Source organism: Bubalus kerabau, chromosome 10 (assembly GCF_029407905.1).
Source record: "Bubalus kerabau isolate K-KA32 ecotype Philippines breed swamp buffalo chromosome 10, PCC_UOA_SB_1v2, whole genome shotgun sequence".
Taxonomy (NCBI): domain Eukaryota; kingdom Metazoa; phylum Chordata; class Mammalia; order Artiodactyla; family Bovidae; genus Bubalus; species Bubalus kerabau.
In genome coordinates, this window is record NC_073633.1 from 89,096,524 (window position 1) to 89,634,406 (window position 537,883).

The 537,883-nt window shown below is 44.8% G+C and overlaps 5 protein-coding genes, 2 long non-coding RNA genes, 1 other non-coding gene and 2 pseudogenes across 23 annotated transcripts; 7 read left to right on the forward strand and 3 right to left on the reverse strand.

The window, feature by feature from the left end:
- The first annotated feature begins 1,660 nt into the window (after positions 1-1,660).
- On the forward strand, positions 1,661-14,024 carry LOC129620660 (uncharacterized). Its single transcript, XR_008698644.1, has 4 exons — positions 1,661-1,675; positions 7,100-7,335; positions 8,621-8,688; positions 13,987-14,024. It is a non-coding gene; the product is annotated as an uncharacterized LOC129620660 (long non-coding RNA).
- Positions 14,025-17,754: 3,730 nt separating this feature from the next.
- Positions 17,755-25,229, reverse strand: LOC129620661 (uncharacterized). 2 transcript variants are annotated; one of them, XR_008698646.1, is made up of 3 exons: positions 25,132-25,229; positions 20,873-20,997; positions 17,755-18,937 (listed from the first exon to the last, which is right to left on the reverse strand). It is a non-coding gene; the product is annotated as an uncharacterized LOC129620661 (long non-coding RNA). The 2 variants fall into 2 exon arrangements; XR_008698645.1 differs by lacking the exon at positions 25,132-25,229 and adding an exon at positions 22,280-22,387.
- A 7,603-nt stretch (positions 25,230-32,832) lies between these two features.
- DPF3 (double PHD fingers 3) lies at positions 32,833-324,750 on the reverse strand. 5 transcript variants are annotated; one of them, XM_055538553.1, is made up of 11 exons: positions 323,723-324,750; positions 207,687-207,847; positions 187,478-187,585; positions 167,807-167,934; positions 160,843-160,938; positions 150,881-150,959; positions 125,268-125,405; positions 103,842-103,970; positions 52,630-52,742; positions 44,128-44,209; positions 32,833-43,596 (listed from the first exon to the last, which is right to left on the reverse strand). In XM_055538553.1, exons 1-11 carry the CDS (start codon positions 323,752-323,754, stop codon positions 43,526-43,528), a joined length of 1,137 nt encoding a protein of 378 aa, XP_055394528.1. In that variant the 5' UTR covers positions 323,755-324,750; the 3' UTR covers positions 32,833-43,525. The 5 variants fall into 5 exon arrangements, 2 of the variants coding, with proteins under 2 accessions (XP_055394528.1, XP_055394529.1); XM_055538554.1 differs by lacking the exon at positions 323,723-324,750 and adding an exon at positions 228,465-229,141; XR_008699677.1 differs by lacking the exons at positions 32,833-43,596; positions 44,128-44,209 and adding an exon at positions 99,584-99,694 and having other exon boundaries at positions 323,723-324,746.
- On the forward strand, positions 221,466-221,886 carry LOC129621763 (40S ribosomal protein S15a-like). The gene has a single exon (XM_055538556.1). The coding sequence runs from the start codon at positions 221,469-221,471 to the stop codon at positions 221,859-221,861; it is 393 nt and encodes a 130-aa protein (XP_055394531.1). The 5' UTR covers positions 221,466-221,468; the 3' UTR covers positions 221,862-221,886.
- Positions 324,751-363,095: 38,345 nt separating the features above from the next.
- On the forward strand, positions 363,096-370,992 carry LOC129622133 (CBY1-interacting BAR domain-containing protein 1-like; annotated as a pseudogene).
- On the forward strand, positions 364,158-398,459 carry DCAF4 (DDB1 and CUL4 associated factor 4). Of its 6 annotated transcripts, none has more exons than XM_055538563.1 (14): positions 364,158-364,404; positions 382,045-382,145; positions 384,270-384,363; positions 384,803-384,960; positions 385,680-385,762; positions 386,873-386,975; positions 388,998-389,141; positions 389,837-389,886; positions 393,669-393,748; positions 394,744-394,842; positions 394,956-395,053; positions 395,912-396,085; positions 396,418-396,532; positions 398,072-398,459. In XM_055538563.1, exons 2-14 carry the CDS (start codon positions 382,053-382,055, stop codon positions 398,263-398,265), a joined length of 1,485 nt encoding a protein of 494 aa, XP_055394538.1. In that variant the 5' UTR covers positions 364,158-364,404; positions 382,045-382,052; the 3' UTR covers positions 398,266-398,459. The 6 variants fall into 6 exon arrangements, with proteins under 6 accessions (XP_055394538.1, XP_055394539.1, XP_055394542.1 ...); XM_055538564.1 differs by having other exon boundaries at positions 394,747-394,842; XM_055538567.1 differs by having other exon boundaries at positions 382,045-384,363; positions 384,788-384,960.
- Positions 398,460-398,599: 140 nt separating this feature from the next.
- On the forward strand, positions 398,600-404,263 carry LOC129621766 (uncharacterized; annotated as a pseudogene).
- Positions 404,264-405,797: 1,534 nt separating this feature from the next.
- On the reverse strand, positions 405,798-449,178 carry ZFYVE1 (zinc finger FYVE-type containing 1). 6 transcript variants are annotated; one of them, XM_055538557.1, is made up of 12 exons: positions 448,975-449,171; positions 446,696-447,636; positions 427,300-427,804; positions 422,819-423,033; positions 413,820-413,926; positions 411,407-411,515; positions 410,759-410,856; positions 410,555-410,672; positions 409,003-409,173; positions 408,079-408,259; positions 407,487-407,600; positions 405,798-406,035 (listed from the first exon to the last, which is right to left on the reverse strand). In XM_055538557.1, the coding sequence occupies exons 2-12, from the start codon at positions 447,176-447,178 to the stop codon at positions 405,803-405,805; spliced, it is 2,334 nt and encodes a 777-aa protein (XP_055394532.1). In that variant the 5' UTR covers positions 447,179-447,636; positions 448,975-449,171; the 3' UTR covers positions 405,798-405,802. The 6 variants fall into 6 exon arrangements, with proteins under 6 accessions (XP_055394532.1, XP_055394533.1, XP_055394535.1 ...); XM_055538558.1 differs by lacking the exon at positions 407,487-407,600 and having other exon boundaries at positions 448,975-449,178; XM_055538560.1 differs by lacking the exons at positions 422,819-423,033; positions 427,300-427,804; positions 446,696-447,636; positions 448,975-449,171 and adding exons at positions 414,036-414,427; positions 415,444-415,732.
- Positions 449,179-466,482: 17,304 nt separating this feature from the next.
- TRNAE-UUC (transfer RNA glutamic acid (anticodon UUC)) lies at positions 466,483-466,554 on the forward strand. The gene has a single exon. It is a non-coding gene; the product is annotated as a tRNA-Glu (tRNA).
- Positions 466,555-481,117: 14,563 nt separating this feature from the next.
- On the forward strand, positions 481,118-527,702 carry RBM25 (RNA binding motif protein 25). Its single transcript, XM_055538570.1, has 19 exons — positions 481,118-481,414; positions 488,001-488,121; positions 491,313-491,362; positions 493,579-493,746; positions 498,205-498,262; positions 501,048-501,208; positions 507,067-507,252; positions 508,594-508,647; positions 508,900-508,983; positions 512,458-512,744; positions 514,486-514,708; positions 514,820-514,909; positions 517,675-517,748; positions 519,060-519,210; positions 521,487-521,811; positions 522,191-522,465; positions 523,020-523,118; positions 524,177-524,224; positions 527,266-527,702. Exons 2-19 carry the CDS (start codon positions 488,016-488,018, stop codon positions 527,356-527,358), a joined length of 2,532 nt encoding a protein of 843 aa, XP_055394545.1. The 5' UTR covers positions 481,118-481,414; positions 488,001-488,015; the 3' UTR covers positions 527,359-527,702.
- Positions 527,703-537,883: the final 10,181 nt, after the last annotated feature.

Sequence of the window (537,883 nt, forward strand, 5' to 3'; positions counted from 1 at the left end):
CCCTGTGTAGCCCCTACAGGAGAAAGCATTTCCTCATGTCACTGAGCTGCTCCTGCTAGGTCTGAAGGACACAAGAGCAGCTCAGATTAGTGGCGATCTAACTCCAGGCCATCGGCCCCAGTCACAGAGAGATGTTGCTTTCAAACCCCCAATCATATCTTGATTGAATTAGAAGTTGGAGTGGGTCACCTTCAAGCCAAGCATGGAGGCTCAGTGAGTGATCTGGGAATTGGCACAGGGTAAAAGCCACTCCCCTGCCTCCAGGGGCCAGAACTCTTGACCCTCAACCGCTTGTCCTTTACAGCAAGTGGCTGAAATTAGCTAACTCCCTTCACACCTGGATTCTGACTTATGGCTGGTCTACTCCTTTCTCGGAGCCAATCTACTGCTCTGACCATTAGAATTTAATTTCCCTCATTTGGAAGACACTCATTTTACTCCTTTGGAAAGGAAAGAGCTCTTTGAATTGTTCTTTGGTTTGGGAGGACCTTTGCTATCTTCTGGGACACACCCACGTCCTCCTGTTCTCATAGGAAATGCCTTGATGACACCCACAGACCCCACTTCCTAGCACCTGGGAGTCATCCTCTGGTGCCCCCTCTCCTTCAGCCTTCACACCCCATCTGATATCCTATCCTGAGAATTCTGCTTCATTCTTTTCTCCCCTGAGGTCCAGAATGAGGCTAGTTGCAGTCACATTTCTGTCTCAGACAGAAGACTTCCAGCAGTATCCAAATATATTCATTTCCTGCTTCAAACACCTTGATGGCTCCCAATGGGCATCAGAATTCACTCAGTTCAATTCTGCAAATGTGTATCTTGTACTCACAACGTGTCAGCCTAGTGCTTAGGATAAAAAGGCACACTAAGCAGGTCCGTGCCCTGAAAGGATTTGCAGCAGTCTGCCAGTGGGATGGGCACTTACAAGAATGCGGCTTCATGTGAAAAGCACTCAAGTGAAAGGAATCATAAAACATCTTGGAATTCTGGGAGTAAGGGATTAGGAGAAACTACAGAAGACTGGGACATTTGAGCTGAGGCTCAGGGGGTAAATAGGCATTTGTCGGGGGAACATTGATGAAAGGCATGCTGAGGGATCTTTCAGGAAAAAGAAATGACTTGGGCAAAGCCATCGAATTATGGAAGCCCGAATGGTTCAGGACCTCTGAATGAGCAGTCATTGTCCCTGGCCACCACTGACACAAGTCACATGTCCCATTTTTAGCAGAAAACCATCAAGATTAAGACAGAGTACAGCACTCTCCCAGCTGCCACACCAGGTGGGAAGCCAGTCATTCAAACAACAAACCCAGTGCAGAACGCTAAAGGGTCCCTACAGACCATCCAAGGGGCTATGGAAGAGCAGAAAGAGGAGGAAATGTCTGGCCCTGATTCTCAGAGACACTGAAGAGAAACCCATGGATCAGTCTCTGGTGGCATCTCTCTTGGGATGAGGCACTCCTATGGCCCTCAGAGAGTGATATCCAGTGACAATGACCACTGATGCCCTGGAGACTCTTCCCTTAGAATGCTCTGCTCAGCATCAAGCAAGTGCCACAAGAGACCCGTGATGGACAGAATCGGGCCTTGGCCCTGAGCGCAGGATACTCACAATCTCAGTGCAAAGATGAGGCCCATGCAGCGCACCGAGTGGGAAGGAGCGTATGAGGACGAAGTGAGTATGTGACAAGGGCAGCCCACTGCAGTAACCGACTCTTCGAATAGTCACCGGTGTGGGCTGGCGTCATTGGGGTGGGCCCAAGGAGCAGTTGAGTGGGGGTACAGACTGAACCAGGGAGGCTGAGTGGGAGAGGGGCAGGAAGAAAGAAAGGTGAAGAGCAACCTGAGGGAACACCGTTAGCTAATGCACGAACCTGGACCCAAAGCCCCTCAGAACAGGAAGACTTCCTGATGCCCAGCCATCCAAATTCTCGGCCATCACAAAACCCCCCTGCAGAACCCTGACCATCCAGGCTGCTGTCAGGGCACAACAAAGAGAAATTGAATGGAGAGACCAGGCAGCCAACCCGTATCTCCCTGTGCTGCCTCTCCTGATAGAGTTTCCTCCAAGGGGCCAGCATCCTAAATCTCAAAACATCTTGCTTTGGGACTCAAGAGACAACCCTTCCCCCCAACCCTCTATCTTAGCAAAATTCCAATCCCCACCCCCAACCAGGGTGACAGCTTTGCCCTGCAGGACAGAGGCAATCAGCCTCACCCTCGGCATCCATATTCATGGGAATCACTCAGGCTCTGACCTGTAAAACCCTATGTGGGCTGTCAGCCGGGGAGCCGGGGCTGATGGTCCCCAGAAGTGCACTTCAGGAATGAGCCCACAGCCATCTGCCTCTCCTCCAAGTAACTCAGGCCCTGGGAGGAATAAACAGCTGTTGTCACTGCCATCCCAGAGAAGCAGGAAATAGGGCAAGGAGGCAGGGGGCGGCACCTTTCAGAGCCCACACAGCTCCTGAGAGTGTTGGAAGGTTATTAGTGTGGCTATAATCAGGCCGTTAGCCAAATGCAGGTGGAGAATGAAGTGGCTCTGAAATTGCTTTCCAGAGAAAGCGGAGCCTGCATTGGTATTAATATAATCTATGCATACGATCTCTTTCAAGTAGTTCTTCAGCTTCCTACACAACCAAGAAGCTAGGAGTCGGGTTCCCAGCTAATCTAGGGTAAGAACTGTGTGTTTCTCTGAACTTCAGAAGGAATCAGGGCTTGCCAGCCAAAGCCCCACCCTCTGTCTCTTCCACCTGCCCCATGAGAGCCAGTCCGAGCCATGAGATCCTTCTCATATGCCCAGTCCGGGGCCAGAGACCCTAGGGGCTCATTCACAGGCAGGTGGTCTCATTCTGTGGGCAGTGTGCTGTGCCCAGTCTGGCCAGCCCGGCCCCTGCAGGCTTCCCAAAGGGACTCAACAGCAGCCTCCTTTCAGGGGACAGCATGCTGATGAGAAGAGGGGGTCCTTAGCATCCCCTGTAGACAAAGCCTCCTGGAGCCCAGGGCCTCTTCTTCTGAGCCTGCAAAAAGAGGACAGAGTGTCCCCACCTGCTCCTACTTGAGGGTCCTTGTTTTCACTCATGGCACCCCCAGCCATCCATGTCTCCAAGTCTTAAGATTGAGTCTCATTCTCTCCGTCATCCTCCTCCACAGCCAATCAGATACAAATTCTATCCGTGTATCAGTCCCAACCACCCTCCTCCTCCCCGCTTGCCCTCCAGTTGCTTCTGGTTCCCACCCGCAGCCTACCTGGGCCCTCTGCATGCAGTTCCATCTCTCTCCAAGCCATTTTTCATACTGTAGCCATGATCATCTCCCAGACATTTCAGGGCTGATCCTCCAATACTGCTGATCAATCTTCCATAGCTCTTGTCTTTAGGACGTTGTCCAAATGCTTTATGTGACTCTTTCTCTCTCCATGAGCCTGTGCTGAGTCCGCCTTGAAAGTGATCATGGTGCCCCAAAAGCTCTGCTTTTGCTCACCAGCAGGCTGTGCACATGGCTCCACCTCTGCCCGGAATGCTTTCCTTCCTCCTCCCTTCTAGACTAAATCCTCTTCTTCCTTCAGAGCTTGGCTCAGGTGTCCCTTCCCCCGACTTCAAAGCCTTCTCTGATCCCTCCTCCCCCCAAGTTTGGGATAGTTCAGTTCAGTTCAGTCGCTCAGTCGTGTCCGACTCTTTGCAACCCCATGAATCACAGCACACCAGGCCTCCCTGTCCATCACCAACTCCTGGAGTTCACTCAAACTCATGTCCATCGAGTCGGTGATGTCATCCAGCCATCTCATTCTCTGTCGTCCCCTTCTCCTCCTGCCCTCAATCCCTCCCAGCATCAGGGTCTTTTCCAATGAGTTAACTCTTTGCATGAGGTGGCCAAAGTATTGGAGTTTCAGCTTCAGCATCATTCCTTCCAAAGAACACCCAGGACTGATTTCCTTTAGGATGGACTGGTTGGATCTCCTTGCAGTCCAAGGGACCCTCAAGAGTCTTCTCCAACACCACAGTTCAAAAGCATCAATTCTTCGGCGCTCAGCTTTCTTCACAGTCCAACTCTCACATCCATACATGACCACTGGAAAAACCATAGCCTTGACTAGACGGACCTTTGTTGGCAAAGGAATAGCTCTGCTTTTCAATATGCTATCTAGGTTGGTCATAACTTCCTTCCAAGGAGTAAGCATCTTTTAATTTCATGGCTGCAATCACCATCTGCAGTGATTTTGGAGCCCCAAAAAATGAAGTCTGACACTGTTTCCACTCTTACCCCATCTATTAAGGACTTGTTGCAGTGGATGACAGGTACACCTCTCTCCCCTGCCTGTCTCTGGGCTCCTTTAGGGCAAGGATGCTCTTGTAGGCAATTTTGTCTCCCTTATGGCTATTCTAGCACACAGCACTTAAGAAGCATTTCAAAACCATCAAATGGTGGAATTCATAAAATAAAATACTGGAAGAGGCTGAAAAATTATTCAGGGACCCAAAGGGCCAATCCCTTGGAATGAATGTAGCTGGAGATTAAGATGGGAGAATCGGGGACTTCCCTGGTGGTCCAGTGGCTAAGACTCCGCATTCCCAGCACAGGGGGCCCAGGCTTGCTCCCTGGTCAGGGAACCAGATCCCACATGCCACAGCTAAGAGTTCACAAGCTGCAACCAAATATCCTGCATGGCACACGAGGCCCAAGAGCCCACAACTAAGACCCAGCACAGCCAGATAAATAAATAAATATTTTTTAAAAGATGAGAGAATTACACATGCAAACCACACATGCAGAACTAAGAAACGTTTTCAGATGGGGGACCTTCAGCTTCAACTCAAACTTTCCCCTACACTTTTGATGGATGTATCCCCCTGGTGTGTGTGCTCAGTCGCCCAGTCGCTCTGACTTTTTGCAACCCTTTGGACTGTGGCCTTCTAGGTGCCTCTGTCCACAGGATTTTTCAGACAAGAATACTGGAGTGAGTTACCATTTCTTCCCCCAGGGGACCTTCCTGACCCAGGAACTGAACTTGCATCTCCTGCATTGCAGGCAGATTCTCAGGGAAGCCCTCTAGTCCCATTCAGTCTAAAGTGCTGACTCTTGGTTCTGTGAGTCCTATCACTGACCAAAGATGAACCTTCCGTAATTAGCACATAGGTGTAGCCTGACTAGTGTTGGATGAATGACTTGGCTATGATGCCAGGACTAGGATCATAACCATAGCCTCCAGCCCACATAGTCCCCTTACCACATCATATCTAATGTGCTGGGATGTGTTTTTCAACCCTGGGTTGGGTAAAATGACCTTTGACATAGTCACTGTATCCCAAGTAGTCTGATGGAAGTGAACTAAGAAGACAGTCTTCTGAGCCTGTATTTTCTGGTTTCAAGGACAAGTGGAGGCAATTGAATTATACCCTGACTCACAACAGTAGAAACTACTCCGTCTAGCTCAGCCTTTTTCTTGGGCCAGTTTTTCTGTCAATCCACTTTAGTGCCCCCAGGTCTCCCCAGGTCTCTTTCACAAGCTGGCAGATGTTTTCAATACAATGCTGGCAAAATGGCATACAGATGGTCACCCATATGGTGCCAGTTTGGATCTGACTCCTGGAGAAAATTCTGGAAGCCCACTCAGCTATGAAGGACACCCACCAGCTTCCTGCACTGCGTCCAAAGCTGACTGCTCACAGGGACACAGGTGGGAAGCAGGTGTTTCACATGAATGGACCACCCTCTGCTAATCACCACCAATCAAGCTAGTGGTGCAGGAGAGAACAAAATGAGACAGAATCATCATCCACGAGATGAAATGAACTGGCGGCCAAAGCATGGGGGCATCTGAAGTCCCAGAACATAAATGGTCATATTTCAGGCAGGTTTTACTTCCGAGACTTCAGGTTTTGCCAGAAACTTGGAGACAGAGTGTGAGGGTCTTCAGATTTAATTCCAGTTGATGCAATTTCTAGGGGTGTTCAATCAATTACATTCCATCTAGCCAGCATCCGCAACTGCCAAAAACAGACTCAGTCAGCCAATCGTTCAATGTTTACTGAGCTTCCGATATGTGCCAGGCACTTACAAGACACCTACCATGTACTAGGCACTATGCTGGGTCTGGAGACAGAGTGGTAAACAATTTCCATGAAGGTCATCCTTTTTAGAGACGTACATTGCTGTCAAGGGAAGACAGAGCGACAAGCAAACAAATGAGAAAGTGTTAGATAAGTAATAAGGATGATGTGATAGAGGATAACTGGTGGCTACTTTAGACTGGGTGACTAAGGGGGTCGGTCCTCTGTGAAAAGCTGACACTAGAAACTCTAATCTGAATGACAAAGAGGAACAAACTAGGCACACACACATCAAAGGAATAGTGCAAAGGCTCAAGGTGAGACAGGTTGATGCCCAAAGATAGTTGGAACAGCAGTATCCTGACAATGAGTGGGGCTGCAGAGTAAAATCCTGCTTGACAGTGGGAAGGTCCAGAAAATGATACAGACATGGAGCGAAAGCAGCACCACGTTCAGCCAAGAGAGTCTGGAGAAGGCAGGGATTGACAGGGACTAGCTCAACAATATTTACCATTGAGATACTCAGAATTCTAACAGGGATTCACACCAAGAGTAGGCTGGGCATTGGATCACGGGGACAGGGAGAAAAGCCAGGTCTTGGGGCATTGGGTCAAGGCTAAAGTGAAGTGGACAAGTATAGGAGAGACTGGAGCTGAGGCTTGAAGGATGGGGTTGAACCAAGCCCAGGGTCAGAATCTAAGGGAGCAGGGCTGACAGCCAGAATAACTCGATGGATCAGGAATTCAGGATGCAGTCAGGACCCAGACATTAAGCCAAATGGGAAGAAACCCAAAGATCATGGCACTTTCATTTCCAGGAAATTTGGTATATGCCCCCTGTTGGGAAAGGCATCAATTCAAGACTTCAGCTAATCTCAGAACACTACTGGTTCCCAAATCTATACTTGCAATGTACACATTTCTTTTGAAATGTAGTCTGAACTTTCCAAAAGTCTCAGGAAGTTCAAGCTCAACGTTTCCAAGTTTAAACAACCTCCTATGCCCTTCGAATCACCTCCTCTTTCTGAATTCCACTCTGCTCACAACCAGGGAGTGTGACATCATCCACTACAGGTTTGCATTTTCCATGAAGCAGCCTCTTAGATGACGGTTGGCATAAGGAGACGTACCAGAAAGTGCCTTGGGATCTCCACCTGTGGAAGGGAAGGTTGAAAAACAGGGTTGAGAAAAGAAGATGTTGAACTCCAGTGAAGCCTCAACCATGGTTTCATAGCCCACCTCTCAGGGGGCTCTGATGCTGGCAAGGCCCTCAGAGTTGTCTCAAGGTGGGTCTGAGATGTTGCTTCTATACCCTAACGTTGTTGTTGGACACAAGCTATCTAGGAAAGAGATGTGGATGGTCCAAGAGAACTTGGACAAGGTAACTATTTTCAGCTGAGGGCAATTCTCCCCGCAGTCAGAGGACTAAGTCCTTCAGCCCTAGAGTTCCAGGTGGTACATCAAAGCATCTACTTCTTTTTGCCTCACTCCTACCAACCCATCAGGGATGAGATGTGCCCAGGAGGTCTACCTTCCATACATGGCTCCCACCCATCCTCATCCTCTTCTCCCCTTCCACCTTGCCACTAGTTCAAGACTCACAGTTTCTCAGCTGGGCTAGGTCTTTATCCTGCTGTCCCTGGTCCTCTCTCATCTATACTCCACATGGCTGCCACATGGCTGTCGTATGTTTCCAAGACAAATCTAAGCCCATTACTCTACAGTGTGAAACTCCTCGGCAGTTATCTTCAGAATACAATCCGAGTTCTCTACAGGATTAAATCTGAATTTCAGATCACGGAATTGCAGATCCTTCATGACCTGGCCCCATTGACATCTGTGTCCTCCTTTCTCCACACCCCCACCCCTGGACTCTACCTTCAGTCTTTCTTCATGACTCAGAGTTCCCTAAATGTTCCTTTGGACACGTGGCTCTTTGGGCCAGAAAGGCCTTTCCAGTCTCCACCTCTCTGACTTGTAGGACTCACTGTAGGGCTCACTCTGTCCTGAAACGATAGAGCCATCGTGATCCATCCACAGCTCCCCCTGACCCCCAGGTCACCTTGGTCTTCCCTCTACCCCAATACTCACAGCTCTCTCATAATGCTCTGATGCCTTGTGCCGCTTGCCTGTGATACACTGAGATTCTGAAGAACAAAGACTGTATCATAGTCTTCCTTCCATCCCCTAACCCTGTCACAGTACATGGCACATAATAGGCACTCAGTACACATCTGATAAATGAATCAAGTGGTCAACCAAGGAGAATAAGAGAATAAATTAGTAATGTTATCTATTTAATATCAAAACAAGATGCCTTAAGGACACAGTAGAGACACAGTAGCCACAAGAAGGGACAGAATGAATCGTCATTCCAGGGCAACAGCTCCCAGAGGGTGTTGGACTGTGTGCAGCCGTGAAGACCCGTCATCCCTGAGCGTGGGTTTAACCTAAACAGAGGGTCAGCAGTGTCTGTGTGTTTCTGAGAAGCTGGGTCTATGTCTGTGAGAGGCCTACTGCAAACCACCTAATACTCATGCCAAACCCCTTCTTGCACTTCCTGCCCTGCAGAGACTGAAAACCACACCATTTCTAGACCCCACGTGACCTACTTTCCACCAAATAATCAGAAAATGGAAGTGAGTAATATGAGGCGGCAGCCATGCGCTGGGAGGTCAGAACGGGTGGCAGAGATGCTGGGTATTTGGGAAAAACTGTAGTGGAAGTTCTACTGTCTGGTCCCTACCTCAGAGAGAGGAGGAAAAAAGTGGGTGTAGGTGGACCCAGCATGGGTTTGTGCTCCAACAGTCACTGGGTGTTTTTCCTGGGTGGTTTCCTTACTCTTCAGTAAAACTGATACCACATCTTGTAATAAACCCCTTAACTGAACAATACAACCAGTTAAGAGCAAGCCTGCAGATTTTCCTTGGGAAGGGGTTCATCCTGGGGGGAGAAGCAGTGATGTGATAAACTTAGCCCAACGAGAAAACCTCTGTCATCAGAAGGCTAATTGTGTCCTTTGGATGTGTCTCTGGCCCAGCCCACCAAGACTCCTATCTGAATCCCAGTAAGAACAGAACTGTCAGTAAAAATAGAAAGAACTGTCGACAAACACCATATAACCCACTGGCACAGCCAGCCCAGCTTGGCTACCCTCCAACAGAGGAGAAAAATGGATGCTACCCCTCTTGGCTTCAAATGATTCTGCAGCTCTGCCATCCCAAAGGCTCCAAAGGCTTCCACTAGAGGAGGGCATCATCCCCCACCAAGGGATGGCAGTGACTTCATCCAATGTCCAGTGGGAGGCACTAGAGCTCAGGGAGCCCAGATTAGGAGCAGCGGCCACATTGATGAGGGGAGGTCTTGTTTGTGAACTCAGGAGCAACTCTCTGGGGGGAACTCCCAGGAATACCTGGGCAGGGGAACTTGCTAGGTACAGAGGTGAGACACCACTTGGGGACCACCATAATACTGGGGCACTCTTATCTGCAAGATGCTGTGGGAACTTCCCCTGGGAGTTCCCAGAGATACTTGGGGAAGATTTGTTTGTGAACTGATATACGGGGTTCCCCGGGGGTTCTTATAAATGCTGTCAAGGGGTCTCTCATCTGCAAGCACACGCGGGGTGCCCTTGGGATTCCCAGAAAGACCTGTCAGTCATGAGCTCCTGGAACCCATCCCTGGGGACTCCCACATCTACATGAGAAACTATTGTGAGAATTAAGTGAGCCACTCCTGGGCTCCCAACATTCAGGGGGCCCTTCGCGGGGCTTAAGACATCCTGCATGATCAGTTTGAGGCAGGATCCAGTGAAATCTGAGGATTACGACCCATGGGACCTTTTTACCCACAGGCCCAGGTGCATTTTGACATCCATTTTGATACTGAAAACAGCACCCCTCCCCCTACCCTATGGGGACAAACTTATTATTGAGGCCTGGCAATTCTTTTGTTGAGGTTACTATCAAAACTTGCTGGCCTGGGGGCCATTGTAACCCTGTCTGGTGACCTGCCTATCACAGTTGTGCTCCATTAGGCAGAAAGTTACGATTTAAACCTCAGAAGGCAAGCTTTTGTCCCTCCTTTAGGGGACTATGTTACCCTCTTACTATTTACAGAAATAAAGGCCAGCTTTCACAAAGTGGTTGGCCTGTGTGAAGGAAGGAGTGTGCAGGGTCCCCCGGGGTCCAGGGTGCCCCACGGAGCCAGCACCCCGCTCTCTGGTCAGCTGCTGGCACGTTTCTCTCCTCCCCTGATTCTAACACTGAACACTCGTCCACTGCAAGATCTCTGCAGAGTTGGGAAATGTGACTCAGAAACCCATTTGAAAACAAAAGAGATGAATAAACAATTCACAGAAGAGGAAAGACAAATGACTACCAAACACTTGGAAAGGTATCCAACCACACTAAAAATCTGAGAAATGCAGCTTAAAATCAGCCACCATTATCACCTATTAAGTTAGTAAAAAAAATATTAAAAAAAACGTTTTCAAGTAAGGATATTCAGAGCCGGCAGCAGTGGCATAAAGTGTGATTTTCACCTGCCACTGGTGACACTTTAAATTGGTTCAAACTTTTGGGAAGAAATTTGGCAGTAGATAACAAAAGCCTTTAATATGCACTAACTTTTGAACTTGTTACTCAGCTTCCAGGAATCTATCCTAAGGAGAAACCAGCTTTCTGTAAAAGAATACATATTAGAATAATCACAAAATAAAAGTTGAAATAGAAATGTCCAATAAAAAGAGAATGATTTAATAAATAAAGACACATTTGTATGGCAGAATATTAACAAATAATAAATATGTTTTCAAACAAAGTAGTTGCATGAAAAACTGCTCACAATACAATATTAAGTTGGGAAAACACAAGGTTCAAAAACACATGGGACTATCTCACGAAAGACTTGACTCCAAAAAAACAAAATTAGAACCAAATAAGACGATAACCCAGTTAAAAAGTGGGCAAAAGATTTGATGACACTTCACAAAGGAAGTTATGCAAATGGCCAATAAGCACATGAAAAAATGCTCAACATCAGTAATCATCAGAGAAATGCAAACTAAAACAATGAGATACCATCACACACCAACCAGAATGTCTGACATTGAAAAGATGTATAATACTAAGTATCTTGCAAAGACATGGAGCAACTGAAAACCTCATTTATGAATGATAGGAATTAAACATAGTCCAGCTTTGGAGAGCAGTTTGTCAGATTCTCATAAAGTTAAGCATACTCTTACCACAAAACCTAGCAAGTCCACTCCTCAGTATTTAACCAAGAGAAATAAAAGTATATGTCTACAAAAAAGTACTTGACTATGAACACTCATTATCACTTCATCAAAGCTGACAACAACCCAAATGTTCACCAGTAGATGCATGGATGAACAATTGTGGCATTTACTTATAATGGAATCATCATTTAGTCACTAAGTTGTGTCCGACTCTTGAGACCCCATGGACTGTGGCCTGCCAGGTTCCTCTCTCCGTGGGATTCTCCAGGCAAGAATACTGGAGATTCCTTTGCCATTTCCTTCTCCAGGGGAATCTTCCTGACCCAGGAATGGAACCCAGGTCTCCTGCATTACAGGCAGATTCTTCACTGACTGAGCTATGAGGGAAGCCCCATAATGGAATATTAATCGGCCATAAAAATAACACAGTATTGATATGTACAACAACCTGTAAGAATTTCATAAACATGACATCAAGAAAGCGAAGCCAGACACCAAAGTTTACATACAATATGTAAATTACCCTGAACCTAGAATTCTGTACTTGACACAATAATCAATCTACTGTTATGGTGGAAGAGCCAAGGACTCAAAAAATGTACTTGCCTTCACACCAAGTTTTTGGAAGTTACTTGATGTATTGCAACCAAACAGAAACTTAAAAAAAGGAAAGCAGGCAATCTGTGAAAAAGAGGAAGCGTGTCAGGAAGAGTTTGAGGTTCTCAGCTGGGGCCATGCAGCAGGCTCAGGGGTGGTCAGTCTAGATAGGAGCAGGACAGAAGACCCTGGAGGAGAAAGAGCCTACAGAACAACAAACAACAAACCTCCAAGACAACAAACTGTGGATACTGGTTGGATGGAAAAGTTAGGATGAAATAGGGAATTTGGTAAAGACAGATGAAATAGACAACAAAAATCTAAGCAAACAGAGCTGTTCAAGCAGCAAATGTACCCCAGGAGCGCGGCATGGCTCTGCAGAGAACTCCAGTGACACGGCGCCAACGACATACACACAGTTTACTGAGTTCTACTCTTCCAGATGAATTTATAGGAAAGATGGAAAATGTTATTGTCGTGGACCACCATGCACATGGATGGTATGGGTGGTTTAGTTGCTGAGTCGTGTCTGACTCTTGCCACCCCATGGACTTGTAGCCCGCCAGTCTCCTCTGTCCATGGGATTTCCCAGTCAAGAACACTGGAGTGGGTTGCCATTTCCTTCTCCAGCAGATCTTCCCGACCCGGAGATCACACCCACATCTCCAGCATTGTAGGAGGTTCCCTGCATTGCAGGTGGATTCTTTACCAACTGAGCACCACCATGTACATGTCAACACGGAAAAAGGCAAAGTACTGTAGACAGAAGTTAATCTATGGAATATAGAGAAGAGAGCTGATAAAGGGTGTGTGTGTGTGTGTGTGTTTGGGGGGAGGGGTGTTAATACCCTCCCTGTAGAAAATGAAGGGTCAAAATAACTGTATACAGTTAATAAACCAAGATTAAAAAGATGTAAGTTTGATGCTTACAGTAAAAAGTAACCAACAGAGGAATTCCCACCATGGAGGAGACGAGGCTGGAGATGCCACACTGTGAGAGCAGGAAGTTTAGCAGATAAAATCTAACACTGATAAGCAGGAAATAGCAGTAGACCCTTGTCAACTGGAGATATGCGCTGACATAACCACCAGAAGAAAATACCACAAGGACTAAAGGCAGCTGCCTCTGAGGATCGGAACTGGGGACAGACTTTTCCTCCTAAGCAATTCTATACTTGCCATTTTTATTTAACCATGTGAACAATTAAAAAAGAAGTATTTAAAATAAGCTACACGTAACATAGGCTTTCCTGATGGCTCAGTGGTAAAGAATGGGTTGGCAATGCAGGAGACGCAGGTTCGGTCTCTGGGTCGGAAAGATCTTCTGGAGAAGGAAATGGCAACCCACGCCAGTATTCTTGTCTGAAAAATCCTATTGCAAAGGAGCCTGGCGGGCTACAGCCCATGGAGTCAAAAGAGTCAGACACAACTTAGCAACTGAAAACCAACAACACATAGCATACGATTGCCAATACTGTCAGTGCATATAAATACATTCATGGAAAAAAGACTGGAAGGAAGTACAGTAGCTAAGTCTGGGTAAAAGATTTATGATATTATTTTGCCTGTTGTTTAAACTTTTCCATTTTTTACATTTTCTGTAAGCATCCGTTATTTTTATAAACATAAGAAACATTATAGAAAGAATCAAAATGACTTTAGGGACAACTTTTAAATGATATTGGAAATGAAGTAAAGGGAACAGATTTGCACATAAAATGAGTATGATTATTTAACAATATACATAAAAGTAGAAATATTTAAGAAAATATTACAGTAAATATCTCAGTGGTGAAATATGGGTGATTTTTTTTGTCTTATCTTTCCTTTTTCCCCCACCCAATATGGTTTCTTCATAATAAGCATATTAAACCAGGTTTGACTGAAGAACTAAATTTGATCTCTCCATTGGCTTCAGACCAGAATAACTATGTAATACCTCTGGGGTGGTGCTGACACTTTGAAAGCCCTCACACTTGTGGCATTAATGGAACTAAATGCAAATGGGGTTCTCTGGTGACTGCTTCCAATTGAGCCTATTGGCTTCCGTCACCCACTCAGCATTCATCCAGTGCCTACTGTGTCCTTTGACTTGCAGGAGGGGCTGCGTGGTTGTTGCAAACGGGAGGTGCTGGCAGACTCTGGTCTTATGTGGCAGCGGATCTTCCCGACCCAGGAATCAAAGCGGGGTCTCCTGCATTGCAGGTGGATTCTTTACCAACTGAGCTATGAAAGAAGCAAGTGAGTGAAGTGAAGTCTCTCAGTCTTGTCCGACACTTTGCGACCCCATGGACTGTAGCCTACCAGGCTCCTCCATCCATGGGATTTTAACCAGGCAAGAGTACTGGAATGGGATGCCATTTCCTTCTCCAGGGGATCTTCCTGACCTAGGAATTGAACCCAGATCTCCCACATTGCAGGCAGACGCTTTACCGTCTGAGCCACAAGGGAAGTTCCCCTATGAAAGAAGCAAAGTAAATATAAAAAGATGTTAAGTTGAAAGTTTTGCCAGAAGCACCATGATACAATAGACATGACATCACAATTTGGTGCCAAAAGAAGAAGCACATTTTTAAGGGAAGATCTAAAAATTTATTATGGAACTCAAACTTCTCACCTACACCCACATTGAGGGCATAAAATACTCTGGCTTTTAGAGATTGAAGGAGAGAATTTGTAGAGAAGATTAATTTAGGGGGAAAAAAAAAAGCATTGATGTACTGTGAACTTCATCCCTACCAGGAGGGACAGTGAGAAGTTCCCATGTCTCTTCTCAAATACAGTGAAGGGGACTTCAGGGGAAAAGCTTGGTAAGCATCCTTTGTGATTCAGGGGACAGAGTGAACCCATGTTGGATTCCTGCCTGGAAAGCTAAAAGGCAGGGAGAGATGGGCTGGCTGGCTGCTCCCACCATGGCTGGAAGGAGGTATTTCTGCAGCTTTGGGACTCACCCACAAACTCCCAGAGTGGGTCTGGGCAGGGACACCTGGGTGTCTCCCTTGGACCAGATGTGAGCCACTGGTACAAAAGAGAGTTGGTGTGGTCACCTTGGACCAATCCAAGAGAAGCCTTCCCAAGAGGTGAACAGTCCTCAGCAAGGAGAAGCTGAAATGATCACCAGGTCCTGTGAGCTATGGGAAGATTTCTGTGATGAGCTAGAGGAGACTGACTGCCCTGGACAAGAGAGCTGCAGCAGACAGTCCTGGTGATGGAGAGCCTCCCAAGGACCAATCATGAGAGAACATCAGTCTTCCCTATGGCCAGTCAAGCAAGAGCCTCCCTGCCCCTCTCCTCTCTTCTCCCCTGCCTGCTCCATTTCAGGACCTTAATTCTACCTGGGGGACTAGAGGAGGAGGAACCAAGAAAGGAAGAAGAAACTCTCTGTTCCCACACTTCAATCACCCACAGGCTTCCCACCTGTAGTGGCCCTGGCTATTGAGTGGTGGGGTTTGGGTAATTGCATGGGTCTCAGCATTCTAATTTCTGGGTTGAGACACTATCCGATAACTTAGCATGACTTCAGGAATTTTTATTATCAAAGAGGGTGCAAAAAAGTCATGGAACTGCATGAGTTCTTGTCTAGGGTAAGGAAAAAATTTTCCTCCATGAGTGCATTTGAAAAGGACAATAGAAATAAAAATAATGTTGCTTTATACTTACATCTCAAGATTCTTGCTCTTTCAAAGTCCATATCACCCATTCTGCCATGGAATCTATGACTTCTCCAAATCCAAAGAGGTCCCTGCCTTACAGCTGAATTCAATTAGAGTCCTTTATGTAGAGATATAGGCTAACTACTAAAAATGTTCCAAGGGACAGAAGAGGAGAATGTGAGGAGGACTGTGAATGTGGGAAATCCTACAAAGGAAGATATGAGGCCGTTCAAGCAGCCATTACTGTTCTCAGGATCTGGATATTCTGCAGTACCGAGACAGGAGGTCCAGAAAGTTCTACCACCTCTACCAGCAGCACCAAAAGGAAACAACCATAGATAGAATTACAATAACAGGGTGGGGGGAAGAAGGAAAGAATGAATCTAGGGTTTTGGTGAGCACTTTACACATACCAGTAACTTTTATAGTCATCTCATTTAATTTTTGGCACTGTCATGAAAAGTAATACATTTATCCCCATTTTGCAGAGGAGATGCTGGGACTCCAGAAGTTAAGTGACTTGCTCTTGATCATTGTCTGTCTGTACAGCCCATCTCCCTTCCACCATTTCAGGGTACCTCTCATATTGTTATATATTTAGATAGTGACTCTAATGGGCAATGTAATGCAAGGGGCTATGGAATACTTGGCTAATGGCTCTATGAGTGATGCCAGAAAACCAATACAGAAAGATAGCCCCTGCTAAAGGACTCCTTCCCACAGTATTTTGCTGAGAGAAGCAGATCCTGGACTACCTGACCTTCATCCCCAGCTACTGTGTGGATTGGCCTAAGGGTCAGAGGCCTAGGAAGGAACGTTGTATTAGTCAGGGTTCTCCAGAGAGAGAGAACAAATAGGAGATTAGATACAGCTATATGCATTTCAGGCAGATTCTTTACCAAATGAGCTCTCAGGGAAGCCCATATATATATAGAGAGAGATTTATTATAAGAAATTGCCTCATGTGATTATGGAGGCCAAGAAACCCCAAAATCTGCAGTCATTAAGCTGGAGACCCAGGAGACCCGTTGTGAGATTAATCCAGTCCATTCATTATCAGAATTTTACAGGTAAGGAAACAAAGACTTGGAAAGCTTGTTGCTGTTGTTCAGTTGCTAAGTCGTGTTCGACTCTTTGTGACCCATGGACTGAAGCATGCCAGGCTTCCCTGTCCATCACCAACTCCCGGAACTTGCTCAGACTCATGTCTATCAAGCTGGTGATGCCAATCCAACCATTTTATCCTCTGTCATCCACTTCTCTTCCAGGGTTTATTTCCTTTAGGACTGACAGGTTTGATCTCCTTGCTGTCCAGGGGACTCTCAAGAGTCTTTTCCAGAACCAGTTTAAAAGCATCAGTTCTTCTGTGCTCAGACTTCTTCATGGTCCAACTCTCACATCCATACATGACTACTGGATAAACCATAGCTTTGACTACATGGACCTGTGTTGGCAAAGTAATGTCTCTGCTTTTTAATATGCTGTCTAGGTTTGTCATAGCTTTTCTTCCAAGGAGCAAGCATCTTTTAATTTCATGGCTGTAGTCACCAACTGCAGTGATTTGGGAACCCAGGAGAATAAAATATGTCACTGTTTCCACTTTTTCCTCAACTATTTGCCATGAAGTAATGGAACCAGATGCCATGATCTTAGCGTTTTGAATGTTGAGTTTTAAGCCAGATTTTTCACTCTCTTCTATCACCTTCATCAAGAGGTTCTTTAGCTCCTCTTTGCTTTCTGCCATTAAAGTGGCATCATCTGCCTATGTGAAGTTGTTGATATTTCTTCTGACAATCTTGATTCCAGCTTGTGCTTCATCCAGCCTGGTATTTTGCAAGATGTACTCTGCATATAAGTTAAACAAGCAGAGTGACAATATTCAGCCTTGATGTGTTTCTTGTCCTGCATACAGGTTTCTCAGGAGACAGGTAAGGTGGCTTAGTATTCTCATCTCTTTAAGAATTTTCCATAGTTTGTTGTGATCCACACAGTCAAAGGCTTTAGCATAGTCAACAAAGCAGAAGTAGACTTTTTTTTTTTTAATTCTCTTGCTACTTCTATGATCCAACAGATGTTGGCAATTTGATCTCTGGTTCCTCTGCCTCTTCTAAATCCAGCTTCTACATCTCGAAGTTCTCAGTTCACACAGTTGAAGCCTAGCTTGAAGGATTTTGAGTATTAACTTGCTAGCATGTGAAATGGGCGCAATTGTATGGTAATTTGAACATTCTTTGGCATTGCTCTTCTTTGGGATTGAAGTCAAAACTGACCTTTTCCAGTCCTGTGGCCACTGCTGAGTTTTCCAAATTTGCTGGCATATTGAGTGCAGCACTTTCACAGCATCATCTTTCAGGATTTGGAATAACTCAACTGGAATTCCATCACCTCCACTAGTTTTGTTCATAGTAATGCTTCCTAAGGCCCACTTGACTTCACTCTCCAGGTTGTCGGCTCTAGGTAAGTGACCACACCATTGTGGTTATCCAGGTCATTAAGACTTTTTTGTACAGTTCTTCTGTGTATTCTTGCCACCTCTTCTTAATCCCTTTTGCTTCTGTTAGGTCCCTACCATTTCTGTCCTTTATTGAGCCCATCTTTGCATGAATTGTTCCCTTGGTATCTCCAATTTTCGTGAAGAGATCTCTAGTCTTTCCCATTCTGGTGTTTTCCTCTATGTCTTTACATTTACATTGTTCACTTAAAAAGGCTTCCTTATCTCTCCTTGCTATTCTCTGGAATTCTGCATTCAGGTGGGTATATCTTTCCCTTTCTCCTTTGCCTTTCACTTCTCTTCTTTTCTCAGTTATTTGTAAGGCCTCCTCAGACAAGCACTTTGCTTTCTTGCATTTCTTTTTCTTGGGGATGTTCATTAAGTCCAGCTTGTTCCTAAGTCCAACAAAGTTAGCCTAGGTACCCAACTAACACAATCGACTCTAAGGTACTGTACTGTAATAGGTTTATATACTCCTCACACAAATAGTACACGAAAACAAACACAAGAATAGAGAAAACATTTTTAATCTTACATTGCAGTACCTTGAAAAGGACAGTGGCACAGTACAACAGCTTGCATACAAGGGCTGACATTGAGTGAACAGAGAAGAAGAGTTACCGACTAGAGGAGGGAGGGGAGGTGAGAGATGGTAGCGTTGAAAGATCAGCGGCAATAGGAGAGGAAGGGCAAATTGCCATTTCCCTCACGCCTGACACTGGCGGAACACGTGTTCTCATCTTTGAAAATTCGCAGCTTGAAGGTTCACATGTAGGAGATTTACTGTGGAGCAAAGATTCAAAGCGGGGTCATCCTGCCCCAAGTGCAGCCCTCCTCTTCCTCATCCTCTTCCTTTTCCTCCATACTACCTCTCCAACAGGAGGTCCGCTGTGATTCAAACACACCTGGAAAAAGTAAATGCATTTCCTCTTAGTTATCGACTGTGAAGGAAACAAAAAGCCTAGGTCCAACTGTGCCCTTGGGCAAACTCCTGACAGTTCTTCAGTTAGCTGATTGCTTTCCCCAGCCTTCTAGAAAGATCTTAACAAGTTCTATTTATAGCTGACCCAGAGAGCACGGATTCTCTCCTTCTTTGGGCTCCCGAGGCCCCTATCATTAGGCTATCACAGTTCTGATAGTCTGAGTGTGGGCAGAGTGAGGATTAAAAAAACTTTCTGCTGGTTACCCAAAAGCCTTGATAACATCACACCATCTTTCACTGGGTGTGCTAAGAGGAAACCACTTCCTCCCTCTCCGGAGCTGCTTGCATATTTACAAATTAATTGTCCAAACCTCAGTGATGTTGAATTAACTGCTTTTTTCATCTGGCCTCTCCTCCTCTGGCCTAGAGTAGGAATATGGAAGAAAGTAAGGCAAAGGACCCCTTCTTATGTGAGGGACCCTCACAGTGTGGGTACCACAACAGGGTGACTCCTGAAAGCCAGCTCCCTCGGGCTCATTCTCCGCCCGCACATTTTCCCTTCCACACTAAATCTTTCCAGCGCGTGCAGGCCCATTTCTGTGGTCAGTAGTCATGCTTGAAAGCCATCCAGAAATAGTGACTGAGTTGCCCTTACCAGCCATATTTTCATCGGCTTTGCTAAGCACGGTGTCTTCCATAAATGATTCATGGAAGAACTCTAAGTGCATTTTATTTTCTAATAACCATCTCTCTCTGCCAGTCCATTATAGATGAACTAAGATACGGAAGAGTAGTGAACCCTTATGAAAGATTATGAAAGATTACACCCTGCGTACCCAAAATGACCAGGCTGACCTTAGCAATATTAATCCCTGGCCCAGTTTTGCTGAATATGTCATACACATCATCAGGTCACTGGAACTATGGTTCAGTGTGTACTAAGCAACTTGTGTATAAGGTTTAATCATGAGTGTGAATGTGCAGGCTGAAATCACAATATTTGATCCTAGAATTAAAAGGTGACATATACTATCCAAGGAGGAGGGCATGGCAACTCTGGTATTCTTGCCCGGAGAATCCCAAGGACAGAGGAGCCTGGTGGGCTATGGTCCATAATGTCACAAAGTGTCAGACATGACTAGAGTGACTTAGTACGCACACACACATACTGTCCACGCATGCATACTATCCAAAGATCATCTAATCCATCCTTTGCATCTCCAAATGTATTGCATAAATCATTCCAGACAAAGTCCTATGCAACCTCTAGTTTAAATAAAAAATTTAACCCTGGGAAAAATATGTCCAACCTTTTTCTGTAATCTGTTGTAATCTTTTCAAAATCTGTTTCTGTTTTGTTGCTTATTGGGGCTCATGAAGGTCCTTACACCATTGTGATGGATTTCTTCCTGTCTTTAGTCAGATGGAGAACGGCCCACTGAATGAATAGGCTGATTTACCATCAGTAAATTATGAGATGATGCCTATGTTTACACTTCTATTCCCCATCAAGGCATCTGTTTATTTAATTGATGGCCTCCGGCCTTCTTTAAAGGTTACTCTGATATTTAGCAGGGTGCTGGGAGAGGCTGAGGAGTGATAAATTACACCTGCATTTACTCTTCTCCATCATCACCGCCATCATACAATCACCAACCTTTGCAGTCTAGACTCCATCCATCCGTCTGTGCTACTTAGATAGCTTGAAAAGTGAAAGTGAAAGTCACTCAGTCATGTCTGACTCTTTGCCACCCCATGGACTATACAGTCCATGGAATTCTCCAGGCCAGAATACTGGAGTGGGTAGCTCTTCCCTTCTCCAGGGGATCTTCCCAACCCAGGGATGGAACCCAGGTCTCTCACATTACAGGAGGATTCTTTACCAACTGAGCCACCAGGGAAGCCTTAGGTAGCTTACCTCTTATGGAAAGTCACCACTGAACCAATAACTGCTAAACTTAACAGTCTCTTCTTGGTTCTGATATGGCTTGAACTCTAAAATGTTCACGTGAGATGCACTTAAAGGAACCAGGGTTGTACAGCCTAGAGGAGAAGACAGGGGAACAAAATGCTGGATTCAAAGATCTGATTTCCTTGGAATGCCCCTGTATTAGCTTTTCTATTCACTATTTCTACTTTCTGTTCTATTTCTATTAGTTTTTCTATAGCTATGACAAACACAATGCCTTATATATGGAATCTAGGAAAACAGTACTGAAGAATTTATTTACAGGGCAGCAGTGGAGAAACAGACATAGAGAACAGACTTATGGACATGGGGAGAGGGGAGAAGAGGGTGAGATTATGGAACAAGTAACATGGAAACTTACATTACCGTATGTAAAACAGATAGCCAACGGGAATTTGCTGTATGGCTCAGGAAACTCAAACAGGGGCTCTGAATCAATCTAGAGGGGTGGGATGGGGCAGGAGATGGGAGGGAGGTTCAAAAGGGAGGGGATATATGTATACTTATGGCTGATTCATGTTGAGGTTTGACAGAAAACAACAAAATTCTGTAAAGCAATTATCCTTCAATAAAATTTAAAAAAAAAAAAAAACACATAGATGTATTATCTTTCAGTTCTTAGGGTCAGTGGTCCTAAAATCAAGGTCTCAAGGGCTGCATTCCTTTCCAGAGGTTTTACAGAATCCACTGTCTTGCCTTTTCCAATTTCTAGAGGCTGCCCACAGTCCTTGACTCACAGCCCCTTCTGTCTTCAAAGCCAAGAATGTCCGATTGAGTCTTTCTGACATCATGTCACTTTGAAGCTGACTCTTCCGCCTCCTTCTTCTATCCATAAGGACCTGTGTGGTTATATTAAACCCATCTCTATTTTAAGGTCAACTGATTCCTTCTTCAGTTCCCCTTTGTCATGTAACATAACAGATTCTGAGACTAGGACGTGAACATCTTTGAGTCATGATTCTGCCTACCATAGCCCCTAACTGATAGAGCTAGGGCCAGTAGATAAAAGTTACTGAGAGTTCAGTTTCATTCTAGTCCAAAAGCTCAGGAAATAAAGAACTTTTTAATAGTCAGGACTGCCTACAGGTAGAATTACCTGCTATTGAAGTTACTGAATCCCCAGTCCCTACAGGACTTCAAGCACTGGCCAAAGAGCCACTTCACCCTAAATAAGTGGTTACTACATGCCAGGCACTCCACCAACCACTGGTCATACCTTACATCACTAATCTTCACAATAGTCCTACTGAATAGAAGTTACTGTTTTAGAGAAGAAATATCTGATGCTCAGAGAGACTCAGGTGAGAATCTCAGCTGTATAAGCTGCATGACCTTAGGCAAATTATTTAACCTCACCAATCCTCAGGCTCCCCATCTGTAAAATGGGTTGTTGTTGTTCAACCACTAAGTTGTGTCTGACCCTTTGAGTCCCCATGGGCTGCAGCACACCAGGCTTCTCTGTCCTCCACTCTCTCCCAGAGTTTGCTTAAATTCATGTCCGTTGAGTAGGTGATGCTATCCAACCATCTCATCCTCTTCCCTCCCTTCTCCTTTTGTCTTCAATCTTTCCCAGCATCAGGGTCTTTTCCAATGAGTCAGCTCTTCCCATCAGGTGGCCAAAGTATTGGAGCTTCAGCTTCAGCATCAGTCTTTCCAATGAATATTCAGGGTTGATTTCCTTTAGAATTGACTGGTTTGACCTCTATACAGTCCAAGGGACTCTCAAGAGTCTTCTCTAGCACCACAATTTGACAGCATCAATTCTTCAGTGCTCAGCCTTACTTATGGTCCAACTCTCACATCCATACATGACTACTGGAAAAACCATAACTTTGACTATATGGACCTTTGTTGGCAAAGTGATGTCTCTGCTTTTTAATACATTGCCTAGGTTTGTCATAGCTTTCCTTCCAAGGAGTAAGTAAAATGGGCAGAATAATGAAACCCACTTGCAAGGATAGCTGTAAGGACTAAATGTGATAATAACAACTAATTTACTGGTTTGTTGAACCTTGTAGGAAATGTTTAGCCCAGTGTCTGTCCTATTGTAAAGACTCAGTAGCTCTCACCGTAATTCAGCACCTTATACTTAGTAGGATGTGGTAGACTTCTTTTGTGTCTGCCCAGCCCCTGGAAACCTTCCCTCAGAGTCCGACTATGGGCCTCAGGCAGCCATGTGTTTCCTCCATGTCCCTGGCCTCCTGGCTAATTGGACCAGTGGGATCACCTGACTCAAGCCAGACCATTAGTTGCTCTCTTCTAGGAACCTGGAATCAGATGCCTGATAGCCATTTGACTCAGTCTCTGTGAGTTACTCTCCCTGGACTTGGTATTGAGGGATATTCATTTTCATTGAGGAACAAAGAATAATCAGTCTCAAGAAACACAATTAAAGCCGTTGCCCAGAAGAGAGCTAAAAGAAGAGATGGGGGGAACAGACAGTTCTCCCTACCCTGCTTCCCCTCCCCTTCTGAACCCGTCATTGCCAGTCCTGTGTACTTGAGACACCCGCATGTCCTCCTAATATGTCACTCTATTTCAGCTCAGTGGCCTTGTGTTGCTATGTGTGTTATTTACAACCAGACACCCTTAATGCACAGATGTTCACAAACATTTGCAGACTGTTGGAGCTGAAAAGGGCCTTCAGTCCCTCTCTTTGTTTACTCATCGGTGCACTTTGGCGCAGAGAGGTTAGGAGGCTGACCTCAGGTAACCCGGAACCAGCGGCAGAACGGGGATCAGCACCTAGAACCTCCTGGCTGCCCAGGTTGAACTCTACCCTCTAATCTTGGTTATCTCCAAATCTGTTTCTTCAGCTCTGATTCCTAGGCTTTGAGAAGCTAACACAACTGGAATGGGATAGAGCCGGGGCCTGAGGACTGAGAAAGGTACCAGGGACTTAGGAGTTCAAAGGAAATTTCACGTTGGAAGACCAAACGATACCCTATTCAAGAGGCTTATTTTGATGCGGAATCTGAGGCTCTTCCAACAGCACCTGGGTCTGCCTGGATAACGCTGGAAAAGAGAGGAGCCAGGCATCATTTGCATATATGCAAATGAGGCCATCAGCAGCTGCCCAGAAGCCACCTCTGCTTGGAGCACTGGCTCAGCGGCTGGGGCTGCTTTCATCTGTCTACTCAGCCTTGGAAGATAGAGAGACAGGCTTGTCAGAGCGTCCCACAGGCTGACAAGGACACAGAGTCATCCCAACACCCCTGGGTTGGAGGAGCAAAGAGTCTAAACCTCCAGAAGATGAAACTGAAGGTCTCCCTTCCACCCCTGCCCTTTGTCCCCCAACCCTGTTTCCCTGCTGAGCAGGAGCAGAAGGACCCAGGATTCTAGCAGCGGGGCAACGGAGAGAATTTCCCCAGGCTTTGCTGGCAAGAGAGCTGCACTCCTGGCGCTCAGACATCATCCTTTCCCTGGCTTCCAAAACCACCCAGGTCCATCACTTCTCCTCTGCAATGCCTTTCCGGCCTTCAGAAGCCAGGGAGAAGGAAGAGATCAGACAATTGGTCTGAGGTTGGGAGGCCTGACCTGAGAACCAGCCCAGATTCCCTGTCACCTGCAGCAAGTCTAAACCTTGGTTTCCCTTTCTATAAGGTGTGTGGTGGGGGCGGTGGGGGGAGAAGAAGCTTAGAATTCGTGTTTTTTTAGCCAAGGAGCTCCTTCCCCCGACAAAAATGCAGACGGGAGGCCAATCAGGCACAAGTGTGCTTGCTCCAGCCGCACACCTGTTCATCTCGGGGAGCCCCGTGAGGTCTGTCAGAGCTCCACTTTGAAAACCACTGGGCCGGTCCCTCAGGTCCCTCCCTGCTGCCAGAGTCTGCGATTTCAGAGCCAGCAACCGCTGCCCCGTGAGTGTGGGAAAGAAGAGGTGGTGGGACTGAGGGGAGTGAAGAGAATACGAACAGCAAGACCCAGGTTCCAGCCAGCAAGCCCTCGAGTTCGTGTTTGTGGAGAATCCTGGTGGTGGAGGCCCTCAGCCTCCCTTCACATCTGTCAGGCCCCAAGGCCCTGGGCAGCAGCAGAGGAGGGTCGCCCACGTCCTGTGCCCCTGGGGCACCCGTCTTTTCCTCCCCTACTCCGCACACTCTCCCCTTGTTGCTGTCTTTGATCTCTCTCCCTTCCCTCCCCCCTCTGCCCCACCCCCATTCACCCAGCCCAGCCCAGCCCAGTCCATCCCTGGGAAAAAACTTGAACAATACCTGGAGGAGGGGATCAGGTGTCCTGGGGGGACTGGCCCCCACAAAATACACAGATGGTTAATCCCTGGGCAGTTCTGGGCTTTCCTTTCTTCCCTCTCCCCTCTCTCTCTCCTCGCTCTTCCCACCCCTGGGTCAGCTCCCAGCACCACGGCTCTCCCGGCTCTCCCAACACACACCCTTTGCAGAAGAAATGGCAAGTGGCCTTGGCTGGCAGTTAACCAGCTGTGGGACCCAGCGAGTCAGGCTCCCTCTCCAGGCCGAAGTTTCCTCATCTGCTTGGACAAGGGTGCCTCCGCTCTGGGGGGGGCTGCAGATCCCGTTGAGAACCTGAGGAAACCAGGCAGACAGACACACACATGACTTTACAGCCAAGTTTTGGAAGCCCATCCATGGACTAGAGAAGGGTTATCCAAGGGTCGGATGCGGGGCCCAGCTCCCTGACACCATGAGAGCTACGCCTCTCGTGACCTGGGCTGCAGACCCCAAAGGACACACAGGAGGGCGAGGCCAGGCCAACGGGACACACCCTGGCCATCCCAGCTCCCTAGCCTCTCCTGTTCCCTTCCCAATCCCAGCAGGGTCTCTGCCCCTGTGTTCCTGGTAGTTTCCAGCCCTCCCCCAGCCTTCAGCAGCTCCAAGAAAGAGAAAGAGAGGAAAGGAAGGGAGGAAGAGGCGTAGACAGGGCAGAGAGCAAAGGGGCTGCAGCCTCTGGCCCTCCTTCTCAACCCAAACCCCCTGGCTTGGGCACTCCCACCCATACAACCTTGGCATATGGCCTTTGCCCAGGAAGTCTGTCCTCCTGTGGTCACCAGCAGGCTCCGACTGACAGGGCCCTGGTCGGAGAACCAGGGGTCTCCCTCATTCCCACCTCAAATGCAGAGCAGTTCACAAATCACAGGGGCAGTTTACACTAATGCCTCATACTCAGGGACCTTTAACAGCTCTCCATCAAAGCTCCCTGCTCCATCCCCTCACTGAAGGCTTTCCAGGTCAGACTCCAGCCCCAGGCTTCCCTGCCTCAGGTCTTAAAACTCCTTACACACTGGTCAGCCTGGACTGCCAACCACATTTTCTTGTCTCCTCACACATGCCTGGAATGATCTCCCTCTTCTTCCTCCTCCCATCACCTGATGTGTTGAAATGCCACCTCCTCTCTGAAGCCTTCATGGCTTTCTCTCCAGTTGGAAGTCCTCTTCCCCTGAACTCTCGTAGCACATCGTCTGACAGCTCTGTGACATTTGCCACATTCCCCTCATTTCAGTGAGTAATCTTAACCATATGGGACCACATAACTATTTCGTAGGCACCTAGCCAGTGCCAGGTACAGACCCAAGATCTCTACCTGAGTAGTCTCATTTCATCTTCTACAGATGCAATATACAAGGTGGAGGTAATTATCTCCATTGAGAAACAAAGGCAAAGCCACCTGTCTCAGACTCCCCAGCCACATATTTTCCTTGGCCCTCTTGTACCTCCTAAGTTTCTTAAGGGACAAAATCTTATTTACCTTTCCTCCTGGATGGAAGCGATTGTCACATCTGTCATTAAAGTGTGAGAGAGTGGGTGGCAGGACAAGAGAGAAGAAGGACCCTGTGCACCAGGCACTATACACACGTCACTGTCTTCAACCTTCATAGCAACTCAGAAAGTGGGTGTCATTATACCCATTTTACAGGTAATGCAACTGAGGCTCTCGGAGGTAATGTAACATTCCTGCCAACAGTTACTTCAAGTGGCAATGCCAGCCTTCCTTTCAAGCATTCTCAGGCCCCAAAGCCCCTCCACCAGCAGTTTTGAGTTTCATAGTGTCCACTGAGACAGCCATGAACTTTCCTGGTGTCGCCTTCCAGTCCACAAATGGGCCTCCAAGTGTTAGAGTCCAGTGACTTTTGTAACTGAAATGTATCTTCTCACTGACTTCCATTAGGTAATTGGGACTGTATCCCCAGGGATAATAGTTTTGGCCTCAAGACATAATTAAAAGCATATGGTTCTGAGAACAATGTATATTTTAAATGGCATAGCTAGAGGAAAGCTAATGATTTTATGACACAACAAAAGCACAAGGAAAAGATCACCCCAGAAGGTGCATCCACCCCCTCTCCAATGTAAGTTCTAGTTGGAGGAAGATCGAGTCCTTTAAAATCAAAGGGTAGTTATAAACCACCAGTTTTAAACCTTGTACATTTAGGTGTTCTTTATCAATGATTTGAGTTTGTGCTTAGATTAGAGGGACTAATCTAACCATCTATTTTTTTTCCCGGGTCCTTTATGAGCTCTTTAAAGAGAAAGCTGGTCTTTTTTACCCCAGAGAAGCATGGAGATCGTTTTCATAATTTATTATTTCTTTTTTTTTCTCATAATTTATTATTTCTTTAAGTGCAAGTGGATTTCCTTTAAGAGGAACACAGGGTGGCCCACTTAATATAGATCCTGTTAATAATGCAGTGGGACTCGAAGGATTCAGGTTTTAAGTGTGCTGCAGGCACCCAGCAGAGAGAGATGAGTAAACACTCAGCCACTCAGTCCTTCCCACCCAATAGAGCCGCCTTCTCCCAAGAAGGGCAAGTGCCCATGGCAAATCTGCAGCTAATTTTGCCAAGGCCTTTCCCCAGAAGGAAAAATACCTATATCTCTGAAGCCAACTATGCTCCACACCCCTCTACACACACACTTTATTTCCTCTGGTTTGCTCATTCACTCACTTAAGTATCCATCCATCTAACCATCCATGTATCCATTCATTCATTCACTGAACATGTACCAGGGTAGCTGGGATTAAACCATGAATAAGACACAGCCTTTGCCCTTAAAAAGCTCAGCCTGATGGGGGAGTCCAGCAAGAAACCTCACAAACGGGGCAGGGTGTGCCAGGCACTGTAAGAGAGGTGTGTACCAATCATAGTTGGGATTCTAAGAAAGGCATGGCTGCTCCCTGGGCAAGTCAGAAAAGGTTCCATGAGGACAGAAGGCTGAGTGGAGCCTTTAAAGTGTCTGAAGGTGGACAGAGTATGAGTACAAAAGGGCGGGGTGTGGAAAACCCGGGGAGTGGCATTCTAGATAGAACCAATTCAGACACATTGACCAAAGACAGAATGGAAGGGTGGAGAAGCTCTGAGTAGCTGTGGGAAATGAAGATTGGAAGGCACTAAGGATGCGCACTAAGGTTTGAAGACCTGGGCACAGTAAAAGGAGCTGTCCTTAGGGCAGATGCCTAGAGGGAGGGGAGAGGACGTACAAGTTACAGGATCCCAGCCCACACGTCAGACGAAATGACAGGAGAGTTGCTGGAAGACCTCAGACTTATCTCTCACAGATTAAGGACTCAGAGCCTCCAACGCCAGCTCTCAGCCTCTGTGTGGTCTTGACAGCAACTAGGACTCCATGGAAGAGTTTGCCCTAGATCGGAGAGGCAGCCTGGGTCCCAGGACCTATGATACAGGTCTCAGGCCAAACTAAAGTTCCTAGAATAAAGCAGCGGGGGTTGGGGGGTCTTTGTTCCCATCGTCCTCTCCACTTGGAAGGCCCATGGCTGAATTCCAGATCACTGTTGTCATAGTCCTGAGCATCCCTCCTGGTTCTGCTCCAATGCCCCCAACCCTTCTGGACCTGTTCTCCCTTACTGCGTACGCTCAGGACCACCATCCCTCGTTCCATCCTGAATTAGACCCATTTGTGTACACACTGTCCCCACAGCTGGCGGGCGGTTCCCATGGGGAACCTCTACTGTTGACACCGAGCTCTAGATGACCTCACCCCCAGGCTGCAGCCCACAGTAGACATTGACGTTATATTAATCAGATTGGCTGAGATGACCGCCTCTGAGCATCTCCATGAACACAGAGCACTCAGAGGTGTGAGGAGAGCAGAAAGGAGAAATGACCGAAGGGTCTGGAACCCCTGCCAGGCCCTCCTCAGATCCCTCAGCCCCCCAGGGAGACTCTCTGGAATTGTGTTTTCCCTCTGTTTTGGGGCTGAGCCTCTGTTTAGTCCCTGGAGAGGGCTGGCATTATTTTCCTCAAGGTTTCAAGGGGGTTGAGGAACGTTTCATGTTTCTCTGTTTGGCAAATAGTCCGTCCCCTGCCTCAGCTTCCAGCAATCAGGAATCCCAGACACGGAAGCCAGAGGGACTCAGGTTTCTTCCTGAGGAGGGGCCGCCCCAGCAGATGCCAGTCGAGAGAGCCTGGAACTCCCGCCAGGAGGTGGGGGGTGCAGGTGGCTGGGTGTGCATAGGGCCTTGGCTTTTCTCTGAAGGGGTGGGAAGGGAAGAAAGGAACCGCTCTGGATAAAAAGCTCCAGGACGCAGGCAGAAGGCAGGCTCAGGCCTCCTGCTCCCACGAAGACCTCTTTCTTTCTGAGCTGGTCTGGGGTTCACAAGGGCCAGTGGCAGCCATTCTGCTCCCTCCTGAGGGCACGTTTCTCTTTGGATGGAAGAGACTCCGAGCTTGCTGGGCTGGAGAGGGGGGCAGGAGGGGCGAATCCCAGCTGAGAGCGGCGGGCCGGCCCAGATGCCGGCAGACTCGGCTTCTGAGAAGAGGCTGGGAGCTGGCAGGCGGGCGCGGGTGTGAGGAGCAGCGCTGACACCTGAATCTCTGCTCGCCTCCCCCTGGAGAGCACTTTAATGAGGCTCACAGCTGTAATATCACAGAACGAGCATTAACAATGCTAATTACCTCAAGTTTAGCCCAAACTGGTTCTCAACCCACCCGTCTTGGGAACACACTGTTGTTCTGGCCCCGCTGGAGCATGGCAGGGGCTGCGGCTTGTGACAGGAGGTGACAGGGGAGCAGCCGTCTGAGCCAGGTTGGGGAGGGGTGTGCTGCAGGGACCCCCAGCAGAGGAGGAAGTGAAAGCCCTGGTGGTGAAGGATGTTGCTCCGGCTGTTTAAGACAAACCCAGGGGAGGAGCGTCCAGCGGCAGGCCTCCTTTGGAGAAAGCTGGGACCAAAAGTGGTGTCCACTCATGTCTGGGCAGAGGGTGGTGGGCCCACAATGGCCTCCTGAAGCCTCAAAGGCTCCTCCTATCATGAAAACCCAAAGATATTTTTACACGGGTGTGTGTGTGTTTAAAGCAGCAAACAGCAATATATGAAACGGATTAAATCAGAACTGTGTGCTAGTGACAGCGTATTAAAAAGCAGAGACATTACTTTGCCAACAAAGGTCCGTCTAGTCAAGGCTATGGGTTTTCCAGTGGTCATGTATGGATGTGCGAGTTGGACTATAAACAAAGCTGAGGGCCAAAAAATTGATGCTTTTGAACTGTGGTGTTGGAGAAGACTTTTGAGAGTCCCTTGGACTGCAAGGAGATCCAACCAGTCCATCCTAAAGGAGATCAGTCCTGGGTGTTTATTGGAAGGACTGATGTTGAAGCTGAAACTCCAATACTTTGGCCACCTGATGAGAAGAGCTGACTCATTTGAAAAGACCTCGATGTTGGGAAAGATTGAAGGCGGGAGAAGGGGATGATAGAGGATGAGATGGTTAGATGGCATCACCAACTCAATGGACACGAGTTTGAGTAAACTCCAGGAGTTGGTGATGGACAGGGAGGCCTGTGTGCTGCAGTCCATGGGGTCACAGAGTCAGACACGACTGAGCGACTGAACTGAACTGTGTGCTAGTCATCATTTGCTTCAAGTTCGGGGCTTAGGAGCCTTTTCTCCACCCCTGCCCCACGAGGCCTCTGGACATCTCCAAAGTCCCTTCTAGAAGCCTAGGCCCCTGTACTTGAAAAACCAGTGTTGTAGAATGACCCAGCCTTCCAGCTTCCTGGTGTCTGGCATGAAATCATGTCCTTCCCAGGGCTGCCTGGAGTCAGGCATTACAGGACATCCCAGAGCCTCTGACCCAAGCCAGGAGAAGGACAGGCACAAGTCCTCCACATGGGTACTGCCCTGATCTGTTGGCTCCTTCCCCAAGCCTGCCTAAGCTTGGGGCTGGCTTTGTATCAGTCTTGGCTATATCTACAAGTCTAAGGTCACCCAGCAAGATAACATGAGACTGAGACCTTCTGACTCCTTTCTGCTCCACCAAGAAGGAGAAGTCACACCATCTCTGTCACCAGCCCACCCCCTTCAACTCTCCAACACCAGGGGTTATCCCACCTCTCCCTTCTCCTTAGCCCCTCCTCCCCATGCTTTCCCCTCTGACCAGGAATAGAACAAAGGAAACCTGTTCTGCTCTGAGTTTGCTTAAGCATAATGTGGGTCCCTCCAGCTTTCCCCTCCCTCCTTCATCCCTGCCACCCTCTGGAGCAACATCAGTATCTGATCTGTATATTAGGTCACTTTCCTGGGCCCTAAGACCCATTGCCTCCCTGGAAGCCCTCTCTCAAGAAATGGTGGATTGAATCTGAGATGCAAAGCTGGTTCCCCGGGCTCAGAGCAGAAACATCACATTCCCCTACATGCAGATCCCCTGTGTTTATGCCATCTTTTCCTGCCTGAACTTGGTTACGAACCTGAGTCTCCCAGTGCTGGAATGAGCAGCTCAGCACTACCGGCCCAGCTCCCACCTGAGACCATCCTGGGTGAAGGCCTGGCCTTTCCGCTCAACAGCCTGTGTCTGCAACCATGATCAACGTCCCCTCTGCTAGAAAGAACTGCCCCATACTCCGCTTCTGAAAGGAAAGGCTGAAGGTGCGTGATGACATTGCAGGACAGTGGAACATTTAATCATCAGACCCCGTCTTTCCCTGCTGCATGTCCTTCTGTGTCTTCCAAAAAACACAATAGACTCCAACTAAAAGCACAGTGACTGAGACCAGAAGTCCCTGCTTGTGGTCGGGCTCCCCAGACGTCCCCTGGACTGCGTCCCTCTTATGTCGTATTATTACCTATGTGGTTTGTAAGCTCCATGGGTGTGGGGTCTTGATTCTCTGCTGTATCCCAAGTGCCTAGCACATAGTAGAAGTTTTATTTACTTATTTACCTTGAATGTGTTTAGACTGACACCCAAGTTGTAGCCTCCGGAAATCACTTCCACGTTGTTCAGATCCTTCACCCAGAGGCTGTGCCTTTAAGGAGGTTGCTAAGCAGGCTGGGGACTCTGGGCAGACTTGTCTCCTGTGAACTTCCTGCCCTCACCCAGGGCAGCCATCTCACTGCCTACAGGCGACGACCTGACAGGGGAGGAGCAGTGATTCATTTGGTTTCTAGATTGGTCCTGAGCCTGAGGTCTCTCTTTCCCCCACTGCTACAACCACCTCAGCTGTGAGTCATCTCTGAATCATCGGCCTCACCTCCCCCGGAAACTTCAGGGGCTTCTTCTCTTCAGGATGTCCTGCCATCTTCTCAGAGGACTCATGAGATGGCGCTCATGGTGGAGCTGCCTGCTGTGCCCACGAAAGCTACCATGACTGTGGCTTCACTGGAGCTTGTGTGTGATGGGGTCAGAATTCCATCCGCAAGAGCAACTGGGACCCAGAAGACTCCTCGCCTCTGGAGTCTCCTTCCAACCTGGAAGCTCCAGCATTTCCCTGGAGCCTAGCACACATGCACAGGCATGTAGTCCCACTGGACACCCCAGAACGAAAGGGGTCTACTCACACAGGCTCTATACATTTGCAAATGGTTTTTAAAGATGGGGGGCAGCAGGGGGCGTGGGAAGGTGGGTGGGGAGAGAAGAACCAAAAATTGCCAAGAGTTTTAAAACCTTTTATTTGTTTACACATTCTCTAAATTGCAGACAAAAAGATTCACTACATAGATCATCAACACTGCTAACCAACCACAGAACAAGATACAACCACAGCAAGTAAGGGACACGGCCTGTGACTCAGTCTTTGTGGAGGTTCAAGGGCTCCATGGAGGGGCTGGGATGTCCAGGGGTCCTCAAGATAAAGGCTGCTCGATGTCCACTTCCCATTGGCTACGGGACTTGACCTCTCCTTGGCGCCTCTCCCAGAAGCCAGGTCAGGACAGGAGGAAGGCAAGGGGAGAGGGCGGCATCCTGGCTCACAGGCAGCCCTCCCATCAGCCCTCTTCTGAAAGAAGCAGTGGACCTGGCTTTCAGACAAGTCCTTTCCAGTGGATCCAATTCCAGGTGTGGGGTGCTTCCCACCTGGAGATCCTCCTGGATGCTCACAGTACACCCGCTCTCTGGGGAGTCACAGAACCCACGTGTCCTCTTAGGACGCTGGGAGATGTAGCACAGCCTCATCTCCAATACTGAAACACTGAGAGACGTTGTAATATCCCTCAGACAGGGCAGAAACGTCACAGCCCTGTTCACAGCAGGAGCCACGAGAGTGGGAACTTAACACACAGGAGAAAGGAGCACCCCCAGAAGACAGAGGAGCAGAGTGGGGCACACACCTACGGCTGAGACGACAATCACATCACACCTGAAAGAGGCTGTGGGGTGGGAGAACGGGGGCTTTTGTCTGTCTGTTGCTGTGGTGGCTTTTTAGAGGAGCCAACGGAGATCTCCTCAGGCCATTACAACTTCCTAAGTCTGGAGCCCTTCTCTCTAACCTCATGAAAGCTGTGTCTACCTCAATCCTGGACATTGTCTGAGGTACTCGAGTGGCTCAGGGCTGGACCACTCTAAGTTCTCCTGTCAGCAGGAGGTAATGGGTGTTGGATCCCAAGGTCCAATGAGGAGGGAGTTCAAGGGAGCATAAAAGGAAGACCTTTGTTAGCAGGCATTCCTGTTGCTGGAGATCAACTCTCTTGGCCATTCATTTATGACTAAGAGTTTTACAAAGAGTTGAGGCAGGGCGAATAGAAGAGTAGGGCTTCCCAGATGGCTCTAGAGGTAAAGAACCCACCTAACAACTCAGGAGATGTAAGAGATGCGGGTAGAAGAGACTAGAAGGCATTTTGGAATAATGGGCATACACTGTGAAAATGGCCTCCTCTCTTGTGACCACACCTGAAGAAGTGACACCCAGCTTGCCTCTTATCTGTGGGTCTAGAGGTACAAATGGACCCTCGGCAATTGGAGATCATTGGAACATCTCCAGGGGCCACCTTTCCAACCACAGCCCAAAGCAATCCGAGGATGGTAAATTCCTGAAGCTGTGAGGCACAAGAGTCTCTTCTCCAGCTGGGTCAGGCAGTGTGAAAGCTCAAGGAACCCCTTCCCAGGCTTCTCATGCTCTCTCCTCAACCAGAGCCTGCACAGGCCTGAGCCTCCTCCCACGACACTGGGGCCAGTGTCCCCTCCTGTGGGACCCCCTTCAGCCTTCCTACCCCTGGGGCCACAGCTTATCCAGAGGAATCCCAGGAAGACATCAAAGCTGCCACAATCAGCCTCTCTCTGAGGAGAAGCACAGTGGGACTTCAGGCAGCTAGAAGAAAATCAATTTATCTTCGTTTCCTGGCAGAGATATTCCATTTCTTGGCTCTCAAAGGGGAATGTCATCAAAACTGGGCTTTACAACTGCCCTCGGTCTAAACACATTTGGAAAGCGAGATGCAGACCCAATTGAGGACTTGTTGTGACTCTTGATCCAGTAGACTGTGTGATGTGGATGGGACGGTCCCTCCCCCAGACTTCCACTTCCTAATTGGTCCAGTGGGTCACCCTCAGGCTGAAAAGGGGTCTGAGCAGACTGTATTCTCAGCCTGCTCAGAGTAGACTTGAGTAGAAGAGGAGGGAAGACCATCTCGGGGCTCAGCTCACTGGGCCAGCAGCGTCCACCCTTCATGGAGCTGGGGGTAGGGGAGAGGGTTGGTTGTGGGCTCAGGGTCTGAGGCTGGCTGCCTGGGGGAGGTGCTGCCAGTCTGGCCTAGATGGGATCCAAGTCAGATGGCCTTCCTCTCTCTCCTCCTGCCAGCACAAGAGACTGCTGAAACTGGGTCAGTCAGAAGAGCCTTGCCCAAAGGCTTTCAAACAGATGGGTAGATCAAACCCCAGAATGCACTTCGGGTTCTCAAGCACTTTAAAACCAGACCCCCAGCCAAGCATCATGAAAGCCTCATGTCCCTGACTCTCCACAGAGATCACCAAAACCACCTTCTGGGACCCATTGCTATCCAGGGAAGAGCATTTCCCAGAACCTGCCCAGCGGAGGAGGTGAAGGCTGCTTTAGGCCAACTCTGAGCTGACACCAACCCAGGGGCAGATGCGAGCCTTCCCCTTAGCCCAGGTGCTCAGCCTGAAAGCCAGTTTGGGGCAGCTTCTTCAGGGAGTAGCTAAAACCTGGAACCTGGCTGTGACGTGTGTAGAGGAAGGGCAAGCTGGAGCAAATAGCCAATTTCTGATGCTGTCAGACAGTGGGAGTCTAGTGGAGCATGAAGCTCAGATCTGACGAGCACCTGGCCAAAGGAGGACAGAGAAGGTTTACTGAAAACACCTTTGACATGCCCTCCCCACCACCTCTAAGTCAGAAACGCTGTGCAACTGGGACAGCCTGGCTGGGGTCTCTGTGGGAGTCCACCCAACCCACGCATGAGGCCTGTGTCCCACCAATCTTCATCTCTGCTTCCTCCAGTGGGGACTGGACAAGGCCATTGTGAGGGTCCCTTTCGACCTCTGATCAGGCCCTGCCAGTTGCACCTGCCTGCCCATCACCCAGTGGCCCAAAGGCAGCTTCTGGAGGCCCAGGTTCTGAGTCCCTCCAGCTGGTGACACACTCCAGCCCAGGTGCCTTCATCATCTCACTCCCGTTCCTGTTAAGGATGCTCATCTTCCCAGGGCAGCCAGTGCTTGGGAGACTTAAAAGCAACCGGGCTGATGTCAACTGCGCTCCTCTCCCCCAGCCCCAGAGGGTGAGAATAACAGGATGCCTAGGCCTGCTCATCTTCTACTGACCAACATATGTCCTAAACAGAGAGACCAAACACACGCATACCTTCCCTGATGGCACGCCATCTGACATGTGATCAGAGTGCCTTGAGGGGGTGGAATTTTAAGGCTGAAAAGCAACTGAAAGGTTGGGCCGGGATGTACTTTATTCCTCCAGACCCTGTGGTATCTAGCATACTGCCCGGCCTGTAGTACATGCCCCACCAAGTGTTTGGGCTGGTACCAGCCTGCCCAGCAGTCCTTCATGGCAGGCAGGAAATGTGTTCATGCCCCTCTGGAGGAGAGATGCCCAGAGTGGGCAAATGGAGCAGATGAGTGGTGGGCACAAGGATAGACACGTTCCATTCCCTGGTCCAGGGCACGAATGTCCCCTAAACATCTGAGCATCTCTTGCCAAAGTGTGACTCTCTGCCTTCCCAAATGCCACAGGGGCCAGATGCATCGATGAGCCAGGACCCTGCCTCCCTACCCTGCCTCTCTCCAGCCACCTGCCCCCACCGCCTCTGCTCGGGGATAACTGTTCTATGTTTTCATGCTCTCACTCACATATTTGTGTTTTCCTTTTTTTCTTCTAGTACCTAATTTAGGCCTTCAACTACATGGTGAAAATGTGCAGGGAGAAAGTGTTTTCCTTTTCTTTGGGGCTACTGTTTCTTTCCACTACCACTCCATCCTGCAGCATCCAGCCTGGCAGGAGGGAAGGGAGGGATGGTGTGAGAAGGGAGAAGGCTGGGTAAGGAAGAGGAGAACCTATGTCTCGGTGGGGAATGATCATAAAAGGGCAAAGTCAACAAAACCACAACCCCAGTGTTACCCAGAAAATCTTTGCATCCTTTCAACAGAAAGCAGAATCAAGACTTTTTTCCAGGTCCCCAACTATTGCCAAACATCTCCCCCAAGGAAGCAGAGGAGAGGGATGAGAGAGTCCTCACTGCCAATGACTTTCCAAGTGCAGGGATTCCTTTTCCAACTCCCTGTGATTGTGCAGGGGCTGGAAGCTGGGGGAGCTGGCCTGGCAGGAACCTCAGGGAAAGAAAGCATCTGGTCTGGTGGCTTCTGGTTACCAGCAGGTTCTCCTTCTCATTCTGGAGCAACATAAAGGTTTGCTTTGGTTCCCTAAGCCACAGGTGTGTGTGTGTATGTGCATCTGTGTTCTCATCATCCATACTAATAACATTGATAGGAATTATAGAGATGCAGAGAGACAAGCAAACAGGATGCAGTCTATATGAATACAACCTGAAGGCTTGAGGGGTGTTGCTGAGGGAGAACAGAGATCTTAGGGGCTCACACCCCCGCCCCTCATTTCCTACGATGACTGCTTACCCTCTCTCTTCCCCAGCACAGCAGCATTTTTTTTTTTTTTTTTGCCATACTGGGTTGGTGCCGTCCTGAATGGCCGCTTTGCTCGCTGCCTGGGCTAGAGGTCATGATTAGTCATTATATCTCTGTCGAAGAGGGTTCTGGCTGCCGGCCAGTCCCGGTCCCTGCCTTCCTCTGGCCTGCCTGGGAAATGTCACCATCAGCACAAATGCTTCCTTCTCTTGGTGGGGCCAAAGAGGGGGAAGGCCTGCAATGCCTCTCTTTCAAAGCACTGGGGTGAAGAGAGGGAGGCAGTTGGGAACAGATACTGTGACCAAGGGTGTTCCTGGGCCCTCTGACCCCTGTTCTGCGCCCCCTCAAAGCCTCCCACCCAGGACCCTGGGGAGTTACCTCAGGTCTCAGTCATCTGAGGGACATGGGCAGGGCCCCCTGAGAGCCCAGAGGGAGCCTCCTCTCGGAACCCGCCCCCTTCCAAAGCTTTCCCAGCACACAGGGGGCCTCTGTTCCTTCTGGGAAACCACGACCCTCCCCCTGACAGTTTCCTGGAGGTGCTTCCTGTGGCCTCTCCTCCCAGCAGCCTGGGGAGGGCGCCCTGCAGCCACGCCCTGCCCCGAGCAGCTGCTGAGATGCTCAAAGGCCGGCTAGCCCTGCTCCCGCAGCCAGGGCACCCGGGCGGGCGGCACCCAAGGACAGCTTCCTGTCCCTTTGGCCTCCCTCCCAGAACAATTACCTCAGCTGTCCCGCCTCCCTAGAAAGGACCCAGCTCCCCACGGTCAAAGCCCCCTCAAGCTCCCTGGAAGGCCCTGAACTAACCCACCTGCTCTGCTCTTTCTACACCCGGGGCTGGTGGCTGTGGAGAATCGAGACCAGATCCCCAAGCCCTGGGAATGTTCAGGAACTGGGGGAGGGGGGAAGGGGGGAGTCATAACCCCGCTGATAGCTGCAGAGCCCTGCCTCTGACCACTAACCAGTTAGACCTAGGGAAACCCACAGGGCCATGGGGCTGGGTGGGGAGACCTGAAGGCCTGAGGCAAATGAAAGCATCTGTGCTTCCACCCTCTTCCCGACTCACCTGGTGTCCAGGGGAAACTGGGCTAACTGGGAAACCAAAAACGTGCTTTTGGGGATGGGAGTAAGATCCTCAAAAGGGGAAGCAGACAACAGGAAGAAGAGGAACCCCATCCAGCTTGCTGGGCGGTGGGGAGGACTGGTCAGGTCCCCCCCTTTCTTTGGGTCCCAGCTACTGGCCAGCTGGGCTTGGGGACCGGGTCAGGGAGGGCCTCCTGGGCCTGACGCCTCTGGAGGCCACACCTGGCAGTCCTCCACTCCCAGGGTGGCAGGCAGTGACCCAGCCTGGCCTTTGCTACCACCGCTTTCTCCACCACGCCCCACCTTCCATCCAGACCAGGAGGACCTCAGCAGCTCATCTCACTAACGAGTGTCAAAGGATGCTTTTTCTATGGGGTTGGGAAAATTCACGGAGATCAACCAGGAGACCCACTGTACCTCCCACCTCCAGCTGGGTGAAGGGCATCACTCCTGCCTGCTTTGGTCTCTGAAGCGCCCCACCCCCAACCCAGGGGTCCAGAGGCCAGGGGGTCTCAAAAAAGGTAGAGTCGGCTTGGTGTCCAGAACTGACAGAGGTTGGGCCTTTGGGAAATAAACAAACAAAAAAACATGTTACCAGAATCTTAGGCCTTTAGGGAGAAAACAATGAGTTATAACAACTCTTTCTTCTCATGCCTTCTAGTTATTTGGGTGCAGGATTTCTTCCTAAGGGGAAGCCAGGTTTCTGGCCCCCTCCTCAAAGGCCTTCCCCCAGCCCCAATTCTCTTCATTTTACTTTGCCTAAAGTGAAAATCTTTGACCCTTTCCACTCCTTCCTCAGGGCCGCCTCTTCCTCCCTCTCCAGGGATGTGAGCCTGCTCTAGGTGACACCAGCGTCCAGCTCGGAAAAGGAGGCAAGCAGGGCCTCCATCAGGAGTGTGAACTCAGCTCTGACCCAGGAAGCCATGTCTCCCGAAGGTTGGGACACGGGCACACCCTGAGCAGGGGCCCACAGTGGGTGGCAGGGGAGAGCCTGGGGGTTCAGGGAGTGAGAGAGGAAGGGGGCTGTGGTCCCAGAACCTGCATTTGGACTGAAAACCTCCTAGGGGGCAGAGAAGGGGGTCCTTAGGGCTCCCCCCTCACCTCCTACACAAGGACTCAAAGATACCAGAGGCCCCTCTTCTCTGAGTCTGGAAGCCTAAAGGTGCCCATAATTTTTCTTCAAGAGCATAGATCTATCTCTTAAATTTGCCCCTATAGGAAGAGTAATAATAATCATCTCATTTTTCTTCCTTAAAATATCTGAACTTTTAAAGGGAAGGGCATAAAGGAATCATGCTGTGTTCAAAGCACAAAGACTCAAATGCAGCATGAGCGTAAACTCTCCAGGGTATCATGAAACCATCACTGTGAAAGCCAAACCCTCCCCCAACCTTAAACCTGCTCTCCTCCCCAGCTCCGAAGGAATCTGGCCTCCCTCCCACGGGCTTGCTATCCTGGTTGCTGACAGACTGAGCCAAGTCCAGGGAAGCAGCTGCCCCCGAGGCCTGTGCAGGCCTCCTACCTGACTCCGGGGCAATGACAGGAACAGGGGCGCCTTTGGACCGGCTGGCTCCTGCCTCAGGGGCTCTGAGTCAGTGTGGGGTTGAGAAAGAAAGTCAGAAGGTGAACATCCCACCAGGGGCCTTGTCTCTCTATTTCCTCACTCTGGTGCCTGCACTGGACTGGCTGCAGGCCCCAAAGGCAGTGTTTCGAAAATACCTACAGGAAACAGAGGGTTTCAACTTCCAGCTTGGACCCCGCAGCTGCACCTCCTCTCTGGCTAGCGGGAGCCACAGCATCGGGGGGAAGCTGAACCAGGGCACCCTGGCTGTGCCCGGGGTTTGAGCTGAGAGGCAGCAGCATCCTTACCTCCACATGGTGGCCTCTGCAATGACAGGTGCTACCACGGTGCTGGGGAGGCCCCCCCCTGCACCCCCACCAAGGAACCCAGGCCCCGTGCCAGGATCTTCAGCAACATTGCCTCTAGTCCCAGAAAGAACCCTGCTGGATAGGCCAGATCCCCCTCCTCAGATGTGGAACATGAGGCCCAGAGAGGTTAAGCCATCTCCCCAAGTCATTTCTGCTAGAAACTAGCAGAGCTGGGCTTTAAAAACCAAAGTTTTTAAGCAACTGTTACACTGAACTGAATGACAGCCCTCCCCAGAGGTCAGAGCCCTCTTCTAGGCTGCTCTGACGTTATAGAAGGGAGTATCTTCATTCCGAAATCCCCAGCCCCAGCATCCTCACCTTCCACCACAGATCCATGCTCAGTCACAATATTCTTGTCACAGGTTGACCTAGTGACCCTGACCACAGGCAGCCTGTTCCTTAAAACATAAACCCCCTTTGGTCAAAATGGCGATTTCAAGAAGGCATCTAACCTTGGTTAACTCACACGAGAAAGTGGGTGTGAAAATCATTTTGGGGGTCCCTACCTGACAAGCCCAGCTTTCCAGTGATGACTTATATAACATTATGCCTTTTAAGACTCCTGATATCACTGTGGAACAGGCAGGACACGTATTATCTCCATTTCACAGAAGGGCAAACTGAGGTTCAGAGACATTAAGTGCTTTGCCCAAGGTCAAACAGCTACTCAATGGCAGGGGTAAAACAAAAACCCTGAGCATCCATATGCACCCACGATTTCAGCTCATTTTCTGGGGCTCAAAAAAAGAGCAGTTGTTGACCAACACCTTCCTTTTTTCAATACACAAAGTGATCAGTGTGACCATGATTTTTGCTTGCAGTATCCTGCAAGTGCCATCTCACCAGCTGGCTTTGCCATCCCCATTTTCCAGATGGGGGAAACTGAGGTCCCCAAAGAAGGGATTGGGCCCATCCTGCAGGCAGTGAAACTGAAAAGGGAATTCTGGGCCTTCCTGATGTTCAGTGCAGAGTCCTGGCCACCCTCACCCCTGTGGAAGGTTCCAGCACCTTCCTTGCTCTGCAAGACTCAATCACACCTTCATAGCTTCTGTGGCAGCCAGCGTGTCTGGAGAAAGAACACAGTCCCCTCCCTCCCTACCCATCAACTGTGTTGAGGTGGGGAACACTCTCCAAAGAGGGTCTGTCACATGCAGGGTCACTGTTTTGGTTTCAGATTTGCTTTTTTAAGCTTTTAAGCCATTTGTGACTTTTGCGAACAGCTTGACGACTTTTTTCCTAAAATTAAATCAAAGTGACTTTTCAAAACCAATAACCAGCCTTTGAGGATGCCCACTTTGGGTTTTGTGGGAGGACAGAGAGCCAGGGCAATCAGGGGAAGAAATCTGGCCCTCCGATGTGACCCTCTCGGGTAAACGGATGATGGTGTGACCACACGGCAGCTTCCCAAACCCTCCCTGGGCCTCCAGAATCCAAAACGGGTGCACCAACCAACAGGGGAAGGAAATCCCTCCAGAGGAAGATGGAGATCCAATCTGGTCAGCCCTTTAAACGAGATCATTATGTACCCATGGAACTCCCTCCAAGGCCGCGGGCCCCTGCAGGAGACTGACCTCCGCCTCTGGCCACAGGTCACCCTGCAAAGGACCCCGGGAGAGACCCACACAGCTTGGCTCCCCGCCAGGCTGCCCCGGGTCCACTGGCCAAGAGCAATTAGCCAGGAAGGAGGGCTCTTGCCAAGTCCTGGCGAGAAGGCCGCAGCCGGGCAGAGGTGGCCCAAGTGGCTGGAGCCTCTAGGCCTCTGGAGGGCTTTTTTCAGGAGCTGAAGGTCTAAAAATAACCTGGGCCTTTGTTGTAAGCAGCCAGACCACAGAAATGGAGCTGATTTCAAGGAAGCTGAGCACACGTGAGGCTCCGGCTCACCGAGACCTGCCCTTTGGGCAAATGATTTTTCCAGAAATGTGTCAGTTATTGTGTGCTGCTGCTGTGGCCACTGCTGCGGAGATTCAAAGGTGGCCGGGCCTGCTCCAGCCCACGGGGCTGACTTCCAACACAGACTTCTCAGCATCTGAGCGCCTCCCCACCTCTTTCTTCTCGACACATTTTTTTTTCAAAGGGAGAATCCAGCATGGACTGGGGACTTTGGAGGCAAGAGCAGCCCTCAAGCTGAAGGTTCTGCGTGATGGTCACCCTGGTCATAAATAATCATATCATCCCAGTTATTTGTTTAGGGAATCATCATTTCTTCCCCCATCCTAAAACTCCCAGTCAGGTCTCAGCAGACAATGGCAAACGTACATGATGCAGAAGGAAGGAGTTACTCGGGAAAAGGGATCCGTGGTGCCACATCAATACTGAAGGGTTTCTCAGAGCTGCAGTCCTCAGGACCAACATTCAGATTCTTGATCTGGCAGCCTTCACTCACCTTCCCGGGTTCTTGGTCCACCAGGGAAAGCTCCAGACCCAGACCAAGTGGAAGGCAGAGTCTTGACCTCTTCAGAGCTCCGCTGTGGCCTGTCTCTCCTCAAGGATGCCCCAGCTCTGACAATCTGGTCCCGGGCAAAGCCATTCCTGATGGACAGCAAATACTGACCGGCTGTGACAGGGCCTCAGAAGTACCTTCATGTGTTTGCACCCACCTCTCATGTCCTCCCCCTCCTTCCCCAGCACCATCTAGAGACCCCCCCGGCTGTCACTGATATCACTGGATATCTGCTGGGGGTGCAGAAAGCAGCAAAAAGTTCTTCTTCAAAGAGACGGGGGTACCAGGAGGGATTTCAGGGCTTCATCATCTAGATGGCCTCCAGGTCCCGAGTCTAGAAATTTCCAGGGAGGCTTGTAATAAATAAAAACTTCTCCGCAGCCCTTTGTTACTCTGCTGAGTTCGGGATGGAAAGATGAAGCTGAGGGCAGGGAGGCTGTGCGAAGGGTTCTTGGAACACGATAGATATTATGAAACACCAAACCACACAGGAGTGACGGGATGGGTGGTCACAAAATGGGACCTTAAAATGGGGAGCCAGTGAAAGGGCCCGGTGCTAGGATAAATGTGAGGGAGGGTCCACAGGACTGTGGCTGGGGTCATTCTTCAAGAATTTACCATCTTTCTGGCAGAAACAAGGGGTGGGGGCTGGCTGAAGAACGGAAACCTGCACGTAGGAGGTAAGCAGACACCTCGCCCCTTGATGCCCTGTGTCCGTATGCTCTGTGGTTACTGATTGGCGTTCCTCCTTCCAGTTGGTCTGTCTGGATATATGGGAGTAGGGGCTTGATCGGGTTTGAATTGGGCTCTGCTTCAGCCTCTCCAATGGCAAGTCACCTTATATGTGTGACCGGGGACCCTAGGCCTGGCAGCCGAAGGCTGAGGCTTTTTCTTTGAGCAGCTCCCAGCATAAGTGGCAGCTCCAGCTCCCTACAAGAAACGAGATGGCATTACAAGCAGCCTCTCCCCAAGCTTCAAGCCCCGCCCCTTGGCCCTAAACTTTTTATCAGCCCCATTTTATTTTGATTTTCATGATCCAGAGACCTAGTCCCAGTTCCAAAAACATGCTGAAGTCTGTCCCTCAGCAGAACAATGCTGCTCAGAAAATAGTGCACAGAGATTGGCCGAACAGCAGTGAAGACCCTGCTTCCTCGGTTGTGCCTCTTAACCAGCATCACCAGGTCTGAACCAGTTTCCCCTAGAAACTCACACCTCTTCCACCATCTCAGTCATAAGCCAGGGAAACATCTCCTTGGCCTTCAAGCTGGAATTTCAGCTGGTTGAACTGGGCCTCAGTTGCATGATCTGTAAAATGGGAGTGGTCATACCTACCTCGAAAGGATATGACAATTAAATGAGACAAGATATGTGAAGCCCTCAGCACAAGGCCTGCACTTTAGTGAGGGCTCAGGAAGTGGTAGAAGTAGCTGTTATTGTTATTGGTGACCTCATCATTATTACCTTCTGGGGGCTCAGCCACGGGGGGATTTAAACAGTACATGTGGTAGCCACGGTCACAGTCATCGCAGAAGAGTAGCTGGTCCTGGTGGAACACAGAGTAGAAGGAGAGGAAGAAATATGGAATTATTTAGGTTAATTATTTTTCTGGCCCCCAGTGGCCTATGCCACCAGCTTATTTCCATTAATCAAGCTCCCTGGATACCCATTTCCCAGCCCCATTTGGAGTCCTCGCTTCCCTCTGAACAGCCACGTGCTTTGCCCACACCTGGAATTCCTCCATCTGTCTTCTGAACTATGCAAACCCTACTCCCACGTAAGTGTTCTCTTCAAATCATTCCTTCTCCAAGAAGCCCTCCTAGCCCACCATCTCACATCCAAGCCCAAAGGGATTCTTTATGCTTCTGAACTCACATCACCAACAATTCTGCCTCCATAAGGATAGAAAATTAATTTAATGTATTTCTGTATTCCTCAGGATATTTGCCTAGTGAATAGACAGTACTTTAAATGTTTGTAAATCTTAATTGCTCTGGACCTCACTCTTTCCATTTATGAAATGGGCAGCATACTTGCTTGTAACATCCGTAACACCTCAGAACCTTTTCAGGGTTTCATTACCAGAGAAATGCAAGTGATATTATGCCACCTGTCAGCTCCTAAAATCCTCCTTGGAGGCTGGAGGTTGGAGACCAGATGAGAATAGGCCTTTCCGGCATAGTGGTTAACTTCCAAGGACACAGTTGACATCTTTGCTCATGTAGTTCTCTCTGTTTGAAGGCTCTCCCAGTCCCTGGCCCCTTCTCTTCTGGACTATTCCCTAACCACCCTTCAAGTCTTCAAACACTTCTCTGCTACAAAAACTTCACTAATCTACTCAAATGGAAGTTCTCTGACCCCTCTTGCATCCTCATGTACTTTAGCTTTCTTATGACATTTAATTGCACTTTATGCTGCCAAGCCTGGCATGTGGTAGACGTCTGCACACAGTCTGTTTGGAACATGGCTCTTTTGTCCATGCCTGTACAGGTTGCACAGCCCTGGGGGCAGACCTTGTCTTACTCATCTCCACATCTCCTTCAGAACTTCCGTGCATAGGAGCTACTCAGTAGGCGTTTGTGACCTGGTCCCCATCCTCCAGGTTCAGCCCTGTTCTATTCAGTTATCTTTGGGTCTGCTTTGATGGCTTATAAGATGTCTGCAAAGTTTTGTATCAAATCTCACCTTGGCTTTCACCAGTTTAGAGATCCTGGAAAAAGTAGATATAGAAGTTGGAAACCCCTGTGAGCAAGCAGTGAGGCAGGAGAGACCATGAAAGATCTCTTTTTTTATCACGCTAAGACCTTTCAATAGGACACAATGGGAAGCTTTCAAAGGGTTAGCAACAGAGGAGTGACATGGTTAGACTTGCAATTTAGAAAGATCTCACTAGTTGCTGTATCTCATTGTATCAGAATAGATGCCCAGGTGGAGACAGACTGGTTCTTGAGGCCGGAAGACCACTTAGGAGGCTACTGTAGTCATCGGGTAAGAGAGAACGTATGATGATGGTCTGAACTAGGGTTGTGGGTTGGGGGAGAGAAAAGGGGCCTGCTTCCATTTGAGAGTCATTGATTAGCTGTAGAGAGTGAAAAGGAAGAAACCAAGGGTGTCTCCTAGGTTGTGGTCTTGGTCAACAAGCCAGATGAGGTAGCCATCCATTAAGCCATGAGCAGAGGAGCAGACCTGTGGGAGGCAGAAGGCAACCTCAGCTATAAACATGTTCTGTAGATCTACAGATCACCTGGTGAGGGTGCCCTGAAGGCAGCTGGAGATCGGGAGAGAGGCCTGAGCACAAGATATGGGTTAGGGAGTCTTTGGTGATGAGATGGCAATGAAGGTCCTGGGAGAGGAAGCCCAGAGTATGTGAAAGCAGATGTTTTTGAACTTGTGCTCATGGAGAGGTATCCATGAACTCCTTGAAATTAAATGCACAATTTTGCATGTAAGTCCAAATGTAGATTTTTCTAAGGAAAAAGTAAATCCATGGCTTTCATTGAATTTTCTGAAAAACCAAGAACTCAAAAAAGTTACTGAGGAGAAGATCAAGAATAGAGGCTTGGGGAACACCGAAGTTAAGGACAGGCAGACAAAAAAAGAGGCTAGGAAGCAGCAGTCAGAAATGCAGGATGAAAATGAGAATCTATTCCAAGGGTTACACCATTATTGTCAGAACTCAAGTAAGCTAAATTGCAATATGATTTAGGGATGATATGAGGGAAAACAAGTTAGAACAGGGACAAGAAACAGGGAGAGACATGAGAAACAATATTACTAATATCTGAAATACATTGACAACTACTTTTATAAGAAGACAGGATATCCTGGTTTAGACTTTCTCAAAGGGAAACCAAGGTATCTGCGGGTTTAAATGTATCATTTATAGGTTGATAATTATCTAGCACCATAATCTCTTCTTTTCTATTTGCTTCTCAGATAACTGCCTGCCAATATTACCAAAAAAGAGCCAAACAAAAAAAAAACCCAACCCACGCTATCCCCCATGAGAAACACACTTTAAGGGTTCCTTGCTCCTAAATATTTAAGAACCTGAATTCACATATGGCTACAGTTCTAAGTATTTAAGAACAAGAATTCATGTATGGCTACAGTTCCAGTAGAATGGGAATCCTTTTCTGGAATGTACATTCCCACCCACTCTGACAATAACCAGTCACTAGTTTCTTTATCCTTCTTCTATTTCTCTTACACAATTAAAAAGATATATGTATATTTTCTTATGCCTTTCTTACAAAAATGGCCATGTGCCATAGATAATATTTTTACTTTGCTTTTTTATTTTACAATATATCCTGGAAATCACTCCATATTAATTCATAAAGATGCTCTTGTGTTGTTGTTGCTTTACAGTACTTCATTGTGCCATCCTTTATCCACCCATGCTGTGTATGAGCATTTAGGTCATTTCCAATATTTTACAAATATAAGCAATGTGGTCATGAAGAACCTTATGATATGTATTTTCACAGCGTTATGGGTATATCTTTAGGATGGGATAGGTGAGACAGCCCAGTCAAAAGGTAAGTGCATGGTGGTTGTGTTTGGTACTGGTAGAACAGAGGGTTGTACCACTTTGTTTTCCGGCTGACAATGCATAAGGGTGCCAGCTTTCCCACAACTTCATCACAGAATACACTGTCATACTTTTTTCCCCTAATTTTATGGGTAAGAAAGGATATCTCAATTTTGTTTACAGTTAAATTTCTTTAATTATGAATGTGTTCAAACCATTTTTCCCCACATGTATAAGGGTCATTTTTATATCTTTTGTGAACTATCTTTCACATTTTTCCCATTTTCTATCAAGTTTATGATCCTTTGCCCTTCAAACATTAAGGGTTCTTTATATATAATACGTTGCCTCCTTTATCTGTAGTATATGCTGCAAATATTTTCTCCCAGTTTGTCAGTTATCTATTTATGTTATTGTGTTTTTTAGTATGCAGATGTTTATGTGGTCAGATTTGTCAACATTCTCTTTTATTCCTAGCGAATTCTGAATCACAGAAAATCTCACCTTATATTTAGATTAGAGAAGAATTCATCCATGTTTTCTTCTGATACTAATATGGTTTTACTTTTTATATGTATATCCCCAGTTCACATGAAGACTGCTATTCTGTATTACACAAGATATGGACCTAATTTTATCTTTTCCCAAATGGTCACCCTGTTGTCCCAGTACCATTCATGAAAATGTCTATCTTTGATCCAATAATTTTAGATACAACCTTTGTGTGTGTGTGTGTTAGTGTGTTAGCTGCTCAGTTGTGTCCAACTCTTTGTAACCCCATGGACGGTAGCTCAGCGAGCTCCTCTGTCCATGGGATTCTCCAGGCAAGAATACTGCAGTGGGTTGCCATTCCCTTCTCCAGCAGGTATTCCCAACCCAGGGATCAAACCTGAATCTCCCACATTGCAGGCAGATTCTTTACCATCTGAGCCACTGGGAAGACCAGACTTTTATCTTACACTAAATGTCCATATGTAATTGGGTTGATTTGTGGGTTTTCTATTCCATTCCACTGGTCTTTTTGTCCATACTGTTTTAATCTCAGAGGCATTATAGTGTGTTTTAATGTCTGGTAGGAGTCGACTCCCTTCATAATTTGTTGTCTTTCAGTGTTTTGTTGGCTAATCTTGCATTTTTTCCATATGAATTTTAGAATCAACTTGTCTAGTTCCATTAAAAAGCATGTTGATGAATTTATTGGGTTTAAATCAAATTTATAAGTTAACTTAGGAAGAACTGAAATCTTTACAATTTGAGGCTTCATTCTATCCAAGATCATAAGGTAAGTTAAGTCACTTCAGTCGTGTCTGACTCTGTGTGATCCCATAGACGGCAGCCCACCAGGCTCCCCTGTCCCTGGGATTCTCCAGGCAAGAACACTGGAGTGGATTGCCATTTCCTTCTCCAATGCATGAAAGTGAAAAGTGAAAGTGAAGTCGCTCAGTCATGTCCGACTCTTTGCGACCCCATGGACTGCAGCCTTCCAGACTCCTCCGTCCATGGGATTTTCTAGGCAAGAGTCCTGGAGTGGGGTGCCATTGCCTTCTCCGAGATCATACCACGTCTTCATTTGTTCAAATCTATTTCTATGTCTTTTCAAAAGCATTTAAAATTTTTCTTTATTTAGGTCTTATGTACTTACAGCTAAGTTTATTTCTAAATATTTCTCCTTTTTTGCTATTGTAAGTGGAGCTTCTCTACCATAATGTCTTCCAACACAAATAATGTTATTATTTGTGCATATAAGGGCTATTAATTTCTGTATGATAATTTTATATATTGCTACCTTTAATGTTTGAGTTAGCTTTATTGTTGATTCTCTAGAGCTTCCCAGATATACTATCATGAAATAGAGAAAAACTTTCTAATTTGTTACCATTCTTATTGTTACTTATTGTTATCTCAAGTACTTATTGTACTTATTTTTATCTCTTACCTAGTTGCATTAGCTAATATCTCTAGAGTAATGAGTAGTAATAGCATTAGTGGGCATCCTTACCTGGTTCCTGATCTTAGAAATGCCTCTAGCATTTCTCTATTAAATAAGATAATGGCTTTAGTTTATAATGTTAAGAAAGTATCCCACAATTTCTATTTTCTTGAGTGTTGTGATCATGAATAGGTGTTGAATCCACTCCCTTATTTTGAAAACTGATGAAGGAAAAGACTCAAGTGTTTATCCTGCTTTTTCTAAATAATCTATAGCTGAGGGTAACCAAATACAAGGCTTGGAAGTTTCTCTTTTTAGAATTACTCCAGCTATTAAACAAAGAAGAAGAAATCATAGATTAAGAATATCACTATTTACAATCCTTAATAAAATGGCTGTCTGGGGAGGCCTTACAAATAGCTGTGAAAAGAAGAGAAGCGAAAAGCAAAGGAGAGAAGAAAAGATAAAAGCATCTGAATGCAGAGTTCCAAAGAATAGTAAGGAGAGATAAGAAACCCTTCCTCAGCGATTAATGCAAAGAAATAGAGGTAAACAACAGAATGGGCAAGACTAGAGATCTCTTCAAGAAAATTAGAGATACCAAGGGAACATTTCATGCAAAGATGGGCTCAATAAAGGACAGAAATGGTATGGACCTAACAGAAGCAGAAGATATTAAGAAGAGGTGGCAAGAATACACAGAAGAACTATACAAAAAGGATCTTCATGACCCAAATAACCACGATGCTGTGATCACTCACCTAGAGCCAATCATCCTGGAATGTGAAGTCCAGTGGGCCTTAGAAAGCATCACTACGAACAAAGCTAGTGGAGGTGATGGAATTCCAGTTGAGCTATTTCAAATCCTAAAAGATGATGCTGTGAAAGTGCTGAACTCAATATGCCAGCAAATTTGGAAAACTCAGCAGTGGCCATAGTACTGGAAAAGGTCAGTTTTCATTCCAATCCCAAAGAAAGGCAATGCCAAAGAATGCTCAAACTACCGCACAATTGCACTCATCTCACACGCTAGTAAAGTAATGCTCAAAATTCTCCAAGCCAGGCTTCAGCAATACATGAACCGTGAACTTCCAGATGTTCAAGCTGGTTTTAGAAAAGGCAGAGGAACCAGAGATCAAATTGCCAACATCTGCTGGATCATGGAAAAAGGAAGAGAGTTCCAGAAAAACATCTATTTCTGCTTTATTGACTATGCCAAAGCCTTTGACCGTGTGGATTACAATAAACTGTGGAAAATTCTGAAAGAGATGGGAATACCAGACCACCTGACCTGCCTCTTGAGAAACCTATATGCAGATCAGGAAGCAACAGTTAGAACTGGACATGGAACAACAGACTGGTTCCAAATAGGAAAAGGAGTACATCAAGGCTGTATATTGTCACCCTGCTTATTTAACTTATATGCAGAGTACATCATGAGAAATGCTGGGCTGGATGAAGCACCAGCTGGAATCAAGATTGCCAGGAGAAATATCAATAACCTCAGATACGCAGATGACACCACCCTTATGGCAGAAAGTGAAGAGGAACTAAAAATCCTCTTGATGAAAGTGAAAGAGGAGAGTGAAAAAGTTGGCTTAAAGCTCAACATTCAGAAAACGAAGATCATGGCATCTGGTCCCATCGCTTCATGGCAAATAGATGGGGAAACAGTGTCAGACTTTATATTTTTGGGCTCCAAAATCACTGCAGATGATGACTGCAGCCATGAAATTAAGACACTTACTCCTTGCAAGGAAAGTTATGACCAGCCTAGATAGCAGATTCAAAAGCAGAGACATTACTTTGCCAACAAAGGTTCATCTAGTCAAGGCTATGGTTTTTCCAGTGGTCATGTATGGATGTGAAAGTTGGACTGTGAAGAAAGCTGAGCACTGAAGAATTGATGCTTTTGAACTGTGGTGTTGGAGAAGACTCTTGAGAGTCCCTTGGACTGCAAGGAGATCCAACCAGTCCATTCTGAAGGAGATTAGTCCTGGGTGTTCTTTGGAAGGACTGATGCTAAAGCTGAAACTCCAATACTTTGGCCACCTCATGCGAAGAGTTGACTCATTGGAAAAGACTCTGATGCTGAAAGGGATTGAGGGCAGGAGGAGAAGGGGACGACAGAGGATAAGGTGGCTGGATGGCATCACCAATTCGATGGACATGAGCTTGGGTGAACTCCAGGAGTTGGTGATAGACAGGGAGGCCTGGCGTGCTACAATTCATGGGGTCACAAAGAGTCGGACACGACGGAGTGACTGAACTGAACTGAACTGAATAAAATAGTCAATGTTTGAAGATCACCAACAGTTGCTACCTTCACAAAAAGAGAGATACCAGGTATTACGTACCTCATGATGAAAGTATACACCACTGTTTATTAAGTAGTCTTACTATTTTTATATACTAAAGAGGCAGAGAAAAAGAGAGAACCTGGATGTGATGAAGCCTCCAGCTCTAAGCACCATCGTACAAGAAATAAAAGAGACAGAAGAAAATGTCAGACACCACCATAGGGATACAGTCAGTAAAATAAAATCACGGGAAACTCTATTGAACAAGGAAACTGATTTATTTAACAAAAAAATCAAAGGGGGAAAAAAGAGCAAAATGAAGGGAAACCCTATGTATTAAAAGAAACTTTAAAGACATACCAATTAACTGGCAATGCATGGGCCTTATTTAAATCCCAATTCAAATAAACCATAATAAAAACATTTAGAAACAATTTAAGATAATTAAGACAATGTTTAAGACAATCAAGGCAATAGAAATATTGACTGGATGTTTGATTATATTAATTATTGATTTCTTAAATCTATGCTAATATTTTGGTTATTTTTGTTAAAAAGTAAATCCTTATATGTTTTCAACTTGTAAAATTTATATTCACAATCTTTTAAAAAGTAGTCTTTATCTTTTTGAGATATGTATGGAATATTGTCAGGGGAAATGATATTATGACTAGCATTATAATTTCATGCAAAAGAGGTGGCAACATTTACAATATAAGAGTGGACATGTACTGATCATTGTTGAAGCTGGTGATGGGGTACACAAGTCTCATTATCTTTTCTATCTTTGTATATGTTTGAAATTTTCCATAAAAAAGTGTTTTTTTTTTAATTCTGCATTTATTATGCTTAATATTTAGACCAAATGACACGACACATTCCAGAACGTGGTGTAAAAACCCAAGCACATTCCAACAGTAAGCGATGGGCACCATTGTCTATCACTGACCCCTTGAGGGTAAAGGCCAGCAAGGCAGTCTCTGGCCATTACCTCCTGCACCTGTTTCTAAAGGCACAAAGAGTAGCCAAGGTCATTGTCGCACAAGGGTCCCAAGGGTCCTCAAGGCAAAAGTCAAGGGGGAAAGGGTCCTGATGGATATTTTCCCCAGGAGCCCAGGGATGAGAATCCCACCTTCCTCTCCATCCTCAAAGGACTCCCAGCTCCTTGGATTTCCCCTCCCATGTGGGAAACCCACACTCACATCATTCTCCGAGGTCCCACAGAGGATGCAGGACTTGCATTCTATGCACTGCCACTTGTAGGTCTTGACAGCCTCGGTCATGTTCAGGGTGAACTGCAGGCAGGTGGGGTGACCTGGAGGAAGCAGAAATGGCAGCATTAAGGCCAGGGGTTCTGACCTGTCACCCCCTCAACACAACATTATGCCTCACTTGGAGGGAGGGTGGGGTAGCATGTGTTGGAATCAAGAGAATCAAGAATCAAGAGAAGCAAACTGGGGGCCTGGATGGGGCCCTACCTGCCCTCTTCACCACCACCCACAGTTACAGTAGATCAATGCCCAAAGAGAGGAGTGAGGAGTAACCCTTTGCTGGGGGGAGATGTCACCCAAGTCCTCTTGCCCCTAAGAGCCACGTCCCCCCAGAGGTGTAACCAGTTGATGAGGACAGAAAGTGGTGATCATAGAGAATGAGAAAGGAAATCACACAGCACAAGGCGATGCTATGAGAGTCAGCAACATCATCTCCCCAGCATCAGCTATGGTGGGAGCAACATAAGAGCTATTTGGAGTTGATCCTTCTGACCTGCAAAGTTGTTCATGCTGCCTCAGGGCACAGGGGAAGAAACCAGAGAGAGCATGTAAGCCTCCCAGGGACAGAGCTCAGGGGCACTGCCACCTAAAGTGTCCCTCCATGCCCATGACCAGGGGACCAGCAGAAGTCCACACCCTGCACAGGAACAGCAGGGAGGCTGGAAAAGTAGAGCATCATTGCAAGGATGTCCAGGTCTGTCCTGAACTCTTCACTTCATCCCAAATATCATGTTAGCCAAGCCAATAGCAAGAGCAGGGAGGGACATTAATGTGACCTTAGAGCACCCAGCCCCAGTGGTCCAACACCAGAGGTTTGGCCTGCAGGGCTGAGCTCTATCCTCAGTTACAGCTCATCCAAAAGACAGAGGCCAGCAGCGAGAGAACAACTGTGAGCCACAGAATGTGAAGCCTTTGACCTTCTGTTTGACAGGGACAGGAAAACTGGACGAGGTCCCCAGGTCACTCAGGGTTGTGAATCAGAAGGCAGAGCACTCAGGGTGAAGCCTGTTATGGACACTGTCACAAAAGAATGGACAGTTTGCCTATTTCTGGGGGTTCACCCTTCTCCAGAGCTTCCAACTCTGCCAAATCCACCATATCATGCATTGCTTGGCCTCTATCCCATGAAGGATTGTAAGCTTCCAAGGAGAAGAGTATAGATGGGCCTCCAGTTAGAGGCAGTTCTACCAACCCAGTGTCCCCCACAGAGAATCAAGATCCACATGGTAACACCACTCCTTGGCAAAGTCACAACTCAGCAGGAGACCCCCATTTCCCCTTTTCCATATCCTCACAAAGCTGGTTCCATCATGGTCCTTTGGGGGACATTCAGTCCATTCAGTCAACAGACAAACCCTTCAGATCTGCGGGCCCAGCAACACACACCACACCGAGCTATCTCTGAGAGCAAGAGTGGGGACTCGTGTTGAGGGGAGCTGGGGACACTTCGCAAACAGCAGGTGAGAACATTGAGGTGGGGAGGAGCCTAAAAGCTTTTCTAGGACTTCTCAGAGGCCATCCAAGGTAGAAACCCCCAAGGCTCTGAACCGATAACTTGCTCAAAGCAACACCGTGACCCAGGGGAGAGAGACCTTACATTAAAAGCTTGGATGAACATCCAGCTGATATCTGATGGCTTCTCAAATATCTAAGGATGCTGGCCAGGGTTGTTCCCTACCCCGCTCTCTCACACAGAGTACTGGGATGGGAATAGGAGAGAATACACCAGCTTGAGATTCTGAGTGGTGTGTGTCAGAGATGCCCATGTTTGGACACCCAGGAAGTTTGATGATTAATTCATGGAGCAGATACCTGGATTAGCAGGTTGTCATTGCCCAGTTCCACAGCCTCAGTGCACACCCAGCCACACCCAGCCAGCTTCATGAACAAGGATTTATTGGACATCTGCTAGAGCACTCATGGTCCCAGACAGAAAAGATACACTGGTGAGCAAGACCACACACATCCCTACCTCCAGATCCCTCTAGCCTGGTCAGAGAGAACTCAAATTAATAAACTACACACATACCTATTTACTTACAGCTGTGTGATAAGTGCCATGAAGGAAAATCATAATTGGCAATGAAAAATCACAGGAGGTTCATATCTAGTCTGAGATGTCAAGGAAACCTTCTCTGAGAAAGATCTTGGAGTTGACACCTGGCAGATGAGATTAGCTGGATAGGTGAGGGAGAGGATTCCGTGTGTGGAGGATGGTGCATGGAGGGGCAGGGCACTGAGCCGTGGAGGAACTGGGCAAACTCAAAGGAAGGGAAAAGCCAGTAGGCAGAGGCTCGCAAGCAAAGCAGGAGGGGAGGTGGGTGAGAAGCACCCGGAGACGAGCTAGAGTCAGACTACCCGGGCACGTTGTGCCCCTCATTAAGGATCTGGGGCTTTAAGATCATTTAAGCCTTTTGGGCAAGGCAGTGACTAGATTACTCTGTGTGTTTTTCTAAGATTATTAGATTTTTCATTTTTTTTTTAAGTTTTATTGGAGTATTGTTGTTTTACAGTGTTGTGTTAGTTTCTGCTGTACAGTAAAGTGAATCAGCTATATGTTTACATATATCCCCTCTTTTTTGGATCTAAAAGAGCATTCCTTCAGCAAGAGGGAAACTTTGGATGCTGAAGCAATTCTGAACCTTGATTGCAGTGGTAATTATGTATGTGATAAGACTGCATAGAACAATACACATACATGCATAAACACGTGTGTGAGTATAAAACCAGTAACACAAATAAGGAGGTCTGTGATTGCATGGCTGTCAATCGCCTGGTTTATAGTGTACTGTGGAGCAGAGTGTACTACGGTTCATAGTGTACCTGGTTCATAGTGTACTTACATACCTACAAAAGTACTATGGGTATGTAAGATGTTACCATCGGGGGAAATGAGCAAAGCATGCATGGGACCTCTCAGTAATGTATTTTATAACTTTCCATGTAGTTACAATTATTTCAAAGTAAAAAGTTGAAAAGATCTTTTTAAATAAGGAAAACACACAAAAAAAAATTGTCATCAAAAAGGAAGGAAGAAAAGGGAGGGAGGGAGAAAGGAAAGAGTTGCTGTCAAAGGAAAGAACTAGGGGTGGAGGCAAAGGGAATATAAAGATGTAAGAATTGTTACCAGGAAACTAGTTTGAAGACAGACGCTGCTGGCAGGAGAAAGGCAAGCATGATGGAGGTGAAGATTTGAGAAGTATTAAAGAAATCATTGGCAGGACCTGGCCATGATTTGAAGTTTCAGAGTGTGGGAAAGAGAGAGGATGAGAAGTAGTCTCAAGATTTTGACTTAAGAAAAGAGGTGGGATGCAGTGAAACTTACACAGATGAGGAAGAGTACGGAAAGCACAGAGGGACCAAATGGAAGAGAGAAGCACTCTGTTTTGAGCAGGTTGAATTTGGGAAGTCTGTGATATTTAGGGTGAAAACATCAAGTAGATGAGGTCAAATACAGGGGTTTAGAGCTCAAAAGAGAAGTACAGACCAGACATATAAATTTAGGAGTTTTTGCTAAATGGATGTGTTAATCGCTCAGTTGTGTCCAACTCTTTGCGACCCCATGGACTGTAACCCACCAGGCTCCTCTATCCATGGGATTCTGCAGGCAAGAATACTGGAATGGATAGCCATTCCCTTCTCCAGGGGATCTTCCCAACTCAGGGATCAAACCCAGGTCCCCTGCATTGCAGGCAGATTCTTTATCATCTAAGCCACCAGGGAAGTTTTGCTAAATAGGCAGTCATTGAAACCATGAGAATTAATGAAATTATCTAAGAAAAGAGAAAAGAAGAGGAAAGAAGAGAGGAAAAGATCTAGGACTGAGCTTTAAAGAACTGTTTGAAGATCAAAAGAAAGAACCAACAGAGGAAATTGGAAGGATGGTCAGAGAGAGGTAAGACCAGCAAGTATGGGTCACAGTGGTCCAGAGGAGGAGAGGGTGGTCGGTCGGCTGTGTGGACTGCCAAGGTTCGTGGGTTTGTCGTTGTTCAGTAAGGACCCTGAGTGAGGGCATGTTGCCAGAGCAGAGCAGAAGCTGCGCTACTAATAATAACACCCTAAGTGGTGCTGCCTTCCCTGGGAAGGAAAGTCAGCACATTCCAGAGCGTGACCTGGAGCCCCACAGCCTGCTGGACGCCCCTGAGGGTGGGTGGTGGCGTGGGGGGGTGCAAGCTTCAGGCAGCCAACTGCACTTCACAAGTATCTACTGAACTCCAACTCTGTTCAAGACCTCTGCAACCGGTGTGCTGAGCTCTGAAGACATTTTCTAGAAGAGCTTTGGACCAGTGAGCAGTAGCAAGTGGGCTTGAGAAACTCCTGTTGGAAGTCCACCCTCCCCCCTGAAAAAAAAAATCCCATGGGCTTTCTCTGTGTTCCTGTCTTGAGACAGTCACTAGCCTCCTCGCTAAGACTTTAAACCCAAAGAATGGGAATGGAGCTCACACAGCCTCCACCCCAGGTAAAATGCGAGGCTCTGAGTCTGCTGGTCCATGGGGTTGCAAAGATTCGGACACAACTGAGCGACTCACACTTTCTCACTTTCAGAGTCGCTTCAGCTCTGCCTATAGAGCTCCTTCACTCAGAACTCAGACTCGAGTGGGAGAGGAAAGACAATGATGCAACTTCTCAGCCCGGGAGGGTGAGACGCAAAGAGGTAAGTCACCCAAGCTGCCGTTAGCAGGAGCAAACGCTACACCCAGAACTAGGTTCTGCTTTCTGTGCCACCAGAAGAGTTACCTGTCTGTGCCTGTCTCTACAAACTGGCGAAGGTGTCTCCTTGATAAAACTGCAAGGATAAGGCTTCTTATCTACCATGGAAATGACTGGAATAATGCACACTGTTGGACAAAACAAGAAGTTTCGAGGAAAACTACCAGAAGCCCAAACCTAAGTTTGACTACTAGAATTCCTTATTTAGGTCAGGACAAATTCCTAAAATCTTTAGAAGTGGGTAATGGTCTTTCCAATTCAAAGCGATAGTCGCTCAGTTGTGTCTGACTCTTTGTGACCCCACGGACTATGGAATTCTCCAGGCCAGAATACTGGAGTGGGTAGCCTTTCCCTTCTCCAGGGGATCTTCCCGATCCAGGGATCGAACCCAGGTCTCCCACATTGCAGGTGGATTCTTTACCAGCTGAGCCACAAGGGAAGCCCTCAGTTGTGTCCAACTCCTTGTGACCCAATGGAATGTAGCCCACCAGGCTCCTCTGTCCGTGGAATTCTCCATGCCAGAATACTAGAGTGGGTAGCCGTACCCTTCTCCAGGGGATCTTCCCAACCCAGGGATCGAACCTGGGTCTCCTGCATCACAGGCGGATTCTTTACCAGCTGAGCCACCAGGGAAGCCCTTCCAATTCAAAGGTGGCACAAAATAGAGGCACACTCGCAATAAAGCAATTTATGGTCACTCACTACTTAGGGATTTCCGTCCTTATCTCTTTTGTAAAGTTAACAATCATTCTTTAATGTGCTTGCTTGGAAATCTGAGTTTTCCATATTTCCAGTTTTCTTAAAGCAAGGAATACCTGCATTGCTATTTGAATATCCTAGTGGAGTGAACTCGCAAAGAGTCAGACATGACTGAACATGCATGCACGCCTAGTGGAGTGAAGGGGTAACATCCCTTCCCAGGTCCCCCGGGTGAGATGATTCAACAGGACATTTATAAGATTCCAATTACCAAAATGGATTTAGAAAGTGGGATGGTATGCATGAATCATCTTAGCCAGATCATTAAAAACAAGGCCCTTCCTAGTGTTCCTCCAAAGTGGTTCTATCAGGAGGCTTCAATAAATCTGCCCACTTGTTTACTTGGTCCAGTGGTGAAGTTCGCATAAAGAGACATTCTAAATCCAGCCCTGTGCTGTGCAGGTCACTTCAGTCATGTCCAACTCTTTGTGACTCCATGGACTGTAGCTGGTCAGGCTCCTCTGTCCATGGGATTCTCCAGGCAAGAATACTCGAGTGGGTTGCCATGCCCTCCTCCAGGGGATCTTCCTGACCCAAGGATCAAACCTGCATTTCTTATGTCTCCTGCATTGGCAGGTGGCTTCTTTACCACTAGTGCCACCTGGGAAACCCTACCACCTTCCAAAATGGACCTCAATCTTCCCTACAAGCTGAAACAGAAAATGTAACCCCGGACCACCATGTCCAGAGACCTAGCTTCTGGACAGGGGTTTCAGACAACAGAGATTTGGCTTCAGGGTGCTATTTCAGCAGCTGGGTAGAAAACGGAAACCAGTGCGGTGTGAGCAGCTTCTCAGAAAGAAGACTGTTCATGAGTTGGTATGTACGAAATTACAGTCTCCCTAACTCAGGGGAAAAAAGAAGGCAGGAGAGACTATCACACAAAGTGAAGTAAGTCAGAAAGAGAAAAACAAATATCGTATACTAACGCTATATGTGGAATCTAAGAAAAAAGATATAGATTATCTTATTTGCAAAACAGAAATAGATACACAAACATAGAGAACAAATTTATGGAAACAAAGAGGGAAAAGAAGAGGTGGGATGAATTGGGAGATTGGGATTGACTTACATACACTATTGATACTATGTATAAAACAGATAATTAATGAGAACCAACAGTATAGCTCAGGGAACTCTATTCAGTGCTCTGTGGTGACCTAAATGGGAAGGAAATCCAAAAAAGAGGGGATGTATGTATATGTTTAGGTGATTCACTTTGCTGTAGAAACTAATGGAACATTGTAAAGTGACTGTACTCCAATAAAAAGTAATTTTTAAAAAGAAAGAGAGAAGGCAGGCATCTGAAAACAGGAAATGCCCCCTTGCCCCCTGAAGGACACGTCTCATGTCTTTCCAGAGCCCACGTGCATAGACGCGGAGAATGTTCCAGGGACAGTGAACAGGAGTTGTGGTATTTGAGTGGGAAGGCACACAGATAAATGTCCAGGCCAAACCAGTGTCAGTTTTAGGTTCACAGCTGCCTACTTCCACACATGCTCATACACAGCTACCCACACATATGGATATTTGCAACATTCTAGGGGTAAAATATCTAAATATACCTTGTTGATTGAGTTCATATTACAATTGTGACTTAGACGCTTCCAGAAGTTACCAGTCGGTATCACTCTGCAGGTACTCAGCACAGGGAGAGAAACACAGTTCATTTTCAACAAACCCTGGGCAAAAAGAAATCTACAAACTACTATGACATGTGTCTCTTACATTATGATCCTTATTAAAAGAGTTTTTTATTTCATTATTGCCAATATTTAATTTGGACTAGGCTAAGCCACATCACTGATTAAATTAGAGCTCCAGGAAAAAAAATTATCTCTCTAGGTATTTGCTGAAAACATAAATAAAACAGATACAAATAACTGTGGAAGTAGCATGGTCTATTATTTATTCATTGTGAAATTATAAACATCCAATTATATTTTATTACCTTATTTATCAATGTTGAACTCTTAAAAACTAATTTCTCAGGAAAGGAAAACCTAAATATCCCTGGTTCTCAGGCAAGTAACTGCAAAATTCAAATTTGTGCTCCTCTGTCTCATGCCTGGTTTATAGAAATCATATTATGTAAAATATGTAGGATCAATTCCAACCTGAAATAGCACCAAAAACAAGTCTCCATAAGCCTTCATTAGAAAATACTTTGGCTCAAATTTCTAGCAGTTCTCTATATTCATACACACATACAAGTTCTAATATTTACATATTGCAAAAATACATAAGAAGCTTCAGCTATAAAGAATTCATGCACAGTGCAATCAAATCTGAATCATACATGCTAAAGAGTAATTTGAGGAGAAAAAAATACTACTACCCCACCTGGGGAAACCATCTCACTCCATCAGACCCATTCATTTTCCCTTATTCTCTCTCTCCTTCCCTGTCTCTCTCTCTCTATTTCTCCCTTTCTCTCTTTCTCTCTTTCTCTTTCAATCCCCCTCCACTTTGAGACCCAGTTTGTCAAGAGGAGGGAATGAGGCTCTGAGTCTTTATACTTAGTCTGTAAAGGGAGATGGAGACCAATTCTGAGCAGGCAAGAATTCAAACTTTGTGTACCTCTATTGTGACAAGCTTTTACTCAGGCACTGCTTCCCCATACTGATTACTTCTCCAGGCCTTCTTTGCAAACCTTCTGCAATGGTCTCAGGCTCACCTCTCATCTGCCCCAGATATTACTTCTAACACTAGGACATGTACAAATCTATGACCACAATGGAATTCCAGAGATATCTGCATGGCTCCCTTTTTCTCATCATTTTGATGTCCTTCAACAAGGATGAAGAGGAGAAAGAGAGTAGAAAGGATAAGACCAAAGTAACAAAAACACACTCAAAATAAATGATGGTGAATGCCATGGCTACCTTTTGCTGGGCTAGAACACTACCATCAGCAAGTTCCACCCCTCTTAGAGGTCTGCTTATCCTCTCTCAAAGCTGTCAAACTCAAGGCGCACAGGTGCCACACAGGAGGCAAGCCACAGGGATTGTAACTTCAATCATTGTCATCAATAATCATAGAAAACACATTCATGCAAGAACATTGAAAAGTGAAAATGAAGTTGCTCAGTCGTGTCCGATTCTTTGTGATCCCATGGACTATAGCCTACGAGGCTCCTCCATCCATGGAATTTTCCAGGCAAGAGTACTGGAGCGGATTGCCATTTATTAGGAGTGCTTTTAGTGGGCTAAACCATTAAGGGCTTCATATGGTGCCATTCTCAAATGGCCCTAGAAATTCCCCCAAGTTTTCATTGTCAAGTGTGGTCTGAGTAGTCTCATCTATAAACCTGCAGTCAGTCTTTGTAAAGCAAAACCAGGGGGTGGGTCAGCCTTGACCTGGTTTAATATAGCTTACCTGACTGGCCCAGGTTGGGACCAAGGCACCAGAAAGATGTCAATGACCACAGTAATGATCCCGGGGCCTCTAATTAGTCACTGCAACTGATGACCAAAGATAATTTATTCATGTGCTCATTCCCTCAACAGTATTTGTTGACTAAATAATTGTGGCAGGCACTCTTCTAGGCACTGGGGATACAGCAGTGGGAAAATCAAAACCTGCCCTCATGGAGCAAGTACCACAATTTGAGATATGATGCAGCATCTGAGTCCCTGAGACAAGTCACTTTGCCTCTAGCACATTAGTTTTCCAACATATTAATGAAAGGATAGGACTCTACTACCCAGGAAGCTGTGACTCTGCCTATGCCACTCATCAACACTATTTTTAGAGATATTCTTGATCCAAATTTCGTCCATCTGGTTGGACAAAACAAGCCTTCTAAAGTTTGCCAGCTGATACTCAGAGTAAAAGAAACTAAGAAGGAAATGTAAATAATCAGTTCTGCTAGAATTTCTGGCAACTCTTCCACTGAAATAGCCCACTCCTAGACCAATACCGTGACAAAAAGCACAAGAAATCTAGACACTGAAAGTGCTCAACTTTTCATTAATTATACCACCCAACTGATGCAATAAGTCGGGCCTGTACAAATGGACTGCCAGTGAATCTGCAGGCATCAGAGGCCTTGGAAAAGGTTTCACCCATGAGCAATACTAGATTCAGGTTGAGCTGGCTGTGTAGTGGTGGGCAGATATGCAGGAAATGGAAGAAGAGAGTCACCAACATGAGCAACTCAGGTTGACTCTCCTAAATCTTTAACTGGAACTGTAGACTGTAGGTAATTATCTGCCAAAGTGATGCTTGTCCCATAGCAGTGCACGGAGGCCAGCCTGAATCATCCTCCAGAGCCCAACATCAGTTTCCACTGTGAGTCTCTGACATTGGCTATGCAGTTCAGACCTCTCTGGACATCATGAGCATCCAGCCACGGGCCCTGGCTAAAGACTCTGAATTTTCTTTGGAAAAGTAAACCTGTAGAAGAAATCGTTGTACAGAGTGGAGATCCTAAAGTCTTCCTGGAGGATTTTATGGCCTCACTGATGGTAGTAGCAGAAAAGAGCAGTGATTAATCAACACTTGATTATCTGTGATCCTCCAACTGCTGATCTTCCATGAATCAGAAGATGGATTCACGGGTGGTCTAAGTTTTTGAGTTATCTAAGGAAATTTGAGATGGCATTCCATTTCTTTCTTTCAAAAATATTTCAAATCTGTACCAAGTCTAAAGAAAAATGATGCTTTCTTGCTTTTCTGGCCTTTTCTATGTGAGACTGGCAAGCAATCATAGACATGCCTAGAAATAGAAGACTTAGAGTGTGTCCATGACACTTAAACACTTTGTCTTACATTTTATTTTTTTAAACATTTTTCAGTCTAACTTTGAGAGTTCTTCTGATTTAGCAATTCACTTCATTGTGATGAGGTTTGTACAGAAAAATAGTTCTACTGAATTTGACCTAATTCACTGAGTACTTACACCTTCCAGGAACTGTACTAAGTGCTGAAATTTCAAACATGAATGAGGCATGGAGCCTGCCTTGAGGAGCTCAGGTTAGGGAGGCATGACAAGCAGCCTCTGAGATGACTATCAGTGATCTCACTTTCCTGCTCTTCATAAGCATATGTAATTCTCTCTCCTTGAGGGTGGGTTGGACTTACTGATTCACCTCTAGCAAGTATGATATGACCAAAGTGATAGGATATCACTCCTAATATTAAGTTTCATCTTTGACACTCTGTCTTGTGCTTTCTCACTCATTTGCTCTTAGGGAAGTCAGCTGCAGTGTTGTGAGACATCCTTGAAGAGGTTTCAGTCCAATAACCTGGGAGGAAATGAATCCTGCCAAAAACAATGTGAGAGAGCTTAGAATTGGATCCTCTCCCAGTTAATCCTTCAGATGAGACCATAGCCCTGGATGACAATTTGACTGCAGCTTCGCAAGAGACCTTTATCCAAAGGCACTCAGCTTAAACCACACCTAGACTTCTAACCCAGACTAACTATGAGATAATAAATATTTATGTTTTCAGCTGTTACATTTTGGAGTAATTTGTTATACAGCACCAGATAACTATTATAAGTTACACACACACACACACACACACACATATAAATGGCTATGTGCTATTCTGTGCTAAGTCACTTCAGTTGTGTCCAACTCTTTGTGACCTTATGGATCATAGCCTGCCAGGCTCCTCTGTCCATGGGATTCCAAAGGCAAGTATACCAGAGTGGGTTGCCTTGCCCTCCTCCAGGGGATCTTCCCAACCCAGGGATCAAACCTGTGTCTCTTAAGTCTCCTGAATTGGCAGGCAGGTTCTTTACTGCTAGTGCCACCTGGGAAGCCCATTAATGACTATCATACAATTCAATAAGTACTATAATAGGGGAAGAAATAAAGTGCTTACAGATGGAGTAGCAGTAAATAATAGGGAGCTTGGGGAGTGTCACTGAGAGGAGGTAGCATTTAAGCTGGGCCTTGAAGGATGAATAGGAGCTTTCTAAGGAAAAAAAATAAAGAGAATTACAGGGAGAGGAAATTGCAGGAAATTTAAAGGGCATGGTTCGTCTAGGCAAAGCAGAGTAGCTCAAGAGGAGCAGGGGAAAAGGGAAATGGCAAAAGATGATGTTAGAGAGGTAAGAGGAAAGATGTATAGGGCCTCTTATACAGATACACAGATCTGAATGTGACCCTGTAAGCAGTGAGAAATCCTCAGGGTTTTTTAAGGAGGGACCTGATTTGCTTGTACCCATGCTTTAGAGAAGCCACGGGCTTCCCAGGTGGCATTAGTGGTAAAGAACAAGCCTGCAGGAAACATAAGAGACATGGGTTCAATACCTGGGTCGGGAAGATCCCCTGGAGAAGGAAATGGCAACCTAGCCCAGTATTCTTGCCTGGAGAATCCCATAGACTGAAGCGACTTAGTGCACATGCTTTAGAGAGATGATTCTGGTGGCAGGACAGAGGGTGGATATAGTGGAGACAGCTCCAGGTACAATATCCATTTATTCAAAAAGTTTTTATTGAATACTTACAATGTGCCAGGCACTGTGAGAGGTGCCAAGCAGTGAGCAGCACAAACAAAAGCTCCTACTCCTATGCAGCTTATGTTCTAATGGGGGCACTAGCCAGGACCAGCCTAGAAACATTCCTAGATAAATGTAGGAAACATTTGAGAGGTAGGATTAATCAATGGGACAGGATACCTGCCTAGACATGGGTGTGAGGAAAAGGGAGAAGTAAAAAGTGACACTGAGATTCTTAGGTTGGGACACAGAGTAAATGATAACCCTGTTAGCTGAGAAGGAGACAGCAGGCTTGCAGAGAGTAACAATAGATTCAATGTTGGCATATTGCATTTGTTGTAATGAGATATTCAGTGGAGTTGTCCATGGGTAGGTGAGAAAATACAGGGCTACTCAGGAGAGAGGACCAAGCTGGAGATATAGATTGAGGAATCATCAGATGTGGGTGGTAGACAAAGCCTTGGCACTTAGTGAGATACACAGGGAGAGATTGTGCTGTGCTCAGTCACGTAGTCAGGTCCAACTCTGTGACCCCATGGACTATCGTCCACCAGGCTCCTATGTCCATGGGGATTCTCCAGGCAAGAATACTAGAGTGGGTTGCCATGCCCTCCTCCAGAGGATCTTCCCAACCCAGGGATCAAACCCAAGTCTCCTGCATTGCAAGTGGATTCTTTACCATCTGAGTTACCAGTGAAGCCCAAGAATACTGGAGTGGGTAGCCTATCCCTTCTCCAGGGGATCTTCCAGACCCAGGAATCGAACCAGGGTCTCCTACATTGCAGGCGGATTCTTTAGCAGCTAAGCTACCAGGGAAGCCCCAGGGAGAGACTACAGAGTGAAAAATTAAAAGTGGGGAATGGTGGAGAAGGTAACCATTGGAACTGAAGGCATGAAAGGGCATCAGGAAGAGAACTCAGTGAGAAAGACTGAGACAATGGAGTCACAAAATGAGGAGAACCTGGAGAGAGACCTTCATGGCATCCAAGGAAGAGGATGGGATGGCCACCAACATGAAGGGAGAGGTTCAGCAAGAAAAGAACTGAGTATTACACTGTGAGTCAGTGCTGAATAGAACCAGGTAAAGTGATCCCCAGAAGCAGTGGACCCTCATCCCTCTCTGGATGACTGGGTGGTTTCAGCATTGCAGAGAGAAGAATTCACCAGTAGATAACCTCACAACATGCTTCTCCTTCCACAGGCTTTGTCCATCAGGCTAAGTTTATAGTGTTTATATGCAAACACCATATAAAACTGTCTTAGGAGTATTGCCTTTATCTGATGCCATTCATTGATAGCAGGGGTCATTTTTTGATGTAGATTCCATGGCCAAAGTGAGGCCCTGCTAGAATCACTTTCCATCCATGCCCTAGGAGCTGCATCCAGTCTCTGGAAGCCAGTTCATTCCTCCTGACCTTGGATTGAAGCTCTTCAGTCTCGGGTGTCAGAGCCCCACCTGCAAGGCTGGGGCAGATCCTGGCGGAGTCTTCAGAATCTGGTCACGTGGCCGTGCGTGTTCTCTAAGAATGGTCAGATCCAAGAGGGTTGTTGGCACCACAGGCAGGAGAGCGACTCTGCAAGTCAGACTGAGCAGTGGGGAGGAAGGAAATGATCGCCAGGCAGTAATGTTGGTGACTATGGTGCTTTTTAAAAATACCCTCGAGTTTGTCAATCCTCCTCTTTTCAAGAGATGAAGGCTATTCCCCAATCGCTGAACGTGGGCTGACTTGTTTGAACAGATACAGTAAAAAAGAAGTGACAATACGCAACTTTGGAGGCTAAATAATAAAAAAGGCACCCCCCTCCTCCTTCCCTCTGTCCCTCTCTCCCTCTCCCTCCTTGGGAAAAAAGTCAGCTGCTATGTTATGAGCAGCCCTATGGAAAGATCCACATGACAAGGAATTGAGAGCAGCCTCTGGCCATCAGCCAGTAAGGAACTGAGGCCCCCAGTCCAACAGCCTGAGATGAGCTGAACCCTACCAACATCATGTGAGCGGGCCTGTAGCAACATTTCAACCCCAGTGCAGCCCGGAGATGACCACAGCCCCATCCAACATCGTGACCGCCACCTCCTGAGAGAACACACACTTACCGCCCAGCTGAGCCATCCCCAGATTCCTGGTCCTCACAAGCTGTGACATGAGAAATGTTTGTTGTTCTAAGCTACTGCATTGCAGGGGGATTACACAGGTCACAGATAACTAAAGCAGTGACAAAGGAGAAACAGTAAGAGGTCTGCGGGAAAGCTCTAGAAAACCAGGTACTTGACAGGACTCCCACTTAGGCAAGTCCCCGCCACAGAAGGACCAGTGCTGGCCTGAACAAGGAAGGGCAGAAGTGGGGTCTGGGGTCTTATCTCACTTCTCCTCCATGTAGGGCTGTTACTTTTTAAATGAATCGTCTTTGAAAGAGCTGATACTAAAAATTAAGACAGTTTATGCAACAATGTGAGGGTGACTAAAAAAAGAAGTAAATAGGTGTGAAACCTCACTGGGCAACAAGAGCATGTCTGCAGCTTCCTGGGCCCAACGTGTCTGCTCGGTGTGGGCCGGAGGGGGACTCTCCACCAGAGAGGCTGCCACCTTGGCCTCTGGGCTTGACCTCTAGTCCCATCTCACCCTCAACCGGCTCCACCCTCCTTCCACCTTCCTGAGCCCCTCTCTCACCTCCAACAAGTTTTCCATGTAGGTTCCTTGGAACAAGGACTCCCCTGCCCTTACTCCCCACCATATTAGAAAGCCAGAGACTCCCCAGAAGTTCCACAAACTGATACGAGCAGAACAGCCACCTATAGCCAGTGTGTGGGCTAAAGAAAGCAATGCTTAGACCTCTTAATGGTAATTCTCATAACGTTTTCAAGTAAACACCTTTCTACTCACTGGTCTCCTTGGATTCCCCTTGCTGATCATGTGAGGCAGGCAGGACAGATACAAATACACCTGATTTACAGGTGAGGAAACTGAAGCTCAGAATGGCTCAGGCAGACAGCAAGTTGTGGAGCCAGGGCTAGAAGCCATGTCCTCACAGGCTTGTCCTTTGGACTCTTTCCTTCCCACCTTCACCCCACGCCATGGTCACCCAACACAGTCAACACAAGTGTGGTGGCCCAGCTTGAGCTCACCTCCGTACTTGAAGCTGTTAAATCTGACAGCACATCCCCCTTTTACTCACAAGAAGTTGCCTAAGGCACTGTCAGGTAGGTCACTGAGTTCCTCTTTGCCTCAGTCTCCTCAGTTGATACCACACAAAGGTGACTATTTGTTCCCGAAGACCTTTCTGGGCCTCAGTGTTCCATGCCTCATGCGAAATCCCTCAGGAAGCCAGGCTTGCCCACACAAGGCCAGGCATTGAGTCCTCACCATCTGGCAGTGACTAATCCTGGAAAACCCTGGGGAAGACTTGCTGTGGAGTGAGCCAGTCCAGCCCACGCCAAGAGGGCCTGGAGGCTGCAGGAAACCTGTGGACATTACTGGGCTTCAGCACCCGAGAATCTCCACAGAGGTCCCCTGACCTCACTGGCCACAGCTCCTCTGCCAGAGGCTGAGGTGAGGAGGTGTCCTTCCCCTCTCCTCAGCGCACCGTCCCATACAGCCTTGCTGGGCCAGCTGTCAGTGGATAGGAATGCTCCTTACTCACCTTATTAGAAGAACAAAAGAGCAGAAAAGGCCCCCCTTTCGCATTCACCAGACTGCATCACAGTCAAGACACCTACAATCCTACCTCCCCACTCTGAAGCCGCAGCAAGTGTTCACCAACTCATCATTTTCTCTCTTCACCCCCCATTTCCTCCATGTCACTAATATGCTTTCCAAGTCGTGATGGCAGGAGAATGAAAAATGAGGGTGATAGTGGTAAGAACCAGGTTCCCTGAAGCCTCTCGCCCAGGCTCCTTGAAAGTCCCTGAGGTCCCTGATATCCTTCAACATCCTCAACAAGAAGAAAACAAAAATAATGCAGAACTAACCCTACTTAATGGAGACACATCCTTAGGTTCCATGGGAGTACGGCAAAATCCGGCACCATCTGTCTGGCCTTGAATTAGCTCAGCTAATGCAACCTCCAACACAAAGGCAGCATCAGCTCTGTACTCATCCTGCATCTTTGGGGGGCACTCAGTCCAACTCATAGATCATTTTCCAGCAGCCAAATTCTCATCTTAAGATTAATCTGACTTTTCCTTACAATCAAACAACTATTTATCCAACAAACTCATGAATGAGAATTGATCTTGCTGTTTATTTAGAAAGCTAGAGGGGTTGGATTTACATGGGCTTTATTTTTTTCCTCTGGATAAATTAAGGAGTTGTGCTAGAACAAAAGGAAGCAAATCAATGGCTATTTCCAGTGACCAGCATCTGTCTTCAGATTTAATAGAAATGATGCCCTAAGACACATAGTTTATTCAGTATAAAAACACCCATCGATATTCAGTTAGTCAGTCAGTTCAGTCACTCAGTCATGTCCGACTCTTTGCGACCCTATGAATCGCAGCACGCCAGGCCTCCCTGTCCATCACCAACTCCCAGAGTTTATCCAAACTCATCTCCATTGAGTTGGTGATGCCATCCAGCCATCTCATCCTCTGTCATCCCCTTCTCCTCCTGCCCCCAATCCCTCCTAGCATCAGGGTCTTTTCCAATGAGTCAACTCTTCGCATGAGGTAGCCAAAGTATTGGACTTTCAGCTTCAGCATCAGTCCTTCCAGTGAACACCCAGGACTGATCTCCTTTAGGATGGACTGGTTGGATCTCCTTGCAGTCCAAGGGACTCTCAAGAGTCTTCTCCAACACCACAGTTCAAAAGCATCAATTCTTCGGTGCTCAGCTTTCTTCACAGTCCAACTCTCACATCCATACATGACTACTGGAAAAACCATAGCCTTGACTAGAAGGACCTTTGTTGGCAAAGTAATGTCTCTGCTTTTTAATATCAATATTAGAGTAATGCAAAAGAAGAGCCCTTCCTGGTACTTTGCAAATGTAGACAAGAGCCTCACAAGTATTTGAAGATTCACAAAGTTCTTCTGATTAGATGGCGATCAACACCATTCCACAACCAGGGGAATTAAGGACTGAGTATCTCTAAAATGGCTCTGGTTCACCTGAGGAATAGGTATGAGGGGATATTCATCACCAGAAATCTGACCTCCCTTCTGAGGGAGCTAAATAGGGAGCACCATTCCATCCCATGCTGACAGAAGACATCATTAATCATGCAACATTCTCTTCACCACACTGACAGCAGACATCATTAATCAATGCAACATTCTCTTTACTCTTCACACCGAGACCCTGGCTCCTTCTCCAGTCCACCATGACCAGCCTGTGAATTCTCATGCAAGAAGAAACCGAGCTGCTACCTCTGAGCGGGAAGCTATTAAGCTTAATAGGTTAAAAGTCTCATGTGAAAATTAACGATTTGAACCTTCAGGAAGTCACCAGCTATTTAACTCCAGTTTCCCTTTCTGTGAGTCAGAGACCCTAATCAAAACCACTAAGACCGCAAACCAGATGGTGGCCTTGTTCTGTGGTTGGACTAACAGACAGTATTCCTACTGTCGCATACTTCTGTGTGCACAGAAAATCATCACAAAGACCCTTTCTAAACAGAAAAAGTTTTAAAAGTAGTTCATATTTTTTTTTCTACTTCATCAGTTATGAGGTACCAACCCACCCCTCCTTAAATAATTCCAGCCTCTCTCATTGCTCACAGTGGGAAGTAAGCTCCTTAGTGTTACAAGCCTCTTTGCTGCCTGGTCACAACTGCCCTTTTAAGACTCGTTTTCTTTCCTGACCACTGACTCGACCTCGTCTACACCCTCTGCAACAGTCTCACACGGAAAAGTACTTGCAGTCACCCTCCCTCTCCCCACCCCCATCCCCCAAACTCCCTTTTCTCTTTGCATTTCGCACTTGTGCACACAAAGGTCTCTCTGACCCATCTCTCAACTCCCATTCACAGCCAAACCTGTCAAGCAAGTAGTCTATACTCTGGTTACATGAAGTGTAGGCACATGAACCAGGGGTATGAGAATCACCTGGGGGCTTGTTAGAAACACCCACCCTAGACCTATGAACTTAAAAGCTGCATTTTCACAAGATGCTAACAAGACACGCTGTCCTAAACTCACTCCCTCCTTTCCTGGGAAACCCCACCCAATCTTCTTTCTCTCTACTCTGACTTCCCTCCCTACCTCTCCATCAACAAGACTCTCACCAAATGAGTGGCTCCACCCAGTCACATATGAATAAAAGGATCCATGAAATATGACTTCCCCTTGTGCCCACCCTAGGAACTTCTATTCAGCCTTCAAGTCCAGCCCAAATAGTCTACTTCTGGGAAGACATTTCTGCTCTCCAATGCAGACAAGGAAACCAAAGGGCTGAGAGGAGGCTGGGCAAACTGTCCAATCACAGCCAGTGTACCTGCTATGTGCCACCTTTAAGAATGACAGCAGAAAGAATGCTCACAGCCTCCCCACAAGCACCCCGTGGCCACTGTCAAGGGCAGAACTCCGTGGCTGAGATGGAGATGGCAAGTCAAAAGTTGCTTTGTGGATGAGGCCCCAAGCAGGCTGATCTAAACCAGGTTACCTTGTTCGGGTTCTTACCCACCGAGGTGCCCTCTACCCAGTCTCTCAGTCTCCTTGAAGATCATAGTCTGCTCCCTTTCTTCAACACACATTCCGAGAATACACCTCTTTCACTCTCCTGTCCTCAGGGGGAATTTTTCCTTTTTCTTTGGAGAACAAAGAACGCAGAGAGGACATATTAGTTTCTGCTGCTGCTGCTGCTCCAGCTGCTAAGTCTCTTCAGTCGTGTCCCTATAGAAGTGTCCCCAATAGAAGTTCCTAGGGTGGACTCTTCGCGACCCCATGGACTGGCCCGCCCAATTCCTCAGGCCACCGCAAGGCCATTCCGCTGACCCAGCGGCTCTCCAGCTCCAGAGTACCCTGGAGAGGGCTTAAACATGCAGACCCTGATGCCAGGTCCTTGGGCTACACTAAATGACCCTCTGCTTTCTAGATTCTCCTTGAGTCTCCCGCACAGGGCAAGCTATGCCATGAGGCAGGTATGCAGGACCACAGATAAGTTGACCGGCTATTCTGACCTTGAATCCATCTTGGTCAAATGAGGGCTCCAAAATCTTTCTGCCCACCTCATCTTTCTATTGTGAGGATAGGGTATGTGCTCCTGCTTTACTAAAATGGAAAACATTCTTCCCCAAGGCAAGGTTTTCCCACTCTTTGGCTTTGTCTTGGCACTAACAAATAAACCTCTATTCCCATTCCCAGAAACTCTGTATTTCTCTCAACCTCAGAGCCTACTGTCAACATACTCTTAAGTGTTTCAGGCAGTCCTGTGATTGTTGGATACAAAGGACATCAATTCATACTGGCCAGTGTCCAGACATAAGCTGTCTTCCTGAGAGCATTTCTGTTTGCCACCGACCTGGGGGTCTTGTGCATAGACAGGAGGCCTTAGCCTCCTCCCAGCAGCCAGAAAAAGACAACACACACTCCATCTCCAAGATAAGGCCTTTCAGGCAGCAACACACTTAGAATATCTCCTTTGTGTTAATGAGAACAAACACAAGTGCCCATCCCAGTGTTTGTGGGACTGATCTGACTGGGGTAGAAAAGACGTAAGATGTCATTTCCACTGTGTCATCATGAATCATTGAGAATCTTTGCAGCCTAATTAAACTGGACTTTTTGAAAGATGAGTGAATCCAACAGCCCTAGAACAAGCATTGCTTTTCACCATTTACTATTTTAGTGTTTATTCAATTATTTTTAAGAGAGATATACCTGAGCTAAAATCAAAAGAGCACAACTAGTAATAACCAGCTTGGTTCTAACTTACTGAGGATGCCATCAATTCATGGGTCAAGGGTGCCAACACATTGACTTCACACTTCGTACCGCTTATCATCCTCTCGGTCACCACCTCTCATAAGCCCATAGCCATCGACCCCATATCCATCCCTGAAATCACACCCTTGCATCTACCTGCTCACTTCTTTCTCCCTCTTTCCTACTCACCCTAACTCCAGATAAGCCCAACCCTCCATGGGCTCCATGACGAACCCAGGTATAGAAAATCACACCACTGAGCTAACCAGTCTACACTGAGTGGTGACCACAAAACTTGGCAAACCATTCTCCCACATTGTTCCAGCTTCTCAAATCTCCCAGACCTCATGACCCTTCCTCACACTCTTCTTGTTGACTTAGACATATAAAAAAATACTTAAGTGATAAGAATAAAACTTTCTCATCTTCTCCACGTGCTTCCACCCACCTCCTCACCCCTGTGCCCCTATACTTGTCTCCTTCTTGATGCCAGGAGCAACTCTCCCAGGTCCTACTTGTGCCTGGAGCCCGACTTCTCACATCTTCCTGGGAACTTTGTTCCTTCTATAATTCCCTCTTGAAACATCAATTTCTTTCTTTCTAGTCAATCGTTCTGCCAGCATACAAATATGCTGGAAGAATGGGGCCAGGGCAGTGGGTGGGAGAAAGAAAGTACAGTCTGTTTATAGGACATATAATAAGTTAACCTTAAAAATGCATTCCAGTGAAAAATTGAAAGCATTTCTCCTAAAGTCAGGAACAAGACAAGGGTGCCCACTTTCACCATTACTATTCAACATAGTGTTGGAAGTTTTGGCCACAGCAATCAGAGCAGAAAAAGAAATAAAAGGAATCCAAATTGGAAATGAAGAAGTAAAACTCTCACTGTTTGCAGATGACATGATCCTCTACATAGAAAACCCTAAAGACTCCACCAGAAAATTACTAGAACTAATCAATGAATATAGTAAAGTTGCAGGATATAAAATCAACACACAGAAATCCCTTGCATTCCTCTACACGAATAATGAGAAAATAGAAAGAGAAATTAAGGAAACAATTCCATTCACCATTGCAACGAAAAGAATATAATACTTAGGAATATATCTACCTAAAGAAACTAAAGACCTATATATAGAAAACTATAAAACACTGGTGAAAGAAATCAAAGAAGACACTAATAGATGGAGAAATATACCATGTTTATGGATTGGAAGAATCAATATAGTGAAAATGAGTATACTACCCAAAGCAATTTATAGATTCAATGCAATCCCTATCAAGCTACCAACAGTATTCTTCACAGAGCTAGAACAAATAATTTCACAATTTGTATGGAAATACAAAAAACCTCGAATAGCCAAAGCAATCTTGAGAAAGAAGAATGGAACTGGAAGAATCAACCTGCCTGGCTTCAGGCTCTACTACAAAGCCACAGTCATCAAGACAGTATGGTACTGGCACAAAGACAGAAATACAGATCAGTGGAACAAAATAGAAAGCCCAGAGATAAATCCACACACCTATGGACACCTTATCTTTGACAAAGGAGGCAAGAATATACATTGGATTAAAGACAATCTCTTTAACAAGTGGTGCTGGGATATCTGGTCAACCACTTGTAAAAGAATGAAACTAGAACACTTTCTAACACCATACAGAAAAATAAACTCAAAATGGATTAAAGATCTAAACATAAGACCAGAAACTATAAAACTCCTAGAGAAGAACATAGGCAAAACACTCTCCGACATACATCACAGCAGGATCCTCTATGACCCACCTCCCAGAATATTGGAAATAAAAGCAAAAATAAACAAATGGGACCTAATTAAACTTAAAAGCTTCTGCACAACAAAGGAAACTATAAGCAAGGTGAAAAGACAGCCTTCAGAATGGGAGAAAATAATAGCAAATGAAGCAACTGACAAACAACTAATCTCGAGAATATACAAGCAACTCCTACAGCTCAATTCCGGAAAAATAAATGACCCAATCAAAAAATGGGCCAAAGAATTAAATAGACATTTCTCCAAAGAAGACATACATATGGCTAACAAAAACATGAAAAATGCTCAACGTCACTCATTATCAGAGAAATGCAAATCAAAACCCCTATGAGGTACCATTTCACGCCAGTCAGAATGGCTGCGATCCAAAAGTCTACAAGCAATAAATGCTGGAGAGGGTGTGGAGAAAAGGGAACCCTCTTACCCTGTTGGTGGGAATGCAAACTAGTACAGCCACTATGGAGAACAGTGTGGAGATTCCTTAAAAAACTGGAAACAGAACTGCCGTATGACCCAGCAATCCCACTGCTGGGCATACACACTGAGGAAACCAGAATTGAAAGAGACACATGTACCCCAATGTTCATCGCAGCACTGTTTATAATAGCCAGGACATGGAAGCAACCTAGATGTCCATCAGCAGATGAATGGATAAGAAAGCTGTTGTACATATACACAATGGAGTATTACTCAGCCATTAAAAAGAATACATTTGAATCAGTTCTAGTGAGGTGGATGAAACTGGAGCCTATTATACAGAGTGAAGTAAGCCAGAAAGAAAAACACCAATACAGTATACTAACACATATATACGGAATTTAGAAAGATGGTTAACAATAACCCTGTATACGAGACAGCAAAAGAGACACTGATGTATAGAACAGTCTTTTGGACTCTGAGGGAGAGGGAGAGGGAGAGAGTGGGATGATTTGGGAGAATGGCATTGAAACATGTATAATATCATATATGAAACGAGTCACCAGTCCAGGTTCGATGCACAGTACTGGATGCTTGGGGCTGGTGCACTGGGATGACCCAGAGGGATGGTACGGGGAGGGAGGAGGGCTTAGGATGGGGAACATGTGTATACCTGTGGTGGATTCATGTTGATATATGGCAAAACCAATACAATATTGTAAAGTTAAAAAATAAAATAAAATTTAAAAAAATTAAAAATTAAAAAAATATACAAAATTTAAAAAATTTTAAAAAATGCATTCCAATATACATTGCATACATGCCTGCTCGGTTACTTCAGTTGAGTCCAACTCTTTGGGACCCCATGGACTGTCGCCTGCCAGACTCCTCTGTCCGTGGGATTCTCCAGGCAAGAATACTGGAGTGGGTTGCCGTGCCCTCTTCCAGGAGATCTTCCCAACTCAGGGACTGAACCTGGGTCTCCCACATTGCAGGCAGATTCTTTACCATCTGAGCCACCAGGGAAGCACCAATATCCATGAGGTGCAGGCAAAAACTGTTCGACACCACTTATACCAGATACCTAGACTAGTCAAACTCCTGGAGTCAGAAAGTACACTGGTAGATGCCAGGGGCCAGAGGGTGGAGGCACTGGGGTGGGGGGGAGCGGTTTGGGGACTTAGTGTTTAATGGGGACAGGGTTTCAGGTTAGGAAGGGGAAAAATTCAGGAGACAGATGGTGAAAGTTGCACAACAATGTGGATACACTTAGTGCACTGAACTGTATGCTTAAATATGGCTAAAATAGTATGTTTTATGTGACTTTTACCACAATAAAAAAAAAATCTAAAAAATCCAAATATGCTAGAAGAGCACCCATCTCCCAAGAAGACCCTGACCGAGCATCTGCCTCCATCAAGGGCCCAGGTCCTGCTCCTCTTTTTAGCACAGCTCCTCCGCAGGGCCTGTGCTTCCACCTTCCTGGACACTCTCTCCTCAGTACACTCATCTGCCTTCCTCCCGTCTCCCCGCTGCCCTTTCTCAGTCTCCTTTGCTGGATCCTCCTCTTTACTCCAGACTCTTCTCTTTATCTAGTTTGACTCAATTCCCTCAAATATCATCTCACACTTGTCATTCCCAAATTGATATCTGCAGCACAGACCTCTCCGCTGAGTCACAGACTCACAAGTCCACTGCCCTGGTGGTGGGGAACCCGAAGAATAGAAAGTAAGTAAGAACCAAGATGGCAAAGGACCACTGTGGGAAAATTCTCATCTCCAGGGGGTGGCACAGACCCTGCAGCCAGGAGGGGAGCCCACAGCCAGGGGGCTGCAGTGTCTTCCTGGGGGTGAGAGGTGGAACTCACAGCGAGCAGAAAGGCTGATGGCACCAGCTTTCAGAACTGCCAGGATGCATTTCAGCTCATGAATAAGAAAAGAAGTCATCATGGTTCCAGCATCATGAGAACAGAGAGGAGAAAGAGAGACTGAGAAGTGAAAGAATTAGTCCATGCTGGGGCAAGGACCAGGGAAGGAAGAAAGACACAGAAAGAGGTGAGAGACAATGAAGAAGGGAGGTAGAAGGAACGCATAAGAGAATGAAAATAAGAACCTAGAAAAGATTTGGGTCCTTGCTTATTCAGGAGACACAACCAGAATTCTAGCTGAATTTTTAACAAGATGCAGAAACTCAATTCTCTGAGTCTTCCCTAGAGGGATATTAGTATGATTACTACTAATGGCTACCATTTATCAACGTGCTTCCTGGGTGCTAGGCACTCTGAACACAGGTCCTCATTTAATTCTTAAAACGACCTGCGACTCGGGTGTCACTGTCCCCATTTGATGGAAACTAAAGCTCAGAGCAATGAGGTCATTTATTCAGGACCACCAGAGGCGAGATGCCGATCACATCTTACCCCAACCTCCCCTCGGGCCAAAAGAAACAGGAGTGGGAGAGACCTTCTCCTGACACACAGTCAGGGGGTGGGGGTGCGATGAGCAGCCCTCCAGGGTGCACTGACCATCCAGCAGCTCCCCAGGTCGGAGGCTGCCCACCTGTGCCGAAGTCCTGCTTCCCTCTCCACCACAGGCTGTCCCCTGTCCACTCTGCAGGCTGCTTGGCGAGGGGGGGCCGGGGTGACGGGGTGTAGAGAACCTGAGGGCTCTGCAGGGTGGTGTGAGGATCTGGGGGGATGGCTTGTCCCAGCCTGGTAGCTAATCTAGGATGTGGGATTAAAAGCAGTCCTGAATTATCCTAGGGCAAAACCAGGTCAGGCCCCCTCCAAACCCCACCTTCACAGAATTAAAGGTGAGGAACTGGAAGGGCTTAAAAGGCAAAGGAGTTAATTAGCTCCCTGAAACCAAAAGGGGGAGAAAACCAAGCCTAAAGAAAGGGACAGCTGGAGGCGGGGGAGAGAGTGCTCAACTGGGAGTCCAGAGCCTCATGCCCACTGCCCCCCCACCCCCACCCCCGGAGCTCTGAGGTCTCTGCAATGACTCTCCCGTGTCTCAACTTCCTCCTCTTTTGGATCAGGTCTGAGGCCTCTGCACCCGACAGCCCAAGACAGGGCGACGTTGGGGACCAACACAACTTCGTCTGAAACAGGCCCAGAGGGTGGGACAGCGGGGCCTGACTCTGGAAGTCAGAGCTGGGAAAACAGCAACAATTCTCAAATCTCGGCAGGTGTGCATTCCGCAGGCGCCCAGACCCACCGGGAAGATGCTTGTCTACCTCTGACCCAGCCGGGTCTCCATCTGCCTCTTCAGCCAGGGATGAGGTGGATGGAGCGGAGGGGCCGGGGGAGTCACGGGGGCGAGTGGACAGAGAGGATGGAGGAGGCGTCTACACCTCCATGATTAGTGGTCATGCTGGGGAGTAGTTGAGAGGGCAGGGATATAAATTGCCACCTCCCCTCCACTGACCCCTGTAACTGTGCCTGAAACTTCCACCACCGAAGCGACCCCAGGGGCTTAAAAACCTGACCTCCAAAAGGCCGCAGTTAAAATGCAAACCAATCTCTCAGACAGGAGAGGCTGATGTCACATTTCTGACTTGCTCCACCCAAGCCTCTGACTGTCAGCACCAGAGTGAACCTTGGACCACCTGGTCCAACCCCTTCTTTAAAAAATACAAGGAAACTGAGGCCCAAATTGTGAAACAATGGGCCCTGGGTCTCAGGGCATGGTGGCAGCAAGGCTGGGACCCTCACCCAGGCCTACTAAGTCTTTTCACAGCAAGGATGGGCCCCTGGGAGCATCCCCCTGAGGGGGGCTGGTGTCCTGCTTCCTGTTGCCCCTCTCTCATTCATTCACTGCTGCAAACAAGAGCCCCTGGGACCTCACCAGCTGACTCCTCCCAGACTCTGCCTTCCGGAAGGATGAATGCACATTGGAACCTCGCGGCCAAAATATTCCTGGGTACCACCCACTCTGCGTCCAGCTCCCTTTTCAACAGACTCCTGAAAGGTAGAAGTTTCCAGAAGGGATAGCTCTAAGGCTTTCACAGATGGGGTACTCGACAATGGGAATAAGGCAGGAAGACAGGGGTATGGAGGAAAAATGTAATTTTTTTTAAGGTCACATTCTCACTAAAATGGCACCCTGGAATTTTCAAGATCCTCTGACCAATACCAGGTTGGATTCCTTAGTTAATAAAGATGGAAATTGAGTTTCTTTGGAAGCAGGTCAACCAAATGGGGCCCGGGGGTTTAAAAAGAAGTAATGAAAGAGAAAGAAGTCCCAGGAAAGGAGAAGTTCCCTGCCTAGAAGAGAGAGCGAACTCTCTGCTCCCTTCCCGACAGGCTCACAGCCACCTAAAATGGTCCTACGGAGCTGCCCGGCATGAGGAGCCTGACCAGGGCAGCTGGCTTTTTGCAACTGCCAGTCTGTCCTTTACTGGGAAACCTGCATTCATTAGCATATGCCTAAACCCGCAGAGCTGGCCAGCCAATGGGTAACAGGACTCCCAGAGAGGATGGATTCGCCCTGGAGCCAATGAGACTCTGGTTTCTACAGAAAAAAGTCAGGTTCCCGGAGGAGGCTGGGGAGAGGAAAAAAGAATGAACAGAAGCCGAAGGAGAGAGGAGGAAGATGCGGGAGGGTCTCCCTCCCTGGGCAATGGTTAAAAAGGAAAGAAAGAAAGAAAAATGGCAAGAAAGAGCACAGCCTTTGAAATCAAATAGACAAATGCCTTTGCCGAGTTTGGAGCAAATTAGTATTTAACTTTTCTCCACTTCAGTTCCCTCAGGTTGTAAAATGGGCCCAATGTCACAGGTCATTAAAGGAGGTAAGGAAATTAGAGAACCAGGTGGCTCTAATGGTAAGGACTCATCCTGCCATTGCAGGAAATGTGAATTCAATCCTCGGTCAGGTAGATCCGGAAATGGCAACCCACTCCAGTATGCTTGCCTGGAGAATCCCATGGATGGAGGAGCCTGGCAGGCTGCAGTCCATGGAGTCGCAAAGGGTCAGACACGACTGAGCGCGCACACACAATGACGTGTTGGTGCTCGGTGAGCCTGGTCTCCCTTCTCTCCTTAGCATCCAAAGCCAGCCCCACCTGATCCCGGGAAAAGCACAAGGGGAGATTCTTGCCCAGTGAGCCCTGGACTAGGCACAGGGGCCTTCCGGGGACGAGAGTGACAGTCCCAGTGGCGACGGGCTGACACATTTGGCCAACCATCCTTCACTTCCTTCTCTTCACATTCTGGGAGCCCTGGAGCGCTCTTCCCCCAAATGAGGCATGCAGCAGAAATGAGCTGTGATTAGCACAGCAGAGAGACCAGGACATTGAGGAAGAAGGGGGGAGCAGCTGCAGACTTTACTGGAATTAATGGAGAGGGAGCAGGGAGGGCAAGTTGCCGTCTCTGATGCTCTGTCTCCCTGCGTCAATCACCAGGCAGAGAGACTTCTCCAGAAGCCAACCTTCTCAGCCTCTGCAGGGCCAAACCCGCTCTCGGCCCTGCCTGTGATAGACCTCACTCACCATTAGAGGCAGTCCTGGGGTGTTCTCTGCGAGGCATACAGCGAAATTTCAAGCCTGTTTGTAGGTTCTATAGGTGGATGCATGAAACTCCCGGAACATCACACTAGAGGCAGTTAAAACTCAGCCCCGGAACACTGGCTACAACAGATTCCTGGCAGTGTTACAGTCTGAAGGCAGAAGAAGGGGAGAGCAATTTTGAGAGTTTGGTGAGACGGTGTTGTAAGAGGCCCAGGTGCTACATCAACGTTGGGGAATGGGAGGGGAAGGGGTAGATCCAGAGGCTGCCATCCAATCATTTTTTCCAGGGAAGGTGGATATTCTTCTATTATGGGTTTCAATTCTGTGCTGTCAGATAAACGGTTTTTACTTTTTCTTCCCCCCACTGTGTGGCATATGGGCTCTTAGTTCCCTGACCAGGGATCAAACCTGAGACCCCTGCAGTGGAAGCACAGAGTCTTAACCACTTTACCACCAGAGAAGTCCCAAGATTACACACTTTTTTTTGGTTTTGACCACACTGCACAACTTGTGTGATCTTAGTTCCCCAAACAGAGATCAAACCTGGACCCTTGGCAGTGGGAGAGCAGAGCCCTAACCACTGAACTGCCAGAGAATTCCCCAAACCACCTTTTCAGTCCAGGGCTCTTCCACCTTTAGCTGTGCCTAAAGCCAAGGCAATTGTCACTGGACAGTACAGGTGAGTGACAAGCATGCAAATGCACTCATGGAAATATCAGAAAGAAGACCTGGAAGCTCAATCTGGGCCCTCCTACCTCTGTGTAGATTTGGCAAAGTCATTTAACCCTTCTGAGTTTTGGTCTCTCATCTGCTAAGTGGTCCAGGGCTAACCCTGTCCAGGTTGATAGGAAGATACCATGGAGGATGTAATGGCTGTGGCTTAGGAAGAGCCAGCCATCCTTGGCCACTGTGGCCCATGGTCTTTGGACTCATAATCCATATTCCTCACACCTGGCTACAACTCTTCCGGCCTTGGGAGCCAGTGAGGAGACCATCAACAAGATGAAGTGTGGAGTACGAGCCTGGGATAGAGACATGGAAGTGGGGACAGGAGATTGCAGCCTCACAACTTCTTGATCCTCCAACATGTAAATCAGCTAAGGGTATCCAGACAATGGTACCGAAAGGAGCTTCTACACCCAAACAAAGGCCGTGGCCGGAATCTAAGCCTGAGTTCCTTGATTTTCCTCACTGACCTTTCAGTCTAAAGGGTACCTATGCAAATAAACCCTTTCTCTAACTTGACTAGCAAGACAATTATAGATTTTGATCCCAAATTTCAACTGGTCTGTAGATACAAAGCTCTCTTGAGCCAACCCGCCTCTCGGGATATCCCACACTCCTCTCCAAATGCATTGCAAAGCAGTCAGTAGTACAAGAGCAAGTTCTCTGGTTTCAGGATATACTTAGTGGAAAATGCCCACAGAACCATTTGATACCAAGCAAGATGAACCTTTCATCAGCTGGACAGTGTCACACAGAAAACAAGATATACTGGGGTTCTGTTACAAGTCCTTTTGAAGGAATTCTGATTGCCTCTTTTCCCCATAAGCGTTAGGATCCTACAATTAGGACAGGGTCAGAGGCAGTCTAGTGGGAAGCGTGTACAAACCCAAACTTCTTGACATGCGTAGGGGGGGCTCTGCTCCCATAACCATCTTAAACATCACATTCTGCTGCTCAAGAACTCAAAACACCCATGACTTTCTCCCATTCCTGATTTTCATTTGCTGTGGATCAGGCCCCACCACAATGCGGATGCTACTTATATTACTAAGTCTTCTCACTACAGCCCAGGACCTCCCCCATGCCCTTCAGGCTCATCTTTATGGGCTTCAAACCTAGTGTCACTGGCACCTCTGAACTTTTGTTCTGGCATTCCCCACTATTGCCGTCAGCTGCCCGCCTTCTCTTTGCCCACCTGACTCTACTCATCTTTCCGTGAAGACTTACTTCAGCCGGCACTCTGCTGATACTTAGATTTTGCACCAACTTGGCACAAAATTAGGTGGTCTTGTCTTAAATAATATACTAACCACCTGTCTCGCCTCCTCATGAGCAGAAAAGATGTCTTATACAGTGAAGAGAGTCTCAGGGCCAGAAAATCCTCGGTTAGAAATAGCAGACGCTACCAGTTGTGACTGTTATATCAATTCCATCTCCCTGAGCTCCAATTTCCATCTCTGTGAAATAGGAATAATAATCTTAAGTTGAAAAGACTAAACATGGCCTTCACAAGCTAACATCTATAAGAAGCCCACTGATGACTAGCCCACTGTTAGTCATTCAGGTGTGTCTGACTCTTTGTGACCCCATGGACTATATAGCTCACCAGGCTCCCCTGTCCATGGAATTCTCCAGGCAAGAATACTGAAGTGCCATGCCCTTCTCCAGGGGATCTTCCCAATCCAGGGGTTGAACCCAGGTCTCCCGCATTGCAGGCAGATTCTTTACCATCTGAACCACCAGGGAAGCCCTTACAGCACATAGAAAGTATCCCCCAAAGTTTGTTTCAATTCCCCTTTGCTCATCTTCTATGTCCTGCAAAACCTAGCACAGTATTGCCACACAGAAGGCATTTGATAAATGTTTGATTAATTGATCGGTAGCATAAAACAAGCCAATAACTAGAGGGTCATTATGCAAAGTAACAGTATGTGGTCAAAATGCATTGATCTATTTTTCAATTATAGATGAAATGTTGATGTCTAGGGAGGGAAAACAATCTATTTTAACTAAAGAACTTTTCAAGATTTCAAACCACCAGCCAAGTAGAAGTTTCAGCATAAGTGTTAATGCTAGCAATTCATCACGCCCCTCCTCCACCCCTTCTTACACAAGTCACCTCTGTTTCCAACCTCTTTTATACTTCTGGACCACAGAAAGTTGACTTCACACACTAAATGCAGTGAACAATCCTTGCTACTTCTTTAAATCAAATACCAAACAAAACTAATCTATAGGCATTCTTTTCTAAGTTTAGAAAGCATCCTGATCACCCCCTCTCCCAAACAGAATTTTTATATAATACATACAGTTATAAAATTAACCTTGTCTTCTAATAAGACCTTTCTTTCCCCACCAAGCTGGGGAGAAGACAGTACACAACCAGGAATGTCAGCGAGGTCATTCAACCAAAATCCAGCTGAGAATAATTTCCAGACCCCATGAGCAACAATGAAGTCCATGTGCCAAGGGTGACACTGGGCATGGTGGGGTCCAACCACATGAGAAATGGGAATTCAGATGGAGTTTCGGCAGAACCGTTTTTACTTAGTGGCCTTTTGGCTTTACTATCCCTTTCTGCTGCTTTTTACTTCCTTTTACCCATACTGGGTATTTCTCTGAAGGAAAATGTCTCTTGCCACCACGTTCACTCTTCCAGCTGGTGTCTCACACTATCCAAACCAGAAGAGTCCCCATACAGGCTTGGGACATTGCTCCAGGGTGCATAGGAGCAAGCTTAGAAGTGTATTTTAGTTAGTAATCATAATATGCATTCATGAGACTAATTTTTCCCTTGTCTCCCACTCCATGGTGGTGAGTCAGGCACTCTTTCAGGTTGCCCAGCTGCATTTCAAAGCACTGCAGACCCAGGTTGGCCCCCAAGAGGTAATCTGGTCCATGCCCCTAATTCTACGCAGGAGAAATGCTTGACTAGCAGTGAGTTCTATTTCAGCCTCAATTGTCAAAAACCCTTGATGGCAAAAGAAGTTCGTCAATTTGTTCGAAGGCCCAAGGTGTTCCTCTTGTCATCTCTAGATGACAACTGGTCAGTCTCTTTTTTCTCAATGATACAAATAATGATGATTATTAAATGACCCATTAATCTCTTCCTCAAGTTAAACGAGCCCAAATCCTTTAACCCTTCCTTAAAGGATTTATTTTCCACCCCTTTAAACATGTTGTTAATAATCTTTATTGCATCTTTTGATTTTTCCACAGTTCAGTTCAGTCACTCAGTCATGTCCGACTCTTTGTGACCCCATGAACCGCAGCACACCAGGCCTGCCTGTCCATCACCAACTCCCAGAGTCCACCCAAACCCATGTCAATAGAGTCGATGCCATCCAGCCATCTCATCCTCTGTCATCCCCTTCTCCTCCTGCCCTCAATCTTTCCCAGCATCAGGGTCTTTTCCAATGAGTCAGCTCTTTGCATCAGGTGGCCAAAGTATTGGAGTTTTAGCTTCAACATCACTCCTTCCAATGAACACCCAGGACTGATCTCCTTTAGGATGGACTGGTTGGATCTCCTTGCAGTCCAAGGGACTCTCAAGAGCCTTCTCCAACACCACAGTTCAAAAGCATCAATTCTTCGGCCCTCAGCTTTCTTTATAGTCCAACTCTCACATCCATACATGACCCCTGGAAAAACCATAGCCTTAACTAGACGGACCTTTACACAGTTATTTTCAGCTAATTTGAACATGGTGGTATCAAATATTAAACAGGGGTGGAAAAGTACTTCCCAGCCCTTGCACAGTATTCCCAATATAACACATCCTGGTATCATGCTTACTTAAAAATAAACAACACAACACTCCTTCAGCTAATGTTCTACTAGGACTTCCAGATCCATCTCAGCTATGATTATGCCTTGCCAGGTGATCACTAACAGCACAGTCAACATAATTGTTACCAGTTAGATTGGTGCTAAACCATTGATGACCACTGTTCTCACCTCTCAGCAAGTATTTTCTACTCTGGTATAAGGAAATACCTGGTGGAAGCACAAAAGAGAGGGTGCTGCTCACACCATGTTTATGTAAAACATAAACAGGATTTTCTTTTATTTATTTATTTTTAATTGGAGGATAACTGCTTTACAATATTGTGCTGGTTTCTGCCATACATTAACATGAGTCATAATAGGATTTTCTAACTTTTGGTCTGAAGACTCTTTCTCCTTCCAGTCTATGCCCCAAAACTGACAAGTGGGTGAACTCAGATGTGCTCACAGGGCAGAGCTTACAGCAAATGGAGCAAATATACAACCTGTCCAACTCAACCCCTGTCTCTTTTAAGGAAACTTGCAAATGAGTAGGGGAATTTAGCAGTAAGCACCACTAAAAGTTATCCTGAGATCTGAAAGTTATGTATGTTTCCAAACAATTGAGCTTCTTCTAGCAAGGGCTAAAGAGGACATCATGGATAAATTTGACATGGATGCTGCCACTTAGCATGACTAGCTCATAGGCTACCCTTCAGGATAATCTCCTATTCAATTTGTAAGGTTTTAATTCAATAGGATGCCTAGCATCAGGAATCTTCTCCACCATCCAAGGAGGGAAATGATGTCTTATCAGTTCTTAGGGGATGTGAAGTTAAGAAGGTGGGGGAAGTCTCCTGATTCTGAATGACCACACAGGAGTCTGAGTTCTTAGGAATAAAGGTATCACAGTAACATCCTCAATACCCCCACGATTAACAATTTCAGAGAGCCACACAATCACAGAAGAATCAGTAGTCACCAGAGAGAGACCATTTCTCTAACTACAGCCGCTCCACGCCTTCCGTGTCAGGTTCCACGAAATGCCCTTTATCATTTATCTGATACAGATGACACAGTGCTGCCTACGTTCCCCAGGCCTGTAGGCACCATCCGCACAAATCTAACTATTCTAAAGTTGGCCTTTTTCCTACTTAAGTTACCAGAGATGAACCATATTACTCATCATGTCCCCAGAGTCACTATTATATATGACTAGGACACAGGCTGGTTGGATTATTGACAGATTCTTTGGGTAAACTCTGCACTGTTGTAGTTTGTATTCGGCACTCAAACTGGAAATTCCGGTTGACAGCTCTCTAAAATCTTGTGATGGAATTTTTGGCTCTGAAACATTTCTTCACATAGATCTCAATACAGCAGACGTTGCTGACCCTGGAATGCACTCCTAGCCCTTCACCTGATGATTTGAAATTCTTCTTTCCTCAGTCCTGAGACCTGGAAAATACCATAAAATTATCACCACCCAACTTAACAGTATAATAGTTGCTTTCTAAATCAGGATCAGCAAACAATGGCCCCTGAGCCAAATCTGGTCAGCTGCCTATTATTGTAAATAAAGTTTTATTGGAACACAACCATGTCCATTCATTTACATACTAACTCAGGCAGCTTTCATGCTACAACTCCAGAGCTGAGTAGTTGCAACAGATGTCTGAACTACAAAGTCTGAAATATTCACTGTCTGGGTCTTGATAGAAAAAGTTTTCAAACCCTCCATTATAAACCACAAGGGAAACAAATTGCTTATTTGGAATAACCTTTCCACCCTGACAAAACAAAACCAAAAAACAACTGTGACCCAAGTGACTAGTTTTTGCATACTGCTTTGCATAAAATGGGCTTCCCTATGGCTCAGACGGTAAAGAATCTGCCTGCAATGTGGGAGACCTGGGTTTGATCCCTAGGTAAGGAAGATGCCCTGGAGAAGGGATTGGCAACCCGCTCTAGTATTTTTGCCTGGAGAATCCTATGGACAGGGGAGCCTGGTGAACTAGACAGTCCATGGGGTCGCAAAGCGTGGGATACAACTGAGCAACTAACACAGTTTATTCACTTTCACTTTGCATAAAATCTGGTTTGACTCTCTTACAAAGTGTCCTCTGAAATAAGATACATAAAAGATATAAAATTCAAGAGAAATCTAAATAAAAATTCTAGAATGATAATAATAATATATAAAATACACTTAATATGTTGTTGTTGATTTTCAGTCTCTGAGTTGGATGCAACTCTTTGCGACCCCATGAACTGCAGCATGCCAGGCTCCTCTGTTCTCTACTATCTCCTGGAATTTGCTCAAATTCATGTCCATTGAGTCGGTGATGCTATCTAACCATCTCATCTTCTGCTGCCCCCTTCATATAAATATAATGTAGTATCAATATACATTATATAATAAAATATAATTATACATAATATATATATCCCTCTAGAATTTTTGTTATTTAAAAGTATTTTACATCTCATGATATATGATATGAAGTCATTTCAGTCATGTCCAACTCTTTGCAACCCCATAGACTACTGTAGCCTGCCAGGCTCTTCCATCCATGGGATTTTCCAGGCAAGAATACTGGAGTGGGCTGCCATTTCCTTCTCCAGGGGATCTTTCCAACCCAGGGATCGAACCTGGGTCTCCACATTGCAGGCAAAGTCTTTACTGTCTGAGCCACCACAGAATCGCATATGTAACTTATTTCAGAAGACATTTTGTAAGATATCATATATGTATAAATATGTTTTATTTAAATCAAAAGAAGTTGTGAATTTAAACTTGGGGGTTTGGGGATACAATAAAGTGAATTCAGTTCTAATCATATGGAATAATTTGAAGTTCTTAGAAAAAAAAGGATAAAAGGAATGTGATATAACAGATAACTCATCATCAATAATAATGTGAAATAAAAAACATATCTTTAAACTTACAACTGTGCCCAGAGTTTTAAACAGGAGATCTTTCAGAGGGTTGGATGGGGGAACATTTTTTCCTGGAACCACATCCTGAATTCCTAACACATGATGAATAATGACCTAGCTCCATCCAGAGGGCCACCAAAGGACCATTCCCAGCATGAAACAGGTCTAAGTCAGGATACCACCAGACGCACTCACAGGCTAAGTCAAGGATCTGCTGTCATGATGGAGTTTGGTCCGGGCAACCTAACCTCAACTTCTTCAACTCTCACCACCTGGAAGCCCTTGGCAAGCTGCCCCAAAGCCTTCAAAGGGTATCTGCTACATGCTCACATTTGATTTCGTCCACACAAAGTGGTTCTTCAGTGTTTTTAATTTACATTAAACATTTTAAAATAGGGAGATCTCCCAAATATTTAAAAATTTTGGCCCCTCTTGAAAAACCAGAGGACATGGGTACCCTGGGATCACGTTCTTGCAGGCAACACCACCTCGAGCTGTGGGAGCTGCCTCATTCAGGGCACAGGTGCTCGCAGGAGCTTTCTGGCTCTCCATACCCACTGCCAACCCTCTCTGTTATCCCCCAAAGCTGAGCATAAAGGCTGCTCCCTGTCTCCCTGGCACTGTTCATGTTCTCATCCCTGGCCTGTTTTACTCATTAATGATACCTGCCCTGTAGGCATCTGAATTCAAACCCAGAGCTAACTCTTCATACAAATTAATATAGTGCATTGGCAAAAATGCTTGTTCAACTTTTTCCAAAACATCTTACAGAAAAACCCCAACAAATTTTTAGGTCAACTCAATATTTCCAAATGGATGAGAAGAAATGACTTCTTTTTCTCATTCTCTGGCTCACATGTACACGTTCCCCCACCCTCCTGGTCAGTGACCACCAACAGACCGAAAGCATAAGCGTACTTTGCCAATAACAAACCGTCAGACATTTAGAAAAGGCAATCTCTGACTCATGACTTGCCATTAGAGACATTAGATTCTGCGGGGTCTCCTCTGTCCTTATTTACAGCTCCATGCTAGACATCTTGTCCCTACAAGCATCCCAAAGACAGTTTCTACAGAGAAAGCCTTAGTCATGAAGTAAAACACACTTTATACGGGCTTCCCAGGTGGGGCTAGCGGTAAAGAACCTGCCTGCCCATGCAGGAGACAAGAGAGACGTAGGTTTGATCTCTGGGTTAGGAAGATCCCCTGGAGAAGGAAATGGCAACCCACTCCAGTAATCTTGCCTGGAGAATCCCATGGACAGAGAAACCTGGCGGGCTAAAGTCTGAGGGCTCACAAAGAGTAGGACATGGCTGAAGCGATTTAGCACTAACACAAAACACACTTTAGGTAGAAAGTATTTGCCCTTCGGAGGCAAAGTACCCTCTTCCAGGGTACAAAGTAGAAGAATTTCAGGTGCAATCACTTCCTTCCTAAGAAGATATTTAAATCCCTAGGTAACCTCTGAATTTAGGCATCTCAAATCTGAGTCACTGTAGGAAGTGGGTGGGCTTCCCAGGAGCACTAATGGGAAAGAACCTGCCTGCCAATGCAGGAGACATAAGAGATGCAGGTTCGATCACTGGGTTGGGAAGATCCCCTGGAGAGGGCATGGCAACCCACTCCAGTATTCTTGCCTGGAGAATACCATGGGCAGGGGAGCCCAGCGGGCTACAGTCCATGGGGTCTCAAAGAGTCGAACACAACTGAAGGGACTTAGCATGCACACACAGGAAGTGGGTAGTGTGTAATAAATGATCAAAACTTCTACTTCAAGTATCTATAAACAGATGAACAGATAAAGAAAATGTAATATATACATGCAATGGAATGGTATTCAATCTGAAAAAAGGAATGAATTGTGACATGTTACAACATGAATGAACTTTGAAGATATGCTAAGAGAAACAAGTCTGGCAAAAAGGACAAATACTGTATGATTGTACTTAGATGAAGTACCTCAAATAATCGAATTCATAGAGACAGAAAGTAGAATGGTGATTGCCAGGAGCTAGGGAGGGGGAAATGGACAGTGTTTAATGGATATAGAGCTTCAGTTGAAAAAGACAAAAAAGTTCTGGAGATGGATGGTGGGGATGGTTGCACAACAATGTGAGTGTAGTTAATGCTACTGACCATACACTTCAAAAAGTTAAAATGGTAAATATCATGTATATTTCACCCACAGTAAAAAGAAGAAAACCCTAAGGAGGGTATATCAGGGGGAATATCCTTTTTACTGCTAGAGAAATGTATAAATCCATAATGTCTAAAGGAAGATGGAACATGCTAGCGGCACCGTCATAGTGTCCTGTTCCATCTCCATCTGGCCTGTGTGTGAGCTGGCAACACTCAGGGGGCAAACCTGGCCTGAGAGGCTGGCCTGCTTCACTCTGACCTAGAGGACCCATCAGAGAAGTGTCCACCTTCACACTCAAGAAGATACTTATCTTGGGGCGGGGGGCAGGCTTACAGCTGTGCCAACTGGCAGCTTGGGGAGCCTACACCACTACCTTCCAAAAAGTGGAAGCATTAACCTCTCAGCTTTTCCCAAGCACACACTACATCGTGCATTATTGTGCAAAACTATCTTAGCACAGGGTGTGACAGCAACATTGGATGGGTATCTTAAGTCAGTACACATAACCAAGCTCTCCACAGCTCCATTTTGGCCATGGAGAGGGTGGCAGTGGCTGTGGTGATGGTGGGTGGGCAACAGCAACTCTGGACTCAAAGCTCGGATGCTGGTACCAACCCTGGACATCGTGCACTTTCCAAGTCACCACCTGTCAGCCAAGCCAGTGGCAGCCTCTGTTCTGGACTATGCTTCTAAACAAAACAATGGGGCTCAACAGATCCTGGGCATGAGAATGGGCAGAATCCTTTCAGGAGCCCCTACTATAGGCCAGTGTGAAAGTTGAACTCATGGAGGATGAGGATGGAAAAGCAACATTTACAGAGATGCTATAGGAGCATTGGAAACAGACTTTTATTTTAACCGAAACTTACACAAACTTGATACAAACCCTACATTATGCAAAACTTTATCACAATTCTACGCATGTTATAACTTGTGGGAGATGGTTGGAGAGTGGATTATTATTATAATTCTCATTTTGATAAAGGACACTTTCTATCAGAAAATGTCACAGAAAGAACAAAATGATAAAAAAAAAAAAAAAAGGAAAAAGATACTCTTGGTGATCTCCCCCAGGGACTGGCCTTGAACAGACTGGCAAGAATTCTGTGCCCCTCCAACTCCCCTCGCTAAGGTAAAAGAGATATTCTCGGGCTTGGAACCATCCCACTAACACTGTCACCCAAGACTTTTCCTGAGAGGAATATCCAGTGTTAGATGGTACATTGATTATTATGACTCTGCTTAGCAGTGAGGGAAACTCAAGAGACCGGGAGCAAAGCCCAGTGGCCCAGCCAGTCACCCCAGCTCCTTCCCTAGGCTGCAGACACAATGTTGAATGTATTTCATAGGTCACATTCACGTCCACTAACATGGCCATAAAAGGACCGTTCACCTGCCTTTTTCCCCATCAGCAACTGAACGTGTGAGCTTTCCATCCGTCAGGCTGGCCTTCCTCACCCCTGGGGACATCTAGAAGCCAGATCAGCAGAAGGCTCCCTTTGCAAGTCTCCTCTAGGAGTTGTCAGGGAATGGACTCAGTATCATCCCAGCAAATGCTTATTTTTTGTTCTCTTTTTTTCCTCCTCTTTCTCTTTCTTCACTGGGTTATTTTAAACAAAGCTGTCTGTGTTTAAATCTGTTGAACTTGCAGAGATATATTTAATCGCTAGATGGAATTCCTTTCAGAACTAGGCCTCATCAGACACGATAACCAGGAGGCAGGCTGCTTCTTGACATCAGATAAATGGGGCTTGCCTGGGGTGAGGGGAGAGTTTGTTTGTTTGACTGTTTTAGAGGGGAGCAGAGAGACTGCTGATAGCCCTTGTGGCTAATTTATTTCAGTCAAGTCTTAACACATAATCAAACACTTTCAATAGACTTTTGAAGAAGGAAAAAAAAAAAAAACTGATCACTCCTCACTTACCACTTCCAACTTGCAGAAATAAAAATACCTAAAGAACATACATGAATGGCTTTTTAAAAAGCCTGAGAGAGCAGAGTTGATCTTTATTCTCTTATTAAAAATGCGGGGTATTTTTCCTTAGAGTTAATATGCAGTCTTTATTTTACAGTAAGTCCTCTATTGATTTTCATGTCTTCACAAAAATTGCTTTTAACTTTTAAAGTTGAAGGTACTTTAAACAAAAATACTGTGCCAGATCAGCACCTTTTCTTTTAAATATTGAAATAAATAAAATAGTTAACTCTTTTTTTTTTCCCTGTAAGTCTGTTTGTGTTCAGTTATTTCTACGGTAGAGCGATTCCAGTCTGACCTGGATATTTTCTCACAGACACTTAAAAAAAAAAAAGTAATGGAGAATTAAAAAAAAAAAGTCTTCTTATTGCACAAAGTGAGGCCATTCCCGAGACTTCTCTGAGCCGAGCTGAGTTGCGCTGGAGGCTTGTCCACAATCCAGGCTCCTGTGTTGGCGGAAACGCATGCGCAGGAGGGGGCCAGGCAAGGGAAGAGGAGAAGGAGGAGGAGGAAGAGGAAGAGGAGGTGCTGATTCTCGTAGCTTCTCTCCACCTTCTTCAGATACGGCTTGCTTGAAGGATGCCGGAGTCTCCAGGTCAGAGCGTTGACTGCAGAGGGAAAGGCAATGAGAGATAAAACAAAAAACAACAGCATAGGACAACTGCCTAAAAAAGAAAGATTTCAATTTAAGGAAGTGGTGGAAATGAAATGAATCGGGGGAAAAAAAAAAAACGGAAACAACTAACAATTTGCCACACGAATGAGGCCACGCTATGCACAACGAGCACCAGACTAGCTGTCTCTCGTGCCTTCATTCAACATCAGCAGCTCAACATCAGCCAGGAATAGGAGAGATCAGCTGCTCCTGGACAACAGAATGACACGAGAAACAGAGGGCGTGGCTGGGTTTTTAATTCCTAGGTGGCTGTAGCAGGCAAAACTGGGTATTAGCAAAATGTGGCTCAGACAGTAAAGCGTCTGCCTGCAATGCGGGAGACCCGGGTTCGATACCTGGGTCGGGAAGATCCCTGGAGAAGGAAATGGCAACCCACTCCTGTATCCTTGCCTGGAGAATCCCATGGACAGAGAAGCCTGGTAGGCTACAGTCCACGGGGTTGCAAAGAGTTGGACACTACTGAGCGACTTCACTTTCACTTTACTTTTTTCTCCTCTACTTAGAAATGAAACAATCTTTTCCCTGTTGAAATACTCCAGAAGGACCATTATGATAGAATCTGTCACCTGTCACTTAAATGGAAATGAGTAGTATCTATGCTACGGGACCAGTAGTAGTCACAGCAAAGCCCAACGGGTGCCCCATTTGGTCTAAGGCGAAAAGGACACTGCTTCATGTGCACGCTCTCATCCCTCCATCCTGCCCCAGGGTGTCAGAATTACTCAGAGAGAAAATCAAGCCAAGATATCTGTTCCAGTCCTCAACTAGCCCAGTGATCCCAGAGTCAGCCTTGGAACGTGGTGGCAGTTCAAACCAGGTGGGTCCCTTTAGCCTGGATGGGAACCAGCCGGGCAAGGATTTTGCTTCTAGCTGAAATGAAGTCTGCGAGGTTATTCTGGTCTTTGGAATGGAATAGTCGGCACAAAGGAATAAGCAATAAAACCAAGGACTATCACATTTCACCCCAAGAAGCAGTTCCTGAGGGCAGAGATGGGTCTCCCCATGGTGTCCAGCTCACTCTGACTGGTGAGAGGAGGAGAGGGGAGGGTTCAACTGTAAAGCGGCCAAGCTGGCAGGGAACAAAGTTCAAAATCTAATGAGCTAAAAAAAAAAACCCCAAAAAACCAAATGAGCTGCTCAGCCTCTTCCAAGTTGCACCTCCCCTTCCCATCCCCCATCGCTTCTGGTACCCAAGGCATCACTGGTCAGGGGTACAGGACTGGATTTGATGCACTTCCAAAGCCAGGACTCTATCTATCCACCGATGCTTTTAAAGGGAGACTGAGAAGGGCCTCATTTCCACCTGCCGCCAAGCCCTCCCTACACCCCTGTTCCTGAATCTTTCCTCTGCATCCCATCCCATCCCCCTGTCCCCTTCTCAGATCTGCTTCTGTGCTGTCCCTTCCCAGGCTCCCCTCCTCACCCTCCCCTGTGCTCATCTCTTCACTGTTCCATCTCCTCCAGCCCCTTCACTCCAGCAACAGAACCAGCTGGCCTCTCTCCAGAGCCCCCAGAGAGCACTTGCCAAGTTGGGCATCCATCAGACTTTCACCCTCTGCCAGGAGTCTTCCAGTCCCTCCCCCAGTGGCCCAGATCCCCACCCACCCGGCCTCGTTTCATTGCTTGCTTGGTGAGTCTGTCTCATAACCATACCCCACATCCTTTCCATTTCCTCAAATTTCTACCTTTGACCCCCCAACACACACACACAAACACACTCACATATACATTCTTCTTCTACCCTAATTAAGCCACCTAGAAAGTAGCTGGTTGCTTCTCAACTTTTTGCTCCTACATCTATTTATTTTTTCTGGGCCAAGTGTGGGCCACTGGGAATGTCCTCTTACATCTCAGTCTTCTGTTCTCAGCCGCCTTAAGGAGGCTTACTTTCCATCACTCCACAGATCTCCTACTTGCCCCTCACCCCATCTTCATGTCCTCATTCTCTCTCCTTCCCCCCACCCCACTGCCTCTGGGTTTCATTTACCTCCTTCACTTGACCTTAATACTGTGTCCAGCTATGGCTTCAACTTTTCTACCGAGAAAATTTCTTGAGCATCCACTCTGCATAGAAGGAGACGCTAAATCCTTCCACTAATTAGCTCAGAAACGTTGCTCAGTTCTGTTTATCTCAACAAACAATTATGGCACAATGGTGTCGGGTACTGTCCGAGGGACATACATGACATCATTTTACCTTCAAGGAAACACACCATCTGTTTGATGAGAAAGACTACCAAAAAATCACAATATGTTTTGATAAGCACTAATGCTATGGACATGGACAAAATGCTAAAGAACAATACTTAAGCACTTTTAAAAAATACTGTGATTTTTGCCATTTTACATTTCAGGCTGTGATTCCCAGTTTTGCTTTTTATTCAGCACTATCTTCATTCTCTCTCACAATAGACACCCTTGCCTACAGATTAAATAGCAATAGTCAAACTACAGCTCTTTGTTGATCTGGATGACTTCCTCCAAGAAAATCTCCCTGATTACTGGTGATCCACAGCAAAAATACTCACATACCATCCCATGAAACTCTTATATGTTTTTAACTACTTACTAATATCTAGTTTGCCCAGCTAGATTCCAAATAAATCCACTGACCCTGTGTTTAATTTCATCCTATCCTTCACAAGGCTGAGCTGCTATTACTCAGTCCCTAGCCACTAAATGAATGAAAATATTATACTCTACAAACATACTAGCTTAAACCTCAGCTTAAAGGCAAAATTTCTGAGTCACTCATAATGGAGTAAATCAATCATGAATAGAGTCTGTGGATTGTAGTACTGCATCAATGTGAATTCCTTGGTTATGATCATTGTACTGCAGTTAATTGAAGAATCTGGGTGAAGAGTATATAGAAAATCTTTGTATAATTTGTGCAAGTTTGTAAGTATGAAAACTATTTCAAAACTTAAAAAAAAATTTAAGTCAGTTATTGGCGAAGGGCCAGTGTTAAAACACTTTGAAAACCTAATTGCAAATGCTTTTTAGCCAATAATTTCATTCTGACAAGGATCTTCTGTCATTCTCAGCTGTTTTATAAATCAATCAAGTTGAACGATTTTCCCTATACGGTTTTTCCTATTTTGAGTAAATGGTCAGAAATCACTTTTATTAAGCACAACAGAATCATATAATTCAGTGTTTCAGTGTTAGAAGTACTTGGGTATGTGACCAAAACAGAGTCTGAGGTCTTCACTCCCTGCCACCTCACCCCTCCACCTACCCCACTCCAATGTCACCACCAGCAATCACACTGACCATCAGTCAACCTCAGTTCTTTGGGGAAGTTCATGAAAACTTAGACACTGCCACCTCTCAACAGGATTCTAAGGGGATAATAGGCTGGGATTTAGAAGTTCGGTTTGGGTTGGGTTAGGTTGATTTGGTTTGTTTTTTACAGCATCAGATGCCTCTTTTCAATCCAGCGAGGTCTTGAGTGAAAGACCTTAAAGCCCTTGACTGATCGTACTCAAGAGAGACCCAGACACCACCTACTGACCCTGGAACTTCAGACCAGTCATTTAACCTGATCAAACCTTAGTTTCCTCATCAGCAAAATGGGTATAAAGAAAATCTATTTTATCTCACGAGGTTGTCTGAAGAATCATGGTTAGGTAATGTTGATTATGTATTGTGATAGGGTAAGGAATGTCCAGGGCTTCCACGGTGGCTCAGATGGTAAAGAATCTGTCCGCAACGCGGGAGACTTGGATTCGATCCCTGGGTTTGGAAGATCCCCTGGAGAAGGGAATGGCTACCCACTCCAGTATTTCTGCCTGGAGAATACTCCAGTATTCATTCCTGGTGAATTCCATGGATAGAGGAGCCTGGCAGGCTACAGTCCGTGGGATTGCAAAGAGTCAGACACGACTGAGCAAGTAACGCACACAAGGAATGTCCATATTCTAGGGATAGAGAAACCATGGCAGAGATTCATGGAAACAAACTCACAAAGGGATTAAGTTCAGACTTTTCTACTCTAGGCTTCTACTCAAAAAATGCCTCACTCAGAAAATACATGGCACAAGTAACTTCACTTCCAGAAGAGTCAACAAAATCCCCCATAGAAAAATTCCTAACACATGAGTCTGCTCAAACTTTAAGTACAAGTTCAAGATGATATTCATCAGACATAACAGGAGGCATATTGGGATAATATTAATTAATTTTATTCCACCATGAAGTGAGAACCTCCAAACAGCCTTTAGTTCTCTCCCTGAGTAATAATCTTGTGTTCCCTCAAGTGCTATATAAAGGCAATACCAGGCTGCAGCCTATTAGGTGCAAAGAGAGATGCAAGGTAAGCAGGAAGACTTAAAAGGATACTATTGATGTGAACATCATGTTTTTATTAAATCTTTCTCTCTAAAATACCAGTAGCAAATCGCATTAGTGACTTTAAAGTACCTTTAAAAAAATTAAATGCAAATTTCTCACTCCCAGTGTTAATAGTGATTAGAGGGTCTGCTCTCTACATAGTCTCAGTAACAGATGTAAAGGATTAGACTGTCCTAGGTAGGAAAAAACAACAGGTAGACAACAACGATAATCACCTTTACAGAAAGAGTTCCCCCCAGGGGTTTTGTATGTTGCAACAAATTTAGAAGGTTCTACTATCTTTGATTCTCCTATCTTTGGGCTAGGATTCAGAAAATTAGGTGACATTTCTGAAGGATTTGGGGTGGCACTTTACTGAGCTGAGGACAGAGAAAACTAATCAGACCATTTTCATCCTGTTGATTCTAATTTATTTTGTACTAATATTTGAGTATCGATACTTAACAAAAGCAACAACAAAACAACAGATATGCTGACTACTCACACAACTCTTGCAGTTTTCTGAGGTTGCAAGAAAGTAGATCTTTGTCCCTAATAGGCATCAGGAGGGAATGTCTAGAAATGGTAGTTTAGAAGATGAGCTCTTTATAAAGCTGCGCACAGAATTTTAATTGGAATTACCTTTGGGGGATCTAACTGCTTACTCTTCAGTTTTGAAATTCCTTTTAATAAGACTGATTACCTTTTAAAGTTCTCAGGTGGACCTGAGAAAAAGGAAGAGAGATATATCTATATATACCTATAGTCCATATATGGAACATGCAAGGAGCAATGCAGAACAATATTAAAAGTAAATAGTATAAGTGCTGGAGTCAGGTTGCCAAGGATCAAAATCTGGCTCCTTATTAGCTCTGGGACTTCAAGTACATTCCTTAATTACTAACGTTCAGTTTCCTCATCTGTAAACTGTGGGTAATACAAGCACCTACCTTACAGATAGTCAAGAAGATTAAATGAACAGTTCCAGGGAAAACAGAACAAGGCCTGGCATATAAATGGTTTGCCATTGCTATATAAAGAAAGGAGGATAAACTATAACATCGACCATCAAGGCACTTGGAAAGCCAGGACAGCCAGCTTCCTCCTCCTAAGCTCCCTTTTAGAGTTTTCTTCATTCCCCTTAAGACATCTGCCTCCAAGCAATGTCCATTTCCTTCTCTTGAATGTAACTCAGTCTCTCTGGGTTGATCTTTCCCAGTGAAAAGTGAAGGACTTGAACCTGATCATCTTCAAAGTCCCTTCCAGTTCTTTTCCTGTGTTGTTTTTTTTTAAAGATTGTAGATTCTGATACTATAAGCAAGATAAGGTACTCAAGTAATGCTAAAAGGCTTGATTACATTCACCTTTGCTACACCAACTAAGAAAGATGAGAACATCTACCACCCTAAACAAGAGACACTGAAGATCAAGTTATGCCAGTAAAACTAAAATAGGTGAGCAATAGCCATCCTCATAAATCTTTGCATGGGAGTTTGTTTAGACAATTCATTCGTGGTTCCCCTTCAGAACCCCAAGCTAGACTCTGAAATTAGATGAACTTTCATAATTTGCTTTGATTATATGCATTTTTTTAATTTCAAGTTCAAAGTCAAGCTGTCACTGAGAATTTCAGGACTACAAGCAACTACAAGATTCCAAATGACCATATAGATTGGTTGGATACATTTTTATTAGTGTATAGAAGCTCCCATTTTACCAGTGGGAGCAAGTTATAAGTCTATGAATCCAATGCCCGAGTCAAAGTAACAGAACAGATGAAGTAAAGGGGTAAAGAAAGACAGCAAGAGCAGGTTGCAAGCCCCTCAGCAGAAATCAATGGTAACCAGCTACATTGGCTTTTTCCCATGTGAGCATGCAGGAATATTACAATGTTGGAGGTTTATGCCGTATTTTCTAAGAACAGGGCCACATACAGATCAGGCAGACCATCTCCCAAGTGGGTGAGATAGTTACCCTCATTCTCTCACAACTGAGCACAAATGCCCAGGAAAGCACTTACATATTTAAAGCAGGAGAAAAGTGGAAGCCCTTTCTGTCTCACGCTACCAGAAAGGGAAGCATAAAGAGTCCATTTGTGGGTTTCTTTGCTTGGTCCTTGCTTCTGTTGGGTTGGTATATTAGTTTAATGAGAGGTCTAATTCATGAGGCTCTGCAAAGGCTGGATTGTCAAAGCAGATCCTTCCAGACACTTACAGCCTATTGCCTGGGTGGCCTCTTAGGTCTCCCAACCCAAGCCAAGGGGCAGTGCCTATGTCTCTGCACCTATACTCTCATGAAGGCTGGAGACCCTGACCACGCTTAGTGGGGAATTCAGAATCTTCACATCAACTGGGTTAAATGTTGTACCTAATCAGAGATCTTCTTTTAATTGGCACCTAGAGCAAAGAATTCCACCCTAGACAGGCAGTCCCCTCACTCCTACCCCAGGACAGCAGCCAACTCCAACTTCAATTCCCTGGGTTCTGCTTCCAGGCGTAGCCAAAGGAGGCAGTTAGCTAAGCACTCCCCCAGCCGTTTCTCTTGCAGTTGAAACCCCCCATTCTCCACACGGAGCCCCCTAGGGTCCAAGCAAGACTCATATCCCACACCTGGGCCTTGGCCCACATAAGTATCCATGCACACACATAGACAGTAGATGGCTGGGTAGAAAGATGCTCCAGGGGCCACTCCCGCATGAGTAAGGGGGTCCAAACCCAGAAAAACAAAAGACAAGTTAGAAGAGGGGAAAGGAAAAAAAGAAAGAAGGAAAAAACATAAAGAAAACAAAACAACTAGGATGGTATTCCCTCATTATAAGACAAGTCAGTCAGGACATACCTTTGGACAAGGACCGCATAGCCGTTATCCTTGGGACTGGCAACGAAGTGGATGGTCTTCATCACCCCAGGGGCCTTGAGCAAGTGTTGCTTTGGTTTATTTCAGGAGGTGCTATTGGAAACATAAAACAAAGTGCCTGGAGGGCACTATAAAAAACAGAAGAAATATGGGAGACTCGATCATCCAATGGGTATTTATATGTTTTTAGACAGGGGCGAGGGGAGAGGGAACTCTACGGTGAGGTAACATTCTTTCTTCCATGAGCACAGCCTCAGGTGGTTTTGTCACTGCTGAGTCCATGACTTTCTGCTCAGAGTCCATTCCTGAGTTTGGGAATCGCTCTTTGCCAGGAGGAAGGCGAGGAAAAAACCAGCAACAACAAAACAGCAGCTCTGCTGATGGAGGAAGAGGATCCCGCAGGCGCCGCTGGTTGGGGCCCAGGCACTGGATGGAGGCCACATATGGGCGGCCCGGCTTCCCGGGAGCTGCTGACACGTTCTTGCAAGCAGGGAGGAAGATGGGAAGGTCGAGGAGGAGAAGTAGGGAGGGGTCTGCTGTGGGGAGCCGCCGACTCCATGGGGTACAGATGGCGCCACCCTCTCCGATCGAGGACCTCCTCCTGATGGGGTCGCCTTGGATCAATCCTCCCCCACGGAGGCTTTCTTCTACATGGAATATTACTTTCATTTATTTGATTTCCCTTCTCTCTCCCTCTCTGTCTCAAAAAAAGGAGGTCTACTAATATTAGCTAGAATATATAAATAATCATTTTTTTTAACATTATTGGTTCTTTGTTTCCAAACCCAATGTTCCTCCTCTCTTCATTTTGCCAATAAATAGGGAAACTGAGGAAATCAACTCTGCTCATGTCAAAAAGATTCCCCCCGCCAAAAAAAGAGCTAATCCACCTAACTTCCCATATCTATGGAAAATAAATAGTACATCACAATGCCATCTCTCTGAAGGACTGTTAATTCTGCTCTTTGTTCTGCTTCCTTTCAGTAGTTTGTGCTTCTGCTGTGCGTACCCTAAATAGAGGGAAAGGAGGGGAGGAACGTGTGGAAGGTGAAAGGAAAAAGCCAGGATGAAGGGAAAACCTAAACTGTCTTTCACTTAAAAAAAAATACATCAGAACCAGAACAATGACCAAAGTCACAGGGTGATGGTTAATTGCCCAGAGAGTCTGTCCCGTGCGTTTAGCAACTGCCCTTTTTATCAGCTGTGGGCGAACCCCGGCCACTGCGGCGTCCTCGGCAGGAGCGAGGCTCTTCCAAATCGTCCTCGTCAAAGCCGTGGAAAGTCGAGGTGTCACTTTCTGACGTGGAACCGAATAAGTCCTCCGTGGTGCGTGCTGCGGCCGCTGCCTCCTTCTCCTTCCTGCCTTCTCCTCCCAAATGAGCTGACATGTATGATGAATATATCAGCACATGGGTTAAGCAACAGACAGCATTATTAATATTCTTATTACATTATTACAGTGTTATTCTTAATAGCAAGATCATACATCATTCCACACCAAAGGGATTAACTGGGTGCGTCACCTGGTGACAGGGGTTTGGGGTAAGAGGACAAAGCCAACATTTCCAAGGAAAAGGGTTCTCCCCTCCCCAGACAGGCATCGTCTCTACTACAATATATTTGTCCGCAGCTCTGACAGCGCCAGATTCAACCACGATCTTTTTCTTTCTTCTCTTCGGAAGGCACACATTCACATGCACGCTCGCTCCACCCGCCCCAGACAATGAGTTTTCTTGGTGGTTTTTAAGCCTGGTTGGTATTTCTTTGTTGTTTTCAGCTGGCGGTTCTTTGCACAATGTTTGTCCTTCATTTTGACAGTCAGCTTTACAAAGGTATTACTGTCAGATAACCCGGTCAAGGTGGTTAAGCCTCCATCCGTTTTATTTTTATTTTCACCCGTTTCTAATCCCATTCTTCCCAAACCCTTTCAATTCTGCCCTTACAACATGTAGTTCATTTGCACTGAAAGCAAAAAGAAGTTGGAAAGTCTGATAAGTGGTAGGTATTCAAAGAGCCTCTTGTTTTGTTTACCCCTGAGGACACATCTGTGTGTTGCACCCACACACATGCACACTCACAATCACACGTGTGTGCACACAGACATGCAGGCACGTGAACGCACGCTCCAGGTCTTAAACACACCCAGGTCTAAGTTACTCCAGAAAGTCTGGGGTTGTTCAGTCTAACTCAGAGCACTCAGAAAGTGGGAACTAGGGGTGGCAAAGCCGAATACAAGACAGTATCCTGAAATCTATAAAACTTGGGTACAAACTCTTTCACATTCTAAATGGGCCCCAGGACTGCCCCCCATTGAGGTCACAAGGCTCCACTTACAGTGTCAGTTTCAGGAATCTCATTTTTTCTCCCAGGAGAAGTAGGTAGTGGAGTAGATGGGAAGGAAAAGACAGCTTTCCCAAGCTCCACACTCTTCCTTGGAAGGACTCCAGGGAGGCCCTAGAGAAGTATTCACCCACCTGCCTTCACAAAGCATATCCCATGGGCTAATGCCACCTGTTTATTCCCCAGATGTCAACTATTTCAGGAACATCAGAGTCAGACCTAGACTAAATTATCCACCAAAACTAATCCTTGGTGAATGCAATGAGAACACCTAGGCTGGTATAAAACGACCCCCTGGGTCACATAGCAGACAGATCCTGGGAAGAATAAGCTGAGTTAAGGCTGTGGGAGAGAGAGGCTTTGGATAGGAAAAACCAGCTCCCCACTTCTGGTCCCCCACGGATCACATTCAAGTACCCCATCTTTTGTAGGAAAGGAAGAGGGGACATCTCAGCAGTTTTCACTGAGAATTCTGAAGCTGCCCTCTCTAACCCATCTTCAACCCACAGCAGTCCATACAATTCTGACTAGAATACCTTGCCGCCAAGTAACTCTGCTTCTGGTGGTAGAGATTTTGTCTGATTGCTTTCTCTTTAAAAATGCTGAACTGAATTTCATTTGCTTCGTTTTCTTTCTGAGTTTGCTTCGTTTTCGAGTGTCTAAATCCCAGAGTCCACTATCACATGGGCCCCCTCGTCTAAGCTGGCACCAGTAGAATAAAAAGTTCAACATTAGGTATCACATTTGGCAAGTAAAGGAACTGACAGAATTGCGCAGATGGGCCACCCTGTCAGGGTCCTTAAGCATTAAATGTGGGGGGTTGTGTGCAGTAGAAACCACAATGCTTTTCCAGTTACTGATTTGCCATCTTAAACCGTAAACAATCCAAAACCAAATATTAAAGGACTAAAAGCTAAAGTCTGTGGACAGAGCCAGGGAAGAATTGAGCTGCTATAGTAAAGCCAGGTGTGGTCATCCCAGGCCCTCTCTCAGGACTAGGAGTTGAACATGCTGGGTAGAAAGGTAGGAAGGAGCCATGACTCCCAGCTGCTGGAACCAACCATCCAGCAGAACTGAATTTCACCTACTAGTCAGCGGATGATGAGACTAAAGATGAGTCTGAAGCTTTCCTCCCTGCCTTGCGCTTGAGCCTCACTACAACACAAAACAATATGAAAAGCCAACCATGATCCAACATGAAAAAGCAAAACAAAAGCCTGAAGACTGAACTCATTTTAAGGACGAAAGAACAATACCAGGTTTAGTCTTTGAATAGATTAAAGATGAAAATTCAAAACATCCCAAGCCTACTCCAGAAGAGTCCTAAGAACACCTGCCCTTTTGCCTCCTTGATCTTCCAGGCTCTCTTTGGTTTTCCACATGAGAAAATGGGATGAGTGGCCAATGGAGGTGGTATTTATGCTGCTACCCAGAAGCCTAGGGGTCTCTGACTCCCCCACAACTCTAGGTGTGGCAGCTCTCTCAACATTCATGTCTCCACATTCTTCCGGTTTGCCCCGGGCACTTCCACAGAACAAACACGTCTTTTTGTGACGTGCACATCACCCGATACAAGGAAGCACACTGCCTCTGTCTCCGGCTGTTTCCACACTGTCTCACCGTCGTCCATAACAACACACACCAAGAAATATCCACCTCATGGAAAGGCCGAACAGACACAAGCCCACACCTTCTTCTTTCCCTTTTCCCTGGATCCCAGAGCATAGATTTTAGTTCTTAAGACTCAAGAAGGAAAAAAAATCCCCCTTGCACTCGAAAAATCACCACCATCACTTCTGGACCCACCCTTCAGTCCCTGTCCCCAATAAGATGGCAGAGGAATGAGAGTGGAAGAGGTCCTGGTCTACGGGCACACGATGAGAGAAGGGGCCACACTCACCAGAGCGTCCACAGTCTGCACAGGATACCAGCTCCTCTGGCCTCCCACTCTTCTTGTTCATATTGGAGCCCCCCAGGCAGAAGTCACAGTAGTTATTGGGAATGACTGTCCCATCCGGTCCTTTCTGGGCTGTGGAAATATTTAAAAAAAAACCCAGTGTTAGGCTAAAGTGAGTCTCCACTGGCCCCTCTTCTCCTGCTGGTGTGGCTGAATCTGCTCCAGAAAGAATATGAGGTTTAGAATCTGAGGTTTGGTTACAACCAGGCTGTTTTCTTGGGCCAAGTTTTATGATTCTCCTCAGTTCAATGGTACTAATGTCTTGAAAGCCATTCAGAGCTAAGTTTGATTTTTGCAATATTTGTTAGTTCTGTGTTGGTAGAGAAATAACCCTGCTCCTCTGATTGCATCCCTGGATCACTGAAGCATCCAGAGAGCCTACGAGTCAAGTGAACTTCTCTCATCCCTGAACAACTGGCCCTCAGGGTCCAAACATCAGATGACAACCCTCAGTGGTGCTGTGACTACAGGGAAGGAGAAAGACCGCTACCTGGGCCTTGCCCTACCTAGGGAAAGAGGCTCCGGTTTAGGAAATAGTCCTTCTGTCTCTGAAAAGGAAAACAAAGAAGCAAGGATGAGGGAATCATCCCAGGAAGGACCCTGAAGATGCTCTTGGGGACTCTGATACACATGTTGGCGGGTACATAGGTGTCCACTCTTGTTCAGCCCATCCATCTCCCTAAAGTCCAGACTCATTGGTTATGGAAAGCACCCAGGACTAGTTAATCAGCAGATCCCTAGAATCAGAACTGGACACTTGGCCCAGTCTCATACTGGACATCAACCCTGAATGGAAGCACTGTTGCTAAAGTTGAAGCTCCAATACTTTGGCCACCTGAGGCAAAGACTCAGTACAGTAGAAAAGACTCTGATGGTGGGAAAGACCAAAGGCAAAAAGAGGGCAGCAGAGGATGAGATGGTTGGACAGTGTCACCAACTCAATGGACATGAACTGGAGCAAACTCTGGGAGATAGTGGAGGACAGGGAAACCTGGTGTGCTGCAATCCACAGGGTCGCTAAGAGTCAGACATGACTTAGCAACTGAACAACAACACACCAGACATGGAGTGAATGGTGAGTTAATGAGCATATCTTGAGGCTTAAGATTTTCACAAGGCACCCTTGCCGAAAGGCCTTACACAAAAGCAAAGGAATATCCTGGGACATGATTTTTCAAAACAAAGCTTGTGAAAACAGCACATGTCCTCGAGCACTGAAATCTCAGTTTCTAAGGGCTGGTTTAAAAGCTTTGGACAGGTTCTTTGTATGAGGAGAAATGCTTTCATTTTCCTTGTTTTTCGATCCCTATTGTGGACACTTCTTTGTCATATTAACACTCTCTGTCTGTGACAAAGAAGAAAAGTCTCTCTGTTTATGGGATCAGCCTAAACCACAAGGGTACCTTCCTCCTCCCCAATTCCAACGTCTGCCACTATCTTTCATTATTCACTGGCTAACATTAATCAGGGTCCCGTAGGGTACAAATCTGTAAAAGGAAGCAGATATGTGAGCAGAAATACCATCCAGACAGTAAGTGATAAACGGATTCACCCTCTTTAATATGATTCCCCCTGGCCTCTGCTTCCTCCATGCCTCTTCTTTGCCTCCAGGAATAGAAAAACTTACCTGGGGAAGGCGGAAGACAAAAGCTCGCAGAATTACATTATAGAGGGTTAATCCATTTATCAGTTGCTATTTGGATTGTTTAATCAGTTTCTAAGTCATTGATTTTCATCTTCAGGGAGGCAGACAATTCTCTGCAAGAAAAGTGGGGGCTGACTGGGGTAAACAGAGAAGGGGGCCACACCCTGTAGCCTCCGAGAATGTGAGTTTTTCTTCATCAGTCACTGCATCTCAAAGACAAATGTGCATCATACAGAATAGTTCTGCAAATAATCTCCAAAAAGCAGGATGTCCGCAAAAAGTTTACTCTGCCTGTAAAATTCATTGCCCAAATCCAGAAGGAAGTCCCTTTCTTCTTATTCTTCACTCAATGGCCATCTTAACCATTTTTAGAACTCTCTCAAGGAAATCCAAGTATGTTTATGAAACAAACAAACTCAGGGTTTCTTCATTAAGCAACTATCATGGAAATCAGTCAAAAGATGAACAGAAAGAAGTGGGTTATTTCAAATGGAGGGGTTGAGTGTCAACCAAAGCTAAGTTTCATGACTGGTATGAACTAGATATAAAATGTGGAAATGCCAATCACAACTTAGGTAGCTTTCTGCATGGCGAGAGATCAAAGAACTCCATGTACATCTTCACACCGAACCTCTCAGGAGGCCCAGTCTCATCACCCTTTTCTTTCCTGCTCTCCTAGGGACTCCTTTTTATGTCAGACTTCTCCCCTTTCACAAAATCTGTAAGCAACCAAAGGATCTAGTTTTTCTCCGACATACCGTATCCCTTGTGATTTATCAAAATGAAGACATAGAATATAGAGTATAAGAATGCCCAGAAAGGGACTTCCCTGGTCGTCCAGTGATTAAAGAATCTGCCTTCCAATGCAGCAGGTGTGGGTTCAGTCCCTGGTTGGAAGCTAAGATCCCACATGCCACAGGGCAACTAAGCCCATACACCTCAACTAGACAGCCTGTGTACCACAAACTACAGAGCCCACGTGCTCCAGAGCCCATGAATCACAATTAGAGAGAAGCCTCTGAGCACAACAACTAAGACCCTATGCAGCAAAAAACAAAAGAGAAAGCCCAGATAATTCTTTACAGTTTTTAACCACCAACAGACCATTGGTAGAACACCATATTAAACTAGGGATTTGAACCTGGCAAGAAATAAAAAATTCAGAAACAGTCTAGTAGAGCATAGCAGACAGTGGTGGAGAAATCGAACCTACAGGGAAAGACCAAAGAGGAGAATTGAATTCATCTGACGAAGCAAAGCTTCCGAGGAAACTGAACCAGAGCAGGGTCTCCACGTATATTTGTGGACTGAGTGACTTCCCTTTCACTTTTCACTTTCATGCATTGGAGAAGGAAATGGTAACCCACTCCAGTGTTCTTGCCTGGAGAATCCCAAGGACAGGGGAGCCTGGTGGGCTCCGTCTATGGGGTCGCACAGAGTCGGACACGACTGAAGCGACTTAGCAGCAGCAGCAGCAGCAGCAGCATACCGGAGAAGGCAATGGCACCCCACTCCAGTACTCTTGCCTGGAAAATCCCATGGATGGAGGAGCCTGGTAGGCTGCAGTCCATGGGGTCGCTGAGGGTCAGACACAACTGAGCGACTTCACTTTCACTTTTCACTTTCATACATAGTAGAAGGAAATGGCAACCCACTCCAGTGTTCTTGCCTGGAGAATCCCAGGGACGGCGGAGCCTGGTGGGCTGCCGTCTATGGGGTCGCACAGTGTCAGACACGACTGAAGCAACTTAGCAGCAGCAGCATACAAATTCCCAGCCAAAGGGATGAATAAGGTGATAAACTTCTAACTGCAGGCCCTGGTGTGTACAGCTGTGACAGGCCAGGTGGGTGGGTACAGTTTTATCCCAGTGAGGGCCCAGTGTAGCAAGTGATATTCAGCAGTTAGACTTCATTTTCCAGTGAAATCCTTTCTACTTCAATTCCTACTCTCCTCTCATGACAGTGAGCTCAAGCTTCCATCCATCTTGGTAAAATGGCATGGGATGGACTAACCAACAGCTTTCTCATCTGGTTCTCTTCTTACTCTTTGGGGGTTTTTAGGATTAGTTTTACAATGAGGGTTCTCCCATGGAGTGCTCCCAATTCTCTAGCCAGAAATGACCTATCAGGCCTTGGGGAGAGCATGCTGTTGAAGTCACTTCTAGGACCTTCCCCCCGTCTATACATGTGTACACTTGCCTCATCCCCCCATAGTGAATGATTTACTCCTTCCAATAGGGGAGTATACACATCCAACTCATTGTTAGAAAACCAACGTGTCCTGCACACAGGAAATGGTTAACAATGATATGTGAGATGAACAGCTTAGGAAAGGATGGCAGAGAGGTAGGTAAGCAACCCAGGGATGCCTCGGGAGCCCCTCCTAGGGGGACAGAGGCAGAGTTACCAGTCACTCTGAATAGCCCTCTCTGCCTAGGTTATTTCCCTAATCCCCAGAGAGAAGAGCTGGTCGTGTCCAAATGGATTGATCGGTCATCTGGTCTGGGTCATGTCTAGCTAGCTCCAAGAGTACACAAGAGTGGGTAGTCAAGGGCCCTGGGTTGCTGGAAGAGTAACACTAGACTATACCCCTATTACGGAGAAGGCAACGGCACCCCACTCCAGTACTCTTGCCTGGAAAATCCCATGGACGGAGGAGCCTGGTGGGCTGCAGTCCATGGGGTCGCTAAGAGTGGAACACGACTGAGCGACTTCACTTTTACTTTTCACTTTCATGCACTGGAGAAGGAAATGGCAACCCACTCCAGTGTTCTTGCCTGGAGAATCCCAGGGACTGGGGAGCCTGGTGGGCTGCTGTATATGGGGTCACACAGAATTGGACATGACTGAAGCAACCTAGCAGCAGCAGCAGTATACCCCTATTACAGTAGGTACAACGTTGTCCTATACACAGACACACAAGGAAAGTAAAGACTAGGATTGTCTCATGAGAAGGGAACAACAGGTTGTGCCTACCCACTTAGCCCCCTGTTCAACCACTTTTTGAGAAGATAAAGAAGCAGACATATATGACAACTACAAGATGGTAACATGTCTTACCCTGATGCTTTTCATATACTATTTCATTGATTCTCACAACATTTTTGTGAAGTAGGGAGCATCTGACAGATGAGGTAACTGAAGCCCAAAGAGATGAAGGGGCTGGCTTCAGGGCCTAGTTAAGATGTGGAGGAAGCGGGATTCACCCCCTGGGTTGTCAGTATTCCCAGAGACTCTGTCTCTAATCACACTTCTCTGCCTCCAGGAAGTCCAGAGCCAATTCTGCATATAAAATATTTCATAAATCTCTTTAAAGTCAATGTGATTCACCCATTACTTTACTTGGGAAGCCCAAAGCAATAAAAAGTATTGAGATTGGCCTGATAAAAGCGGAAATTTCCTTTGAACTTACATTTAATGTCTCTACCACAGTAATCCATCCTGGTGGCCCTGTTTATTGTCATAGACTCCATGAAAACACTTCTCCAGAGGATTCCAGAGGCTCATGAAGGAATTTTTTAAAGTAAAGCTCACACCATGGCTTTATTGGCCTTTGGCCTGACCCATCCGTGAGCAATTTCCTGGCACCATCTATGAGGTCATTATAAAAAGGATTTTACTATAAATAGGAAGCTTGCCCAGACCTTGCCAGTAGTATTTAAATAGACATTCCGCTTCTGCTTATGGGAAATTGAGTCCCGCTTCACAGAACAGGATGACGGGGAGGCCTACGACCCGAGTGGCATGTCGATGGCAGCGTCTGCGATGATGGATTTGGTTTTCTGTTGATTAATGTTCATGGGCTGAGATCATATAAGTGAGACAAAGAAGCTGCTGAGAAAATAAAGTGAGCTTTGAGAGAGCTTCCTTCATGGCTCAGATGGTAAAGAACCCACCTGCAATGTAGGAGACCCAAGTTCGATCCCTGGGTTGGGACGATCCCCTAGAGGAGGGCATGGCTACCCACTCCAGTATGCTTGCCTGTAGCATTCCATAGACAGAGGAACCTGGTGGGCTACAGTCCATGGGGTTGCAAAAAGTCAGACATGAGAGCGACTAACACTTTCTAACACTTTGAGAGTTCAGGGGTTCACCTAGGGGGTGAGGGGGGGTAGCTTTAAAAAGTTCAAAGGGAAAAAAATGGAAATCAAGAACAAAGTTCATGAAAAAATGCCAAACAATAATAATAACAAAAGGTGGGAGGGAGTATTCGGATAAATCAAGAGAAAGGAAAAGCCAAGTCCCAAACAATCCCACCAGCACCCTGGGGAAAGGGTGAGCCAGCCTTCAGGAAAAGTGTCAGAGCACACGAGCACATCACAGGACTTCTGACTTCAGCCAGGACACATGGCAAGGGCAAGCAAGGCCCCGAACCTTCCACCGATCTACTACCAGGACAGGGCTGTCTGGCCCCTCTCGTGGTCTGATTGCTGCAGTGACTTGCCTGCCATTCAGGAGAAGAACGCATGGAGACCACAGGCTGGCCACCAGCAACAACACTTCACCTGCTTCCGCCGAGACCAGAGCCTCCTCCCTAGGGTCCTAGGGAAGGAGGAAGCCAGCTGGAAGTTCAGGCTCCTCCATGGCACATCCACAAAAGCATGACTTCATGTCCCGAGCAGATGCTCTGACCGCCTGCCAGGGTGCACAGCCTCGGGCCGTGTTCCGTGCCCACCACCCAGCCCCACCCGAGCCCAGGCCTGCAGCTGTCCAGCCAGGGCCGGCTAGCAAGACGGTACAGCTGCTCAAGGAACCCAGGGCAGGCAGGGAGAAGAGCCCTCCAGGAGGCGCTGTGCCTCTCCGCGCCCCCCCCAACCCCTCCCTCGTTCCCCCACCACCCTCCACGGCTGACAGTTCCCGTCCCTCCACAGGTCTGACATGTTGCCATGGCAACCGGAATCCTGGGCTCCGGCAGCCTCTGGTCTTGCCACCTGTTATTACTTCATCTCTCAAGTGTAAAGCATCCTAGCCTGGTGCCATGTGGCTGCACAGAGCACATCTTCAGAGGACGGAGTTAAAGAGAAGCGAGAGGCAAAGAGGGAGAAGGTGGAAGGCAGCCCCAGGCTGGCCACACAGGGCACACCGGACAGGCTGGGCTGGCGGAGGAAGCTGCAGAGACGGGGTGGGAGGTGTGGGGGGAGCCAACGTGCCTTCCCTTCAGAATCAGCGAGCAGGCCTCAGCTGGAGGCCGCCGCTGCCTGCTCCCTTCCACCCAGCCTTTAATGAGGGACCTGGGGAGGGAGGGGGAGGCAGCGGAAGGCTGGGGCTGGGAAGAGATCGGTGCTGGGCCCAAGTGGAGCAGAGTCACGAGAGGGTTAAAGTGATGAGATAAAGACTGTGGGGAAGGCTGGACCAGAGGGCACACAGAGCCTCCAAGCCTGGATAAATGGCCTTAATTCTCATGCTCCTGCTCACCCTACTCCTTACGTGTTTACTCATATAAATTATCCCCAAGGCCTGACACCTTTTTTTCATTGCTTCCCTAGAACTGATGAAAAAATAAATCCCACAGATCCCAGGAATAAAAATGTTGGGATTCCATTCAGGCTGGTTCTTCTTGGCCACCTAATAGCAACTCCGGCCCCACCCCGGGACTCCAGAGGGAAGACGAACGATGCCCTCCTCCATGAATGTGGAAGACGGGGCAGCTGGGGAGCCCAGGGGAAAACAGACACCCGGATCCACTCAGCACGTGACCGCCAGGCCTCCTGCTCCATCTTGCCACCTGGCATTGAACACAGTGCAAGTGCGTGACAGGGACTTGGGAGAGGTGCTGCTAAGGCAGAATGACTCCAGGCCCCCAGATGAGTCCTTCTGGAGACGAGAAGGCCGAGGGCTGATTTAATAAGTCTTTGGGGTTATGGATAGGCCTAAGTCGCCAGACTCCATATTGTCCAGGACAACGGGAGACAGAGGCTGAAGCGGCAGCACGCTGCTGTCAGAAAGCTGGACACGAGCGCGGCTCAACAGGTGAAGGCCTGGGTGGGGGAGCAGGCTTCTCGGGAGAGGCCTCTGCACCTGGGAAGATGTCCGTGGCCGAGGTTTGTTTGAATGTGTGCCCATCTAGAGGCAAGAGAATATACGAGATGTCATCGTAAGGCCCCCTTTAGGCCTATTATCTGAGGATTATAATAGGGGGAAAGAAGAGACAGAAAAGCGAAGTTTTCCAAACCCCGAGGAACTCAGCCTTTCATCCCTGCTTCACGTTTGTGTACGCGTCTCTCTCCACGTAAGCCGTGAGCTCCCTGAGGGCAGGAGCGGTGTCTTTAATCTCTGAATCCCCAGCACCTGACACAGTGATTGACACAGAGCTGACAATAAATACTTAATGAAAGGATGGGCAGATCTTCACAGAGGCTTTTGGGAGGGGAAGAAAACCAACTGCCGGGAAAAGGGAAGTCAAAGATCAGGAACTCAGGGGATGCAAAGTGTCTCCTGAGCACTGACTGACCGTCCTAAGGCACTTCCAGCATCAGTCCTGGCTGTAACGGGGGACGTAAAGACTGGGGGTGGGGGCATCAGACAGAATAAAGCAGTGGTGGAGAAGTCGACAGGTCTGCCCTCCTGCAGGAAGCCTCCCCCTTAGGCATTTCTTGGAAAGCCAAGATGGAAGGAGTTAAGAACTCCCAGTCTCAGTTGGCCCCCAGGGCCCCTTAAACCCCATGTTTGCTGTCTTGCCAGGCGCCCTGAAGTAGCCAGTGAGAATATTAGGCCCTGACTTACTATGTGCTCTGGTGGCTGTAGAATCTTCCTGAAAATGTTAAGTGTATGCCAGTCATCCCAGCCTTCTTTATATCTGTCTTCTTCCCTCTGTCTTTATAAAACACAAGATTCAAACCGTTAGACACAGACCTTGCAAATATTTACTCCAAGACACTGTGCTGTAGAATCAGAAAGCACATGTCTGTTCACACTGATGTCTCCCTCTTAATGGATGTGTTTGGTTAGAGTTGCCATTTGCCAGGAGTTTGGACCCCACATCCCCAGTTCTGGGACTGGACGGTCACGTGACCCGACAGTAATGTCCTTTGTGCTCCAGCCTTAGGCCAGCAACCGGGGGTCTGTCACTGAGGCTTCGGAAGAGTGAGAAAAAGATGAAGCAAAGCGGATTACTTTTCTTGGTGCTGATTAAGGAAAAGCACAAGGAGATGTTTTCATTTTCCAGCGGCAGGTCATGTGGGTCAGTTCATGCCCTGGCGTAGCAACTTGTTATTGCCACCAAATGAGTCAGCTGAGGGGAAGAACGTTTCACTTGAGAGGAACAACGTCAGAAAGGCTGTGAATGAAGTGGCGTCGTTCCCCTGAGAGAATGGCAGGCCATCCCGGTGCTGTCGAGCAGGAGAAGCCTGGTCCGCTTCACTCGTCAGGATATTATTATCGTGATGGCAGAACTTGGCAAGCCCTCTTCCTCTCTGCCTTGCCTCTCTCCACCCCTCCTCGCCACCACCTCCATGGGACTCAGGCCTGTCAACCCCATTGGTCTGCCAAGGACCAGCATTTTCTGTGTCTTTCAGACTGAAAAACAGTACTCAGGAAAAAGAAAAGGATGAGCCCCAAGCATCAGACCTGAGGAGGAGGAGAGAGTCAAGGACCATGGAGCTGATGGGCAGGCCAGCCCTGGGGTAAGGGCCCAGACAAGGACCACACCCAGAAAGCAAGCCAGGAAGCGGGTGCTGGGAGCCACACAGACATTGCCTTCGGTAGGACAGAGTCCTAGGAAAAGGATCAAAACCAAGTTCCCCCTAGATTTAACAGTGCCACATTATTCCTGGTTATGTGACTCAGTACCTCCAAAAGAAAAAAGAATTAAAGGCAAACACTGATTGCTTAGCGGTTTTTGAAAGCTCTACCTCTCTAAGGCAGTGGTTCACACAGGGACTTCTTAAAAATGCTAATTCTAGGCCTCCACCCCAGACCTACCTAATCCAAAATTCTGGGATGGGATCCAGCAGTGTGTGTGTTTAAGGAACAGGTGTTCCTGACGCGCTCAGGCTGGAGGACCACAGCTCTAACGAGACATGTCACAGACATATCCCACTGTGTCATACACATCTGTCAGTGCTGTACTATATACTAATTCACTTATTTCACCATTACATAACCCTGTGGTGGGGATGCATTAGGGCTTCCCTGGTGCCTCAGTGGTAAAGAATCTGCCTGCAATGCAGGAGATGAAGGAGACTCAGGTTCAATCCCTGGATTGGGAAGATTCCCTGGAGGAGGGCCTGGCAACCCACTCCAGTATTCTTGCCTGGAGAATCCCATGGACAGAGGAACCTGGCGTGCTACAGTCCACGGGGTTGCAGAGTCGGCTAGGACTGAAGCAATTGAGCACAAATAGATGCATAAATGTTCTCATTTCAGACAGGTGATAAGGCAAAAGGAAGCTTGTCTAAGGTCAAGCTACATGGGCCTTGAGCCCAGGCAGTGGGGCTCTTAGCTGGCCCACCTGATACTACCTTGCCACAGGCACACACAACCACATACCCGAGGGAAGTCAAGTCAGAGTGGCTGGCAGTCCCTGGAGGCTAGGGCTTCTCAAATTTGAACACGGTGCAAGCAAACCACTTAGGGATCGCATTAAAATTCAGATTAGGATTAATAGGCTCAGGAAGGGCCTGAGAACCCACGTTTCTTATAAGCTCCCCCTCAGGGTAGCCAAGTATCCAGGTGTGCCTGCCACTGAAGTGTTTTCAGGGCACAGAACTTTCAGTCTAAAACTGGGAATGTCCTCGGCCAACCTGGACAAGCTGGTCACCTGAGTCCCAGGCGATGCTGAAACTGCTGACCACACTTTGAGAAGCAAAAATGTGGGCCCTCAAGGTGAAGAGTTTGGATTGTATTCAAGTATGATGAAAGTTTTGAGAGCATGGCATGGCATAATCTACCTTATACTTTTAAAAGACCACTTTGGCTACTCCATGGAGAAGAGACTATGAGAGATAAGAATAAAGACAGAGAGACCAATAAAGAAGTTGCAATGATCCAAGCAGGAGCTGAAGCTGGTGGTGTTGGAGATGGAGAAAGGGAGCCAATATGGGTAGTAAGCCAATATGGGTGGTGAAGGAAAACAGCGCCAAGGATGAGTCCTAGGGTTTTCACTTCAGGTACAGCATTACCTTTTTAAAGAACAAGGCCAGAAAGAGATAAAAAGAACTTGGAAAGACTGAGCCATAGAATGAGAGAGAAAGACGCAGGAAAATGGTTGAACAGAGAGATGTGTGATTTTTTTTTTCCATAGCAAAACTCATTTACAAGTCTCAAGCAGAATTTGTAAAGGAGGTTCCACATAATGTCATAAATAGCTGAAATTTGTTCTGAAGATTAAATATGCCTGCTATGGTCTAGTCAAGGCTATGGTTTTTCCTGTGGTCATGTATGGATGTGAGAGTTGGACTGTGAAGAAGGCTGAGCGCCGAAGAATTGATGCTTTTGAACTGTGGTGTTGGAGAAGACTCTTGAGAGTCCCTTGGACTGCAAGGAGATCCAACCAGTCCATTCTGAAGGAGATCAGCCCTGGGATTTCTTTGGAAGGAATGATGCTAAAGCTGAAACTCCAGTACTTTGGCCACCTCATGCGAAGAGTTGACTCATTGGAAAAGACTCTGATGCTGGGAGGGATTGGGGGCAAGAGGAGAAGGGGACGACAGAGGATGAGATGGCTGGATGGCATCACTGACTCGATGTACATGAGTCTCGGTGAACTCGGGAGTTGGTGATGGACAGGGAGGCCTGGCGTGCTGCGATTCATGGGGTCACAAAGAGTCGGACACGACTGAGCGACTGATCTGATCTGATGGTCTGAATTGTTTCTCCCCTAAAATGCACATATTAAAGTCTTCACCCTTAGTGTGATGGCATCGAGAGATGAGGCCCTCGTGGTGGGGATGAGTGTCCTTATAAGAAGAGACACCAGAGAGTTTGCTTCTCTCTACCTACTTGTGGGGCTTTCCAGGTGGTGCCAGTGGTAAAGAATCCACCTGCCAAAGGCAGGAGATATAAGAGACACAGGTTCGATCCCTGGGTCAGGAAGATCCCCTGGAGGAGGGCATGGCAACCCACTCCAGTATTCTTGCCTGGAGAATCCCATGGACAGAGGAGCCTGGTGGGCTGCAGTCCACCAGAGTCACAAAGAGTCAGACACGACTGAAGGGACTTAGCTCACCTGGCCCTGCAGCAACATGTACCAAGAAAAGGCCATGTGAGGATATAGCAAAGAGATAGCCATCTCCAACCCAAGGAGAGAGTCCCCCACAAGACACTGACCATCTAAGAGACACTTTTAGAACTGTGAGAAATAAATTCCTATTGTTTAAGCTACCAGTCTATAGTATTTTGTTATATAGCCCAGGCTGACTTTGATATTGCCCATTAATACATTCATTTCTTTTGAAAAGTCACTATGCAATGTGATGCACTTGATAATTGACCTATAGGGGAACATTAAGGGTCATCAGTAAGACCACAACAAACATCCCAGGTTGAGACTGGGATTCATCACTTGAGGTTCCAGTGTCCTGACATAACTGAATGGTGTCCAAATTAAGCACATTCACATGTCAGCTTCTCATCTTGCTGTGTGACCTGGAGCAAGTTCCTAAACCTTTCTGAGCCTCCGTTTCCTCATCCGTAAAAATCAGAGGGAAGCATGTGCCTCATGGACTTGCAGACATCACATGAGATGATGCGTATAAAGTGCCTGGCACCATTAGGTATTCCACCATGTCTTTCTCACTCTCTTTTCCTCTGTAAAACAATTTTATTTCTGAAAAGGCAGGAAAAATAGATCACAGTAATAAATAAGTAAGCTTTCCCAAGAAGTGACACATGACTGAAGAATTCACATTCATGCTCCATGTCCAAGGGCACATCCCTCAGTCTCTGGGTGCCTTGGTGTCCTCTAGGAGACATGGCACCTACCTTATAAGGTTACTGTGAGGAATGAATGAGATAAACCTGGCACGCCTAGCACAGTGTCTGACACATTCAAGGAATGTCAGCAAGTATTATCGTCCTTGTCACTGATCAAGACCATGGGACTCTTCAATCCTGAACATTCTAGGTAATTAGGCCAAAAATGTGAGGGAAATAAGAGGCTCACAGAAAGACAAGTGGTGGGTAGATGCCCGATCCTGGGGAAACAGGACGGGAAATTCAGGGCCAGACACCGGCTAGATTCCACCCCACAGCTTCCTCCTACCCGGTGTCTCATATCCGTCTCATTTCCTGGGGCCAACACTACGTGTTCTCTTTTAGGAGCCCCAGTTACACGTGGCCCCATGAGGGCGTATGCCCAGTAAGTGCTCAATAAACACTCACGTTTAGCTTATGTGTATATATCTAAGAGTTAGCAAAGGTTGTGCCAGGACTGAGTCAGGCTCTGATAGTTTCGCCTGAGGCCAGTGAGACCCCCATAGACAGTCAGCTTCTCAGCATCGCATAGCCACAGACAGGCCATGACTCAGATCGTCCATCTGTGGTCTGCACATGCTCTGCTGGCCCAAAGTGCATGGAGGCGGGATGTAGGCACTCTCGTCAAGAGGGCCAGGTGCCAGACACCCGCATCGCCTAGAGACTCATAACAACCCCACAGGGGCAGCAAGATGGTTCTCTCTGTTTCATGGATGAGGCAACAAAGGAGCAGAGAAGTGTAACTGACCCACATCCACACACAGAAGATGGCAAGGTGGCCAGGTCATGATTCGCACACAGGCCGGGCCAACTCCAGTGCCATTTTCTCAGCCACAGGGTCCAGAGTGTGGATGATCCACCGGTTTGGAGAGCTGACTCCAAGTATACCTTCGAGGTCAGAGCAACCCCTCAGATTCTTCTTTGCTTTGGAATCTATAAACTGTTCAGTGAAATAATAATTCACCTAAGGAATACCCGTGTTCCAAATTTGCTCTTTAGGGAGTGGGCAGCTCACTTTTTCAGACAGAGCCCTGGATCAAAGCCTGAACTTCCTGTGTCAAAGTTGGGTAAGTGGTGGGGTGGGTTGTGTGGGTTATAAAGCTTCTCAGGCACCTTTCAGAGTGATCCAAAATTCTTAAGCTCATGCAAAACATAACTTTCACTCTCTCTCTTGAAGCTGTATCTGCTGCCCCTGGGCCATATGCTAGAGGACAGAGATGTCAGAAGACTAACATCTGTTCCATCTTCCCCATCAGTGTGGCAATGACATCATATGCTTCTTTTAGATAATTTGCACATTATCAGACTAATTTTCAGATTATCTAATCAGCCAACATTACCCTTAATCAACTCAGCTCTCCTCTTTCAGTTCTGCAGAGTACAGCGTGCCCTCCACAGGCACACTGGGGTGGGGACTTTTCTTCTCTTGACAGATATTGAGAGCCTAGCTATATGCCAGGCCACCGCTATTAAACAGAAGACTGAGCCCTCTTGGGACTGAGGGCAACCCGACTTCCATGCCAGGAACCTGAGACATAGGCTTGGAATGAATTTTATAGATCCATATATTAAAACACATTTCCTTCATAGAAGCTCCAAGTATGTTGTAGAGAGCATTCTACAATCATTTATGCTATTAAATAAGAAAGAGATGCCATACCACCATTAATAATGTGTGTTTATGTGTGTGCACATGCGTGCATACTGTCATGTCCAACTCTTTGCAACCCCATGGACTGTAGCCTGCCAGCCTCCTCTGTCCATGAAATTTTCTAGGCAAGACTGCTGGAGTGGGTTGCCATTTCCTTCTCCAGGAGATCTTTGCAACCCAGGGATTGAACCCCCATCTCTTGTGTCTCCTACATTGGCAGGCAGGTTCTTTACCAGCTGAGCCACCAGGGAAGCCCAACAGTTAATAATATGCCACATATATTTCTCTATAAATCATTTATTCTTACTTCTAGTGATGACTCTCCTTTTCCTTTGTTGTTTAGTCACTAAGTTATGTCCAGCTCTTTACGACCCTAGACTGCAGCAGGCCAGGCTCCTCTGTCCTCCACTGTCTCCTGGAGTTTGCTCAAATTCATGTCCACTGAGTCGGTGATGCTATCTAACCACCTCATCCTCTGCCACCCCCTTCTCCTTTTGCCTTCAATCCTCCCCAGCATCTGAATCTTTTCCAATGAGTCAGCTCTTCACATCAGGTGGCCTACTTCAGCATCAGTCCTTCCAATGAATATTCGGGGTTGATTTCCTTTAGAATTGGCTGGTTTGATCTCCTTGCAGTCCAAAGGACTCTCAAGAGTTTTCCCCAGCACCACATTTCAAAAGCATCAATTCTTCAGCCCATAGCATTCTTTATGGTCCAACTCTCACATCCGTACATGACTACTGGAAAAACCAGAGATTTGACTATACAGACCTTTGCTGGCAAAGTGATGTCTCTGCTTTTTAATACGATGTCTAGGTTTGTTATAGCTTTCCTTCCAAGAAGCAAGCATCTTTTAATTTCATGGCTGCAGTCACCATGCACAGTGATTTTGGAGCCCAAGAAAATAAAGTCTCCTTTTCCTATAGGATGACAACTACCCAGCCTGGCAGAGAAGATACTTAAAGCTGTGGCCCTTGCCCATGTTTCCACCATTTCTCCAATGCCACTGTCAAACCCAACTACTACTAATTGTCTGAACGCAACATGCTACTTCACACCTCTGCCCCTGTGCACACAGTTCCCTGTGCTTGGGAAGCTCTCTCCCACCCAGTCAATTTCTCCTTGTTCTTCAAGGGCTAACTTGAAGGCCACCTCCTCAGGGAAGCCTTTGCAAATCCCCTCATGTTTTTTCAATGTTCTCATGTTCTGAAGCTTTCATTGCCCTGCAGGACTTTTTAAAACCCAGATTGCTGGGGCTTCACTGGTAGCTCAGTGGTGAAGAATCTGCTTGCCAATGCAGGAGACATGGGTTCGATCCCTGATCCGGGAAGAGCTCACGTGCTGTGGAGCAACTAAGGCCGCATGTGCCACAACTGTTGAACCAGTGCTCCAGAGCCCGGGAGCTACAACTACTGAGCCCACACACACCCTAGAGGCTGTGGTCTGCAGCAAGAGAAGCCACCAGCAATGAGAAGCCTGCGGCCCCCAACTAGCAAGTAGCCCCTGCTCGTCGCAACTAGAGAAAGCCCACGTGCACCAACAAAGACCTAGCACAGCCAAAAAACAAATTAAATAAATAAATAAAATTATTAAAACACACACACACAGATTGCTGACCAGCACCCTCAGAGTCTGTTTCTGAAGGTCTGGTGGAGCCAGAAAACTGCATTCCCAGCAAGTTCCCGGGTGATGCTGAAGCCACACTTAGAGCACTGCTGCCCTTGGAGTAGAAAGCGTGCCATGCTCTTGAGCCCTTGGCTTCCTTCATCAGACTCTGTACAAACCCTATTACACATTCCTACTCACGACTGTGTGCTCTCCAAGGTCGGGGACCAAGACAGTATTTGATACATGATCGTTAAACCAACAGATGGATGGATGGATGGATAGATGGATGGACGGACTGATTAATATACTAGACTGAATTTATTCATATTTTCATACAGGTCCATGACCTCAGAAATGCCCATACTCACACCACCTGCAAAGAAAGATACCTTGAAAACATCGTCTATAATAGATTACCACTGTGCAAAGAAGATAAAAAGAAATTCAAGAAGAGCTTTGACATTGTGAGCCTGTGTCAAAGGAGTTTTGAATTGTAACCCAGTGCTGTTTACCAATGGAGAAGGCGATGGCACCCACTCCAGTACTCTTGCCTGGAAAATCCCAGGGACGGGGGAGCCTGGTGGGCTGCAGTCCATTGGCTCGCTAAGAGTCAGACACGACTGAGCGACTTCACTTTCCCTTTTCACTTTCATGCATTGGAGAAGGAAATGGCAACCCACTCCAGTGTTCTTGCCTGGAGAATCCCAGGGACAGCGGAGCCTGGTGGGCTGCCATCTATGGGGTCACACAGAGTCGGACACGACTGAAGCGACTTAGCAGCAGCAGCAGCTGTTTACCAAGGTGGCATTGACGGAGTCACAACAGGACGCCCCTGAGTGGCAGCTGTCAGAGCCCAAACCTGCCCAAATCTTCCCTCCATCTATTCACATAAATACAGTCTGTGCATGTGTGTGTGTGTGTGTGTGTGTCTGTCTGTCTGTCTGTATGCATATAGGCACACGTGTGCACATGTGGTGATTGGCATTTGTAGAAAGTAGATGAAAGGGTCTAATGGTGGTCTAGTGGCTAAGATGTCTTGCTCCCAAGGCAGGAGGCATAAGTTCGATTCCTGGTCAGGGAACTAGATCCCACATCAACTAAAGATCATGCCACAGTGAAGATCAAAGATCCTATGTGCCAAAACTAAGACCCAGAGCAGCCAGATAAATAAATAAAATATTTCTTAAAAAAGAAGAAGAAAGTAGATGAAGGTGGGCAGAGAAATATTAATAGAAGAAGTAGGAAGAATCCAGCCTCCTACAGGGAGGAGAAGGGTGGCAGCTCAGGCAGGGAGGACCCCATCAGAAAAGTCCTGTCTGTCAAGGAGGGGTGTCTGAGCTCCACACAGCCCTGCACTGCCTGGAGTTGAGGCAGAGAGGGAAGGGCACATAGCAAAGGGGACAGATGTGCGGGGAGGCAAGCAGCATATATCCAGGAGAAAATGCGGGCCCAGGAGAGGAACAAAGGCAGCAGAGCTGGGAGGCAGCGGAGGCTGGAGGAGCACAGTACAGGGCAGCAGGAGGCGGGGGGGCAGGGGCAGTCAGAGCCGGTTCCGGCACTCCACTCTGCCCTTTCAGCAGCGGCAGGAGCAGGGACGAGCAATGGGCTTTGCTGGAGATGCAGCTGGGGGGATGCACAAGGGACAGCAGGAGGACCAAAGTCAAAAGGTCTCTGCAGCTGCAGGTGGTGCAAAGGCAGATGCCCGTGACATCTCCAGCGTCTGTAAGGGCGGCTTTTCCCACAGGCCTGTGCTCACAAGCAGCTGGGGTCCCCCTGCAGCTCTGCTCAAAGGGGAAAAAGTCAGCATTCCCACCTCGCTGGCATCCAGAACCTTTCCTGGCGGGGAACTGGAGATGAACCTCCCGGATGGAGCGCTCCTGCCTCCCTCCCCCACTCCAAAAGCCTTGCCAAGGGAGGATCACAGGCTGAGACCTCAGAATGCTGCCGAAGCTTGTCACCTTCGATTCCCCGCACAGCCCCTGTAGCATTTAGGGGCAGGATGGGTGTCCCACCCCCAAACAGCGGGGGCAGCTAATGACTGGGTATTGATGATGCTGGCAATTAGAGCGCATGGGAACATGGTGAGGGGGCCGCTCACCAGGGATGTGTGGGAGGGAGCAGGGCACACACTCGGAGTGGCAAACAGTCGGTGTTTGTGTGCAGGGGGCCCAGGAAGAGAGCTGCTGTCTCTTGGATTCATCCAGAGAAATTGGGGAAGAGGGGAGGGAGGGCTCTGTGGACACTGAGGGTATCTCTGTTGCAGCCCATCTCCCCCATCCCTGCTAGTAAAATTAGAGTTAATCACAGACTTCTCAGAGGCCTTGGGAGGAGATGTTGTCAAAATGGTGCTTGTGAGGGTTCTAGAACCTTCCTCATATGAGAAGGCCCTGGATGAGCCCAGCAACAGCTGTTGTTTTTCTATGTAGTTTAAACCCCTCCAGTGGTTGCATGATCCTTTATGAAGAACCCAATTTCTCATGACCAGGATGAGAGGAGGGGGATGGAGCAGGGCTGGAACAAGAGTGCTTGCTGGCAAACCCCCTGAGAGAGGGGAACACATGGCTGGATACTCAGGGATTCGTCTCTATCCAGGAGAAAAGATGCAGCTTCCTCCCTAAGCAAGGCTGCCCAGCCTCACGATGAGGACATAAGGACAATGACCCACAAGACTGCGTGAGGAGATCTCGGTGGACAGAGAATAACAGGGGCCAGTGCCCACCTTGGAAGTCAACAGACAGCTGGGAGGGGCCCGCAGGAACGGCTAAGAAGGAGTCCACTTGGGGCCCATGGTATACCTGGAGGTCACAAGGAGCCCTCCTCTGTGGCTGCCATCACCATGCACACACACAAAAAGATCCAGACCAAAGAGAGGCACGCCTAACCCTGTGGCGTGGGGAACAAAACGGCCTGTCATTTGAGAAGAGATTTAAAGGAGATACCCAGGTGGCTCAGTTGGTAAAGAATCTGCCTGCAATGCAGGAGACCTGGGTTCTATCCCTGGATCAGGGAGATCCCCTAGAGAAGGAAATGGCAACCCACTCCCGTATTCTTGCCTGGCAAATCCCATGAACAGAGGAGCCTGGAGGGCTACAGGCCATGAGATCGCAAAGAGTCAGACACGACTTAGCAACTAAACCATCACTACCATAAAGGAGATAAAGTGTCAGTCACTCAGTTGTGTCCAACTCTTTGTGACCCCATGGACTGTAGCCCACCAGGCTCCTCTGTCCTTGGAATTCTCCAGGCAAGAATACTGGAGTGGGTTGCCATTTCTTTCTGCAGGGGATCTTCCCAACCCAGGGATTGAACCCAGGTCTCCCACATTGCAGGCAAACTCTTTACCAACTGAGCCACCAGGGAAGCCCTTAAAGGGGAGATAAGCCAGCACCAGTTGCTGTTGTTTAGTCACTAAGTCATGTCCAGCTCTTTGTGACCCCATGGACTGTAGCCGCCAGGCTCCTCTGCCCATGAGATTTTCCAGGCAAGAATACTGGAGTGGGTTGTCATTTCCTTCTCCAGGGGATCTTCCCGACCCAGGGATTAAACTCCTGTCTCCTGCTTTGGCCGGTGGATTCTTTACCACTGAGCCACCAAGGAAGCCCACAAGCCAGCATTGGGGGGAGTGGGAAATAACACCAGGCTGATAAATAGTTTAGAGAGAGCAACCTTTGCTAATCAACGCCTTCCAGATAGCAACCTAAATCAAAGGAAAGCACTCATGGCCTCCTCGAGGCAGGAAACAATAGCTATGCCTTGGCCACTTAGATCAGAGACAGGAGGAGAGGAGAGATGGCAGAATGCAAAACCCAGCTGATTGTACAGGTCAATGTATATTCCTTTCTGGAAGATAAGGGTGATGAGACCAAGGGAACCTCTCCCCAGGGAGCAGGCAGAGACCTCAGCGTTGTGACTCCTCAGAAGCTGACATGCGGAGGAGGGCACCTCCTGCCTGCTTTCAGGTTCTGTCCAGATAACAACAGTTGGTGAGAAAATAAACGGTCGGGCTTGCACCAGAAGAGAGGTTCACGAAGGGCTTGAATTCTTAAAGAGACTGAGAATTAAAGAAGGTGCTATGGTCTGAATCATGTCCCCCCCAAACTCATATGTTGAACCCTAACCCCCAGGATATGACTATATTTGGATCTAGGACCTTTAAAGAGATGATGAAAAAGCACAAGTTAGAATGAGACTTGTTAGGATGGGCCCTAATCCAAGCTAACTGGTATCCTTATAAAAAGAGGAAATCTGGACACACACATAACCTCAGAAGTATATGTGCACAACGGGATGACCATACGAGAGGCAGCAGGAGGGCGGCCACCTGCAAACCAAGGAGAGGGGCCTCCAAGGAGACCCACCCTGATGACACCTTGATGTGGGGCTTCCAGCTCCAGAACTATGAGAAAACAAATCACTGGTAAGCCAGTCAGCCTTTGGTACTTTGTTGGGGCAATCAGAGGAACTAAGACAGAAGGCAATGCTACAAAGGGAAAGTGGGTTGGGGGTTAAGGGAGAACCCAGACTAATCCAAAGAAAGGTTTTGGCCAGCATGTGTTCATTGTCTCAAACACTGGCTGAAGGCAGTCAATTCACATCAGTTGACTGAGTTGACTGACTGACATGCACAGGAGTCACACTCAAACTCCAGAATCTGAATATTTTTAAAGGTCTGATCCCTTGTATTACATTGACTTGTTCGCTATAGGAACCCCTACCACAAAATCTTCTGAACAAAATAAAAAACATATGGCATGTCCACAATTATTCCTCACCCCATCATCCTAGAATGACCCACATTTCGAAGCAAGCCCTAAAGATCCCATCATCCCATCCCATCCTGAGTTTGGGGTGGGTCCAGAAACCATAAAGAATGTCATAGAGGGAAGTCACGTGGTGAATGCTAAGCCCTTTGCGACTCTCTAATTCATAACCGGAAGCTGAAGAAGGAAAGAAAGACTAGAAATGGAAACACAAATTCCAGGATCACTTTGGCTCTCCAGAGCCCAGCATCCCCAGTGACAAGCACACCCAGGTCATGTTTGCTGATCAAGGGCTCAGGGACGAGCATGGAAACTCTAGGGTAGTATTTTTTTACCCAAATTGTGGCCTTACAAGGGCCAAGACGATGGATCAAGAATATCCTGTGTCTCTTATGGCCAAGGAGACATTTGGAAGGTCTGTCTGAACTGACACACCCCAGGGCTTTGCCCAACTCAGATTAGCAGCTGTGAATGGATCCTCTGGAGCTGGGGAAAAAGACTGCCAGGTCTGGCATTTGACGATAGCCAGGTAAAGAGGTTTCCCTTGGCCTTAACACTTACCTTCTGTCCTCTGGGAACAGAGCTGGGTGTGCCACCCCTGCTCAGCCCACTCTAAGCCTGGGGCTCTGCTGACCTGCAGGGGTATTTGGGAGGCTGAAATAGCCAACTCATCACAAATCATTGAGACCAATCCACAGGTGCCAGCAGACAATCCCACAGGTGAACAGAAAGGAAAGCTTGTAGCCCTGCCCATCCACCTTACCACTCACCCAACCCAGCACCTGGGAACTCACGTCTGTGGTTCTCGTTTCTGTGGTTGGGTGGGGACCGGGTCTCCTGGTCTTGGGCCTCATCCCCCTCCTCGCTGGCCAGATGAGTGTGAGCGTAGTGGTAGCTGAGTCCCGGCCGGTTCTTGTAGCGCTTGCCGCAGACTAGAGAAGAAAAGAAGAAAGGAAAACAAAAATGTCAGCAACGTCTGCAGCCACTGCCATCAATCTCCCAGGCAGTGGCTCATCCATCCACCCCAGAGCTAGTTTCCTTGAAAAAGTGTCTCCCACTCCCAACACCCCTCACCCACTGGACAGCGCTATAACAGCATGGACCCAGGTAAAGAAAAACCCCAGAAGTTGAACTGAGTAAGAGCACCATCATTTCCTAGCTGTGAGACCCTGGGAAAGTCACTTGCCCTCTCTGCCTCAGGTTTCTTCAGAGGAAAAATGAGAATCACAATAGTACTTCACTCTTGAGTTGTTATGATGAGTTAATCTCTGTGCAAAGCACTTTAGAACAGAGCTGGGCACATGGGAAGGGTGATCGTTATTATAACTTTGAAGTTAAAAGGTATTAGGAGTCTATTTTGGCTTCCCAAGTGGCGTTAGTGGTGAAGAACTGCCTGCCAATGCAAGAGATGTAGGAGGAGCAAGTTCAATCCCTGGGTCAGGAAGATCGACTGGAGAAGGGCATGGCAACCCACTTCGGTATTCTTGCCTGGAGAATCCCATGGACAGAGGATCCTAGCAGGCTATAGTCCATAGGGTCACATGACTGAAGCGACTTAGTACACACAGACTGGAGTCTATTTAATTTAATCCAATGTCCCGTATATGGATGAGGCAAGTGAGGCCCAGCAAGGTTAAGCGATGTGCCTGGGAACACACAGCCAGTTATGGATGAGCCAGCCACCAGAACCCAGGTCTCCTGGACTCCTGTGCAGTTCTCCTTCTGCCACCCTCTGGTTGACTCTGTATGAAGTACAAAAGCTTTATGTGGATCATATTTTTGATGTGATTTTTGTGCCAGAAAAACACATTCCATTTCCACCATGCAAACCATAAATCCAAGGCATCCTTGGTAAATGTGCTAGCCAGGAACTTGTGTCCTTGATGGCCCCAGGAGTCTCTGATACCCCAAATCTCTAAAAAATATGTCCCGGCAGGCCCTACCACTCAAGTGGACAGTCGGAGACAAGGGCAACAAGCAACACAAATATGGTTTCTTGGGGCCAAAAAGATGAAAGGGGCAGCTCCCTTGGTTGTCTGCTCAGCACATAAATGGCTAAGACTAGACCACTGTCACCCCCCTGCCTACCACAAAGCCCAACATCCCAGCCCCTGGAGGGATGGCACTTCTGGTGGCAGAAGTCTTGAGGGTCTTCACGTAAAAATCCTGTGCTGACTCTCTCATCTTGCCCCCACCTCTCCCCAGCAGAGCAAACCCCAGCCAATCTGCTGGACCAGCTGAAATTGGCAGCTTTAAGAGACTCTCCCTTCACATGCCTGGGTTATAGCTGTGAGAGTAAACACTTCACAAGGTGGAAAGAGCACAGACTTCATCATCAGACATGGGTTCAAATCCCACTTCCAGGGGCCAAAGTTGACCAGCTGCATGACCTCCACAGTATAGAGAAGAGCTGTGACTCAATGCTCTTACCAGCCTCCCTTATTATTTCTGGTGGGGTTTCCTTTCTTTCCTCATGGCTTAGACAGTAAAGAATCTGCCTGCAATGCAGGAGACCTGGGTTTGATCCCTGAGTCAGGAAGATCCCCTGGAGAAGGGAATGGCTACTGTCTCCAGTGTTCTTGCCTGGAGAGTTCCATGGACAGAAGAGCTTCACAGAGTACAGTCCACGGGATCTCAGAGTGGGACATAACCGAGTAACTTTTTTTTCCCTTTCTTACTAGATTCTCTTGGGTTTTTCAAGTATTATAACCTTCAGCAAAAATAGATAATGTCATCTCTTCTTTCTCATATTTATACAAACTATTTTATCTTCTTAGCTTAATTCATTTGTAAGAATCACCAAGACCATATTCTAAGACAGCAGAAGTAAGTTTTTCCTATTGTAGTGAAATTGCATTTAGTGATTCGCTATTTAGGATTCACTGTAAGTGACTAGGCTGTATTCTCTATCAAGTTTAAGTAGTTCGTCTTATTCCTGAGTTAGTTTTATTACAGGAGAATTTTCCCAGCTGGCCTTTCAGCGTCTACTAATATATGACGCTACTTTAGTTTGTTGATATGGTGAATTATGTTGATTTCCTAATGCTTCCGACTATTGAGCCATTCTTGCATTCCTAGAATGTACCCCCTTTGATTGGAGCGTATTATCTTTTTGATATGCTACTGCATTCTATTTTCTAATTTTACATCTACACTCAGACTTGAGATAGGTCTGTAATTTTTCACCTATCTTTTATCTTGCTTTTCAATCACATAGTTATGTTGACTTCCAAAAATGAATTGAGTTCTCTGTGAAATTGAATAAGACACATAATCCCTATGTGACTTTTTTAAAAATCTGAAAACGACAATAGTACTACCTACCTTGAAGGACTATAAGTAACATTTGTAAAGTATCTCGTTCAGTACCCATCACCTAATAGATGCTCAAGAAACAGTAGTGAGGGGTGAGGGGCTTCAGTGTGGTCTACCACACGAGGCCGCAGGAGGCACTGGACCCTCCTGAAAGACGGACTTTCACCTTTACCTCTACTACGGAATCTGGCAATTGTCTGGACTATCTCAACAAGGTGAGAGTCTGAAATTCAAGTGTTGATCAAGTTGTTGACCTAGTAACTATAAATTCAAGTCCTGCAATTGGCTTCCCTCTCTCTCTCTCCTCTTCACGGGCACACATAAATATTGCAAAAAAAAAATAATAACATGGCACTACACATCTCAATTCCATTTCACTCAGGAAATGGGCCCTAAGGAGACCTCTGAGGCACGCTGTGGGCCTGCCTGTGGCTTTTTCTATTTAACCTTTTAAATGATCTAAGAGCAATAAACAGCAAATTACGGGGTCACTGGACATAAATTCATTTTATTACCAAGCACATTACTGGTGAGGAGTAAATGTGTTTATTAAAATAAGGACAATAACTTCAGTACTGATACGGGGACACCTCAGCCGCCTCTGCAGCTCTCCCACCACACACGCCTCCGCATTTTATTTGAGTAGTTTTGTTGTGGTTACAGCTTGTTGTTGTTGTTTTAGTCACTAAGTTGTATCTGACTCTTTTGTGACCCATGGACTGTAGCCCACCAGGCCCCTCTATCCGGGGGATTTCCCAGGCAAGAATACTGCAGTGGGTTGCCGTTTCCTTCTCCAGGGGATCTTCCCAACCCAGGGATCAAACCTGGGTCTCCTGCATTGATAGGCGGATTATTATTTTTTTAGTGTATTTATTTATTTTAATTGGAGGCTAATTACTTTACACTATTATGGTGGTTTTTGCCTTACATCAATATGAATCAGCCACGGGTATACATGTGTCCCCCCATCGTGACCCCCCCGCCTCCCTCCCCACCCCATCCCTCTGGGTTTTCCCAGAGCACCAGGTTTGAGTGCCCAGGCAGGCGGATTCTCTACCACTGAGCCACCACACTGTCTTCCTTAATCACAGAATCCCAGGATCTTAAGAGTCATGTGGTCTAACTAGCTATCCAATTGTTTTATTCCCACGAACACTCTAGATGCCTTTCTGGAACAACTCCACTGATGGGGAACTCACTACCCACCCGAGCGGACATTTCTTCTTTGATTTCCTTAAATTATGGCCAGGACTGCACTGGAGGGCCTCGCCTAGGACCATTTCATATCAATTTCATCTTGATGGCAACGACTCTACCTCTCATGCTGCCAAACACATTTTACACCTTCAAAACATACCCACTGAATAGCTGATGAGTGAACCCAGCAACACTTTGTAGAAAACCAGGTGATGGGGGAGGACGTAGGTGTGCAGAACCGGCTCCATCTATCCACATTAATCTCACACTGCTAATGCTAATGCTAAGTCACTTCAGTCGTGTCCGACTCTATGCGACCCCATAGACGGCAGCTCACCAGGCTCCCCAGTCCCTGGGATTCTCCAGGCAAGAACACTGGAGTGGGTTGCCATTTCCTTCTCCAATGCAGGAAAGTGAAAAGTGAAAGTGAAGTCGCTCAGTCATGTCCAACTTTTAGCGACCCCATGGACTGCAGTCTACCAGGCTCCTCCGTCCATGGGATTTTCAAGGCAAGAGTACTGGAGTGGGGTGCATTGCCTTCTCCTAATCTCACACTAATAGTTCTTGAAACCTACAAAACCAAATCCAAGCAAAAAGCTTCCCTTATCTCCTTCCCCAACATCACAGAGAGTAACTGTCTTAGAGCAGATCCTTTTGCTAGAAGAGAGATTCTCAAAGAGTAATCCCCAGACCAGCACCTTCAGCAGCACCTGGGAAGCTGTTAGAGATGCAGATTCTTGGGTTCTGCCCCAGGCCTACCGGACCAGAAAGTCTGGGGTAGAGCCTGGCAATCTGTGTGTTAACAGGCCCTGTAGGTAACTTTGAATACACACTACAGTTTGAGAACCACTGTTAGAAGATTGAATATTTTGAGGCTTGACTCCCACCCTGTGTCTGCCTGCCCTTCTGGATGGATGGTGGTGGCAGGCAGGGGCAGTGGGAGGCAGCCCTGAGATCTGTGTTCCATTATTAGAAGTAACAGAACCAGACGGCACATGGAGGTCCTGGAAGCCAGACCCCTTAACCACGATCCCTACATGCAGAGCTTTCCAGGTGGAGCTTCATTTTTTACCACCTGCTTATACAATGTCATCCCTTTGTCACCAGGTCTTCAAGAAAACATTTATTAAACACCTAGTGTGTGCCCAGTCTTGAGGTACCAGAAGACAAAGATGAATGAGCCCCAGTCTCCTCCCTCCAGGAGTCCGCAGTCTAGCAGAGGGGATACACACATCAGCTAGCAAGGAGGGAGGTGGGACCCATGCACCACTGTGAGCCTGTGCATGGCAAAGAGGAGGACCCAGTGCCTGGGCTTGAGGCAGGGATTGGGGGATAGCTTCCCGGGGGAGGTGGATGAGCTATGGCATGTGAGATAGCAGGACATCACCAGGAAGACAGAGGAGGAGGGCCTGTGGGCACCAAAGCACATTCCACCAGCACCTCTGGGACCTGCAGGATGTTTAGTAAAGCCGGTGGGAAGCAGGCTTCGGGTTGGGTGTGAGGAGACTAAGGAGAGGAAGGTGGGCAGGACTTCATTCCAACAGTGGGAGGCCAGGGGAGGACTGTGTGTATCCGGAGGACCTACTTAATCAGATTTATATTTTAGAGATACCGCTTAAGACTCTAATGCAAAAGATGGATTTGGAGATGGCAGGAGGCTATTTTAGGGCTTCCCTGATGTCTAAGATGGTCAAGAATCTGCCTGCAATGCAGGAGACCCAGGTTCCATCCCTGGATGGGAAGATTTTGTGGAGAAGGGAATGGCAACCCATTCCAGTATTTGATGTAACTATAAAGACATACTGAAATCACCTAAATCTAATGTTAAATTGAGTCGGACACGACTGAGCAACAACAACAACAGAGGCTACTCTAATTTTTAATGTGTGAACAAAGAGGACTTCAGGATAGGAAGGAGGTTAAAGAGAGAGAATCTGGTAGAAGTGGGAGCAGGTGGGAGGAAGCAGCAAGGAGGAGCCTAAAAAGACTTCGGCCAACTTGGCTTCCTGGCCACGCACCATCCAGCACCCGTCCACCTCCCCAGCCTCACCTGGAGCCACATTCCGCCTCCTTCTTGGATTTCCTGCCCACTGACCTTTCATTTCTTAAACAGTTTTCTTTCCACCACAGAGCCTTTGCACAAGCCTCTTCCCAGAATGTCCCCCAGCCCCAGTTTGCCTGATTAACTTCAGTTAATGATCCTTCATGATCCTTCAGTTCTCCAGTATTTCCAATCACAATTAGGACCCTGGTGTGTTATCTTCCCAGGATGAGTCATGTATCAGTACTTGTCTCTCCCACTAGCAGCAAGCATGGCAGGCCCTGAGTGTCTGGACACTGATGCAGCCCCAGTGCTCAGCTCGGGGCCTACACTTGATGTCAGCTAAGGGAAGCAAATGAAGATCATGGCATCCAGTCCCATCACTTCATGGGAAATAGATGGGGAAACAGTGGAAACAGTGTCAGGCTTTATTTTTAGGGGCTCCCAAATCACTGCAGTTGGTGACTGCAGCCATGAAATTAAAAGACGCTTACTCCTTGGAAGGAAAGTTATGACCAACCTAGATAGCATATTCAAAAGCAGAGACATTACTTTGCCAACAAAGGTCCATCTAGTCAAGGCTATGGTTTTTCCAGTGGTCATGTATGGATGTGAGAGTTGGACTGTGAAGAAAGCTGAGTGCCCAAGAATTGATGCTTTTGAACTGTGGTGTTGGAGAAGACTCTTGAGAGCCCCTTGGACTGCAAGGAGATCCAACCAGTCCATTCTGAAGGAGAACAGCCCTGGGATTTCTTTGGAAGGAATGATGCTAAAGCTGAAACTCCAGTACTTTGGTCACCTCATGCGAAGAGTTGACTCATTGGAAAAGACTCTGATGCTGGGAGGGATTGGGGGCAGGAGGAGAAGGGGACGACAGAGGATGAGATGGCTGGATGGCATCACTGACTCGATGGACATGAGTCTCAGTGAACTCCGGGAGTTGGTGATGGACAGGAAGGCCTGGCGTGCTGCGATTCATGGGGTTGCAAAGAGTCGGACACAACTGAGCGACTGATCTGAACTGAACTGAAGGGAAGCAATAAAAACACCCAGGCTTCTGATTTGGGCAGTGGGGTAGAAGCATGTAGCAGGAAACTGAGATTTAAAGAAGGAAGGGAATGAGTTCAGTCTGGGGTGGAGATCTTGGATTAAGTTATTCCAAACCGCCACCCTCACCGTGGAAGAGCTACCATAGTTAAAGCAGGATTCCCCAGTCTGTGGCTGGCTTATATACCTGGAGTTTTAGGAAGGAGATGCGGATGTTGGAGCTGGCAGGGTGGCAGTGGAACTTACGGATCAAGAAAGAATGAGGAGAGGAAGAAAAAAGGTGTGGACACAGGACAGAACTCAGAAAACACCAGTATCTTAAGAGTCTGGTGGAGAAAGAGAAACCAACATAAAATTTTTGTTAAGAAAAAGTTATACCCACCAGACTTCCCTGGTGATCCAGTGGCTAAGACTCCATCTTTAAATGCAGGCAGAGGGGTTTGATTTCTGGGTGGGGAACTAAGATCCCACATGCCAAAACTAAGAGTTCACACGCCCAAACTAAAGATCCACATGCTGCAACAAAGACGGAAGAGCCCGCGTGCTGCAACTAAGACCAGGGACAGCCAAATAAATAAAAATAAATAAAGAAGAAGAAAGAAAGACTCACACAGGAGTGAGTAACCTAGGACAGAGGAGCAGGGTTTCCAGGTGACATTAGAGATGACACCACCAGTCTCGGTTCCTGCTAACAGCTACTGATTGTGTACCACGTGCCAGGCCTGATCTGGGGCTTCGAGGACATTTGCTCACAGCCACACACATCCTCATTTTCTAGAGGCAGAGCCTGGATAAGGTCAGATGCCCCAGAGGGCCAAGAAGGATGGGGCCTGAGAAGAGACCACCGGGCTCGGCAATTAGGAGGTCACCTAGTGAGCACGGAACCCACAGACTCCCAGAGGACAAGGTAAGGCTGCAGGGAGCTAGGATGCTTCTGGGAATGAAGAAGTGGTGATGGGGCTGACAGACCATTCCTTCCAGCATGGCTGCAGAAGAGGAAGGAGTCAGCTGGTGGATAGATGGGACTGTGGAGTCCACAGAGACCGATCAGGGTTTGTCCTTTAACAGAATAGATCCTGAGCAGGCTCGGAGGCTAAGGGGAAAGAGGCAGGAGGGAGAGGGGAGTTTGAAAGGCAGGGTTAGGAGAGACTGGAGTTCATGGAGCAAGATGTGCTGTGTGCACTTAGTCACTCAGTCATGTCTGACTCTTTGCAACCCCCTGGACTGTAGCCCGCCAGGCTCCTCTGTCCATGGGGATTCTCCAGGCCAGAATAGTGGAGTGGGTTGCCATTTCCTCCTCCAGGGGATCTTCCCAACCCAGGGATGGAACCCAGGTCTCCCGCATTGCAGGCAGATTCTTTACCATCTGAGCCACCAGGGAAGCCCATTGAACAAGATGCCTGACCCCAAAACAAAGCTGCTGACCCAAGTCCCAGTCCTTCAGATGACTTCATCCTAGGGCCAAGAGATTCCTAAGATTTATTTTGGCTGAAGTGCATTCTAGATCAGACTGCTGCATCAAGATGAAAAGAAATGCCTTGGAAATCCTGCTTTGACTGGTTTGGAAGAGAAGGAACATCCAGCACCGTTTCACTTTCTATATGGATTTCATCACATCTTCCTGCCACTCTGAACACTTGTGAAACAGTTTTGTAAACGGGAGACCAGTGCATTCAGATAGGGTCCCGGGGTCAGGAGGGCCCCACACTTAATTTAATGTTTTGCTGTCATTAAATGTAAATGTTTGCTGTCACCTTGAAATTTTTAATACTATGAAACAAAGGGCCCCTCATTTGCATTTTGTCCTGAGCCCTGCAAATTATGCATCTGGTGGACTTCCCCGGTGGTCCAGTGGTTAAGATGCCACCTTTCAATGCAGGGATCATGGGTTCAATCCTATATGCTGCATGATGTGACAGATAAAAAAAAAAAAGCATCTGGTCCTGGAAACCTATGGAAGCAGGGGGTGGAGATCTGGGACTAAGTCATTCCAAACAGCCACCCTGGCTGCCACAGTGAATGCAGGACCCAGCCAGCTCTAGTCAGGAGTAAAGTTCCCCTCTGAGGTAACTATTAATAGGAAACCTGGCCAGAGTGGTTAGTCACTCAACAGTGGGCATTTTAGTGCCAGGGACAGCTCTGGCCCTGCTTCTAGGGCAACCCTTCCTTCAGAGAGACAAGATCTGTCTTGGAATGTGTGTAAGCTGATCTGAACTGCCTGGGTTCAAATCCAAGCTCTGCTGCTGACTGACTGTGTGATCTTGGGCGAGTGGCTAAATCTCTCTGTGCCTTAGCATCCTCTCGGGAAAACAGGACGATCGCGGCAGCCCACCTACCGCACAGCTGGGAGGCTACGTGAGAGCAGTGCACGGCTCGCAGTAAGCCTCAGCCGCTGTCAGCCATCGTCCACACTGCGGATCCACAAAGGGAATAAACCCTAAAGGCGCAGTGGGGGGGGGGGGGGGGGGAGGAACTAGCAGTTTCTCCTCTGAAGTCTGGGGTGATGGAGTTGCAAGAAAATAGAATGTTGGGGAAGATACATTCTGAAAATAAAGTATTAGAACCATCTGCCATCCTTTTATCACGTCAGCAATCTCACTCTGGAATTATCTGTCGTGCAGAATCAGACGGAGCCCCAAGATGGCTGAAGCATTCAGAGAGGGCTTCGCCCCCTCCTCCGGCTCCCATCTCCCTCCCCAGGGCAGGCTCCTTGGCCAGGCGCCTCTGAAGCCAGCACCCCGGGACCAGTCAACCTTGCCTGTGCACAACCTAAGGTCCTTCTTTTCACCTTGGCAGCTCGCACCTGGATCATGTGTTCCCAGCACGGCGCACATGGAGAGGGCCGGTTGTGACAACGAGGAAGGTCCAGCTTGCCTCCCTCTCTCTCCTTCCCCTGGGGCAAATCCATCTGTCAAGCTGCAAAATGAGAGCTTGCCCACTTCCCTACCAGAGCTGGAGTCTCCAGGCAGGACCTCCTGTCTGGAGTTATGAATACCTTTAGGGCTGCCCCAGAATATTTACAGCACGATGCCACCACCACCTCCCCCCCAACAGCACTTCAACCCTACATCCCTCACTCCTTCTGAGGATGAGGGAGGATGGGGAGGCAGGGGAGGAGGGAGGAAGAGGAGGAGGAGGAGGAACAATCAAGGGCAGTGTGCGTGAACAAAGCCGGCTGCAGAGACAGCAGAATCCTTCCTGCCGGGGAGAAGCGGCCGCCTTCCCCACTGATAACTTAATGACTCTGGCACATTTTCATCAGCCCAACTTGGAGCACGCAGTGGGTATCTGAGCCAGTGGTTTCCAAGAGCCTGAAAGCAGCGACTGAAAGCAATTACGGGATGAGTGTCCAAGAGACAAAGCCTGGGCCTTGGGAGTCACCAGGCTGCATCTCTTTCCCAGCTCTGCCCCCTGGCACTTCCATACAGCCCTCAGGATGCCACTTCCCTTGCTCTGCAGCTCGACTTCCCTTTCTGTAAAAATTGACCCAGCGGGGCCTGTCACCTGCCAATGCCTCCAAGGCAGCCTGCTTACAGATTATCGGGCAGGCACACATTCTTACACGGAGCCTCACAATAGCTCAGGAGGTAGGGACTGTCACCCCATCTCACGGAGGAGGAAACTGAGTCTGGGGGCACTGAGACCACTCACTGAATGGCAGAGGTGGGATTTGAACTCAGGCCTGTTGAAGCACACGGACCCAAAGATGCACTACTCAGTCTCCATGCACCGCCCCTCCCAGTGCCCGGAGCTGACCTCTATGGCCTTGTGCCCTCTGCTTCCGGTGGACTTTGGTCATTGGGAAGGATGGAGGGTGAGGAGAGAGGCATTGGGGATCTTCTCCATGCCTGTCCCTGCTCAGGCAGCACCCCGGGAGCAGGGTGACCCTCCCCCCAGATCCAGTCTCCCCTGTGAGCCAATGTCCTCCCTGCTCCTTGGGATTCAGGATGGGGAGGGTTCCCCCTCCCTTGCTGGTACCTTTATCCTGCCCACACCTCCACAGTCACACCATCATCAAATTCTCTGCCATTCAGCCCTTCTAAGGTTGAACTCTATGGCCAGCTGGGGCCAGGACATAAAAAAACAGGGGCCATCTAGACAGGGGACTCATACCAGTAGGACCAGGCTGATCCAGCTGTTTGGGGACCCCCACACCGTCCTGACTTCCCTAGTGGTTCAGATGGTGAAGAATCTGCCTGCAATGCAGGAGACCTGGGTTTGATTCCTGGGTCGGGAAGGAATCATCCCCTGGAGAAGGGAATGGCAACCTATTCCAGTATTCTTGCCTGGAGAATTCCATGGACAGAGGAGCCTGGTGGGCTACAATCCATAGAGTCACAAAGAGTCAGACACAACTGAGCAACCAACACTGACACCTCCCTGACAACCATCAGTGTTCTCTCTGGAGAACCATCAGGGGGTGGTGCAGGAATGTCTACATCAATCCTCCCCCCCTCCGCCCAGAGTGAGGAGAAGCACCAAGTGAGAAAAGCCCTGCTGTGAGTGAGCTTGGGACTAAACCCAGGGGACTGCAAAAAGCCATTAGCTCAGACTTGTGTATGCAGGGTGGAGTGTTAATCCCTACGACTAAGTTAAACACCCAGTCTTTTCTCAAGAGTCAATAATGGCTGTATAGAACTCAAGCAATGAAAGTGATGGCTTCACCAATGAATGGCCCAGGTCCTGCAACATTCAGGCACCAAGAAGGTCCTCTTGGGCAAGCCCAGGTGGGCTTCCCTCCCCCATCCTCTCGAGGCAGAGGCTGGCAGTGCGGGTGGCCCTCTGCACACCTGGGGTCTGGCCTTGGTGATGACACTAACCCATCAGGTACCCTTACACAAAAAAAACCTTTCTGGGCTTGGTTTCCCTATTTGTAAAACATGGCGGTTGCCTCTGACCATCTCTGAGTCTTCCCATTCTAACACTGCACATCTCTTAGTTTCTCTGTGTCCTCTGGGTCCTCCTGCAGCAATGACTCCCTCAACTGTGACAAAAAAACGACGTAGGTTCCCAGCCACAGGATCCACCCAGCAGCTGCCTCCGCCCCTCCCCACCCCATCAAGCCAGGTCGGCAGAGGCCTCTCTGTGGCCTCATGTTTCTTTCAGGCCACCCTTGGCACTTACTTTAAGCTGAACTCTTCTGGACAGAAACACAAGGGTCTGGAGGAGGGGTAGGGTGTAACATCCGGATTTTTCAGAGCCATATTCCCCAGGGCCTGCACTGACCCACGTATTAGGAGAGAGCCCAGAGCCAGGATCTACCAAATGCCAGTCAGTGATCCACAAGTCCTGTGTCTGCATCAAGGGAGAACGTTCTGCATATTTGAGGAATTTACTGTATGTGAATGTGGCTACAGGTTTAACAAAATAAAACACAAGAAGAACGGAGATAAGCAACAGGGCTTCCATTTCAAAATACTCTATAACCTGATTCTGTATCCCCAGCAGAGAAATGCAGAAACTCCCCACACCAAAGCATTTAATGTGTTGGTGGAACTCTTTATTGCACCATTGAGAAGCAGGGTAACATAATTCTTGTGAACTCTGAGGTTAGTCGTCCTATGCCAGTTAATTGGCTGTATGACCTTGCTGCTAAGTCACTTCAGTCGTGTCTGACTCTGTGCGACCCCATAGAGGGCAGCCCACCAGGCTCCCCCGTCCCTGGGATTCTCCAGGCAAGAACACTGGAGTGGGTTGCCATTTCCTTCTCCAATGCATGAAAGTGAAAAGTGAAAGTGAAGTCACTCAGTCATGTCCGACTCAGCGACCCCATGGACTGCAGCCTACCAGGCTCCTCCATCCATGGGATTTTCCAGGCAAGAGTACTGGAGTGGGGTGCCATTGCCTTCTCCGGTATGACTTTGGGCAAGTTACTTAATCTCTCCAAACCTCAGTTTGTTTGGCTGTAAAACAGGGATAATAATAGTTTTATACCTCATATGGATATTGTCAGAATTGAATGAAAGTGAAAGAAAGTGAAAGTCGCTCAGTTGTGTCCGACCCTTTGTGACCCAATGGACTATACAGTCCATGTAATTCTCCAGGCCAGAATACTGGAGTGGGTAGCGGCTGTTCCCTTCTCCAGGGGATCTACCCAACCCAGGTCTCCCGCATTGCAGGCGGATCCTTTACCAGAACTGAATGAGTCCGTCCTTTAAAGTACTTAGCACACTGCCTGGCACACAGCAAATGTTCACTAAACACTAGCCATTTCTGATCATGAATTTAGCTCTATCAGAATGCTTCCCTGGTCCCTCACAACTCCAGCAGCCAGAGCACAGAACACAACTGGGGACTCAGCCTAAGTGTGAAATAAGTACCCTTTCTTGACCTAGTACAAAAAATAAATATTTATTGAGCGTATTTATGAACCAGGCAGTGAACTAATGGTTTTCACACAGAACAGTCTCATTTTACCCTCTTGAAAACACTCTAAAGTCAATCTTATTGTCCTCACTTGACAGAAAAAGAAACCCAGGCACAGAGTGGTTTTCATGATTTGCCCAAGGTCATGGCTAGGTTATGTCGTAGTAAAGATGCAAATCCTGGGCTTCTGATTCAAGAGCCATCTTCTTAGGACCTTATAGAGATGCTGCCTTCGATTCTTCATTCTAGTGAATCATACATTAGCCCATCCTTAGCTTCCGTGGTGCTCAGTGGTAAAGAATCTGCCTGCAATGCAGGAAACACGATTTCACTCCCCGGGTTGGGACGATCCCCTGGAGAAGGGCATGGCTACCCACTCTAGTATCCTGGCCTGGAGAATCCCATGGACAGAGGAGCCTTGTGGGCTACCATTCGTAGGGTCGCAAAAGAGTCGAACACAAGTTAGCAACTAAACAGCAACAACAATTAACTTAAAGAGTAAAATATTCTTTTCTTAATCTTCATTGAAAATATTTCAATAATAAATATAACTGTCCACAGTTCTGAGGAAGATAAACATAGAAAGGTTAAAAAAAAAAATGAGATGCAATATCTTAAAGTGTGGCAGCCCCCAAACATTTGGGAATCTGGCCAGTGTCCTCTCTTATGGGATATCTGGGTGAATATCTGACCTAAATGCTCCCTCAGATGCTTTATTTGTGAGACCCAGCCTACCGAGTATGTCTCAATGAACCTTACCTGAAGCAGGCCCCCATCCACCCATGACATCAGTATAAGTCCCTCACTAACTCTGGGGGAACACCTGTACATTAGCATCTGTGAGACATCCCTGCCTGGATATCCTGCCACGTTACCTCCTCCTCCTCTAGAATATTGCAGTTAAGCCTCCCTCGTGTCTCCACTACTCAGGCTCAAGACTTCAAGAGTTATTCCTGCCACCTCCCTCTCTCTCGCACCCTACACCCTGTCTGTCCTCTGCCAAGTTCTGCGAGTTTCTTTTTCATTAAGGCTCGCCTGTCTGCCCTATCCATTTTCTTCCTGTCGTCACCACCATCCAGACTTCATGTCTTCTCCTTCCCAGAAGAGGCTCCTGTTAGCCACAGGCTTCGGGCTCTCTTCCCTGAACACCTAACCCTAGAGATGAACCGTTCCAGAGATGTCTCCAGGACCATCTACGACTCGCCGTGGACTATACAGGCCAAACTCTAAGCACTTCAGCCTTGTGTTTCAAGCATCCTTATCCAACCCTGTACCTCCCAATCTCCCTCCCCAAACACTCTGTGCCAGCCACGCTGGTCTATCTCCTATCCTGGTGTGTGCAACCCACATTCATCAACATTTTGGGAGCAACCACTGGGCTGGGTCTGGGATGCAAGTTGAATATGACACAGCCCCTGCCCTCAGAGGCTCACCGTCCAGCTGGAAGAATGGACAAATAGACAAACTGTTATCATGCGATGTGAGAGGCAGCCTATGCAGAGGTATATATAAGGCAAGGCAGACTCTAGGAGGAGGTGAGTGGCCAGTGGGGGATAGCGAGATTGCAGAGGAGAGAGAGACTGCCCACTGGGATCAAATCTTGGCTCTGCCGGTTACTCACTGTGTAACCTCAGGAAAGTTAAAAAAAACCCTCTCCTCCTCAGAATCCTTATCTGTAGGATGGAGATGATCACACCATCTATCTCCTAGTACTTTATCAAGGATTAAAGAATTAATATAGATGGGACTTCCCTGGGGGTCCAGGGGTTAAGAATCCACCTGCCAATGCAGGTGACGCGGGTTTGATTCCTGATTCGGGAACTAAGATCCCACATGCTGCAGAGCAGCTAAGCCCATGCATCATGCACCCTGAAGTCGCCCTCTAGAACCTGTGAGCCAAAACTACTGAAGCTGTGCCATCGAGAGCCTGTGCTCTGCAACAAGAGAAGTCACCGCAACGAGAAGCCCGTGCACCGCAGCCAGTGGCCCCGGCTTGCTGCAACTAGAGAAAGCTCTCGCATAGCAACAAAAAGTAAAAAATATTTTTTAAATATTTTATTTAAATATGAAAAAAAAGAATTAGGATAGATGAAACCGATGGAACATTCCAGGCCCATAATATAAATCAGCAGACTTTTGCCATTACTATTACTACCTCCCTGCTGACTCCCACATACCCCTCCATCCCTGGAGACCTCAGTCAGTTCAGCATACCCTCACCAAGGACCTGTGTGGCATCCTAGGGAAGCACCCTCTGCCACCTCAGTCCCTGGCCCTGGCCATGCCCTCCCCTGGATTCCTATGGTGCTCACTACCTTTCTACTCAAAGAAAACTGCCTGTGTTCTCTCCTCCTGTGACAGCAGCCTTCTCTTGCCAACAACACTGGAGACAGAGGAAATGAGGAAAAGGCAAAGGTGGAAGAAACAGTCATTAAGCACATACCATGCATGTGCAAGCATTTTTATAGACATTATCACAGGCAGCTTTCTCAACCGCATCCATCCCCGGTTCACACCTCGGGACAATGGACACTCCCAGCAGCAAGATGATTTTCTTGAAAAATTCTGGATAACAAGCTAACAAGCGGCAGGACCACAGTCTGACCTCAGGCTTCACACACCAAAGTCAGCACACCTCCTTCGTGCAGCTCTTGCTAACCCACTTCCCTGAGCCCCAACCAGGACTTGAAATAAGAGAAATCAAAAGGCTGTGCACCAAGCCCTTTGACCCCACAGTTCTGCTTCTGGGAAAAATAAAAGCATTATGCAAAGATAGAGCTGCAAGACTGTTTTTAATCACGGACAAGTTTTGGTCCAAACATCCAATAAGTGAAACAATGATTGGGCAAACTGGGACATGGCCATATCATGGAACACCATATAGCCCTGAAATGTTGTCATAAAAGTGTCCCTATTGACATGGAAGGATGGTCCATGTGTGTTGTTGAGTGGGGGATGGGTTAACGTGGTACATATTATTTATAGGGGGGAGAGAGGGTATAGTAGATGGAGACCATAAAGAGAACCCTAAAACAGGATACAACGAAATAAAATTCAAGTTATCTCTGAAGAGTAAGATTATGGGTGATTTTTAGTTTTCCCTTTATGCTTATTTGTAACTTTTGATTTTTCCACAATAAACGTATGCTATTTCTAACTGGATGACAAAGTAATACAAGAGGGCTTGCATATAGGTATAAAACAAACTTAAGGTTACCAAAGGGGAAGAGGGGAGGGATAAATTAGGAGTACAGGATTAACAGATGCACAGTACCATATACAAAATAGATAAAACAGCAGGATTCACTATTTAGCACAGGTAACTATTGGGCTTCCCAGGTGGCGCTCGTGGTAAAGAACCCACTTGCCAATTTAGGAGACATAAGAGACGGGGGTTCAACCCCTGAGTCAGGAAGATCCCCTAGAGGAGGGCATGGCAACTCACTCCAGTATTCTTGCCTGGAGAACCCCATGGACAGAGGAGCCTGGCGAGCTACAGCCCATAGCGTCCCAAAGAGTAGAACACAACTGAAGCGACTTAGCGTGCATGCACAGGGAACTATATTCAATATCTTGTAATAACCTATAATGAAAACAACTGAAAAGAGAATATATATAATACATAAATATATAAAATATATGTATATATAATCGAGTCACTTTGCGGTACATTTGAAACTAACACAATACTGTACTGTAAATCAACTATACTTCAATAAAATAAAAAGAGGGTGTGGGTTACAGGCAAGGCAACCGTAGGTTTGGTGATCAAGGACACGGTTCTTGAGAGAGTGAGAAGGTCTGAGGGCATGAATGAGAAACTTCGATCACTCCCCAGCCCTGTCTCTGACCAGCCCTGCTGTGACAACCTGCAACCTGCGTCCATGATGCGAGAACACTTAAATATTTAAACAGTCCCAGCTTTGCAGGAGCAAATGCACTGGGTCTCTAGGGATCAATCCCATGCCACGGGCCCTGCTTCACAAATCATGTTTCTGGGGCATGGAGCCTGTCCCACCCCTCCCCGCTGCACCCCACACAAGGACCCTCGAGATAATATCCACAACAACTGAGTGATGAGCCCGGCTTCCCTCCAGCGACAAGGGCAGCCAGCCTGAAGCCCACATTATTGGCTTTTCTGCTGCAGCTCGAAGCTAGAAGCATGTGAGCCTTAGAGAATGTGGGGCCTTAATGCCCTCAGAAAATTTTTAATAAGACTGCAGTGGTCATCTGATTCTTAATGTGCACTCAGGTACAAGGGGAAACGGCAGTGATTTTTAAGGAGGCTGAGGTCAAGCGGCCCTGGAGGAGCACACGGCAAGCCACTCCAGTATTCTTGCCTAGAGAATCCCATGGACAAAGGAGCCTGGCTGGCTGTGGTCCATAGGGTCACAAAGAGTCGGACACAACTGAAGCGACTGAGCACGCACGCACACACGCACAAAGTCAAGTAGAGTTTCTGAAACACTGTGGGAGCAGCTGGGGCTGCTCTAGGCCCCTGCATGTCGGTCTCCTAATGTCCTATACCCCAACATACTATGTCCCAGGGAAAGAGCCTCTCTGTTAAGCCTGGGAAGAAAGGAGCCCATGATGGGGGAAAAGCATCTGACTAAGGAGGTCTAGAGACTCAAGAAAGGAGCTGGGGCTTCTGCAGTGGTTCAGTGCTTAAGATTCTGCATTTCCAATGCACGGGGCCCAGGTCTGATCCCTGGTCAGGGAACTAGATCACACATGCCACAACTAAGATCCAGCGCAGACAGTTTTTTTTACAAAAGGAGCTCCCAGGGCTTCCCTGGTGGCTGCGTAGTGAAGAATCATCCTGCCAACTCAGGAGGTACAGGTTCAATCCCTGATTCAGGAAAATCCCACATGCCACAGAGCAATGAAACCTGTGCACCACAACTATTAAGTCTGTGCTCTGGAGCCTGGGAGCCACAACTACAGAAGCCTGAGCACCCTAAACCCCCTGCTCCACAGCAAGAGAAGCCACTTCGATGAGAAGCCTGGGCACCATAGCCCCTGCTCGCTGCAACTAGAGAATGCCCGTGCACAGTAATGAAGACCCAGTACAGCAAAAGTGAATAAATAAAATTTTCAAAAGAAAAAAAAAAGGAGCTCCCCATCATTGACAAATGAGAAAAGTGGTGTCATAGCCACTTGAGGGGTGGAATCAAGGTAGATCAAGGGGGTCTACCCCCAGATCCTGCTTTTTGTCCCAAACATGCTCCCTGGGGTCTATCACCCGGAAGACCCAGGCCCTATTCTGACACTGGCCGAACTGGACAGAGTTACAAGCCCACCAGGTTTCTAGAAGGGAGGCAACACAGTGAAGTCATGGGCCACACAATCAAAACTACACATCAGTGGGGTGAGGGCGGTAGGGGACAAAGTTCTTGCTCATATGGAGACCGAGTTGAGACTGACAGGACTCAGAGGTGAGTCAAGTTCCCAGGAGGGCTTCCATCACATCTGTGTGCCTTCTGTCACTAATCTATCCTAATAACCCAGTTAGGGGTGGGAGGTAGAATGATTTTAATAGATTTAAATTGAAAAGGCTCAAAATTATGTAAACTATTCCATTCCACTTCAGCTATAATTACTACCTGATTCCAGCTTGCCAACCTGACACCGGGAAGCCAGCTGTCAACAGTGGACGGGGCCTCACCTCATAAATAAAATGTGCTTCTCATTCATTTATCGTCAAAGCATGTTGTTTCCTCAGCTTTCAGGAGAACCAAAGTCTCTTTCGGTGTGCAGCAGGACATATTTGTTATTGCTGTTGTGTAGTCATTAAGTAATGTCCAAATCTTTGCCACCCCATGGAACGCAGCATGCCAAGGCTCCCCTGTCCTTCACCATCTCCTGGAGCTTGCTCAAATTCATGCCCATTGAGTTGATGAAGCTGTCTAGCCATCTCATCCTCTGCTGCCCCTGTCTTCTTTTGCCTTCAATCTTCCCCAGCATCAGGGTCTTTTCCAATGAGTCAGTTCTTCACATCAGGTGGCCAAAGTATTGGAGCTTCAGCCTCAGTTCTGCCTATGAATATTCAGGATTGGTTTCCTTTAGGATTGACTGGTTTGATCTCTTGCACTTCAAACGACTCTTAAGAATCTTCTCCAGCACCACAATTTGAAAGCATCAATTCTTCAGCGTTCAGCCTTCTTTATGGTTCAACTCTCACATCCATACCTGACTACTGGAAAAAACCTAGCTTTGACTATACAAACTTTAGTCGGCAAAGTGATGTTTCTGCTTTTTAATACACTGTCTAGATTTGTCATAGCTCTCCTTCCAAGGAGCAAGCGCCTTTTAATTTCATAACTGCAGTCACTGTCTGCAGTGATTTTTGGAGCCTAGGAAAATAGGAAAATAAAGTCTGTCACTGTTTCCATTTTTTTCCCCCATCTATTTGCCATGAAGTGCTGGGACTGGATGCCATGATCTTCATTTTTTGAATGTTGAGTTTCAAACCAGCTTTTTCACTCTCATCAAGGGGCTCTTTAGTTCCTCTTTGCTGTCCGCCTGTATAGTAGTAACATCTGTATATCTGAGGTTGTTGATATTTCTCCCTGCAATCTTGATTCCAGCTTGTGCTTCATCCAGCCTGGCATTTTGCATGATGTACCCTGCATATAAGTTAAATATGCAGGGTGAAAATATACAGCCTTGACATACTCCTTTCCCAATTTGGAATCAGTCTGTTGTTCCATGTCTGGTTATAACTGTTGCTTCTTGTCCTACATACAGGCTTCTCAGGAGACAGGTGCAGTGGTCTGGTATTCCCACCTCTTTAAGAATTTTCCACAGTTTGCCGTGAGCCACACAGAACCAAATTCTCTATCAGTGTGGATGAGGGCATATTAGCCAGCAGTCTGTGCGAAGATGTCTTGGGGTGTGTCCGTTCTGGAGCTGGAGAAACAGGATTCACACCCCAGGTTTAGCATTAACTAGCTGTGTGACCTTGGATAAGTCCCCTCACCTCTCTGAGCCTGTTTCTTTTCGGTAAAGTGAGCTCAATTGTCCCTGTCTCTCAAGGTTGGCGCTGGGATTTATAGAAGCAATGTATATAAAATGCTTAGCACCGTGCTCTGCACACATAAGCACCCATTAGCAGACGCTATCACCATAATCAGAAAAGGCTGGGAGCAAAAGACAAGTGTTGGCGAGAATGTGGGGAAGTCGGAGCCCTTGTGCACTGTTGGTGGGAATGCCAAATGGTGCAGCTGCTGTGGAAAACAGTACAGAGATTCCTTAAAAAATTAAAAGTAGAACTACCATATGATCCAGCTGTCCCACATCTGGGTATTTATCCAAGAGTTGAAATCAATATCTCAAAGAGATATTAGTACTCTTAGGTTTGCAGCATTTTTCTCAATAGCCAATATATGGAAGCAACCTAAATGTCCATCAGTGAATGAATGGATACAGAAATGTGGCACACACACACAATGGAACACTAGTCATCCTTTAGAAGGAATACTGCATTATTCAATATACAATAACATAGATGAACCTTAAGAACACTGTGCTAAACAAAATAAGCCAGTTCTAGAGAGACAAATGGGCTTCCCTGATGGCTCAGATGGTAAAGAATCTGCTCACAATGTGGGAGACCTGGGTTCCATCCCTGGGTCGGGAAGATCCCCTGGAGGAGGGCATGGCAACCCACTCCAGTATTCTTGCCTGAAGAATCCCCACGGACAGTGGAGCCTGGCAGGCTACAGTCCATTGGGTCACAAAGAGTCGGATGTGACTGAGCGATTAAGCACAGCACCACACAGAAAGACAGATATGGCATGATTCTATCTATATGAGTTATCGAAAGTAGTCAAATCCATAGCATCAAAGACTGGAATGGTAGTGCCAGGGGCTGGTGGGGAATGGGTGATAGGAAATAGCTAATTAATGAGTATAAAGTCTCCATCAAGCAAGACAAGCAAGCTCTAAAGACCTGCTGTACAACGATGTGCCCCTATTCAACAACCTATAATGTTCACTTAAAAATTTAAGAGGGTAGGTCTCAGGCTAAGTGTTTTTCCTACAATGTAATTAAATTTAAATTAACTTTTTTTTTAATTTTTTTAAAAACAGAGAAAGAAAATAATAACTTCACAAATCACTTCTATTGTGCCCCACAGAAGGGCAAATGGGTGCATTGTGCCTCCCTAAATGACTGAAACTTAGAGACAAATATTCTCCCTCTTCCTAAAAATCATCCCACCACCACCATCTTCTTTCCCATGATGCTCCTTGAACATGTGAAAGTGAAAGTCGCTCAGTTGTGTTCAACTCTTTGTGACCCATGGACTATACAGTCCATGCAATTCTCCAGGCCAGAAGACTGGAGTGGGTAGCCTTTCCCTTCTCCAGGGGCTCTTCCCAACCCAGGGATCAAACCCAGGTCTTGCGCATTGCAGACGGATTCTTTTCCAGCTGAGCCATGAAGGAAGCCCAAGAATACTGGAGTGGGTAGCCTATCCCTTTCTCCAGGGGATCTTCCCAACCCAGAATCGAACCAAGGTCTCCTGCATTGCAGGCAGATTCTTTATCAACTGAGCCATCAGGGAAGCCTGAGAAAATGGAAAAGTGAGTCTCTCAGCAGGAGTCTGCTGTAGTCATGAAAAGAGAAAATCCAGAGCTGGGAACAGTTAGGAAGCAAAGTGGCAAATGCCTGAAATGATCTTTAAAATACTCTAGTGGCTCAAACCCAAGGATTTCTCACACAGGTCTATCCTGTCATCATCCCACCTATAAAAGGGAGTAAATTATATTACTGGGATTTAAAGCTATTGAGTAAATTAAAGTCAACTGCTGGGTTGCTGAATTTTATATTAGACTACTGAGTTTTATAACAATGTTGAAAGAAGAGGAAAGATTCTAAAGAGAACAACTAAAACAGAAATGCAAGCCAGTGACACTCTGCCTAGAGAATTCTTGGAGCCTCCAGAACGTTCAGATGTGAAAAGCAGGGAATAATAAAAGGGCTGATCAGTCACAGGCCAGAAGCCTTCGGATTTGAATGAAGTAGAAGAATCATTCCCAGTATTCCTAAGTATCCCCTGAGAAGCTCTCAAAAGATGCAGGTTTAATAACATCTCAGATATCTTTGCACAGGTCGTCCAGGCCCACACTCTGACCAACACCGATAGCCTTTCCTATAAAGTCTTATGCAGGTTCTTTACTTGAAGAGATTGAACACTCTCTCCCCTTCAGCAAGAGATTAAAAGGGAAGAAACAGAGCTTTAATCCTCAAGCTGGGTAGACTTTCAGGATAATTAATAGAGATTGGTTACTTGCTGGAAAATGAAGGATTGGGTAAAAAATAAATTATGTTTAGATGATTGAATATTTCCCTGAGATGGAATAAATTCAAGGACTGAGTGAAAGGTAACAAGTAAACTATCCATCACCTAAGTTAGCAGGTAAGATAATATTTCAACCACTCATCTTGAAAGGGAACCTTGGACTGAGAACAGAGCAGGATGACTGTATAGGAATAGATACCAGGAAGGGTTAAATACAATCACACCTGAAAAAAACTAGCTACAAGGACTCCACAGAAACCTGAGAAGAGGTGGTGGGGTCCAAGGTGGCCTAATATTTTCATAAATAACTCAAAATATGCAGTGGGGATTATGCAAATCAAACCACACACAATACAAAAATGGCAGGGATTGCGAATCTGTGAAGAATGAAATTTAACTACTGGGCACTGTCTTTAAATTTGCCTTTATTGAATCTTGTATATTGAAGTCACATATTATTGTATCTCTTTATGGAAACTCAATAGGGCTGAATGCAGAGTGATTTATGGAAGCAGGAATAATCAAATGCATAAGTAGAAAAGAGCACACACCTGGAGAGGCATTAGCCCGGGGGTCAGGACAGGCACCAAGTGGGAAGTGGTTGAGATGGTGCACAGTGTGAGAGGGTGGCCAATTACTTCTGCTCTCTACAGATGCAGGTGGTGGTAAGAGCCAATGCGTAAAATAAACAAGGAAATGTGTCTGTTACTCTTTGAACCACTTGGCCTTGGTACTACTTTCAGTGAGAGTACTGAGTTTAAATTAAACCTGGAAGGGGATTCAGAGCAGGCCAGCATAGAAATTATGTGATGTATTCCTAGGTAAACCAAGAATACAAGGAGATGTGAAGAGGGCCTCCAGCACAGATGAAATGCTGAATGTGCCTATTGGTTGGGAAAAGATGCACAAAGCTAAGCGGGCCTGTAGGAAAGAAAAATTTCAGTTCCTATTAAGGGAAAAAAACAATCATTCAAAGCACAGTTGGAATCATGGAAGAAAGGGCAGCTTATGGTAACACCATCCCTGGGGACATTCGAGGAGTTGACCAGACACCTCTCTACTTAGGATGCATTAGAGATTATTAAAAGCATTCCCTGCTCAGATCGGGGGTGGGAGGTGGGCCTTGCGACCTCTCCAAAGGTCATTCCTATCCCAAAGGATCACATGTCTGAAGGGCACCAGATAAAAATAAAGTCTATTAATCACTGAGCTGCCACAGTTTCCTAAGAGAGCCAGACTAGAGAAGGGCATTTCATGGCGGACCTTGTTCCATCGAGGGAGGAAAAGGGAGCCCTGTGTAGGCAGAACCAACTGCAGAGACTTCCAGAAAGCCTGTAATCAGGCCTCCCAAGCACCACAGGGAACACAGGAGGAGGACAAGACCCCACGGGGAGGGGAAGGAGAACCCACAAATGGCAATGAGAGCCCCTAAACAAAGCCACAGGAGCTGGGGGAGAGGGTGTGAGCCAGGCCAAGTGGGGACACCCACAAAGGGCACGTCCTGGATTTAACGCTAGGGAGGCAGACCTCCGAGACAAAGGAGCAAAGACAGGAACCGAGGGGAGGATGGAAAGAGGTGCACGGGTGTGTCTGGGATTATTATAGGCTGGGAACCTGATGAGAGCTGGAGAGACAGAGCAAAAGGTAATCCCACTGTCTGTGGGGGCAGAAAATCACCTAAGAAAATGCAGGCTTTTAAAAGAGCTGCATTGCCCCGGCTCCTAAGCAGCTCTTGGCATTCTTGATAGCTGGGCTGCTCCGGCCAGACACAGCGGGAAAGCCTGCTGCCGGGGCGTCTGAAGCACCCTTCCCAGCCCTGAACCAGTCTCCCGAGGGGCTAGCATGCTTGGGCTTTTATGTGTCAGAACAAAACTGAACACCTTCCAGGAAGCAAGACCCAGGAGGAAGCAAGCACTTCCTGGCACTGCCAAGAGACATCAGACCCCCATGCCCTGCTCCCTCCTCATCCTGAACCTGGGTCACCTGGGCATGGAGACTTGTTACCTGCAGGACTCATCTCAGGACTGTCATCTGCACGGTGTGCTAAACAGTCAAATGGGGGTCATGGAGTTTGAGTTCTTCTAGCAAAATGTTCTCCAACCAGCTGTCACCCCAGCAGGCACAGAACAACTTGTGGAAATCAAGAGGCCAGCGAAGGGGGAGGAAACACATGCAGCACCCCCGATGCACTGCCTGTGCCCCGCAGGGTGGGAGGGGCACCCGAGGGACCACCGTGCCCAGCCCAGCCTCAGTGGTCCCACCGCAGCCCCTTCTCACCCATGGCAGAGCTCTGCGTCCTCAGAGAGAAGGCAGGAAGGGAAGATGGTCAGGGAGGGCAGTTTCAAGGGCCACCCCTGCCATGGAGTGAGCAGATGGCACCCGATCTGGGGAGGAGATAACTAGGGCAAGGATCTAAGCCCACCGCCCAGTGCTCTGGTGGGTGAGAAAGACAAAGCTCTCTCAGGCTGAAGCAGTCCCTCCAAAAGCTGCAGGTCTCCAAGGTCCACCTGCTGCCACTGTTCCCACAGCTCTGCCCTCCTCAGTCCCTCCCCAGCTCTGTCTGCGGACCCTAAACCCCGGATCCAGGGAGTCACTTGTCCAGAGATGTTCCTGAAGCCAGTGAGGAAGGCGGGAGATGGATCGCAGGCCATTTATTAAACTAAGTCATCGTCAGAGAAAGATTCATGCCTTACCTAGGACAGGAGAGAGAGAGAGAGAAAGGAGAGAGAGGAGATTAAAGGGAAACAAATGAAAAGCCGCCGGAGCCAAGCACCTCTGTTGGAGGATTTTGAGTTATGTTTTTGTTTGTAATTCTCTGAAACAGAAAAAGAAATAGAGGATGAGCCTTACAGAGACAGAAAGAGTGAAAGAGAGGGAGCCAGAGGAAAGCCACGAAGGAGGCCACTTCAGGGAAAGGAGCACAGGGCAGGGGGGCCTCCCAGGCTGGCTTCTCCCTCCTGCAGCAACACCAGGCCTGGGGGAGCGGCCAGAGGAGGTCAGGTGTGACTGCAGTGAGGTGGCAGCCAGCAGGCAAGCTGAGGTCCGGGCCCGAGAGGAGGAGCCAGCAAGCTCCGGGCTGGAGCAGCTCAGGGAAGGGCGGGGGCCCCGGCAGGAAGGTGGCATCTGCTGTACTTACTGTCACAGACGTAGGGCTTGTCATGGTCTTCCTGCGAGGCGGCGTCATGCCTCCTCCTGCCACCTGCGGAGCCACGGGCCTGGGGAGACACGGGAATATCGGGGTGCTTGTTATGATGGCAATCACTGTGGTTCCCCAGCGTGTGTTCTGTGAGGCCCTGAGCGCTTCACCTGGATCTCCTCATTCAACCTTATACTCCACTCGTACCTATACCAACCCCACTTTACAGGCCAGGAAACTGAGGCCCAGAGAGGCTAGGTAACTTGCCCAGATGACTCAGCAACTCACTTGTATCACTTCACTAAATCCTCACACCTCCAAAAAGCAGTGCTTTTTGGAGTTATCTCCATTTTGCAGATGAGAAGACTGAGGCAACAGAGAGGTGAAGTAGCTCACCCAAAGTCACTTGGTCACTAAGTGCTGAGCCAGGACGTAAACTCAAGACAGTCTGACTCCAGAGCCTTGGGCAGTCCGAATTCCCATCCTCTACTGTTGCCCCCAGGACCTCTTCCTCCAACTCCTCAGCCCCTAGGTTTGCTGACACCACACGCAGATGCCAAACCCACTCCTCTCGGCAGCCAAGATGGAAGAAAATGAGAGCAAGTAGCATGAGCGTGCAGCTATCACCCCAGACTCCTGTGTTCACACCCCCTCCAGCTCAAGTCTCTCAAGAGCAAGCCAAGTCCAGAATTGGGGCAGGAGCCCAGGCCCGTGGGGCACTCCCCTCCCACTTGCTCAGCCTACTCCACGGGGTGGGCATCTGCTGAGGCCTCCCTGTGTGGTCTGCCTCTGGTCTCCAGCCAGTGGCCAAGACCTTGACACCTCAAAGTCTCCTGGGGCTGGACTCTTGACACCCCCACCGTGTGTGCATCTCCCAGAAAGGGCCAGCATCATCTGGGGGTTGGGGGGCGGCATGGAGGGGTGGGCTCCACCTCCAAGGATTGACAAGAGCAGCCAGAGAGGAAGCTGGCAGCTTGGCAGCCCTGGGACAGTGGCTATGAGAACATGGCAGGGTTTATTTTTAGACCTTTGTGAGTCCTACAGTGGTCACGTGGGTAGCACCCTAGCCTCCTCCGGGTTATTCTCTGGTAATGAGTAGCACTAAACTCCCAAGCAGGGAAAGGGCCTGCTGGGGTCTTTGGGGACAGAGACAGGAAGGCTCAGTGGAAGAGAAATAAAACATGGCAGCACCTGGTGTGCAGGGCAAACGGGACCTGGCCTGGAAAAGTGGTCCCGGGGGGCTTCACAGTCAAAAGGCCTGAGGTGCTCTCTCTCTCTCTCTCTCTCTCACACACACACACACACACACACACACACACACACACACACTTTCCCTGGGGACATCATAGCGGAAAGGCCTGTACCCCAGTCGCATGATGTACACCCTCTCCCCAAACACACACAGTTCACAATCAACAACCACCTGCCAAGCTACGGCGGCCACCACCTCCTCGGTTGTCTCTCTCCAAAACAAATTACAAAATGCCCCCTCCCTCCTCCCCCCCTCCTCCCCTCCCCTCCAGGGTGCTTTCCCGCCTGGCCTCTGCCCGCCCCACCATCCCTGCACACCCCGCCAGCTAGCAGCCCCCTCCCCTCGCCCTCATTACGCAGAGTTGACCCCAAGAGGGAGCTGTGTGGCCCTGGCAGCCGCCCTCCCCCAGGCACTGACAGGCCTCCCTCCCTGCCCACATTGAGGGTGGTCACCCTCAGCTGCCCGCGCCCACCCCCCAACAACGTCCCCTCGGAGAAGCCGGGGACAGCTTGACGTGTGCAGCCCGCAGCCCTGTCACAGCCGCCTCGGAGCAGGTGAAAGCAAGTCAAGCAGAATGACAGAGGCAAAGGCAGACTCGGGGAGGGGGCTCGGGAGACTAAAAATACTTCCCGCCTGCCAGGGAGGAGAGGAGGGGAGCCAGAACTGGGAGCAGCCCGAGAGGGAGGGGGGCCCCCGACGAGAGCCAGGGCTTGATAACGCTCCCACTCTCTCCCTGCACCTCGGTTTTCTCAACTGCAGACAGGGATCGTGGCTCCAGGGCATGGGGGACACAGGCCAGGGATGCCTCCAGTGGCTGGTATGTATGTATGTGACAGTCGCTCAGTTGTGTCCGACTCTTTGCCACCCCATGGACTATAGAGTCCATGGGATTCTCCAGGCCAGAATACTGGAGTGGGTAGCCTTTCCCTTCTCCAGAGGATCTTCCCAACCCAGGGATCAAACCCAGGTCTCCCACATTGCAGGCGGATTTTTTACCAGCTGAGCCACCAGGGCAGCCCAAGAATACTGGAGTGGGTAGCCTATCCTTTCTCCAGATCTTCCCAACCCTGGAATTGAACCAGGTCTCCTGCATTGCAGGCAGATTCTCTACTAACTGAGCTATCAGGGAAGCACTCTTCCAGTCTCCTGCAACATCTCAAGCCTGGAAACTCAGAATCCTACTTGTCTTGCTCACATGTCACCTCCTCAGAGAAGCCCTCCTGACCAATGTATGTTCACGCATGCCTTCCATCCTGCTTCATGTCACAGCACTTGGCATTATCTGGCATTATGCTGGGCTTCCCTGGTGGCTCAGATGGTAAAGAATCCACCTGCAATGCAGGAGATCCAGGTTCGATCCCTGGGCCAGGAAGATCCCCTGGATGAAGGGAATGACTACCAGTATTCTTAAGGGCTTCCCTGGTAGCTCAGTTAGTAAAGAATCCGCCTGCAACACAGGAGACCCCAGTTCAATTCCTGCATTGGGAAAATTTGCTGAAGAAGGGATAGGCTACCCACTCCAGTATTCTAGCCTGTAGAATTCCATGGACTATATTGTCCATGGGGTCACAAAAGGTCGGACACGAATGAGCGACTTTCACTTTCACTTTACTTTTCACCAGTATTCTTGCCTGGAGAATCACATGGACAGAGAAGCCTGGCAGGTTACAGTCCAAGGGCTCACAAAGAGGTGGACACAACTGAGCAACCGAGCACGCACGTACAATGCTATACTATCTATTTGTTGGTGTACTTGCTGGTTTTCTGTTTCCCCCGCGTAAGTGTGGAAAATGCACTATTTGGACCACCATTATACTTGGAAACTGGCACAGGGCCAACCACCTAAACAGCACTTAATAAATGTTTGCTGAATAAATGAATCAGTCCACCAGTCAGTCAGTAAGTTAATTGTCTTTGGTTCTTCTCCTTCATTCTCTGTATCCACCTGGTATTGTCTTCCTTCAGAGGACATCTTAGGCTTTGCATTCCCCTTTTACTCCATATCTTAATCCAGGGGCATCAATTAACCCTTGAGCTGCTCAAAGAACTCACCAGCTATGGTTCCGCCTCTGCGTTGCCCTACCCAATGCATCCTGCATGATACTCAGACTCATGAGACAAAAGGAGTAAAGGACAGGAGCCCATGGTCATCCATTCAATCACATACTCAGTCACAGCCATCCAAAGCCTACTGATTTATCCAAGGATATCCTAATACCAACCCCACCACGATCACCTCATGCTCATGCTACATCCCAGTCTTTGTTTTGATTGATCCTTGTCATGGATCAGCCTCTACTCTGCCCAGCCATATCTGGTCCACGCTTTAGCCTTGTTAACATGCCACTCCTCCAAGAATCTCCCCCTTGCCACACTAAGGAGTAAAGCATCAGTTTTAAAGTCAGACGGACATATCTTTAAACACTAGCATGTGTTTTTGGACAAGTTACTTGTCTAAGTGTCAGTTTTCTCAGCTGTAAAATGGGCTGACCAGCATCTTTATTGCAGAGTTGTTGCAGCGCTAATAAGGGGGTGTGAAACCACAGGGGACAATACTAAGTCTACAGGAAGTACTCAATAAATTATTTCCCGTCCTTGCCCAGTTGATTTCTCTTTCCTCTGAACTCTTATTGCATTTGGTAAGTGCACAGTCAGAAGCCTGCTGCTTTCTAATTGTATCATGACTATTAGCATTTTCTCCTCAATTTAATTCCAAGGTCCCAGAGAGCAAAGATGACACTCCATATTTTATTATAACCCCTGACACTTAGTACTATGCAGGGCACACAGCAACCAAAGTTCTTTCTTATATATTACCTCAGTTAATTCCTACAATACCATCTGAGTTTAACCGACTAGTATCATTCCCATTTGGTACTTGAAGAAACAGGTTCAGAAAAGGCTCATGACTTGCCCATAGTCACAGAGCCTATGTGGAAGACGGAGGCCCAGGTTTCCAGAATCTGTTACAGAAGACTTTGAGACTGATGTCCAAAAAAACCACCCTCCCCCCTCTGAGAACTGCCCATCTCACTCCACTCCTCCCCACTCCACCTCCCATTCACACACTGGTGGGCCATGGCAGCCATGATTGCACCACAGGGCCCTGCCCCACTGGCTACTGTTGATTGGCTGACTCAGAAGTAGACACATGACCCAAGCTGGGCCAATCAGATTCTACCTCCAACAGACTTCAAATTAGAAAATAGTGACTCTAGTCAGTACAGGTCACTTGAACTAGGGACCCATAAATTCAGGAACTATGGGGCCACATGCACAGAGAAGCAGAAGAGGCAATCTTGTAAGAGAAGAATAAAGAGGAAGGAATAAAGACCAGAAACTGCCTGGGTTCCTTACTTTTTCCTGCCCTAAATCCCTGCCACTTTCCAGTCCTTCCTGAATCTTCCAAAATTGCTCAAATTTCGGGCAATAGCTCAGCAGCTTTTCAAATACTTCCCGTTTTTGCTTAACCTGTTGAGTTTTCTACAACTAAAAGATTCTCAACTAGGATAGACTCAGTCCCAAGCAGAGAGTTAGTTGCTCTATACCAGTTGTTCTCAAATAGTGGTCCAAGGATCCTTGGGAGTCGCTGAGACCCTTTCAGGGAGTCTCTGATGTCAAAACTATTCTTGTAATAGTACCAAAGTGTTATTTGAAAGTTTTCACTCTCATCCTCCCACAAGTGCACAGTGGCGTTTTCCAGGGGCTACACCGCACAGTGATGTCATCAGTCTATGCGCTTGCACAATGATGTCATCAGTCTATGCGCTTGCACAATGATGTCATCAGTCTATGCGCTTGCACAATGATGTCATCAGTCTATGCGCTTGCACAATGATGTCATCAGTCTATGCGCTTGCACAATGATGTCATCAGTCTATGCGCTTGCACAATGATGTCATCAGTCTATGCGCTGTGTACTCTTAAGTTTAACATTTTTCTGTTTGTTTCTAACATGGGACGTATCACTGGCTATGAGCCACCAGAACAACAGCTTTGGGGGCTCTCAGTAATTTTTGAGTAAAGAATCCCTGAGACCAAATAAATATTGAGAACTACTGTTCTACACTCTTGCTATTTAAAGTGCAGTGCTCAGGCCAGCAGCACTGACATCATCTGGGATACTGCTAATCGAGCAAGATCTCAGTCGCCACCCACCAGACCTACTGCATCAGAATTTACGCTTGAACAATATCACCAGGTGCTTTATATGCACATTAAAGTTTGAGAAGCACTGGACTACACCATTCTGCATCATAAACACTTACTGATTGATCAACTGATTGATAACACTCACGTGGATGACTCACAGGAATTTCATGAATTTTAAAGAGCTTTGATTGTTGGGCTAAAGTTACCATAGACTTATAGTAGGGCTTATTGTTGCATTAAAGCTACCAAAGACTAGGGCCAATTATTAATTGTTGGGTCTAAATTTCCCTCACCTCTCAGGGAATCTCCATTGTCAAAATCAGAGAGCTATTCCCTTTGCTTTTCCTCTCCTAATAATATATCACCTTTATTAAGCACTCAAAATCAGTTGTGAATTACTAACTCAATTTTAATGATGAAGACACTGAGATCCACAGTACTTACATTATTTGGTCAAGGTCACAGGGGTTACATAATTGACCCAAACTCTAGTAAGTGGTAAAGCTAGGATTTGAACTCAGAGTTCAGACAAGGTAGAGACTGTTCTTGCCATCACTACGTTAGCCCTGACTTCTATGAACACACAGAGCATCTGGGGGTCTTGTTAGAGTGCAGACTCCAATTCAGCCCAATGGGGTGGAGTCTGGCATCTGCATTTCTAATGAGCTCCCAGGTGACACTGATGCTGAAGCCCAGGGACCACACACTGAGACAGCCTCAGACTGCGTCTCAGTCCTGACAGCAGAAACGGGAGTGACTGTCCTCCAGGCTCCAGCAGCAGCTTGAATACATATTAAAGGGTAGCTGCATTGAGGTTGTGCATGAAGCAGTCTCCACTCCTTATTCCAGCACAGGCAGGCTCACCTGTAACTTTTAGGTCCTTCCATGGTTCCCACCATGGGTGACATGTCCACCATGTTACTGCACAATGTAGAGCCATTTGACTGCCCCTCAGCCAGCATGGATGGGCCCAGAACTAGCCTAGGCCCCATCTAGCTCCCTTGCTGTGTTCAGGCCTTTTCTCACCTCCCAGAAAGCTCAAATAAGACTTTTTGTTCTTTTCCTATCATTAAACCATTCATTCAACAAACTGGCCAATGGCCACACGCTGGGCACTGGGCCATGCATGACCCAGTGGAAAAGTACAGACCTGTGTTCAAATCCTCACGTCTTCCTTACTGGGTTGGACAACCTTGAACAAGTTCTTAATCTCTCCAGAAGTAATAATACCAACTTATAGGAAAGAAAGAAGCAGTGCTGACCAAGAGAAATACAATGGGGGTCACATGCCATTTTAAATTTTCCAATGGCCAAATTTTTGAAAAGAGTGAAAAAGAAAAAGATGAAATTAATTTTAGTAGTATATTTTATTTAACCCAATCTATCCAAAATATCTTTATTTCAGTATGTAATCAATATAAAATCATTAATGAAATGGTCACTGTTCTTTTTATACTATGTCTTCGAAATCTATGGCTTCCCTGGTAGCTCAATCGGTGAAGTATCTACCTGCAGTGCAGGAGACTCAGGTTTGATCCTTGGTCAGACATATCCCTTGGAGAAGGGAATGGCAACCCACTCCAGTATTCTTGCCTGGGAAATCCCATGGACAGAGGAGCCTGGCAGGCTACAGTCCATGGGGTCGCAAGAGTTGGACACGATCAAGTGACTAAACTACCACCTTTGAAATCTGGTGAATATTTTACATCTACAGCGTATTTCAATTTGCATGAGCAACATGTCAAGTGTTTGGTAGCCACAAGTGGCCAGTGGACAGTGAATACAGAATGCAGCATAAAGGACCTACCATCACTCTCAGTAACGTAGTTCTTATTGTGAAGAGCCTTGTCATTGCCTGATGTATAGGAAGTATACAATCAGTACAGATGACTGTTGCTGCTGCTTCTGATGGTGTTCTTACAGAGAAGACACCCAATTCATATTTGCTGACTGCAAGTTCAATGCCTAGATTTCAGGGAGTAGAGATATTAAAACAACCATTGTCTACGATCTACTAGAGTAAGTTTGGTTTGGGCTAAGAGAAGGGATGGAAACTGGCCTACAGGCATACAGCAACTGGCGTTCACAAAAGGCCCAGAAAGCCCACATTATAAAGTCTTCTTTAACAATAGAACTAGATCATGCATTACTTTGTAACCCTCAGTGAAGGCATGGGTCCAGGCAAATTTATCAGTGGCCACTAAGAAGACTAGGTAAAAACACGATGAGGCACTTTTCTAAGGAGAGCTCTGGCTGACAACATCCAAATTCACTGATCAGTTTTACCACCACTGAAATCAGAACCAGTGGACAGCATACGCCTCCAGATGTGAAGCAATAAGAAACACACATCACTCCTAGGAAAGAATCTAGCCCCACCAAAAAGGTATTTACGTATACACACACACGAATATCCACAATCTAATTGTCTCTCATCAAAACACTAGTTTTCAGGAAATAAAGAGGATCCAGGGACATATTAGATACCACCAGTCTGCCAAATCTAGAATATGAAAAATTCTACAAGACCAACCACCCAAGTTCTTCAACAAATAAATGGCATGGAGGTGAAAAAAAGTATGTATGTGACAGGGAATAGGAAGGAAGAAGTATGTTACAGAATGCAAAAGACAAGTTTCAAACTGCCAAAGCCAATTTTGAGAAAATCAGGGGGAAATGATCAGGGACTGGATACCAGAATGGCGGTGGTTTAGTCACTAAGTCATGTCTGACTCTTGTGATCCCATGGTCTGTAGCCTACCAGGCTCCTCTGTGCATGGAATTCTCCAGGCAAGAATACTGGAGTGGGTAGCCATTCCCTTCTCCAGGGGATCTTCCTGACCAGGAGTCAAACTCAGGTCTCTTGCATTGCAGGAAGATTCTTTACCGACTGAGCCACCAGGGAAGGTGGAGGATATTAGAATAGTTATTTTTATTAGGTATGATAATGATGCCTGTTAGAGATATACATTAAGATATGGCACAGGTTAAATGAAAAAAAAAAAAAAAGTCTAGGACTTGCATTGAAATAGCCCACATTCAAAAAAAAAAAAAAACTACACAGAAAAAAAACAAATAAACTTACAAACCAGCCGAAAGTGGGAGCAAAGAAAAGATTAAACAAGAATGTCCAAGCACTGATCATGGAGGAAGCTGAGCTGTGGCATCAGGCGGCCCTGTCCAGACTGAGAAATTCCAGCTCCTGTCCAGGTCAGAGCACCGTAGCTCAGAGTGGGCACTGCTGGGCCACCGGCACCAGTCACCCAGGAACCTGCTTACAATACAGCCTTCCAGGCCCGACCCCGCACCTCCTAAATCACAACTTCTGGGAGTGGGTCCTGCAAATTTGCATTTCGATAGGCTCTCGTGATGATTCTGATGTATGCTCAGACTCAAGAGCCACGGGGAATAGACAGCCTTGCCATAATCACCACTTGACCCAAGCCCAGAGGACATCTAGGACCAGCCTCTCATCCGGGGAAGGAGTAACCATCCATCCAGAGCCCGAAGGACCCAGACCGGCCCCAGAGCACTAATTCTCCAGACGGCAAGTGGCAGCTCATCCCCGCAACGCCCGCTCCACCGGGTTATTTTCAGATACTCCTGCAGACCCCTGAAGGTGACCACAGACAACCCCTTGGGCCTTGAGCGTGAGGACTCTGGAGGACCACCCCAAATGCCTGAGAGCGCCACTCACATTTGGCTCCCTCCCCGCAAGGGTCAGCCTCATATTTTTATTCCGTCCACCATGGATTTCCCATCTGCTATTCCTCAGGCTTCTGGCCTTTTCTTGCTGCATTCCAGGCCCACGCACCCCCAAAACTTACCACAGCTGCCATCAGCTATGGCCCCGCCATGCTTCCCCAGTATGCTTCTGCTCTCTGCCTGGTGAAAGGTATGCCAAAGCAGTACCTGTGAGACCGGGGCAGCCCTAGGGACAGGACACTTTCAGCCTTCTTCTATGACTGAGGAATGGGGCCAGCAGTCACATTCTCCTCATCTTCTACCTTCGCCCACACCTCACTCTCATCCTCCCCATCCCCTCGCTGTGCCCTCTGCCACTTCTCTCCCTCTGCTGCAGCTGCTGCTAAGTCGCTTCAGTCGTGTCCAACTCTGTGTGACCCCAGAGACGGCAGCCCACCAGGCTCCCCCATCCCTGGGATTCTCCAGGCAAGAACACTGGAGTGAGTTGCCATTTCCTTCTCCAATGCATGAAAGTGAAAAGTGAAAGTGAAGTCACTCAGTCATGTCCGACTCTTCGCGACCCCATGGACTGCAGCCCACCAGGATCCTCCATCCATGGGATTTTCCAGGCAAGAGTACTGGAGTGGGGTGCCATTGCCTTCTCCGTCTCTCCCTCTAGCCAGCTCTAAACTCTGGCAGGTTACCACCTGGGACCAGAGCTCTTCTGGCAGTTTCCTCTCTGGGTGTTCTGCAAGGAAGACCATGGATACACTCCCTATCCAGCTGCAGTGGGGTTCTGAATCTGGGGTCCAGTTGTCTGGCAGGCCCCCCACCTCTCTTATCTCTTCCCTCCCTCCTGGCATCCCCAGCTTACCCGTCCTCTGGTCCGATTCTTCCGCTTGGGAATATCCTCTTCTAAATCCTCTTCTTCATTTCCTTCTTCTACATTTTCATCATTTTCTAAAACCCTCTGAAATAAGAAGAAAATAGAAGCATTGAGAAATAAAGCACAAAGGAGAAAATCCTCAGAGGGTAACGTGGAGGGGGTTGTGTTTGTTGTTATTTTTTAGCACAGTGAAGATGCTGCTGTGGCTTGGCCTCCAAAACGCTGGCCAGGAGTTGGAGCTCCTGGCTATACCGACTCTCTCTCCCAAGACCCTTCCAGCCAAGTCCTCCCAGAATACCAACCTTTTCAACACTTTTTGCCCCCAAAGTGTTTTCTAAAAAGAGAATACTCTAGTAAGGGTACTCTTCTATGTAGGCCCAAGATGTCTGGTCAAAACTTCAGTTCAGTTCAGTCACTCAGTCGTGTCCAACTCTTTGCGACCCCATGGACTGTAGCACTCCAGGCCTCCCTGTCCATCACCAACTCCTGGAGCTTGCTCAAACTCATGTCCATTGAGTTGGTAATGCCATCCAACCATCTCATCCTCTGTCCTCTCCTTCTCCTCCTGCCTTCAATCTTTCCCAGCATCAGGGTCTTTTCCAAAGCTTACTTTTATGTAATTTTCCTTTTGTCCCTCAAGGGCCACCTCAAAGATACGAAAATACACCTCTCCTTTCCCTGACATTCTGGAATGCTGCCTAGTTTGATGAAAACAAGTAACTTCCTATCCATCTGACCAGAATTTGACATGCATGTGTTATTCCTCATCTCCCATTGTTATTTCTTTTAAGAGAAATGGATTGTAATAGAGCTTCAATTTAATTCTCTCTCTCCAACAGCCCTGCAAGTCATACTGCAGCAGAGAAGCCAACTTCCATCTTACAGGTAAACAAACTGAGGCTGAAAACAGTTTCGACTGCTCAAGATTATGTAGCAGAATCCACAACCAAAGCAAGGTCAGGTTCATCAGCTCAGTGTTTCCATTTCTCTCCTAGCTCTTGTGTCTGAGAATTCCAAGGCATACTATGATACTTCTTAGAGGACCAGAGCACCTCCCTCACTTGGTGGGAGGCAAGAAAATGGAAACCTGTATCTCCAGGTTTAAGGGAGGGATAAGAGACTATGGCAGAGGACCAGCCTCCCCTCCCCCAGGGTAGAAGTGGGATAAGGGGAAGGGGAGCCCATGGATTCCATGTCAGGGGTCCTAGGAGCTTCTTTGTAAGCTGATTGTGTGACCCTGGGAGAGTCATCATTGCTTCATGCCTCAGTTTCCCCAGTTACAAAATAGGAACTCATTCATTCAGTCAATCAACAAACATTTATCTAGGGCTGACTGCATGATAGGAGCTGTCCTAGATCAGCCACAGTGTGGCTACAGACCTGGCCCCAGTGGACTCTCCAGCCTAATGCAGGGAAAACAGATTCAAACAGCATACATAACCATATAATTATAACTGCTATGAAAACAGCGGCAAACAAGTTCAAGGCGCTGTGAGAGGCTGTTAGAAAGAAACTTTACCTTATCTGAGGTCAGGTAGGGCTCACCTGGGGAAGTGAACAAAGGGTGTTGAGACGTAAAGGATGAACAGGGACTAACCTTGGGAACAAGGACTGAGGGGAGAAGAGGAGGGAAAGTATTCCAGGCAGAGGCATCAGCACGAGCAAACACCCAGAAGCAGGGAGGTGAGCACAGCTTGTCCAGGGAGCACGAGGAGGCCAGTGTGGCCAGCGCTCAGCAGCTCGGGGAGACTGGCAGAAGACGATGCTGGAAAGGTGGGCGGCGCCAAGGTATACAGGACACCAGCATCCACCCATCCTGTGGGGATGGTGCGACAATCACACAAGCTATGAAAAGGCTTAGAAGGCAGCATGCACGGTACTGATTTCTAGTGTCACCCTCACTGTTCAGGTGGCCTCCTGGGCCATGCCCTTGGCTTGCCCTCAATGCAGGAAGCCCAGGGGTGAGTTTCCAGTGACCTTCTCCCACTGCCTTCTTGTCAGAGCGTTCCATTCCCATCACTGTGGTCAGGATATTGTTAATTAACCAAATTCTCCCAAAGAACGCAAAACAGGTATAGTAAATCCTTCTCTGGCTTCTCTACCAGGTTCATATGGGAAACCATCAGCTGAGAGCACTGAGGCTCTCTGAGCCAACCTTAGACACCTACAGAGCGGCAGCAGCAGCAACTGGACACAATCTGTGGCCCGCGGCTCGGGGATGCTGGTCTCGGCCCAGCGCAAGCAGCCCAGCCTCTCTGCGCCTTGGCTTCCTGAACCATCAGGGGGAAGACCGGTGGGACAGTGACAAGTCAGGTGCTCTGCAGCCTTCAGTGAAAAGATGTGGCATAAATACAAGATGTGCTCTTGCTGTTTGTAGAGCCACCTTGCAAACTTTCTGGGTGTTGAAAGTCATTTAATCATGGTAAGTTCTGAGTGTCTTGACTTTAAAGGTCATTGCCTCTGGCATCTCAGTGCAATTCTGACTCCATTCGAATTTGTTTTATTATGAAGGCGTTTATTACCCACCATATAGACTCTGCGTTAGAAGGCAAAAGCTGGGGAGGGCCGTTGCACTTGTCCCCAGACACACTGCACAGTCTCAACGTCTGGGAGGAAACTGACTTCTCCCTCCCTCTTCCCATCAGCCTCCCTGCATCTCTAGAATCTCTGGTCTGAGCTTCGGGCCTCACATGTGACAGCGGCGTTTCCCATGCTTCTGCATTTCCTGCAACATGGCCCTGACACCAGAAAGCACAGAAGGAGCCAGGAGCTCCTCACAAACAGAACTCGTATTCAGAGCTCAGGAAGCAGAGGGGCATCCTGTACCAGGAGAGCAGGGCAGTTGTGTCCAGCTAGGGATGCAGCTCACCCCCCCGTGACATACCTACATTCCCTGGCCAAGGGTATTACTTGGAAAACAAACACATTTTCAAATAACTTTTCTCCCTGAGACTCTAAACAATGTTTACAGTGATGGTAATGATCATTTGTGATTGTGCTTTTTGGCTTTTTTTAAAAAGGAGGAATTTTTTTTTTTTTTTTTGCATTTCAAAGGAATTCTTCTTTAAAGACTCCAGTATCACTGGTTGGAACAGTGCAAAATTCTCCTAGCTGATTCCCCTCCTTCCACTGCAGGCCCTGCATCCAGTCTCCTTTCCACACAGCAGCCAGACAGGTCTTCAGGAAACACAAATTCACTGCCCTGGTTAAAACCCCTCGAACGGATTGCTTTTTCATGTCCCATGAAATCATGAGTCTCTTCCAGGTCTGGCCCTGCCCGCCTCTCCAATCCCATCCTGGGCCCTCCCCTCCCTGGCACGCTGCACCAGCCTCTGTTCTTTCAATGCAATGAGCTCAGATCTATCATGAGAACTTCAAGAGCACCATTCCTCCTCCCAGAAAGCCCTTCCACAGGTCCCTCGCTTTGCTGACACCTCCTCCTCCCACAGGACTGGGGGAGAGCCCTTGTCTGCCTTAGGACACCACCTAGAATCTGTCCCTCCTTTAGACGGAGCCTTGGCGCTCTGTTCTTTTCATGACGCTTATCCTGAAAGGCAGCTGTTTGACTCGTTTACTTGCTTTCCATCTATACGTCACACTAGAACACAAGCACAAGAGGTGGGGACAGGTCTCTCCTTGGTTTCCCTGTTTGCCCAGAACCCAGCACAATGCCTGCTCAGAGGAGGCCCTCAATAAATTTTGGTGGAATGAATGAATGAAAGGAAAATGAACAAAAAGGTTCCTTTGCCACATGCATACTTTATTTTAACAATCAAAGTCAATAAAAACATGTACACTCATCTGGCTTTTGGTCCTGGTTTTGGCTTCTAGCACAGCGGATGGCAGCCCCATACTCTGCACACAGTAGGCTTTCAGTTTACATCAGGGATGAGGGCGATGGTGATGATTCAACAATGACAAGCTGCACACTGGCCTGATGCTGCCCGAGAAGGACTCAAACTCATCTCCAGCCCAAAAAAGAAGGGGCTGCCTATCACTGGAGCAACAGGACTTCTGGGCAATGGCTCTGTCCCTTCACTGACTTGGTCAAATTACACTAACTGTGCAAAAATACTCTTAACCGGCGTTACAGATGGACAGACGGTGACTTCAAAGACCTAAAAGTCCAAAAAATGGGGTATAATACATGAAGAGTAAAAAAAGCAGAGGAAGAAAAAGAAAATACTAGGTGCTCTAAATGCCAGGGGTAAAAAGAGAACTAGGGGGTGGGTGTGATCAAGAAAGGCTTCACGGGGAAGGTGCTATTGGGGCCGAGCCTAATAGATGGGAGGAATTTGTACACGTGGCGATGGAAGAAAAGGCTCGCCAGATAAAGGGCACAGCATGACCAGAGGCACCGAGGGAAGAAGGCTGGAGAACAGAAGGAGTAAAGGAATCGTGGGAAATAAGCCTGAAAACTAGGTTAGGAGCCAAGAGAGGAGGCCCAAGAAGATCACACTCATCATTTTGCATTTATTTAGCAGGAAACAAAAGCGTGTTAGGCCGAGTTTTTTAAACAAGGGTGTGGTACAAGCAGAGTTGCATTTGGGGATGAAAGGTCAGCTATTAAAGCAGGACATGGAGAGGGGATGGACGGGGGATGGCAACTCACAGGAATCTGTTCACTCGTGCATCCACGCAATGAATATTTATTGTGCGTCTACTGCAGTCCATGGGGTCACAGAGAGTCAGACATGACTGAGCGGCTGAACTGAACGGAATTGAACTACTATGCGCCAGACACTGTTTAGGCTTTGAGATACAAAAGAGGTGCAAACAAGATAGACAAGAGATTTCTGCCCTCGAAGAGTTTACATTCTGCTGGAAACAAAAACAGAAAACAAACAATAGGATAATGAATTAGTAAATTGTAAGTTATGTTAGATGATAAACCCTTTGGGGGAAAAGAAAAGGAAAGCAGAGTAAGAGAATGGGGACTGCTGGGGGCTGGGGAGGACACACGATGTGGTATTACATTCAGCAGTCAGGGGAAGCTTCACAGAGCAGAAGAGACAGGGGCTGAACTTGAAGAAGGTGAGGGTGAGAGCCGAGCAGACGTCTGGGGAGGGGACTTTGCAGGCAAAGGAAGCAGCTAGAGCACGGCCAGAGGTGCAGCGTGCCTGGTGTAAGAGTGAGTAGCGCAAAACTAATACAATTATGTAAAGTTTAAAAATAAAATAAACTTAAAAAAAAAAAAAAGAGTGAGTAGCGAAAGATTGGGGTGCCTGGAGCCCAGTGAGCCTGCACGAGGAAGCAGCTAGTCAGAGGGAGGGGACAGGACATGACTTTTACTCGGGAGAACAGGGTCCAGTGCAGGGCTCTGCACACAGGGAAGGCCCCCGTCAGTCATCAGCAGGGGACACTCAGAAACCAACAGCAACAGTTCAGATGGGAGATGCGAGAGCCTGGACCAGGGTAGCAGCAGAACATATGGGGAGAAGAGCTACACTCTGGACTTGCGTTAAGGGAGCAGTGGACAGGACACCTGATGCACGCATACTGGGTATGGGAGAAAGACAGGGCTGAAGATGACTCCAAGGTGTGTCAGACAAATAAAGGTTTGCATCAATAAGGATCTTTAGTAGGTCTGTAACTCTGAGAAGCCATGCTGTGACGACCAAACAGAAGAGACTCGACCATCCAGTATTCTTGCCTGGAGAATTCAACGGACAGAGGAGCCTGGTGATTAATTGCTCAGGCTCTAGATAGAACAGAGCCTGTTCTCTTTTGGGGCTTCCCAGGTGGCGCTAGTGGTAAAGAACCGGTCTGCCACTGCAGAAGACTTAAGACACGGATTTGATTCCTGAGGCTGGAAGATCCCCTGGAGAAGGAAATGGCAGTTCACTCCAGTATTCTTGCCTGGAGAATCCCATGGACAGACGAGCCTGGCAGGCCACAGTCCATGGGGTCTGCAAAGAGTCGGACACAACTGAAGCGACTTAGCACATATTTATCTGAAGGCAGGAATTGCAGAGGAGGCCACGTTCATGGACTCATTCAATGCCTTTATTGCAACCTAACTCTGCTGGACTCATGCAAGGCCCCAAGGGTACAATGGTGAACACGAAGGCCCAGTCCCCAATTGGACAGAATCCGCATGCTGGCGGTCCTTACAAAGCAAACCAAACATGTAACTGGTAGTCATTTAATTACCATGCTAATAAATTAATACATAAATATTAAATTGAATGCAAAATTAATAATAAAGATGTAATTTTATAGCCATATACATGTACAACATAAAATATAAAATTTTAATGCAAAGTATAAACGTGATTTAATTTTAATAATCTCATTATGCTTAATTATTAAACACTGGTATTTCATATTTGTATTAATATTATTACAATTTGCTGTGCCAACAATGGAGACTCAAGAAACATAAAGAAGAAACAGAGTGCACCATTATAAGGCTGCCTGGTGACCCTGCCTGGTGACAGCCTTAGCTGGGTTGTGCACAGAGGGTGGTGGACACACGAGGACAGGAGCCACCAACCCTGCCAGGCAGGGGGTGGCGTGACTTCTACACTGGCCTTGAAGGAGGAGTGGCGGGCCGGGGAAGGACAAGGAGGCCAGTGAACTAGAGCGGAGGAGGATGGGGCGTGAGGCAGGGGTTTCGGGGGAGCTCCCTGGGAGGCTGGCTGCCGTCCACCCAAGTTTTCTGCTGCTGGCGCCCTGCCAGGGAGAGGACTCGGTCAGTCTTCTTCACCACTGTGTCCCCAGGGCATAGCACAGTGCCTGGCACACACAGGCTCCCAAACTCCATTTTGAGTGGATGAACGGGGAGACAGAGGCCAGCTTCCCAGCCACGGTGCCTCGGAGCAGTGGAGACGCAGTCCTGGCCCTGGAGAGGAGGCCCCAACTTGGGACTGCAGTTCTGGAGGCAGGGCAGTGATGCTCGGGGTCACCCCCTTCCCAGCTGGCCCCCACTACCCCACAAGCACAGAAATACCTGTATTTCCTGGATGTTCTCCTCCTCCCTGGCGTCCACCTTCTTCTCCACCCCCTCACCGCGGAGCAGGGCTTCCAGGGTGGTGCTTTCTGAGGTGAACCCATCCTTCTTCAGGGGCAGCTCCACTTCTGAAAAATAGAAAAGCAGCGTCAGCCCACTCAGGACAGGAGGGACAGGAGGGGGGCAAGCAGGAGCCGCAGCATCTGAGAAGGACTTGAGGCATCCTGCGTGCTCTCCTCCTGGTCGAACACAAACACTGAAGTTGGGTCCGGCTTTTCCATCTCCAGTTCCCAGTCTCCTAGCCAGAGCCCAGCCCTGCCTGCTCCCTCAGAGACAGCGGAGGCTGGGTAGGAGGGGCACCTGATGGACACAGGGTCAGACGGGCAGTGTCTCTGTCCTGCTTCCGCCACTCTCTGACCCTGTGACTTTGGGCAAGGCTCTCAAGGACCACCCCCAGCCCTTTTTTGCACACCTACAAAGTGAGGTTGACAATGCCCAGCCCCCCCACCAGGCCATTTTGTGGAGCATAAATGTGTTCCTTCACACTGAAGCACTTTGAAAACTCTAAAGCGGTGCACCAATGTTGGCCTCAAGCCTTATTATCCTCTCCCTCCATGCCAACTCTCATCTGTCAACTCCATGACCTCCCCGCGGCCATGCTGGCTGCCCAGCTCCAGTCTGCTCCGTGAAAAGCTATTTCAACCTCAGAGAGGCTGTTCTAATCAACTCACCGGGGAAGTAAAGGCCTCTGAAGCCCAGGGAAGAAACAGAATGAAAGAGCGGATGCCTAACAGGCCCCCAATCAGCAGCCAGGAGCTGCAGTGCCTGCAAGTCGGGCCGTGTGTTCTGAAGACATCAGAGTTTGATTGGCTTCCTGGGGCTGGAGGTCATGGGGTCACCTGAGCAGTGGCAACCAGAGCCAGCCCTGCCCATGAGAGAAACCAGAGAGAGACACTGAACCCCCTTTCTCGAGAAGTCCTCCCATCTCCTACCCAGAGGATGGGTGGAGGTCTTCTGGTCAGTTTTGTTGTCGTTGTTGTTTCATTAAAAACAGAAACCTCAGGAACAGGTGATCGCACTCAGATTAACTACAAAATATCCTTCCAACCCTCTCTTTGGACCCTGTACCTCATACCCCCAGACCCTGCAATTAGACGCATGGTCCCAACCTTCTATCAGGAAAGATGGTGCAAGACCACAAGGGTGAGGTGCCCCAGCAAATGGCCGGGGGAACGAATGGCCCATCTGTATGAAGTCCAGTGTGGGGACTATTCACAGAAAAGCAGACAGGAACAAGGGGACAGGAATGGGGAAGCACCCAGGGGAGTTAACAGTAGGGAGTTATGAGCATTGCTATTCCTGGAGAGACAGAGAGAGCATGTTTGCAAGACCTGGAGAGAGCCTGGGCAAGCTCTCATGTAGGAGTTCTGTGAGCCTGTGGGCCAGAGAACCCAGGCACACACGCCCAACCGCTCTCTCCTTCCCTGGTCTTCCTGCTCCGTCCTTCCATTGGCCAACCTCAACCGGAAGCCAGAGGTCAAGGGAACTTCACTGAGAAAGCCACTGAGGTCAACTTCCGGGGGCACAGGTCAGTGCAAAGAAGGACAAAAAGCAGATCTGGGGGAGCAAATGGAAAGAGTCAACACAACCAAGCCATGTTCCACTGGGCTTTGTATGGGTGTGCTCAGTCACTCAGCCATGTCCAACTCTCTGTGACCCCGATGGACTGTAACCCGCCAGGCTCCTCTGTCCATGGGGATTCTCCAGGCAAGAATACTGGAGTGGGTTGCCATGCCCTCCTCCAGGGGATCTTCCCAACCCAGGGATGGAACCCACGTCTCCCGAACTGCAGGCAGATTCTGTACCATCTGAGCCACCAGGGAAGCCCTCGGGCTTTATTCTCCCTCAAATGAAACCCCACGTACCCCTTCTGTCTCTTCCACTAGAACCAGATGCAGGCTGACCAGCCTACAAGGAAGGGCACTCGGCAGCCCATCAAAACTGAAGAAACTCACACGCACGTGTGATCAGACCCCAGGAGATGATGATGGGAAGGAGAAACAGTATCTAACATTCTGGAAAGGTAAGGTCTTTGGAATTTTTCTTACCAAAAAAGGCAAGCAGAGGGTTCACTTCTATCAAGAAGCACTACCGCCAAGCCAACCGCCCCTGAAACTCATTCACCCATCTATTCATTCTGCAAACATTTACTGAGCACCTGCTATGTGAGAACCACTGTGCTAGAACAGGTACACAGGCGATGAGCCAAATAATGACCAATCCAGCTTTTACATGGTTTAATCTAAAAGGACAGACATTAAGTGCTAAACGAAGTGAAGTGAAGTAGCTTAGTCGTGTCTGACCCTTTGCAACCGCATGGACTGTAGCCTACCAGGCTCCTCGGTCTATGGGATTTTCCAGGCAAGAGTACTGGAGTGGGTTGCCATTTCCTTCTCCAGGGATTCTTTCCGACCCAGGGATCGAACCCAGGTCTCCTGCATTGTAGGCAGATGCGTTACCGTCTGAGCTACCAGGAAAGTACAAAATAAATGTGCAAAGTGTCATGAGTGCTATGGAGGAAAACAACACGGTGAACTGTGAAGGAAGAATATGGTGCTGGGGGCCGTGGAGGGTGGGGTATCTATTTAAGATCAAGGCTTCAGGGAAGGACTGTGTGATGAAGTTACGTCTCAGTGTCAGAAAAATAGCCAACCGTCTGCCTTGATGAGTTCAAAGTGTGCAGCTCTAGAGCCTGCTCCAGTGATACATTAGTCTTTCTCCCAAGTCTTCCAAATGTCTAATCTCAAACGATTAAAATGTGTTGCCTCATGCCCTGTCCTCAGCCAAAAGAGAACAGCTGTTCACCATCCTTCAAACTTATAAGAATCATATATATATATATTTATATATATATGAAGTCCATATTTTAGTATCCCCCTCAGCCTTCTCAACACTAAATAAATTCTATTTCCAGAACCGCACAGTATTTTACAGTTGAGAAGGCCTTACAGATCATCTGCTTTAATTATCTCATTTTATAAACGAGTCACCCGAGGCTCAGAAAAGTTAAGTAACTTCACCAGGAGCCACTCAGCAGGACAAGAATGCAGCCAAATGATCTTTCCTAGACGCAGTAAAGATGGTGATGAGAGCCCCACTCATTGTATTAGCAGTAGTTTGCAGTCTCAGCCCCAACAAGCACTGATGTGTTTGTGCACACGCAGAATGCCCGGTGGTTGCGGTTTAGTCGCTAAGTCGTGTCCGACTCTTGCGACCCCATGGACTGTAGCCTGCCGGGCTCCTCTGTCCGTGGGATTCTCCAGGCAAGAATACTCGAGTGGGTTGCCATTTCCTTCTCCAGGGGATCTTCCTGACCCAGGGATTGAACCAGGGGCTCCTGCATTGCAGGCAGACTCTTTACCGACTGAACTACAAGGGAAGATAAACACAATCTACATGTGGCAGAATGCCTGGTAGGTAGTAAACACTCATACTGTGTCAGCTATTACTGCCGTGTATCACTTAATCCCCACCACCCGAGAGGTGAGTACAGTTATCATCCCATTTCAAGATAAGGATGCTGCAGCTTAGGGAGACTTAGAACTTGCCCAGTATCAGAAAGCTGGTCAGGGGCAAAATCCCGCCTTATCCCCAGTCTGCCTCAGAACCCATTCTTCTAATTGCTAGTCTGTATGAACTTCACCTTGCCTCTATCTGGTCCTTCCATGAAAAGTCTTTTTCCAAACCTTCGTGCATGTTCACTGCATTCCTAGACCCTCTCCACAGTTTTCATATTTCAAGATAAAAGGCAGACCTTTGCTGAGGCCGAGGGCAGGTCTGTGTCAAGGTCTTTGACTGTATTCTATGTGAACATCTCTATGGGGTGTTCACTCAGCACAACAGTACTGAACTCACAGAATTCTCCATCGCTAGGAAATTTTCTCTTCCTCCTCCCCCTGCTCCTTCTTCCTCCCCCGCTATTCCTCCATCCTGCTTTCTGATCATTCAATCCACCCTCTTGGTCTTCTGGTCCTGGCCCTCCGAGATGGGCACAAGGTCAGAAGCAAGAGGGAGAAGAGAAGCAAAATGGGAAGAGTTGAATGGGCTCTCCTACATTTGAAGAGCTAGAAGCATCCCCCCAACAGCATCCAGAGTCCAATCACTTCATGAGAAATGTGGGGCCCAGAAAGACATAGAGACTTTCCCAGGGTCACAGAGAAATTTTCCAAAGTATTTAATCGGCTCATAGATGTTCTGCTCTCAGAAACCCCTGATGTCAATCCCTGGCCCTGTCATGTTTTAGCCAAAGGACCACAGGCTGGTTACTTCAACCTCTAAGTCTCTGTCTCCTTATATGTTAAATGGGAATTATCGTAGTATCTATTTCATAGTGTTAGCATGAGAATTAAATGTGGTAATATACCCCATAAAGAAACTCTGAAAAGATCCCCACAAAAACTAGTGTGTGAAACAGTGGGGAAAAGAGGCTATCAATTTTTTTCCTCACCCTTTTTCCTATTTAAAACTTAAGATTCAAAATTAGATCATATATGTAAAGAGCCCGGGTGTTCTAAGTGTCTTACAAATGCTATTTGTTATTATCATTGAAGTTTGAATGATTCTGACTTAATGGCACAGTAACACTGTCAAACAGAAATATAATGCAAGCCATTCATGTAATTTTAAATTTTCTAGTAGCCACATTTATAAAAGCAAAGAGCAACAGGTACAATTAGTCTTAACATACATTTTATCTAACCCAATATATCCAAAACATTATCACTTCAACATGTAATCCATATTTTATATTACCATGATATTTTACATTATTTCATTCACATTAAATCTTGGAAATCTAGTGTGCATTTTACAGTTTCAGCACAACTCAATGCAGATTAGCCACGTTTCAAGTGTCCCATGGCCACACGTGACTGGTGGTTACCCTATGAAACACTACAGGTGTATAGCATTAAAAGCAACATTTGCTAAAATTTTGCTTCTCAAAACCGGGAGGACATTTTAAATACAGTTCTTAGCGTTGTCTACCTGATACCCATCTGAGAGCCATTCCCAAACAGCATTCTAGCTGACCCCTGGCAAACCTGGTTTCAAAGCACTATGGGTAAGGCCTGCAAGGTCAGAGTGACAGGCTAGACGGTGCCCTCCCCATAAGGTAGCAGAGGGTACACTCCCTGCCTCTGGACCACAGGAGGTCCCAGCATGAAGGCAAAATAAAGTAACAGGTCCAAGCTCTTGCACAATGCATGTCCTAGACACGCTCCCTACGCAGCCCGTAGGGACATCATTGATTCAGTTTTATTCTAATATGGTTCATCTGGATATAGGGTTTAATAATTTTTTAAAAGCGTATTCATTTTGATCCTCAAGCAAATTTGGGGACCACATAACCTGACAGGAGCCATCAAACACCTAACATTAAAAGAAAATGGTCTAAAACACACACACATAATTCATCTTTAAATTAGCCTGATTTTATACACATGGACATAAACCCACGGATCGTTACTCTCTGCAGAGCGGCAGCAGCTGTCACCCAAGCCAGCCGCCTCTCCGGGCCCCCATAGGCAGCTTTGCCTCCACTTCTAATTGGGAACAGAGATACTCCTTGGGTGACTTCCAGCACGATCCATCACACCAGAGACAGCTTCTGTGCAAACCGAAGCAAATCGGTTTCCAAATAAGAAAAAACCTCTTAGACAAACAAGGATTGAAGCATAGAAGTCTTTTTAAAAAAGAAAAAGAAAGAAAAGCACAAATAAAAGCAAAACAAAACAAAAAAAATCACCAGTGAAGAGCAATGACTTCTCTCCAGGGCTGTGGACGGAGCAGCCATCCTCTCGGGTAAAGATCAAAGCCACAGACTTTTGACATAGGTGCCCCAAGCCTGCCACCCAACGCACCAAATGCAAGGCTTCCACTGAGCTGTTGGAGCCACTGAGCTCATTAACAGGATGCAGGCAAGACGAACCCAAAAGTGCAACATGGGAGCACGGTGAGTAATTAAATCCCAGGTCATTTAAAAATGCTAACGCTCGGATGTCACGGACTCATGGAGCCTCTGACTCCTCGTGCATTTTTTTTTTGGCTCGGAATGGAGGACTGGGAACCTGCAAGTCATATATGGATTATAATAAAATATGCCATATAAAAAACAGATTAAGACAGTTCTTCTTTGGGGAAATATACAAAGAGGGGAGCTGTCTGTTAGCTGTCGAGTTTGCAAGAGATACCATCTTTGGGGAGGCTGTGCTCTGCCGACAGACAGGCTGCCCCAAGGGAAATCGTGGTGAAACACCCCGACAAGCCACATCCATCCGTCCATCCATCACGGGCTCTCTCTGACGCAGGAGCCTGGAGATAGAGCCATGGTGCAAAGGAGGGAGAAATCCCACAGACAATGGCAGACAGTCCTCCTGCTGCATCATGAGTGCTCAGATTTTTTTTTCCCCACCTGACTCTAGTTTCTTTAAAAAATACAAACGTGCAGTCTTCTATTCTGGTTGCTTATTATTTTGAGGAGTTAAGCTCATCACATTTCCTTGGATTTATACAAGGAACAAAATGCTTAAGAATCATTATTTCATTTATGCCCACCAGACTCTCAGGCTCACGGGGAAGGAGGAGGAGGGGATTGCTATCACTCACCCCACGGGGGAGGAGACTGGAAGGGACTGAAGCCCTGATTTCCTGAGATGGTGGCGGGCCCCCGGAGTCCATCTGCTCATTCCTTAGGGGTGCCATTTTCTTGGCTGCATTTGACTCCCTGCTTTGTGATTCATAAAGCTCAAAATAGATGAGGTTCACAATGAGGACCCATCACCCAGGCTGCACCCTGCAGGTCCTTGTTACCACTTGTTTTAGAAGCCCAGGATATCCACACCACAGGAGGACTGATCATGCCCCCCAGAAGGCCTGTGGCCCCCACCCTCTGCTCTGCCAACCCCCTCACCCCTTGCCAACATGCAAGGATGAGCCCCTGGAAGCAGGACCCAGAGGTTGGCACCACAGATAAGCAATCTCCCACCTCTGAGACACAGGAAAACACCCACACTGCTGAAGGAAGCTCACCACTCTGCTGGTTAGTGGACCAACCAAGTTGATAGAACTTAGCGGGAAGGTGCAGAGAAGGCAATGGCACCCCACTCCAGTGCTCTTGCCTGGAAAATCCCACGGACAGAGGAGCCTGGTGGGCTGCAGTCCATGGGGTCGCTGAGTCGGGCACGACTGAGCGACTTCACTTTCAATTTTCATTTTCATGCATTGGAGAAGGCAATGGCACCCCACTCCAGTGCTCTTGCCTGGACAATCCCATGGACAGAGGAGCTTGGCGGGCTGCAGTCCATGGGGTCGCTGAGTCGGGCACGACTGAGCAACTTCACTTTCACCTTTCACTTTCATGCATTGGAGAAGGAAATGGCTACCCACTCCAGTATTCTTGGCCTGGAGAATCCCAGGGACGGGGAGCCTGATGGGCTGCCATATATGGGGTCGCATAGAGTCGGACACAACTGAAGTGACTTAGCAGCAGCAGCGGGAAGGTGAGGGGGGGAAGGACAGCGGGACTGGATGGAGTGATGAAATGGTTCAAGGGAATACGGATCACTGGAAGGTGCAAGAATACCGATCACTGTCTGGGGTGAAATCTCGTACCCTCACAGCACACTTGGCCTTGGTCTCCTCATCTGCAGAACACAGTCCACTTCCCAGTGTTGTTATGGGGCCAGATGAGATCACAGACATAGAGGGGCTGCACAGGGAGATGCTCGGTTCATGAGAGCCCCTCTTTTTCACCTCCTAAAGTCTCCCTCTCCTTGCACTTCTAAGCAAAACTCCCCTTCTAATACACTCAGACCATCAGATGTGGTGAGACACAGCTCCCCCATCCTGGACATGGGCCCGGGGGAGTGGAAGCAAAGAAGCCAAGTATGGAGCAGAAGACAGAGGAGGCTGAGGGTGGGACTCGGCTCGGAGCTGAGATGCTGCTCCAATTTGGGGGATGGGGGTGCAAAAGGGGGATGCATCCAGAAGATTTGGAGGTCATAGCAGAACCACATGGAAGAGCCCATGCTTTATTCTTTCACTTGACAAGTAATTATTGAGCATTTACTGTATACCAGGCTCTGTTCTAAGTGCTGAGGACACAGCTATGAACAAGAGACAGAAATTCTTGCCCTTGTAGAAGTTATATTCTAGTGGCATAGAAACAAGACAGAAAATAAACAAGCAAGACCCATAGAATGGCAGATAGTAATCATCGTTTTGGAGATAAACAAAGAGGGGGTGGGGGGACAGCGATAGGGGAATCTGGAACATCAGGAGTGATGGGAGGGTGGGTCCACATGTAAAATATCATGTATGAAATGAGTTGCCAGTCCAGGTTCGATGCACGATACTGGATGCTTGGGGCTGGTGCACTGGGACGACCCAGAGGGATGGAATGGGGAGGGAGGAGGGAGGAGGGTTCAGGATGGGGAACACATGTATACCTGTGGCGGATTCATTTTGATATTTGGCAAAACTAATACAGTTATGTAAAGTTTAAAAATAAAATAAAATTAAAAAAAAAAAAAAAACATTGAATCATCCCAAAAAAAAATAAATAAATAAAATAAATATGGTCTGGAAAGCACTAACCTGAGGAGCAGGGAGGGGGCCACACTGCTCATCGGGAAACGATGTTCTAGGCAAAGGAGCTAGCACATAAAGGCTCTGAAGCTGGGGTCTGTCTGCCCAGAGCACAGTGAGCCGGGGGGGAAAGCAAGAGCCCAGTTCAGAGAGTGCTGGGGCCTTGAAGGGCTGTGTAGGCCTCTGCAAGAATGCTTACTCCCTTGGACTGCAAGGGGATCAAACCAATCAATCCTAAAGGAAATCAACCCTGACTATTCATTGGAAGGACTGACGCTGAAGCGCCAGTATTTTGGCCACCTGATGCGAAGAGCTGACTCATTGGAAATGACTCTGATGCTGGGAAAGATTGAGGGCAGAAAGAGAAGGGGACGACAGAGGATGAGATGGTTGGATGGCATCACTGAGTCAATGGACATGAGTTTGAGCAAACTCCAGGAGAGAGTGAAAGACATGGAAGCCTGGCATGCTGCAGTCCATGGCATCACAAAGAGTCAGACACGACTGAGCAGAACAACAACAGCTTCTGAAGACACCAGCAGTTTCGAGCAAAGGGTGACAATATGATGTATATATCTCAATAGGATCATTCTGAAATTAACTGAAGGAAGGTAGACGTGAGGGGACCACCAATGAGCCAGTGCTTAGGAAAGGGCCCTGTCCTCATGATGCCTATGTCTTGGTGGCTAGATACATCCAGAGGGCAGTCCCCTGACCCCTGAGCAGGGAACATCCCCACACAGTGAATCAGGATAGAGGCCAGGTGTGGAGAATGGGTGCCCAGTGCCAAGGAGCAAAGGAATGAAGCCACACCAAGGCGAGTCCACAGAGGAGAGGTTCTCGGAGAAGGCAGATCAGCCTAGGCCAAGGGCAGGAGAAAAGACCCAGCCAGGCAGGCCCAGCCTAGCACCATGGGATGACAGGTGTTCATAAAACATAGAGGAAGCCTTCCAAGTTTTTCTTTGTGCTCCCTGCAGCGGATGCCAGAGGACCGAGTCCTGGGACACAGGGGTGAACTTGGGCAAGCTGTGGTTCTGGGAAAGGCAGATCCCATAGCCAGATGCCAGGTCTTCTCAGGACAGAAGGTGCTAGCCTTGGGCTTTTAAAGACTGTAAGGCAGAATGTGTTCCCATTCTGGCCACACGGCATACACTCTGCCAGCTGGGCGGTGAGCTGCCTGCAGCGAGCACACACTGGGGACAGGAACAGCATCAGCTGAGGTCCCCTCAGCCCACCCAGCAGCGCTATGTGGGGGTGGCATCAGCGGTGCCTCTTCACATCTGCCAAACCCTGCAGCCCCACCTTCCAGCGGGACTCTCGGAAAAATCAAACAAGCAGAGCAGCTGCCATGATACACATTTCACAGATGGAGAATCAAGGCCAGAGTGGTAGGTGACGGCTCAAAATCACACAGCCAGGGGTGGAAGGGTCGGGACTTGAATGCTGGTCTTGTGATTCCTGTTGGAGGCCTTTTCTCCTGCAGAGCACAGGTGTTCAACATACTGAAGGCCCCCCTGTGAGCTCAAACCAAAGACAGGCAAGATGGTAAAGCCGGGACAGAACCCCCCCACCACTGCCCAGGCCAGTCTGGGCAGTGGACGGGAAGGCCAGGTCAGCTCTAAAGGCTCCCCTTCGCCCGCTCGAGCTCCCTCCTCTGTGCAAGGGGCATGATGAGAACCAAGCCACATTCTTCAAGCTCGAGATGAGAGACCAGGAGGCCCTTTTCTTTCCTTCATCCTTTTAATAAATCTTTGCTGTCCACCTACTATGTGCCAAGTCAGGTACTGGGTGTTGGGGATACAGATGAAGTATTGAATGGGCCTCTGAACTCAAACTGTGCACCTTCCAGGAGGGAGAGATACAAGGGCACAGGCCCTGGTATAACAGGGAGACAGTCTCACAAGCTATGTTCTAAACGTGGCTCCGCCAAGCCCAACTGCAAAACCAGTCGTGCAATCCCTGCAGTCACTAGGCACACAGCCCGGCCGACTCCCAGCAGCTGCCCAATTCCTGGGCCAGCCCCGGCTCCCAGAGCCCCACAGGTCAGTGCCAGAGTCCCAGGCCCCTTTCCCCAGACCCAGCGCCTGTCCCCAGGCTACCAGGAGGGCACAAAGCGGGGGCTGGAGGGGCCTGCCCACCTCTCTCTGGCTCACGAGGCCAACAAGAGCTGAAGAAGCTGCTGTTGCCGGCCTCCAGAATGGATGGCTGCAGCTCTTGACACTGCAGGAAAGAGATAAATGACTGGTCATTTCCCCCGATGCACTTGAAGGCATCCATGCTCTCAGCCGTACCACGCTCAGGCAACCCCCCGCACAGGGACAGATAAGCACTGACAGATGGGGTGGGGAGCCCAGCGTCCTTCCTCCCGCAGAAGGGCACAGCCGGACCCCTCTGCAGACCGGGAGAAGGTCACGCTGTCCATTGGCTCACACCTGGCTGGGGGCTCTACGGGTCCTTCCCCTGCGTGCCCCCATCTCGCCCACCGCCCCCCCACCCTCCACTAGCTCATCCCTGTGAGGAGGAGAGGGGGAGGCGGGTGTGGGGTGGGGGGCCAGAGGGAGCCAGCTGACAGGCTCATCAATCTCAGGCTACATGCTTGGCACATCGGCGTTCCGTAAGTTGTTCCCGGGCTGGGAGGGTGCCGGAGGAGTCGGAGGGACTGTCTCGAGGAGAAGAGAAATCGAGCTGAACATCAGAGAGCAAATGGTGGAAGAAGCCCGGAGACTATTAAAATGTGGGCCATGTACAAAAGCAGTAGGGAACTAATTAAGATGCAGGATTTTCAAAAGCTGGGGAAGTTGGCCGCGGCCCGCTCCCATCTGTAGAGTTCTGGCAGTTCGGTGCGGCAGGGACAGCACCCTAGGCGGGCGAAGCAGGCCGCTCCATCACTGCCCCTGCAGGCAGGACTCAGGCCTGGACTGTCCCCTTAGGAGGCACCCCCACGAGGGTCCCTGAGACTTGCTTGGTGGCTGGCTGTGGCACGCTCTGCTTTGAGCCGTAACTTCAACTACCATCCCCCAAGGGTTTCTGCCCGACCATTCATGTTCCCTCAATAACATGTGGGGGAGGTGGTGATTATCCTGGTCAATCATGCCCAGTCATTGAACAGCAGCCAAAAAAAAAACACGCAAGAGAAAGAACCAGAACCCTATTCCTGGCTGCCTTCCTTCCCATCACCCCTGGAATCTGCAAGAGATATGCTGGTCCCCAAGGGTCCTGGAGCAGAAGGAGACTGGCAAGGCCTCAGGTACATTCCAGGAGCCCTACTGAGACCCCAGGGTGGATGTGCCTGTTGAGTCCCAGAGCAACATGGCGCCAGTTCCAACAGGTTTCCCCACAGGTTCCTTTCCTTGGCTTCACCACAGGTGCCCCTCGGGAAATTCACTGCCTAATTCCTTGCCACAGTGTCCCAACTTCTAAAACAAAGCCTGTCCTAGACCACGAGGACCTAAAGGTCTGGAACGAGAAGATGCTAAACTGATCTAAGCAAACTATCTGAACATTTAACCCAGAAGGACACAAGTTTGCTCCCAGCCCTTTTTCCTTATTCAAAAAAAACAGTGAAGTTAAAAGGCTCTTTCTCAATCAGCTGGCTTTTGCCCAACATCTGCCCCACTCTTCAGGGCCTTCTGATGGATATTTACTATCCACCTTTCTCTCTTGCCAGCTCAGCTTCCCCTTCGCAAGGACAGAGCTCCATTCCTGGGGGCAATGGTCCAGGGGAGGCCCCTCCCTGGCACCAGGCCCCTGCCTGTCTTCACGTTGCCTGAACCGCGATGGCTGCGCCATGAAACACCTTGCATTTGCCCCTGCAGCCAAACGCAAGATGCAGAGAACACTGAGCTCCATTGTCAGTCAGCGGAGAGAAATAACGCTGTGTGTGTTGTCCTTCAGACGCCCAGGCAAGTAGGAGGTTGCAAGATGTTTATTCAAGACTGATTGGAGGGATGATGCTAGGCGTGAGAAACACATAGGTCCAGGGACGCTGAGAATGCTTTCAAATTCCAAAGAGTTCACCCCAGCTCTCAGCCTCATTCCACCCCCACACAGACACATTTTTATTTTCAGCAAGTAGTAAAGAAACATGGGCAGGATGGCATATTCACAGTGAGGGAGATGGGAAGAGGACAGCAGGCCTGGGGAGTACTCCATCAGTGTATAATTTAGCCCAAGAACAAATGACTTCACAGCAGGCACCATCGGCTCCCCACTCCCCGCCCTGCGATGTCACGGATGAGCTTTGGGCTGTGTAGGGCTGAACCAGAAGTGGATGGTTCTGCAACCCTGGCTGAGATCAGCTCCAAAGTCCCTCAAATTTCCTGAGTGGATCCCCCGCCCCTTACCCTGACCTGGTTTCCTGACAAAACTCTCAGCTCTGAAGACCTGGGGTCAAGGACAACTCTAAGCCACATTCCACCGTGGCCTTTTTTTTTTTAGCTGAAAGCTGCCCACCACTGGCTGGACTCAGGCAGGATCACAAAGGAAGACAGGAGGGGCAATCCGGGTGTTGGCATGACAAATTGCTTGTGGCAGCTCTTTATCAGGCATGGAAAGGTCTGAGATGGAAGGAAACTCATGCTTTGAGACAATTCCGCTCCAGGCCAATGCCCCATCTCTCACAAATCAGGGGAACTCTTTGTCTCTCTCTCCCCAGAGGACTCGACTGGCTGATGGTGGAGCCCAAGGGAGGCTCCAAGAATCACAGACATAACTGCATCCCTAGAGCCTGTCGAGCGGAACTCAGGAGAACCCACACCAGGAGGCTGGGAGGGAAGACAGAGGAAAGGATTGGCAGCCATGGGGACTGGGTGGTGGAAGGGTGCCAAGGGTGGTTGGGTCACTCATTTGTTTTTTTCCAACATAAACTCAATCTTCCAGTTTCCATAAATTTAAAGAGATTCAGCCCAGGATGGACAAATTGATTATCAGTTTTCACCAAGGTTTGCCCAAAGAGGACTATACATAATGTTGGGCAATTTGCTTTTGTCTTTCCACTAAACAATATAGCTTGGATGTCTTTCCATTTTTTTCTCCTACTCATTCTTTTAAAGGACAAAATACTATTCTATTTTACGAATGTATTCTATGGTTAACTAGTCCCCTGCCAAAAGACCTACTGGTTGCTTCTATTCTCTGTTTGCTGCTGCTGTTACAAACAATGCCACAATGGACAACCTTACCCACTGGGAGTCCATATTTATTTATAGGATAAAATTCTCTAGCCACAGAATTGGTAGGTCAAAGGGCAGGTGATTTTTAAATACTGACAGGCACTGCGCATGAACCTTCAGACAGGTTAGACCCAGCTCCACTTCCGCGTGTAAAAGAGAGCAGATCCCTAGCTCCTCATCTGTTCCCTTCAGCTGCCCCCCAATTCCCAGGGAGGTCTGCCTCCATCCACCCAGTTGACTGCCTCCACCTACTAGAAATTTGCAGCAAATTCCCCCAGGAACTCTGGGTTCAGTGGTTCTACCCTGAGTCACACTCGAAAATATGGATCAAAAACAAAAAAAAAACAAAAAAAACCAGCCCTCTTTGAGACCAAATCAAATGGAATAAAAATAAGAAAGAGTCATTTTGAAATATTGTCCAAGTCGATTCTGTGCTTTGGGAGGACATTCCCCCCACCCCGCCGCCATAAAAGGGGAGAGGTCCTCTCAGCTGAGGACTGTGTATTTTATAAATGATGATGGTAGAGCCTCTCAGAGGTGGCATGTGTTACCTACGCAGGGACACCTGCCAAGGGGACAGAAGAGAGCTGAGATCCAGAATGTGCCTCGTAACCCACCAGAAGGGGCATCATTTATAAATGTCTGCCCAGCCAGGGGATCTTTTTCTACTTTTACACAAAGGTGCCATATGGGTGAGCTGAGGCTCTGGGTGAAGGACCTTTTCTGAAATGTTGGCTTGTGTGAAAAATTCAAAGGCAAACATGTGAAGCCTCCAGGAAGAGGGTGGTACATTTTTTTTTTTGGTCATGCTGCTTCATGTTCTCTGGATAGGCCCTGACGCTTTGAGGTTCAAGCCTGAGGCTCCTTATCTCTGACTCTCAGATGCTCCCCTGGCATCTTTACTCACAACCTATAGCCGCAGGCTGGTGAGGTGGTACACATCCTGAGAGCCAGGCCTGCCCCGGTGGTACACACTCAGAACAGGATACAGAAATGACTGACATTTGGCCCAAGGCCTTGGGGGTTTTATTTTTGTTTTTAGCAGGCTTAAGAGTAGGTCTGATTACCCAGAGAGGGAACAAATTCACCTGAGATGGATCTCTTGTCATTTGCAAAGTTGTTTATTCCAGCCCTGGATTGTTGAGTTTCTCAACACTTAGGTGCAGGTATGGGGGAGCCATTCTGCCTTGGGCGGGCCTGACTTGCCTGGGGTCTTCTGCCACCTGAGGATATGATTACACCTCTGAGGGCCCATCCTCAACCAGGCTGGCGCTCATCCTTACAGAGAGGGTCCTCCCCCGGGACCCTGGCCGTCTCTGAGGCTGGGCCTTCACCAGAGGAGCAGCCACCTTGGCGTCTACTCCAAGCGTGAGGACTGAGCCCCAGGAAACCTCTCAAAGATCACAGATACGGACATGGTACTGCTGGGCACGTGGCTACAGGACACCGCCCTAGGGGCCTTCCTTTTCCTTTCCCTAGACCCAAGGATGGGCAAGTCCAAAGTCAGTTGTGACCCCAGCTGCTCTACGTTCAGCTTCCTGGAAACCCACGTGCCTGAGTACATGTCTGTAGCCAGAAGGACCAGACACTGGTAACGTAGCTTCTTGCCTCAGTCCCACCAACAATGAGATTCTAAGTCCTCAGATACATGAGCAGCACAGTAGATGCTCCTTGGCTTTGCCAGAAACCTGACTTCCCTGACTTATAAAATGGGCTTATAACACTTTTACCTCTCCCTTGCCTCTCTCCCTCCAGGGCTATGGTTAAAGACCAAAGGAAGTGGCAAATGATAAATGAAAACGTTTTGTGTGTGTGGGTGCTAGTCGCCCAGTTGTGTCTGACTCTTTGCTACCCGATGAACTTTAACCCACCAGGCTTCTCTGTCCATGGAATCCTCCAGGCAAGGATACTGGAGTGGGTTGCCATTTCCTTCTCCAGGGGATCTTCCCAACCCAGGGATCAAACCCGGGCCTCCTGTATCGGCAGGCAGACTCTTTACCATCTGAGCCAACAGTGTATTGTTCAGATACTGGCTACAATGATGATTCGACCAGAGCGCTCCATCCGCCGGTGGCTCTGATGGGTGGAGTGAACATGAACCCAGTCAGCTAATCAGTCCTTCCAGGGATTTCTCCAACACAGATATTGAAGGAGACTGCCTTTCTGCCAGCTGTGTTGAGTGCTGAGTCTGGGCTGCTAGTGACTACCTTGCATTCCCCATGAGGAGAAGACAGTGTTAGAGGTGGAAAGAGACACACAGAGCCCCCACTACAACATCTGAGCCCCTGGATGAAGCTGTGCCTGAAACCCAAATCCACTTTGGGATTCACTGTTATGTCAACCACTTCCCATTTTTTGCTTACGCAGATTCAACTTGAATGTCTGGTGTTTATGACTGAAGGAATTACAGCTATCTCTTGGATGCATTTTAATAATTAATATATTAGTTTTCTAATCATAAAATAAAGTTTTTAAGGGAAAAACCTTGATAACTTTTAAGTTAGTACACCTATCAGCAACATGAGGAAGCAGAAGGAGCACTGAACAGAGAAATCAAGCAACCTGGATTCTCTGCTGGTTCCCATGGGAATTGCTGTGTAAGTTTGAGCAAATCTCCCAACTTGTCTGAAAGTGAAAGTCACTCATTCATGCCAGCTTTTTGCAGCCCTATGGACTATACAGTCCATGGAATTCTCCAGGCCAGAATACTGGAGTGCGTAGCCTTTCCCTTCTCTAGGGGAGCTCCCCAACCCAGGGATGGAACCCAGGTCTCCCGTATTGCAGGTGGATTCTTTACCAGCTGAGCCACAAGGGAAGCCCAAAAATACTGGAGTGTCTGGACCTTAATAAAATAAAGGATTGGAGTTAATGATGTCTGACATGTTTACAGTGCTAAACATTTTTGATTCTATAAAAGATAATCCAATTAGTCTGATATAAAGTATTCTTAATAAAGGTTTTTTAAATAAACATTAAGAAGAAAGACTTTAAAAAAGAATAAAGACAATTTAAAATTGATGTCAAGCATTTATAATAAAATCCTTTAACAAATTACATATGAGATGCCCTTATATAGTCTGTGGGATTGCAAAGAGCCAGGACAGGACTGAGCAGCTAATACTTTCACTTTCACTGTATACGTGTGAAATATTCATTGCATCACTGCTTAAATTGGAAAAATATCCCTGGTGGCTCAGACAGTGAAGAATCCGCCTGCAGCGTGGGAGAACTGGGTTTGATCTCTGGGTTGGGAAGATCCCCTGGAGGAAGGCAAGGCAACTCACTCCAGTATTCTTGCCTGGAGAATCCCCAAGGACAGAGGACCCTGGCAAGCTATAGTCCACAGGGTCACAAAGAGTTGGACATGACTGAATGACTAAGCACCTGAGAAATGAAAATTGGGAACAGTTTGGGTAGACTCCAGGAGTTGGTGATGGACAGGGAGGCCTGGCATGCTGCCATGGGGTCGCAAAGAGTCGGATACGACTGAGCGACTGAACTGAACTGAACTGGTTAAATAAGTTGTAGTGCATTCATACAATGGAATATCGTGTAACTGTGGGAAAGAAATGAAGAAATTCTTTACATATTGACATGGCCAGTGCCTGAGGCACATTTTTAAGGCAAAGGGCAAAATGCAAGGTGGTTGTGCTGCATGAAAAGAGGAAGGGAAAGTCATACAGATGTAATTCCTGTGTGTGCATAACCTGTGTCTTGAAGAATCCCCAAAGACTGGTACCATTGATGCCTCTTTGGAGCCTGGGTCTTATTTTTCACTATAAAATATATCCTTTTATATTTTTGGGATGTGACTGCATGACCTACTCAGTTTTTTTAAATTTTTAATTGAAAGGGTAAGAAATGGCAAATACTATTACATATTGCTTGTTTGATCCTCATGAGGAAGCTGCAAGGCTGGCTAGGAATCCCAAGTACCACCGTGCTATTTACAGATGCAGAAATACACCCAGAGGGTTCACATACCCCAACACAGAGACACATCCAACCAGCGACAGACACCCGAATAGTCCCCTCACTCAAGTCTACACAGCCAACGGGCGTGGGCTCACCCTCTCACTATAGCACCTACTGCAAACTCTGCTTAGGGTGGAATTAAAATGGGTCCAGGTAAGGCTCAAGTCAGGGATTACCTCTTCACTCATCAGACCACTTCCAGATCTGGAACAAGGGAGGAGGGAGCCAACACCTCCAAAATAAATTGTTCATATTGATAATTGTTTAATAAAGGCATGTAGATGGTGTGGATTCATGCCATCCTGACTTGTGGTCCAACCACCTGTAAATCTTCAAACCTCAACATGTGTTCTGAGGACGCAGTCCTTGGGATTGGATAAAATGCAAATTCTAACTCAGCAGGTCTGGGGTGAGGACCAAAGGCTCCCAAGTGATGCCTATCCTGATAATCAAGACCACACTTGGAATGTAATTCTAGAACCATACCAGCTGACATGGTCACCACTAGCCACGTGTGGCAGTCTAGCTCTGAATGCAGCCAGCTTACAATGAAATGTGTTAAAAGCTTAAGATACACACTGGAATTAAAAAACTATACCAAAAAAAGAAAAATATCTCATTCATAATTTTTATCCTGATAATATGCTGAAATAATATTATTAAGTTAAACAGAATCTATTGTTTAAAATTACTGTCACCAGGTTTCTTTTTCTTTTTTTTTAATGTGGCTACTAGAAAATGCAAAAAGATACATGTGGCTCATAATCCTGCTCCAGGAGACTTGGTTCTCCTATAACCTGCATCTCAGGGAGTTTGGGACCACCTCAGTCATCACCCTGGAGTGTCTGCAAGGGTCTGTAAATGAGGCAAGGCCATTTGAGAACTTGGGTGGAGTACCTACCCCTAACAAATAAAACTTTTTCACAAGTGAAATCTGGGTTAGAGTGAGCAGTTGAAGCATGCTTATCAATGGAACTGTAAGAAAGCATCCGAACAACTGGTTTAGCAGAGATTTTGCAGGAAAAAAAACACAGCCTCGGGAGCCAGTGTGGAAAGGCAGGCATGAGGTAACATTGCCAGACAACCATCCCTGCCAGGTCTGTGCTGTTTGGGGACAGTGGAAGGGGGCAAGTCAGCTCTGCCTTTATTCCATTTAACAGCATTCCTGAGTCACATCCCAGCTCCGGCATCCCCCAAAGCAGAGGTTCCCTTAAAGCTAAGGACCCAGGGCCATCACTTGGCCTTGCTGCAGCCCACAAGGTCTGAAGACAGCCATCTGTTCAGAAGTGTAATAATAGACCAGTAAAGAAACTAACCAACTCTTTCTGCAGGGCCACAAAGCCATCAGGGACACCTAGAAGCAAATCCTGAACTCAAACTCTTTTATTTCTATGTCCCAGATGGGTTCCATTTTTAGTGACTGGCCCTTCTTGTGTAAGATGATCCATTAGTTCATTCCCAATGAGGTGGGAGAAGGTGCACAGGGCACTGTTCTCCTTAGATCACAGTCTGGGACTAGGTTTCTTTACTTGAAACCCCGCGAAGGTATCACCCAGCCCCAGATAGCTGCAACTCCTTCAGCTCTGCTGGAAAGTCGTTCATCCTGGGCCTGTTCCCGCCCTGCACCTGCTTGCTCTCCTCTCCTGGGGCAGCAAGAGAAAGACAAAAGGAAGGGGAAGGCCTGAGACCCACCCCCCAGAGGGCGAGAAGTTTGGGGGTGTTGGGGGGGGGAGGGTAGGTGAATGTGTTTATTTCCTGAAAGTGCCTTGTGGGCACATGCACTCTCTCAGAAAACTCCGCAGAGCAACTTCGTCCTTGGCCAGCCCATCACTCCCTGCCTCTCCTGTCTCGGCCCAGCCAAGTTCCACCGGGCACTCACCAGGTTTTATTTCTAGCAGCCGCAGTTTCGGATCCTCAGGCGGGTGCAATCGTCTCTTCTTACGCCAGCAGCGGGCAGGGTATGTGTACAGCTGGCCCGGGGCAAGGCCTGTGGACAGAGAAGACATAAAGGTTAAAGGCTCCAGGCTGGATGGAGCCTTGGAAACCACCCTGTCTGACCTTCTCAATCACAGTAAGAATGAGGCCCAGAGAAGTGAAGGGGTGTGTGAAGGTCACACACCTGGTAAATGGTGGAGCCCAGGCAAAATCTAGGCCCCCTGAGCCCAGGACCCTGGGGCTCTGACTGCTCTCCATTGCTGTCTCAGTAGGCACATCCCAAAAGTGAGTCTTCATTGTTACCAAAATCAGTTCTGCTTTCTTAGCCTAGAGAAAAGATCAGCAAGACCTCAAACACAGGAGGGACTTTTCCAGATTTATCCCCATCGTGGGGTTTCCAAGGCCGTGTATGTCCAGCTACTTTCCATCAACTGCCCCTCTGCCCAGGCCAAGCAGGTGCCCTTCAAGGTGGGCGTCAGGCGTCATTCTGTCTACCTGCAGACAGCCTGGATAGGGAAACAGCTCAAGGAAACAGAGTCAGGCTGCCAGACCTCCTACCCGCTGGCTTCTTCCACCCACTGACAGCTGCTGGCAGCTCGCTGAAGCCGAAGGGAGTCCCTGGCAACCTCCTTCAGAATATAAGCCTTTCCTGGGAGCAGGCTCCATGCCTGCACAGCGGGCATATCTGTACATCCCTGTCTGAAGTGAAGTGAAAGTCGCTCAGTGGTGTCCGACTCTTTGCGACCCCCTGGACTATACAGTCCATGGAATTCTCCAGGCCAGAATACTGGAGCATTTCCCTTCTCCAGGGGATCTTCCCAATCCCCTGGGATCGAACCCAGGTCTCCCACATTGCAGGAGGATTCCTTACCAGCTAAGCCACAAGGGAAGCCCACATCCCTGCCTGGGCTTTACCAAAAAGAAACAGGCCGGAGTCCAGTGCTGGGCTTATGGATCACACGGTGTCCCAACAAGAGCCTCCACTTGGATTTGGCCTTTGACATGAAAGCGCCACACCTGTGTAGTGTCTCAGGCCAAGCACCCCATGAGGAGCCTTCCTGCTCATCAGCCAACACTCTTGTGGCTCACGTGGCACACAGTGTGGCATCCAGAGGCCTTGGAAGAACACGGACTTCCCACACTAGACCCTGGTCTGTTCCCAGAGAAGAGGGCAGGGGATGGAGGCTAAGGGCAGAGGAAGAGGGCTGAAAACTGGTTAGGTGATCTGCAGATTCAAAAGCCTGCCCGATGCACCCCCAAATAAACCAGCAAGTCAACTGACCCACCCCCACCATTAGAGAGAAAAGCCTGACATCAGAATCCCCAGAACTGGAACCGTGGCTGACACAGAGAAGAATCAAATGAAACACTTGCCGAGTGAGTGAGGGAAAGAATATGTTCCAGTTCACGGAAGTCACAACTCCGTCTTCTGTAGATGAACATGGCACGTAACAACCGTTAGAGACAGGCAGCCCCCCTCCCCAACAAAAGGGGCCCTTCCTAGACCTCGGACCATGGGTGCAAAACATCAGGACCCTTTTCCCGTGTTCTGTCTTCCATTTGGGGGCTTTTAAAGTTAAGAGAGGGCCTTCCCTGCAGTCCAGTGGTTAGATTTCACTTTCCAATGGCAGGGCTTGCGGGTTCAATCCCTGGTCAGGGAACTAAGGTTTCACATGCCTCAAAGTCAAAAAACCAAAACATGAAACAAAAATAATATGGTAACAAAGTCAATGAAGATTTTTTAAATGGTCCACATCAAAAAGTCTTTTAAAAATTAAAAACAATAAAAGCTAAGAGAAAAAATGTCTTCATTTTTGCATTTTTTACAGAAAAACCTGCAGAAGTTTCACTGTTATACCTGCATTCATTCATTTTTCAGGTGTGTTGTCATCTCTACCCATACACTGGTTTGGGTCCAGAGCAGAGGCAACTACTCCAGCATTAAAGGAGACAAAATTTTGTTTTGTTTGAACAGTGAATGAATTTATGATTCCTATAAATGGGTACATTGAGTTGGAGTCCCTTCCAGATGTTTTGGCCACCGCTGGGGCCGGTGTTCCCCAGGATCCCAGAGAAGGCCAAGTATAAGGGCTGACCTGCTGCTCCATATCCCAGAACTTGTCCCTTAAAATGCCCCCTCATCTTGGATGAGCAATTCTTAATCCAGGCTGAAGCCAAAAATCACCTGGAGAACTTACTAACACCAATGCCCCAAACCATGCCAGAGCTACCCCGTCCACATGGAGGTGTGGGGGGAACTGAACACCTCTTTGTTTTAATGCACGTTATAGACTGTCATACTATCTGACAAAGAAACTCTGGATGTCTAAGCACCAAAGAGTTACTACTTGGATATTCCCTCTGATGTACCAAGACCAGTCTAATCATTATTCCAGTAGGTTCACAAGGTTTCCTGTAGCTTTCCCAAGCCATTGTCATTAACTGCTTGCTTACTAGATTGTCATCCCCACTGGTTTAATAAGATGCAAGGTGGCAGGAGTCATGTCCATCTCAAGTATCCCCAAACCTTAGCACAGTGCCTGGCATTCTCAACCAGAATGGTTGAGTTTCAGAAACACAGAAGTGGATGACCCTTGGCTCCTGCTGTTTCTGACTCCAGGAGACTCCTCCACCCGCCTCCAAACCATCCAAGAGGGACCTGTTGCACTGAACACAGAACCCACCCAACCCACCCCAAGAAGGGAGTCTCTGTGCTGTAGGCTCCTTCTTGCCCCATAAGCTGCTTTCATGGTATTTCCACTCTGACCAAAAACAGGTCCATGAAAAGGAACTGGTCCTGACCAGCACACTCACAAAGGCCTAAGTGACCGGAGGTTGAAATCATTAGCCCTTGTCCCAGTCATCCACCCTCCTTGAGGCTGCCATCACCACACTGCCTGGTCAGCTGCCTCGGGCCACTCAGCTACAGGTCCATTCTCCCGAGGGAGTCCATTTTAGGAAGTACTTTGAATGCCCAGAAGAAGGGACTGTCTTTATTTCCTTCTGTAACTTTCTCTGGTGGATGGAGGAGCCCCATGGTGCAGAGGATGAGCACGAGTCCTCATACCCCCATTCGAGTCGCCTTGGGAATTTCACCATACCTCTCTGAGCCTGTCTCCTTGCCTTAGGATAAAGGTGATAATAATACCTACCTTACAAGGACTGTTGGCGGATTAGCTTATATTCAAGAAGAAGCTCTTTATAGCCATGAAGTCTCATACAGACATCAGTTCTTAATTATCAGGAGTTAGCTGACTTGAACAAGCCTGGACTCTTTGCCCATGTGGCCCCCATCTGGCATGACATGACTGCTCTTTGCTCCTCTAGCCACAAGGGGGGCAACGGGCTCCCCTTTGATGCCTGCTTCAACTCCTATCAACAAGCAAATGCCCCCAAGAGCTCTCTCAGGGCTCCTGCCCCCTTCCTTGCCCTCCTCCCTGGGCTGACAAGCACCAGGGTGCCTTTATAGGGCCAACACATTCAGCCCTGGAGTTCCACTTACACAGGGATGAGCAGAGCCCCGTGAGAGTTATGTTGTTTATCTCATTAGAACAGGAGGCACATAACTCAAAGCCCATGTGTCTGTGTGGTAGATGGAGGAGGGGGTGGCGAAGAGGGAGGCACAGCTGCAGCTGGGGAAATTAACCTGAAGGAGGAAGTCTGGGGATGGGGGAAATGAGATGGATATAGAGGAGAGGAAGGCAGGAGACAAGAGTGGGTGACCAGCCTTCCCAGTAACCAAGACCACAGCAATCCCTCCATTCACACACCCCACTGAGCAAACTGCTTTGCTATTACTTTGAGCTGCAACTCCAGGTACACTTATATACGAGTGTGAGCATGGCAGACACACACACACACATACACACACACACCCACTCAGGAACTCACCCACTGGCTGCGGGAAGAACTGGCTCCATAGGAAAATTCAGCAGGATGAGCTGGGTGCCTGCACATGTAAATTGCTTGTCACATGCATGGCCCACGTTCAGCAGGTGGATCCTGAGTGTTATGAGCCTCTCTGACAGACACAGCATGAGCCATTAAGAATTCAGAAGATGAAATGGGATGGGAACAGATTTGAAAAGAAGAATCAGAATATCTTCCTCTTCCCCAGAACAGAGCTGAGCAGTGGCAGTTCAAGCCCACCCAGAGAAGGGCTCTGCCCACAGCAGCTCAGAGAGCGGCCCGAGGTACCCTACTCATTGCTTCACAGGACACATTGCCCCACTGTCGGTCACTGTCGATGTGACAGTTTCACCTCATCCTTATTTGAAATCAAAATCTACCTTCCTGTTGCTTACCTATGCCAGTTTGTCGACCCTTGATCCCAAGAGTGGACAGGTGTCATCTGCATCCCGAACGCCCATCCCACCCACCTGCTTGGGTTGGGAGGAGAGCCAGCTGAGAGAACGAAGAACTAGAGGGCAATAAGAGTAGAGGAAAAAGGCGGTGACTACATCTGCCCAAGAGCCTGGGACTCTCCAGCAAGACAGGGCGTCCAAACTACAGAAGTCGGTATTGAAAAGGGGTCCAGCCCAATCCTTCCAAGCCAGAATAGCAGAGATTCACCAAGGCAGCTGTAGTTTGAAAACCTCCCACATAAGGAACTTGGCACTAGATCAGATCTTACTCGTATTTATTTCCCCAGGGCCCACAGATGATAGGTGCACTGTTTGTGGCTGAAGATGACAATTTGGACCAAGTCTGCAGAGCTGGAAGGATGAGTAATAAGCCCCAGGTAGGGCTTGAGGGGCAGGGAAGATGTATTTCCCAAGCACTTACAGCTGCGTCACTTCTTGGTGCTCTGTCCTCCTCTCTTCTCTTGGCTTATTTAAGAGCTGCCCGGATCGTATGGACTATCTCTTCAGTAAAGCACTCCTGAACCATCCCAGACCACAGTGCCTTTTCTCTTCCCTGAAAGTCTGGAGTCCTGGGTACCTGGCAGCTCAGCCAGCAGCCAGCATGGCTCTCTATCTGGCTAGCCAAACATCCCCTTCCAGCCTCCCCTCCTATTCTTCTTGGGAGCTCCTCTCTAACATTCAAGTGCAGTGTCCCATGTGACAGGACTGCCCAGGCAAGATAGACCTCAAATCCAGAATGTTGCCTGCTTCTTCTGGCCCAGAGACCTCCCCGAAGTCCCTCACTGGTCCCATCACACTCAAAACCAGACACAGCGGAACTTGCCTTGTGCTCCAGTGGTTACAGCTTTGCCTTCCAGTGCAGGGGTGCAGGCTCACTGCCTGGTTGGGGAGCTAAAATCCCACCCCCATGCCTTGTGGCCAAAAAGCCAAAACATAAAACAGAAGCAAAATTGTAACAAAATCAACAAAGTCTTTAAACATGGTCCAGGTCAAAAAAAAAAAAAAACCTGCCACAGGACAGTCGCTAACATTCAGTGAGCTCTTCGTCTGTTCCAGGGTAGCGCCTCACGGTCCCTGCTCTCTCACTGTGAGGACAGCCATTCCATCGCCGGCCCACACGCAGCAGGCTTGAAACACAGAGTCCCCCTTGCCAAAACGCTCAGGAAAAGAACTCTGGCCCTCCTGCCCACCCTCCTCAAGCCACTTCTTGTGGAATTTATTTCTCCTTTCCTATCACATCACCAACTAAAAGTGCTCATGGGGAAATGCATCTTGGTAATACAAAAACATTATAGTAGAGTATATAAAATGTGTGGAGAATCAGATACTGACTGGGACATTCTTTCTAAATTTGTCAGAAATGTTTACAGTATCAACATTATAACATGGAACGGGAGCTTAGAAGTTATTGAATCTGATTCTTACCAGACACAAGAATTGCCTCTACACTATCCCTGACTTGAGTCTCCACTCTGGCCTCTGTTTCAATAATTCTAGTCCTTACCCTTCCATGAAGCAGTCTCCTATGCTGCTGAAATATTTTATTGTTAGAAATATGTCTACCAATCTCATCCACCACTGGTGAGAATGCAAAAGGGCTCAACCCTGTGTCTGAGTTTCTGGTGCCTCAGATAGTAAATAATCCACTTGCAACACAGGAGACCCACATTTACTCCCTGAGTGGGGAAGATCCCCTGGAGAAAGAAATGGTTACCCACTCCAGTATTCTTGCCTGGAGACTTCCATGGATAGAATATCCTGGAAGGCTACAGCCCATGGAGTCGCAAACAGTAGGACATGATTGAGCAACTAACACTATGAAAGAGAATTTGGCATATCTAACAAAACTGCATATATGTTGACCTTTGACCCAGCAATTCCACTTCCAGGAATCTCTATCACAGATTCACACACAAAAATACAAAAATATGCATTCATTGTGGTATATTCAATACTAGAAAAAAGGTGAAAGCAATCCAATGTCCATTATAGGGACACGGTTGAATAAATAATAGTACAGCCTCATAATGGACTATAATGAAGTTATGGAAAGAAGTGGGGGGAGGAGATAGTGGGGGCAGGGGAGTGTACACTGCAATGGAATATATCATTAAGTGAAAAATGTAAGGTAGAGAATAGTGTGCATATTATATTATCATTTCTTTAACAAATGGGGATATACATACACAGATGCATACATACTGTGTTTTTACATGTTTTTTTTTAATGGAAAGATAAACCAAAAACTATTTTTTAAAGTTACTTACAGATAGAACAAAAATAATAATAATAATAATAGTAACAAGAAGAAAAGAAAGTTGTCTTTTCTTAGAAAAGGAAAAGAAAATAGAAAGAGGAAAGGAACAGGATAAAAGAACAGAGATAGAAGAGGGCTAAACTCTCTCTCTGAATATACCATGCTTTGTAGATCTGACTTTAAACCCAGTAAATATTTGATATTATTACAAAGGAAAATTAAAATATAAAAGCAAACTAAGATCATGGGATCTAGTCACATCACTTCATGGCAAATAGGGGAAATATGGAAACAGTGGCAGATTTTATTTTCTTGGGCTCCAAAATCACTGAAGACAGTGACTACAGTTATGAAATTAAAAGACTCTTGCTTTCTGGAAGAAAACTATGACAAACCTAGACAGTATATTAAAAAGCAGAGACATCATTTGGCTGACAAAGGTTCATATAGTCAAAGCTATGATTTTTCCAGTAGTCACATATGGATGTAAGAATTGGATCATAAAAGGGCTGAGCACCAAAGAATTGATGCTTCTTACTGTGGTGTTAGAGAAGACTCTTGAGAGTCCCTTGGACTGCAAGGAGATCCAACCAGCCAATCCTAAAGCAAATCAACCCTGAATATTCATTAGAAGGACTGATGCTGAAGCTGAAGCTCCAATCCTTTGGCCATCTGATGCGAAGCACCTCCTCACTGGAAAAGACCCTGATGCTGGGAAAGATTGAGGGCAGGAGAAGTGGGTGACAGAGGATGAAATGGTTGGATGGCATCAATGTACACGAATTTGAGCAAACTCTGGGAGATAGTGAAGGACAGGGAGGGAAGCCTGGTGTGCTGCAGTCCATGGGGTCACAAAGAGCAGGACACACCTTAGTGATTGAACAAGAAAAGCAAACATCTGCCTCTGGCTAAGATGCATATCAAGGGCCAGCTTTACCTTCCCACCTGAAGCCAAGATAGAAAAAAAATGAAACAAGAGTTTTCAAGACACTGGACATCAGGCGATGAAGAACAGTGATCCTTTAGATACTGAAAATGAGCAAGGTGAGCCCTGTGATTGCCCTAGCTTACTTGCTTGAGAGTTTCCAGAGTGCAGCACATGGAGGAGGAACACAGGTAGAACTCAGCTGACTTCTTGAGTTGAAGAGAAAGAGCTGAGAGTCTGGGAAGACCAAGGTGACTAGAATTCAAGGAGAAGAATAGTAAACAGGGATTTCCCTGGTGGTCCAGTGGTTAAGAACTTGCCTTCCAATGCAGAGCATGTGAATTCAATCCCTGGTTGGGGAACTAAGATTCCACATGCCGAAGAGCAACTAAGTCCATGTGGCACAGCAAAAGAAAGCCCATGTGCCACAACGCAGAGCCCATGTGCTGCCACAAAGACCTCGTGCAGCCAAAATTTAAATAAATAAATAAACACTTTAAAAATAATTAAAAAAAAAAAAAAAAGCAAACACAAGAAAGCTGCTCAGAGAAAGAACTGTGGAGATACACAAAGGGTCTCCTTCAAGTATTCAGCTCAGTATTGATCACAGCATGCTTGTGAGGAACCTACTAAATGCCAAGAGAAGAACCACCTGAAAGAACATAGGTGTGCCTGGTGTGCCCTAGGGGCTGGGAACAGTCTGTTCCCACCAGCACTTTGGAAAAGCCTCATGATTCATGGAGCACTGGGTAGGGTACAGAGAATGGTCTTGCCTTGCTAATGGGGAATTAGCCCTAGATTAAGCACTGTTCAAGTTAAAAGTAAGACAAGAAAAGATCAAACTGTTTCTAAGTAACTTGACAGTGACCCAAAACAAAGTTCCAGAATATCTATAGGAATAAAAAATATATACAGTACCCAGCAAGGTAAAATTCACAATGTTGGGCATCCAATTCAAAATTACAAGGCATGTAAAGAAGCTACACAATGGCCTACGATGAGAGGAGGGAAAAAAACAATTAAAACCAATCCAGAATTAACACTGATGTTAGAATTAGCAGAAAGACACTAAAACAGTTATTATTTATATTCCACATGTTTAAAAGCTTAAAGCAGTGTTTTAAAAGACTCAAATTTAACTTATAAAAATGAAAACTACCATGTGTGAGATTAAAAACATACCAGATGGAATTAAGGTCAGATTAGACATTAGAGAAGAAAAGATTAGAACACTTAAAAACATAGCAATTAAAAACTATCTAAAATAAAAATCCATGAGAAAATGAGAATTAAAAAAAAAAAAGCAGAACAGCATAGTGAGACAACTTCAAACAACCTACTATGTGTCTGATTAGCATCCCTAAAGAGAAGAGAGGGAAGAAAAAATATTTGTAGAAACAGGGCTGGATATTTTAAGTCTGATGAAAACTATAAACCTGCTGCTCCAACAGAACTAAGTATAAGAAGCATGAAAAAAACTGTAGCAATGTACATCATAGTCAAAATTGCTCAAAAACAGTGATAAAGAGAAAATATTAAAAGCAGCCAGAGAAAAGAGCTGTATTACAAATAAAGGAACAAAGATAAGGATGATTTCTCATCAGAAACTCTGCAAGCAAGAAAATAGTAGTTCAATCATTGTAATACTGAAAGGGAAAAAAGAAATGTGTCAATTTAGAGACTATACCCAGCAAAAATAACTTTTAAAAAACTAAAGCAAGCTAAAGATATTTTCAGATACACAAAAGTTGAAAGAATTAATCATCAACAGGCCTAGACTACAAGAAATGTTAAAAGAAAACTTTAGGCAGAAGAAAATTGATACTAGATCTAATTAAGGATCTACACAAAGAAATAAAGAACATTAGAAATGGCTTTTAGTATATCAGTAATCATATAAGAAGAACTAAAAAGCCTCTTGATGAAAGTGAAAGAGGAGAATGAAAAAGTTGGCTTAAAGCTCAACATTCAGAAAACAAAGATCATGGCATCTGGTCCCATCACTTCATGGGAAATAGATGGGGAAACAGTGGAAACAGTGTCAGACTTTATTTTGGGGGACTCCAAAATCACTGCAGATGGTGATTGCAGCCATGAAATTAAAAGACGCTTACTCCTTGGAAGGCAAGTTATGACCAACCTAGATAGTATATTCAAAAGCAGAGACATTACTTTGCCAACAAAGGTCCGTCTAGTCAAGGCTATGGTTTTTCCTGTGGTCATGTATGGATGTGAGAGTTGGACTGTGAAGAAAGCTGAGTGCCGAAGAATTGATGCTTTTGAACTGTGGTGTTGGAGAAGACTCTTGAGAGTCCCTTGGACTGCAAGGAGATCCAACCAGTCCATTCTGAAGGAGATCAGCCCTGGGATTTCTTTGGAAGGAATGATGCTAAAGCTGAAACTCCAGTACTTTGGCCACCTCATGCGAAGAGTTGACTCATTGGAAAAGTCTCTGATGCTGGGAGGGACTGGGGGCAGGAGGAGAAGGGGACAATAGAGGATGAGATGGCTGGATGGCATCACCGACTCGATGGACATGAGTTTGAGTGAACTCCAGGAGTTGGTGATGGACAGGGAGGCCTGGCGTGCTGCGATTCATGGGGTTGCAAAGAGTCGGACACGACTGAGCGACTGAACTGAACTGAACTGAATCATATAAGAAGTTTTTCTTATTATTCAAAATTCTTTAAAAGATGTGGACTAAACAAAATAATGACAATGCACTATGAGGTTTACACCATATATAAAAATAAAATGAATGACAGCAGTTGCACAAAGGTCAGTAGTCAATGCTTTTATGTTCAAGTACACTTGTATTAGTCTCCAAAGGCTGCTGCTGTAAAGAATCACCACAGAGAGTCTTAAAACAATATGAATTTATTATTTTACAATTCCAGAGGTCAGAATTCCAAAATTAGTCTTACTGAATGAGCTAACATCATGGTGTGAGCAGAACTGCATCCCTCCTGGAGACTCTGAGGGAGAACCTACTTCCTTGCCTTTTCAGACTTCTAGATGCCACCTACACACTTTGGATGGTAGCCCCTGCCTCTGTTGCATCGCTTCAACTTCTGCTTCTGCTGTCACATCTCCTACTCTGATTCGGACCATCCTGCCCCCTCTTTTAAAGACCCTTATGATTACATGGGGCCCATTTGAATAATCTAGGATAAGCTCTCTATATCAAGTCCATTAACTTAATCACATTAACAAAGTCCTTTTTGCCATGTAAAATAACATGTTCACAGGTTCCAGGGATTAAGCTATGTGCATCTTTGGGGTAGGATAGTATTATTCTGTTTACCACCATACTATTGTAGAGTCCTTACACTATTCACCAGGCAGTATAATATCACTTAAAGGTAAACTATAATTAGTTAAACACGCATACTATAAACACCAAGCAAACATTAGAATAACAAAAGAAAGAGTTTTAGTTAATAAGCCAAAAAATGAGAGAAAATGGAGTCAAAAAATTTAATTAATCCCTGAAAGAAAATGAGAAAAAAAAACAAACAGATGGATACATAGGAAACAAATAGCAAAATGATATTTTTATAGTTAGGACTTAAACCTAACTATAAAAATAATCACATTAAATTTAAATGGTCTAAATATCCAAATTAACAAAACAAAGATCGTCAAATTACATTTAAAAAGCAAGATATAGCCAAATACTACCTGTTAAAAAATCTGCTTTTAACATAAATTCTCAAATAAGTTAAAAGTAAAAGATGAAAAAAATATACCATATTAATGCTAATCAAAGTAGAACTGGAATGGCTATATTAATATTAGAGAAAGCAAATTTCAGAATAAAGAATATTAACATATTTCAAGGGTCATTACAAAATGACAAAGCAATCAATTTATCAAGAGAATATAATAATCCTAAATGTTTATGTATCTAATAATAGAGCTTCAAAATATATGGAGCAAAAACTAAAAGAATCACCAGACGAAATAGTAAAACTCACAATTACAGTCAGAAATTTCAATTTACTCTCTTGATAATTTACAGAACAAATATAAAAATTGGTAAGAATGTAGAAAATTTGAACAGTACTATCAATAACTTGATTTAATTGATATTTATAGGACATTCCAACTAACAACAGGAAAATACACATTATTTTCCAGATTAAAGAGAACATTTATCCAAGACAGGCCATATTCTGGGCCATAAAACAAGTCTCCATAAATTTAAAAGGATCCAAGTCATACACAGCATTCTCTGACCATATGGTATTAAAGTAGAAATAAATAAAAGGCATATCTCTGGAAAATCTCCCAACTGTTCGGAAACTAAATAACATACTTCTAAATAATTTATGGACAAAAGGAGAAATAAAATGGGAAATTAGAAAACATTTCAATTGAATAAAATGAAAACAATACCAAAATTTATGAAACAAGGCTAAAGAATGAGCTAAACCCTCATTCTTAGGGAGAAATTATATCACAAAAGAAGAAAGACTGCAAATCATTGACTTCAGTTTCTACTTTGAGAAATAAGCAGAAGAGCAAATTAAATCCAAAGTAAAATAGAAGAAAGGAAAACTAAAGATCAGAACAGAAACTACAAAATATAAAACAGAAAAATTTGAGAAAATCACTCACACCAAAAGCTATTTCTTTCAAAAAAAATCAATAAAATCGACAAACTTCTAATCAGACTGATCAGGTGAAAGAAAAAATTCAAATTTACCAATATAAGGAATAACAGAAGATACACCACAACAGATTCTACACATAGTAAAAAGATAATACAACAACAGTATGAACAATCTTATGCAACTCATTTTGCATAACTTAGATGACGTGGACATGTCCCTTTAAGTCACAAACTACCAAGGCTCACTGAAGATAAAATAGCCTGAATAGCCCTATATATCTATTAAAGAAATTAAATTTAGCACTTCTCTAGTGGCACAGTGGGTAAGAATCCACCTGCCAGTGCAGGGGAGACAGGTTCTATCCCTGGTCTGGGAAAATTCCACATGCTGCCAAGCAACTAAGCCCATGTGCTACAAATACTCAGCCCAAGTGCCACAACTATTAAGGGCCATGCGCTCTGGGGCCTGCAAGCCACAGCTACAGAGCCTGCATGCTGCAGCTACTAATACCAATTCTACATATAAACTCTTCCAGAAAAATGAAAAGGAGAGAATATCTCCCAACTCATTAAACGAAGCCAACACCATCCAAATACCTAAACCAGACAGAGACACAAGGAGAAGAAAAAAAAAAAACAAAAAAACTATAGACCAATATCTGTCATAAAGATAGATGCAAAAGTTCTACTTAAACTTTAGCAAAGTGAATCTGACAATATATAAAAAGGATAACATGTCATGACAAAGTAGGGTTTATCCTAGGAATGCAATGTTAGTTTAGCATTCAAAAACCAATCGGTATAACTCATCATATTAACAATTAACAAAAGCAAAATCACATGATCATCTCAATAGACTCAGCAAAATCAATTGACAAAACCAATACCAAATACTGATTTAAATAACTGTCAAACTAGAGATAGGAGCATCCTCAATTTGATAAAGAGCAGCTATAAAGAACCTACAGCTGGGACTTTCCTGGCAGTCCAGTGGTTAAGACTCCATGCTTTCAGTGCAAGGGGCCAGGGTTAGATCCATGGTTGGGGAGCTAAGATCCTGCGTGCCGTGTGGTGCAGCAAAAAAAACAAACAGAGCTACAGCTAGCATCTTGCTTAAAAATAAAAGAATGAATACTCTCACCTTAGGATCAGGAACCACAAAAGGATGTTCACTCTTAACACGTTTACTTAATATTGTCCTGGACATTCCTGTACAATACTTGTTATTTTACATAGATAGTACTTGTCATTTTACATAGACAATATGTCACTTTACATAGACAAGTAAAATAAATAAAACACATCTATATCAAAAAGCTTTGTTCATTCACTAGTATAATCAACTATAGAGAAAATGCTATGCAATCTATAGAAAGCTACTAGAACTAATAAATGAGTATAGCAAAATTGTAGGACACAAGTGAATACACAAAAATAGTTGCATTTCTGTACACTAGCAAAGAAAAATCAGAAAATTTAAATTAAAAAAAATCTATTTATAATATCATCAAAAATATTAAGTATATCGAGATAAAGCTGACAAAAATGTGAAAGACCTGTACACTGAAAACTAAAAGTGATTGATCAGAAAAATGAAAAAGAATAATAATAAATGGGGAGATACATTATATCCATGGGTTGGAAGATTCAACATTAAGAAATGTCAGTTTCCCCCAAGTTGATCTATAGACTCCACACAATCTCAATCAAAATTCCACCATGTTTTTTGTAGAAATTGACAAATTGATTATAAAATTCATATGGAAGCACAAAGAACCTAGAGTAGCCAAAACAACTTCAAAAAAGAAGGACAAATTTGGAGAGGTCTTGAATCTAATATATATAAAGAACTATCTATTTTCATTAATAAGAAAACCAACAAACAACCCAATTTTAAAATGGTCCAAAGGTTTGAACATTTTACCAAAGGATGGTAAAATAAGCACATATAAAGATCTTCAACATCATTAATTAGGGAAATACAAAGTAAAACCACAACGAGATACCACTGTATAAAAATAAAAATAGCTAAAACTTTAAAAAGCTGACCATACCAAGTGTTAGTAAGAATATGAAGGAACTGGAACTCTTGTACATTGTTGGGGTGGATATAAAATGATACAACCACTTTGAAAAACAGCCTGACAGTTTCTTAAAATGTAAAATACAGACCTTCCTTATAGCCAGTACACTCCTAGGTACTTTACCAAGGAGAAATGAAAATATATGTCCATGTAAAGACCTACACACAAATGTTCACAGCAGCTCTATTTATAACAGCCAAAAACTAAAAACAAATCAAAATGTCCACCAACAGATGAATAAACTGTGATGTAGCCATATAATAGAATATTACTCAGCATAAACAACAAATAAATCAATGATACATGCTAGAGCATGGGTGATTTCAAAATAATTATGCTGAGTGAAAGAAGTCAGGACCTTATCCACCAGTCACCAAAAAAAGAAGTACATACTGTATGATTCCAGTATAGAACGCATGACTAGGGTTTGGGAGAGGTGACAGGTAGAGGGAGGAGGAAGAAAAGGGGGGATTACAAGTGACACAGGGAAGCTTTGGGGAGTCAGGGATATGTGCATTATATTGATTGTGGTGAGGGTTTCACAGGTATACACATGTCAAAACTTGTCAAATTGCACATGTTAAATATGTGCAGATTGCTGTATGTCAGTCATAATTCAATAAAGTTGTTAACTTTTTTTTTTTTTTTATAAAAAAAGCAACCCAGGGACTTCTGCTTCTGGAAAGATAGAGTAGATATACTCTCCCATATTCCTCCCACTAAGCCCAACTAAAACTCCTAGACATTGTTTATACAACAAAAGTAAGACACTGAAAGGTAAAGAGAATGACCAGCTAGGGACTTTCAGACCCAAGAAACGACAGGGCGGCAAGTTTCGGGCATTTTTTTGTTTTGTTTTATACACGCCAGATTGAGTTGTATAAAAGCTGATTATCCAGAAACACCAACAAATGTAGACCTAAAAAAGCCCCAAGAAAATCCTGCTCTCTCTAGCTGAAGGACCAGGGAAGAGCCAGTCCAGCAGGGCATCCTAATATCCTTGCTGGTTTAGTGTCAGAGGAGGGCAAGTGACACCCCATGGCATCAGTGGAGGCTGTATAGGGACCAGTAATAAGGCATGCTTCCTCCTCCCAACTAGGGAGGCACTGGTGAAGGCTTAGTGGGGAGTCTGAACTCCCACCTCCACCCAGCAATAATGAGGTACTCCTCCCGCTCTGGGGTATCAACAGAGACTGAATGGGGAACCTGGACTTCCACATCCATCCGACAGTAACAAGGGGCACCTCTCTTCCCCTGTCGGCACAGTGTCAGAGGAGGTGTGTGAAAATAGATTTAAATAACATCTGGAGTCTCACAACATTACAGCCAAAATGTCCAGGATTCAATCAAAATCACTCCTATGAAGAACCAAGAAAATCTCAACTTGCGTGAGAAAAGATGACAGACATCAACACGGAAACACCACCACATGTTAGAATCGTCTGACAAGATTTTTAAAGTCACCATCATAAGAATGTTTCAAACAAATAATTGTTAATGACCGAGACAAATGAAAAACTACAAAGTCCCACAAAGAAATACAAGATACAAAGAAGAACCAAATGGAAATTTTAGAACTGAAAAACACGATAACGAAAACAAAACAAACCCTCAGTGAAAGGGCTTAAGAGCAGAATGAAGAGAATAGATAAAAGACGTAATGAACCAGAAGAGAATAAATAGAGGTGACCCAATAGACTCGGAAAAAAGGAAGGAAGGAAGAGAGGGAGAAGGAGGATGAAGAGAGAAAAAGGGAGCCTGGGGGACTTCTGCATCTATAACAAAAAATTTAACATTTTGAAGTCCCAGAATTTTCTTTCCCAGTGGAATCCCAGAAGAAGAAGGGGAAAAGAGTGAGGCTAAAACTTATAATCAAAGAAATAATGGTTGAAATTTTTCCAAATTTGACACACACACAAATATATATATATATACCTACAGATTCAAGAAGCTGAGCAAATTCCGAAAAGGATAAACTCAAAGAAATCTACACCAAGACATATCAAAATCAAATTTCTGAAAACTAAAAACAAAAACTTTCAAAATCAATGAGAGAAAAATGACATCTCACTTTCAAGAGAAAATGATTTGAATGACAGCAGATTTCTCATCACAAACTACTGAGGCTGAAAGGAAGAAGCAAGACATTTTTTAAGTGTTAAAAGGACTATCATCCCAGAATTTTATATCCAACAACAGAATAAATATCCTTCAGGGAATGAAGGGTGAAACTCCCTGGTGGCCCAGTGGTTGGGACTCTGTGCGTCACTGCAGGGGCACAGGTTTGATCCCGTGTCAGGGAACTAAGATCTCATATGTTGTGTGGGCATGGCCAAAAACAAAGACAAAAAAAAAAAAAAGGAATAACAGGAAAATCAGGACACTGTCAGAAGAAGGAAAACTGAGTTGTTACTATCACACCTACTTTAAAAGAATGGTTAAAGAAAACACTTAATCAGAAAGGAATTATAAAAGCAGGCATCTTGGGACATCAGAAAGGAAGACACAAGAACAAAAGAGCAAAGATATGAGGAAATACAATAGACACTTGTCTTAAGTTTTCTAAATTATGTTTGACAGTTGAAGCAAAAAGTAGAAGTCTGTCTGACATGGTTTTGAGTGTATGTAGAGGAAATGTTTAAGATGCTATATTACAAATGCAAGAGGGTGAAAGGACTTAAATGAAGAGAGAAGAGGTGGGTGTGACTATGAAGGGCAGGACGAGGAAGACCTTTGTGGTGATGGAATAGTTTTGTGTCTCAGCTGTGGTGGTGGTTCCATAAATCTATCCATGTGATAAAATGGCATCGAACTACACACACACACGTCACCAGTCTCACTTTTCTGGGTTTGATATTCTGCTATAATTCACAAGATATATCCCTTAGGGGAAACTGGGTGAAGGGCACAAGGGGCTCTCTCTGTACTATGTTTACAACTTCCTGTCTGTCTACAGTTATTTCAAGATAAAAAGTTAATTTAAAAAAGACAAGGTAATTACATAAAATTAAAAAAAAAAAACAGTAAAACCTAATAAGTGAAAGCAAAAATAAACAAATAAATCCAACTGTGTGTTGAGTTAGTACTACAAACACACTGAGGAGCTATTTCAAGCGACCTTAAAACACAGTAATTTGACTCTACATCCTTAATAGGAATATGCTAAAGACAACAAAAAACTGCAAAGAAAGAAATAAAAACTTAAACCATTTCAGTCACCTTATTGCTGGTAGTCTCATTTTATTCTGATATTGTTGTGGGTCTATTGCAGAATAAAGCAAAAAAACTATGCTGGCATCATAAAGAGCCAGTATTCTTTTCAGTGTGGGAGAGAGGAGATAGAGAATGAAGATAGTTAAGTTAAAACTGGGTAAAACTGAATTGAATGGGCTATATCAGTAAATTTAACAATGTGTTTTCTCTTAAAAAGAGAAACAAGAAAAAAGAAACAAGAAATCATATTTCTTAGTTCTGCTCACTGAAAAGTCCTAGAATCAACAACCAGCCCAGGAGCAACAGGTGCCACCAGACTGTAGTCTCCAAATAATAGTCTTTCAAAGAGGAAATGGGGCTTCTTAAAGAAACGGCTGATTCAGGGTCTGGGGCAGGATGTGCGTAAGATGAGCCTGAAACATCTGTCCCAGTATTAAGACAGCAAGAATGCTACAGAAACTACTAGGCTGTTTCAGCACACTAGCACTGGACATAAACCCTACTGTCCAAAGTGAAAGTGAAAGTCGCTCAGTCCTGTCCGACTCTTTGTGACCCCATGGACTATACATGGCCCATGGAATTCTCCAGGCCAGAATACTGGAGTGAGTAGCTTTTCCCTTCTCCAGGGGATCTTCCCAATCCAGGGATCGAACCCAGGTCTCCCACATTGCAGGCAGATTCTTTACCAGCTGAGTCACAAGGGAAGCCTAAGAATACTGGAGTGGGTAGCCTATCCCTTCTCCAGCAGATCTTCCCCACCCAGGAATCAAACTGGGGTCTCCTGCATTGCAGGTAGATTCTTTACCAACTGAGCTGTCCAAAGATGGGAGCAATTTAAGCATTGATAAGAATAATAGCTGCAATGGATTAAAATTATCCAATATGTTTAAGTCTGTGGATTCATGATGGTACTCAAGATAATCATAATAACTTTATTGATCATCTTTGGAGAATACAAGGGAACCAGCTCATTATTTTGAAAACTGATAACTAAAGGGGGGAAATCATTTATCCGTACTTTCATATGTGCACTATATCCCACAATAACCAAAATTTTAATAAGGAGATGCTTCTCTTTATAAATGATGTAGACCCAATAAATGAAGAAATAATGATAGCCTCAAATTGAATGTCACCCTTAATAAAGTAAAGCATCTAAGCAATTTTCATCAAGGGCTGCTAACATCAATAAAAGAGAAATACCCAGAACCCATGAGGCTCCTGATGAAAGCACATATCTCCACTTAGGAACTGTTCTTGCCCCAAAACTGAACCTGAATCTGTTTTTACCAATTCACAGGAATAACACCATGGGGATGCAATCACAAAATCCAGATGCTGGGAAACCCTACAGTGCAAACAACCCAGTTTCTTCCACAAGTAACAAGTGAGAGAGAGAGACCTACAGATTTAAAGCGACTTAAGAGACACATGAGCCAAGTTTAATGTAGAGGTCCTATTTGGATCCTGATTTCAATTACACAGAGAAATAAATGTTGAACAAATACTTGATGCTATTAATGTCTCATTTTTAACTTTGAGTTTTGATAGATAAGGCTGGTATGTTTATGTTCTTACCATTTAGAGATACAGACTGAAAAATTTACAGACGAAATAATATTGCTGTCTTGATTTGCTTCAAAATAACCTGGGTTCAAGGAGGAAAGTGGAAGGTGAGTATAAGTGAAATGAATGGCTATGAGTTGATCACTGTTGGGGCTGGGTGAACAATGCACAGAAATTCATTTTACCCTTCTCTCCACTTTTGCATGGCTTTGAAACCTTTTATAATACATTTTTTTTAATATACCAATATAGAGCCAGAAAACTGTGTTAAATTACCTCCCTGATCTCCACCCAGTGGTCTTTATTCTGTTCTCTGAAGCCTAGAAGACTAGTGTCACGGTAATAACAATAATAATAATAATAACATCAACAATAACAGGCAGCATTTTTGGAAAACACACTTTGTTGTTTTGGTCACTTAATCACTAAGTTGTATCCAACTCTTTGGGGACCCCTGGACTGTGGCTCACCAGACTCCTCTGTCCATGAGATTTCCCAGGCAAGAATACTGGAGTAGATAGCCATTTTCTTCTTCAGGGGATCTTCCCAACCCAGGGATCGAACCCGCATCTCCTGCATTAGCAGGCAAATTCTTTACCACTGAGCCACCAGGGAAGCCTTAGTACATACTATGTGCCCAACACAGGTTATGAGTTGTTTATGAAGATTTTCATTTAATCCTGACAAAGTCCTAAAGTAGGTACTGTTAGTATCCCCATTTTACAGATGAAGAACCTGAGGGCAAGACGTTTGATGACAAAGCTCAGCCTCAAACCAAAATCTGACTTCAGATTTCCAGCTCAGAGCCACTAAGCTACACCAACACACAGAGCGAAAGGTGAAGCAGGCTGTCATGGCCTTAGTCTTCCCTTTTAGGGATTAAACATCCTGAATTCTTTCTCTCTGCCCCTTCCCGCCAGTGTGGCTTCAATGTCCCGCATCATCCTCGGGGCACGTGCCAAGAGTTACAGAAGCAGTTGAGTTTCTTGAAAGTATTCCAGGCTCCCTGTACAGCCTGTCCCACCTCCACGCCCACCCAGGCTACAGGGATTCCTGGACAATCTCAGATCAGCCTGCATCCAGGCTGGGAGCCCGAACGTGAGCACATCCCTGGGGTGGCATGGCTCACCTGGGCCTCGATGCCTCTTCTCCATCCAGATGTAGCAGTTGTTCTGGGCCACCCCGGTCTGCGAGTCCAGGAATGGGAGGCGCACGCTGCGCTCTGCGCACAGGCGGGAGTTGTAACTCCGGCAGTGTTCAATGGCTTCCTTGTAGAACTGGTCCCCAAGCCTGCAGGGAGACAGAGTGCAGGGGAGGCAATGAGGCCAGGGAAAACCAGAACACACTCAGAAGGAAACTGAAGTCACCCACCCACCTGCCAGGGAAGATTTTGCAATTATGAAGACCAAGACAATGGGGATCAAGAGCTTTGGCAAGCAGCAGAATCCAACTCAGCTTCAGGTCTCCAACAGGTCCTATTTCCTGTACCAAATCCACCAGGTAACTTAGAGACCCCATTAACGGAGAAATTAGGACCCTGAAAATAAACCACCAGTAAAAGTAATATGGGGCTTCCCAGGTGGTGCCAGTGGTAAAGAACCTGCCTGTCAGTGCAAGAGACATAAGAGACTCAGGCTTGATCCCTGGGTCATGAAGATCCCCCAGAGGAGGGCAACCCACTCCAGTATTCTTGCCTGGAGAATCTCATGGACAGAGGAGCCTGATGGGCTACAGTCCATGGGGCTGCAAAGAGTCGAACACAACTGAAGTGACTTAGCACACACACAAGAGTAACATGTCCCTGTCCCAGGAAGCATGAGGTCCCCCTCCAGAAAGGAGGTAGCTCTGGTACAACTTTCTGCATGGGGTCTGCTAGGACATCCAGCTTCCAGAGGCCCCTGCCCCTTAACATGCCCCATTAGCCACACTTATTCCTCAGTGGTAACCAGCAAAGACACTCCAGATTGGACTGAAACCACCAGTATGGATACAAAGACTTCCATTACAATAGAAGAGAAACACCCCATAGAAAAGACTAGAGGGTCAGAGGAAACACCCTGTAAACACAGAGCTATTATAGGGGCGAGGAAATGAAGAAGGACATGTACCAACCTTTTAAAGCCACACACTTGAAGAAGAATAACTTTCTGACAGAAAACAAATGAAAGAAGCATTTAACAGCTGAATTTAGGGACTCAAAATAATTTGATTCCCAGAGTTTAATCCACAAATAGAAAGACCTTTCAGGTTTACTGGAGTGGTGATCTGATTAAGCCCAGTGAATTTTAGGTTCCTGAATCTTTGGTATCTTTGGGTGATGCTACTAATTTTTAAGATACTGTCCTTTTCAAAGACCAAAAATATAACATTGATATAATCGATCAAATGTAATAAAACACAAACATAATCAATAAGATCAAATACCTAACAAACCATAGGTACTTGACAGAGGTGAATAAATGGTCCCAGGAATTTGCAACTGTAATAACATAATGTCTACCAGGTAAAAGAGAGATTCGTAGAGAAGAGGAGGAGGAAAAGACAGAAGGAGGAGAGCCACAGGACTTGCAGAGCCAAAAGGGAGAATCAGATAGCTCATTTTGAAGGGACATTATGAATGCCCCTTTGTTTTGGTCTCTGGAGACACAAAGACATTAAAATGGGGGTTGGGGGGTGGGGAGGTCTAAGTTTAAAATATTTCTTAACCAAAATATTTAGAGGAGCAAAAAAAAAAAAAAGGAAAAATTTAAATGGATTCTTCTGTCCTCTTTTATATTGAAGTGTCGTTGATGTACAATATTTTATGTTACAGGTGTGCAATATAGTGATTCACAATTTTTAAAGGTTATATTCCACTTATAAAATATTGGCTACACTCCCTGTATTGTACAGTATAAATCTGCAGTTTATTTTATATATAAAAGTTTATGCCTCTTAATTCCCTACCCCTGTCTTGCCCCTCTCTCCTTCCCTCTCCCCTCTGGTAACCACTAACTTGTTCCCTTTATGTGTGAGTCTGCTGCTTTTTTTGTTCCATTCACTAGTTTGTTGTAGTTTTTAGATTCCACATATAGGTAGTTATCACATAGTATTTGTCCTCTTACTCTTTTTTAAAAGTCAAAGTGTCAGATTCTACCAAAAAGTTTAAAGCAAATTCCTTATTCTGAGAGGATACAATCACTGAAGCTTCTGAGGCATCTTTTGGAAGCTACTCGTGGACAAACCTCCTTTTCTACCTCTGGGCATCTTCCCTCTCACAAGAACGGCAGAACAGCTCAGAAAGCATCTAGCAGTTGCAAAACCTAACTGTAATCAAATTATAATAGTCACCCAGCTGACAATGAATTGGGAGGGGGAATGAAAGCCCATCAGAATGCCGTAAAACAGAAATGCGCATAAGCTGATGTAATCAAAGTTAGTAACAAGGACCATGAGATTGATCAAAAATGAACAACTGTTTCCTGGGAAGCATTTGCGACTGTGTCCCTCCAGCTTAACTGCCTCCCTCTGCTAAGGCGATGCAGCTCTGTGTCACAGAACTGTTGAGGGCAGCTCGGACACACAGCCTGTCCAGGGTGTCCTGGGGGCTCCAGCTTCCCTCCACGGAACAGAGACCAGCCACATCACATGGGTGAGAATTGACAAGACCGCACGACCGAGAGCCATCCTAAGCAAGGAGCCGCTATCTGGCTTCCCACGATCCTCTGACAGGCTGCCAAAAATGTTAACTCTTCCAACTTCAGAAATTCTGCTGAAAGAGAACCCATGGAAGGAAGGAAGAGAAAGAAAGGGAGAAAGAAAAAAAAAACTGTACACTAAAACTCATCGACTGGAGAGAAGAGGGTTTCCATTTAGAAAAACAAACTTCTGGAAGCCAATACAAAAGAAATGTACAATACAATCCCAGATGAGACCTCTCGATGTGCCCGGAACTCATTTCTAACAGCGTCAATCCCAAAAAAGAGAAACAAGGAGGTGAACTTGCTGACAAAGAGAAGTGCATTTGGCCAAGTCCATGCCCCATACCAAATGGAACGAAAAAGTCAAACAAAGTGGCTCGCTGGGTGAAAATTAATTTCATCTTAAATACTTTCCACTTTCATAACATGCAATGTTATTAGTAACAGGCATGCTGAGGGGGAATGTGTATTTTTAAATGTAATCTTTGTGTGAATGATACCTCTTTTATGTAAACAGAAGAGATTTTCTGAGGACTGGAACAACTGTATTGAAGATTGAAGTTACAAAAATATGACAACCATCACCCTTTGCCATCGTCTCCAGGGAAGTCATTTTTAAACAGGCCAGGCATTGGCAGAGATTCGGAAACAAAAGTTTAAAGCCTTTTTTAAGACACTGGAGGGGAAAAGAGACTTCACCCTTTGATAAATTCAAGCGGCACTTCTCCAAAAGTTAATTAGCCAAATCTGCACAGGGCTTGCTCTGTTCTCTAGAAGAAAATCAATGGCCAGTTCTCCCTAACCTGTGAAAAGCAAGTTAAACAGGAGAAGGGGAAAATGTCCTTTTCAGCATGGTATTTCTTTTTGTTATTGAAGTCCCAGGTGGCACTACTGGTAAAGAACCCACCTGCCAATGCAGGAGACCTAAAGGACGCAGGTTCAATCCCTGGGTTGGGAAGATCCCCTGCAGGAGGCCATGGCAACCTACTCCAGTATTCTTGCCTGGAAATCCCATGGCAGAGGAGCTTGGTGGGTTACAGTCCATGAGGTCGCGTAAGAGTCAGATACAACTGAAACAACTTAGCACTCACAGTTTACGATGTTGTTTACAATGTTGTATTAGTTTTAAATGTACAGCAAAGTGATTCAGTTATACAGATACATATATATATATCATAAATATACGTTATATATTTATATATATTCTTCTCCAGATTCTTTTCCATTATAGGTTGTTATAAGATACTGAGTGTAGTTCCCTGTGCTATACAGAAGCTCCTTGTTGTTTACCTCTTTTAAATGTAGTTGTATGTATATGTTACTCTCAGACACCTAATTTATCTCTTTCCCCACCCATATAGCATTTCTTTTTAGGGAAAAAAACTCCTACTTGATAGGATGCCAGGGGTGGGTGACATTTGCATGAAAGCCGCACGGGGCAGAGGGAGCAGGGAAAGGCTGACAGTGAATGATTCACTTTGTGGAGTGGTGACCGGCGCACCCCGGGGTGGGTCAGGCATGGCCCAGCCTCAGCCATCACCTGTCTGCCCCAGACCGAGGGGCTAGACTTTCCCCCGGATGATAGATGTCTTGGGCTTGAAGAAGCTGGCACAAGGCACAGGAGAAGGATATTCTCATCAACACTGACTTTGGGCCACTCAAGGCTTCAATCAGATGCAGGGAAGGCAGGGGGACAAATTGCCAGGCCCCCAGCCAGAGCAGGAACCCCCCGGCCTGAGGATTGGAGCTGAGCTGGCTGCAGTTCCCGGCCTTCGTGAGGGGCTCTGTGGGATCCTGAGCCACCCCTTCTGGAGAGGGAGAGCCATCCTACCTCTGAGAGCTTTCCAGGCGCCCTCCTTGAGCATATCTGTGGAGAAATGGATTCCAGGCACCAAAGAGGATTCAGAGTGGAAAAAATAAGACTTCTCCAAAATGACTGCCGACGAGGCTCCATGTGTGATTTGCAGAGCCTGCCAGACCCCCTCTAAGACAGCGGCTCCTCATCCTCACGGTTCCACCTCCCTCTCTCAAAAACCACGCCTGCTCTCTCTCTCTCTTTTTTTTTTTGGCCATCCTCACGGGCAGATGGGATCTTAGTCCTCCGCGCCCCTGCCCCAACCCCGCTCCAGGGATTGAACCTGTGCCCCCTGCATCAAAAGCACAGAGTCTTAACCACCAGACCACCAGGGTAGTCCCCAGTGTGTGCTCTTAGATTCCACATCCACTGTCCTGAATGGACTCAGCTCCGACCCTCCAACACAGACCCCTGAGGCCCCCTCCCTCTTCAGGGTGCCCCCCTGTTCCCGTGTGCTGACCCGGGGATGGGTGTCCGGCCCTACCTCATGCCTGTGTCCAAAAGCGAAGTCCTCACGTCGGACCAGAGCCTTGCTCCCTCCCCGGTCTCCAGGCTTTGAGGGGTGGCAGCGGGGACCTGAGGGAGCCCAGCCCTGCTTCTCCCAGGCCCGGTGTCCTTGGCTGTCCCCTGCCCTTGCTCGCAGCCAGCCCCGAATTCTTTCATGTCTCCAGCAGCTCCCCTGTCCTCTCTCCTTCCCTGCTCCATGGCCACGGGTCCCTTCTGGCTGTAAAAATCAGGACCTTGGCCCATCACAGCTATTTGTGCTCAGAAACAGAGATAAGCTGAGATAAGGAGGAGCCCGGGCCATGGCAGGATCGCCGGCACCTGGCCTTTTCCTGCGGGCTCACTCAGCGGCCCACACATCCACAGCCGCCCCCCGCACACACACCCAGTAAAACTCAGCTCTGCCAACTCGATGCCTTCCTCCTGTTTGCACTGAGACGTGTTTCACTCTGATGGTGGCGTGGAAACCGTCTCCCGTTTGTGTCGTGTTTTGTAAGAACTAGCAAGCAGGGGGCAATCTTTGGCAAGGTGTGGGGGGGAGCCTCTTCATTTTCCTCACAGTTAACTGTTCCTAAAGCTGCCCTTGAAAGAAAACCAAGTTTAGTGCTTGCTGTGGACTGAACCACGTCCCCCTGTCTCTGAAATTCAGGTGTTGACGCCACAATGGATGGGATTTGGAGATGGGACTTTGGGGAGGTAATTAGGTCATGAGAGTAGAGCACCCACGATGGGATTCATGCCCTTATAAGAAGAGATACGAGAGCGCTCACTTCCTCTCTCTCTCTCTCTCCCCTCTCTCTCCCCTCTCTCTACTTTCTCTCATCTCTCTCTCTCCCCCACCCTCTCTCTCCTCTCTCTCTCTCCCCTCTCTGTCTCTCTCTCTCTCCTCTCTCTCCCTCTATGTCTCTCTCTGTCTCTCCTCTCTCTTACCTCTCTCTCTCCCCTCTCTCTCACTCTCTTACCTCTCTGTCTCTCTCTCTCCTCTCTCTCCCTTCTCTCCCTCTCGTCTCTCTCTCCTTTCTCTCTCTTCCCTCTCTCCTCTCTCTCCTCTCTCTCTCTCCTCCTCTCTGTCTTTCTCCCCTCTTTCTCTCTGTCTCTCTCTCTCTCCGCTCTCTGTCTCTCTCTCTCTCCCCTCTCTCTCCCTCTCTGTCTCTCTCTGTCTCTCCTCTCTCTTATGTCTCTCTCTCCCCTCTCTCTCACTCTCTTACCTCTCTGTCTCTCTCTCTCCACTCTCTCTCCCTTCTCTCCCTCTCGTCTCTCTCTCCTCTCTCTCTCTCCCCTCTCTCCTCTCTCTCCTCTCTCTCTCCCCCTCTCTGTCTTTCTCCCCTCTCTTTCTCCCTCTCTCTCTCTGTCTCTCTCTCTCCCCTCTCTCTCCCCCCGCTCCTCTCTCTCTCCATCTCTCCTCTCCCCCAACCCTCCTGTCTCTCTCTGTCCTCTCTCTCTCTCCTCTCTCTCTCTCCCTCTGTGTGTGTGTCTCTCTCTCTGTCTCTGCCATGTGAAGACACAGCATGAAACCAATTATCTGCAGCCTGAAAAGAGGGCCCTCACCAGACCTCACCTAGACCATGCTGCCACCCTGATCTCAGACTTTGCTGCCACCGAGCTGTGAGAAATAAATGTCTGTTGTTTAAGCCACCTACTCCATGGGCATTTTGCTATAGCAGCCCCAGTTAAGACAGAGTTTCTTATATAAAACAAAGACTCAGGACTTCCCTGGTGGTGCAGTGGTTAAGAATACACCTTGCAATGGAGGCTCTGGGAATGGGCTAGAAGGTAAAGCGTCTGCCTGCAGGGCAGGAGACCCGGGTTCAATCCCTGGGTCAGCAAGATCCCCTGGAGAAGGGAATGGCAACCCACTCCAGTATTCTTGCCTGGGAAATCCCTTGTACCCAGAAGCTTGGCAGGCTACAGTCCATGGGAGTCACAAACAGTCAGACACGACTGAGTGACTTTTACTTTCACTTTCACTTTTCAGTGGAGGGGACGTGGGTTCCCTCCCCGGTCAGGGAACTAAAATCCCACATGCCACAGGGCAACTAAGCCAGTGCTCCGCAACTACTGAGACCCTGAGCTAAAAGTACTGAGCCTGAGTGCCACAACTAGAGAGAATCCACAAAGCGCAACAAAGATCCCACGTGCTGCAACTAAGACCCAATGCAGCCAAATGAAATAAATAAATATTTTAGAATAAATAAATTAAATAGGAAGGGCTATAGAGTTGGATACAACTGAGCACACACTCACACAGAGAGAGAATGAGTAAGACAGAGAATCAGTCCCCTTCCTCCTCATTCTGTCTTCTTCCAACAAAAATAATAATACTATTAATAATGTCCCTTTCAACTCAACTCAGTGTTTAATATTTGTCTCCCCTACTAGACTATAAACTCCATGAGGGCAGGGCCACTACACACAGCCACTTAGTTTTTGCACTAAACCACACGAGGGGATGTGTTTCATATTAAACTTCAGTGTGAATGGCACTCCCCGGAGCCCCGCATAGCTGGCCTTTTCACCGATTCACTTCCAACATCTGACATGGAGCCCAGCACACAGTAGGTGCCCAAAACTTCTTTGTCGAATTGCTTTCAACAACTCATGTATCACTCACTTATGATAGATGAGAGCAGTAAAGCATAGGTTGGTGATTGAGATTATACAACTGTCTACTGGCAACCTTGAAAACTTAAAACAATGTCTGCAGGCACTTTCACTCAGTCCTCAGCATGACCCCCTGGTTATTTCAGCAGTCTACTGAATGCAGTCACTCCAACACTTCTCCTCCCCAGCTGACAAAAAGAAATCTCCCTCATTCTCAGTCTTCAGTTTTGTACTCAGTACAGAAGCCACGTTGATGCCCAAAGGTCCTAAGTTGCTCCACTGAGCTGTCAAGGCCCTTGGAGGGTCTTGATATTGGGGTAGATCAGAGACTTGGAATCAGGCAGGGCTGAGTCCAGCGCCACTGCCCACTGGCTTCACAGCCCTGGGGTAAGTTACTTACCCTCCCTGAGCCTAAATTCTCCTTCCCACAATAAGCTCCTACTTCAGGTCTGAAATGATTATTAATAGATGAGATAGAACCTCTAACTCAGAGGTAACCAATGGTGATTCCTGATCCTTCCATCCAAGGGCAGTGTTCCCTGCCACTCTGTTCGCCTCTGCCTGAGCCCGCTGACTGCACTCCACGTGACACACATGCACACAACAGTCACCACCGCAGTGTCTCTGAGGCTGGCAGGCGCCCAGCCAAACCTCCATCCCAAGACATCTGGCAGCAGGGTGGCGAGGCCAGCCTCCAGCATCAAGGAGAGCAGAGTAGACCGCACAAGGATCGCAGGGATCAAAGCCTGCCCCCAGGGCAGACACCACACCTGGCTCTGTCCCCAAGCCCAGCACAGAGCTTGCTGTGTTGGGTTGATGACGGAGGAATGAGTAAACGGGTGAATGAATAAATCCTTATCTGACCTTCCTGTGTATATGAAGCAGACAGGCCTTCCCTCAGTTCACTTCAGTCACTCAGTCGTGTCTGACTCTTTGAGACCCCATGAACCACAGCACACCAGGCCTCCCTGTCCATCACCAACTCCCGGAGTCCACCCAAACCCATGTCCATTGAGTTAGTGATGCCATCCAACCATCTCATCCTCTGTCGTCCCCTTCTCCTCCCGCCTTCAATCTCTCCCAGCATCAGGGTCTTTTCAAATGAGTCAGCTCTTCGCATCAGGTGGCCAAAGTATTGGAGTTTCAGCTTCAACATCAGTCCTTCCAATGAATATTCAGGACTGATTTCCTATAAGATGGACTGGTTGGATCTCCTTGCAGTCCAAGGGACTCTCAAGAGTCTTCTCCAACACCACAGTTCAAAAGCATCAATTCTTCAGCACTCAGCTTTCTTTATAGTCCAACTCTCACATCCTATACATGATTGGAAACACCATAGCCTTGACTAGATGGACCTTTGTTGGCAAAGTAATGTCTCTGCTTTTTAATATGTTGTCTTTTTTAATATGCTGGTCATAACTTTCCTTACTTCCTTCCAATAACTAAGCATCTTTTAATTTCATGGCTGCAGTCACCATCTGTAGTGATTTTGGAGCCCAGAAAAATAAAGTTTGACACTGTTTTTGCTATTTCTCTATTTGCCATGAAGTGATGGGACCAGATGCCATGATCTTCGTTTTCTGAATGTTGAGTTTTAAGCCAAGTTTTTCACTCTCCTCTTTCACTTTCATCAACAGGCTCTTTAGTTCTTCTTCACTTTCTGCTATAAGGGTGGCATCATCTGCATATCTGAGGTTATTGATATTTCTCCCAGCAATCTTGATTCCAGCTTGTGCTTCATCCAGCCCAGAATTTCTCATGATATACTCTGCATATAAGTTGAATAAGCAGGGTGACAGTATATAGCCTTGACGTACTCCTCTTCCTATTTGGAACCAGTCTGTTGTTCCATGTCCAGTTCTAACTGCTGCTTCCTGACCTGCATACAGATTTCTCAAGAGGCAGGTCAGGTGGTCAGGTCAGGCCTTCCCTGGACTCCAACAAAATACTTTACTCAGAACCCTCCCTCCCCACCTATCTGGAATTTTCTTGCCTCTTGTCCTCAGCCTGGCTGATCTCACCCTGTTCAAGGGCTGGCTGAAGCCCTGTGTCTTCCAGGAAGCTTCCCCAGTTATTCTAGCCAGTGGTTCTTGCTCTCTGCCTCTCTGATCTCCTTAATTGTCTCATTCATGTTTGGCCAGTCTCTACCACTGTCCTTCTTTCTCCCCACCCATCTTGAAGACAGGGACTAAGAGGTCTATACTTCTGTGCTATCCCCACCAAGCACTGTGCTGAGAACGTAGAAGCTTGTGATAACTATGGATTGCTTGATGGAAACGCCATGCCATCCTCAGCAAGCTCATCAAGTGTCACAGCTGAGGGATGCGAGGGGGCCCTCTTTCTCCATATGAAAATGAGGTGAGCCTGAAGTTATGTGGCTTCTCCAGGGCACAGGATTAGGCATCTGAAAACAGAGATCCTGTAAGTTCAAATCCTACTGAATTCTCTTCATCCTCTTTAAAAAGGTCACTTCAGCTCTTGAGATTGTATTTCTCCATCTACAGCATTCACGCCAAGATGCAGAACTAACCCTCCTCTTCTCTGAACTTCCTGAGTAGCTCGCTGAATGCCGTGCTGTGCTATCATCAGACCACCCCCAGGAAGACTTACTCTGGTGATGCGGGAAACACCCCTTCTGTGTTTATCAAGAACGCCATCACCCCGCCTTCCAGAAGAATGATCTAGGGCAGTGGTTCTCAAACTTTGGTTCTGTGTCAGAATCAACACAGGCGGGAGGGTGGGTGGCAGTGTGAAATGTTGATGCCAGAGCGTGCACGTAATCCAGACATCTGGATATTTGACAGATCCCCCAGCGATTCAGTGAACAATGAAAATCGAGTTTTGGGTTTTTTTAATTAAGTACATTTATACTGTTTCTGTTTGTTTTTTTAATTATGTATTTATTTGGCTGCATTGGGTCTTAGTGCGGCACGCAGGATTTCTGTTGGAGGCGCACGGACTCTCCAGTTGCGGTGCACGAGCTTAGTTGCTCCACAGCACGTGGGATCTTAGTTCCCTGACCAGAGATCGAACTCGAGTCCCCTACCTTGCAAGGCAGATTCTTAACCACTGGACCACCAGGGGAGGTCCCAAGACTCGGGGATTTAAGTACAGCTTCCCTAACCTGCAAAGCAAGGGCACGAACAAGGGAGCCCTGTGATACCCTTCAGCCATGTTTTAATAGCAGAGTGCGAAACCCTGGTTAACTGACTTTAACTCAGCTTGTTTTGTTCCTGTGGGAGATGTTTTCAGGCAACAGGCATGGATTAACCTGGCAGCACTCAACTGCAGCCAACGAGTCCCACAGAAGTCCTCATCTCTCACAGAGCACCCATGAGACCTGGTTGAGGCAATTGTACAGAGATCCTGACTTCCTTAGAGTGGTCCCTCTGGAGGTGACCCTGACCTTCCTAACATCACAGGAAAGGTGTCTGGGGGCCGAGGGTATCGCCTTACAAAAGCCAAGTCAGACGAAGAATCTGAACCCTAAAACGCCCATCGTGGCCTGAAACGCCACTCAGTCTTGACGTTCAGGCCTGCTAGACCTAATAAATCGCTTTTCCGGCATCTACTCTGGTGAAGACTTTTCAGGGACTTATTATGCAAAGCTGCCTAAGCAAGACGGAATTTATATTGAACCTGGCCATGATTTCTGAGCTGCCACTGGGTGTTCTGATGACATACACAACTCAGGGTGGAAGTCAAGGGGCTGCCAAGGACAGGAGACTGGAGGCAGGAGGAAAACAGAGTGATTCCTTCCAGTAAATAATGGGAGGGTGGGGGCGGGGAGTCGGAAGAGGAGGATGCTCTGGGGAGGAAGAAAACCGCCGCTTTTCTGGTGTCCAAGGTTTGCCTTTTAAATGGCATCCAGACGTGACAAAATAAATCTCTCCTCTGGAGCCTAAAGAATGTGTAGAATGCAACCAACTTTCAAAAGTGGGGGAGGGGGGATGCTTTATTTAGGGTGAAACATACTTAGAAAACACACACCCATCACAGAAACTTTATTGATTGAGCAAGTATCTTTAGTTTCTCTGGTTCATAGACTGAGTCCTCTCTGAAACCCCAGCTGTGTGCTGGGCACCAGCATGCTGTCTCCCGAGTGTGACTGCCAAGAGAAGCCGACCATGGATTAGAGTCAAGTCTTGGGCAAATACATCCTCAGACCCCATCTTTCCCGCTGGAGTAGAAGAGCCTCAGCGCTGCTCTCCCCAGTAAAAGGAATATTCGTCTGGCATTTAAAATACAGCCACAAAGAACACGTGCTCTGTAGTCAATTCTCAGTGCAGCAGACCAAGTGATCTTTTTAAAATGAAATCTGATCATGACATTCTCCTCCTTAAATCCCTCCAATGGCCTCAGTGCACTTAGAATATAATGTGAACAACTTCCTGTGGCTATGGGGCTGTGCCCAACTTTCCTCCTTCATCTTGTCTCCTGCCCCCTCATCCCTGCTGGCCTCCTCACTGCACTTCTTCTGTCTCTCTAATAAACCAAAATCACCTCACCTCAGGACCTTTGCACATGCTTTTTCCTGTTTCTGGTATATGTTTCTCCCAGATCTCATGGCTGGCTTCTCTTTTATTTAAACTAGGGTAGCCCAACCTACTCCCCTCTTGTGCTAACCCTTACTATCTCATATTCTTTTTTTTTTTTTTTTTCAAACTATCTACCACTCTCAAAAAAAGTCTCTCTGTTTTCTCTTGGCCTGCTGATCATTGCCACATAACAAAACTGTGAACCCTGGATGAGCAAGGTCTTTATCTCACTGCCTACAGCTGGATCCCCTACACATAACACAGGATTGGCACATAGGAAATGCTCATCAGATAACGCTGAACAAATACAGAAAGATCCAGGCCAACCTGCAGCAGAGAGTTCGCAGGGTGTGGAAGCCCAGCCTTCTGGGGGACAAGAAGGTCAGTGCTAGGGAGAGGCTCCCAGCAATGCAAGAATCACACCAGCATCTTCTCACTTGTGATCTTCCCAACAGACTCAGCGGGTTAGACAGTGGGGGAGTCTACTATCCATGCCCAAATCCTGCTCATGACCCCACAATGCCACCTACACAACCCAAAGCCTGAAGAGAAGTGGGGCCAAGCGGATAAGTGCTGCCATTCATGCCATCAGCCACTCCTTTCTATGCCCGAAAAAGGACATTCCAGGACTGATATCGGCACTGTAAAGCAGCGGTGGCCAGAACACGGTCTCCAGAGTAATTTGCTCCAGTTCCCTGAAAGGGCCTCTCTCTGAATTAACCTCCTCTGCATGTTCTTTCTTACAGAGCAGATCCGTGTCCTCGGCCAGAGCCGAGCCCACGGGTGGTGGCCGGGGCAGGATCAGCATGGGGGTGGGGAAGCACCACTGGATGGGAAATCAATGGGAACCTGAAGGTCATCTGGAGGGCTCTGTCTCCCCATCATGCACCTGCTGGGATGGGATTTGTGGTCCTGACCCCGCTTGGGGGCCTCTGCCCTCCTGTCAGAGTTGGTTAAAATCAGCCTGCAGAAGCAAACGCCCTGCAGACCGAGTGATCTCTGGGCTGTCCTTCTAAGGGACATCAAGCCGAACAAAGGAGAACTGAGTCTCATTTAACCTGCCGCAAGGTTGAGAGTCACCCCAATTTCTCTTGGCAACCCCCTGGGAAAACTGTCTCAGGTCTGCTGTTTTTGGAGGCACAAAGCTGTAAACCTTTTAATAAGGACAGAACGAAGCCAGGCTAATATGACCAGCCTGTCCTGAAATTTAAATTCTCTGGTGGAAGAGGTAGAAATATCTTGAAAACTCAAAACCAAACTGAAAGGTGAGTGCACTCTAGAAATACCTAAATACCTCATGACCTCTACATCCCAGGATAATGACAAAGGACATCCAAACCTCCATTCTGCTTGAAGGAGGTCTGTTTTTCTTCCCATCCCTACAAGTATCAGGAAACATGAATGCATTTAGAACCTGATTCTCCTTTCCTCATGGACCTATTTTCCCAAGTCCTCTCCCTTCCTTCCCTCCTCGCTACCTCCCTTCCTTCCTTCATTCCTTTTTCTCTCCCTTCCTCTCCTCCCATGCCTTTCCCCATTTTCTTCCCTCAGTCTTTCTACCTCATCAAGAGTCACTTAACATATAGGATGGGAGAAAAGCATTCAGGCCACATCCATAACCCAAAAGTTGAAGATGAGTCTGGTATAAAAATGAGAATGAGGGACTCCCCTGGCAGTCCAGTGGTTAAGAATCCAAGCTTCTGCTCTTTCCGCCATCTTTCCGTGCCGCCAGAATGGTGCGCGTGAATGTCCTGGCTGATACTCTCAAGAGTATCATCAATGCCGAAAAGAGAGGCAAACGCCAGGTCCTTATTAGGCTGTTCTCCAAAGTCATCGTCAGGTTTCTAACAGTGATGATGAAGCATGGTTACATTGGCAAATTTGAAATCATTGATGATCACAGGGCTGGGAAAATTGTTGTGAACCTCAAAGGCAGGCTAAATAAGTGTGGAGTGATCAGCCCTAGATTTGATGTGCAACTCAAAGATCTAGGAAAATGGCAGAATAACCTGCTCCCATCCCGTCAGTTTGGTTTCATTGTACTGACAACCTCAGCTGGCATCATGGACCATGAAGAAGCAAGACGAAAACATACAGGAGGGGAAATCCTTGGATTCTTTTTCTAGGGATGTAATAGATACAAATAAAATGCCTCAGGGAGGGGGGTGGGGAAGAATCCAAGCTTCCACTGCAGAGGGCAATTGGTTTGGTTCCTAGTCAGAGAACTAAGATCCTGCATGCCACACACAGTATGGCCAAAAAATAAAAATAAAAACTCTGAGCTTCTAAGATATCCTTCAAAAAATAAAATAAAATTTTTAAATGAAAAAAAAAAAAATGAGGAAGAGACACCCTCTACATATTTACAGAGGAATGACAACATGATAATGATCATAGAAATAATAGAGGCAAGGTTTCCATTTACTGGGCACTTACTATGTATGCCAGGCACTGTTCTAAGCACTTCATATGCATAATCTCATTTCATCCTCGCAACAACCCCATCTTAATATTTCCTCTTATTCCACAGGTTAGAAAACTGAGGCACAGAGAGTTTTAAGTGATGTGCCTAGGGTTTTAAGTGGCGCTGTGAAGACAGAAGCCCGGGAAATTTCCGTGCAGAAAACCTCGCTCTTGGCCACTACGCTATCGGCTCCAATGGGACACTGCTACCGCTTGGCAGAGAGTAGAGCCTCCAGAACTAGAATGACTTGAGCAACACTTCCTTTTTTGGAGGCATCTGCTTTCTCTAACATCATCACCGATTTGCTGGGTAATCTTAGTTGTTTCTCTTTGGGATCCTCTGCCAAATAGTCCAGAGGTAGACTTTCCTGTAACAGAGTCACCCTCAGTAACTCAAGAAGTAAGGCAGGGGGCTTTCCTGGTGGCTCAGTGGTGAAGAATCTGCAGGAGACATGGGTTTGAGCCATCTTCCTAAGTCAGGAAGATCCCACATGCCATGGAACAACTAAGCCCACACGCCTCAATTACCGACCAAGCCCCCGAGAGGCCCATGCTCCACAACAAGAGAAGGCACCGCAGTGAGAAGCCCGATCAAAATATTACATATGTGGTCTTCCCGGGTGGTGCGGTAGTAGAGAATCTGACTGTAATGCAGAAGACTTGCGTTCAGTCCCTAGATCAGGAAGATCCCCTGGAGAAGGAAACAGCAACCCACTCCAGTATTCTTGCCTGGGAAATCCCATGGACAGAGGAGCCTGATGGGCTACACAAGAGTGTAGCTCCCCCGCCCCCTACAATGGGGTCACAAGAGTCAGACATGACTTAGCAACTAAACCACCATCACCACCACTGTGTGGTTTAGAAACCAAATGCATCCCAAAGGTAGACAAGTGGTTATGGCCTCTGAGAGGCCCTCTGGTTCTGAACATCCACTGCAGGGAGGAAAAGAAAGATGCCAGGTTATCATAAGCTTGAGTCGGATTTAATACTCAGAGTGTTAGAGATCATCTCGTCTGATACCTTTGTTCTATTGCAAGGAAAATCAACCACCAGAGAAGTGAGGTGACTTCCTCCAGCCACACATCAGCAGGGCTGAGATTCAATCCTCAGTCTTCAGGCTCCTAGTTTAGGAATTTCTCCTCTGTTTACAGCAGGGGCCTGAAAACTATAGTCCCTGGGCCAAATCTGGCCCATCATGAATTTCTGTAAATAAAGTTTTATTGGAAGACAGTCACACCCATTCGGTCATGCATTGTCTGTGGCCACTTTCACACTATAGTCGTAGAACTGAGGGGTTCCAGTGGAGACCACACAGCCTGCGAAGCCTGAAACAATTACCCTCTGGATCTTTACAGAAGAAGTGTGCCGACTCCTGGTTTATAGCATAAGCCTTGAATAACGAAAAGACTCCATCTTTGAAATGAAAGAAAATAGAATGGGAACCCTTAGAGTCTTAAGCAGATAGTTTTACAATTATCTCAGCTGGGCACAACTTAATAAAAACCCATAAATACAGTTAATAATAAGGAAAACATGCACTAGCTCACCCTACCTATTTAATAATTATCGTTAACCACAGTGAGCAAACCTCATCGCTTAAAACTTTTTTTTCCAAGCCTTCCTCAAAAGCCCCTTTTCACTTATGAAGCACTCTGAGTCGAAGGGCAAAATGATGCTTCGTACTGTTGCACAGACCTCATTTCCTCCTGGTGAGCTAAAGACTGTTGCTGAGACAGCAGAGGGATTGGGAGCAGTGCCCCTGCCTGGGGTGCTCTCTGTCAAGGAGGAGGCGTCAAAACTCACTCGTCCCCCGTCACTCCAAATAAAATTGCAGGAACAACCAGGCACAACAGAGACTCTCACTCCTGCCTCTTCTGCCTCTCGTGCCTCCCTGCCTCACTCATCCATCTCTCTCCTTCTCCAGAAAGTGATCAGGATCAGCACAAGGCTGACAGAAGCATCCCAGCTCTTGGCCGTTTTGATGAGGATGTTCCATCCCATGGAACAGAGAGGGAGGGGACTTGGCCCCTGATGCCTGAGGTGGGAATCAAGGCTGGAACCTCGGTTCCAGGTCAGAGATGGAACTTAGGCCCTGTGGGTAGGCAAGTCTCTCAGCCTGGCTGGGCCCCCATGTCCCATCTGTAAAATGGAGAGACTCACCCTCGCATATTGTAAAGGATGGATGACGGGCAGAACCAAATTAGGGATAAGGCAGGCCAGCCAGGCAGCACCACCACCTCCCACCCCCATCACCCCTGTCCAATCTCTAAGTCATACTAAAACACCACCAGGACTGTAGAAAGTTGGAGAGGCTTTTATTTACCAGCATCATCTTAGGCAAAGAACTTCAAGAAGTAGGACCCAGTTTATATGGAACAGTCCCGGTTCACACCGAGGTCTTTGCGTAAAAGTTAATACCTGCTTTCCCTCTCAAAAGTGCCTTTGCCTTGCTGACAGATGATCAGGTCACCCTATGGATAAGCTGTGTAGAGTCAGAGAACGATAAGGTCCCCCCATTCAGAACTTGTCCGTGATGGCAGTAAGTGGGCTTCTAAGCCAGACAGGTCCAGTTTGGTCAAGAGTCGGGGTGCAGGTCTGGGGCTAGAACCGAATTGTTTGGGACAAGAAAGGAGAGACTCCCCCAGCGACCCTGCTTCTCTGGCGGCCCCTTACCCAGCCCTTTGCCTCTTCTTATATTTGTTACATAAATGTTTACAGAATAGCAGCCAAAGCCTGGGAGGCCCTGGAGAGAAGAGAGGGCTTCAGAAAGTACTGTAAGAGCAGAGATGTGCCAACGGGTATCTACAACCTGCCTACACTGCTAAGACCTGAGCTGCAATCCCCAGGATCAGGTCCAGTCCTGGCCCTGACCCTGACTCGTTCTGGGGACCCTGGCCCAAGTGAAGCTAGAGCCTCCTTCCCATCTTAGAAACTCCTCCTCACAGGGCTGCCCCTCCTCCACCAACCCTGCTGAAGCCACAAGTATTCACGTGGCCACACGGTCTTCCAGGAACTCCGCCATTAAGAGAGCTGAGAGGCAGGCAAAAAGAAAGCTCCAGAAGAGGCTGAGGTCTGCAGGGAGGAGGGATGGGCAGGGCAGCTGATTAGAGGAAAGGTAACGAAGGAGGAGGTCCTGAATATTCACTGGAGGGACTGATGCTGAAGCTGAAGCTCCAATACTCTGGCCACCTGATGCGAAGAGCCGACTCATTGGAAAAGACCCTGATGCTGGCAAAGACTGAGGGCGGGAGGAGAAGGGGACGACAGAGCATGATGAGATGGTTGGATGACATCACCAACTCAATGGACATGAGTTTGAGTGAACTCCAGGAGTTGGTGATGGACAGGGAGGCCTGGCGTGCTGTGGTTCATGGGGTCACAAAGAGTCGGACATGACTGAGCAACTGAACTGAACTGAACGAAGGAGAAAGAGGAGAGGGAGGAGGAGGTGGGACAGGAGTCAATATCGCAGAGGGAGCAGCCTGCAGTGCAGGCCTGCCCCAGGGCCATCAATATCTCTTCTGAGGACAGGTTATCTGGGGAATTTATGCTCTCTAATAATTACCTTGTAGAGGGTTCCACTTATCTTACCAGAAGAATCTGCCAGTTGCCAGACAACACAGGGTTCTGGCTAATTCCACCCACACTGCCCTCCACCTCCACCCTGGCCCTCCCAGCTTCCCAGCTCCTGTCCTCTGACCTCTAACCTTTCCTTCTCTCTCTGGCCTGAGGGAAGTTGAAAGTAGAAGAGTCTCACAGCGTCCAGCAGGTTGAAGGAGGTTGTGTGTGTCCGGGTGGAGGAGGGTGAGCGAGGGTGGGGGGAGGGAGGGGGGCGGGGCAGTGAGCTGGGCCCTTTTGATAGACACGAGAGGGAGGTTGAGGCAGGGCCTGGGGAAGCTGGCAAAGGGCTGCACAGGAAAAGCAAGAGCAGTGCTCTGGGGCAGACCAATTGGACTATTTTTGTCTTCACCTGACTGATGCCATCAGATCTGGACAGCATTTTTTAAAAAGAAATTTTTGTTGTTGTTGTTATCTTCCCATCTCTCCTCAAAGCCTTTTTGTCCACACCCCCCTGCCCCGCCCCCCAGCCCTCCGATGACACCTCGTCCAGTAATGGTCTGGCCATTCATGCAGTAACCATCATACACTGCCTTGAGGGGCTAGGGTCTCTTTTTTTCCCTTTGGCCTCAGCTTGTGGGATCCTAGTTCCCCAACCAGGGATTGAACCCCCGGCCACAGAGTGAGAGCATGATATTCTAACCTAGCCGAGCCAGGGTGCAAGCAGGCAAGTCTGTCTCAGAACTGTGCTCTTCAAACGCTCCACTCGCGCTGCCTTGATAGTAAACATTTGCTAATCCATGGGAACGTTTTACATTGTACCCACTGGACTGCAAGGAGATCCAACCAGTCAATCCTAAAGGAAAGCAGTCCTGAATATTCATTGGAAGGACTGATGCTGAAGCTGAAGCTCCAATACTTTGGCCACCTGATGCGAAGAACTGACTTATTGGAAAAGACCCTGATGCTGGGAAAGATTGAGGGCAGGAGGAGAAGGGGACGACAGAGGAAGAGATGGTTGAATGGCATCACCGACTCGATGGGTACGAGTTTGAGTAAGGTCCAGGAGTTGGTGAAGGACAGGGAGGCCTGGCGTGCTGCAGTCCATGGGGTCACAAAGTCGGACACAACTGAGTGACTGAACTGAACTGAATCTACTTACACCACCCTTTTCTAAAATAATAATATGTATTAAATAATAAGAAAACCAGCTAATGGTCACTGCGCATGTGTAGACGCCAGTCCTCCCCCTCACCCTAGATGGTGACGCCATGATCCAACCAGTGCCCAGCTCCCCGCAGCCTGTCTGCCTCCAGACGCCATCCTCCTCCTGGGTGGGGGCCTGCAGCCCCCTCTACAGGCACCCTGTGGTTGTTACAGGGCTGGCTGCTTCTGCTCCTCCCACTCTGCTCAGCCCACCCCCTCAGAGAGCACCCATTCTTCACCCATCACTCTGGTTTATGGCCTTTTCAGCATCTTGCCAACTATTAAAACTTATTTTATTTATATTTACTTACTACCTATCTTCCCCCCGCTTAGATACGTCAGCTCCTTGGAGGAAAGACTGGTCTGGCTTGTTCACGCCTGTATTCCCAGTGCCTAAGGCTGGGTACCTGGCAGAGGAGGCACTCAGTAAGTATCATGCGGGCACTGGATAAATGATACCCCCTAGGCCTTACACAATACATGGCAGCTGCTCAGCTGGACACTTTCATGTGAACCCAGCTGATCTGTTTGATCTTCATTTACAGTACACAAGGAACCTTGCTGAGTACTTAGTATTTCATTGTACCCCAATGCGGCAGAGACTGTCTTTACCTTTCCCATTTTACAGATGAGGAAGCTGAGGCTTGGAGAGCTTACACACTCCACCAAGACCACACAGAAGTACACTGAATTCAGCCCCCATCCTGTCTGCCTCCCCGAATCTCTTCCATTGGCCCTTCCCGGTTCTCCCTCTGCCATGCTTCTCCCTGCCAAGTCGCCCCAGGAGTCCTGCACGGTCAGCCACTTGCTCCCTCCCCTCTGCCTCTGGTGGCCTGGGCCAGCCACAGGTGCCAGGGGCAGATCAGAGAGAAGGAAAAGAGTGAGATGGGGTCTGAATACCCTCAGCCACCTCCTCGCTGGGTCACTGTTGGGTGGCTGCAGCTTCTACTAAAGGTCCCAGCTCCTGTCGGGCAACCTCTCCACACACAGCCACCCTCTGCCATCCCAGGGACTGTCCCCTCTCCCCTTGACCTCATCCTGGGGCGCTGCCATCTCCTTGTACTTTCCCCTGTCTACACTTTCATAAATAGCCATCTCCAGGTGAAGCAGCAGCTTTCCGCTGGAACCCCGAGTCTCCAACACGCAAACTCCGCCCAGCCTCTGCACCTCCTCCAGACCCCCCACCACAATCACTGCCCCCTTGGCTGCCCCTGCTCCCTGCAGCTGCCTCCGCCAGGCCCTTCCCCACAGCCTTGGGGCTGTCTCCCTCCAAGACCTATAAATAAATGGTGACTCGCTGGCTGAAGGTTTTCCTGGCAGACTCTGCCCTTTGCCAACCACAGAGGGGGAGAGGGCGGCCCTGCAGGGACCACAGCCTCTGCCCAGGACTGGAATGGGAAAGCACAGGTGATCGTATCCAGGGCAGGGGTGTCCTTTGCTGGACTGAGGCTCCTTGGCAGCAGCCTGCTGGGGACCCCTCGGATGGTGCACCAGTAACTCACACAAAGCCGGTGGCCCCTCAGCCTCAGCGATCACACTTGTAATCCGTAAGTGTGGCAGGTATGGGACTCAGCTGCCACGTGTGGACATCCTCCCTGAAACCGACAGATAAGGAGGTTGCAGCTCAAAGAGGACAGGGAACTTAACCAAAGCCACAAAGCTACTAAGTGGCCGAGGAGGGAGATCAAAGTACATATCAGTCCATATCCTCAGACTTTAATTTCCCACCAGTCCAGGCGACCTCACAGGCCAGCCCCTTAACTCGGCAAGAAGGTCACAGACTCAAACCCAGTCCAGGGAGGCAGTCCAGAGTCACCGGCCACCCAGGGGCATCAGGGAGTCAGGTGGAGTGGAGGTATGGGCCAGGGAAGGGAGTGGAGGGCTCCAGGCTGCCTGGAATGACATGCCCCCACCACTCCTTTCTGCAGAGCCGTCAGGGAGCCGTGTGCTCATCCTGGGGCACACACCAGCATTTCAACAAACCCACCCGCAGGCTCGGACCCTCCATGTCCATGCTCCAGAGAGTCTCGAGGAAACTCAAGAGGAGGGCAGAGGGACCAAGTGGCAACAAAAAGGGAGAAAGACTTCCTGCTGTGGGACCTAATATTCCCCATTAACACAATTCAAAGACTAAAGACTTGTTTTCTTTTTTGGAAGGCAATGGTGGAAAAAACACACATTTTTAGTCTTGGGAGTGATTTTTGGAGGATATAGACTCATAATGATGCACACACACACACACACACCAACTCTGCCACCACACAGCCCAAAATAGTCCAGACTTCAGTCCTGGCTCCTGGGCTCCTGGAGAACCCAGCTCAGCACAGTCTCCTGACCTCGGTCCACATGACTGCTGGCCGGCTTGTTCCCCAGAGTAACAAAGCACTCCCAGGACCCACAGCAGTGACACCTGCGCAGCCAGACCATCCCACCCCCACCAGACCCTGTCTGATGTGTCCTGACAGGACGAGGTCCAATTAGCTGAGGACGTTTCCAGTGACCCAGCATGAGATGGGCCCCAAATCTCCAGGGCCTTCCTGAACCTTCTCTCCCCTAGTCCCTCTAAATCTTAAATCACTGATGTGACGTCTCTAGGTGAATGGCTCCCACAGCATTTTACAGACTGTTTGGAAAACATCCAGAACAGAAAATATTCTTTAAAAAAAAAAAAAAAAAGACCATGTTGAAACACACAGAACTCAGTTTTAAATCTGTGCACTACTGGAATTTGAATACTTTCACTCTAATCAAAAATATTCCCTGCCCAGGACTTCCCTGGCAGTCCAGTGGTTAAAAGTCTGTGCTCTCAATGTAGGGGGCACAGGTTTGATCCCTGGCCAGGGAACTAAGATCCTGCATGCCACATGGTGCTGCCAAAACAAAAAGATTCCCTGATCTTCCCTTTAAATACCAACAATTTAATCTTCCCTAAAGATAGGAGAGGGAGAAGGCAATGGCACCCCACTCCAGTACTGGGTGCCTGGAAAATCCCATGGATGGAGGAGCCTGGTAGGCTGCAGCCCATGGGGTCGCTAAGAGTCGGACATGACTGAGCAACTTCACTTTCACTTTCCACTGTCATGCATTGGAGAAGGAAATGGCAACCCACTCCAGTGTCCTTGCCTGGAGAATCCCATGGACGGAGAAGCCTGGTGGGAGAAGCTGCAGTCCATGGGGTCACACAGAGTCAGCCACGACTGAAGTGACACAGCAGCAAAGATAGGAGAGGGCTTCCCTGGTGGCTCAGCGGTAAAGAATCCACCTACGAATGCAGGAGATTTGGGGTCAATCCCTGGGTCAGAAAGATCGTCTGGAGGAAATGGCAACCCACTCCATTATGTGTGCCTGGGAAATCCCATGGGCAGAGGAGTCTGGTGGGCTACAGTCCATGGGGTCGCAAAGAGTCAGACACAACTTAGCAACTAAACAACAACAGCAAAAGAGCAAAGAGTCAGACGTGACTTAGTGACTGAACAACACAAAAGATAGGAGAATGGCAAACATGATTAGATGGAGTTAATATTCAGAGAAACCGAGAACAAAAGAAGGAAAATCAACATCTTTGCCTTGCTCTGCCCAATGTTGCACGTAGAGTAATAAGTTGTGGGGGACCTGGAGAGGAAGGAAATCAAAACTGTCAGACAGCAGTCATGAGGCAATTTAATGAAGCAGCATCGTCCCAGACAAACTGGCTGGGCAAAGACGACCACTAGGGCTGACAAGACGTTCCTGGGGATGGCATAGGGCAGAGACAGCTGGGGTCACTTGCCTTCTATTCATTATTTGGCGTGAGGCTCATCAGTGGTAAATTCTCTCTCACAAAAGCAAGATATAAAAGAAACCAAAAGGGAGGAAGCAGCCACACAAGCTGCCAATTTATTAGGGACGTGGGTAATTTCTAAGCACGTGAAGGCACGTGGGCTCCCCTCCAGCCTGCAGCTTCACACTAAGTTTAACTCCATCCTCACTCTTTCCTCCCATCTCCCTTCCATACTCGAGAAGGAACAAAGGAAATTAACAAACCCACACTCAACTCCCACCCTAGCTGGGCCATTTGGAGCACCTAAAGACGGGTGAGGGAAGCCCTGGGAAAATAGAGACCTTGAGGGATCGCCACCCCCATTTCCTGCTTGGCGCCTGACATCAGCAAACTCAAGAATTTAGTCAGGTCCACCCGCAAGCCCAGGTACAAGATGCTAAGCGAGACAGCCAGCTCCATGCTGTCTGTGCACCTGCAGGAGTAAATTCCTCGCTGTCCAGCTGGGCTTCCTGGCAGCCCCTCAGTCTACTCTGAATCCCTGGATGGGGATTCACAAAGCTGCCCCTGGTTTGCCTGAGTGACGGCCATCCAATCATTGAGCTAGTAGGCAGGAGTGCCTGCTCCGGGCATGCCACACCACGGGAGGGGCAGCAAAGCACTTCAGTAAAGGGCTGGGCGCTGGCATTAGGAGGCCAGGTTTGAGTCCTAGCTTCTCATTTATTTGTTGTGTGACCTGTTGACCAGTCTGAGCTTCACTTTCCTCATCTGTAAAATGGGATAATATGACCATCATCATAGGCCTCTCTGAACAGATGAAATAGCCTCACTCTGAGTGATCAATCCATATTAGCTGTCATTACTATGATGTGGAGGCCCACCCCCACTTGCTTCTACCACCAGTGGCAGAAAAGACAGCTGGGGGTCATTCCCAGACAGTACTGTCTGTTCCACAGGCCTCCCCGTCCACAAGGATGAAGAGCAGCAGAATATATTAAAAAATAAAATAGCTCAATGGCTCAGCTAGCACCCCTACCACCAGTCAGCTATCTAGCCAATAGGGTCCATGCTCAGAAGCACAACCATATGTGAATGATTCCATGCAAACTAGCCACGCCAGCAGGAACCTAACTCATGGCACAGACCTTCCCTAGGGGTGGGTCAAGGGCTGCTAGCCCCTTTCTGAAAGGGCACTTGGTCACAAAGGAGGGAAAGCCTGAGCAGGCTGGAACTTCAGAATATTCAACAGGACACGTGGAAAAGTGGTGTAGTGGTTTCCCTCTGCTGCTCTAACAAGTGGCCACAAACTTAGTGCCATAAGACAACGCAGAATCTGACAGTCCTGGAGGGCAGTAGTCCAGAATGAGTCCCAGAGGGTTAAAATCAAGGTGTCAGCCAGGTCGCATTCCCTCTGGAGGCCTTAAGGGAGAACTTGTTTCCTTGCTTTTTTCACCTTCTAGGGTGGCCCACATTCCTTGACTTGTGACCCCTTCCTCCATTGCATCACTCCGATTTCTGTTTCCACTGTCACATCCCCGTGAGAGTCTGAGCCTCCCACCTCCCTCTACCAGGACCCCCGAGATTACATCGAGCCCAGCCACATAATCCAGGATAACCTCCCCTTCTCAAAGTCCTTCATTTAATCACATCCACCAACTCCCTTTCTCCATATTCAAAGTTCCAGGGGTTAGGGTGTGGACATCTTCAAGGAGCCCCTATTCTGTCTGCCAAAGGTGGGTTCTGCAGCGAAGAGCACTGGAAAACTCTTACAGCAATGGTGAGATTCTGAGGAGTAAGGTTCTGTCCTAAACTAGAGAATATTGAAGGTGTACATTGAAACGTACATACTATTGTACAGCAACTCTACTTCAATTTTTTAATAAATTTGAAGCAAAAATCTAATTCAGGTGGCAGGTGTACAGTGCCTACATGCACAGGACATCCACCTCCCACTCCATGACCTAGTGTCTGCATCAGCTTCTATCCCCAGCTAGAAGCACGTACTAACTTTCCACTTATAGCATAAGGAATAAAAAATGAAACACACCCTTCTCTCTATGCTGGGTTCACAATAAATGTTTAGTCAGTGGTAACCAGTGAGCTGCCCACTAGTCCACTGGTCAGTTACACTGCTCTGATCAGGTCCAGTCACTAAATAAACCAGTTTGATATGAACTACTTGACTATCCGCAAACACCAGCAGGCCCAGTCAGGCCCCAGGAAGCAGAAGGGCCACTCAGCCCAATGCAGACTGATGCTATGAGGCCAGAGGGACCCAACAGAGACACCCAAAGACTTAAGATTCGTGCTCAGAATTTCCTAGTTGGGATACAGTCCACGAACAGGAAGCTCAGTTTACTTTCTGAAGAAAGAATACATGCACAAAGCCCAAGCACTCTTCTCCACAAACTCATACTCCATTCCCCTATGTGTGTTTCTCTTACAGATAATTGAGTATTATTTTAATTTGTATTGCGATTAATCTGGGCTGCAGGTTATAGTCAACAGTCCCCATCATGAATCTTTCTACCTTCCCATTTTGTGGATGAGCAAACTGAGGCAGGGACCAAAGGAAAAAGGATTTTATCTTACAGCCTCATCCTGGGTTATTTCATTCCATCACTGAAGTATCTCAAGTGAGGTTAAAAGAGGTTTAGAATTTGAATTTCAGAACTCCTGCTAAATTAGCTATGTGATTTCTAGGAAATCATATAACTTATGTGAGCATCACTTTCCTCATCTGTAAAGGAGACAGGAAAACTTGCCTCTCACATGGTTTACTGGTTAAATATCATGTAACACCCTTGGCATGTTGAATTCATAGGGACTTTACCATGTTTTAGACACTATGCAAGGCATTGTGCATATTAATTCATTTAATCCTTAGAACAACTCTATGAGGTAGGCTTTATTATTTCCATTTTCCTAGAAAGTAGACCTCTTTGTGCATGCATGGTAAGTCACTTCATTCATGTCTGACTCTTTGCGACCCTATGGACCACAGCCTGCCAGGCTCCTCTGTCCATGGGATTCTCCAAGCATGAATAGTAGAGTGGGTTGCCATGCCCCCCTCCAGGGGATCTTCCTGACCCAGGAATCGAACTGGCACCTCTTATGTCTCCTGCACTGGTAGGCAGGTTCTTTACAAATATTACCACCTGGGAAGGGTGGGGATACTTTTAGCATCTTTAGCCCCTAATTCAAATACCTTGTGAGTGGTAAATGCAATAAGTATTGTTGCCAATAAAAGAAACTGAGAGGTCAGTTGACTCTAGAATCACCTCCAGAAGGTTTTATGAAGGTAGAATCTGAAAGGTAGGTAGGATTAGGGAGAAGGAAAAAAGGAGAGAGGATGGGTCTTCCCAATGGGGTAGGATGAGGTGTGGAGAAGTGACAAGAGAAGCAAGACAGTGGACTAAGCATAGCACCTGGAGAGGAGACTGAGTATTGTGTTGGCCCCAAAGTTCATCTCTGGTGGCTCAGAGAGTAAAGAATTTGCCAGGAGTGCAGGAGACACAGGTTCAATCCCAGGGTCGGGAAGATCTTCTAGAGAAGGGAATGACTACCCACTCCAGTATGCTTGCCAGGAGAATTCCATGGGCAGAGAAGCCTGGTGGGCTACAGTTCATGGGGTCACAAAGAGTCGGACATGACTGAGCAACTAACAAAAGTTCATCTAGTTTCTTCGATGAGATGGTACAGAAAAACCCAAATGAGCTTTTTGACCAAGCCAATATAATAAAACTGTAGTTGAAGAGTCTGCTAGGATAACCTCATTGACTTGCTTTGACCAGTGGACTACAGTGGAAGCTAGGTTGTGCCGGTTCCAAGCCCAGGCTGCAAGAGGCTTTTCGAGCTTCCACTCTGCTCTCCTGAAAACCTGCCTAGTTGCTTGGCATGTGAACAAGCATGGACTAGCCTGCTGGGTGAATATAGAGGAGAAGCAGAGATAAGCTGTCCTGGCTGAGGCTATTCTAGTCCAACCAGCCCATAACCTACCCAGCAGCTGACCAGAGACACAGAAGTGAGCCCAGCCCAGATCAGAAGAACCACCCAGCTGAGCCCAGATCAAACTGATAACCCACAGAACAGTAAGCAAGATAAATGGTTGCTCTTTGAAGTCACTAAGCCTTGGGGCATTTTGTTAAGAAGCAAAACTAGTAGGAATCAGTGTCTCTTTCATCCTTACGTCCTCAACAGCCAATAAAAGGCCTGGTGTATAATAGTTACACAGTAACTGCTTCATGAATAAAGTACTGAATCAATGAATCAATAAAACTTGGAATTAATGAATGCCATGCTGGAAAGTTGAACTATGTTGGATTGCATAATTCTATTGAGATGCTATGGTTAAACCATTTTAATATTTTTCAGATTTTTTTCAGAATATTTTCATATTTAGTTATGTGATACCTAATAAAAGACTCACTTTCTTTAATATTCTCAGTCAGCATTCTTTTTTTGGAAAGTTTATAGTAAAGTGAAAAAGAAAGTTTCACATGAACTTATAATGTGGTGGTGATGGTTTAGTCACTAAGTCATGTCCAACTCGTGTTACCCCATGGACTGTAGCCCACCAGGCTCCCCTGTCTCTGGGATTCTCCAGGCAAGAATACTGAAGTGGGTTGTCATTTCCTCCTCCAGGGGACCTTCCCGACCCAGGGATTGAATCCAGGTCTCCTGCTGGCAGGCGGATTCTTTACGGACTGAGCCATCAGAGAAGGGTATGGTGATTTAAAAAATAGATTAGTTGTTTAGAGATTTAAGTTCTAGACTCAACTCTTCAAATACCTGCAAGACTTTGTTAATTTTCTTAATCACCATTTCTACCTCTGTAAAGTGATATTAAAAAGAAAACGACCTTTCCCTGTCATTCCCTCACTGGGTTGTTGTAGCAAACAAGATTGAGTGTCAAGTCTCTTGAGTGCTTTCCGCTATCGATAATTCTACTTCTTAACAGAGTTTTACCTATTGACAGTTTCAAGTGCTTTTATAAATATATCCTTCTATGAGGTCTATTTACCCTTTATCTATCTGCCTTCTCACATTCCACTGTCTGGTCACCATATTTTCAACAACAACAAAAACAAGGTAGGAAACAGTTAAAATTATCCTTGATGGCGAGGAGAAAACTGTTGCTCAATCCAAGAGGTGGTATTTCTGGCACTGAGGATTCCATGTTACTAAGGTTGGACCCAACATCTGCCTGACTTACTCTCTGGGACCAAAGTCCCAATGGAGAACTCTGGGTCCTCTCTAGGCTGCACCAGGGGCTGCCATCTGCTAAGGATACAGCCTGGTCCTGCTCCTCTTCCAGCAGCTTCTGCCCAGGATGGAACCAAAGTCTCCATATTCCTAAGAATGACTCTTCCAACAGCCACAGTTCCTGCCTTGGGCCAAGTCATGGGATCAGCCTAGCCAAGTTCTGAGCCCAAATCAAGCACTGCTGAAACCAGTCTCAGCAACTCCTCCTACAACAGCAGGACCAGGTTGGAAGATTACAGAGTGCTCTGAGCACTTTGGGACCCTCTTGGATTACTGCCCTCTTCCAAACTCCAAAACCTTTGGAAGTCATAATTCTGAGGTGAGTACCAGGTTTCCCTGGGCTTCCCAGGTGGCGCAGTGGTAAAGAATCTGCCTGCCAATGCGGGATATGTGGGTTGGATCCCTGGTCTGGGAAGATCCCCTGGAGAAGGAAATGGCAACCCACTCCAGTATTCTTTGGAAAATCCAATGGACAGAGGAGCCTGGAGGGCTACAGTCCATGGGGGTCACAAAAAGTCAGACACAACTGAGCACACACGCACACACACACACACACACACAGACGTATCAGGTTCCCTTAGAGCCAAGAGTCTCAGAGCAGAGGGGAGGCAGAGTAGGAGAGCTGCTGCCCACGAAGCCCAGGGCTACCCTCATCCTGCGCCTGATGAGGGCAGGACAGAGGGGAGCGGTGGCTGCTACTGAAACCAGGGGGCTAGAGCTGAAGGGGCGAGCAGCTCTGGTCCTGCTCAGTGTCCTGAGTCTTGCTTACAGTAAGGGCCCAGTCTGTGCATCAGCCCATCCTCCCTGTCTATGGTGGCCATGGGTTATCTGTTGAGCTGCCATGCCACCTCCTTCCAGTAACAACACCTCAATTTTCCTCCAGTGAACCAGCTCTCCCCACCATCAATTGAGTAAAATCAACTCATTTCCATCCCTCAGCTTTAGGGAGAGGGTTGTGACCCAGCCCTGGCCAATGAGAAAACCACCTCCCCAAGCCTTAGTGGTTGCATCAAAAGTAAATGAACATGTGCTGCAAGGCAGGCAAATTCAAATCGGTCTTGGAATTTCTGAGGGAATGAGGCACTTTCTCTTGGTATGAAAAAGCTAATAAAAATGTGTATCTGATGCTGCTGGGAGACTCCACAGAGCAGGCCTCTCGCAAAGGAAGTCAGTGTAGAAGAAAGCAGAATTAAGAGAGAAAGGAGAGGTGGAGGGAATCCAGATGACCTTGTTGAGCCCCTAGATTCAGTCCCAAGTGAAGCAGATATACTCCTGAACGTTAGGTACATGCGCCCATACATTCCTCTTTATGCTTAAGCAGTTTGAGTTGAGTTTCTTGCCATTTGCAGCATTTAAAAGCCCTGACTAGTGCACATTCCAGGGTTTGGTTTTACCGAAAGACCCTGCACAAGGCTGAGGAAGAAGCCTGGCGCCCCATCCAAACAGATCTAGGCGGGCAACCTAAGTGCCTGTGAAATGAAGGTGGCTCACTGTAACCGTCAGTGTTGCCGTACATCAAACCTGAGAGGAGGTCAGAGTCAGGGAATGCTGTATACGGCCGCTCAGTAAACTGCACTCTCCAGCTTACCACAGTCCCCACCACTCCCTTCTGTATCTAACAAGCCCATTTTCCTCATTTTACTTTACCTTTCTGGTCCCATAAGTTTACCATCCATCACTGGATGGGTGGGCAGATGGATGCATGGACAGATGGATGCATGGATGGATCAGTTAATCAACCAATGGATCAATTAATGGATGGATGAGTGGATGGGGCCGACAGGCAAGTGGCTGCATGTGTAAGTCGCTTCAGTCATGTCCACCTCTGTGCAAGCCCATGGACCGTAGCCCACCATGCTTCTCTGTCCACGGGATTCTCCAGGCATGAATACTGGAGTGGGTGGCCATGCCCTCCTCCAGGGGATCTTCCTGACCCGGGGATCGAACCCACCTCTTTTACATCTTCTGCATTAGCAGTCAAGTTCTTTACCACTAGCGCCACCTGGGAAGCCCTGGCAAGTGGTTATGTGTTTGCAAATTGAGCCTACATACAAACAGGCATGAGACAAATAATACCCTCACGCCACTGCAGTCAGGGATCACTTGATAACACAGGAAAGAAAATAGCCATGGACTTACTTCCATGTGGCTCTGGTCTTTGGAACACTGGGGGACAAGACATTCTGGGTAGCACTCACCCCGTAGTTATTCTCCTCTCTGGCCCCCAAGCCAGAGTAGTTAACATAATCCCACCAATACTGCTGTACAAGAAGAAACCATTCCTAGCATTCACAGGCACTACGTCACATGAAAAAACCGGCCCAAGGCTGTAACTTCTTTCTATTCTCAGCATCCACTGAGATCTGGGCAGCAGCCACAGAGTTACTGAGGATGCGGGCACTGTGCTCTCATGACTGGATCTGGAATCACTGCAGGCAGATGTCCACAAACGTATCTATGGGGCTCTGGCCTTGAAACAAGGATATGAGGAGTCCAGATGGCCATGGAGGGACACTAAGTGGCTCGAAGAACTGAGAAATAGAAACAAAGAGATAGCAGCAAGGGAGAGGATGCTCAGAGCAAGGACAAGGCCTGTTCCTCTGCCACCGGGCTGATGGCATCACCACGACCTCGGGGAGGTAACTGGTGGTTCACACAGAACCACACCGTGAACTATTCACCGTGTTGTGCATGCTCACACTTCAGGCAATCACTTTAAGAAACCATATACCATTCACCCCACTACGAATCATGGTCCCCCTCTCACGGTCTTTGTGAAGTCACCACAAAGTTCTGAGCAGAAGGACCTTTCCGGGGATTACTGAGGGGTGATCCCATAACCAGGCAGGTTCAGCTGTCTCTTTGCTCGGGATGCAGGTGCTCAGTGGGGACGACCAGGAAACCAGCACCCAAACTCAGCACATTTGGACAAGACTAGGTTGGCTGCCACAAAGATGAGGCACTAACCCAAAACGTGAGGCTCTACATCCCATCTCTCCTTACAGCTGGGAAATGACTGCTTACAAGAGAGAGGGAAGATAGAGGTGCACACAGAACCACTCCAAGAATGGAAAAGAGGGGTACTTACTGGGGGTAAGAAGTACTAGCTTCCTCGGGAATAACCCCGATGGTAGACACCATCCCCACCCAGCTTCTGCCCTCAGGATGACTCAGAGCCAGAGCATGGGAACCACAAACATCGGATGAGCCATGGACAAGAAACACCCGCAGAGGAGGAAAGGGGATGGCACCCATGAACGGCAGTGTGTGGGTACCAGCCAGCAAATGTGCTCTCGCTGGTCATAGCTGGTCAGTTCCGAGAGTTCCTGGTTTTCAGACTGGCTCATCTCCAAGGACCTGCCCAGTGGTCATACACTATGCTTTTTAGAATCACATAGAAAACCGAGTTCAAGTTAACTCCTGGGAATGGGCACAAAGATGCTGAGCCCTCAGCCCCTTGTATCTGTCAGCAACCACTTCTAGGCACACACCCCCAGGCAGCCGGGGGCCTGAGACACACTTTTGAGCACAGACTTTCAGCCCTGGGTGTTTGTTTTAACTCACCAGGAGGAAAGAATTTGGGTTCTTTTTAAAATATACACAAAGGGAATACATCTGTTTATTTTACGGAATGTATCTTCAGACGTGATTGGGTAAGAAGCAAGGCTAAAGACCACTCTTTTTCTCTTGGTTTGTGCGAGTGCGACTCCTCCGTGGTGACTTCTCCAAAGGCCACAAACAGCAGAGACGTTCAGTCTCTCGTCTTCTGATCGATCTCATTTGATACCTGCCGTCACACCACCTTTCAGAACCTCGGGGCTCCAATAACCCCATCCTGCCGTCATCAGCCCCGGGGGGAAGCAGAGACCCTGCCCAACTGCCCACCTTTCCACCCACCCCACCCTGTAATGTCGCCAGATAAAATAAGCACTCCCAATTAAAGCTGAATGTTAGATAAAGAGCATACATTTTTAGTATAAATTCACCTTTCCAGGTGGCAAAACTGAGGCAGGTTCCTTCCGAGGATAGAAAAGTGCTTCTCTCTTCTCAGCTTGTTCACAGAACCTCAGCTCAGTGGCCCTCCTTGTGTCCCCTGGCTTCAGTGAAACCTGTCCTTTGCATCTTTAAGAGTGAACTGAGAAGGCCATGGCCTCTGAGGTTCATGGTAACATAGGTAGCCCTCCCATTCAGATGCCAATGGTGTTTGTGGGTGGACTCCAAAACATTTCTACATGTAAGCCCCAGCCCCAGCGCAGAAGAGTCTGGTGAGAGGCGGAGGTAGGAGAGAGGGAGAAATGAGAGGCAGGTATTACCATAAAAATCTCCAAGGGAGATCTCAGTCTGAGAGATCTCACTACCATTTAAAAAAAAAGAAAAGAAAAAAACAGTGTTGCCTGGCCCTGGCTGGCACATGGGCCATGAAGATCTGGTCCTAATTTCTAGCTTCAAGAGTCGATGCCAGCGTGTTGCCCAGCCCTGGATTCCACAGGGGTCAAGTGGGCCTAACGATACCTGCAGACCTTTCACCTGCCTACATGGGCACCTGGAGTGGACGATCCATGAGGGCAGGATTGGTGCCCTTTTCTTCTCATCACTATATACCCGCCACCTAGCCCAGGCGCTAGCCTCACAGCAAGTGCTTGGCAAGCTTATGCTGAGTGAGTGAATGAATGAGCGGATAGATATCCAATATGTCCCAGAAGTAACACGAGCTTTGCAGTGCAAGGGCTCTGAACAACTCAGATGTCCAGTGAAAGGGGTTGGCCTGGATGACCTCTGAGGTCATCTGTAACACCACAAGCCCTTGAGCCATCAGACTCGGGTGAATCACTTCACCGAAACAATTTTAAACACTTCCTTCAAACATCCTAGTTCAGCATCTTTGGCTGAAGTCCTCACACTAGGCCCAGGGATAACCCTAGGAGGGAAGAGTATAGAGCAGCCTAAAATAGGACCTTGGTGAGGGAAATCAGGGATGAGTAACTGGGGAAAAGAAGGCACAGGTGGCTAGGGATTCAAAGAATGGAATAAGAAAAATAATTCAAGATCCAGCATGGCTGTCCAGGACACACACACTCACACCAGCACAAAGATCCGCCTTCCAGATCCACGCTGCCCGCCTGCGCCCCCCGGCCCTATCCCATCACCCTATGACAGTGCTTCTTTGTGGAAGACAACAATGGCTACATTATGCCATTCTGTAATGATCCTAGGAGAAGCGGCTGTGAAGTCAAGGCATTGCGTGAACACTGGGCTACTGCACACCAGCCCACAAGAACAACAGCAAAACAACGACAATCCGCAGAATCCCTAATTTAAATAAAGACTGAACACTGCCCAAGCCACTACCCTCTCACATTTATCTGAGGGCAGGACTTTTTTTTTTCCCCCATGTAATTATTTACGTACAAGGCCTTCTTTCACTGCAATTGATAAGGTGTCAGGAGGTTGGTTTTTTGTTGTTTGTTCGTTTTTCAATAAGGAGGCAGAAAGAAGAGGAAGTAGCGGGAAGGGGGCCATGAGGAAGTGCCAAGGCTGGGGGATGACACGCAGGAAACCCTCAAAGGGACCTGAATCTGCTTCTTCTCACTGAATCCATCCTATTAATATAGAGATGTCATTTCACTACTCCAGCGAAACTGTTTCCAGGGACTTGAGTATAAAATACACAGAGCCCTGGATGGTGTCATGGAAAATACAGTGGCCAAAAAAGGAAAAAAAATCAGAATATCTGAATTCTCGTCACTCTGCCATAACTAGCTGTTTCCTTGGTTTTTTCCAAGAAACAGAGGTTCTGCGATGCATCGAGCTAGCAACTGAGGGAAACAAAGATGCAGCCACTTTCCTCCCTGAGCTTAGCTTCCTCCTTCTCCACAGGAGAGCCCCTGACCAGCCCTGGAGACACACACACCTCTGCGTTCACAGCGCAGGCCCCGGCCCCGGCCGGGACCTATTTCCATAGGGAGGAGGAGGATGCCTGAGGAAGGAGAATGCCTGCCGCCTACAAAGCTGAGACGAAGCCTGAACCTGGAGGAAAGGAGCAGGAGCCACATGATAACGGGCACACGGGGTCATCTTGGTGGGTCCTGGTAACAGCTAAGGTGTGGAAAAGATGACCGTCTCTAGTCCCTAAGGAAAAAATGTCTCTTGTCGCCAAAGAAGCCAGTCCCCCTGAACCACAGCCCCTGTGTTCTGCCTCTCCTGGACTCTGGACAGGGCTTCCTCCAGCTCAGGCCTCCACACTTCCCAGCCTCCTTTCCTCTCACCTGCCCCACACACTAACAGGGGGACTGCATGATCACGCTTTGAAATCGTCAAAGGCCCTTCTAGTGATGACCCCACCTCGTTCCTTACATTTCCTGAGAAGCTCCTCAAATACACCATATTCTCATCTGTCCATTCCACAGAGCTCCTACCCTTCCCCAGAACTACTTTTTCACAGTCATTAATTCCTCCCTTTTTTTGCCACTTCCTGGTCATGATGCTGCCTGACCAACATTTGATAAGTATTAACCGTGTTCTCCTTGAAATCCGCAGAACCTTGATTTTAATCTTTCAGTTAGTTCCCTCAATGAAAGTTCCCTCAGCGGGGGCCAGGTTAAGGGGCTCAGGCCATTGTAAGACCCAATCCTTACCCCTCTACCCATCTCTCCACAACCTCCACCCTGGCTCCAACCCTCACCTCACATCATTTCCACATTCATCACCTTTAGCAACAACAAAGTTCAGCCCTGCAAACTCTGAAAAACATTTTGCATTATAATAATTTCTTTCACTGAGAAAGAGGAGGGGTTGCTCTTGCAAGGAACGCCATTTTGGAAGTGCCGAAAACCTGTAGTGGCCATGCAACTGTCGCGAGAAAGGGGACCCCTTCCAGGGCCCGAGAGTAGGCTCTTGTCAAAACATTCACACACTTGCTGACAAAGCAAGAGATTTTATTGGGAAGGGGTGCCCGGGAGGAGAGCAGCAAGATAAGGGAAATAGGAGGATGGCTCTGTCACGTGGCCCACAGTCTCAGGTTCTGTGGTGATGGGGTTAGTTTCTGGGTTGTCTCTGGCCAGTCATTTGATTCAGGGTCCTTCCTGATGGTGTACACATCACTCAGCCAAGATGGATTCCAGCGAGAAGGATTCTGGGAGGACGTATGGACTGGGGTCTCCACTCTCCAATTTGACCTTTCCCAATTTCTTCCCATTGGTGATAGCTTGTTAGTTCCATGTTCCTTACCAGGACCTCCTGTTGTAAGATAACTCATGGAAGTGCCTACTATGGTGTCTGGCCAGGGAAGGCGGCTTCAGTCAGTGGTTCTCCTAAAAACCAAGTGACTCCTGAAATGTGACATGATTTTGTGTCACTCTCTCCCCAAATTCTCCACTCTCCGAGCCACTGTCCCTTAGCGCGTTGTCCTGTGCCTTATTGCAGAATTAATCACATCAGTCTCATTTACATTGTGAGCTCCTGGAGGACAGGCTGGTCTCTTTTTTGTCCCCATACTGCCCAGTTCAGTTCAGTTCAGTTGCTCAGCCGTGTCCAAGTCTTTGCAACTCCATGGACTGCAGCACGCTGGGCCTCCCTGTCTATCACCAACTCCCGTAGTTTACTCAAAATCATTGAGTAAATAATTAAACTCAAATAAATCATTGAGTTTTGAGTAAATTTACTCAAAACCATTGAGTTGGTGATGCCATCCAAGCATCTCATCCTCTGTTGTCCCTGCCATACTGCCCAGTGCTTAAATATTAATTAAAATGAAGCAAGATGAGGGAGAAATCCAATACCAAATCCCATCTCTATACCATTTGTCTCTTTGGAAAGCTGTTCCCAGGTTTATTTCTAGCATGGCCCAAGGGAGTGCTTGCCTACCTACCTACGGGGTTAAGGAGGAGTGTTTTCTCTGATCTTGAGCATTTCAGAGGCTGCCATCACACCGTACCAAGATATCCAAGCAGGACATCCACAAGGGGGACCTTGAAGGAAACACTTCACTTATCATGACATAAGTGTCCATAATTTTCTAACTGCCTTTCTTACTCACTGTATGCCCTTGAGCAATTGCCTTAAGATGTTTGTTCCTGTTTTCCCACCAATAAAATAAAAATTAAAATATCTGACTCCTAGAGTTGCTGTGAGGATTTGACAAATAAGTACTAGAGAAAGTGACTAATGTCACACTTAATACATAACAAAGGCTCCATAAATGCTTTATTATTATTATTAACAGGTTAGAAAGGGGGCATGATACTGACTCCTGCATAACCGTCATACTGCCCTTTGACTTGGCTAGTTTTGACAGAAGGGCCTTTTGACATTGCCTAAAAAACAAACCACTAAACTTTCAACTTTTAAAAAATACCAGGTAACATAAGACATGGAAAATCCCTCTCCCTCCCTGAGGTCATCCTTCTCTGACCTCACAGATGGGAAAAGATAAGCTCAGAGATGGGGTGAGGGATGTAGTGAGGGTTAGAACCAGGGGAAAGGTCTAGAATAGAGTGAGAATTAGGAAAAGGAGTGGGTCAAAGACGGATGTAAGATCTGGAAGCGGGGAGATCAGAAATGGAGTAAGGGTCAGCCTAGGAGGGCAACAGATCAAGGTGAAATTAGGACTATCTGACTGGTGCTTACGTGAATAATTTTACCTTTTCACCACCAGCCACTAGAAAGTGTTCTGCTTTGTAAAGGAGGAGTATGTGTGTTGGGGTAGGGGGGTGAGGGGCAGAGGGGAGAACCCTGAACTGAGTGAACATTTTCAAACAAACAAGACATTCTGAACTCAAACAGTAAAAGTCACTGAGCTGGTCAAATCCCACTGGTCCTTCCCCACAAGTGGAGCTGGCAAGAAAGTTCTAGAAACTAGCTCTGCCCACAGCATGTAAAAGCCTGGTGAATTTTGCATTCCAAGGACAAGAGGTTTCCAAATTAAAATTTTAAGAGTGTGTGAAAATAGTTCACCATTTACTTTTAGGATGAGGTAGTGTTTATAATGTCAGCCTAGAAATCCAAGTACTGTTTTCAGAGATGCTGTCTATTCTGGGAGGGGGAAAACCCTTCCCAAAAGCTTTTTGCTTCCATCCAAACTTCTGAGATCTTGGACCCAGAAAGACAGAAGGGTCTGAACAGCTTCTTCCACCAAGGAATCAGCCAGAGGTCTCTGGGCTTATAGAATGTACTTCAGAAGCCATGGCTTGGATTTTGATAGTCTGGGGAGCTCAGGAACAGTCCTGTTGATTTGAGTTCCACCCCCCAGGCCAGACCACCTACTTGCTATGCAAACTCAAGTGAATGATTTCACCTCTCTGAGCCTCTGTTTGCTCATCTGGCCAAGCTGAACTTGGCAGTGCCTTTCAGCTCTGATATTCATTCGGTTGAAAAGAAAAAAAAAAATGTTCATTGAACACCTCTTACGTGTCAGACACCTTCTAGACTCTGGGGTACAGTGGGTTCCTGCCATTACAGGGCTTACATTCTAGCTCCAATGTACTGTGAGCTCCTAAGAGCCTATGAAGAATACACCCTGTATTTTCAGCTTGTATATCTCAGAAAAAGAAATGGGGCAGGGGCTCCACAGGATAGAATGTAAAGCTTATGGGTGATTAATTGCCACTCTGTTAGTAAGTAGGACAACAGTACTTCTTCCTTCTAAAATATTTAAGCTGCTAAAATGTACTGAGTTTTTGTGGATTTTGTTTTGGTGCTTTTTTGTTTGTTTGTTTGTTTTTGATGGGGGGATATTTTTTGGTAATGGTGTGTTTTTTCTGATAAGGGGTTGCAAAATGGAACTGTGGATATGGGAGAGAACAAAGAGCCTTGAAGAAGGTCTAATGTGAGCAGAGGACAGATGTGGGACAAAACAGAGGTGCTCAAAGAACCCCACACTTCTGCTAAGATCAAAGACTTCACTCCAGAATATTACCTCTCTTTCAGTCACCGGAAACTTTAATACCATTTCCAAACAGGGTGCAGGGCTGCCCAGCCCTGCTGGGATACTGCCTGATGACTCAAGACCCGGTCGCTCCACATGAAGCCTTGGGGCAGAGTGGAGCAGGGGAAGGATACGAAGACATGGGGAAAGAGTCAGACAACAGCAAGTGAGTACAGGTCACCAGCCACCCTCTTTTCCAACCCATATGCAAGCCCGTGTCTGGAAGGAAAATCAGTTCTAGGTTCTTTTGGCTGATCGAAGAATTACCTTGACATGAGACAAATCAATAGGAGAAAACCAAACAAAAATTTAATAACATGTACACATGGGGGAAACTCAGGAAGACTAAGTAACTCCCCAAAATGGCCAAAGTCCTCACCTTAATTACCATTCTCGGCTAAAGACCGAAGAGAATGCTGGGGGAAGGGGGGTGGGGGGGCAGGGAGTCATCTGTGGGAGGTGAGCAGGAAAGTACAGTAAAAAAGGATAAGGTTGTCCCACAGCTTGAGGTCATCGCCTTCCTCGTGGGTGGTGCTTCGGGAGATCTGGTCAGCTTCTTTTTGGTACCGTGAGGGGGAAGCCCTTATGAAAGGAAATTTCCCTTATAAATGTAAATATTTCTTACAAAACAGTAACTCCTACTCAGTGTTCAGTTTGTTTTTCTTTTCCCTGTTGGCTGTTTCTCAGAAAATAATCAGCTTAAAATAACTACTATGCCAAAGAGACATATTTGGGGGTGGCAAATTCTGTTCCCCTACACCTGACTGCCCTCTGTCCACCAGAACTTCCAGATGCTCAACCCCAGGGAAGGAGGGAGGGCGTGAGGCTGCAGAAAACAGGTGCCCTGCATTTCAGACCCCAGCTGTGGGGAAGGGCAGGGTCTGGACAGCCAGGGTGGAACCAGAAGCGAAGAAGGCTCTGGAGAGGAAGTAGGACCCTGGGAGGGGTTCTCAGCCCAGGTGTGTACAAGAGTCCCTGGGGAGCAACTATGAAAGGTAGATCCCTTATCCCACCCCACCCTCTCCTGATTCAGTGGACTAGGGTGGAGACTGGGAGCTTGATTTTTCACTGTGCTCTCCAAAATAATTCTGACGCAAGCAGGCCATTGCCGACCCTTTGAGGACCCCTGTGAATAAAAGAGTAAAACTTGAGGTTCTATTTGAGAACTGTATACATCCCTCTTTAGGTGAGTGGTGTGGGAAGTTTGTTGTTCTTGTTCAGCTGCTCAGTCGTGTCCAACTCTTTGCAACCCCATGAACTGCAGCATGCCAGGCTTCCCTGTCCATCACCAGCTCCCGGAACTTGCTCAAACTCATGTCCATTGAGTCAGTGATGCCATCCAACCATCTCATCCTCTGTCACCCTCTTCTCCTTCCACCTTCAATCTTACGCAGCATCAGGGTCTTCTCAAATGAGTCAGTTCTTCTCATTAGGTGGCCAAAGTATTGGAGTTTCAGCTTCAACATTAGTCCTTCCAATGAGTCTGTGCTTTTTAATATGTTGTCTAGGTTGGTCAGTGTTTTTCTTCCAAGAAGCAAGTGTCTTTTAACTTCATGGCTGCAGTCACCATCTGCAGTGATTTTGGAGTCCAAGGAAATAAAGTCAGTCACTGTTTCCATTGTTTCCCCATCTATTTGCCGTGGACCAGATGCCATGATCTTAGTTTTTCAGATGTTGAGTTTTAAACCAGCTTTTCATTCTCTTCTTTCACTTTCATCCAGAGGCTCTTTAGTTCTTCTTCACTTTCTGCTATAAGAGTGGTGTCATCTGCATATCTAAGATTATTGATATTTCTCCCAGCAATCTTGATTCCAGCTTGTGCTTCATCCAGCCTGGCATTTCGCATGATGTACTCTCCATATAAGTTAAATAAGCAGGGTGACAAAACACAGCCTTGATGTACTCCTTTCCCAATTTGGAACCAGTCTGTTGTTCCATGTCTGGTTCTAACTGTTGCTTCTTGACCTGCATATAGGTTTCTCAGGAGGCAGGTCAGGTGGTCTGGTGGTCTGGTCTGGTCTGGTAGTCTGGTCTGGTCTCAGGAGGCAGGTCAGGTGGTCTGGTCTTCAAATCTCATGAAGAATTTTCCACAGTTTGTTGTGATCCACACAGTCAAAGGCTTTAGCGTAGTCAATAAAGCAGAAGTAGGTGTTTTTTCTGGAACTCTCTTGCTTTTTCGATGATCCAACAGATGTTGGCAATTTGATCTCTGGTTCCTCCGCCTTTTCTAAATCCAGCTTGAACATCTGGAAGTTCTAGGTTCACGTACTGTTGAAGCCTGGCTTGGAGAATTTTAAGCATTACTTTGCTAGCGTGGGAAACTGTGGTGGGGGACAAAGAGGATGACAAAGGGAAACAGGAGGGAAGGGGGCAGGGCACAGTCCTTAAAGAATAAATTGGGAATACGACATAAACTAGTTAGAACCAACTAGACCCAAAACAACCACAGATTCAACTTCCAGAGGACTTTGAGCCTCAGTATTTGCTCCTTGTACACATTAGCATGTGTAAAATGACACACCCACAGGTGCTATGACAGTTCTGAGGCCAACCATAAATAACCAAAAAGTGGGCAGTGGCCCAATTCCTGGAAATCCCTCCCCCTTCTCCAAAATAGTTGGAACGATCTGCCTATGAAATTGTTATTGTTTAGTAACTAACTCATGTCTGACTCTCTGCAGCCCCATGGACTATAGCCCGCCAGGCTCCTTTGTCCATGAGATTTCCCAGGCAAGAATACTGAAGTGGGTTGCCATTTCCTTCTCCAGAGGATCTTCCCAATTCAGGGACTGAACATGTATCTCCTGCACTGGCAGAAGGATTCTTTACCAATGAGTCACCAGGGAAGCCCAGCCTATGAAATTACCCAGCCCATAAAAGCTGCTGCTGCTGCTGCTGCTGCTAAGTCACTTCAGTCGTGTCAGACTCTGTGCGACCCCATAGCCGGCAGCCCACCAGGCTCCCCCATTCCTGGGATTCTCCAGGCAAGAATACTGGAGTGGGTTGCCATTTCCTTCTCCAATGCATGAAAGTGAAAAGTGAAAGTGAAGTCACTCAGTCGTGTCTGACTCTTTGCGACCCCATGGACTGCAGCCTACCAGGCTCCTCCATACATGGGATTTTTCCAGGCAAGAGTACTGGAGTGGGGTGCCATTGCCTTCTCCACCATAAAAGCTAACCACCCCATATTTCAGGCTGCTCTTGCCTTTTGCAATGAACCTCATCCAGTCTGTGGAATGTATGTCTCTCAAAATAAATTCACTTCTTACATATCACTTTGCCTCTTGCTGAATTCCTTCTGCACTGAGGCATAAAGAATCTGAGCTTCATTAAGTCCTCAAAGTGAAAGTGTTAGTCACTCAATTCTCTTTGTGATCCCATGGACTGTAGCCCACCAGGCTCCTCTGTCTATGAAATTTTCCAGGCAAGAATACTGGAGCGTGTTCTCCAGGGGATCTTCCCGACTCAAGGATTGAACCCACGTGTCCTGCACTGCAGGCACATTCTTTACCATCTGAGCCACCAAGGAACTTAATTAAAAGTTAATGGGTCCAAGTCCCAGTTCAAGTTTTGGCTGAGGAAAAGTCTCATCCATGGGTTCAAATCCCAATCTGAAAGTTTGGGGCTGGTTTGAATCCCATCTGAGTAGTGCAATTTCAGAAGGAGGAAGGGAAGGGCAGAGAATGGGAACCACATTTACTCAGCAGTGTCCTGCTTTGATACCTGAGCACCCACAATTCCAAGTGGGAAGAAAGATGAGTCTTGCTTGTATGGAGAACAATCCACTTCCCCAAATCTGAGAATGGTAGTATAAAATGGGGTCCCTTACCCAATAAGGCCCTGCGTCTGCATCAGAACTCTTTTCCCAGTCAGGCCTGGCACACTGCCTTGGTCTTCCCTATGCTATGTTAGCCCCTGGGCTCAGAAGATCCCTTGCCTTCCATGTCAGGAAATAGGGCTATTAAAGATGTAACTAGCTAGAATGAGGTTATAAGGGTGGCTCCTAATCCAACATGTCTGGTATCTTTACATAAAAAGGGGGAATCTGGACACAGAGACATCTGTGAAGATGAAGGCAGAGATCAGGGCAATGCCTCTACAAACCAAGAAACACCGAAAGTTGCCGGCAAACCTCTAGAAGCTAAAACAGACCTAGAACAGAGTCTCCCTTACAAGGAACCAGCCTTGTGGGCACCATCATCTTGGACTTCCGGCCTCCAGAACTATGAGGCAATAAATGTCACCTCAGACCCCTAATCTGTGATATCTGGTTACAAAAGCCCTTACAAACTAATACACCCATAACCTTACTTCTCTTCACCACACTGACCATCAATGGGCAAGTGAGAAACTTCCAGAAAGTCATCATATTTACTTTCCTATCCAACAAACCAACATGGTGAAAGAAATTCAAAGATAAACAAAACAGAGTCCCTGCCCTCCAGGGGCTCACAGAAATGCAAATGTTTGCCACTATCCAAAACACTTTCATGTGCATCCTTCTCTTGTACATCCCAGATCTTATCCTGAGGTGCGGGGTGGTGGAGGGGTGCGGGAAAGGCATCAGGTCATGTGATCCCCTCTACAGATGGGAACAGTGGAGTTCTGGAGAGCTGGTGACTGGCTCCAGAGCCCTCAGCCAATAAGTGGCCGGAGGGCCACTGCAGCAAGGTCTTCTGAGTCCAAGAAGATGTCTGGTGGGGCTGTTTCCTATCACTCTGCCTTGCGGCCTCTTGCCTCTCCCGCAAGCAGAAGCCGCAGCACAGTGGCAACTGGAAATACACGGCTGGCATCCAAGATCGGTTCCAAGCAAGCTCCAGAAGGCAAGGAGGGAGACCAGCCAAGGAGAAAAGACTGCTGCGCCTACCACCCCAGCCCCCAGGCCCCCTGCCACTTCCAGCTCACAGGCCCTGCAGGTTCCTGGTAACGGTGCCACCCAGCGTTGTCAAAATAGCGAGCAGCTGGAAAGAATTCCAGAATGAAATCTATGTGCCTCTGCAGCTTCCTAAATGGCTGCAACTGCGGCGGCTAAACCTGCTAATGTGCTAAGCATTTTCTGGCAGGGCCGGCAGGCAGGACTGGTATTTTGGGAGCTGGGAGGGGCTTGGAGGCGTCATCCTTGGCAAGTCCTAGAAGGAGGTGGAGGCAAGGAGAACCAACCCAGAATGCTTCCCGTGAAGTCACCGGGAGCCACCAGGAATCCCTGGAGCGCTGGGCGCTGGGCGTGGGGGCCAGCGCCGGAGGGCACAGAGGCCTCCTGGGGCAACGGGGAGGGGCTCCAGGGTGCAGGTGACAGCGGACGCTCTTACTGCTGACGCAGAGCGGTGTGATGCTGTCCTCGAGGCCAGCAGCCTGGCCAAGCCCTGTCTGTTTGCCTCTGAGGTGACAGGGCAGGGCCCATGGTGACCAGGCAAAGGACAAGAAGCCAATGCCCAGGGCAAGCTAGCAAGGCTCACTGAGAGGGGTCTGAGGATAAGGTCATTCCACGTGGTCGGGACATCAGAACAAGGACTGGGGACAAGGGGAACTTCCATACATGGTGACCTCGGATCTCACCCCAGCCCCTCAAGCAGTAACTTCTCACGGCGCCCTGGTGTTTGAGAGCTCTTTTAAAATATGAGCCCGGGGACTTCTCCCATGGTCCAGTGGTTAAGACTCTGCCTTCCAATGCCAGGTGTATGGTTTCGATCCCTGGGTGGGGAATTATGATCTCATATACCTCAGGGTATGGCCAAAAAAAAAAAAAAAATTTAAATTTAAATAGATTGAAAAACTTGCAAAATTATTTTTTAAAAATATGATACCAGGAAAAGAAGCAAACCCCCAAATCTGGATCAAAAGTAGGTCCCGGCGTTCCTTTGTCCCTGATGTGCTCAACTTCTTGGAGAAACCAGAGGGTTCTGACAGAGTGACGAGGCGGATGTTGGGGACTAGGAGATGGAGCTGGTGAAGAACCCTTTCCCGAGGAGATACCGGGGACAGGAAGTGGTGAGAGGACAGAGCCGTGCAGCTCAGATGACAGAGACACAGGTCAGTCTGGAGTCACACAGAAGCCAGTAAAACCCTGACAGGATTCAGTCTGGAGGGAAGAAAATCCCAACTGATAGAAACTGCTGAGAGCTTGCAGCTTTTAAAGCCCTTCTAGCAAAAGGATCTTTGGAAGCTTTGCAAACCCTGACCACACAGCCAGTCAGCCGCAGCCCGGCCCACAGAGCTCAGTGTTTTTGCTAAATCAGAACAAACCCACTCACAAATATCTCATCCTGACCTCCCCCTGGCACCCATTCCTTTCCTGTCTGTGTGCCTGCCTTCCTCGGAAATGAAGTCGTCTCCGAGCTGAGGGGGAGAGTGCCAGAGAGGCCAAGGGGAGCTGGGGACCCGATGGCAATCTCAGCTCCACTACTCACTAGCCACTGACCCTTGGCAAGGCACTGAATCTTTGTGAGACTCATTTTTTAATCTGCAAAAGTGGAGATAGAGAAGCTGTGACTGGGGACTTTCCTGGTGGGCCAGTGGTTGGGAGTCCTTGCTCTCAGTGCTGGGGACATGGGTTTGATCCCTGGTTAGGGAAATATTAATAAGATCAGGCATGCTGCATGGTGTAGCCAATTTTTCTTTTTGTATTTTAAAGCTGTGATTGGAAGGTTGGTGGGAGGACTGAGATTGAGCACAGAGACAGGGGCGCTCCAGGAGGGCTGGTCCCCCACCTCCCCATCTTCCTCTCCAAGGCCTCCAGCACCTTATTCAATGTGGGGAGGATACAGATCAATGAGCGTTAATTTAAAAGTTGGGGAGACAAAAGGATATGTATATAAAACAACCAGTCATGAATTTAATTGAATCCCCTCTAACAGCACCCTTGCCCCCATAGTCTCTCAGCTGGTAGACCTGTTTTAGCAGGGCCTCTATGTTTACAACTCTCAGTGGACACCATCCATGTTCTATTCTGTGAGCCCAGAAGAGAGCATCATTCAACAGACATTAGCCCCAGGGGTGAGCAAAGTTGCAGCCCTACTAAAGCACTTTTTTAGTGTTACCATCTTCAGGAAGGCTTTTTTGAGGCTTCCCATGGCTTCCCTCTTTATTCTTGCAGTGCCAGAAGCATTTCCTTATGGAGCTCATTAAATTCTGCCTTTATAATACTTGAGGTATGTTTATGTGTATGATTGCAGCAAGGGTTGGATCCGACCTTTATATTCCCTGCAGCACCTAGTAGGATACTAATTCATTTCACAAGGCCAGCATTAACCTGGTACCCTAACTAGTCAAAGGCATTACCAATTTTTTTTTTTTTTTTTCATTTTAAAAACCTCAACCCTTACCTCACGCCATATATAAACATTAACTCAATACGGATCATACAGCTAAATACACGAACTGAAACTATGAAACTTCTGGAAGAAAATGAAGGAGAAAATCATTGTGACTTTGGATTAAGCAAAGAGGAGAAAATGGCAACCCACTCCAGTATCCTTGCCTAGAGAATCCCATGGACAGAGGAGCCTGGCAGGCTGTAGTCCATAGGGTCACAGAGAGTCGAACACGACTGAAGCAACATAACACAGCACTCAGCAGCACAAAGATATCTTCGATAGGACACAAAGTGCATAATCCATAGAAGAAAAAAAATTGATATACTGGACTTGATCAGAATTTAAAACATCTGCTCTTTGAAAGGCACTAATAAGAAAATAAAAACACAAGCCACAGACTTGAAGCAAATATTTGCAAATCATATATCTGATAAAGTCTATGTAGTCAGAATATATAAAGAACTCTTAAAACTCAATAATAAGACAAATGACCCAATTTTTTTAATGGCCAAAAGAATTGAATAGACATTTCACAAAAGAAGTAATACAGATAGCCAAAAAGCCTGTGAAAAAAAAAGTTCAACATCATTAGTCATCAGGAAAATGCAATTAAAATCACAATGCGATATCACTGAACATCTATTATACTGGCTAAAATTAAAAAGACTGGCAATGCCACACATTGGCAAGGATATAGAATAACTGGAATTCTCACATACTGCTGGTGGGAATGCACCACTTTGGAAGGCACTTTAGCAGTTTTTATAAAATTAAATATACACTTCTGACCCAGCAATCCCACTCCTAGGCATTTGCTGAAGAGAAATGAAAACATATGTCCGCACAAAGACCTACATATATAAATGTTCAGAGCAGCTTTATTTATAATGCCCCAGACTTGGAAGCAGCCCAGGTGTTCATCAACTGATAAATGAATACGCAAGTGGTGAAACATCCATACAATGGAATGCATCCATACATGCAATAACTTGGATGAATCTTAAGCGCATTGTATTAGTTTCCTATTCCTGCTGTAATGAATTATCACAGGCTTAGTGGCTTAAAACACTACACATTTACTCTCTTATAGTTCTAGAGATTGTAAGTCCAAAATCAGTCCCCCGGGGCTAATGTCAAGGTGTCAGCAGAACTAGATCCTTCTAGAGGCTCTGAGGAGAAAATCCCTTTGTTTTCCAGTCTCTAGAGATGACCTGCACTCCTTGGCGCATGTCCCTTCCTCAAGGCCACCAGTAGAGCATCTCTCTTCCCCGCCTCCCACCTCTGCTTTGAAGGAGCAGGAGTTTCACCAAAGACACAGAGGCATAGCAAGTTTCGGGAATTTCAGTATTTCCAGGGTATATGATGTTACATTTCAAAGATAAGGAAACTAAGGTGCAGAGAAATCAAGTATCTCACCCCAGGTCTAGGACATGGTGAAAAACAGAGATCAAGAACCACCCCAAGAAAAAGAAATGCGAAAAAGCAAAATGGCTGTCCGAGGAGGCCTTACAAATAGCTGTGAAATTAAGAGAAGCAAAAAGCAAAGGAGAAAAGGAAAGATATACCCATTTGAATGCAGAGTTCCAAAGAATAGCAAGGAGAGATAAGGAAGCCTTCCTCAGTGATCAATGCAAAGAAATAGAGGAAAACAATAGAATGGGAAAGACTAGAGATCACTTCAAGAAAATTAGAGATACCAAGGGAACATGTCATGCAAAGACGGGCTCAATAAAGGACAGAAATGGTATGGACCTAACAGAAGCAGGAGATATTAAGAAGAGGTGGCAAGACTACCCAGAAGAATTGTACAAAAAAGATCTTCACGACCCAGATAATCACAATGGTGTGATCACTCACACTCACCTAGAGCCAAACATCCTGGAATGTGAAGTCAAGTGGGCCTTAGGAAGCATCACTACGAACAAAGTTAGTGGAGGTGATGGAATTCCAGTTGAGCTATTTCAAATCCTAAAAGATGATGCTGTGAAAGTGCTGCACTCTATATGCCAGCAAATTTGGAAAACTCAGCAGTGGCCACAGGACTGGAAAAGGTCAGTTTTCATTCCAATCCCAAAGAAAGGCAATGCCAAAGAATGCTCAAACTACCACACAATTGCACTCATCTCACACGCTAGTAAAGTAATGCTCAAAATTCTCCAAGCCAGGCTTCAGCAATACATGAACCGTGAACTTCCAGATGTTCAAGCTGGTTTTAGAAAAGGCAGAGGAACCAGAGATCAAATTGCCAACAGCTGCTGGATCATCAAAAAAGCAAGGGAGTTCCAGAAAAACATCTATTTCTGTTTTATTGACTATGCCAAAGCCTTTGATTATGTGGATCACAATAAACTGTGGAAAATTCTGAAAGAGATGGGAATACCAGACCACCTGACCTGCCTCTTAAGAAACCTGTATGCAGGTCAGGAAGCAACAGTTAGAACTGGACATGGAACTACAGACTGGTTCCAAATCAGGAAAGGAGTACGTCAAGGCTGTATATTGTCACCCTGTTTATTTAACTTATATGCAGAGTACATCATGAGAAACGCTGGGCTGGAGGAAGCACAAGCTGGAATCAAGATTGCCGGGAGAAATATCAATAACCTCAGATATGCAGATGACACCACCCTTATGGCAGAAAGTGAAGAGGAACGAAAGAGCCTCTTGAAGGTGAAAGAGGAGAGTGAAAAAGTTGGTTTAAGGCTCAACATTCAGAAAACTAAGATCATAGCATCCAGTCCCATCACTTCATGGCAAATAGATGGGGAAACAGTGGCTGACTTTCTTTTTGGAGGCTCCAAAATCACTGCAAATGGTGACTGCAGCCATGAAATAAAAAGATGCTTACTCCTTGGAAGGAAAGTTATGACCAACGTAGACAGCATATTAAAAAGCAGAGACATTACTTTGTCAACAAAGGTCTGTCTAGTCAAGGCTATGGTTTTTCCAGTAGTCGTGTATGGATGTGAGAGTTGGATTATAAAGAAAGCTGAGTGCTGAAGAATTGATTCTTTTGAACTGTGGAGTTGGAGAAGACTCTTGAGAGTCCCTTGGACTGCAAGGAAATCCAACCAGTCCATCCTAAAGGAGATCAGTCCTAGGTGTTCATTGGAAGGACTGATGTTGAAGCTGAAACTCCAATACTTTGACCACCTGATGTGAAGAGCTGACTCATTTGAAAAGACCCTTATGCTGGGAAAGATTGAGGGCAGGAGGAGAAGGGGACAACAGAGGATGAGATGGTTGGTAGGCATCACCGACTCAATGGACATGAGTTTGGGTAAACTCCAGGAGTTGGTGATGGACAGGGAGGCCTGGCGTGCTGTGGTTCATGAGGAAGCAAAGAGTCAGACATGACTGAGTGATTGAACTGAACTGAACTGAATGTTCAAGCCCAAGACCTCAGAATCCAAATCCAGAGATTTTCCCAGTACATGTGAGCCGTCAAACATCCCCACACTGACCTTGAAGACCTCCAGCCTTGGGAGCTGAATGGGTACCTCCACCACGCCTCAGAGCCCTGTGCCTCCTGCCCACTCCATCAGAGATGACCCCTGCCTCTGGACACTTAGAAGTAACTCAGCCTGTGGCGTCAGCATGACCTTGGGTCTTTGGCTCTCCCCACCCTGGGGCCAGCTGATTCCCAGCCCCAGTTGGATGAAATTATAACCTGAATAAGATTGATATTTGCATCCTGCTTTTTATATGTCAGCACTCGTTCAAGTAGATTATTTTCCTTGTATTTCCCATTGTGTGAGGCTAAGGGTGCAGCTATTATCAATCTCACTTCATAGATCAGAAAGCTGAGGAGCTGGGGATGGAAGAAGGCTGGCCACACTCACCCAGCAAGTGTGTAAAATCCAAATCAGAATTTACTGCGGGCTTTCTGCTCCCCACACCATGTACATGTGTGCATGCTAAGTCACTTCAGTCAACCCTACGGACTGTAGCCTCCAAGGCTCCTCTGTCCCTGGGATTCTCCAGGCAAGAATACTGGAGTAGGTGGCCATGTGCTCCTCCAGGGGATCTTCCCGACCCAGGGGATCAAACCCATATCTCTCACGTCTCTTGCATTGATGGGAGGGTTCTTTACCCTGGGACGCTCTCCCACAGCACAAGTGCCTATAGCTCAGAGAAGAGAACTGGGGCAAGCCTGCTAACCTCACTGAGCCTCACCTTTCCTGACCTGTAGGACGGATAATGGGGTAAAGTCCGCCCTGCCTATCACACAATGGATAAACAAAAGCGTTTCAAAAGGTAGAAGAAAGTACATAAAAGTATTTTGCATACTCAAAATGTACAAAAGATAAGGAACTGTTCTGATTATATTCTCAAGGAATGTCATTTTCTTTGTTTCTTTTATCCCCTCGGAAAGCCAGTTTCTTCTGCCTTCTTTATTTCTGGTTAAAGCAGAGAAGTTCTAACCAACTGCTCATCTTGAATCTCAAGGTCAATGTTTAATTCTACCTTCCAGTGTCACCCTTTCGGGAATCAAGAATTGGCAATTCCCCACCCCCACCCCCATCCCATCCTCTCTTTAAAGCTAGAAATTGCCAGGTCTCACTTTCTGTTCTCATTCCCTCTTGTCTCTCCCCAATCAGAACCAACCTACACATTGCTAAAGCAACACTCCCATCATAACTCTCAGTGGCTTGTGCCCCCCACCCCAGGGGACAGAGTCTGGGGGTCCTCCACAGGCTGCTACTGCCCCTGCCAGCCTCTCTGACTTGTCTCCCACAACTACTTCTCGCCAGGCGAGGCCAGGTGGCCCCCATTTCACAAAAGCTCTACCCTCTGCTTCCCTTATACCCCCACTGTGTGTATCTGTGTGTGTTTGGTTGCTCAGTCATGTTTGACTCTTCACCACTCCATGGACTGTAACCCAGAAGGCTCCTCTGTCCATGGGACTTTTCAGGCAAGAATACTGGAGTGGGTAGCCATTTCTTTCTCCAAGGGGATCTTCCTGACCCAGGGATCGAACTTGCGCTTCCTGTGTCTCCTGCATTGACAGGGGGATTCTTTACCTGCTGAGCCAGCAGGGAAGATATATCTCCTCTAAGAACTCCCCTTCCCACTATTCACTCAACTGTTGAGGGAGAATCAAATGCGTCCTTCAACTCTTCACATAAACCTCAACACGTTCCAAGTGAATCAAAGAATTGAGGTTTAAAAAAAATTTTTAAAGAAAGAATTATATAGGTGATTATCCATCTGATAGCTAAATGGGAGTGTGGAATTTCTAAGATAAACAGCAGCGAAATAAATCAGTGGCTCACAAAAGAAAAACAGTAACATCTACTAACTTCTACTTGTTTTAAGTGGATATCACTATCAAAAATAAGTAAGTAAAATCAAACTTGACCTCATGTAAATACAGAAAGCAACTCCAAATTGATCGTAGAATTAAATTAAGCATTAAGATTATAAAATTTCCAAAAGAAAACATAAAGAGAAATCTTAGTATAGACAAAATTTTCTCAGGACACAAAAGCAAGAAACACAAAAGGAAAAGAATAAGTTGAACTTTGTCAAACTTAAAAGTTTCTATTCTTCAAAAGACTCTTAAAGACAGGAATAGCAGTTGCCCAACTGTGTTAGTGAAATTGATGCCACTGAATTGTATATTTAACATGATTAAAATGGCATCTTTTATGTTACATATATTTCACCACAATGGGAAAAAACACTGTTAGGAAGATGAATAGGCAAAACACAATCTGAGAGAAATTATTCATCATACATATATGTGGTGAAGGACCTATATCTAGAATACATTAAGAACCCTAGCATTTCAGTACTGAGAAGACAAACCAATTTTTTTTTTAATGGGCAAAGATTTAAATAGACCCAGGCAGTCAATAAGCACATGAAAATATACTTAGTATCATTAGTCCTCAGGAAAATGCAAACTGAAACTATAAGACACCACACCCACTAAAATAATTAAAATTTTAAAAATTGATCATATTAAGTACTGGTGAAGATGCATAGCAACCAAAATGCTCATACATTTTGGGGATATAAAATGGCTCAGCCACTTCAGAAGGGTGTGGCAGTCGCTTATATAGAAACATGTGCTTGCTATATGACTGAGCGGCTTCATGTCTACGAATTTACCCAAGGGGAAAAAATATGTCTACAAAAAGACTTGTACACAGTTGCTAACAACAGCTTCATTCATAGTAGCCAAAAACTGACAACAACCCAAATGTCGATCACCTAGTGAATGGATAAAAAACTGTTGTAAATTCATACAGTGGAATAAAAAGGAACAAACTACTACCACACACATTAACATGGGTAAATCTTTAAAAAAAAAAAGGCCAAGTAAAATAAGCTAGATTCTAAAAAAACACATACAGTATGATTCTATTTACATGAAATTTTAGAATCAACAAAACTAATCTATAGAGTCACAAAGCAGATCAATGATTGCCTGGGGCAAGAGATGGGGTGGACTGCAAAGAGGCCCAAGGGAATTTGGGGGGAATGATAGAAACAGTCTGTTCTGGGTGTGGTTACATGGGAATATACACTTGTCAAAATCCAGAGAACGATATACTTCAATGAGTACAGTTTATTGTGTGTAAATAATATCATAATAAAGTTGGTTTAAAATAATATAAAAGTCGAACCACAAAGCACTAAAAATATTTGCCACATATATGTCAGATGTGACAAAACAACATCATTAAGTGCCCACACAAGTTGATATAAAAAGCATTGACACCTTGACAGATAAAAGGCCGAAGGACACAGATGAGCTACAAGAGAGGAAACAAGCATAGCTAATAAACAAGTAAAACATTTTAAAAATGAAATGCCATATTTCACATACCAAATTAGCAATACTTTTTGTTGAATGATAAGGCTAGTGTTGTAGGGCAAGATAAGCACTCTTCTGGCAAAAACATAAATTGGTACATCTCTGGAATACAGTTTGGCAATAAGGATCCAGAGACAACAATTTCTTGATTATTTGACTTACTCCTAGGAACCTATGCTAAAAATAATCAAAACTAGAGATCAGTATGCAAGAATTTTCATTACTGACTTAGGACAAGCCACTATGCTGAGTAAATATGAATATCAGTATGATGAAATAGCAAATGCTTGTCCAGAGTAGGAACTTGACAAATATTTTTAAAATATACTTTTATATACTATATATGAACTTTTTAAGAAGGAGCTGTACAGGTCACTTACACTAGTGGGTAAAGAAATGTATATATAATTTTTCTCATTACAGCAAAGATTAGAAATCACCTAAATACCCATCAAGAGAGGTGAAATTAAATAAATCATGGTGTATCCACACAATGAAATACAGTACATCTGTTAAAAATAGGACAGACATATACCTATTGATATGGATCTCTAAAATATATTGTTAAATTGAAAAAGCAAGGTGCAGAACAGGGCATTTAGAATGCAGCTATTTTAAGGGGGATAAAAGGATCAGTTCAGTTCAGTCGCTCAGTCGTGTCCAACTCTTTACGACCCCATGAACTGCAGCACGCCAGGCCTCCCTGTCCATCACCAACTCCCGGAATCCACCCAAACCCATGTCCATCGAGTTGGTGATGCCATCCAGCCATCTCATCCTCTGTTGTCCCCTTATACACATTTATACTCATAGAGCAACTCCAGAAAGAACAGGGAAGAAACAAAATGAGTGACAGTGGTTGGCTCTGTGTTAACGAACGAGGGGGAATTCCCTGGCGGTTCGGTGGTTAGGACGCCAAGCTTTCACTGCCATGCACGTGCACTCAGTCGCTAAGTTGGGTGCAACTCTTTGAGGCTCCTCTATCCATGGAATTTCCCAGGCAAGAATACTGCAGTGGGTTACCATTTCCTCCTCCAGGGGATCTTCCCGACCCAGGGTTTGAACCTGCGTCTCTTGCATTGACAGACATATTCTTTACCACTGAGCCACCTGGGAAGCCCTTCATTGCCATGGCCACGGTTCAATACCTGGTCTGGGAACTAAGATCCTGCAAGCTGAGAGGTACGGCTAAAAAAAAAAGTAAACTGAAGAACTAAGGTGTGAGGATGGGAGGAGACTTATCTTCCTCTCCTGTTTACCCTCTGTAGCATGTTAATTTTTTACCACTTTAGAGGTCTTTCTTTTTCAAAAAGTAAAGCCCTCTTTAAAAAAAAAACAAAAAACAAAAAAAAAAAAACGCCATTTTTTAGGAGAAGAAAGGAAAGTATTATGAGTTGAATCGTGTCTTCTCAAAAGGCATATGTTAAAGTCCTGACCCCCAGTATCTCAGAATCTGATCTTACTTGGAAACAGGGTCATTGCAGACCTAACTAGTAAATTGAGGTAGTTAGGGTGGGCCCTAATCCAGTATGGGCTTCCCGGTGGCTCAGTGGTAAAGAATCTGCCTGCCAAAGTAGGAGACAAGGGTTTAATCCCTGGGTGGGGAAGCTCCCTGAAGAAGGGAATGGCTACCCACTCCAGTATCCTTGCCTGGGAAATCCCATGGACAGAGGAGCCTGGCAGGCTACCATCCAAGGTGTCGAAAAAAGAGTTGGGCACCACTTACCGACTGTACAACAACTAATCCAGTATGACTGATGTCCTTATAAAAAGGGGAAATTTGCACACAGAGACAGGCACACAGGGGAAACGCTGTATGAGGATGAACACAGAGATGGGGTGATGCTTCTAGAAGCCAAGCATCATCAAAGACTGCCAGCAAACCTCCAGAAGCTAAAAGAGGCCCAAAGAGCTCTCCCTCAAAACTCTCAGAAGGATCCTAGCCCACCAACACCTTGGTCTTGGCTTTCTGGCCTCCAGAACTGTGAAGCAGTAAATTTCTGTTGTTTAAGCCTCTCAGTTTGTGGTACTTTATTACAGCAGACTAATATAGGGAGGAATATTAACATGAAATCAAAAAAAAATAATAAGAATAAGGTTCACAATGATCAAACCTACCATTCTAGAAACAAACATACCAGCACCTCGTCCCATAACCAATCCACCCATCACCTCACCGCACTCCCACGCCTGTAGCAATGGGTAAATGCTTCACATTCTCTCTCCCTCCCTGCCCCACCCCCTCACACACACCCGTACACACATGCATACACACACACACAAACACTTAATTTTTAAAGGTAAAACAACAAACAAGGGCATGTGGCTTTATTACAATCTCATGAGTGTGTCAGAACCGTCCCACTCACCTAAAGAGCACTGGACCATTGTCCAGAGTCCCATGATGTTGCATCAAAGACACCGGAAGAGAAGAACATGCTAGAACATCCCTGGTAACTCCAGCTAGTGACTCAGCTTTTGTCTGTGGCATGGAAACTATCCATTCTAACAGTGCCCAAGACCATCTTCAACAAGGAAGTTGCAGCTTCCACAACTACTCTGTAGTTCTGTCAGCCACTGCACCCACCGTACCACCTGAACAGAGCTGCTCCTGGGGCAAGAGCGCTAACAGCATGATCCCACGCCATCTGCCTCCCCCAACGCCTCCAGTGCAGGCTCCAGACCACCCCTGCCCCGCTGCCGACAGGACCTCATCAAATTTCCCAGCAGCCCTTGTTCCCATCTTCTAGACTGGAAGGCTAGAATCTTCTTTCCAGGGGCCTTTCCCTTTGTCATCCCTATTTCTGGCCAGGGCAAAAAAAGCAAAACAGAAAGCCACTAAAGCAAAACCAAACTCTTGGTCATAAAAAGCAAGTGAGCTGGGGGAGATTTTATAGACAGAGCTCAGAAGTTCAAAAGACCCTTTAGCTGAGATTTCAAAATGGCAGCTAGCTAAATGCCATTTGGTCTAAATCTGCTTACCCAAACGTCCCTCCCAATCTCCAAGGGGTGTCCATAATTACTAGCACAGCCACCTGCAAACGTGGAATCTGAATCTGCCTTCTTTCAAAGATTAGAGAGGTGGGACCATGAAGCTTAGCTCCCAATGCCAGAGAAGAGGTTGGAAGGGAAGAGAGAAGGGGAGACGGGAGACCTTCACAGCAGCACGCAAGGACGTGGCAAGCTCGGCCCATCCCATATCTCAGCTATTATGCATTCCCAACTGGCTTGGCCAAAATCCAGGGAGACTCCAGACTAGTGAGTCTGTGAATGTGAGGCAGAGATAAGCGACACTGAGAGGGAGCCCTCGCCCACAGTTATAAATGGGCTGCGGTGCTGCTGGAGCAAAGAGCCAAGGGACTCTTCCATTTCCAAGACATTTCTGCACTCCGTCCTGCTCTGGGAGATTAAGAATTCTCTTTATTGGTTTTCTCCCACTCTCTGGAAGGTAACTAAGCAGTTATCCTGAGAACACAAAAAATCAGGGGGATTTGGAAGGTTTTTTTTAATGTGTTAAAACATGTTGACCTTAGATACTTGTTTGGAATAAAAGTGGGACAGTATGAAGTTTCATTCTTTCATTCATCTCTGGAGCAGTCATCCTGTGTCATGCCTCTGATAGACAGGGAGGAGACCCATCGCCAACCTCAGCAGGGGATCTGCTTTGGGAGCTCAGAAAAAAAGATGCATATCCTTCCAGAAGGAGGCAGGGCCTCTGCTGAAGGGTAGATGAAATCGGACAAACAGAAATAAGAGGAAGGCTCTTTTAGAGGGGGGAAGAGCATGAGCAGACCTCAGAATAGGGTGATGCTTGGCCTAGCAATGAGACTGGCTGGGGGAAGGGCAAAGAGACTTAATGGAAACTGAGGAATCCAGCGCTGGAAGTTTATCCACCCCCTTCACCGACTCTAGGGCATCCTTGAGTGTGTCCTGTGCACCCTCCAAAGAGCAAACTCCGGCAACCTGGGGCCCCTGTGAAGTCTAGAGGACAGGAATGTCTGCCCCAAGCCTTACCCGGGGGTCAGACGCCTGGAAAACATTCCTGGGATTATTTGGTGTTGTCCGAGATGGATCTGGAGCCTCACTGGCTGAAGACAGAAGTGGCTTTCGGTGGGGCTGCCAGGCCTGGTCTGTGGCAAGCTCAGGCACTGTCATGTATCAAAACGTTGGCACTTGCTGTTTACCAGTCTGGATCTGCTTTCCTTTCTCTTGTTTTATTCACTGTGATCCTTACAAACCATCTCCTCCCCAAAGCTCTCCTGATCCCTTCATTTGCAATTAATCCACTGCCCTTTACACTCCTCCAACAACTCGAGGTCTCTCTATTCCCATATGTGCTTACCTGCCTTGTCTTATAAGAGTCTCACTTCCCTCTAGATATAAACACTTGAATGTCAAACAACCAGGTCTTAAACCTCTTTTGACCCCCAGCACCAATTCTTCCTGCAGCTGAAGCTCTAATACTTTGGCCACCTGATGTGAAGAGCCGACTCACTGGGAAAGACCCTGATGCTGAGAAAGATTGAGGGCAAAAGGAGAAGGGGGCGGCAGAGGGTGAGATGGTTAGATAGCATCAGTGACTCAATGGACATGAATTTGAGCAAACTCCAGGAGATGGTGGACGACAAAGGAGCCTGGCATGCTGCAGTCCATGGGGTCACAAAGACTCGGACATGATTGAATGACTGAACAACGACCACAACCAACTCTTTCATGGCAGACACTCATCAAATACTTAATGAGTTGAATACACAGCCCCATAAGGAGTGACCTGGTCCTGGCTGACATCCCTTATTCCTGTATCCATCCATTCATTTGTCCAAAAAGCATGTGAGTGACCAGGATCAGGCAAGCTAGCTCATCTCTTACAGAGTACACAGGAACTCTTCAACCAATCAGCTGAAAAGTGACTTTCAGTATTCAGGCTTCAGTATGAGGGACTTTTTTTCAGGTCCAGGACATAGAACATGCCACAGGATCACAGGACAAAAACCTGGCCACAGCAAGGTGGATGTGGCCTATATCCTGATGCCCGTATCTGTCCAGATGAAATGTCACGCCCTCAAGAACCACCCCTGGAGCAGACAGATTGTCTGGGAGATGGGTGAGGGCCCTCAAGGGCTCTGCCCAGTCCACCCAGGAGAAGGCTAGATATGCCTATCGAAGAGGGCAGAGTAAAGATAACCCCGCCACCTAAGTGCACAGCACTCCAGGGGTGCTGGGTAAGGGGCTGGCAATGTAGGGTGTGGGAAGAGTTCTAGAGCCTTCCCAGAAGAGGAGACATGATCCTGCAGACAGGAAGATTTGCTGAAAGTCAGAAGAAAAGTCCGCCCTGCTCAGAGCTCAATAGGCGCAAATTCCTTGAGAAGGTGGTATATCCAGGAACCGCTCTGCTCTGGGGAGAAAAATAGGGGTGACGGTGACAGAGGAAGGTGGTAGGTTATGGACAATCATTTATCTCCAGTCTCTTCCAGTTCCAGAGTTATAGGATCCTAATCTGAACCTCCTCCAGCAACAATTTGAAAAAGTTGCCTGAGTCCGGGGACTTCTGGAGAGAAAGTTGCTAGTTGCGTCAAACAATAAACCAAGAAGAAATTCTGAAGGGATAAATTTTCCTTATCGCTCCAAGACATGCATCAAAGCAGCTAGCTGCTGTCTGCCCAGCCTGGGAAGATGATAATGGTTTCTAATGGCCTGTAAACAATAGAAGCGGCCTTTGTAATAAAGATTAACAAATTAATTCCTTAGGCTCCCTCCCTGCACCCTGCAGCGCCCTGCTCCCCCTGTGCTGGGACAGAGCAACCTTCAGGGATCTGAGAAGAGGAGGGATCCAAGCCCAGGACTTGATGCCTCTGAGGAAAATCAGACCTGTGGGCTGCAGTGGGGGTGTGTCCCGAAGGAGGGTTACAAATCACCTGGTCCTCAATCTGGGTAAAAGGAAAAGAATCCCTCGTCTCAGAAAATATCAGAAACCAGAGAAAGAGACGAAACACCTGGGAACTGGCACAAGAGGTAAACTTCATTCTGACTCAGTGAGCTCACTCATTCATTCAGCAAACACTTGTGTACACTTACTAGGGTGCCAGGCACCCGCAGAGGGTACAAGAGAATACAAAGAAAACACCTGCCCTGCATGGAGTGACAGTCTGGGGGCTGGTGCAGGAATAAGGGGCCTGCGCAGAGAAGGATAATACAGGCTAACGCAATAATATTTGCAAGGTGTTACCCATGTCCAGACATCTATTTCCACTTCTTTGCTTCTTCTTTGTTTGATGTACCATGTTCAGTGTGGGTGACTGGGGTAGACGATATTCAGAAAACAGAGGAGTCAGAAAGAGGAGAAAGAAAGGGGGACACAAAAGAAAAAGGAAGCCAAGCCCCTCCTCCCTCCTGCCACTGTCCTCTCTACGCTCAGTCCCAGTTCTGGGAAAGAAGAGGACCTATTGTCACTAGAGGCCCCAAGCAGGCCCAGGCCACCAAGTCACAATCCATGCCATGTCTGTTCCTGCACCAACAAGACATGTTTCTGCTGAACTGTGCAAAATTCTGGCCATCTGGACTTTTCTATTTGACGCACCAACTTCTAGCACCCAACAACCTTCACTCTTAGACCTGCTCTGTGTGTGTGTGTGTGTGTGTGTGCGGGCGTGCACATAAACACATGTGCATACACATTAATGGTGATATGATGGAGGGAATTCTAAGGTTTTTTCACCCATGGTTCCAAAATTAACAATGTCACCTTTTGAAACTAATGATGAATACATTCTTTTGCGTCTGCTTAGCCTCTCATTTTTCAGTTCTTCAATAAATATTATCTCATGTTCATGCCACAAGTAACCTTGGGTGGCAACAAAGAATAAACACTGTTATCTCCACTTTAGATTTCTCCTCCTCTCTCCATTTGTTTTCCATTCAGCAACGATTGAGCACCTATCATGTGCTGGTACCACGCAGGGTGTGAAGTTTACAAGACAGAGCAAAGCTAACGTGGGCCCCCCCTCCATCAGCTTCACAGCACGGTAGGGGAGAGAGATGGACACGCACTCTGTTCTCTAGGGCTTGGGGCAGCTTCCGGAGGAGATGACTGACCTTAGAAGATTTTGCCAAGTGAAAAACAGAAGAAAGGAGATTCCAGGGAGGTGGGCCGCTGTTTGTGCTCAGAGAAGAGTAAGCCGCCTGCTGTCTCCAGACTATGGCATGAGTGGGGGTGAAGGGCACAGCCTGAGAAACGAGACTAAAGAGGTGGGCTGGGCCCCGACCACAGAGCCAAGGAGCTTGGACTTTGTCCTGAGGGCAACGAGGAAACCACCGAGGGTTTTAAGCAGAGGCAGGTGATGTGATCAGATTTGTATTTTAGCAAGATTATTCCGGCTGCTGAGTAGAGAATGCACTGGAATAGGAAGAGACTCAGCAGGCTCTGGAGACATTTCCAGAACAGAATCAACAGGACTGGGTGTCCCACTGGAGGCAGGAGGAAAAGGAGGCTTTCTCAGGTGAGCTCGGCCAAGACAGGAAACCAATAAGAAAGCAAGAGGCAGAGAAATTCAGTGCTTTGCCTAAGGTCACATAGCCTACTTGATGACAGACCCACGCCAGGAACCTAAAATTCTTCCCCGTAGAAACCCCTTGCTTTGCCATGTTAGCATCAACCAGCGACTTAGCCGTCGTTATCTGCCAGGCTGTTTCCTTGTTCCCTGCTTGTTTCATGTGGGTTCGCTTTTCACCCTACAAAGATGACAAGCCCGTGAATGCAAAATTCCTTTGACCTCCCAAAGGGCCTGGCACAGTCCTAGGCACCAAGAGGTCAATGAATGTTAGTGAGTCTATCAAGTCCAGGGTCCCCGTGGTGGCCTTAGGCACTGCCTTCACTGCTATGTGAGACTGTTTTCTTCTTTAATCCTTAACAAACAGTATTTTTTAAATCACACCTAGGTTGAGCAGTTCTTAGATGCTTGGATTTCAAAGTTCAGGAAACTTTTGAACAGAAAAAAAAAAAAAATTATAGGGATCACCATAGTCTTGTCAACTTTTTGTACTTTGCCAGCTAAGGACGTTCTAAAACCCAACTGCCATCTACTACTCAGGTTCTTAAAAGAAAGGACATTTAATACATATTGCACAGGTCAGAATAACATAGTTTTAAGATTAGGGATAATTCTTGAAATAAAATCAGAGTTCCTTGACTAAGCACAATTGACACTTGGGGCCAGATAAAGCTTTGCTGTGGGGGGCGGGGGGCGGGGGGCGCGGGGGCGGGGCAGGGATGCAGGGGGGTGTTGTTGGGGAGTCATCCTGTACTCGGTGAGATGGTCTGCAACATCTCTGGCCACTGCTCCGGAGATGCCTGTAGCACTCCCAAATTGTGACAATTAAACAATGTCTCCAGGCATTGCCAAACAGCCCCGGGGGACAAGATCATCTCAGCCGAGAACCAGCGAATTAAAAAAGGAAGCCTTATTAACAAACTAGTTATTAATTTATTACCCTTATCTTCTAGAGTGGTGAAAACCTCCTCACAAACTGGCACCAGTCCCTAAACCAGCTTTGAGGAATGAGAGGTTACGAAGATGGGATTTGACATCAGACTTGACCTCACATCTCAATTCTGCTTCTTACTCACTGCCTGACCTTGAGCAAGTGCCTGCTCTAAACCTCCCTTTCCTCTCCTGCAGGACCTCCCGTCAGAGTTGGGAGGATTAAGCAGAATCGATGTAACCCACTTAGCAACATGCCTGGCACGTGATTGTCAGGAGAGAGGGGGTATGACAATGACTAATATTATTTCTATAACTCTAATGTTACTTCTATACCTCTTCGATAGCACACAGCAGAGCATCTGGCACATATGGATGGCGACCCAGATTTAGGATGTTCTGGGTAAAGGGATCTTGCACATAATGTAGAAGGTCTTCAATAAACATTTATTGAAAAAATAGATGAACCCCCAATCACACCCTGCTCTCACCAGTTCCTTTCCCCAATCCCACCACACCTAACCTCTTCCCTCTGTTACGAGAACTTTCTCAAAATCTCCCCATGGGGATTAAACCCATGAATGAAGTCTGGCCACTCCAGGACCCCTGCTCTGTGGATAAGAACTCTGGGGAAATCCTCTAACGAATAGTATCACTATCCATCCGCTACCTGGACTTTGACTAGCTCTCGCCCCGCCGAGGATGAGAGTACAGCCTTGCTCAGGCCCACCATTAAAGTCACCCATTTCATCAACATCGTCAGGTTGCTGCCGGCCTCCTTGAGATATTTAAACTGGAGGCAGGCCAGGGACAGAAAAAGGAGGTGGCAATATCCTTGAACAAAAGTAGCCATAAAAGGGTGTGGGAAACAAGGGAGTGACAAATTAAACAAGCAGGCAACCTCAAAGGAAGGGGAGGTGGAGAGACTCTGACAGGGGTCAGAGTTCATGCTGCTTCCTCCACCCCCACCAAGCCCACCTCCTGCCTCAGCAGACAGAGCACTGGTAGCCCTTGCAAGGGGGAAAACAGTCCTTGTTATAAACCAGACATGGTCCTGGCCAAAGCCCAGCCATCATAAATTTCTGGGGCTCACCTCACATGTACATAAAATATCTATCTTCCGACAATTTCCCAAAGGATGAAGGTTTTCTCACCATCACAGGGTCATGGGACAGAATCACAAGGAGGGGACTGAAAGAGCAGTTGACCCAAGCTCTCATTTTACAGACGGGGAAACTAAGGTTCGGAGAGAGAACGGAATCTGCTCAGGACCATCCCAGCATGCTCCAGGCGGCGCTGAGCTGAGAGCTTGAGGCTTCAGTTTCGGCACATGGCTTCACTAGGGGCTCCAAAACATACCCAGAGAAGAGGAAGGTGTGTTATGAACGAAACCTCACCCGTCCTGAAAGCATAGTTGATCACATCTGCAGCCCCAGATGAGGAAAGTCTTAACAAGTTCTCAGAAGAGGCTACTGATCTAGTCTCACGGCTTCTCCATCCATTTGGAAACTGTTAAGAGAATAAATCAGTTTCTGCAGGAGAATCTAGCAACTCCCTTCTTTGCTCCATCATGAATCATCTGTCTTCTCCAGACCATTTGATACTATGACCAAAACACAAAGAGAACTGTAAAGACCATTTGGGGAACGGAGGGTGCTGGAGGGAGGCTCACATGTGCATATAATGGGAAGAGAGACAGGAAACTAACGTGGCCAAATGCTAGTAAACAGCGACTCTAAGCAAACAACAGACATGTTCCTTTTACCATTCTTGTAACTTTTCAGAGGGTGTGAAATTTTTCCAAGTAAAACTTTCAGGGAGAGAAAACACTAGTTCATAATCTAAATTAATTTGTTTTAATGATTTGGAAGGAATCAGGACTCACTCCCTCAATTTCATAGAGTTTCTCTATCTAAGGACTAACATCCTTAGAAAAAGTTGTAAGACCTTCCAGAGATTAGAGGTGTAGGGCTCCAAAAAATACGTGATGCTGGTGCTCAGCAACCTTGGGATCCGTAACTGATTTCAAATATTTTGTCCCATCAGCTCCCCAAATACACATATGCTTGTCACATTATGTATCACGGTGGTTTTGTTTCAGAAAGTAACTAGTTACAACAAGTTATGGATGGAGCAAAATCAGAATCCAAAAGAAGTTCATCCTCTTTTCAATATATGAGGTTCATTAATACAACAGAATGCAGCTTAATTTCTATTCAGTATGGAAATTCTTTGGAGAAGGCAATGGCACCCCACTCCAGTACTCTTGCCTGGAAAATCCCATGGACGGAGGAGCCTGGTAGGCTGCAGTCCATGGGGTCGCTAAGAGTCGGACACGACTGAGCGACTTCACTTTCACTTTTCTCTTTTCATGCACTGGAGAAGGAAATGGCAACCCACTCCAGTATTCTTGCCTGGAGAATCCCAGGGACGACGGAGCCTGGTGGGCTGCCGTCTATAGGGTTGCACAGAGTCGGACACGACTGAAGCGACTTAGCATAGCATAGCATAGCATGGAAATTCTTTCATATAAATTCTTGAATCAAAATCCACATCTGACCCACAGTCACCATGTTCTCTACTCAAAGTAATTTTTAATTTGGGTCATATGGGATCCCTAAAACTCTACCCTTGACCACACATATGAAACCTATGCCAATACTGTGGCATTCAAGGCATGAAGTTTTGAGAGAATGCAACCCATTCAAGAAACTTGAAAGAATTCCTAATGATCAAAGAAAGAGTTGAAGGGAGAAGGAGCAGAAGAATATGAGATTGGAAAGATAGGTAGAGATCAGATCCAGGAGGGCCTGTATGCTGGACAAAGGAACAAGATGTTTATTTCGGGGGTGGGGGTGTGGCAACAGGAAGTACTGGATTTTAAGATGGGATGGATATAATTGGATCATTCCAGCAGAGGATGGATGGCAGTAACTCAAAACTAGGGAGTCTAATTGGAATGACAAAGATCTGAACAGTTAGAGTGGGAGTGAAGAACTGAGGACAAATAAGAGAGGGCTATTAAAGAAAGCAAAGGGACAGTCCTTGAGAGGAAGAGGGCAGACGTGCCTGACAGACAGGAGTCCAAGGTGACTTCCAGCTCTGCTGACTTGGGAGATGTGGCTGCTGCTCATCCAGGTGGGGAGTCCAGGAGAAGGCTTGGCAGAGGAATGTAGCAAGTTCTGAACATGCTGAGGTTTCACCTGGATATGTAAATGTGGAGCCCCAGAGAGAAGTCTGGGTTAGACATATGCATTTGAGAGTAATCAGCATATATATAGTCATGATGTCACGGGTGTGGATGTGGTCAACTAGAGAGAAACTGAGAGCAAAACAAGAATTGAATTAAGAAACTGGGGAACCCAAGTGTTTTAAGGGGGGGCAAGGAAGAGGAGCGCTCCCTCACCCCCAAGAACATTGACTGACGTAAGAAGCAGAGACCTCAGTCTGCTTTTAAGTGACCCACTAAACTCCTTTATCTTCCACAGGCTGGTCACGCCATGCTAGAGTTGAGGAAGGAGCAATGATGTATTAAAATAAACTCACTTCTTAACAACAAGAAGACAAACAACCCAATTACAAGATGAGCAAAGAATCTGAATGGCTATTTCTCCAAAGAATATATACAAATGGTCAAGAAGCACATGAAAGCACCTAGCATCATTAATCATCAGAGAAATGCAACTCAAAACCACAATGAGGTATCGCTTTTTATCTATTAGGATGGGCTGTAATCATAAAGATAATTGCAAGTGTCAGCAAGGATGTGGAGAAATTGAGCCCTCATATACCACTGGTAGCAATGTAAAATGGTGCAGCCACTCTAAAAGAAGTTTGGCAGGACTTCCCTGGTGGCCCAGTGGTTAAGATTCCACCCTCCTTCTGTAGAGGATGTGAGCTCAACGCCTGGTTGGAGAAATAAGATCCCATGTGCCACATGGTGTGGCCAAAAAAAAATTTCAACAAATTAAAACAACTTTTTTAAATAAATAAAAATAATTTTTAAATGAAAATAGTTTGGCAGTTTCTAAAAATTAAGTATAGACTTATCATACAACCCAGCAATTCCACTCCTAGGCATATACCCAAGAGAACTGAAACCATATGCCCACATGAAAACTTATATTTGAATGCCCATATTAGCATTATTCATAATAGCCAAAACAGACCACATGTCTATCAACTGATGGATGGATAAACAAAATATTCACACATTGGAATATTATTCTACCATAAAAAGGAAAAACATGCTACAATATGGTTAGACATTGAAAACATGTTAAGTTAAAGACCCCAGACACAAAAGGCCACGTATATTGTCTGATTCCATTTATATGACATATTCAAACCAAGGGAATTCATAGATACAGAAAGCAGATTCGTGGTTGCCAGGGCCTAGGGGAGGGGAGAATGAGAAGTGACTGTTTTGGGGTAACAGATTTCTTTCTAGGGTAATGAAATGTCCTGAAATTAGATAGTGGTAATGTTTGTACAACACTGAATATACTGAGACCGCTCAACTGCAGACTTTACGAAAAATCAATATTTGAACATTGACTGGATATAAATATAAGAAATTACTTTGTTTTCAGGTAGAAGAATGACATAGGTCTACTTTTATTCTTTTTTAATCCTTACTGTTTAAATGAATAAATAATTTATAAAATAAAATGCTAAAAGAACCCAATTAATTGTACATGGTTAAAATGGTGAACTTTATATTACAGGAATTTTATCTCAATAAAAGAAATTTTAGACAATAAACTCACTTTACAAAGTTCCCATAGGCAAGAGGAGCTGGGTAAGCAATTTCTCCAACTTGCCCAGATATTCTGACTAAAGAAGCTAAAACTCCATTCTAACTAAAGATGCCAAAGAGCATGCTTCTCAATAGACTCTTAAATGTCTTCAAATGTCCATAGGTTAGGGGTGGGGGCTCTGCTGATGAGTAGAGAAGGAACAGGCCCCTCTTGATAGCTACTCCCACCTTGGTGAGGCTGCCTCACTTCTAAGACCCTAAATGCTAAACAAGCAGACCAGACCTACAGACAGACAGCAACGAGGCATGACCTGGGACATAGTTACTCCACGAAGACAGAAAAGAGAAATGATTTCTGGGCCCAGGGTACCCAGAAGTCCCAGAATGGCAACCTTTTGGTTCCTGCCCCTTATTCAACACCCAACGCCCCTGCACTGCGTTTCCAGATGACCTTGTGGGCCAGCATTCCAAGCTGTCCAGAGCGGCACCATTCGCCGCAAATACAGCAGCTCTCTGTTCACACAGTGCCCCGGGCAGTGGCTCTAAATCTCTTTGGGCTTTGGACACAAGTGATTTTGAAATTAGCATAACTTACATGGTCGACAGCCAGCTCAACACCGTCGGCTGCAGAAGTCAAGGCCCCGAGAAGCCAAGGATGGGACAGAAGATGGACTGTGAGTTTATCAGAGGAGCTCGGAGCCTCCGGGCAGCAGAGCCTGAGGTTGGAGCTCCAGGGTTCCGCAGAACTTCCTGACGATAATTTCATCGCTACTTCCCTCTCCAATGATACGCTTCTCTCTCTCTTTTTGCCCCCCCTCTCCCGCCAAACTCCCAGGGTAACACTGGATAATGAAATGAGAGAATGAAAATGCTTCTAGGTGGCACCCGACCACCCCGGAGAGACTGTCAGAGCAGGGAGGCAGTTCTGGAGTGAAAAGCAAAACCTCTGGCCTCTTCCAGCCCTTGGGTAAGCAACCCCTCCTCCATGCCTCCCTGTCCCTGTCCACCCAACGAGAAGCAGAGCACAAAGAAACCAGGTCTTCCCTTGGGGTTCTGACCACCTCGTGGGGAGAGTATGATACCCTGCAGTTGCCATGCCTACTGTGATGTCATTCCTTTTATCATTCCATCAAGGTGGATTTTTTTTTCCCCTTTTTTCTAAAGGACATCCTCCGATCCAATGCCTGGGAGCCCACTGGGAGCTCCAGCCCTTGTCTTAATCTAGACCTGGGTAAACTACAGCGTCCGGGACCTCAGAAGACTCTACAGACCTAATGGAGGTAGGGAAGAATTAGGAGTGGCTCCCAGGACACAGAGAAGCTCTCCTCCCAAGCTGGTCAATCTCTCTCTACCTTTATGCAGAACACAGATTCCACCAGTGCTCAGAAATGCAAATAGGACAGGGATGTGTGACAAGGTCCTGTCAGCTCTACTCAACAGGGCAGAAGGCAATCACTTTTTAAGTAAAATGAAGGCAAAGAAGAAAGATGGAGGAAAAGACGTACAAACCCCCTACTTATCATGCACTGAAGAATGCAAAAGAGCAAAGAAAAATATTTCCTAAATGATTGCTTTCCACACTGTCTAGCCATGGAGCTCCAGGGGTTCCATACCAATGAAAAGCATTTCTCTGGGTCCCTACTGTGTGGCAAGCACTGCACCAGGTACTGGAGTCCTAGTCTTCAAAGAACTAATAACAGGATGACTGTTCACAATCATCTTAACGCCTTTGCTCCACTAGAAACCAAAGCTCTGAGAGACCAGGCAGTTTGTCCCCGGCCATGAGGCTCAGTCTACAACCTGTGGGCAGACAGCAAAAACTCAGGCATGGGAAAGCCTCGCCCGAAACCCTCAAGTGAACACAACAGCCGGCTGTATGCTTTCTCCTCTTTTCGTCCTCCGCCGTGGGATCCGCGGGGCTTCTGCCAGGCAGTGAAGGAAGGCGGCAGGCGGCTCGAGCTCCAGCTGCTGCAGCCCCACCAGGGAAATGGCGGCCATCTGCCACGCTGACCGGCAGTAGGGCCCAGGAAGGCCGCTCCTGCAGCCGGCCCACCCTCTGCAGTCAACTTAACCTTTAGGCGACAGGACAGCTCCCGGAAGTCATCACTGACGTTGTTAAGACACAGCACCCGGTACAAAAGAGGGGCCCGATAGCGCTGGAAACTTCCAGACTTATTACGTAAAACATGGCGCCTGCTGTTGGCGTCAGCAACACCGCTACTTGCAGCCAAAAACTAACACAGAGAACTGACTTTATCGTACTGGATCTATAACATGTTTTTTATGTTTAAAAAAAAAAATTATACATCACAAATATATTCTTTTCATCTTGAGCAGGAAAAAAAAAATCCAATGCCCATTTTACGAAATGAGGAAACCAAGGTAAAGGACAGAGAAAGGTCATCCCAGGTGACATTAATATGCAGACCCGAGATTTTTATCTTACGTATTCACTTTCAGGGACCCTTGGTGACAGCACAGGCGCTAAGGGATTTAGATGGAAGCCACATTACCAAGCCACCAAACAAGCCATCACTGTTAGTTCTTTTGTGTTTAGTGGGGCTGGGGCGGGGTTCCGGGGGGGAAAGGCGGGCGGTGAGAAGAAGTAGGAGACAGATCCCCATGAAAGCCCAAGCATTTATTCCCCAAAACGTTGCTGATATGGTTCGGGGGCCAGATGTCAGACTTGCTAACACTGTCCTCCTTTTAAACCAGCCAGCCTGCCTTTCACCTGTCCTCAGGTAGGTGTCCAGGTGCCCTACTTTTCCATGGAGCCCTGCTCCCCTGGGAACAGAAGCCCGAACAGACTGCTTTGCACTTGCACAGGTAAGAAACGCTGCCATCCAAAACCAGGCCAGCGAGTGCACACAGGAAACATTCACTAGATGGTGGCTCGGCTGGCTTCAGTTGCAAAACCCATCCTTTAGGACACACATCTGTGAGACGGGCCCTGCAGAAATCTCAGTTCAGATCAGAGCAGGCCGGCCCTGATCATCTCCTTAAAAGCGGCGGGATGTGAACTCCAAGTTGTGATGAGGCCTAAAAGCAGGAGTCCTAGACTCTGACCTGGACTTGAATCTCAGCACCACTCACTCACTATGTGAATGAGAGCATTTGCTCTCAGTTTTCCTCATCCATAAAATGGGGATAAAGATAGCTGCGAGACGTTATGAAAATGCCAATATGTAATAGACTCTTCAAAGATTGTACCTGTAAGTCTCAGTTTGCCAGGCACAGCAGGGTGTCTGTGCTCAGCCACCCACACATTTTCCCTGACCCCTTCTGACCCATGGCCTTCACTTGCAACAGAACTGACCTGGAGGGTAAAGCCTTTGGCCACAGAACTGAGCTCTCATTCTTGCCAAGCTAACTGACCCAAGGCTTCACAGCCTTGTTCTTACTGGAACCACTCTTTTGTTTGTTTGAATTTTTTATTTATGCATATACTTTTTATGAGTTTCTTTATGTATATGTGTGTGTATATATATAATTTATTCAAATGCATTTTATCACTTACACTCTTCCTGTATTCTGTCTTCCCACATCAGCACCCCAACTCTGACCCTGCTTTCCCCATGTGGCCCATGTTAATATTTTAGTCTGTGTCCTTCCATGTTTTTCCTCATACCATGTAAGTAATTTTACACACACAAACATACATAAATAGGGGTTTCGGGAGAGATATATGCTCTTCTCCCTCTTGTTTATTCTGTCATATGTTGCTCAAATCCTTTTAATGGTTCTGTAATGACCCACAGGATGAAGGTACCATTGCTATCAGACCATTTCCCTACTGACAGGTATTCACTGAGTTTTAATTCTTGGCCATTACATACAAAATAGCAATAAACTCCTTGTACACATGTCCTCACCGAAGATGATTTTCTAACCAGACAAATTGCCCAAGCCCAGGATGTGAAAGTCATCCATCAAAAGACATGATCATGAGCTCCAATAGGGTCACATCATCCTTAAAAGTCCCCTTAGAATAGGAGCCCTCTGCTTTTAGAAGTGCAAACTGCAGGCTTGGGTCTGACCTCCAACTCTACTGTGTCAACTCTCTAGGTCTTAATTTTCCCATCTGTAAAGTAAAATAATAACTGCCTGGTGGTGCGGAATTCGGGAGTGCTTTTGTGAGGGAGCCATGTGTGAAGTGCTATTTTTGCTGTTATTCTATAGGATGTTGCTTCTAGCTTGTTGTTCTGGCAGTCAAGGAAGGGAGGGCGAGCCAAAACTGTTTCAATTCAACTCCCTCTAAGACTTGGAGGTTCTTCTTTAGAAAGTTGCTGGGACTGGATGGAAAGGCCTCTGTCTCTCTGCCTTCCGGAAGCACCTTGCACTGCGATTGTTTACAACCCAAAGTCTGGACTAGCTGGAAGGACTTTTGAGTCTCCACCCGCCAGGCTTTGTCACATTCCAAAGAGGAGCAGCTGTAACGAGTTATAAGAGGAATCGTCCAGTGAGCAGATTGTGGAAAATCGGAAATCTCACTGATGTCTGATTTTCACTCAAAAGCTCCCTAAGCTCTAAATTGCATTCAGTAAAAAGTGTAAGGTGGTGGGGATGGGTGTACTCCTTTTGCAGGGGATGTGGTAATTAGGATTTTCTGTTCGTGAAAAAAGGAGGTGCTTTGGGGACGGGAATCCCTAAAACTCCCATTTCAGGTAGCAGTTCTAAGCCTTTCAAGAACCTTCCTGAAAAGAAGCAGTTTCAGCAACTCAAGTGAATTTGCCGGGTTACCATATGGCTCATAACGCATGAGTTGTTCAGTCGCTCAGTCGTGTCCGACTCTTTGCAACCCCATGGACTACAGCACGCCAGGCTTCCCTGTCCTTCACTGTCTCCTGGAGTTTGCTCAAACTCATGTCCATTGAGTTGGTGATGCCATCCAACCATAACGCATCACAGGGGAGCAATACAAATGATAAAAATCTGCAGAGTTAGTATAATGTTATTCTGCTCTAAAACTCAAATCAAATCTGAATGTGGAATACTTTTCTTCATAAAATCAAGCAGATGAGGGACTTCCCTGGTGGTTCAATGGTTAAGAGAAAGCATTTCCACTGCAGGGGGGTGGTGGAGAGTGGGGGCAGTTTCGACCCCTGGACAGGGAACTAAGATCCTGTATGCCGGGTGGCTCAGCTTTAAAAAAAAAAAAAATTGAGCAGATGATGGGCACCCCTTGCTCTGAACAAGCTCTTGGCAGCATCTACTGAACACAGCCTACCTGGGACCTAGCCATCCCACTGGCAGGTAGGCACACTTCAGGTCTCCTCACAGCACAACTCAGAGAAATCACAAACCAGAAACCGCCATATGCCCAACAAGAATAGAAAGAGCAAAGAAATCACGGTATATTCACATGACAGTATACTACCCAGTACCCAGAATGCAAGACCTACAACTGCAGCCCATACTATGAAGGCATCTCACAATGTTGATGGGGGAATCCAGACACTGAAGTGAACACGCCAGAAGATTCCACCCCATGGGCAGTTATAATCAGAATGGTCACCCTTGAGGATGGGGCAGGAGGTGTGGTAGTAACTGGAAGGGGCACAGGTGGACTTCTGTCCTCTTTTTTCTTAACATGGACAGTGATATAAGTAAATTTAATTTGTTAGAATTTATTGAGCTGCATAAATGTGTACTTTTCTGTATGTATCCCTGGAGAAGGGCATGGCAACCCACTCCAGTATTCTTGCCTGGAGAATCCCCATGGACAGAGGAACCTGGTGGGCTATAGCCCATAGGGTTGCAAAGAGTCAAACACGTATGAAGTAACTTAGCATATACACACTGTATGTATGATGTACTTTGAACTTTAAAACTTAAAAAAAAGACATGGAATGAAAATGAAGGTGAAAGTGAAAGTGAAGTCCCTCAGTCATGTCCAACTCTTTGCGACCCCATGGACAGTAGCCTACAAGGCTCCTCCATCCTTGGGATTTTCCAGGCAAGAATACTGGAGTGGGTTGCCATTTCCTTCTCCAGGAGACCTTCCCGACCTAGGGATTGAACCTGGGTCTCCCACATTGTAGGCAGATGCTTTACCATCAGAGCCACCAGGGAAGTCCCTAAGAGTAAAGCAGTCAGGTGGACAGGGCTCTTGGAGCCAGATTTCGTCTGGCATGCATCATTCCTGGGAGCTCTCCTGTCCATGCAAAGACTGCTTAGCTGAATGTCTCAGAAGAGGCTTCTGTGAGAAGAGATGAAAGAGGCCACAGAGAAACTGGCACTTTCTTTGGAAAGGAGTGGTTTTACAAAATCTAGATGTGCAAACTCCACCCGGGTAATTAATCCACTGCGCTATCCATTTCAGCTGGACCCAGGTTTGCTTCAGAAACATTTGGGGGCTTTGTTTTTTGTTTTTCTTCTCTTTAAAAAGTGTTTGGAATGAAGGGAAAAGACATCATTATTTTATATGGAAATCAAATCGATGTTTACAGATAGAGAATGGAAGAAAAGCTGATCAATGGTGACAAATTAGAAGCCAGAGATGGAAAGAGATTCTCTATAAAGTCCCTAATACCACAGGCAAATGGGGTTTCCATTCAGTTCAATAACAATATTTATAGTAACAGCTAACACGTATGCAGGGTTTATACATGCTAGGCATTGCTCTGAGTGCTCACATACATTAACTTATTCAATCTCCATCTATAAGGTAAAGATTGTACAACCCCTACTTTGCAGACTGACATCAAGGCCCAGAGAGATTAAGAAACTTGCTCAAACTCACACAGCCAGTAAGTGACAGACTAGGCTGTCTGGCTAGAATCTGCCTTCTAAACCATTATACCATGGCGCTGTCTAACAAGCATTTTGTTGTTGTTGTTGTTTAGTCACTAAGTCATGTCCGACTCATGCGACCCCATGGACTATAGCCCACCAGGCTCCTCTGTGCATGGGATTTCCCAGGCAGGAATACTGGAGTGGATTGCCATTTCCTTCTCCAGGTGATCTTCCCAACCCCAGGAATCGAACCCGTGTTTCTGTTTGCCAAGCCCTTTTTATGTGCTGGGCACTATACTGGGCAAGAGGTACTAACATATACAAAACACCAACTCATAGGTTACAGGATTAGTCTGTACAGTGATAAAGCTCACATAGGCATCCAGAGGTCTAACTCAAGAATGGAAAGTTAGAAAACACTCTCTAAATGGTGGATGTAAGTTTTCAATGACTAAAAAGCACCATCTGTTTTCTCAGTACATTCTAAGAATAAAATTCCTTGATCTTATCTTCTCAGTAGAGTAAATTATAAGGATCAACATTCCTTGATGCCCCACCCTCTCCTGGGTCATGAAACTCAATAAAACTCTCTTCATTTTGATTGGAAGGGAAAAAAAAATAAGAACCCGTAAATATGCTTGTTTACTTTCCCTGAATTGCCCTCTTGTGTACAATGGATTGCTCACCACTAATCTAGCAGGCTCCAATACAGGGCCTCTCAGACAGTGCCCAGGTTATTAAAAAATCAAAGAAATGCAAAGCAGGATAGCTACACATACAGCACATTTTTAATGTTTACACAACAAATTCGCACTCTTCACATATATACACACACAAACTTAAATACAATGTAAAATAATTATGATCTCAAGAGAATTACAAGATCTGTTTCTTTTGAAATATTATTAATTCAGAGAGTGCCCCATGGATGCTGTGGTCAAGCCACAGACTGTACAGTGGATGTCTTATGATGAACACCTTGGGACCTACACATAAAACCTCATGCAGAGATAACCCCAAAGTTTCATTTGAGGCCTCCAGGAATGGGAGACCCAAGTTTAATCAGGTCCCACTATTGCTCTATCCACTTGATAAGCCTTTCTTAAGGGAAGAAAAATAAAAGATTGATCCCAATGCTAAAAGAGCCTAGCTAGGAACCAGTAATAGGGAAGAAAGGAGGTTCACAGAGCTGAAGACTGTGTGGGTGAAAACTCTAGGTCCTGGCCAATAAAGTCACAGGCCAGCCAGGTGTAGGATCTTCATAATACCTAGAGGTCAAATCCAGAAGTTCAACAAAGGTTATGAGCAACAGGCAGGAATACAACCTCCTGCCTACCTGCCCTTGAACTAGCTCTGACCCAGGCCTCCAGATGCTACACTCATGCCCCTGGCCCATCTTTGCTGGCCTGTCTACAAGGACAAGGATTCCTAAAAACATGTGAAACTTCCAGGATGTGCTCCCTTCTCCCATGTCCATCCCATTTCCTGGGAGTCAAATGTTTTTAGAGAATCAAAAATGGTGTCCATTGTGACATGGCATCCTATGCTCCTTTCCAGAAGAGTGTGAGGTCCAATTCTAAACAGATCCTGTCTTAGAAAAAGACCTGAAAAAGGTATGAGAGCTCCTCAGACCCAAAGATGAGGCAGTACAGAAAGCTGGTTGAAAACCATTTTCCAATGTCTATTTATTTTTACGCTAAAATCTATTCACTGTGTGAGTTGCCAAGGAAAGTTAAGGCTCTTGTTCTGAAGCAAGAGAGGTTCTCTTTCCACATGACACCTGTAGAAGATGGAAAATGTGATACGCTCTGCGTATCACAGAACACCAGTTCCCGGTAAGAAGACACCCCAATTTCTGCCAGTGCAGTACCCAGTGGGGGCAGCTTTTCCACTTTTCTCCTCTTGCTGAAAGGGCCCTAGAAAGGCCACCAGGGCCTTCCCCAAGGTCAAAGTCCTCCCTGGCTCCCAGTGAGGACTCACTATCCCTTTTATTTAGCTAAGCAGCAGAGTTTAAAAATAATTTCTAGAGCTCTTTGATCTTCCCTGGTGGCTCAGACTGTAAAGTGTCTGCCTACAATGCCTACCATGTGGGAGACCCGGGTTCAATCCCTGGGTCGGGAAGATCTCCTGGCGAAGGAAATGGCACCCCACTCCAATACTCTTCCCTGGAAAATCCCACGGATGGTGGAACCTGGTAGGCTACAGCCCATGGAGTCGCAAAGAGTCAGACACAACTGAGCAACTTCACTTCACTAGAGCTCTTTACTCAAAGACACACTCAAGAAGAGGTCTGTGGACCATGTACTAAATGCACTGGATCCTACTCAAGCTATGGAAAGCTAAGTGTGACCTTGAAACATCCTCTCTAAATTCTTCCCTTACTTCCAGTCCAGATTAACACAAATTGATTCTATTTTCTCAAAACACCAGCCTGTTCAGATAGCTTTGTTTATCTTCATTAGCATTTCTCCATGATGAGGGGGGCAACGGTTCAATGCCCAATGTTGAATCCAGAGAGACAAGGCCTATGGGAAGATATAAACCTGAAAGAGGTGATGAACCCATGGGCAATTCTCCAGGCATCCTTGAGTCAAGAGACTCTCAAACACATTCCACCCTCACTCCCCCAGGGGAACAGTTTATACTTCCTGAGCCCTGGCTTTGGTTCAGACCATCTCCTAAGAGCTTCATGTAGGTTAACATCTAATCCTCACACCAACCCTCTGGGGTAGGTGTCACAGATGAAAGAGAAAGCTGGAATTTCAACCTAGAAGTCTGATTCTCAAGCCTAGGCTCCCATGAGGACCACAAGATATTTCCGTACTCAAGGCTTATAGCTGGTCCTCTTATGACCTGGATAACCATGATGGTGTGGTCACTCACCTACAGCTGGACATCCCGGAGTATGAAGTCAAGTGAGCCTTACTTACATTACTATGAACAAAGCTAGTGGAGGTGATGGAATTCCAGCTGAACTATTTAAAACCCTAACAAATGATGCTGTTAAAGTGTGGCACTCAATATGTCAACAAATTTGGAAAACTCAGCAGTGGCCACAGGACTGGAAAAGGTCAGTTTTCATTCCAATCCCAAAGAAGGAAATGCCAAGAACGTTCAAACTACCAGACAATTACACTCATTTCACATGCTAGCAAAGTTATGCTCAAAATCCTTCAAACTAGGCTTCAACAGTATGTGAACTGAGAACTTCCAGATGTGCAAGCTGAGCTTAGAAAAGGCAGAATAATCAGAGATCAAGTTGTCAACATTCATTGGATCATACAGAAAGCAAAGAAATCCTAGAAAAGCAACTACTTCTGTTTCATTGACTATGCTAAAGCTTTTGACTATGTAGATCACAACAAACTATAGAAAATTCTTAAAGAGATGGGAGTACCAGACTACTTTACCTGTCTCCTGAGAAACCTGTACGCAGGTCAAGAAGCAACAGTTACAACTGGACATGGAACAACTGACTGGTTCAAAATTGAGAAAGGAATACGACAAGGCTATATATTGTCACCCTGCTTATTTAACTTATATGCAGAATACATTATGCGAAATGCTGGGCTGGATGAAACTGAAGCTGGAATCAAGATTTCCAGAAGAAATATCAACAACCTCAGATATGCAGATGTTACCACTCTAACGGCAGAAAGCGAAGAGGAACTAAAGAGCCTCCTGATGAGGGTGAAAGAAGAGTGTGAAGAAGCTGGCTTGAAACTCAACATTCAAAAAACTAAGATCATGGCAAATGGTCCCATCACCTCACAGCAAATAGAAGGGGGAAAGTGGAAGCAATGACAGGTTTTATTTTCTTGGGCTCCCAAATCACTGTCGATGGTGACTGCAGCCATGAAATTAAAAGATACTTGCTCTTTGGAAGGAAAACTATGACAAACCTAGACAGTCTAGTAAAAAACAGAGACATCACTTTGCCAACAAAGATCCATGTAATCAAAGCTGTGGCTTTTCCAATAGTCATGTACAGATGTGAGAGTGGGACCATAAAGAAGGCTGAGCACCGAAAAATTGATGCTTTCAAACTGTGGTTTTGAAGAAGACTCTTGAGAGTCCTTTGACTGCAAGGAGATCAAACGAGTCAATCCTAAAGGAAATCAACCCTGAATATTCATTGGAGGGACAGACACTGAAGCTGAAGCTCCAATACTTTGGCCACCTGATGTGGAAGATTCTTTACCATCTGAGCCACCAGGGAAGCCCTACCCAATCTCAGTAGAAGATCCTTATCCAGGTGGGTACAGCGTCTCCCACGTTCCTAGCAAACAGGTGCTCGGGCCAGAGAATCGATGTGTCAGGAAACATTTGCAACAGGGGAGGAGTACACCTGTACCGAGTCTGTGTCAGCTCTCTGCTGAGACGATGGATTTTGTGCTTAATCACAAGTTAGCTGAGGTTACTGCTTTATCTCACAATAATGAAGAGCTCAATCTGAGCTCTTACTACAGACCAGGAACTATACTAAGCACGTCACATACATTACAGCATTCGTTTTCACTTAATCCTCACGACAACCCTAAAAGGTAGGAACTTTCATTATCCCCAGATGAGTAAACCAGGCTCAGAAAGAAGTTAAGTAACTTGCCCCAGCCGCATGGCCATAAGTGACAAAGGTCAGATTCAAATCCAAGTTGTTTGAACCCTAAACTCGTTCTCTTCTTACCCACGAGGCTACTCTGCCTCTCTCCATGTGTGACAGGTTTTGTTCCCTACTATGATGACACGTTGGGAGGGCTGGGCCAGGTTTTGTGTTTATCTGAATAGGTGCCTAATGCCCTGAGTTTACCGTGTGGGCGTGACGCTTTTCCTCTGTGCACAGTTGATGACAGGCTGCACACACCCGCCGGGCCACAGCAGGGCAGAGGGCAAACAGCCTCGGCCCTGGGGCCTGCCTCACTCCCTCTTGCTTCCTCTGGCCCTGGACTGCCCTGACCTCTGCACCCACCACCCACGCCACTGCCACCCACAGCCTTTGTCTTTGCCCCTCGGCTGCCTCTCCTGGGTGTGCATCCCTGCCCGCCTCCATGCACAGTTCTTGCCAGGCCTTGAAACCCTCCTCCTCAAAGCTGCACAGTCCAGACCTGCCCACCAAGCTTGGTAACAGTGTGGTCCAGGTTTCACATCCACCTTATCCTCACAGCCATTCTTCACCTCCACCAGCTCCTTCCTCCTCACACCAGCTTTCCTAAGAGGCTGCAAACCTAATGACTATAGGTCGAATGTGGCCCCCAAGTATGTTTTGTTTTGTTGTACTATGCTTTCTGAAAATCGAATTACTTATGTCAAGTTGTTAGAGTTTATATACACATTCAGATTTCAAGTGTCTCTGGAAAAATCAGGAGTCCTGGACTTCCTGGGTGGTCCAGTGGTTAAGAATCCACCTGCCAATGCAGGAGACCTAGGTTCGATCCCTGGTCCGGGAAGATCCCACATGCTGCAGGGCTCTAAGCCTATATGCCACAACTATTGAGCCTGTGCTCTAGAGCCTGTGATCTGCAACAAGAGAAGTCAGTGCAATGAGAAGCCCGCACAGTGCAATGGAGAAAGCCCGCTGCAAAGATGCAACCCAGTCAAAAATAAATGCAGAATTTTTTTAACTTGAAAAAAGAGAAAAATCAGGAGTCCTGGCAACAATGGGCCCTGTTTTCCCGTGTGGCAAATGGCTAGAGTTGAATTCAGACATCCTGATGCCTGAGGGTGAATTTCCAGTTTACCACAGTCCACGCCAGTCCCTGCTCTACTTTTCCCATCCAGACATCCGTTCACTCATTTCCACAGCCTGCCAGGCTCCTGGGGGCACTTGTGTCTGCGATGCCTGCTGTAGTGCCTCCATTTTGCTGATGAGGAAACTGAGAAAGTGGGGAGAGAGTGCATTCTTCCAGATCTCCAAGTTGAGTTCATCAGCAAAGCCAGGGCTGGAATCATTAGATACTATTTATTATCAAGCTCCTGGGTGTCCCAGGAACTGTCCAGAGCATCACAGAGGCTTCAATACAGGTCTGTTGCTGCTGCCTCTCTAGTCACTACCCACCCCCACTGCTATGCTGAACGCATGAACAGGCCAAAGAAAGGCACTGTGCTTTTCAACACACAGATCACAAACACCTCTTTTACCGTGTGCCATGGTAATCTGATTCTCCCCATCTTACCTCCATGCCCCGATTAACTTTTCTCAAATCTCTTATTCAGGTTATACACTCTGAACCTGCTGAGATGTAATCTTTCTGTAAGGTAATTCCCTCTGGCCTGGATCCGGGATGGTGTGTGTATGTGTGTGTGTGCATATGTGTGTGTGTTTGCACATGCATGTGTGCTCACACATGTGTTTCTAGACAAACACACTATCTTCTTATGAACTTCCCGCATGGCTGAGAAGCCAACACGTGCCCCAGCTGGTGAGCCAGTGTCCGTCCCACTGCCCCATGAAAAGGGGTGGCAGCTGCTGATGGCACCGTGACGGAATGAAAGTTCAGGGTGACTCTGTCTTCGATTTTTCAGGAACCTGGGAATATAATCTAGAAACATTGCTTTCTGTTAAGAAGACATGTACTGGGGCTTTCTTGTTTGTCCAGTGGCTAAGACTCCATGCTCCCAGTGCAGGGGGCCCAGGTTCAATCCCTGGTCAGAAAACTAGATCCCACATGCAGCAACTAAAGATTCTGCATGCTACAAAGAAGACTGAAGAGCCCACGGGCCGCAACTAAGATCTGGCACAGCCAAATAAATTAATTAATTAAATAAATATTTTTTGAAAAAGAAAAAGACCTGTGCTGAAAGACAAACCACCCACTCCTACCCCCTCCTCACCACCCCCCAACCCCACCCCAGGGGCTTGAGAGACTTTACAAGGATTGGGGGCTGGAGGACTGATAGGCAAGGCTGGCTCCCCTTGAAACGCCCCATTGGAACAGCCAGCAGCAGGTCCCCAATCTCTTGTCCCATACTGACGCCTGTCCTAGGACCTGGAAGAGGACCCCAGCAGCTTAGCTGGCTTTGCCCTCCAGCTTTGTCCTCCACAACTACAAGACAACTCAGATGTTTTTGACTGGTTTGTTTTCCTAACTCCTTGTTTGAGCTATCCTAAAAACAAATCTTTTTTTTTTTTTTTCTTTTTAACTTTTTCTTATCCATCTTCTCCATGGAACCCTCAGGTTCTTAACTCACACTGCAGAATATGGATCTTTCCAATAAGGAGATTACAGTTTCCATTTCTTCAATTAAACAGTTCCAACAAAGAATTCATTGAGATGAATGTGCTTATCATGAACCAGGTAGCATCCTTTTCCTCCCAATGGCCTGGCAAAGGGACTTCTTTGGGAAATGGCAGATTATAACTCCACTAGCTCCTTCACTTCTGAAGCTTTTTTTTTTTTAAGGAGAGAGAAAAGAACAATTTCCAAAGGAGAAAATGTCACAGATGGCCACAAACTGGCTTCCCGAGGGATGATCATTTTGATGCAAATACTCTTTCTCCAAGTGAAAAAACATACAATGTACAAAGTATCCACTTGAGGATCTGCGCCTCCTATTTAGGTAATCGCCTTCAACGGTGGGTACTGAGCAGCCAAATGATATGCCCAGAAAGGCAGCCAATGAGAGAGGTGCACACGCCCTGCATCCCCATTGGCCAGGCTGGGCACCAGCTGGAACCAGGGCCAGCTTTGAGGACAGCCGCGAGACTTGATAGGATTCTCTCTTCAAAGCATAGAGCAAACATCAATTAATCCTCAAAAGACGCTTTCAAGGAGAACATTATCCCTTTTGAGGATGTGGAAGCTAAGAGGGGCCGCAGGTAGTTGAAGGGACAGCGGAGGAGAAAACAGAGCCCTGGGCTCCGAGATCAGTTCTCTGGAGAGAGTCAAGTTGCAGGAGATGGATGAACCTACAGAGTCAGGGCGACGGAGGAGGCCGCCAAGGAGCCACTGCTTCTGAGGGTGTCCCCCAAGGCTCCCACTCCAGAGGAAGCTGCAAAGTGAAACAGGGTGAGAGCCCTGATCATGGCTCTGTGTACACCAAGCTGGGAACCAGAGTTCAAATGATTGGACTTCAGCCCTTCATTAGCACCTAGGTTGAACATGAAGGGGGAAAACTGAAATCTGGATCCAATTTGCCACACCGAGCCTGTTTGGGCACCCCCACCCTGTCTCTTGAAAGGGGGAGGGGTTGGATTTGTGTGTGCACTCCAAGGCCATCCCCCACCTGGCTGGTCTCTCCATCTCAAGAGGACCAGTCCAGAAGTTCCCACAGCTCACATTCGTAAGGATCACAGCCTGTCACTGTGTTTGGCAATAAACATCACACATTCTCACATTACACGTTTATTCAACCTTTAATATTTTGCTGCGAGATACCTGGAAAAGTTGTATGCCACTGATAAAAAAAAATACTGTAAAAACACCCCACAATCTCTTCTCCACACACAGGCAATAACCTTACACAGGGATTTCTACGGTCAATGTTTTTAGTTTGTGCTTTGTCAAATACTTCATTCACTTTCTTTGCTGTACACAATGTGCTGTTTGCATCACTAAACAGAACCCATGCCATGTGCAAAAATAGGCTTGTTGGAGATGCTTAAGTTTTTATAGAAAGGCTTTCCTAAAGAGTCTGAATGAGTTTGGGCTTCCCCGGTGGCCCAGTGGTAAAGAATTTGCCCGCCAATGCAGGAGATGTGGGTTCGATCCCTGGGTCCAGAAGATCCCCTGGAGAAGGAAGTGGCAACCCACTTCAGTATTCTTGCCTGGAAAATCCCATGGACAGAAACTGTCAGGCTACAGTCCATGGAGTTGGGTCACAAAAATGTCAGACACAACTTAACAACAACAAACTGAATGAGTTTGCTCTCAATTTACCATATAGTCAAAGAAATACAGGAAATCACTCTATGACTGACTTTTTTTTTTATTTAAATACCAACAACTATTCTGACATAGCCTTCTGTATACATGTGTATGCTTTCAGAGCCATAGAAAATATCTGGAAGGAGATACAAAAAGTGTCCTTAACTGTGGGGAGCAGAATGGGTAAGAGGGGAAGAAGTCTTTTTTTTCTTTTTTTTCTGTTCTTTTTTTTTTTCTTCTCATTCCATGTCCTGTACTGTGCATTTTTTACAATCAGTATGTCACTTCTTAAAGGTTTAAAATTATGAAATGAAAAGTCACTCCAAGATCATTTTTCCCCCATGGGTTGCATTTTGTCCCCATACCCCTGCAAAGTAAGCAAGTAAGTCTTGGAAAGAGCTTGCTGTCTTTTACAAAAAATATTACACACCTTCGTCACGATATTGTCAACACGCAGGCTGCTTCATCCAAGCGAAGAAAGGACAGTATCTTGAAACCTACTTCACAGAGGAGGGTGAAGCTGTATCAGACAGAGGCAGAAATGTAGCTCCAACACCTAGGAAACAGCTGAGGCTTCTAGACTTGACTTCCTTAGGGATTATCTGAGAAACAGCTGAAAAGCCACCTTTCTACACAAATCAGACATAGCTCCTGCTCCCAACTCTTAGTCCCTATGAATGGCCAGAACACACAAACTCACAAAACCAACTGATAGGCTGGAATCCCTCCAATTATTAAAATCATTTTTTTTCCTTCTCTTAGAGAATGGACTTTTCAAATGACACCAACCTCTTCCATCATTTAAGTGTTTATTTAGAGAATACTGCTGTTGGAAGCTTGAGAAATGGAGATCTAAATCTCAAAGGACCCTTATCATTTGCAAAGTAATTAGAAATGAAGTTTTCAAAAAAACAACACCCTGGAGTTGAAGTGATGAGGCCAACAGGAAAATCCAATTCATTTACAAAATTTTCACTTCCATCTGTTTTCCTCACGAATACTGCTAGATACAGTTATTATCAGCAAATCAGTGACAAGGAGGCTGAAATGAAGGAAAATGTACACTCTGGGTCTCTTGAACTCCTGGCATTTGGCAGAGCTGTGCAGCAGGATCAAATTGTCGATTTCAGCCTGACCCTGAAATCAAGACTCTAATAGTCACAGAAGTTCTGCAGCTAATCAGTTACTCTTCACACTTCACTCATCAGAATCCTTAAAGTCACCAGAGGGAGCCTGCATTTGCAACACACCAGAAAGCATTCCTTGGGGGGCTTAGCCGTCCTTCCAGTTCTACTTTTGCCCTCTCCTTCCAGAGACTGATTTAGAAACGAAGGGAAGAAGGCTAAGAAAACTCTCACCTTTAATATTAATAAGAATTGCGCAGTTCCCGGATGATCAGAGCCCAGACTACACAGGACTTGAAAGAACGATTGAGACTTTGATATGAAATATGAAAAAGTAACAGGCAGAAGGGGTGGGGAGACCAAACTGGGAGGCCCAGGGCCCAGCTCCTGAGCTCCAGTCCTGACTCGCCAGCGACGATCACTCTGATTTATTAAGCAAGGATGATGTACACTTACCTCGCCACCTTTTTATCTGTGAGATGAATGAAATGATCTCTCAAATGGCTTATTTGTCATGACAGGAAGAAAAAATACAACACAGTACAATACAAATAAGGGAACTAGGAATTGAGCCCACCCTTTGCCTTCTTATCAAAGAGATTTCCCATATGCCAGCTCATTATTGTCCCTGGTGAGATGTGTTATATGCTTAGTTGCTTCAGGCATGTCGGACTCTGTGCGACCCCATGGACTGTAGCCCACCAGGCTCCTCTATTCATGGGATTGATTCTTCAGGCAAGAATCCTGGAGTGGGTTACCATGCCCCACTCCAGGGGATCTTCCCAACCCAGGGATCAAATCCAGGTCTCCCACACTGCAGGCAGGTTCTTTACCACCTGAGCCACCAGGGAAGCCTCCCCTGGTAAGATAGTAGCCCGTTATTATTAGCCCTGTTTTTAGAAAAAGCAACTGAGGTACAGAGTGGGGAACTGACTAGGGCAGTGTGGTATGTAGAAGCAGTATTGGTTGATTCAGAACATTGAAATGAATTTCAGCGATATGGGTCTTGGGTTGAGTCTGGAAGGCTCAGCCACCTGAGGATACAGAACTCAGACCTCCTCTGTACCACCCTGGAGCTCTCTCCTTGAGCTCGCCCTACTTCTGCACAGAATCTTTTAACTAAGACAGTCTCAGAGTCCCACTGGCCAAGGGCATAGTAGGGAAAGCAAAGGCCTCTACTGACTCTCTTTTTTAAAAAAAAAAAATTTATTTATTTGGTTGTGCCTGGTCTTAGTTATAGGCTTCCCTGATGGCTCAGTTGGTAAAGAATCTGCCTGCAATGCAGGGGACTCCAGTTCAATTTCTGGGTTGGGAAGATCTGCTGGAGAAGGGATAGGCTACCCACTCCAGTATTCTTGGGCTTCCCTTGTGGCTTAGCTGGTAAAGAATCCGCCTGCAATTTGGGAGACCTGGGTTCGATCCCTGGGTTGGGAAGATCCCCTGGAGAAGGGAACAGCTACCCACTTCAGTATTTGGGCCTGGAGAATTCCATGGACTGCATAGTCCATGGGGTTACAAAGAGTTGGACACGACTAAGTGACTCACTAGGTCTTGGTTGCAGCATGTGGGATCTTTAGTTATGGCATTCAAACCCTTAGTTGTGGCATGTGGGATCTAGTTCCCTGACTAGGCATTGAACACAGGTCCCCAGCTTTGAGAGCATGAAGTTTTAACCACTGGACCACCAGGGAAGTCCCCTCTACTGACACTTTAACCCATGTTGGTCCAAAGCAAACATGGACATCCTTCAGTGATGAGGCCAAGAGAGAAGATGGCGAGGCCAGGAGTGAACACGTGGGTGGTGTCAAACCTCCGGGTCGGGGAGTGGTTAATGGCTCGAGGCATGTGTGGTCAGCAGCAGCCCCAGATAATGATTCCTGCATTCAGGTGTAATTTCTATTCTTACGAAATGTCAGGCGTTTGAGAATCTAAGGTCAACCACTGCTATCAAAGATCTGGGTGAGTTGGAAGGAAAGACAGAAATAAGTGTTCAATGAGCATCTTCTAAGGCCTGGCCTGTTCTTTGGGTTCTCACAGAGCTCATCTCAAGCAACAGCTCCAGGCAGGCATGACATGGACTGTCTCCCTTGACAGAGCAAGGAAGGGGACATCTCTGGTTCCTCCCAGCCCAGGCATGTTATCGGTCACTGTCCTGTCCCCTCTCCATCACTCAAATTCTCTTCTACCACAGGATGCTGCTGGGGCTTCTCTGATGCCACAAAATCTTGTCCCCCCACCCCGGACCCCTCTCTCTGGAGCAGGAAGAGAACATCATTCCCTCTTCTCTTATCACCCCAACTGTAGCCAGGAGGACCCCTCACCAGAACACCCTCAGTTTACTCAGGGACCCATGAGGCAACACTGGGGGAGGCGAGAGGGGTGAGGAGAGAGAGGAAGAAGGATGAGAGAGCAGCAGCCCACCACTTCCGGAAGAATGCGAGCACTTCCCAGCATGCTTCGGGAAAGCCCCCCAAAACCAACACCGCTCCAAGAAACTACATCCCACGAATTGCAGGGGACCGAACAGACCCAGGTGGAGCACAGCTCCCACCCCACCTGAGACAATATTTTGAAAAGAACTCATGTGATCAGGGAAGAAGGAAAGACCATGTTTAAGACCTGCCCCCCTACACACACAAACACACACACACACACACACACACACACACACACACACCTTTTCCTAGCCTCCACTTGGAGCAAACAGTGAAGCCAACCCAAAGCCAGAAGTGTGAATAACGCATGGAGCCAGCTCAGGCCTCCCACACAGGAAGACGTGTCAGGCGGCACAGATGGCCGCCTCACGCACACAGGCCACAGGTCTGCTGTGGGGGCTGAGATGCCAGCACCGCCCCAGTGTTCCTCAGTAACCAGGCAAGAAAACATGGGGCTCCCCCAGAGAACTATGAAATGTGAGGCGAGGTCTTACGAGTGAATGGGGATGTGCCAGCCGTCCTGGGGCAGACACCAAGAGCTGGAGTGATTTGTGAGCCCTTTTTTCATGAGTTAATTTGCTTCCAGCAGATTCCATTAGTGACCTGACAGACCCTGGGCCTGGAGGAGGGCCTTGGAAGAGCTACTGAGTCAGCAAACTGAAGGGGCGACAGGGAAGGCCAGATGTCTTGCACCCAGCCCTTTGCCCGGCGTTTCTATTTGAAGAGCTTAGAATAATTATTTGCGAAGCTCTTGTTAAGGCAGCACCACTAAGCTACCTACAGAGAGAAGACGCACGAACCTTGACCACCAAACGGCCAACCAGAAGCTTATGCAATACAGGAAAAGGATTCCCACATGAAAGAATCTTCGCTTCCCAGTGGCAGGAAGAAAGCAAAAGTCACAGTTATAGTTGAACCGTGAACATGGTTGCACCGTGTTCGATCTGCAACCAGGAACCTGAGGGGAATGGAGGCAAGAAAAGGGTTGAACTTTCTGAGTTCCAGTTGACAATTCTAGTAGAATAAGAAAATGATGGAACTATGAATACTGCTGCTGCTCTTAGTACAAATAATAATAATTACAGTTAACATTTATTTGGCACCTAGTATGTGCTAAGAGGTCTTCCCTGGTGGCTCAGACAGTAAAGAATCTGCCTACAATGCAGGAGCTCCAGGTTCAATCCCTGGGTTGGGAAGATCCTCTGGAGTAGGAAATGGTAACCCACTCCAATATTCTTGTCTGGGAAATCCCATGGGCAGAGGAGCCTGGAGGGCTACATACAGTCTATGGGGTCGCAAAGAGTCAGACACAACTGAATTGACTTAGCACCATGCATGTGCCAAGAACCATGCTACAGGCTTTTAGGCAATATCTCCTTTACTCTTTGCAACAGCCCTTTGATGTAGGCAAACTCTGTCGGTAAGAGATGTCTCACAGCCATGAAGTCACGAGAAAGATTCAGAGAAGAACCAAGCCCCAGGTGTGTCTGACTCCAAGCTTGTGCACTGGACCATTTTGCTACCACTCACTCAGTCTCATGGACCGGAGACAGGGCATTGAAATGGGACTCTGGCTCCAGCCCTACACGCACCCTAAGTAGCTGTGGGATCTCGGCGAGTGATTTCAACTCATGGGCCATTCTATCCCATAAGATGACTGAGTAATTTCTTAAGGGTCCCCTCAATTCAAACTACAGTCCCTGACCACCAGAATGCCATCTGAGTTGATGGGGGAGGGGATATATAAACATTACTCAGGCACAGCCCTGCCCTCAAGGACTCTGCAATCTAGCCCTGCCTTATGCAAAAGCTCAAGAACCTTGGGTGTCCTATTCAGTGATTCTTTTTTAATATATCACTAAAAAAGTTTTTCTGACAGTCCATCTTCTACTTGTTCTTCTTTGTACACAGGCATGGAGAGGTATCTAAAAAGACGTTCATCTAATGGATCTGGAGTGATTATTTTTGCTCTCATCTTTTTACATTTTTGCACTGCTTGAAATTTTAGTAAAAAATATACATCATTTTTGTAAAAATAATAAATTCATTTTGAAACACCACTAAAACAATAGTATATATGCCTGTTTATATGCACATACATATATCCACCAACCTAGACAGCATATTAAAAAGCAGAGACATTACTTTGCCAACAAATGTTCATCTAGTCAAAGCTATGGTTTTTCCAGTAGTCATGTATGGATGTGAGAGTTGGACTATAAAGAACGCTAAGCGCTTAAGAACTGATGCTTTTGAACTGTGGTGTTGGAGAAGACTCTTGAGAGTCCCTTGGACTGCAAGGAGATCCAACCAGTCAATCCTAAAGGAAATCAGTCCTGCATATTCATTGGAAGGATTGATGCTGAGGCTGAAACTCCAATACTTTGGCCACCTGATGCGAAGAACCAACTCATTGGAAAACACCCTGATGCTGGGAAAGATTGAAGGTGGGAGGAGAAGGGGACAACAGAAGATGAGATGGTTAGATGGCATCACCCACTCGATGGACACGAGTTTGAGTAGGCTCTGGGAGTTGGTGATGGACAGAGAAGCCTGGAGTGCTACAGTCCATGGGGTCACAAAGGGTCAGACATGACTGAGCAACTGAACTGACTGACATATATACACAGACATATATATTTCAACATTAACTGGATATTTCATAATATTAGGAAATTATGAACTCCAATGAGATTGTGACTATGATTTTATAAAGAATCCTTGTGTTTTGTAGAGACCTACTGAAATATTTACAGATAAAACGACATCTGGGATTTATTTCAAAATATCCCTGGTGTGGGAGGGTCGGGGTAGGCTGTTGGTGAGACTGGCTCTGAGTTATTAATTGCTGATGCTGAGTTATGAATATATGAGGTTCACTATACCAGTGATCCCCAACCTTTTTGGCACCAAGGACTGGTTTCGTGGAAGACAGTTTTTCCATGGACAGAGTGGGGTGGATGGTTCAGGTAATAATGCAAGGAATGGAGGTGCCGGGGATTAAGGACCCCTGCGCTATACTGTGCTTGAAAGTTTTCACAATATACAGCAAAAGAGGAACCTCTTTCAAGGACAACAGGGAAGCAATATTTCCCAAAATCTAGCTAGGTCCCCAGCCAGCAATCTTTCTACCTAAGCTTTTCATCACCCTAGGCTAACTCTTCTCTTTCACTCTTACAGTTTAACTTCATTTTTCCTGTGGCTCTCTTCCACTCCCACACCATTCCCCCAAACTTTCTAAAATCATCCATCAGGTCTGTTGGCATACTCTGGTACCTAAGCCACTGTATCTGATCTTACCCCTGCCCAGGGGACAGAAGGGATGTGCCTGAGCAATGCTCCCACACACTGCTGTTCAAAGTCAGCTACTATCAGGCTCTGTTTATTTAGAGGCAGAACAGCTTGACTGGTGGAGGATGGGTTTCACTCACCCATTCAACAAATACTTGCCAATCTCCTACCTTGGGCCAGGCACTGAGTCAGGGGCTGGGGATCAGTGGTGAATGAGACAAGAGTGCCATCCACACAGAGGGTGAGCTACTGGAGATGTAGCGCCAAGATTCAGGGTCAGGGGTCTATTCTCTAAGACACCCTTGAATCACATGGAATCTTGTCCAAAGTAAAGAAAGACGTGATCTGATGTCAAGAGATAGAATTTCACCCAACCAAATGTCCTTGATGGCAGTGGTCAGTGCCAGTCTCAGGCATCAGATGACCTTTACCTCGGACTCTATTTATGCTGAGGTTGAAACGTTATATAAAAAGTCCCATAATTGTTCTTCTTCCATGTATCTCACGAAGACATTTCTAAATATTTGTGGAGAGAAAGTGCAACAATACTTGAAAGATAGGTTCTATCAATCTGGATCCTTGGTTCAGATTTTTTCTGTATTAGAACCTTGTTCTTGAAAGGTACGTTATGTCTGAAGCAAAGTCCTGTATCAACCCCTCACTGTGTGTAGCAGGCTGCGGGCAAGACACCCACCCCAACCCAGTTCCCCATTTCATGGGACACAAAGACCAGACCAAAGTAATCACTGGGTCAGTAACTGATGGACAAGGAAAGGGCAGTCAGGCCTCACTGCATGCCACATTCATATCAGATTTTTTATAACCTTTGCTGCCACTTGGGCAAAGTTTTCACATCCATGTTTGATGTTGAACTAGGTAAAGTTTTACTAGCATGCATGACTGTAGCAGTTTTTAAAAACAAAACTTCCCTTCCAGGAATGACTTATATGACCTCAATAACACAACCAGAGGCCTCCTATGTAAATGCTTGGTCATGGGAAAACGTTTAGCAGTGTTCAATGAATCCCTTACGCCTGCACTCAGGGCACAAAGACTTGCAAATCAAATGTTTTGGCAAGAAAAGCTCAATCTGGAAAAACCACAAACATTTTCAAATTTTCTTTTTTATCACAATAATAGCAATAGAGTGTTATGAGTAAAGGTTTTAATTTATTCATCAAGACAAAGGGTCTATTCTCATATTAACTGTGGATTTACCATTCACTGTTCTAATAAAAATGCATGCTTTGCACACTTTCCCCCACTGACTATAAACTCCAAGAGGAAAAAAACATTTCAATGCTACTTTTATGTTTTATCCTCAGCACCTAACACAATGCCTGGCAAATAGTTAATGCTGGTAAATATTTCTTGAATTCAGTCCAAGTATGATTTAAAGAAATAATTTTTAAAAAATAAAGGGCAATGGTACAGACCCTGAGCAACCAATTTGCATCCAGGTCCCAACAAGACTCCCTGGACCACATCCTACTCTCTTCCGCAGGTGGAGGTCAACAAGGGCAGGTGCTGGGACTTCCCTGGTGGTCCAGTGGTCTGCACTTCCTCTGCAGGGGACTTGGGTCCCATCCTTGGTCAGGGAAATTCCACATGCTGCACAGTGCAGCCAGAAAAAAAAAAAAAAAAACAGGTGCATCCACACCCTTGCCTGTTGGACTTCTTCACCTGGATGTTGACTGAGCATCTCAGGCCTAACAAGGGCAAAGCTGGGCCCACATATGCTCGCTGCCCCTCGATCCTCACCATCTCAGCAATTCCATTCTTTTACATGCTCAGGTCTAAAACCTCAAAGTCATCCATAATGCCTCTCTTGTTGTCATACCCCACTTCCAATTTTTCTGCAAAAACTTGCCTTCCTATCTATAATATGTATTCCAAATCCAGCCACTTTTTACAACCTTTACAATTTACCACCCTGGTCCCAGCCACTGCCTCCTTACCCATTTCCCTGCTCAGCCCCTGATTCATCTGTTTACCCTCAGCTGGGCAGCTAGGTTGATGCTGTAAAAACCCTCCAGTAGGTTCCCAACTCCAAAAATAAGCCTAAATTTTCCCACTACTCTCCCCCTCTCTAATTCTACTCCAGCCACACTGGCATTCTTGCTATTCTGCAAAACATCAGGCAAATTAAGTAAGGACCACCTCAGGACCTTTGCACTCGCTGCTCTCTCTGCCTTGAATCTTCTTCCCCCAGATGACCCTCAAATGTCACTTTTCAGTGAAATCTCCCCTGGCCACCTTAACTGTCCTCCCCAAACCCCCTATTCCATCCCCCTCATAGACTTAATCACCATCCCAGTCATTTACTTACTTAGATCACCATTATCTGCCTCCACTAGAATGTAAGCTGGAAGAAGGCCAGGATTTTGCTCTTGTTTTTCATTGCTGATGTCCGGCACTCAGAACAGTGCTAAGTACTTAGTAAATGGGACTTCCTGCTGGCTCAGGGAGGAGCCAGCAATGCAGGAGCCACAGGTCCGATCCCTGGGACAGGAAGATCCCCTGGAGAAGGAAATGGCAACCCATTCCAGTATTCTTGCCTAGGAAATCCCATGGCCTGGTGGGCTACAGTCCATGGGGTCGCAGAAGAGTCGGACACGACTTAGCGACTAAACAACAACCCAGTAACTATTTGCTGACTTAATAAATTAATCCCAGGACACCTGGAAATATTCTTAACTCCACATGACAAGGGGAAAAATCTTGGAATCCCCTTACAGACATATGATCCAGTTCATAGCAAAACATGTATTTTAGGCCTTTCTCAAGCAAATAAATAAGCTCTAATGAATTTCGAGAGGGGAGGAAACCTCATTTCATTTTTCCTCCCTCTTACCCTTCCTAAATCAGAGACCACCTCCCCTCTTCTCAGGCCCAAAGCTGGAAAACACCTGTGCAAAGGATTCAAAAGGAGGTGCAGGTACCACCAGATCCAAAGACAGCTCCCGCCAGCAAGTCTGAGGGGAAGATGACTGAGAAAGGGAAGAGAAATTAGCACAGAGATTAGAAACGCATGTTTAAAAACCCCTTCCCAAGCCATGAGTCAGCTGAGTGAAGCCGGCATCAGGGTGACAGATTAATTTCATGACTTTCTTGCTTTCATTAGGAACTGCGGAACTTTAAGTAACTGATGTGTAGAAAGGGGGCATGTATGTCTGCCCATATGTCAATAGAGAGAGGTCTGGTGACGAAACAGGATGCTTTCCAACACAACACGCATCAAACCACCTGCTGTGTGCCCATACAGCGCAAGGTGCTGGGGACCCAGGAAGGTCCAAGATACGGTTCCTTCATGCGAGGAGCTTTAACAGGTGGAAGTGACCGGCCCAGACTCAGCTCACCAGGTGTCACTGTGCTAAGTGCTCCATTGGCATGAACAAAGTGCTGTGGGACCCACAGAGGGCGACTGATTCTGGTCGGAGGTGGCTGAGTTCTTGAAGGGTGAGTGGGAACCAGATGTTCACCAGGAAGAGGCGTAGGAGACAGAAGAGGCAGAGACGGTCAGAGAAGCAAAGGCCTGGAGGTGGAAAGTCCATGGTCTGGCATGATTCAAGCTCAGAGTTCATGGATAGGTGGTGCAATGTGAGGCTGAATCGTCATGCTAGGGAGTTTGGCCACCTCCTCTGAGGAGTGCCCCCTGGCCCGTCCAGCAGGGCAATTCCTCCCCTCCTTTGTATCTCACCATGCCCCGTACACAGTCTCCAAAGCACACTCCCAGCCCAGCAGGGCCTCAGCAAAGGGCGTCAGCAGTTCCCTCTGCTCGGAATACTTTTCCCCCAGCTGTCTGCACATGCCACTCCCTCTTATCCTGCAGGTCTCTGCTCAAACATCACCCTCTCTATGAAGCCATCTTTGAATACCCTCTCCAGGGGGCAACACACACACATGCGCCCCTCACCCTCACTTTATTTCCCCACAGCATTTATACCTGCATTTCTGTCCGCTGCTGGCATGTGGCTTCTACGAAGGCTGGGACCTTGCCTTATGGACTGGCTGTATCCCCAGCACCTTCAGTGTGTGGCACATGGTGGAAACTCAATAAATAGTTGATGAATGAATAAAAAGCACCTGTAACACGTGAAGGTCAAGGTTGTGTATATCTGTCTCCACCTACAAGGTTGAAAATTGATATGAAAGGAAAGAATGTGCTCTCAGTTCTCTACCCAGCACCTCCCACAGTGCACACAATTGGCACTCAGTAAATAGGCAATAGATGGGTGCATGGAAAGGATAGGTGGATGGATGGATGAGTAGTTATATGGATAGATGGATGAATGAATGGATGGATGGAATGGATGGATGGATGGATAGATGGGCAGATGCACGCATGGATGGATAGATGGTTGGGCAGATGGGCAGATGGATAGATCTACAATCAGTAGGTGCTGGTGCAAGTAAAGAGAAACCAAACAGTGCAGAGCTCTCCCTGTGGGTAGGGACAACTTGACATGGGGAGAGATTACAGGTTGGGAAGTCAATTAGGAAGCTCCTGCCAGCATCCCTGTGAGTGCTTCTGTTGCCTGAATGAGAGGCGAATGGATAAGGGGATGGAGTCCAGAGGTATTGCCAAGGTTAAGTCAACAGGACTTGGGGACTAAGTGTATATAGGAGTGAGGAGAGAGAAGAGCCAAAGATGACCCTGAGGTTTTTGTTTAAATGATAGTGAACCCCAAGAGGAACAAGCAGCATTAGGGGGAGAAGAAAATTTTATTTAGAACATAAATTTGAGGAGGACAACCTGATGGAGTCAAATAGGCAGTAGGACAGTCAGGAGGAGAGAAGATCAACTCATGAGTGCCAGCGGAAGTCTGCGAATCCACTTATTTGTTTCCACGTCTGAGCACCTTCCACTGCTCCAGGCATTTACTATGTGCTGAGACCATGGATGCTGCCGTGCTCAAGACAGGTACGGTCTGTGCTCTCGTGGCACATAAATTCCAAGAGGAAAGGCAAACATAAGACAGGTAAACAAATGCATAAAGATAATTTCTGAGGGTTGTATGCACTGTGAAAAAAATATACCAGGGTAATGGGAGAGTTATGCAGGAAGAGGGGTGGGCCGGGGCGGGGGGCAGGGGGGTGGGGCCTCAGAAGAGGTGGCTTTCATCATGATGAGGCCGAGGGCAAGGATGACAAGGAAGTTCCTTGCCTCGTGGCTTCAATTTTCTTGAACAAGTCTGGGGGAAATCATCTGCTGAGAGGGAGAGGATGGAGAGGGATTTCGGGTAAACGGCAAAATACTGAAACAACTGCTGTCAGGAAGAAACGGAAAGGGGTGAGAAAAGAGAAAAGAGAAGGGGCACCAAGGACCAAGCTGACTCTGTGGCTGTGTAAGGGGGCCTGTCGATGCAAAGCACAGGCATACTTAACAGGTATTACATAAGGACGAAGCGCTATGTCCCTGCAGCTCACCTGACACCCTACTTGGTATGAGATGGGTTTGCTGGAGTGTTTATTTGATTTTAATTAAGTTTGATGGGCTGTGAGGATTTTCATTACTCAGTCTGACCAGGCGCATTCCCACCGCCACCCCCTCGTAGACCACAGTCACTTCCTGCCGCAGCTTCCCCACTCACACCATCCTGCAAATTAACCACCTTCAAATGCCCATCCTGCCATACCCTAAATAATGCCTCAACACCTACAGGATCTGCACCACACTCTTCACACAGGTGTCTAGAATAGGTCCTTTGTTACCTGTCCACCCCTCTCCCTCCCAACTACTCAGCTTGGCTGCTTTTCACACTTCCTTTTTGAACCCAGGTTCATTTGGACGGACAGACCCAGGTCCATGCCTCAGGTCTTGGGCAAGCTGCTTAAACTCTTCAGAGTTTTCTTACCTGTATAACAGTTAATAGTGCCTGCTTCCTAAGAGGACTAAATGAGTTCCTGTGTGCAACCACACAGCACAGGGCTGCTGAGCAGACACAGGTGTTCAAGAGATGGTAGCTGGAAGGAGCATGACTCTTTAAAAGCTGCCATGTAACGATGCAGTTATCACCGCATCTGGACCACAGCCGCACACGCAGAAGACCCCGGATCCACGGCCATTGATATTCCTACTATGGCTGCTTGTAACTCACCTTCTGGTTTCCACTACACTCTTCTTTAAGCTTATCTTAAAAGTCAACTTGCATCTTAGCATCTTAGAGTCTCCCACTTATATTAATATTCAGCACATGTCTTGTCCCTCATCTTGTCCCTCAACTAGACAGAAAGTTCCCGGAGAACAGAAAGCATATCTCCTGTGTCTTGGTAGCCCCCTCACTGTGAAGTACAGAGCCTTCCGCTTTAGGGGGTGCTAAAGAATTCCTGGTCCACGTGCAGTGCTGAGAGATTCGTTCCCCTCTTAAAGGAACAGCATCTTAATCCTCAGCTCCCTGACTTCTGCCCATCCATCAATACCCGCCACCACTCCCACCTCCTTCAGGAAGCTGGCCTGTGAAACCATTTCTTCCTTTCTTGAAAGCCTATGACACCTGCTAATTTGTCATATTTTGCTTCAGGGCTTCTAGCATTTCAGGGCAGGCAGAGCTAAGGGAGACCCTGCATAGAGCCCACTTTGCTTTCACCAGTATGCTACCCCGCAGGCTCCACCAAGGTTTTTTTTTTCCACAAAGAGGAAGCAAAAGCTGAGATGGTCAAATACTGGTATTTCAACCACCAGGGCTCTGGTGGGGTTTCTGTCCCATAACTTCATGCTGGGAAACACTAGAGCAAAGATGTCGAGAGACCCTCAGTGCTGTGTAAGGAAGGCAGGGCTGGAGGACCTGCCTCTTATTAACTGTGCAGAGCCTGAGGACTATCCGCAGAGCTTGTCTGGCCTCTTATGTCACGTCAGACTTGTGAGAGAGACTACCAATGGTCTCCACTGTATTTCTTAGATCCACAGATCCAAGCACAAGCTCTGTCTACAAGCTGTTCTGTTGACAAACAAATTAAATCAAAAAAAGTTCTGTGCCTCTCCAGCCATTAGCTGGTGGGGTGCTTTGAAAGATGCCTGATCCCCTACCAGGTATTTCGTCCAATGGACGCAGAAATGAGAGCATCACAAACCTACTGTATAGCACAGGGAACTCTACTGAGTGTTCTGTGGTGACCTAAATCAGGAAGAAACACCAAAGAGAGGGGATATATGTATACATACAGAGGAGCCTGGCGGGCCACAGTCCATGGGGTCGCAAAGAGTCAGACACAACTGAGCGACTAACACTACTATTATAGCTGATTCACTTTGCTATACAGCAGACACCAATACAGCATTGTAAAGCAACTACAATCCCATACAAAAATTTAAATAAATAAGTAAATAAATGAAAAAAGAAATGAGAGTACCACAGAGCAAAGTCTGAACAACTGAACAGACGCCCACCCTTCTTATGACTGTTAAAGCCAGGCTGGATGATGGACACACGGAGATTCTTTGTGATATTCCGTGTATTTTTGTACAGGTTTGACATCTTCCATACTAAAAGGTTATAATAAGTATATATATATTCATATATACACATATAAATACATACAAATAATAATTATAATAAACTTACCGAATTCCACCCTTTCACATATTAATTGGATATTCACTTTTTAGGTGGATCCCCTGAGCCCCAAAAAACATATTGAATTTTTTTTTTTTTTAAAGGAACTACACCTGGAAATTAGAAGTCAGTCCTTGTTAACCTTGCCCACCCAGAGGTGGGAAGAGAGGAAAGCAAAGGAAAGCACTTGGAGTCAGACATCAGTTGGAGCTCCATCCTCCCACCAACACCATCTGTTAACTGAAGTTACCCGAGCCTTATCTCCTCGAGCACGTTACTGTGGGGCCCAAAGAAGACCTTTTGTGCCTTGAAAGTACTTGGTACCCATCTACCCCCACCCCGGCCCCACCCCCAGCACACACACATTTAAAGCATCATTGCAGGAACTGATGAAATGTTAGTGTGCAGGGCTGGAAGAACAGCAGTTCTCAAACTTTATAAAAAACAAGAACCAGACTACATGGCCTCACCCCTGAGATTCTGACTTTGAAGATCCAGGAGGCAGCCCAGGAATCCACCTTTCACCACTCACACCCAGGTCCCTTGTGTACAGGGTCCTCAGGCCACACGTTGAGTTGCTCAAAGGATAGTTGGAGGGAACAGCATGCAGAGCAGAGGGAAGGAGACAGCTCCAGACTCTGCCTGGGAGGAAAACAGACCTGTCCCCAGTATCGGAAACCTCCGAGGATGGGGGCGGGCTGTCAGCTCCTATAAACTACCAAATGGGACTGCGAACAAGTGGAAACAGGGAAGGCAGTTCAAGGGGACATTCTACTGCCACATGCTTGTCCAGCTCACATCTTGTCCTTCATGGACACACACATCATGTTTTTATTTCCTAAATTTTACCCAGAAAAGCCTTCTTAGAAGCTCACTCATCCCTCCCTTCCCAGGCTCTCCTGCTAAATCTCCCCGTAGCCAGGGGGCAATTTTTAGACTATGAATGGAACTAAGTCACTTCCTGACTTCAACCCTGCCGTGGCTGCTCACTGCTCTTAGGAGAAAGTACACGCTCTTAAAATATCCATCAAGGCCCTGCATGTTCTGGTCCCTCCTGACCTCTCTTACGCTATCATTAAGCCGCAGTTTCCCTTTCTCTCTTGCGCTCCAGGCACAGCAGCCTTCCCTGGTTCTCCCAACATGCCATGGGACCCTTGTACATGCTTGTCCCCCTCTGCATGCAATGAAGCATTGCCTCTTCAAAGCAACTTTCCCTCAACATACCAGACCAGAACAGTTCCCCCTATCACACTCTCTTCTATCTTCCTGGACCTTCCAACATAACACAGATTCAACTTTTATTTACATATGTATGTGATCAACGTCTATCTCCCCAACTGGACCACAAGCTCCCCAAAGATGGGGTTTCTATCGGTTTTGCTTATCACTGTATACCCAGTGCCACAGTAACTGGTACCTTGTGCACACTTGATTAACGTGAGTGCCAAGTATACCACAGCCTGGAGAGATGTGTGGACGAAAAACAGAAATGACACACAAGGCTGAAGAAATTCACAATGCAAATGGCAGGCCAGTGTGAGACGGCGCCACTTTGTCCTGGGTGTGCAGAGCTGAGACTCTTCTCCAGTGTTATAAGAATGGTGGTCACTCAATGTCACAAGAGGTCGGGCACGCTGAAATAACAGCATCTGTCCAGGACTGTCCCCAGAGGACGAGGAGAATGTGACTTACCCCTCGGGGAATGTGGGGGCTGAAAAAGAAGGCCAGAAGAGATTGCATGCCCAACTCCTCGATGCCCTTCCTGTTATCTCTCTGAAAACGTAGCTTTGTCCCTCACTATCGGGACTCCGAGAGAGAGAGCAGGGAGGAGAAGGTCACGGGCGGAAGGGATCTGCCTCTCTCCTATCTGGAGCCACAGAAACAGGCAAGCTCAGGTTATCTTGGTGTTCACTTCTGTTCCCTAAAGAGAAGTGGGGGATGGGACGGGTGGGAAGATTTAGACCAGTCAGTTTCGAAACAGTGTTTTTTTGCTTGGTCATCGGACACAGGCCCGTTCAAGGGAGACAAAACAAACTCAAGTTTAGAGTCTCTGACCAGGCTATTGAGTCTCATCAATTACACCTCGTGGAAAAAACTTTGGACAGTTAAAAATAACATAGGGGTCTGGTGTTTGGAAGATCTGGAGTTTGGAATGCCAGCTTGTCAAGCACAGATCGCTGCCTACAAAAAGCGTGTGCTGGGAACATGTATACACGCACCCACCGCGGACAGGAGGGCCGAGATGAGCAAGGTGTCTGACAAAGGGGCGGCAGGCCACATGGGCAGCAAGCACACAGGCCAGCTCCCACCCTCACCCGCTTTGGTCTGAAGGCTGTTCAAGCCCTGTTCTAGGGCAGAGCCCATTCAGGCAGGAAGCACTTGCCTCCCCCTTGGAGGAGGCGGCAGTAACTAGAAGCAGGAGCCCAGAGTTCGGTCACAGCACAGCTCACCTCAGCGTTTCTGCATCTGTGCAATTCTGTTCTTCTCAGAAAGACCCAAGATCAGCACCTGTCCAGCAGCATGCAATAACCTGAGCTCCTGGACAAAGCATCCCAGAGATAAATCCCTCTCAAAGTCTCTCCTGGCACATTGGTTCCAAGAGTTACTGACAGTAACACCACTGAATTCTAGAACTTTTTTCTGCTAAGAAAATCAGAGCTTCTCCTACTTATTATCTCATTTTCCTTAGATGCCAGTGTGGGAAAAAATCAGCTAGTGTGTCTGCATTTTGCAGATAGAAAAGCAGAGTCACTGCCAACATCTATTAATATTAAGAGGGTAAGATGGGCCAACTCTTCTAACCCTGAATGTATATAAACTTGTTTGATTCTTCCAACAACCCTCCAAAGGCAGGCACCATCTCTCCCACTTGACAGATGAGGACTTTGAGGCACAGAGGGGTGAGAGATCCTGCCCACAGTCACCGGGCTTGGATGTGACCCAGACTCTCCAGCCACATGGCCACTGCTCACCACCCTCTCACTCCCTAGGACAGGGCATCTGAGCTCTCCAAGCAACCTGAGGACTGGGGTGACACAAGCCTATCAATAAAGCTCCCCGGGGGCCCAGGCCTTTCAGCAGGAGGGAGTGGGCATTGGGTGGGCAGTTTGAATGAGTACTGGGGGCCTGGGTAGGAGTGGAAAAGAACTACCTTCAAAATAAACTACCTCCATCCCCTAGGGGAAGAAACACAGTCTTAGAGACTTGCAGCCTCACTGCCCCCACCCCCACCCCACTCCCATTTGAACCGTGAGACTAATCCTCGGAGCACTAGACTTGTGATTGTGCTATGAGGGTCAGTGTTTATGTTTTCCTCCCTAGAATGGACTTGTATGTTTTACTTATAACCATTTATGGACGGTTTTCCTTGTTTTTGTAAAGAAAGGGGGTGATGATAAAGCATAGAGACGGGGAAAGACTTCTAGATCCAGCACTTGGATGGGCTTTATCCCATCATCCTGCCTCACTTGGCATACCTGCCTGGATGGCTAACCAAGGCTGTCCTGTACCTGCTGAGGTGGGGGGCTCATACCAGCCCAGGCTCCCTAGAGTTTTCCTCTGTCTTACCTCCTCTGGGGGTGCAGTGGGAAAAACCCAGAACACATAACCAAGGAACCAAGGGATGAGTGAGACAGAGTCCCTGCAGATGACAATCCTCCTGCTGAGGGACACATAATGACAACCCACTACCTCCCCCTGAAGTTCTCTTTCAATCTCTGAAGTGTTCAGTTCTTCCCAGAAACTGGCTGCCAAAGTGCGGCTCCACTCAGACAAACCCGGCCCCAGGCTATTTCCCCTTTTCTACCTTCTATTCATGGACTCCTACTTTCCTGGTAGCTCCGATGGCAAAGAATCCACTTGTAATGCCAGAGAGCCAGGTTCAATCCCTGGGCCAGGAAGATCCCCTGGAGAAGAGAATGGCTCTTCTCTACTTCTTCCACTCCAGTATTCTTGCCTGGGAAATCCCATGGACAGAGGAGCCCAGTGGGTTACAATCCATGGGGTTGCAAAGAGTCGGAGAGGACTGAGTCACAAACACTTTCACTTTCATGGACCCCCACTCCCATCCAGCCAAATGGACCCATTTGCTATCCTCCACACATTCCTTCTCAACTGGCCCTTCCCCTCCAACTCACACCACCACAAAGGAAGAAGATTCTCTAAAGAGTCACTCAGATGCTTCCCAAATCTTTGATTTGTCCCAAATCATCCCTTTCGTGCCCGTCCTTCCCCATCCTCACCCTCCAACGCTCCTAAGCCTCACCAGATCCCTCTGCTCCTCCAAACTCAGCTCAAAGCCACCTTCTCCCTGAAACCTTCTCTGGCACATCCCCACTGCAGGCCACTTTCTCTCCTCCAATTTCACAGACCCCTCAGGGGCTGAACTGCCCACTGAGCACAGTTCTTCCCACCAGGAAACCTCATGGTCCCTGTTTCCTCTTTCCCGCTTCTCACCATTTGCTGTGTGCAAGCTTCGCCTTTTCCTCCTCCCCACTCCCTGCTCCCCCATTGATGAGAATGAGTGTGCCCTCCCGGGGACTAGATAGAATACTCTTTCCTTCCTTTTGTACCTCTTCAACACTTTTTGATCAAGGTGTGATGCACAGGGAAAAGGAGAAGGATGTCAGTGGGGCGCAGACAAAGAGGACAAGAGGTCAGAAGGAAACCCAGGCTAGAGGTGCAGAGCTTGGTATGAAGCATCACATTGGTTATTCCTCGATCTAGGGCTCTCAGAGTGCTGGGGAGCCTGAGGTCTGAGTCAAGAAATGAAATAAAAAGCAGAAAGCAAAAGAAAACAAAAGAGTAACCAGTGGGCTTTTCCTTCCTAGGGGCTTCCTTTGTGGCTCAGCTGGTAAAGAATCTGCTTGCAATTCGGGAGACCTGGGTTCGATCCCTGGGTTGGGAAGATCCACTGGAGAAGGGAAAGGCTACCCACTTCAGTATTCTTGCCTGGAGAATTCCATGGACTGTATAGTTTATGGGGTCACAAAGAGTCGGAGACAGGACTGAGCGACTTTCATTTTCACTTCCTTCCTGGGTATTTGAAAAGCTACCATAGAGCCTGGAGGAGAGATGCCAGGAAGCTGGATTGCCCAAGGCTGCCAGCTCTGGTTTGTGGAGAAAGGTATGGACCTTCCAGAGCTATTGTATTGTCCAGACCAATTCATCTACGTCGCAAAGAAGACAAGGAACTCTTGGAAACACTGGGCAATGTTAGAGACTGTTGCATTGATCAGAGCTTCTTTTGTTCTGTATTTCTCAGGAAACTGAACATATACTAAGCAGATAATGAGTGAACACAAATGATCACCAGAAGAGGGACCTATAGAATTGGGTCCTCACAGTTAGCATGCGTGAGTGCATGCTAGGTTGCTTCAGTCATGTCCAACTCTTTGAGACCCTATGGACCGTGGCCCGCCAGGCTCCTCTGTCCATGGGATTCTCCAGGCAAGGATGCTGGAGTACGCTGCCATTTCCTCCTCCAGGGGACCTTCCTGACCCAGGGATCAAACCCGTGTCTCCTGAAGCTCCTGCATGGCAGGCAGATTCTTTACCACTCAGCCACTGGGGAAGCCCCCTCTCAGTTAAGCAGATCATCAAATAATAAAGGAATCCTGTTGCTCCAAGGATAGCAAGGGCGAGCTCAATCTCAGAAGGGTTCCTACATTCAGACTCACGAACCGGCCAGGCTCCATCCCTCCCCTGCGCTGACTGGGATCTCCAGCCCCTGAGATGGCAAACAATGCCCCCTGGTGTGCTGCGGACCAGGGAACTCTGGGAGCTTCCCGAATTTCATCAAACTCCATAGATCATTGCTCATCTCAGCTACCCTGTGCATAACTGACCTAAAAGCGAATGATCCAAACCTGTTTCCCATCCCCCAGAGATGTGTGTAATTAGATAAAATGAGGACAGAATATGTATAAGTGTCTGTTACACTGGGATGGCTGCCCAGAAAGGAAATGAGCACGAGGAACTGGACAGGCCCACGTGCACCCTCTGTACCAAAGGGCTCCACCCAGGATGGAAGGCAAGTTCACTTTCAGAGTAGGTGCTGGTGTGGTGTGACCCCTCTGAATTCACAAACTCTTTGGGAGGATTCTGCTCCTCCAGCCTGTACTTTGTGCACCATCAGCATTTTCTGCCTAGCTCTCCACACTGAAGAATGTCTGGTGGACGAAGACTGATTAAAACTGGACTTGAATAGCCTGTCTCCACCTCTGGCCTTCACCTTCCTCCTGACTCAGAACCAGGCCTCTCCAGGGCCACAACACTGAATGATCTGGAGGGTGGAAAAGCAGCAAGAGTTATGAGGACAGAGATTTTTCTCTTTCTCAATATGAAGAATAAAGGCCTTTCCATGATCCCCAAGGAGATCAAACCAGTCAATCCTAAAGGAAATCAACTCTGAATAGTCACTGGAAGGACTGATGCTGAAGCTGAAGCCCCAATACTTTGGCCACCTGATACGAAGAGCCAACTCATTAGAAAAGACCCTGATGCTGGGAAAGATTGAAGGCAGGAGGAGAAAAGGATGACAGAGGATGAGCTGGTTGGATGGCATCACCGACTCAATGGACATGAGTTTGAGCAAACTCCAGGAGATGGAAGGACAGGGAAGCCTGGGGTGTTGCAGTCCATGGGGTCTCAAAGAGTCAGACAAGACTGAGCGACTGAACGGCAACAACAACATGATCCCCCAAATAAATTTACCTGCATTGAATATGTTTGGGATAGAGTCATAGGGAAAGTTATACCTACATAGGCATGATTAAAGTACAGGAAAATTTCTTGAAGAATATACACCTGAAAACAGAGACTGGGCCACAGTCACCTCCAAAGCTCAAGAAGGCAGGCACTAGGCTCTCACGGGACCCCAACTTTGGGTCAAACCACTGTAGTACTAGCACCTCCTGATCTCTTCCATCTTAAAAACCCATAGGAATCCTCAGGTATAAATAAGGCTAAAGGAAATCCCATACACAGCTGAGCACAAAGTAGGCACTTAATAAAAGTACGGTTGATTTATCAGTGGCTACTTGCAAGCCCCGGGTTAGTTAATCCCTGAAAGAAGGCAGAGTAAAAAGACTTGCCTTTAATTCTCAAGACCAAAGGGAAGGAAAGTCAAGTTTTTTAGATCCACAAGGATGAAGTGGTGAAAAAACAAGGGGCTGGAATAAATGACGCTGACAGCCATCACAGCCTCACATGCCACATGCAAGCAAGGTAAGCTTGTGCCTATCTTCCAACTCCTGAAGTTGAAGAATTTGGGGAGAGTAATTCTGCTGCCTCTTCCAAATTCCTGCCAGGGAGAGAATGAGAAACAAGTTGATTTCGAAGAGCTGGAAGCAAATTAGGCGGGAAGAGCCTGCTGGTTTCATTTGCTCGGTCATTCCACACACATTTATCAGACATCCGCTCTGCTAGATCCTGGGCATCCCTGGTGGCGCAGTGGTAAAGAACCCACCTGCCAATGCAGGAGACACAGGAGATGTAAGTTTGATCCCCGGGTCAGGAACATTCCCTGGAATAGGAAATGGCAACCCACTCCAGTATTCTTGCCTGGAGAATCCCATGGACAGAGGAACCTGGTGAGCCACAGACCATGGGGTCGTAAAAGAGTCAGACACGATTTAGTGACTAAAGAACAACAAAGACAATGCTAGATCCTAGAGACAGAAAGGTCCAGGCAACCACCCTTCAACCTTCTAGGGCCTTCCATTTTAACTAACGAGCGTTAAGTGTTTCAGTGGCCAGGAGGGAAGTATCCTTGGGACTATGGGGCCAAGGGCAGGGATGGCCAATTCTACCTGAGGGTACCAAGGGCTTTGCTGGAGAGGAGGGGACTTGGAAGTGTCTGGAAGATGAGCAGGTAGGTGTTCATCATGTGCAACTGGGGCAGAGTGGGGCTGAGGAGGTACGAGCCACTTGGTGAGACTACAGGAGAGGTGGGAAGGGTTAGGGACTTCTCTGAGCAGGGACACAGAAGCAGACTTTCAGGGTAACAAGCTCACCCACATCTCTCAATCTAAGGTTCTTAACCTGGAGCCAATGGACTCTAGCATCCACTGATGGGCTCCTCAACATCTATGAACTCATAAAATCAGATGCAGATATGCATTTTTTCTGGGGAGACGATTCAGAACTTTCACAGGATTCTCAAAAGGGCCTGTGATTGCCAAGGAAAAATGAAGAAGAAACACTCAATGGGACACTGAGTAGCCTGAATACCAAACTGTGATATAGAAGCCATGGTTTCTGTCTCTGCATCCTGCAGATAGCTTAGTATCTGACACATCATAGGTTTTCAAAGCTAGCATACCTCAAGGGATAAATACAAGGAGATGGGAAGAAATCACCATTTTCATCACCAGAACAAACACTGTGAGTACAGACACTTGTGTGCCAGTCGGTGGGCTAGGCTTTTACAAACCAATTCCTCTTTCCAGAAAGGCACACGGAAAAATATCTTCTCAACTTCCTATTCGAAGGATTGTAAAGCCAAGTCCCTAAATGTGGATACAAGTCACCCAGGGCAATTCACTGCAATTCCCCAGATCAGACTCAAACTTTAGCTGGCCGTTGCCTAGCAACAAATAACCCCAAAGACACATCACCAAACTGAGATGTCAAAAGGGTATTCTGTGGACAAGTTGGTTCTGAAAACTAGCCCCCATGCAAGTTTGTCTGCCAGGGCCTCTCTGGGAATGTTGGGGGAAGGGGCAGACTTTGCAGCCAAAAGGAAGCTGGAAGTAGGAGGTGGGAAGGTGTTCAGATGGTAGTGTGTAAGAAGTGGGCGCAGAAATGGAGAATCAAGGGTTGAGGGAGCAGGCACTCTCAAACAGAGAAGGCAACTGGTCCCTCTGCAGGCCCTCTTTCAGACCGTACCTACAAGTACTCGTCTTTGCAGTTGCAGAGCAAATTCCAGCCACATCTAAAGACATGGAAAGTGGCATAAAGACTTGACTGCAACCACTTCAGTATTCTTGCCTTGAGAACCCCATGAACAGTAGGAAAAGGCACCTACCTCCAGCTCCGCCCTGAAGTCATCATCCTCCAGGGAGTTCCATTAAACTATGTCAGGTTGGCATGGGCAAGATGACAGACCTCGGGGCCCTGGAAGTTTTTATCCAACCCTCCAGGGCACTCACTCCCTCATAGAGGCAGCAAACATGAAAGAGGCAAAGAGATTAGAAAATTTTCATTTTCTAAAATTCAGATTTTTTTTTTCCCTTTAATGAGAAGCTCAGAAACTCCTTCAGCTAAACCAGGTGAGACTGGGATTCCTAAGGCAAAAGTTCTCATCCAAACCATGGCAGAGACCAACACTAGGCACCTCTCCCTGTGCCATGGTAGACAGCTTGGGAAGAGAGGGTGGGTCTTCTTCAGCACCCTTCCTCCTGGAAGGCCTTGGGGGACAGGGAAAACGGGCACACAAATAGATCAGTCTGGAAGCAATTCAGGAAGAACAAATGCGGAAGTCAAACAACAACAAATAAGGCGGATATAAATCCAGATAAAATATTAAAATCATTAAAGGGCTGCTGCTCCCTGAAGATTGGGAAAAATGAAGAGAGTTAATTAAAAGCAATCTCCATGCACTGCTGAGCCAGCCGGCCCTGATAAATCAACAGCTGGGGCTGCTGTGGAGGGCAGTCAAGGGGCTTCAAGAATGGGGGGGTGGGGGGATGCTGCCCGGGGGAGGGGCACCACTGCCAAGATGGCAGTGACGTGGCATTGAACACAGTGACTTAAGTTTCATATCTTATTAAATATTTTATAACCCCTGAATAAAACTGTTCTTCCGAGGGGGAGAACTTGATCATTTGGATGAACAAAAAGTGAGGAAGAGAGGGATGAAGAGGTATTGTTTGTTTAAGGCATACTTGGGACCTTGATGTCAGCATCTCTGATCTTGCCCCCAGGACAGAGGCTTTTGCTTTTTTCTCTCTACCTGATCTGCACAGGTAGATGCACCTTCTAAAATCTCTCTGAAAAATTCTGGGCTATGTTTCTTTGGGGGGCTGAGGGAAGTAGTGCCAAGTCAGAGAAAGGAATGAAGAGGAAGAGGAGATAGAAAAGACCTTCAAAATTCTCTTTGCTGATCCAAGCCAGACTTGCAGCACAAAACTAAAGGTCAGTGGAAACTGTGGGAACTTTCTTTTTTCTTTCTCGCTTTCTCTCTCTACCCCTACCCTTTTCTTTCTCTACTTCCTTCCTTCTCCCTTGTCTCTGCAGTCAGATAAAGTTTTTGTTCTTCATTTTAAACAAAAAAGAGCTCAGAATTTTGGGGGCCAATCTAAGCAAAAAAAAAAAAAAAAAAACCAGCAATTTTAGAGTGTTACAAAAATGGCCCTTCACTATTCTAAAGGAACCCTCCAGTTCTCTCTTGATGGAAGTATAATCAAGAGAAATGATTGGGAGAAAGTAGGGGTTTTTTCCTCCATAGAATTGGGATTGGAAGGGGAGTGTGTGCATGGGGAAACATAAGGAATTATGCATTTGGATATGCATTTTAATTAGGTGGACAGAAGCAGCCGCCTGTTAATTTTTCTTGCTTGTTTCCACTTAGCATTCATCACAGGCAGAACCACCATAGAGCGCTCCCACGATAATAGATGGTTCTGCATTGGCTAAGTCCTCGGGGAAAATAATTAGCAGGAGAGAATATATTCTATCCACTTCGACTACCCCATCCACCCTGCCCTCCCCCACCTCTAGCACCACATTGCCTCCCCTCCTCCCCCACCCCCACAAACAACAGTGGCTTCCCTAGACGCCTAGGGGAACAGTCCGCCTCCCGGTTTACAAGCATTTACTTTGTCCTGTCAAAGATCAAGGATCTGGAAGGAGAAACAGACAGACTGGAGGCCTTCCTTGGAGTGGAAGGTCCTAGATGCCCAGAGGGAGGCTACTATGCTGCTTAGGACTGACAGGCAGACTGGCAGGCAGGACTGGCCAGGACAGGATGAAGAAAGTTCCAAAGAGGGTGAGACAGTTCTCACTGAGCTCAACTAGCAGCCAAACAAAGACAAGTAAAGAGTCCTTAGTTGAGGAGAATGGGAGCAAGGATGACATTTCTCATTTAATTTGCTTTTATAAAGTACAGGAATGCTGTGTTTCTGCAGCAAGCTTGAATCTGAAGCATTTCCAAGGCTGGCAAATAACTGTTATTCTGAGATCTGACCCTCACCACCATGCTGCCCACATCTACTCATATACAAAGAATTAATTCTTGCCATTGACCCCCTTACGCCAACATCGCACCCTCCTTGCTTACTAGCAGATTTAAACCCCAGCCCCACCTTCTCCCCTTCTCTCTCCCTGGAGTCTTCTTGGTAGAAGGAGCCAGAGAATGACGGATGACCACAGCCCAAGTTCCAGGAGAACGCTCCCTCTGCCCGCCAGCTTCTGTTTCCTCTGATTGCGGATGGACTCAGTATGGGGTTGACAATGGAAAATGAAATGAAGTCTTCCCTTCAGCTCCTATTCTCACCTATTTCAAACCCGGAAGATGGGAAAACCCCACTGAGATTCCAGGGCTATTTACACACAGTTGGATGAGTGAGGCTTTGCATTTCCTGAGAAACAATGGTTAGATAGGATGTGTAATGCCAGGATCTTTTCATTTATTTTAGTTTTAATATAGTAAAGTGATGTTTGATACATGTGATATTGTTGACTCTCTGAGAAGGCCCCCGTTAGCTACGGGAAACTTTGCAGCTCTAGTAACACCTCCCGTTCTGCTTTACATTTTCTGAGGTGTTTTCACATCCATTGTTTCACTGGGGCCCTTCAAGGGGAGGTAAGCAGGGCTGAGTGCAGGGAAGGGAGGCCAAAGGAGATACAAGCCCTTCTTGCCTTATGAAAAGATAGGTCAGATTTACTACCTCCTGACCTTCAAGCTGTCCTGTGTCCAGGTGTCCCAGCAGGAACGCCTGCTGCCTGATGAGACCTCCACTCTGCCTGGGAAACCTTCGCTCCAGCCCCACCAGGTGACCGCTAGTGCCGCAGCCTCTGGGGCCTCCCCAGACCCAGACCCTGACCCCAAGGGGAGCCCCTGCCCTCAATGGGCTGGGGGTGAGGGGTGGTGACAAGATGAAGGCAATCCTCATGGCTGGGGATAAAAGAAGTGAGTCTCTGAGTTCCTGGGGCATTTATCCCCCACCCCCAAAACAGGGGTAGTCCTAAAGGGGGAGGGGGGGTAAAGAGGTTGAATTCTATGATGCCATGAGTATTCTTTTTAAGTTCAGAAGAAAGGAGTTGCCTGTACTATCTAGAAATGTACTCCATGAATTTAAATAAGTCTAAAAATGAAGAGGGGGTCTAGGCATATACCCCAAAGAACTGAGAGCAGGGATTCAAACAGCTACTTACACACGCATGTTCATAGCAGTATTATTCACAATAGCCACAAGGTGAAAACAACCCCAGTATCCATCCCCGGATGCATGGACAAGCAAAATAAGGCATATATGTACAATGGAGTATTACTCAGCCATAAAAAGGAAGGAAATCCTGACACATGCTGTAACACAGATGAGCATTAAGAACACTATACTAAGTGAAATAAGCCAGTCACAAAAGGACAGATATTGTATGATGCCACTCATATGAGGTGCTTAGAATAGGCAAATTTATACAGACAGAAAGTACAGTGGTGGTTACCAGAAACTGGGATGCGGTGGGAGGAGGACATCCTCATTAAAACAGAGGATGCTATTGTTTAATGGATATAGAGTGTGTTTAGGATGATTTTTTAAATTCTGGAAATGAATACAATGGATAGTTATACAACACTATGAAGGTACTTATTGCCAGTGAACTGAACACTTAAAAAAAGGCTAAAATGGTATGTCTACATGCCATACATGCTAAATATACATGTTATATATTGATACATCTTACCACAAGTACAAAAAAATTTAAGGGACTGCCTCTGGAGGCTGGAGGTCAGGGTGACCATTTTGTTTTTTCTTTCATTTTGCCTAACTCTCACAATTCAGGCTTCTGTAAATTCTCTGATGGCTTTAACAACCCCCTCTTCCTCCTTCAGACTTGTAGAAAATTGCCAAGGGAACTGTCAACCAAAGGAAAGCCTGATAATAATGCCTCCAGAGGAATCTGGGATGTTCTGGAGGCATGTCACTGAAGGAGAGGCAGTGAATTCCACTTTAGACACTGCTAATAGCCACCTGCATAAGGCCAGACTGTGTGTCTACTGAACACCTCCATTTCCTCAGCAGCATCACGGGGTACAACAGAGGAAGCTCACTGAGACATCAGTACAGGCCCACCTACTACAGTTCACTGAATGGTCAGGTATTTGCAAGTGCCCAAATGGAAATGAAATAAGCATTTATTTCCATGTTAACTGGGACGGGTGAAATGTTAGAAGAGTAGATTGAAGGAGACTGTAGATAAATGAAATCCAGAGAAGAAAATCTTTTGCTTGGTTCCCTTTCTTCCACCATACATTTACACAAAACAGGAAGAAAAAGATAGATGTTCTCAATAATTCTAGTCTTTTGCACAACCAAAAACTTAATCTGAGTGCTTGTAAACAGAAACAATAGGCCAATTAATCTTCTCATTTCTCTTTCCCGTCTTCATACTCTGGTTGGAGTGTTAATGAGGAGAAAAGTGTTCAAAAGGGAGAATCAGAAGAAAAGACCACATTCTCAATGGGCCACCACCTGGCCCTCAGCCTTGGGCCCTGAGAAGAGAGAGATCAGAGCCTAAGTGGTAACAGAAGGTGGCAAGACTGGACCAGAGAAGATGAAACTACAGGAGAGTCTACCAGTCTTAACTCCCTTTTAGAGCCACACTTAAAAAATGAGGAAGAATTCAAACACTGGTCCCTAACTGTCCTCCTCATCCTTCCTAATCAACCATAGTCCAAGAGCCACCAGTTTTTTACTGGAAAGGAATTTGGCAATCAAGGTGCATCACCCTCATCTTTAAGACAAGGAATATGTGGCTCAGAGAAGTTCTGGGTCTAAGGTCTCATAGCTAGTGAGCAGTAGGGCTAAAAACCGAGCTCAAATCTCTGGATCCTCTCCCTGAAGCTTTTACTTCTGAAGCTACAAAAGCATCGCCACTGGTGAGAAACAAATGTGTAAGAGGGACGGAGTTTGAGATAAGGCCACACGGTGACCGGTGAAAGTGTGAGGGCTGAAAAGCCTTTGCTGGTGGAGCTTCCAGTTGAAGTTAATACCACAGCAGATTTTCGAAGTGAATAACAATGAGAAAAACGCACTCATTTCATAGCAACCTGAGATGACGGCAAGCTCTGGACTCGGGGAGGGAGGAGAGGGTGCAAAGGGGGGTTAGACATGTGCCATCATTGTTCCCTGGACTCAGAACTAAGGCCTGGAGGTGGAGGTCTCAACGTGGGCTATTTGAACCCCATTATTAGGGTTTATTCCTGCCCCTCCCTGCTTCCAAACACAGCCCCCTAAATCTTAGCCTGCTCAAGGCTGCTCTCTTCCCTTGTAACCCCCCACCCACTACTACTATTCACAAACACCCAACCTAGACATTCCCAGCACAGGTTGCTCCTCTTCTCCCCTCCCCCCACCCAAACACCTCCTAACCACTGCTTTTAAAACTCTGATGCAAATCACAGGCTTCAAAAACCTTCCTTCAGTGACAGTTTTACGATGCTAGCTCCATTCATCCATATGGGTTGACAGACTGCGAAACACTAGTAACCGGACCAATAAGAAAAACAGATTACAAAAACACCACAACACCTCATCTCTCCCCAGTTGCTCACACAACTAAAGAAAACTTTGAAACTTGCAATAGATCATAACATCAGTCTCTCTTGCTGTTAAACAATCATCTTCTCAGAGTTCCAGACCACACAGTAGTTTTATCCACTTACCTATCCCCTCCACATCCCCTCTCCCCAGGCCACATTTTTATCTTTTCTTGTTAAATACCTACATGTTTAAAGATTATTTAATGCTAGGGTCATGCTTACATAGGCCCCTGCTGGAAAACCATGGCTGGGTGAAAAAAACTGTTTCAGTGGTTGTGGCATTTCTTTGGTCAGGGGCTTGCCACGTTGGGCTACATTTGTCTTCTAGTGACTTTCAGAACACTCAGAAACCACAAAAGATACTTTGCAGAGGTTGGGATAATAGACAGGCCTGAATTCTTTGCTTTTCATGACCCACACCTAGCACCACTCCAATCAGGATGGCTGCACTTTCAAAACTGAAACATCAGCCTCAGTTTCCTTTCTTTTTCTGGTGCAAGTTCAAAACAAAGCTTGGTGACCATGGCATTTTATTTTCTGCACTGATCTGAGCAGATGGCTCTGGAACAGCTTTAGATATTATGGTGTTTCTCAGATGTACCTAAATTTCAGCCACCTGCATGGTTCCAGAAAGACAAAGGAGGATGAGAAGTCTCCAATTAAGTTGCCTCTGAATTCCAGGCCACTTTTCTAGAGCTGAGCAACTCCCATTCAACTGGAGACCTCTGAATGTCTCCCAGGTGGTCTGCAGGCCCAGCAGTTTTCTGAGACGATGCCTTCATTTGGGTTCTGGCAGAAATTAATAACCTTTATGGGTATCTCATCAAAACCAGACATTCTTCCCACTGAAAATTAATGTGTGCTAATGAAGTTTGGAGAATTTAAGGCTTCCCTCCGCCCTCATCCCAGTGGCAACCAGAAGCAGATGCAGAAGGTGGTTCTTAGGCATCTGTTGGCTTAAAATGTCTGAGGGTCCTTTTTCATAAGGGGCTAAAATAATGTCCATAAAAAGCTGAAAGCTCACAAATCCCAACCCCAGTGTTCCCCATTTAGTACCTACCCAAATCCCCCCACCCCAACAGAAAGAGCCAGAAGCAGATTAGAACCAGGAATGTGTCCCCTCTGCGCCATCCTCTCTGATAATCTAAGCTGAGTGCCACAGCAAGAGTGAGGTCTGGCTTCTAAGTGACAACAATTTCACAACTTTCACAGGCACAAAACCACTTTAGATTAGAATACACGGTGTCCAGGTCAGAGAATGAATAAAAAGACGAAGATCTGAGGTCCATCTATACACATAACCAGCTGTTTGACCTTGGCTGAGTAAGTATATTTGCTTCTCCCAGAGTTGTATCCTTAATTACAAAACAGAGATTATTAAAAAAAAAAAAAAAAAGCCTCCAACCAAGAGAGTGAAGTGAAGTCACTCAGTTGTGTCCGACTCTTTGCGATCCCATGGACTGTAGTCTACCAGGCTTCTCTGTCCATGGGATTTTCCAGGCAAGAGTACTGGAGTGGGTTGCCATTTCCTTCTCCAGGGGATCTTCCTGACCCAGGGATCAAATCCAGGTCTCCTGCATTGCAGGCAGACGCTTTACCCTCTGAAACTCCTTACAAAAATAGTTTCAATACAACTACATATCTGGATGTTCACATGTTATAGGTATGACCAGTCTACTGGTCTCATTATTTATAAACAAATAGTTACTTGGGATAAATCCCTGTTGGTTTATATGGAATAATTAAATAATAATAACAGTTACTCTTTTCTAAGCAGGCAGTTAGTATAATAGATATATATGTGCATAATCCAGTCTGGCAGAAGGTGGCAGACATTCCCAGTTAAGTACATACAAACCAGGGTTTTGATAACTTAATAAAAGAGTAAGTTGTTTAAAGTGTTGATAGCAGATTTGAGGGAGGGTGTTTAATGTGAAGTAGAATATCAAATAAGATTAGAATTTATATTAAAAGCATTATGTTTATCAATCAAGTATGCCCCAATATAATAATTTTTTTAATTTTTTAAGAATATAGGAGAGCAAAAAAAAAAAAAGGCATTATGTTCCCTAGGTATGTAGCAATCAACCAGAATATGATAGGTAATGTGGCAGACTTACACATAGACAAATGGATTATCAAATCCATATTTATGTTACCTACATGTATTTACTACCTTACATGGCCCTTATCTTGCTTGTCCATGTAAGAAATAAGGGTGACTCACACATCTAGGCTCAGACAATGTAGCTGCTAAATTAAATAATGTGCAATACCTATTTACACATCATACATGTCCATTGATGCTTTCATATCCTACTGCCCAGATGTGACTGCTTGGTTGTGGGCCCACCTGCTGCGTTCCCTTTGTGATCTGATCAGTCCAAGCGGCTCCTGTTTCTGCCTCTAACACCCTGTTGGGCAGTAATAAGATGTTAAAGGCGACAACAGACAGAGAAGCCAGGCTGTCAACTTCAGAGAGGAAGGGGCTGAAGGGTACAAGGAGGAGGAATAAGAAAGGGAGTTGAAGGGAGATCAAAGACAGGCAGGAAGAAAGCTGAACTGCTGAGAGTGGAGATGTGGGTCCAGGAGCTCGGGTCCCAACAGAAGACCGACCCCAAAGCAATGAGATTCAAACTGTGCCGTCCAGTTATTCAAGCTATTGAATTACTGAATGTTCCACATGGAAAAAGCTGGTATAATGAAAAATGGTCCCTACGCAGCTTAGGCAGAGCCCTAAAGAGGTGTTGCTCGTTTCTTCCCAGAACATTACCTACTGCCACTTTATCCCCCGTCCTAGAGCAAACCTTTGTGTGACCAGTTTCTATAGGGGGCGTCCTTAGTGTTGGCTTTTTTTTTTTTAAGGGAAGGAAGAAAAAGACTCTGAACGCAGACAGAGAAAATGCTAATGCTGTTCAGCTCCGTTTCATTGTCAGGAGGGACACAGGAGGATAAAAACATAGCTCTCCAAACCTTTCTCCCTACTCCCCTCCTCCCAGCACCACCATCCATCCCTTCCGCTTGATGTGTCTCTGCGCTTTGTTCTAATTTATCCCATGCATAATTTATTCACGTGTGTATTGTTTCCTGATCAGCAACTTTCAAAAACAAATGAAACATATAAGATGTTCTATTAAACAAGTTGTTTTTCAAAATAAAGGCAGATGATGTAGGTCTCCCTGTAACGTCGTGCATGCTCCTGTGTTAGGAGTTTAAAAACCGTCTAGGGCGCAGGAGGCTCGGCTGGTTGGTGGTATTGTTTACACCCACTTACCCCCAGGGAAAGGGATCGGGATGCAAAAAATGAGCGGCTAATTATAAATGACCATTCAACTGCCACCTAGAAAAAGCCGACTGGAGTGTCGTGTGTATGCTAGTGTGTGTGTGTGTGTGTGTGTGTGTGTGGACACGAAATTACAAATACATCACATTGCAACTGTTTCTAATTATACAAAGTATAAGTGTAATAATTCAGAACTAATTCCAATAACCAGCCCGCGACTCTGTCTCTTTCCGCACTTCTAACCCCACCCCACACATACACCCTCCCCGCAAAACGCACCCTTCAGCGGTCCAAAAAAAAAACAGAAACAAAAAACTGGAGCGGGCAGGAATGAGTACAGAGATATTGCGCCCGCCCGCGCGTAAGCGGGTTCCACGGTAACGAGGGTACCGCTTTCCCAATAGGAAACAAACCTGGCGCACAGGCGAAATAGATTTCTCGAACTTGGTTTACCAGGAGGTATCCGCCCCGCTATGCCTTTTCGCCTGGAAATGTGAAAACTGCAAATCAGCTGTGGGCTCGGTTAAAAACTCACAGCATCAGCGATGTGGCTAGCGAGAGCGACGAGGAGAGGGGATGCCGCGAAGTTACGCCCATTTATTCTGCCATAAAACATTTGCTTCCTTGGGTGAAACACTGTGGCGTTCAAGTGCAGTGCATCGGAGCTTCCGAGCGAGAACTGAAGCGGGAGCTGCTCTCTAATCAGCCCCAGCTTCCAATGTCCTCTTAGCAGCGTTCGTGTGTGTGTGTGTATATATATATACATGTAAAACTCCGAGATCTGGGACATTCCTACCCTTTTCCCCTATTACCGATAGGAGATAGCTGGTGCAAACACTTCCCATTCTCTCGGCGCTTTCCTTCGCGTTAAGACCCACCCCCCCGCTGCCCTCCTCCCACCCCGCGTGCGAACCTGGCTTTCAACTCCTAGGGGAGCCGCGGGTGCGGACTCGGAGGCGCTGAGTTGAAAAAACCAGAGTGGGCATCCGCCACGCACCGTAGAGAATTCGGCACGAAACGCACCCGCCTCCCCACCCCCCGCCGCACACACACACCCGCACCTCCCTCTCTCCTCTTGCCCGCGGCTTCCAGCCCAGCTGCGAAGTCCTAATCCCAGGCGCGCAAACCCCCCACCCAGCCACCCACCCACGTCGCGCCGCGATCCAGAGGGAGCGCCCCTCTGCCAATATCACTGCCAGAAGCACCCCTTTTAGAGCGATGCTAGTTTTCCGAAGCCACCCCCGGCTCCACGATCGCGAGCGGACTTGGCGGCTTAACAGTTCCACCGACTGGAAGGAAGGAAGGAAGGAAGCCAGGATAAAAAGGAGTGGGGGAGGAAGGCGGACAGGAATTGGCTGTGGGACCCGGGGCTGGCCCCTGCGTGTCCTCGCCCAGCCCGCCCCCCCTCCGTCCCGGATCTGGGCGTCCGCTCAAAGTCTCCCGGCGGCGGCCAGAGGCACCTGCCCCTCGCTCTGGCCGGGAGCAGACGCTGCCGGCTCGGGCGGCGAGCTCCCCAATAAGCTGCCTCTCGCTCGCCTCGGCTATTCACCCGCAGGAGCCGAGAACACCATTCTTGAGACCTGCAGCTCTTTCCTGTCTCCAAATCAACCCCAAGTTAACCCGAGTCGTTCATTTACTACAGCCCATTCCCGGACAAACACAGCCGTAGACACACCGGCGACCGCCCGAAGCGCCGTCACCTTCCCGGGGGCTGCCCCGGCAGGAAAGCCCCGGGCAACCACCTGGGCCCCAGGGCTCCCGGGACCCGCTGCTCCCCCCTGCGGTCCTCCCAACTCCGGAAGGTTTGCACAAACTCCCCGCAAGCGATCGGAAGGCAGAGAGCGCCCTGCAAACTCCGGAGCTGCCGCGGTCCGGTCGCCCCGGAGGACCTAGAAGCCGGGCGGGGGGCCGCGGGCTCCGGAGGCGCGGGGCTCAGCCAAGTGCGCCCAAGGCGGCCACAGAGTCCGGCGCTCGCCCCCAGCAGGGCCGGCCCCGCCACCCCCGCGCCGCGCGCCGCGCTCCCCGCCCCGCGAAGCCGGGGAGACTCAGGGGACCGTGCTGTCCCCGAGCTGCCCACGATCCTCTAGCTGTAGAGCTCTCGAGCGCCTGGCTCCCCTACCGACAACCCCTCTCTTCTCGGTCCGCCAATTTAAAAGAACACAAATGTAACAATTTTCTCCTTGTTAATTGCATCTCCTGACATTTCTGCGCGTTGGGGTTTAAAAAAAAAAAAAGATGAAGAAGTAAGAGCTGAAAGAAAAGAGAGAAGCCCCGCCACGGCTGTAGGTGCCTGTAAGCGCTGTGCATTGGCAGCGCTCCGCACGCAGAAGGCGCCTTTTTTTTCATATTGAAACCACGCGGAATATGTACATTTTTTAGTCTTACTTACGCTTTCAGGGGGTTGTGAATGACAGTCGCCATTTTGCTACAATGTAACAGAATATTGTCTGTCTCAGAGTTCTAAAGGTTCGCTCAGGGGAAGCGGAGAGCCAATCAGAGTACGGGATACCGGCCCGCCGGCCAATCGGCGCGGCTGGTCGCCAGGTGGGCGGAGCCTGCACGGTGGTAGTTATTAGGGGAGCTGTCAAAGCCCAGAGGTCACTCCCTTTTGTAGAGCCCGAGAGCAAGCAGGTCTTAAAGGGGCAGTACCGCGGGAGCAGCTCCTTTTTGGATTGGGGAAAGTGGAGACGCACGGAGAGTATCTTAGTTTGGTTTGAATCCCTACTTTCTAAATAACTGCAGAGAGTTGCGCTCCTGGACAAAAATATTTAAGTACTGGATAGAAATATTTAAGAAGCGCCAACAAACCGCTGAACTCCATTCATTAGCTTTTGGCTTTGCTGTTACGTTCCTAAATCCCCCAAACGGCAAATCCCCTTGTTCCCGTGCAAAAGTTGAAAGGCTGCCGTTTCGTCTAATACGTGTCCTGTCGTTTGCTAATCCTCTGGGTCCTGCGGCTTTTTTATATTCTCCTTCCCGAAGTGTTGTCTTTATCTCGGGCACCTTCCTTCTTGGCTTCTTGAACTGCCGCCGCCGTTCCTGGCGACTCCAGGACAGCAGCTCCCCTCCCCATGGAATGTCTCGATGTCAAGCTCGCTCCCTGGGCTTTCGTTACGTAATGCGAGGTGGTCACTCTGACGGTTCCCGACTACCCCCTCTTCTCTTCTCACACACACCAGAAACTTCTGAAATGGTCAGATTCCGGCTGACTTGGGAGCTAACTGGGCTCTGGCACCCTGACCTTTAGGCTTAGGGAAGAGGAGATTTAAAGGAACTTTGCAAACTTTCTGCTCCCAAGAAAGCGAGTAACCAGCCAAAAGTTGTGGAACCTAGGCTGGATGTTGCCAGGGTCTCTTTCGGGGAGTAGCACACAAGATTCTGGAGTCACCTTAAGCTGATTAGATAGAAGGTGAAAAGACTTTGCTAATGAATAATCCGATGTGACCCGAGGCGTTCAGAAAGTCTCTGTCTGCTTCTAGCCAGTGCGAACTACTCACTGATGAACCCCTGACAAAATCAGAAGACTTCTGCGAAGCCAGGCTTCCACCGGGCAGCCTGGAAGCTCTGGGGGGATGAAATCGCACTAAATCATGAATAGCGGCCTCGTTAGCATACAGAAATCTGGCTCCCGTCCCAAAGTTGTTTAATCGGGTCAAATAGCTAAGATAGTGGGGGAGGGGCAAAAAAGGGGGAGAGGAGATGCCAAATTGCCAGTTTTTCAAAACTGTGCCCTCTCACTTCTTTTCTCAGTGCTGCTCTCAAAGCAATGGATACAATAAATAAAAATTGTTTTATGTTCCAGAATTTTCAGAGTTCAACTCCATACATTATTAGAGTTACAGATAAACAGAAGAGGACTAAATCAGTCTGTTTCTAAGACTTGACATTTTTAACCCCTTCTTTCTGCCAAGTTAACAGCAGAGTCAAGTTCTATAGATTGCTGTGTAACTTTTTTTTTTTGAAGTACAGTTGATTTACAGTGTTGTGTTCATTGCTGCTGCACGGCAAAGTGGTTCAGTTATACATATGCATTCTTTTTTAAATATCCTTTTCCATTATGGTTTATCATAGGATATTGAATATAGTTGTCTATGCTATACAGTAGGACCTTGTTGTTTATCCATTCTATGTATAATAGTTTACATCTGCATCATACATCTGCTAATCCCAGCCTCCCTGTGTAACTTCTTGCACAGCATCTTACAATTTGAAAAGTTATTCCCCTTTTCTAAAATTAAAATTTGAAAAGTCTGGTCCTTTATTAATTTGTCAAGGGATTGGTTCAAACGCTAATACTTTGCTGTGATGGGCCTTGACAACATTAAAAAGTCCAAGAAGTATGAGTTTGAACTATCAGTCAGAACTCCCAAAGCCTCTTTGAGATATCAAAAGCACAGCACAGGGAGCTCAGTTCAGTGCTCTGGGATGATCTAGAGGGGTGCACTGTGGGGGATGGGAAGGAGGCTTAAGAAGGAAGGGATATAGGTATACTTATAGCTGATTCATGTTGTTGTACAGCAGAAACCAGCACATTGTAAAGCAATTATCCTCTGATTAAAAAAATTTTTTTTTAAAGCATAGCAATTCAGATTGGAAGGCAAGGCATGTTTTAATATATGCACTTGATAAATAATCAGAAAAGGTAGTGCCTGCCCTGAACAAGGCTTACAATAGGAGAGGGAAAATATATTTATATTACATATTACATACTCTAAGTATGTATAGTCATTTATTAAGAGCAGGATGCAGAAACAAGCATAATTCCTAAATATCCAGTACATCTGAAAATGGCAGACTAGATCTGTCTCCACTGTGAGGAACTAATCCAGAATTTAAGCATTTATGTTATATTTTATAATAATTGAATTAAAAAATATGAATTAAAGACAGGATTTTGGTTTCTTAAGTAGCATAGCCTTGCCTTTTATAATTTAATGGAATGCCATTTTAACTCTGTCAACATAGATATGACTTTTAAGTTGTGAATTTACCTTTTATCAATTATAAGACATATAAGAGTTATTATTAATTTAACTTTGGTTTTTATGTCATAGATCAAGATTTTTTTCTACAATAAGGCAAGTTCTGTCAATTTGCAGATAGTCTGACCCATCTGCAATGAGGCTAAATTGTTCAAATAGGACTAAAAATGTACTGCTCTCACCCCACAAAAAAACACATGTTTTTTGCCAGAATGCTCAAAAGTAAAAGAACTTAGAGCAGACAGGTTTAAACAAGACCATAACCCTAAAAATTTGGGAAGAATGTTAAATTTTACTTTAATTTTGCAAGGAAGTGCTGTATATGATTTAGAAGCTTGGGCCCTAGAATTTACCTGCTTGAGGTCACCATTTGCCAGCTGGGTCATCTTGAGCAAATGTATTTAGGAACTTGAATGTCTCAGTCTCCTCATCTGATAAATGGCAGTAATAATAGAACCTACTTGAATGAAGCAATGCATGTTAAGTGTCTGGCACATAGCAAGCTCTCAATTAAGGCTGATTATTATTTTTTATGTAGGTATTTAATTCTTTCCTGATGGCATAAGGAATGAAGGGGATCCAAATAAAAAGACATGTCAGAAAGTGAGTGTCCATCAAGTTTTGTTTTTTTAACTCATTAATCCAAGAAAAATAAGCAAAGAACAACTTTGATGAGAATGAAATAATAAATAGGGCTAATTGAGTTAAGGGTCATATAATTATTTAAATCCCCTAAATGCCCCCTTCCTGACTGTAATATCAAGACACTTTTAAAATCCCATGTCTAAGGCTCTATAGATAGTCATATATTTGAATATACTCCACCATTCCCCAAAGCTTTCAGCATGATTTAGTTGGTTAGGTGACTTCATCTGAAGGACAGAGTAGGCCCCAAGTAACCACTTCCTCACCCCACCTGGAGAGTCTAGAGCTGTGCTAATATGGGAGCCGTGAGACATACGTGGCTCCTAAGCATTTGAAACATGGCTAGTCTGGATCCAGATGTGCTATAAGTTTAGTACTCTTGCCTGGAAAATCCCATGGATGGAGGAGCCTGGTGGGCTGCAGTCCATGGGGTCGCTAAGAGTCGGACACGACTGAGCGACTTCACCTTCACTTTTCACTTTCATGCATTGGAGAAGGAAATGGCAATCCACTCCAGTATTCTTGCCTGGAGAATCCCAGGGACGGGGGAGCTTGGTGGGCTGCCGTCTATGGGGTCGCACAGAGTCGGACACGACTGAAGTGACTTAGCAGTAGCACACACCAAATGTCATAGACTTAGGACCAAAAAACAAGGTGAGATATCTCATTGATAATTTTCATATTGATTACATGTTGAAATGAAAATACTTTTAATTTACTAGGTTAAATTAAAAATGTTATTAAAACTAAGTTTACCTCTTTCCTTTTAATTGTTTTAATGTAGCTACTAAGAAATTTTAAAATACTCATGTTGTGTTTCTGTGGTACAGCATTACTCTAGACAGTGTATGTGACTAGGGAAAGAAGGCTGAGGCCTTTCTCGGTCATGTTAATCCATCCCATGTAGTCCTCTCAGATTCAGCTTTGACATCAGTTAGCAAATCTCCCTGGTCCAGCTTAAGCATGTGTTCCACGACACTCATCCAAAGTACCATTTGGGGTGCAACCAAGGACTCAAAGTACCTGAACCACTAGGGGAACTGGAATCTGTTTTCTCTTAAAAGTTTGAAGACTGTCTCAGCAGACAGTGAATCAAAGCTGTGAGGAGATGCCCATCCAGAAACAGGGGAAGAATGGCATTTCTGTAGCAAGTGTCAGCCTTTCCACCTGACTTCTTAAGAGAGAGAAGTAAGAGGAGATACAGGCCTCACAAATAGCCAGAGAGGTCAATGAAAGAGGAAGCTCACCACAAAAGCCATCCAAAATAAAGGCAGTTCCCAGCAGTCTCTGCAAGCTGAAGGAGTCTGAAGTCCTGTGGGTGTTTAAAAAACAAGAACAAGCTCACCCTCAATCCCTCCTTTCATCCCCAGAACAATCAGTCATGGCCTTGGCAGCTGGTTGGCCATGCTGGTTCCCCTGAAATCCAGAACCAGCTCTGGTGTATTATAGGCACTGAGCTGAAGAGGTGTGGGCTGGAAACTGTAATCTGATGACTTCTCTGGTGGTCCAGTGGTTAGGACTCCATGCTGCCAACGCAGAGGGTACAGGTTGCAGGTTTGATCCCTGGGAAATTAAGAAAGATCCCATATGCCACGTGGCACAGCAAAAGACTTAACAAAACAAAACAGTAATCTGGTTTTCTCTCTTCTTGGGGATATAGGTGGTGGTAGGATTCTTAATCCATTCACAAAATCTCAAAGCATAGGAAAAAAAAAAAAAGCCTGGATATGGGAGATGCTCCTAGGGCCAAACCTGTGAAACCTATTTCAGGACAAGCTGAATTGAAACCAATGCACACTGCTTCCACTCACTCAGTTCATTCATTCACTCATCTATCAGAGGCTTTCTATGAGGGAGGCTTTGTGCTAGGCACAGGTGGTGAAATAAAAATAAACCAGACATGGAAACAACCCTCAAAAAGCAATTCCCATCCATCTGGAGAGAGAATAAAAATAGTAGGCCCAACCCTATAAGCAAGTAGTGTAATTACTTGATGTGACTTAAAAGGGAAAAGTGGCCTGCCCAACCAGTCTCGCCTTTTCCTGGCATGGAGCCCATAATCCTATCCTTGAGTGTTCACTGAATGCATTCACTCCTTTGGGTTTTCCAGACTTCATGGTATCAAGATTTTCAGAAATTAGTATAAAACAAGGGAGAAGTGATACATGCCAAAGAACCTCTTTGGAGGGAGCAAAGTACCTCTAACATTGCTGGAGGGAAAGGCTTCATGGAGAAAGTTTGGACCCTGATTAGGTAGATTTCAGACATAGTCAAGGAGTAAAAGACTTTCCAGATGCAAAATGTAGACTAAAAACAGCTAATGCATTCATCAAGTATTTGTAGATTCCCTCTTCTATTCCACTATGCTCCTTTCTGCTGGGCCTCAGGCTGCAGTGAGACCTGAGAGAGTCCCCACCTTCAAAGGACTCATATTTGAAAGATATGGGAAGGGGGGAGAAGGCAGTGAAGATGTATGAGGTGGAAGAACAGGGGACACTGTGGGGCTGGATGAGGCATCAACCAGACAGGAAGGTCAGGGCTGTCCTCTTAGAAGAGATGATCCCTGAGCTGAGTCTCAGATGACCTGTGGGAGAGGAAATGTCCTTGCAGAAGTGGTAGCTCACATAAAAGCTTCGGAGGTGGGAGAGGGCATCATGATTTCAGGGGATCCCGTCATAGGAAGGTAGTTGCGGGGGGACAAGTGAGACAGGAAAAGCTAGAGAGGTGAGGATGCGGATGTTGCCAGGGCTAAGATTTGTCTGGAAGGCAGTCGGGCAACACTTAAAGATTTTAAGCTGGGGTGAAAATGAAGCTGGTACCTTTTTAGAAAGCTCATTTCAGCAGCGATGCAACCGCAGATTGGAAAGAGACTGAGCCGGCAAGAGACTGAGCCGGCGGGCTGGGAGCCTGCTAGGAGGCGTTCGCACTGGGATGAAGATAAAGGACAGAATGTGTGATTTCTAAGGAAGTAGAACCCTCAGGACATGGTTGCACACTTGCCGTGGGCTGGAGGGAGATGAGAAGGGCCCGGGATAATGCCAGGTTTCTGGCTCCCGGCAATGCCAACAGCCAGCTCCCCCTGACTAGAGAAACATGAAGTCAAGGCCAAGTCCTAAAGACTGGAGACCAATGAAGTCCTAGGACTTTCGACTGTGGGAGAGGGGCTTGTCTTAATAAAAATCATAACCCCTCATTCTCCAATCTCCCCCATAATGTTCGTATGAATTCCTTGGGGGAGTGGCGACCTAGGCTAGGATACTCTTATACCCTCTTCCTCTGGCTTTTCTTTCCTCGATGGACTCTACCCTCCATCAAGCTGTTGTTGTTGTTCAGTCACTAAGTCGTGTCTGACTCTTTGCAACCCCGTGGACTGTAGCCCCCCAGGCTCCCCTGTCCACGGGATTCTCCAGGCAAGAATACAGGAGTGGGTTGCCATGCCCTCCTCCAGGGGATCTTCCCAACCCAGGGATGGAACCCGCATCTCCTGCATTGACAGGCAGGTTTTTCTTTACCTTCTGAACCACCAGGGAAGCACCTTAAGGGCCTCTTCCAAATCCCTTCCTGCTAATCCCCACCCTTTCCCTCAGGCCATGCTCCAAATCGGCTTAAAGAAGTCTTCCTCCTGGATAGTTGCAGGGGATTCTAGGACACCCCAAAACCTTCACAAGAAAGGAATCAAGACTTCATGAAATACACAGTACACACACACACACAAAAGCAGTGACTTGATTAGAATCTCAGGTGTAACCACGAAAGGCAGCAAACGGGATATTTTTACACAGGATCTTCCTCCACTCAGATCACAGGGCGTAATCACAGTCTACTCTGAGGACTGGCTCACTAAGGCCCATCACACGTGGGCCTCGGTTTTTCCCGATAGAAACACTGGTTGTAGAGCTCTCACGCAGTCCATTTTTTTAAAAAGAGCTAACTCCTCTCTCTACCTGCCAAGACCAAAATTTTCCAAGTCCTCCCTTGGCTCATCCGCGTGGATGCCATATCTGAAACTGTGGCAGCTCTTGCCTCCTAAATCAAAGCCCCTGGCAAGGTCCTCCTGCAGAGAAGACCAGAATGGAGCAGGAAGCGGGGACCTTCCTTCCACCATTACCCCCACGGGGAAGGACGAGAACCATGCCTGGACCAAGACACAAAGGACCCGACTTCCCTTCAGACTGCATCCACACATAAAAAAATAAATCCACCCCCTGAGCCATTTCCTGGGTAAAGAGAAACTGCCTTTCATCTGCAAAATGGCTGCCCCAAGAACCCCCCAAAGAGGGCTTTCTGCGGGGTATGGCTTTAAGTGTGGAGACACCCTGAGGCACCTGTCTCCCTCACTCATAACCACTGACATGACCTCGGCTTCTCCTCTGTCACTGGGCAGGACGCATCCAGGAGAAGTGGGAGAGCCAAGCACAGGAGAGCACACCAAGTCTGGGTGTTCTGCAGATATTTACACCACCATATAAAAATAGGTGTCCACGAGCAGGAGAGGTGGACAGACGCCACAGGACCTAAAATGTCCCGCACTCTGGCGAAGACCGGGACAGAGGCCTGCTGAATCGCCAATGTTTTCTACTCTGACGCTCTAGGCGATGAACTCTGGCCTACATAGCTGCGAAAGGACCTCAACTCCGTGTTTATTCTACTCAAGGGGAAAAAAAAAGAAAAGGAGGTGAGAAAACGTTCCTGAAGTCCACAGAGGACTCAGTGCATTTTAAATGCATCTCAGCCAACAGGGGCAGCCAGCCTGGGGACAGCTCCTCCCACAGAGTCCAGAACCCCCCTGCCCCCGGAAAGAAAATAGTGATAGAGGATGAATGAGACAGGGCTGCAGCAAGAGGAGACGAAATGGAAGCGATTGGTTCTGGTAAAGAAGAGAAGCAAAAATCCAATGGAAGGGGATCATTAAGTTTCCAGACAAGAAATGAAATTTATTTTGGTTACCTGGATTCCCAAAGTCACCATATGTTCTCTGTTCTCACCAGCCAACTTATTTTATCTTTGCACAATAGACAAAACTTCATATAATTGCCATACTGTAATAGTTGGAACTCACTGACAATTCTGGAAAAAAGGGCTATTTTCTAAACACAAGTGGGCTCACTCATGATGATTCCGAAAACCATCATGTTTCTAAAAAGGCTTTTAATAAAGCTGATACTAAATATTTTACTCATACCCATTCGGTAGGGTATAGGATGTAAACCTATATAGATTAAATGGATCTCTAGATTTAATGGATTAAATTAATCACTTGCTACATTTGGTTTTCACAGTTTTACCCATAGCTACATTAAAATATATTGGGGCGGGTGGGGGGGTGGGTTACCTGGTGGCCTAGTGGTTAGGATTCTGGGCTTTCAGTGCTAGAACCCAGGTTCAATTTCTGGTTGGGGAACAGAAATCCCACAAGCTATGTGGCATAGCCAAAAAAAGAAAGAAAATATATTTATATTTTAAAGTGTCTCATTTTCTGTCTCTCTACCCCACAAAATGTGGATGGAAGGTATGGCACTTTTAAATCTCTGGAGCCTGGCCCTAGACCAAGCAGATGGTTAATAATTAAAAGGATACATAAAAGCGTAAATAACTATATCTAGTAATATACATCCCATCCTATTAAACAACTCTACTTCACATCCATGAGGATGACTAGAATCAAATACTCAAATAACAAGTGTTGAGGAGGATATGAAGAAAACAGACCTCTCATACATTGCTGGTGGGATTGTAAAATAGTGCAGCTGCTTTGGAACACTGGCTGGCAGTTCTGCAAATAATAAACACAGATTATCGTATGACCCAGCAATTCCTCTCTTGGGTACAGATCCCCAAGAAGTGAAAACATATGTCCATGTACATGCTGCTGTATTTAAAATGGATAACCAACAAGGACCTACTGTATAGCACATAGAACTCTGCTCAATGTCATATGGCAGCCTGGATGGGAGGGGACTTTGGGGGGAAATGGATACATGTATATATATATGGCTGAGTCCCTTTGCTGTTCACCTGAAACTATCACAACATTGTTAATCAGCTATATCCCAACACAAAATAAAAATTTTTTAAAGTAAAAAACATATGTCTACACAACAACTTGTACATGAATGTTCATAGCAGGATTATTCTTAGTAGTCAAAAGGTAGAAACAGTCAAATGTCCATCAACAGATGAACAGATAAACAGAAGATGGTATATACACACAATAGAAAGAATGAAGTACTGATACATGCAACAACACGGATGAATATTGAAAACATCATGCTAAGCGAAAGCGAACAGTCACAAAAGACTACATTCTATATGGTTCCATTCATATGAAAGTTCAAAATAGGGAAACCCATAGACTAAGACTGTATTAGTGGTTACTTACGACTGGATGGGGCAGGTTCGAGGAACAGGAGAGGAACAGATAAAAGGATTTCCTTTTTTTTTGGCAGCACTGAGTGGCTTGCGGGATCTTAAATCCTGACAAGACATTGAACCTGGACCCCCGCGATGAAAGCACCAAGTCTTAATCACTGGACCACCAGGGAATTCCCCAGATTTCTTCTTCAGGTGATGAAAAAGTTCTAAAGTTGACAATGGTGATGGTTGCACTTATCTGTGAATACAATAAATTTTATTCAACTGTACACTTTAAAGGGTGACCTGTACAATAAATGAATTTATATCTCAAAGTGGTTTTTTTTTAAAATCTCTACTCATAATAATGCCAGAAGCCCACTACCCCAGAAATCTCTATGGCCAGTTCTCCCTTATAACCGTACTGGACAGTAGAAAGCATGTCTACTGGAGGAAATTCAACTTTCTACTTGATAATTCTATATTCATATTAACCTCTTACCGCATACCAAATAACACAGAGGGAAATTCCTTGCCATGGAAAGCTTCAAATATTGAAGCTATAACTATTCCAAACAAATGAGCTCATTAACAGAGATTCTGAAGGCCTTTGGATTTCTGGTCTTTCTGTAAAGTCAAATATAAGTGTTGTAATGTCACATATTAGCCACTCTGGGATGCTTTCTAAGGTGAAATTTCATAACGAGGAGGCTGAACCAAGAATGCATTTTTACTTAATGACCAAAGCTACTCCTATCCCAAGTTTGATTTCTTTTTAATCTTTAGTTATAAGGAGTGGGGGTGGTGCATGAGTGTACGCGCTCAGTCATGTCCGACTCTTTTCAACCTTATGGACCGTAGCCTGCCAGGCTCCTCTGTCCGTGGAACTTTGCAGGCAAGAATATTGGAGTGGGTTGCTGTTTCCTACTCCAGGGAATCTTCCCATCCCAGGGATCAAACCCACGTCTCTTGAGTCTCCTGCATTGGAAGGTGAATTCTTTACCACTGAGCCACCTGGGAAACCCATATAAGGAGGGGATAGGAGGGCAGATTTCATCAGAATTGAGGTTCATTTTCATTTGTGTAATGTTTTTCTTAAGCTAGTATTTATCCTACATTGTGAATTTTGGTAAACTTTCATGTGGTAAAACCAAGGAACGTGACAAGGAATGACATGACTGGAAACACTGATGATGATACTGAAGAGTAAGGAGGGAGGTGCAGAGGAAAGCATAATCAGAAAACTTCAGGACTAAATCCTGGCTCAACTACTTACAAGGTATACAAACTCTAACCTATGACTTAATCCTGAACCTCAGTTTCTTCATCTGTAAAATGGGGATATCAGATACCAGCTCTTAAGGGTTTCTGGGAAGACATTCATGTCACAGTGCAAGTGACATAAGGAAAAGCAACTGATGATGTAAGCACCTGAGAAATATTTCTCCCTTCTCCTTAGGAAGAAGATGAAAGGTTGAGTCCTGGGTGGTGCTTAAGAGGTACAAAGAAGGGCAAGAACAGAAGATAAGGGATGGTGGGGTTAGGGGGAGTCAGAGGCAAATAGTGTGTGTTCCCCTAGATCCAATGAAGCCAGATAGTGTTAGCAGCTCAGTCATGTCTGACTCTGCGATCCCGTGGACTATAGCCCGCCAGGCTTCTCGGTCCATAGGACCCTCCAGGCAAGAATACTGGAGTGGGTTGCCATTTCCTCCTCCATGAAGCCAGATAATTCCCAGCCAAAATGGGAGGCAAGATGTGCCTGCGTACAAGGAAAAGGACATTAACCCAAAGCAAAATGAGAGCCAAATTAGTCTGTCGGTCAAGTCTTTGAGTTTATAATGGATGGAGTCCGTGTTTTCAAGAATTTCCTTTTGGGATATCTAAGGATTAGATGTGGATGTGGTGGACGACAAGAGGATGTAATTAAATGTTAATATCCAGGATGTGTGTACTAGCAAGTTACTCACTGTTAACAGGGATATTTCAAAAGCCTGGATTTTCAGGGAGGAAGCCGGAATGGAAACCAACATCTAGTCCATCTAGTCCACCAAAAGAGAAGAGAGTGTCTTCTGTTTTGACACCCATTAGTAGGAGGATGGAGTTGTGCAACTGTTCTTTACTGAAAAGAATAAAACAGAAGTCTTGAAATACCGCGCGAAGTCCACCCGCCCAAATTTGTTACTGGCAATTGAGCGCCCTCTAGTGTCATTTCATAGGGAAGACAGACTTTGAAAGCGCAACGTTTGGAATCATGCAGGGTTCCAGCCCTGGAAGAAACTGCCAAACCAGCAATGTTTACATAGATACCTTCCAAGGCAGAAGAGGGTTGAAAAAGCATCAAGATGATACAAGGGAGTCCTACTGTCATGAGGTTTGGGAGCATCGTAGGTATTCATAAGATGTTTGTTGAATGATTTAACGACAGTAGGTCCATGGCAAAGAGTCCTGAATTAATGCCACATCATTGACATGTAATGAATATGCCACCTGTCAAATGGATACAGCAATGGAAAACTTGATTGTTCCACATTTTAGGATGTTTTCTGAGTGATGCAGTTGAATAAGAACCATGGCAGGATCACCTGTTTGAAATTAAGGAACTGCTCCATTGGGTCAACCAAATGGGCATGTTGTCATAAAAGCAGGTCACCTTTTCCTCTCTGAGCTTTGGTGAGTCCATCTGCAAAGCTGGGGGAGATGGGGAACATGGCTTTCCTCTGAGAAAAAGTTACCCATGACCCCCCCATACTGTTAGAGCAGTAAAACATGGTTGATCTATTTATCATCCATCCTGCAGCAGATGGGGGGAAAAAAAATGGCTAGTTCCAAAGCAGTTCTGGCATCAGATCTGTGATTCACTGTGAGGTGAAGAAAAAATAACCACATGGACTTACCTCAAATTGCTTGCCAGTCCAGTTTCTTTTGTTGCCAGAAACGTATATTCAGTGGAGTTGACAGTATATGGACCAAATATTCCCTGGCTATACCAGTTTTGTGCAGGAAGATTGCAACAATCTTTCCTTAAGGAAAAAGAAAAAAAAAAACAGCCCCAGCACGCAATGAACTACTTTAATCAGAGTGCAACAATTGCTGAGACAGTCAGCAATGCACTGGAACCTGCAGGCTGCCTACTCTGAGAAATGAGAAAGATAATCCCTACACAACTTCACTGTGCTATATGCCACACACCATGTTAGTTTCTTCACTAACGAAATCTACAACACCTTCTACTTCTTTCTATGAGAATGCACGTTGTATCTACAGCCTGTATTTACGTCCCCTGAACGAATGGTCAGTTGCCTGAAATTGAATATCCAGCAGAATGGCCTGAGATGCCCTGCCCTGCCTTTTGGAAAAGCCCCACAGGCCACGTCTCCTGATGGGTGATACATCCGATGACTATTCGTTTGGCCTAGAAGTCACAGACATTTATGCCTCAGACAGTCTGGAGAGAGGTTCCCAGAGCACAGACTAAGAACGCACAGGATTGTTCCCAATCTTCTTTCCAGGATCAAGAGACTAAAGGGCGACCGGATGTCTTAAATGCAACAAGGCACATGGTGCTGCTTGGTGTGCTACAACCCATGGACTGTAGCCTGCCCGGCTCCTCTGTCCATGGAGTTTTCCAGGCAAGAATAATACTGGAGCCGGTTGCTACTTCCTACTCCAAGGGATCTTCCGGATCCAGGGATCGAATTCACGTCTCTTGAGTCTCCTGTATTGGCAGGCGGATTCTTAACCACTAGCGCTGCCTGGAAGTCAGTGCTGCTAGGAAAGGGTTACAAATCTATGCACAGACAGAGCCCTTTAGGAGAGATGCCAAACACAAGCTGGAACTTACTCAACATTGCCAAAAGTAAGGCAGGCAGTTGAGCCCTAGGAGTAAAAATTAAGGCTACCACTGGTCAGCACATTTGACTAGTTGCTATTTTCACAGAAACGGAATGAGGAAAAAGGCTGGAGACGGACAGAGTCCTCCCACATTTGCTCTGCACTCACACAATTGTCATTAAGCACCAGGGTGCTTTTAAAATCTGGAAGCCCTGCAGGGGGTTTCTTCTGCCGACTCACAGCTAATGCAGGAGGAATGAGGCCTTCTCATCTCCTGCCTTCTTTTCAGGGCTCCTGACCTTCCAATGCCAGGAGTGCTCTCCCAGTGGGTGGGTCAAAATAGCTCATCCAGAACTCGAGGGAGGGTGAAGGAGGTACAAAGTGTTAGTAATGGCCTTCTAAGACTCTGCTTTCAGAACTATAGAGGTCACATAGGTGACAGGACATCATATCTGGATGAAACAGAACACCAAACCCAAGAGCAAAACCCCTTAACTCGTCCTCAGTGCGTGATATTGTAAAAGATTCTTTTTTTTCAAATGGCAAGAAAGTCTTTATTTAAGACTTCCTAATCAGGAACAGAGCTCAAAGGGGTCTGACAAGGAGAGATCCTCTGTCACTACTCATCAGAAAATTCTTTTTTTAATTATTAGAAAAAGACACCCTTGACAAAAACTGCTAGGTACTCCCACAGAGGAGGGCATGGCAACCCACTGCAGTATTCTTACCTGGAGAATCCCATGGACAGAGGAGCCTGGGGCGGGCAACAGTCCATGGGGTCACAAAGAGTCTAACATGACTGAGCAACTGAGCACAGCACATCCCCACAACCTGTACTTTTCATGTGTCTTATCCCAAGTCAAGCATCAGTAACACATGATTTTATTGAAAACCCCATTTATTTAAGGAAATCAGAAGTATTTTTTATATCTTATTAAATCCCTAAGTGTCATTATGTGGTGACTGTAAGTAACCATTGATTTAATTTTGCCACCAAATAGAATTTGGTGCCCTCAAGTTCACAGCGTTGGATGAAGTATTATACAGAAAGTAATTCACATAGCATCTCGATCTTAAATTACATCAATGACATGTATTATTAGCCATTTCCAAAAAAAAAAATGTGCACCGTGCAAGCAGACAGTCAAGCCCACCCTATAAGAAAAGATTGATAGTAATACTAGTAAAAACAATAAGAGCAATACTTACACGGTGAGCTACCCAGGTACAGGCCCTATTCTAAATCACTTTACCCATAATGAGCCCATTTAAATCTCTCAACAGCTCTTAGACATACTCTCAGGACAGCTCATTTTATGGGCAGGAAAGATTTCTGTTGTTTTTCTCAGTTGTGAAAAAATAACTGAGTAAAAGTAAACCCGGGCTAACTACCAACACAGACTTAAATCTAGGTCAACAGGTTTCCCAATCTCTAATCCCCAGTCCAAATAACTCTTCTCTCAAGTCCAAAACACAGAAGTGAATCTCATTCTCAACCTAAAATGTGCAGTTCTGGGTTTGTAACATCACATAATGCCATTTTCATTAGCCATCTGGAAAGCGGGGAGGAAAACTCTTTCTTAAACGGATAAAACCATACTCCTTCGGGGACTTGCCTTGTAGTCCAGTAGCTACCACTCCGTGCGTCCCCTGCAAGGGGCGCAGTGCAATACCTGGTTGGGGAACTAAGATCTCACACGCTGCACCGTGCAGCCAAAAAAGATAAAAATTGTATGGCTTCAAAGCATCAACTTTGAAACGAGGTGACCCAACTGCTAGAGAGGCCTCCCAGTCTCTTCCTTACACAGTCCTTTCCCCTCTCATGACTCTCCACCCCGCGTATTCTCCCATAAAGAAAAAAACAAATACCAAAATATCAAACTTCCACTGAAGGTTTCTAAGTTTACAAAAAGCAGCAAATAATTCTGCTGACACAGGGAAACCATCAAAAAGAGATGCTGTAGCTAATATATGTGTGACTTTAAACATTTTCCCAGCTGCCCCATAATTGGCGATGGAGGCAGTACTTCAGAGTGATAGACCTTCGCTTTGTTCGTTCTTTTCCATCCCCTTTTCAGGCTGAGTCCCCTCCAGCCAACTATAAATAAGAATGTGTGTGTTACTGGGTCATATTAGTATTTCTGGTTTGGGGTTTATTTGAGTTTTGTCATTTTTATTTTCAAAGTGAAAATAACTTCATCTTCTTCCTGGATATAAAAATACACGGAGGCACCCTACTCCAGTACTCTTGCCCGGAAAATCCCATGGATGGAGGAGCCTGGTGGGCTACAGTCCATGGGGTCTCTAGGAGTTGGACACGACTGAGCGACTTCACTTTCACTTTTCACTTTCACGCATTGGAGAAGGAAATGGCAACCCACTCCAGTGTTCTTGCCTGGAGAATCCCAGGGACGGGGGAGCTTGGTGGGCTGCCGTCTATGGGGTCGCACAGAGTCGGACACAACTGAAGCGACTTAGCAGCAGCAATAAAGAAACCATCATGAAAATAAAAGTCCACTGAAATCTCACCATCCGAACCAGTAACACTGAGGTGAAGTTCCTTTGTTGTATTTACGTACACACATATGTACACACCTAGGAACAGATATTTCCACAATTTTACCTGAATGGGATTGCTGTTTTTATCATGGACAACTTTTTCCCTCTTTTCCTCTCTTCCTTCAACATTAACAACCTAGAGTGCATTTAGGTTCCCTTTTGTTATCACACACACTCACACATGCATATTCATATATTCCCACATATGTAAGGAGGGTTTTTTTGGTTGTTTTTTACCATAATGGCATCACGTGATACTCATTTTGCATCTTTTTCTACTCACTAACCAGTATCTCATGGAAATCTCCGTCAGACATCTGGCAAGGCTATAATTCATTCCATTTAATGGCCATGTAATATTCCATGGAGTAATGTATTTTAATTTTTCAGCCATTCCCTGATTAATGGCCATTCATCATGTTTCCAGTTCTTGGCAGCTACAAACAACGCTGCAATAAACATTCTCGCACACATGTCCTTACAAATTAGCACTTTTATTTTTATGGAATAGATTCCTAGGAGTAGGATTCTGGGGTCAAGGGGAATATGTATTTTTAATTTTAATAGATATTTCCAGATTGCCTTCCAAAAGGGCTGGAACACTTTACAACTCCAATGTATGAGAGCATACTTCCCCCACATCCCTGCTGGCAACAGGTACCATAGCTCAAGTTTTGCCAGGTTAATGGAGATAGAGCAATATTCCATTATTAATTTGCATTTCTCTTAGTCCAGACCACTGCATGCATTATACAGCTTGTACACACTTTGTCATGGCTGAAATCCAGTCCACAAATGGCTTGCAAAAGCAAGCATCCTTCTGTGTTCAGTGCGGAGGAAGGGCCCTGACCTTTTCCAGTTTATGCGAAGGTGCTACCTATGGCCTTGTCCTGACCATCAAGAAATTTGAGCATATTTTTATACAGCAGAGAATATTTGGACTTGTTGAGTGAATTTTCTCTTCATATCTGTTGCTCACTTTTCTATTGCATTACTTAGTATTTTTCTTGTCAATTTATATGAGCTGAAATTTATTAAGATTATAGAAATTATTTCTATCATCACATTACAGATATTATTATTTGCCCATTAACTTAGTTTATGATACCATTTATAATATAAATGGTTTTAAAATATTTTAGTCCAATATATTTATCTTTTCTTTATAACTTCTGGATTCCTAGTCTTAGTGAAAGAGATCTCCTTGATCTTTAGAAAATACATGTAGCCTCCTAAATTACCTCATAAAATATTTTATTTTTTATATTTATCTTTTTTCTATCTGGAATTTATTTGTGGGTATGAAGTAAGATAGAGGTTCAAATTTACTTTCTTCTGGCAGAATAACCAGGTGAACCAACATCATTTAAAAATGTTCATCCTAAAGAAAAAAAAATGTTCATCCTTTATCTACTAAATTCAAATCTCCTTTAGTATGTATTAACCTCTTATGTGCACCAATTCTGAATTCTCAGTTGTGATCCACTGCTCTAACAATTCCTATAGCAATATCAATTCTTACATCAATAAGTTCCAATATCTGATAGTTTGTCCCACAGTATCTCAGTTATCCTTTGTGTAAAGTTTATTTTATCTAACTAAGAAAAAAACCTATGAGCATCATAAGTGGAATTGCATTAAGTGTACATACTATTTTGTGGAGAACCGACATCTAAATATTGTCTTTATATCCAAGAACATGATGTGGCTTTGCACTTATTCAGACTTTAGTGGTTTTATACTAGTAATAATAATATTTTGTACTTTTCTTTATCCAGGTCCTATGTCTTATGAGGTTTTTATCAAAGTATTTCATTATTTTTGTTGCTATTATAAATGCAATACTTTTCCCCATTTACACATTTAGTAAAGTTCTTGATCTTTATTTAAAATCTATCCTCAATACCAAATTATCTTTTTTTAACCAGAGTCTCTCAGTTTCTGTAAGTATGTAATCATATCATCAGGAACAAAAAGATAACCTTTCTCTTGTTATTGGATTTGCCAGTCAAATTATAATGGTGATTTTAACGGAAATTATTTTCATATTTCACCATGAATGATAGTACTTACTGTTAGTTTTTGGTATATTTGTTGTTGTTGTTTCATTGCTAAGTCATATCCAACTCTTTGTGACCCCATGGACTATAGCCCGCCAGGCTCTTCTGTCCATGGGATTTCCCAGGCAAGAATACTGGAGTGGGTTGCCATTTCCTTCTCCAGGGCATCTTCTCAATCCAGGGATTAAACCTGCATCTCCTGCATTGACAGGCACTATTGAGCCACCAGGGAAGCCCTTTCGGTAGATAGCTTTCAACATATTTATTTCATTCTATTACTATTAGAATTTTTTTAGGAATGAGATAAACGTTATCAAATGTATTTTTGAAGCTACTGATATGATCACAAGGTTTTTCTCCGTTATTTAAATCATGGACTTTATTGACAGGTGTCCTGATAGTGAATCACTTTAACAAAGCTCTCCCAGTCCTGTAACCAGGGAGGGTTATAGGAGGGTTTTATTGTTTTTGTTGTTTGTACTTACTGGTGTGTGTGTGTGTGTGTGTGTGTGCGAGAGAGAGAGAGAGAGAGAGAGAGAGATTTCTAGGTTCTGTTTGCCTGATTCTACTTACTGATACTTTATTTAAATTTTATGCAAACACATATTCATTAGTGAGATCAGTCTATAATTCTACTTTTGCGCTACCTTTATCAGGTTTTGGTTGTAAAATTATACTGGCTTTGTGAAACAAATTGGAGGATTTTACCTTTTTTCTATAGACTGGGATATTTTAAATAACTTCAGAATCATCCATTCTTTAAAGGTTAGGTAATATATTCAGCTTGGAATCTACCTGGCCCCCATTTTTAAAAGGTAGATTTTATTTATTTATTTTTGGCTGCACTAAGTCTTCCTTGCCGTGTCCAGGCTTTCTCTAGTTGTGGCAAGTGGGGGCTGCTCTCTAGTTGCAGTGCCCCGGCTTCTCGCTGCCATGGCTTCTCCTGTGCAGCATGGGCTCTAGGCACACGGGCTTCAGTGTTTTCAGCACCAGCGCTCAGTAGTTGCGGCCCACGGGCTTAGTTGTTCCACAACATGTGGAATCCTGGACCAGGGATCGAACCTGTGACCCCCGAACTGGCAGGGGGACTCCTATCCACTGTACAATCCATCAGGAAAGTCCTAAAAAGTAGATTTTTTAAATAGTAAATTTTGAATCATCTTTCTGATTTCTCCTATGGTAAGTAATCTATTCTGGTTTTTCATGTCTTCTTAGTTCAAATTTGACTGTGTGTTGATAGGAAATAATCCTTTCCTTTAAAAGGCTTCAAGTTTGAAGCCATAGAGTTGTGTGTCACAGTCTCTCAAAATCCTTCTGATCTTTCTGTTTTGGACGATGGTTACATCGCCCTTCTTATTCCTAAACTGGTTTCTTTTTGTTTTTTTTCTTTTTCCTTTCAAGCCCTTCAAGCCAAATGTATATAAGGAATGGATGCATTATAAGCCATATTCAATACTGTGTTTTCCTAAAAAGAACTGTTAGTGCATATGATGCGAAATTTAAAAGATAAAAAGGATATACAGTGAAAAATAATTCTTTCTACTCCTGTCCCCCAGCCACTCAGTATCCTCCTAAGACACAACTAGTGTGGAGTGTTCTTTTTCTCACTTCCTGAGGTGAAGTGAGTGCCTATCCCATTGACTTTCAGTCTTTCTTCATTTTTAACATATGCATTTAAGTATATACTTTCCTCTAAGAATTGCTTTAGCTGCATTCTAGGGTTTTAATATGCTGGGTTTTTTAATTATCAATTCAATTTTTTACCTAATGCCCATTGTGGTTTCTTTTTTGAATCGTGGATTACATAGATATGGATTTCTTAATTTAAGATGTAGATATATTATTTTTCTCAATTAGTCATTCCCTCCTAAACTGTAATAGGATAATACATACCCATTCATGTTGGATTTGACCATGTGGCTTTCTTGGGCCCAAGGACTGTTACATGTATGCTATATTGGAGCAGAGCTTTTACACTAAATTGTGTGGTTTGGCTGGGGGTTTTGCACTCCAGTGCCTTCTGCCACAGAAAGGTATGTCCCACTTAGAGATGCCTTCTTCAGCCTGGATCCCAGAATAAAAAGATATGGAAAGCAGACCTGAGGCTAACCCATAGCTTGGGTAGAGCAGAGCTGCAACATCAAAAACATTAACATGAATGGAAAAGAAATGTGTTAGTAAGTCAAGGAGAGTCTGAGGTTGTTTACTTGCAGGATAACCTAACTAAAGACACCTTATACAATTTGCATACACAAGGGGATTTATTTTCTTGTTATCTTTTTGCTACTGATTTCTGGTATAATTGCATTGTGGTCACAAAACACACAGTATTATTTAAGTCATTTTAAGTCTGTCAAAGATTACTATGATATCTCCAAGTTTGGTAAACACTACTTGGTCTTGAAAAGAATATGTATCCTGCAGTTATTGGATGCAATGTTGTGTATACTGATATGTTCATTAAATTAAGTTTGTTCATTGTGTCATTCAAAATCCTTCAGGCGCTTCTTGATTTTCGTCCTCTTGTCCTGTCAATTATTGAGAGACATGCATTAAACAGGGAAAGGTTCCAAACAGGGAAAGGAGTACGTCAAGGCTGTATATTGTCACCCTGCTTATTTAAATTATATGCAAAGTATATCATGAAAAACACTGGGCTGAAGCATAAGCAGGAATCAAGATTGCCAGGAGAAATATCAGTAACCTCAGATATGCAGACACCACTGCCCTTATGGCAGAAAGCAAAGAAGAACTAAAGAGCCTCTTGGTGAAAGTGAAAGACGAGAGTGAAAAAGTTGGCTTAAAACTCAACATTCAGAAAACAAAGATCATGGCATCTGGTCCCATCACTTCATGGCAAATAGATGTGGGAAGAGTGGAAACAGTGACAGGCTTTATTTTTGGGGGCTCCAAAATCACTGCAGATGGTGACTGCAGCCATGAAATTAAAAGACGCTTGCTCCTTGGAAGAAAAGTTATGACCAACCTAGACAGCATATTAAAAAGCAGAGACATTATTTTGCCAACAAAAGTCCATCTAGTCAAAGCTATGGTTTTTTCAGTAGTCATGTATGGACGTGAGAGCTGGACTATAAAGAAAGCTGAGCACCAAAGAGCTCATGCTTTTGAACTGTGGTGTTGGAGAAGACTCTTGAGAGTCCCTTGGACTGCAAGGAGATCCAACCAGTCCATCCTAAAGGAAATCAACCCTGAATATTCATTGGAAGGACTGATGGCGAAGCTGAAACTCCAATACTTTGGCCACCTGATGCGAAGAACTGACTCATTTGAAAAGACCCTGATGCTGGGAAAGATTGAAGGTGGGAGAAGGGGACGACAGAGGATGAGATGGTTGGATGGGCATCAGTGACTCAATGGACATGAGTTTGAGTAAACTCCAGGAGTTGACAATGGACAGGGAGGCCTGGCATGCTGCTGTCCATGGGGTCGCAAAGAGTTGGATGCAACTGAGCGACTGAACTGAACTGATGCATTAAAATAGCCTGTTATTATGGATTTGCTAGTTTCTCCTTGTTAGTTCTGTCAACTTTTTAACATATTTTAATATATTCAAGGTAGATATATCATATCACCCTAGTGAATTGAACTGGTAATCATCATGAAGTGACCATTTTATTTCTAGTTATGCTTTTTGCCTTAAAATAAATCTATGTTGTTCAATACACAGCCACACAGCTGTCTCTTCTATTTAACAAGGTATTATTTTACTCTCCTTTGATTCTCAGATTTTTTTGTGTCCTTAGGTTTTCAAGTGTCTTTTGTAAATAGTGGATAGTTAGGTTTTGTTTTTTATACAGTCTGATAATCTTTGTCTTTTAACTGAGGCATTTGCAATTAATATAATTGTAAATTATACATATACAATTAATATGTATACAAATATATTATTGTAATATGTTTACAATAATATAATCCATATACAATTAATGTAAATGCTGATATATTTGGATTAAATACTATGTGCTTGATTCTTGTTTCATATGTTTTATGTTCCTTTTTCTCTCCTTTTTTTTTTTTTTTTTTGCCTTCTTGGATTGACAGAGCATTTTATTTATTTATAATATATATTTATTATGGCTGTGCTGAGTCTTTGTTGCTGCGTGGGCTTTTCTCTAGTTGCAGCAAGCAAGGGCTACTCTCTAGCCATGGTACACAGGCTTCTCTTTTTGTGGTGGTTTCTCTAGTTGCAGGGCACGAGCTCTATGGCATGCAGTCTCAGAAGCTGTGATTTCCGGGCTCAAGAGCACAGGCTCAATAATTGTGGCACACGGGCCTAGTTGCTCTGGGCATGTGGGATCTTCCCGGATCAGGGATTGAGCCCGTGTCTCCTGCATTGGCAGGTGGATTCTTTTTTTTTTTTAACTTTACAATATTGTATTGGTTTTGCCATATATCAACATGAATCCGCCACAGGTATACCTGTGTTCCCCATCCTGAACCCTCCTCCCTCCTCCCTTCCCGTACTATCCCTCTGGGTCGTCCCAGTGCACCAGCCCCAAGCAACCAGTATTGTGCATCGAACCTGGACTGGCAACTTGTTTCATACATGATATTATACATGTTTCAATGCCATTCTCCCAAATCATCCCACCCTCTCCCTCTCCCACAGAGTCCATAAGACTGTTCTATACATCAGTGTCTCTTTTGCTGTCTCGTATACAGGGTTATTGTTACCACCTTTCTAAATTCCATATATATGCATTAGTATAATGTATTGGTGTTTTTCTTTCTGGCTTACTTCACTCTGTATAATAGGCTCCAGTTTCATCCACCTCATTAGAACTGATTCAAATGTATTCTTTTTAATGGCTGAGTAATACTCCATTGTATAGATAATTTTGTAACTTAGAAATAATTTTAAATGCAAAGAAATTTGTAAAACTAGGACAAAGAACCTTTTGTTTTCCTGCCCATTTCCAAATAAGTTACCAATGGGATGCCCCAACATACTTGAACACTTGGTGGTATAATACTTACAAACAAGGATATTCCCCATACATAACCAAAATACAATCAGAAAATAAACATTACACATGATCACCATCTAATATAAAGTCCCATTCCAAGTTTTGTTAATTGTTTCAATAATACCCTTTAGAAAACTAGAAGATCCAATTCAGGTGACATGTTGCATAAAACTATCATCTCTTTAGGCTCTTTCAACCTGGAATAGTTCCTCAGACTTCCCTTATGTTTTATAACCTTGAAACTTTTGAAGATTACAGGATAGTTATTTTTGTAGAATGTCCCTCAACATGGGGTTATCTGGTGTTTTCTCATGAATAGTTTCAAGTGATGTGTTTTGGTCAGGAATACTACAAAAGTGATGCTGTGTTCTTTTCACTGCATATTAGCAGATGGTGCCCAATCTAAATTTGTGTCATGACAGGTGATACTAACTTTGGTCACTTTATTAAGGTGGTTTCTGTCAGGTTTCTCCACTGTATAAATCACCCTTTCCCACTTTGTAATTAATAAGTATTTCTAGGCAATATCTTGAAATTATGTACATATCCTTACTTCATCAAACTTTTACCCTCTAAAATGCAAATCAAAAGTACAATGAGGTATCACCTCACTCTGGTCAGAATTAACATCATCAAAAAGTCTACAAATAATAAATGCTGGAGAAAGTGTGAAGGGAAAGCAACCCTCCTACACTGTTGGCAGGAATGTAAATTAGTATAGCCACTATGGAAAACAGTATGGAGGCTCCTTAAAATGCTAAAAATAGAGCTACCATATGATCCAACAATCCCATTCCTGGGCACGTATCCAGAGAAAGCTATAATTTGAAAACACACATGTACCCCAGTGTTGATCGCAGCACTATTTACAATATCCAAGACATAAAAGAAATTTAAACATCCATCCACAGCTGAATGGATAAAGATGTGGTATGCATACACAATAGAATATTGCTTACCCATAAAAAAGAATGAAATAATGCCATTGCAGCAACATGGATGAACCTAGAGATTATCACATCAAGTTAAGCCAAAGACAAATAGCATATCATATGTTATCACTTACATTCTATTGCAATATGTGGAATCTAAAAAAAGAAGATACTTAAAGCAAATATCCTTCAGTTAAAAAATAAATTTAAAATCTTTTAAAAATTTCAAAAGAAGATACAAAGCAGAAATAGACCCACAGACATAGAAAAGAAATGTATGGTTACCAAAGGGGCAAGGGAAGGATAAATTAGAAGTCTAGGATTAACATATATACACTGCAAAATATAAACTAACCAATAAGGACCTACTGTATAACATAGGGAACTATACTCAATATTTGTTGGGTCTTAGTTGTAGCACACAGGATCTTTAGTTGCACACATGGAATCTAGTTTCCTGATTCAGGGATGAAACTCTGTCTTTCATAACCTGCATTGGAAGTGTGGAGTCTTAGTCACTGGATCACCAGTGAAGTAACCTTCATTTTTACAGAGTATTTTTCACCTTTTCTAGGCCAGCTTTCTCTAGTAGCAATGCAAACTATAAAACTAGGTTGGCAAGGACATGTCCAATTTATTACCCATATTGCCTAGACCTGAGTCAGCAGGACAGTCAAAAAATTCTCAAACACACAGACCTGATTTCAGCAATTATACAATATAAGAGTCTCTCTTCCTTCAGCTCCCTCTTGACTCCACCAGGTTCCTGCCTGGTGCCTCACTCAGAGCAGTTTGACAGTCCTGGCTCCCTCCACTCTCGTGGTATTATCGCTGGGGGACCTGGACGTTTCTTCCCTCCTAGTGATGCCAATTGATGCCAAGGCAATCTGAATCTTTCTTCATTTTTCTTGAACTCTGGGTTCTACCTTTTTTTTTTCTTTTTTTGTCAGAGGCCTCTTTTCTTTAGATTTGTTTAGTTATATCTCCTCATTTCTAAAACATTATTAGACCTTTTATATTTAACTTTATTGCTTATCAGGGTAGATGCAAGGCTGCAGAGATTTATGTCAAGGATAAGAATCAGATGTGCAGAGAGAAGCAGAGATGAGAGTTCACGTAGCTTTCAAAAGGCAAAGATAAAAATCACCTGGGTTCCTGATTCCTAATTCCAGTGCCACCTCCCCTTAGACACCTTGGTAGTGGTTTAGTCACTAAGTCATGTCTGACTCTTGCAACCCCATGAACTGTTACCTGCCAGGCTCCCCTGTCCATGAGATTTTCCAGGCAAGAATACTTGAGTGGGTGGCCATTTCCTTCTCCAGGGGATCTTCCTGACTCTGGGATGGAAGCTGGTCTCCTGAATTACACACAGATTCTTTACTGACTGAGCTACAAGAGAAGGAAGGTTGGTTTAGACACCATGACATACCCGAAAATCCTTCTGCTAAATTCTGCTCTGGCTTGTGCTAGCCTGACTGGCTTTCTGGTGCTTTGCATGAAGAAGAGTAACTAGGACATCCATCTATCTGCAAATCTCAGTCCATCTAGCCAAAAATAGCCTCATCTAAAATCAGCACCTACACACACTTTGCATTGGATAGTCCAGCCTACCTTAAACAAATTCTGAGAATCACCTATTCCTACAACAATCTCATGTTGGTATCAGTTCAGCATTCTCGCCAACCAGATGGCCATGCACAAGCTCAGAGTATCTGCAGAGGCTGCTTCGGTCTTATAGTCCAGGGACCAGTGGATTTTGTCACACTTAGGCTATGCATATTGCACTGCCATGGGCCCTATTCATTCTGAAGACTTCCCCCACAGCTCAGCACTTAAAATGCATATTTACTGAGCATGGAGAGTGTAGGCTTCGGCCAGAAAGTGCAAACTCTGACAACAAAACCAACTCAGAGATCATTCCTTAATACAGAGCTGCTCAAGCTGTTACTCCCTTACAAAGTGTCCTTTCAATTGCATTGTCATATTACCTTAATTTATTCAACATCTCAGAAACCTGAAAAACGACTCTAAATCACAGACCTCAAAGCCTTTATCTCACCCATTTTTATTCCCCTTAGAATTTACGTCCTGACTTCACTAGTCTAAGAATGATTGCTCTGGCTGCTTGCACGACACGATCTGCTGGGGGCGGAAAGCCCAGCTGTGCTTTCTCTGCCTCTGACACCCCCCCTGGCAATCAACACAACTCTACCAGGGCGTCCCTAATGGCATCGGCAGCAGTGGGCAATGCTCCCGCTCATTACTAGCGGCACTAGCACCGTGGGCTAGTGGGAACGAATGTTTATTTAGCTCCAGAAAATGAGCCGATCCCACCATGAGACCCCGTCCACAAAGGTGCAGTGAGAGGAAGCCATTTATAGAAAGAGAAGCTTGTTCTGCGGAAGCCTCCACTGTAAAATGAAGTGGTTAAAGCTTCTGCCACAAAACCTACCATGGCTGACACTTAGCCTCGTTTGAAGGAGCTATCACTTCAGACGTGAGAGTGGAAAATCACACTTATGCCTCAGAATGGGAAAAAGGAAGCCTGGAAACCACCCTCTGCGATTCTCCCCGCTCTCTTAAAAGAGTACAGTTGAGCTTCTGGGATGCCCACTGTGTGGAAGATGATTACAGTGCAACTTTAGAGGTTCTGTTTCACTGAGTTCTCAGGTGCTCACGGTGGGTCAAGCACTGTTCTAAGTGCTTTGCAAAATCCACATGTATTTAATCTTCACGTGGAGATGGATAGCCTTAGTATCATCACTTTCCACTTGGGGAAACAGGCTCAGAGAGGTTAAGCAACATGCCCAAGATCCTACAGCTAAATAGGGAAGGAACAGGAATTTGAACACAGGCTGACTGACTCCATGGCACAGTCTTACACTCTAGACCGCATTTGAGATGATCGTTAACAGTAATAAGCGACGTTATTCATAAGGTGTGTCAGCTTCCCTGGTGGTTGAGCTTCCAGTGGTTAAGCTTCCACTACAGGGGGCCTGGGTTTGATCCCTGATGGGGGGAGCTCTGCATGCCATGAGGTGAGGCCAAAAAAAAGTGTCTTCCTTCCAATATAAAAAACACCTTCAAATGTTTTCTTCTTTATCCAGAGTGTAGTATTTCTCTGATCTGGAAAAGTGGGATCACAGTACCTCAAATTACCTCTTTTAATGCTTAACAGAGGACTAGATAGTTAAATTTAGGACAAAACAAGGAAGAAATGAATTTTGTGAGAGCATATAGCTTTCAGTGTTGATTCATCTGAGAGAGGGGGAGAGGACGCTATTTGTGGTTGAAGAGGTTCCATACTTTAGCCTTCTTGGTTTACTTGACTGTCTATATATATGATTCTAGAAAATACAACAGAAACACCACAGATTCCTCTCCTGGGATCAGGAATAACATTCCCACCAGATTTGTAAAAAGCCTCCCCAGGTGCAAGTACACGTGGGTTTCTTGATGAATTCAGTTCTGCTTCAAGTCCACTGTAGTTCCCTAAATCTAAACGGAAGCCGAATTCTTCCCTACTCCCTTCCTCCTGTCCCCTAAAGGCAATCCTCCTATCAGTGCTAAACAGAAACTCAAATGCAGAATTTACCAGGGAGGCATTAAATTTGGAACAATTACATGCATGAATCTTTTTTTTTCCTGCTCTTATTCTGCAGGATATTTTTTTCCTTCTCTCAATCTACAGCTTCCTACTTCTATAAAGCTGTTGACACTGATAAAGCCAATCACGGGAAACAAGGCAAATTCCTTTAATGGTCTTCAATCTTGCTGAGGAAATATTTGAATTATGCTCACAGAAGCTCTGGGCTTCCCTGGTGGCTCAGACGGTAAAGAATCCACCTGCAATGCGGGAGACCTGGGTTCAATCCCTGGGTTGGGAAGATCCCCTGGAGGAGGGCATGGCAACCCATTCCAATATTCTTGCCTGGAGAATCCCATGGACAGAGCAGCCTGGCGGGCTACAGTCCATGGGGTTGTAAAGAGTCAGACACAACTGAGCAACTAACCACATGGAAGCTCTAGCAAGGTACTCTTCCGGCAAGCCCTTTCTCACTTCCATTGTGGACCATCCTGGGAAGACCTCCAGGCCTGCAAATGTTTCCTGAGGGATGGGGGTGGGGTTTTAATTATTTGCAGAATCCTCCGAATGGAACCACAGTCCTTGCCCCTAAGTGAAAAAAGCAAAAGTGCTAGTCTCTCGGTCATGTCCCACTCTTTGCCATCCCATGGACTGATGCCCATCAGGCTTCTCTGCCCATGGAATTTTTCAGGCAAGAATATTGTAGTGGGTTACCATTTCCTTCTCCAGGGATCTTCCCAACCCAGAGATTGAACCCAGTCTCCCGCATTTCAGGCAGATTCTTTACCATCTGAGCCACCAGGGAAGCCCAGCACTAAGGAGACATGGTAATAAAAGAAGTAGGTTCCTGCAACGACCTGCATAACCCAGAAAGGGCTCTGTTGATGCCTAATGGCTGAGAACCCTCTTTAGGTGGGCAGGGACTAAAGAAATGCACAACTGAGGATGAATCCTGATGAAAATACTCTGTATCCGAAAGAGGCCAAAAAAGGCATTTCTGAGCTAATCTGGATGCCATGAGGGTGCAGAGTCACAACATCCGGCATACTGAGCAGGAAACACTCGGGCCCCAGGCTAGGCACTTACAACCGGCCTCCTATTTACAAATGGGCTCCAGGTGGACGCTTAAAACTAGCATCCTGTTTGCATTTCCTGAAACAGAGATAGGTGGCTCCAGGTGAGGCATTTACAATCAGCCTCCTGTTTGCCCCCCTAAATGGAAGTAACAACAGAAACAGGGTAAATAGCCAGGCTTTGTCTCTTTGTGGACACCTTGAGGGAATGAAAAAAGAAAGTGAAGTCGCTTAATTGTGTCCAACTCTTTGAGACCCCATGGACTGCAACTTATCAGCCTCCTCCAACCATGGGATTTTCCAGGCAAGAATGCTGGAGTGGGTTGCCATTTCCTTCTCCAGGGGTTCTTCCCGACGCAGGGATTGAACCTGGGTCTCCTGCACTGCAAGCAAACGCTTTACCATCTGAGCCACCAGGGAAGACCCCTTAAGATAATAGTCATGACAGAAACATAGAGGAGTTAAACCTTGTTTGAGTAAAGGATCAAGAGATCACATATTCCCCCTCCTTGCGGCAAGGGAAACACTACACATGCGCAGAAAGACTCCTCAGAGGTCAAAAGTCAGGGGCCAATGCCAGGCCACAATCAATCTTGCTTCTCCCAGATGCCTTTGCGTCGCGATCCATATTGGCTGAGAGATGCGTGCACATCTATGGGGAAGGTCCTGAAACAAATTAACCAAGGGGGACGAAACAAGGTGATTGGCCAGAAGGAAGACAAAGACCTGGAAGAACTGCCCTATGTAAATAATTTAACCGCCTCTTTTCTGTGTTCCTCCTCTTTAAGGAGGGTGCCCATGTCTTTCTCTCCAGGTGTGTATCTCTGCTTCTCTTCTAGCGTAACAGTTTCTCTGTGTGCTCTCCCACTTGTTGTGCTATGTCTCTAATAATAAACTATGTACCTGCTTTTATAGTTTTTGTCTCCATGAGAAATGCATTTTTCACTAGGGGCAAGAGCCAAGGGAAAATAGCTTCTAACCTCTAGCCTCTAACCCTTTCTGGTCTGGTGACTAGATTCCTGGTTTTCATCCAGCATGCTGCTGCTGCTGCTGCTGCTAAGTCACTTCAGTTGTATCTGACTCTGTGCGACCCCGTAGACGGCAGCACACGAGGCTCCCCCGTCCCTGGGATTCTCCAGGCAAGAACACTGGAGTGGGTTGCCATTGCCTTCTCCAATGCAGGAAAATGAAAAGTGAAAGTGAAGTCACTGAGTCCTGCCCGACTCTTAGCGACCCCATGGACTGCAGCCCACCAGGCTGCTCCATCCATGGGATTTTCCAGGCAAGAGTACTGGAGTGGGGTGCCATTGCCTTCTCCGGCATACCCAGGTTCAATTCCTGGGCAGGGAATTAACAGCTTACTTCACGCCACCAATCATTGCTGCCTCTCCAAGATCAATGCTGCCTCCTTGAAAGCACAACTCAAGCTTCTTAGGTCTCAGGTTAGGTGCAGGACAAGGAGGGATTTCACTTTGCACACAATTCCAGAAGGACAAACCTGGCTAATGTTTTCCTTTTTTAACTGATCAAATTGAGTTTTTGAAAATCATATAGTATAAGAGTATTATTGACCTGAAAAATGATTAACCATATTGTTTAAACAAAAAGAGTCATTTCCTGAAAGAGCCTTTTCCTGAAATAGACTCCAACGCAATGATCCAAGGGATTTTAATGAAGATATTATTAACAAAGGTGTAAGCCGGATAAAAAGAGACAAGACAAGACCATTGGGGCACCCACGAGCTAGTAACAGAAAGAAGTTATTACCACCAAGGGCCTTGAAGGGACAAGGGGAAGAAATGGAATTTGGGGAGCCTGATAAGCACTGGAGCCAGGCGAGGGGCCACTGCCAGAAAATACATCCCAAAGCAGGCAAGGGATTCTCTCTCCTCCCACTCCCCCAGTCTCCTACTGGTTGAATTCAGTCAGAAAGCGGGCTGCACACACTGAGGAAACCAGAAGGGAAAGAGACACGTGTACCCCAATGTTCATCGCAGCACTGTTTATAATAGCCAGGACATGGAAGCAACCTAGATGTCCATCAGCAGATGAATGGATAAGAAAGCTGTGGTACATATACACAATGGAGTATTACTCAGCCATTAAAAAGAATACATTTGAATCAGTTCTAATGAGGTGGATGAAACTGGAGCCTATTATACAGAGTGAAGTAAGCCAGAAAGAAAAACACCAATACAGTATACTAACACATATATATGGAATTTAGAAAGATGGTAGCAATAACCCTGTGTACGAGACAGCAAAAGAGACACTGATGTATAGAACAGTCTTATGGACTCTGAGAGAGAGGGAGAGGGTGGGAAGATTTGGGAGAATGGCATTGAAACATGTAAAATATCATGTATGAAACGAGTTGCCAGTCCAGGTTCGATGCACAATACTGGATGCTTGGGGCTGGTGCACTGGGACGACCCAGAGGGATGGAATGGGGAGGGAGGAGGGAGAAGGGTTCAGGATGGGGAACACATGTATACCTGTGGCGGATTCATTTGGATATTTGGCAAAACTAATACAATTATGTAAAGTTTAAAAATAAAATAAAATTTAAAAAAATAAATTAAATAAATAAATAAATTAAATAAAATACTTAAAAAAAAAAAAGAAAGCAGGCTGCAGAACTTCCCTGGTGGTCCAGTGGTCAAGACTCTTGTGCTCCCACTGCAGGGAACCAGGCTTGATCCCGTCAGGGAAGTTTCACACACCACAGAGCGTGGCCAAAAAGAAGGGGGTAAAAAGGAAGGAAGTCACAGAGGAGCCAACATAAAACACTTTGTAGACGTGCACAGAGCCAGAAAAGGATTGGGGGAGTGCATGAAGAGAATAATCAGCATCACCAACCCACAATAGCACCTCAGTCACTTCTTATCACATTATCCTGTTGTTGTTTTTTATTGCACTTATTACCTCATGTTTTACCTTTTATTTCTTTGTTCCCCTTCCCCCACCATTAGAATGTAAACTCCTTGAAAGAAAGGAAGGATTTTTGTCTCTCCAAAACTACATTTTCACATGGAGTGCTGGCATCCTCTTTGTGGGGGGTGGAGAGTATGACCCAACACAGATTCTCAGAACCCATGTGGGGTTAGAAGGACATCTGCAGTGGGGAGAGGACAGTGGTAGAGACTGCTATATGAATGACCACATACAGAGGGATTGTTCAAATAAGTAAATTAAAAAAAAAAAAGATAATGATAATTTTACTGTTGGAGAAGGGAGATACAAACATAGAAAGAGAAAAAACTTGAATGAGCCCCAAGGTGATGGACTGGAATTGAAGGTATTGGCGTGAACTCATGGTTATCAAGATAGGGTTAATATAGATGTAAATGTGTACATGTGTTTGTGTTGTATGTGACAGTGTGTGGGTATATATTTCCAACTTTAACCCTAAGTTGCAGTATACTTGGAACAGGGATACCCTAACAGCAATGAGTGCACTTAGCACTCAAATCTTGGCTTCTAAATACCAATTTCCACTAAGTGAGACTGGGACACCTTAGGTAAATGACTCATTTCAGGCTTGGGCAGAAAAAGAACAAGGTGAGCCTGGAATATCTTTTTTTCCAGAAAAGAATGATCAATGAATGATGAGGCAAGTAAAAAGGACACAGAAGTAGTTAGGAAGAGCAAATCTGGGACTATTTGAGCATCAAAATAAATGATAAGGATGGATTTAGCCCACTGAAAAACATAGGAAACCATAAGCCCATAAATAGGTTAATTAATTAAATGTTTGATAAAGAATAGGATATTTACATAGACTCATAAATACTAACCAAATTACAAAAAAATAAAGAGTGATTTTGTACCATGGTTATATGAGATATTAGCACAGGTAGTTATATGAAAGGTACAGGGACCTCTCTGGACTATTTCTGCAAATTCCTGTGAGCCTCTATGACTTAAGTTTTGTTTTGTTTTGTTTTAAATTTAAAAAGAATGACTTTACATAGGAGAAGCCTGCCTGCTGTCACCTTAATCAAGAAGTGAAAATTAACATCATCATCTTTAATGGGACCAACCAAAATCATGTGCCTTCTGATAGGAAGCAATAAGAAGAATGCTGTCACTTCTCTGATTTTCCTATTGAAGATACAATCTGGAGCCAATCATGGAAAACAGAAGACAAAACCAAATTGAGGACCCAAACTAAAGGACATTCTACAAATTAACTGGACTATAATATTCAAAAGTGTCAAGGTTATTAAAATTAAAGAAAGACTGAAGAAGACTTAACAGATATAACTAAACACATGTGATTCTGAATTGATATTTTTGCCATAAAGGAAAGTATTGAGACAATAGGTGATAACTGAGTGGAACCAAGGATTAGATGGTAGTGGTATAAATATGTTAACTTCCTGAATTTGACAGAGTATGTAAGAGAACATCCTCATTTGAAAAAACACAACTAAGAGTATTCCAATGTGAAAAGTCTCTGTACTAGTTGGAATTTTCTTTTAGTTTGTTGTTGTTCAGTCGCTCAGGCGTGTCCAACTCTTTTTGACCCCATAGACTGCAGCATGCCAGGCTTCCCTGTCCTTCACTATCTCCCAGAGCTTTCTTAAACTCATGTCCATTGAGTCAGTGATGGCATCCAACCATCTCATCCCCTGTTGCCCCCTTCTCCTCCTGCCTTCAATCTTTCCCAGCATCAGAGTCTTTTCCAATGAGTAGGCTCTTCAGATCAGGTGGCCAAAGTATCAGAGCTTCAGCTTCAGCATCAATCCTTCCAGTGAATATTCAGGGTTGATTTCCTTTAGGATTGACTGGTTGAATCTTTAGTTTGTAATTGTTTCAAAATTTTTTTAAATTATTAAAAAAACACAACTATACCCCTAGCACCTAGCACAGGTATGGCATTCCAAGGTCCCAATAAATATTTGTTGAAGAATTAATGAACTATATAAACAATGACAACAAATACATGCTTAGAAACAGACATCCAAATATTAACAGTGGTTTCTTGAGAGGTATGAGTTTATTACAGATTATTTGGGTGTATTTTTTATTTTGTGCTTCTCTGTTTCTTAAATTTTCTGAATCAAGCATGTTTTATGAACTCTTAAATTAGTCAGGCTGATGCTACTAGCTAAGAATAACATTTTCAGTTCAGTCCAGTTCAGTCACTCAGTTGTGTCCGACTCTTTGCAACCCCATGGACTGCAGCACGTCAGGCCTCCCTGTCCATCATCAACTCCCGGAGCTTACTCAAACTCATATCTATTTAGTCGGTGATGCCCTCTTCCCCTTCGCCCTCTTCTCCTCCTGCCTTCAATCTTTCCCAGCATCAGGGTCTTTTCCAATGAGACAGTTCTTCCCATCAGGTGGCCAAAGTATTGGAGTTTCAGCTTCAGCATCAGCCCTTACAATGAATATTCAGGACTGATTTCCTTTAGGATGGACTGATTTCCTTTTGGTTGGATCTCCTTGCAGTCCAAGGGACTCTGGAGTCTTCTCCAACACCACAGTTCAAAAGCATCAATTCTTCAGAGCTTGGCTTTCTTTATAGCCCAATTCTCACATCCATATGTGACTACTGGAAAAACCATAGCTTTGACTAGATGGACATTTGTTGGGAAAGTAATGTCTCTGCTTTTTAATATGCTATCTAGGTTGGTAATAATTTTTCTTCCAAGAAGCAAGTGTTTTTTAATTTCATGGCTGCAGTCACCATCTGCAGTGATTTTGGAGCCCCCCAAAATAAAGTCTGACACTGTTTCCACTGTTTCCACATCTATTTGCCATGAAGTGATGGGACTGGATGCCATGATCTTCGTTTTCTGAATGTTGAGCTTTAAGCCAACTTTTTCACTCTCCTCTTTCACTTTCATCAAGAGGCTCTTTAATTCTTCACTTTCTGCCATAAATGTGGTGTCATCTGTATATCTGAGGTTACTGATATTTCTCCCTGCAATCTTGATTCCGGCTTGTGCTTCCTCTAGCCCAGCATTTCTCATGATGTACTCTGCAAATAAGTTAAATAAGCAGGGTGACAATATACAGCGTTGACGTATTCCTTTCCCGATTTGAAACCAGTCTGTTGTTCCATGTCCAGTTTGAACTGTTGCTTCTTGACCTGCATACAGATTTCTCAGGAGGCAGGTCAGGTGGTCTGGTACTCCCATCTCTTTCAGAATTTTCCACAACTTGTTGTGATCCACACAGTCAAAGGCTTTGGCATAGTTAATAAAACAGAAATAGATGTTTTTCTGGAACTCTCTTGCTTTTTCAATGATCCAACGGATGTTGGTGATTTGATCTCTGGTTCCTCTGCCTTTTCTAAAACCAGTTTGAACATCTGGAAGTTCATGGTTCACGTACTGTTGAAGCCTGGCTTGGAGAATTTTGAGCATTACTTTGCTAGCACGTGAGATGAGTGAAATTGTGCGGTAGTTTGAGCATTCCTTTGGCATTGCCTTTCTTTGGGACTGGAATGAAAACTGACTTTTTCCAGTCTTATGACCACTGCTGAGTTTTCCAAATTTGCTGCCATACAGAGTGTGGCACTTTCACAGCATTATCTTTTAGGATTTGAAATAGCCCAACTGGAATTCCATCATATTCTAGCAGTACCGTAAGTCGAGTTTGTGGATTCCAGCATTTGATATTATCAGTTACTTGGGCTGGACCCTTGGAAACTGCTTCAGACCACCCAAGAATACCAATACCACAGGTCAATTATTACCAGGATACATAACTTCCAGGTGCCCATAATATTCTTGCCTGTTACTCAGGGCTCTCTCCTTCCCAGAATCATGTCCTAAGTGGTAGAATCAGTCATTGGCAGTTCAGTGAACATGTAGTCATACTAAGGGGTTGGAAGAGTTTTGTGGGATATTTAATTCACATTAGTAAAAGGATGAGAGAATTACTCTGGATCGAGATTTCCAGTGACCAAGACATTCACATCCCATGGATACTGAATGCTGCTGCTGCTGCTGCTAAGTCGCTTCAGTCGTGTCCGACTCTGTGCGACCCCATAGATGGCAGCCCACCAGGCTCCGCCATCCCTGGGATTCTCCAGGCAAGAACACTGAAGTGGGTTGCCATTTCCTTCTTCAATGCATGAAAGTGAAAAGTGAAAGTAAAGTCGCTCAGTCATGTCCGACTCCTAGCGACCCCATGGACTGCAGCCCACCAGGCCCCTCCATCCATGGGATTTTCCAGGCAAGAGTACTGGAGTGGGGTGCCATTGCCTTCTCCTGATACTGAATAAACACTGACACATTCTGATGAAAAGAATCCTTTCTTCTGGGCTCTGGGAGGACTGTTATCATACAGTGGACACATTGATTATGTTTCTCTTGTATTGATTACATTTTAGATTAGTGTCTCTCTGATGGGATTTGACAAGTGTTCCTACAGAACACATTTACATGTCACCTGGGGAATCCCGTGGACGGAGGAGCCTGGTGGGCTACAGTCCACGGGGTCGCTAAGAGTCAGATATGACTGAGCGACTTCACTTTCTTTCTTAAAATGAACAACTCCTGCAATTGGTTGCCGTGTGTAATATGTGGATTTAGTTAATATTTAAAGTTTATATTTTAATAAGTAATATAAGCCAATAGTCGAAATTCAAAAGGTGCAAGAGGGTGAAAACTCTCTACCATCCCTGTCACCTAACCACCCAGGTCCCAACAGGTAATGAGTATTATCATTCCAGGGAGATATACATACATACACACACCTACTGTTTACCCTATATAATACTTTACATACAGCTCTTCACCTTGCTTTTTTCACCAAGAATCTATTTTGGAGATACTTTTACCTCAGCATACAAAGAGACTCTTTTTATTTTTTTAAGTGCACAGTATTCCACTGAACGAATGTATCATTACCTTTTAAACTACTAAATAATGGACCCTAAGATGGCATCCAAAATTTCACTATTACAAAATATTTCATGTACCTAAGTTATTTTTCATATAAGCAAATGTATTTTTAGGGTGAATTCCTAGTAGTGTAACTGCTAGGTCAAAAGTATGTGCATTTTTAATTTTGATAAATATTGATACATTGCCAAGTTGTCTCCCTTAGAGCTTGCATGCGGACCTCACCACGCTATGCTGTGCTCAGTCACTTTAGTCATGTCTGACTCTTTGTGACCCCATAGACCATAGCCCAGGAGAAGGAAATGGCAACCTACTCCAGTACTCTTGCCTGGAAAATCCCATGGGAGGAGGAGCCTGGTAGGCTACAGTCCATGGAGTTGCAAAGAGTCGGACTGAGCAACTTCACTTTCACTTTTCACTTTCATGCATTGGAAAAGGAAATGGCAACCCACTCCAGTGTTCTTGCCTGGAGAATCCCGGGGATGGAGCAGCCTGGTGGGCTGCCGTCTATGGGGTCGCACAGAGTCGGACACAACTGAAGCGACTTAGCAGCAGCAGCAGCAGCAGACCATAGCCCACCAGGCTCCTGGTAGATTGACATGTACTCCTCCAGGGGATCTTCCCGACCCAGGAATCAAACCCCCATCTCCCACACTGCAGGCGAATTCTTTACTGCTGAGCCACCAGGGAAGCCCAGGAGCCTCACGGAGTATTAACATTTGGATTCTGCCTATCTGGTTATGAAAAAGAGTAGGTCAGAGGAGTTCTCAACTTTATTTTCCTTACCTTGAGTGAGGCTGAGCATCCTTTCATGTTGACTTCCTTTTCTGCATAGTTGGTATAGCCACTGCACCTTTTTCTATTGAGTTTATTTGTAGGAGCACTTTATATTTTAGGAAAATTAGCCTTTTCTGTGGTAAGAGTTGTAAATATTTTATACCAAATTGAAGTATGTTTTTAGACTTTCATTATGATACTCTTTGCCTTATGAGCACAAATTGTGCCGCTCACCAACTTGTTGTTGCTATTCAGTCGTGTACAACTCTTTGTGAGTCCATGCGCTGCGGCATGCCAGGCTTCCCTGTCCTTCATCATCTCCTGGAGCTCACTCAAACTCATGTCCACTGAGTCAGGGATGCCATCCAACCATCTCATCCTCTGTCATCCCCTTCTCCTCCTGCCTTCAATCTTTTACCAGCTTGAGCAAGTTACCTAACTTCTCTGTGACTCAATTCATCAATAAAGTGGTGATATTAATAGTACATGCCTCATAGGGTTGTGGTAATTAAAAGAACAAATATATGGAAAGGGCGTATATATGTGACATATGAGAAGGACTCAAAAAGTATTGTTTTTTTTTTAATGTAGTCAAAGTTAATGCTGACTCATTTTAGGTGCCACTTCAAAGAAAAACTTATTTGCATTGGCTTCAAATTCTGGATAGGAAATGAGAAAAAGGAATTATTCTTACTTTTGATAAGTAATATGCACTATTCACATATCAAGTCATCCACATAATAAAGGATGCTCAGTCCATAGAAGTTACAGATCAAGCAGTAAGGTGCTTTCTGGTTTTCTCCTCACAGCCACTCTTTTTGATAAACAAGGTCTACTGTATAGCACAGAAAAAGTATATTCAATATCCTGTGTGTGTATACACAGACATATATATATATATATATATATATATATATATGTGGGTTTCCCTTGTGGCTCAGCTGGTAAAGAATCCACCTGCAATACAGGAGACCTGGGTTCGATCCCAGGATTGGGAAGATCCCCTGGAGAAGGGAAAGGCTACCCACTCCAGTATTGTGGACTGGAGAATTTCATGGACTATACTATATAGTCCATGGGGTCACACAGGTGTAACAGCACAGGAAAAATATATTCAATATCCTGTGTGTGTATATACAGACATATATAATATATATATGAAAAAAAAAAAACTTCAGCAGGTATCATTATCCTCATTTTACCTATGAGGAAATTAGAGTTCACAAATGCCAAGACTTGCCCAAGGCCAAGCTTCCTTTGGGCACTGATTTGCAAATATTTTTATCCTTTTTCTGGTGTGCCTACCTTAGATCCCCAAGGCTGTTCCCGTTCACTCAGTGAATATTCAAGAGAGCCTGGGGGCTGGATGTTTGTCATTCATTCTCTCAGCAAGCCCCAAGCCAACTCCTTCTGACTTCCTCTGGTGACCCTGGATCTTCGCCTGGAATCCCATTTGACTCTTCCCAGAGTTCCTCACATCTTACTGATTCCCCCTCCTCTGAAATCTGTCTTGACTCTACCCCTCCCTTCCATCCCAGTTGCCACCACTCTGGTTCAGGTCTGTCTACCTTCCGCAGGGACTCATCTTCTACGGAGACTCGCAGGTGACTTCCACATCTTTCCTCTCCAGTTTCTTCTACAGTGCTGCCCAAATCACAGCTATGATCTCCCCAAATCACGGCTCTAATCTTGTCACTCCCTACCTCTCAAACCTACAGAGGCTCCCTCTGCCAGCTCCTTACCCTTGACATTTGATCCAACCTATTCTGCCAGTTTAGCTTCCAAGACTCCCCTCCCTTTCAGTCAAAATGATTGCTTCACTGCTTCACTATTCCCTGAACAGGCTTCCAGTCAGATTGTTGGTTCAGCTTAGAATTTCTGTTTTCTCTTCCAGGCAGCTCAAGCTTCATGAAGCTGTCCTTTATTCTGACTTCTCTCCTTACTCTGATCATCTCTTCCCATTCATACCCTTTCTTATATAAAATTCTTGAGAAGCAGAATCCTACCTTCCTTGTTATTTGTTGAAATGCTTTCACACATGACTACAATTGATTAACCCCACAATCTATTTTCTAAGGGGTCTAGCAACTCACAGGGCCCTGGGTTAACAGGGCACATGGTGTGCCGGGTCTGCTCATGGCAACAACCAAGCCTGGCCCATTTGAACCCAGCTCTCCTCACAAAACTGTCATTTGTACATAGAGAACATACCTGTAGTTAGTTGCCAAGGGGAAGGGGAGTGAGGGAGGCATGGAGTGGGAGGTTGTGATTTCCAGAATATATATAGAATGAATAAACAACAAGGTCTTACTGTATAGCACAGGAACTGTAGACAATATCACATAACAAACCATAATGGAAAAGAAATATATATATATACAAAATTGAATCACTTTGCTGTACACCAGAAACTAACACAATATTGTAAATCAACTATATTTCAATTACAATAAAGATAAACCAAATCTGAAAAAAAAAAGCAAACTGCCACTTCTGGTCAAGGGCCCTACACAGGATTCCATTTTCCATCTTTCATGTCAGCTGACACCTGGAGCAGGCACAGCACAGAGAGACAATACTGGAACTATTCATTGTATAAACAAACTTTCCACTAGAGAGAACATCAGAACGTTAGATCTACTTCCTTGTTTCAGCAGAAGAAATCAAGTCACAGAAACGGAAGAGACTTCCCCAAGGTCACACAGCAAGAAGGAAATAGAACTTGATCTACAGCGGAAGCTCCCGAACTGAAGCTGAGGGCACGCTCTTCTGCAGCTTGGAGCCACGCAGACCTACGGTCAGCAGTCTCAAGCTACCAGAGGACACAACCGAACACGTCACCACCAGTTCACCACCGGTTCCTTTTTCCTCTCATCTCAGACCCTCCTTCGCCCTTTCCACAACAGACTCTTTCCTCCTCCGTAAGTTTAAAGGAGGGGGTCCCAAGCAGCGAGAGGACTTTCCTGGGCTGGATTAACCGGGTTGGACACAGAAAATACCCGGTGCTGGGTGGGGTAGCTACAGCTTGGGAAGTTTTCAACTCGCCTCCAGCCCAGCCCGGCCCGGCCAGGCCCAGCCCCAAAACGCGCCTGTCTCCACCCGAAACATGATTGACCCCGCCCCAAAGGGCGGAGCCCAAAGAATACAGCCGCCGATTCGCTGTCTTTTCTCCAGGCCTGGGCGGAGCCGAGACCTCAACCCCGCCCCTCCCTAAGATCCACCCTTATTGGCATAGCCCGTCAGAAGACGCGTCCAATGAGAAAGGAGGGACGGCTGCCATCTCCCTATCCGCTGCGACAACGTGAGAGTGGACGCAACTAAGTGGCAGACGCTACCCTTCGGTCTTTCCGGGTCTTCCACGCTTCGCACCCGGCACCTGTGGACCCTGGGCCCGAGGGAGAGCCGGGAAAAAATCCTCTGATCGAGTAAGTCTGCGCTGACTGGAGTACTTTTGGCGTCGGTTCGGGGGCTGCTGCTGCTCCTCTGATAGAGCTCGGGGTGACATAGAAGGTGGGGGGCAAGGCCCAAGAAAAGGGGCGGGGAGGAGGAGCCGCCCGGACCCCGGCGTGGGTAGGGGGCTGGGCGGGCTAACTCTGGTTGAGTGGAGTCTGTGGGCGCGTGGAGCTTGCTCGTCCTGTTCGATTTACAGCCGTAGAGACGGGAGAGGAAGGCCCTGAGTTTCGCCGCTCCGTGTCTGCCCCGATGGAGCGTTCTTTCTAAATTGTGATGTCAAGGTGCCACCCGATAGCTGCCAGTGGCTGGACTGCGGGCTCTTGGTGGCGGTTTTACCTGGAAGTTCAGATTGTGGTTGGCTTTCAGACAGGTCAGCATAGCAGTTAAGGCAAGCACCTACAGTGCTAGGCACTACCAACTGCTTTATAAGCATTATCGAAGCTTTCCGCATACTAACCCCATGAGGTCGGCGGCAGTACCTCTGTAGGACGCAGAACGAGCCCTAGTGAAATTGGCATTTACACGAGGTCACTAGCAAGCGGTGGGGCCACGGGGTGAAACCACACTTCCCGAAGTTAACTTCCGCACCGAGGTGCCTTAGCGACGAAGCTAGCACTAGCTATGTCCAAGAAGCCTCGTCATCTCCCCAGTTGACCTTGGAAACCATGACTACCCCCTCCCCTTTCCCCTGGACGGGCATGGGGTGGTCCACAGACCTTGTCCTCTGAATCCAACAGCTCTAAAGAAAGAAAACTGAGGCCACAGCTTCCAGGACGAAACAAAATTACAAAACCCCAAACTCTAGTTTTAAATAATCGTGGAGATCGCAGTTGAGGTGGTGTCCTGAGGCAGACCAGCAGGAGTAGAATCCCTTCCCCAACCCCCAACCCCCATTCCATTGTATCTTTCTGGGTACCATATTTAGGCTTCAAAGCCTTGATTTCCTTCATTTGTGAGGTGGTTTTAAATACTACGCAGGGTGGACAGGGCAAGCCCCCTGCAGAGGTCATTTTATGTGGGGCTTTTCAAGCCAGTGGTGGTAGCGTTTCCCACGCTGCAGTCCAGTAACCTCTATAATCTTAACTCATCTGTCGCTGGATATTTAGGATATGTCTCATTTATAAACGTCATAGTACTTTTGTAGCAGGAAAATTTTTGTTTGTTTGGGCTTCCCTGGTGGCTCAGCTGGTAAAGAAGCCACCTGCAATGCGGGAGACCTGGATTCGATCCCTGGGTTGGGAAGATCCCCTAGAAAAGGGGAAGGCAATGGCAACCCACTCCAGTAGTCTTGCCTGGAAAATCCCATGGACGGAGGAGCCTGGTAAGCTATAGTCCGTGGGGTGGCAAAGAGTGGGACACAACTGAGCAACTTCACTTTCACTTTCACCTACTCCAGTATTTTGATCTGGAGAATTCCGCAGTCTGTATAGTCCATGGGGTCGCAAAGAGACGGACACGACTGAGCGACTTTCACTTGGATATATATAATTCGCCTTTTTATAATGCACCGTTCGGCAGGTTTTGTACAATATTTCCAAGGTCGTTTGACCATCTTGCGTGTGTGCGTGCTGCGTTAGTCACTAGATGGTGTCTGACTGTTTACGACCCTGTAGACTCTAGCCCACCAGGCTCTGCTGCCCATGGAATTCTCCGGGTAAGAATACTGGAGTGGATTGCCATGCCCTTCTCCAGGGGATCTTCCAGAACCAAGGATCAAACCCCATGTCTCTTGGATCTCTTATGACTCCTGCATTCGCAGATAGGTTATTTACCACTAGCACCCCCTGGGAAGCCCTGCAACCATCTTATTCCAGGACATTTTCATCACTCCCCAAGGAAGCTGCTGTGGGCCACGTGCTGGGTAGGACGGGGCAGTGAGCCTCGGCCCCGTGCTGAATTTTGGCAGGACTGGGCCCAACTTGCACAGAGGCCAGGAGAGAGGCTTCCTGGTTAGGTCTGAGATTCCCAGGCCCGGCCTTTTCCGGGCTGCACCTTCGGGATTTGGTCGCCTGGCCTGGAATGGTGTCCTGGGGAAGAGGAAGGAAGCGGTACCCTGAAAAACCTGCGCAGCTCAGATCAGATCAGATCAGTCGCTCAGTCGTGTCCGACTCTTTGCGACCCCATGAATCGCAGCACGCCAGGCCTCCCTGTCCATCACCAACTCCCAGAGTTCACCGAGACTCATGTCCATCGAGTCAGTGGTGCCATCCAGCCATCTCATCCTTTGTCGTCCCCTTCTCCTCTTGCCCCCAATCCCTCCCAACATCAGAGTCTTTTCCAATGAGTCAACTCTTCGCATGAGGTAGCCAAAGTACTGGAGTTTCAGCTTTAGCATCATTGCTTCCAAAGAAATCCCAGGGCTGATCTCCTTCAGAATGGACTGGTTGGATCTCCTTGCAGTCCAAGGGACTCTCAAGAGTCTTCTCCAACACCACAGCTCAAAAGCATCAATTCTTTGGCGCTCAGCCTTCTTCACAGTCCAACTCTCACATCCGTACATGACCACAGGAAAAACCATAGCCTTGACTAGACGGACCTTTGTTGGCAAAGTAATGTCTCTGCTTTTGAATATGCTATCTGCTGCTGCTAAGTCACTTCAGTCGTGTCCGAATCTGTGCGACCCCATAGACGGCAGCCCACCAGGCTCCCCCGTCCCTGGGATTCTCCAGGCAAGAACGCTGGAATGGGTTGCCATTTCCTTCTCCAATGCATGAAAGTGAAAAGTGAAAGTGAAGTCGCTCAGTCATGTCCGACTCCTAGCGACCCCATGGACTGCAGCCTACCAGGCTCCTCCATCCATGGGATTTTTCAGGCAAGAGTACTGGAGTGGGGTGCCATTGCCTTCTCCAAATATGCTATCTAGGTTGGTCATAACTTTCCTTCCAAGGAGTAAGCGTCTTTTAATTTCATGGCTGCGGTCACCATCTGCAGTGATTTTGGAGCCCAGAAAAATAAAGTCTGACACTGTTTCCACTGTTTCCCCATCTATTTGCCATGAAGTGATGGGACCGGATGCCATGATCTTCGTTTTCTGAATGTTGAGCTTTAAGCCAACTTTTTCACTCTCCTCTTTCACTTTCATCAAGAGGCTTTTTAGTTCCTCTTCACTTTCTGCCATAAGGGTGGTGTCATCTATATATCTGAGGTTATTGATCTTTCTCCCGGCAATCTTGATTCCAGCTTGTGTTTCTTCCAGTCCAGCGTTTCTCATGATGTACTCTGCATAGAAGTTAAATAAACAAGGTGACAATATACAACCTTGATGTACTCCTTTTCCTATTTGGAACCAATCTGTTGTTCCATGTCCAGTTCTAACTGTTGCTTCCTGACCTGCATACAAATTTCTCAAGAGGCAGGTCAGGTGGTCTGGTATTCCCATCTCTTTTAGAATTTTCCAGTTTATTGTGATCCACACAGTCAAAGGCTTTGGCATAGTCAATAAAGCAGAAATAGATGTTTTTCTGGAACTCTCTTGCTTTTTCCATGATCCAGCGGATGTTGGCAATTTGATCTCTGGTTCCTCTGCCTTTTCTAAAACCAGCTTGAACATCTGGAAGTTCACAGTTCACATATTGCTGAAGCCTGGCTTGGAGAATTTTGAGCATTACTTTACTAGCGTGTGAGATGAGTGCAATTGTGTGGTAGTTTGAACATTTTTTGGCATTGCCTTTCTTTGGGATTGGAGTGAAAACTGACCTTTTCCAGTCCTGTGGCCACTGCTGAGTTTCCCAAATTTGCTGGCATATTGAGTGCAGCACTTTCACAGCATCATCTTTCAGGATTTGGAATAGCTCAACTGGAATTCTATCACCTCCACTAGCTTTGTTCGTAGTGATGCTTTCTAAGGCCCACTGGACTTCACATTCCAGGATGTCTGGCTCTAGGTCAGTGATCACACCATTGTGATTATCTGGGTCATGAAGATCTTTTTTGTACAGTTCTTCTGTGTATTCTTGCCATCTCTTCTTAATATCTTCTGCTTCTGTTAGGTCCATACCATTTCTGTCCTTTATCGAGCCCATCTTTGCATGAAATGTTCCTTTGGTATCTCTGATTTTCTTGAAGAGATCTCTAGTCTTTCCCATTCTGTTCTTTTCCTCTATTTCTTTGCATTGATCACTAAAGAAGGCTTTCTTATCTCTTCTTGCTATTCTTTGGAACTCTGCATTCAGATGTTTATATCTTTCCTTTTCTCCTTTGCTTTTCACTTCTCTTCTTTTCATAGCTATTTGTAAGGCCTCCTCAGACAGCCATTTTGCTTTTTTGCATTTCTTTTCCATGGGGATGGTCTTGATCCCTGTCTCCTGTACAATGTCACGAACCTCATTCCATAGTTCATCAGGCACTCTATCTATCAGATCTAGGCCCTTAAATCTATTTCTCACTTCCACTGTATAATCATAAGGGATTTGATTTAGGTCATACCTGAATGGTCTAGTGGTTTTCCCTACTTTCTTCAATTTCAGTCTGAATTTGGCAATAAGGAGTTCATGGTCTGAGCCACAGTCAGCTCCTGGTCTTGTTTTTGCTGACTGTATAGAGCTTCTCCATCTTTGGCTGCAAAGAATATAATCAATCTGATTTCAGTGTTGACCATCTGGTGATGTCCATGTATAGAGTCTTCTCTTGTGTTGTTGGAAGAGGGTGTTTGTTATGACCAGTGCATTTTCTTGGCAAAACTCTATTAGTCTTTGCCCTGCTTCATTCTGTATTCCAAGGCCAAATTTGCCTGTTACTCCAGGTGTTTCTTGACTTCCTACTTTTGCATTCCAGTCCAGGAGCAGTTTGGTGAGCTGTGCAAATCTTTGGCGCGCATGCACAGTAAGCTGCCAGGCTGTGAGTCAGAGCCGACTTGCCCACATGAGAGCCTCACTAAAGACCCCAGCTTTGAAGTAGGGGCCAAAAAACCGCTGAAGCTTGTGCTGACCTTCAGGATTGTCTGCACGCCACAGCAGTGAGTGGAAGGAACCATAAAGGAAACGTGATGACCTCACAGTGACATCATCATCAAGAAATGAAGTCGCCAAACAGCTGCCTGAAGTAGAAAGGATATATCAGCACACCCTTCCACTGGACGTGTTATTTTCTGATGAACCCAGTTATAAAGAGCTACAGTGGATGCTGTACAGACAGCCCTCATCTGGAGGAAATGGTTGGCAGTTCTGAAAAGCAGAAAGTAAAGGATATGAAGACTGTATTTTCAGAATTTATCATTATTGAAATGCTTTTTCTCAGCAAAGCTTCAGAGGTATATACTGCTCCCTACCAAAATATACAAAAGATTGATGAGAAGCTCTGAGGTTTTCAGAAGCTCTAGGTATTCACCTGATTATCCATCTCACATATATTGTAAGAGTACATTCACAGAGTCCTTTTCAGAGATTGCTCAGCTCACTGTCTGGAACAGGACAAGTGTCCACCTGTGGACTAAGAAAGGATCAATAAGAAGATGAATTAGATATTACAGAAGAAGGAAACTAACTTTCCTTAGTACACATCTCATTTTCATTTTTATCTTAATGTGACTCAGATTTCAGATTGCTGAATTAATAGAACTTTATTCTGGTTTGCTCTGCTAAACATCAAAATGGAATGTGGCTGAAAGTAGAGGGAAAATTAAAGGATTATTTATGCTGACCCAAAATCAAGGTTTTAAAAAATATTACACACCCAGTCACTTCACTGACTACCTAGTCAACTTCCTACCCAGTGATATATGGTCTTTTTGTATAACTCTGACACTTTTTTTTTTTTAATTATGGGCTTCAAAGTATTTCATATTACTACACTGTGCCTGTAGTAAGTAAATATCAAAAGCCAAAAGTTCTACCAATTCCTGTTAGCTTCTTTTAGATTGACTTCCCAAAAGGATCCTGTCTAGTCATTCTGATTAAATATAAATTCTGTTCCATGAAGCTTTAACTAAAAAGACAAGTTTTCTATTTAAAAAAGAGAAAAAAAAAAAAAAACACTTTCACTGAATCCTTAAGTTCCATCATTTGATCTGTAAATTTACCTTTCAACAAGTGCATAATCGAGTAGAATAAAGGAAATATGATACCAGTATATCCATGTTTTACAAATGCACAAAGCATAAATTTTAGTTTAAAGTCATATTCAGTTTGATTCTGACTTTAAGACAAGTGAAACTGCTGTCATGCTCATAGAGGACAGGCTTGTGGTTGCTAAGGGGGAGGCGGGTTGGAGGGGTGGAGTGGGAGGTTAAGGTTCTCAGATGTGAGCTATTACATGTAGAATGGATGGATAAACAAGGTCCTACGGCACAGAACAGAGCTGTGTTCAGTATCCTGTGATAAACCATATTGGAAATGAATACTTTAAAAAAGAATGTGTGTGTGTGTGTGTGTAACTAAATCACTTTTCTGTTCAGCAGAAATTAACACATTGTAAATCAATTATAATTTAGAACATTTTTTAACTGCTGTCATACTCAAGTGTTATATATGGCACTAGTAATTTGGTGGAATGTTACCTAAGAAAACAAACAAGAACACATGGAACATCATAAATCATTTAAAATTCTATACAAATTTTTCAAAGCTACCACCTAGATAATAAAAAGATGTAATAGTTACTCTTATTCTTAGAAGCATAAAACAGTTTAATCAGAGTCTTTATCAACTCATCTGGGGATAACTGGAAAAAGCAGTTATTCATAACAGAAAAATAGGCTTTCAGGAAGCTTTAAAAAAAAAGAGGACCTGGCCCTTTATGCTCCCCATACTCTGTACCCCTCCTCCTTCAGCCCCTGAAAAACCACTTCTCTCGTTCTGCCTCTTTGAATGTGCCTGTTTTGAAGATTTCATATACATCAAATAAGTCACACACTATGTAGCTTTTTGTGTCCCAATTCTTTCACTTAGCATAGTATTTTCAAGGTTGATCCATGATGTAGCTTCCGTCAATAGTACATTTTTTTTTATGCCTGAATAACAGTCTGTTGTATGGATGTGCTATATTTTTACTGATTCATCAGTTGATAGAAACTTTTATTATTTACTCTTTGGGGCAATTATGAATAATACTGCTATGAACATTACTGTCCAGATCTTTATATGGCCATATATTTTCATTTCTGCTGGATTTTGTTAAGTCATATGGTAACTCTGTGTGTAATCCTTTGAGGAATTGCCAAACTATTTTCCATAGTGAGTGTAGTGTTTTACATTCCCACCAGAAGTTTCTTCACATCTTCACCAGTACTTTTCTTTTTCTTTTTTTGTAGCCATCCTGAGAGACATAAAGTGGTATCTTATTGTGGTTCTGATTTGCATCTTCCTGGTAATGACTGAGCGACTTCACTTTCACTTTTCACCTTCATGCATTGGAGAAGGAAATGGCAACCCACTCCAGTGTTCTTGCCTGGAGAATCCCAGGGACGGCGGGGCCTGGTGGGCTGCCGTCTGTGGGGTTGCACAAAGTCGGACACAAATGAAGCGACTTAGCAGCAGCAGCAGTAATGACTAATGAGGGGCCTTCCCTGGTAGCTCAGACGGTAAAGCATCTGCTTACAATGCAGGAGACCTGGGTTCGATCCCTGGGTCAGGAAGATCCCCTGGAGAAGGGAATGGCAACCCACTCCAGTATTCATGCCTGGAAAATCCCATGGACCAAGGAGCCTGGTGGGCTACAGTCCATGGGGTCGCAAAGAGTCGGACACTGGCTCAGATGGTAATGAATCTGCCTGGAATGTGGAGACCTGGGTTCAATCCCTGGGTTGGGAAGATCCTCTGGAGGAGGGCATGGCATCCCACTCCAGTATTCTTGCCTGGAGAATCCCCATGGACAGAGGCTACTGGCGGGCTACAGTCCTACAGGGTCACAGAGTCTTGCTCGACTGAGTGAGTAAGCACACAGCACAATGACTAATGATGTTGAGCATCTTTTCATGTTCTAAGTGGCTGTTTACCACATTTCTAAGTGGTATATGTTTGAAGAATTGTTTTCAGATTTTTTTCCTTATTTTTAATTGAGTTATTTTTTTCTTGTTGAGTTGTATATATATTTTGGATACTAGATCCTTATCAAATACATGATTTAAAAATACTTTCTCCCATTCTGTGGGTTGTCTTTTCACTTTCTTTTTTTTTTAATTTATTTATCTTAATTAGAGGCTGATTACTTTACAATATTGTATTGTATTTGCTATACATCAACATGAATTTGCCACGGGTGTACATGTGTTCCCAATCCTGAACCCCCCTCCCACCTCCCTCCCCATACCATCCCTCTTGGTCATCCCGGTGCACCAGCCCCAAGCTTCCTGTATCCTGCATCTAACCTGGACTGGCGATTTGTTTCTTATATGATATTATACATGTTTCAATGCCATTCTTCCAAATCATTCCCCCCCACCCCCACCCCCCCCACCGCCCCCACCCCCACCCACAGAGTCCAAAAGACTGTTCTATACATCTGTGTCTCTTTTGCTATCTCCCATACAGGGTTATCGTTACCATCTTTCTAAATTCCATATATATGCGTTAGTATACTGTATTGGTGTTTTTCTTTCTGGCTTACTTCACTCTGTATAATCGGCTCCAGTTTCATCCTCACTTTCTTGATAGTGTTCTTAGCACAAAAGTTTTTACTTTTGATGAAGTCTAGTTAAGCTGTTTTTCCTTGTGCTTTGGGTGTCCTACTTAAAGTGTTGCTTGTTCAAAGTTCATGATGATTAATACCTTTGTTTTCTTCCATAAGTTTTATAGTTCGAGAGCTTAGACCCATTCAAGTTAATTTTATATATGGTGTGAAATAGGAATCAGATTCCTTCTTCTGCGGGTGAATATCCAGAGCTTTGGGCAGTTGAAAGATTTTTCTTTATCTGCTGCCGCCTCCCACCCCCATATTGTCTTGGCACCTTTGTCAAAAATCAGTTTTCAGGATTTCCATGGTGGGTCCAATAGTTGGGAATCCACCTGCCATTGTGGGGTACATGGGTTCAATCCCTGGTCCAGGAGGATTCCACATGCTGTGCGCAGCTAAGCATGGGTGCCACAGCTACTGAGTCCACGAGCCACAACTCCTAAAGTCCGTGTGCCCTACAGCCTGTGCTCTGCAACGAGAGAAGCCACCACAATGAGAAACCCACGCTCTGCAAGTAGAGAGTAGCCCCCACCTGAGGCAACTAGAGAAAAGCCCATGCTCAGCATCGAAGACCCAGCACAGCTAAAAAGAAATAGATAAATAATTTTCTTTAAAATTTTCTATAAAATATCCAATAAATATATGGATTTATTTCTGGATATTATTTCATCCATAAATATATGGATGTATATATTTATACATCCATAGATATATGTATTTATGTATTTACTTCTGGATTTCTTTCTTTCTTTATTTCTCAGTTCTACTCCATTGATTTATGTTGCTGTCCTTGTGCCAATACCGATGCCTTGATTACTGTAGCACTGAGATTGGGAAGTGTGAGTCCTCCACTTTGCTCTCTTTCAAGATTATTTTCACTCTTCTGTGTCCCTTATATTTCCATATGAATTTCAGGATCAACTTAGTAACTTCTCCAAAGATGGCGGTTGGAATTTTGATAGCAGTGTGTTAAATCTGTACATCAGTTTGTAGACCATCTAAAGTCTTCCAATCCGTGACATGGTTGTCTTCTCATTTATTTAGGTCCTCTTTAATTTCTTTCAACAATGTCTTGTAGTTTCAATGTATAGAGTTGTGCACTCGTTAAATTTATCACTAAGTACTTTATTCTTTTTTATGCTATTTTAAATGGATTTGTATTCACTTCACTTTCAGATTATTCACTGCTCATGTACAGAAGTACAGTTATTTTGCATCCTTCAGCCTTGCTTAACTCATTTCTTAGCTCCAATAGTTTTTGTGCATATGTGTATATGTGAATTCTTTAGGATTTTCTTTATGTATAACATCATGTCATCTACAGATATAAATAGTTTTACTTCTTCCTTTCCTGTTTGGATTCTTTTTATTTCTTTTTCTTGCCTAATTGTTCCTGGCTAGAACTTTCAGGACAGTGTTAAATGGAAATGATAAGAACAGACATCCTTGTCTTGTTCCTGATCTTAGGAGAAAAGCTTGCGGTCTTTTACCATTATGGTGGTAGCTGTGGGGGGGTTGTCAATGCCCTTTATCAAGTTGAGGAAGTTACCTTCTGTGCCTAGTTTTTGTCATGACAGTATATTGGATTTTTTTTTTTTAAGATAAGAGCTGTTTTGTTTTTGAATGTTATTTATTTTTGGTTGCGCTGAATCTTCATTTCTGTGGGCCAGGCTTTCTCTAGTTGCACTGTGCGGACTTCTCGTTTCAGTGGCCCAGACCCCAGAGGACACAAGCTTCAGTAGTTGCAGTACGCACGTTTAGTTGCCCCACAGCATGTGGGATCTTCCTGGACCAGGGATCAAACCCATGTCCCCTGCTTTGTCAGGCGGGTTCTTAACCACTGGACCACCAGGACCAACGTCCAGCAGGATGTTGGATTTTGTCCAGTTTTTTTTTTTTTTTTTTGCATCTATTGAGATAATCACATGGGTGTTTGTTTGTTTTTTTCTCATTTATTCTGTTAATATGGTGTATTGCACTGATTTTTTTTTAGTGTTGAACCTAGATTTGGTTTGCTAGCATATGGTTGAGGAATAGTGTCTGTGTTCATAAAGTAGGTTGATCTGTAGTTTTCTTGTCTTGTGATACCTTTGTCTGGTTTTGGCAACAAAGGACTACTAGCTTCATAAAGTAAGTTGGAAAGTTGTAGTAAATGTCTTGCATATAATTCTTACAATCTTTTGGATTATTTTCTTAGGATCAATGCCCGGAAGAAGGCATGTACATTTAAATTACTTGATAAGTAGTGCTCAGACTTTTTCCAAAAAGTTATGTCATGTTTCTTTATTTGTTTGAGATTAACATTATCTTTCTAGAATAATGGTATCTTAGAAATTATTATTCTTTATTCCTTTAAGTGCTTGAAAGATACTCTAAAAGGCAAAGCCAAGCTCAGCCTGCCACAACACATCTTATTTAATATCTGTGCTTGGCAGAGTGGTTCCCAAGGAGCTGAGAGCCAGCATTTTATCCCCAGCAAAATTGTTATTGAGTATTTCCTTTTGGAGCAGAGTTTCTTAACCTCAGCACTATTTGGAGCTCGATAATTTGTTGTAAGGGGCTGTCCTGTATTACAGGATGGTTAGCAGCATCCCAGGCTTCTACCCACTAGATGCCAGAGCAGTCCACCCCTCCCCACCCCCAAGTTGTGACAAACAAAAATGTCCCTGGAAATTGCCAGATGTCCCCTGGTGGGTGAAATCGTCCTTGGTAGAGAAACACCAATCTAAAAACTGATTGTGCTGACTTCATGTTACTGTCCAATAAAATTGTCTCTAATTTTGAATTTTAATCCTCGCTGTATATTTGGCTTGAGCCACATTTGTCTCAATCTGTTACCGTGTGCTGATGACTTTCAAATCTGTATATTTCACCTCATTTCCCCTCTGGATTCTCAGGCCCGTTTTAACACATCTTGAGATTGGCTTGTTCACGGTCAGACTTTGTTCCCCAAACCACCCTTCCTTCTTTATTCTTGGACTCTCAGGTCAGAACACTGCCAGTTATTCACTTGTCAGTTTTCAGCTGCCCTCTGCCCAGCTGTCCCATGAAATTTCCCTTCTACATCTTTCTAACTTCAGGGTTCTCTATCCCAGGTGTCACTGTCACTTCCATTTGGTGGGTTCATCTAACCTGAGTTGCTGCAGCAGCCCTTAACTTCCAGCTCATTCCCTCCACCGCTGCCTCTAAAATGCCCTTTCTAAAATACAGGTCTAATGTTACTCACCCAGGGACCTCAGTATCTGACCCTGCTTGCCTCTAGCCCAATCTCCCAACCCCTTGTACCTGAGGCTCTGGCCACACCAAAAAGTGCTCACAGACTCCTCACACTGCCACCTTGCCTGACGGGCTGGATTCAAATTCAGTGTCCCCTCTGGCTCTTCCACTCCGAGCCGTCACTGCCTTCTCCCCCACTGCACCTGGAGAGACCTGTAGCACCCTCAAGATGCATGGCAGGAATTGGTTCACGTATTCATCTTCCCTCTAAGCACCGAGTCCCTTGAGAACGGGAACCACAATTTATCTCTGCCTGCCCCTCCATGCCCGGTGCCTGACGTGAGTGGGCACTTTGTAATGTATGTTGAATATCAAATGAAAATACCCAGAGCAGAAGGAAGCTACTTGGGATTTAAAATAGCTGCAGAGTTGGCTGGTTGGTTGGTTGGCTAGATGTTGGTCAGTTGGTTTTAGCTCAGTGAACATTTACCAAGAGCCAGCTACTGAGTGCCAGGAATAGAAAAAAGAACAAAGCAGGATTTTTGTTTTAAAGAATTCACATCACATGTAATGGTGGGAGGTGAGAGTACAGAGTTCCACGCAGAGGGGTAGGTGCAAACCTGGTCCATAAAGTGGTTATTGAGATTGAACCACGTTTGCATTTGGGGAAGACACACTCCACCCCTGAAATAGACTTCTTAAAAGTACAGAAAGATACCGATTCATCCCACTCTTAATTCTTTTCCATGTTTGGTCAACATCTATTTGTTATGACTTTTAAAAATGACTCCGGCTTGATCTTGTCAGCCTCCCTTGTTCTGTTGCATTGCCTGAACCTCTGTTTGTGTGAGTTGGTAGTTTAGAAGTATTGTCTTCAGCCAAAACCAGCAGCTGCCATTTTTTTTATTAGCTGTGTCTTTGTGATTGTGCGCTGCTCTGTTGAGGACACTGGTGCTGGTGGGCCAGTGGCCCGCCTCCCGCTGGGTGATCTGAAGCCTTTGACTCACCATTATCTTTTTATTGAGTCGGTAATAATGAACTCTGGTCAACCACTTGTAAAAGAACGAAACTAGAACACTTTCTAACACCATACACAAAAATAAACTCAAAATGGATTAAAGATCTAAACGTAAGACCAGAAACTCTAAAACTCCTAGAGGAGAACATAGGCAAAACACTCTCTGACATACATCACAGCAGGATCCTCTATGACCCACCTCCCAGAATATTGGAAATAAAAGCAAAAATAAACAAATGGGACCTAATTAACTTATTATTTTTTTTTAATAAATACAACTTTTGTTTTTGTCTGAGGCTTAAGGTAATTGATGTAAATTCAGGAGCCATTAAAGTGGTTACTGAGGAAAATTAATAAAATTATATTCTTGGATGGGGTGAAGCACTGGTGGAATTTCAGAGACGGGAAATACAGATAGGTAAGAGAGCAGGCTAGGAAACTAGAGAGAGATTATGAACTCTTTGGAACACGTTGAATCTGCTTCATGTAGAAGTAGACAGGAGGTGGCCTTTTCATGAGAACTAGATGCTCTAGAGCAGAGGTCCCCAAACTTTTGGCACCAGAGACCAGTTTCATGGAAGACAGCTTTCCAGGGGGGTGGTTTCAGGATGATTCAAGCACGCTTCGTTTATTGTGTGCGTTGCTTCTAATCTAGTGACACCGCTGATCTGGCAGGAGGTACCGGTCTGGAGGCCTGGAGGTTGGGGACCCCTGCTCTGGAGGGATGCTAGGATAGAGGTGAAACTGTGTTTGTAGGTGAGATGCTATTAAGTATGGAATCAAGAGCATCTGGGATAGAATGTTGGGAAACACAGAGTGGGTGGCCCAGGAGAAATGAGAGAAGGATGAACTTGACAAGTCAGGGGAGAACCAAGGGAAAGCTCTTCCAGGAACCTCAAGAAGCTTGAAACTTTGTGGTGTCACGTGTCGTGAGAATCAGGACTAAAGAGAGACCACTAACATTGGCAGGTAGGTGATCATTAGTTCACACCTCAGTAAGAGCATTTTGGCAGAAGGGTGAGGATAGAGGGGGCCTGACTGCATTGAGGAATGATTGGAAAATAAAGAAGTAGGGTGTGTACATACAGATTGTGCTTCCAGAACACTTGTTCCTTTTGGATTGGAGGTGGAGCACATACAAATGAAAAGCTGGAGCATGTTTATACGCTGAGATAAGGAAAGTGGGAAATTGAGTAAACATATGAGAACAGATGTCGGCAGAGTTTGAGAAGGAAACTGTCAGGAGGGATGGGTTGGCCTGGAAACGGCACAGGGCCACGTGTTTCTCCTAGACAGGAGCGGAGGTGATAGGAGTTAGTAAAGGCAGACCTTTGCGCAGGGGATGAGAAAGAAGTTGGGGTATTCATGCTGGTAACGTCTGTCTTCTGGGTGAAGTAGGGAGCTGTGCTATGTACTAACAGTGACTAGAAGGAAGTGGAAAGGATTTTAGGAGAGTGATAATGCTCCGTATTGTCAGCAGTGAACCAAACTAGGAGTAAATAAAACCAGGTCAGTTTATGATGTCCCGGCAGAGGATGAAAGTGAAACATTGGTGATGGTTCCAAGTCAGCATGGTTGTATGATGTGCTTCAGTGCTGCATATGCTTTCTGGCACAGGACTAGAGTGGCTGCTTAAACTAATCCAAATTGTGCAGTGACTCTGTGGGAAGCAGACTGAAAGGAAGCAAATCAAGGACTTCGTTACAGAATTCATGAAATGTTTAAGTACTATACTCACTTAATTTTTGTTCATTTGTATCGAATTAACCCCAACTCACAATCATAGGTTGACACAGAGTCTTTGGATAAATAGTGAATTCTGGAACGTAGGTCTGGACTTTCAGTGCTCTGTTTGATGCTAACAGGCAAGGCACTCCCTACTCAAAAGTAGAAGTTGGGGAATAAAGGCAAGTTCAGTTCAGTTCAGTCGCTCAGTTGTGTCCGACTCTTTGCTACCCCATGAACCGAAGCACGCCAGGGCTCCCTGTCCATCACCAACTGCCAGAGTTCACCCAAACCCATGTCCGTTGAGTTGGTGATGCCATCCAACCATCTCATCCTCTGTCGTCCCCTTCTCCTCCTGCCCTCAATCTTTCCCAGCATCAGGGTCTTTTCAAATGAGTTAGTTCTTCACATCAGGTGGCCAAAGTACTGGAGTTTCAGCTTCAACATCAGTCTTTCCAATGAACACCCAGGACTGATCTCCTTTAGGATGGACTGGTTGAATCTCCTTGCAGTCCAAGGGACTCTCAAGAGTCTTCTCCAACACCACACAGTTCAACACCATCAATTCTTCAGCGCTCAGCTTTCTTTATAGTCCAAATCTCACATCCATACATGACTACTAGAAAAACCATGGCCTTGACTAGATGGACCTTTGTTGACAAAGTAATGTCCCTGCTTTTAAATATGCTGTCTAGGTTGGTCATAACTTTGCTTCCAAGGAGTAAGCGTCTTTTAATTTCATGGCTGCAATCATCATCTGCAGTGATTTTGGAGCCCCCAGAAATAAAGTCAGCCACTGTTTCCACTGTTTCCCATCTATTTGCCATGAAGTGATGGGACCAGATGCCATGATCTTAGCTTTAAGCCAGCTTTTTCACTCTCCTCTTTCACTTTCATCAAGAGGCTCTTTAGTTCTTCACTTTCTGCCATAAGGGTGGTATCATCTGCATATCTGAGGTTATTGATGTTTCTCCCAGCAATCTTCATTCCAGCTTGTGCTTCTTCCAGCCCAGCGTTTCTCATGATGTACTCTGCATATAAGTTAAATAAACAGGGTGACAATATATAGCCTTGACATACTCCTTTTCCTATTTGGAACCAGTCTGTTGTTCCATGTCCAGTTCTAACTGTTGCTTCCTGAACTGCATATAGGTTTTTCAAGAGGCAGGTCAGGTGGTCTGATATTCCCATCTCTTTCAGAATTTTCCACAGTTTATTGTGATCCACATGGTCAAAGGCTTTGGCATAGTCAATAAAGCAGAAATAGATGTTTTTCTGGAACTCTCTTGCTTTTTCCATGATCCAGTGGATGTTGGCAATTTGATCTCTGGTTCCTCTGCCTTTTCTAAAACCAGCTTGAACATCTGGAAGTTCACGGTTCACATATTGCTGAAGCCTGGCTTGGAGAATTTTGAGCATTACTTTACTAGCGTGTGAGATGAGTGCAATTGTGCAGTAGTTTGAACATTTTTTGGCATTGCCTTTCTTTGGGATTGGAATGAAAACTGACCTTTTCCAGTCCTGTGGCCACTGCTGAGTTTTCCAAATTTACTGACATATTGAGTGTAGCACTTTCACAGCATCATCTTTTAGGATTTGAAATAGCTCAACTGGAATTCCATTACCTCCACTAGCTTTGTTCGTAGTGATGCTTTCTAAGGCCCATTTGACTTCACGTTCCAGGATGTCTGGCTCTAGGTGAGTGTGAGTGATCACACGATTATCTGGGTCATGAAGATCTTTTTTGTACAGTTCTTCTGTGTATTCTTGCCACCTCTTCTTAATATCTTCTGCTTCTGTTAGGTCCATACCATTTCTGTCCTTTATTGAGCCCATCTTTGCATGACATGTTCCCTTGGTATCTCTAATTTTCTTGAAGAGATCTCTAGTCTTTCCCATTCTATTGTTTTCCTCTATTTCTTTGCATTGATCACTGAGGAAGGCTTTCGTATCTCTCCTTGCTATTCTTTGGAACTATGCATTCAAATGGGTATATCTTTCCTTTTCTCCTTTGCTTTTCACTTCTCTTCTTTTCACAGCTATTTGTAAGGCCTCCTCAGACAGCCATTTTGCTTTTTTGCATTTTTTTTCTTGGGGATGGTCTTGATTCCTGTCTCCTGTACAAAGGCAGGTAGGTTTTCTAATCTGTTCTTTGGTTGTATTTCAGCCCTAGAAATATTTTTCCAATTTTTGTCATGGCATTTAATTGCATTTATAAAGTACATTCAGTCGGATGTCACGGTATCTCCAGTGAGTGTGGAAGGAATCCCAACCAGGTGTTGGGAAAGCATGAATCTTGCAGCAACTGGCCTCCATACTACTGTTCAGTCTCTTAAGAATTCCTAGTGTGATTCCCAATGTTAAAACTTATGACATTTTGACAACTAAGTGATAAATTCAGGCTATACAAGGTAAGATTTGAAAAAGCCACTTGAAATAGTTATGGCAACATGAGTGTCATCATTTCAACAAATGCACACGCACACCCTTGCCTTTAGTTAATGTACTTCAGGAAGCTAAAACAGTCTCTAAAGCACATAAAGACATCACAGGCACTGGCCCTGTTTAATTTGTTCACAGTTTTTCCTGCTCGATACTGAGGAAGAGAAAGTGTTCACTATTAACTGTTCTGTATGAATCAGGGATGTGTGTGGATTGAAAGAATAGTTATTATATAGCTCTGGTGTTAATCTCGTAGGGAAAAGACTAGCTGAAGAAGGTTCTCAAGGCAGGCTCAGACCTCAGTTGAAAAGTAATTGTGAGAGTCTGTCCACACGTCACACAGTGACCCGGGGAGTGGAGGCTGACGGGTTGGCAGGCCAAGTGTCTGTCATGAGGTAAGAGGCTGCAGACAGACAGTGGCTACAGGCGCTGGGTTTTATCCGTGCGTCCACCTCGTGGCAGGCCTTCTCTAGGTAAGGCTTGGTGGCGGCTTTCCCAGTTCTGTACGTGAAGGAACTGAACTGTCAAAAGCAAACAGAAGAGAACGATGTGCGCACGTGCGTTTGCATGTAATTTCTTTTTGTTTCTTCTTTCTGTCTTTTAGGAGCTGAAATGCATCAAAGCAGCTGGAAGAGTAGAAGGCACAGGAGAAGGGGCCACCGACACAACGCTTGGTTCAGACAACATGGCTCTAACGAGAGGCAAGTGCTGTTGCCCGGTGTCTTCCTAGCACGGCCAGCACACTCACACACACGTAACTCCCTAAGGGTCTCGGCCAAATGCAGCATCTGGGGGGGGGGGGTGACCAGTCTACACATCTCACACGCTCCCACGGGGGTGGCTCTGCCGTGGACCAGCCCATCTGCCACACTTTGAGTAGTGAGGAGATGGCCACACTCATCTTTCTCTTCCGTGTGACCATGACCTGTGGCCAGGGCCCTAGCCACAGGCTTAAACACTGTCTGGTATTACTGAGGAGCTGTTTCTCCATTTTTTGGACCTTTTTTCTCTCTCTCCCTTTTTCAGCCTTGAAAATAGCTTTCTTAGAAACCTAATTTCATTAATTCAGCCTAAATCCCAAGGAAGGCTATGTAATATATAATAGCTAATATTTAATGAATACAGAAAGGTATAAAGAATAATACAGTGAATATCATGTACCTACCACCCAGCTTAGAAAATAAAACAGCATATACTTAGGTGGAATCCCTATAATAAACATTTTCCACACTTGTTTTTCTGCATGAATGAAGTACAAACAGTCTAGTTTCAGGACATGATTCACCACACCCCACCCCAGGAGAGGATACCTCCTCACAGTTCAGGGCTGCTGACCTGACTTCTGGCCCTAGGAGGTCTCTACAGCCCATTCCTCGCCAAAGGAGACCTATCTGCCAATTTCAGAACTCTTCCACTCTCCAGATCTCCTTTTAAAATGGACAAATTTCTAATTATAGAATCAGAAGCTGTCGAATGCCAGTATGCTTCTCTAGAATAGATAAAGAGTAAAAAAAAAACCCTAAAATTTAAATTTTAATAAGGCATCAGATTTTTGTGGAAGGAACAAGGGTGTTAGGATATCTGGGTTTGACACTGCGTTTTTCCTGTGTGAAATCGAGCAAGCTACTTGGTCACCCTGAGTCACTCTTCTTATACAGTGCTTCTCTTGCGAGGGTCACAGTAGTGTATGTAAAGCCCCATGAGGATCCCTGGCTCTGAGCAGGCCTCCTGTATGGGCAGGCCTCACCTGGTTCAAGCTAATAGGGACTCTGAGCTGAAATCCCAAACTTGACCCGTGCTGTAGAAAGATCAGGATAGTACCCAGTGCTGATACGTTGTATAAGGAGAACCATGGGCCCCAGGCCTTCCCCCAAGAGCACAACATGCACTAGAATGTGGTCTGTGTAAGAAGAGTACCTTGACTCAGCCTGGCAGAGTCGTGTGGAAACACGCAGGATGGCAGTCCTCTGCACTCCACGTGGAAAGAAGGGAACCGCAGTCCTTGGACTAGAAATGTAGACATCTGTCATGACACTTAATCCCTCTCTGTCTTGCTGCTGATAACAGATGAACTGCCTCGGGAAGCTCTGGGCCATAAAAAGGGAGAATAAATAATATTCTCTGAAACTGTATTGTATTTATAGGCAAAAAGAAAGTTATTTGATTTTTTTTTTTTATGCTTTTTTTGCAGTTTGTATTCCTTTCAGTGTTATAGGGGGCAGGGAAAGTTCATAATTTTGGACTTTATCAGAATTCTAAAATTAGGTCTTTTGTTCTATCATTATATCCTTCAGCCTATAATTGCCACAGGAGCTGCTTGTAGCTTTGCAGAATGAGTCTTTAAACCATGGGTCTGTCCCAGTGTTGTTGAGGAAATCACCTCTGTGCCCGAACCCCAGTTTCTCCAACTGTAGGCTTGGGTAGCCAAGTAAAATATAAATTCTTTGTACGGCTGAATCCAGTAAAGACTCGAATTCACCTGGCCTTGTAGCTACTCTTGAGCTGACAGATGAGCCCAGCTGGTAAAATTCTTATTGGCCAAGAGTTCTGTTCTCATTTTCATCTGGAAAATTCCAAAAGACCTCAGAAAATGCTCAAAGGAGGAGATACAAAAGGGGCAGTACTGTGACCTGCATCCTGTAAAGGGTGAGAAGCCAAACCTTGCCCTGACTTTGGAATATTGGCAGTAGGTAAACTGCTTCCAAGGAAGAGAAGGGTCAGTGCCTCCCAAGTAATCGAGGGTTGGGAATGTGAAGGCTGTGGAACTGCAGGACCCCACGGTCAGAGAATGACTGGGACTCACTGGCCGCAAGTTACTCTTGCAGGAAGGACGCAGGGGCGCAGCAGAGCCCGCAGGGTTCCAGCGATGGCCATGGTGAGGCCCCCTCGACCTCCAGCTCAGCTGGCAGCTCTTCTGTGCCAGGTAAGGCCGCCTGCCGGACAGGGCTCCTCTGGGGCCTGCCTGCGGGGAAAGGTGAAACCTAGTCATCCCTCGTCATCTGGTTCTGTCTGTTCTGGCTGTCCTTCTCCTCAGCCCCGTGTGTCTTCACTCGTGTGTGGTACACTCTAGGTGTGTCATTAGCCCATTCCTTACTCAGAGGAAATCCTGGGAGCAAGTTGAAACACTCAAGGGAGGAGCCGAGTGTGTTAAGAACCGAGATCCTGAGGCAAACGGCTCCCCGCAGGGCTGAACTCGGGCCCAGGGTGGAGACTGGCAGTGCTCGTCCGCCTGCTGTCCCTCGGAAGGACCGGCAACGGGAGGGGTGGTGGACAGGCCCCTGGGCTCTTCGTTGGGTGGCTAAATTCATGGAGTTTTAAGTTGAATTTTATTTCTTTTGATGTAAGAGCTCTTTTGATGTAAGATCTACCAGGTTATTACTTTGATCCTGAAAAGAAGCGCTACTTCCGCTTGCTGCCTGGCCATAACAACTGCAACCCACTCACAAAGGAGGGTATCCGGCAGAAGGAAATGGAGCGCAAGAGGCTGAAGCTGCTAGAGGAAGAGAAGCAGCAGGGAAAGGTAGGTGCCGCACCCCAGGGGCTGCCCCATCCCCGCCACTCCTGCCAGTGTCCACCCACTGCCGCAAGGAGGCATCAGTGAAACAACCCCCATAAGACTCGGCGTAGCACACTTCCCTGAAGGGGACCTGATGAAGAGAATAGGAACAGGCAAGATTCTCCTCCCACCACCACCTTTTCTCATTCGCTGGGTTTCATCAGTAATCCTGACACTCTGTTCCTCCCCCGGAGGTTCTTGGTTAGCAACCTGATACAGCCTCTGTGACTGTATATTTTCAGTGGAAAACCAGAACATGTGGTTTGGATAGGAGGGTTTCCAGGACCCCTTCTGGGAATGAGAGGCCAGGATGTCTCAGTGATCACAGGAGCAGTGGAATAGAAATCCAGGCCCCACAGCCACTGTAGCTCCAGCGGAAAGCACGGTGCAGACCTGAGTGGCCAGGGCCGTTCCTGCACTCGCTAGCTCAGTGGCCTCATCTCAGGTTTAAATTGACAGGGGCCTTGGAGAAAGGGGTGCCGAGCAGACTTTGCAGCTCTCACGTACTGTCTTGTGATAGGCTTTTCCTCTTTCCAAGGAGAGGAGACTAGCAAAGGAGAGGATCAGATTTTCATGCGTGTAATTTCTGTCAACTTAGTACCTGTTTCTTCATCACATCCTGAAAACAGAATCCATTATACAATAACAGAAAACTTCATCGCATCTTTCTCTCTTTAATTTAGAAAATAGCCAGGTTGGGATTCAATGCATCTTCCTTACTCCAGAAAAGCAAGCTGGGTTTTCTCAACGCCACCAGTTACTGCCGGTAAGATAATGCCTCATGGTTATGTTTTCTTCATCAGTGTTCTTTTCGTATTTTTTTATTTCCATGGTCCAAGAATTAAGTCGGCATAGCGTGCATAGCTGCTCTTTGAGGAACCTTCACAGTGGAGGCGCTCCAGCCCACAGCCTGCCTTCTGCTGCTGAAGTCAGCGCTGGGAGCATCACCTTCCCTCTAGAGCCAGGGAGAGTGGGGAATGCATCTAGGCAGAGAAACTGGGCAGGAATTTCTCAAGGTGTTTCCTCTTCGTTACCTGTAGTTTGTTTCTAGTTAAGTAAAAGGTCCTTTAACTTCATTCCATCAGACTTCTGCCTCCTTTTCTCCTTCTAACGAGTTGTCAGCAAAAATGGCACGTTAAATGGGTATGTACTAAATTTCAAACACTTGTGATGTCTACAGTTCTAACTACAGACCTGTGAGGTAGGTTGACCCTTCCCCCAGCTTCCAAATGAAGAGACTGAGACTCAGAGTGGAATGATTTGTTCAGGGTAAAAGTAGAAAGGGGACCGACCATCCATCTGACCCCCAAGCCTGAGCTCCTAGCCCCTGCGTTCTGCTTCCTGCTACAGCTGGGCCGGGAAGAAACAACATGAGTGGGGGTGGCTCCCTTGGGGAGGCCCCTCCCCGGAAGGCCGGCCCTACAGGCAGTATCAGCCAGGGCAGGTGGAAAAGAGTTAAAGGTCTAGTTCTTCACCCGAAGACATGCTCAGTCCTTGGTGAAGAGGAAAGGAGCCAATCAGATGGGCGGCTGCACGTGAACTGTGTGCCCTGCCGCAGGTTGTTCCGTTCAGTCACATGCTCTTCATCCCAAGAGAAAGAGTTACATTAGATGATCCAAAACCAATCTTTCTAGTGTGCCCTTCTTTGACACCATGAGTTGAGCTGGGCATTTCTTTGCTGTCGTTTTCCTAAGATTCTTAAATCGAGCTTTCTTGGAGCCTTGTTCAGCTCCACTGCTGAGATTTAACACAGAGAGAGAACTGACCCACGAAGATGGTCTTCTGGGTGGGGGACAGAGCAGAAGCCCTGCGTCTTCTTCATGGATACCTACGTGCGGCGTCCACCCTCCCATGCTGCTCTCCTTCTCCTCTGCAGTTTAGCCCACGAGCTGCGAGTGAGCTGTATGCAGAGGAAAAAGGTCCAAATTCAGAGCTCGGATCCCTCCGCTTTGGCAAGTGACCAGTTTAACCTGATAATGGTGAGTGCAAGGGAGCCGTCCGCGGGTGCCGGGGTGTAGTGGCCGTCCCCTGGGCTATTCGTGGCTTCGCTTTGGTTTCCATCAAGCCTGACTGCATAGAAGCCTCTAGCCTTGAAATCAGGTATTGCGGTTCTAACAAGCAGCCACCAGCGGCAGATGCCAAGCTGGCGGGACAGGCTGTGCTGTGACCGCTGTCACCCCCACTACAGCTGTGTCACTTGACATTCATTAAAGCCACAGTCTGCACTGCCAACGGAGACCCATCACTAAGTAACTTTCCACTGGGTGTGTTGTGTACACAGGTGAGAAAGTACACAGTGGACCAGGGGCCTCTAGTCCTTTCCGTGCTGGGCAGGATTTGGTGGCCAAACCTGAAGTTCCAGCGTCCTTCAGAAGCAATGGCGTATTCGTCTCTTGCTTTGTCCCTGACCTCAGTAGCAGGGCCTGCTCGTCCAGCACACCTCCGTTTCCTCATCCATTGCATCATTTCTGGGGAACAGAAAGTTCCCACTTCTGGTTAGACCCAAACCAGAAGCCAGGGGCCAGAGAAATGCTGGCAGAGGATCAGAGTGTCCACCACAGACGGAAGGAGTCAGACCACTGAGCTAGACTGGCAACCCCAGGAGGCCTTCCTGGAGGCAGAGGGCCAGTCAAGGAGAGTGAGAGAACCTCAGTGGTCTGCTGGTAGGATGGGAGGCTGAGGCGATGGAATTGACCATTGAGGTCCGGCCCCAGGAGACCTCGGCAGCAGAACCCTTCTGCGGAAGGGGTGTTGGGGGCCAGGATTCACATTCTCTCCTGTGTTTGGGGTACAGTTTGACCTGAATCGAGCAGAATCCTTTCTGGTGGTGGGTTCCCCTCCGGAGCCCCTTCCCTCCAGTAGACCGGGCGGGGACAGTAGAGGTCACTGTGCGCCTGCCGCTTAGCACGGCCTGGGCCCTCGGTCCTCACGCTGCGGTGCTGCTGCCTGCAGGTCCCTCCCCGCCTGGATGGCAGGTGTGGCCAGAGGGGTGGGAAGGCCAGTTTGTCACCCAGGGATCAGGTGTTCAATCCGACGCTAGCCATGGAAATGATTCTTCAGGAACATACCTGTTCTTGCCGAGTCAACTTGCAAAGGGAGTGTGTTTTCACCAGCATCCAAACGGGTGTGTATATGTGTATATTTATACATATATATTAAAAACACACATATAAAGGTTTTGCTTTGAAATAATTAACCGCATTTTTTAAACGAGAAAAGAAAAGCTTAAAAATAGCCCACATCCCAGTGCCATCTTTTTATTACAATTTTTTTCCCCACGCAGTGCCTTTTTTTACTTGGTGGTAATCATAGTGAAGTGAAAGCCGCTCACTCGTGTCCGACTCTTTGCCACCCCATGGACTCTACAGTCCATGGCATTCTCCAGGCCACAATACTGGAGTGGGTAGCCTTTCCCTTCTCCAGGGGATCTTCCCAACTCAGGGATCAAACCCAGATCTCCCGTATTTCAGGCGGATTCTTTACCAGCTGAGCCACAGGGAAAGCCTGAGAATACTGGAGGGGGTAGCCTTTCCCTTCTCTAGCAGATCTTCCTGACCCAGGAATCGAACTGGGGTCTCCTGCAGTGGTAATCACAGTAGCTGTGTAATAGGAATCTTTTAGCCCTTGCCAGTTATAACTAGCATTTCCCACATTGCTGTGTGGCCTGCATGATGGCCACGTGCTGTGTCACCATAAGGCTCATCTGAGCAGTCCTCTGGGTGGACGTTAGGACTCTCCCACAGCCAGTTGAGTGAGGTCAGACTTGCTGGCCGTGCCCCTCACTGCCGTTTTTGCCCTTGAGTTGTGAGACTAGATACCTGTTAGCTTTGCCCGGTGATGGCTACACCATGTAGGGGCAAGTCAGGTCACGCCGCATCCCCATGGGCAGGGGCCCTCGCCTGGTGCAAATGCACAGAGAGCGTGGGCACTGGGCAGTTGGTCTTAGGCAGCCCACCTGGCTCAGCCTGGGCAGTCACCCACAGTCCACCTCCCTTCTCCAGGCGGATACCAACAGTGACCGGCTCTTCACTGTGAACGATGTCAAAGTCGGGGGCTCCAAGTACGGCATCATCAGCCTACACGGCCTGAAGACCCCCACGTTCAGGGTGCACATGCACGAAAACCTCTATTTCACCAACCGGAAGGTACGCTGCCCTGCACGATAGCCTTGGCAGCCGCTTTGCCTTTGGATCCAGGGCACTGCGGTAGTTGGCCACACTCAGAGGAGAGGAGAGCTTGGTGAAGGAGGCAGGGCTCTGTTACCTCATTTTCACAAGGGAAAACATTGTGTTTTAGCTCCTGGGAGGTGTGCCACGGTGGGCAGAGGGTCCTCCCACTGTGTCATCCTGTGTTCCATCCATCTCCCAGCCAGTCTAGCCAGCACTAAAATTTACATAAATGTAAGAGGCTTGCTTGCTGACTAGGGGGCAGCCTTTACATTGATTTGGGGTCATGGCATCTGTAAGAAGCTGTGATTTCCTCTTTGGTTGAGACCTGGGCCACAAGACAGACACAGGTTGAAAATGGTTTCTGGGTTAAGTGAGATCCGTTGCAGAGAATCCATTCCCTCCCTGGACGGGATACCAGATGCCTCATTATGAGGCCCTCCCCCCCTCCGCCATGCTGATGATGAAGGACCCCGGCCCAGGAGTTGCTTCCTCCCCTTGCCCTCAAGGTTCTACACGATGGGCAGGGAGCTTCCTTGTCCTCAGAAGCTCGTTCCAGCCCCTATTCAAGGAGTGAGACCTGAAGAAAGCAGTCACGTGTCTGTTCTGTAAGAAAGCGTCTGATTCTAAGTTGGCAGTCAGACCAGTCTTTCCATCTTGTCTTTCCTCACCAGGTGAACGCCATGTGCTGGGCCTCGCTGAATCACCTGGATTCCCACGTTCTATATCTTTGGGCAGTGAAGAGGTTTGGTGGGCAGGCTGCACACTGGTGTAGACCTGGGCACCTGTGGGATTTGTGAGACTGTGTCTCGGTGTCTTGGTGTCCAGAGGTCTGGGCCATTCTGCAGGCATGTCTCCCCTGAAGGAAAGAACAGCGCATCCGCTAGAAAACCAGGATCCCCATGAGCACAGAGAAGTAGTTGAAGTGCTGAAACTGTGCTGATGGCACCACGTATCAGACAGAGTCCTGGGCTCGAGAGTCAGTGCTTTAGCAGAGGAACCAAGCGCAAAGGAACAGTAAAGCCGTGAAAAGGGACCCCAGGTCCTCCTGAGACAGAGGGAAGGGGAACCTTGCAGGCAGGGCGGGGAGGCTGAGGGCACAGCAGAAAGGGTGTCCCTACGTGCACTGGGGCTCTGGGCTCTGGGCCTTCTTCAGAGCGCTCTTCATTCTAGTCTCCATCTTCCCTTCCCAGATTGTAGGGCACACAGTGCCCAGTCAGGGCAGCTGGGCTCCCTGGGGGCTCTTGATGGTGCAGAGGTCAGCTGTCCACCGTGTCCTTCATGGAGAGAAGGACCCAAAGTTGAAGCCGCGTGCTAATAAGTCTTGTGGTTTACTTCCATAACAAATGAGCTCTTGAAACTGTGTGACCCCTTGTTTTACCTAACTTAGAGCTGTCCTCAGGTTAACTGGTTAACATCTGTGAGTACACTCAGCACAGTGCTTGGCCATGTCATGGGTCCTCAACAAAGGATGCCTCAATTGGAATCTGTTAGTTTGGTTTGTGGGGTTTTTTTTTTAAGGAGTGAGTGTTTTTTGTTTTGTTTTGTTTTGTTTTAATTTGTTCCACAACACTCTGTTTCAAAGGGTTTTATTAGGATCTGATTATAAATTTTATGTAAGACAAACTGTGTGTGTTCTGTAAGTAGAAAGTTTTAGCTGGCTTTTGTTTGGTGGGGTTTGTGTAGTGATAGGACTACCTGTTACTGTCTTGATCTTAACCAGAGGGCAGAAGAGATCAAGCCTTTAAAAAGGCAAAACAAGAACCTCACTCCCATTTCTGATCTTCAGACAATATAGCATTTTTCCATGCTTCTCTTTGTGAGGATGAAAATTCATTTATAGGCCTACCTCAGAGAGAGTGTAGGTTCAGTTCCAGACCACTGCAACAAAGAGAATATCGTAATAAAGCAAGTCACATGAATTTTTTGGTTTCCCAGTACATATAAAAGTTGTTTACACTATCCTGGTAAGTGTGCAGCAGCATTATATTTGAGCAACAACGTACACACCTTATCTTAGAAATACTGTTGTTAAAAGTGCTAATCACCATCTGAGTTTGACTTGTTGACAACAAGTCAATCTTTTTGCAATAGACATCAAAGATCATTGATCACAGATTACTATAACGTAAAATAGTAACGAAAAATTCTGAAATGTTGTGAGAATTACCAAAATGTGACAGAAAAACACAAAATGAACAAATGCCGTTGGAAAAATAGCAATAGTAGTGGACTTGCTCAACATCAGGTTGTTACACATTTTCAATTTGTTTTAAAAATATATTAAAAAAGTCCACTATCTGCAAAGAGCAGTAAAGCAAAGCATTATAAAACAAAGTATGCCTGTAGTGGGGTTTAATGACTGGGGTCTGTTGCTGTTTGATCAGCAGCCTGCCCTCTGGTGGTCATTTCAGGTAATCAGGCTTTTACACACCTGCTGCTTTTACTGAAGGTCTTGAACTTTCTCCCTTTACAAAATGACACCTGGTTCAGACCAGCCATCTGCTCTTTTCTCTGGAATGGCGGAAGGGTCAACTGAATTTTTTCTACACTTAACTAGTTTCTTCATTGACCTGTGGCCTATTAAAGGATTAAATCTTTGATACTGGCCCTTGCAAGTACCGTGCAGAGTTTGAGTGTAACCTGGGTTTCAGCCATAATAACATGGGTAAGGACTTTCTCCCATCCTTGCCCTACAAACTTAAAGGGAAAAGAAATTTATTTAAGAAAGTACTGAGCTGCCCAGATCAGGGTTCTCATGTATAATTTCAACAGCCTCTGTACTAGAGATACTTAACATGAGGCTTACCACCCAAGGCAACATGATACCCACACGTCACACATGCCGGTGGTCAAGACTGTTGCCTGCTTGGCACAGATGTACATTTTTCGATGAAGTGTGTATATTCATTCCATCATTTATTGAGTATCTGCAACCCCTGTGGAAGGTAGGAACTGGGCACCTCAACAGGTGATCAAGTCTGCAGTGATGGCCATGGGGCAGTTGTAGAGTACAGGAATTGGGTGACCTTTCTGGAGGTGACTCCCACATGGGAAGGAGGGGACAGAGTGCCCATTAGAAGGAAGAGTGAGAAGCGAGCTTGGCACATTGGGCAGCAGTAAGTGGCTTGGTAGCCATGATGTTTTTGGCTAGGTAGGACCTTGCAAAACCACATCCTCAGGGCTGTGGGATGCCCCTAGAGAATGGTGGTCATGGATTCACTTCTCAAATGGCAGTGAGGGTGGTTGACTGGTGAGGATGAGACCTTGGGTGGAAGGCTGCTGCAGGACCCAGAGTAGTGTCGAGAGAGTGAACTGATGAGCAGGAGTGGAGGAGAGACACGAGTTTACGAGGCTTTAGAGCCTAGGCTGGGGTGTCTTAGCGATAGAAGGTCCAAGGATGGAACGCCAGGGGAGTGCTTATGGAGCCAAGGAGTGTGCCATTAGAAACTGTGCTGCATGGCTCAGGGCAGGACCGGAAGGCATTCATCGGGTTTAGGTATTAAGAGCTCACTGGAGACCTTGGTGGAGAACATCTCACTGAAAAGATGAAGGTCTGACCTGGATTTCAGTGGGTTGAAGAGTAAAAGGCAAGGAAGTAGGGAATAAACACAGGTTTCTATTGAAACTCTGAAGGGAAAGGAACCAAATCAGAAGACGGTCCAGTAGAAAAGCAGGCAAAGGACATAAAGTGACAGCTCAAAGAAAGGGAAACCTGATGACTATCAGATGTAGCCAGAGAAATGCGAATTGAAAAACAATTTATACCCATTCAGATAGACACAGTTTTTAAGGTCTGATAGAGCCAAGTTTCGGTGTAGGGGGAGAATGGGGGAAACTACTAGAAGATGCCGGTTTCCTATTTAGTTAGGGTGAATGTTTTACGGAACTCCTGTTTCAAATGTTTGTGCGTATATGGCACACTGTAGTGTAAAGTGGAATCCTTATCACAGGTGTAAGAAACTCATAAGAGAAGCTTCCCATACATGGGAGGGGAAGACAGAAGGACAAGAAGAGAGGAAAAAAGGATGCGGGCGGGGGCAAAACCCACTTCAGCAGCAGGATCCCAGATAAATAAACTGTGGTCTGTTCATACAAAGGAGTGCTCTGTGGTGCAAGTGGTTGAACCAGAGCTACAAACACGACCACAATTACGTCTCGAAGACAATGTACCATTGAACAGTTGTAGAAGATTGTGTGTGACGCCATTTACATGTATTTTAAAATCAAATGCTTCTTTATTTTACATTGCTTAAGGACAAATACTGTGTAGTAGAAATATTAAGGCCTAGAACTCAGACTTGTTTTAGAGTAGCAATTCTATGTGGGGGGAGTTAAAAAGGGGCCTTTAAGTGTATCTGTGACATTTTTTTCCTTTTAAAATATCCAAAACTAAATATGGAAAATGTGAGCCTGTTAAATGTGGATGATTTTTTTGAAGAGTGCTGATGCCCATTCTCCTCCTGGAGGAGACTCGTTCTTGACTGTCCTTAACAGCTCTTCCAGGCTGTGCCTCATGGGAATTGCAGAGACTCCAGGCTGTGCCACCCTGCTCCCCACGTCACTGTTTGTCAGTAATCATGCAGGTACTGATGGATAAGGAGGTGCTGGGGGACATCTTTGTCCTCTGCCTCCCAGGAGCTGCAGCCAGCAGCAGCATAAGCTCTGTGGTGATGGCTTGGACAAGACGGGTGGGGACCACAGGCTGGTGAGTCCAAGTGGGAGCTCACAGGATGGGGACAGTCTGCAGAGCACCTGGGAGGATTCCTTAAACCCCACCCAGGATTTGTACTGGAAGCGTGTACATCTTCACTTATCCCCTCCTTTTGGGTCTTTTCAGCAGCCAGAACAGTTAAAAGCATGTGTAACCAATATAGGAGATGAACATATTTATTTAGGCTGCCTATATACAGATCACCAAGAGAGCATCTGTTAAGCTCTTACTGGATGGAAGGTGCTGTCAGGGATACTTAGATTCTGTATGGCTGAAGGCAGTCTGACGGCCTGGCAGCATTCTGGATATGAAGTTTTCAGTTTCAGAGAATTAGGATCAGAGACAAGGGTCAGGCCTCTCAGGTAGACCTGGCATGAATCCCAGCTCTGCCCCTAACCATCTTGAAGAGATTGCTTAACCTCTGGAAAGTAAACATCTGCCCCCTCGGGTTACATGGAAGATTAAGTGATTTAATGCACACTTAGCCTTGTGCCTAGCATTTCATCATATAGCCAGTTTGTGAAGCAGGAGGATGTAGTATCATCATTTTACAGATGAGGAAACTGAGGCAAAAAGAGGTTCAGAATTTGCCTTACAAAACCAAGAGATGCTTTTAGAAGTCAGGATAGTGGTTTCCTTTAGGCCGGAGTGAGGAGGGTAGTAATTGGGAAGAAACATGAAGAGTATCAGGGTACTAGAATGTTCTAGTAACCTGGGTGGTGGTTACATAGCTCTACTTACTTTGAGAGAACTCATTAAGGAGTATAGTATGATTTGTGCCCTTAATGTATGTTTTATCAATTTTAAAAAATGAACAGAAAGTTTGCTTAAGATCACACAGCTGGACTTGAAACACTGTTCCCTCAGCAGGAGACCGGCCTGGCATGCTCTGCAGTTTCCGGATCCCCGGGGCCTGGTCCTGCGCGTGGTCCCTGAACATCCAGGCAAACAACTGCTTTAGTACAGGTGAGCCACCCAGCTGCCCAGGGTGACAGAGGGCACAGACCCGAAACGCCAGTCCACAGTTCCTCTCCCCGGACCGAGAGGGACATTGTCCGCCCTGTCTCTGTCTCTCTCAGGCTTGTCTCGGCGAGTCCTGGTGACCAGCGTGGTGACGGGACACCGGCAGTCGTTTGGGACCAGCAGTGACGTCTTGACCCAGCAGTTTGCTGTCACGGTTGGTTGCATTGGGGAGGGCCTAACTCCGAGTTTCCCAAGAGGCGACCTTGAGCTGGGTTGGAATGGGATTCCCTTGTGTGAAATCTAGTCCTCCTCTCTCATTTATAGGGAAAAAGAGGGCATCCGAAGTGATTCATGGGTGAATAAGTCAGTGCTGAATGAAATTTGGCTGATCTAGAAAGGCCTGGCTCAGCTGGCTTTCAGCAACTTCCTAAAGTTTCAATGAAGTGTTAGTTCTTGAGTACTTAGATTAGCCAGCAGGACAGTAAAAAAATTTTAATGTATAAATTATGTCCCAGTTTGTAACAGTTTTATATGCAGTTGTCAAGCTACCCATTTGATAAATTTAAAAATTAAAATTCTGGTCCTTACTACATTTCAAAGACTTGACCTATAGAAAATGCCACCTTTCTTTCAAAGGGTGGAAGAGATATGCTGACCTGCTTTTGGCAATAAGCACAGAACTCATCATTCTGGTTTCTTCAGCCATCTTCCTACTCTATTTGGGACCCGTGTCTTCCCTGGATTTCTAGTCTGTTTTACTCCACTCTCATCACCTACTTTCTCACTCACAACCTGGGCGGGGACGGGACACCCTCACTTCACGGGAGGGGAGGGGTTCAGGGTGAGGCCTTAAGGGCCCATCACAGCCAGCGGGGAGGACACTGGAGGGACACGTGGTGTCCAGTTTTTGACCTTTGATAAGAAACCCTTCTGTCTCCGCTGAAGCTCGAACCCTAACCAGCCTGCCTCTACCCATCCCTCTGATCCAGAGAAGGGAGACAGGGGGTATGTTCTGGGGGACTCACCCTTCGCAGACGTGGAGGGAGGTACCAAACAGTCCTTCTCTCCACAGGCTCCTTTGCTGTTTAACGGCTGTCGTTCTGGCGAAATCTTTGCCATTGATCTGCGTTGTCAAAATCAGGGCAAGGGCTGGAAGGCCACCCGCCTGTTCCACGACTCTGCAGTGACCTCTGTGCAGATTCTCCAAGAAGAACAGTGCCTGATGGCGTCCGACATGGCCGGAACGGTAGGGGTACTGCTGATTGCAGCCGCGGGAGCTGCTCTGGGCCAGGGGAGGGGCTCTGCAGGAGAGACTCCTGTGTCAGACCGTGGCAGGAGAGAGGCACGTGGAGACCAGGTGAGGTGCCAGGTGTGCAGGGCAGTTGCTTTGCCGCCCACTCGGAGCCCCATCTGGTCTAAAGGGATGGGGCACTTGTCCTGGTGCCTCTGATGGGTTCTCAGACTCAGAGCAGGCGACTTACATTTTCTCACTTGAAGAGGTCTGTGGAGACCACCTCGCCCCCGCTGGCTTTCATGCCTAGGGCTCACCAGTACCAGCCTCTGTGCTTCTTCCCACAGATCAAGCTGTGGGACCTGAGGACCACCAAGTGCATCAGGCAGTACGAAGGGCACGTGAACGAGTATGCCCACCTGCCCCTGCACGTGCACGAGGAGGAAGGAATCGTGGTGGCAGGTAGCTGGGGACAAGGCGCTCCATCCCACTGACCCTGACCCTGAGGACCCCCAGCAGCTAAAGCAGAGAAGACATGACTCTATGGCAAGCTGAATAAAGGGGAGTTTGGACACTTGGGGTCTGGGAGTCAAGATAGGGTGCAAAGTTGGCCATCAGTGAGCAACAGTTTAACCCCCAGCATGTGGATAGCCTTTGTCTCCATGTCACTGGGCAGACATCACTTCAGTTACAGGCCAATGAGGAGCAATAAAACACAGCAACTTAGGAGACCTGGGTGTGGGGGTTAAGTCTGTTCACCAGGTCCGCATTCAGGGCGGCCATCCTGTCGCAAAGCTTGAGCTCCTGTTCTTTGTACTCATGTTTCTACCAGAGGATGCTGAGAACAGAGATGAAGGTCATTGTAAAGGAACCAATGCCCAGTCCCTTTACGACCACCGCTGTGATCCCATGATGTGTAGAATAGAAGCAGAGCTTTCGAGCACCAAACCCCCTTGAAAGGAGTTATGAGTTGATCACAGATTATATTATTTAATTATTCAGCACTTTCACAAATGAAATAGTAGGCCCTTGGCATTAAGGCGTATGTTCTTAGTCTTCACAGATCTCAAATTTTCTAATATTCCTACAGAAAGTACCTATCTGCTGTGAAATTTTTTGTGGCTGAGAAGCATCACTTCGCTAGAACTTTCTTAGAATTTTTTACTACTCTTACCACACCACCAGCAATTAGCTTCCTTAAGTCTGTTTTCCACAAGTTTTCACTACAGAAGAGTTTCTGTGTTCTGGACGATAGGAAAGATACGAGCCTTGTTGAGAAGCAGATGTAGGGAGTGGGCTGACTGCAGTAATCCTTGAACTGCACAACCCGAACTGACCCACCCCCAAGGTCATAGAGTCAACTCAGATGGTCGGAAGCACACACTGAAGTCTGTGATGCCTGAGGTCTGCCCTTTCCCCCAGTAGCGTATACTGGCTCTCCAGGCTGCTGTAATCAGTGGTGTCTGGTGTCTCTTTCCTCTGACCTGTGAATACTGAAGACTATAAAGTCTTATGAACTGAATCATTAAAGCAGAAAATGTTTTGGAGAGAGTTATCACCCAGTTTGCCCCGGGATGTAATGAAATTAAAGAGATCGTCCTGGTTACTATCTCATAAAAAGGAAATGAGCTGCATGTCATCTAGAACAGGTGGGCTGGGCTCCCTCTTGAACAGCCCTTGTCACCAAGAGAAACAGAATGGGCCACCCAATAGCCAAGATGCCCCATGAACCACCCAGGGTGTCACAGCCAGCCTTTGCGTCTTGTCCCTTTGAACACTGGCAACTCGCAATTCTGGAGCACCAGGGCAACCCGTGACTTTAATTTTCAAAAGGGACATCTTATCTGTAGAGACAGTTTCCGTTGTGAGTTTGCTTGGCTCATGTGGAATCACCTTTAGCCCTTAGGAATCGTGGAAGCCAGGGCCACAGTTTCCACCCCCTGCCCTCCGCCCTGGTCCTGTGCATTCTCACTAACCTGCCGCACGTCTTCCCTCTCTTAGTGGGCCAGGACTGCTACACGAGAATCTGGAGCCTCCACGACGGCCAGCTACTCAGAACCATACCCTCCCCATACCCCACCTCCAAGGCCGACATCCCCAGCGTGGCCTTCTCTTCTCGGCTTGGGGGTGCCCGGGGAGCACCAGGGCTGCTCATGGCTGTCCGGCAGGACCTTTACTGCTTCTCCTACAGCTAACTCTGCAGGGTGCGGCCTGGAGGGGTGTGAATGTTACTCAAGGGAGCTAAGGTAGCCGTATTTTTGCCACAATTGCTGTTTCCAGTGAGGGCATTTTAAGTGGGTCATCTGTGTGCACATGTACCACCCATCCAGCTGCGGAGGAAGAGGTGCTATGTTTTATGTGGAGATACTTCAGTAAAGTGATCTCGGTTAAGTTGTGAGCCTTGAAAGTCCTTTTCACAAAAGGTGCCTATTTCTTGTTGAATTCCTTAGCATCTCTCTCCCCCTTTTTTTAACAAAAAATAATTTTCTAAAGGCTGAAGATAGACAGTAACTAAAGCTGCTTTTTTCACCAAAAGCCCTTTCAAGAAGCCTGATGAGACTGTTAGTAGTCAGTGCCTGGGTCCCAGAAAGACATCCTTGAGAAAGCCAGGTGAGAAGAAGGGAAAGTCATTTCTCTGAGTCTCTAGAAGAAGATTTTTAAGGCTGAGTTGGTCATCATTAAATTAGCCTTCTCAAACTCACTCAACACCAGTGTCAGATCTCTCAGATTCTCATTTATTACCATTCATTGGCTTTCAAAAGAAAGGTGGATCCTTTCAGATGCTAGGCAGGCCTTAGCGTGCGTTTCTTGAAGCACCTTCCAGAATGTTAGATACAGCAGCTCCTGTATTTATCGTGGTGACTTGAACATCCATTCAAGGGCCCCAATTCAAAGAAAACGGGCTTGGCCTTTTTGTAATCCAAGAGAAGTGGTTTGTGAGATGTTTATACAGAGTGTTAATATAAAGAGCGGGTCTTTCTACCAGATAAAGAACCACAACATGGTGTGTCGCTTCTGTTCATGATTTAGAACCTCGTGATGCTTGGCTTCTGTAGCATCAAACCAGCTACGGCAACACCTGCTCAGATCTTGGGTGAGGGAACAAAAGATGGAGACTGAGGCCAGCTTTCATGGCTTTTCTGCAAAGCTTTCAGCAGGCTCCCTGGCCTGGGTTGGGTTCAGCCAATCGAACATAACAGCAGGAAAGCAGAGGGCAGGAGTTGGGGGGAGAGTGTTAGTTTCTGGCTCCCCTCCTGTTGGGGTTTGCAGGGCTGTGGCTGTTTCCCTCCACCCCAGGCTACAGCTTCTGCTGGAACACAGCTCTCTGGATTCCAGGAACTTCTCTCCATTTGTCCCTTCAGACCTGCAGCTGGTAATTGCATCTCTCTGTTGTTAGTCCAATGTGCTTCACCAATTAACACACTCTATAGTTACCCCCTTGAGTGTTACACATATGTATCCTGCCAGAACCCTCCTACAACTTAATGTACAGAGAAACAAATCCAAAACTCATTAGAGTATCAGAATGGTCATCCAATAGATGAGCTGTATGTTATAATAAATGTTTTCAGAGCTTTAGGTTTTATAAATGACTTTCCCCTATCTTAACCTGACTAGACCCTTAAAACAACCCATAAAGGAGGTAGGGCAGTAGTAATAATATAAAAATTATCAACATCCTTTTCTGGGCAGAGAAATTGACCACAGATCACAGACCTGGCACTTGGTACCAGAAGAGACCACGTCCTCTACTTTCCACACTCCTCCAGTTGCTGACAGTACTGGGGTATCACACTGCTAGTGCTAAGGAGAAAGCACAAGGCGGCTTGGGGCAATGCTAGCATTTCATATTTAATCACCAAGTAAACAAGTTTTTCTGGCTCTGGCACTCAAAGGCTAAGAAGCTTGCCAATTACCAGAATTCTTAGGTGTTCAATCATTTAGACATCACCCCTGTATCTCTGCAGCCCTGGCATGCTGACCTGCATGGAGGACTCAGGAAATAGCCTTATGATTGAAAGGTCCAGCTGACCAATCACAGCAGAATCTTTTGGATTGATTTTGGTGACATGCCCCCACCCGAAGAGCACAAACAAGCGTAAGTGCTAAGCTATGACCCTAATATCACTCATACTTTCACCCCCGGAAGTTCTAAGTTCTCACAAGTTTGTTCGTAACAGGATCTGCCTTCTACAGACGGTATCTTTGGTATCGCACCTCTAGTGCAGAGCTTTTGCCACAATTCTGTACTGCAAAGAAGCTGTGGCTACTCAGTCCACTTTTGAACAGTACACTGTCTCTCAGAGACAGGAGACAACTGACTACTCAAAAAAGTACCTGATGAGCTCTGAGATATAGCCGGTGGTTATACCTGCAATGCAAGAGACCCAGGAGACGGAGGTTCAATCCCTGGGTCAGGAAGATCCCCTGGAGGAGGAAATGGCACCCCACTCCAATATTCTTGCCTAGAAAATCCCATGGACAGAGAGAGGAGCATGGTGGGCTGCAGTCCATGGGGTCGCAAAGAGTTGGACATGACTGAGCACATCACATTCCCAAACACGTTCCTAACACCTTGTCAACTGTGCCATAGCCCAAGTTTCTTACTAGGCAAATACAGTTGTCAAAGAATTAGTTGTATGTTTGCCTTAGGCTTTAAAAAAAAAAAAAAGGAGGTGAGGACATGATCAAAACTTCTTAATTTAGCAATCTGTTCTTATGTTTGGTTAGTGGTCACTGCTCCTAACATTTGGTCTAGATGATATGAAAAGTGGTTAAACTTCACTGCTAAGTTGATAAAGCATTTTGGCACACTGCTTGTTAAGACTGTCCTGAAGACTAAGTCTGTCATACACTCTGGAGGCATTTTTCACTTGCAGGTCTGTTAGGGCCTTTTGCCCTGATCCTCCGGGTGCCAATGAAAGGTCTAGAATGAACAGAGGGTGGCGTCAGCACCAGGCTCCGATAAACCCTTTGCTGTTTCCTTGCTCGTGGCCTTCTTAACGGATGAGAACAGTAGCACAGACTGGTCACCAGAAATGCCCACAGGTCAACACTCGGTGCCCACAACAAGGGCACCACCTGCTTACCTCTTACCTGTGAGCCCTCACTCTGTCCTGGTCTAAATGTTCCCTGTAACCATCTCTGAAAACAACTGCAGGCTAAATTTCTCCATTCATGTTAAGACGGTAGACGCCTCCGGGCCCACTCCTTGAAGTCTGCCTCTCCAGGCCACCGCCACGAGAATGACCTTTCCCCAAAGATCCCTGCACTCAATAGCTTCTTATGCCTCGAGATAAAACGTGGCCTCGAGATGTGAACACACACACCTTACCCTGTTGCCCCTTCTCTTGGGACATGTTTCACCCTCACCTGGGCATCTGTGCAAGCTGTCCTCCACTCCATTTCATCTGTAATTGTCTTAGAGGAAAACAACAGAATGGGAAAGACTAGAGATCTCTTCAAGAAAATTAGAGATACCAAGGGAACATTTCATGCAAAGATGGGCTCGATAAAGGACAGAAATGGTATGGACCTAACAGAAGCAGAAGATATTAAGAAGAGATGGCAAGAATACACAGAAGAACTGTACAAAAAAGATCTTCACGATCCAGATAACCACGATGGTGTGATCACTCACCTAGAGCCAGACATACTGGAATGTGAAGTCAAGTGGGCCTTAGAAAGCATCACTATGAACAAAGCTAGTGGAGGTGATGGAATTCCAGTTGAGCTATTTCAAATCCTGAAAGATGATGCTGTTAAAGTGCTGCACTCAATATGCCAGCATATTGGCATATTGGAAAACTCAGCAGTGGCCACAGGACTGGAAAAGGTCAGTTTTCATTCCAATCCCAAAGAAAGGCAATGCCAAAGAATGCTCAAACTACCACACAATTGCACTCATCTCACACGCTAGTAAAGTAATGCTCAAAATTCTCCAAGCCAGGCTTCAGCAACATGCGAACCGTGAACTTCCTGATGTTCAAGCTGGTTTTAGAAAAGGCAGAGGAACCAGAGATCAAATTGCCCACATCCGCTGGATCATGGAAAAAGCAAGAGAGTTCCAGAAAAACATCTATTTCTGCTTTATTGACTATGCCAAAGCCTTTGACTGTGTGGATCACAATAAACTGGAAAATTCTGAATGAGATGGGAATACCAGACCACCTGACCTGCCTCCTGAGAAATTTGTATGCAGGTCAGGAAGCAACAGTTAGAACTGGACATGGAACAACAGACTAGTTCCAGATAGGAAAAGGAGTATGTCAAGGCTGTATATTGTCACCCTGCTTATTTAACTTATATGCAGAGTACATCATGAGAAATGCTGGACTGGAAGAAACACAAGCTGGAATCAAGATTGCTGGGAGAAATATCAATAACCTCAGATATGCAGATGACACCATCCTTATGGCAGAAAGTGAAGAGGAACTAAAAAGCCTCTTGATGAAAGTGGGGAGTGAAAAAGTTGGCTTAAAGCTCAACATTCAGAAAACGAAGATCATGGCATCTGGTCCCATCACTTCATGGCAAATAGATGGGGAAACAGTGGAAACAGTGTCAGACTTTATTTTTTTGGGCTCCAAAATTACTGCAGATGGTGAGTGCAGCCATGAGATTAAAAGACGCTTACTCCTTGGAAGGAAAGTTATGACCAACCTAGATAGCATATTCAAAAGCAGAGACATTACTTTGTCAACAAAGGTCCGTCTAGTCAAGGCTATGGTTTTTCCTGTGGTCATGTGTGGATGTGCGAGTTGGACTGTGAAGAAGGCTAAGCGCTGAGAATTGATGCTTTTGAACTGTGGTGTTGGAGAAGACTCTTGAGAGTCCTTTGGACTGCAAGGAGATCCAACCAGTCCATTCTGAAGATCAGCCCTGGGGTTTCTTTGGAAGGAATGATGCTAAAGCTGAAACTCCAGTACTTTGGCCACCTCATGGGAAGAGTTGACTCATTGGAAAAGACTCTGATGCTGGGAGGGATTGGGGGCAGGAGGAGAAGGGGACGACAGAGGATGAGATGGCTGGATGCCATCACTGACTTGATGGACGTCAGTCTGGGTGAACTCTGGGAGTTGGTGATGGACAGGGAGGCCTGGTGTGCTGCGATTCATGGGGTCGCAAAGAGTCGGACACGACTGGGCGACTGAACTGAACTGAACTGAACTGTTGAGTCTGAGCCTCACAGAAACCTCCAGGGCGCTTAGCTTCCCCAGCACTTACTTACCACATCTAGACACTGAGTATGTTTTGCCACCATTATTCCCGTTTAATTCTTAGGACCCTATGAAGCAGGTGAAGATCACCAATATACTGAGGGAAAAAAAAAAAAAAACTGAAAAGAAAGCAGTTTGCCTAAGGCCTACTAATGAGTGAGAGAGCTAACAAGGTCTCCTGCTCAAGAAATCTATTCGGCCCCCTGGTGTCAGAGAGAATGGAATTTTTACTTTTGCTCTGGAAGTGTAAGATCTCCTTAAACCTAATTTTCCTACAGGTGACTTCCGGACCCATCTCCCTGCTTGCTCCTACCACCCACCCACCTGCACTCTTGGCCTCATCTGAATTAAAGCAGCCACCGCAAAACCAAGATGAACACTGGGTGTGTAGGACAAGAGAGAGAACTTTTGGTTATTTTGATACCGGGTTACCTTCTTCTCCTCTCCTGGTCTGACTAATCTAAGAAAGCGAGTTCGGAAGACTTTTCTGCATCTTTCCTGTGTGGTCCAGCAGACACCACACTCAGGGGCAGCCCCACACGACAGGACAGGAGACGGTGACCAGTTGTTCAACGGGAGCCGAACAGACAGAGCAAGGCAGGGCAGAGGATCGACACCCAAGGGCAGATACAAAAGGAGAAGAGTCTCTTCCCAGGGCTTCCATAGGTCACTAGTAACACCTAATCTCTTCTGGGAGAGAACATTCCCAGGGAATAAACTGAGATATTCACAGGTAAAATACACCTCTCACTTGGCTTTTGCTCTGAAAAGCCACCAGCTTTCATCAACTAGGGGACGTCCCTGGTGGCTCAGACAGTAAAGCATCTGCCTACACTGCGGGAGACCCAGATTCAATCCCTGGGTTGTGAAGATCTCCTGGAGAAGGAAATGGCCACCACTCCAGTATTCTTGCCTGGAAAATCCCATGGACGGTGGAACCTGGTAGGCTTCAGTCCATGGGGTCGCAAAGAGTCAGATACGACTGAGCGACTTCACTTTCTTTCACTTTTCATCAACTAGAAAGAGGTAGCAAGATAATACTGATGAACTTAAAGGAAAGAAGCCACAGTCCATATTCCGCAGGAAGATTCCTTTATAACGGCGAATTTAATACACAGTACTAGAGCAGGCCTCAGTCACTGGGCCACGGGAGGCAGGAAGGAAACAGGTGTGAGAGGGACCAACACATTTCCAGGGCTCACGTCACAGTGACACACCAAGAGTGACCACCACGTACCTCCCTGAAGCTTGGCCCACCCCCCAGTTCAGTGAAGAACTGTGTCACTTTGAATTCTTCCTTTTTGGCCATTGACGATAAAATCCACCATGACGACAGGATTTCAGCACAATGGTCTCTTTCCAGTCACGACAGATATGGATGTCCCAGCTCTTGAGAAACAAAAGTTCATCTGACTTCTCTCGCCAGGACTGGAGAACTTTTTCGTAATGATCCGCTGAAATGTTTGTATATACTTTGAAGAACCACTAACAGTCCGTTCTGTGCTCTTTCCCTGGAAGATTTCTCATGACCACCCCTCCAACAGCTCAAGGGGTCGTGTGTCTGGGAATAAAGAATTAAGACACTTCAAAATAAGCAAGAACCCTAGTGCAACACTCAGTAGATGGGGGGCTCACGGGGGCTGGGAGGGGAGGGTGGGGGCAGGTGCTCCACTGCGGGGCAGCGAAAGCCAAGTGGTGGAGCGAATGGAAGCATCGACAAGCAGGGAACACTGCTGGGGAACGCCCGTCTCCTTCTGTGCCCGCCCCCGCTCGAGGGACATCACGTCAACTGCGCTTGGGGACTCCTTGGGTCCGGGGACCCTACCACACCCTCCACCCGTCCGTGACCTGCACGCGAAGCTAGGTGGTCTCTGACACAGGCCAAGGCCAGGGATTGGGATCTGACTCTGGAGGGCCCAGGAAGCTCCCCCGCAGGCCACCCCCAGCAGAAGGTCCCTGGGAAGCTCCTACCCTGGCAGCTGAGGGGCGCGAAGGCTTCGAAGGCTCGGAGAGAAGCAGCAGAGGGAGGCTAGCGGTGCAGTGGCCTTGGACCTGGCTCGGTTTTGTGGGGGAAGACCTGCTGCCCGCTGCCCCCGGATCCCTGCTGGGGACGGACCGCGCGGGAGTTCACGGCCAGCAGCAGCCTGAATGCCTCCACATTCCTTTCGTATGTATATATGGGTGTGTGTGTGTGTGTATATATATATTTATATACTTATTATTTTTAACTGAATTAAAATGCAGTGGATTCGAGTTCATTCCCCTTTGCTCTAAGCTGCTCGGGCCGCCCACCCTGTCGGGGTTCACGCCTTCGGGCCCGCCGCCCGGCTCGCCCCAACTCGCTGTCTGCAACCCCCCGCCCGCCACCCCACAGTGGGAACGGGGCCCCCGGGATGAGGAGAGAGGACACACACCGCCATAGGTGACCAGGAGGAGGGCCTACCTCAACACGACCTCGTTTCTAACCCTGAGAACCTAAGGAATTGTGAAGGACTCGGAGAGGGAGCTGGGGTTAAAGGTCACCGGGCTTTTTATTGCAGTTAAAGCAGACTCGGACAGGATGGTCCCAGCCTCGCGAGGGGACAGCCCGGCGGTCGTGGGAACACTCGTCGCAGAAGCCCTGTCCGCAGGCCCGGCAGTGGTGTTTCGAGAGCTTGACGCTGAACTCCTTCCGGCAGCTGTGGCAGTGCAGGATCTCATGGTCCGGGACCCAGTAGGCCGGCCTGGCTGCATCCTTCACCAGACCTGCGTCACGGAAGGGGCCATGAGGGGCGGCGCACGCGGGACCCAGCACCCCGAGTCCCACCGGGCGAGACGCCAGCGACAGACACTTCACTGGCTCACAGTCTAAGCACACACACATCACCCCTTCCACCCAGGGCTCCCTCACCCGCTACCACACAGGTCAGGATGTCTGGCACTGATATGTGCCTATCTAGTATGCTCTCCAGGTGAGCCTAAACTACGGCTGAATTAAGAACCACTGGCGGAATGGTGAAGTTCGGGCTTTGGAGTCAGGACACAGCTTCATCCCAGTTCCACTGAGCCTGAGTCAGTTAGCTGTGGGATTGACAGGTTCCTTAGAGTCTCAGGGCCTTGGGTTTACTCATCTATAACAACCCACCTTCAAAAGTAGTTACAAGATTACAAGAAATAAAGTGTCTGATGAGCTGGGACCCAACAGCCAGTGAGTGCTCAGCAAGTGAGTGCCTGTTAAGCACAGTTGGAAGGTTCTGCCAAGGGCGGCCTCTGCACCTCCTGGTCACCTGAGAGCAGATGCAACCTGAGCCTCCAGGCTGGATCAGTCCATCTATTTCTACACTCTCAAGTCAAAAGCCTGTCATCAGCTCCTTCTGTGAGCCATGTGATCAAATCTGATGCAAGCAATTGTCATCACAGCCGCCCAGGAGCCCTTGGTCTCTCCCCCGTGAAGGGTGGAATGCCCCAGGCCCAGTCAGCCCTGCCTAAGCCCTCCGCACACTGGCAGGTTTCCCTTCATCTCCCTCTTCCCATCCTGGTTATAAGCCCGCCCCCTCACATCAGGTGAGTGGCTGTCTTCAATCTTAAAGGAATAACAGCTTGGCTGGTGTGGCAGATTGAGGCCCTGCCCCTTCTCTTGAATCTAGGCAGGCTCTGTGACTACAGCAGGCTCTAGCAGAAGAGCTGGTTTCCAGGCCCAGGCCTGTCTGAGAGCCCTGAGGCACTATGTAAGGAGTCGCCAGCACTGGAGAAACCATGTGCAGAGGCGTGGGGAATACAGGGAATGGGGGTGAGGGGGAAGTTCTCCTGAGCCCAGCCTTCGAGGCAGCCCTGCCAGGCTAGCCAGCGTGTAAGTGAGGTTGGCTTGGCCCCCCAAGACCCGTCCAGCTGCCATACTGGAAAGTCCAGCAGTAATTCCCGGCAATGCGACTTAGAGAAGAATGCTTGCCTGTCCTGTTGAGACGTGACTGTTTTAAGCCTTTCCATTTTCAGGTGGTTTATTACGCAGCAATAGATGGCCTAAGAGGATGGCCTCCAGGAATAGACATGAAACCACCAAGGTATTCAGCATGAAGCAGGGAAAGTAAATTCTCAGTCGCGTCCTTGCTGCCCAACTCAATCCAGGTCAGCAGGCTGACAAAACAACAGCCCAAGGCACGGCACTCCGCGAGCCCTCACCCACATACACCGCACCCGAGAGGCACTGCCAGGCCCACCTAGTGGTATGTCAATGGCTGTCACCACAGCTCCTAAAGTGCTCTGCACGGCCTCGCCCACCTTCCGAGCGATCAGCGTCCCACCTTCGTCGTCCCCCTGTGCCTCAGTGACATCTGTAGACAATGATGAAGGAAATGCCATCACCTCTGAGTCATTTCCCAAATGAAAAATTCTAGACGCTTCTCCCAGGGCACCCTGTGCCATTCTGCAAGGGTGGCAAGGGTCTGGGCTGTGGGCACGCACACCACAGCCAGTGAGGTCTGCCACTCCTCTACCTCAGGCCTCTGGGGCTATTTTATAACCTTCCTTTACAGTGGGCCAGGAGCATGACCTAGAACCTCCTCCAGGAGAAGACTCAGTCTAAGCCTATGGTAAACACAGGACAGCTTTAACCCTCCCCCACCCAAGGAACAGCGCCCCCAGGACCCAGTTAACAAAGAGCTTAGAGGATGCCTGGGCAAGACCAGGGGAGCAACTGCTCTCAAAGAGTGAGGCGGGGAGGAACAGGGTTGGGCAGGCGAGAGTCCCATTCCCGACACCCAGTGCCAAGGAGAGGCCCCCCCACCCTGCGGCTCCTGGGCCCCACGTTACCTAACTGGGAGTCCCTGGCTTCAAAGCAGCTGTCACACACCCGCACAGGCGCAGGGCCCCAGCCCCGCTCGGGCACCGGCCGGCTCTTGGAGGAACAGCTGTCACAGAAGCCCTCCCCACAGGCCCGGCAGTGATGCTTGGTGTCGTTATCTTTAAAGGATGTAGCACATTTGTTGCAGCTCTGTTCCAAGCCCAAAACAAACAGAGAGGCAGGTGTCATTCATGTCTGCTCAGCTAAGAAAGTCAACCCAGGGAGTCTTTTGGATCATCTGAGGATCATCTGAGGACGCTGATGGTCCCAACAGAGGGGACCTAAGACCTCCAGCCACATGGAACACCCTCACTGAAGCACAGCTGTGATTAACATTTTCTTCCAAGAAGTGCTGGAAAGGTACCTCACATCCACCTGGCCGAGTCACAGGGATCTCAGAAAGGACTATGTAATTTCAGCCATACAAGCAACAAGGATTCATTTCTTTCACGGCTTCTCATGAGCCTCTGGGAAGCTGAGGAGGAACTGGTCTCCTGTCACAAGTGTTTGGGCCAAATCTGGGGGCTCCCTTGATGTGGGAGCCGTGAGGTTTGTGTATCAAGCTGGGGGTGACCCTAAATGACCTCTAAAGGCTCCCTTTCCTCTCCAGTCTATAGGTATGACCTCAGACATTTGACCAATAACAACTGGCTCTAGTGGGAAAGTGAACTAAAATCCACCACAAGGGAAATACTCAGAAAATAACAGGGGAAATCAGCAGACAAAGAGGACACTGGCTGTCTTAGGTGTGTCCCACCCTTTCCCGCACTCTGGAAGCTCATCTGGCTGGGACAGAGACTCCAAGCCTTCCTCGCAGAACAAGCTAAGGGCAGGGTGAAGCAACACAAGGAGAATGGGCCGTGCCAGGGACCCAGGGCATCCTGCCACCATACCAGGATCTGGGAGTTGGGCCTCCAGTAGGCAGGGGCGATCTGGTCTGTCAGCCAGGACGTCACAGCCTTGGTGGGCCCAAGGCTAAGCTCAGACACCGACTGAGCCATGAAGTTCATCCCGTCCAAGAGGCGCTGGGCAGCGTTGTTGTTGTCCTTCAGAAATCCATCAGTCTGAAATGAAAACACAGGCTCCCATCATGTTCTGAGTGACGGGAGTAAAGGGAAGGAGGGAGAGGGGTCTCAGGTGAGTTACATACCCATCACAGCCAACTCAGAACCACAGATTCCCTGGCAGAGAAGAGCAGGGTCAGATCAGAATCCCTTTGGCTTCTAAGCAACATCACATCCTATGAGTCATTGCTGATACTACTCTTCAAGATGACCACAGGACTTGGTCCACAACTGTTCAATTCAGAACTTACTCTGCTTGTGAGATATACAACCCAGGAAATAAATAATCCTATAAAGAGGACACCTACTCCAAGAGGTCCCCCACCCCAGGCTGGGTTAGGATCTGTTGCTTTAGGAATCACCCAGAAAGGGGAACACCACCAAGTAAAAAAAGTCCCTTATAGAAAAGAGCTTCCCTGGTGGCTCAGATGATAAAGAATTTGCCTATGATACAGGAGACCTGGGTTTAATCCCTAGGTTGGGAAGATCCCCTAGAGAAGGCAATGACTACCCACTCTAATGCTCTTGCCTGGAGAATTCAATGGACAGAGGAGCTTGGTGGGCTACAATCCATGGGGTTGAAAAGAGTCTGACACGACTGAAGCAAACAACACATAGAAGATCGCTTATCTTTCTTCCATGAAGGGAAAAGGCACTGGATGTGCTGTGATTGATGGGTAATTCCAAGCGTGAATCGTGGTTTAATGCAGAATGAAAGCACTGTATCACTGCCTCATAAATAGATTTGTTTTTCCAACATCTTGAATTAAAAAACCCAATTTAAAAACAGTAAAGGTCCATAGTGATTATACTTCTTAGAATATACTTCAAGAAGAATATACTCCAAGACAAAGAAAAGGCTTTCTTACATGAAGATGGTCACGATAGCATTTTCTTTGATAATAAAAAAATCATAAACAGCATGAATGTTCAAAATGAAGAGAATGGGGAAATCAAACTTTAACATTAGACAGAATATTACACAGTTATTACAAATGAAAATCATGAAAAGTGAAAGCAATATGGAAACAAAGCAAAACTGTGGTATGAGAAAAAGCAGTTAAGTGGCACGTTAATTATAATTGTATCTATACAAACATACATATGGAAAATGAGTGAGGAGAATATGAAAAGAAAGTTTTATTTGCTAAGGCAATTTATATATCAATTTTTAGTTTAAGTCGTGTTTCTAATATTTATGCAAGAAATGGGATAAAAATGAACAGTCTAGAACAAAAAAGGCACTCCAGATCATAGCTTCCTAAACCATCAATATACTGAAATTCATGGTTAACGACCATTGTAAACAAGCTCCACTTTCCCATACACAGGAATAACTGGACAACCCGAAGAGAAAACAGAAAAATAAAACAGCTCTTACTCCAGGCCACACGTGCACAATCTCTGTCCGCACCACCGTATCCACAGGATCTTGGTTCCCAAACCAGTACTGCCGGCTACGATAGACCACGCCGCAGTTGGGACATTCGATCACGTACCTACAAGGAAGGCAGACAGATACTGGAACCCCACACCAGGGGCCTGGAGACACAGACAGACCCAACTGCCAGCCACTGAAACTCACCCAGACCAGGCATATTTTGCAAGACCCATCCAGGGGGAGTCAGTGGAAGCAGCCGTCTTGGGCACCACGCTGACTTCATTGCCTCTCTCGTAGCAGGCCTGAAACACGGAGCACTCTGCCAGCTTCTGTTCTGTCCACCAGACCCCCTGGCCTCTCCACACCCCTGTCTGGCCCCACTGCCTGCAAACCAGACCTGCTGAGGGTTTACGGACCCTGGGTTTTAGCAGAGCAGAGGAAAGTCTTTCTTCAAAGAAGTCAGTGCCCTGAATGATTATGATCTGAATGTGTACCCATCCCAGGGGCCCAAAACTGAGCTACAAATTCTATCACTGTCATAGGAGAAATTCATCCAAACTAAGTTTCTGAAGGGCAATTTCACTCTTAGGAATAAACAGTCAATGTAGATGAACCCGGCATACAGGCTCAACAGGATAAGGGGGGAGGTTTAAGCTTAAAAAAAATTAACCAAGGGGCCCCTGGCAACAGACATGTGAGTTTTTAATGGCTGGAGCTGGAAAGAAGTTTCAGATAGACTCAATTTGAATATCAAATACTTTGGTAACAGTCAAGAGTGGTCCTGAGCCAGTCTTCCAAGAGGAGAGTGTGGCCAGCAAGCCAGCTGCTGGAGGAGAGGTTGGGCGGACTCACCTTGCAGGTGAAAACCCGGTTGTCATACTGGTGGGAATATCTGCAGCGGCTCTTGGCTTCATGAGGTACCCCTTCTTTCCCGTGATTCATGCTGTTCTTACATCCAGCCCTGAGGGAGGCACCAAAGCTGACATGAAGCTGCTAAAAGGAGCCAGGGCCGCTTACGCACAAGCGTTAAGCCAGATGCAAGGGCAAAACTAGACCCCCTGTTACTAATTGGGCCCCAAATACGGAGCAGAGAGACAGCAGTCTGTTTTGGAAACTAAGGGCCTCTCTCATACTTGCAATCAACAGTGCTACACAGGTAGTGTACCTATTACTCTTGCATGAGGAAAAAGGGCCAAAAGGGTATCTCTTCTTGGAAAACCACCAGGTCCCTCAATAGGAATGGAGGAACCAGAAGACAGCACCTTGATGAGAGAGAAAACCTGAACAGCCTTCAGGGAACTCAAACATCCAAAGAGCATGAAATAAGAAGTTTAATCAAAACAGGCTGCCAAGATGCAAAACAAAAATTGACCCCCAAATTCTGACAATGCATTAAGAGGAGGCTTAAGCTGAACAAGAAAACCTTCCAAATGAACAGTGAGCTCTGCTCTCCTGACAACGCAAAATCAGGGACCAGGACTTTAGAATTTCACTGTGACAGAAGGGAAAGCTCTGGAAACCCTGGTGAGGCACAGTTAGAATGGAAAAGTGATGATGATCCAACAGAGCCTAAGCCTCTCTTGCTGGGCTCATGGGGCCCGCTAAAGGAAGTCACACTGGCAACTAACATCCCTCTTTCCTCTCTAAGACAAGCCTCAGTCCTCCCTGGCGCAGACTGTATAATCCAAGAATCATGTCCTTGTTACAAACTCAGAGCAAATATGGTGGCCCAGGAGGTGGCCTATAGGGATCAATGCAAAAAGGCGATTCATTACAGAAAAGGCTCAGGTCTCCCCCGTATGGGCAAATGTGGAGGACAGGATTAGATGATGAAGTGATGAAAGCAGTGGAGAGGTGGGCCAGTGTCTACAAGACAGAGTCTGCTATCTGACCCTGACACACTGCATTTAAACCCCCAGGCTCCATCCAACAAGTCACTGGCCTGTGACCGAGTAGCTATCAACAGTTCATATTAATCCAGTGAGCCTCAATGTGCGGTCCCCATTCAGCAACATCAGTATCACCCGGGAACTTAGCAGAAGGGCTAATTCTCAGGCCCTACGTCAGACCTACTGAATCAGAAACTGGGAGCAAGGCCCAACTACCTGTTGTAACATGTCCTTCAGGTTTTCCCGAGGCATGCTAAAATTGAGAATCACTGCTGTTTCCCCTGTAACCAAGGACCAGCAGCATCACCCAGGAGCCGGCTGGAAACACAGAATCTCACCGAGACCTGCTGATTCTGAATCTGCATTTAACAAAAGCCCGAGGCGATGCATACATAAAGTTTGAGAATACTGCCCTAACTCAATGTTCTCAACTCAGCTACACATCAGAATCACCTGAGGAGCGTTTTAAACACACCAGTGCTGAGGCACCACCCCAGATCTGGTAAGTGAGAAACCCTGGAGGCAAAGTCTTTCAATCATTTGGAAAGCTCCCTGGATAATTCTACGGTGCTCTAGGCGTCTGTCCTCATCATGAAAGGAATCCACTAGGACCGATTCTACCCCAGTGCTGTGCACAGTGAACGGATGGAATGACTAGAATTGAAAGCTCTGGTAAGAGAAACACAGAAACACGGGCAACCTAAAGCTTTCCGTGCTTTTTCTTTTCTGTGCTAAATGCTTTTGAACTGTGGTGTTGGAGAAGACTCTTGAGAGTCCCTTGGACTGCAAGGAGATCAAACCAGTCAATCCTAAAGAAAATCAGTCTTGAATACTCATTGGAAGGACTGATGCTGAGCTCCAATACTTTGGCTCCCTGATATGAAGAACTGACTCATTGAAAAAGACCCTGATGCTTGGAAAGACTGAAGGCAGGAGGAGAAGGGGATGACAGATGGTTGGATGGCATCACCGACTCGATGAACATGAATTTCAGCAAGCTCCAGGAGTTGTTGATGGACAGGGAAGCCTGGAGTGCTGAAGTCCATCGAGTCGCAGAGAGTCGGACACGACTGAGTGACTGGACTGAACTGAAAGCTTTCTACAGTGAAAGTTACCCAAACCAGTCAATTTCACATCTAAACCGGTTGGAATCTTCGGGGAATTCTTCATAACCATGTGTCCTGTAATCCCCTGCAACCTCAAAGTGTGGTCCTTGGACCGTTAGACTCACCGAGGAACTTGTTGGAATACCCTATCTCAGGCCCCACTCCATCCTTTAGTCACAGTCTAACTTAAGCAGACCCCATGTGATCTGCAGGCACAGGGAAGTCGGTGAAGCACTGTTCTGAGGCTCTTTTCCCACAGTGGGGACTTACCCGCAGCTGAGACACAGGGAGGAACAGGTGAAGTACTCGTCTGGAAAAAAGGAGCTCTGTGCCATCTGGTCATCGGGGATCTCACCACTGAAGCGGTCACTCAGAGCCTGCGCGGAGGGAAGGTGACACGCGAAGGGCCTCAGCAGAGAGCTCGGAGCTCTGGGCCTTCCACTGGCTGCCCTTCTAACACGCCCTCACTGCTGGCTTATTTCTTACCGGTTCTGCGGCTAGAAGCGGGAAGCCAGCGACTTCTGCTCCTTACCCTCCACCTTCTTGGCCTGACTTACACCAATCCTCACCACAGGAAACCTCAGAAAGAACCAGCCCATTTCCCAAGAGCTCAGAAGGAAGCAAAATTACTGTTCTCTCCTAATGACCTTGGAAGTTATAAACATGTCACACACTCCACTTTTCATTTAAAACCACCAGATACTGACAAATGCCCATTTCATCTTTGTGAAGCTGGGAAAGAAAGCAACACTTGAGAAGGTGGCTTGTCTTCAAGTCGGAGAGAGACAGAGCTCAGAAGTGCGCTGGGAGTTTTCTGGGCATCTCCACCAGTTCTAACCACAGACACTCACTGGAGTTTATTGGCCACAGAACTATCTCTATGTAGAAAAAAGGGTTATCAGCCAAAAAGCAAGGAGGAATTATTCTAGGCATTGGCAGCCTTTTTATCAACTATAGTAACTAACCTAAAAGACAGCAAACGGTCAAAATAAATGCCAAGAAGAAAGATAAAGGTATGTGAAATAACAGATTGAAATTTTTATGTTTAAAGGAAGCTTCCATTTTTAACCCTCTTTGTGTTCACTACTTTAAATTGAAAGTATTCTTCAGGCTGATTTTTTTTTCCCCCTTCAAGCCTTCAGTCATATGCAGTGAAAAAAGTCATATGAATTAAATAGGCTTTCTAGGCTTTAAAAATTATTAAATATTCACAGTTCCTAAGTCTCGACTCTTTCTGTGGCAGCCTAGGCACTACTCAGGGGAAGAGATATAAAAGTAGCTTTAAAACAGGACAAGATGCTACTTTCTTTAGTAAAAAGGTGAAAGAAATTTTAAGATGAGATTCAGAAAAGGGGCAGGTTAGGTTCTAAACTAAGATTCTCAAGTTCTAAACAGAATTTTGCTTAAGGACACTTATTTATTAAAACTCCTTTTCCTTTTTCCCAATGAAGCCTAATATCCTGAGTTGTAAACCAACTGTTTTCAAAAGCACAAGCTCTCAATGTTGAGTCAGGTCAGGTGTTCAAGACAAGAGTAGTGGCAAAGAATGTGTCAGACTAAGGGTGTGGGACTCACCCATGTGCGTTCAAATTCAGCTCCTGCAAAGATAATGAACATGCCCATAAAATACCACCTGCCAGTGACGGCTGACCAAGTGGCAATCTCTGACTCGGACCCAAAAAAACAATCTACGATTAATACATATACGTCCTTTTCTCTTGGTAGTAATTTTGTAAAAAGTAACTAAGGGAAAACAAGTAAGATTTGGAGACAGACTATAAAGGAATATACATGTGAATATTGAAGAGAATAAACAAGATGCAAACCCAGCAGAGTCAAGCCTACACCATCCTCCTCTCTCCTACTTTTGAGTAGGACCTATCCTTGGTCTCACCTTTTCCATGCAGCCTTCCCAACCACTCTGGGAAGATCACACTCTGCCTTCTCTGAGCACCTCCTGTCCTCAACATAGGAACCAGGTAGTAAGTGATGAGGCAAAGCTGTAAGCCTGATATATGTATCTGATCTCCCAGACTAGATCACAAACACTAAGAAAGGCACATACTACCTCTGGATCCTCCTCTCAGTCCAGCACACGTCTTAACAAGTACTCAACTAGGACCTCTGCAATGAAGTGCCCCAGCACCAAGCCCCACGCACACACCAAGCCCCACGCACACACCAACCCACCCACCCTCTCCTCCTCACCTTGGCCCTGCCTCTGCACCAGGTCTTATCCCACGCCCACAGGCCTCTCTAATTTATGCCTAACTACTCCCTGATTGGCCAAATCACTGATAACTCTTTCTGTATTTCTCAAACAGCTGTGTTTCTCAAACAGCTGTGTGCCCAGCCCTCTGGGGCTAGCTGGTGGGCAAACAGAGAATCATCTTCCTAATGTGTCAATTTACTGAAAGATTTGGGGAGGAAGTTTTTGCTTTATTTTTTGGCCACACCATGTGGTATACAGGATCTTAGTTCCCCGACCAGGAATTGAACCCCCTTGCAGTGGAAGCACAGAATCTTAACCACTGGACCACCAGGAAGTCCCAGGAAGTTATTTTTACATAAAAAATAAACTTGGGTATAGCATGAAACCAAATGGAAAATTTGCATAAATGTGAGGACCCCCCGACAAAAAATTATTTCAGCCTGTAGTTGGTAGCTCTTCAAGTGCCTCAATTTCCTTATCTGTAAAATGGGGGTGGCTATTGGAGCAGGGGTCTCCATGGATTACACTGTGAGATCAAATGAAGTTACTCCATAGAGCATTTGGCATAGATTGAGAGCTCAGAAACCGTGAGCTGCCACAATTAATATTTTTATTTTTTATGCTGAGAATTCTTTAATTTTATCCTTCAGATACCCTCACCAACTGATCCAGCTAACAGAAGGGATATAAGAGCTTCTCTCCTTTCCATGACAGCTCCCTGGTCTTCATGGCTGGTTGCATTTGTGGGTGAATATTTAGCTGCAAAAAGATGCTTAAGTACCAAATGCAGTGTTAAAATAAGAAAGAAAAAAAAGAGAGCTAAATAAGGACTGCAGAAGCTACTAAAGATGTATAATGAAACCCAAAGAAGAGCATTTTTAGCCCTCGGTTTCTCTTTTAAATAGGTAACTGAAAGGATAGCCTAAGTAATACTTTTTCTTAGGAAAAATATCAAATTTAGCATGAATCCAACAGCTGGGTTGAACTCAGAAGGCATGCCACTCCCCAGCAAATGTAAAATTGCAGCCCAATAATAGTGACAGCATAAGGTTTTTTTCTGTTCCAAACTCAAGTGGCCTGATTCACTTCTCTTCTCTGGAAGATCTTCAGAAAAATGAGGACATTTCTAAATATCTCAAGGCTTATTAGCATGAAACAATCTGCAGCCTGATCACCATGAGACAAATCCCCATAGAACCTCCATTGTCACCGGCCCTAGGCAACTGTTGGCTTACGTTTGCCAAGGCAACAGTAACTTCTTATGACATCAGAAAGAGAACTCCAAGACCAACCAGCCTCACCTCTTCAGATGCTGGCCACCCATCCTCTCAAATGCTGGTAACACAAGCATCGTATTTCTCTCACAACTCACTGAAGAGCCGGCAGTCAGTAATGAATCAGACCTTGACAAGCATCAGGAGGACTTACATGAATCAAGAGTATGGGAATAAGACTTCCCTGGCAGTCCAATGGCTAAGACTCCACACGCCCCTTACAGGGGATACAGGTCTGATCCCTGGTCAGGGAACTAAGATTCCACATGCTGGATGATGCGGCCAAAAAAAAAGTATGGAAACATAACAATAACTGTTAAAAAAAAGCTTGATGCTCATGTGTTTTAGATACAAGGGTAAGGAGACACTGTCTTCCTTCCTCTATAACCTGTTTCTTTCCAGTGTGAACATTACCACCTAATCCATATACTTCATCTCTTTCAAGAATTCCAAGCCTCACATCATTCCAGGGTTTCTTGGGCTCTCTCCCTCCTGAGGCCCCAAAGCCATAAGAGGCAGGGAAGGACCTTTCCTGAGAAAGCTTGGGAAAGTATCTGAGGTCAGTCTGGAAAAGGTTGCCTGGAGACTAGATGATCTTGAACTTTAGCTGCCTTGACAACAGTACAGCTCTTACTATCTAACCTGTAAGTTTCACTCCAGTCATCAATGGCTAGCAGTGAATTTTCCGATTCAAAATGGAGACTCTTATGTAATCCACGATGCCACCTCCCCCTCCCCGAAATGTATAATAACTTCGTAAATACTTAATAGGTGCTTCCTGATGTGACAGAATCAGAGAGTCAGAGTTCCTACATTTAGAGATCGGAGGCTAAAGGAGGTATTACATAAAACCTGTAAGAATCCAACCTTAAAATGGTTCTCTCCATTATTCATAACTGTAAATACAGGCAACAACAGTTAATTCAATATTCAATTTCCTTGGTCAATAGGGACCTGAGCATCTCTTTTCTTTAAACAGACTTACTTCATCAGTGAGAATATGCTCTGCTGGTAGGTATCTGAGCTGTTGCTACTGTGGAAACTTAGCAAACGAGTGAGAGGTTAAGAAGTGAGAAAAATTCCCCTGGAGAAAAGGAACTGGGGCTTGGACCACAAAGAGGCTAAATGGCAGGAAGAGCGACTAGCTCAGCAGAATGAATGGGAAACACACGGGCAAGTCGCTAGAGCAGAAAGTGACTGAAGGTCTCATACACACACACATGCTCACACACACACACATTCTACAACTCCTCAATCTTGCTCATTAATCACATTTCCTGTTTAATAATGAACAGGAAAAGAATATGAGGAAGGAAAAAAAGATTTAACTTCTCTATGATCTGACTTATTTAGGGAGAAAATGTATACAAACATTACATACATATATTTCTGAATGCACTGAAGCAGCACCAAAAATTTCTGGAAGCGTATGTCAGAAAGTATTATAACAGTTACCATACAGTGAGGGGGACAGGAGTGAAAGGATTCAAGTCATACCTTACTATTGGATTGTACTATTTGAATCTGTACTATTTCAATTGTTCATTACAAACACACATTGCTTTTACAATCTAAAAAATAACTTTTTAAAGTAACCAAACACTCAAATACAACCTATAAGAATGTCCTTTCTAAAGGCAACTGGCAGTATGCATCAGGAAACTTTAAAGACGGCCCATCTTCTGACCTTCTTAAAAGTCGAGTAACTACTGAGAAGGAATACAGCCCAGGGTTTAAAGGCACAAACTTGGGAGCCAGACTACCAGGTTCAAATCCCCACCACTGGAACGTCCCTGGTGGTCCAGTGGCTGAGACTCTGCACTCCCCATGCAGGGGGCCTGGGTTCAATCCCTCTTCGGGAACTAGATCCCACATGCTGCAACTAAAAACAATCCCACGTGCCACAATAAAGACTGAAGATCCCGAGTGCTAGGCTGCAAACTAAGTCCTGGCCCAGCCAAATAAATAAATATTAAAAGAAAAAATTCTCCACCACTCACCAGACAAGCCATCTTGGGCAAATTAGTGTACCTCTCTGTGCCTCTGTTTCTCAACCTCAGAGTTAGTATGAGGATAACATGAAAAATACATGTCAGTGCAGAGCACAGAACATGACATCAGTAAACACTCCACAGAAAGGTTGGCCAGCAGCAATGGGAGCTGCAATTTACCTGAAGGAATTAGGCAGAATGTGGGCAATACCTTTGCCGCTGCTAAGTCGCTTCAGTCGTGTCCAACTCTGTGCGACCCCTGAGATGGCAGCCCACCAGGCTCCCCTGTCCCTGGGATTCTCCAGGCAAGAACACTGGAGTGGGTTGCCATTTCCTTCTCCAGTGCATGAAAGTGAAAAGTGAAAGTGAAGTCGCTCAGTCGTGTCTGACTCTTAGCGACCCCATGGACTGCAGCCCACCAGGCTCCTCCATCCATGGAATTTTCCAGGCAAGAGTACTGGAGTGGGGTGCCATTGCCTTCTCCGGGGCAATACCTTTAGGTACTCAGAAAATATAAGGAAAAATGGAAAGTACTATTAAAATAAGGGCAGAACTACTACATATAAAAAATGATCCATCCATATAAATGAAAAAGCACGCAGCTATTTAAAAAAAAACATGGTTTTATAGGATATTTAATAGCATGGAAAAAATGCTAGGCTTCAACACTCCATAAAAAAAAAGCAAAGTATATAAGCACACACAGATACATCACAACCCCAATTCTCTTTTTAAAATAAGTAGCAAAGAATCATATAATGCCCCATTTATCTATTTTTTGCACACTTAGTTTGCTTTTTTCTTTGCTATTACAAGGCTGTTGCCATTAACATCCTCATATAGGTCTCTGTGTTCCTGTGGAAGAGCTGCTTTAAGGCCAGTTTCTAGAAATGACATGGTTGGAATATATATTATGCATTTCTTTATACTACTGCATTTCAAAGTGGCTGTACTAATTTTACCTCAACCAGAAGTTTGTAAGAGTTTACAGTGCTTTATATCCTCTTTGACATTTTATTGCCTAACCTGTCAGTGTTCACCCCTGCACGGTGGTGGTCTTGCTAGAGGGTTGCAATTTCTTTATTTGGCCATTACAGTCTTGCCTCAGTGCACACAGTGCCTCCCAATTTTCCCAAAAGGTTTATACATTTTTTTCCTAACAATATTCCTGTGTATCTTATGTAAAATAAAGAGAAAATCACAGAGGAAACAAAATCATATAAATCATACTAGAATATATCCCAAGGCTTCTTGAAGTGTTTCTTCAGGGAGTCAGTAAGGCACTGGAAAAGGTGAAGAATACCAGTAGAGAAAGAAAAAAATGGGAGAAACAGAAAGTCAAACAAGCTATTTTGGCACTGATAATATATCTGTTTATGACCATCCCCACTCTTTTGTTCCAAAAAAAGAATGCAAGGCCACCTTAAAAAAAGAAAATACAACAACATAAAACAAAAAATAAGTGGACAAAAATAAATGGCCATTATATTATACACTGCTTTGAACTATGAAGACTTCTGTTAAGAGTATTTTAACAGCAATAAACCTCTCCTAGGTCAATTTGCCTAATTCAGACCTTGAAGGTAGCTTTCTCTAAGCGTGATTATCAGAGAATGAACAACTTCTAATTTAAAGAAGATTAAAAACAACCAGAAAAAGACAAAACAATTTTTTCAAGGATCTGAACAAGTTGCAAGACCCCAGAGTTCCCTGAGGAGAGCCGGAAACACAAGCTTAAACAGGTAACTCCATCCCATGGACAGAGTCGTGGGCCCACATCTCAGTACAGCACAGAGCCTGCCTCAGAGAACAGGAAATACAAGATCCAGGTAAACTCTTGAGGCCAACAGTTACCAAGAATCCTCAAAATTCCAGCTGACCAGGCTCTTTTTAATCACAGAAAGCTTCATGAATCATATCACCTCATAAAAACACAATGTAACAACAATAACAGCAGAAAAGGACCTGACAAACCGGCCTGGAGGAGGGCATCCAAGAACTCTGAGCACAGGTCACTGCTCACGGCACCTGGTGTCCCTTCAGGGCTTCTGTAAACACTAAGCAGGTTAACTTTGAGAAAACCTAAGGAACTCTATAATGCAGCCATTGGCCTAGCTGTCAATAGTCTTAAGGATCAGATTTTACAGCCCTTTGTATAACATAGTACGGATTCAGCCTCCATTTAAGAATGTTCGCAATATTTGGGTGTTATCTTCCACCTGACTACCTCTAAGTCATTACAAGGACATATGTGGTCAGTCGTGTCCGACTCTGTGACCCCATGGACTCTAGCCTACCAGGCTCCTCTCTCTCTGGGATTTTCCAGGCAAGAATACTGGAATGGGTTGCCGTTTCCTCCTCCAGGGGATCTTCCCGACCCAGGGATCGAACTCGTTATCTTCTGCACTGGTAGGCAGATTCTTTACCATGGAGTCACCTGGGAAGCCCTTGAAGAAGTATACTATAAGGGCAAACATTGGTGTCTATCTTATTCTCCACGGTTATTTCCAGCACCTCAAACTCTGACACAGAGATCCACTCATTTATTTGCTAAATGGATGAACGAACAAATTTCCTAAGACCAAGCAACAGGTAAATGGCAGAACTGGGATCCCAATACAACTCTGTCTGACTCCGGAGTCCCAAGTTTTTCTAGTCCAATCAGGATACTATAATGAGATGCCACAGACTGGGAAGCTTATAAACGACAGAAATTTATTCGCCACAGTCCTGTAGGCTGGAAATCCAAGATGAGGGTGCAGCATGGCAGCCTCCAAGTGGGGGTCTGCCTTCTGGTTGACAGACGATGCCTTCTCAGTGTCCTCACTTGGTGGAAGGGGCTAGGGAGCTTTCTGGGGCTCCATTTGTAAGGGTGCTAAAGTCACTCAAGAGGGTTCCATTCTGATGACCCAGTCACCTCCCAAACCCCTGGATATATATGTATACTAGTACATGTATACTAATTGGGCATTAAAGTATTTCAAGATATGAATTTTGTGAGGTTACTAAACATAGCCTTTTGCAACCACTATGCAAAAACCATAAACTTGTCTGAGTGGTAACTTTTCATTCCCTCCTCTTGTTTTTTTTTTTAACTTTTCAATTTGATGTAATTTCAAACCTGTAGAAAAGTTGCAAGAATAGTGTAACAAACTTCCATATACAGTTTACCCAGATGCAGAAATTGCTTACATTGTGTCCCACCGCAAACCTTTTAGACTCCATGGATGAAGCAAATCAGCATATGCCTAAAGTCTGTTCCTGGGTCAACCAGGGCCGGCCTAGCTTTATGCAAACCGGTTCTCCTATCTCTTCCAGTCTCGGGCTCTATGCCCTAACTCTCAGGGCACCCTCAAATCCCTAGCTCAAGTCTTCCTGTCAACAGTGTCCTTTCTCCAAATCCCACACTCCCAGCACTGCTCCAAAGACCCTGTTCCCTTCCTGCTCCTCTGTCCTCCACCTGCAGGCATGGTAACACAGAGGTGTATACAAAGTAAACCTTAAAACAGAAGCAGTCTTGGCAGGAACTGAGTTGATGTATTTATTATAAAGAATGGTAAAATAAGGTTTTTCTCCAAGATGAGGACCTTTTAATTATTATCCGAGATTCAAGTTCCGGCCAGAGGACGCCATTCAACAGGTAACACACTGCACTCATGCCCTTCCTTTCACAGACCCTCTCTTTCCGGCCCAGGTTTCTAATCACCAGCACCGACAGAAGCTGGAGAACTGAGTGTCCTCACCACCCACTGGTCCCCCAGTGAGCAGCACTCAGGCCAGAAACCAACTGACCTTCAGGGCTTTGAAGATGACGCCCGGGTGCCGGGGAGAACGGGTGGTATTGTTCTCCAGTTGCTGCTCCAGAGCACGCCGAAGCCCAGAAAAGTCAGTGGGAGGGTTGTAGGTCCTCGTCCCCTTGTAGTGAATGGAACTGAAGGCTTCCGGGAAGCGGCCCAGCTTCCGGAACCGGTCCTGGATGAGCTTCTCCGGCACCTCGGAGGGGTGATCTGCGGAAACAGGTGTGTGAACAGGGGCCTTTCTTAAGTCTCCTGTCTTTCATTATAAAAGGAATATGTGGTGCAACTCCGTAAATATAAGTACATAAACAGGCAGAACTGCTCTATGCTGTTGGAAGTCAGGATGGAAGGAGCTGCCTAGAAGGAAGCACGAGCAGGGGTTTCTGTGAAGTGGGGCCTGGTACTGAAGTCACAGGTACCCTCAGCTTGTGAAAGTGCTCAGGTATACACTTTTGATATACTGTGCACTTTTTGGTATGTGTGTTACACTTCAAGGAAGTAACTTTAAAAAAAAAAAGAATCAGCCACTTATTTAATTTTAATATTTATTTATTTAATGGCTGCAGCAGGTCTAAGCTACATCACGAGGGATCTCCATTGTGGCTCACAGGCTCTCTAGTTGCGGCACGAGGGCTTAGCTGCTCCACAGCATGTGGGGGTTTCAGTTGCCCAACCAGAGATCGAACCAGAGTCCCCTGCATTATAAGATGGATTCTTAACTAGAAGTGTCTTTTTGTTTTTTAGTGTGCTCATTGTAAAAAATCCAAACATGTCAAAGCACAAAAAGAAAGAAACGTAGGTCCTCTGCTCCCTCCTACTCTTCAAAGGGAACTACAGTCCAGTGATTACCCTTTCAGACTTTCTTTCCTACATAATTCCCAACACATACGTGCAACTTGCTTTCATCACTTAATAACATACGGTAAGTGTGTGTCCTTGTACACTTGATACACTGTGAGGAGACATCTCCTTCTTCTTTTTAACAGCTACATAGTCTTCCATCCTATGGATGGATTTCACCAGTCACCTTCTAATGAGCATTGAAAATAAATAGCTGCTCTGGAAGCGCTGGTCTTATGCTGGTGAAGTTGCAGACAACTACCATCGTGTGAGGGTATCAGCCTTCCCGTAGTTTCTCCAACTTTCATCCAGAAATTTAGGGCGCAGCAGTATAAACAGATTCCATACTCATTTTGGAGATAAAACTGGAAGGACTTTTGGTTTTAATTTCCTTTAATATTTTTTTAAACCTAAATTATTTTATTCCTTAGAAACTAGATTCTGTGCTGACAAAGGATTATGTTATTTTTAAAATTTATTTTTTTAATTGAAGGATTGTGTTAATTTCTACCAAACATCAACATGAATCAGCCATAGTTTTACCTATGTCCCCTCCCACTTGAAAATTCCCTCCCCCCTCCCTCCCCATCCCACCCCTCTAGGTTGTGACCAAGCCCTGGTTTGAGTTCCCTGAGTCATACAGCATAATTTCCTTTAATATTTTAACAACAAAATCATTCCAATTAAACACTGGAAATATGACCTTAGCTCAATTTTTAAAGGTACAGTCATCAAAGAAAAGTAGCCAAAGTTCTGGATCCACAAACAACTCTGGATTCAGAATCCCAGTTTTGCGGTCTACTATCTGGAACCTCCTTGGTTACATAACCTAAGCTCTCTGAGTTCAGTTTCTTCATTTGTAAAATATAGATGCTGTTGATTGAGCTGAGTAACAAAGATAAATTAAGTCTGCATTTATTTTAAGAAAATGTTGGGATTTCCTGGCAGGCCAGTGGTTAAGACTCTGCACTTTCACTGGAGAGGGTACAGGTTTGATCCCTAGTCAGGGAATTAAGCTTCTATATGCCGTGTGACACAGGCAAAAAAATAAAAATGTTTACAAACTTAAGGAAAAAAATGTTATCTTTGTTATTCAGCTTTTATTTTAAAAAAACAAGCAAGCACCTAGCATAGTGCAAGGCATAAAGCAAAAGAAAAAAAGGAGGGGGGGGTGTTTCCCTGATGGCTTAGTGGTGAAGAATTCATCTGCCAACGCAGGAGATACAGGTTCGATTCCTATTCCGGAAAGATCCCACATGCTGCAGAGTGTCTGAGCCTATGCGCCACAACTACTGAGTCTGTGCTCTAGAGCCCGCAAGCCGCAACTACTGAGGCCCGCACGCCCTAGAGCCTGTGCTCCGAAAGAAGAGAAGCCACCGCAATGAGAAGCCTGCGCACTGCGACTAGAGAGCAGCCCCCGCAAGCTGCATCTAGAGAAAAGCCCGTGCAGCGGCAAAGATGCAGCACAGCCAAAAATAAAGAAGATTTTTTTTTTTTAAGTAAAGCCTATGGGAAAAAAAGTTACTTTGAAAGGCTGGTTATTTCAAAACCCTGAACAGGAAATTAGACCTTCCCCTCACCAAAGCTGTGAAGATCCAAAGTGGCATAAAAATGCTAATTATGGGAGGTATCCTAGACCCAGATCCTTCGGATTCTAACTCCTTAATAGGGTCCCAGTCTGTCCACTCCTCGCCTGCTGCCCTGCCCTGGCTCAGGCCCCATCACTCCTCACCTAGTACTGTGATAAGCTCCTGGCCACCTCCCTGCCTCTACACGTGCCTCTCTGGTTCATCCTGCAACAGGCTGTGGGGGATCTTTTTGAAAATACAGATCTGATCACATTAACTCCCTACTTAAAATCCTTCAAGGGATCTTGTCATACTTGAGACCTAAATCAAGGCCATCCATGCATGATCTGATCCCTGACTGTGTCCACTATTCCCTCCCACACAATCTAAGCCTCAGACACACTGAGCCTCTTCATTCAGCAAGTATCTGATGACAGCCTCCTGTGCGCCAAGCACTCACCCAGGCTCTTCAAAAGCAGCAGTGAATAAGACAGGTAAGGTTCCTGCCTTCCTGGAGTTTCCATTTCAAGGGGAAAAGATCAAAAACCAGTAAGCAAACAGGATGATTTCGGAGAGCGACAGCTGCCCTGATGAACATGAACAGGGTGATCTAACAAGACAGGACCACCAGGGTGCAGGAAGGACCATTTTAAAGGAGACACTTGGCAAAGGCTCCAAAGGGCTGAGAGTTGAGCTGAATCTGAAAGAGGATGGCTGGCTGGGGGAAAGTGTGTTCCAGGTAGACAGAGTAGCATGTACAAAGATGGGAACAGAGAAAAGTCTGGTATAGCTAGTGGAGGGAGTGAAAGGGGTAAAGCAGAGTTCAGAGACAGGCAGGAGTGAGGACACTATAATTAGGAGTTTAGATTGTATCCTGATGTAATGGAAAGCCACTGACAGGTTGGAAGCAGGAGTATGACATGACCTAAAGTATAAATTAAGCTTTTAAAAAACATCACTCCCCATCCTTTGAGGAGAATGCATTGAAATGGGTAGGAACAGAATCCAGGAACTCAGTGTACAAATACCTACAGTTCCCTGGACACAACAAGCTCCTTCAAACCACTACAGGTTCATCTTCCTAGACCATCCTTCCTCCCCTCCTCTATTTAGCCAGTCTCTAAAGTTCAAATGTCACCTCCTCTTTCCTACAAAGATGTGTACAGTGTCCCTCTTCTGCACACTCACAGCTCCAGGAGCGACACCCACCACGGAATGGAACACGTGTGGCCTCTCTAACTAGACTCTCAGCTATTCGAGGGTGGGAATTGGTTTTTCTTTCAGTTTGGGGTCCTGGCAGTCAGCATGTGACCTTGTGCACTTAATAACTTTGTTACCTGAACGAATGTTCATAATCAAACTGTTTTTGGAGCCGACACTCTTGCCCCCACCTGCATCCAATCACCGTTGCACCTGCTCCCTCACCCTCCCACTCGGGCGATGCTTTTGCTTCCTATTTCTCTAAGAAAACAGAAACGATAAGACAACTTCCACCACGTCTACCTACTTACCCGTAATCGTGTCCATATAATCTCCCTTTTCTCCTGTTGTTACAGATGAGCCGTCCACGCTCCCAAGGTCAGCCCTCCACCTGTGCATCACTCCTGCTCTAGTGAATCATTCCCAGCAATACACAAGTATTTGCAATACCTCACGTCTTAAATTTCAAAAAAGGGAAAACCTGAAATCCCACATTAGCCTCCTGCTGTCACTTATGTACTTCCCTTTATAGAACTCTGTGAAAGAGATCAAAATACTACCTTAAGTTTTTTCCTTCTCTTTTCTTGATCCCACTCTGATCAGGCTTTCAGGCCCACCATCCCTGGGAAACGGTCTTACCCAGATCACCAAGGCCCTCTATATTGCCAAAGCCAATCAGCAATTCTCAATCCTCATCCTGCCCATGAGCAGATTCTGACATGGTTGATCATGTCATCCTTCTTGAAACACGTCCTTATGTCTTGCCCAGGCAAAAATTTTTCTGGGCCGTGTACCACCGCCAAGTCACTACTGCAGCCCAGTGTACCCAGAAAGGTCAAAGTGTGACAACTGAACCCCATCTACTTACCAGAGCCCAGCAGCTGGGTGTGCACAGTCTCATGGAAAATGATAACAGCAGGGCCCAAGGTGGACAAGGGGACGTCCAGGCCACAGCGGGCAGTGGTAGCCTTGAGCTCCTTAGTGAAATGTTTCAAATAAGCTTCTGAGGCATCCCCAAGGAACTTGAAGAGGTCATTGTGCAGTCGGTCTGCATGAGTTCGATAGATGACGAGGTCTGAGATGGCCAGGACCTTAAGCAGCAGCCGTGTTCTCTGGCTTAGATTCACTGTAGCTCCCAAGAGCCCTTCCGTGTCTATCACGGCTACTTTGTGGACTGGGTCATATGCTGCCCACACTCCCACAGTGCAGGACTCCTGGGCAGGGGAGGTTTTGAAGACTTCTCGGCCATAGAAGAAAGTGTGGTTGAGGGTATGAGACTTCCCATCCCCAGTATTTCCGAAAATGGAAACCACTTTCAGATGCTGATCAGGTTTGCAGTCCAATTTCCTAATGAAGTCCTCTTCATTCGTTACCTTCCCAAAAAAGTGGGGGGAGGGGGAGAAAGACAATGAAATACGAAAACTGCAAAATAGCTAGAAACACCTGCAAGAATTAAGTGCTTGCCAGGGCTCCTCGATTGACTTGTCAATGTGACAAGGAAAAGAAGTCCCAGGATAATAGCCTCTCACCCAACACTTACCCCTGCTGCTGCTGCTGCTAAGTCGCTTCAGTCGTATCCGACTCTGTGCGACCCCATAGATGGCAGCCCACCAGGCTCCCCTGTCCCTGGGATTCTCCAGGCAAGAACACTGGAGTGGGTTGCCATTTCCTTCTCCAATGCGTGACAGTGAAGTCGCTCAGTCGTGTCCAACTCTTAGCAACCCCATGGACTGCAGCCTACCAGGCTCCTCCATCCATGGGATTTTCCAGGCAAGAGTACTGGGGTAGGATACCATTGCCTTCTCCGACACTTACCCCTAGCAAACAGCTAACAGGAACTTTGAAAGCCTCAGTCAGTATATAAGAACTTAATGGTCATAAAAATGTTAAAACTATAAACTCTTAAAAGAAGGCATAGGAGGAAATTTTGCAACCATGGATTAGGCAATGTCTTCTTAGATATGACACTAAAATCAATACAACAAAAGAAAAAAATGGATAAAATGGACTTCATCAAAATTAAAAACTTTTATTCTGCAAAGGGTACCATTAGATGAAAAGACAATCCAAAGAACGGGGGAAAATATTTGCAAACCACATATCTGATAAGGGACTAATGGTCTAGAATATGTAAATAATTCTTACAACTCAGTAAGAAAAATATAACCTAATTAAATATTAAGCAAAAAATTTGAACAGACATTTCTCCAAAAAAGACATTCAATTATCAATAAGCACATGAAAAGATGCTCAACACCATAGTCATCAGGGAAATGCAAACCAACCACAACAAGATATCCCTTCACACCCACTAGGATGGCTATGATCAAAAAGATAATGGCAAGTTCTGGTGACAATACAGCGAAATTTCAGTGCTCAAATGCTGCTGATGAGAATGCACAATGCACAGCCACTCTAGAAAACAGCATGGCAGTTTCTCAGAAAGTGAAACATAGAGTTACCATATGTCTCAGGAGCTCTACTCCGAGGTATAAACCAAGAGAATTAGAAACATACATCCATACAGAACTTGAACATGAATCTTCACAGCAGCCTTATTCATAACAGTGAAAGATGGAAACAACCCATGTGTCCGTCAAATGATGAGTGAATATACAAAATGCGGTATATTTATACAATGACTGAATATTATTCAACTATAAAAAGTACTGATATATGCTACAACATGGATGAACGTTGAAAATATTATATTAAGTGAAAGAAGCCAGACACAAAATGTTACATATTATATAATTCCTTTTATATGAAATGTCCACAATAGGTCAGCTCATAGAGACAGAATATGTATCAGTGGCTGCCAGGGGTGAAGGGAAGCAGGAAATAGGGAGTGACTGGTAGTGGGTACACGGTTCCTATTTGGGTTGATGAAAATGCTAAGGACTTAGTACTAAGGGCCGTACAATGTTATGAATATACTGAAAGCACTGAGTTGTATATTTTAAAAGGATGATAAATACATGGTATGTGACTTACATCTAAGTAAGACTATTAAAAAACAAAGAACAACTTACTGGTCAAACTCCATCTATCCATAATTCCTCTGTTTACAGTTTAAAAACACTGCAGTCCTTATAAGAAGTCAGGCCACGAGACTTCCCTGGTGGTCCAGTGGTTAAGAATCTGCCTTCAGTGCAGCTGATGCAGGTTCCTAAACAAGGAGCTAAGATCCCACATGCCACAGGGCAAGTGAGCCCAAGCGCCACAACTACGAAGCCTGTGAGCTCTAGCGCCCACGCTCCACAGTAAGAGAAGCTCACGCCACAAACAGAGAAAACTTGTGTGCCGCGACGAAATCTAAAAAAAAAGTCAGGCCAGGAAGGAAGGGCGCTGGCGTCAGTGAGATGCATCCCAGACTGGAGTTCCAGGAAGATGCTCAGGGGCCTGTAACTCTCAGAACACAAATCCCCAGGGTCAAAGCTCCTAATTCAAACACACGGTGTTCTACTCCAGCTAAAGGAGTGATGAACCTTTACAACTCTCATCCTCCAGCCAGGAGACACACAAACAACAACAGAAAACACATTCCTGACTCTCAAGAGTCTGCTGGTTTGATAAGGAGAAGTTACAGGGAGGCAGACCACTGGGTGTGATAATATGATCTCTTCATTTCCCATAATCTCATCCAGATGGTAAAGCACTCACTATTCTATTAATGACATCACTACAATTATTACAGGAATAGCCTAAATGACAATATTTTATTTACTGAATGCCCACTGCACTGACAGTGCCCTTCAATAGATGCATGAGGGCAGAAGCGAGTCTGCCCTTACACCCCAGTACTCGGGATACGGCCTGGCACAGGAGAGGAGTTCAATATCGAGCTACCGAATGAATGAATGCAGTGCACCTTGCTAGGTACTTTGATCACTTTTCTCCACCCTGGATCGTCCACAGGGCTGAACACAGCGGCAGCATTTGATAACTGGGCTCACTGATCTCCCAGGCAACTGAGAGGAACAAGAAGTTACACAGAACAGCCCACTTTGGACCCATGTCACTCCTCCAGTATCGTTCCAAGCTGCTAAGCTGGCCGCAAGAGAAACAAAACAAAAGCTCCATAAACCTCTACCAGCAAGGAGTCAGATAAGGTCAGAGTGGCCGGCTGCAAGAGTCATCAAACAGTCTGGAGGAAGAAGACGAGGCCCAGGGGTTTTGTCCCCTGGAAATGAACTCAATCGTGAATCCACTATCCAAAAAAAAAAACCACAACGGGTATCCAGGACACTCAAGAGTGGGCTCCTGAAAAGGGGCCTGTAGGAGCTGTTAAGAGTTAAATGTCTCAAGATTTATACCGATGAAGTACCCACTAAATGATGTGCATAACATATATAAGTAACTCACTGGACTCAGCATTTGGGGATATGATTTTGGCACCAGGTGTCCCGGGGTATGTTAAACATACAAGTTCATGTGCGCATGTGCAGATGAGTCTAGCGCAAAGAATTCTAGGAGGTGGAGCTCAAACCTCAGGCTGGTTTTTCTACCAAGGAGCCCTGGATAATCATTCAATATGCACTGACTGCATTTTTCCACATGTAAAATGAGGATGTAACCATCCTTGCCTCCCCTGACTGGGTACTGGTTGCTAATCAAATCAACAGATAAACGAGAAAATGCCTGGCAAACTGAAACCATGCTTCGTTTTTCCTTCTTCTGCCTTTCGCATTATTTTGCTCCCTGTTATACTCCTCAATTCATCCTTAACCTGTGGGCAGTTTCCCCTGAGCCAGGAAGGAGACAACAGCCTAGGGAGTAAGTAGCAGGACCCGTTTTTCAGTCAGAAGAGAGTGAACTGAAAGTGTTAGTCTCTGAGTCCAACTTTTTGCGACCCCATGGACTGTAGCTCGCCAGGCTTCTCTGTCCATGGGATTCTCCAGGCAAGAATATTGAAGTGGGTTGCCATTCCCTTCTCCAGGGGATCCTCCTGACCTAGGGATTGAACTCAGGTCTCCCCCACTGCAGGCAGATTCTTTACCATCTGAGCCACCTGGGAAGCCCACAGTTGGCAGAAGAGAAAGTCAAGAAAAGGGAAGAAGATTCCCCTTGATGAAGGAAGAATGGGGCCAGGGAACAAGGCTGCTGCTCTACTGATTCTGCCTATTCACCACCTGCCTGTCCCGACTCTGCTCCATTCCTGGGCTGAAATAAGCTACCTAACTCTGAGCTCTGCCAACTGGTCACCCCGCCCAACTTGACATGCTGGGAATGGTCCTTGGCCCTGACCCAACAGCAAAAACAGGAGCAACACCCCAAAGGTGCTCCTCCCCAGCCTCTGCCTTCCGTCCTCTTCCTGCTCACATGGACCTCAGGCAAGTCCGAAACACCCAAATTCAATGCCCGGTGTGGCCCTGGAAAAGCTACTTAACTCCTGAAACCTCAGGGAAATGAGATGGTAAGAGATTCTACAACCCATAGGGCTACTGAGAGGACTAAAGGCAATAAGGCACGCAAAGGGCACAGTACAACGCTCGGCACACAGCAAGCGCCTGATGAATGCCAGTCATTATTTAGTAAAGACGAGCCCGCTGGGAAAACACCCAGGGGCACAGCAGCAGCGCCCGGGCTTGCGCCTGCTTGTGGCTCAGAGGTTGTTCATCCAGGGACTGAGGCAGTGATGGGGTGAAATCTAAACTAATTCTATCTGAAAATGAAAAGCTCTCACTGCTTGCTCCTGGTAACTCCTTTTCACTCCCCCTAAGCAAAACAACATAGTATTATTGATACTGACTTTATAGCTTGGGCTTCCCTTGTGGCTCAGCTGGTAAAGAATCTGCCTGCAATGCAGCAGACCTCGGTTCAATCCCTGGGTTGGGAAGATCCCCTGGAGAAGGGAAAGGCTGCCCACTCCAGTATTCTGGCTTGGAGAATGCCATGGACTCTATAGTCCATGGGGTCGCAGAGTCGGACACGACTGAGCAACTTTGACTATCACCATACCCATCTTGAAGAAACCAAACAACACACCCCTCTCTCTATCACTGTCTGACCCATCAAAGCTTTTCATTTTGTGTCAAGTTCCAAGGAGAGTTTCTAGAATGAAATGTTATAGTACTCGATGAACTACATTGTTTGAGCTCCGAGTTCAGAGCAGTTTACAACAGTGAAAAAGGCAACCCAAGCAGGCAAGGGGAATGATGACAGTCTCTGAGAGATTCCTTCTCGGCCCTCAGAGAATTATTCCGGGAAGAATGACCGTGTGGGCTTTGCTCTGAGGCAGCCGAGGGAGGAAAAAGCAAGAGATGGCACAGAAATCGAAGTAAAAAGCCTTGGAAGGAGGAAAGTTCAACAGAGCAGAGGCAGTAAAGTTAAAGACACCGGAACATACTCCAAACGAAAGAAACTCAGGACTGAGGTCCTCTCAGTTCTGGTCGCTCTGGGTGCAGAGGATCTGATCTGCACCAATTACAAACACGCAGTCCTCTAAGTTTTTATAGCTGAGGACAAAAATCAGGTCCTTTTCCAAAGTAATGAAAGGACTAAGGGAGGCATGACTGCTCCACCCCGCACAGCGCTCATGGTAAATCCCACCCTTGGACAACAAAGATGATTTTATACCTCTCCACTGAGATTCTAAAATTACTCAAAATTGATAAATTATCCCCAAAGTTAAGTTCCCACTAATTACATTTATGTGAGGGTCTGTGCTGGAGAAGACTCTTGAGAGTCCCCTGGACTGCAAGGAGATCAAACCAGTCAATCCTAAAGGAAATCAACCCTGAGTATTCACTGGAAGGACTGACACTGAAGCTCCAAAACTTTGGCCACCTGATGCGAAGAGTCAACTCACTAGAAAAGACCCTGATGCTGGGGAAGACTGAAAGCAAAAGAAGAGGCCGGCAGCCAGTGAGATAGTTAGACAGCATCAACAACTCAAGATAGGAATTTGAGCAAACTCTGGAAGACAGGGAAGGACAGGGAAGCTAGGAATGCTGCAGTCCATGAAGTCACAGAGCCAGACACAACTTAGGAACTGAACAACTACTCTGGTTTATTCTGCTTTCATTCCATTTTTGCCTGAGCTCCAACGAAGAGACAGAACCCAAAGAAACCAAACCAGATTCTCAATCTTGGCAGAACTGGAACCACTATCTCAGAAGGAAATGAGAACTTGATTACTTCATTTAATCTGTACACAAAAAATATGCTGTTTGCCATTTCAGTAAACAAAGAACGCTGCCTGCCATTCTGGTAAACAACTAATGCTGCCTCCATCCAGCCATCAGCCACTGCAGCCACCCCAGCCCTCCTGCCATGGTTCACCCTGAGGGGATTCAGGATGGAGAAAAACAGAATACTGACTCTAGATAGTAAAGGTGTACATCAAAGGAATAATTTCAATGAGCCCAGACTCTTGCATCTTCCCACAGAAAAGCACTGAAATCATTAACCTGAGATTTCTATTCTTTGTGATTAGCAGTGATCTTTTGATGTTGGACTAGAAAATTTTTCTTTTTTTCCCCCCAGCAAAAACTCCCTTGTATTCTGGTTCCTCCTTCAACTCCTTGAAACAGTTCCTCCAAGCCATCTGAGAGGCTGCTGCTGCTGCTGCTAAGTCACTTCAGTCGTGTCCGACTCTGTGCGACCCCAGAGACAGCAGTCCACCAGGCTCCTCTGTCCCTGGGATTTGCCAGGCAAGAATACTGGAGTGGGCTATCTAAGAGGCTACCCTAGGCTATACTCCTCAGTAAACTCACCAAGTAAAACCTAATTCTCAACTTTTAGGCTGTGTTTTTTCTCTGTTGACCAATCAACAAATATGTATCAAGCTTCATCTAGTATCTGGCACTAATCTAACGGTGTAAGACCAACTTAAGTATCAATTTAGGTAGCATTTTCCATCTTCTGTAGGAAGGAAAGGAGAAGTGAAAAGTGAGGACGCTCTTCTCTGAAAAATCCAGAGCCATTTTCATCATGTTGAAAAAAACTCCAGACAAAGATTTAAGTCCATGGCCTAATTTTCAGATAAAATTTTACTTAAACAATGTCAAACAGATCAGGACCCAGTCCACTGTTCAAGTCCAAAATCAAAGGAGGTTCCCTTCCAACAGCAAATCCCTACTGCCAGAAAGTTCTAGTAAACCTGCTCCCCCCAACCCAGCTAGTTCAGAAAATTACGTTTCATCCTATCCTCAAAGGACTGTACATGTTTGTGTTTACCCATGCATGTGCCAATCAAGTTTCATGTAAAAAACAATTGTTTCTCAATCAAATGTTTTCTTAAGACCACTAAAGTCACAAGATTGGCTTCACAAACACATTGAGCGCATTTGGTAAGGGCAAAGATCATTTTCTTCCACTCCAGTGTCCTCAAAAGAGTTCCATTACTTGAGAGGTCAGGAATTCTCCTCCCATGTCTTCTACCAGTGGTGCCTCTGACATATGACCTCACAGTGCTGCCTAGAGCTCCTCTAGCAGGAAAGAGAAATGTTTCTATGTAGGGATGATCCACAACACAAATTCTTTTAGACGGGTCATTTTTAGCTCATTGGTCAGTTTCTTTGACTTCACCCAACTCACCCAGTTCAGCTGTCCATTTATATCTGAGTGAAAAGCTTTCCAAAGCAATGCTAGATTCTGGGGATTGGAAATACCGCATCATCCTCAAGACCCACATCATCCTCAAGGAACTCTTCCAAGGAGCTTCCAAATGGAAGATGGAAGTGGCGTGGCATGGCATACTCATCTGGCCAGCTATAGAAACAGACGGAAGCTCTGGTAAAGGCTCTGGGATTAGTAGTAACAACTCCAGGCTAGACAGAAGACAGCAGAGCTGAGCACAGGGAACTATACTCAGTATCCTGTGATAAACCACAAAGGAAATGTTTTTAATTTTTTAAAAAGCGAAAGCTCGATTCAGATCCACCTCCACCTGGATCGCGCCATGGACAATTTTCTCTACCCTTCTCTTAATCACAGCCTCCAGTCCCCACCCACCACCTCTGTTAGCATTTTCCCATTATTCCTGGTTCCAGCTTCCCACTAGAGCATACTCCAGGTTGGCAAGGGTCTAAGCTATGCTGTTTACCACTGTAGCCCTAAGACAGGGCCTGACACACAATAGGAAATCTGTACTTATTTGTTAAGTAAGTGAATAAACACAGCACAGAATGTCTAGATGCTATATTCTCTCTAGGGAAGGCTACACCTTAGGGTCCAATCTGGGGACTTCCCTTGCAGTCCGGTGGTTAAGACTGCAAGGGGCATGGGTTCGATCCCTGGTTGAAGAACTAAGATTCCACATGCTGTACAGTGTGGCCAAGAAAATATCTTTTTTTTTAAAGTGGAGGGGGGACTTCCCTGGTGGTCCAGTGGGTTTACTCTGCATTCCCAATGCACAGGACCTGGATCTGATCCCTGGTTGGGGAACTAAGATCCTACCTGTCTCAACATGAGTTCTCATGTTGCAACTAAGACCCAACACAGCCAAATAAATAAAAATATATATTAAAAAAAAAAAAAAGCAGAGGGGGTCCAATCTGCCTCTACCACTCACTGACTTCAGAAAAACCTTAAAGAAATTATTTAATTTCTCTGGGCTCCATTATCTCATCTGTAAAATGAGGGTAACAATGTAATTTACTTCACAGGATTGCTGCGAGGATTAAGTTGAGAGAATGCACAGCAAGCACTCAGCGCAGCGGAGGCGTGCCGTAAATGCTGTTAAGTGCCGACGGATGTTGCAGTGCCCTGGTCTGCCTCTAGGTCACACTCAAAGAGTAAATGCAACATTCAAAAGAACTAAAGGTACTAGTGGTTTTCATTGTAAAATTAAGATAAAAGTGGATACTTTCTTGTAGTTCTGTATCTTCAGTATTTTAACATGACCATTCTATGTTAGTTTTATAACTGGAAATTAACAAATGTTGCATAAAAAAGACAAAAAAATCACTGCCCTCTGGGATGGACTGCTTAACAGGTACAGGGTTTTCTTCTGGGATGATGAAAATGTTTTAGAACTAGACAGAGGTTGTGGCACCACACTGAATGTACCAAATACTAATGAATCGTTCACTTAAAATTGTTAATTTTATGTTACATGAATTGCACCCCTATTAAAAAAAAATCACTACCCTCAGGAAGTTTACATGCTAATGGGGAGAAGAAAGACCATAAGCAAGCAATATATATGGCAAACAAAATGTCCATGGACAAATGAAGAAATTGCAGTACATCTATACAATAGAACTTCTCTGCAATACAAAGAAATGAACCGAGACACACAACACGGATGACCTTCAAAAACATATGGTGAGTGCAAGAAGCCAGATACAAAGCAGCATGGAATTATTCTATTCACACGAAACTCCAGGAAAGTCAAATCTGCAGCTGTAGAAGGCAGATGAGTGATTGCTGGGGACTGACTGGGAAGTCAGAAGGAAACCTTCCGAGGGGGCGGAAGCACTCTATACCTTGAGCGTTATGGGAGCCCCAGGGGTGCAATTGGTTAGCGTGCGGTACTTACATCTCGAGTGTTGCAGAGGTGGTTACACAGGTGTACACACATTTGTTGAAACTCACAAATCTGTACACTTAAAAGGTATGTATTACAGAGATGTCCCTGGAGATCTAGTGGTTAAGACTTTGAGATTCCAATGCAGGGGCCTCATGTTGGATCCTGGTCTGGGAACCAAGATCCTACAGGCCATGGGACAAAGCCAAAAAACTGGTTTTTGATGTACATATTATATTATGTGTAAGTTATACCACAAGGGTTGGTTTTAAGTACATGTTATGTCAAACAATGATAAGCAGAGTGAAGAAAAACCAGGAGAGAGGAGTAGGACTATAGGAACAGGCAGGAGTTGCTGTTTTAAATCTGGTGGTCAAGGAAGGCAGCACTATAAAGCCAAATCTCTTTAGATCAATCCTTTAAAAAAAAAATGCAGTAAATGCAATCTTCATGGTAATTAAAGGAGAAGAAATGTACGAACAATCCAAAACAGTACATAAGCAGTTCCCTGGCGGTCCAATGGTTAGGACTCTACTCTTTCACTGCTGAGGGCCCGGGTTCAATCAGATCCCTCATTGGGGAACATCCCCCAAGCTGCATGATGGTGTGGCAAAAAAAAAAAAAGAATATGGTACATAAGCCTAAAGGGATTCCCTTGTAGTTCGGCCAGTAAAGAATCCGCCTGCAATGCAGGAAACCCCAACTGGATTCCTGGGTTGGGACAATCTGCTGGAGAAAGGATAGGCTACCCTCTCCAGTATTCTTGGGCTTCCCAGGTGGTTCAGCTGGTAAAGAATTCGCCTGCGATGCGGGAGATCTGGGTTCGATCTCTGGGTTGGGAAGATCCCCTGGAGAAGGGAATGGCTACCCACTCCAGTATTCTGGCCTGGAGAATTCCATGGATTATACAATCCTGGGGTTGCAAAGGGTCAGACATGACTGAGTGACTTTCACTAAGCCTAAAATTTTACATGTAGCGCTGGAAAGAAACATTTTTCCCCTGGCAATGGTAGATTTAACTTCATAATTCATGAAGTAGGGGGGGAGAAGAAGGGAAGAGATGAGGGAGGGAGAGAGGGAAGGAAGAGTCTAGAGGCAGGGAGGGAAAAGGAGAGAGGGAGAGAGAATTAGGGGAGGAAGGAAACAAGGAGAGGAGGAGGAGGGAGGGAAGGAAAAAGAAGAAAGGCAAAGCAGGCTGTCTTTCTGGCTGCCCATGAGGTGATCCAGTTCCAAACAACAGAGCTGACTAAGGACACGGGGAGGAACAAGAGTGCACCCAGTGACCTACCAGCCACAGACTGAACGCCCAGCCACCGGGACCAGAAAGGGTACGCAAGAAGAGTCAGGATCCTCAAGCAGCCTCTACTCAGAGACAAGGACAGAAGACAGCAAGGCCTTCCCAGGAAAGAAGGCCCCACCAACCCTCTCCAGTCATGCTCAACCTCTGAATTTTCACTTTAAAGCATTTTTCAGAGCGATTACTCAAACTAGTAAGGCAGAAAATTGACACTCAATAAATGTTTATGACTGCTGTTGAATGACACACATAAACTGAATTAAACTCTTTGAAAAGAAAGGTTATAAGAGATTATGGAAAACGGTTCAGCCATGTATTAATTGGATGACATATTCACTAGGCAGGAGAATGGGCTGAGAGGTAGAGGAATTTCTAGAATACTCTATGACTGCTGAATTGCTTGGGATTTTATTCTCTTCTTAACTTGAACCTGCGGTCTCTGTGAGTACATGCCAGAACCAGGCTCCGTCTGTTCAAGTACTCTAAGAGTCAAGTTCCTGGGAAAGACAGCAATAACCCAGTCACAAGCAAAAGAAAATTAGGAAGGAAAAAAAAATTCCAGAAGCTACAAGAAAACTGAATTATCCTCCATCAATTCAAGCCAGAGGCCAAGTGCTTACGTATGGTGGGTATACCTCTCTGCCACCACCAAGGATTCCAGCTACCACCAAGTTGACCTCACAAACAGGTCAAAGGAAACCTCTTAATTACTGGCCAAAAGCTGTTGGAAAGAGAGGCAAAATGAACAAAACATTCTCCAAGGAAACACCCACCCTTTCCTGCCTCCAAAAGTTCCTCGTGTCCCTTCCCATAGGTCTTTCCAATCCGTCTTGCCTGAAAACTTTCTATCTCTTTCCCTTCTTTGTGATCTCACCCACTAGTTTTCCGTTGGTTGCCCCCCATTGATCAAATGTGTTCAATACATTTTAGCAGTTCCAACCTCAGCCGGAACTGATCTCTTGGGAGCTGTTCCCAAAGCAGACAGGACTCCCCAGAAAAGTCCAGCCAGCCATCAGAAGGCTTCCACGTGACACAATCTGCAGGACCAACTCAAGAGTAGTACAGCCCGGAGATGCAGCCACAGGGAAAACATACACCGTCAACTTAATGAGAAATCTGCCTAGTATACTAACCCCGACTCAAAAAAGCCAAATGTTTACCAAATTCCAGAAAAAAAAATCAATCACTTCAAGGAACTGACAGACCAGAAAAAAATTAGAATCATACAAACTGGAGGTAACCTGAAATAGTTAAAGATAGGTTCCCTGAAAAGCTGACTCACAGTGGTTTTGATGGCTTGCATGGGTCAAATTTTAAACAGCCCTGGACTAAACAAAATAGCCTCCCAGGTTAAATGCCAGGAGTCTGTTACAACTGAATAAGCCCAAGGCTGAGTGAGCTCACAAGATGCTGAGCAGAAATTAGAGGCATATAATAGGGGTTCTTTCATCTTCCTGTTTGTCTGAGTCATCCTCAACCCCAGTTTCCCAATAATATCATACAATGCCCTCCCCCAACTACTATTACTAAACAAAAGGGACTTTTACTTGGCTTTCTATGAGTAAAAGGTCGTGGAGGGAAATGGAGTCTCTACTGTTGTACCAATTACTGCTTATTATTTTGACAGACAGCTCCTAAGCAGATCTATGGGAGGGGTTTTTTGTTACATTTTTTAACATGGCACCTAATAACCAAGAGTAAATATATTTGTGTTTTGACCAGAATTTGCCAAAGGGCTAACCAGCCACAGCACCAAAATGAGTCCTTATACTATAATAGTCTGACCATTCGAAGAGAAAAATAAGGAAGTTCCACAAGTTAGACAATTATGATCCCCAGGTTCCTGACCTACCGACCAGTTAAGTCCTGAGGGGTTTCTGCCAGCTTCTCTGAAACAGAGGTCCTGGGAAGAGCAAGCCCCTGGAAGGTACCCTAGACCAGGCAGCAGAGGACAAGGCCCCAGGGGGTCACCTGCAGATGAGTCTAAGACAGAAGCAGAAAAGAAATGGGACAGACCAGCACAGCCTGTTTGGGGTCAAGGATTCCCATACAGTACAAAAACATCCTCAGCTATTTTCCATTCCTGAATCCCACTAGAATAATGTCTCTTTTAGCCAATTAAAAAAAAAAAAAAAGGCCAACTCCCAGTGTTCTGAGCCACACTATTCTGGGACTGTAAACAAGTGGAGCAGCCAAACAACGTGATGGGTCTTCTTAAAGGAACGGTCTCAGTGAGATGAGGTCCACCACCGACTTCACTTAAGGACAGGAAGGCATACCCTGGCCTTCCCTTTCAGACAGGGCTCAGGGCTCTGGATTTCTAGGCTAGGAAGGCCTACCCCAGGAGACACTTTCTTAAGGGTCTCATGGACCACTCCTGGGTCACTGGGCTTCCTTATCACCCCACATGTTCAGCAGGAGGGGATTTAACTTCCAGAGCTTTTTGGCATGAAGAGCACACAGCTACCCTACCCTACCACTGGGGATCAGTTAGCATGAGGATGAAACAGGAGCAAGAGATTGTTAGTGTGCTGCTCTGTTCTTATAGCAAGTTTGTAGAAAAGAGACAGTGGAGAATGGAGTGGTTGTAAAAAGGAAGAAAAACTTGGGGTTTAAGTATTTATATATACATATATTAGATGTGGATCTGTGTATATATAAATGTATAATTTTGTGTTTTATATATATATATGTATATAAATTTTTTCACCATTTCTGTGACTAGAAATATTTCAGCAAGACAAGATGTCTGAATCCCTCACAAGACTCAACAAAGAGAAAAATACTACCCCCTACCTCCATTAAGAACTCTAATTGTTAGAACTTTATTCTTCTAACCTTTGAGTTATTTGCTAAGGGCGTTGTCTCTAACTTCAAGAAACTATAGATCTCTTGTCAGTGTGGATCATTTACTTATTGCGAGTTTCTAAATAATGGACCCATGAGTCTCTGGTTTTCCAAGTACAGTTCCAGTAATGTCTAGAAAAATCAATGAATACAACACAGAAGGTCTAACCATTTCACTAGAGAGGTTACAAAATATACCAAAAGATAATATTGATTTCAGCTAAATTACTTCTGAGGCACAGAAAGAACCAGAAGAGGGAATAAAAAGTGGTGTATTGGTTAAATGTTTTCCACTTCACTGGAATTCAGGTCTCCTATCAGAACAAATCTTCATCTCTTAGATCAGTTTCAATCTCAGCACCCTTGACATTTTGTACCAGGTTATTCTCTAGGTGGGAGTTACCCTATGCATTTTAAGATACTCAGCAGGACTCTGGCTTCTACCCACTAGCCAGAAGCACATAATCCCTGATCCCCCAGCAGTGACAATTAGAGGAGTCTCCAAACAGTACCAAATGCCCCCCCACCCCTACCCCTGGGGGCAAGCAGAATCACCCTTGGTTGAGAACTACTGTGCTAGATAATAACAAATGAGATTACTTTAACTTTTTCTTTATTATGTGAACTGAGTTCTTAAAAGTTGTATCAATTTAAGTCTGGGGTTTTAAGTAGGTGTTATTTGCACAAACCAAATGCCTAGGAGTCACTACTGAGTTCTCTCCTTCACTCACCCACCCAACATACCAGCAATCCAAACTTTGCCACAAATTCATCAATGTTTTTCCATCTCACCATGACAATAACTGCACCAAATCCAGGCTCCTTCTCCCCTCTGCATCTGCTACAGCCTCCTAAGTGGGTTCCCTGCTTTCCTCTTGCCCTCTCCTAGACACTACAAAGTCTCCTAGTCTTCACACCAAAGTCAAGAGCATCTCTAAAAAACTTCCATCAGCGCAAGTGACCTTCTAGCATAAAGCAATCTGGTGCCTCCCACAACATTTAAAATCCACACTTATTTCCATGGCCTACAAGGCCCCACGCATCCGGCAACTGCTTAGCTCTGCACCTGCATCCTCACCACTCTCTGTCAGCTCACTCCAGCAACACAGGCATTCTTTCTCTACTCAAACATGCCAGCCCACCTACTTTCTGTTCTCATTTTCCTCTGTCTGGAGGTCTCTTTCCCCAGGTGGTATTAACCATCATGTCTTTGCTTAAGAGTCACCTCTACAATAAAACCTTCCCTGACCATCTGGCAAAAGTGGCTTCTCAGTCACTCTTCCTTGATTATACATTGAAACCACCTTTTTTATGTGTTTTACATGTGTGAACTTTGCTTTCCTCCCTTAATGGTAAGCTCTTATGACGGCATGGACCAAGCCTTATCTCTGGAGCCTAGAAAATGACTGGCACCAGCAGGTATACACCATAAAGGTGATGAATGAATGAAATGTCTTTGGCTAGTAGGCCAAATGTGTCCATTTAAGAGCCACCAATGAGTTCCTGCTTCTGAGACTAAAAGTCAATCTCTCCCCAAATTTGCCATTCCAGTATACACTCAAATGGCAACGGGTCAATGATAAAATTGTCACCTCCAAAAGGAAGCTTTTTGTCCTCCCAGGTCTTCCAAAAGAAACTAAATAATATGCAGATCACAAACAACAAATCTTAGGAGATTCTAGGCCAGAGAATTTGAGGGAACCTCACATAACAGTAACAGCCTACAAGCTGCTAAAATCATCCCTATGCACTCAACTGAAAATGATCAAAGCCCACAAATGCCTAGAAACATGCAGAGAAAAGCAAAATCGGGGCCTAAATCATGAAATCTTCACTGATATGAGGAAGGAGTTCTTCAGTGCTAACAGTCCTGCATTTACACAGAGCTGTGTTTCATTTGATCCTCACAGTAGCCATGAGGAATTGGTAAGCTGATGCTACTGACCAGAATGAAGTTTGATTAGAACATTTAAATGACTTGGTGAGAGAGAACAGAAGTATTATAGCACAAGGATCTTGGAGCGCAAATCCTCTGCCACTTATTGTAACTTGACCTTGGCAAGTCATTTCATCTCTCTGTGTTTCAGTGTCCTCATCAAGAAAATACACTGCTTCTAGATGATATGCTGTATTCCCCTAAAATGCATATGTTGAAATCCAACTCCCAACGTGATGGCATTAGGAAGTAAGGCCTTTGAGAGGTGATTCAGTCATGAGGGTAGAAATCTTATGAACAGGATTAGTGTGCTTATAAAAGACACTCCAGAGAGGTTCTTCCTGCAACGTCAGGACATGATGAGAAGACAGCTGTCATGAACCAAACACTCATCAGACACTGAATCTATCAGTGCCATGATTTTGAACTTCCTAGCCTCTAGAACTGTGAGAAATAAACTTCTGTTGTTAATAAGCCTCCCCATCTATGCTATTCTGTTATAGCTGCCCAGCTGACTAGGACTTACACTTAGTTCACAGGCTGTGGTAGGGTGAAAGTGCCCCCACCCCACCTCCAAAGATGCCATCCTAGTGCCTAGAACCTGCAAATCCGTCACTTCATGGGGCAAAAAGGCTTTGCAGATATGACTGAATTAAGGACCTTGAGGTGGGGAGAATATGCTGGATTATCCAAGTGAATCCAATGTAACCACAAGGATCCTTGCAAGAGGGAGGCAGAAGGGCCACAGGCAGAGAAGCAAGTGACAGCAGAAGAAAAAAGATGGAAAAGGGGATTAGAAGATGTTAACACTACTAGCTTTGAAGCTGGGTGGTGGGGCCACAAGCCAAAGTACACAAGAGGCTTCTTGAAGCTAGAAAGATAAGGAAACAAATTCTTCCATAGTCTCCAGAAGGAACACAGCCCCATCAATCCATTTTAGGACTTCTGATCTCTGACCTATAATAGAAAAACTTGTCTTAAGTCACTAAATCTGTGATAATTTGTTACAGCAACAGTAAGAAACTAATACAGAGCTATCTGTCATCAGGATTCAATGAGCGCAAATGCTATGCATAGTGCCAAGTACCACAGTAAGAGCTCTTTAAATTTTAACTATGATGAGCCAAGACTAGAACCCAGGGGAGATTCAGAGAAGCACTGCAGGAACAAAAAAAATAAGGTTCAGAAATTTGGTAGTATCGATCTAAATGTAAAATGCACATATCATTTGACAAAGATTCCATTTCTAAATAGATTTAGAGAATATTCAACACATCCTTGGTTGTAATAACTCAAACATCCCATAATAGGCTAAAATTATAGAAAAGCCATTCAACCAAGTACTAGGCAGTCTTTAAATAATGAGGTAAACCCCAAAGTGCAGATAAGGAAAGTTCTACAAGTATCCTTTGGTGAAAAACAGCCAAGGACAGAGCAGCAGGTATATTAGATTCCCTTTTTGTTGAAAAATTTAAAAGATGCATACATATGTTCATAAGCATACATGACAAAAATTCTAGAAGGGCGCATAGTTAACTGTTAATGGTGAATGTTCTAACAAAAGAGACCAAGAGCATGGAGTAGGAGGGGAACTCTTGTCATTGTATGTCCTTTCATATGGTTTTAGCCTTTTTACTAAGTATGTGTGTGATATTCATTTCTAAAAAACTGAGGCTGAGATGTGACATCACCAATCAAGTATTTAAGGGCTGATATGTCCACCATTGTATGACCCAGGGCACAACACAGGGTCCTGCACTCCAGGAGTTTACAATCGAGCTGAGTTCATCATCTAGATTTATATCAGACAATCACCTCTCTAATTGTTTCAGACCTTCACATTAGAAAAGGGAACCAGATAGTTTCTCCACGTACGTTACCACTATGACTCTATGAGAACAAATCTCCACCTAAAATTCTCATCTAATCCATTAGTCCCAACCAAAGCTGCTTGCAATTAATAAACTGTTATTTCCTGGGAAGTAGTCAATGTTTATGAAGGAGAAATCTTTACAGAATAACCCAATTATATTATATATATATATATATATATGACACATTACAAGAAAAACAGGTGCACAAACAGTTGGATTTGTCTTCTTTGGTATACATTCTTCTATTTTCTTAATTCTCTACAAAGAAATATCTATCAATGCTACAAAAAAAAGAATAAATTACAGCCTCCTCCCCTTAAGAAACACTCTTTTTGGTGTTGACACAGTATCCATGAGGATTACTGGTCATCCCAAATCTTCCTCTCATTTTATGGCACTGACAACACTGCAAAGTATTCCACATTAAAGAGAACTGGTGGTAAAACCAACAAGAATCATCCAAATCCAAGTGTTCCATTTATAAATATTTAGTCCACACTGTCACCCAATTAGAGCATAATCCATAAAGGAGACATTATTGCTAACAAGGGAGGCAGAAGGGGATCTGGGTCACTCTTCCATAACTCTATTAGTTCCTTTCAGCCAAGAAAGAAAAGCCTGTGTTAGCAGAGTAGCTGACAATACATGTACATAGAAATCATGATGCAATTCATCTCCATAATCTTATCTAAGGAGGAAAAAGACTGATGAAAAATATTTGAGGGTAATTAGACAGTTTCCAAGTGGTAACTTACAAACGTACTCCTCCAATCTGGAGGCTTGAGGCGTCATCACAACCAAAAGTACTGGATGTACCACCAACACTCCCTGATACTGACAAATACAACAAACTGATGCTGACTCCAAATGCCAGGCTGGGTGATAAGGGCCTTTCCATTTCCATTCCTAATTTCTTTGAATCCTCTCAATTGCTACTACGATGTGGAAGCAAAATTGAGGCACAGAGTTTAAATAACTTATCTGTGGTGATACAGTCCATAAGTGAAGCCAGGATGTGAATTCAAGCAGTCTTCATTCCAAAGTACAGAAATGATGATACTAGCTAGCTTCAGTGGAAAGTACATTCATTCATCTACCCCCTTTACCAAACGGCCCAACGGTCACACACTTTGATTTCCCCAACTTGCTCCTATTATCACTCACCACCCTCTCCCTAGCCCGGAATTAAATATTTCTCCAGTCCTGTAATCACAGATGCCCTTACTGGCCTCTACTGACCAGAAGCTAATATATGAGAATAAGAGCCCATCTGGAGAGGGTACTACCCTTAGGAAATGCCCACTTTTCAAAGACCTGTCTCCCAATGGAGCTAGCAGGGTTATGACTTACAGCCTTCCACTCCCCTGGGACCCACCAAAAAAGTCCGTGTTTCTTTCTCTGTACACACAGTCTCTTCTCATTCACATGTATTCACAACTTACCAAAGTGCTCTCATTCAGAAAATGGTTCTAAATCAGTTCTTTCTGATAATAATGCTAATAATAATAATGACAGCTATCATATACTGAGTATTCATTATCTAACAGGCTTTACAAACACTGTGTCATTTCTTCCTCACGACAACCCAGTGAAGCAGGCACTGCCCCCAGTTTACAGATGAGAACATTACGGCTCAGAGAGGTAAAGTCCTGGTAATTCAGCCCAAGGTCATGCAGCTGGTAAGTGACTGAATCTGACTCCATGCAACTTAAGCTTTCGGAAGTCTTGCCTCTTAGCGATTAAAATGTGAGCTCCTCCTGGACGTTCCCTGAGAGTCAACTGCCAACAACACATCTCCTCCACTACCACATGAATCCTAGATCACTGAGCGCTTACCTGAATTTCTTCATTTTCATCTACTAGGAGGAAACTCACAACCTTCTCAGTCATCTTCTTCCTCTTGGTCTCCTCATCCATCCCTTCCTCTTCCAGCAACTCCTGGACCTTAGTGACATGGTACACAGTAACGGGGTGCCTCCTTTTGTTACCCCCAGAATGAGTCCTCTTCTGGCACTCCAGGCACAAGTTGATTTTACAGGTCTGGCACCTCACCACTGCCCTCTGCTTCACACCTGGAGAGTGCCCATTGGGGCCCTTGCAGGGGTCACAGTAAGGGACATGGCCAGCTTTGAGTCTGATCCGCTCATGGTTTCTCAGGCGCTCCTGCCGATGGAGTTCCTCCTCACAACGGAGACACTGCAGGCTGCAACACTCATCACACTCGAAGACAGCTTCGTCAGTCCCACTGCAGGTGTAACTTTCCTGGCACAGCAGCCCTGGATTCAGGCCCTTCTCTGCTGGGGAAGTCTGGGCACTCATATTCAGACTGGAAGGAAACCACCTACCATGTAACAGTAACTGGGCTTTCCCCAGGGCAAGTGAAGACAGTGGTGTTGAGTCTGAAGACTGCACACAACTTCCACAGGGTTCTGAATACCCTAAAAAAATGTGTTTTGTTTTTTTAAAAAAAACAATCGATGTCCTATTAGAATTCTTCACACACTCACAAATGTTCCAATGTTTAATTTTCTGCCTCTAAGACTCTTGAATCAGCAGCAACGTTGATTTGGTTTGATAGTTTCATCTTCCATAAAGTGCAGGCAAATATGTGGTCAAAATCAACTTGAAAGGGTCTTTTGTGGCTATCTGAGAGAGATCTGATGGATTTACTGAGGTGGGCTCATAGGTGGGGCCTCAGCCGCAAGGTTTTGGTAATGAAAGAGTGGTCAGGAGCTTTTCAATATTATCCAACCTCAAGTCAATATTTCTGAGGATACCTACAATAGAGGCAGGAAAAGTATTTCACTCATCTAAAAGAAGTGCACCTTTATAAAAAGATTGTGATTAAATATGAGGCCAAAACTCCCAAGAGAAATTTCATTCTTGAAACTTAAATACTGACTCATTCTGATCCTAGAAATTTCTCCTCAAAATCATGATTAAGGCTGTTCCTTTTAAAAACAACTACTTATAGGATCAAAGCACTTAACAGACTCTGTCGCTTTATTTCCCAGGCTGAAATTCTCTGTTCCTTGAGTTATTAGATTCAGATCGAAAGCACTAAGCAAACAGTCCTTGAAGGGACAACGTTCTGCACCCGTCCCTGCGCTCCACAATTGGGAGAGGCGAAGAAAGATGCCTGTAAAAAGCTACAGAAGCAATAATAATAAACTCTAGCTCCATCAAAGTCCTGGGCAGGTCCAAAGACCCTTGTAACTGGGCTGTTTCAACTCTAGACAGATGCCTATTAAGGACTCTCAACCTGGAAAGAGTAACCATTCTACGGTACTTAAAAATAACTATTGTACTTCCTTTCCTCCTTTTCTCTAATTGCAAAAAAGGAGCGACAGGAGACAGAATTCCTTCACTATGGCCCACTGCAAAGCCAGGCATGCAGTGAGTTAAATAATTTTTCTCTTTGTCACTCAAAACCCAACTTTAAAATAACTTAAAAAAAAAAAGAAAGAAAAATAAGTGGAGCAAGAAAGGGGCTTTTGTCCCTTCTACAATCATATTTCTAACTCCCCTTCGCCTGGACACCCATTCTAATGCTCCAACGAAATGTAAAGCCCTCCTTTCAGGTATTCAACTCCTCCCATACAGAAATCAATCTATCCATCTGATTTTTAGATAAACAGGGAAGGCGAAGGAATGACTAGTAGACCTTATTTACACCCTAATCACAGACGTGCCCAAGCAGCTCCCGCAACGTTAACAAAAATCAAAATTGTCACAATTGATTAAAAATGTAAAACCAACCTTCAAAAGGATACCTCTCCAGCCACCAAGACCCAAGCAAACAGTCTGCCCACTCGGACTCCCACCTCAGCGCCTCTCCCCAGCCGGGGATTTCTCACCCTTCCTTCCTCCCAGGCAACACCACCTCAACCCGAGGGGCTGGAGCAGGATCTAAGAACAAAGAAGGTCCCCCCAAATCTCCCCCACGCTGGCAGAGGCCAGAGCCGGATCCATTGTTTATACCACCCCACCCCCACCCCAGCCGCACCCGGCCCCCCCCCCTTCCTCCCGGGGGCAGAGGGAGCTCCAGGGCTATCGCTCGCCCGGCGCAGGGCCGTGCCCTTCCCTCCCCGACTGCGGCGGCCCGGGAACCCCACCACTAAGCAGTTCCGTCGCGGCGAGGCGGCGTCCGGGAACCACGGGGCGCCGGTGGAGGCGGGGGCTGTTCTTCAGGGCACCGGTGGATCCATCCCCATCTCCATCTCCGCCCCCCCTCCTCCTTCGCTGCCTCCCGGGCTTCCTCCTCTCCTGTTGTCAGTTAGGATCAGCTGATCGGAGTGAACTTCTCCCCGCTCGGACTAACAGGAAGGCGTGAGCGCTGCAGCCCACTAAGGGAGGAGCGGGAGAGGTGGAGCCTGACAGCGGCGAGGGCGGAGAGGCGTGCGCACGGCCTCCTGGGAAGTGTAGTTCCTCGGAGTAGCACCCTTCCCCAACTTCCCGGAAGTGAAGCCTCTGAATGACTACAACTCCCGATACGGAAGACGCTGCTCCTGCGAAGAGGCGCTAGAGACAGGCTCTCGAGCATTATGGGACTTGGAGTTTTTGCGCTGACTGTGGTTTCCGCAGGTTTCAGCACGTTGTTCTGGGTAGTGGCCAGAGAAGGAGTGGCTCTAAATTAGAGAACTGATGTAATATGTGGTATAGGCCAGGCAAATAATTCGATTTCAAGTAACTTTTATTGCACACCATTCCTTCAGAAATGTGTTAAAAACAGGCAGTCTCCAGTTACCCAATTTCGTCTTGCACAAACTAAGACCAGAAAGAATTTATATGAGAATATAAGTAGTCTTGGAATGTTCTGCAAGCCAAACATTATTTTTTTTTTCCTCCATTAATTTATTTCTCTGACCTTTCCTTACTTACCTTCAGAACTTCCAAGTTTTAAATCAGCTTTTGGTAAGAGAGAGGTACATTTATCCTGGTAAATTTTCAGGCTACAATACAAGCTAATGGTTAACATTGTTACCTGTTTTTTTGTTTGTTTGTTTGTTTTGGAAATTGTCTTTTATTCAGTGCTTTCACTTTTTGTCTTTTCTATTGTTTCTTAGAACAACACTGGAAGAAAGTCTGGTGTAAAGAGCACTGGTCTGAGATGCTGAAGACTGTGATTGTTCTAGAAAGCTCTTGGGCAAATCATGCAACTCTCTATGAAATAAAAGGATTGTATCCATGTAATCTCAAAGATCCCTGCCAATTCTCATGTCCTCTGACTCTGTCCTGATAATTGTTAACCCAGGAGAGACACCAATGGTTGAGTGACTCGCCAAGGTCATAAAGCAAATAATTGACAAAGCTGGGACAAGAACCCATCTCCTGAATTACAGTGAGATAATTTTTTACCTGATGATTCAAGGGACATAGTTAGACCAATAGTAAAGCCAAATCTACATAATACAGTATAAGTTATTTGTGAGGGTTATATTGCTGAAAATCATGTTTTCAAGACTGGACAGATAGCCAACAGTTGGACTAATAGCAAAACTTCGTTGAGAAAGCCACATCACAAACCAAGATACTAAGAACTAAGCTATCTGTAGCACTTTGTAATTTTCAGGTTTTAAAGAGAGAAGAGGAAAAGAGGGATTTTAGAAATGAACTTAAGATAAAAGATCTTGAGCTAGGCTCTAAGGATTGGCTAGCATGTCACAAAATTTCCCTAGAAGGTTTTATTTCTAACCTACCACAATAATTTTTTATAATCTTAATAGTTTGCCTCATACTCCTAACCATAAAATGAGGATATTAATATATCTTGAGGACAAAATGGTATTTAAGTAAGTAAGTAAAGTCGCTTCAGTCATGGCCGACTCTTTGCAACCCCATGGACTGTAGCCTCCCAGGTTCCTCCGCCCATGGGATTTTCCAGGCAAGAATACTGGAGTGGGTTGCCATTTCCTTCTCCAAAATGGTATTTCAGTTCAGTTCAGTTCAGATCAGTCGCTCAGTTGTGTCCGATTCTTTGCGACCCCATGAATCGCAGCACACCAGGCCTCCCTGTCCATCACCAACTCCCGGAGTTCACTCAAACTCACGTCCATAGAGTCGGTGATACCATCCAGCCATCTCATCCTCTGTCGTCCCCTTTTCCTCCTGCCCCCAATCTGTCCCAGCACCAGAGTCTTTTCCAATGAGTCAACTCTTTCCATGAGGTGGCCAAAGTACTGGAGTTTCAGCTTTAGCATCATTCCTTCCAAAGAAAACCCAGGGCTGATCTCCTTTAGAATGGACTGGTTGGATCTCCTTGCAGTCCAAGGGACTCTCAAGAGTCTTCTCCAACACCACAGTTCAAAAACATCTTCAGCGCTCAGCTTTCTTCACAGTCCAACTCTCACATCCATACATGACCACTGGAAAAACCATAGCCTTGACTAGACGGACCTTTGTTGGCAAAGTAATGTCTCTGCTTTTCAATATGCTCTCTAGGTTGGTCATAACTTTGCTTCCAAGGAGTAAGCAAGCATCTTTTAGTTTCATGGCTGCAATCACCATCTGCAGTGACTTTGGAGATTTTTTAATCCTTTTTAAAACTTTAAATGGCATTTAATCCTCCAGTACTTTGGCCACCTGATGCAAAGAGCCAACTCATTGGAAAAGACCCTGATGCCGGGAAAGATTGAAGGCAGGAGGAGAAGGGGATGACAGAGGATGAGATGGTTGGATGGCATCACCAACTCGATGGACATGGGTTTGAGCAAACTCTGGGAGATAGTGAGGGACAGGGAATCCTGGCATTCTGCAGTCCGTGGGGTTGCAAAGAGTAGGACATGACTGAGAGACTGAACAACAACTGGGAGATAGTGGAGGAGCCAGAGAAGCCTAGTGTGCTGTAGTCTGTGGGGTCACGCAGGGACTACAGATTTGACTTAGCAACTGAACAACAACAAACCCAGTGGTTAGCTCATGGAAGGAGCTGATATGATCAGGGCACATGGTAAGCATCTGGGTGTTTGTTGGTAGTGTTCAACTCTTGACCTTCGTAGTAGCTGTACCAATACTCACTAGATTTTGCTTTACACAATTATACGTTTTTTGTACTTTCCCATTTGTATACAGTGCAATACAATACAATGCAGTTAGTCACTCTGTGCAACTGCATGGATTGAAGCCTGCCAGGCTCCTCTGTCCATGGAATTCTCTAGGCAAGAATACTGGAGTGGATAGCCATTCCCTTCCCTAGGGGATCTTTCCAACCCAGGAATCGAAACTGGGTCTCCTGCAGATTCTGAGCCACCAGGGAAGCCCATTTGTACATCTCACCATAAAAAAATAAAATTTAAAAATTTTTAATAAGAAAAAACTGAATAATGCAAAAGGTGACAAGAAAGTAGAATCTACGAGGTAAGCAAACCAAGCTTATGGACTTACTGATTTCCTTAGGTCACTCAGCACAGCATTTTAAAGGTCTTAACCCCAACAAGACATACAAAACAAGTAAAAGGTTTCCAGGTTTGTCATTTTAAAATATAATAATCTATTTCATCAGATTATGTTTGAGTCCACCAACCTATGAGCTGTATTTTCCTTCCAGTAGTTAAGGCAGAAGTTGTGAATCAAACTGCCTTAATCAATAAAAGAAATGATTTGGCTCACATAATTGCACAATCTGGTGATTATCATTTCTGCCAAATCTCAATCTTGGGGTCAAATAACATATTTAAGATCTTATTTCCTTCTCCATTTCTCATCTTTGAGAAATGCACTCAACCAATTTTTGACAAAGGTGCAAAAGCAATTCAGTTACAGGAAAGACTGTCTTTCCTTTATCTTTGAGGAAGAATGATGCTGGAGTAATTGCACACAAAAAAAATAGGCAAAAAGAAAAAAAATTAACCTCAACTTGAACCTCATACCTTACACAAAAATTGATTAAAAACTGATCATAGATGTAAATGTAAAATGCAAAACTATAAAATTTTAAGAATAAAACGTGAGAAAATCTTCAAGACCTAGGCTAAGTAAAGAATTTGTTGACATGACAGTAAAAGCACAATTCATAAAAGAGAAAATTGATACAATGAGATGTCAACAAATTAAAAACTTTTTCTCTGTTAAAAAGGTACTAGAAAATACCTTGATCTCTAGCTGTGCCAGTCAGATTTTCTGCCCAGGGCATTTAAAATTAACATCCAAAAACAGTGAATAGAGTGGACATTTGCTACAGAGAGTGTGCTCAATATATAATCTCTTTTCTGTGTTTGGAGATATACCTGTTGTGTGAGAGTTGATGAGACATTTGTTCAATCAGTGGGCTGACCATGGACCACGAGTACATAGTAACAACATTAAATAAATAAATAAAAACAGTTTGGAATTCAAAATGAAACTTCTGTTTCCACGAGTATTCTTGACATGGTATTCTAAAAAGACTTATGCAGCAGGATACGCAGATGTTAGGTAAACTAAAAAATATATATATTTAAATACATTACTACACTGACAGGAAAATAAGAGCAATCCCCAAGTGTTAAAAAGAGAAAGTCAAAAAAGAAAGTTAAAAAAAAAAAAAACACAAGCAGAGTGGTAATTCCTGGGGAAGCCTGGGGGGACTATCCTAGAGTCTTTTATAAATATTTATTTATTTACTTTATTTGGCCGTGTCAGGTCTTAGTTGCAGCACTCAGGATCTTCAACCTTTGTTGCAGATCTTTAGTCAAGACATGCAAACTCTTAGCTGTGGCATGTGGGATCTAGTTCCCTGATGAAGAGATCGAACCCGGGACCCTTGCATTGGGAGCACGGAGTCTTACCACGGGGCCACCAGAGAAGTCTCAGAGTCTTGATAACAATTACTAAGGAGAGAAACAGAAGAGGAAACTGGGCAATAAAAGAGAGTCCTTGCAAAAGAAAAAGTGAAAGTCACATGTGACTCTTTGCGACCCCAACGACTATACCATCCATGAAATTCTCCAGGCCAGAATACTGGAGTGGGTAGCCATTCCCTTCTCCAGGGGATCTCCTCAACCCAGGGATCAAACCCAGGTCTTTTGCATTGCAGGTGGATTCTTTACCAGCTGAGCCACAAGGGAAGCCCCTCAAGAAAGCTTGGAGTTCAAGGATGGACTAAAAAATTTTACCTGCCAGCAGGGGGAGCAAGAAAAGAAACCTGTCTGTGTGACCACTGCTCGGCCGTTAAGTTGTGACTTTGCGACCCCATGGACTGTAGCACGCCAGGCTCCTCTGTCCATCACTATCTCCCAGAGTTATAGGTGGACTGTATTCTATAATAATGATCACAAGTGTCTCTTCTGAGAATTTGTAAACATGGTTTTGTCATCATGAGGGTCTGAAGTTTGAACTGAAAAGAGAAATAGATAAATGCACAAAGAGCTAAAGGAAATCAGTTAAAATAGGAAAGACTTGAACAACATTATCAACCAACTTGATATTCCTAACAACAGCAGAACATACCTTCTCTTCAAGTACACACAGGACATTCATCAAAATAGATCATGTTAGGCAATAAAACAAATCTCGGTAAATTTAGAAATACTAAAATCATATAAAGTCTTTTCTCTGATCACTATGGAATTAACTGGAAATCTGTATCTGAAATATATCTGGAAAATCCCCAAATATTTGGAAATTAAACGATACACTTCTAAATGATACTTTGGTCAAAGAAACCACAAAGGAAATTAGAAAGTATTCTGAGTTGAATGAAAATGAAAACACAATAAATAAAATAAAGACAATGCTTAGAGAGAAACTGTAGGATATAAAGCTTGTCTCAGAAAAAAATAAAGGTCTCAAAGCAGTTATTTAGGCTATTGTCTTATGGAGCTAGAAAACAAGAGCATGTTAAATCCAAAATAAATAGGAAAAAATAATTAAGATCAGAACAGAAACTCATGATATAGAAAACAATAGAGAAAATAATCCAAAAGATGGTTCTTTGACAAGATTTTTTTAAGTTGGCAAATTTATATCTAGACTTACCCAAAAAAGATAAAAAAGACACAAACACAGTTAAGAAAATGGAAATAAGAATCACTACAAATCCTAATATAGTAGAAGAATAATAAATAGTATTAATAACTTTTTGTTATTATAAATTCAACTACTTACAAGAAACGGCCAAATTCCTTAAAGCAAACTGCCAAACGTGACTCTAAATGTAATCAGAATAACCCTTTATCTATTAAGATGAATTTTAGTTTAAAACTTCCTCACAAAGACAATTCCAAGCCCAGACAGCTTTGCTGTTGAATTCTATTACTATTACCAAACACTTGAGGAAGAAGCAATACCAATTCTACACAAATTCTTCCAGAAAATAGAAGAGGGACCCCCTCCCAACTCATTTTTGAGAACTTATAATCGGCGTGTAACATTGTATTAGTTTCAGGTGTGCAACATCATTATTCCATGTGTACATGCACTGTAAGAAAATCACCACAACAATTAATATCTGTCACCATAAACAGTTACAAATTTTTATTTTCTTTCTTAGCCACATCGTGTGGCTTGTGGGATCTTAGCTCCCCAGCCAACTAGAAATCAAACCCAAGCTCTGGGTAGTGACAGCACCAAGTCCTAACCACTGGACTTCCAGGGAAGTCCCTCCAGTTTTTTTCTTGTAATGATAGACATGAGTTTGAGTAAGCTCCAGGAGTTGGTGATGGACAGGGAAGCCTGGCATGCTGCAGTCTATGGGGTCGCAAAGAGTCGGACACGACTGAGTGACTGAACTGAACTGAATGAGAAAGTTTAAGATCTACTTTAAACTTTCAAATATGCAATACGGCATTATTGACTCCAGTCACAATATTGTACATTACACCCCCATGATGTGTTTATTTTATAGCTGTAAGTCTGTTCTTTGGACCCCCATCACCCAATTTGTCCACCCCTCAACCTCCCTCCACCTCTGGCAGTCATCAATCTGTTGTTCCCTATATTTTTGAGCTTGGTTTTGTTTTTTTGTTTTCATATAAAAGTGAGAGCATGCAACGTTTGTCTTTCTCTGATTTATTTCACCTAGCATAGAGTCTTCAAGGTCCATCCACGTGGTCACAAGTGTCAAAACGTCATTGATTTTATGGCTGAATAACATTCCATTACTTACGTTTCTCACATATTTTTTATCTATTCACCCATCAATGAACAGTTAGGTTGTCTCCATATCTTGGCTATTGTAAACAATGCTGCAGTGAACCTGGAGTACTCACGTTCCTTGCCTTCAGAATTTTTCAGAAAGCTACAATAATCAAAACAGTGTGGTAATTACACATGGATAGAAGTATTTATCAAAGGAATATAATTGAGAGTCTATAATAAAACCCACCCATTTACTGTCAGTTGATGATTTACAAAGGTTCCAGGACTATTCAATGGAGGAAAGAAGTTTTTTCAAAAATTGGTGCTGAGGCAATTAGATATACACATGCAAAAAAATGAATTTGGACCCCTATACTACAACATATACAAAGTGAAAGTCACCCAGTCGTATCCGACTCTTTGCGACCCCATGGACTATACAGTCCAAGGAATTCTCCAGGCCAGAATACTGGAGTGGGTGGCTGCTCCCTTCTCCAGCGGATCTTCCCAACTCAGGGATCGAACCCAGGTCTCGCACACTGCAGGTGGATTCTTTACCAGCTGAGTTACAAGGGAAACCCAATACTGGAGTGGGTACCCTAGGCCTTCTCCAGAGGATCTTTCCGACCCAGGAATCAAACCAAGGTCTCCTGCCTTGCACCTACGTTCTTTACCAACTGAGCTATCAGGGAAGCCCCACAACATATATAAGGATTAACTCAAATCCAAGATGTAAAAGATAAAACAATAAAATTTTATTAAAAACAGAGGGCTCCCTGGTGGTCTAGTGGTTAAAAGAATCCACCTACCAATGTAGGGCACATGGGTTCAATTCCTGGTCCTGGAAGATACCACATGCCATAAAGCAACTAAGCCCATGGGCTACAACTACTGAGCCTGTGCTCTAGAGCCCACAAGAAACAACTATTGAGCGCACACGCTGAAACCCATGCGCCTAAAGCTGGTGCTCCACAACAAGAGAAGCCACTGCAATGAGAAGCCCGCGCATCACAATGTAGAGGAGCCCCTGCTCTTGCCAACTAGAGAAAGCCAGCATGCAGCAACAAAGACCAGCGCAACCCCTATATATATACACACACACATATATATGTATAAAAGGAGTGCTCTGGTGATCCAATGGTTAAGATTTAGAGCTTTCACTGCCATGGGCCCAGGTTCAATTGTTGGTTGGGGAACTAAGATCGCACAAGACCCACAGCATCACCAAAAAAAAAAAAAAGAGTAAAAATACAGGTATATATCCACATGACCTTGTGCTAGTATCTGAATATGTCAGTTCAGTTCAGTTTAGTCGCTCAGTTGTGTCCGACTCTGCCACCCCATGAATTGCAGCACGCCACGCCTCCCTGTCTATCACCAACTCCCGGAGTTCACTCAGACCCACGTCCATGGAGTCGGTGATGCCATCCAGCCATCTCATTCTCTGTCGTCCCCTTCTCCTCCTGCGCCCAATCCCTCCCAGCATCAGAGTCTTTTCCAATGAGTCAAGTCTTCGCATGAGGTGGCCAAAGTACTGGAGTTTCAGCTTTAGCATTATTCCTCCCAAAGAAAACCCAGGGCTGATCTCCTTTAGAATGGACTGGTTGGATCTCCTTGCAGTCCAAGGGACTCTCAAGAGTCTTCTCCAACACCACAGTTCAAAAGCATCAATTCTTCGGTGCTCAGCTTTCTTCACAGTCCAACTCTCACATCCATACATGACCACTGGAAAAGCCATAGCCTTCACTAGACAGACCTTTGTTGGCAAAGTAATGTCTCTGCTTTTAAATATGCTATCTACGTTGGTCATAACTTTCCTTCCAAGGAGTAAGCGTCTTTTAATTTCATGGCTGCAGTCACCATCTGCAGTGATTTTGGAGCCCAAAAAAATAAAGTCTGACACTGTTTCCACTGTTTCCCCATCTATTTGCCATGAAGTGATGGGACCGCATGCCATGATCTTCGTTTTCTGAATGTTGAGCTTTAAGCCAACTTTTTCACTCTCCACTTTCACTTTCATCAAGAGGCTTTTTAGTTCCTCTTCACTTTCTGCCATAAGGATGGTGTCATCTGCATATCTGAGGTTATTGATATTTCTCCCGGCAATCTTGATTCCAGTTTGTGTTTCTTCCAGTCCAGCGTTTCTCATGATTTACTCTGCATATAAGTTAAATAAGTGGGGTGACAATATACAGCCTTGATGTATTCCTTTTCCTATTTGGAACCAGTCTGTTGTTCCATGTCCAGTTCTAACTGTTGCTTCCTGACCTGCATACAGATTTCTCAAGAGGCAGGTCAGGTGGTCTGGTATTCCCATCTCATTCAGAACTTTCCACAGTTTATTGTGATCCACACAGTCAAAGGCTTTGGCATAGTCAATAAAGCAGAAATAGATGTTTTTCTGGAACTCTCTTGCTTTTTCCATGATCCAGTAGATGTTGGCAATTTGATCTCTGGTTCCTCTGCCTTTTTTAAAACCAGCTTGAACATCAGGAAGTTCACGGTTCACATATTGCTGAAGCCTGGCTTGGAGAATTTTGAGCATTACTTTACCAGCATGTGAGATGAGTGCAATTGTGTGGTAGTTTGAGCATTCTTTGGCATTGCCTTTCTTTGGGATTGGAATGAAAACTGACCTTTTCCAGTCCTGTGGCCACTGCTGAGTTTTCCAAATTAGCTGGCATATTGAGTGCAGCACTTTTACAGCATCATCTTTCAGCATTTGGAGTAGCTCCACTGGAATTCCATCACATCCTCTAGCTTTGTTCATAGTGATGCTTTCTAAGGCCCACTTGACTTCACAGTCCAGGATGTCTGGCTCTAGATGAGTGATCACACCATCATGATTATCTTGGTCGTGAAGATCTTTTTTGTACAGTTCTTCTGTGTATTCTTGCCACCTCTTCTTAATATCTTCTGCTTTTGTTAGGTCCATACCGTTTATGTCCTTTGTCGAGCCCATCTTTGCATGAAATATTCCCTTGGTATTTCTAATTTTCTTGAAGAGATCTCTAGTCTTTCCCATTCTGTTGTTTTCCTCTATTTCTTTGCATTGATCGCTGAGGAAGCCTTTCTTATCTCTTCTTGCTATTCTTTGGAACTCTGCATTCAGATGTGTATATCTTTCCTTTTCTCCTTTGCTTTTCGCTTCTCTTCTTTCCATAGCTATTTGTAAGGCCTCCTCAGACAGCCATTTTGCTTCTTTGCATTTCTTTTCCATGGGTATGGTCTTGATCCCTGTCTCCTGTATAATGTCACGAACCTCCATCCATAGTTCATCAGGCACTCTATCTATCAGATCTAGGCCCTTAAATCTATTTCTCACTTCCACTGTATAATCATAAGGGATTTGATTTAGGTCATACCTGAATGGTCTAGTGGTTTTCCCTACTTTTGGCAATAAGGAGTTCATGGTCTGAGCCACAGTCAGCTCCTGGTCTTGTTTTTGCTGACTGTATAGAGCTTCTCCATCTTTGGCTGCAAAGAATATAATCAATCTGATTTTGGTGTTGACCATCTGGTGATGTCCATGTGTAGAGTCTTCTCTTGTGTTGTTGGAAGAGGGTGTTTGCTATGACCAGTGCATTTTCTTGGCAAAACTCTTAGTCTTTGCCCTGCTTCATTCCGTATTCCAAGGCCAAATTTGCCTGTTACTCCAAGTGTTTCTTGACTTCCTACTTTTGCATTCCAGTCCCCTATAATGAAAAGGAAATCTTTTTTGGGTGTTAGTTCTAAAAGGTCTTGTAGGTCTTCATAGAACCGTTCAACTTCAGCTTCTTCAGCGTTACTGGTTGGGGCATAGACTTGGATTACTGTGATATTGAATGGTTTGCCTTGGAAACAAACAGAGATCATTCTGTCGTTTTTGAGATTGCATCCAAGTACTGCATTTCAGACTCTTTTGTTGACCATGATGGCTACTCCATTTCTTCTGAAGGATTTCTGCTCGCAGTAGTGATATAATGGTCATCTGAGTTAAATTCACCAGTCCATTTCAGTTTGCTGATTCCTAGAATGTCGACGTTCACTCTTGCCATCTCTTGTTTGACTACTTCCAATTTGCCTTGATTCCAGGTTCCTATGCAATATTGCTCTTTACAGCATCGGACCTTGCTTCTATCACCAGTCACATCCACAGCTGGGTATTGTTTTTGCTTTGGCTCCATCCCTTCATTCTTTCTGGAGTTATTTCTCCACTGATCTCCAGTAGCATATTGGGCACCTACCGACCTGGGGAGTTCCTCTTTCAGTATCCTATCATTTTGCCTTTTCATACTGTTCATGGGGTTCTCAAGGCAAGAATACTGAAGTGGTTTGCCATTCCCTTCTCCAGTGGACCACATTCTGTCAGATCTCTCCACCATGACCCAGAGGTGGTATTGGGGCCTGATCGGTGGCCAAGAGGAGTTACCCCATGTCCGAGGTCAGGGGCAGCGGCCGAGAGTGCCAGGCTGCGACGGCGCAGGAACGGCCGAGAAGAGCTACCCAAGTCCGAGGTCAGGGGTGGCGGCCAGGAGGAGGTACCTCGCATCTGAGGTCGGGGCGGTGGCAGGGAGGAGCCACCCCACGCCCGAGGCCAGGGGTAGCGGCCGGGAGGACCAACCACACACCCAAAGAGCGGTGGCTGCGCCGGCGCAGGAGAGCCTAGAGGAGCTATCCCACGTTGAAGGTCAGGAAGGGCTGCGGTGAGGAGATACCCCTTGTCCAAGGTAAGGAGCAGCGGCTGCGCTTTGCTGGAGCAGCCGTGAAGAGATACCCGATGTCCAAGGTAAGAGAAACCCAAGTAAGATGATAGGTGTTGCAAGAGGGCATCAGAGGGTAGACACACTGAAACCATACTCACAGAAAACTAGTCAATCTAATCACACTAGGACCACACTCTTTTTTTTTTTTCTTATATTCTTTTTTTTTTTTTTAACTTTACATAACTGTATTAGTTTTGCCAAATATCAAAATGAATCCGCCACAGGTATACATGTGTTCCCCATCCTGAACCCTCCTCCCTCCTCCCTCCCCATTCCATCCCTCTGGGTTGTCCCAGTGCACCAGCCCCAAGCATCCACTATCGTGCATCGAACCTGGACTGGTGACTCGTTTCATACATGATATTTTACATGTTTCAATGCCATTCTCCCAAATCTTCCCACCCTCTCCCTCTCTCTCAGAGTCCATAAGACTGTTCTATACATCAGTGTCTCTTTTGCTGTCTTGTACACAGGGTTATTGTTACCATCTTTCTAAATTCCATATATATGCGTTAGTATACTGTATTGGTGTTTTTCTTTCTGGCTTACTTCACTCTGTATAATAGGCTCCAGTTTCATCCACCTCATTAGAACTGATTCAAATGTATTCTTTTTAATGGCTGAATAATACTCCATTGTGTATATGTACCACAGCTTTCTTATCCATTCATCTGCTGATGGACATCTAGGTTGCTTCCATGTCCTGGCTATTATAAACAGTGCTGTGATGAACATTGGGGTACACGTGTCTCTTTCCCTTCTGGTTTCCTCAGTATGTATGCCCAGCAGTGGGATTGCTGGATCATAAGGCAGGTCTATTTCCAGTTTTTTAAGGAATCTCCCCACTGTTCTCCATAGTGGCTGTACTAGTTTGCATTCCCACCAACAGTGTAAGAGGGTTCCCTTTTCTCCACACCCTCTCCAGCATTTATTACTTGTAGACTTTTGGATCGCAGCCATTCTGACTGGTGTGAAATGGTACCTCATAGTGGTTTTGATTTGCATTTCTCTGATAATGAGTGATGTTGAGCATCTTTTCATGTGTTTGTGAGCCATCTGTATGTCTTCTTTGGAGAAATGTCTATTTAGTTCTTTGGCCCATTTTTTGATTGGGTCATTTATTTTTCTGGAGTTGAGCTGTAGGAGTTGCTTGTATATTCTCGAGATTAGTTGTTTGTCAGTTGCTTCATTTGCTATTATCTTCTCCCATTCTGAAGGCTGTCTTTTCACCTTGCTAATAGTTTCCTTTGATGTGCAGAAGCTTTTAAGGTTAATTAGGTCCCATTTGTTTATTTTTGCTTTTATTTCCAATATTCTGGGAGGTGCGTCATAGAGGATCCTGCTGTGATGTATGTCGGAGAGTGTTTTGCCTATGTTCTCCTCTAGGAGTTTTATAGTTTCTGGTCTTACGTTTAGATCTTTAATCCATTTTGAGTTTATTTTTGTGTATGGTGTTAGAAAGTGTTCTAGTTTCATTCTTTTACAAGTGGTTGACCAGATATCCCAGCACCACTTGTTAAAGAGATTGTCTTTAATCCATTGTATATTCTTGCCTCCTTTGTCAAAGATAAGGTGTCCATGTGTGCTTGGATTTATCTCTGGGCTTTCTATTTTGTTCCATTGATCTATATTTCTGTCTTTGTGCCAGTACCATACTGTCTTGATAACTGTGGCTTTGTAGTAGAGCCTGAAGTCAGGTAGGTTGATTCCTCCAGTTCCATTCTTCTTTCTCAAGATCGCTTTGGCTATTCGAGGTTTTTTGTATTTCCATACAAATTGTGAAATTATTTGTTCTAGCTCTGTGAAGAATGCTGTTGGTAGCTTGATAGGGATTGCATTGAATCTATAGATTGCTTTGGGTAGTATACTCATTTTCACTATATTGATTCTTCCAATCCATGAACATGGTATATTTCTCCATCTGTTAGTGTCCTCTTTGATTTCTTTCACCAGTGTTTTATAGTTTTCTATATATAGGTCTTTAGTTTCTTTAGGTAGATATATTCCTAAGTATTTTATTCTTTCCATTGCAATGGTGAATGGAATTGTTTCCTTAATTTCTCTTTCTGTTTTCTCATTATTAGTGTATAGGAATGCAAGGGATTTCTGGGTGTTGATTTTATATCCTGCAACTTTACTATAGTCATTGATTAGTTCTAGTAATTTTCTGGTGGAGTCTTTAGGGTTTTCTATGTAGAGGATCATGTCATCTGCAAACAGTGAGAGCTTTACTTCTTCTTTTCCAATTTGGATTCCTTTAGGACCGCACTCTTGTCTAACTCGATGAAACTAAGCCATGCCCGTGGGGCAACCCAAAATGGGCAGGTCATTGTGGAGAGATCTGACAGAATCTGAATGTTTATGTCCCTCCAAAATTTATCTGCTGATATCTTAATCCCCAAAGGTGATGATATTAATAGAATATTAATAATATTATTACTTGGGAGGTGATTAGGGCCTTTGGGAGGTGATTAGGTCATGAGCGGGGAGCCCTCATGAATAGGATTAGTGCTGTTATAGAAGAGATCCCACACAGCTTTCTAGTCCCTTTCTGCCATGTGAGTCAACTAGGAAGAGTGCTCTCACCTGGCCCTGCTGGCACTCTGATTTTGACTTCTAGCCTCCAGAACAGTGACTATTAAATTTCTGCTCTTCATAATGTTCTCCAGTCTGTGGAATTTTGCTGTAGCAGCCTGAACACACTAAGACACTTTAGACTTGGCAACAGTTTCAGTTGGCAACAGCTTTCAAAGATGACACCAAAAGCACAAACAAACAAAGGGTGCATTGGACTTCATCAAAATTAAAAATGTTGTGCATCAAAGGATGCTGTAAGGAAAGTGAAAAGACAATCTGCAGAATAGGGAAAAAATATTTGTAAATCATACATCTTTGAAAAATTCTTAAAGAGGTGGGAATACCAGACCACCTGACCTGCCTCCTAAGAAATCTGTACGTAGGTAAAAAAACAACACTTAGAACTGGACATGGAACAACAGACTGCTTCCAAATTGGGAAAGGATTACGTCAAGTCTGTATATTGTCACCCTGCTTATGTAACATATGCAGAGTGCATCATCAGAAATGCTGGACTGGATGAAGCACAAGCTGGAATCAAAATTGCCAGGAGAAATATCAATAACCTCAGATATGCAGATGACACCACACCTATGGCAGAAAGCGAAGAAGAACTCAATAGCCTCTTGATAAAAGTGAAAGAGGAGAGTGAAAAAGTTGGCTTAAAGCTCAACATTCAGAAAACTAGGATTATAGCATCTGGCCTCATTACTTCATGGCAAATAGATGGGGAAACAATGGAAACAGTGACAGACTTTATTTTTTGGGGCTTCAAAATCACTGCAGATGGTGACTGCAGCCATGAAATTAAAAGATGCTTGCTCCTTGGAAGAAAAGTTATTACCAACCTAGACAGCATATTAAAAAGCAGAGACATTACTTTGCCAACAAAGATCCATCTAGTCAAAGCTATGGTTTTTCCAGTGGTCAGGCATGGATGTGAGAGTCTGACTATAAAGACGGCTGAGCACTGAAGAAGTGATGCTTTTGAACTGTGGTGTTGGAGAAGACTCTCAAGAGTCCCTTGGACTGCAAGGAGATCCAACCAGTCTGTCCTAAAGGAAATCAGTCCTGAATAGTCATTGGAAGGACTGATGCTGAAGCTGAAACGCCAATACTTTGGCCACCTGATGGGAAGAACTGATTCATTTGAAAAGAGCCTGATTCTGGGAAAGATTGAAGGCAGGAGGAGAAGGGGACGACAGAGGATGAGATGGTTGGATGGCATCACCAACTCAATGGACAGGAGTATGAGTAAACTATGGGAGTTGGTGATAGACAGGGAGGCCTGGCATGCTGCAAAGAGTTGGACGTGACTGAGCAACTGAACTGAACTGATGAGTCTGATATTCATAATAAAGAATTCTTAAAACTTAATAATCAGATCAGATCAGTTGCTCAGTCGTGTCCGATTCTTTGCTACCCCATGAATCGCAGCACACCAGGCCTCCCTGTCCATCACCAACTCCCGGAGTTCACTGAGACTCACATCCATCGAGTCAGTGATGCCATCCAGCCATCTCATCCTCTGTCATCCCCTTCTCCTCTTGCCCCCAGTCCCTCCCAGCATAATTTTAAAAGAGCAAAGAATGTAAATAGACATTTCTCTAGTCTAAAAAGACTGCAGAAAATGATACATGTATGGCCAAAAAGCACATGGATAGATACTCATTGTGCTTAGTCACTCAGTTGTGTCCAACTCTTTGGAAGTCAATGGACTATAGCTTGCCAGGCTCCTCTGTCCATGGGATTTCCCAAGGCAAGAATACTGAAGTGGGTTATCATGCCCTTCTCCAAGGGATCTTCCCAACCCAGGGACTGAACTCAGGTCTCCCACACTGCAGACGGATTCTTTACCATCTGAGCCACCAAGCAAGCCCTAGATGCTCATTACAGAAATGCAAACCAAAACCCCAGTGAGATATCACTTCACATGCACTAGGACAGGTATAACTAGGGAGAAAAATCCAGAGAATTACAAATATTAGCAACTAAAATCCTCAAACGTTGTTAGTGGGAACAAAAAATGGTGCAGCTGCTATCGAAAACAGTTTGGTATTTCCTTCAAAAGTTAAACATAGGGCTACCATATAATCCCACAATTCCATTCCCAGAGACAACATTCAAGAGAATGGAAAACATATGTTCAAACAAAATTTGCATACAAATGTGCATTGTACCATTATCCACAGTGAAAACAATTCAAATGTCCATCAACTAATAAGTGGATAAATCAAACCTGGCATATCCATACAACAGCATGTTATTCAGCCATAAAAAGGAATGAGGTACTGTCACATGGTTCAAATGGATGAACCTTCACAACATGTTAAGTGAAAGATGTTGTAGTTGTTAAGTCACTCAGTCATGTCCAGCCCTTTTGTGACCCCATAGACTGTAGCCTGCCAGATTCCTTGGTCCATGGGATTTCCCAGGCAAGAATGCTGAAGCGGGTTGCCATTTCCTCCTCCAGGGGATTTTTCTGACCCAGGGATCAAACCTGGGTCTCCTGCTTGGCTGGTGGATTCTTTACCATTGCACCACCTGGGAGTGAACAAGTCAGATACAAATCATATTCTATGATTCTGTTCATAGAAAGTGCCCAAAATAGGCAAATCCATAGAAACAAGAATCCAATTAGTGGTTTTCAGGGCTGTGGGGAATGGATAACAGAGAGTGAGAATGACTGCTTAATGTACAGAATTTTATTTGAAGGGATGAAAAGTTCTGGAATTAGTGGTGATTGTTGCACAACATAGTGACCGCACTAAAAGCCACTGAATTGTAGACTTAAGAATGTTTAAAATTGTGAATTTTATGTGAATTTCACTTTTAACACAAACCAAAGCAAAAAAACAGAGAAGATGATATTAAGTGTAGTTTTGCCTAAGTTGGGTTTGAGGTGCCCAGGAAACATCCTAATAGACACACTTGGTAGATAGCTGGCCAATAAGAGAAGGGAGTTCAGATGATCTAGGCTACAGACACAGATCTGAGAGTAGATCTATATATCTAGACTTATTGTCGAAGCCCTCAGAGTAGATGAGTCAGCTGCGGAATCACTTACAGTAAGAAGGGAGGAAGGCTTGCAACAGGACACTGAGGACGAACAACATTCTAAGACGTGAGAATAAGAAGAGGACCATTCAAAGGAGACTGAGAAGGAGGAAGCAGTGTTGTAGGAGGAAGAACCTGGGACAAGGAAACCAAGGAAGAAGGAATTGTTAAAGGCAGTGGTCAGGGAATTCCCTGGTGGTCTAGTGGTTAGGATTTCACACTTTCACTGCTGTGACCTGGGTTCAATCCCCAGTCAGGGAAGTGAGATCCCACAAGCCGTGTGGCGTAGTCAAAAGGAAAAAAGGTAGTGGTCAGAGGTATTAAATACGAAAGGAGTAAAAAAGTAGATGTAGTTTTATTGGATTGGTGGGGAACAGGTTCAGATAATAGTTGTAGGATGAGATAATCACCTTCACTGGAGAAAGTCATGGAAATGTAAGTTAAACTAAATTAAATGTCATTGTCTACCATTAAAGCAAATGTATGTAAAGGCAATGCCAAAGAATGCTCAAACTACCACACAATTGCACTCATCTCACATGCTAGTAAAGTAATGCTCAAAATTCTCCAAGCCAGGCTTCAGCAATACATGAACTGTGAACTTCCAGATGTTCAAGCTGGTTTTAGAAAAGGCAGAGGAACCAGAGATCGAATTGCCAACATCCGCTGGATCATGGAAAAAGCAAGAGAGTTCCAGAAAAACATCTATTTCTGCTTTATTGACTATGCCAAAGCCTCTGACTGTGTGGATCACAATAAACTGTGGAAAATTCTGAAAGAGATGGGAATACCAGACCACCTGACCTGCCTCTCGAGAAACCTGTATGCAGGTCAGGAAGCAACAGTTAGAACTGGACATGGAACAACCGACTGGTTCCAAATAGGAAAAAGAGTACATCAAGGCTGTATATTGTCACCTGCCTATTTAACTTATATGCAGAGTACATCATGAGAAATGCTGGGCTGGAAGAAGCACAAGCTGGAATCAAGATTGCCGGGAGAAATATCAATAACCTCACATATGCAGATGACACCACCCTTACGGCAGAAACTGAAGAACTAAAGAGCCTCTTGATGAAAATGAAAGAGGAGAGTGAAAAAGTTGGCTTAAAGCTCAACATTCAGAAAACTAAGATCATGGTATCTGGTCCCATCACTTCATGGCAAATAGATGGGGAAACAGTGGAAACAGTGGCTGACTATTTTGGGGGGCTCCAAAATCACTGCAGATGATGACTGCAGCCATGAAATTAGAAGATGCTTACTCCTTGGAAGGAAAGTTATGATCAACCTAGACAGCATATTTAAAAGCAGAGACATTACTTTGCCAACAAAGGTCCGTCTAGTCAAGGCTATGGTTTTTCCAGTAGTCATGTATGGATGTGAGAGTTGGACTATAAAGAAAGCTGAGCGTCAAAGAATTGATGGTTTTGAACTGTGTGGTGTTGGAGAAGACTCCTGAGAGTCCCTTGGACTGTGAGGAGATCCAACCAGTCCCTCCTAAAGGAGATCAGTCATGGGTATTCATTGGAAGGACTGATGTTGAAGCTGAAACTTCAATACTTTGGCCACCTGATGCAAAGAGCAGACTCATTTGAAAAGACCCTGATGCTGGGAAAGATTGAGGGCAGGAGGGAAAGGGGACAACAGAGGATGAGATGGTTGGATGGCTTCACCGACTCAATGGACATGAGTTTGGGTAAACTCCGAGAGTTGGTGATGGACAGGGGGGGCTGTCATGCTGTGGTTCATGGGGTCATAAAGAGTCGGACATGACTGAGCGACTGAACTGAACTGAACTGATGTATGTATGTGTGCTTCCCTGGTGGCTCAGTGGTAAAGAATTTGCCTTCCAATGCAGGAGACTCGGGTTCGATCGCTGGGTCAGGAAGTTACCCTGGAGAAGGAAATAGCAACCCACTCGAGTATTCTTGCCTGGAGAACTCCATGGACAGAAGAGTCTGTGGGCTACAGTCCGTGGGGTAGAAAAGAGTTGGACACAACTGAGTGATTTTCACTTTCAATGCAGGAGACTTAGGTTTGCTCCTTGCATCGGGAAAATTCCCTGGAGAAGGAAAGGCAATCTACATGGACAGAGGAGCCAGGTAGGCTACACAGTTCATGCTGTTCCAAAAGAATCAGACAGGACTTAAACTAAACAACAACAACAATGTATATATGTGTATTCAAGTTTAAACTATTTTTAGGAATGTAGTTGGTATAGCTCCTTTGAAGATCTATTTGGTAGTATCTATTCAAATTTAGAAATCAGCATACTCTTCCACTATTCCTTTCCGCTCCTAGGTATCAGTCCTTGAGAATTACGAACATAAGTTTTGAAGGAAACTTGTATAAAGATGATAATTGCATAATTGTTTAAATGCATACAATTTGGAAACAAATGTTCATAAATAAGAAAATTATTCAATAAATTGTATAATGGATGATGGTTGCCTTCTCAGATTCTGTTTCCCTCTTTCTCTTTTCTAACATAATTCTAATTTTGCTTAAATATCCACATTTCCCCCCTACACAGACTTTAGATTTTAGGAAAGCTGACCTCCCTCTTACTTCAAGGGATAGGCTTGATTTTCTAAGAGTATCTTAACAGTTATTTTATTTCAGGCAAGAACAAGAAAACAATTTAGCATGTGATCAATTCATGTTCCTAGGGCTTTTAGAAAGTTCTTCCTTGAGCTTCTGGAAGAACTTCTGATCATAAACAAAATGAAAAGACAACCTATGAACTGGGAAAAAATATTTGCAAGCAAAATGAACAACAAGGGCTTAATTTCCAAAATATTCAAACCGTTCATACAATCCAATAACAAAAAGCCAAATAAGTCAATTGAAAAATGGCAGAAGACCTAAATATTTCTCTAAAGAAGACATATAGATGGCCAATATGTACATGAAAAGATGCTAGCATCACTATTAAAGAAATGCAAATCAAAACTACAATGTAGTATCACCTCACACCAGCCCTAATGACCATCATCAAAAAGTCTACAAATAATAAAAGCTGGAATGGGTGTGGAGAAAAGGGAATCCTCCTACACTGTTGGTGGAAATGTAAATTGGAGCAGCCTCTATGGTAAACAGTATGGAATTTTCTCAAAACACCTGAGTTGCCATAAGGTTCAAAACTCCCCATACCTGGGCACATACCCTGATAAAACCATAATTTGAAAAGCTACATGTACCCCTGTGTTCTTAGCAGCACTATTTACAATAGCTAACACATGTTGGCTAAATGTCCATTTACAGATTAATAGTAAAGAGGATGTGGTATTGCTGTTGTTGTTGTTCAGTAGCTAGTCATATCCAACTCATTGTGACCCCATGATCTGCAGAATGTCAGGCTTCCCTGTCCACACCAACTCCTGGAGTTTGCTCAAACTTATGTCCATCGAATCAGTGATGCCATCCAACCATCACATCCTCTGTCGTCCCCTTCTCCTCTTGCCTTCAGTCGTTCCCAGCATCAGGATCTTTTCCAATGAGTCAAATCTTCGCATCAGGTGGCCAAAGGATTGGAGTTATAGCCACAGCATCAGTCCTTCCAGCGAATATTCAGGACTGGTTTAGGATTGACTGGTTTGATCTCCTTGCAGTCCAAGGGACTCTCAAGAGTCTTCTTCAACACCACAGTTCAAAAGCATCAATTCTTCAGTGATCAACTTTTCTCATGGTCCAACTCTCACATCCATACATGGCTACTGGAAAAACAATAGCTTTGACTAGACAGACCTTTGTTGGCAAAGTAATGTCTCTGCTTCTTAATATGCTGTCTAGGTTGGTCATAGCTTTTCCTCCAAGGAGCGAGTGTCTTTTAATTTCATGGCTGCAGTCACCACCTGCAGTGATTTTGGAGCCCCCAAAAATAAAGCCTGTCACTGTTTCCATTGTTTCCCCATCTATTTGCAATGAAGTGATAGCACTGGATGCCATGTCTTAGTTTTTTGAATGCTGAGTTTTAAGCCAGCTTTTTCACTCTCCTCTTTCATCAAGAGACTCCTTAGTTCCTCTTTGCTTCTTGCCATAAGGGTGGTGTCATCTGCATATCTGAAGTTGTTGATATTTCTCCCTGCAATTTTGACTCCAGCTTGTGTTTCATCTAGCCTGGCATTTCACATGATGTACTCTGCATATAAGTTAAATAAGCTTTAGAGCTTGAAATAGCTCAGATGGAATTCCATCACCTGCACTAGCTTTGTGGCTTACAAATAAGCTGAGAAAAGAAGAGAAGTGAAATGCAAAGGAGAAAAGGAAAGATATACCCATCTGAATGCAGAGTTCCAAAGAATAGCAAGGAAAGATAAGAAAGCCTTCTTAAGTGAACAATGCAAAGAAATAGAGGAAAACAATACAATGGGAAAGACTAGAGGTCTGTTCAAGAAAATTAGAAATAACAAGGGAACATTTCATGAAAAGATAAGCACAGTAAAGGACAGAAATAGTATGGACCTAATAGAAGCCGAAGATATTAAAAAGTGGCAAGAACGAGGGTGTAATAACCCACCTAGAGCCAGACATCCTGGACTGTGAAGTCAAGGGGGCCTTATGAAGCATTACTATGAACAAAGCTGGTGGAGGATGTGGTATATATATATATTTCCATTACATATATAATGGAAATATTCAGTTCAGTTCAGTCGCACAGTCACGTCCGACTCTTTGTGACCCCATGGATTGCAGCATGCCAGGCTTCCCTATCCATCGCCAACTCCTAGAGTTTACTCAAACTCATGTTCATTGAGTCGGTAATTCGATTTAACCATCTCCTCCTCTGTTGTCCCCTTCTCCACCTGCCTTCAATCTTTCCCAGCATGAGGGTCTTTTCCAATGAGTCAGTTCTTCGCATCAGGTGGCCAAAGTATTGGAGTTTCAGCTTCACCATCAGTCCTTCCAATGAATATTCAGGACTGATTTCCTTTAGGATAGACTGGTTGGATCTCCTTGCAGTCCAAGATACTCTCATGTGTCTCCTCCAACACCACAGTTCAAAAGCATCAATTCTTTGGTGCTCAGCTTTCTTTATAGTCCAACTCTCACATCCATACATGACTACTGGAAAAACCATAGCATTGACTAGACGGACCTTTGTTAGCAAAGTAATGTCTCTGGTTTTTAACATGCTGTCTAGGTTGGTCATAGCTTTTATTCAAAGGACCAAGCATCTTTTAATGGAAATATTCAGTTCAGTTCAGTTCAGTCGCTCAGTCATGTCCGACTCTTTGCGACCCCATGAATCACAGCACACCAGGCCTCCCTGTCCATCACCAACTCCTGGAGTTCACCCAGACTCACGTCCATCGAGTCAGTGATGCCATTCAGCCATCTCATTTTCTGTCATCCCCTTCTCCTTCCGCGCCCAATCCCTCCCAGCATCAGAGTCTTTTCCAATGAGTCAAGTCTTCGCATGAGGTGGCCAAAGTACTGGAGTTTCAGCTTTAGCATCATTCCTTCCAAAGGAATCCCAGGGCTGATCTCCTTCAGAACGGACTGGTTGGATCTCCTTGCAGTCCAAGGGACTCTCAAGAGTCTTCTCCAACACCACAGTTCAAAAGCATCAATTCTTCGGCACTCAGCTTTCTTCACAGTCCAACTCTCACATCCATACATGACCACTGGAAAAACCATAGCCTTGACTAGACAAACCTTTGTTGGCAAAGTAATGTCTCTGCTTTTAAATATGCTATCTACGTTGGTCATAACTTTCCTTCCAAGGAATAAGTGTCTTTTAATTTCATGGCTGCAGTCACCATCTGCAGTGATCTTGGAGCCCAAAAAAATAAAGTCTGACACCGTTTCCACTGTTTCCCCATCTATTTCCCATGAAGTGATGGGACCGGATGCCATGATCTTCGTTTTCTGAATGTTGAGCTTTAAGCCAACTTTTTCACTCTCCACTTTCACTTTCATCAAGAGGCTTTTGAGTTCCTCTTCACTTTCTGCCATAAGGGTGGTGTCATCTGCATTTCTGAGGTTATTGATATTTCTCCCGGCAATCTTGATTCCAGCTTTGTTTCTTCCAGTCCAGCGTTTCTCATGATGTACTCTGCATATAAGTTAAATAAGCAGGGTGACAATATACAGCCTTGACGTACTCCTTTTCCTATTTGGAACCAGTCGGTTGTTCCATGTCCAGTTCTAACTGTTGCTTCCTGACCTGCATACAAATTTCTCAAGAGGCAGATCAGGTGGTCTGGTATTCCCATCTCTTTCAGAATTTTCCACAGTTTATTGTGATCCACACAGTCAAAGGCTTTGGCATAGTCAATAAAGCAGAAATAGATGTTTTTCTGGAACTCTCTTGCTTTTTCGGTGATCAAGCGGATGTTGGCAATTCGATCTCTGGTTCCTCTGCCTTTTCTAAAACCAGCTTGAACATCATCCATAAAAAAAGAATGAAATAATGTCATTTGCAGGAACTCGCAAGGATATAGAGATTATCATACTAAATGAAGTAAATGAGAAAGAGGACAACAAGTACCATATGACATCACTTATATATGGAATGTAAAATACAATACTAATGAAAATATCTATGAAACAGAAACAGATTAACAGATGTAGAGAATAGACTGTGGTTGCCTGAGGTGGGGGTGATGCAGGATGGAAGGATTGGTAGTTTGGATTAGCGGATGCAAACTATTATACATAAGATAAATAAATGACACGGTCCTACTGTATAGCCCAAGGAATTATATGCAATATCCTGTGATAGACCATAATGGAAAGGAACATGAAAAAAATGTATGTAACTGAATTACTTTGCTATACAGCAGAAATGAACACAACATTGTAAATCAACTAGACTTCAATAAGATTAAAAAAAAAAAAAAAGAACTTCTGAAATCCTCTTATACTTTCTCTTTAATTAAAAATTGTGTAGAAAATTCTTCAAGAGATGGGAATACCAGACTACCTGACCTGCCTCCTGAGAGATTTGTATGCAGGTCAAGGAGAAAGAGTTAGAACCTGACATGGAACAACTGGTTCCAAATAGGGAAAGGAGTACGAAAGTCTGTATATTGTCACTCTGTGCAGAGTACATTAACTTCTATGCAGAGTACATCATGTGAAATGCTGGGCTGGATAAAGCACAAGCGGTGATCAAGATTACCGGGACAAATATCAATAACTTCAGATCCGCAGATGACACCACTTTTGACAGAAAGTGAAGAGGAACTGAAGAGCCTCTTGATGAAAGTGCAAGAGGAGAGTGAAAAAAATTGTCTTAAAATTCAATATTAAAAAAACTAAGATTATAGCATCCGGTCCCAATACTTCATGACAAATAGATAGGGAAACAAAAACAGTGAGAGACTCTATTTTTTTGGGCTCCAAGATAACTGCAGATGGTGACTGCAGCCATGAAATTAAAAGATGATTAAAAAAGATGCTTTTGAACTGTGGTGTTGAAGAAGACTCTTGAGAGTCCCTTGGACTGCAAGGAGACCCAACCAGTGAATCCTAAAGGAAATCAGTCCTGAGTATTCATTGGAATGACTGATGCTGAAGCTGAAATGCCAATACTTTGGCCACCTGATGTGAAGAACTGACTCACTGGAAAAGACCCTCATGCTGGGAAAGATTGAAGGTGGGAGAAGAAGGGGACGACAGAGGATGAGATGGTTGGATGGCATCACTGACTTGATGGACATGAGTTTGAGCAAACTTTGGGAGTTGGCAACGGACAGGGATGCCTGACATGCTGCAGTCTGTGGGGTTGCAAAGAGTTGGACACAACTGAGTGACTGAACTGAATTGAACTCAATTGATGGGCTCAAAGTAGCCACATTATGACCTTGAGGGAAGTTAGCCTTAGAGCAAGGCCCACATTGTAAATGGTAGAGCAGGGAGGTAAGAAAAAATAAAGACAGAAGAACCTCATTCTTGATAAGATTATTAAAGTTCTGGATCACTTAGTCCTGAAAGGCAGCCGATTTAATCTCTCTGCTGAATGGGCCAATACATTTCCTTACTGGTTAAGCTACTCTGAGTTGTTTGTTTCTTATTTTTGAAAACTTTCTAGTTCACACACTATGACACAACTATATTATGGAATACAACGTAGCAGTTTTAAAAATAAGGCAGATTTCTATATACTAATTTAATATAAAAAACCCTATTAATGAATAAATGTTGAAAAACTGTATGATTCTATTTACATAAAATTTTTAAAAGCAAAATAAATGAACCATTTCTATATGTGTTGTATATGTAGATGTGCTTGTGTAATTTATTTCTAAGCTAAAATATATGTAATATTTGCTATGTTGAAAATATATGTAGTGCATATGTAAACTCTAAAGCATAATAATAAAAGTAAAATCATTAAACCCAGCAATGAATTTACATACTAGAACATTATCAAAACCATTGAGGATACTTATATGCTCTTTTCCAAACTCCACCTTTGCTTTCTCCAAAAGAGAAATAGCAATTGCAAGAGATAACCAGTACTCTGAATTATTATTTTTAATAATTAAATTAATTTATTTATTTTTGGTTTTGCTGTGTGGGCTTCATTGCTGTGTGGGCTTTTCTCTAGTTGTGCTAAGTAGGGGTGACTCTCCAGTCACACTGTGTTGGCTTCTCACTGGGGTGACTTCGCTTGTGGAGCACGGATTCTAGGGCACGTGGGCCTCACCATTTGCAGCACACAGTCTCAGTAGTTGCGGTTCCAGGCTCAGGAGCACAGGTTTAATAGTTGTGGCACGAGCGCTTAGTTGCTCTGACGCATGTGGAATCTCTGCAGATCAGGGACAGGACCCGTGTCTCCTGCATTGGCAGACAGATTCTTTACCCCTGAGCCACCAGGGGAGCCCTTACCTTGAATTTTTAATTAATTTTCTTAAAGTATAGTTTACCACATATATGTGTTTCTTAAACAATAGTTGCTTATATAATTTTTTAATCTTTATATTAATGGTATGGTACAACATACTGTTCTATGACTTCTTCGACTTAACATTTCGTGTATGTAACTGTAGTTTATTCATTCTATCTTTATACAATTCTCATTATGTAAATTTTGAAAATATGTATATTTATTCTCCTGTCAACCATGTGAACACTTTCCATTGTTTTTTCCCTTATGAACAATGGTGACATGGACATTCTTGAACATGTGTACTGCTGTATATACACAAGTTTCTTTATGAAATTAGAAACTGAACTACTGATTCTTAGGCGAAGCACATGCTTTATTTTTCTAGGTTATGCCAAAATAGTTGTGCCAATGTACACTTTCATCAGCCATCCCTAAGTGTTCCTGTTTTTCTACATTCTTGTATTATTAGACTCCTTATTTTTTACAAATGCTGCTGCTGCTGCATCGCTTTAGCCGTGTCCGACTCTGTGCGACCCCATAGACGGCAGCCCACCAGGAAATGACTTTAAAATGATACCTCACTATGGTAATAGCTTTTCTATGATTACTAATAAAAGGAAGCAGTTTTTATATCTTATTCATCAACTGTCTTCCTTCTATAGTCCTAGTTAAATTAAACATAGCTCAGGATAATACTTCCTCCTGGAAGACTTCCCTGACTTCACCAGATTCTCAGGCTAACCAAAGTGCTGGTACTAATACTTTGCATATTTCTATCGTTACACTTTAACAGATCCTCCAGTTTTCAAAGCTACTTATCTCTCTTTTTTTAAAAATTATTTGGCTGCATTGGGTCCTGTTTGAGTCATGTGGGGTCTTTCATCGATGTGCAGGGACTCTCTAGTTCTGGTGCACATGCTCAGTAGTTGCAGTACACAGGCTTAGCTGCTCTGCAGTATGTGAGATCTTAGTTCCCTGAACAGGGACAGAACTCATGTCTTTGGCATTGCAAGGCAGATTCTTAACCACTGGACCACCAGGGAAGTCTCATGACTATCTCTTCTTTATAGCCCAAAGAATAGTCTAATTCATCATTTCATATGGTGTGTGTTAGTTGCTCAGTTGTGTCTGACTCTTTGAGACCCCATGGACTGTAGCCCGCCAGGCTCATCTATCCATAGGATTCTCCAGGCAAGAATACTGGAGTGGGTTGCCAGTCCCTTCTCCAGGGGATCTTCCTGACCTAGGGATTGAATCCAAGTCTCCAAGCATTGCAGGCAGATATTTTTGCCAACTGAGCCAGCCTTTGGGAGGCCTGGCATGCTGCAATTCATGGGGTCGCAGAGAGTCAGACACGACTGACTGAACTGAATTGAACTGAGCCACCAGATTACCATTTCGTATGGAAAACTGCCCCTTTTTTATACCTATTCCTTCTTTTACCCAATGCTTTTTTGATAATTAATTTTAGATGACCTAACACAATATGCCTATCTTCTATAATTATATAAATATTTTAATAATGCCAATTGACAGCAGTTTGAATTCACATGAAGTCTAAATATTGATGACAAAGTAGCCTAAATTGGAGCTCCAGGCAGAGATGTAGAGACAAACTGCTTGATACCTGGCTGTTTAAAACTATTTTCCTATTTTTAAAGACATGCTGTGATTTTTAAATATTGATATAGATAGCTTAGCCATTTAAAGGTAAATAAACACATGGTCCCTTCCTTGAAGGAACTCAGTGTCTAACATGGAAACTATGTGAGAAATAGATGACAATCATACAGGAAGCTGTATGGCTAAGCCTTTGGGAGACAGGAGCTTCGCCAGGACACCACCTTAGTTCCAGCAGCTCTGATGACAACTCAGATGCCTTGATAGGAGTTCCAATAATTTCCTCCTCTCAATCCAAGGCACAAATGTACCTATTCTAGTGACCTTCTGTTTTTGACATAATTCACCTACTCTCTCACCTATCACTGCATTTTTCTTTTGCTATCAATTCATTGATCTTGAGTTTAAATTCCTGAGATGATCTGCTTGGTTCAGCTAAAGTATGTTCTTTTCATAAGGCACCTGATATTTTGCTGACCATTTGGCTCAAATATGGTAATGGGGCCAGAATGTACATAATGAAATTGTGTGCATGCTCAGTCATGTCTGACTCTTTGCAACCCCATGGACTGTAGCCTGCCAAGCTCCGCTGTCCATGGAATTTTTCAGGCAGGAATGCTGGAGAGGGTTGCCATTTTCTACTCCAGGGGATCTTCTCAACACAGAGATTGAACCTGGATTTCCTGCATCTCCTGCATTGGCAGGCAGATTCTTTGCCACTGAGCCACCTAGGAAGTCCACATAATACATAATACTGGAGTGGGTTGCCATTTCCTTCTCCAGATCTTCCCAACTTAGGGATGGAACCCGGGTCTCCTGTATTGCAGGCAGATGCTTTACCATCTGAGCCACCAGGGAAGCTCACATAATACAATTAGCAATATCCAAATTAATTATCTTCAGCTGCATTCCTCAGCAAGGGCCCCTCAGGTTGGGGTTGAGGGTCATTACATATGAATAGCTTGGCCCATCCACGACAAGTGATATGCGCATGCGTGCTCAGTCACTTCAGTCGTGTCTGCCTGTTCGCCTGTTCGTGATGCTATGGACTGTAGCCCACCAGGCTCCTCTATCCATGGGATTCTCCAGGCAATACTGGAGTGGGTTGCCATGCCCTCCTCCAGGGGATCTTCCCAACCCAGAATTGAATCTGTGTCTCCTGCATTGCAGACAGATTCTTCACCCACTGTGTCACCTGGGAAGCCCTACAAGTGATATATGAGTGCATTATTTAAGGCTCTTTCTGTTGAAAGGATGGGACATTCAATTCAAACTGATTTAGGAAAAGGAATTTATTGGCTTACAAACCGAGAAGCCTAGAAGCATGCTGTTGTGTTGCTGTTTAGACGCCAAGTTGTACCTGGTTCTTTTGCAACCCCACGGACAACATACCACCAGGCTCTTCTGTCCAAGGGATTTTCTGGGCAAGAACACTGGGATGGGTTGCCATTTCCTTCTTCAGGGGATCTTCCCCATGTAGGGCTCAAACCTGTGTCCCCTGCATTGGCAGATGTATTCTTATCCACTGTGCCACCAAGGAAGCCCTAGAAGCATAACTGGCCTAAAGAACGGCTGAATCCATAATTTCAAATGATATTGTCAGCTTAGCCCTGCTTTCTTCTGTGTTGGTTTCGTTTTCTCTCCACTAGCTCTAAGTTTAAATCCTCCCAGAGTTAAGTGAAAAAAGGAAGAGTTCTCCTGCCCTCCCCCTTTAAGCATTTTTCTTGATAAAGCACATAGTGTAAAGGTTGAAAGCATGGACTCAGTAACTAGGTTGGCTTCATCAATTATCTACTATTCCTATAATCTTATTTAACCTCTTCAAGCCTTAGCTTTTTTTCATCTGTATCACAATAGTTCCGGTCCCATCACTTCACAGCAAATAGATAAATAAAAAGTGGAAACAGTGACAAATTTTATTTTCTTGGGCTCCAAAATCACTGCGGACAGTGACTGCAGCCACGAAATTAAAAGACGTTTGATCCTTGGAAGAAAAGCCATCACAAACCTAGACAGCATATTAAAAAGAAGAGACATTACTTTGCTGACAAAGGTCCATCTAATCAAAACTATGGTTCTTCCAGTAGTCATGTATGGATGTGAGAGTTGGACCATAAAGAAGGCTGAGTCCTGAAGAACTGGTGGTTTTGAACTGTGGTGTTGGAGAAGACTCCTGGGGGTCCTTTGGACAGAAAGGGGATCAAACCAGTCAATGCTAAAGGAAATCAACCCTGAATATTCATTGGAAGGAATGATGCTGAAGCTGAAGCTCTAATTCTTTGGCCACCTGATGCAAAGAGCCAACTCACTGTAAAAGATCCTGATGCTGGGAAAGATTGAGGACAAGAGGAGAAGAGGACGACAGAGGATGAGATGGCTGGATGGCATCACCGACTCAATGGACATGAGTTTGAGCAATGGACATGAGTTGGAAGGACAAGGAAGCCTAACATGCTGTAGTCCATGGGGGTCCCAAAGAGTCAGACACAACTTAGCAACTGAACAACAATCACAATAGTTTCTACTGTCTGGGTTGCTAAGAGATTTAAAGTTGCTGATATTTGCAGGATGCCTAAAATAGTGCCTGATACAATGTAAGGGCTATATTACCAGCTCTGATTGGGTCATAAGTCCCTCCCTATGTCCTAAGGGTTTTTGCTAGGGTTGGGACTTTCTATCCAAACTACAAAGATCTGGAGTAGTGGAAGGATGGTTTCTTTTAAGAAATTTGGAGTGCCTTTACTAAAAGCTGGGGAAGAGGCCAGGTCAACATAAACAATACGCTTACTATAGGAAAGCAAATTGTTGCTTGAGACTTCTCTAAGGTTTTATCATACAAGCAATACATGAATTTGTGTACATTGTTTCTAATTATATATAGGGATAACCTGAGAGGATTTCTGTTTATGCTTGCGATTGTTATTAAAAAAAAAAAAAAAAGCACAAACTTTTTATTTGAAAATATAACTAGCATTTGACCAGCACTTTACTGAACAAAGTATTTTCACATGTATTAGCTATTTAATCCATGCAATAGCTCTGGGAGAGTAGGTTTTATTAGACTTTCTTAATGGTAACAAACTTTGCAAGCAGAAAATAACAGATGGATGTAAATTTTACAGATGGTGGTACTGGTTATAGCATTCTACATTAGTTTCCTACTGCTTTTTATGCACTGTCGGTATCCACATATAACCATTTCTTTCATTCAACATATATTTATTGAGCCTTTGCTATTTATGAGGCATCATCCTAGGCACTTGGGATACACAGCAGTGAACAAAACAGACAATACTCGCACTCCTTAAGTTTACATCTAGTGGGGTATGGGCAAACAAACCATAAAATAAAGAAGGAAAAAGTGTTATACAGTAAAAGTAAATAGCAAAACCGGATAAGGAGTATATGCTGCTGCTGCTGTTAAGTAGCTTCAGTCGTGTCCGACTCTGTGCGACCCCATAGATGGCAGCCCACCAGGCTCCCTGTCCCTGGGATTCTCCAGGCAAGAACACTGGAGTGGGTTGCCATTTCCTCCTCCAATGCATGAAAGTGAAGTCAAAGTGAAGTCGCTCAGTCGTGTCCGACTCTTAACGACCCCATGGACTGCAGCCTACCAGGCTCGTCCGTCCATGGGATTTTCCAGGCAAGAGTACTAGAGTGGGGTGTTCAATTTTATAGGCAGTGGTCAGTTCAGGTTGTCCTCTATTCTGCGTTGTTTGCAGCTCTTCTGAACAAGGATAATAGTTCCATTTCTATTTACCATACTCCCAGCACCAGGCACTCAGAGACAGTAACTTTATACTAAATAAAAAACTCTTCTAAGATGCAAGCAGTTGGGAAACACAGGCCTGTACTAGATACTGACCATACAATCCATAAATTGAATAACCTAATCACTTGTGATTTAAATAATCTAATCACTGAAATTCTATAGGTTAAATACTATTACAGGCCGTTTTAAAGAATTTCAAACATGTTTTAGCCGCCTCTTTGGCCCTACCAGCGCGTGTAAGCTTTCCTGTTTGTGTATGTGCGCACTTTTTCAAAACCACAGCCTTATCCACTTATCTCTTGGTATCAACAGGAGTTTTCTAGGATTAGCACTTGGGATTTCTACTGAGGAGCTGGGTGAGACCCAGTTATCAGCCCATCGAACTTCAGTGAGGCACAAAGGCTCTGACCCCAAAAACACAAACTACCGAAAGCGGGAAGCCCTCTTTACAGTCCTCACACCGAGTCCAGCAGGAACCTTGACCTCAAGATGGCGTCGCGTAATCATAAGACTCAATCAGCTCCAATCAAAAATGGCAGGGTGGGTCGTAAATGACGGCTCAAGACTTTCTAGCCCTCACTAGGCGCTCCATCTCTATGGTGACTCGCCGCTGCGTGGTGATTCAGAGCCAAGAGTGAAGACTATCTATACGCGCTCTTCTCTATGATCCTCATCCCCACGCCCCTGGCCGCAATGCACGCCGGGCACTAGGAAGACCTCCAGAAGAAGCTCCCCGCGCAGCGCGGCGGTGTTTTGCGGCCTGTGTGAGTAGGCGCTTTGGAATCAGTCTCCCGGATAGCGGCGCGCAGGAACCTCGAACCGGTGGAGCCCACTTGTAACCTGGAGCCCGGAAGACCGCGAAAACAGTACCGTTTCCTCAGCGGCGGGTGAGTTCACGCCTCAGAACGCGTGTGGAAACCGGGAGACTGGGTAGTTCGGCTGGGGGCGGAGGGAAAGCCTGGGAGGCTGCGAGAGGGCCGGGGTGGGATGGGAATAAGGGGACGGGGGCGGGGAGTTGGGGTGGGGGAGGGTACGGGCACGAGGCTTGGGTTTCTCCACTTCTCTAAGGCCTGGAAAATCTGTGGGCCTAGCGGCAGCCGGTGCAGGCCAAACCTCCCGGTAGAGCCTTCCTCCTTGCATTGTCTCCCACTTTTCCTTTCCTTTCCCCGGCTCGCCACAGAGTGGCCTCGGCCCATTCTGGACTCCGCGTTTGCCAGAAAACTAGCGGTCGCCCCCCTGGGGAGTCCTTTCCTGAGATCCCTTTCAAGCCTGAGCCTGCGGAAGCCCTCCGGTAGATATTCTGGGCCGAGGGTACAATTGCTCCAGACTCTGCCTAGAAGCTGGCCAGGACCCACCCTTTTTAGCGGGGGTGGGGTAGCGGGGCTGGCCACCGTCTGACTTCTTTCCCTTCCTCTCTGGTCATCTAAAGCCCGCCACCGAATGAACTGCCCTCTCTGCCCCCATCCCCCCCACTCCCCCCTCCCCCGACTTAAATTTAGCTGCTGCCCAACTTTTCTAGCACCCTCCTGGTTGGTTTGCCTGTCTTAAGATTGTGATGAGTGTTGTAGCCCTGCCCCTTTGCTCCCCTGGAGGTTACAGTAAACTGTGTCTCCATTGATTCTAGGAGAGGTCCAACCTCCACGTTAGAATATGTTACTTCGTTCTCATCCGTCTGTGGTCTTCATTACTGCTTTTACAACACGTTTTTAGAACAAGTTCTAGAAGTATGAAGATTATTTTGAAGTTACGTAATATGGTTTTTATATTGCCACGGAAAAGCCATTTTGATAACTGGGCAGAGTGGAGCGGACCAGAAGGAGGGAGGAAATTGGGCTTCTCTTGCACCAGACTGCTCTAGTTGTGAAGTACTGTGAATTGGGTATTTGGCAGTAGTGTATAAGCAATTTTTATATTGTTTTGAGAGCTTTACTTTCTAAAAGGTAATTTCCAAAATGTTCAGAGGGTGGAAAGGCCAACGGTTGGTCAGTAATAGTTCCTCACGATTCAAGTGGAGATACTATGCTGTTTTAACTCATTTAATTTTTCTTGAAGCCTTGGTTTTCTTCACCTGTAAAGTGAAGATGATTGATGATATCCACCTCATAGGTTATTGGAGTTGGGAATTAATTGAGAGAAACGTATGTAAAATCCTTAGTGCAATAACCAGGTAACATATTAAGTGTTTAGTGCATATTAACTGATAGTGTTTGTTGTTTAAGAATTTTCACTGAAGTACAGGAGCCTATCCCTGACTTAACATTTCTTCCAGTGTACCCTGGATAGAGTTGTATAAAGTCAGAGTTAATCATTAGTATGTTATTATTAGAAAGAGGCATTGTGATAAGCAAAAACAGCCTTTGGATTGGCAATTTAGGATAGTGGGGACCTTGGAGTCGTTATCCGCAAATTGTATTCTTTTGGATAAGTTAGCTTCTTCCTCAGTAAAAGAAAAATATATTTTACACTAGGTAATTTGGGAGGCTAAATGAGATGACCTGTGTTGAAAGCTTTTGTAAACAAAAGTAGATTAAAATTAGTTAATGTTTTCATGACATTGGTAACCCCAGAAGATGAATTATTTCCTTTTTGGCTACCCCCAAGTTAGCTGTATTTCATATACTTTCTTCATTTACGTATAATTTAGAGAAAAATTATATTGACTGTTCTGTAGAAATGATAGTAATCGTTGACTCTTAATATTGTATAAAAGCATGCTGTTTATCTTTTTAATTTCTTGATAGTTCTTTCTGATACTGCTACTGATGTTCATAAGAGGATTTTGATTCCTCAGTTTTTTTAATATAATTTTTCCTAACTTTTTTTTGAATTTTGAAACTCCAGGAAATGAAAACATATTTTCACTGAGAATTACTGCTATCGCTTTTTAACTTTTTATTTTGACATAATTTCAAACTTAAAAAAATGTTTTAAGAATGGTACAAAGGATTCTCAAATATCTTTCACCCAGATTCCCCAAATGTTAACATTTTACCTGTTTGCTTTATCTTCCTCTCCTTTTTGTCTTCATAGTTTTCTTCTGAAATCTTTGCTAGTAAGTTGCAGATGTGGTCCCTCTTAACCACCCCCCCCCCATACTTAAGTGTGTATTTCCTAAAGACAATTACATTCTCTAACAACAAAATCAGGAGATTAGTATTGATACAATGTAGTCTACAGGTCTTAATTTGGTTTTGCCTGAAGGAGTCAGGAATTGGTATTGATAATTTTTTTTAAACAGTTTATTAAAGTATAATTGACATATAAAACACTCATTGTAATGTATGATTCAGTGATTTTTAGTATATGTGCAGAGATGTGCAACCATTATCCCAAAGGCGCTCTCTTTTTTGTTTACAAGTCACTTCCTACTCCCACCGTAGCTCTAGACTGTCACTGATCTCTGTTGTGTTAGGCTTGCCTTGCGTAGGCTGGGACGGTTACGTCATCCATTGTACCTTGCAGGCTGTACGCACAGCAGGAGACAGTGCATGCTACACTAATAATCATTCATATCTAATGTTTAGCCCCTGGGTTGGTTGTGTAACTACATGTATCTTAAAATTTTCTCAATTAGAACTAATAAAAATAATGCTAGAAAAGAATCTGGCACATAATTGGAGCTAGATGTTCTATGGAATAAATGAATAAGTTGTATATGAATGTTTGCTGAGGAGGAACTGTTGGTTTTAGAAAGTTGTCCTGATGAGGTTAGCCTGTAAGTCTATATCCCAGGTGAAATACTTTGTTTCTGTCAGGATGAATTTGTAATGGATGAATGCATATAAGCAGTAATGGTATTCTTAAGAGTGCAGAAAAAGTGGTTAAAGGTGAAAAAGAAAAGCAGAGTGCATAGATAAAGCTTCTTTAGAAGTTTATTTTGTTTTGGGGGAGGACCAAATTTATTGAGATAAAATTTACATACATTAAAATGCATCCATTTTAATTTCAGTCAATTTTGATGAATACATAAACCTGTCTGACCACTGCCACAATAGAGATAGGAAACACTTCAAACATAGGTTCTTGTTTTTGTTATTTTGGGCCATAAAGTTTCATCCTTGGTGGATAAAAATGTTTTGAACCTTCCAAAAGTGAAGCACTGCTTTTCAAGTATTCTTTAAATGCTTTAAATTTAAAGTATTTCTTAAGTAAGTCATTTCAATGCTGATAAAATAAGCTCATCTCTGTTAAACCCCACACACAATCCCTTGGCAATTGACCACATTCAGAATATATCTAGAAACCAGTAATGTGTCACTTCACTGCCACCACCTGTTCTAGGCCACCTCTCTTGCCTGGGTTTCAGTAGTCTCTCACTTTTCTACCCTTGTTCTCCTCCAGTCTTAACATAGGGGCCAGTGACACTGTTAAAATAAAAGTCAAGTCAGAAACCTTTCGGAATAAAACCAGTATTTTTACAGCGGTTTACAAAGCATTATATTCTTTGAACCCCCTTCCCATCTCCAGTTTAAGCCAGTACTGTGCTTCAGCTGTTGGCCTTCTTACTCCTCGTGCAAACACGCCTCAGGTTCTTTGTATTTGCAGTTTCCTTTGCTTGAAAGGCTGTTGCCCCCAATATAGGGCTTTCTGCCTCATTCTCTTGCAAGTCTTTTTAAATGTTGCCTTCTTGGTGAAGCCTGACCACCTTGTCTAAAATAAAGCATTCTTTAGCTCTCTTCCCTATTTCATTCAACAAAGTACAAACCAACTTTGAATATCTTTATAATGTATTGTAAGAGTATTACAGTTTATCAACTACAGGTAGATAAACTTTGCTTATTCTAAAAGTTTATTCTCAGTCATTCCATATACATCAAAACATACCAAACTCGATGTTGAAATATGTGGTTGATACTCTCCTTTTAGGATGTTTAAAGTGAACATTAATAATTATCAGAGATCACCAGAAATGTTTGTTTTCTGAATTTCCGTAGGAGGGGCCATTATCTTATTAAGATTGCCTTCATCTTTGAAGTTCAGCCTCTGAATAAGCAAGTTTTAAACAGTTCCAAATAAAAGGGAAATATTCTGTAGAAAAATTGGAGTGAATGAAATGGGTATATTGCATAAACTAAAACATAATCTGGTTAATTCTTAACAGAATGAAAAGACATTTGAAAACTGAAAAATAGTTTAAACACCAAGAACATAGAGGGTTTTTTTTTTTAAGTAGTACTTGCGTTTAATACTTGGGGGAAAAGTGATTCTAAAGATGAATTCATGGTTCAATCTTTGTAACCATTCTGAGGCTAGGTGCTTGTTACTGCTCGAATTGTACCCACATATGGTAACTTAATAAATTTATTTAAAGAGTTTCTTAGAGTTTATTTGTTTACTGATTCATTCATTGAACAGGTATTAATACCAACTGTTCTTCTAAGTGCTGAGATAGAGCATTATAATGATAATATAAGAGCTTCTGTAAGTAGGACAGTAGCACTCAATGTTTTAAAAGGATACACACTCCTGTCCCCTTCCATATAGAATATTTGTTTTTGTATTGGGCAAAAAAGTATTTTTAAAAGTCATTTAAATATTCAGCACATTTGCAGTCTTAAATTAGTTGCATTCATACCTACTATTTTAAGGCATTTCCAATAGCTTACTTGCTGGTATATGGCATTATTCTAGATATTTATTTTACCTATAAAGCTTTCTGAATATTTTAAGTGTGCTGTGTTTTTGAAATTGAAGTTTAGATTTTATAGAATATTTCAGTATCTTAAGGGAAAACACTCTGAGGAAGAATAGCTATGAAGATGAAGGGCATGCTTTTTAAAGAAATGTCTGATAAAGGAGTGAAAAGATACTCAATCTCATTAATGAGTAGGGAAATTCAAGGAGAAATGAATATTTTTTTTTTACCTATCAGATTGGAATGATGGTGCAGATATAAGGAAGGGGCATACCTAGATACTCTTGGTGGGAATATTAATTTGTACAGTAGGTTTGGAGGAGGATTTGGAGGTAAAGTGTAGATATATAATAGTACTGATCTGTATTATTGAATTACTTGGCACAGGTGCTTAGAGTTACATGTCCATTATGTCCAAGAACATTTAATATTATTTGTAAGAGGTAAAATACGGAGATAACCATCCATGTTGGTAGATAGTTGTATCTATATAGTAATAGTTTACTGCATTATAAAGGATGGAGTAGAAGTTGATGACATGAAGAGATGTTAATGAGGGAGAAATGTACATAACAATATACTATGATTACATGGCTTGCACAAAAACATAAATGATTATATATTAGTTTGTGTAGAGAAAGGTATTTTAGAAGAATACAATGATTTATACCAAACTTGGGATTAGAGGCAAGGAAGTGGAAGACATGCACTTTTTATCCTCTTTCTTCTGAAGTATGAATAAAACAATATATAAAACCCAGGAAAGAAAATAGTAGAGAAAAACATTTTTTAAAAGCTTTAGACAACTCTGGATCCCTTGTTACGGAGAATAGGTAGGGGAGTTTTTCCAAGGATGCAGCAGAAAATCTCCTGTTAATCAAGTTGCTACTTTTAGCTGCATCATTTATATCAGATCAATCCACTTATTTTGGTGCATGAAATCTTGCTAGGATATTCTAACATCATTTTTCTAAACTTTTCCCAGTAGTTTTGGATACTTGAGTACGTTGACAAAAATATTGACAATATAAAATTTGAGGGTAGGGAAAGTCTTAAGTATTTCTATTCATTAGGGAAAAGACAAAAGTTTCTTTTAAGTGATACTAGTGTCATAAACGAAATGAAACAGTTCATTGTGTTCTTGTATTTTTAAAAATCAAATACCAGCATCTTATTCTTGAATTTCATCCATTCATTGAATATCGTTCAGGAATGGTAAAGAGGTTTGCTTTAAAGTTTAAGAAAAATTATCACTTTTTTTTCATTGTAATAAGTTGGATATTTTCTTTATATTTGAATGATTACAATGGGACCTGATACCTGGAGGTTCCCCCCCACCTCCCCAGGTTTGTAGAATGTCACTGAGACATTGATCTGTTCTTCAAGAACTGGCCAACACTGAATCAACAAATACTGTGTGACTTTGTTAATTTAGTTTTCAGGATGCATAAAAAAATGAATGCTTCAGAACACTTAAAAACTGTTAGATATTTTCCTGAATTCTGAGTTTGGTTTAAAAAGATTCATTGATGTTTGGTACTTAATTTTTGGATATTAACTGAACCTCAAAATTTTTTTCTTCCTTTATATGTATTCCCATATGATTGTAGGAGTCTATCCTGAACTTAGATCGTGTACATTTTGGGAACTTATTTTAGAAAAGATCTAAGTTTAAAAAATTCTCAATGGACAAACAGAGAAAAGAGGGTCTTTGCCAACTTCTTTGGGTAAGAAACTTCAGAATTTTGCAGATACTCTAAAAATGAAGGCCAAGAAACCAGGCATATCAAATTGTAAATTTTTCAAATAACGTGATTTGCCATGATTTCTTTCTTTAGACCGCTGCAGTAAGAATGTCTTTCCCCCCTCATTTGAATCGCCCTCCGATGGGAATCCCAGCACTCCCACCAGGGATCCCACCCCCACAGTTCCCTGGCTTTCCACCACCCGTGCCTCCAGGTGAGTTTGTGGTACTGTTGCTTCTGCAGTTGATAACAGTGTTGTGTTAGTTTCTGGTATACAAGACAGTGATTCAGTTTCTTGGTTTTTTTATGTGTGTGTTCAGTTTTATATGTATGTACAGGCACACACATACTTTTTTAAGATTCTTTTTCATTATACTTAAGATACTGAATATAGTTTCCTGTGCTATACAGTAAATCCTTGTTGTTTATCTGTTTTATATATAGTAGTTTATATTTGCTGATCTCAAACTCTTTAATTTTTCCTCCCTGCTTGCCCTTTAAGTTTGTTTTCTGTCTGTGAGTCTGTCTGGTAAATAAGTTCATTTGTATCATTTTTTTAGATTCCACATGTATATGGTATCACTTGATGTTTGTGTTTCTCTGATTTACTTCACTTAATATGATAATCTCTGGGTCCATCCATGTTGCTGCAAATGGCATTATTTCATTCTTTTTATAGCTAAGTAATATTCCATTGTAAACATCAGTATATACCACATCTTCATTCATTCATCTGTCAATGTACATTCAGGTTGCTTTCATGAGTCTTGGCTCTTGTATATAGTGCTGTTATGAACATTGGGGTGCATGTATATTTTGAATTAGAGTTTTCTCTGTATATGCCCAGAAGTGGGATTGTGGGATCATATGGTAGCTCTACTTTTAGTTTTTAGGAACCTCCATACTATTTTCCGGGGCTTCCCTGGTGACTCAGTCGGTAAAGATTCTGCCTGCAAGGCAGGAGTCTGCCTGCAGTACAGTAGACCTAGGTTTGATCCCTGGGTCTGGAAGATCCCCCTGGAGAAGGAAATAGCAACCCATTCCGGTATTCTTGTCTGGGAAATCCCATGGACAGAGGAACCTGGTGGTCTACAGTGCATGGAGTCACAAAGAGTTGGACACAACTTAGCAACTAAACCACAACAACATACTATTTTCCATAGGGCTGCGCCAGTTTACATTGCCACCAATGATGGTGGTTCTTTTTAACGTGTCCTTATGTCATTGCAATATTATCTTTAGAAAATGTGTGTGTGAGTATTGGTAGAAACGCTGCCCGTTAGCGTTCTAGAAATGTGATGTCTCATTTTCCTATGGTGGGAGTTTTCATTTCTGGCTGAGTATCAAACTCATCTGGGAAATTAAAAATCTTTATTTAAATAATAGGTAATACATTTATACCAATCAAAAAGGTATACAGTGAAAAACTTTTCTTACCTTCCTATATAATTTATTACTATCCCCTTACTGAAATGCAAAAGCAAAACAGGGTTATTAGTTTCTTCTTTATCCTTCCAGATATTTTTGGTGCATATTACAAGCTGCTCTAAGTATATATTTTTCTATTCCATTTTTTTGTGTGTAATTCCTTTAACACAGATAATGTGGTAACATCATATATATACTATTCTGCCTTAACTTATATATATATATATATAAAGTTAATATATATATTAATATAATATATATGTTAATAAAAATTAATATATAAGTTTATATATATATATATATGTATTTGACTATTATCTTGGAGAGGTTTCCAAAGTTCTATATAAAAGCTTCCTCTATTCAGTGTTTTATAAAGTAAAAAAAGTTTTTTAAGTCCAACCCCAACCTACTGAGTCAAATCCTTAGAGATTAAGGCCCAGGAATGTCTTTTTAACAGGTTCACAGGTGATTCCTAAGTATCCATTTAAGCACAGTTAAGAGAACCCACATTTGAGAACTGTTATCTTGAGATTTATAATTAGCACTGCTTGACTTAAACTTTTCCTCTGGTGTATGAGTGGTAGTTCAGATTTTTTTTTAATGGGATTGAAAGCATTTTGTACAGATTCAGTTTCCCTTATGAAAGATAGTATCTAAGAGTTCTCCTTACTTTGCATGTTGGGAAGTATTTTCATTTAACGTAGAATCCATGTAATTCAGGCTGAAAGCAACAGATGATCTTGTAAACCAACTAGAAGTATTTCTTTTTTAGGAAAACTTTACATCAGTGACCTGGCTTTAACCATTGGATTATCTGTTTGAAATTACAGTGTTTACTAAAGAGCTTGACTGTTGCAGAATCAAAAGTACCTTGCAATTGGCTAATTTGATGGGTTGTTAATTCATAACATGTACATTACAGAGGCTCAGCTTTGGGGGCCTCCTACCCTTAGGTCAAGTACACAGCTGTGTTGGAGTAGATGTGAAAAGCCACAAGATAAATATGGAATTTTTCTGGAGTATCATTTAAAGCTTCAGCAATTTGAGGGTAAATCATAATTTAAAAAAACAACTACTTATTGCATATACATCGTGGAGTAGAATGCTGTACTTATAAAAGTTTTTAAGACATTTATGCTTGTAACTGGCTGTTCTAAGCTGTTCTTTTAGATAATCATGGATATGTATTTGTTACCCCCTTGCCGCCAGGGACGTAGTGGGAGAGCTTGAGTACTATCAGTGTATTATTCCATGTAACAATTAATGAATTACAGTTAGTAACTTAACTGCCCTGTGATAAAGGAGTTTGTCCTGAAAAGAGGGGTTAAGAAAATAATATTAACAGAAATCTGAGTAGTTATCAACCATCAAACATTAATTTCTTGAGAAGGATAGTGTCCTGAGCCACTTCATTTGGGCATCAGTTTTTGAGGGGTTCTTTATTTTTTTATTAGTCTCATAATATCTATTTTCTGATAGTCTTTCCTAGTAACATACTTTTAACAAAGTCCTTGTGTTACACAGTTATAGGGAAGACTAGATTACTTCCAGTTTGTGAAGAAATTTTAAGGCATTGAGAATAAAGCTTAATCACTTGTTCAGAATCAGGAAAGGTGATGATGAAAAATTGTTTCCTTCCTTACCAGTGTATTGGTTTTATAGAAGAAATTTTAAATTCCTTTTAATTTTTAAAAAACACATACTAAATGAATTAATAACTGTCCAGAATTTTGTACTCATTAAGGCAATAGCAGGTTGTGGTAGTCTTTTTGGTTTATGAGTGTTTTTGTTTTTAAGTTTATTTAGATAGACCAATCTGTAAAATACATTTGGTTTTGAAAAATATCTCACTTATTAGCCTTATATTTCCCCTTAAAAGAACTATGAAGGTACTTATTTTTATGGCATGTACTTAATATAGAATATATTCTTGTATATATAATTATATTCTTAAGACTCATTTTGCTTCTTTTTTAGGCACCCCAATGATTCCTGTACCGATGAGCATTATGGCTCCTGCTCCAACTGTAAGTATAACTTTTAAGGAGGAGTTACAAGTACTACTGCTTTTAATTGAATCTAAACAATTTGATAAACTCAGATAAATTATTTTAAATGTTTAAATAATAGGAAGAAAGAGCATTGATATATATCATACTAATTTAAATATTATTTTCTCTCAAGTACAGTTGCTCCTAAAATAATGCTCCCTAAATAAATTATTTTGTTTTTGTGATTTTCCTCTGATTCTCTAGACTCTTCATATACTGTTACTTCAGATTTAGACATTGACTCTTCCATCACTCCCTTATGTCTTAGTCCTTGAAAGTAGGAGATGTAATGTGACATATCTGATTTCTTAAAAGAAAAAAAAAAATGCAGAAATGATCTAGTAGAAATTTAAAATTTGAAATGAATGTTGAATATATTTTTACTCTTTGCTCTGACATACCTGATTTTTAGCTTCTTCAAAACTATTTTTTTTCCTGTGTCCTCTAGTATGATACCGTCAAGCTTTCTTAAGTTTTACTGAAACTTTTTCTCTGCTGAAGTTTTATTATTCAGTCTTATGTCTTGAACTTTAATTCTCCACATTCATAAAAGCTTCTGTACACTCTAGGCATCTTAGTTAAGAATGCTAGTATACTGTAGAAAGAAAGAAAGTGAAGTCGCTCAGTTGTGTCCGACTCTTTGCGACCCCATGGACCGTAGCCCACCAGGCTCCTCTGTCCATGGGATTTTCCAAGCAATAGTACTGGAGTGGATTGCCATTTCCTTCAGGGGATCTTCCCGACCCAGGGATCAAACTCCAGTCTCCCACATTGTAGACAGATGCTTTACCGTCTGAGCCACCAGGGAAGTCCTCAAGACTAGTATACTGTAACACGTGATTAAATGATAACCCCCTTGATGTTTATTTAACCAGAATTCTTCTTTGAGTTAATTAGTAGCATATAGAGTTTAAATTGTAATTCCTCTGTGAGGGAGATTAGGTCTCATTACTTTTAGCTATTTTTGTTTTTTTGACCTGTGGGTTTTGAAGAGGGAGGGAAGTGTTACTTATATTAAAAGCGTAGTGAAATAGGAACTTGCTGTGAGGCAAACCAAGGCGGGGCAGTCCAGCTTTTCTTGCATTGGACATTCATTGGAAGACATGCACTGGGAAACCTCCACATGACAAGTACTCTTATCCTCCTGCATTTCAGCCTAGGAAAAGGCAGCTCCCCCAATTCACCACTTCAGTGCTGACTGTATATGTTTTGCTAGATTCAGTTCCAAATATAAAGATGAGTAAGACCATTCCCTCTGGGAATTTGAACTTTATGAAAGGAAAAATAAGATAGAAACACAAGTAACTGAGAAAAGGTAAACCTAAAGTGTGGGGAGAGTGCTATGGGAATATTTGGAATTCTGCAGGAAAAGTAGCAGGGATAATTGAAGTTTCCTTTTATACTAGTACAGAGTACAGTAGGTGAAGAAATGTGTGGGTATATTTGAAAACTTTAAATGATTTTTGATGTCTTAAACATAAAATTTCTATCCAAGTTTTTTTATTTGGTCATCCAAGTTGTGTTTATTTATTTATTTTATTTTATTTTTTTTTTCCAAGTTGTGTTTAAAAGAAAGGTAATCCAATAGTGAGTTTCCCTGGTGGCTCAGTGGTAAGGAATCCGCCTGCCAATGCAGGAGATGCAGGTTCGATCACTGATCCAGGAAGATCTCCTGGAGAAGGAAATGGTAACCCACTTCAGTATTATTGCTGGGAAATCCCATGGACAGAGGAGCCTGGAGGGCTACAGTCCTTGGGGTTGCAAAAGAGTTGGATACAACTTAGCTACTAAACAGTAACAGCAAAATCTAATAGTGACACTTTACTTGTCATGAATAAGTTGTATTAATGAAAAATGTGCTTTGAGAACTTTATATTAAATATATAGAACCTATAGTAATATTAACTATATAGAACCTGTAGTTATATTAAATATATAGAACCTGTCCTTTATGTTTGCTACTTTAAAATAGGTGTTTTGGGACTTCCCTGGTGGTCCAGTGGTTAAGGCTCTGAGCTTCCACTGCAGTGGGCATGGGTTCCATCCGGGTGTGGGAACTAAGTTCCCGCATGGTGTTTGGTGTGCCAAAAAAAAAAAAACAAACCTAAATTGATGTTTTACCCTAGTGTTATATTAAGCATGACCGCAAATTTAATTGCAAGTTCAAATTTTATTGTCTTTCTTCACTTTAGGTCTTAGTACCCACCGTGTCCATGGTTGGAAAGCATTTGGGAGCAAGAAAGGATCATCCAGGCTTGAAGGCTAAAGAGAATGATGAAAACTGTGGCCCCACCACTACAGTTTTTGTTGGCAACATTTCTGAGAAAGCCTCAGACATGCTTATAAGACAGCTCCTTGCTGTAAGTTAAACTGTTTATTTTTCATTAAAAAATTTTTTTGTTAATTTCAGGCTTAAAAATCAGAGAAGACTGAATTATTGTCTCTTTTATATTTTGAAAAGTTTCAGTCCTGCAAAAAAGTTGAATAAATAGTGAATACCTTTGCAACACATTTTGCCACATTTGTTTTCTTTCTCTCTCTCCACACACAGGCCTCTCAGTTTTTTTCTGAATAGTTTGGGAATAAGTTGTGGCATTACATTTCACCTCTGAATACTTCTTATATCTCCTATGACCAAGATACTCACCTACATTTTTCACACTTAGGAAATTTAAGGCTGATTCAGTATTGTTAATTAAAATACATACAGCTCATATTTTTACCAACAGTTTGTATAATAGGTGTTTTTTGTTTTTGGTCTATAATCCAATCAGGGATGTATATACAGTGCATTAATTGTCATGGTTCTTTAGATAGCTTCTTTATTATAGAACAGTTCCCTGCCTCTTTTTGTTTTAACTTGTTTTTGTTTTTCGTGATATTGATGTTTTGAAGTGTCTGGGTCTTTTGCAGAATGTCTCACCTGATTTGAATGTATTTTTTAGAAGAATGGGCCATGTGTGATGACTGTTCTCAGGTGCAGCATAGGAAGAAACACCATGTCTCTTGGTTCCATTTTTGATGGTATTAAGTTATTTGGTTAAGGTGATCTGATCTCTCCATTTTAGGATATCTTTTCTCCCTTTGTCATTAATGAGTAACCTCTGGGTTAATACTTTGAGACTGTGTGAGTTCTTTTCTTTAGAAGCCTTTGGAACAATGATTTTAACGTCTAGTGGCGATTGATTGACTCCCTTTAAAGTTTTTATTCTGAGCATATATAGTCAGTTTTTTTGACTTGGTCATTGATTTTCTTTTTGTCTTAGTCTTAAAATTCATCCTGATGCTACATGCACATTTTAAGTGAAAGAATACTGATTTTTTAAATGAAAAATAATGGTATCCATACCCACTCCTTCCATAATCTCTACTATGTCTTAGAGAAGTTATTTAAAAATTTTTTCCTTTTTCATTTTATAAGTAATGTACATTATTGCCATTTCTGTTTTATAAATCATGTTATCTTTGCATTAAAAAGTGTTCAGAAAAAAAAGGGATTTAGAAAATAAACATAAAACCTAGCTTTGTCAGATTTTAGTATTTTGTGATGCTAGCTTTAGATTTTCATCCCAAAGAAACAAAACATGAAGGTCCTAATTCTCATTTCTGTCTTCCACAGAGGTAATAACCAGAGGGAATCCATTATCCTAAACTGGGTGTTTATCATTCCTGACCATATTTTTTACTTTAATTACATATTTATATTCATAAAAGTTTATCATTTATGAGTTTAAATTCTGCATTCCTCCAGTTTGCTTTTTTCGCCCAGCATATACACAGCTCTAGTTTGTTCACTTTTCACTGCTATATACCAGTGCATTACAGAGATAAGCGATAAATTGTCAGATTGTTTACTGATGGTCATATGGATCATTTTCACTTTTTGATATTGTTTTGCTATGTTATTACTGGTAATATGTCTTTATAAGCGAACATGGAAGTGCGTGCTTTGGCAGCACATACTAAGTGAACATGAAATAAATTCTGTCATGTATTCTCTTAGAAGTGGAATTTCTGTCATTGGGCATGCTTATCTTCACTTTGAAAGATAATGCCAATTTTCCCCCAAGGTAGAACGTTGGAAAGACATTTTATTTATTGTATTTCTATTATAGATGTATTTTTAATTTTATTATTACTTATTTATTTTTGGCTGCACCGAGTCTTGATTGTTTGGCCTGGCTTTCTCTAGTTGTGGCGAGTAGGGAACTGCTCTTCGCTGTGGTGGGCGGGCTCCTGGTTGCAGTGGTTTCTCCTGTTGAGGAGCACAGGCTCTTGGCACGTGGGGTCAGTAGTTGCGACTTGCGGGCTCTAGTGCAGGCTCAACAACTGTGGCGCGTGGACTTAGCTGCCCTATAGCGTGTGGGCTCTTACTTCCCTTATTAGAGAGTGAACCTGTGTCCACCCGCATCGGCAGGCAGATTCTTAACCACTGACCCACCAGGGAAGTCCTCAGGACATTTTAAAAACATGTTTATTGAGATATAATCCACACACCATAAAATTCACCCTTTTATAATGCACAGTTCAGTGGCCTTTAGTATATTCAGAGAGTTTTGCAAACATCACAACTGTCTAATTCCTGAACATTTTTATCACCCCATATAGAAGTATATATATAAAAATAAACACACTGTACCCATTAACATTGCTACACATTTTCTCCTCCCCTCATCATCTATTAAACCTGTCTCTCTGGATTTGCTTGTTCTGTGCATTTTATGTAAATGGATTTTTAGAATATGCGGCTTTTTTGTTTTGTCTTTCACTTAGCCTGATGTTTGTAAGATTCACCTATGGTGTAGCTTATTAGTGAAACTTTGTTCCTTTTTATGGCCAACTAAAACTCCATTTAATGGATACACTACATTTTGTTATCCATTTATCAGTTGATGGACAACCAGTTGTTTCCACTGTGTTGTTGTGAATAATAATGCTATGAATATTCATGTACAAGTTTTTATGTGGATATATGTGTATGTTTTCAATTTGAAACATCCCTTTTGAAAACTGTTGTTGATGTATATGTGCAGCAGAGTGTTTTTTAAGATATCTTTGAATTCCTGAATTTATCTCTTCCTTTTCTCTTTTTACTTGTAAGACTTTACATGGATGTCTGAGGAGCTTTGATTGTCCATATTTAAGAGTTAGGAATTAAAAGACTTGTGTACATAAGCTTACTTTGTAAAATGTTGGGCATCGCTGTAGGGTAATCTGACTGGCAGCCAGAGGTTTTAAATTCCGTGGAGTGTTCTTTGAGGTGGGTTGATTTCTCTAGAAAACTTAGTTTTATGCCTAGTTAAGTTTATGATTGACTGCCTATATGAGGTTGCAGGTACAGGATTGACTTGAAGCATTTCTTATACCTTTAGTTTCTTCCCTTCTTACTCTTGTAATCTCATTTGTATTTTCATATCTGGTGCTCCACATCCCAAGCTTGTTTTGTTCACTTTCTTCAGATTTTTGCTGTTCAGGCTCTCTTCTCTAGTGGTGGGGAAAAGGTAATTGCTTGAAGCCTCTGAGACTTTGATTATTTCATATTTGTATTGTTAGGCAGTAACTTATTTTTATTCAGCTTCACACTTCAGCCCAATTCTCCACAGTACCTTTCTCCTGCGGTTTGGATCCACTAGGTTTTGTATTGATAGAATCAGTTAGCCTAATTTTTTCTTTCTTATCAGTATCTGCTTCTGTACACACTTGGAGTTGTAGCTTTCTTTGCTTTCCTGAATGAGCTATTACCCATCCATTTGCTTTTTGTCTTTGCAAAATTTTCTTGAAATCTGGTGCTATTCTCTCACACTATGTTTGACCTTATGGTATTTTGTTTTTTACATGTATTTTGGCTGCACCGTGAGGTGTATGGAATCTCACTTAGTTCCTTGACCAGGAATTGAACCCATACCTGCTATAGTGGAAACTTAAAGTCTTAACTTCTAGATTAGACTACCAGGGAAGTCCCAGTTCTTTGACTATCATTTTAGTAGTTTCTCTGAACGAAGATGTGAAAAATCCATGCATTTCTCAGCTTTGACAGACAATCTTTAGTTATTACTGTCCACAAAACTTTGTTTAAGCCTTCTAATTTTTCTTTAATAATTAGAAATAAACTTTGTGAGTAAACAAAATGTAATAAATATCCCACCCTTCAGACAACCTGCCCCATTAATATTTTAGAGTATTTCTGATCATTTTATGAAAATTTTTTTCTTTACATAGTTAAAAATCTTACTGTTGGGATTTCCAGTGGTTAAGACTGAAAGGTCCAGTGGTTAAGACTCCATGTTTCTAATGCAGGGAATGCAGGTTCGATCCCGGTCGAGGAACTGAAGAGCCCATTTGCCTTGGGTGTGGCCAAAAAGAAAAAGCTTACTGTGTATCTGCAATTTCATGTCTCATGATATATTTGCATCCCATATCAAGCATTTCCCTATGTCTTTAAAAATCCTTTATAATATATACATGTGTTTTAAAACAGTCTTTATGGACTTACAGTATTTACTTGAATGTATTATAGTTCTAACTATTACAATATTTTGGCATTTGGGGTTTATTTACATGTATTTGTAAGATATATAAAACTAAAATGTCTAATTTATTGAAAGATAGTTTTCTGGAAATAAGAGTCAGTAAGAATTTATATTTTCCTTTAAAATGACTTGTGTATTTTATTCATATAATAAGCTTGTGGGAATTGCAAAATTTAGTTGCTGAGAAGAATTTTTTGGCTTCTGTTTTTTCCTAAACAGGAATACAATTATGGTATTATTTGCATTATAACTTTAAGTGGTAAGGATCTTTTTTGTTTTCTTTTAAAGAAATGTGGCTTGGTTTTGAGCTGGAAGAGAGTGCAAGGTGCATCTGGAAAACTTCAAGGTAAGTAATTTTGTCCTTATTTATTGAGATCATCTTAATCTGTGAGTATAAGTTATGTTTGCATTTGCTCTTGTTGTCGTTAACCGTGGAAGAGTTCTGTTACTAGCACTCTGTCTTCACTCCTACTGGAATAAGGACCAAAGGCAATTGGGAAGAAGTTGGCTGAGAGGTGAGATTAGAAAGTGAAAAAGGCTAGCAGGAGGTAGGAGAGGGAGGAAAAATTAGACTAACTGGTTTCTTATTACTTTAAAAAGTTCTTTTTGTTTCAGAGCAGGAGTGTATGATCAAGATGGAACAATAAAAAAAAAAAGAAACAGGACTTAGGAAGGAAGTGTAGAAGAGATGATGAGATGACCTGTTAGTCTTAAAAGCAAACTATTCTTTTCATACTAGTTGGCAGAAACACCTGTTTGATATACATTCTTTAAACTATTATTATGGAAAAATTCATACATATATAAATTGGCAGAATAGTGTGAACTCTTATGTACTTGTTGTCTAGCGTTATAACATTTATTAGGTCATGCCATTTGAGCTTAACCTGTACCCTGTCCATTTTCTTTTTGTATTATTTTTGTACAGTCCTGAGCACCAGATCATTTTGTCTATAAATATTTTTATGTCTCTAAAAGATAAGTTTTTTAAAAATTAATTTATTTTAATTGGAGGCTAATTACAATATTGTAGTGGTTTTTTGCCATACATTGACAGGATTCAGCCATGGGTGTACATGTGTTCCTCATCCTGAATCCCCCTCCCACATAAGATAAGTTCTTTTTAAAAAACATAACCTAAAATGCAATTATAAGACCAAAGGAAAAAACATTTCTTCTAATTATTCTCAGTATTCAGATATCCAACATTCAGTCAATATCCAGTCCATGATCAGATGTCCAGCTGACTCAAATGTCAGTTTCTTGAATAGTCCTTTTGACTCAGGATTCATGTAAAATCCCTGCATTGCGATTGGTTGTCATATTTTTGAGACTCTTAATATTTTTAGTTCTTCTGTTTTTCTTCTTTCTCTTGAGATTTGTTGGAGAAACTGGGTCATTTGCCCAGTAGTGTTTTCTCAGTTTGGATTTGCTGTTTGCAGCTCTAGTAGAGTTATGTGCCTTGCATCTCTGTCCACTGCATTGTAATGTCAACTGTTTGGTAGTTGTAGCTTGAGACTTGATCCAATTTGAGTTTGTCTGTGTTATTTTTGTTGATACTTTTATATGTAAGAATTCTAATTAGGAGTTTCTTCCATTTGGAGTCATATTCGGTTATAATTTTTTTTGTAATGGTAGCAGCTATTGTCAGTGACTAGTTGATTCATTCACTGGGGGATTACCAAATGTAACAGTCTGTTTGGAAGAATTCTGTTATTCCTTCATTGAAGAACAAATCATCATTTGTTAGTAGAATACATCCAATAAGGATAAACTTCCTTTTCCATGTACTATTTGGCTACTTAGAGATATAATTTCTGTAAGAAAAATGGGATAAATGCTTTGGTTCTTTTAATTTTTCAAAAGAATGATCTTATGTTCTTAGCATCCTCTAGCAGTGACTTTTTTAAGACCTATTTCGAACTTCTAGATTGACGCATATTTAATTTGTTATATTTAATATAGATTAATTGTCATTGTCCCTAGTGAAGTTTAAGTTGTCTCAGGTTGCCTCTGGAAATTGGATCTTCAGTGATTTTTGACCCAAACCTAAATGCCTTTGATAGCTTCCTTGTTATCTGGGAATAAGATATTCAAAGTTCAGCTAGTAGTTTTTCTGCCCAAGACTTGGGATCAGCCATTTCTCAAGAAGCTCTGGTTTTTTTCAGTGGGAAGTTGTTTTCAAAAAGACCATCTGGAAATTGGTGCACTCACTGTAACCATTGTTTAGTCTTTACTTTGCCAATGAACAGTAATTCAAATTCAAACTTAAAAGATTTTTATCTAATCTTTTTTGTTGTACGTCTGTTTCTTTTCTTTCACATTTAGAATCCTGAGCTTCAACACTGGGGCTGATAGACAATTCAATAATTATTTTTTGTTATTGTTATCCTCTCACATTTCACATACAGTAATTTCAGACCAATACTGTCAACAATAATATGCTTGTTAACAGGTCTTTTTGTCTTTAGGATATATCCCACTTAAGTGTATGGTCAAATTTTCTGTTTTAAAATCACTCAACATGTAGTTGTATCACTAAGTGTAAACATATTTGGATTCATTCGTTAAATTTTATTTTCAATGTTTGCTCTTTTCAGTTTAATTTTGTTTTAATATCTGTTTATTAAAAATCATGAAAATAATGAGACTAGCTATTAAAATGAAACAGAGACAGAAAAATTAGACTAGTTAATAGAATAAAAGATCAGTCTTTTGGAGTTTAACATCTCTAAACTGAAAAGTGCTGTATTTAGGTTCAAGCAGCCTTCTTGCCTCTCTGTAGCTGTGAGGAAATTGAGCGTGGAATGAATCCATGAAGTACTTAAAAGAATTAATGATGAAATTTGCTATTTTGCTGAGTATTTTTTCAGGAGTTCTAATAAGTAGCATTTTGCCTGATGAGAATTTTTCTTGCTTTCCCATTTTTGTTTTCTTTTTTTTTCTTTTGGTTGTTTGAGAGTGCTAAAAGAGAAATCTGTGTCAAAGGTAATTGAAGGAAAATAAGGAGTGATTGAAATAATCTTTGCGTTACAATGCGTTGGTCTCTAATGATTTCAGTTTTCCATAAATATTTTTCATCTTTCATAATTGTTTTAATATCTTACTAAATTCTTTGTATCCTTTGCTAGCCTTTGGATTCTGTGAGTATAAGGAACCGGAATCTACGCTCCGTGCACTCAGGTTATTGCATGACCTACAGATTGGAGAGAAGAAGCTACTTGTTAAAGTTGACGCAAAGACAAAGGCACAGCTAGATGAATGGAAAGCAAAGAAGAAAGCTTCTAATGGGGTATGTTTTCTATATTGTCTTCTCTAGGCCAGCTGTGCTTTTTCAGTGTAAATGCTTCTCATTATGAATGAATCTAATACAGGGCTTCACAAGATCATCAAGAGTATGTTTTATATATAGTTATTTTAAGTCTTTTATCTACCCATAGTGGGTGGGTGACTGTTGGTTTGCTTGTTCCAGGTTGGGATGAAGGTAGTAAGGGAGGCTGGACAAGGTTAACTTGCCAGAGAAAACACTGGTACAGACTATTCCAAACAGAGCTAATTCATTAAGACAGCTTTGTAAGTAAGTACAAAATATATTTCAACCTACAAAACTTTTATTAGTTGCCCTTTTTTAGAAGTACACAGGTTCTAAAATAAAATAAGTCTTATTACTTGTATCAGGTGGTGGCTCTATTAAATGAAGCTAATGTAAAGGAAATTTTTGTATGTTGTGTTGTAATGTATATATTACTACTCCCTCTCAACAAAGAGAAAAATAGCTAAAGCCTTAGTGTATATTTCCTTGTCTTCCCTTCCTAGTTCCTTTTGACATATCAAGCTGAATGAATCCAGAGTAGATTCATTATTACCTTTCTATTTTATAAAAACAAAACAGCCTTTTTGGTCTGTTGAGGCTTTTAACTGTTATTCAAAATAGAAGTAGCTTTCTTAATTCCGTCACTCCCTCTTTTACAAAAACATTGTAAAAGTATTCATAAAAGCAGAACAACCTCTAAGTAAAAGAAAGTGAAAGTGAAGTCGCTCAGTCATGTCCGACTCTTTACGACCCCATGGACTATAGCCTATCAGCCTCCTCCATCCATGGGATTTTCCCGGTAAGAGTGCTGGAGTGAGTGGATTGCCATTTCCTTCTCCAGGGGATCTTCCCGACCCAGGAATCGAACCCGGGTCTCCCGCATTGCAGGCAGATGTTTTACTGTCTGAGCCACCAGGAAGCTAAAGAAGACGTTAAATACAACCCATAATTCTATCATCATTAGTAACCACCGTAGACATTTTTGTTGCATATTCTTCAAGGCATTTTTCTCTAAGGTATAAGACATGAAGTGTAATTATGTCAACCCCTCGCTCATACATCCTTAATGGTTTTGAGTTTCTCAAAGTATGAAGCCTATATTCTTATCATGGCATTCTAACCTTGCTCCCATCTACCTTTCTGGCTTACTCCATCAATTCCCTTCCATGTGTCAGTCATATATTCCTACAAACTCTTTTGTGGTTTGATGTCCTTGTTGCCCATCTGAGCTCCCTGTTGAAATTCTATCCACATTTAGTTTAAATGTTGCTTGATTCATGTAACTATCGTGAGTCCTACCCTTGATTCCTCTGAGGCAGAATTAAATTCTTTCTTTTTATATAAAGCAGGATTTTACTGTTATGTCAGTCTGCTTGGTAGTGTATTTTGTTTGTATCGCTCTCTCATACCTTCTTATCCCCTGTTTTCATTCTCATATCCTACATTCACTGATTATAAGGTAGGGCAATAAGTTCACAGACTATTTTTTCATCTTGTACCTCCACAGAACCTAGGTCAGAGTCTTTATTGCCCGTGATGAGAATGGAGTGAACATTTATTGTAACAGTTGCATTTATGTTGCTCACCTGGTAATCTTTATTGTCTTTACCTAGCTGTATAAGGAATTAATACAATTTACACTCCAGAGAAACTGTATTTTTTTTCATATCAGCACTAGTGTCTGTCGTACCCCTAAAACCTTAAAAAAGCCAATGGTCTTAGATTTTCCTTGCTGTGATTCATATTTAAAATAAAGCATGGATACAATGCTTTCAGAGTTTTTTATGTAATTCCCCTGGACTCATTATTGTACTCTGCTTGGTCATTTGTGAGGTGGTTTAAATTGTGGCATTTGCAAAGGGTGTGCTCCGATCATAAAGTAAATCATTTCACTGTATGTTTATATAAATGAGGAAATGTATAATTGTGTGACTTCATTTTGTAATCACTGTTAATAAGAGGAATCACAGTTGAAATCTGTTTATATTTTTCCTCAAGAATGGAGTTGAAGCTACCTCTAATAAAAATGGAGCAGTTATTTCAGATAAAATGAAATTTAAAAAATTAGCAGACCTGACTTCTGGGTGCATTTGGCATGGTTTCCAGAGGTATTGAAGTCGTAAGACAAGCATGGCATAGTTTTGCAGAGTTATCGATTTTACTCAACAATACTAGTAAAATGAAGACAAATAATTCTATCAGATAAAATTTTTTTTTCAACAAGTAAATATATTGTCAGGATTTTTCAGGGTAAATGTGAAAGTGTATTTGTTCTTTATTTTTTATTATTGATTTGTTGGAGAAATTTAGAAAATAGTGATTTGAAGTAGATGATATGAGAAGGAGACATTGAGAAACGTGCGTGGTACCTCATCCATTTACCTGATTCCCAGGCAGAAGAAAGAACACGATTAGTTGTATAGTCCTCTGATTCAAAAAGAACCACGAATTTGTCTAGAAAGATGTTTTTCCTGACCCAGAATTTTAACAGGAATTATGTGCCTTGATTAGTAGCACTATTAAAAGCTTTTATTTAGATTTTGCGAAACCTGTAGAACTTTTTTACCTCTAGTAAAAGTATTTCATTTGAGGTAGCAACACTGATCTTAGTCCTTGTCCTGTTTTACCTCTTGTTCAGTAGTAGCGGTTTAGGACTAGAGATTCTGCTTAATCATCAGAAATAGTGCTTGTTTACCACACATTCAAGATTGACTTCCAAGTATTGAAAGTACAAATAACCTTTGGAAAGAGCTGCCTACTTTATGTTTTTTAATTGAGGACAGATCCGATAACTGCACGTAGGAACACCTCACATTTTTGTCTGGAAACTAGTGTGAGTGTGGTGGAACCTACATTTTTTCAAAAGAAAGAGCTCTACATTTGCTTAGTTCCCAAAGTTCTTGTTTTGGACTCTAGAGGTCAGTGCTGAAGAAAGGGCCAAGTGGAGTTTTTACCTAATTCTCCAACTAGTAGCTTTACTATAATAGCTTTTAATTTCTCTGAAAAGAGCCAAATAGTTGGGACATGTAAACATCTCAGATGTTCAGTCTATTTCTTTGATCCTTTTGTACATTACTGCACTGCTGAACCCTTCACTTTTTGTTGCTCAGTATGCCTTCTGTTTCTGAAGTGGAAATAAAAATGAAGTCAGGAAGTTGTCTGTGGTTCAGGACCCAGAAGTAGAGTTTAAGTTGAAACTGAAAATAACTTTTCCTCCCAAGACATATATTGTCATTTTTGTTTTTCTTATGTTAACAATTGCTTAAGAGATGGGGCTCATAAGCTTTCCTTCTAAAAAATGTACATTTTCTCTATAGATCAAGGGGTGGTAGTCATTTGTAATGTAGTGTGAACTAGTTCATTCCAAATGCTTTATTATGTTTAGCTATATTAATATTTAAGTCTTAGCTTAGGATGAGTGGTGGTAGGGAATTTAGGGGCTATGAATATTTTTAGATGAATAAGGCTTTGGATTTGTAACTCCACCTCTGTCCTTATGTTTAAAAGAGCATGGAGATGTAGAGGGTTCATGGAAAGAAATTGAGAATGTAGGTAAAATGCTAAAGACAGACTGGACTTTCTCTCATGAGGTTTATTTTTATAATAAAGAATTTAGATCTCAACAGCTGAGGGTTGATAAAAATAATTGTATGTGTCTTCAGGACCTGAGGTTTCAGTGACAGGTTACTGGTGGTTTAATTCTTTTCATTTTAAAACTTGTGAAGAAGCAGAGTATTGCTGAAGGGATTTTAATGAAAGCTGCATAAAGACCTTATTGTTATATATCATTGATTTAGAATAAGAGAGGACCGTATCACCAAATTTTAGTTTACAATTTAGTTTACAATTTTCTTTATTATGAAAATAATTTGGTAAATAATATAAACAATTGAATTACTCTCCTTGGTTAAAGCATTGTATCTTTATCCAAGATGCCAAGTAGATAGCTGGCTATAAGAAAATTAGATGAAGAAGCAGGTTTGAGAAAGTAAGGAACTCAAGAGTGGTTAGTTACCGCATTTAAGGACTTACATGAACATTATCTGTATCATAATCTATATCTGTGTCTGTTATCCTTCTTCCTTCTCTTACATTGTTAAATACTTAGGGAAAGTTATTTCTTTATTTAATTTTGAATTTTTAACCATCTAACATAGTGTCTTGCATATAGTAAACTCAAGAATTTGAGCAAATTAAGAAATAAATGCATGCTGAAGAAGTATCCATTGGGGATAGCTTTCAGAATGCTGGTTGTTAGGAAATCACGGCTCAGTTACGTGAAGGAGCCACAAGGCATGACACTCATCTTGAAGAGAGTTTAGAGCATTGTGACCAAGAGCCAGCATTTGTCCAGAAAAGCAGAATTCTTGTTTGTATCTGAAAATTTGCACAATGTATGTTTATTAAGTATGTATGTAGTTTTAAGTTACAAAAGTTTTTTGTATACATAAATCTTTATGTTTATTTTCTTTGTCATACTTTTTTGTTGCTTCTTTGTCATACTTCTCCTCCTTTTCAAGTTTTAAGAAGAGAAGAGGGTAATGAAATTGTCTGGAGTTTGAGGTCATTCTCTAAATTTTGTCATTTGAACTTGGATTAATTACTTAACTAGGAGCTTTAAAATAAAACAGAAATAAGAACAGTAGGATACTGGAAACCAGTCCTTTTTTTCCCACATGGACACAGGTAACAATTTAGACTTCGTTTAAAAAAATAGTAAGTCTTGGGAAAGAATTCCCTGGTGGTCCAGTGGTTAAAACAGTGCCCTTTCACTGCTGAGGGGGCCCGGGTTTAGTGTCTGATTTAGGAAACTAAGATTCCCACGAGCCTTGTGACCCAGCCTCTTCCCCCCAGCCCCATAGTCTGTTACTTATTTGTGAGAAGTAGTACAACTTGATTTTGTTTTATTTTTCATTATGTTACATTCACAAGTTGTGCGGAGAAAGATGCGCATATTTAGAATTGATTCCTTTTTAGTTACATGAGTATTTTAAATGGTATTCCCACATTGCAGAAAGCAGAGGGGGAAAACAGAAGCCATCATTTCAGCTCCTGGTCTTCCTAGTGTTTACGTTTTTTGTTGTATATAGTTTTATTTGTTTAATCTACATATGTTTTTGGTTATTATTTTATATAATTTTTTACTTTTTATATTTTTATATATTTTATTTTATACATATATTTTATATATTTATTATATTGTATACTATAAATATATCATTATATTTACTTTTGTTTTGGCTGTACCCCAAAGCATATGGGTTCTTAGTTCCCTGACCAGAAATTGAACCCGCATCCTCTGCAATGGGAGCATTGAATCTTAACCACGGGACTGCCAGGGAAGTCCCTGTTTTTGTTTATTTAAAATGGTCGCTATCATAGGTACATAAAATTGTATTTTGCTTTTTCAACGTAATTAAGTTTTCAACACTAGAATGAGTTACTCAGTAAATATCTTTAGTTTGTGCAAGTATTGGGCAAGAGGATCTGAAAAATTGTGAAAGCTTTTCAGATGTGTAGTGTGCTAACCGTGTGATTCAGTCTTTCTGTTGCTAGTTAGGGATCAGAATGTTAGATATCAAAGGACCAAAGAAAAGAAAATGATAGAGTACAGTATATCTAAGGGAAAAAATGTAAAACAAATAGTTTAGTTTTGTGAAGTTGGGAGTAAAGCTAAGTCTGCATTTACTAGGACTACAGAGATGGTTTGAAGAAAACATGTTTGTTTGTTTTGTGTACTAACTTGTTTTGAATGATTTTGATTTTCTTGTTTGATTCCCCGTCCCCCTTTCCCATCTCCTGAATCTGCCTTGTTGTTTTTTTTTTTTTTTTTTAAGAATGCCAGGCCAGAAACTGTCACTAATGATGACGAAGAAGCCTTAGATGAAGAAACAAAGAGAAGAGATCAGATGATCAAAGGGGCCATTGAAGTTTTAATACGGGAATACTCCAGTGAGCTCAATGCCCCCTCACAAGAATCTGACTCTCACCCCAGGAAGAAGAAGAAGGAAAAGAAGGAGGACGTATGTGTTACTGATTTATGCCAGCAAAATCATTTCTACAATTTACATTTTGTGCTTTCATTACATTCCAACTTATGAGGGGAAAATAGAATGACTGGCATTTATAACAATATACTGTTAAGGCTAATTTGACCATGTTTTATCTTCCTTTTTTTTAAAACCAAAAACATTCCTGTTTTTACGTTTTTGAAATGCAGTGACATGGAAGCTTGTGTTTATTTGTGGATTCATTAAGTAAGGGGGGAAAAGGACAAACTTGAGTGATGGATAGAAATTAAAATTAAGGAGTAAAGTTTTTTTTTCCCCCTTTGCCACAGAAGAACTGGCCTTGTTTTGCCTTACTCCCTAATTATTTTTCTCTGCTCCAGGCGGGATACCAGATCTTGTTCACTGAGGATTTTGACCCATTTTCAAATTTCTTAGCCACTTTTCCTTATAAGCCACGTTTCATTTCACTCCATCAACAGTAATGCTGTTGGCCTTATAAATGGAGTACTATGAAAGAGCAACACAAGATGAAAACTCCTCTCCAGTATTTTATTATCACCCACTTTTGTCAGTCTAAGCTAATGGAACAGTAGGGAGTGCAGGTTGAAAGAAAATGTTTGATTTTCTTAGTTACTTTCATTTGGATATACTTAACAGAAATTATGGGGAGAGTTCTGTAAACATATTGGAGGTATATTATATGAATGGATTGTATATGCCCTGGAAAAGTAGTACTGTAAACATTGTGAATTAATATCAAGGCATTTTCACAGTTCATACTGTTCTGGATTTCATTGCCTTATTAAGCCATCTTCAGCTTTCTTTCTGATACATCAGATACATTTTTATTATTTGGCTGCTTCTTGCTTCTGTGGCCATAAAAAGCTGTCTAATGAAGTGCCAGTCATTGGAAATGGTAATTGGTAAGAGTCTATCAGGTATAGGGTAATAGAGACCTGTAGAGTTTGTTCTTCCTCTTTCCCCTTTAATGGCAAAGGAGAAAGTACCTAGACACCTTCATCTGAAATGGTTTGAGGTGAGAGAGTCAAAAATTCTGCTCTCTGGCAAGAAGTATTGGGTAAACTTTGTTGTTTTGATTGTTCCCTCTCTTGGAAAGGATGAAAAAGGTCTCACATTGCTAGTGTTAGATCCTCCTTATTCCCCTGGTTGGGGGTCTTGGAAGGAGTAGAAGTGGTAGGTGATAGATTGAGTGAAATCTCTTTTGTTATCAAGTAATTTAAAATCAAGAAAGTGTTACAGAAATCTGACATTGCTTATAGTGTAAACATACAGAAAACTGTTATTCAGAGTCATATGAACTGTTTGTTTTAATCTTTATGGATTTTTCCGCAGATCTTCCGCCGATTTCCCGTGGCCCCACTGATCCCTTATCCACTCATCACTAAGGTTCGTTTACATCTGTAAAGTAATTAGCCTCCAACTAAAATGAATAAATTAAAAAAAAATGTTTACTGCTACTTGCCAGATGTGTGATTCTTGTGTTCTTTACTATTTAACTTAGATTTGTTACTATATAAAGTCTTTTTTATTTACTCCTGTGTTTTGTAAAGCCTGTACAGAATATCTAGCCTTTAATTTCTATTTGTATCAATATAGATTGATCTTTATGCATTCCTACCTGTCCCCCCTGTTTTTTAGGAGGATATAAATGCTATAGAAATGGAAGAAGACAAGAGAGACCTGATATCGCGAGAGATCAGCAAATTCAGAGACACACACAAGGTAGTATTCTTGTTTTTTCACTTGATACCAATCTAGACTTTTTACAGAATCCAAAGCAAACATACAAAGAAAAAAAATCAACCTTACAGTAGAATATGATTTTAAATGCTTTTTTGTCTAGGTTTAATTTATACTTAGATAGAAACAAAAAACAGAAGACCAGTGCCATATTAGAGTAGTCCTTGGCATATTGTATGTAGATTTCTCAGTTACTGACTACTCTGCAGTCATCTCACTTTAATATGAATAAGAGCTAGTTTTATTTTTAGATTTCAACATAAACATCAAGGTCAGATTTAAACAATTCAAGGGGGCAGCAGAATAACATACACTGTAGTGTATTTCTGGGGGCAGTTATTTAACTTAATCTTAGGAAAACCTTTGCTTTAGAGCTGAGATTAAAATTTAAGATTATATTTGTGTAGATTTAAGTTGAGAGGGGGAGATTTTAAAAAGTAGGTCAGTGGTTACCAGACTTACCAAATTTTAGATGCATGGAAGAACTGTAAATTCCCATAAAGCTAATCTATTCATTGACCCCCACCATTATGATAGAGATCATATGGTGACTAATGCAAGATGAAACTCTCAGCTTGGAAAGTAACAAGGAATAGGATGTAAGTATGAGCTTCTGTTTTTTATTATATTTATGGATGCCCCCTCAGAAAAATATGCAAAGGGGTAACTGGCTTGGAAATGGATATTTATGCATAGTAAATCCCACTCACGAATTTTGCCTATTGAAAGCTTCTCTCAATGACAGTGCATCTGTGAATGTTCGCTGGTATTGAAGGTGATGCTTACGGACAGTGAAATGCAAACACTGCATGAAATGTATTTTGATGCTGGAGATGATAAGATGTTACTGGTTCTTACTCCTGAGATTGAGTGACCTTTAACTCAGTGAGATGTTAAGTGTTCATTTTTTATTTTATTTAATCTTATTTTTTCTTATAGCTTTCAAAATCCCTTATTGACAGTTAATGTCATAGAATCAATGCTGCTGAACACATTATCCTGATGCTGAGCCTTAGCTCACATACACAGGACTTTTTCAGGAATTAAGTATGTCTAAAAGCACAAATGTAGATTTCCCAATTTAGAGTTAAGAAGTTAGTCTGTGGGAGGTCATTTTAGAGGTATATTAGGTTCAGTACTCAAATTCAGGGTATGTGTAAGCTTGAAAGCGGTATACAGTGTGTGTGTGTGGATTGCCTCCCTTTTGTTGTTTATTGTTAAATCCTGTCATGTCACTGGTAAAGTATGAAGAAATAATGTTTTAAGAAATCAATTGCAAAGATATTTGCTTCAGAGTTTGAGAAGCTGTCAGGCCTTTGGCTGCCTTACATGTATTTCACTGTGGGGAGAGAATGTTTTGAATTTCCAAAATGTGCTTTAAAAATAAAATCAAAGTGAAAAAGAAAAGCCGTTCTTTTTATTGGGTGGTACGGTTAAAAGGGATATTTGAAACTCCAGTAACAAAAATTGAGCTCAGTGAACCTTTGCATGTTTTGGTATGAGTTTATTAAATAACCACAGACTGTCAGGGTATCAGCGTGGCAGGGGGCGTCCATTTACAGCACGGACGAGTCTGAAGAGAGAATAAGGTAAGATTTATGTTTTTTTTTTTTCTGTCCTTTCCTCTTCATTATTTCACTACTTTCTTAAATCTTTTTAGATTCACTTCATTTTTTCTTTCTCCAGTCTTTGTGTTAAATATATATATATGTGTGTATGTGTATCTACTTACTGCATATATATTATATAATCTTTTAGAATTGTGTTTAGTATGGACCAGATTCACTCACTTTTTCATTTACTTAGAAGAAAACTTTTGAAATGAGTTCTGAAACAAATTATTATTTAATTAAATGGAACTATACATTTAAGAAATAAGTGGTATAGTGATTAAGCAAAAGTAGAACAACTGAGGGAAACTACCAAAAAGATTATTATTGGAAGAGCTAAAATAATCTGTAAGTATTATCTCAGAAATAAACAAATTTCTTTTAAGTGTATGATACTGAGGTAAGTTTCATATAGTATAGCCTCATTTTATGATACATTTAAAAATTTCATCAGATGACTGTTTCAGAAATTAGAATTTGCCCATTTAAATAGCTTACAGTTTCTGTCCTCTTTCTGCCATTTCTTTTCTCTTCTCTTTGTAATTTCAATGTATTCAGTATTGGCTTTGCCTCCATTCCATTTTGATATAGACTGGCACCACAGCTGAATATATTGATTTCTCATGCATTAGCTTTTCTTTCATAATCCTCTGTCAGTTCTCTGATCCATGAGCGAGAGAAAAAGAGTATAACAGGTAAGATTGCTTTTTTAAAGTTGTTTTAAATGCTTTACATGACTGAGAAAAGAAAAAAATGCACATTTTATTGTTGTAATTTAAATTTCATTTCTATGACACTAAACATGAAAACAGGAAAAATGTGTTTTGTTTTTGTTTTGTTTTCCCTGTTTGGGTTTTTTTTTTTCCCCCCTGAGTTTGTGTAGAAACTGTGTGGTACACTGGTAATCTTGTCAGGGTACAAACTTGGTCTGACTTTGTTCTTTGGTTTATTTGTGAACCATGTACTTGCTCTTCCTCCCAGAAGCATAGCTTATAGGCAAGGTTAATCCAGTGTTGGCGATCCATGTCCTAGCACAGCATCTGTAAGTTAATATGCAATCATTCCTTCCAAGGATGGATTTATCACTGTTGATATATTTCATTGTCTTATAGGCATAATGGGTATAAATATATTGCTTTAAAATTAAGCCAGAAATTAATCTTATTAAATTAAAATACTATGATTATGTACCTTTCTGCTTGAAGTGAGTGATTTTCAGACTTTTTGTATTTGGTGGGCTGTCCATCTTGTAATGGTGGGAGTAAATGTTTCCATACATGATAGGGCAGATAATGGCTGAATTCACCTTGTCTTTTGGAGGGTGGGCAAATCAGAGGCCAGAAGACTAGTTGCATTCCAATGACCTTACTGTCTTCCCTCACCTTCTCCTTTGAAACACTCAACTAATAATCCTTAGGTAATTGGAAGTCTGGGGTTATATATAGTTAGCAATAGTTATCCCACTGATTTAAAGAAATTCATAATGGGAAGAATTACATGTTAGCCAAGTGATTGTATTTCTAGAAATTATTACAAACCATTACATTCCTCACGGTCATTTTAGTTATTACATAGTCATCGAGTGGTCAGCCACACTTGACACAATCTCCCAGCATCCAAGATTGGAGATTCCTGGTCTATGTAGAGTATATGGTTTTGCACGAAATCTGTCTAGGCTTGTGATTGCTTCAGTTTAATTTGTCAAATAAAACCTCTAGTATTTAATGTTGAAGTACCAGTGGTTTGGTTTTCTTGTTGTTGTTCCCAGTATTGGGCATTGCGCCGGGAAAAGTGTGAATATTGGAGCTATAGAGTTAACTCTAAAAGTACTTTTATTGGTTTCTAGAAACTGGAAGAAGAGAAAGGCAAAAAGGAAAAAGAAAGACAGGAAATTGAGAAAGAACGGAGAGAAAGAGAGAGGGAGCGTGAAAGGGAACGAGAAAGGCGAGAACGGGAACGAGAAAGGGAAAGAGAACGTGAACGAGAAAAGGAGAAGGAACGGGAGCGGGAACGAGAACGGGATAGGGATCGTGACCGGACGAAAGAGAGAGATCGAGACCGGGATCGAGAGCGAGATCGGGACCGCGATCGAGAACGGAGCTCAGATCGGAACAAGGATCGGAGTCGATCAAGGTAAGGCTGCATGAAGTTACTGTGTGCCTGATAGCTTTAGTAGAATTATAGGTTAGTACTCTGGGGCCATTTACATTGATGTGATGAGAGAATTTCCTGAGCCACAGAGCGTGCCTGGCTTGCTGTCTCACACACATGTGAAATATTGGTTAAACTAACAGTTTTAGACTTTGGGTTAGTTTCTGTGTGAAGCCAGTTTTTACTCAGCTCTAGAACACACCAATTGCTCTCCCAATGTTTTGGATAGGCATGATTCCCTTGGTCAGTGGGCATTGTTCTTGGTCACTAACTGAGGTCTCCTGTGTGGAAAATCAGCTCTAGTTGCACTGCTTTTAGTTCCTGGTGTTTATTTGGTCCCATAAACCACTGGTTGGTCACACCTTACCTCCCAGACAGTTAGTTTTTTCTTTATGGTTCCTAGTGATTTCACTTTTGTTTTATTTAACATTTTCTCATCATTATATAGATTTCCTATGGGGTATCATCTCCAATTCTTCAGCAATGAGGGAAAGCAAAAATGAACAAAGAGAAGGGAGTGAGTAGAAGGAAGCAGCAGAAAAAGGAAAGAGAGGAAAGTTCACTTTTTTCCCAAGCTAGTTTTCATATATACAGTACTTTGTTGAGATATTCCACTTAATTGTAGCTGAAACGAGGTCCACCAGTTACTGAAATCCAGTGCTTTTTAATCTGTAGTGGGCATTAAATTCCTTCCTCCCCTGGAATAACCATCATTCTCTTGAATAACCACTGTTAAGATTTGACATGTATCAAATCATGGTTTTATACTTTTACTAAGGTATATTGTTTCATATATACATGTATTTGTATGTGATTAGAATCCATGGCATCACAAATCTGCAGTTTGGTTTTATCCCTCTGAATTAAATGCATGAGAACTTCTTACTGCTGAAAGATGTACAGTTAACCCTTGAACAATGCTGGGGTTAGAAGTGTCAACTCTGTGCAGTCAGAAATCTGAGTATAACTTATAGATGGCCATCTGTATACACGGTTTTTGTGTCTATGGTTCTATGTCCGTGGATTTGACCCACCTAAGATTGTGTAGTCCTGTAGTACCTATGGCTGAGAAAACACCATTTATAAATATGTGTGTGCATGCTCAGTTGCTCAGTCATGTGTGATTCTTTGTGACTCCGTGGACTGTAGCCCACCAGGCTCCTTTGTTCTTGGGATTATCCCAGCAAAAATACTTGCTGACGCAAAGATAGAACCCGAGTCTTCTGTGACTCCTGTTGGTAGGTGGATTCTTAGACACTGAGCCACCTGCGAAGCCCCCATATATAAGTGGACCTGTACAACTCAAACCGGTGTTATTCAAGAGTCAGCTGTAGTTCTGATTTATACATGCAGCATGCCGGAATGCTCTTGGCTTCACACCGTTGCCATTGTCTGTATTGGCTTGATCACTACTGAAGTTGACTATCTTGTATCATGTTCATCGGCCCTTAGTATTTTTCTTATTCAGGATTTTTTTGTTTGTTTTCTGAGATGCTGATAAGCATTAACATCGAGTTTAGAATGCAGTTCAGAATTTGGGGCTAGGATTATATTCTGTGTCTTTCTGGCTTGTGTGAGGAGTTTACAATTCTGCAGGAACCAAATGCTAAATTCTGGCTTGTGAGTTTGTGTATTAGTTCATATTATATATTGTCCTCCTTTCTCTTGGTTTCTAAAAGAAAACACAAAGGAAACTGACAGATTTTTACAATCTTTTATGTAGAGAAAAGAGCAGAGATCGTGAAAGGGAACGGGAGAGGGAAAGAGAAAGAGAGAGAGAACGGGAACGAGAGCGGGAACGTGAACGAGAGAGAGAGCGAGAAAGGGAACGGGAGCGCGAGCGAGAGAAGGACAAGAAGCGAGATCGAGAAGAAGATGAAGAAGATGCATATGAACGAAGAAAACTTGAAAGAAAGCTCCGAGAGAAAGAGGCTGCCTATCAAGAGGTAAATTGAGGGAGTGCTTTTATTTATAAAAGTTGGTACTTAGTAGGTTAGTCAAAAACTTCAGAACCTTTTGTATACATTTTTAAAACTTTTGACAATTTCTTTTTTTAGCGCCTTAAGAATTGGGAAATCAGAGAACGAAAGAAAACCCGAGAGTATGAAAAAGAGGCTGAAAGAGAAGAAGAAAGAAGAAGAGAAATGGTAATTTTCTTGTTTAAAAATAAGTGGTTTTTCAGATAAAAATCAGGTCAAATCATTTAAGTAGAAGTGACTTTATAATTAAAAAGGATCATCTCACAAAAAACCTGATCTCCAATATAAATAGTATTTCAAGTAAAGTTGAGACAGTTCCAGTATACCAAAATGTTTCTTCTTCCTATTTTTCTTTTTTAAAATATTTATTTTTAATTGATTGATTGGTTTACAATATTGGTTTGATTTCTGTCATGCATCAGCGTGAATTAACCATTGGTGTACATATTTCCCCTTCCTCTTTTGTCTCCCTCTCGCCTCCTTTTCTTCCTGTTTTTCATATTTTGGCTTCCTATAAACTAAATTATCATTTGGCATATTGTCAAAATAAACCTGTTATAGAATGTAAAAAAAGGATTTATACAACTTTCTTTGATTAAGAATCTGCAGCATTTTTTAATTTGAAGAGAGTTTTAGAGGCTTTGATACTCTGTATCGGTGTAGTATATTTGGGTGAAGGAAACAGTCTTATGAGATCTGTTTTTAGAAATCAAAATTACTGACTTCAGTATATAGCATTTATGAGTTACTGTTTTTCCTTATGTTACTATATTATCCTTCCTTTTAACTACATTATAATAATAATGAGTCTTATTTTTTGCATTTACACTGTTTGATAAACTAATAATGAAGCAATTGGCATAGGTTAATGAAGTAAAATGATGAAAAGATAATATATTTTATCATAGTATTTGCTTCTATAGTATGTTCCATATGTTCTGTCTTTGCCAGAGATTCATGAAAGTTTCTTTATCTCCAGTTTGGAGTCTATTCTCCCAAAAACATCATTAAAGTTAGGAACCTTCTTCAAATAGCTTTTGAACATGAGACATAGATGGAATTTTTGTAAGTAACCAAAAGGGTGCATACAGCAATTAGATAGTATGGGTTTTCTGGATGGCAGATCTTTTTAAAGTCCTAGAGTTATTTAAAGTAATTTTGATTGCCCTGGATTGTAGCTCCCATTCTATAATTTGTTCTTAACTCTTAGGTTAGAAATAGAGAATAATATAGTAAAAGACAAAATACTTTAAGAAGTGATTGCATTTTCTATAAGCAAATCTAAAACCTGTCTTTCTAGAGAAAGGTTTCCTATTAGTAATTTTTTGTTGGGAAGCTTAAAAAAAACTCCAGTTAGAAAATAGTTACTTGTCAATTGAAAAATGTTCAAGGAACAGAAGTATGTAGTATAAAAAGTGAAAGTTTGTATTCCTCATGAGAGGTGACTTAAGTTAATATTTTAGTACATACCTATGGATCTTCCTGTGTTTTATTTAGATATTTGTAAATATGGTCATCACTACCTGGCAATCTACTTGCATTCATTTGGCAGATTTTGTGTTAGGTCCTGGGTGTATAGGAATAACTAATACTTTGTACTCTTTAAACAATTGGATAGTATTGTCAGAGAGGTGAAGTAGTTACTGTACTGTGTGTGTGACTGTTTTGAGGTATGATAAAAGTGTGTTCACAATATTTTGGGAGTGGAGTACAGAGAAAGGGATTAATTTTGTCTGTGGGAAGGAGTTGGTCATGAATAGATGGTTAGATTGGGGAAGTTTTTTTTGTGTGTGTGTGTGGAGGGGGTAGTCTTTACAGCGATGTATCAATAACATTTGAACTGGATGAAATTATTAATGTTTTACTGTAGACAGGAATCTGCATCTGCTTTTCATATGGATATAACAGTTTTGGGGCTTCCCAGGTGGCACTAGTGGTAAAGAACCCACCTGCCAATGCAGGAGATGTAAGAGACGAGGGTTCCATCCTGGGTGGGGAAGAGTCCCTGGAGGAAGGCTTGGCAACCCACTTGCCTGGAGAATCCCCATAGACAGAGGAGTTGGCAGGCTACAGTCCATAGGGTCGCAAAGAGTCAGACATGACTGAAGCGACTTAGCACGCACACATGAAAGTTGTTAATATAGTAGAGATGTAGATTATAAATACTAATTTTAAAATACTTTATATCTATATATAATGATTACATAATATTTCTGTGAAATATAATAGTTATGTTTAAAATTCCAAAAATAAGAGCAAGGAATTTCTGTACTTTCATGTTTTGTGTACTCAGTCTGGCATTGCCTTTAGATTGATATATAAACATGATTTAAAATTTTAATCCTTCATTTCATTAAAAACTACTGCTTGTACCATCATCTACCTGTAAATGAAAGTGTGAAATATTTTTGTCCAGTTAACAGATTCAATAAGATAACTTGTAGTATTGTTTCTTGGTGTGCTCAGGTTTCATTAGGAAAAAATTACTATGAAGATTATAATATATAGAGAAAATTTATTGCAGCATACTCTGTGGTTTCCATTTCATAGATAAGTTCTAAATCTGATTTGCTTTTTTAAAAAAATTTTACTTATTTTTAATTATTTTTGGCTGTGCTGGGTCTTTATTGTTGCGCATGGACTTAGTTGCTCCATGGTATGTGGGATCTTCCTGGACCAGGAATTAAACCTGTGTCCCATGTATTGCAAGGCAGGTTCTTAATCACTGGACCATGAGGGAAGCCCTGATTTGCTTTCAAGAATAAAATATTTTAAAAATCTAATGTTATTTACATTTAATATATGAAGTTTATGAGAATTTAAAAAAGTTCAAGTGGTATGGATAAGAAAAATTTGTTCCCAGGAAAGGGGGAAATGTAATTTAAACTGCTTTTATATTAATTTTCCACACTTTGTCCTTCATTTCTTCAAAGGCAAAAGAAGCTAAACGACTGAAAGAATTCTTAGAAGACTATGATGATGATAGAGATGATCCCAAATATTACAGGTGAAGAAGCCTTGCTTTATGAACTCACACCATCATTTTATTATTAGCTGTATTTTTTGCACCAGAGAGTACAAGTTCACTCAGTGGAGTGAGAAAGAAAAATCTTTAAATTCATCTTGTAGTTACCCCCGTAGTCGATAATGCTGTTTTCCAGGGGTTGGGGCCTGTTGCAAAAGAATTGACAATTCTATGGATCTTCCTTGGAAGGAAGTTCATAATAGTATTATAACAGATGAACTTTTCTTCATGCATTTTAAAGAACTTCAGTTTTTATAGCAAATTTTAACATGCCTTCGTGATTAAGGTGGTCTAGAAATTTTTGTCTTCAAGGATTTCTAGAGTGCTACGTAGTAATCTGAGTCCCCCCTTCCCCACCCAGTCACTTTACTATTATGATGTGAGATTTGTGAAGCCTGTCTTTTCTCTTCTCTTCCCATGGCTTTTCTCGACTTCTCTCATTCTTCTAACACTTAGGCACATGGTGAAATTGTTTGCTTTGTTCTCTTCCCTCCACTCCAAACTACTGTTTGCCTAAGGTTATGGGCATTGTTTTGATTTTTTTCTTCTCATTTTCCTGAAAAAATCTAGGCATGTAGTGAATGCATTTAATATGTATAATTTAATACACTGTAGCCAAAATAATCAAAACATTGGAGTAACACCTTATATTGAAAGAATGCCAAGGGTTTGACTTTGTAGAAAATGCAAAATAAAATTACTGAATCATAAAATAGCAGTACGTTATTTCTGAGATGTAATAAAGTGCTAGATAGAACCTCTGCTTTCTCTCAGTTATGCCCTGCTTCCTTCTGTGATCTTTTTTTTCCCCCACGAGGAGAGGAACTGATTTAAATTGAACACGCATCGCTTCTCGGCCTTTTGGCTAAGATTGTGTAAATTGAACACACAAAATTATTATTAGGGATAGTACTACTCCTTGTATTAACGTTTCACAATTTGGCATCCAAGAAGACAAATTATGTGTTATAGAGTTTCCCTGTGGAATAGGTATAAAATGAGCCCATTCTTCCCTCAGAAAGCTACTTTTTTTTTTTTAACCTGTTTCAGATACTCATTTAGAATGACTTCATTCTGAGGCATGGTGATACGTGACAAGACAGTGCTTACTTATTAAGCATTAACCTGTAGAGAGCATGCTGTCTTGGGTGTTTTACAGATAGAGAGCATTAAGACAGTCTCCAGTCTCTTAGAATGCAGCTTTTAGTATGGAAAGAAATTGCTTTTGGAGATACTGTGTGTAGTTGCTGACCTTGAGTATTAAGTAAGGCCTCTTGTGATATGCTTTTGCAGAGGAAGTGCTCTTCAGAAAAGATTGCGTGATAGGGAAAAGGAAATGGAAGCAGATGAACGGGATAGGAAGAGAGAGAAGGAAGAGCTGGAGGAAATCAGGCAGCGTCTTCTGGCAGAAGGGCACCCGGATCCAGACGCAGAGCTCCAGCGGGTAAGATACATCCGAAACAGTGTTCTTTTAAGACTGTCACATCATTTTAAGCCAGCCAACTATGATGGAGTTTACTTTATAAGGGAAATGTTTATTTTCCATGCATCTTGCTATTTTTGGGGAAGATATTAGTACTTTTTCTTTATTATGCAAGTCATCAGTATTAGTTGATTTACAGCATTATTTTCAACATCTTCTGTATGTCTTATTCCTTTATTTCTGTGAAGTATTGTTAACTGAATGTCTTTTAATGTAACTTTATTTACAAACCTGTCCTTCCCTATATGTCATCTGACAGTAAGTTTTGTAGTTCTCTTGTTGCCATCTTAAATACTTTGATTCCAAAATAAAGATGTTTTTGTGAACAGCCTGTCATTTAAAAGGAAAAAAGGAAAACTGTTGTAGGACATGGCATACCGATTCTTGCTTTTAAGAATAGTATGTCATATTAAAAAGTTTTTACTCTTAGTGTATCATGAATCTAATACTATAAATTCTTTATGTCAGCTTTAAAAAAAATCTGTTATATGCTATTAACGGAAACCTTGTCTTCTTACATGTCTGTTTTATTTTTCACAATGAAATAATATTTTTTCTGTTAAGTACTTACATGAGTAAATAGAAACTTTAGACAACATAGAAGCCAGTAATGAAAAAGTGGTTTTTTATCAGCCAGTTATAATCATCTTAAGTGTTTGGTTATTTTAAAAATGTTTTTACACATGTATACATACACCACCCCCCTCCCCTCCCACACACACATAAGCTTTGTAAATGGGAATATAAAGCTGTTTTCTAATTATGTAGTGTTTGCTAATGTACTTTTTTTTTTTAATTGAAGTATGGTTCATACACAGTATTATATTAGTTTCAGGTGTTTAGCAATTTGACATTTATTATACATTATGAATTGATACGTCTAGTAACCAAGTAACCATCTGTCACCAAACCATTATTGTTATTATAACAATATTGACTATATGCCTTATGGTGTATGTTATGTTCCCCATAAGTTTTTTTAATAACTAAAAGTTTGCACCTCTTACTCCCCTTCACCTATTTTGCCTTGATCCCCTCTGGCGGCCACCAGCTTGTTGTCTATATGTGTGAGTCTGTTTTGTTTTCTAATGTGGTTTTGTATCAGGTGTAATCTTCTACACAGAATTCCTCCAGTGTTAGCCCATGTATCTTTTATCTATCTATGGCTGTGCTGGGCTTTCTCTTGTTGGGGTGAGTGGGGGCTATTCTTCAGTTGGGGTGTGCAGGTTTCTTGTTTTGGTGACTTCTCATTGTGGCTCGTGGGCTCTAGGTCACATGGGCTTAGTTGCCCCTTGGCATGTGGGTTCTTAGTTCCTGAACCAGGTACTGAACTCATGTCTCCTGCATTAGCAGGCAGATTCTTAACCACTGGACCATCAGGGAAGCCCTGCCCATGTGTCTTTTTTTCCATACCTTCATCATCATGACAGTATTTTTAGTATTTTAAATCCTTACCATTGTAACATTTAGGTTGAGGAATGTTACTATGTTTTAATTCTCTAAGCACCAGTGGGTTTGAATGCCATGCAGATTGTTGAGTGGTCATTGTACTTCCTTTGTGCGTTGATACAGAGATGGTGATACGCACAGACTAAATTTTTTTGTAGTTCACAATACATATTTTTACTTTTGTTTTTTCTGTTTTTATACTCAGAAAACTTGCTAGTCTATTCATCCAAGTTTTTATACTACTCTTACAATGGTTATATTTTATTATATTTTGTAGCTTCAGGGGGAGTGTTCATTTTGGTATAGGACTTTGACTTCAGAATTCTCCCTTTGTGCCACTTCTTCCTTTTCCTATTTGTGGCTGTACCTTCAGCCATTATCAAGAAATAAAAAATGATTATATATGACCAGGCTGAGGATTTGAGTTGCCTCTCAATGTATTGTGTGTACTAGTCTAAAATTTGTGATTATAATTTCTTTAATAAAAATATAAAAAGACTTTTTCACTTTGAATTAGCTGACTATTAGCAGTTAACCTCTGTTTTCTCTGAAAAGTGGATATAAGCCACTGAAGAATGCTGATATATGTGAAATACTAAAAGAAAATTTTGCAGAGTACCTAATATATGCTATGGATTTACAGATTCTGATTATAGAGGAGGCAATGTTTTATTCCTAGTGAAAAAGAAAAATAGAGGTTTTGTGAAATGTAAGTAAAACATAGAGCTGGTTGAACTGAAGATAGTTGGATTTGTTTCAGTTAACCAGGTTATTTTCTGGGTTTTTAGATGGAACAAGAAGCTGAGAGGCGCAGACAACCACAGATAAAGCAAGAACCGGAATCCGAGGAAGAGGAAGAAGAAAAGCAAGAAAAAGAAGAAAAACGTGAGGAACCCATGGAAGAGGAGGAGGAGCCAGAGCAAAAACCTTGTCTCAAACCAACTCTGAGGCCCATCAGTTCTGCCCCATCTGTCTCCTCTGCCAGTGGCAATGCAACTCCCAACACTCCTGGGGATGAGTCTCCCTGTGGTATTATTATTCCTCATGAAAATTCACCAGATCAACAACAACCGGAAGAGCATAGGCCAAAAATAGGACTAAGTCTTAAACTGGGTATGTTAGCATTTTTTTTCCTTCCTTTTTTCCTTCATTTCCCCACCCCCGTACAACTACCTCAGTTTTGCCTTAAGGAAAAAATAAATATGTGCTGCTTGGTAGGTAGATAGAAAAAGATTATTTAAAAATGCCTTTCTAGCTCACAATTGTTTTCATAGTTCTACTAGTGCTCCTATATCTGCAGCTGCCTCGAGTTCTGAGAAGAAGTGAAAAGTTAAATTTTCTAGCACTTGTGAGTAGTGAGTTATTTTTTACAGTTGGGATCTTTCTCTGAGATTTGTGGAAGTACATTTACACTGCGTTTGAGGGATGGTGGGTTGTATAGTGTAACATTTGAAGATTAAGTTGCTGTGCTAATACAGTGTTTTTACTATAGGTGCTTCCAATAGTCCTGGTCAACCTAATTCTGTGAAAAGAAAGAAGCTCCCGGTAGATAGTGTCTTTAACAAATTTGAGGATGAAGACAGTGATGATGTACCCCGGAAAAGGAAACTGGTTCCCTTGGATTATGGTGAAGATGATAAGAATGCTGCCAAAGGCACTGTGAACACTGAAGAAAAGCGCAAACATATTAAAAGTCTCATTGAAAAAATCCCTACAGCCAAACCTGAACTGTTTGCTTATCCCCTGGATTGGTCTATTGTGGATTCCGTGAGTAGCAAATTGTATTTCATCATTTTATTGCAAGTTTTTGGTTCTGAATATAGCACATAAACTCAGTTTAAGTAGGGTGATAATGTGGCTAGAACCTTGACATGTGCTGTGCTTAGTCACTCAGTCTTGGTCGACCCTTTGTGACCCTATGGACTGTAGCCCGCCAGGCTCCGCTGTCCATGGGGATTCTCCAGGCAAGAATACTGGAGTGTTTTGCCATGCCCTTCTCCAGGGGATCTTCCCAACCCAGGGATTGAACCCAGGTCTCCACATTGCAGGCGGATTCTTTACCGTCTGAGCCACCGGGGAAGCTCAGAGTCTTGAGACTCAGTCAATGATAACACATGATTGTGAAAGTTTTAGTGGTACTTGAAGTCTTCATAAATGAGAAGCAAATAATTGTATCCTTATACATACTTGTTCTACTTCAACTTGTGAATGATCTTACTCCTCTATATTTTAGCTTTAAGAAAAATTAAGAGATTATATAGGCTTTTTAAGTAAGTGTAATAAAAAGCTCTTCAACTTAGTGTCCATGCTTTATTTTACAGATATTGATGGAACGACGAATTAGACCATGGATTAATAAAAAAATCATAGAATACATAGGTGAAGAAGAAGCTACGTTAGTTGATTTTGTTTGTTCTAAGGTTAGTCTTTTACTCTTTCCACCTCCAAATATTTGTTACATACTTTAAAATGTTAGAGACTTTCTAAATTGAATTTTTTGTTGGGACAAGTCATTGATAATTTAGTTTTAATTACAAGATTCATAGCCACTTAAGTGCACCCCTCTATACAATTTGAGACACCACACCAAGTGCTTTCATTTCAGAGGGTCAAAGGAGACACAGTTGCTGGCTACTACCAATTTTGCTCTCTCCTTACCCCAAGAATACCTTGTCACCAACTTCCTGTCTTAATGGTTAGGATGTTGCTGAAGTACAGTTGAGGTTTAGTGGAGACAGCCAGTCACTTGTGTCAGTGTTTTGTTAGTCATCCATTCTTTGGGAAGAAGCAAAACAGTGTCCTTCATAGCATAACAGTGGTGTTAACTGACTGATTACTGTGTGCAAGGCTTCTTACCTGGCAAGTCCTGTGTTAAGCATTTTCCAAAACTTTATCTTCTTTAAACCTCCCAAGAACCTAGGAAGTGTAAGTTTCTAACAGTGTCCCCATTCAGTACATGAAGAAATTGAGACTTGGGGACAGATTGTGTCTTGACCGTGGTTACATAATAAGCAGCAGAGCCAAGCCTATAAAAGTCATGCTCTTGACCACCAGGAGATACCTCATCGTTTCATTGTCCTCTGAAGGCCCAGTTTACCTTTAATAAGATAGTTATAGGAGAAGCACTGTATTTCTACAAAGGAAGAGCTAATTGCATTTTAAGGAAATGCTATTTTTCTCTCATTATTGCTCCTTTAACATCAGGAATAGCAAATTATCTTTTCCACTTGTAATTATTGTAGCATAAACATTTGTAAGTCTGGGTTTGAATTAGAAGACAGATATGTAGTGATTAAGATCTTAGGTTTTGGTGTCAAACTTTCATTGAAAAGAGGGAGATTCTGGAAATTTAGAAATTTATATTAAAATTCTTCAGTCACAAGAAATTTTCATACTAGTTTGAGGATATATTAAAAAGTCTTTTTACAGTGTTGTTAATGTTTTATTTTCAAATTGACATTAATTTTTTTTCTATTAGGTTATGGCTCATAGTTCACCTCAGAGCATTTTAGATGATGTTGCCATGGTAAGAGAAAATTTACTGTTATTTATATTTTAATTTAAGATCAGTATAATCAAACTTGCTCCTCTGAATTTGATTGACTTTCTACCTGTATTGGTTCTAGACTCTTTATAGGACTAAATTAAAATTTGAATATGCATTAAGAGGTTAAAGGTATTCACAGTAAGATATCATTAGACATCAGTAGAGTTAAAGTTTTCTTTATCAGTCTCTTCCTTCACCTGTCTTTAGTGTTTGTGTGTGTAAATATAAATTCATACATTTAGAGAACATTTATTAAGTGTTAACTAGGTAGAGCAGTGTGCTTAAAAGCACAAAAAGATGGAATAACTACCCTTAAAGAACTAGCAGGGGAACAGGTGTACCAATATTGATACAACATATTTAATATAATGGGTATATGTAAAAAAATAATGGAGGCAGAGGAGGTAGAGCAGTTAGGTGTTGAGGGTAGTTAGAGAAATCATCACAGAAATTACCATCTAAACTGAGGCTTAAAGATTGTGTAACTCGTTTGTTACTTGGACAGGTGTCTGTTGGGTTGGTAGTAGTTCAAAGAATACAAGTGGTGAATTGGTCCAGATAATGGCAAGATGCAGAGTATGGCCATGGAAGTTTCTGGGGCAGAACAGATGGTCATTGTTTAGAGTATCAACAGACTTTAAGCTGGGTTATAACACATTGAAATTGCTGCATGTTGGGACTGGGATTGGAGAGAAATACAAGAACCAGCTGCCATAGCGCTCATTTAATGTGGATGAAAGACTAGATATTTTCTAGACAGCTGCTGTTGGAGTGAAGGGGTGGTGTTGTGAAGTCTTGTGAACATCATTGGAGATGCTGTTTACGAGGAGAGAACCAGTGAAGATCCAGCAACTTTCCCTCTGTTGTGGAGACTTAAAGCTTTGAAAGTGAGGAACTTCCTCAGAAGGCCACAAGACTGTCAGAGTCTTCAGGGGTCACATCAGGTTTTCAGTTGAGGATGGTTAGCATAAAGTGAAATAGAGTATAAAGGGCTGAGTGGGAACGTAGCAATGGGAAGAAGAGCCAGAGAGGAAGAAATGTCAAGCATGGTACGAGATGATAGGTGATCAGGGAAACTTTTATTTTGAGCTACAATTAAAGTTGTCAGGGAGTGGCATAGGGGGTTGCCTAACCAAAAGGAGCTCTAAAGTCAAGATATTACATGTTTAAGCACTTCATGATGTTTAAAGCCAGATAACATTAATTTTCTGCAGCCTAGCTAGCCTAATGTATCTTATTTAAAATTCCTGGGGGGAAATTGTGAAAAGCTTTTGGTTTTTGTAATGCTGAGCCTCACATGAAAGGAGAAATGTGAATAGATCCTTAAGGGTAGAATGTCCTTGGCCTTCCAGCCTTTCTTTATAGTTATCTTTCGGGTAAAGAGAGGGCTTTGTAGTTACTCCTGAGTTAAGGAATTAAAAAAAATCAGGGAATTCCCTGGCAGTCTAGTAGTTAGGACTCCACAGTTTCACTCTCAAGAGCCCAGGTTCAGCCTCTGGTTGGGGAACTGAGATGCCACAAGATGTGCAGCCAAAAAGAAAAAAAATCAGTGTTCTGGTTTGCCTTGGCAAGGATGTAATTACTGTTGGTGAAGATGGCATATGTCACTATTTTGATCGGTTGAAATAGTTTGATTTTTGAAGTATAATTAAACTACCATTGAAGCACGTTGTTTTTGATTATTTTCTATTTCAGTGTTGATCACAGTGGGAGGAAACCAGTTGGGCTAGTGTTGTCAGCTCGTTCTGGTGATAGCTCATGGACCCTCTAAATATTTCTTGAATAAGTGAGATTGAATATTCAGCTCAATAATAATTAGCAGTCTTTCTCAGACTGTACCTTCATTGATTTTACATAAGCCAATGAACTTTGGCTGCATTTTTGTGCCTATATTATGTCCAGGGTACAATTCCACGTTAGTATTGCAGCAAAGTTTTTTTTTTTTTTTTTTTTGGTTGCGGGACCCCACAGTTTGAACCCACGCCCTTGGCAGTGGGAACAAGGATTCCTCTAACCCCTGGACCTCAAGGGAATTCCTGCAGCATGGTATTTTTTATTTTTTTATTTTTTTTTTCAGCATGGTATTTTTAAATTATAGGTTAAGTCTAGCTCTTGGATGTCTGATTTAAGTTCTTTTTTTGTCATCACTGAGAAATGCCGGGAAATTTTTCAGAAAAATCAAATTTCTGGCTTGTGCTAGGTACTTGCTGTACTAAGCACTCTTCAAAGCACTTTGTACATACCGTCTCTTTTAATTCCCATAGTAGAACCAGTATGACATAGCTACTGTATCCTCCGTTTTCAGATAAGAGAACAGAGGCTCACTGTAATTAAGTATCCCAACCAAGAGTATGTTAACTGGTAGGAGGGAGAAGTGGGATTTGAATCCCAAGTAATTTTTAATTTATTTATTTTAATTGGAGGTTAACTACTTTACAATATCGTGATGGTTTTTTGCCATACATTAACACTGACCCCAGGTACGCATGTGTCCCTGCCATCCTGAACCCCCCCCACCGCACCTCCTTCCCCACCCTAGCCCTCTGCAGGGCAGCAAAGGAGACACAGATGTAAAAAAAACGATCATTTGATTTGCCAAGGGGAAAGGACCTTTTATTTATTCAGTAGTCTTGTGTCCCTTGGGAATGACAGTGTTCATTTTGTTTACTGTATCCCAGATAACTATATTAAAATGTTATACATGTATTCTCATTTAATATTTCAGTGTCACATGTAATAAGGGCTCAGTAAATGTTAAGATTGTGAGGTTCTTGGGGAGAGGGTAAGTGAGATACTCTGTACTAAGTATTAGGTGATTATATAACTAATTTGTCTGAATGACTATGTTCTTTATAACAAACATATGGTTTCCTTAGGAAATAGTTATTCAAGACATGTATAAATAAAGTAAATGCTTGTTGGTAGAGAAAAGCCTTTTTTATTCCATTTGCCTTGTTGGGAGATGCTGGTGATTGCTTTTCTTACACGTGTAACTGGCTTTTTTGTTTTTCCTTTTCTAGGTACTTGATGAAGAAGCAGAAGTTTTTATAGTCAAGATGTGGAGATTATTGATATATGAAACAGAAGCCAAGAAAATTGGTCTTGTGAAGTAAAACTCTTTTACATTAAGAGTTCCATTTCAGATTTCTTCTTTCCCATCCTTCAAAGGACTTTAATTTTTTTTTTTTTTGTCTTCAAAGACATTTGTGAGATCTGTAATTTTTTTTTAATGTAGAAAATGTGAATTTTTTTGTCCTCTAATTTGTTGATGCCGTGTGTACTCCCTTGGTTGTAAAGACATCTGAATCCTACCATGGTTCTCTTTATACTCACCAGGTACAAATTACTGGTATGTTTTATAAGCCGCAGCTACTGTACACAGCCTATCTGATATAATCTTGTTCTGCTGATTTGTTCCTTGTAAATATTAAAATGACTCCCCAATTCTTATGCAGAATTGCACTTAATATTGAACTGTACAGGCACCAACATGAATGATTTTAAATTTAAAAAATAACCAGTCATACCTATTACCCTTACCTCCTTGATCAAAAATGGCAGGCCCTCATGATGGCATGAGATTTAGAGTGTGAAAATTAGCAGACAATCCATTCCTACTGTATCTCTGTATGAATGTGTTTGTGTGAGTGTATGTATAAAAGTCTTATTTTTTCCTAGTTTGCTTTGGAAATTTCCCTTAAACATTTCCTAATTCAAGAATAGAATTTTAAAGGAAACCTGGTGTTGTGCCAATCCAGATGTCTGGGATAATTAGGTTATTACTCTCCCAGAGCATGGTATTCTCTTGTGGCAAGTAACAGTCTATTGAATGAAATGGGTTTTTCTGTTGATAGCTGGCTGTGTCAGCCTCTCCTTAAGGGAGTGTGAATCATAGTGGTTCCCCCCCCCCCCGATTTCGTTGTTCAGAAATGAGGCAGATCCTTAGAATCTGGAGAGCTTTATTTTATGCATTTTTTTTTGCACTTCATTGATCCTTAGTTTAATTTTAATGTACCCCTTTGTTTTAAAAAAGAAAGCTTCATTCAGAAACCATAAATGAAAAAAAACTTAAAAAAAATTATCAAAAGATAAAATTAGGCAATTTTACAGGCTAAAAAACATTTGACAAAATACTGTAGCAATTTAGCATGGCAATTTACAAAGTTTACATCTAATTTCTGAGGATAAAGTAAGTCGTTTAAAGCAGTTACCACTCATTTGTGTCTGTCAGGGGTTTATCTTGTGTGTGTATATGCAGGCACACACCTTGTTTACTTCTCTGCTCATCAGTGTTCAAAACTGTGCTGATCGTGTTCTTAGAGATATACATGAGGCTTTCTTTATTATAGATCAGGACTTCACCAGGGAGCAAAATTACCCAAAAATGTACCAAGTTTTAAACAGTTCTTAACAGAAATTAGGTGCAGCTATTCCCATGTCTGAGTATTTATTTTTTAAAAAGACTGAGGGGGTGTGTTAAAAAAAAAAAAAAAAAAAAAAAACCATAAAAAGCATAACTGAACTTGAATTACAAGATTTTTTTTTTTACATCTTAAGAGGACATTTGAAAACACTGTTCTTAACATTGAACCATGATGTGCATGGTTCCATTATGTAAATATATCAAATATTAAAAATGTATATATTTGATCTTGGGGACTCATTCTTTCAGAGTCTTGTTAAATAAATGGCATCATGTTGTAATTATGCGGTGCATACTAGAAACTTAACTTGAAAATATGGGCTGAATTTTTGATGGACTGGATTTTTAAGTGTTAGTACCTGAAGATGAGAAGAGGCCATTTCCCTTACTTTGGATTAATCTAGACATCTATGGAGATATAGCCCCTTTCAGTGTTGTAATATTTTAAGTTGTAGTTTCTGAAGGGAAAGTTTTAGAAACATGTTCCTTGCCATTTACAAATTAATTTGCCGGTCTTTTCTCAGATTGATCCCCCAATGTAACTTCTTGTTCGAGCAGTTTATTATGCCTCTCTATCTTCTCTTACATATTATTGCTTCTGAGACATATTAGGTTGGTTTTATTTAGCCAGCATTAGCATGGAAGTTTATTCAGGTAGATTTAATTTTCCTTGCTTTGGTCTCTTCTGCTCTTTCAATCATATTTACCTTAAAAGGGCCTTCATGTGAAGCTCTTGAGGGCACATACCATAACTGCATAATACCTCCAGTGAGATGGGTGTCAGGATCCCAGATTTATATATTAACATTTCTGCAGCAAATGATGTGATCTGACTGATCGTTGAGTTAAAGACTGCTACATTAATTGTTTAATGTCAGTTCAAGTCAGATTTTGCCACAAAGCTTAAACTTCAGGATCTTCAGAATTTTTCAGGTTTGTATGTAAAGAACCAGACATGTATAAGCATGAGAATAAGCTGGCACATTGTAGTGTCAGTAATATTACACTTAAGAAAATTTTTACTAAATCGCTTGAACTTTCTGGGTTGTCTTTACCATTTGTCCATAGATTAATTTCAAATTGGAACCCTTAGTTAATCTATATATTGCCCCTTCAAGTTGTTATAAAATTACATGAAAGTCTTGACAGCCATTCTGATGTGGCAGCTAGGAAACAAATATGCTTTTTCTGCATTTGACCCTGTAAATAAAATAAATGTGTCCATCTGTCTACAGGAAGAAAGTGGTTTTTCCCAGGCTTTAACATGCGCCTGAATCACCTGGGGAATCCTGTTAAAATGCAGACTTAGCAGGGGCTAGAGTGGCCCTGAGACTTGGCCTTTCTGACCAGCTCCCACATGGTGCCAGTGCTAAGTGATATAAGGACTACTTGATTGGCAGTTCAGTGTCAGTACTGGTATTTTGTCCTAACAGACTGCATAAATGCAGCTTAATTTTTCTTTTCTTTTTTTCAAGTATATCTTAAAAACACTTTTTGAGGCAAATGATAAATGATAGGTATCATTTATATTAAGAACATAAAAGTAATCTTCCAAAAGGATGCCCAAGAATAGCTCCAATATTCTAGACTTTATTCCCAGCCAGCCCCAGAACATCTTAGAGAACATTATGTTGTTACTCATTTCTGAATCTTATCAGAGCATTTCCTGATCCGTGATAGTAGAGGCTGATGATTATTTTGTGGAGAGTGCAGTTTCAGGTACTAATCAGGCGTGAATAGTAGATATGGTGGACAAATTGAGAAAATAATGAACTTGAGTCAAATTGGACTAAACACTATTATCATTTTTTTCTCTAATATGAAGAAAATTTAAATTTAGATAAATGCAAGCAGGTATACAATGTATATATGAAGTTTACTTACCCAGCTCTTTCATATAAGTTCTATGAATATTTCCACTTTCTACCCAAAAACTGCTGAAAGGTTTTATGTCAAAATGATTGTACATTTTTCCAAGTCATATTTCAGCCTTCTATTAATATGAAATTGAGAAATTGTTTTGCTTAGCAAAAGATGGTAAAATTGATTTGTGAATGCCACTAGCTATAAAAAGGTATTAGAAGGAATTCCAAATAGACTAAGAAATAGTCTAAGTTTCAGGAAGAAAACTAGGAAATGTACACACAGTTGTTTTTTTTTCACACATATTTTTCAACCCAGGAACTATTACATTCATACTAGAAACCAAGGTGAACTTGGTATATAGTATTTTGATAAACTTAGATTTTTTGAATTGTGATTGTATTAAATTATTGAAATCTTTATTTGCATTTGAATGCGTAATTTTCATCTTTAAAGGTCCTTTGCCTTTCATTTTTATTACTTGACTCACGAAGACTAAATTAGGAATGGCAATCTAAAGTATCCAGGAAGTTTTCTGTATATAAAAATGAATAAAAATTCTCTTCAAGCCATGTTGTTTAAATGACACTCCACAAGTCTACCTACTCTGCCACATCATGTATTAGTTGAATAAACGACTTCGAGATTCTCTTGCACAGAGTAGTAGCTGGATTATTAGGTAACCCTTTTGTCTTTTTGTGTATGACATACTTGCCATTGAGGCACACTTAATATGTGCCATTCATGTTTTAAGCTAGATGGAGTGATAGACATAAGGCAAAATCCCTCTAAGCGGACAGTCTTGTAGATACACAATATACACTATATGAACCGTCAGACTTGATGTGCTGATTTCAAGGTCGGGAGGCAAGATATAGGAGGAAGTTTCTCAGCAGAGGTGGTAATATGTAGACCTTACAAATCAGAGTCTTTTTATTTATGGCTGTGCTGCATGGCACATGGGATTTTAGGTTCCTAACCAGGGACTGAATCTGGACCCTTATCAGTGAAAGTGTAGAATCCTAACCACTGGGCGGTCAGGAAATTCCCCAGATCCCACAGCCTTAGCTACCCACTGCAACAGTGCAGCGATGTGCTTTATGTTGGATATCTAGTGGGCCTGGATACTGGATTATAATTCATGGTGTAGGTCTGCGCTGTCGAGTTTAATTCATTAAAATTAAAATAGTTTTCAATTACAGTAGCCATATTTCAAGTATTCAGAAGTCAGGTGTGACTAAATTGAATTTTAAAATCTAATTTTTTATTTGCAATACTCATATTTAAAGGTCCTCAGCAGCCATATTTAGCTAATGGCTACCACTATTGAGTGGACATTGCAGATTAAAGATTAGTATTCTGATTGCAGAAGTTTATTTTGCATAGGTATGGTCTTGCTAATATACCCCTAAAGGCAGAGGAAAGTGTTTGTTAATAAAAGTTCTCTTATAGAAAGCATTTTTAGCAAATCTTGGAAGCAAAAGTATTATGAATTTAAAAATAGTTCTAAACAATTTTTCCTGTTTTTTTTCTTGTCACAAAAGGAAAAACTACCAGAAACCATGAAGGTTCACTTTTCTTCCTTGTCAAATTAAAAACTTTGATTGTTACCATGGGTGGAAAAGCTAGACGTGAAAGTTTCATTTTGAGTATATTCTTGAGGCAAAGTTGTCTTCTTCATAAAGGGGGTCCAGGTTCTTTGTTAAGGAAATTAGATTTAATAAAATATTGACAGTCATACAGAATTTAAGACTAAAAAAAATAACAAGATGAGTAAGATAAAGCCAACCCTTCGTTTTGAGCTGTTTCAATTTAAGGAGCCAGATCCTACTTTACTCCCATAGCAAACAGGGCAATAATGTATAAATAAAGACAAACTATCTTTATGTGGAAAGTGATAATAAATTGGATTGCTTTGCTTTGGAATCAATAGTGTAAAGAAGTGGCCTTGGTCCTGAATTCATGGACTGCTCTAGCCTTTCTAGCTTTGAACAGCCCCTCTCCCCAAGTAGTTCTAACAGGTTTGGCATCCTGAATTTCCCATCTGCTTTGTGTTTCACTGCTTATTACTGATTTTTGCCACCTTTTTTCTTTTTTTTTTGTCATCTGTTTCTTCATTCTCCTAAGTTCAGACGCTTCTGGGGAAAATATAAAAGCACAACTGCAGGTAGTCTGGACCTTCTATTATTTTGCTCATTCTTTTACTGAACTTCACTTCTTAACCACAAACACTGCACTTTTCATTGTTCTTAAATTTCCAGTGCTGGAACTTCCCTGGCGGTCTAGTAGCTAACACTGCTGCTTCCACTGCAAGGGGAACAGGTTCAGTCCCTGGTTGTAGAACTAAAATCCCACATGCTGTGTGGCACAGAAAAAAAAACAACCTCAAAAAACTTCGAGTGCTATGTTAGGTAGGTATGGATGAGTGGAAGTTATTTGATTCCCCCCCTTACTTAGCCAATAATCTCACGTTAACAAAATCTTAACTTTCATTTAGGCATAGTCTCCATTTCCAGCTCTCCATTTTATGGTATGCATCTTGAACCTTTGCTTTCTATTCAGAAGACCTTCCCCGCTCCACTTGTCTCTGGTTTCTAACTACAGTTTGCAATTTCTTGAGCCTTGCTCAGATATTTTCATTATCTTCTTTCTTTCTTCTGTCTGGAATAAGTTTTGAAAAACACAGGAAATTAACCTTAGGTCCTCCCTTTTCCTTTTCACTACACTTGAGATTCCATATACTAGCTTACAGTTTTATGTGCGCTTCACAGTTCTTAAAGTGAAAAGGTGAAGTCGCTCAGTCATGTCTGACTCTGTGACCCCATGGACTATAGCCCACCATGCTCCATCCATGGAATTTTCTAGGCAAGAGTACTGGAGTGGGTTGCCATTTCCTTCTCCAGGGGATCTTCCAACCCAGGGATCGAACCCAGGTCTCCTGCATTGCAGGCAGATGCTTTACCATCTGAGCCACCAGGGAATCCCAACGTTTCTTAGGTCTCACTCAATGTTTTTATCTACTTTCTACTGGTGACTGGTGATAATCCCAAATGAGACTCTGCCCTTGTAAGAGGCTACACCATAGTTTACATCTTGACACTCTGGGCGTTTGCTGTCTATTGGGTCTCTTGCACAGTTGCTAAATCATGTGCGACTCTTTGTGACCCCATAGACTTCAGCACCAGGCTTCACTGCCCTTCACTATCTCCCAGAGTTCACTCAGATTAATGTCCATTGAGTCAGTGATGCTATCTAACTTACTCATCCTCTGCCACCCTCTTGCCTTCAACCTTTCCCTGGGATGTCACTTTAGCCTTGTTCCTCTTAGATCAGATCAGATCAGTCGCTCAGTCGTGTCCGACTCTTTGCGACCCCATGAATCGCAGTACGCCAGGCCTCCCTGTCCATCACCAACTCCCGGAGTTCACTCAGACTCACGTCCATCGAGTCAGTGATGCCATCCAGCCATCTCATCCTCTGTCGTCCCCTTCTCCTCCTGCCCCCAATCCCTGCCAGCATCAGAGTCTTTTCCAATGAGTCAACTCTTCGCATGAGGTGGCCAAAGTACTGGAGTTTCAGCTTGTTCCTCTAGTCTGTGTCTTTTTACTGGTTCTTCTTCAGTGCTTTCTGGGTTTCTGTACACCTTAAAAGGTGAAGAAACACAGAATACTGGAGGAAAATTTATCTGTAGTCCAGTTATTCTGCCAGTGGTTGCTTTTAAAATCACTTCTGTTTCCTTTTTGCAGGAATGTGTTTTGCCATGGATAAATGTCTATTAAAGATCTGTTTATTAATTTAACAGGGTAAGAAATTTTCTGTTACACATAATGTTTATAAATTTTAATTGCATTCTGTGGTGGGTGAACCATACTTTATTGTAAGACATTTAACATTCCAATTTTTGCTATTAATAATAGTCCATGAGTATCTTTGCGCAAAGTTTTTGTTTGTTCCTAAGATAGCTTGCCAGCATTTTAAGACTTTCTGCTTACATCCCAGGTTGCATTCAAAGAGATTGAACTAGTTCACAGATGGATGGGTTTTAGCCTATGCTTGTTTAACAAATGTATAGAACTGTTTTATGTGCTAGGCATTGTTCTCAGAACTTCTATGTGGACAAACAGGCAAAAATTCCTACCCTTGTGAAGTTTGAGGAGGGAAGTGGGAGATGAGAACTTTAAAAATTTTACTTGGGGGGTGTCAAACTTTTTATTTCACCAACATTCCCTGTTAATGGAAAAACAAATGCTACTTTGTTCTTAAATATAAAGTGTGTAAAACTTATTTAAATCCATTCATGTATTGGGGTGGGGAGGAGAAAGGAGTTGGGGATTGATGCTCTAGGAATACAGAGGGTTATCTTGGGAAAATTTAAGAGAAATAAAAAGTCTCATCTGGCCAGGTGCTGTTACTGATGTCATTTTCAGTTTTCTGATTACCTGTACATTTGAACATTTCTCCATTGTTCACCTTTGGTTTTACATGATAGTAAGGGGATGACAGAGGATGAGATGGTTGGATGGCATCACCGACTCAATGGACGTGAGTCTGGGTGGACTCCAGGAGCTGGTGATGGACAGGGAGGCCTGATGTGCTGCAGTTCATGGGGTCACAAAGAGTCAGACACGACTGAGCAACTGAACTGAACTGATTCATTGTTAAGGGGCTTCCCAGGTGTCCCCAGTGGTAAAGAACCTACTTGCCAGTGCAGGAGAGGTAGGACATGCGGGTTCCATCTCCCAGTTGGGAAGACTCCCTGGAGAAGGGCACAGGCAACCCATTCCACTATTCTTACTGGACAATCCCATGGACAGAGGATTCCCATGGCCTACAGTCCATAGGGTCACAAAGAGTAGGACACAACTGAGTGACTAACACACACAAGCTTTCAGATAAGTGTATGTGTGTGGTCTGCTACTTAAGGAGTTAGTTATTGGTACTGTTTTTATAGGCAGCTGAATGGAAAGTTGCTACTGCTGCTGCTAAGTCTCTTCAGTCGTGTCCGACTCTGTGCGACCCCATAGACTGCAGCCCACCAGGCTCCCCCGTCCCTGGGATTCTCCAGGCAAGAACACTGGAGTGGGTTGCCATTTCCTTCTCCAATGCATGAAAGTGAAAAGTGAAAGTGAAGTCGCTCAGTCGTGTCCAACTCCCAGCGACCCCATGGACTGCAGCCCACCAGGCTCCTCTGTCCATGGGACTCTCCAGGCAAGAGTACTGGAGTGGGGTGCCATTGCCTTCTCCAAGTTGGCAGATGGCAAAAAATCAAAGGACCATAGGGCAAATCACTGTGCACCAGTTACTCTGTAACATTTGGATATTACAAAAATGAGACAGTCATGCTTTGAAACCTTATTACCTAGGAAGATAGGTTCTTAAACTTGGAACCCAAAAATCCCAGACGCTGTTTTTTAAAATGCCATTTCTAAGGTTCTCCAAACCCACCAAAAGTCTTGATTCATTAGGGAGAGGGTGGAGGGCACAGAGGAGCTCCCCCTCACCCGAGGTCAAGGGTGGCCACGCGGGCACAGGAGGGCCGAGAGGACCTACTCCACTTTCAAGGTCAGGAGGAGCGGCATGAGGAGATACCCCTCATCCAAGGTAAGGAACAGCAGCTGTGCTTTGCTGGAGCAGCCTTGAAGAGATATCCCATGTCCAAGGTAAGAGAAACCCAAGTGAGACGGTAGGTGTTGCAAGAGGGCATCAGAGGGCAGACGCTGAAACCCATAATCACAGAAAACTAGCCAATCTAATCACACGGACCACAGCCTTATCTAACTCACTGAAACTAAGCCATGCCGTGTGGGGCCACCCAGGACGGGCGGGTCATGGTGGAGAGGTCTGAAGAATGTGGTCCACTGGAGAAGGGAATGGCAAACCACTTCAGTATTCTTACCTTGAGAACCGCATGAACAGTATGAAAAGGCAAGATGATAGGATACTGAAAGAGAAACTCCCCAGTTCGGTAGGTGCCCAATATGCTACTGGAGATCAGTGGAGAAATAACTCCAGAAAGAATGAAGGGTGGAGCCAAAGCAAAAACAATACCTAGTTGTGGATGTGACTGGTGATAGAAGCAAGGTCCGATGCTGTAAAGAGCAATATTGCATAGGAACCTGGAATGTCAGGTCCATGAATCAAGGCAAATTGGAAGTGGTCAAATGAGACGGCAAGAGTGAACATCAACATTCTAGGAATTAGCGAACTCAAATGGACTGGAATGGGTGAATTTAACTCAGATGACCATTATATCTACTACTGCGGGCAGGAATCCCTCAGAAGAAATGGAGTAGCCATCATGGTCAACCAAAGAGTCTGAAATGTAGTACTTGGATGCAATCTCAAAAACGACAGAATGATCTCTCTTCGTTTCCAAGGAAAACCATTCAATATCACGGTAATCCAAGCCGATGCCCCAACCAGTAACGCTGAAGAAGCTGAAGTTGAACAGTTCTATGAAGACCTACAAGACTTTTTAGACTAACACCCAAAAAAGATGTCCTTTTCATTATAGGGGACTGGAATGCAAAAGTAGGAAGTCAAACATCAGGGGTAACGCAAATTTGGTTTTGGAATACAGAATGAAGCAGAGCAAAGGCTAATAAAGTTTTGCCAAGAGAACACACTGGTCATAGCAAACACCCTCTTCCAACAACACAAGAGAAGACTCTACACATGGACATCACCAGATGGTCAACACCGAAATCAGATTGATTATATTCTTTGCAGCCAAAGATGGAGAAGCTCTATACAGTCAGCAAAAACAAGACCAGGAGCTGACTGTGGCTCAGATCATGAAGTCCTTATTGCCAAATTCAGACTTAAATTGAAGAAAGTAGGGAAAACCACTAGACCATTCAGGTATGACCTAAATCAAATCCCTTATGATTATACAGTGGAAGTGAGAAATAGATTTATGGGGCTAGATCTGATAGATAGAGTGCCTGATGAACTATGGACGGAGGTTTGTGACATTGTACAGGAGAGGGATCAAGACCATCCCCATGGAAAAGAAATGCAAAAAAGCAAAATGGCTGTCTGATGAGGCCTTACAAATAGCTATGAAAAGAAGAGAAGCAAAAAGCAAAGGAGAAAAGGAAAGATACACGCATCTGAATGCAGAGTTCCAAAGAATACAATGAGAGATAAGAAAGCCTTCCTCAGCGATCAGTGCAAAGAAATAGAGGAAAACAACAGAATGGGAAAGACTAGAGATCTCTTCAAGAAAATTAGAGATACCAAGGGAACATTTCATGCAAAGATGGGCTCGATAAAGGACAAATGGCATGGACCTAACAGAAGCAGAAGATATTAAGGAGAGGTGGCAAGAATACACAGAAGAACTGTACAAA

Bases quoted from the DNA above. Each gene is read 5' to 3' on its own strand.
- LOC129621763 (XM_055538556.1), top strand. From the start codon at position 221,469: ATGGTGCGCGTGAATGTCCTGGCTGATACTCTCAAGAGTATCATCAAT.
- ZFYVE1 (XM_055538557.1), bottom strand. From the start codon at position 447,178: ATGAGTGCCCAGACTTCCCCAGCAGAGAAGGGCCTGAATCCAGGGCTG. The intron at 423,034-427,299 runs GTAAGTAGATGG...CTGTTTCCGCAG, and splicing joins CACCCAGCTGCTGGGCTCTG to ATCACCCCTCCGAGGTGCCG. The intron at 411,516-413,819 runs GTAAGTCCCCAC...TGCCTCCCTCAG, and splicing joins TCCCTGTGTCTCAGCTGCGG to GGCTGGATGTAAGAACAGCA.
- RBM25 (XM_055538570.1), top strand. From the start codon at position 488,016: ATGTCTTTCCCCCCTCATTTGAATCGCCCTCCGATGGGAATCCCAGCA. The intron at 493,747-498,204 runs GTAAGTTAAACT...TTTCTTTTAAAG, and splicing joins TTATAAGACAGCTCCTTGCT to AAATGTGGCTTGGTTTTGAG. The intron at 517,749-519,059 runs GTGAAGAAGCCT...ATGCTTTTGCAG, and splicing joins GATGATCCCAAATATTACAG to AGGAAGTGCTCTTCAGAAAA.
- DCAF4 (XM_055538563.1), top strand. From the start codon at position 382,053: ATGCATCAAAGCAGCTGGAAGAGTAGAAGGCACAGGAGAAGGGGCCAC. The intron at 384,364-384,802 runs GTAAGGCCGCCT...TTTTGATGTAAG, and splicing joins TGGCAGCTCTTCTGTGCCAG to ATCTACCAGGTTATTACTTT. The intron at 389,887-393,668 runs ATATCTTTGGGC...CAGCTCTTCCAG, and splicing joins CACCTGGATTCCCACGTTCT to GCTGTGCCTCATGGGAATTG.
- DPF3 (XM_055538553.1), bottom strand. From the start codon at position 323,754: ATGGCGACTGTCATTCACAACCCCCTGAAAGC. The intron at 187,586-207,686 runs GTGAGCCATGCC...CTCTGTCCACAG, and splicing joins GAAGAGGCATCGAGGCCCAG to GCCTTGCCCCGGGCCAGCTG. The intron at 167,935-187,477 runs GTGAGTGCCCGG...TCTATTTTTCAG, and splicing joins GCTGCTAGAAATAAAACCTG to AAGTGGAGCTGCCCCTGAAG.